The following is a 576,716-nucleotide window of genomic DNA, read 5'->3' as shown; positions in this document are numbered from 1 at the left end:
TTAACAAATTTCTGGTTGCTAATGTGGAACCCGGCAAACATTTGACAATATATTTTTGCCGTGTTTTAACTGTTGTGGATGTGAAGCAAATTTTTTCCAACGCGTGACTATCTTTTCCTATAAACGATAATCTATTGCTGTGGCTTTTTTTTGCTGCTTGCCCATGACCAAATATATCCTGTTTAGACTCACTGTCATCAAGTTGCAGTACTACATGATCCAATTCATCTTCCTCAGATAAATCTGGATCGGAATGATCGTCGTACACATATTCTTGACTCTCCCAGTCGCTAATAATTTCTTCTAACATTAGTTGCAGGCGTTCCTTCTCTTTTTCGTAAGACCCCATTGCTAAAACACCATCATGTTACATTTCTATTCTACATTTACAGAATAGAAATACGAAGAACTTACCTTATAATTAAGAAATAGAACAAATAAAAAATAAACGTGATTAGTCGCGCCGGTCTCACACACCTCAGAAAGAAATAATTCTGGACAATTACTACTTGCACCACTATGAACTGTAGTGCTGATCCAGCGCAACATATTGATAAGATACATAGAGCGGCAGGTGTTTTCATCCTTGATTCTGACAATAGTGCTAAAAAAGGTGGATGATCGGTGTCACAGACCGTGTGCGACTACTGGAAGGTTAAGTAATACTATGTGAAAATGATATGGAGGTTAGCCGTAAATTTCTTCTAAGATAAGCGTGAGAAAACCATAGAGGGTTGTTTATGAATTCCTTTAACATAGGCGAGAGAAAAATTGATGATGGATCAGGTAATCCTGGGAAAAAGCCTGGAATGTGACTTATCAATGCTGTTAAAAAAAAGGGATGCGCTCGGGGGTGAATAGGACGTGTGTATCGGGGTGCATTCTGGACTTGGTTCATGAAAAGTAAAGAAGTGCCTCAAAACTAGTATTGTTTCATTTTTCTCATAACCACACCTAAATCTTACATAACATACATAAGTTATGTTGAGTGTAGGTTTATTTTTCGGTAATTTTTAAAATTGAAACTAACGGTTCGATAACGAGATTTTAATGAGAAAAAAACACAAAGCATTTGGTCGCAAAGAATACCGAATCAGTTCTGACCCTTTTGGAGAGCCGATTCGTTAACGGGAAAAATAATATAAAGCATACAATCGATACGCCGAATATCTTATTCAGCATCTAGCAAGATGTGAACGTTGGCATAACACATATATGTTGCTAAAAACGATAATAATGAACACAGTAATAATTATTTTATTGACAACGGCATTACTATTACAAAAAGATTGATCCCGTTTTTATTGTGCTTATTCGGATGATTGCTGGAGCCGGACTGGCTTGTGATGCCCTATTGCTTAATAATCATCTCACCGAAAAATAATCAAACAACAATCGCTTTAGATATGCCGAAATAAATAACCGAACTGGGTTGTTTTAACACAGTAATCAAAAACTTATTTTAAGTATAATAACCTTAAATCTAATTTTCAACATTAGAGTTGTTTTATTCAACAATATATGTATACTACATAGTTCATTAAAATTAAACATACAATATTTGGTATAAATAGTTATTAAAAAAAATCAAATATTTTTTAATTTTACAGTGAAACATGATTCGTTGAAGAACATTTCTACATTGGCAAAGCTATTAAGAATATGTTGCGGAGCATTACGTTTTTGTAAGAAATTGCGAATGGTGCAAATGTTTTTTTCTAAATTCATAATTGGTGATTCTGGTAGATTAGTACTATTTATATCTTGATTTTCAATACTGCCAGGATCACCTTCATAATCACTGTTATCGTTATTGTCTAGATCTTGCACTATACTAATAATTTCTTCGTCTGTTAAGAGCTCCCTACAAATTACGTGATCATCAATACGTATGAAGTCTTCATAGTTATTGTCCAACGTTGGATCAGTTGAATGAGATAGTACTTCAACCCTGTCGTCGTCAAGGTTATTATTCCTATCTGTGATTCTTCTTAACCAATCCCTTAATGGAAGTTCGTCGTCCGAACCGAAATCTTCTTAGTGGTTTTTAGAAAACACAGTATGACGAAAACAGTTCTGTATTTTTTGTTGGGACACATTTTGCCATGACGTATGAATAAAGTTCGCCGTAACCAAAAGATTTACACGAAAGTTTTGATTGCCAATATCCATGTGCGAAACCATTTTTCCAAGAAGAATGCGTCGGTAGTTTCTTTTCAGACTATTAATTATTCCTTGATTTAATGGCTGCAGCCTTAAACTAATATTAGGTGGCATGAATACTAGTTTGATGAAATTCAAATTCTTCATGTCATTATGTGATGGACAGTTGTCTACCAATAAAATAATTTTCCGTTTTTGCCTTCTTAGTTGGACATCCCATTCTTGCAGTTCAAAATAAAAAATCTCAGAAGTCATCCAAGCTCTTGCATTTGATGTATACTTGACAGGAATTTTTTTATTCCGGAAGCAGCGTAGACTTCGAGATTTACCGATAATTATTAGATTTCTTTTCTCTGTGCCCGTAAAATTTGCTGCTACCAGAATAGTGATTCTCTTTTTGGATAATTTTCCGCCCGTACATTTTTCTCCTTTAAATCGCAATATTCGATTTGGAGTCAATTTATAGAACAGATCTGTTTCGTCAGCGTCAGCGTCAGCGAAAATATTACTGTTTTTATAATTTTCTCTGATTTGTGGCCATTTTTTTTGCAACCAATTATCCACTACATCTATGTCTATTTCACCCACAATTTTTCCACTTGCCATTCCGTGACGTTTTTTGAACCATTCAATCCAACTGTAACTGCAATGGAATTCTCTGCTTTTCATCAAATTTTTCGCTTCATTAGCCTTAGTTTAAAGTAAATCACCTATTATTGTGACGTTTCTTACCCTTGCTTGAGAAAACCATTTAAACAATCCTCTGTCCAGTTGATCACGATTTAACTTCTGAAGTCTTTTGGCTGCCGAATTGGACCGCTCGTAGCTTTCCACTATCTTGTTTCTGTTCTTTCAAATCGTACACACAGTTGATTTAAGCAAATTTGTTTCTCTGCAGACTTCGCGTTGTTCCTTTCCATTTTGCAACTGCTGAATTATATCGTACTTTGTTTTTAACGTAAAATACTTTCGCTTTTGTTTCACCGTTTTAGCACTTTTACTAGCCATATTTTATTTTTCATTTTAAAAAATGTATAACTTTTTAAAAACAGTTTTATTTAGTTAAGTACAAAAAATATATAAAGCAAAGTAACCCAATGAAAAGAATTGCAACAACGGCTTTCTAAGGATCGTTCTCCTGTTTGTATTGAATTATTACGGTCTCAGCAGATTTATAGCGGCACTGCATTTTAGTATCAGATAACTCATGGAACGGTTTATTACCAACCCGTTTGCATCTAAGAATATGCAATTTTTCCTACTACTCTTAAAACATTTGTTTAACAATAAAATTCGACAAAGTGAGCACCGGCTCGCAACAAAGGGAAGACCGATTCACAAGTACAAAACCCAGTATCAATTTGCTAGTGTCGGAAAAATGATCAAAAAATTTCAGTATTTTTATGAGTTGGTATTCTTATTTATGTTGAGTGTCGGTAAATGTCTTAAAGATATTGATTTTTTGTACGTATTTATACTTTTTATCCTTGCCGACGACTGTACGTTATAAGCGATAAGTTTACGCTTTTATTATGCAAAAATTGGTTTATTATAAGAAGAAGTTTATAATATGCGAAAAAAAATACGTTGACTTTTTAGAAGTTATTTCTTGCCATCTATGGTAGTTTGCACTAAATGAAAGTTCATTATAAACGGGTTCGCTATAAGTGGACATTACCGTATTATGATTTTTTTAAATTAATTTTTCTTATGATGTTTTTTGTTATATTTCTATGAATTCTTTCGTTCTCACTCCTCAGAAATAAGCATTGTAACTTTGCGTTATATTTTTCACAAGTCTGTTAGATTATATCGATTATATGCGATCAAATAAATGTAGTGTATGTTTAAGGGAGCTCTGAAGTAATCAAAATTACGTACCTTAGCAACAGTAAACACAATTAAAAAATATGTTGCAGGATTTTACTGAAACGCAAAATTAAATTCATTAATGTCAAAACTACGTTTCGATAAATAACCATAAACACAATACAAATTAATTGTCTGAAAACAATTCAGACTTTTTGAGAAATCCTAATTTCAGCAAAAAAGTAGGCCTGAAGGCCAATTATAAACCGGAGCGACCATCCCGAAATGGTTTACAACCTGGAATTCTTGAGAGGTATTTTATCTCTATTGTTGGCTGGAATTGGACTCTAGTTTAAGACTTATCTGATGTTTGCAAGATATTGGAATTCGGATAGCAAAATGAAAAGCCGACAAAGGTCAGTTTCCAGATTGTGTGGATATAATAGACTCATTAGACGCACTTTATGACATCTACAAGGCGGCAAGGAAGAGATTGGATTAACCGTCATTTGATGTATTGTCCTTTCATCCTCCTTTATCGGTTGAAACAGTGTAATGGAACTTACGAAACAAAACTCGGGAACACTTAGGCAGATTTTTATTCCACTCGTTATGACACACACAACCCTTAATCGTTTACAAAACAAGATCTTGGGATTAAACTGACATTTCAATAGAGAGAGCCAAGAGTTAATGAGGGAAGTGACAAAATTACGGGAGCGTCGAGTTATATTATTAGGTCGTGTAGTATGAAATGAGTAGAATTGAATTGAAACTTTAGTCATTTTTTTTTTCATATGAAATGTTTTTATTGTCAATCGAAATATGCACCACCATTATCAATACACTTCTGCCATTTAACGAGAAGTTCATTGATTCCCCTGCTGTAAAAGCCTGCAGGCCGGGAGTCGATAAACTCTTGGAAGGCAGCTTTGACAGCCTCGTCGGAGTTGAATGTTTTCCCTACCAAGAAGTTATCGAAATTTTGAAAGAAGTGGTAATCAGTGGGTGCTAAGTCGGGTGAATACGGTGGATGACGAAGAGTTTCCAATTCCAACTCCTGTAGCTTGGCCAAGATGACTTGTGCGGTGTGTGGCCGAGCGTTGTCGTGCAACAATAGCCGTGCGCTTCGATTGACTAATCTTGGCTGCTTAACCGTCAGTTGCCTCATCATTTCGGTCAGTTGTCGGCAGTAGACATCAGCCGTAATCGATTCACCAGGTTTCATGAAGCTGTGATGGATGACACCTGCGTTGGACCACCAAACGGACACCATAAGCTTCTTTTGATGAAGATTTTTTTTCGCACAATGTTTTGGTGGTTCATCTTGATCCAACCACTGCGATGAACGTCTGGTATTGTCATATAGGATCCATTTCTCATCACAAGTAACAATCCGATTGAAAAATGGATCGTTATTATACCGGCACAACAAAGAAACACAAGCTTCGAGACGTCGTTCTTTCTGTATGTCGCTCAACTCATGCGGTACCCACTTGTCCAGCTTTTTCACCACATGTCCACCAATTTCAGCCAAATGAGTCAATATTGTTTTTTTGGTTACACTGAATATTAACGATAATTCGCTTGCACTTTGACGTGGATTCGCTTCCACCACGGCTTTCAGATAATCGTTATCCACTTGAGTTTCAGGTCGTCCACGTGGTTCATTTGTTCAGGTTAGTTCAGGTCAAAATTGCCAGAACGAAATTTCATGAACCAACGAGATACTGTTTGCTGTGAAGTGACTTCAGTACCAAACACATCATTAATATTGCGAGCCGTCTGAGCTGTTGTGGTTCCACGGTGGAACCCATATTTCATTAACACACGAATTTCACTATTTTGCATGGCTGCACAAAAATTTTTATAAAAATAAAAGTTTTCAATAATTTTTAACACTTTAAACTCTGATCGAAAGAGGAAGAATGTGCCTTTTCCACATAAAAAAGTCAAGTCCAAATATAGATTTAGAGTGAAGTTATTCGCAGTTGAATGTGGCATTTCGAGAATCTACTCATTTCATACTACACGACCTAATACTATTGACAACGTGGCGTTAAAATAAATCAATTTACGTGGTTCAAACAGAGGTACGACTGGAGAAATTAACTAGTTTCGACTTCTTTAATGTGCATAAATCGAGCATAAACCAAAGTAAATAAGTCGTATCAATCTCATACAACCAACGATCATTTAAGGTACCAAATGGGAACCGGGATTGTGAGGTTATGCAAATTCAAAAAGGAAAAATCGTGATAAAAAGGAACTGACTCACCGGGATTGTTTCTTGCTTTTCTTGGGATCCACCGTTCTACTCCTTATTCCGCTTTCGATGTCCTATGTTTCACAGGTTCTGATCCAGTCCCGTGATATCCGGTTCGAAGTGACCAAAAATGTTTCTTCCGTGATTCGTGGTACCAAGAATTAGGCCACGTCTAATCAAGAAGTACGAATAGGCAATACTCTTTCCTTTACTTTCTCCCCCGAGCAAGGACTCCCATAGGTATCACCACTATCACCGTTTCTGTACAACATATACTGCCATGACATAAATAACCACAACTTAGAAGATAAAAACCATTTTTACAAAACAACCTACGTACTGCAATACGCAGACAACACGGCTCTTATCGTACACTACAAAATCACCGAGAAGGTGGTAGATAAACTTCAGTCATTAACGGACAGCACAATGACTTGGTTCTACAGATGGAGATTAACATCTAACGCCTCCAAAAATCAACTTTTACTACTAAACCATCAGATTAAAGAAAACTCCCCAACAATAATAGCAGATAGTCACCAAACTGTACCAAAACACGACATAAAATACCTGAGGATAATAATAAACAACAAATGTGAATTTGTTCTTGATTATTTGAAATTCACCAAACACGCACAAAAGACAAGAATAGAAATTATTAAAACGATTAAACACTTTAGAGCACTAACATATAAGAACAAGGGAATTAATATCAAAACGGCCACCAAAATCTACAACTCCATCTGCACACTGCTACTGGACTACGGACATATGTTAAAAGCAAATACGACTGACAAAACAAGAAAACACATACAAACTACAGAACAGATTGCACTAAAAAGCGAAGGGACTTAAGTGTCATCTATTTTAATGAAATTTTACAGGAAAATAGTTTAGACCTATCTAGGAATAGTGATGTATATTTTACGTGCCATTTTTAATGTTTAAGTGGTGAAAACTACCTCCAAGGTTTCGCTAATTTTTAATTTTTTGGTGATAACTTTTGACTTAGATGAGTTAGAACAATTAAAAAAAAGCGAAATTTTCCTTTTTTAATTCGCAACCGACCTGTCAAAGTTCGGAAAAATATTACTTTTAGGTTTTTTTTTGAAAATTTCAATTTTTTTTGGCCTAATTGATATACGCATCCAGCTGTTTCGTTCAATTTTTTTCCATTTTATAGAGAAAACTTTTCTCAATAAAATGATACAAAGTAGAACTCGATACCGTGTTTCTAACAAAAGTTACAATTGTTTATATAAAAATATGCACCCCATGTTCGACCGCTTATAACGTCAGAACTGAAGGTGGCAGAAGAAAATCTCTCATCATAAAAAAGGCTTTATTTAATGAGTATTAAAGAATGATACCATAAAAAATATATTTTCAATTGAAAATTAGATTAACATTCTTTCTGTATTTAGTATATGTCGGGGTAACATTAGGAACGTTTTCCATGTTTAACGTTATAATATTTTAGAAAATAAAAGTAGAAAGGCAAACTAACGAATTCACTACTACTCGACCGCCCTTCTGCCCTTCTATCTCTTAACTGCCTGTTCCTTTCTTCTTCTTAACTTTCCCCGATCGGGTGGTCCTTCAGACCCAAAGGGAGTACCTGCTAGTCCCTGTTTCGCGTGGACAAATCCCACATGTGGGCACTTAATTATGTCGGTAGTAGTGACCTCGTTTGACAATGCTTTATCTTCAAGATGGCTTTGTCAGTCTGCCCCTCATCTATTATCGGTTCTAATGGTACAATTCTAACTTAAGGACTAATAAATCTCCGACACGGCCTTCCTGACATTTCACTCGTCCTCGGGTGATTCTAAAAATTCGAATAACGAAAAATCAGTTTAATTCGAATGATGATTTTTTTTTTTTTTTTTGTCAGACAAACCCCTTTCCAAAACACACCCCTTTTTTTTTCTCTTTTTTTTTTTTTTTTTTTTTTTTACATTAACATAAAAGAGAGAGCAGATCCTTTGGTAATGTCCACTTGACTACTCATTCTGACACATAACTCCTTCACATTGCCTTCTACACACTACGCCGTAAACAACACTCAATTGTTGTTACTTGCAGCTATAGTTAGACATATGTAAGTTCACTTTAGTGTCTTCCAACCACAACGTCTCTTGCAACGTTTTATTCGCTAACGTCTCTTTCAACGTTTTACTCATTAACGTCTCTTTCAACGTTTTACTCACTAACGTCTCTTTCAACGTTTTCGAGGTCCATATGAACATTACTTTCAGGCATCCTTCTCAAACTTTCATGTGCGTATTTGTATGTTCGATTATTATTTAGCGACTTCAAAATATACCGATCGCCCTCCAATACTTCAACTATAAGGAAGGGTCCTTTGAATTTTGGATCGAGTTTTGTCTGATGTCTTTCCTCGTTCTTGAGTAACACGTAATCCCCAACCTTGTACTTAATTACTTTAGCCCTTGTTCGGTCAAATCTTAACTTATCATAATCGGCCACTTCCTGCATAGCTCCTATTGCCCTATTCCTAAGTTCCTCAATGTTACAAGTTAAATTATCGTTGTCTACACTATCTACTACTAACCCCAACGGTCGAGCAACCCTTCCAACTAATAATTCTAAGGGAGTAGCCTTTACAGAACGATTGACCGTGCAATTCAAAGCCAACTGGATATCCTTCAGTGCATCTTGCCAAGATCTATCACTAGTTTCAACAGCTGTCATCATATTTTTAAGCGTACTCATAACCCTTTCCACTTGTCCATTAGCCCTACTAGTACCAGTTGCTATCAAATGTAATTTTATATTTTGTAGAGAACAAAATTCACGAAACTCCTTGCTCGCAAAACACCTTCCTTGGTCAGCAATTATTCGCGCAGGTACACCAAACAAAGAAATAGCGAATTTTATGGCTTTGATAGAATTGCTAGAATCAATATTTAGGGTGTGATACAAAAGGGTGTATTTGGTAAAAGCATCTACTAAAACTATCACATATTCTTTCAAATCACTCTTCCCGCTTAATTTTCCCGTTATATCTACGTGAATAGTATGCCAGGGAATTGCTACCTTTGGGATAGGGTGAAGTTCTGACTGAATTTTACCTGAACTTGACTTTGACAATTTACACGTGACACAGTTATCGACGAATTTACGAACATACTTCGCCATATGTTCAAACCAGTAATGTTCATAGATTTTGTCTAAAGTTTTGTCCCAACCCAAATGCATAATTGATTCGTGTACCTGGTTAATTACAGACCATCTAAAAGCGCGAGGAACAATAAGCAGACACTTAGTCCTTCCGTTTCGTTGAATTTTCCTATGTAATATTCCAGCCCTCACCTCATATGTTTTCGCAACATTTTCAGGTAATTCATTATTTTGAATCTTAGCCACCAACGAGACTAGTTCTTCATCTTTGCGCTGTTCCGCTAACAACCAATTACTTGAGATTTCGGCAAGGTTTATCCGTTTTTCTACTACTCTACTATAAGATCTCTCCGGGTGGTTCTGACTTATCGGAATTTGGTTTCGCGAAAAGAAATCGGCATGAGCCATTCGTTTTCCCTCCCTATATTCAATATCAAAATCATAGGCTTGCAAAAATGCCCACCACCTATGTACTCTAGGTGTTAAATCAAGCTTATTTCGCGAAGATTTTAGTGAGTTACAATCAGTAAATACTGTAAATCTTCGACCTTGCAAATAATGCCTGAAGTATTTAATAGCATTCACCACAGCTAGAGTCTCCAATTCATAGGAATGGTATTTGGATTCCGTGGCTGAGGTTCTTTTACTAAAATACTCTACAACTCGCGGTAAACTATCTACTCTTTGTATAAGTATTGCTCCATAACCCTCTGCACTAGCATCCGTATACAATTCAATAGGAAATTGTGGATCAAATATCATCAAAACGGGCTCATTAGTCAATAATGAAATCACTTGTTTGCGAACAGACTCGTGTTCAGGCTTCCACTGAAAGACCTTTTTACACGAAGTCATCGGATAAAGAGATTTCATTATATGTGAGAATCTAGGAATAAATTTTCTAAAATATGAAGATAATCCGATGAATTGTCTTAACTGGGTAACGGTTTGTGGAGGTGGTAAGGAGATTAATGCTTCAATTTTTCTCGCATTTGGTCGGACTTCGCCGTTGCTGACTTCATAACCAAGATATTGGACGGTACTTTTGAGGAAGGAACATTTCTTTATATTGAAAGAAAACCCGGCTTTTGTGAATCGTTCTAATACCGTTTTCATTCGCTCAATTGATTCATTCACAGTCGTTCCTAAAATCATGATATCATCCATGTACACTACGACGTATGAATATGCGAGCTCTCCCAAGGCGTTTATCACTGCTCGTTGAAAAACAGCCGGTGCATTTTTTAAGCCAAAAGGCATAGCTAACCACTCATACTGGCCCTCTGGAGTGACAAAAGCTGTTCGCTCAATTGAATCTTCATGCACAGGAATTTGATGAAATCCACTTGCCATGTCCAGACATGTAAAGTATTTTGAACCAGATAACCTAGCGATTTGATCAGAAATAAGCGGCAAGGGGAATTTATCAGAAACCGTATTTGCATTTAATTCGCGATAATCTACACATAAACGATGTGAGCCATCTTTCTTTTTGACGAGCAACATTGGACTTGAGAATGGGGAACAGCTAGACCGAATCACACCTGCACCTAACAGTTCCTTAATTTTATCCCTAACCATTTGTTTCTCATCTGGACTAAGGCGATACGCCCTTCTTTGAACCGTTTTGTTCTCATCAATAAGCCGAATTTTCAACTCACCAGTCGAAACTCGCGTACGTGGAATTTGCCTAATAAAATAATCAGAAAATTCAGATAATACGCTCGTTAAAAGAGATCTTTCTTCGCCAACCACATCGGTTTCTATCATGTTCAAATCGAATTTGTCATCATTTTCTTCCGCTCTACATGCATTAACAGTTAAAGATTTAAAAATATCGACTTTATCTTTTGTTATATTAACGTTAAAACCTTGGCTAAGAATTTCACGACCAATCATTATATTGTAGTTTAAATAAGCGTCTGGTATTACATAGAACAAAATCTCAATTAAGGTTCCGTTTATAGTAACTTCGGATAGGATTTGAATGGTACTAAACACAGTAGCATTACCTATGCCTTTCAATGTTACTATTTTCTCGAATCTTTTACCAGCGAATTTACCAGCTACTTTTTCTACAATCAATGAACAATCTGCCCCAGAATCAAAATAGAAATGGTACTTCTCACCCGAATGAGTCAAAATTCCAGTTGGTCCGGAGACATGGCAAATATTGATCCGCTTCACATTGGCCTCCTTCTTTCCAGAAGACGTTGATGCAGTCACTTCACGGTTAGCACATCTCGTTGAAATGTGTCCAACCTCGCCACATTTGAAGCAGGTTACTGAATCTTTATGTCTGAAGTCTGTCGATGTTCGCGTAGCTGAGCCACTCCTTTCTTGTCTTTTAAAACGACAATCGGCAATTTTATGGCCAAGTTTTCCACAGCGATGGCACTTGACGTTCCATAATCTTGCTTTTTTTGAATTCAATTCTGCCGTAAGTTCTGGTATCTTCCTCTTTCCATACGAAAAGGCTTTCAATTCTTGTTGCAACTGCGTTCTTGTCGTAATTTTTGTGGTAAATAACGTACGTTGCAATCGACCATCGAACTTTGCAATATGAGCCAAAACTGTGGCTATTGCAATTTCTTCGGCCTTCATGGATTTCCATTTAGCCATTAGCGAATTCATCAAACGTGTACCGTATATCGATAAACATTCTCCTTCTTTCGGTTTACTGTTCAGGATAGCCGTTAACGTTGTAGCCGGTGTTTCAACGCCTTCAAAACGTTCGATGAATAGGTCCTTGAATTGTGACCAAGTGATACCCGAAAAACATATTTCAGGGAGCCATTGCGACGCACTTCCTTCCAAGGCCTTACTAAGTGCGATAATTAGTTCGCTTCCTTCCAATGGATTTTCTCCCATACACATATCCGCTGCTGCACACCAGGATAATGGTTCGGCTTCAGATTTTTCCGGGTTAAACTTGGGTAGAGCCACATTCATATTTTTCGCGGGTTGCGCGGCTTTCATCGCGTTAATTAACTGCAACGTATTTTCTCTTTGTATGTCCAATAAGCTACGCCACTGTTCTTGTGAAATCACTAATTGCGCATCCGATCCCACTTCTGATGTCGGGGTAACATTAGGAACGTTTTCCATGTTTAACGTTATAATATTTTAGAAAATAAAAGTAGAAAGGCAAACTAACGAATTCACTACTACTCGACCGCCCTTCTGCCCTTCTATCTCTTAACTGCCTGTTCCTTTCTTCTTCTTAACTTTCCCCGATCGGGTGGTCCTTCAGACCCAAAGGGAGTACCTGCTAGTCCCTGTTTCGCGTGGACAAATCCCACATGTGGGCACTTAATTATGTCGGTAGTAGTGACCTCGTTTGACAATGCTTTATCTTCAAGATGGCTTTGTCAGTCTGCCCCTCATCTATTATCGGTTCTAATGGTACAATTCTAACTTAAGGACTAATAAATCTCCGACATATATAAGTATTATGCGTTATGTATCGGCATAGGGCATTTTTCCATATATGAATAATATACAGGTAAGAGAATATTTCATTGGTATCTATGGATTATATGTTTTACAGTAAAGATATTCATCGAAAAAATGTTTAAAACATACATTTTTCTTACACCAAGAACATCTGAATACTGCAACTTGGTCACATAAATTATAAAAATAAATAAAATTTATGTTTTAAACATTTTTTTGACCTTTGTAAGACTTATCAAATTGAGTTGTCTTTTACGATCCCTTACAATCTTAATTCAAACACTCCTGTTAAACCGGGGGGGGGACTATATTCCGTCTGACCCTCAAAGAAAGTCTTGTATCATTTAAAGAAAAGCATCAATCAAAAACTGTTCACGAATTAGTGGAATTTGGACTTCTTAATTACAACAATAGTATACATTCTCCTCATGAGTATTTTTCAAATTCTCAAATTCTCAAAGAAGATCTCAACTATCAATTAAATTTCAAACGAAATTTACATCAGTTACAAACAGATTATATATATTAATTAGCACAAACCTTTCAAGAATTAAGTGACACGATAAGTTTCAAATTAAATGCAAACAAAGCAAATATCTTAACGAAGTTAAACAAGAATCGTGAAAACGACTCTGAGATACCAGAAGGTACTAAATCATTCTTAACGACACCTAAAAGGTTATCGAAAAAATTAGCACCTAAATATAGATCAATCACATTTCTAAATCAAAGGTATCCTAAAGATATTAAAAGACGATTATAATTTCAGGAAAGAAACGATGATCATATTAACACTCCTCCCACTAATCGTCAACACTCAGTATGAAATTGAGAAAATTTCTAACCTTCTACTACCAATCTACGAAGGAACGAATTATGTTATAACCAATTATCATTATATTTATCATAATATAAATCTAACCAATATACGAAACTGTTTAACGATGACTGAAAACATTCTTCTAAAAACCAATGAAACATTAGAAAAGTCAGAAATGCCCTTATATCAACTATTAATTACAAGAACAGACAGTTTAATAAATCAAGTTGATACTGTTAAATCCTTCGTTAAGCAATATATGACTTCATAGAAAAAGTCAAAAGAAGTGTAACTAATTTCGTAGGAAAAATCCACAAATATCTTTATGATATCTTAGACGCATATGACGGAGAATGATATGATAATTACATTAAAATCCTCCAGGAAACTACGCGATTATACACAGTGTTTAAATTTTAAAACTTTGGATTGCTTATAAGTCTGAAGATTGAATATTTTTTAAACATTCAAAAACCGTTTCGGCAGAATAGAGAGGGAACCAACTGAACAGGGATGGCAAGTTTCTACGTACAGTAGTGGCAGAAAGTAGATCAACTTTTTTATATTACACATAATTATTTTATTTAATAACAAAATACTGTCATACTGGAAAAATAACAATGTTGAAACCTAAGTATTATAAAACTACCACAAACTTAACTTAATATTCTTTGTTTATATTTTTTATGTGCAATAATTAATTTAAGGCTGGAAAAAAGTAAAGTAACTTTTCAAGAATTAAAATTTCTACACTAGTATTATAAAAACCGAGTACAATTAAGAATTTTAATATTTCGAAAAATATCCATTATTTTTAATCAATTCCTGACAACGGCGTGGGATAGATTGCAGTAATTTGGAAATTGTTACTGGATCTACGTTATTCCAAGCTTCGTTCAATGCATTAAACAATTCTTCTTTATTTTTGCAAGTTTTATCCCTTATTTTCCTATCCAAAATTTCCCACAGATTCTCGATAGGATTTAGATCTGGCGATTGACTTGGCCAGTTCATTAGATTAATATTTTCCCGTCTAAACCAAGCCTTTACATATTTGGAACTATACTTCGGATCGTTATCCTGCTGGAAAATGTGTCTAAGGGGCATTTTTTCGTCTGCATATGGAACCATTTCATTTTCTATAATATTTATATACATAAACCTATCCATAATCCCATCAATTTTATGAAACGGTCCCATCCCGAAGCCCGAAAAACAGCCCCACACCATAACTGACCCACTACAAATGTATTTGGAATTTAACCTTTGGTTTGCAGGACGTCGAACATACGCTATTCCATCACTTTGAAACATATTAAACTTCAATTCGTCGCTGAATATTACTCTTTTCCAGTCATTCATTGTCCAGTCTAAATATGCTCGAGCCAATTGAAGACGGGATCGTCTATTTTTTGTAGACAATAAAGGCTCCTTAGCTGGCCGCCTTGCAAACAATTTGACGTCGCATAATCTACTTCTTATCGTTCTTGAAGATACCTGAACACCCAATTCATTGTATAGAGGCTGCTTTATTTTACTTGAACCCAGAAATGGCTCATTTTAAGATTAAATTATTTTAAAATTTGTTTATCTTTATATTTATGGGTTTTTCTCGGCCTTCCTGATTTTTTTTAGATAAACATCACCAAATTTTATATAACGTGAAACGATTCGAGATATTATGGATTCGTTCAAATTAAAACCTTTTTGCAATATTGATTCGTTTTTCACCACTTTTGTAAAAATCTATAATTTTCATTTTTAAATCAACTGATAAAGACCGTCCTCGAAACATTGTACACTTAGCTTTGCTTTCAATGAACCTGAAAACTAGCTAAAACTAAACTGATATTATTGGAATTTTCAATCGTAAGTAAAATGTTGCTCTATATTTTTCCAGGTAAAAAAATTATTATCAATATAAAAATAAACAAAACCATTCATGTGGTCAATTTTCGCCTACGTGACTGAAAGTATTGTGGCTAAATATAATATTACTGTTATTCCTTTATTTAATATTAAGACGTTTTATTTTTTTAAAGTTGCTCTACATTCTGCCACTACTGTATATCCCTAAGAGGAATAGCTACTACAACTCTAGAATTTTAAATTGCAACCCATCATGTGATATCTCATTTTAAATGTCTTTGTAAACTGTGTATAAAAACAATTTTTCAAAACTTACAGCATTTTTAATACAGAAATATCATGATAAAATATTCACAAAAACTGTTTATAATGTTCATCATTTTTTTCTAAACAAAAAAATATACGGCACTCAACTTCTTTTCTCTCTTTATTAAATGTTTCAGAAGTAATAGATTGGCATACTTCAGTAATTCGATGCTGTTAATCTTGCAAATTAGCTGGCTTAGTTTTGTAAACGACTGATTTAATGTAGCTCCATAAAAAAATCGAAGGATGTTAAATCGAGTGATCGCAGTGGCCACTCAATTGTTCCCCTGCGACCAATCCATCTTCCTTGATAATTGGTCTTGTTTGTAGAGCGTAATGCGGTGGTGCACCATCCAGTTGAAGATGTAAAAGATTTTCATTTAATTGTAAGTCGTTACAGTTTCGATTTTCCAAGGCATGAACAATTTAAGACTTGATTGTGCTTTCAAGCAAATCGATAAAAATATCAGCAATCAAGTTTTCATTATAAAACAAAGGATCAACAGTTTCATTCTCGAGAATATCCTCCCAAACATGAACTTTTTGAGGATATTAAGAATGATCCTCTTGTACAACACGTAGAGTTTCATTATCCCAATTTCGTTTAGTAATATTTCCGTTTAAATAAAATGTGCATTTGTCAATCGACCAAATGTTTCTTAGGATGTTAGGATATCTCTGAATTTTCTCAATCATTTCTTCACAAAACTAAATTCATCTATCGGTATCATTATCACTCAGTTCTTAAAGAATATGCATTTTGTAAGGAAAAAATTTGTTTGATTTTAAAATTTTCGGAACCGATTCATGAGAAACTCCCGTTAGTTCCAAAACATTATGAAGCGACGACGTTGGACACATTGTGACTTGACCCAAAATTTCAAGTTGAACCGCTTCATTAAAAATTCCGTGTTATTTTGCCTTATTATTTTGTACTGATCCAGGGGCTTCAAATTTCTGCACAAGAAGTTGCACGTAAACTTCGCTGACATTTTTACCTAGGTACTCTGCATTAAACACAGTAGCTCCCGTAAGGCACAATAGTTTTCGCTGGCGAAAGATAAATTATTTCAACTCGTTCAGCAATTATGTACACCATTTTTACAAATTGTTTTCAACCCAATACTTGTATTAGAATACTATCAATATCAATATCCAAACTAGCAATAAACAAATGAAGTTGTATTAAAAACATTCCTTAACCATAAAAAATAAGAGGAAAAACAAAAAACTTGTTTTGATAAAACATTTTGAATAATTTTGTAAATTTGATATTTTTGTATACTTCTCAAAAATTGGGAATTTTTTTTGAAACTAGTTTTTTATATGCACTTTACAAATACCTTTATAATGAGGTATCACATGATAGGTGTTGCAATTTAAAATTTTAGAGTTGGGGCTACCCTCTTAAGGGTACACATAAAAATTTGTAACCAATATTGAACTGGTTCTCCTTCCATTCTTCCGAAACGGTGTTTGAAATTGGCATATTGTATCTATAATACAAACAATTATTAAAAAATTGACTAAAGACATTGATTCTCAGCTCATCGATATCAAAATAAATCAACAGAAGTTTGAACTTCGCATAAATGACCTTACACAAAGGACGCAAGCTACGTCGACTACACTTTATCCAACTTTACTATTTGATAACTTAGAAAATATAATAATATTCACATAATTGAGGAAATTCGTACGAATGTACAAAATGTAACAAATTTCGTAGAAATTAAAATACTACACCACAGTATTCTTAAGTTCGAAGATTTGTAAACAATAATTTATAATTTAAACCCGAAACTCGAATTAAGTTTGATAACATAATTGCATATTACGAGACAGCCCACGCAGACGTGGCAATTAAAAATGACTTAGTCATCTTTCATACATGTAACAATTCCCTTTATTAAAATATACCTTATACATTGTATAAAATACAGTGAGGACAAAAAGTCCGGAACAATTTGATATAAAATTCATTGGTTTATTTTCGGAAAAAACGCTGAGACCCGTCGATTTTTATTTTTGACTGCGATTTTTCTGACGGTAAATTCCTGTATACAGGGTAACCAAAAACCAAGTTACGACAACAAACTTCATTTTTTCAAATGGAAACATTTATTTTATATTTCATTTTTAGATTCTACTTCAGATTCTAAGCAAGTTTCATGTAACATTTCCTATACCCAAACCCAATAGTTATCAAGAAATTTACAATTGAATATTATAAAACGCACTTACAAAATAAATGCATGTAATTGTAAGTCAAGTTGCCTTAGCTTGGTTATCATGGAGGTTACCTTGGTAACTTACTCAATAAACCTTTTTATGTTGTCAAGTATTTTTATTGTAACATTTTTGCTCTTATTTTTTCGTCTCTTTTGTTAATCGTCATATTATTTAAAATTAAGTGTAGAAATTTAATAAGTAGAAGTTATTTTGAGTTGTGTTTTTAAAATGAAACTCACTGAGGCAAAGATGATAGAAATTCTTATTATAAGAGGATATGACGATAGGGCAAGGACTCAAGAAGAAATGTGTCACTTATTCAACGAAAAATATCCTAATCGCCAGCCAATTTCATATTCAACAGTAACTAAAATTGAGCACAAGTTTCTTCGGCTCGGTCACGTTAGAGATGCTCTAAGAAGCGATCGGCCAACGATTACTGATGAAAAAAAGTTGAACGTGAGTGTTCAAGAAAATCCCCATGTTAATTCTAAAATAATAGCTTCAAGTCTGGATATTGCGAAGGAAACAGTTTTAAATGTAGTGCATCAGAATAAGTACCATCCTTGTTCGGGTTAGGGGGTTCGTTCCTCGATTGGCGCGAGTACCACCCTCGTGAATATTTTACAGGATCTCGTGACTCGCGGACAATGAACTCGGGAGTACTTTACAATTCATTTATTGCACTATTGAACAATACACGAAGTAATGCACTTAACTAACTTAATAATTCACGCCCGGAGTGGATATTACAAGTCGGAAAGGGGTGCGCGAGGTAGCTGAGGATCTCACAGTCTCTTGGTCGTGATGTTGTTGCACTGAGAGGTGATAGATGAGAGAGAGATTTCTACAATTTTTGGGTCTTAAATAATAGAGCTAAGGGCCGGTACCCATAGACGTACCCCTAACTTAGAAGCAATTGTCGGCTTCCCGGCTAGTCATCGTGTTAACGCGCAACGTCCAGATGAATAGCCGACTGGGCCTTCGTTGGCCAGGCCGGCGGAGCGGCATTTAAATTGGACGGACAGTATGGCTCCGACAAAGAACATTGCTAGGAATCCTAATCATAAAACACCACCATCTGGGGATGATGGGTGCTAACGCTGAGAATTCCTTGAATGCACGTGACTATTACTAAACTAACTTACAGAAAAAAAACCTAGTAGGATTCGGGAACTAAAACGAAATTACAAATACAGGGGCGTAGCATCGGGTATCTTAATTAAGGAAATAGTCCGATGTAACTAGTTACAGTCTTAACATATTCCCCCCCTTGAAAGGCTATGCTCTGACTTTCAATAAACGCGGACACTTCACTTAATCCTGCAGGCGCGGGGGCGTCAGCGAGCCTATTGCACCGGCAGTAAGGACACTCTCGTGACGGCCCTTTTGACACCATTTTTAGTCTTCACAGTCACGACCCGCACAATGTCATCCTTCCCTGGGTGGAGGGCGGCGATTCGTCCTAAGGGCCAGCATTGGGGCGGTACGTGGTCCTCTTTCAATAGTACTAGGGAACCCACATGTGGGTTGGGGCCGCTAGCGCGTTGCCACTTGTTCCTCTGCTGAAGGTGATGAAGATACTCCTTTTGCCAGCGGGACCAAAAATGCTGCTTCATAAGTTGTACGTGCTGATAACGTTTCGTGAAGTTGATCTTATCACTGGTTAGATCACGCTCGGGTATAGCCGTGAGCTCTTGTCCAATCAGGAAGTGAGCCGGTGTGAAAGCATTGAGGTCATTAGGATCGGAGCTCATGGGAGCCAATGGTCTCGAATTCAAGATCGCCTCGATTTGCGTGGTAAGAGTATAGAACTCTTCATAATGAAGGTGGGTACCGTTTAAAACACGCTTTAAATGGTGCTTACATGACTTCACGGCTGCCTCATGAAGTCCGCCCCAATGAGGGGACCTGGCCGGCATGAATTGCCATCGTATATTTGAATGTAACGTGTAGGCCTTGAATTGACTGGAATTCATCAGGGTTTGTATCGAAATGAGCTCATTGTTACAGCCCACGAAGTTCGTAGCATTATCACTATAGATGTTCGAACAGAGACCGCGTCTTGAAACAAACCTCTTCAACATGCTTAAAAAACCGTCACTAGTTAAGTCCGTGACGACCTCGATATGGACTGCCTTGGTCGCGAGGCAAACAAAGATAGAAATATACCCCTTTATTAGTTTTCTGGACCGAGTTTTACCGTCCTTTAATTCGAAGGGTCCCGCGTAATCAACAGCCACGGATAAAAATGGACGCGACGGGGTGACACGGGATTTGGGTAGCTCGCCCATCTTCGGGCTAATCGCGGCATTGGGACTAACCCTGAAACACGTCACGCATTTTCCAACGTGTGTCTTTACGATTTGCTTGCCATTAATGGGCCAATATTTCTGCCTCACGTGGGACAACGTACCTTGAATACCAGCGTGGAGCGTACGCTTGTGCTCGCGATCCACGACAAGCCTTGTAAAGGGGTGTTTAGCCGGTAAAACGATCGGATGCTTGCTATCATGCGGGCAGTTCGAATGAGCTAGTCTCCCACCGAGCCTTACGACACCGTCCTGGTCAATAAACGGCGATAAAGAGTTTAATTTGCTCTTCCTTGAAACGTGATTTTTTCGTTTTAGATCTTGAATTTCGGAGGAAAAGGCTTGCGACTGCGCTAATTTTGCCATGAGCAGTTCACCCCGCTGAACCTCGCGAGAGCTTAAGTGACCCGTGTTTCTCTTGTCCTTGGGCAGTTTTAAGTTCTCGATGAATCTCAAGCAATACGCGATCACACGTATTAATTTGTTCAAGCTTGAAAATTTTTCAAATATTTCGTAATTTTGAGCTCGACTGTTCAGGGATAATTTTGACACCCCCCTTGTTTCGGGAATTTTTGCGGTCGCACTCGTGAAATTCGAAATATCTGAATTTTCAGGCCATGTATCGGGGTGGATGAAAAAGTTAGGACCGTGTAGCCACAACTTGGAGTTGGCTAAGGACTTTATACTCGCACCGCGGGATATGATGTCTGCCGGGTTATTTTCCGATTGGATATAATTCCAATCTTCGACGCGCGATAGTAGTTGGATTTCCGCAACCCTATTAGCAATGAACGTTTTCCATGTTTTGGGCTCGTTCGCAATCCAACATAGTACAATCGTGGAGTCCGTCCACAAAACCGTCTTGGTTATATCGAGCTTTAGCGCTTCTAAGGATTTTTTCATCAGTCTTGCCAATAGCAACGCTCCCAGGAGTTCTAACCGCGGTAACGAAAGAGTCTTCAGAGGACTAACTCGAGACTTGGCACACAACAAGTGGCTTTCGATTATGCCATTTGCATCTACCGAGCGTAGGTATATACAGCATCCGTATGCTCTTTCGCTTGCGTCCGAGAATCCGTGGAGTTCTACGATTTTCGGTTCTCGTACGAGAACGTGACGCGGAACATGTATCAAACCTACTTGCGCTATTTCGTCTTTCAATTCTAGCCATTCCGAGTATAGTCTACTGGGAATGCTCTCATCCCAATCAATTTTTAATTGCCAAAGACCTTGAATTATCAGTTTTATTCGTACCGTTAAGAAGCCTAAGATACCCAATGGATCAAAAATCTTTGAGACCATGGAAAGAATGGTGCGTTTCGTGACCTTGCAGTGATCCTGCGAGATATTCTGCGAGTTATATTCAAAGGTGTCGAGACTTGGGACCCACGAAACGCCCAGCGTTTTGACACTTGAGCCATCGGTAATCAAATATTTGTTAGCCTCGTAATTAGTTTGAACGATATCCTCCACCGCCCTGCGATCGTTTGATTGTAGCTTTCTCAATTCGAACCCGTACTCGGACAGAGTTCGCAAGATATTGTCCCTCATGCCCTTGAGAGACTGGAGGTCCGACGCGCCCGTGAGCAAATCATCCACGTAGAAGTCCGAAGCTATCACATCACTCTCAGTAGGCCATTTCTCCGCGATGTTAGATGAAATTTCTAATAGACATCGCGTTGAAAGATACGAAGCCGAGGCTGTACCATATGTCACCGTATTGAGCTGGAAGTGCTTAACTTCTTCGTTCGGGGTGTTTCGCCAAACTATCCGCTGTAGGTTCCTCTCGTCCTTGTTAACCAGGATTTGTCGGTACATTTTGGCTAAGTCACCGATTAACACAAATGTATGTTTTCTGAATCGTAATAATATCGAAAACACATCGTTTTGTATGGTAGGTCCGACCTTCAAAACATCATTTAGTGACAAGTCTTTGGTTGTTTTACACGCGGCGTCGAATACTACTCGTAACTTGGTGGTAGTGCTGTCGGGTTTTTCAACGCAATGATGCGGGATGTAATAAATGGGAGTTTTGGTAGAGGGTAATTCGCGTGGTATCTCCGTCATATGACCGAGATCTTAATATTCGCGCATGAAGGCTCGGTATGCGGCCCCGAGTTCGGCATGTTTCGCCAGCCGCCTCTCAACGGAATACAGCCTGCTGAGCGCTGATTGCTCAGATTCGCCCAATTCCTTGAAGTTGTCCTTTAACGGAAGCTTTACTACGAATCTGCCATCCTTGTCCCGAGTTGTCGTTTGTACAAAATGGCTTTCACATTCCAATTCTTCCCTGGTCATTTTGGCCCGCGGATTCGGGTTGACTTCTTCTACTAACCAGAACCTTTCTAGCTTCTCATTCAAGGAATCTTGAGCGAGAAAGCAGTTCGATAATGTGGCATTTGCCTTGCCTACCTTACCTTGACCACACGGGACTCGACCAGCTACTATCCAGCCAAGCAGGGTTTTTTGCAATGTCGGGAGATTCTTGCCTAATTTTATTTGTCCTATACAGAGGAGGTCAAAGAAGACTTCGCAGCCCAAGAGCATGTCGATTTCGGCGGGAACGTTGAAATTTGGATCCGCCAAGATCAATTCGCGGGGAATATTTAATTTGGATTTATCGAAAGAATTTTGCGGTGAAAATTCCGTGATTGTTGGCAACACGAGAAAATTTAGCCTTGTTTTGAAGGCTGTATTTCTAGAAGCTAACGATATTTCGGCGGTGTGTGAAATTTTCGTTTTTATTTGATTTATTCCTATAACAGGAAGATCAATTTTCGAGAGGTTTAAATTTAGTTTTTTGACCATTGATGAACTGACGAAGTTCGATTGGCTTGCCGAGTCTAATAAAACTCTGCATGGGACTCGGGTTTTGTCTTTACGATAAACGTCCACAATCGCGGTAGATAAAAGGATGAAGCAATTCGTAGGATTTTGACAGGCATTTGTCATTGTCGCGTTTACCGAGGCTTGTTCATTATCATCCCTTGGAGTATTTGAACGATTATTAATCGAAGGAGGACCGCTACCGGTATCGTGACTGGTGTTAGAAGTAGCATTTCGCGAATATTCTTGCGACTTGTGTAACAATGTTGCATGCTTCTGACGGCATATTTTGCAACCCGATGATCTGCATTCAGAAGATTTGTGCCCATATCGCAGGCAATTTGTGCACAACTTCATTTTCCGCACTACTTCGAAGCGATCTGATATCGATAGTGTTTTGAATTTGTCGCAAAAGTATATAAAATGCTCTTCTTTACAGAAAGGACACCTTGCACGATAGGGTTTGTCAGCGGCAACAAAAGATTTTGATTCATTCGATTTTTTCGAGTTTGAACAAACCTTCGTGTCCAATGTCTCCAACATCTGACACCGTCGGATTATAAATTCGTCGAAGTCGTCTATCTTCGGCGAGTTCATATCCTTGCAATAATTTTCCCATTCGCGCCTTGTATTGCTATCTAATTTGGATACCAGTATGTAGATTAAAAGGGTTTTCCACCCACTTACATCTTCACCTAAGGATTCGAGTGCCCGATAATTTTTGGAAAAACTATTCGAAAAATCCCTTAATAGCATGTGCGACTCTTTGGTCAACGTGGGCAACCCCATTATTTCCTTCAAATGCGAGTTCGTGATGATTTTTTTGTTTTCATACCGTTTTTTGAGTAGCTCCCACGCGGTTGCATAATTTGCATCAGTGGGGGCTAGAGAAGCTATTATGCCCTTTGCTTCCCCCTTTAGGGAGGCTGCCAAATAGTAAAAACGTTGCGCATCAGACAATGTGACATTATTATGCACTATCGCGTTAAACATGTCCCGAAACATCTGCCAGTCAGCGTAGTTTCCATTAAATTCCGGCAGGGTTAACGACGGAAGCTTAACTGAGGCATTCGGTAGGGCGCCGACGCTAATTTGACTGGCGCCGCTTTGGGAAACGACGCTTGACGACGCTCCTCCCGCGCTTCGATTTGCCGCGACGGCCGCGAATTGCTGTTGATCACGCATGTGCTTATTTAATATGTCATGCGCCGCGGCCAAGGCCTCATAATACCGGGTTTCAAATATATTGCGTTCCTTTGCAAGCTCATCTTCATCATAATTGTCGGGAAAATCATTAATTAGTAACATCTCATATTCCGCTTGAATCGAATTAAATTTTTCTAGGAATGATTTCGCGTTATCGTATCTTACTTGTAGAACATTAATAGACTTATCTAAATCCGTCTTATTCAGAAAATTTGAGAAACGCGTTAACTCGCCCTTGATTTGAGCCTTGCCATTTTTTAGTCTTTTAAAATCGAGTTCCGCGGTAATCTGTTCATCACCTGAGATTGACATCGTGATAACGTTACGAACCCTTTCTTAGTTTCAACGAGATAACGAGATGTTTGTTTCGATATTTGAGAAATCCAGTCTACAAATGCACTACGTGATTTTTCGTGACTCTTAATCCTTTGCCTACAAAGTTGTAACTTGTAATCGAATTACCGAGAAGTCATGGATAAACGTGCCCAAATGACTGTTGTCTTTCGAGACGATACCGTGGCGATTTATGAACACAGTACCAGATAGGAATTAGGCAAATGATTCGGAGTAAGGGTTATAATTATGGAAAGGACTGACCTTTTGACGTGCGACTCCTTGTTGCTTACGCTGCAGCTTCCTGAATTCCGACGGCTTCCGTGAAGGTGCTGGAAAAATCCGGCTCGAAGGACCATATGTTCGGGTTAGGGGGTTCGTTCCTCGATTGGCGCGAGTACCACCCTCGTGAATATTTTACAGGATCTCGTGACTCGCGGACAATGAACTCGGGAGTACTTTACAATTCATTTATTGCACTATTGAACAATACACGAAGTAATGCACTTAACTAACTTAATAATTCACGCCCGGAGTGGATATTACAAGTCGGAAAGGGGTGCGCGAGGTAGCTGAGGATCTCACAGTCTCTTGGTCGTGATGTTGTTGCACTGAGAGGTGATAGATGAGAGAGAGATTTCTACAATTTTTGGGTCTTAAATAATAGAGCTAAGGGCCGGTACCCATAGACGTACCCCTAACTTAGAAGCAATTGTCGGCTTCCCGGCTAGTCATCGTGTTAACGCGCAACGTCCAGATGAATAGCCGACTGGGCCTTCGTTGGCCAGGCCGGCGGAGCGGCGTTTAAATTGGACGGACAGTATGGCTCCGACAAAGAACATTGCTAGGAATCCTAATCATAAAACACCACCATCTGGGGATGATGGGTGCTAACGCTGAGAATTCCTTGAATGCACGTGACTATTACTAAACTAACTTACAGAAAAAAAACCTAGTAGGATTCGGGAACTAAAACGAAATTACAAATACAGGGGCGTAGCATCGGGTATCTTAATTAAGGAAATAGTCCGATGTAACTAGTTACAGTCTTAACAATCCTTTCAAGACGCAAATTCTTCAGGAACTTCATGAAAATGATTATGAGCGGCGTCTTCAATTTTGTGAATTTTTACAACAAATGTGCCTTAAAGATCCTAATTTTGTTAAAAATATAGTTTTTTCTGACGAATCCACATTTTGCTTGAATGGTGAAGTCAATACGCAAAATTTTCGCTATTGGTCAGATGTAAATCCTAACTGGATGAGAGAAGGGCATACACAGTACAGACAAAAAATAAATGTGTGGTGTGGAATTGTGGGTGATGTTGTTATAGGACCGATCTTTTTTAACGAGAATTTAACTGGTTGAAGATATTTGAAGTTTCTGGAAGATGATCTTGTTTCAACCCTTGCTACACTATTTCCTGAAGAAGAAAATCCAGATTTACCAAACCGTAATATTTGGTTACAACAAGACGGTGCCCCGCCTCATTACTCGGCAGAAGTTCGTGCTTATCTAAATAATACTTTTAAAAACCGATGGATTGGCAGAGGGGGTACCATTGAATGGCCGTCAAGGTCTCCCGATTTAACCCCTCTCGACTTTTTTCTGTGGGGTTACCTGAAAAGTAAGGTTTTCCAAACTAAACCAATTGACATGGAAGACCTAAAGCATCGAATTACCCAAGGAATACGGTCAATCACTTTAGAAATAGTTTGAAATGTGCAAAAAGAATTTATCCATCGTTTAGGTTACTGCCAACTAACTAATGGAACACATTTCCAACATTTAATAAAGTGATAAAACATTAATTGTTATTTAATTTATAATTTCAAACTTTAACTCTCGAAAAATAAAAAGAAGTTTAGTTTAGGTATAGGATATTGTACGACTAGATGAATTTATTTTGTAAGTGCGTTTTATGACATTCAATTGTAAATTTCTCGATAACTATTGGGTTTGGGTATAGGAAATGCTACATGAAACTTGCTTAGAATCTGAAGTAGAATTTAAAAATGAAATATAAAATAAATGTTTCCATTTGAAAAAATGAAGTTTGTTGTCGTAACTTGGTTTTTGGTTACCCTGTATACAGGAATTTACCGTCAGAAAAATCGCAGCCAAAAATAAAAATCGACCGGTCTCAGTGTTTTTTCCGAAAATAAATCAATGAATTTTAAATCAAATTGTTTCAGACTTTTTGTCCTCACTGTATATTCTATTCCCGTAAGCAAACAAATAATAGCTCTAACTATAATTCCTTTTTATTAAATTCCTCGAATAACTCCTTTAATCTAAAAAAAAAAAATTGTCTGAAGGTTGAAAAATTTTTCCTATGCCAAGAAAACTCATTGAGTCTAAAAGAACCTTATATAATACAAACCATTAATCTCACCAATTATTATCCTATCTATCTATCCTACCTACGACACCCATAAAATTAAATGGATATTCAATAACCCAATTAGATTACAAATCTATTATCATAATTCCAACTCCAAAGCAAAACATTCATTTCCAATGTCCAGGTTGGTTAAGTCAATTAAGACAATAAGTCGCCCATTAATAACTTTACCGTCAATACCTACAACGACGATAAACGACAAAATCTATAAATCGCAAAAGCCCAATACAATTAATTTACGATTTAAATTACCAACAATTAATATTGATAAAAATACGTGCATAAGAAATTAAACCTTAAAGATTAAAAGAACTGAATCTGGTCAACATCCAAGAAAATTCAAAAGACGCAAGAAAATTATTAATACATCCCTTAAAGGGGATTCGATGTTGCAAGCACAAGAATATCAATAATCCTTATAATAATCATTATATTAAGAAACCATTTTAGGGACCCTAAATTATTATTATTATTATTATTATAACAAATCTAAGAAAAATATAAAAGTAAGTATACAATTAAAACCCCTCAAAAATAACGCTTTATTTTCTCAGACTTAAGGAGAGAGAAGTTATACATATAGCTACTTCCCAGAAATTCGTGTTATTTTCTAAGACTCATATTAGATGTGCCTCAATACTAGCTCAACAGATAAATTTATTATACACGGATGTAACAACTTCAAGTCTATGTATGGGGATCTCGGAAACAGTAAGAGATACAAAGTCGGTTAAATGGATGCAAAGTTGTGTATTTTGACGCTCAACAATACTTAATTTGTGAATTTAAAAAATCTGAATACTTTCGAAAATATTTGATGAAAATCAAAAATTTGAATTTTCATTTTTCTCAAAAAGCTCTAAAACCATTATTCGGAAAAAGCTAATAATGAAACATTATTTGAGCACTTTTTGTCTGGCTTTCCGCTGGTGCTATCGATATTTTAGTCGACGATTGGTTTTTGAAATATTATGAACCACTTTGAATTTTCTTATGAGCACCATCTAGGATTTTTACAAAATTTGAATATACAACAAATTTCCTTTGCAGTGATGTATTATGTTCTAGTATTTTAGTGGATTTTATATGAATAAAAGTTTTAAACAATCCATCTAAGGAGCCTTGAATTCCATTGTCATATCAAGTCAATAAACGTCAGAACACGTTTTGTAAATTTATATATTACTCAATCCACTAATTTTATTAAATATTTTAAATTTAATGAGATAAATATTCAAAAAGGTGTCCATTTATCTCAAAGCACTTATAAAAATATGGTTGTCTTCTCTCGGAATACTGTTGAAGATATATTATGCATGAAGCATATTTCGTTGACAAAAATGAAATATTCTAATTAAATCAGCATTTTCTTTATTTGAAAACTTCATTGTTTAATAAAATTAGTGGACTAAGTAATAAATAAATTAACAAAATACAATCTGATGTTTGTTGACTTAACATAGTAAAGCAAATCAAGGCTTCTTAAATGAAAAAGGTTTTTTACTTTTATTCATTTGAAATCCACTAAAATACTTGAACATAATACATCATTGGAAAGAAAATTTCATGTAGATTTCAATTCTGTAAAAATCCAAGATGGCGCCTATAAGAAAATCTAAAATAGTTTATGATACTTTAAAAACTAATCGTCGCGTAAAAATATCGATTACACCAGCAGAAAACCAGACACAAAATACCCAAATAATATTTTATTACCAGTTTTCTCTAATTAATGGTTTTCGAAATTAAAAAAAAAAAACGAAAATTCAAATTTTTAGTTTTCAGAGGATATTTCCGAATTTATTTGGATTTTTTTTAATTCGCAGATAGATTATTGTTGAGTGCCAAAATACGCAACTTTGGCTCCATTTAACCGACTTTGCATCTCTTATCGTTGTCGAAATCCCCATATATGTATAGACTGAAATTTGTTACACCCTGTATAAAGTGAATATCAAATACGTAGTTAGTAAATAAGCTGCTTCGCTGTAATTACATCAGATTAATTTAATAAAGTTTTTTAAAAAGAAAAATTGCATTAATAAAAAAAATTTTAGATATCGAAATGAAATAAATACGAGGCGATATTGCTAATTCTCAAAAGATGTTTTTTTTATTTTCCGGGGAAATGATTGTATTTGCGACCCCTGTTGAAAGGAACATTTTTGTTCCAAATAATGTTCTTAATCATTGATTAAATTTATGAAAGTTATTTCCCTAACACCCTATGAGCATTATGGCAGATTTGTTAAAGAGCGATTGTTCCTTTTGACATTTCATCGAGTATCTGCCTCGAATTACTGAAAGTCCTAAATCCAAGGGATAGATTTAGGATCTTTAAGGGTTATGAAATATCTGAGCATATACGTATGTATGTCTGTACGGGGATTCTCTGGTTTTGCACAATGTCATCGAACTTTGAGACAACCTACCCAATGTAATCTACAAAGAAAGTAGCAGGGTTGTTTGTTCTTTTCAAAGGGAGTGTGTAAATTTAGTTTCTTGGATATGATCAATAAAAACTGTTTAAAAATATTTATGTTTATTAGAGTATAAATTATATGTATATAGAATTCAAATATACAGGGTTATTCACACTATACGGCGCGGAATATTGTGGCTAAAATACGAGGCTTTCAAAAAGTTTTACTTTTGGTCTATATGAGGATCTATTATGGTTACTTTTTAAAATTATTTTCATATTATACAGGCTGTTCCAAAAGCCCTAAAAGTATCAAAGTTGTTTTTTTTTTAATGGAACCCTCTGTATATTGTTGCATTTTTGGATTCTCCGATCAAAATAAGTGTCTGTTTTAATAAGGTTTACTATACCTAAAACTTAAGGTTTTTTAAATAATTTGAATTTTATCAAAATTTGACCTAATTTTCATGTTTTAAACACTTAAGAAGTATTTAAGTTATGCAAGTGTAATTTACAGTGTAGTGTAACAATAGATCATATTTTATATCCCAATCATGATAAACTTGCCATTTTATACAGGATGTACAAAAATTAAAACTAATCAAATAAGAACTTTAAGTGACTATAACTTGATTAATTTAAATACAAAGCTATATTTTTAAACTTACCAGGATATGTAATTTTTAATTACCTATTGAATGGTATTAGGGTGTTCATAACTAAGTCTTCGCGTTTTTACAGAATACGCTAAATAATTGTTCTTTGCTCCATTTGGTGTTATTTAGTTCAAAATGTCAGATAATTTATTTAATCTGTCAGTTTAGTCTACGTAGTTTGTTTTTCGTTTTTGCTAGAATGGTATTATTTTTCGTAATTTTGGACGCTTAGATCGTTGAATTAAAATAGATTTGAAATATTGTTGTCGTGTTACATAGTTAAAATGAAGATTTATCCAAAAGAAGAGCGTATTGACATGATTTTTATTCTTGGAGAATGTCATAAGAATTGTTTATTGGCTTCTCGAGTTTATGCTCAAAGGTTTCCCGAAAGAAAACATCCTACGCCAGCCATTTTTGAAAGATTATTGCACCAGTTTCAAGAGACAGGAAATGTCAATTACAAGAAACCCATTACAAGGAAGTCTGTTACTGAAGATGACGAAAATGTTTATATGGTAATTGGTTCAGTTATCGAAAATCCCAATATTAGTCAAAATTTGATATCCGAAGTTATGAACATTAGTCAAGTAAGTGTTTCAAGAATTCTTAAAAAACATAGTTAAAAAAAATAGATAAAGTGGCAGAAAATGAAAACTTTTTCGATGAAGTTCTATATAGTGATGAATGTACTTTCCATAACAATGGTCTTGTAAATAGACACAACTTTCATTACTATTCTGATTCGAATTCTTATGAATACAGAGTCATGAGAAATCAGAATAGATGGTCCGTTAATGTGTGGGGTGGAATACTGGGCCCATATTTAATTGGACCGTATTTTTTTGAAGGACCTTTAAATGGTGTGATGTTTCTAAATTTCCTTTTACACCAATTTCCAGTATTATTAGAAAAAGTCCCTTTAACTATTAGAACCACCATGTGGCTTCAATTGGATGGAGCTCCGCCTCATTATCATTGCGAGGTTCGGCAATTTTTAAATGTCAACTTTAAAACAAGGTGGATTGGAAGAAATGGATTTCAAAATTGGCCCCCCAGATCCCCGGACTTAACTCCACTAGATTTCTTTTTGTGGGGATACATAAAAGGAATTGTCTACAATACGCCTCTGACAACTTCACAGGATATGAAAACACGTATAAGAGACGTGTTTGAAACTGTTACTCCGCAAATGCTTTCCAAAGTTAGTAGTGGTTTTAAAAAAAGAATTTGTAAGTGCCTAGAAATGGACGGTACACATTTCGAACATCTATTATAAATATTTTTTTTCTGTTTTATGTTATAGTTGATATGTGATTTAGAACTTTGAACTAAATAACACAAATGGCGCAAAGAACAATTATTTAGGGTACTCTGTAAAAACGCGAAGACTTAGCTACGAACACCCTAATACCATTCGATAGGTAATTAAAAATTATATATCCTGGTAAGTTAAAAAATATAGGGTTGTATTTAAATTAATAAAGTTATAGCCGCTTAAAGTTCTTATTTGATTAGTTTTAATTTTTGCACATTCTGTATAAAATTACAATTTTATCATGATTGGGATATAAAATATGATCTATTGTTACACTACACTGTAAATTACACTTGCATAACTTAAATACTTCTTAAGTGTTTGAAACATGAAAATTAGGTCAAATTTTGATAAAATTCAAATTATTTAAAAAACCTTAAGTTTTAGGTATAGTAAACCTTATTAAAACAGACACTTATTTTGATCGGAGAATCCAAAAATGCAATAATATACAGAGGGTTCCATTAAAGAAAACACAACTTTGATACTTTTAAGGCTTTTGGGACACCCTGTATAATATGAAAATAATTTTAAAAAGTAGCCATAATAGATCTCCATATAGTCCAAAAGTGAAACCTTTTGAAAGCCTCGTATTTTAGCCACAATATTACGCGCCGTATAGCGTGAATAACCCTGTATATCGATACATTTTGTCCTTGCACAAGTTACTAAAAATAATTATTATTGCAATAATTATCTCATTTATACTTCTTTACCTCGATCAGCAAACGCTATACATGTATACGTATAACAAAGTAAGCTGCACAAGACCTAACACGAACTACTAATGCCTATACACAAAATCTTCGATTTGATATCCTTCAGATGTAAAACATTCAAGACCTATGATTTCGATTAAAAAATCTACTGTTTTGGTTTCGAAGCCTGCTCTCGTACTGATTTCATGGATGCCCCCCATCGTGGTTAACTGAATGGTGGCTCACGATCCTCTGAGATAACTCAATCGCTTCACTAGGATAACTTTAACTTAACAGATGTGAAGGTGGCGATCTATCTCGTTTCTATGACTCCATTTTGAAGGAAAAGACCGTTTTAGTGAAATCTTGATGAAAAAAAAATTTTTACGGTCTTTCGACGTTAACCAATTAGCTGATAAAAGTATCTGTGAGCATATTGTACATAACATATTCATGGCAAATTTGACTGACTGATTTTATCACTGTGAACTGTACTTGATGTCCCGGTTTTGCTCACTGAACTAAAAAAATGAAACCTAGATAACGTGATTGAAAAATGCGTGAATTGAGGAATAAAGAAATTGTGGCATACAGAAAAAAATAAATTTGTTATGCAATAGGAACTTCTAAATTTGGTATCCAGGTACGACAAAGATGAAGAAAATCAAACAAAAATGAGATTGGATTAGTAGTTGTGAGGAAAAAGAAAGTTTTGCTCTGATAAGAATATCAGAATATTATATGAAGTCTTGACTAAGAGCAACCTGCTGGTCATTGCTTATTTATCATTATACGGGAAGTTCGTCATATAGACACTTCAGGATAGTTCAAGTTAGTTGTTATATATGCATGTTATAGATACCGTTCAGAAAATTAAAGTTTATCAGGTCAGAAATACGTTTCCATAAGAATATAATAGTGCGAAGCTATTAAGACCAATAACTTTATTGTTAGGAAGGTAAGATTATAAGTTTATGATTTCCTTAAATCTAGGGAAAAGTTACACAATCTGGAAACACTGCACTGGGGGGTTGTTTCAAAACATAATTGTTTAATAAATAAATAAATATCTAATAAGGTCGAAATTTGTCTTCAAGGTGCTGGTGTTAGTTATACTGTTTTTACAGAGCGAACTGTCTTGTGAGAACTCCTACCAGCTGCACGATGCATTGTCGATTCCTACTTATGACGTTCACTATATCTAATTTACCTTTGTTCTTTCCCATATCCATGTATTCATCGCGTGGGAGACGTAGGTACTTTTTGCTAACCCTCTAACATTCATTAGGCCTGTTGAAGTATGATGCTTCTCCAACTCATCGGCCCCTTTGTTTTCTTCGACGCCCCTCTAACCCGAGACCCAACCTAGGGTAAATCTCTTTGTATCTATCAATTTTTGAAGAGCACTTTTCATTTCTGAATGAGTTTTGAATTAATCTTGATTTTGCACACGACAGCTCATAGAGACACTTAGCTGTCGGATTGAATATCCATTCCTTGTTTCTGAAGTTTAATCGTAAATTCCTCCCTCTTTGAAATATTCACTCGAAACGACTGTTTCACTCTTGACGAGTTATTCGGGCTCTCTCCCTTCTCTTCCTCCTTCTCCTCTTCTTCCTCTCCCTTTTCCTCCTCCTCCAACAGTATCATCCGAATGTCTCGTCGAATGCCCCCGTCAATTCTAGAGAATGACCGGTTTCCCCTAGTGTTTGGTTCCCGAGAAATTACGCCTCAGTCTTCCTACTGGAAAACAGCCTCCTTCTTGATTCAGATTAAAAGTTCCGGCAATCGCTTCAAAGCGTTGAGTGCCGCTCTCGACGTGGTTCTAAGTACACCAGTGTAAATTTGGCTGACCCCTCTCTGTACTCTCGCCAATTGCAACGCATAGCAGGTCTTACCCATTGCTAACCATTAAAACATGAATCTGTAGATCATCAGACTGACTATCGCAGTGAAAACCCATTATAGGACTTGAGGTTTCAGACCTCATCTCTTTATTACATGTTTTTCCACATGGCGTTTCCAGGCTAGTTTGGGTTATTGAAATACAAATTGATTGTTCATAATTAAAAACACTTAAAATAAAGCTATCTTCAAAATTGATGGATTTGATAGACTTGATAGACTTCTTATGAAAAAACAGACATTAATTTAATGAAAATCTAACTGCAGGCTAGTGTTAGTGATAGTAGATGAGCAGCATCAACTGTTTTGTATCATCCTGAAATTCTAGTAAATTTCATTTAATCTATGAGGTTTAGAATTTAAAATAACAATGTCATCCAGAATAGCGCATCCTCTTAAAGATAAGAGAATGATAATGGAAGATGGTTTTAGCAGACAATTGTTATTCGTTATAGGAAAAACCTAGATCGATGTAGTAGGACCAAAGAAATTTTAAAAGAAATCAAAAGTGTTAGTTTTTTAATATGTTCAATCGTAAATTTCTCGAGACTTGTTGCGTTTAGGTATAGGATATGGTACATGAAACACACAAGAATTTTGCGTAAAATTCAAAAATGAAATAAAAAATAGATGTTTCCATTAAAAAAACAAAGTTGGTGGTCGTACCTGATTTTTGGACTACCCCGTATACATTAATTTACCATCAAAAAAACCTCAGGGAAAAATAAAAATCGACGTGTCCGAGGATTTTGGCCGCATATGTTCGGCATCTTAGTTACATGGATTGGACATTCCATCCAAAACTTCCACACTGTATAAGATCGTAGAGCTCTATTATTGATTAGAGATATTTTTATGGCAATTTCTCTACGAACTCCCGAGATATCAGAGTTTAAAATTTGAAAATTGACAAAAAAAACTGCAATAAAATAAATTTTTATTTAACAAATACATGATTTAGTTCAACCTCGTTATTTTTTAATGTAGAACTCCTGCGAAAGATATTTCCGTCAATATCAAAGTTGAACTCAGAACTTGTTGAGAATTTTAAACAGAATCAATAGATTAATTGTTGCGGGCGCATTCATTGGAAATATCATAACTTCGTGTCATAAAGTTGTTCTGAAATATTTAGTATACTGAAATCCCCATCGTACAATAATTTTAAGTTAGGTACGATAACTTTTGCATTTAACATTTTGCTGATAAAATCAATATAGTATATGATGAGATAAGAATAGGACGAAATGAAATAATTATATTATTGAGAAGGTTCGCGTTTATTAAAATATCTGTAGATTAAACTAAAATAGCAAAATATGTTTAAAATATAAAACAACAAACAAATAGCCATACAAAACCATAAATTATATTGAACTTGGGAGCATATTGGCGCCGAAACTAAAAATTTTAGATTGTCGATCTAAAACTTGTTTTGATTCACTTACTTCGTGCCAGTTGTATAATAGAACGGCTTCGGCTATTGAAAGCTTCGTATCTTGCAACAGCTTAATGCATTTTCTTATCGTAGCCACTGCCATAAAATTGAAAAAAATATAAACAATGTTAAATTATTCAATAGATGCAACAAATAAGTATGTGCTATTGTAGCTTAAAAGGGAAGTTAAAGCAGTCTCAAGACCAAGAATTTGACCAACATCCAGGTTCAATATAATATATAAATTATTTCACTTAAACTAAACGATTTGACATGCATTTCCGGTATAACCGGAAGTGGTATTTTCATGAAAATATTTTTAATCAATATATCACCTCCATTTTAGTATCATACCCAAATTTCAACTATTTCTTTATCACAGTTTTCAAGATACAGGTAGAGGCCCATATTCTTGGGACACCCTGTATAGACAATAAATTAGCTGATAATTGCCTCGTAGTCGTACCACTCTTATATATGGTATTTCAGATTCGACCCTCATCATTAGGATCTCGGAAAGTAGAGTAGATACGAAGAAATTTAAATGGGGGTAAAATAACGTAAATTAGGGCTTCACCAAAAGATTTTTTCAAAACTTGAATTTTCCTAGTACTTCCAAAGATATAAAAAAAAAACTAAAAATTGAAGATTTCGTTTTTTTGACGTTATTTGACAAGGAAGTCCAAAACCACAAGCACATTTTGATTGCCACTTTTTCTTAGCTACATGATGACGTTTTCAGATTTGCCATTCGACGTTTCGCCTTTCCTTTACCATCATCAACTTTATTTTGTTTATGGGCTCCATATTGAATTTTTCGACAAAAAAATAGTGCGTTTCATTGTAACTTCATTGATATACAACTCCCTATAATTTGATATTTTGGATCAACTTGGATATCACGGAAACCACTTAGAACGTTACTTTTTTTCCGTAATCTACTCGCTTAGTAGTTCACCAATATGTTTTTTTTTGGTGGGGAAATGCTTTGTTCAAAAGTTTGCTTTTCCACATTTATTTCAATACTTGACTCTTTTACGGGACCGTGCAGCGAACAGGGGTGCTGGGTGGGATAAATAAAAATAAATTGAGGTAAGTTTAGGTAAGTTGTAGTATTGTTGGTGCCTTGAATTAGGTAATTAGTTAATTTTAATCGTAAACTAGCCGTAGTTAGTCCCTTAAGCTACGCCAATGTATATCAGTATTTGTTGGGGAGATTTTATGTGGAGAGAGTGGCGACGACACCCAAAAAGCCATACCGAAGGTTGTTTTATGTTTGGGAACTACGCTACTTGTGAATAGACGCAGTCTAAATTGAACTAATGCTGAGATCCGCAATTTAGCGTGTCTCCAATGCCCCAATAAAAGGGACCGATATAGGTATGTGCCCGACGGTTGGGTTTATGATGGTAGGCGCCCTTATGGCACAGAAAGTCCGACCTATATAGGACCGATATAGGTAAACGATTTTATTTGGAAATTTAAAGTTGGAATCATGGAATATAAATGGTTTGATATATAAAATATGTTGCCTAAAACCCGTGAAGAAGGCTATCAACTAGCTTTACGATAAGGACTTCTTCCGAAGCCGCCATTTTGCAGAAGCAAAATAAAAGGTCATTCCGAACCAGTTACGCGTTTTTCGCATTATTTTGACTCTGACACTAATTTGGGTCGATATCGATGTCCAAAACGGAATAAATGTCGACCTGACATGTTCGTCTCCAGTGGCACATGGTTTGAAAATTCTCGGCTTTCAATTCAAAGTGAATTCATGTGAGTATTAATTAATAAATATATATACTGCGTGACAAAGAAAGGTAAACACCCATTAAAGATAATTTTATTTTGATAATTTTTTTTGTACGTGTTCAGTACCACACACTTATTCAATGATTACATTTTCAGCAAGATCAGAGGGAGAACTTAATTTTTTTTTTCAATAGTGTGTTGAGCATCCACGGTTCCTTATACACTCATTGATACGCCTGGGCTCGGATCTAATAAGATTGTCAATGTCTTCTTGAGGTATCTCATTCCAGGCAATCTGAACTTCATGAGTAAGGACTGCTAAAGTCTGTGGAGGGTGCTATAAATTCAACAGTCTGCGGCCAATCATGTCCCAGACATGTTCAATAGGAGACAGATCCGGCGATCGAGGTGGTCAGGGTAAACGGTTGATTTGATGTTGATCCATGAACGTTATTGTTTGCCTAGCAACATGAGGTCTAGCATTGTCTTGCTGGAAAATAGCGTTCGGGATAGTTCGAAAATATGGAATCACATATGGCTCCAACACTTTTTGGATATAGCGTTGAGCAGTCATGTTGCCTCTAATGAAAACTAGGGGTGACCTGCTACCATATGCGATAGCACCCCATACCATAACGCCTACAGTACGGTGGACATGACGCTCTCTGTCAAATTGTGGATCTCGCCTTTCACCCCGTCGCCTTCTCACCCTTGCCCGACCGTCGTTCATCCCCAGACAGAAGCGGGATTCATCACTAAAGATCACCTGAGTCCATTCTTGGTCCCACTGAATCCTCTCTCTACACCATTGTAAGCGGTTAGATCGATATTCGCGAGTAAGAGGCAGCACCCAATGCGGACGATAGGACAAAAGGCCAAAACTTCGTATTCGGCGAAATACTGTACGCATACCAACCCTATTCCCATGTTTTTCAAACCACTGATTTGCAATAGCTCGACTGCTGCTAAATCGGTCTCTAAGAGCCAAAAGTCGCAATCGACGATCTTCGCGCTCTGTGGTTCCTCTAAGTCGCCCAGTGCCTCTGGCTCTGTGCCCACGGCCTTCCTGAGTCCACGATTGGTAACACCGCACTATGGTTCCTAAGGATCTGTTAGTTCTTCTAGACACTTCTCTGACCGACAGACCTGCTTCGCGCAACCCAACAATCCGCCCCCTCTCAAAGTCACTAAGCTAACGGATCTGTTCAATTCTACGCACTCTAGGCATAATGAGTAAAAATTATGACCGATTGCAACACACTTCACAAAAGTTGCGATGTAAATGTGAACAAAAATGTTTAAACAAAATTTTATTTTTTTAAGGAACGACCCATGGAAACTAAAAAAAAATTAACAGATAAACTTGAAATTTTGATCATTTCTTTTTTTTTAAGATAGGTCAACATGCAAAAAATTATCAAAATAAAATGGTTTTTAATGGGTGTTTACCTTTCTTTGTCACGTAGTATATTTAAATTTAAAAAAATATTACCTTACTTGACCTTGATACCATCGAATGATTTTCTTTTATACGCATTACATGACAAAACTTGTCAAACGAGATCGGCGCATGCAAATTTGCAATGAAAATGAGTTTCACAAATGAAAAAAAAAACGAGATATGTTAAGCCTTTATTACAAATTTGATAGGAACAGTACGAAAACAGCTCAAATGTATTTTGAGATATATCCGGAAATACAACAGTCACAGAACTTTATTTAAAACTTTGGATGAACGTTTATTATTATATTCAAATTATTATTAAATATTAAAATAAATACTCAAATTGGCGATCTTCCTGATGGACACATAAATGAGCACGTCGATTTAAATTTGCGACAGCCCGAATATCTCTTATTCTCATTGATCTGAATTTTGTAATGATATTTTCTCTAAGCTTTTTTATTGTGTTATACTCTCGTTTTCCATATAGTTTATTTTTCAAAGTATACCACAAAAAAGTATCCAAACTGTAAGGTCGGGGGACCTTGCCGGCCATCTTACCGGCCCCGAGTTTTCTATTCATCTATGTGGAAATCTCTAACTTAAATAGTCTGACTTAAATCTGACTTAAATAGTTACAAACGGCTCTAGTACTATGTGTAGGGGTCCCTTCATGCTGAAATCAGTATTTATTACAATATAATTGTCAAGGGACAACGTATCGATATATTCTTCAAATTGGGTTATCAAGTGAAGATATGTTTCATCGTTTAAAGTCCCTTTAAAAAAATAAGGTCTGAGTATTTGATCGTTACAAATTCCAGCCCATACATTTAAACGAAAGCGAACATGTGGCCTAACTTCCCGAAAATGTCTAGGGTTATTTTCACTCCAAATATGTTCATTATTTCTATCGAACATATCACAATTTGAAAAAGTACTTTCGTCAGTCTAAATAATGGTTTTTATAAAAGCTGAAGAATCACCCCTATTTGAGAGCCAATTGAAAACTCCATTCTTTTCTGAGGATCATCTGGATGTAATTTATGGGAAATGTGTATTTTATAACATTTTAAATCATCTCCTTTAAATACCCTCCAGACTAATATGTTACACATCCATATCTTATGAAATTTGATAAGCTGATAGTGAAGGTTTCGCACTTATCTAAAAAAAGCAAGAAATTTTTTAATATGAAATTTGGTTTTACCTCTGCCATTAAGTTATTTCTAGTATCTTCTTTCATTCTGCTTCCATACTTCATCCTAGATTTTTGAAAAACACCAAACTCAGGTAAATGTTCATATCACATTTTAAATAAAGTTCTATGCGGCTGTTGCCTTTCCAGATATAACTTAAAATACATTTAAGGTATTTTTGTACTGTTCCAATCAAATTTGTAATAAAGCCTTAACATATCTCGTTTTTTTGCAAGTGTGAAACTCATTTTCATTGGAAATCTGTGCGCGCCGATCTCGTTTGATAAGTTCTGTCATGTAATGCGTATAAAAGAAAATCATTCGATGGAGTCAAGATTAACTAAGGTAATATTGGTTTTTATTTAAATATTTGGACATTTAAAATAGCAAATTATAGAAAATTGTATATCAATGAAATTAGAATAAAACGCACTATTTTTCTATCGAAAAATACAATATGGCGCCTATAAAAGAATAAAGTTGATGGTGGTAGATGAAAGACGAAACGCCGGATGGCAAATCTGAAAATGTCATTGTATAGCTGACAAAACATGGCAATGAATGTGGTTTGTGGCTTTGGAGTTCCTTGTCAAATAACGTCAATAATAAATGAGAAGGAAATCTTAAATTTTTAGTTTTTGTCGGATATCTTCGAAAGTACTCGGAAAATTCAAATTTTGAAAATACTATTTGGTCAAGCCCTAAATTACGCAATTTTGCTCCCATTTAAACTTCTTCGTATCTGCTCTACTTTCCGAGATCCTAATGATGAGGGTCGAATTTGAAATACCCTGTATGTGTTAGCCCTCAAACTTAGTACTTAAGAACTTCGCAATACTTGTAAACCCTTTCTTTGCAAAATTGTCACGTTGACGTGTATTTCGTTAACCGAATTTCTCATTTTTGTAAATCCGATTGAGGTGGATTATTTAACAGAAACCTTACGAAGAAATAAATTACTTCGTAAGGTGTTCCTGAGTTCGCTGTTCCAAGATCCACAGTAGTAGAAACATCCACATTTGGCACGATAAAAATTCTCACGCTGTGGTCTCTACAAGACACCAGCAACAAGTTTTGATAAATGAGTGAGCTGGCATTAATGAAGAAAATTTAGTAGTTCACTTGCTGTCCGATCGTTTGAACGCGCACATTTATCTCTATTTTCTGTTAAATGTTTTGCCTCAATTGGTAGAAAATGTTTTATACAGTTTGTAACATTTAACCTAGAATATCGAAACATCTCGAATACCAGACATCCTATAAAGAAATGTTTAGTATCAACCTTTAATCACACTAAGGGGAAATGTATTGGTGCTAAAGTTGATTCGCCTTCACCCCCCGTGTGAGTGATATAGGGGCTAACTTTTTAATTTCAAATCGCATCTTCCATTTTTTTACAGATTCGAAAATATGACTAAAAGTAAAAAAAAATATTCCAAACATTTTTTCGATTTATGCTAGAAAACGCTGTAATTAACTAACTTCAATTCATATCTTAAATGGCAACCTCCACTTAAAAAAAAATTATGAGACAAAAAAATTCTATAGTAATAAAATGTGATAAATAAACAGTGACATAAACAAATAAAACATCTACTGTTAAACATTCCGTTGTTAATAATTTTTCATGATGGAGTATTTGACCATAGAAGAAAAAGTCGAAATGGTTTTGGTGTATAGAGAAACTGAGAAGCATTTAGATAATGCTGCCAATATGTACGCTCAGCGCTTTCCTGAAAGACCAGGATCCCGGACTTCTTTCTATCGTGTGATTAAAAAATTTCTTAAAGAAGGGACTATAAATTTAGGAGAAAAGAATTCGCCCAGTTATTGTGTGTGGAGAAAAAAATCAAATTGCAGTCCTAAGTGCTGTGGCGTATCCCCAAGTAAGTACAAAAGAAATATTAGGATTATCAGGAATTTCTCTTATGACTACGTGGAGAGTGCTGAGGGTGCACAAGTTTCATGTTTTTCATATCTCTACAACAAGAGCTCCATGAAGAAGATTTTCAAAATTGTTTAGACTTTTGTGAGTAGGCATCTGGACAGATAGAACGAAATCCCAATATTTTCCGTTGCATATTATTCTTTGATGAGTCATCGTTTACAAATCATGATACAGTTAATAGGTATAACATGCATTACTAGTGTTAAAAATGTCCGCATTGGCTTCGACAAGTTGAGCACCAGCGTCGTTGGACTGTCAACGTATGGTATGGAATCATTGGCACTAAACTTATCTGTCCCCACATAATTTAAGGCAATTTGAATGTTGAAATGTACCGGTACATTTTGGAAAAGGAGTTATCCATATTACTCAAAGGCTTAAACTTAGAAGCTCGTCAGAACATATGATTTCAACATGACGGTTGTCCGACTCACTATTCTGCGATGGCACGGGAAGTTCTTAATCGTAACTTTAACGATTGATGAACCGACAGATCTGGTCCGGTGAATTGGCCTGCTAGATCTCTAGATCTTACTTCACCAGATTTCTTTTTGTGGGAATATCACAAAAATCAAGTTTATAAAAAAATACCAGCGAACTTGAGTTTATGATTATGTGAATTATAAACAGTTGTACCAATATTTTAGAAGAAACAATTCGTAAATGTGAAGAGTCCTTTAAAACATAAATAAATAAATGCGTTGAAGCTCGGGGGCACCATTTTGAACATTTGGTTTAAATAAAAACCATACGATATTTCACGATTTCATTAATTCCAAAGCAAATATCATCAAACTTTTGGTAAATTATAAGTGAAGAAAAAATTTTATTTCGTTAATTACAGTGTTTTTAGCACGAATTGAAAAAAATATTTCTAACAATTTTTTCTTATTTTTAGCCGCATGATCCTAATCTATAAAAAAATGGAGGTTGCCATTTAAAATTTAAAAGTTAACCCCCATCCCGCCTACACGGAGAGTGGAAGGGAATCAACTTTAGCACCAATACATTTCTCTGTCAGAATAATTAAAATTTGATACTAAATATTTATAGGATGCCTAGTATTCAAGATATTTCGATATTTCGGGTTAAATGTTACACCCTAAAGACTAAAAAAAAAATTCAGACAACCGAACAGACAGCACTTAGGACAATAACTAGAATAAGACATCCCCAGAACCCCCACATAACCCGTCAAACGAACTGCTCTACCGACGCTGCAACATGACAAGGATTGGAGAAAGACATGAAAACATAACAAAAAAATTCAAAGACAAACAAACAAACTGGAACATACTAAAAAGTCTTTGTTTAACAAGACAAAATAGACAGTCACGATATAAAACCCCCACCAAGACGCTACTTGAGTACTACAAGGACCTCTGACACCCCTTCCCCAATAAATGCTATTGTATTATACTGTATATATTATCATAATATACTCTGTGTCAACATGGAAAATAATGGAAACATGTAACAGGCAGAAAGGCCGAAAAGGCCGATAGCCTATTTCCCAGGAAATAAAATTATTTATTATTATTATTATATGTTACACCCTGTATATTAAAATTAACATGTGATTTCAACATGATGGGGCACCTTATTTTGGATTAAACGTGCGCCAGTTGTAGCCAGTAGTGCGGTCAACTAACCTGGGTCAGCGATTTCCCCATCAATGGATTGGAAAAGGAGATCCTTTAGCCTGGCCCGCGCTTTCCCTTGATCTCAACCCCCTGAATTTTTTCCTTTAGAGTTATCTAAAATCTCTGGTCTACAAAACTCCTATTCGTAATAAGGAAGATCTCTTAGCAAGAATAATGGCTAATTGCACACATCTAGAAGTCATTCCCGAAATATTCCACAGGGGCCGCGAGTTAATGAACCGACGGTTCAATCTTTGTATTGAAGCAAATGGTGAACATTTTGAATATTTATTGTAAGTCATGGTTTATTTATCAATAAAAAAAGTTCACAACAAAGTGATTATAATGACCAAAATTATATTTTTTTCTTCTGCCCAAAACGGTTCATTTGCAAGCATATGTGTATTAAGGAAAAAAGTTTGTATTGATATCTCCCACCACCCCTTAAAGTTTATCGCTGTATTTTTGAGGCACCCTGTATTAGATGATTTCTGTAGCTCATCGACAAAGTGAGGCAAATGAAAAGTAAGGTAATTTTAAGAAAAAAATTTCAAATAGATATGTCCGATTTCAATTATTTAAGAATTTAGAGGACTTCAAAGTTTTCTGCATATTACCTATTTATTTCTAAAAATTACAAAAAACGAGACAGTTAAAAGTAAAAATATCATAGCAGTTGCTCAAAATGTCCTTCTGTAAGAATATATGCTTCACAACGACGAAGTAATGCATTTTTCACCCGAATCAACATATCTGGACGATTTCTTATACCAGCAGCAGCTATCTGTATTCTATCTAACAACTGTTCTCTTGTGTTAATTGTCTCTTGATACATAATTTCTTTCATATGACTCCATAAATATAAATCCAAAGAATTTAAGTTGGGGGATCGCGATGACCATAATACTAGACCGCAATAAATCATTATTAAAATTTTTAGTAATAAGTAGGTAATATGTAAGAAACTTTGGATTCTACTAAATCCTTAAATAATTGAAATTGGACATATGTTTATATGAAATTTAAAAAAAAAAAGATCGTACCTTTTATCCGCTTCATTTTGTCGGTGAGCTAAAAAATCATTTTGTATAGTCAAACGGGTAGCATTCATGATTAACAATTGTTTATTATAATGATAAGCTTGAACTTATAGAGATAAACAGTGTGAGTTTTTTTTGCTACTTAGCAAGTACAGAAATGTCAGAATCTAGAGCAGATATGAAAAAGTTTAAATGATGAAGAATAATAACAATTGTAGTTAACCTCGGAAAAAACTTACATTACCTAGTTTACATCTCTATTCTTTGTAATGTATAAGCATTTACTTATTTATTTCATTATTGTTAATCTCGAATGTAATATTTCACCGCATGACCCAAATTCAATGTATACATAGTCCGACTTATTATAAATATTTCGAAAGTTGAATTTGAAAACTCAATACGACATAATGGAACTAACACTTTGCTAATGTCATTTTACAATTACCAAAATTACCACCAACTTTTGTTTTTCAAATGGTAATTTTAAATTTATAATGGCAATCTGTTCTAAATAATTATTTCTGTTAAGACTGTAGTTAGTCATATTGGACTATTTCCTCAATTAAGATACCCAATGCTACGCCCATGTATTTGTAATTTTGTTTTAGTTCCCGAATATTACTAGGTCCTTTTTTATAAGTTATTTTAGTGATAGTCACGTGCATTCAAGGAATTCTCAGCGTTAGCATCCATCATCCCCAGATGATCGTTGCTTTATGATTGGGATTTCCAGCAATGCTCTTTGTCGGAGCTATAATGTCGGTCCAATTTAAGTGCCGCTCCGCCGGCCTGGCCAACGAAGGTCCAATCGGCTATTCATCTGGACGTTGCGCGTTAACACGATGAGTAGCCGGGAAGCCGACAATTGCTCCCTAAGTTAGGGGTACGCCTATAAGTACCGGCCCTTAGCTCTACTATTTAAGACCTAAAAATATAAAATTCTCTCTCATCTCATCTATCATCTCTCAGTGCAACAACATCACGACCAAGACACTGTGAGATCCTCAGCTACCTTGCGCGTCCTCTCCCGACTTATAACAACCACTCCGGGCGTGAATTATTAAATTAGTTAAGTGCGTTACTTTCGTGTATTGTTCAATAGTACAATAAATAAATTGTAAAATACTCCCGAGTTCATTGTGCGCGAGTCACGAAATCCTGTAAAATATTCACGAGGGTGGTACTCGCGCCAATTGAGGAACGAACCCCCTAACCCCAACAATTTCAACAAACCATTACACTTACCCTTTTTGTTAATCAATTACTCAGAAATCCAATATTTTATGGTGTTTAAACTTTTTGACAGTCCCCAGTATAAGAATCACCATTCGAATAGTTGACCACGGCATCAAATATTTCAAACATTAACTCAATTTGGAGCAGCCTAATTAGGCAGGATCAAATAAAAAAAGTCAATATTTATTGAAACTACATGAGTTTATTTAAGTTCTGCAACTGTAGACTTTTATCCTCTTGCAATGGCCGAGTATCATGTCAGGTTTCAATAGAAGTTAGATTACATCTTTTGCTGATACAATACAATATTTTTGCCTTTTCCCGGTTATTCCCATCAGTTTTCCTTTTCAAAAATATGAATTGTTATATGTAAAAATAAGACGCGAATTAAAGTTTAATAAAAGGGACATTAAGCCATAAGAATAACCTGAACTAACCGCAGAATGTCAATATTGTGGACCACATGGATGTAGGAGAGTCAGTATCCAACTTTTTCTTCGCATGTGCAAACGTTACATTTGTGATAACCACACCAACTTTTTTCTTTTCTTATTCTACACCACTGAAAAAATTCGATGTGTTGGTTATGATACCTATCCCTGTCTTTTTCCGACAACAAATTTTCATTTTCAACAAATACTTCTTTTGATATATCTGCCCATCTTTTCCTACTATTGTTCCTGACGATATGACGCTATTAGTGAAAGTGTTTTTTATTATTATATCAATAAAAACTTTTTAATATATCTAAAACTTTGTGTGCATTCCACAATCCATGTCATATTATTATTTTTTTGTTTTTGACGTTTTTTTTTAATTTTTAACAAACACACCTACTGTCCTAGCAACTACCTATATGTGGGTTCGTTCGTCATGTTCGCACTCTTGTTCTTTCATCACCCATTCCTAAGCAAATAAGTAAAATTCCTCGTAAAATCACTATTTTAGACGAACATTTGTTTTCCTTTCCTGTCTGAAATACAGTGCTAAAAAAGTGTTTTTTTAATAGTTTTTTCCCAATGAGTCTGTTTCAAAATTATGCACATATTTTTATAAAAATTAAGGAGCGTAAAATAGGAATAGGGGCACATCTCCTAAGGCAAAAACAATGTTTTTAATTTCACCAGTGGCGTCCCCATTGATATGCTTCTGAACATTTTAAACAGAAAATATGATACGGCACTGTTTTTTAAACAAAAATGATTTTCTGAATGCTCCATATTTATATGAAGAAAAGTGTCCTGAATATTTGTCACAACATTAACCGCCTTCATGAAGAAATATTTGAAGAAAACATTATTTTCTAACTAATATTAAAACTACAAGACTAAATTAGGTACATTATGTTGCTTATAAAAGAATAATTAAATAAACTGTTGAAAATGTTGTCCATCTGCAAGATTTTATGCCTCGACCCTTGTTCGCATATTATCCCGCTCTCTTTGAAAAATCTTTAGTGTATTTTTTTATTATGTTAAAACGAATAAATTTGATTTGTCAATTACAGACTGTTACGTTTTATTTTTTTCCATGAAAATGATTAATATTATGAAAAATATTCAAAAGACCTTTTTTTCACAGAACCATGGAACATTTAGAAAATTATTTTTAAAAAGCAGTGGCGTATTAAATTTTTGGTCTAAAATGTTCAGGGTCACATCAATGGGGGCGCCACTGGTGAAATAAAAAAAATCTTTTCCTCTTAAAAGATATGTGTTTACACGTATTTTATGCCCTTCAATTTTCATTAAAATATTTAATGCTAGAACGGACTTATTAGGAAAAAATAAAAAGAAACAACATTTTTTTTATTAACCTATATTTCAGACGGGAAGCGAAAACGTATCCGTGTTCATATGAACTTTCGTTCTTAGAATCATCCACAAATTCCTTCCCTAAATTTTTGACATACTAATGTAAAACATTCTGTAACCAACGAGGTGTTATAAGTTTGTTATTTATACCAGATACTTAGCTAGGTAATTGTACGAGTATATAAATAAGTAAAGTATGAATTATTGAAAATACATGAATGATTATTAAAATATCAATAAGAAATTACAATTATATTCCATTGATTCCTGCTGTGTATTTTAAGCTATGGGTATATTTTCACGAGAAAAATCTTTAAAAGACATCTCACCTGGTGTTCTGTCGGCCGAATAGGTTGGAATTCGTTGAATTGCTTATCACCCACTAAAACCCTCGGGATTTCTATGATCCTATCCTGTTTCGTTTTAAAACTACCCCTGTGGGATATATCATCAGAATCGAGAGATGTCTATAATTTGTCCTGCTAGATGTTACATTCTTGTATCCGACTGGTGTCCCTTTATTTCAATCTTATTTTTTTTACCTACATTATACATAGATACCTGCTTGGTGGAGAATTTTTTATTCCATTCTTGCTTTTTTAGTACCGCTCCTTTGTAGAAATCAATTATTCATCTTGTAAAGTGCGTTCAGTCCTTTCTTTTTCTTTTGCTATTGCAGAAACGGTGTCACTGTAGCGGTCCCACTTTATATTGCTTTCCAGCATACCGTTGATCAGGGATTCTGAAGTTAAGATTTCTGAACACACGATGAACTCTTCCTTTTGTTCTTGGAAAATTGGACACTGGAATATGACATGTTCCGCGAGTCGGTAACTCCACAGTCCCTGCGATCCTGCCTGTTTTTCCTTAGCGGTATGTGAAGTGTCTAAAAGTTCCATGACCGTTTAATGCCCGTGTTATCAAGTAACTTAGGTGCTTGTGTAGGAATGAAGTCCAGAGTTCCAAGTCAGGGATTAATCGCTTAGTTTAATGCCCCTTGTCCTCCAGATTCGTCCAATGTTCTAGCCATTTTCGAATGGTCGTTTTACTTTCTTCTCTCCTGATTTGATCCGTTATCCGCAGAAGTCGACTTAATTTACTCGTTTCCACAATGAATAAGTCAGAAAAGGGAGTGTTTGGCACTACTTACATTGCCCCGAGTGATATTGTGTGGTACGCACATATTTCTTTTATCCAGGGCTTTTCTTTGCGTTCTTGCCATCGTCTGGGCGTATTTCTTTATTTTCGGCATCCATCCCGATATTGTACCAAACTTTGGAAATTTTAATAAAACCTTAACATATTCTAATAAAATATCACTTTTTAAAAAGGTGTGTAAAAGAAACTGTACAATAAAATCTGGCTTTTGTCAAATTAAATAAAATTAACAAACATGCCTTTGTAGCTAGAAGAGAATTACATAACGATTTTTATCATAAAATTGAAAACAAAAATTGTGTCCGAACGATATCATACTATTAGTGAAAATGCAGTCAATAAAATCTTTCAAATATATCTAAAACTTTACATTGAGGTAAGGGTAATTGAATTAAGTAATTAAAAAAAGTAATTTAATTAAAATAGTTAATAAAGAAAGTAATTTAGTTAAAATAGTTAATAAAGAAAGTAATTTAATTAAGTTTTATTTTGATAATCCTACTATAAAATATGTAAAAAGTCATAATAGTTAGATGTATTTGGAAATGCCATAGGTTGAGATAGGACTTGGGTTGCAGACGATTAGGCTTGAGAAATATTTAACCACTCCAAATTGGGGAGAATTGAGTTGTTGCTTGAATTATATTGAAAATATTTTGAATTTGTTGAAACTTGAAAATCATTTATATTTGGTATTGGTCTGTAAAGTATTTCACCGATAGTTTGTAGAATGTTCCATTTAAACACATATTTTTGGATGCTTGCCATTCGACATAAATCGGGCAGAGGATTTTTTAAACCTGGCAAGACATTATCTTCATTGCTTTTTATAAGTAAAAGAATTAACGACATATTTCTCCAAGAGATCTATTTCTCTGCGCTCTCTGTAAACTTTATTGCAAGATAATGGTATTTCTGCAGGATCAAATAAAGATTCATTTGTGGCGGATTGTTCAGTAATATACTCATTTTCATGATTTTTGTCCTGTGCTTCGGATTTAGAAAGCTTTGTTTCGTCAACTGCTTCATCTATCACACAACATGGTTCTTCTTATTTGTTCCTAAGAGATGGAATCGTTTTAGTGAATAATCAAGTAAAAGGAAGGAAAAGGAAATAAGGAAAGCCAAATGATCCGCTAAGTAATATTTTTTCTTTACCAGTTCTGATAATCCACTTGGTGGTTTTTGCCTTAAATATAGTGTATCATCATGTTGAAATGTTCAGTTCAAAACAGCGAATAAAGCGCATTTCTATTCCACAAATGTATGACGTAGCACTATTAATGCCGCAAATGACGGTTGGTCCAAACATAATTATTGCTTTGGTTAGTATTTTTTCTTTTTATGGCTCTGAGATAAAAAGAAGTCAAGTGTGTGTAAAATACATAGCGTTAGTCTATCGTCTGTCGAGTTTTGTGCCGGTTGTTAATAGGAAGAGTAAAGTTTGATTAAATACTCCTACAATCTTATTTTACTATCACACCACTGGACGGTCGGTCTATTCAAGGATTTTCAACACATCTGACCTAAAATTTTTCCATTTATCCTTACAAGCAGTCTCTGATAATACAAATTTGTTTTAGATATTTAGTAACTGGAATGAGTTTCGAGCAATTATTTTTCCAATTTATGAGAGGAGACCCCACAATTGAACAAATAGTTGAAGAGGTTTACGACAGCATTTGGCTCAGCTTACAAATAGAATATACATACACACATATGCCTGTGAGCTTTCATAAAGAAAGCCATATGGGGTTACTTATCAACTTATTTAATGTAAATGCAAAAAACATGTTGTCCCATAATATTGTAACTTATCCTTGGACATGTGCGGAATGTCACAGGCACCTACTGGTGCCCCATTGTAAATTAGAAATGGACTAAACTTGTACTAGTCAAAATAGATCATTCGTGGTAAAGATAAAGGTCTGTTTATCATCTCGCCTAAAAACATATGGAGGTGCGAATAAGATGATTAAAGGATGTAAGCGTGGGAAGAATGTGGAAGGTATGGTGACAGGCTTTTTGGAAGAAAAGCAGATGCACCCGGGGTGACCCTCACGCATCAAAAAGGGATTCATTCGATTCCCGATTCTAGAGAAATAAAGAAGTACCACCTAAACTTGTGTTTTTGTTTCTCTACGAGTTTGGAAGATCTGACATGCCTATTCCAAATGAATTGCAATGATGTGTGAATGAATTGAAAAAGTTCTATGCTTTGGAATTTACCCCATTGTATTGGGAACATTGACGGGAAACAAATTAGAATGATTTGCCTAGCCAAAACTGGATTTGCTTTTTACAATTTTAAAGTTAGTTTTCAGTGTAATTATGGGCTTTAGCAGATGCAGACAGTAACTTGATAGCGATTAATATTAGCGACTACGAAGGAAACGGTGATGGGGCAGTATTTATAATTTCAAATATTGGACGAAACTTAACCTGGCGTTGGAACGGTGAGGCATGACATACCTCAGTAAATTTATATTACAGTTTTCTAGGGAATTTGCAATATTACTACATTCAGAGCTCGTGTACCTTTAAATTAAGACCAGTAAATGTCTCTCCTAGAGAGGTCGTCCAATAGGCTGTTTGTTGTTTTTCATCCCTCATTTAAAGTGTTGTGGGGTAGGGTATACCCCAGTGTAATAACTTGTTAGTACTTTATTTGTAGTGTGTCAATAAATAATTTTTGGAAATTCTGTTCTAAAATAGGAGTGTAATGATTCAACAACTTGAATAAGATAAGAATGTGTAATTTGATGTTTAAAAGGAATATTTAATTGTTTTAGTTTTAAACATATAATTTATTTTTTGTAGAATGACTTGCAAGGCGAAACAAAGAAATTTGGCAAAAATTTTGGAAGAGTTTGACGATAATTCTAATGAAGAACCATTAGCATCCAGCTCAGAAGATGATTGGTCAGGTACTTATAGTGTCTCTAGAAATAGTAGGAGATGACCTCTTACACTAATTTATTCACTTCTAAATATAGCCGGTATATGATAAATACCTTGATTATATACAGCGTTGTCCACTAAGCGCGCGTCGGACGATTATGGACTTATTTATAGTTTTTTTCGAAAATTCTTTTCAGTTACATGTACGTTACGTACGCCTTATAAGGCACATTTTAAAAATATTTTCATGTATACAGAGTTTGTCAAAAAAAAATAATACAATAAAAAATGTTGTTTTTTTAAATAGAACACCCTAATTATTATTGAATTTTTTGGATTCTGTGATCAATTTTAATACAAGTTTATTAACACGTTGACATTCTTAGAATGAATAGTTTTCAAAATATGTGCAATTGAATGTTGAAAATGGCAGTTACAGATGTTTGCAGAATTACAAATTGTTAACAAACAGAAAGGTATTTGGGAACTCTTTTTTGTCACAATACGATAGAAGGTCCCTATTTTAGTATGGTATTAAGCTTTCCTTAACACTTTCTACAGGGTGCCCACAAAAATAAAGCCAACTTGAACATCAAAAAAAGATCAAAACTTAAAAATTTCAAATGGAACTCTACTATTATTTTGATGTATGATGAAACTACAACGAAAAAGAACCCATGTTCACATTTAATTACCTATATTAAAGTGGCATAGTTTTTGTATAATTTTGTTTTACAAGTTTATGCATGGGCGGTACATTCCTAATTCTAATTTATAATGTGAATATGATGTACGTATGGAAACAGACAATAGAGATAGTAATATGTTTTTTTTTTGGTATTAAGAGAGTAGCTGAATTATAAGTTTCTCTTATTCTTTGCTGCATGTTTGGTACTGTATATTTGTCTGATTCCATAGTTACGTCCATCATATTCACATTATAAATTAGAATTAGGAGTATACCGCCCATGCATAAACTTGTAAAACAAAATTATACAAAAACTATGCCACTTTAATATAGGTAATTAAATGTGAACATGAGTTCTTTTTCGTTGTAGTTTCATAATACATCAAAATAATAGTAGAGTTCCATTTGAAATTTTTAAGTTTTGATCATTTTTTGATGTTCAAGTTGGCTTTATTTTTGTGGACACCCTGTAGAAAGTATTAAGCAAAGCTTGATACCATACTAAAATACGGATCTTCTATTGTATTGTGACAAAAAAGAGTTCTCAAATATCGTTCCGTTTGTTAACAATTTGCAATTTTGCAAACATCTGTAACTGCCACTTTCAAAATTCAATTGCACATATCTTGAAAACTATTCATTCTAAGAATGTCAACATTTTAATAAACTTGTATTAAAATTGAATGCAGAAGCCAAAAAATTCAATAATAATTTGGGTGTTCTATTAAAAAAAACATTTTTTGTTGTATTTTTTTTACCAACTCTGTATACATGAAAATATTTTTAAAATGTACCTTATAAGGTCGTACATGTAACTGTGAAAAGAATTTTCGAAATAAACTATAAATAAGACCGTAATCATCCGACGCGCGCTTAGTGGACAATCCTGTATAAAGCTAATAATCAACATTCAAAAGTTGTTTGTAGAAAGTTTTTGAAAGAATTAGGCATTTCGTTATTGGAAGATTACATGATAGGAAGAAAAGAAAATCCACATCTGAGGCGCGAACTTCCTATAAAAATATCTGAGATTGCAGGAACATCTAGTTAAAGCTTACATGCACATGGTGAACCAGGTTTAAAAAGACAAAAACTATCGCAAAGATGTTATTTGTAGCCAAGAAAGCAAGATCGGAAGTCATTTTACGTGTGTAATTCATGTAATCTTTATATATGCATGGACCATTGCACTCACATTTGTGACAATTGTTCTGCTTTGGATAGTCCATGGAATGAACTTGTTTTTAAAAGCAAAACTTTTTATATTATTTTAACATGTTTCTATTTATGAAAAATCATTTTAGTTTTATAAAAGCACCCAATATAATATGGAATTGATTTTAAAAATGTATCTGCATTAGTAAATGTCAATATTAGGTATTTAAGAAAATATGAAATTATTTGATGTTATAATTTAATTTGTAAAGGTTTTTATTTTTGCTTATATGGTTTATGTATGTATAAATTAAATAAATACTCAAAATCTAAATTTTTTTGTTTTGTAGCATTTCTACGTTTATTTGATTTTGAGGTACATCATATCCTACTGTACCGTTAATGTTTTTTATTCTTACTGTATCAACGTCGGGTTAAAAGCAGGTTCACTTAAAATTTCAGCATCACATCCTTTGCCTAAGAATCAGATTAACCGGCCTTTCCTTGCTATTTTGTCGGAGATACCACTTTTCCTCTCTCAAAAAATTTATTAAAGCCCTATCCGTTAAGGAATTTAACCAATCCAAAAAGAAGCTTTAACTATAGATTGTCACGAGCTCGTCCAAGTGTTGAATGCTCGATTGGTATGATGGTATCGAAATTTAAAATAAATACTAGAAAAGCCTATGTTGTGCTCACCCGATAAAGTTGATAAAATTGTAAAGGCAATTTCTGTATTATATAATTTTGTAAGAAAAATGAATGGACAAATATGGGAACCAAAATTTGAGACAGACCGTTTATTATTACATAATAATAATAATAACTCAAAAAAAATATTACAAAGTTTTCTCCCTGAAAGTCAGCAAAACACAAATGAAACTATAGCATTACTAGATAGATTACTTATGTTTGTATGTAAATCTGCCCAATGCGGCGTTACCTTAGCAATTTCAATTTTATGTTTAATGAGATATGTTAGATTTAATTGAAACATTGTTTTTCCCGTATGTTTTACAAACGAGATAATATTAATAGTTCAATTCATTCACAATGTTGGTTAACACTATTTATGAATTATTACTTATTATAACAGCGGATCTAAAATACGATAGATTCCAATCACTATAATGTAATGTACTTATACCATTAGTGAGTGTAAAATAAGGTGTTGTAAGTGACCGATCGCGATGTGTACCGTTCGAATGTTCGTGGAGAAGAGAGCGACTTGTCTCATTTTTTCAACCCCGTCGAGAGATCGGAAGGGAGGTTTATTGGACTTGACATTGGAAATTTTGTTTGTAAATCAAAGAAAGTGGACCTCTCGTAATTAGACGCACATCTGTCCTCATTTCACTTTTCCAACAATCGCGTAAATAGGACAACAATCGGTGCCTTAAAAAACTATATGACGGCACGAAGTCGGACGTGATATTCGTGGTCTTGAACATCTTACGATATCGTGAGAATATCAATCCCTACTAATAAACTTTGCCGAAAAAAAAGATCACTGGATTGTATATAATTTGAAAGCATGTAACAAACACACATATGTGAGAATACCCGAAAAAAAGTCAACCGAGTCTCTTTATAATACACTGCTCAAAACAATTAGGGGATATTGCAAAATAAAGCTTTAAAAAAATTTTTTGTCACGGGAAATACTCCAAAACAAGTTTTTATTTGCATGTTAAGTTTTCTTCAGCATAGTAAAAGTGTTTTATACTGTACAGGCTTATTTTGACCGATTAAGACAATATTTAATAAAAATGTGTAGTACAGTTGTACATTAAAAGGTCATGGTTTATGAAGGTAAATAAAAATTTTGTATTTATTAATTTGATAAAAAAACTAAATTTCAGTAATGAGTATGATCTCTTCTTGCTACTAAGAAAGCATGGCATCCTGATGGCTTAATCAAGTTATTGAAGATTGTGGAATTTCATTCCATTCTTCAATTAGGGCATTTCGAAGATCTGGAATGGTTCGAGGTGGCAAATTTCTGCTGGCAATACGTCATCCCAAAGTATCCCAAGCATGTTCAATTGGATTTCCATCCGGAGAATTGGCAAGCCATACCATTCTCTCTATACTAATTTCTTCCAACCAGTTGTTCACGATGTTAGCATGATGTGGACGAGCATTATCGTCCATAAAAATAAACTGATTGCCTATTGCTGCAGCATAAGGCATTACAATAGGTTGTAGAATTTCATAAAGATACCTATGGGCATTTAAAGGACCATTGTGGATGAAATACAGATCTGTATGTCCACCAAGACTAATTCCTGCCTATACCATTACGCCGCCGCCTTCAAAAGTAGATCTTTCTCTTACAAAATGGGGATTGTTTCGTGTTTCGCGTTCACGCCAAATCAGCACACGTCGATTATCAGGTTCCAGAGTGAATCTAGACTCATCGCTGAACAGTACCCGGCTCCAGTCATTATGGCTCCAATTTCTGTGAAGCTCGGCCCATTCTTTTCTTGCTCGTTTGTGTTGCATCGTTAATGGAATACAAACCATAGGCTTTCGGGCATAAAGTCCGATATTATGCAGCCTATTCCTGATGGTTTGAGTGGACACAAGCCTTTCAGTGGCATTAGCAAACTCACTCCTTAGAAGTGTTGCATTGAGATTTCGATGTCGCCGAGTCAGCAGATGGAGAAAACGGTCTTCCCTTTGTGTTGTGAAAGATGGTCGACCTTGTCCAGATCTTCTTCTCACATTTCCTGTTTCCCGAAATCGATTCCACAGCCGCGAAATCACACTTTAACTCGCATTAAACAATTCGGCAACATGTACTTGAGTTCGCCCTGCCTCAAGTTGCCCTATTGCTCTCCATCCTCACTTTCGGTTAAATCGTGTTGTACGTTCATTTTACGAATAAATAAAAATGAAAGACTTAAACAACTTATTCGTAAATGCAAAACTGAACTAAATCGTAAGCGGTATAAAAATGCGCTTTTATACCATTATTGAAAAACCAAGTCAAAACCTGCAAAAACGACAAAAATTTCGCGAATGCATTATTTTTGTGTTGAACCCTGTTGTACTTTTATTACAATAAGAAACTGGGCGAAAAAAAATTGAATAAATAATTTTTTTTCATAAATAACCTAATATCCCCTAATTGTTTTGAGTAGTGAATTTGTACAAATTTAACATCAAACGACGGACTATCTTCCATCTTTCATGCATTTATTAATTGCAACGGTTGCAGACAAACGTCATTTTCAATTTCAACCACTTCAATTTTGAACAAACAGCGTCGTATAATATTTATTGGAAACAAGTTTTGTCCTGTCTGCGGTGTGTCTGCTTGGTGTACGAATCATTATAAAAATCTATGTATTGTAAACAAAGCTACGTGTTTGCGACATGTTGACAGGACGTTGGAAACAAATACCATAGTTCTTATCTTAGTTGATGAGAGAATGAAGGGTTGAAAGTGAGGTAGAGAGCGGTAATGGGCACCGGTACGTCACCTTCCGAATCTCGAAAGAGGGGGACGTACAAGGGGCCAGTGATAGAGTGATAAAGGGTGGATAGTGACTGCCAGGGGATGAACAAGTTAGGCCGATACGTGGAAGTGAGAGAGAGCATGGAGGTGGCTGATAATCCAGAGCATATAGTGAAGGATATCAGCGATGCCTGCAATGCGTGTCTTCGCAAAAAGAAAGGTAGAGCGGGTGATGAGAAAAAGGCTGTGTATTGGTATAATGATGAGATAGCTGAGAGGAGAAGAGAATATGTGAGAGCCAGAAGAAGGGTGACGAAGGTGAACGGAGATAGAGAGATGGATGAAAGAAGAAGAGAGGCAGAGGACGCATATAAAGATGAACGAAAGATTCTTAAAGTGTCCATTCGGAACGCTAAGAGGGAGTCGTGGAAGGGGCTGTGTGCCGATCTGGAGACGGATGTCTGGGGTCTCGGTTTCAAAATTGTGGCTGGGAAGCTTGGTTGTCTCAAGACGAGCTACCTGCTGGAAGCAGAAATGCTTCGGTGCATGGACGAGCTCTTTCTAAAGAAGGAGGTAGTCAGATGGGCTTCAAGAGAACCGAGGGCTGAACACGTGCCTCGGGTCTCAACGAAGGAGATTCAGCAGATGGTCGGGAGCCTTAAGAGCCGCAAAGCTCCAGAGCTGGACGGGACACCGAACGAGGCCTTGAAGCTATATCTTGGGGCAGTGCTCCAGGGTATGGCCGACTACGTTAATCGTATCTTGACCGCGGGTATGTTCTTCAAGGTCTGGAAAAAACCCGATTAGTCCTGGTGGAGAAATCAAAGCGGGATCAGGGTGCGAAGCCCACGTACCGTCCCGTTTGTCTGATCAACGGACTCGGAAAGGTGGCCGAGAAGGTGATCAAGGCTAGATTTCTGGAAGAGGAAAAAGTGAACGGCATAATAGATGAAAAGCAGTTTGGGTTCATGAAGGGCAGAAGCACCATGGACGCCATGCTGGCCATCATGCGGATGGTGGAGAGGATTAGGAGGACAAGTTACACGCACGCGGACTTCTGCGTTATGATAACAATTGACGTTAAGAACACGTTCAACTTGGCGCCATAGGACCTCATATTACAAGTGTTAAGGAGGTCCCCCGTGAGCAGGTACCTAACTGACGTCATGCAGTCGTATCTGCAAGATGGGCTATTAGTGTTTCCTAACGGGGAGGTCTGCAAGCTGCCGTGTGACGTTCCTCAGGGGTCTGCTTTGGGTTCCATCTTGTGGAACCTGTTCTACGACGAGCTGTTTACGGCGGGATATCCGAAGGGTGTCATCCTGGTGGTGTACGCGGATGACGTTGCGCTGATGGTTACTGGACACGGCGTGTTTGGTAAATACTTGCAGCGGATAGACGTAGAGCGCAGTGACCACTGCTGGTTCTGCGGAAGAGAAGCACAGAGCATGTCAGACTCCCCGGAGCACACACTTTGGGAGTGTCCAGAGTAGGAGGACGATCGTGTGGAGACCAAGAGGAGCGGACTCAACTTGGACTGAAACATAATCGGACGTGAATTAATAGAGAACGAGGTGAAGGGGCTGGCATTCGAGAGAATGGTTGGGCAAACTATGTGGGTTAAACGTGAAAAAGAGAACGAAAAGAAAAAGAATGTAGCAGATAACCTCGGAGTCGTCTAGCCCGCGAGAGATGGGAATCAAAAGCCCCGAAGGCATGCTGAAAGGTGATTCCAGGGCAGAAAAGGGGAGATGGTTTTAGCGGGTAGGTGAGTGCACTGATTGCAGTCAAATCCGACACTACTCAGCTGTTACCATCGGGCCAACAAAGATCCCCAGCCGGGAGTTTTTGGAAAATTTCCACTTTCTCGCAAAAAAGAAAAAAGTTCTTAACTTAGTTGCTATTATCATAATAGGATACACGGTATAGTTATTCAACAGTTAGGGAATGTTTTTTATTCGATAACTTAAAAAAATGATTGTTTAACCTACAGATATCACTAGAGCACCAAAATAACGTAAACAAATTCAAATAGTACCGTCGAAAAAACAAAACAACATAAAAAATAGGCGTTTTTAAACTCTTATGTTTAAAAAATGCAATTATTAGACAAATATTAACAGGTAATAGACGAATTAATTACAGTTATTAGACTTCTAGTTCCTCAATTTTTATTCATCCGAATCTTCTTGATGTATCTCATCACTTTCTTCACGTGCTTCCTTGTAGCAAAAATGTAGTTTTGATACTACTGTAGATGTAAAATAGTGTTTATATCTTTTAAATGAAATCACAAGTCATGAAAAGGATTATAAATGTGCGTTTATTAATACAAAGTGAATGAAGCGGAAGATAAAGTAACTTATGAATTTGTGAGTGCGAAAGTGACTCCTGAGTTGTCCACGATTAACCGAACCCAGAAGAAAAGAGAGGTTGTATATGCCCTGCAAATCCTTAAATACTAAAACCTATGATGATAAACCATGGGCATACTTTGACTAGGGTGCCATCTACACTACTCACCACATTAACCCGTGGCGTCTTAGCTGGGAATTGGAACTGTAACTGCTGAAGAAGTCTATTACAGACAGTTCCAATGCCGACAAGGCATAATGTGGGAAATTCCCTTGCTCCAACTAATGCCTACCAGAGTCCTACCTAAGAGGTATATCAATCTTAAAGATAATACCTATTATCTAACATCAAACTTAAAAGTAACACCTATGTACAAAAATACACCAACAATCAACTGTAATCCTACACAAATGACACAAATAACCATCTTCATCATCTGAAATATGCTCTCTATGTGGTACAGGAACACATTAAGGATGAAAACTCCTCTGACAAGTATTGCAAATCAACCGTTCCTTTTTATTAACTTCGAGCATTTACTACATTTTACTACATTTCTAACTGATTTGTAATTTAGTTTTCTTCATTAATTATTCTTGTTTTTTCCCTTCACTATTTATTTGGTGTTCTAAAGCATGTTTCGATTTTAACATCCACTGAAACTGTTATGATGTCAAGGCATAAGATGTTCTCTCAGTTTGTAGTTTATTTTTTCCTTTCAGAGAATTTGGCCACATTAGAAAAAGGAAAAGAGTTACATGCGTTTTCGATACTTCCTCTATGGAACGTCTGATTTTATAGGGGTTACCTAGTAGAGACAAGTGCAGAAGTAGAGGCAGAAAATTGTGATTCTTCAATTGATGACTGAGTAGATGAAATTGAAATTGGAGTTGTTTCATTTCGTTCGATATTATACCCTTCTTTTATAGTTGCGTCATTGGTAATTATATTCAGTTCAACACTCGTATTTATTATTTGTACGTTCTCAAGATATTCGAAAAAATATCGAAATTACTGAGTAATACTTTTTGGAAATATTTCGAAATTGAGTATAATTTGTTAAAATTTCTGTCCTCGATTTCTTAAATATTAATTTCAATTTTCGCAATAAGATCTGGACCTACGATTGTAACAAATTCATTGTAACTTAAAATTATGTCGTTTTGTTTATTCTCTTAGCTCTGTTTATTTGCATTTTGTTTTGTAGATCCAAGACACTTAGTGTAGTCGACTGCGTCTGGGTTAAAGGGGCATAATCCACATAGTCGGATCTGTTTCGGAGTGTATCGGATTTAATGCTCTCAACAGCTTTTGCCAATGTAGATGCAATATTAACCTTATTTATTAATTCCCTTTATTTTTCTGAATAGAATTTTTGCAGTTTTCGACCATGTGACTTTCAACGGACGAAAAGCTGCGACGTCAGCGGATTGCAAAATCCTAGTTAAATTTGAATATAATGCTATTTATAAGCACAATTTGCACTTGACTGCATATAACACTTAAATCGTAAAGTATATGAGACTTACACCCATTAACAAAGAGAATCATGGGAAACATCGCCTTGTTCTTTATTAAGTATGGATGAAAAATGTTTGCTATATACACATAAAATACCCCAACGGCCATCCATCCGTTATCGCTCCTTGCAACACCCCATTCCAGCGGAACGGTACGAGCAATTTTCTCCGGACACAATCATTGGGGGACAAGTTTTCCATCAGCGGAAAAAAAACATTATATTAATATTTTCTTTTGAAGAACCTTTCTTGATGTTGTAAACATTTTTTATTTTCTTTCCGGCCAATACACGACCTGTGAATGAATATATTTAAAATCTCATTTCATCCCTGTTATAAACCCAGGAAGTGTCCTTAAGTACATCAGTCAAGTTTTGCTCTTCGAAATATTATTTAATTTCGGCGAACCACTTTCTTATATCCGATTCGATTACACAGAAGCTACCCGGTAAAACTATCTCGCTCTTCCTAGCAAAGATTTGAGGATTTCCTCGAAGAAACGCTTTCATCTATTCTATACCGAAGCGATTATCTTTGAAAGAATTTGATGTGGGATTTACTTCTAAAAATTTATAAACACTTGAGATAATATCTTTCATTTTCCTCGGAAATCCTCTTTTTCCCAATTCCGAAATCCATAAAATTAAACAGTATTCTTCTTCATTAATTAAAATAGATGAAGGCCTACAGCTACTCTTATGATGCGAATTTTTGAGTTTAAAATCAATCATGGATTTTGGAAACTTATATTTTGTATAGTTGTATATTGGCTCTAATGGTTGTGTCTTTTTTTTGCGGCTCTTCTAGTGCCTTCTCAAGTTGAACAAAATTATATTTAGCACGCTTCAGCATTTCTAATGATTTACTTATCTCAAGTAAATACCTGTTCAACTCGGTGTCCAATAACCTTCTAAAAATTATGAAGCCCAAAATCAGTAATTGTACAAAATGTCCAATAACTGAAAGTTGTACTTGTTGTACAGGGTGTCCCATTTTCGTTGTAATCGTGGGATATCTCGGTTATTAGCAAAAATAGAGAGATGCGGTTTTCGCGAACCTTTGTCACTTTTTAGTGAAACTAATGATGACGGAACTAATGATAACAGAATTGATCCAGCTATCTTAGTTTTTGCACTACAAGGCGTTTTTGAAAATATTGAATTTTAGGACCTCCCCTATAGTTTGAATATGTGTTAAGTTATTGAAAATGTATAAACGGTGTCGGATAGAGATTTTTACGAAAAATCCAGTGGCATACTCAGATTTTATTTATAATTCTTAGTTTTCGAGATATGGACCAAACTTATGTTTTTTTAATGGGACACCCTGTATATTTTTACCTATTTTGATTCCCCTAATTTTCCCCATTCCAAAGATACTAAACTCGATATGGTTATTTCAAATAATAATGTCAATAATTGACATTTTCTGAAAGAGGATAGTTTCTAGAGGCGGCCATATACAGGGTGGTCACTTTTACGACGCATTCTATGGGGATTTTCGAAACGGTTAAAGATACAAGGTTGGTTAAATGGAGAAAAAGTTTCGTATTTTTATGCTCTGCAAAAAGCTGAAAGCAAAATTGAAATATCTTATGTAATTACTAAGATATCAAAGAAATACCAAAAAAGTCGATTTTCTTTTTTTGTCTATAACTTATTTATTTTTCATACAATCATTTTGAAACTTGGGTGTTCTATATTTTCCGTCAGTGTCTTCAATATGGAAAGGTCAAAAATATCCTAGGTCTACTAGTTTACGTGAAAATAATACTAACTTTCGATTTTCTTATGGACGCCATATTGGATTTTCGCATTTTTGAAAAACACGAAAAATTTCCGTTTCGGCGAGGTGCAACACAAGGGTCTTCTGAACTATTTTACAATAAAAATTAAAATATTTAAATATTAAATGAAAAAATTAAGTAGCACTGAATTTGTCAAGGTCATAATTGGTTACCAAGTTACTGACTGTCTTTGACACATAAGTCAAGTAGCCAATATTATTGGTTGCTATGTCAACATAATTTTATTTAAAAAGAAATTTAGTAAAAAAGTGAGTTTTGTTCTTCTGTGAATTAAGTAAATTTTAATTTTTATCAAAATGGGATAATATTTCTCCAAAGATGAGAAAATAGACATGTATAATGTGTACATAAGACATTCAAAAAACGCTTATCTTATCTTAGAAACCCAATTACAAATTTCTTTCGGACCATTGACCCAGTTGTTATCAGAAGAGCTACTTCAAATATGTAGTATGAGCGAACGACATTATGTATTACTCATAGTGGCGGTCATTTTGAACATTTTATATAATTTTCTCTCCTCGTATTAATTTCTTTGTTAATTAATGTTAGTTAATGTTAAAGTTTGTGTTATTGATTTTCGAAAATACATTTGATAATTTTTTTTATTACTTATTTAAAAGTTGTATTATTGGCTACTTGACTTATGTGTCAAAGACAGTCAGTAACTTGGTAACCAATTATGACCTTGACAAATTCAGTGCTACTTGATTTTTTCATTAAATATTTAAATATTTTAATTTTTATTGTAAAATAGTTCAGAAGACCCTTGTGTTGCACCTCGCCGAAACGGAAATCTTTCGTGTTTTTCAAAAATGCGAAAATCCAATATGGCGTCCATAAGAAAATCGAAAGTTAGTATTATTTTCACGTAAACTAGTAGGCCTAGGATATTTTTGACCTTTCCATATTGAAGACACTGACGGAAAATATAGAACACCCAAGTTTCAAAATGATTGTATGAAAAATAAATAAGTTATAGACAAAAAAAGAAAATCGACTTTTTTGGTATTTCTTTGATATCTTAGTAATTACATAAGATATTTCAATTTTGCTTTCAGCTTTTTGCAGAGCATAAAAATACGAAACATTTTCTCTATTTAACCAACCTTGTATCTTTAACCGTTTCGAAAATCCCCATAGAATGCGTCGTAAAAGTGACCACCCTGTATAAAACAAAATAATTAGTGACAATTATAATTGCCATTAATTATATTAATAGTTAATATCTAATTAACAATATGAATTATAAAAGGGCTCAACGTATAATTTTATTTTTGGAACATGAATATATGACTAACGAAAACAAATTTACCACTTTTTTTAACTACATAATAATGTAAATTAAAGCAAATGTTCAAACTGATTTCCGTTCACGTCTAAGCATTTTTGACATTGTTTGGATATTCTGTTTAAGGCGTTTAAAACTATTACCGGGTGTCTTTCTAGATATTGGAAAGCTTCTTCTGTAGCAATGCGTAAACTAATCATATTTTGGTGTTGTCTTCGATAAATCCTGTTTTTTAAATATCCCCATAAAAAGAAATCTAAGACTGAAAGATCAGGTCCTCCTTTGACTTCCATGTTAAAATCACCGTTTTTAAATTTGTGAAACCAGTCGTGACAACTTTTCTCACTTAAAGCAGCCTCACCATATGCTTCTACAAGCAATCGATGTGCCTCAGCTGTAGATTTCTTCAAATTACAGAAGTAAATTAAAAGTTCCCGCAAATTACGCTTATTCAGCGCAAAACTTTACATTATTGAACGAAATAAATTATGTAATGCTGATGAGAAGTCAATAATACACTCACTTTCACATGAAATGCACCACCCAGTAATAATAATAATTAAGTCTTGTAATTTTGGCAAAATAATGCTTCATATTAGAGTATCAAATGATCAGACTTTCAGTAAAAAAGAAAGAATGCTGGTGGTTTTTTTGTCATCGACCTATTAGATTTTTTATTCAATTGTAAATAAATATAATAATATTTACATCAAAATATCAGTTTATTTTGTTGTTGAACTGTGAACAATACATCTCAAAATGCTCCCAGTGAGACAGCGTCGAAATTTTTCACACGTTTCGGATTTTGATAGAGGGCGAATTATCGGCATGAAGGAGGGTGGACTTTCTTTTCGTGAGATTGCCCGAAAAATGAATCGGAACCACACCACGATTGCGAGAATATGGTCTTCGTGGTCTGAAGAAAGGGTTCAGCGACATCGTCCAGCTGGACGTCCTCCCCGTAGCAGCAACGCACGTGAAGATCGACTTCTTAGACGGATGGCCATTGGTGATCGATTTCAAACAACAATGTCTGTTGCAGTAGATTGGATGGGAGCTCTAAATCGTCGGGTGTCGATAGCAACAGTTTACAGAAGAATTTAGTCTTTTGGCCTGCATTCATACCGCTCAAATCTACGACTGCCACTAACCGCCCAACACCAAGCTTCCAGATTGGCCTGGTGTCAAGAACGAATTGATTGGAATCATGAGTGGAACTATATCGTCTTCAGTGACGAGTCGCGATTTTGTTTATGGATCAATGATGGTCGTAGAAGAGCCAGACGATACCGAGGTGAAAGAAGAAATTTGCAATTTTCTGGAAGGCGCCACACAGCTTTAACACCTGGTATTATGGTCTGGGGTGCGATATGTGTTGGCCGAAGATTTTCTCTTGTGTTCGTTCCAGGCACCCTAAACGCACGTCGCTACATTGACAATGTTCTGAGGTCAGTATTAGTACCTTTCATGCAAACTTTACCAAATGGCATTTTCCAACAGAATAATGCAAGACCACATAGTGTGAACATTACTCGACGATACCTGGAAGAAGCACAATTGGAAATACTGCTTTGGCCTGCACGGTCACCGGACCTATCGCCCATCGAACATCTTTGGGATATGATGAGTCGCCGTCTTCGAAATTTACCAAGGCCTCCAAACAATGTGGATGACCTACGACATCATCTTGAGGTAGCATGGAATGAAATACCCCAGGAAGATATTGATCATTTGTTGCAAAGCATACCGCGAACAGTACGTGCTTGCATTGCCGTACGAAGCGATGTCACTCAGTATTAATTTTTTCATTATCAAATGTTGTATCTTTTAACTGAAAGTCTGATCATTTGATACTCTATTATGAAGCATTATTTTGCCAAAATTACAAGACTTAATTATTATTATTACTGGGCGATGCATTTCATGTGAAAGTGAGTGTATTCCCCCCATAAGGTTATGTTGTTACTACATGATCAAATTTGCGATAGTACGTTTTACATCTGACAATTTCAAGATAATCTTCTGATGAGGCCTTGTCTTGTCAAACGGCGGAAACTTATTGTACCTCTTATATTAAAATTATTAAATATATAATAAGTATTAAAAATTATTTATTAAAAAATATAAATTGACAAATATGATCACCTATCCCAAGGATCTTTTAAGAATAGAAGTTTTGACTCTAGTGTGTCTCAATTTTTATTAACGCATTCCACTACCCTGGCGCATTAAAATGTACTGATTATTAATCGCCGTCATTAACACACAAATGTGTCAAATAACTCTAGAAGAGTTGCTAGACAAACAACTTAATACTAGCACCAGTCAATAACTAAATCTCTGTGTGCAGGCTGTTAAGAGCGCCTTAAATGAATTATTTTTTAATCCTCTACCAGTTTATTCCTTAGAATATATTTTACCTACGATACAATAACCGTTACCGAGATTTCGATAGTTTTTCCATGATACGTATTTATTAGTTCAGATTAGTTCAATAGTGGTAACAGAAATGGTTTCAATTATTTCTCCTTTGTCTTTTATTTGATTGCTTTTATATTGTGATTAAAATTAGCGAAAGTATCAAGTTTGATTAGTTCTTGTCGTGATTCATATGCGAGTAAGAATGTCCTAATATTTAATAGCAAATCAAAACTTTCACCCTACTAACGATGTGTAATCTTATCTCATAGATACACACACATTTTATACGAGTATGAATGTGTGTAACTTACTCATTGTCAAATCTGAATCGGTTAAAATTAAGTTATTTGAAGCATGAGCATCTTCTATTCGGGAACAGGGGGTAATGCGATAAAACCCACATACGTCAATCTATTATGCAGAAAGGGAACAGTACTAAAAATATGACCCTATTAAGAGAATCCCCCAATGTAGAAAAATGAAGAAACTCGACTGTCTCATGTACATATTTATAAAAACTTTTAGTCAGGGGAAAAATTTAACTCAGTGCCGGAATTTAACATGCCCTAAAATATACAGATTGTGGCGACGATTAGTGGCTATATCTATACTGGGTTATTCACCCAACCCGTTCATTAGAAGTTTACTAGGATCTAAAAGTGATACGAATTTGAAAATTTGGAGTTAAAATAAGTTCGACATATGCTATTTTTTAAAAAATATTTTCAACTGGCTGTCACTTCTGATTTAACCGGAAATAGCTGTAACTTGCTTATTTCAAGTGGAACCCCCAGTATATTATTTTATTTTTAGATTCTACATAATATTTTAGAAACATTTTCTGTATAATGTTCTATACTTAGTTCTTACCGTTTTTGAAATATTTGACCTTGAATTAAAAACATGCCTCTGTAATGACCAATTTTAAAATGGCATATCTCTGTAGTTATTAAAGACATAATATCCATATTTTGCAGAATGTCAATACATAGTCTTAGGTCCACTCTTTCATTATTTATATGGCTTAATATTATACAGGGTGTCCAAAATTCAGCTCCTGACATTTACATTTTTGAAGTTGCAAAAGTCGGTTTTTTTAAATGGGACACCCTATAACTTTAAGCAGTATCAAGTAGAAAATGTAATTCTCTATGGAACTGTATTAGGGTTACCTATTTATTATATATATACAGGGTGTTTTTTTTTGGTGTGCCTACCATTACTATCTCCGAAACGGTGAGAGTTACAGCTTCGATTAAATTAGACTAAATTGGCTCCTTATGGAGCTGATTAAGGAAACCGCTGCAACGTTGCCACATTTTCAGTAGTTTCCTAGATATTTGAAAAAGTATGAAAGTGGTCCAAAACTTCGATCCCTCGTATTTCGTATACTATTTGTGACAGAAAAAAAGTTTGAATTGCAAAGTTTCACAACTTTTTACTCTCTACAAAACGACATATAGAACGTCATTATACAACTTTTAGTAACTAAGTAATCGGTATCAACTTCATTATTTTAAATACGGACCTGGAATTTTTATTTCATATTTCGAAAGCGCTTTTTATTCCTGACAGACCCATGTATAATATGTTTACACTTATCACCGTTTCAGCCCGCATAAATCATCATCAGACTATTTTTTATTTATCTTTTTAAACTACACTACATACTCTTTCTTATTAACCTATAATTATCCTAAATGTTCAAAGTGTCTCCCATTCGCACTTAGACATAACCGTATATTATTTATTAGTTTTTTCTAGATGCTTCTAAGTGTTCTGGGTGTAATGCTTTGAAACGCAAAGATAATTTTACTTTTTAAGTCGACAATATTTTCTGATGGGGTTCTATAAACTTTGTCTTTAATTATTCTCCAAATAGAAAAATCCATTGGAGTCATCTCGGGAGAACGAAGTGGCCATAATATTGGGCCGTTACTTCCTATTCAGCGATTAGGTTTAAATAAATCTAAAAATAACTTTATTTGACAAATAAATGTCAAACTTGTTAGAAAATCGTTTCCATAGTGACCTAATACGTAGTGTAATTTAAAAAGGTAAATAAAAAATAGCCTGATGATGAATTATGCGGGCTGAAACGGTGATAAATGTAAACATATTATACGTGGGTCTGTCAGGAATAAAAAGCGCTTTCGAAATATGAAATAAAAATTCCAGGTCCGTATTTAAAATAATGAAGTTGATACCGATTACTTAGTTACTAAAAGTTGTACAATGACATTCGATATGTCGTTTTGTAGAGAGTAAAAAGTTGTGAAACTTTGTAATTTAAACTTCTTTTCTGTCACAAATAGTATACGAAATACGAGGGATTGAAGTTTTGGACCATTTTCATACTTTTTCAAATATCTAGGAAACTACTGAAAATGTGGCAACCTTGCAGCGGTTTCCTTAATCAGCTCCATAAGGAGCCAATTTAGTCTAATTTAATCGAAGCTGTAACTCTCACCGTTTCGGAGATAGCAATGATAGGCACACCAAAAAAAAACACCCTGTATATATATATATAATTACCTATTCGAAACCATTTTCGAAATAATTTAGTTTATGTGAAACTATTAGGTGTACAACTTTGCTTCCGCCGTTTTTTTTCCGAATTTCGCGATTTTATTGTAAAAAACTAATTATACCTTTAGGATCCAAAGTATTGTCCATCGCTGGCCACTACTTTCTCCCATCTTTCGGGCAGCATACGAATCCCGTGTTGAAAAAATTGGACATCTTTTGAAGCGATCCACGATTCTATCCAATTTCTTACTTCTTCATAAGACCGGAAGTGTTGGTCAGCTAGCCCATGTGCCATGGATCGAAACAAGTGATAATCAGAAGGAGCTAGGTCAGGAGAATATGGCGGGTGGGGTAGGACTTCCCATTTCAATGTTTCCAAGTATTTCTTGACCACTTGCGCAACATGGGGTCGAGCATTATCGTGCTGCAAAATCACTTTATCATGTCTCTCGTTGTATTGCAGCCGTTTCTTTTTCAATGCTCGGCTCAAACGCATTAATTGGGTTCGATAAAGAGCACCTGTGATTGTTTCAGTTGGTTGTAACAGCTCATAATATATTACGCCGAGTTGATCCCACCAAATACAGAGCATGATTTTGGAACCATGAATAGACGGTTTGGTCGTCGACGTGGAAGCATGGCCGGGATATCCCCAAGTCTTTTTGCGTTTGGGATTATCGTAATGAACCCATTTCTCGTCCCCAGTCACAATACGATGCAGAAATCCCTTCCGTCTTTGCCTTGCAAGCAACTGTTCACAAGCGAACAGACGCCTGTCAATATCTCTTGGTTTCAACTCGTACGGCACCCAATATCCTTGCTTCTGAATCATTCCCATGTCTTTGAGGCGTTTTGAGATTGTTTGTTGAGTCACTCCCAATGATTGTGCCAATTCTTGTTGACTTTGACACGAGTCTTCGTCAAGTAATGCTTCCAAGTTCGCATCTTGGAAAACCTTCTTTCTTCCACCGCTATGTTGGTCTTCGACGTGAAAATCACCGTTCTTGAAGCGCTGAAACCACTCACGACATGTCCTTTCACTAATAGTGGCTTCCCCATAAGTATCTGAGAGCATTCGATGAGCCTCAGCAGCAGATTTCTTCATATTGAAGCAGAAAAGTAAAACCTCCCGCAAATGACGAGAATTTGGCTCGTACACTGACATTTTCAATTGCGAATAACTTTATGATGAAGACACAAATAGACTAATATTTTTATGAGGTTATGTTAACAGGTGCCCAAGGCTCCTGCATGCCCACATGGGGTTATTTATTTCGATCATTACTTACCGCTACATACATCTATTCAAAAACGGCGGAAGCAAAGTTGTACACCTAATAGTAGTACATATTCATTCTGGTAAATTTTTATTCTTCGCGTAGTTGGCCATGGAAAAGAAATAATGACAGTTATTGTACGTTTTTGTTTTTCGGTGGCTGTTAGTAGCAAAATTAAAGTGAAACTTTCAATCAAAATTGAGAATATCAGCGTTTGTGTATTCTTCCATCAAAAACGGTAAGAACTAAGTATAGAACATTATACAGAAAATGTTCCCAAAATATTATGTAGAATCAAAAAATAAAATAATATACTAGGGGTTCCATTTGAAATAAGCAAGTTACAGCTATTTCCGGTTAAACCGGAAGTGACAGCAAGTTGAAAATATATTTAAAAAATAGTATATGTCAGACTTATCTTAACTCCAAATTTTCAAATTCGTATCACTTTTAGATCCTAGTAAACTTCTAATGAACGGGTTGGGTGAATAACCCAGTATAGATATAGCCACTAATCGTCGCCCCAATCTGTATATTTTAGGGCATGTTAAATTCCGGCACTGAGTTAAATTTTGCCCCTGACTAAAAGTTTCTCCATTCCAACTCCAAATTTTCATATTCGTATCAGTTTTAGATCCTAGTAAACTTCTAATGAACGGGTTGGGTGAATAACCCTGTATATAATGTGACGTTTAATATTCATGAACGCGCATCCACGTCGCGCATCCGGTACGATCGCTCTAAAGAAATTCCTGTACCTCTCGATTATTGTGGGCAGGACAATCATCCTGTTGGAACCAGACGTTTTCTAATCGAATCTCTGAGGTATTAGTAATTTTAGTTGGGAAATTAGTATTTTTGTTTATTTTCGATATAAAAATAAACAATGTTGTCTACACGCAAATTTTTAATAGCGCAACTCATAATTTATTGCATTATTTGGCGAGCAATAACACACCTTCAAAATTTTTGAGTTTACTAAATTCAATTCCCGTCGCCGCTGCACCACAGATCGTACCAGATGCGCAACGTGGATGCGCGTTCATAGACATTAAACGTCACAATATATATGTATAGATATAGACACTAATCGTCGCCGCAATCTGTATACACCCTGTATGTGCGTCTGATAAACATAAATACTTATTCCTCATTTGGTGGACTTTTTGGAATTGTATGTTATAAAGCTATCTTTGCCCATAAATTTGACAACAGATTCATAAATTGATATTTCTCTATCCGGTCTAAAATGTTCTTAAAATTTACCATCAATGTAATCGAGAAAAGTGCTCACTTTTTGGATTCTTGTCGTTATATTTGGATTTCTGGAAACATTTTTATTCAAAGGTAACATCCAAAATATTTGAAGAAGTCTTTTTTTTCGAAATATATTTCCAAAAAATGGTATGTTTCCAGCAGGTTCCTTAGTCCAATAACATTTCATATTGGGAACTGGTACAGTACCCGTGTTAAGGATTACGCCAAAAAAAACTGTTAATTCTTCTTTTGCCACATCAGCCCAATTGTTCCATGTTGATCGATTAGATAAGTTCTGCTGTTCTATTTTATTTTTAGCATATTTATTTATTTCTAATACAATTTTTTCAAACAGTGTATCTCTGAAAAAGACTGAAAAAGAAGATAGGTTCCGTGCAATGAACAGGTACATTAGGTCCAATAATTTTAGATCCCATCAAAAAATTATTTTTAGATTGCGTCTGATCTTTGTGCGTAAGGTCTCTCCAGGTAGTAAATTAACTTATACTACTGTTCTCATTTTCGTCATTTTCTTCTACTTCACTGTCGCTGGATATTACTATTTGCCTCACTCGTCGCTGACTTGAATGGAACTATATCACTATCAGAATCGGTACCAACGTTATCACTTTCTATATTGGAGTCAGTATTCAAAGAGTTAAAAAACTCTTCATCGCCATTTTTAGTGTTACGATACACTTCTTGCGGTAATTTTCTTTTTGCCATTTTAGATTATTATTTTTAAAATATCTAAAAAAGTGAGAATGACGAATTACAGTCATTATAGTTCTTTTTATCTTCGAAGGTTGTAAATTTTTTTACGCTCAAAAAGTGTCTGACTCGCTACGATGTTTTACATGGCGAGAAAGAGGTGATAGCATTTGTTTAAATTGAGATTTTTTTAAATTTCCAATTGATAGTAGTAGTGTATTGGTTCGTAAATAGGTTTTTTAGACATTTAGGTTCATTCAGAGAAAGTATAAATTGATACATGGATGAATACAATGTAAGATTAGTATGGTTTTTTGGTGTGGTGGCTGAGAGTAGACATACGATCGCAAAGGGTTAAGTTACGCCCCGTATCTGTAGAATTACAACACCTAACCATTGTTGTTACTGGTCTTATTTGTTAACTAAGTGACGTAATAAAACTGCTTTTATTATGTAGCTAGTTGCGAAATTAAAATAATTTAGTCACCACTTTTGATGAGGAAAAGCGTCACTTTATTAGTGAGAAATAGAAAAATATATTTTAAAGCATTCAAGCAAATTGGAAAAGAGATTTTGAATCAGCCATATTATTCACATTCCCAACGAATATTAGACTTATAACAGTTTTTCATTTAGGAACATATAGATACATATTTCACATGTATATCTGCATTTAACGCTTCTTTTTACAATATCATGTAGTATATAAAAAAGACGCGGTTATTTCATTTATTGTCAAACCCGAATTAGCCAACTGCTACATAGAGGTCGACGCCTCAGTGACGCCGACAACGAAATGTCTACAATACCGGTGTCATCCGAGGATTCGTAAGCTCGTATCATCGGGGATTCTTAATTTCTGGATTTTTCTTTAAATATTTGAAAATTTGTCGGCTTTATATGTTTTATATCAGATTCTAATGCTCCTAATTTTAACATTTCTGCAAAGATTCACATAATACATGAAAAATCCTTTCAAGCTGGTTTTTGCAGAAGAGCGTCTCGATCATTTTGATATTAGAAAGCGTGAGAGGATGACTAATATGTATGAGCTAATGGTTATTTAACGAATAGATATATTAATACGGTCGACTAATAATTTATCAAACTAGAATTATTAATCACTCTATAATATTCTTGTAGTTACAATACTGTTGTGTCCATTGCATTGCGGAAAACTACAAAATACAATATTTCAACTTTAAATTTGAGTCCCTGTTCTTACTTTAAGTAGATTTCAATTCAGTTCTATATTGAAAAATTTAACTCTTCATAAGTGACAGATAACGATCACATGTAACCACCAGATATGTTATAATTGGTTAGGTCCGAGCAGTCATAGTCGCTATCAACCGCATCAAACCAATCACATAACGCACTCAAAATCATGCATTCATGAAAAATTATGTATTAACGAGAGGCCAATAATGAATGATTTTATTTACAATATAATTGAAGGAACTTGTCAATACTCAGTAGATAGAAAGGCATATTATTTGTCGAGCATATTTGTTTTCAACATTCAATAACTTTCCATTTTGATTTTTTTTTAAATCCGAATAATTTCGAAGGCTCCAGAATAACCTGAAAACTAATAAAAAAATATCAATTATAATTCAAAATTTACTATTTACTATTTACTGAATTCTTAACTTTTAATTCCTGTTACTGGCTACGTCATTTTATTTTTACACAGAACAATCATAAGAGCGTGTGTTCCGAAAGATGCTAGAAAATCTTAACTGCAAAATTGGTTTTAGATGTAATTTTTCTGTTTATTCTGGAACATCATTTTATCAAATTCTTACTTCAGAAATTAAACAAAACAGTAATTAATTCTTGATATTTTTTTACCTTCAAATCAAAATCTCTGGTTAACGTAACAACCCATAATTATAAAATTATTCTCATTGTGAGGACTTCCCACCCTAAATAAAAACGTTTATAAATTTCCAACGGTGCATAACACAGGCCCTTTTTTATTTTTTATACCATTTTAAAAACATTTCATTTTAAGGTTATGTCTGTAACCATAATTTCTACAGAATGGTTCAATTCCCATGCTTCTACTATTATATCTCCTAAATCAATAGAGTTTAATGAGAGAAAAGTTTCTAAAAATAGCACTAATTAAAATTCGAAATTAATGTTGTCAAATCTTATTTGGTTTACGAAATATAAAGTATGAAGAAAACTAGCAATTAAACAAACAAAAAAATAAAATTTGACAACCTCCTTTTCGAATCTTAGTTTACTATAAATATGTATAATTTAGCAATGTTTTTCTGATTTAAACGATTTAACTCTAAAGATTTAGTTGATAGCAATAGGGAACTATGGCAAATGGACCACCCTGTAAGTGGGTATACAGTACTGTTTCGGGCCAATCGAACACGAGAAAAACCAGTCGAATTGACTGACGCCAAATTTCTTCCCACTATAATGCACCGAGCCCAATGGAGCCGGTTTTTTACTTCGAGCTATCGAAGATAGAGAAACGGTAAGGTATTTTTCTCTGAATAGAAACGAAAAATTTATTTTAAAAATGCCGACTACTTATAGTGTTACCGAAAAAGTCCAAATCATTAAATGGTATTACCAAGGTCAGACTTGTCGCCAAATTAGGCAATCTTTTTCGGAAATGTTTCGAGAAGAAAATAGACCAATTCCCTCGTTGTCGACATTACATTTAATTGTTCATAATTTTGAGACATTGAGATGTGTTTCACCGAGCGCACATCAGAGCCCTGTTGAACTCGATGAAGACGTCGAGTTCACATAAATCCAGATCTTTGCTATGGCGAATGAAGATCCCACTCTCTGCAGCGAAGGCATTGCCGATGAAGTTGAGACCAGTGGTTTGTATGTCAGGAAAGCGTTAAAAAAGTGGTTATTGATCCTACAAACTTCAAAAATCTCACGAGGTTCCCGCAGATCACTTGCGCAGAATGGAATTTTGCGAAATAGTAATGGAACGTTCGAATCGTGATGACAATTTTCTCAGGAACATTGTCTTCACGAATGAATCGACCTTTCCATTATTAAATAGACCTAATTCTGCTCGTGTGCGATATTGATCTCGGGAGAACCTGCACAAGTCTTTTGATGTTCGCACACAGTATTTTCAAAAATTGACCGTCTTGGGAGGCATATTGGGTGAGAATATGATCGGTCCATTTTTCATTGATGGAATTTTGACTGGCGCGAAATGCTTGGACCTGCTTCAACAACAAATAGTGCCCGAAATTCAAAGAATCGCTGGGAATCGATTCTGTGAGACCTGGTTCCAACAAGATGGATGCCCTGCTCATAATAGTCGTTTGGTCAAGGAATTTTTGTCTCAGACGTTTCCCCAACGACTTATTACAGGGCAAAAGGGGACTATTTTGTGGCCAGCCAGATCTCCAGATCTTTCTCCAAACGATTTTTTTCTATGGGGGCACGTAAAATCAAGCATTTATGGCTTTGATAGGGTTAATAATTTGGATGAACTTCTAGGAAAAATTAAAAACTCATTCCAAAATATCAGCTGTAACATACTACGAAATGTTAGAAGGTCATTTCATGACCGGTTGGGTTATTGCCTAGCTCAGAAAGATGGGACTTTCGAACAACTAATTTAATTTTTTCAATTAATTGTCTTAACATTTTTATCATTTGGAATTCGTTTTTATTTTATTATTTTTAAATAGAATGAATTTTTAATTAGGCCAGAGAAAATCCTTTTGTTTCCAAGAAAGAATGAAAGATGTAATTCCAAGTTCATTTTAAGGATTGGTGTATTTTATTAGAAGAGCAGCCGCCGCCGTCTACACTCCACACGTATCAATATCGTACTGATTTATTTACGGTACTAACTGGGCACTTGTCCTTGTGCGAGTGTGAGGGGGGAACAGATATGGACATGATTTGGGTAGTAGTCAATTCGACTGGTTTTTCTCGTGTTCGATTGGCCCAGAACAGTACTGTATAATTTCAGGCCTCGAGATCTAAGGCACTCGAATTCCTGAACACAGTCGTGGAACGCCTAAACGTCCAGATTACGACTGGAGAGTTTTCGCATGACCATTGATTATTATTTATATGTAATAGTTTTGAAACACCCTGTACAATAAGTTATTTTACTTATATGGCTACAATCTATTTTATGTTTTTCTCGCCTTATTAAAATTACATAGGGAGGTATAAGGTATGTTGTCGATGCTTAGAGTAAAGTCAACTTCTGCTGATCTTCGTGTTCATTTATTATCCTTTGATAATACATCTATTAGCACTATTACAATTGAGTGACATCAAATACATTTATTTTTTATTTGAAAATTCATGTAAGTAACGTATTTATCATGTATTAGAGGTGATCTGTCCTGTCTCAACATACATATACCAACCCCTACTGCCTTATCAATTATGTCATAATGAGCATCACGTATGAATATGTACCCTTAAGTATCTAAAAATGAGTGAGTTCCACGGGGATCGTAGTTACATCAATGAGATCAGTAGATGCAAACTTACAGAGATAAAGGACTGTATCGACATCACACCAAATGGACCAATCGTGAAGACAAGAGGTCTCTGAACTCTCGTGATAAACATCAAAATCATGAATTTGATTTTAGGAGTCTCGTCTGGCCAATTACTTTCCCAGATTGAATGGGTCAATTTCTGACTCTAAAAGCGAATAAGAGCGGAAGCTTTTATGAATTCCTGATAACAGGTACTTACCAGAATCAAAAGTTCATCGGCATGGTAATGATACAAACAAAGCCTTAGCAGCATGCTTATCGAAAACATAGTTATAAATGCGATTAACAGTAATGTGATTTCGTTCTAATTAAAAGATAAATTTAAAGAATATTTCGACTAGAAGAAGAGTTACCAACCCCTGAGACTTGCGTTAAGACTGTGGCAATTTGAATTGAGCTCTGAATAAAATCCAACACCATAGGATAGCCCAAGTTCTTATTGTAGATTTTAACATATCTGAATATGTCGAAATCACCTGAAAGTGGGTTATAGCACGTGTTTGTGACTCACTGAATAATATTCTCGTGTCTGACAATGAGGTGTTTAAAAAATAAAAAAACACCCGCTTCCTCGTCCTCAATGGCATTCAAAGTTTGATATTTCCGTTTCAAATCCTGAAAATTCCTGAGCAAATGGTCTAGCTTTTTTAGCTGCCTGGAAGGATAGAGAATTAAACTGATCACGAGGCTATCGATGACAACTAGAGAATTAGCCACCACTATAGCGTCTATAAACTGAACAATATACGCCGTCTAAAACTGATAATATTTTATTTGTCCATAGGGCATGTAACTCAATAGACCTTATAGTGCTCTTGTACATTAAAAGGAAACAAAGAGGATAAAGGCAATTCTCTTACAATCTTGGCCACATTGCCATATGTTTCTTCAACGGGTCCAACCATAATAGGTTTTGTGAAGAATGACACATTCACGATCATTACAAAGTAAATGTAGATCTTACATTTCCAATTGGCGTTTTCAATGTTCTCTCCATCGAGTTTTTGAATCTTGAATTTTGGAATATTATATGATGAAAACTAAACCATTGCTAACTCTACCAATTTATCATCAATACGGTCTCCCTTCATTTCATCCTCAATAATTGTCTTTATCATTTTCTTGAAGCTGGGCCTTATTCGTATTATCAATCGCCTACAGAAAGTAACGGTGTGTAACAAGGTAACACATAGATTCGAAGACATCAGATCTTTTTTAATGGGATTTTCGTTCAGGATCGAGTATAATTCTATGTATGCCGTGACTATGAATAGGGCCCAAAAAACAAGTATTATGTTGGAATATACGTCATAAGCGCTTTGCATCTTCTTGTTTTCTGGAAACATGAACTCCGACGGCAAAATCCCAAACATAAAGCACCCTTTTACGGCTATTCTCAAGTTTTCACATTTGGGGTATATCTAGAAAAAGTTTTTAGGATAAGGAACTAATATCCAAAGAGATGTTTTATAATTAACGGAATTTTGAAGGTTGACTTACGATCATGTTTTTCGGTAGCTGTAGCTCTAGCTATCACTCGACAGATGCAAATATATAGCTGCCAGCAAAGTGCGGCACTGAGGTAAGTTAACTGCGGCGCAAATTATAAAGGTTATATAATATTGTATTGTATACAGCGTGTCCATTATTCGCGTTTTAAAGGAATTCAGTGTTAGTTTTAAAGGCTCGGAATGGTAGGTAAGACAAATTCAAATGTCAGATATTTTTTGGAAACGGCTTCTTTTATATTAATAGAATTTAAGGATCGGTTGCAACAATCTCTACCATATGCCACGTGGTAATTACATAATAAAGGCACATGAAGCAATGGCGTTTTTTTTAATTAAAAATAAAACATCATAGCTGTCCACGAAATTTCCAGCATAAATATTTAATTATTGATGAAAACCGATTTAATATAAATTTAGGTACTAATGTACGCTGATGGAATCTGATAGGAATGTTGGCCAATGCTGCAATGAAACGACAATTTCATTTGCAACAAAAACCAAAACTTTCCCCAGCAATTTGTGCATTTTACCTTTACTTCAACTTATGCACTTGCACAATGTGGGTTTCTTCCCGGAGAAAAGACCCTCGCTCAAAGGGCGTCTCCAACTGGCGCTTACATACGAGACTGTACATGAAGTAATTGAAAAGTTATGACATAAAATCAAACAAAGACTACATAATAACCCACAAAAAACTATTCCGGAATTAAAATCGAAAATCACCTAAATATGGGAAAATTTTGCTCCGAACTTATAACACGAACTAGTCAGATTAATACCTGCCAAAATTCAAGCTGTTTTTAAAGCCAAAGGAGACGTGACTCCTTATTAATCTATTTTTTAAAATAATTTCGAATATTTTGTTGTCAACTTTTTTCCACAATTCTTTATTATTTTGTTATTGTTGTTGTAGTATTTCTTTGAATTTAATTAAAATTTATCAGGTTATAGACGATATAACAGTGGCTACTTCTCTGGTAGTCATCGATATTCTCGTGATCAGTTTAATTCTCTATCCTTCCCGGCAGCTAAAAAAGCTAGACCATTTGTTCAGGAATTTTCAGGATTTGAAACGGAAATATCAAACTTTGAATGCCATTGAGGACGAGGAAGCGGGTGCTTTTTTATTTTTTAAACACCTCATTGTCAAACACGAGAATATTATTCAGTGAGTCACAAACACGTGCTATAACCCACTTTCAGGTGATTTCCACATTTTCAGATATGTTAACATCTACAATAAGAACTTGGGTTATCCTATGGTGTTGGATTTTATTCAGAGCTCAATTCAAATTGCCACAATCTTAACGCAAGTCTCAGGGGTTGGTAACTTTTCTTCTAGTGGAAATATTCTTTAAATTTATCGTTTAATTAGAACGAAATCACATTACTGTTAATCGCATTTATAACTATGTTTTCGATAAGCATGCTGCTAAGGCTTTGTTTGTATCATTACCATGCCGATGAACTTTTGATTCTGGTAAGTACCTGTTATCAGGAATTCATAAAAGCTTCCGCTCTTATTCACTTTTAGAGTCAGAAATTGACCCATTCAATCTGGGAAAGTAATTGGCCAGACGAGACTCCTAAAATCAAATTCATGATTTTGATGTTTATCACGAGAGTTCAGAGACCTCTTGTCTTCACGATTGGTCCATTTGGTGTGATGTCGATACAGTCCTTTATCTCTGTAAGTTTGCGTCTACTGATCTCATTGATGTAACTACGATCCCCGTGGAACTCACTCATTTTTAGATACTTAAGGGTACATATTCATACGTGATGCTCATTATGACATAATTGATAAGGCAGTAGGGGTTGGTATATGTATGTTGAGACAGGACAGATCACCTCTAATACATGATAAATACGTTACTTACATGAATTTTCAAATAAAAAATAAATGTATTTGATGTCACTCAATTGTAATAGTGCTAATAGATGTATTATCAAAGGATAATAAATGAACACGAAGATCAGCAGAAGTTGACTTTACTCTAAGCATCGACAACATACCTTATACCTCCCTATGTAATTTTAATAAGGCGAGAAAAACATAAAATAGATTGTAGCCATATAAGTAAAATAACTTATTGTACAGGGTGTTTCAAAACTATTACATATAAATAATAATCAATGGTCATGCGAAAACTCTCCAGTCGTAATCTGGACGTTTAGGCGTTCCACGACTGTGTTCAGGAATTCGAGTGCCTTAGATCTCGAGGCCTGAAATTATACAGTACTGTTCTGGGCCAATCGAACACGAGAAAAACCAGTCGAATTGACTACTACCCAAATCATGTCCATATCTGTTCCCCCCTCACACTCGCACAAGGACAAGTGCCCAGTTAGTACCGTAAATAAATCAGTACGATATTGATACGTGTGGAGTGTAGACGGCGGCGGCTGCTCTTCTAATAAAATACACCAATCCTTAAAATGAACTTGGAATTACATCTTTCATTCTTTCTTGGAAACAAAAGGATTTTCTCTGGCCTAATTAAAAATTCATTCTATTTAAAAATAATAAAATAAAAACGAATTCCAAATGATAAAAATGTTAAGACAATTAATTGAAAAAATTAAATTAGTTGTTCGAAAGTCCCATCTTTCTGAGCTAGGCAATAACCCAACCGGTCATGAAATGACCTTCTAACATTTCGTAGTATGTTACAGCTGATATTTTGGAATGAGTTTTTAATTTTTCCTCGAAGTTCATCCAAATTATTAACCTTATCAAAGCCATAAATGCTTGATTTTACGTGCCCCCATAGAAAAAAATCGTTTGGAGAAAGATCTGGAGATCTGGCTGGCCACAAAATAGTCCCCTTTTGCCCTGTAATAAGTCGTTGGGGAAACGTCTGAGACAAAAATTCCTTGACCAAACGACTATTATGAGCAGAGCATCCATCTTGTTGGAACCAGGTCTCACAGAATCGATTCCCAGCGATTCTTTGAATTTCGGGCACTATTTGTTGTTGAAGCAGGTCCAAGCATTTCGCGCCAGTCAAAATTCCATCAATGAAAAATGGACCGATCATATTCTCACCCAATATGCCTCCCCAGACGTTCAATTTTTGAGAATACTGAGTGCGAACATCAAAAGACTTGTGCAGGTTCTCCCGAGATCAATATCGCACACGAGCAGAATTAGGTCTATTTAATAATGGAAAGGTCGATTCATTCGTGAAGACAATGTTCCTGAGAAAATTGTCATCACGATTCGAACGTTCCATTACTATTTCGCAAAATTCCATTCTGCGAAAGTGATCTGCGGGAACCTCGTGAGATTTTTGAAGTTTGTAGGATCAATAACCACTTTTTTAACGCTTTCCTGACATACAAACCACTGGTCTCAACTTCATCGGCAATGCCTTCGCTGCAGAGTGGGATCTTCATTCGCCATAGCAAAGATCTGGATTTATGTGAACTCGACGTCTTCATCGAGTTCAACAGGGCTCTGATGTGCGCTCGGTGAAACACATCTCAATGTCTCAAAATTATGAACAATTAAATGTAATGTCGACAACGAGGGAATTGGTCTATTTTCTTCCCGAAACATTTCCGAAAAAGATTGTCTAATTTGGCGACAAGTCTGACCTTGGTAATACCATTTAATGATTTGGACTTTTTCGGTAACACTATAAGTAGTCGGCATTTTTAAAATAAATTTTTCGTTTCTATTCAGAGAAAAATACCTTACCGTTTCTCTATCTTCGATAGCTCGAAGTAAAAAACCGGCTCCATTGGGCTCGGTGCATTATAGTGGGAAGAAATTTGGCGTCAGTCAATTCGACTGGTTTTTCTCGTGTTCGATTGGCCCGAAACAGTACTGTATACCTACAAAACTGATTTTTTTGTTGCCTTGTAAGTTAGAACAACATCCATGTCCCAGATTTTATGATTAGAACTTTAGGGATCATTAGACAAGATTATTTTAAAACAGATTGCTTTTATACTACTTCTTTTGGTTTTTGGACTATAGGGTGATAATGTTTAAAAAAGAATTTCAAATTTTTTAAATTCCAATCGATCAAAAGTCTCAAATTAATTTTCCATCATACCTGTTATTTGTATGATGTCAGTGATTGATGTTCACAGTCCAAATGCAACCAGCTCAAGGGCGATAAATCACAAAAATTAAATTTATATGGCGAGACGGTGACAAGTACATCACAGATAGAATGAAAAATATAAATGATGCCTAAAACAGCTGACTATCGACGCACAACTAGGGCTCTAAGCAGCAAAACTGCGCATGCGTTTGATCTGATTAATTGACATCAGCAAATGAGCCAATGTTGAATTATGAATTCCATGTTCGATTTAAAAACTTTTCATCTCTTGCAGTGTTTCGGAACCTATTTACAATTTCCAGTTATTATCCGCAAATTGAAATGGCGACGCGTCATGCACATGTACACATAATATTTTAGATTTTAAAATGCACGAACTTATACCGTTTTCGGTCTGCTGCATTTATTTATATTACATTGTATTTTATTTAAAAACAAAAACATTTATGAGGTGCAATCTTCAAAGGGCTCTAGCTCTTTTAGAACTCATTTCTGGATTCAATCTCAAACTCATAAGTTTTTTTTTTTGGCTTAAGGAATCGGCTATACATTATTTCCGGACACTCCGTACACTGTAAAGATTGAAATTGAATATAGTTCCAAACTAAGCAGTTGAATTAAAGAATTAAGTAAAAAACGAGATTTGGTTTCAAACGTATGTCAGTGTTAATATATGGAATAAATAAATGGACAAAAAAAACTTGTGCATAACTACGTTTGCTTTTATCAGATGGAAAAAAATGTTTGAAAAAAGTATTTTTTTATCCGGTATAGATGTTTTTATGGTTATTTAAAAAAAAATTGCTTTAGTAAAAGAATTTTAGAAATGTTTTTATTTATTTACGGCAGTAGAAAAAATATTGGTCCTAACTCATGCGGAAAGGGTCTTTCCGTACTTGTATAGGAAATTTCTATTCGTCCGCCATTCCTATGTTGTATATGCCGCATAAGTTTCATTATCGCATGTGATCGGTCTCTTTAAATCTCACCCGTAGTGTATGAAAGCGACTAATGACAGACCGCATTTTTATCAACAATTTTATTAGTGATAAAAAGGTCAATAAAAATAACATTTTAAATACTAAGTTATTTTGTAAAACCTATTTAGGTAACTTCATCATTGTGGCCTTTTATATTATATGACGTACAATTAAAACTGAGACTTTTTAAAAATTAATCACTGTTTCGGGTTTTCGGAAAAAATGCGATCTTGTTGCATCTTTACAAACTTGAAAATTTTGGAACTATCCTGCCATTTCAGCCTCCTCATTTTTTTTAACTCGTATTAGCGCATTTTCAAGACTTAATAGCCAAAATTACGAAGTTATGCAGGAACTTCATTTTGATAATGATTCAAAATGTAAATAACAAATCAACATTCAATAAGGCGTGTAACAGTAATTATAGATTTATAATAGTACATTTTATATAGGGTGTAAAAAATTATATAAATGTGGAAAGCTAACTACATATGTAAACAAAAAAAAACCTTTATTTTTCTGTCTGTATTTTAGTGGTCACCTTCGGATCATGGTAATTTGAACCAACCATAAACCTCATTTGTCGTTAAAAAGGTTGATTTTTCCCCGTTTTACAATGATCAATACATTCATATTTTAGTTTTTATGGCTACTTAAAATATAGGTGAAATTTTATTTTTTTGGTGCATATTTACAAAACTCGTACAGATTCTTGCAATACGAAATACCTATATTCCATAATAAGAATGTTAAACGGCCATTATGTGCTTTACATTTACATTATTACATTCCATAAGCGCGGAGTAGCTTAAATTCCTAATTTCATAGTTTTAAGAATAGTCAATTTGAAAAAAGGTTGTTTAGATTTTTTAAAAATTCAAATTGTTATTTTAGTTGCGCTTTTATTATTTAGTTTTAGTTTTTTTATGAATCTACTTATATGTATAATGGATTAAGGGATTACTAGTTCGCAGATATCCATAAAGATATGATAACCTATCATATTTTTTAAGGTTTCAATTTTTTAATATAAAATTTGAATTGCAAAAAGATATAGGTACAAAACGATTAAGATAGGTGTAGGAAATGTTATACCTAATTTATTAAAATCGTCTGAAAAACGACTGGGGTGTTTACAATTAAAGAACAAAAGGGCGATGTAGTACTTTATTTATAAATCAACCTGTATAACAGAGTTTTTCAAGAAAAGAATGTCCCTATTAAAGTTTTTTCTAAGCTTAAGCGAAAAGTCATACATAAGAGTATGACCTTTCCGCTGAGACACCCTGTATATCTTTTCATATTTTAAATCACATTCTCTCAATTTAAAAAATATATATACAGACAATTTACGTCTAAAAATATTTTAAAAAGTAATAAATAGTATCAAGTAGTTCTAAACACTACATATTTCTATATTTAGATACATATAGGATCATGTATGACATCCCAGCAAAAACTAGACACCCCGAATAACTTGTTTATTATACATTTTATGAAAATTAGGTAAGATACGTTGATTATAATTTTAAAGTGGACTCATTTTAACATACATGATGGCTGTCCACTTTCATCCCTACCTCCTGCAGAGCCCTCCAAAAACTTAAATGGAAAGTAGGGCCAAGTGATACATTATTTAAGAGTATTCAATAGCCTAAATAACTATGATCATAATTTTTGATTTTGATGACTGTCTATCAAAGCAGCCTTCTTTATTATTTAGAATACTAGTAAGTGAACGATAAAAAACGAACTTATTTGTTGTGAGATTGTGTTGATAAGAAGTTAAAAGTGTATTAGTATTTTTTTGTCATTAAATACTTTTAACATTTTATTTTCATTAGTTCCAATTTTATTCAAGCCGAATTTCATACGTAAAGTAATTTTTCAAAATAGTGTTTTTGCTTTAAGAAGGATTTGAAATTTGAGCAGTTCAAATTTACCAAAACAACGATAGTTCAACAAGATCTGTAGCGCGAATATTTAATGCAAGATACCCAGAAAGAAAAGCAATGAAAAATCAATATATTTTACAGCTAATGAAAAAATTTATGGAAACTGAATCTGTGGATAATAAACAATCTAAGCGTCAAAGACCAGGAACGATGTGATGGAAGTGGCGGTGTTTGGGCAATTATTAAAGAATAATACTCCGTCAGTAAGAAAGGTATTAAAAAAACATTGGAATATCAAGAACTAGGGTCCATTGTATTATAAGAAATCATAAATGTCTATAAACGCTATAAAATCTAATTAGTTCAGAAATTAAACAATCTTGACTTTAATCGACGTCTTCAATTATGTGAAAAATTCAGTAAATAGATGTTAAATAAATTTATCTTATTTTACAATACATGTTTTTCCGATGAATGTACATTTTTCTTCAATGGACAACTCAAGAGGAACAACTGCAGACATTGAAGCGGTAACAATCCACATTTGGTAAGAGAAGTACAGTCTAAGAATTTAGTCAAAAGAAATGCTTGGGCTGGAATCCTAGACAATCGCATTGTTGGACAGTTTTTTATTAATCAAACTTTAAATGGAACAGGTTACTTACAACTTTTACAAGAAACCATTTATCCCGCTATAACTGAAATGCTTCAGGGAGATCAAAATATTCTGAAAAGTGAATTAGTATTTCAGAAAAATGGAGCACCGCCTCATTTTCATGTAGAAGTTCGTAACTTTGTAAATACTACTTTTTCCAATCGCTAGATTGACAGAAGAGGTTCTATTGAATGGCCGTTAAGGCCTCTTAACCTCCCATTGCATTTTCTCCATGAGGGCATTTGAAATCTTATAGGACCAAACCTGAATCTAGCGAAATTTTACGTCAAAAAATTGTGTTAGAATGTCTAGTTCTTAACCCCCATATGTTTTCAAATGTTAGGGAAGAATTTTAAAATAGACTGTATTATGGTCAAGAAGTTAAAGGGGGTCATTTTGAACAATACATAAAATAAAATAAATGTTGTACTCTAATTTCACCTTCTAGTACACACTTTAAATCTTAAAAAAGACTGCTTTGGCAGATAGAGCCATGAAAATCAAAAACTATAATCATCGTTATTTAGGCTATTGAATACCCTTTTAAACAATGTATCATTTGGCCCTACTTCCCACTTAAGTTTTTTAAGGGGGTGAGTCTGCAAGGAGGAAAGATGAAAGGGAGTAGCTATCATGTACATTAAAATGAATCCCCCTTGAAACTATAATCAACGAGTCCTATCGAACTTCCAGAAATTGCATAATAAACAAATTGTTCAGGGTGTCAAGTTTTAACTGCGACATCTTGTATATGATATTTCACCTCGAACATGATTCACTTTTATCAAATCGAGGTCTAAAGTACAATGTTTCGTATGTCATAAAATGTAAATTTTATACGAAAGAAAATAAACTTAGTTGAATGAAGTAGAAAAATACGTTGAAAACTTTATTATCTATTGGAAAAATAAATTGCAATAATCATTAGCTTTAACACATGTAAATAGGTTTTAATGGTAGGTGCGAACAGGTTGACGTTGTTTTACTATAGAGTACCGGGTTAGGCGTTTAGAATTGGCAGGGTTATATTAATCATCTTTTAAAATGTAAAGCAATTTTTTTCTTGATTTATTATAATTGCTAACAGATCTCGATAGGCATACGAAACTAAAAAATAGTAAAATTTAATTTTCGAAAAATTTGTGAATTAGGAGCTATCGTACTTTACTCTTTACTTAAAATCATCCGGTATTTATTTAAAATTTTCATACGAACGCATATCTTGAAAATGATATATCCAGTGCAAAATCTAGGATCCAACAGATGTCTTACATAGAACTAGTATATGAGAGAGTATATGATATATAGTATAAGACAGTATATGAGTATATATATATAGAACTAGTATATGAGAAGTATATGAGAAAAATGCTACAGTTGTTCTATTTAAGGAAAAATTATTTTATGTAGTCGCCCTTTTTTGGCACAGTCCTTATATTATAATACTTACTACTTTTAAAATGTCGACATTTTTGCTAGCTTGAAAAGTTTTCTTCCAAAAGTTGATTTTTGTATTATATTAAAATGGATCTCTTAAGACTCGTTGTTAATGAGTGTTAAATGGATATTCTGTAAGAATAAAATTATCTGACTTCTTTCTCACTTAATTGACATTGTGAATTTAGTGGTTAATGATATTCCAACTTGAGATCGCAAAAACTCGCACGATATGTTAATGACAAATGTTTCAAAAATTTCTATCTTGTTAGTTTTATACGACAACGTAAAAGCTAAACCGTTTTAAACAAATATGTTGATCTATTTCAAAGAAGAAATCGCAAACATGATGGATTTATACATTTTGACATAGCGATATAGAGTCTTATTAAGAGATGTTATTAAAAAAATTACATATCTATTGAAGGCAAGATAAGCTGTTTCCATCCAAAAATATTCTCTACACGGTATCCACCATAAGAACTTACCACCCTTATAACATCTTTATTTATTGATGGATTTTAATAATGTTTTTTTAGTTGAAAGGTTTTCAAAATGCGCAAAAAGAATCGAGGTATTTGCGTTCTTCGGTTTTAAGCTTCGCCAACTATATTCAATTCTCAAATTTTCTTCTTCAAACTCTCAAACAATTATATTAGGGATTTTAAAAAAATAATGACGTATTCTTTTTTAGGATCGCCTAAAACTTATCTGTGCCGTATTTCACTGTTCTAGAAATATAGGGTGTGCAAAAAATATTTTACAGTTTTATCATTTTTTTACAACAACGTGGCAAATTAATGTGAATAAATGTATATGAATTTTATACGAATATTGAATACTTAACAAAAAATATTCTCTTTAACCTAAATATTGTCCATTTCAATTAATCCACCAAATTCACTAATACACTTTTCAATCCGTTGATGATTATTATGAATTACTTTTGTTAACTGCTGCTAAGTTATACTTTGACATGCTTCTCTAATGCAATTGCAAAGCTCTTATGGGGTTCGAGATTTTGTGCCATACACTTTACTTTTAATTGTTCCCTAAAGGAAAAAGTCTATAGGCGTAATGCCTGGGTATCGGTCAAAATATTAAAGGACTATATCCAACGATTGGGAAAATTGTCATTCAACCAATTCCTCATGACGGCTACATTATGAATAGATGCTCCATCAAGTTGTAAGTGTAAATTGTGACGATACTTAAGAGCAAGCTCATCAATTGCGATTGTAAATTCATTTCGTAAAAATGTAAAAAACCGATCCGCTTTTAAATTTAAAAAATACGGTCCTATAACTTTTGTATTTATAATGCCACAAAAGACATTTACTTTTGAGGAGTATTGTTTTTTAGTTTGTATTACGCAGTGAGGATTACCTTCGCTCCACACTCTACTATTTTGCGACGATACAGTAGCATTTGTCGTAAAGGTAGCTTCATCGGTATATAATGTTTTTTAAAAAAATCGAGATTCTCCTGGCACATGCCTTGTAACTATAAACAGAATTCCATTGGTGAATCTTGATTTCCATCTTCAAGTATGTGCAGAATTATTGGTTTAAAGGATTTCTTGTTACTTTTTCTTAAACTTTTTCAAATATAACTTTTTGAAATATTTAAATTCCTACTAACATCTATGAGACTTTAATATGGATTATCATTGAAATATCGAATAATCACTTCCTTTGTTTAATTGATCCTATTTCTATTTTAATTTGGAAGTCTCTCAACTTTTCCATATTAGTTAAAATATCTGTTAATAATGGCAACTGATATATGATTTATATTACGTCCTGTATGACGTTGACTATTGATTCGTCGCTTCACGAAAACTACGCGTTCCATCAGTTTTAGACGATCCTAAAAAAGAATCCGTCATTTTTTTTTCTAAAAAAATTCCCAATACCATTTTTTAAAATTTAGACCGTACAATTGAATTTAGTTGGCGAAGCTTACAACCGAAGAACGCAAGTAACTCCATTCTGAACGTGCATTTTAAAGACCTTTCGACCAAAAAAAAAAATTAAAAGCCGTTAATAAATAAACATTTTACAAGGGTGGTAAGTCCTTATGGCGTACACTCTGTATATCTAGTGATGTAAAGATGCCGGAACAATATTTTTTGGAATCTTGTACAGAAAGTTCCCAAAAAATTTCTTGGAAAATGTATGAAATAATGGAAATTGATTAATAGTTTAAGTCAGTAAACTTTTTTAATTACTTTCCTTCCCCAAAATATCAAAAATAAATGATAAATCTGGCATTTGACACGTTTAAATATGTACAGGGTAGCACATTTAACTGGAACAAATTACATATCTCGTTTCACATTGGTTTTCTAAAGAAATAAGAAAATACGGATCTCATTTTTTAGGTTTAACACTTTCTTATGGCATCGAATTGAATTTTACACCTTATTTAAAGGTAGAAACAACACTAACTTTTTTCCAATCATAAAAAGATGTACTGTGATAGCTCATTAGAAAAGACATGAAAAAAGGAATTAAATCACACTAATGAAATTAATTCTTTTACTATAAAAATAGTTGAAAATGTTGACCATTTCTTTCCTGACATAGCCCTATAAAATAAAATTCATTTTTACATTACGTAGTATTTCTGGGGTTATTTTTTGGATTTCGTGAATTAGTCTTTATTTCAGTTCCGATAAATTTTCAGGATTTGTCAAGTAAAGTTTGATTTTCAGATGACTCCAAAGGAAATGATCCAGAAGATTAAGATCTAGCGATTTTGGCGGCCATTTAATTGTACCCTTTTTTCCTATCCAACGTTTTGGAATTATTTCATCCAGATATTATCGAACATTATGGGCATAATGAGATGGAGCACCGCCCTGCTGAAATCATATTCGATCATCATGAAGGTCTGCTTCTACATGATGAGGCAATGAAGCAGCCAACGCTGGAATAAGATCTTGATATAAGAAATCCAGATATGTAATTTTTAAGAGTTTTCAAGAAATATTGACCCAATGACATGGTCACCAATTATTCCTGCCCAAACATTAAGTTTTTGCTGTCGCTGAATGTGAGTTTCGCGTAACCAATGAGGATTTTCTGTGGACCCAAATCGGCAATTCTGCTTATTTACTTCATCATTTAATGCGAAAGTACTCATCTGAAAAAAAAATCCCAGGTTAAATCTATTGAAAGCTGGTCATGTGCATCCATCATAATTTCACAAAACTGAAAACGACAATCCGGATCGTCTTCCATTAACTCTTGGATCATTAGTATTTTGTATTGGTGCATTTGACATGATTTCATTGACCTCCGTGCAGACGTAGGCCTGATGTTGTTTTCTCTTGTAAGTGGCCGAACTGAAGTGAGGATTTTTTTGGAGAGTAAGTAAAACTTTTAATTATTTGCCTTCATCCATTACTTTACGTTGTCTTTGTCTTGGTACCTCTCTCAAATGACGCAATTTAGAATAACATTTTTCGATTTTGCTTATGGTGTCTTGCTAAATTGGTGGTAAATCAGAGTGTGTTTCTTGAAAGAAAGGTACAACTTTTGCTTGACTACGCGAGCTATCGACTCACTCTATTATCTTTAAAATTTAAATTTAGAGTGATTCAACTAAATAACCTATAGAAGGTTAGTTACAATTTCGGTCAAATTTAAAGTGAACTGACCATTGGAATGCACAAGCAGATAAGTAAAACAGCTTTATCAATAAAATATTTTTTTGTTACTATTTTGATAGAGTTCCTGTGTAAACACAAAACTAAATAATAGTAACAACTATTGTTAATATCTCCAAAATCGAGAAATATGAAAATTATGATTTTTTCAAAAATGTAAATAAAATTGTCAAAAGTAGATTTAATTCCTATTTTATACCCTTTCTAAAGAGCTATCACAATATACATATATCCTTACATTTGAAAAAAAAGTTAGGGGTAGTTTCTACCCTTAAATAGAGTGAGAAATTCAATTCGATGTCTCAAGAAAGTATCAAACCTAAAAATTGGGACCCGTATTTTTTTGTTTTTTTAGAAAACCAATGCGAAACGCCATATCGAATTTATTCCAGTTAAATGTGCCACTCTGCATATGCATTTCCTACGCTCAACTGACTCCGAACTTTGAAAAACTGACAAATATGTCAGTCAAACAACAACAAAACTACGTAAATAACAAGTTCAACTGGAGTAATGGAAAAATTTTCCGGAAAATTGCCAAAAGTGTAAATGTTTCAGTTTGAAAAATTTTCACCATTATATCTCTATCTACATCAAATATTGCTTTCACGAATAATAGCAACTGTCTACAGTGTTTACCTGAAGAAAAGTGTAGTTTTTTGAAGTATTTAGTAATAAGAGCAAGTCCGCATTACTTTGAAAAGCAATAAAATGTTTTTCCTAATTGCGCAGAGTGCTATGTTTATTTTATTGAAGTTGAAGTTGAAGTTAAAAACTTTAAAAAAATACTGCATGAGTATGAACAGTCGTTTTTCGTAATATCTTATTAAAAGCTCCGCATTTCGCAAATGGGAATAATATCCTACCTTGAGTCTAGCGATAAAATTAATGAGCCACCACTTCTCCCCTATTACTGTAACATAAAATAGACTTTATCCGGTCTTTATCGTACTTCTACCCCAATAAATATCATATCGCTGCCCTAATTTTACTTTGTCGTATAGTACAGCAATATATTACACTGCGTGACATAGAAAAGAGAACACCCCGTAAAAATGATTTGATTTAAATAATTTTTGGTATGCATGTTGTTTACGCCAAAACAAATACTTCATTAAAAAGTTGAACAAATTTAATTGTTAAAAACTAAAAAAAATTTAATAATTTGTCGGTCCTCCGCGGTGTCTTATACATTCCTGTACACGTCTAGGCATGGATCTAATGAGGTGATTGATGTCCTCTTGGGAGATCTCATTCCAGGCTAACTGGACAGCATGACACAGCATCGCTAGGGTTTGCGGGGGATGGGGTAAATTATGCAACCTTCTACCTATAATATCCCATACATGTTCGATCGGTGAGAGGTCTGGAGATCGAGGTGGCCAAGGTAGCAAATTGACTGCATTTTGTTGGAAGAAGTCCATAGTCACTCTAGCCACATGTGGTCGTGCATTGTCTTGTTGGAAAACTGGATCAACAAGAGTTTCCAGATAAGGCACAAGATGAGGTTCCAGGACTTCTTGGATGTATCGCTGGGCTGTCATACTGCCTCTGACGAAAACTAAAGGTGACCTGCTACCATATGCAATGACACCCCAAACCATTACCCCAACAGTCTGATGGACATGCCTCTGTATTGCAAACTGAGGATCCCATCTTTCACCCCGTCTCCTTCGTATTCTTGCCCGACCATCATGCATACCGAAACAGAATCTGGATTCGTCACTAAACACGATATTATCCCATTCCAGAGTCCAATGTATCCGTTCTTGGCACCACTGTAGTCGATTTTGACGATGATTTAAGGTGAGGGGTAACACGAGATAGGGACGGTAGGAAATCAATCCAAAACTTCTTATGCGGCGATAAATGGTTCGTATCCCAATGGGCCTTCCATACTCAGCGAACCACTGATCCGCCATCGTCCTCGACGAGACGAACCTATCTCTTAGGGCCATAATTCGGAGTCGGCGATCTTGGCGTTCTGTAGTTCTTCGAGGTCGTCCAGTACCTGTTCTTCTGCCTGTTTGCCCTTCTTCGAACCATCCCTGACAGCATCTCACTATAGTGTTTACACTACGGTTCAATCTAGTGGCGATTTCCCTAAATGACAGACCAGCCTCTCGTAGACCCACTATTCGACCCCTCTCAAACTCGCTCAATTGATGAAAATTTCGCTCTATTTTGGTTCTAGGCATATCTCTACGCAGTTTCTAAGCACACTACACTCCAATAAATGTTATTTTCCAGTTGTATTGTTGATATTTTATTGCAATTTTTATATTTAAAAAAAACCTAAAATTCCGAATAACTCGTAAATACGTAGATAAATATGAGTGAAATTTTGATCGTTTCTGCTATACATATAAACAAACATGCATACCAAAAATTATTTAAATTAAACCATTTTTACGGGGTGTTCTCTTTTCTATGTCACGCAGTATATTTCGTTCAGAAAAATAATGAATATAGATTTTGGTGAGTGATCGATTCTTGAATAAAAGGTACGAGGATAGTCCCAAAAGTACCCGACCTAACATTTAAAGAAAAAAAAATTGAAAAATATTACATTATTTCTCAAAATTTTGACCTTTGAAATTAATGCATTTTTCTCAGCTTCTACACCCTGTTTATAGTGAGAAGCTTCAAATATTTCAAAATAAACATCAATCTCGAATTCCACCTCTTCATTATTGGCAAATTTCTTTCCAGCGAGACATTTTTTCAAATTTGGAGCTAAAAATAAACTGAGGGGGCTCAATCTGAGGAAGCTCAATAAAAATAAAGTGATCGAGGAAAAGTTTGAAACCAAGTTGATTGATTTTGACCATCACGATGGCAGAAATGTGGATTGGTTCGTTATCTTGATGAAACAAGACTTTCCTTTTTGCCAAATCCGGTCGTTTTTTCCTAATTTCTTCGTTTAAATGTTGCAATAAATTTGTATAAATATCCTCCGTTTATTGTTTTTCCTTTAGGGAATTAGTCAATAAAAGTTATTCCACGAACATCCCAAAAAAACTGTCACCATCGTTTTTCCTGCAGGTGGAACGGTTTTCTCCTTTTTTGGAGCCGGATTCTCCCCTTTGAGGTTGTTGTTTTAACTGCTTTTTCATCTCAGGTGTGAAATGATGGACCCATGTTTTATCCATGGTTATAAATTGACACAAAACCTCGGATTTATTGCTGAGGAATTTTGCCAAACACTCCCTTTTTTTTTCATTTGTTAGTAATTGTGGCACCTATTTTGCGCACAGCTTTTTCATATACAACAATTCGGTCTGAATGCAAAGTATAGTACTTTTTGAAATACCTATAACTTTTGCTAATTCGTGCAATTTTAGTCGACGGTGTTCCAGTACAGTTTTGTACGTTTTCACCATAATTTCTGAAGTGGTTACCTCATTGGGTCGACCACTGCGGAGCTCGCCTTAGTAACTCGTACGAGCTCGTTTAAACTCTGCCACCCAATATTTTACAGTTGCTAATGACGGATCAGATTCCCCCAAAGTAGAATCTAATTCCACTTTCATGTTAATTGGACTAAAATCTTTCAAATGAAAATATTGAGTCTCATATCGATGATAAATTTTTTTCATGTTCACAAAAAACACAAATCAACGTAGCGCCCTCTAACTTTAGACATAAGCTTTTTAAGCTTAGGTCTTTGTAATATAGTACTGTTCTAAATTATACCCCCCCCCCCCCTCTGTTAACTTTTTAATGATTTTTTTCAAAATTCCAAAAGAGGTCTTAGATAAGACCAAAAGAACTATCTTTTGACAATGTTTTTACATAAAAATTATTTGCCGTATCGCCACTAGGCCAAAAGTACCATTTTTTTTTAATGGGTCAAGTGACACCTCATTCGGAAGGTGTTTTAAAACTATGTACAAAAATTAAGTTTTTTTTAATTTGCCGATTAGTTTTTTAGAAACAAAAATTATTTCTCAAAAATAAAATTTGTCATCAGGTTCGGTACTTTTGGGACTATCCTCGCACATTAATTTTCAGACTTAAATGATCGTGACTTCTTTTCCTTAAAAGTTGTTCTAGTTCTTCGTTCATTCAAAACTGGATACTGGTAGGCATATACAGGGTGTCCAAGATAAGGAGGGCCACTGTGGGGATCTTCGAAACGGTAAGAGATACGGATTTGGTTAAATGGGAGAAAAGTTGCGTAATATAAGGGCCTAAAAAAATGACGTTTAGAAATCGCCGAAATATTTTTTAGTTTTTGAGATATTTGGGAAAAATTGGATTTTTCGATTTTACATATTATTTTTTTCTGGCGGTAATATTAAACTTAAACCAAAACTGATGGCATTTCTCTGCAGCAACTTTTAATGCGCTTTAACGTGGCATTGTCAGTTTTTTCATCCAACATTTTGTCCTTGCGGAACCATCATCAACTTCATTTTTTTAAATGCGGTCCGAATGTTCTGATATCAGATTCTAAAAGCCCTTTTTATTCTGAATTCAACGATGTGTGACACTTTGTTGTTTAATTGCGTTTTAGTCTTTTTTTTGGCTCTAAACAAAAAAAAAATTATTGCGCATGTGTACATAGTTTTTTAATTTTTAAAAATAAATAATAATCTGATGGCTGAATTAATGCACTAATTTAATAGAATTAACAAAGTACAAATAAAATGTTATTAAAAGACAACCTAAAAATTAAAAAAACGACAACAAAGGAATACAAACAAAACAACTACCTTTAAAGCATATATTTTAAAAGATTTTTCATTACTTTCCAAGCACAAATAGCACCTTGGAACTGTCAATTCTAACACCCTAATCAACGTTTGTGGAGTAATACTGGAAAATGCTTCCAGAACTAACTCCTTCAATTCCTGTTCTGTAGCAAAATTTTGCTAATAAACATAATTCTTAACAAACGCCCATACGAAAAATCAAGCAGAGTTAGATGAGGTAAAGGTGCTGGCCAGGCTGTTTTCGAATGTCTGGTAATCACCTTCTCTAGAAATCTCATTGAAAGATATTCAATGATTATTAATAAAGATTATCATTAAATACCTAAATGACATATACTGTTAATTGATATAGCTAATTATTTATTTTTAAAAATTAAAAAACTATGTACAGGTGCGCAATCATTTTTTTTTGTTTAGGGTCGAAAAAAAAAGACTAAAACGCAATTAAACTGCAAAGTGTTACATAGTTGAATTTAGAATAAAAAGGGCTTTCAAAATCTGACCGTATCTAAAAAAAAGAAGTTGATGATGGTTCCGCAATGACGAAACGTCGGATTAAAAAACTGATAATGCTACATTAAAGGGCATTAAAAGTTTCTGTAGCGAAGTGCCATCAGTTTTGATCTAGGTTTAATATTACCGCCAGAAAAAAATAATATGCAAAATCGAAAAATCCAATTTTTCCCAAATATCTCAAAAACAAAAAAATATTTCGGGGATTTCTAAACGTCATTTTTTTAAGCCCTTGATTACGCAACTTTTCTCCCATTTAACTAAATCTGTATCTCTTACCGTTTCGAAGATCCCCATAGTGGCCGTCCTTATCTTTGGCACCCTGTATATAGGTTTATTATGTATACAGAGTGTTCCTTTATATAGTGCTAATATTTTAGGGCGTGATTGCTCAAATTCTTTTATGGAAAAAAATTCGTGTGAACATATCTCCGAAACTGCTCAAATGTTTACCTACAGAATGTTGAATATATTTTAATCGTTATTTTTTAACTCTTCAAAAATACTATGTGTTAATTTTAATGTCGATATGCTTTAATAGGAAATAAAAAAGCATATTTTAATTAGAAAAAATGATTCTATCGCTCCACCAGTGGCATTCCTATATATTTGCCCCTATAATATTATTTACAAAAAAGTGGTACATCACTGACACATTTTTATGAGAATGTTTTTCTGTTTGGCCTGGTCTAGATTAAAACTATTTAATTAAAATTGTTGTGTGTGTCACTATTGGCTAATAATTTTTGAACACGTTAGATCTGATTGTCCTGAAATAAGTTACGTCGACGTAAAAATGATTTTCAATTCAATATTTGCTGATAAAGTAAATTAATAAGCAATGCGAGTGTTTTGAAAGATTGTGCAATCTATTTACACCATAATAGATATTTATCCTATATCAGTCAGCCTTTACTTACATATAGGGTGTTTCTGAATAGATGGTAAAAATTTTAGTAGGTCAATCCTGGGCCAAATTTAAGACGAAAAGTTCATATTAAGATATGTCCAAAAATGCTTCATCTACAGGGTATTAAAAAACACTTTTTTTTCTTTTTTTTTTAATTATTTGTTTATTTTTTATCAAAACTTGGTAAAATTTATACATATCATACGCTAAGTGTTTTTTACAAACGGAAATTTTCGGACTTTGATCTCATATACGGGGTGATACGGATTGATAGGTCTTGGGCTTTATTTATCACGTATTGTTTTCTGTTAATATTTTGATTCTTTTAGACAAATTTCTGATATCCGCATTAAGTTTTCGCACTTTTCAGGCTAATGCAAAATTTCCCTTCAATCGATGGTTTAGGTAATATTCGCGATAATAAGCAACTGCTTCTTGCAAATGCAATTATTAACATCAATGTTAATCACCCAAGCTTAAACGAGAGCTTAACTTTATTTAATATGATAGTGTTTTAATTTTATAGCAGCTGCTGAAAATGACCCCCATCTAATAGTGTAAAAAAAAATGTGATAAATGAGAGCTCAAGACCCATCAATCTGCATCACGTATATGAAACCAAAATCCGAAAACTTCCGTTTGTAGGAAACACTCGGTATATGATATGTACATATTTTCAGCAAGTTTCAATAAAAAATCAACAAGTAATTTAAAAAAAACTAAAAATAAAAGTATTTTTAACACCCTGTCGATGGAAGACGAAACATTTTTGGACATGTCTATATGAACTTTTCGTCTTTAATTTGACTCAGGATTCACCCATTAAAATTTTTACGATCTATTCAGAAAAACTCAGTATAAATTTAGTTACCTAAATCGAATGTTCATACTTCGATCTCAGTTATCGAAATTTGAACTATTTAACACCAATAATACAACATAAGCCATTGTTCTTTCCTAATACAATTTGAACATCTGAAAACGTGCAGAAATTGTAAAGTAAAACCTGTTTAAAAATATGAAATTATAACATACTGTAATGAGTGAAGAAAGTATTTAAATAAATAACAAAGAACTAATTTTTAGAGATAATAACATGAAAATTACCTTAAGGAATGTTTGAAAGCTGCATGTTACCAATTGATGTCTTCTTTCTCCATAATATTCCGCTCAACATGTTAGTTAAATCGTATGCTACGTCGTCGGACGTCATCGACTCGTTCTCCTACCATTTCCTACCACAAAGCCATAAGCGAAGGCAAAGAAGGAAAACCTTTTGAATCTTTCGTTTAAACAGTTATACGCATAGGCGGTAGCGACATATTCTCACAGTGTGTCTAATAAATCTACCTACCTCATCAAAGTTTCGTAAAGTTTTAAGTGATATTTATTGTTTTATATAGATATTTATTTTTTGTCACAGCCAAAAGAACTTCATTCAGGTAAGTCATCAAGCCGTGGGACAGCGATACCATTATACGAACACTTGTACCAAATTGCACCTAATGACGTCAGAGAATTATTTATAAGTAGCTTCAACTGGCGAAAAATATGTAGGTAATATCAAATATTACGTAATTTAATCAATACGAACCTGCTTAATTGTACATTTGTTCGATTACATTTTTGGTGTTCCATTTGGGGACATTTGTGTACATATGTGATATGATTACTCGTATGCTTTAGATTGAGGGAATATAATATTTGTCCATGCTTTTAGTGCATACGTCATTGGAACGTAAAAAATTTTCAAAAAATATTGCAAAATTCATATCCTAGCAGTTAAAATACAGGGTTAGTTAATGTACTAATATGGAATATTTTTCGTAAATGATTAAATCTAGAAGTAATCGCCGAAACCAGTATTAAATTTTTTCTTGCACTGCTTATACGAGTGATATACGTATGATATATGTATGTAGGTCTTAAGCAATAATATACTTCATTATATCAAATCAATACCCTATAATAATTATATTGTTACATTATCTATTGGATTCATGTAGGATGTAGCGTCTCCCACGAATATTTAGATCGTTCCGTATATGTTGACCCATGACCTACCGGGCGGGCTTATTTGAAAAAATATTAAAAAGTCGAAAAGTTACAAAATATTTGTATTTTTAACTAAATTGTTCTAAGAAAATGCCAAGTTGAAGAAAAGGTTGTCTAAATTATAATATTTTTGTACAAGTGATTTTTTTAATAGAACATCCTGTATCTTAACATTGAATATTTGGAAATAACACATTCTTCTTATTTCATACACATACATATACTATATACTTTTGTACATTTATGATGAGCGGTTTAGACGTTACGTAGATTTAAGTTACAAAATTTGTATTTAACGGTTGATTGCAGGTACATAAAGGTTCATATTATATTTATACTTATATTTACTTAAGATCAGAAAAATAAGCTCTTTTCTGATATCTCATAATAATATACATATGTATGTATACAGGGTATTTAGATGGTAAATAGATGGTAAAAATTTTAATGGGTGAATCCTGAGCCTTTAAGATGAAAAGTTCATATAACGACATGTCCAAAAATGTTTCGTCTTCGATCGACAGGGTGTTAAAAATACTTTTATTTTTAGTTTTTTTTAAATTACTTGTTGATTTTTTATTGAAACTTGCTGAAAATATGTACATATCATATACCGAGTGTTTCCTACAAACGGAAGTTTTCGGATTTTGGTTTCATATACGTGATGCAGATTGATGGGTCTTGAGCTCTCATTTATCACATTTTTTTTTACACTATTAGATGGGGGTCATTTTCAGCAGCTGCTATAAAATTAAAACACTATCATATTAAATAAAGTTAAGCTCTCGTTTAAGCTTGGCTGATTAACATTGATGTTAATAATTGCTTCTGCAGGAAGCAGTTACTTATTATCGCAAATATTCCCTAAACCATCGATTTAAGCAAAATTTTGCAAGGGACTAAAAAGCGAGAAAAGTCAATGCGGATTTCAGAAATTTGTCTAAAAGTCTAATATTAACAGAAAAAAATATGATAAATGAGAGCTCTAGATCCATCAATCTGCATAACTTCGTGTATGAAACCAAAGTCTGAATTTCCATTTGTAGGAAACACTCGGCGTATGATATGTATAAATTTTCAGAAAATTTCGATAAATAATAAACAAGTAATTAAAAAAAGTGTTTTTAACACCGTCTAGATAAAAGATAAGCCATTTTTGGACATGTCTTTATATGAATTTTTAGCCTTAAAGGCTCACGATTCACCCATTACATTTTTACCACCTATTCAAAAACATTTTGCATAGGGCGTTGTATTTAAAAAATGTGACTTGTACAAATATTTTTAAATTTTAATAACTTTTCCTTTAATTTCATATCATAAATATATATAAGAACAAATCTTCTGAATATACAGCTTCTTGATACCTTTTTTAATAAGCCTGGTAATGTTTGGGTTATTTATGTACAGTAAATAAATATGTAATAATACACAGGATACTCTATTTAAAATAAGCAGGTTGATATCCACTTCCCATATAAGCAAAAGCGTTGCCATATTGAACGTGTTTTTGAATTTTTCCTAATTATTGTTTTTCCTTAACAAATTGATGCATTTTTTGAAAGGAAAAAAGAAAATGCACAGCATATCCAATTTTTGCAGCCCAGGTGAAGTTTATTGCATTTTAAAATAAGTTATTAAAATTTTGAATTTTAACTTAATTGATTTAGTTAAAGGAAGTTAGGATTTTCAAAATTTAAGGGGCGAAAACAGTAATTTGGACTTCAGAAATTGTACATATTTACGCCTAATTTCCATTACCCGTTTCAATGGAAATGAGACCAATCTAATATACTTATTTCATATTTTACACCTTGCATATGTTTCTCATTTTCGGATTCGTCGTCAAATTGTAAATTGATTCATTACTTCATGGGTTGCTCGATGTATTGTTAAACAATATTAAAATTAAGTTTACTTCTGGTGAAACCAACAGGAGATATGTACAATTTGAGGGTACCACATTGTCACTACTTTTTTACTATTTTCATCCTAAATGTTTCTAAATTATAACTATTTTAATTCTAAAGTAATCGCTTGATTAATAATTTTTGTAACACCCGGTATAAAAGCTTAAACAATGCATTCTAAAAATCTCGCAATCTTGTTCTATTCTAATTTCATGCTATTGAGAATGGTTTCTTGTGTTGACTTTTACCAGACACAATGAACGTGCTCAGCTTGGCAATACTCTTCGCTTCACTTGTGGGTGTAGTTTGGGGTATAAAAGACATGATGCGGAAAAGCATCGTCTACGACAAGAACACGCCAGACGTCTTCTACTGCCCAATTCACAAACCTACAGGCATGGATAAGTTAATTGTAAAGTAAGTACTTAGAACAAAATTTAATTAAATGCAAAAGTAGATAAGTGGATTCAATACTGTTTACCAATTTGAAGGGCCAAACCATTAGAAAAACTGTGCGAGTTTGAAGGAGAACCAATTCCTGAAGACTACAAGAGTGACTGTTACCAAGACGTTGATGAGAGTAGCTACGCTTGCAAAGAAAAATATAGAATAATGGTAAGAGTTTAAACTAACCATCCTTTGAAGCCAGTAACCTAAAATATTAGAGCCGATTTTGGCTGACGACTAGTAAGCGTCTGGTTCCTTAAATTGGCGTTTTTTTCCTCGTTTCATTCATGGGGTTAAATAATTATAAAAAATAACAATTTGGGTTGCCAAACGCATACCACTCTAAAGCGGAAACCGTCTTAGGATTCTTGTTGATACAGGGTGTCCTAATCTAAATGGTCTGTACAAAACCATACCCAGCAAAATCACTCGAGCATTCGGCTCCCTGATATTTTTCAGCTTAGGTTTTTCCATCACCAACAACGCACACCCGCTAGGGTTAATGACGTAGCATGGAAAATAACGTAGGAGCTTTTTTTCCAATTTGACCCAAGCAATATAACCTTAAATTTGAGTCACATAAATAGGGAACACGTTATAGAAATAAGCGATGATGTATCTCTTTAAACGATTTCTTTAAATGACTCAAACTTTTTTTTAAATTCAACTTTGCCGCAAATTCGAAATCTCGCTTTGAAATTACAACGTGAACATTAGAGATGCTGCTACCATTGGGCATAAAAACTGGAATATGGCTAAAAATTTTTAGACCAGGTGTTATTCTACCATCACGAATTCCTCACGTGGAATACGATAATTTAACCGTTTTGATAGTTTTTAAAAACATTTTTTTTCCTTTTGAAATGATAATTTTTTAACTAAATTTAAAATTTGGAATTTTGAAGGGTGGTAAATCAAATTCCTTTTATATTTTTGATCGTCGGGGCAATTCGAGTCTCTTTAAATAATTTTTTTATGAACTTGCATAAAATTTACTACCGATACTGATGAAATTTATACTTTGCGATATGTTTTATGCGAGGTATATCTTGGACAAAATAAAGTAATATATTTTGTAGGAATTCCCACGGGCTTTCCTTTTTGAGATATATGAAGTTTTTTACAGACCATTATTTAAGGACATCAGGTATAAGCAGCTCATCTCAAAATTCCATTTTAAACTATTGCTGAAGTCCCAATTCAAAAAACATCCTACACCGTGTTGATGGATATCCATCATGCCAAAATTCTTATACTTATACCTACCTACTCGTACACTTATACCTTAGAGATTGTACAGGGTATTTCATTAACAAGGTTCACCTATGAGGGCAGATGTTTGGCACAAAAATTTTGTTAAGGTATGTGACCAAGGAAAACCCTTAATAAATATTTTGTTAATTCGGGTGCGAGAAAGTGCTCTTTTCTGCACGCTATTTAAGCTAAGTTTTAAATATATTCTAATTTATTCTTTCTTAAATGTAAAGCATAAATTGAAAAAAACATATATGAAACTCATTAGAAATTACCGTTTTGTGTAAATCTTATCATATTGCGGGACCTCGCTTCGTGCACCCCGCAAAATCCTATTCATAACATAAAAATATGCATATCCAAACTATTTACATAAATTGCTATTAAAATGCTTTTCTAGGTCTTAATCTTTAACAAGATTCCTGTATCAAAATCCTGCCATTTATAATTTCTGAGATATAACCGATCACCTCTGTTGACGGAACACCCTGAACATTTCTATACAGGGTGTTTCAGTTTGTATATCCGCCCTTATAGAAGGTAATAGAAAAAGGTAAAAGGAGACGATTTACTTATTTAAAAATAGCATCTGTAACAAGAAATATATAGTGTACTAAAGTAACAGAGGTTTTTTTTGCAGCTCTTCCAACTTTTGAGATATTTAGTTTAAATTTTTGATGTATATTTCACATAGAAGCCCACATTAACTGGCCCCTAAAGCCAATTAGAAAATCTTAAGGATGATATTTTTTGAGGGGTCGGACGCTTTTTTACTGCTCTAAATCTAATTGTGATACGCTCATATTCACGAATCAACATTTAAAATTTATAGAAACTTTTTGGTCTTTTTCATTTTTTCATATCTGTCAGCAATATTGCAGTAATTTACAGAAGTATAAAGACAAATGCCTTATTTTTATCATATATTTCTCGAGTAGGAGTTAAAAAATTTATAGAACCCTACTACTTTCTTTCTAATTAACATCTGTAACTCCGCCCCTGGTGACACGAAAAACTTAATCATTTAATACAATTCAAAATTCTAAATGTTTTTATAATTCATATACAAAAAAGAAAAGTCATAGCAAAAATGGGACGATTTTTTCGACAGGTTTGCAAAATAAAAAAGTTCCTAATTTGAACAGAGAATTTTAGTTAAAATTTTTTTAGTCAAAGCTTTCAGTTTTAGTTAAAATTATTGGATATCAATGATATACCATAAAAAAGCTTATGGTAGTGAAAAATGTCTGTATATTTTCGAATTAGTTTTAGGGGTCAGTTCGTGAAGATTCTTATGAGAAATGTGCATTCAAAATTTGAATTATTTAAAATAGGATGAAGAAACAATTTAAAAACAATCCGGGAAGTATCTCAAAAAATTGAAAGAGCTGCAAAGAAAAAGCAATAAAAAAACTGAAACTTTATGTTTGTTAATATACGTTTTTTAAATAACATTTATGTATATATTCGTCTTATTTTACAATTTCCTACCACCTTTTAAAAGGACACAAATTACTAAAACATAAATTAGAATTCGATACATTAGCATTGCTACCTCAGCAACCATATGAAAGAGAATGTTATTCAACATGCTAAAACAAACATTTAAAAAATGAGAAACTTCCAGAAATAACCGGAACTGAACCGAAAAATTTAATTTTTGTTTATATTTTTTACAGCTTTGTTACCCATTATTGTCAATAACCATTAGGGAGTATTTTGTTAGGACATTTTTATCTCTCCTGAAGAATGTGTGAGATATTATGTCATGTTTTAAATTGATATCAACTTGTTGTTTGCCACATTTTTTTCCAAGGCTCCAGGACCTCAACTGAAATATCTAGGATCAATGTAGGATCACTTCATTAAACCGAAAATCAATACATAAAAAATTTTGAATTTTTCTGAAAATTTCCAAAGAAAATGAGGTATTTACTTTTTCCCCGTTATTAGACCGATATTTTGAAAACAGGTGAAGTAATTGCCTTAAAAAATAATTCAAATGAATCGTCTTGATTCGCTCTATGACCCTACATAAACAAATTTGGAAATCAATTTTGATTTATGAGATAGGGGATTAGATTTATACGTTTTGTAGATCTTGATAATGTTATAAAACGGAGATAATATATTAATCTTGGATACCTGAACCGAGATTCTGGAGTTTTGGAAAAAGCAAAATCTTCATTTTATAGCACCTCGAAAATCGAAAAAGTAGATACAGATGTGAGCTCATTTATCAAAAACAAAAAAAATGCAATCGTTTTTAGAGCAATTTCTTTACGTGTTCCCAACATATCGGCGTTTAAAGATTGAAAACGGAAAAAAGTAAGTATTTCTAATGAAATATTCAGATAATTTCGATATGCGGATTTTTCAGTTTAATGGAGTGAACGAGAACTAAAAGACAGAGCAACCAGTTCAGGACAGGCTGATAGGACTCATTGAGGCAATTAATCTGATCTGTTATTTAGTTATAAAGCTGTAAAAAATGGAAACAAAATATGGTGGTTTCAGTTTTTTCAGATATTTCTGGAAGTAATCGGATTTTTTTAAATTTCTTTTCAAACAGATTATTAATAATCAAAATACCTACCTCTGCTTCAATGTAACTAATTTTCTATCTCATATAATTATATAATGGGATAGCAAAGCTGACTATTGCATCGAATTTCTAATACCATGTACAAATAATTTGCATTTCCTTATAATCAACCCGAATTTTTTTTTTGTTAATTTTTTTTACAGAAGCGTCTTAAACGGGGCTCAGAGGACGACTAATCGCTCAGCTATCCAAAACTAATCTGATAATTTTAACAATGCCGAGATTCTAATTTGCGACACGATATTTATTGCTTCTTAACTGCTATTAATAGTATTATGCTTCTAGTAGACTATTAATAAGGCTATTAATAGGGATATTAATAGGATACTAGAAGTAGTAGTAGATGTAACTACCTATTTACTAATGTGTAACATTATTAATTACATTAACGTTAGATTTGTATTTATATACAATTAAATATGGATACACACAACAATGCACATAATATAAACACATGGAAAAAAGATGTTAAGTAGGTGTGGGCACATACAGAATGACCCATTTTAATAGAACCAGTTAAATACAAGGTGATTCTTAATCTATATGTATAAATTTTGGAAATTATAGCTAAGGAGAAATAATGATTAATAGTGACAACAACATGTAATAAAACATTTTTAGTTTCGGATACCGATTTATTTCAAATAAAAATAAAAGAACCTGAATTTCATAAAATTGAAAATGCTTTTAATTTATTATAGTAACTGTTCAGATTCACCTGATAAACTTTTTGTGCCTCAACTCAACTGTGTATTGAAAATCATGGAAATAACTTCGAACAATTAGTACTATAAATTAAATCCATATTCAATTTTATGAAATTCAAGTTCTTTTATTTTTATTTGAAATAAATCTGAAACTAAACATATTCTCCTACATTTTTTTCATTAGTAATCACTATTTGTTATTAGCTATAATTTCCCAAGTTTAAAAATTACCCTATATATCGTAAATTATAGCAAAAACAAAATCATATCTTTATAAAAGATATTTAATTGTTAAAGGGAAAACCACCGGGCGAATGACAACTTAATACTTATTTAACGCACAGGTGTATTAATGGCGACGATTAACAATAAAGATGTTTTAACATAAAACTAACAACTGTTGATTGAATCATTAATTACATTCTGAGAGATTGTAATACATAAATAAATTGTTTATTGAAAAGCATGTCATAGTAAATTTTAAGAAAATTATGAAGTAGATTTTTTTTCTGCACACATTTCACAAAATATGCGTAAAGTTATACAAAAGGCCGAAGACCATTTGTTGAATCTTTAAAGTAGCTATCATCAGTTGGATGAAAATCCATCCGATTGTGTATCATTTAATATTCATTCGAAGACGTAAGCTTCGTCCCGAACCGAACCATCACATCACAAATCAAGAAATTTGCACGTAAACAAAATAAAAGAAATAAAACCATTGCATACATGGTTGTAGGTAATAGGAAATTACACATTCAGTTGGAAAGTGTTTCTTCTGTCGAGAACGAAAGATAGTATACTCGAATATGATATTAACATAATTCCCTCATTCTTCCCCCATTTAACCGATTTGGTAACTTATATTTTCCGTGATACCAACGTATGTCAGCCAAATGTTGGACGCACTGTATACTAGTGCAGCGATTTGTGAATAGCAAATATTTCGAACGCTAATACAAGTATAAATCTTTTCCTATTCATACCTATTTTAATTCATTTTTATTCATAACTAAATATGAAATCAGATTCTGTAATAACAATAACATTTTCGGTTTTCCCCTTATCAGTTCACAATTTATGTAAAAAACATTTTCTTGTAATTGCTATGATTTGCGAGATATTTAACTGGTTCTTTTAAAATGTACTAAATACAGGGCGGTCCTCTTTTTTGTAGCAGAATCTTTATTATGTATTCTACATCGAGGATAGTGACTTTCCATATAAATGATATTCCAAAAAGGCTGCGTTCCCGATATACCGAATGTTAAACTTTTTAATTTTTTCAATATTTTATATTAACGTCCTTTCAAATTTTAACATATTAATTTTAATTTTTGTACCCACAATATAATTTTTGAAAATCTACACGTTGATCGATCCTCTTCCTGTGATCAGGGCCCTTTTGATCAACTTTAAATTACTTTTTTTGTTTAGAAACTTTATCTTCACTTGCTTTTTCTTCATATCTGGCACTTTTATTGAATTCTTTGTATAACTATGGTGCATAATTGTTTTTGCAATCGTAAAAAAAGCACTTATCATACTCGTATTACCAACACATTGTCTTACCCTTACGAAATGTGCTTCTTTCGGCACTGTTTGCATAATATATTATTTTGCACTTTAAACTGAAAACCTAAATAAAACAAACTAAAATTCGAACCAAATTTGACTTTAAACCGTACATACAACGAATCTCAATCTCATTAATAATTGAACAACAGTGCTAAATATAACATAATGGAAGTGATAAAAGAGTTTCTAAAATAAAAAAGATTGGAGGGATAAAATGGCACTAGATCGCCGAAAGACAATTTGCAACAGTTTATAGACTGTAATCGTGTAAAATGTAAAAAGTAATGTGTGTACAAAATTTCAACTTAATACTTGAAAAAGTAAAAAAGCTATGAAGTAAAGCATTTAAAAAATTTTAAATGGACAAACATCCAGTATATGGAAAGCGAAGCGTTTTTAGAATATAGTTTATATATATGACAAATAACTGTTACTTTTTGATGTGATTAAAATTTTGCCACAAAAAAGTTAATCACTCTGTAGACGTAGAATATGGGAGGCGTTATAAAGATATATCACTGTTACATAAGTCAAAAATCCCATATTGTGAATGTACACTACACCAAAATTTACAAACCACCAAAATTGCGCTCAACAGCAAAGAAACTTTTTCCACTACCCAGAGACTCGATTTTAATATTTTTTGTTCTTGTTTAAAGCTAGAACCGGGAAAAAAGAAATATTTAAAATTTGTTTTTGTCGATATACAAAATCTTTGCATAGAAAGCATTTTCGTACTTCATTTTTGTCTTGCTCTGCAGCAGATTGCACGTGCGCCAATAAATGCCCATTTAAATCAGAATATAGACTCATCTTTTCTGAGTATTTATTTTTTTCTATTAATCTTTTTAAATGACCTATTAAATTAAATGCTGAATTTAAATTTAAACCCTGTCGGTTCGCACGACAAAGGTGGTATCCTAACGTGTTACAGAACGTTTGGTGTTCTGCAATTATGGCCATGGAAAATAAAAATGTTAAATGGGCTCTTCACTGTTACTATCATTGTGAGCGTGAGCACCATCAGTCGTACTTTTATTAAATTTTATGATGAAATTCTCATTTAAATAGACAACTATCGGCGCCTCTGCAATAGGCTGCTACAAAGCGAGTCAAAAATGAAGTATCAAACTAGGTTTTATACAAACACACTGTACATCCATAAAACTGCTTTTGATACATTTTTACATCTTAGAATCATTGCTAAAGAAACGAGTTCCAATTGAAAAAAAAAGATAAAAAAGAGCTGACTTTGAAGTTGAGCGAAACTTTTGTGGTGAGTTAATTTTGATCTGACGTGTATTATGGACTGGATCAAAATTCAATCTTAAAGATCTTTCGCTTTATAAATAATAAAATATGTACATAAATGAAATATGTATAAAGAGGGTCATGGCACTCGTACCGTCATAGTTCACGAGGCTTAGGGCATTTTTCAAATGTTTAAAACTTGAATTATCCAGCTTTGAATCATTAATTCATACTTATAATTGTAATTTTTGTTCATAATAACAAATGCAAACAACTCATATTCATGATTAAGGATTAGCGATGTAAAGTTGAATTATCCCGGCCTAAATTAGCAATTTATTCTCACCCATTGAACTATAATAAATATTTTCTTTCACTACTAGTTTTAAAGACACAATTATTGAGTACGTTACATTACTGTAAAGTGCGTTTTCTCATCGTTTTTCTAAAATAGTTTAATAAATAGTTAATAAAAGTAGTCATCATCTCCTTTGTTATTTTATTCATAGTTGCCATGGAAATTAATCTAAAATGAGACATTTAGCTAAATTTATTGTAATTTTATTAAATCTAGTTCACTCTAGTAGTGGGAAGAGTTTTATAAGTACATATACATCGCAGTTGTAAAATGCTTATGACCTTCACGTCTTAGATTAATTACTTCAATTTGACATTTGAGTTATAATGACATCTGTCACAACTTTGACGTGCAATATAAAAGGTGACCGTTAAACAAAACTCAAGTGTGCATTGAAATATTCGAGGCATATCTAAGATTAATTCATATATTATTCAGATGTTTGATGGAAAACATCATTTGTTTAATCAATTCCCTACTGTACGGTTCACCACCTCTTGCATGATCTTATTTAATGATCACTCGTTACTATTATTCAATTTTGATATATTAAAAGCCAATCGTGCAACACGTAGCAGCGCTCTAAATAACGTTTTGTTAACTAGTGACAAAAAAATAATTCATTCACTAACACACCTGGCGGTATACAGTAAAGCGCACTGCATTTTTCAGAATCAAACGTCATAGAAATTAAATTTCTATTTTTTTATCTCGATATGTTCAAAATTGAATGGAATTTTGTATAAAAAATGACCTAAATACTTTTATTCAACGATGGTAACATTTGCATGCATATGCAACAACGATATATTACTTATAAATACTTGGTATGTATTTTTTAATTGCAATTTGGTGTCTAGGCACACGAATTACTGCATAGTAGCTGAATACAAAATAAAAATAATATATTTTTCCACGTCCTACGACTACGAAAATAAACATAACAAACGGAGAAAAAATGAATGCTAACACACACTCACACGTGGATTCGGTATTTCTAACACACTAATATTATGTTAGATAAAACGAGCAACAAATGCATAATGAACGCAATGCAATGGACTTCTTTCGTTAAAAGAATTATTTATAATAATACACTGTTTTATTAATCAATTAGGCAACCCACGCAGTAACTTAGCTATATCCTACGTATCCTCAAAATAGCAAAAAAAATCTGCATTGATGAAATTGAAGTAGTATGGGATTCCCGTTGTAATGGCCCGGGTTCAAGTTTAGGTTGGATAAACTTTTTTACTTTAATTTTCTTTAATTAATGATTCATGGTCATGGAAAAAATACTTTACATAACTCATATGAAGGTTTCGTAATATACGTGGAACGTAACTGCCACCCTCGCCTGCGGCTGGTGCGCAATATTTCACACTCAGTCCGTTAATTACACTTCAGTACGTTAAGACTTACATTGCTTGTTATGTAAATAACTATTGCCTGGATATTACCACGAATTTGGAGCAATTGGGATAATATGCTTCTATGTTGGTTGTGTTATGGGTTTTGGGTTTTAGGGGTAGCTATACCTTAAAGGTATTGTACATTGTATATCATAAAAATTTCATAGCAAACAACTCTTATTTGTCTATTTATTTCTGTAAAGTAGTGTAGGTACTCCTCTATACTCCTAGTTTCTTTTCTGGTTTATTAATAAGCATTCTTAATAATGTAGTTTACGTCTTCAGTTATTAAGCACAGATAATCATATAAATATCTACTGGCAAATTATCAGATAGTTATATACAGATAGTGTAAACTATCACATCACACTCGCCTTCTGCAGGTAAGCAGGCATTATTCCATTTGATATTTTAACCATTTGCTATTCTAGTACTTATAAAAAATGCAAATATTGCAAATATAATTTAAATACAGGGTGTTTCAAAATTGCACGGCACTATTTGGGCTATGTATTCTCTAATATAAAATAAAGAAAAACGTCCATATAGGTATGTGTCCGATTTTGATCGGTAGCGGAGTTACAGGGTGTTAAAGTTAAGAAAAATTTGGGTTTTTATTTTATTGTCCTTCATCTACTGCAGATAAAGCTTTAAAATTTTATATGAGTATTATGTAATAGGTGCTGTTTAATACAAAAGTAGATTGCCTCTAACTACTATACAGGGTAATGTATTTTCTGAGGTCTTGGTACATAAAATCCTTTAAAAAAATTTGCTCGTGCGTTACTGGTTTATGTTAATATTTATCTTAAGATTTTCAATCCATTAGCTAAATTTTCTTTCTTAATTTTTGGTCGAAATCCGTTTAGTTTCTTCATAAATTAATTCATTTATAAATTCAATCAAATCTACAAATCCCACGATGTTTCAGAATTACATGACACTATTTGAGGTATTTATTTTTTAGTACAAAATAAAGAAATTTCATAAAAACATAAGCAGTAAATCAATTCATTATCGAGATTCTGAGGCATAAAGATATTTATTAAAGAATACAATATTTAGAGAAACTGGTCAAAGTGGCCTCCGTTTTTTCGAATGCAGCAGGCAGCACGACAAATCCATAATCCTTTGGCACTTCGTATAGCGTCAGGGTGACGCTTGATAGTTGGTGCGGCTGCCACAATCCGATTTCTTAGCTCTTCTTGTGTTCTAACAGGCTAAGAATAAACAATAAACTTCATCCAGCTCCACACAAAATAATCCAAAGGCGTTAAGTCGGAAGATCGTGCTGGCCATTTAACTGGTTCTTTTCGAACAACCCATTGGTTACCATATATTGTTGTTAAATAATCAGTGACAATATAAGAATAGTGAGCTAGAGTGAAACCATATCTTTCGCCTATTAACAATGGAAATGTCTTCTAGAAACTCATAGAGATTATTTTGTAAAAAATTCAAGTAAGATATCCCTGAGACTCTAAATGGTAAAAAGAAAGGGTCGATGAGATTTTTGCCAAAAAGGTCACACCAGACGTTTAATGAAAAGGTGTGTTGGTAATGTGTGGAAATAATTGTATGAGGGTTTTCATCGTGCCCAGTATGGGTGTTTCGAAAATTAGTAATCCCATTTCTTGTAAAGCAAGATTTATTAGTAAGGAGCAGGTGATTCAGGAAATTGGGGTCTCGTGTGTATTGTCGAATTAACTATCAAGAAAAGTATCTGCGTTTATTATAATCTGTTGGTAATAAATCTTACAAAGTGGTAACATGGAATGGATGTAATTGTTGTTTGTGCAACGTTCACCATGCGCTGGAAGAGGAAATATCAAAAGTAAGTGACAATTTTCTGGTGCTTGTAGTAGGAGATAAGTGAACCGCATTAAGTATTTCTTATTCAACGTTAACAGTTCTTAGAAATCTTTATTGACCGGCGTTTACTCGTTGAGGCTTTAACGTGCCAGTTTTCCTAAGGCGTCTTTCAATACCTTCAAATGTTTTGTGATTTGGTATTCTTCGGTTGGGAAATTTTTCACGGTATCTTCGAACAGCAGCAGCACTATTTTTATGTACCTCACTATAAATTAGAATCATATCTGTTTGTTCAGCAAAAGTTAACACATTTTTGTTACCTCCGCTCATAATAATCAAAAACTGAACTAATTCTACAGTATTTGTTTACAGGAAAAACTGTTGAAAGATGAGAAATTTACACAAACAGCATTTTGAAAATTGACAGAGTTTGACATAGTTGATAAATAAGCCATATGCAATTGTTACGGACTTCTAACATTTCCAACGTCTCCACGGCTACTTGATCTTTCATGTTAGACATTGCTGTATTCTTTAATAATTATCTTTATGCCCCACTATCTCGATAATGAATTGATTTACTGTTTATGCTTTTATGAACTTTCTTCTTTATTTTGTACTAGAGAATACATACCTCAAATAGTGTCGTGCAATTCTGAAACATCGTGGGATTTGTAGATTTAATTGAATTTATAAATTAATGAATTTATGAAAAAACTAAACGGAATTCGACCAAAAGTCAAAAGAGAAAATTTAAGTAATAGATTGAAGATCTTAAGAAAAATATTAACATACATCAGTGGCGTGTGAGCAAATTTTTCTAAAGGATTTTATGTACTAAGACCTCAGAAAATACACTCCTGTGTATAATAGTTAGAAGCAATCTACTCTCGTACTAAGCAGCACCTATTACCTAATACGCATATAAAATTTGAAAGCTCTACCTGAAATTGATTAAGCACAATAAAATAAAAACCCAATTTTTTCTTAACTTTTAATACCCTGCAACTCCGCTACCGGTCAAAATCGGACACATACTTATATGTACTTTTTTCTTTATTTTATTTATACTAGAGAATACATAGCTCAAATAATGTCGTGCAATTCTGAAACACCCTGTATTCTTTATTATTCAAAAAATACCAAATATCTATTTACCCACAATTTACACAATTTAGCAGAGTGCCAAGAAAGAAACTCCTTCAATGATTAGGATGTATATATTATCCTTATGAGAATTTCATTTATCATCTAAAAAGTGGATATTTTATTATTACGTAACATTTGTAATCACACTGACAAAAATTTTATTGTGATAAAAAAAATGTCACTATCCACGTAAAATTTCGGTATGTAAATTTTAACATGTTAAAATGTCAATATGTATGGACCAAAAACTATTAAAAAAACTGTCACAAATACGTAGCATTTGGTTCATGAAATTCTCCTCAGAATACAACTCGTGCATCAAAAATTAGCGATAAATTTTAACACAAGTATTCATGCAATTTGGAATAACATTTGCACAATCTACTAAAATGTATCAATAATTTTGAATGCATTTGCTCCATGATTTTTGTTTGAATAAATATAGCACTTATATACCGGGCATCCATAAAATTGTTTAATAGAATACATATTATTTGAAAACAGCAAAAACATATCGAAATTTAAGGTCGCGCACATACTGGATGTTTCAGTTGTACTCTACTTCCTTTTAGGAGACGGTAGAAAATCGCAAAGTAAGACGTACAAGTTTTTCCTCTGCAGTCCTCCTAATTTTTGAGAGATTTAGTTCAACTACGGGGTGATATTTTTGAGGGGTAAGGACTACTTTTATCACCCTACACTTTTTTGTAATACGCCATTGACACTGACTCGCCCCAACTAGCCAAAATTTTCAATTCGCCGTTTAATTTAAAAACTTTTGTAGCTCTTGCATTTTTTCGTATCTCTCAAGTATTTTCTAGAAATTTACAAAAGTATCCGGAGAAACGCCTTATTTTCTAACAAAAAGCATCTGTAACTCTGGCCCTGGTAGCATGAAAAAATTAATAATTTATTTAATTCATTATTATTAATTCATTAAATACATTATTAATTTTATTAAAATTAATAATTTATTGAAAAATTAATATATTATAATAAAAATATTTTGTGCCAATCAAGCTCCCAACCAAAATTCCAATGCTTTTGGAATTCCTTGTAATTTTATTTTCCCGAATACTTAGTTTCGAATTATGGAAAAAAATGGGGTCGTTCGTTTTCGGTTACGTTTGCAAATTTCTGAAAAATGGGTAACAAAGAGGGAAAAATGCAAGAGGGGGAAAACTTTCTAAATTAAACTAGAAATTTAAAATTTTGGTTAATGAGTGTCAGTGCCAGTACAGTAAGAAAGTCTGAAACGGTGAAAGGAAGCCTGTCTTCTGAACAAATATCGCCCTGAAGATAACTTTGTGGGTCAATTAAAGCGAAGAAAAACCGAAAAAAAATCTTAAACTCCAACTCTGTAACAGACTTGTTGATATGGGAATAAGGATATAGTAATAATCATTATCTTGATGCAAGTTTTATGTTGGGTTTACTGAAAACAGCTTAACTTCCGTTTCTCTATTGGCAAAAGTCCATTTAATGTCAGCGGATTCCTATTTTTCTCCCTTTTAAAAGATATGTCTTGTGGGGAGATTAGCTGAATATGCCCGTCGTGATAGTTTAATAAATATAGTTTTATTTTGTGGTTCTTCATGCAATGGGATTGGTGCTGAGATACGTCGTTACAATTGAGACTTGCTTCAGAGATATCGATATCTTGTATTTCATCCGTTACCTAAATTTCAGAGATTTTAATATCTCATTAATATTCCCGATTTCATTTTGGTGAAACAAACTGATTTTTAAAAAGCGTTTTTAAAAAATATTGCCAATTAGTGAATTGCTTTGAAGCCTCGCCGTTTCTTTGTACGATATTTTGGCAATTTTGTTTAGAAATGAACCTCATTATTCTCTATCTCCATTTTTGATGAATGAAAAAAGATATTTATGTTTATTACTTTTTAAATAATTAGTAGAGAAAAATATTATGGCATTGAAAAAGTAATTACAGAAAAATTAATTAATGACTAGCAATAAATTATTAGCTGAAGTAAAAAGTTCTGAGCGTTTTTCGCTTTATTTTGACGATGAAAATTAACATAGAATTATCCGATTCAGATCAAATATGCGTCGTTTTGTTCAATAACTTTTGTCCATTTTGAAGGCAATTTCATAATTCCGCGATTGAAAGTTCTAGTCCCTATTGGTAAAAAACTTGACCAGCTCATTTTCACAAGCCTCTCTTGAGGTTAGTTTTTTACCATCAAGAAAATTTTGCAAATACTTAAAAAGGTGATAATCGCTTGATGCCAGGTCTGGACCATACGGCGGATGCGATAGAACTTCCTATCCAAGCTCTCGGAGGTTCTGACGCGTCGTTAAAGATCTGCGCGGTCTGGAATTGTCTTGACAGAACACAACACCCTTCCTATTGCCCAATTTTGGTCGCTTATGGTCGATCGATTGTTTTATGTATCTTGCTATCGATAATCGAATGCTTTCCAGATACGGCCTTGGTATTCTGATTATACCGTAAAAATAAAATTACGTTGGGAAATACTCTAATAGAGTGGCTGAACGGAAAAGGAAGCAGGATTGTCTTATAAGACAAAAAGGACTCAGAATGGTCCAAATATGACGGTTGTCTTTCCATTTTGATTGAATTCATTGCAGTCATTGCAACTATTTTTGTTATGTGCACAAGTTCATATAGTAATTAGTTGGAATGTACCCAACTTTTTTTATGTTACTTAGATTGTTTACTTTGTATCGTTTAGTTTTTCCGTGGGATTTGCTCTCAGGGTGTATCAGTAGTCTAACACTGGTCTGCAGATGAACTTGTATATTTTTATTGCAATTTTTGTCCTGATCCCTTTATCTTTACACGTGAACGATCGAAAATGTTTTTGTTCGTTTTATAATTTCCATTCTCATATTTCGAAAGTATTTAATAAATTTCAGTTTTTTGACGATTTTTACTTTTATGTATTTTACTTGGTTGTTTAGTTTAGTCGTGTGACCCTCTGCTATTAATGTTGAAGATCCTGCTTTAATTTGATGATTTAAGAGCAGTATTTGGTTTTGATGGCATTTAGTGTTAGTCTCCATATTTAGAACCATATCACTGTCTGTGTCATCCATTAGTGTCTCAAGTTCTTCTACCCCTTTCTCAGTCGTTCTATCATGTACAATAAACGCAGAATCGTCAACGTATTGCAACATATACCTTGTGACTCTAAATTCGTATCCACCCCACCTCTATGCCCTGTTAACTTTTTAACAAAATTCATTTTTTTTTTAATTCTTAGGCAGCGTTACATAGAATAAAAAAACTATCTTATGACGTTTGTTTATTTTTCTAAATCTAAATATTACTTATACTAGTGGCTAAAAGTAAATTGACAACCCTATACATAAAGAATTTTTCTATCTCAGAAATTTAATAACCGTACCTGGCCAACAAATATATTATTAGTGTATATATTTAAATATGACCATTATTGATCTAGAGTGGATGATTATATCATTAAAAGAAAAAGAATATGGCGACTTTTATTACTTTATTCTCTTAGTTAGTAAATTTTGAAAAGTGTATTTGTCAATTTACTTTTGGTCACCAATGTACGTCAGCGGTAGCGCAAAATGGCTGATTTTTTTAAATTGAAACATGGGTCAAGTGACACGTCAAATTAAAGGTATTTCAATACTACATTTAATGGTGTAATGCAATTTAAAATCGACCGATTCGTTTTTGAGAAAAAAAGCTATAAAAATAAAGAAATAAATGTCGAAAAATGCAATACAAATCAGTCGTAGGTTATTTTTATAAAATGTCAGGAATTATGTAGCTATCTGTATCGTCATGAAGCCATCTGCGTTATCCTGTGGACATCTGCATTTAACCCCATCTTATCCCATTGTATTGTCCTATGCAAAGTCGCCTGGTGCGATGGACAAATGGAGTTCATTAAGACTACAAGATAAAACCGCCCTGACCCAGTGAAACAACATCATTCTTCCTCATAATTTTCTGTGACGAGTTGCAAGTCTGATCACTATAAGTTAGTTCTTTAGTGCAATAAAAACGTCAATTCACAGAAGTTTGCAGATCTATTAACCCACAAACCTTCGTTAATATAAGGTAGGAATATGTTGACAAGTTACATGTTTGCCCATTTCGAGTATTTAATTTAATTAATGCCTTATCAACAAACAAGTTTTTTATTGTTTATGTACTATGAAACTAAATATGTATTACATTTTTTACATTTATTTTTTCTATTTATAACTCTTTTTCTCAAAACTAATCGATCGATTTTAAATCGCGTTACACTATTAAATGTAGTTTTGAAATACCTTATATCGCTTGACCCATGTTTCAATTTAAGAAAATAAGCGATTTTGTCCTATTGGCGAAGTAAGCAACAATTAGAAAAATAAATAATCATCAAAAGATTTTTTGTCCTATTTAATACTGCTTTTGAATTTTTTATAAAGTTAACAGTGGGGGGACAATTTAAAGCCATACAGTATGCTGTTTTGTGTCCTTTAAGCCATGGTTGCATTTATCATGACAGTATACATTATAAATGATGGCTGAAAGCGGCCATCCCTGAGGGAGCCCTTGTTCAGAACAAAAGAGAAATGAAAGTGTCATCAATTCGTTCTTCTAGTTGTTTGTTTTGCAATTTAATATGAATTGAATATGTTTTTTAATATAAAGTAGGTATTTTGACGTTTGAAATTTGTGTAATTTTTAAAGTAGACCACTGCGCCAAACGCGGTCAAATGCCTTAGTAAAGTCCATAACTTCACTTGCTATTCTTCTACCGTTTGGATATCTTGTTTCCATATTATTTGTCAAAAGAAAGAATGGGTTACTACTCTAGTTTTCAGCTTAAATCCAAACTGCTATATAAGTATTATATTTTCTAATCAATTACCGTAGTCTGTTTTATATCATGGCCTCAAACACTTTACTAAATACCGAGAGTAATGTAATAGATATTAAGTTATTATATTAGGCTAAATAATACCAAATATTGCCATATAGACTTATCTAGTGATTTTATTGCTTGAACTACCGCTGTCTTGTTTAAATCCCTATAATGGCATAATCTACATTTTTAGTCTCACAAAGATTGTCTTTCCACAGTTACGGTTATTAATTTTTCGCCATTGCTCACTAAATTTCTACCAAGAAACAAAGTGTATTGAAATACACTTTCCAGACGGCAAAATAGATAAATAAATGCATGAATTCTGATTAAAATCTAAGGAAAAATAAAATATTTTGGTTTCCTCATGAATGTCGGTTTCACTCGTGCAATTCTGTATTGATTCGTATGAAAGCAATATAATCGCACAATAGACACAGTAATACCTATAATGGTAGCGTCACAAGAGTTTGTGAAATTTCTTTTAACCATTTTCTTATGTGAATTTCCATTCAAATTAACTTTATACTTAAACCGTCTTAGACACCTCAAAACAGAATGTTCGTAGTCCTGGAACTGTAACGTCCATAACCTTAATGAAGACTCTTTATCGGCTAGATTTTCAGACTATTTTACATCAGAGCCATTTTCTCAAGATGGAGTTTGTGAGCCTTCCACTACCATTTCTTCCTTTGCCTCAAAAGGTGTCACACACCAGCGACAATGAAGTAAAGATAGTACCACTTAGCTTGTATCGGAGAAAAATCATGTCAATTATTTTGTGACCAAATGCAAAAATTTATAGTCACACGTTGCGAGAAATGTATCAGTATAAACAGCGATTACGTTACAAGATAAATATCAATAAAAACAGCCGAGCTCCGTAATATTGCATAAATCACAACATTTTGTAGCTAGCCGTGGAAAACAAACAAAAATCCGGTTTCTGATTGGCTAAAAATCTGTATCCTGAATCTAAATAGACAAGGTCGAATATATTAAAAATAGGACCTCCAGTTAAACCGGAAATGGTGCATAATTGATTTTATATTGGAATTGAACTTGTTATACAGCTATACCTCATCAAAATTCTAAAATTTAACCTTTTGCTGTTTTCAATTAACGCTCTTTTAAAACATTTCATAAACATCCGGTATGTGTTATGCGTTCTAGCGGTGCCTGACACAGTTCTCGCGAAACGATGATGAGTATAGTGATTTTTATTGGTTCCATGTTCACATGATTGACCAATGAATTGTGATTTTCAGAGATGTTTTAGAGTCGGTTGTTCCATATAATCCTTGATACAAAACTGCACCAAAGATTCTTTATATAAAAATAATAACATAGAACCTAATTTATGGAGTCTTAAAAATGTATAATAATCGAAAGTGAGGGCGTATGCGTATCAGATGGGCAAAGATTTTACTTTATAGCTCCTCATAGCTTGAAATTTTTCATATACACCGCCCTTTAGAAGTGCATATGCATCACGCTTTCCCATTTGAATTTCCAAAAACGATAGCAGAAATGGGAAGGATTCGAGAGACAAATAAGTCTCTAAATCGAACATGGAATTCATATTCCGGGATATTATAAATGGCTAGCAGAGTAGATACTGCAAAAAAGTCCAGGGCAGTAAAAGCGACCTGATTCTAAGAAAAATACCACCCTATACATTATATCGATGCTTAGAAAAATCTGGCTATGTGGGTTCTAAAGAGTCATGTATATGAAAAATTTCAAGTTAATATCGCACAAACTAAGTGAGCTGTGAACTTATATCTTAAAAAATGTTAAACAATCGCTCTGTATCTCAGTTACTTTTAACTTTTCCAAGTAAATGTCTAAGTAGGTAAATTAGGCTACATGTTATTATTTTTTACATAATGAAACTATAGTGTAGTTGTGGGGGTACCTTCAATTATGGAACACCCCATGGAATATTTAATTTAAAATTTATTTATATTATTGTTGAAGTAAATATATAAATAACGCAAAAAAATAATGTGCACTCCGTCAGAAATGTATTGTTCTATCTAATGATGGGATATCTATAATAACACAGAGGTACCAGAGCTACCTATGTTAATATTTCTTTGAGTATTATTTGACAAACGTTATTTTCTGGTCTTATGTATTGTAGATGAGACTGAATCCACCCGGTACGGACGAGCCCGTTAAAGAAGAGACGGTAATGAAACAGATGAAGAGACTGGCACGATTCATTGATGTCGACAGACAGTATTACGAAATGAAGCTTGAAAAGAAAGCTTCTAAACCAAAACGACGTCAAAGCAACAGACTCGCTCAATCACATTTCTAGACATCAAACCGTAATCTATTCACGAAGCTACAATTTGTAACCGTTCGTACTTGTGCATCTACCACTTATTAATTCAAAAAGTTATTACTTGCTAATCAATAACCACTGAAAAATGTAGCTGCTGGAAAACTATATGTTATTATGTTTCTGTTATAATTACACATAGAGTTGGACATATCAGCTAAGTCCTTTGCCTTGAAAACGGTTTGCTGCATCTAAATGACATTTTAGTCGTAAATAATGAATACAATCATGCAAAGTGTCGTGAGGATGAACATAAATGTAAAAACAAATTTGTGGCAAGCATGTTGGTAAAAGAATCAAGCGCTCGAATGGATATGGAAAGGATATGTTGCATAAAACATGTGTTTCTATTTATGAACTTCATATCGTGTGCGAACAAAGTGGGTACACACACAACATGCTGTGTATGTGTGAAGATGTGTCTACGCTCAGTATGTGTAGTCTAGAAAGAAAAGAGAAAAAAAAACGTCCAAATTACCCTCAGATTTTCCATGGATACCTGCCTTGATCAATCCAACATTCAATATCCTTTTTCCATTTCCATTCAAATGCTTGATTCTCTTAGCAGTCACGAACTTTGTCCTTGAGCTAAATATAATACAATAGTAGAGCTTTACATAGACTATATTTTAAAATTAGTGGATTTATGTAGGGCGTCTCACAAAAAATATTATATTTTTAAATTGTATGTGAAATTCTGTTAATTTGTGCTTTCTCTTAAATTAACGCTAAATTAATATTGTTGACATAAATAAATAAATATAATTGTAATAAAGCCGACTATTACTACATAAAAAATATATTATTACTAGACTTTCCCACTTAGGAGAAGAGCCAGGAACTGCATCAATCGATTATAAAAAACCTGGAAATAGAAAAAAATCTGAAAGTTTGTTACGATATGAATAGGGGTAATATGAATAAAATATTTCCAAACCCGTGGTACTTCCGGTTATACCGGGGGTAGATATTCATTTGTAGTGTTGTTGGATCCATTTTCACTTTCTATGAATATTTATGGAACTTTTTACGGATAACGTCAATCCTTAGCAATAGATCGTAACAGAATCGCTGATTCTGTTATGAAGTAACAGAATCGCTATGTGTAAAGAAACACAAGCAGGAACAAAAATGTTAATAAAACACACAACCACAAAAGTAAACTTTATGTAAAATATTTAGTATTGATAAGGCCTGTGACCAACTTAAGCGTATTACATTGTTAAGATTATACCCAGTGACACAAATCAAATGTAGATGGTCCGATCTTAGTTACTGTTACAGAAAGAACTTTGAAATTTGCAACATCACTATAATGTAACAAAACTAAGATTCTCCTAATGTCAAATGTCAAATGTCATATTAAAATTCGATGCAATTGGCACCAACTTTGCTTTTCAAATTAAAGGGTACATTTTTTAATTAGAAATCAAAATCTGTTGGAAAATAACTTTTCAACAGCTTACCACAGTTGCTCGTTTGATAAGTCAACTGCCTATAATTCCAGGTTCTATGATAATTAAACATTTTGTTCGCCCCCGATATACGAATCAAAATTCGAAAAATTCATTATAATTCCTTCGGACGGTCAGAAATTGAGCTAATTTCGGCCCTGTAAAAATTCAAAGTTATTTATTTTGTTACCTCGTTAAGAATTCTTGATGTACGGAGATAGAGGAAAATAACTCTGGATATTATACATATTCCCTACAAATTTAGTAAAGATCAGAGGGAAAATGAGTCAATTATGACCCTGTTAAAGGTCAAATTTAATTATTTTGCTGACCCGATGAAAATCCTTGCTGAGCGATATGGATAATGATAGCTCTGACTATCCTCCATGTTATATATAAATTTCACAAAGATCGTGAAATCGTATGAATTTACCCGTTTATTTTTCTTTAATTATATACCATTTTTCATATTTGGTGAACTTTTCATGCTTTTTCAAACGTTATTTATAGATTTTTTATACTTATAACTCTACACTTTAGTAATAAACGACATTAAAGTGTTGAGTAGTAAAATAATGATTTATTAGTGGGCTAGTAGTTGACAAAAATTATAGATGTGTTTACGTTGAAGGCGAGTGTACTGAAATATTTCAAACCCCGAAATCGCAGAGATATGTATACTTTGCTGTAGCTGTCTTTGAGTATATAATTTAAATTGAAAACTTGGGAAAACTGTTTTAACTAAGTTTGGGACGCTCAAACTTTACTTTGCATATAGAACACTCACTGTATTATGCAATTTTTGAAAACTGTTTACTTAGTAAAATTAATTTATCCACATAAAATCCGTATGTCCACCTCTCCTAATTTTCGAATTACATATTACCGAAGATTAATAAAAGTACATTTTTAATGCTTTTTAAAGGGAGTTTTTGACATGACTTAAATCTCGGAAACCCAATTTTTCTCCATACATCACCCTGTATGACACTGAATATAATGAACCTACCAACCACAAGGAACAATTTATACTTTTTTTACATACAGGGTGTCAATTCGAAAATTTCCCACTTCTACTATCTTAAAACGGGATAGATTTTTAAAAAATCGCCGGAACACGTCGATTTTGTTATCCAGAGGAAAGCATTTTTATATACAATTCACTTCGCCTCTTTCAACCCTCTACCCTCCAGATCCACCCTCTAAATATCTTAAATAATAAAAGGGGTTAAGTGATATATCATTTTAAAGGACTTTTCATTCTCTACATTTTGGTAACTCATTTGTTACATTTCACTGTTGTGTTATCAAGTTAAACGCCTTTGATCATTTGAAATTCATTTTTCTTATTAATATTTGGATAGTGAGTAATAAGACTTTTTTATTCAAACACGTCTTACATTAGGAGATGGTTATAATAAATCTATTTACTAACCTATAGACTTATTGTTTGTCGAGACGACCATCAAAAGAAAGGATGCATTAATCACTGAAGCAAATATTTATCAATCTAATAAATTTCCTCGGTCCTCGAAAAGAAACAGCTATGTAAAATATGAATTTTTAATGGTTTATTTTTATTTACAATGGAATGCTGTTTCGATAAATTTTTATATTGTCTTGCATGGAAAATATTATTTACTTACTTGTGGTACTAATCAATGTTACTAAGTATTCAAATCGGTAAAAATTTATTTCGATAATTCTCGTGTTATTGTGAGCAATTTTAAAAATAGTTTACACAATTCAGCAAAGAACAAAAATGATTTTTATTTATGGGAAGCAAGAAAGATGCGCAAGAAGAACAGCGGAATTTTTTAATGAGTGAGTCATAGATACGTGTTAGACTTAATAAAGAAATTTACTGAAAGGGGTCCATAGTAAACAAGAAAAGGGCTGTTCAGTGTGTTTTAAATGAAGTTGCTCAAATAAAGATTCCGGAAACCTTTGTTGCAGAATCCAGCCATTCACTGCGTATGGTCGCAAGTCAAAGTGAAATATCACATGAAACTATACGAAAAGTATTGAAATTAAATAAATTTCATCCCTACAAAATGCAAATTCTATAGGTACTTTATGACGACGATTTTAATAGAAGAATCGAGTTTTGTGAAACCATAACTAACTTAATAATAACCAATTTTTTTAACGAACATATGCTTCGTTGATGAATATACCTTTTTTCTTAATGGTCGGGTCAATAAACAGAACTGCCGGTATTGGAGTGACGAATATTCCCACATTTTTAGAATGGGTGCTACACTGTGGCCAGAAAAAACTTATGTTTATGCTGGCGTGCTCGGAGAGGCCGTTACAGAAATTTTGTTTATTGAAGAAAATTTAACTGGAGAATTGTACTCAAAATTACTTAAAAAAGTAATTGATCTTTTAATAATAACTCATTTGGAAGATCAAGTTGGTGGAAACATCTTGCAAAAAGACCACATATATTTTCAGCAAGGTGGAGCTCCACTGCATTATTTTCGCCTAGTACGAGAATGGTCGGAACATTGATTTCCCGACAAGTAGATTGTTAAGAGGGGACCGATTGAATGGCCTTCAAGATCACCAAACTTAACGCCGTTAGATTATTTTTTATAGGGGCACATAAAATCGGTTGTTTACAAAACCCAGCCTGATAATATTAACAATTTGAAAAGAAGAATCACAGAGACAAGCAGGGTTATTCCAGAAGCGGTATTTGAAAATGTCAGGGAAGAGTTTCAAAATAGGCTTTATTATTGTTTGGAAAATAATGGAGAACATTTCGAATATCTAATAAACTAAAAGTATTGCAAATAGGAATTCCAATTTTGAATGTGTTTTTTTTTTTTAAGAACAGTAATAAGAAAATTTATTTATTTTATAATTTAAAACAACTATGCAGCAGTTTATTGCAACAATTTCGTAGTTTTAAGACATGTTTGAATAAAAAAAGTCTTAGTTGCAACGCTATCAAAACACTAATAGGAATAATGAATTTAGAATGATCAAAGACACCTAACTTCATAACGTAACAGTCAAATGTAACAAATGAGACACCAAAATGAAGAGAATGAAAGGCCCCTGAATGATGTATCACTGAACTCCATTTACCATTTAAGATATTTGAGAGACTGGCTTTAGGGTGTAGAGGGTTGAAAAAGGCGTAGTAAATTCTACATAAAAATTGTTCTCCCTCGGTAACAAAATCGACGTGTTTCAAGGATATTTTAAAAATCCAGTTTCGAGTTAATAAGGGTGGGAAGTTTTCAATTTGACACCCACTATAACATTCACTGATGTTTCACCTATGTACATCACCGTTTTTTGGTGACGTACATAAGCAATGATATATACCCCGTGGTTAGATTTTAGTATTCATTATCTTCAAGTAAGGGTTGCCCTGTATATTGAAATTTTCACTCCCTTTCTTTGTAAGAACTAGAATATAACTAATATAATAATAACACCGTTTCGCTAAATCGGTATAATCGCAATATACCAATAGAAAATCTTTCTTGCTATTTCACTAAATATCACGTTCTAAAAAGATAGATAATAAATTAGCCGATAATTGCCTCCTAGTCGTAGTACGCCTATGTGTTTTAGCCCTCAGTTTTAGTACTTAGAACTTCGCAATATTTGTAAACTCTTTCTTGGACGAATTGTCCCGTTGACCTGTACTTCGTTTACCCAGTTCTTTATTTTTGTAAACCCGATTGAAGTTCATTATTTAACAGTGAAATAAATTACAGTAAACTTGTAATAATGTGAACTATACGTAACAGAAAATCCGCGTAACGTGAACAACGCAAAAATTTGTACAGACCGCTATATAATATAAACAACTGCCCTTACCTTAAAAAATCAATATTTTGCCGTTGAGTATATCCCCAACGCAATGTCGGGGAAATACCCGACCGAGAAATATGAATTTTCAGCAAAAAAAAACGTTTTGCCTTTCGTGCATTGAGTCTCTGAGGGCGATTCGTTATTAGTGAAAGTTATTTGCTATTTGTACGTAAAAATGTCGTCTAAAAACTGAAGTATCTTACTCCTCATGAGACATTCCTTATGATTCAAGAATTAAATTACGAGGGCATGGTTAAATATTTGACAAAAAAATATGGTGTTGCTAAATATATAGCTTCTAAAATTAAATAGAAAAAAGAGATGAAGTGAGAAACACCTATTTCGGACCTGGTAAAAGGAGAACATTAAAAAGTTCTGATTTTTTAATAATGAAAAAAAATTACATATGTAAATGGTTTCTTGGACAACGAAAGAAAAATTTTATTATGAGTGGTGAAATGATTAATCAAAAAACAAAACGAATTAATTCCTAAATTAGGGAAAATATTAAACTATTTACAGCCAGTGATAGATGGTTCCACGGCTTTAAAAAGCGTTTTGGAATTCGTTTTTTTTTTTAATTTCAGAGAAAAATTGCCTTCTCAACTAGAACTTGAACATCCATTTTAAAGTCAAATAAAGAACAAAATAGAAAAGTTTGACATGACATTAGAGCAGTTTTACAATATTGATGAAACAGGGCTCTATTGGAAATTAATATATGGAATCTATAGGAAATAATCTATGGAAAACCAAACAGAACATTTGTCTCGAGGACAAAAAAAGTTGCTGCTGGAAAAAAAACGAAAAACAGAGAATAATATTTTTAGCATACACCAATGCTACTGAGACTCATAAACTAAAACCATTGGTTAGTAGTAAAACTGCCAAGTCTAGATCATTTAAAAATTTCAATTGTCCTTCTGACTATGGACACTCAAAATCAACTTGGATGACTACTACCATTTTCAAATATTAATTTCACTATTCGTTTGTATCTTAGGTATAGCTAATTTTTTCCATTTTAAATACCATTTCGTTTTCATCTTAAATTATATAAAATTATTCACATATGTACATAATACATAATCTCGAAAAAATTATTTCATTTGGTTGGCGCCTTTCTGGATATTTAATTTTAGACAATGAAAAAGATATAAATGGCAGTTAACAAATAAGTTAATAGTATTTAACTGTTAAAATAAAATTTAAATGCTCCATTGGAATTCTCTTGACAAATTGCAAAAACTAAGAGCACATCACAATATTCATAGTTTTAAAATTGTTGATTATCATTCATATTTACTCCCATAATAGAAATACAAATGCAACTTTGACACAACTGCAATATTAAATTGTCATAGCCGCAAATGTCAATAGATAGGTTAAGTATTCTATTGTTTTAAATATGGTTGACTTTTGATAATCGCACACTATATTAATGCCCACTTTCAGAAAATGTCAATTTGTAACATTATTATTTGAAATAACCATATTGAGTTTTGTATTTTTGGAATGGGGAAAATTAGGGGAGTCAGAATAGGTAAAAATATACAGGATGTTCTGTTTAAAAAAACATAAGTTTAGTCTATATCTCAAAAACTATAAATAAAATCTGAGTACGCCACTGAATTCTACGTAAAAATTTCTATTTGACGCCGTTTTTACATTTTCAATAACTTGGCGCATATTCAAACTGTAGAGGGGGTCTCAAAATACAAATATTTTCAAAAATTCCCTGTAGTGCAAAAACTAAGATAGCTGGATCAATTCTGTCAACATCACCATTAGTTTCACTAAAAAGTGACCAAAGTTCGCGAAAACCACATCTCTCTATCTTTGCTAATAACCGAGACATTCCACGATTACCACAAAATTGGGACACCCTGTACTTGTAGGTTAAATTGTTTCTAAAGAAAAATGGTCTCCCTATAGAAGCTCTCCTTTTACTGGATAACGCGCCATCTCATCCACTCGAAGATGAATTAAAAAGCGACGATAGGTTCATTCAAGCAAGCATTGTATCTTCTCCTTAATATTACATCTCTCATACAACCAATGGACCAAAACGTTATTGGATTAACGAAATTATATTACAGGAACAGTCTTCTATCTACTGTAACACATGAATGTTTCCGATACCTTAATAAAATTGATTATAAAAGTCGCAGTTCTCAACTTAATGGCAGCTTGGATCACGTTAATCCAGAAACTAACTTAAAAAGCGTTGGAAGATTTTTTAAATGAAGTTCTTTCAAACTTATCTGATGATGAAGACGCAAAGTACCACTCGCAATTTTGAAACGCCAGTGGGATAACGAGAACTCAGTATCCAATTCGCCTGAACTTTTACAGACCAAACGGAGTGGCACCACAGATAGCTCCTTCTGGTTCTAAAATTGATCTTAATTTATATGTTTTATTTTATGAATCTGATATATTGGAGTGAAATGAATGTGATAATGAATTTGGAGATGACGGTATTGAAAAATGTTCAATTAATGAAGAAGCAGTACAAAATCCTGCACTCTGCAATAAAATTTCATTGGATAGTGTTATAAACGCTTTAAATCTAGTCGCTCAACGGGCAGAAGAGAGTGATATTGACTACATCGATCTACTTGTTAAAAAAAAATGAGGCATTACGCCATCATCAAACAAATAAGAAATCCTCATAAACGAACAAAAATTTCGGATTTTTTTTTCACAAAAAGTAACTTTTTTTGTGTTAATGTTTTGTTTCTTACTGTTGTTTAGTTTAATAAGTTCTTTATGTTTATGTTGATATTTATAAATGATTATTACCTTTCACATACTTTCACATTCTATAACTTGCATAAATCGTTAACGTTAACAATTTCGGTTTTTTTCGGTTCACACTATCGCGAATCTAATGTATTTCCTAAGTTGTTCTTAAGGTTGTTGGTTCAAGATTCATTGCATATGAATATTAATTTTTTTATGGCATTGTTTTTTTCCGTGAGAAATAAAAATCTCTCCATTGCGAATCATTTGATGGAAGTCTATCCTAAAAATCCACAATCAAACACAAGATTATTAGAGAAACATGTAATGAATCTAAAAAATTAGAAAGCTTTGAAGAATCGTGACCCAAGTATTACTTACATATTTGATAAATATATTAAATCGAGAAAGTTGCAGTACTAGAAAATGCTACTTAGAAAATGTATTCGACTTTCTGAAAACAACTCAAAAACAAAAAAATTTGAAAGAATTTTGAAAACGGCATTGAACTGGTTTTTAATTCATTTTAACTTTACCTATCTATTCACATTTCTAGCTCTTATTGTTTCCAAGATATTCATACTGGTAGGTCCAATCCGAGTTACACTGTGTAGTATGTAATTTCTCAAACTTAATTTACCAAAATTTTCGAAAAAATTTTAGAGAAATTTTTTTTTTGTAAATTCCCAATAAATCAGTTTCCTAAGTGCGCTGATTCGCTGAAACGTTTTTAAATCGTTTATAATAAGTAATTAGAAAATGTCACTGTTCAAAGTGCGCTGTAATCAGAAGCGACATGTAAATTTTCCGTTATTTTATAGTGAAAAGGGTAATTTAGAGGATGTTCATTTCTAGAGCTCTAGGGATCTTGATAACTATAAAATTGGGTCGAAGTTGCACAATTTGAAGTTCAAAAACATGCCATTTCAAAGGTTTAAAAATGTCAATGACTTTCGGAGGTATTCGACAAAAACTAAACTAAAGAAGAAATAAAAACTTATTTACAAAATTTAAATTTTTTTACAATATTTCCGAAAGTAATCAGAACTTTTCAAGTTGCAAAACGGCATATTTTTAATCTCCAAGTCGCGTAATTTTGATGCAATTTAACTGACCTCGTATCATTCTGATTACCGAAATCCCCATGGTCCTGATGTAGAAACGGCCACCCTGTATATATACTATATATATCTATGATTTACAGATATTTTATGAAAAATTCGTGAATCTCCGTTCAAACTTGATGTTAATTTTTAACGGCTGCATCCCTCACCTATGCCACCGCTGACGTCAGGGCGTCGCGTGCTAAATGGCCACCACTTTGAGCGGAGGGACGCCGTGCGTCGCGACGGCGGCAGTAGCGCACCAGACGCCACTTCTCACGCCTCGTCGAATATCTCTTACTCTTCGTAGACGACGATTTTCCCGGATTTTTTCGTGGGGGTCCCATCATGGCCCAGTATGCGAAACGCGTGTGCGGCGATTACTTCAGGTCCCAATGAAAAAGTCCTGTCACGCGTCCACGATTCACTTTCTTTGACTTAATCATCGCGTTATACAATAATTAAATTAAACAATCGTGCTTGATGTGTGTATTATTATGACATAACAAAACGGAAGTTTTATTGGTCAAGAGGATGACGAAGAGGCATAAGGAGTTGCAGTTAGTTAAAGTCTATTATTGAGTGATGTTTTCCGGCAATTTGACAATGAATGAGTCGACGTTGTTGGGCCGTCTGGGTCTGGACGCACTTTCCGTGCAGGAGCTGGAAAGAAACATAAGATCGGTGGCCACCAGTGAGTAAGAGCGGGACACCCACTTTTCGAATTTGTTTTTAGGTCGTTTATTTTTGTGTGGTGATGGATGGGTTCGGGTTGGCGATGATAACAATGAGGTTTTTTTGAGTGTGGCAGCCAACTTAACACAATGTTTCAAGAAATACCTTTTTAGCTCCATCAGAACATTTTTCTAATGAGAAATCCACACAAAACTATTTTTCTCGTAGTGACAAGTTTACGGCTTACTTGAGCAAATTGACCGCAGAATAAGACTGAAAGTCGTTAAAACATTTTCGCAAAGTTTAAAACTCTAAAATTAAATTTTTTCATACATTATTAAGGTTAATTTATCTCTGGAAATCTTTGCGTACCCATTTTTCTTCGTTTTCACGTATTTTTTTTATTCACGTTTAAATATTAAGAATAAGAGCACGTCTTTTAACAGGGTCCTCTTTATGCTCTGGAAACTCAATTTTTTTTCATAGAATACTCTGTATATTATTAAAAATTACGAAGGTACCGATCACAAGACACCATTCTGTAATAGACTTTTCTATAGCTATAACAGTTTTCTAATAATAAGAGTGATCGTGAGCCACAATCGCAAAATTTATCCAAAAGAACTTGTATCTCTAAACTTTTTCCAACTATTTTCAATTAAATTTTCCTATGTACTGCCAGTGATTTATAAATACTATCAATTTATTAAAAACTATACTAACAAACTAGATGAGAGTTAATTTCGTTCAAAACCGAATAATGATAAACTAAAAATTCTGATTATGGATCAAGAAGAAGAACTCTCGTCCAAATACTAGAGGATCCAGGGACTAGTACCAGACGTATCTCTAAAGCGACGGAGGTCAACAAATCATCAATTTCTACGGAAAGAGAACGAGTTTCCATATAATTTTTTACGCTTGTTCAAAATTTGTTGCTAAAGGATTTTCAATTCAGAATTGATTTCTACAATTTGTTACCCTAAAAGCAACATCATGACCCTTTGTTTTTTAATTAAATATTATTAACCGACGAGGTAACATTAGAAAGGCAAGGTATACGTATGTCATTTAAGAAACAACCACAGGACAGAAAATCCTTATTTAATGAGAAAATCTCAGTTTCTACATAAATTTTCAATTAAATTGTGGTGCGAGATTTTGAGAAATTTGATTTTGAAACCAATTAAATTTCCTATAAAACTGAATGGGAAATGACATTTTGGAGGATGTTCCTCCAGCCTTAAGACAATGTTTTTGACATTGGCTGCTCAGTACCCTATACATGTAAGAGAGCAGAAGGGAAGGGAGGGTACAAAACTACATACCTAACAGCAAAAAGGAGTTATAAGATAACATCCAACAAAGTGTATTACAACCAGCAACAAAAGCAACTTTTGTATAGGACAAATTTAGCTGAATAGTTCTATTTTCTAATTAGCTAGCACGCTTATTTATTTAAAACAATATTTCTGGGACACTCGGTATGTTATGCAATGTCCCAAACTCCCTACCAGCAGCGGATCTATGGATAGTCTTCGGTGTAAAGCAAATTTGTTCATGTGGAATGTGAGTTTCGACCTACTTACTTATAGTACTCAATTAGTGGTGTTTCACAACAATATTTTAAGACACGGCAATTTTCCAAGATTATTTCTCTAATTCATTTTTCTTTTAATCCTGGCTATTTTCTCAAAATTTCAAAAATTTTGAACATTTGTTTGTTGAACCTACTTTTTACTTGTAAATTGTATGCTGCACGGCCCTATTTTTAATGAACTGAAATATATGTTTTTTAAATTACAGAAAATTCTTGCAAGGCTTACTGTACAAAAATCATCGACGTGTCATAGTGTTTTTAAACCAATTTTTTTTATTATTTCATAAAGTTCTATTTTGTTAGACATATTTCTTAATTAAAAATTGCGTTCAGTCCAGTACGCCTCTGAATTATATTATACCAATAGGAATTTTTTGCCAATTATAGATAACTTTTACAACACTCAGTAGGAGCTAAGCCATTGGTGTATATTATTACAGCATTTTAAAATCCAGGAATTTTCCATGCGTATACAGTGTAGCAATTTCAAAACTTTGGATTGCCTATAACTCTGAACATTGAATTTTTTTTATATTCATGAACTAATTCAACAAACAATGGATGTGACAATAATAAAATGAAAACTAGTATAATAGTGGTTGCAAGTTTCTACGTGTACCCATAAGGGGGGTAGTTACTCTAACTCTACAAGTTTAATTTGCAATACCTATCATTTGATTTTTTTAAAGGTCTTTATAAACTGCGTATAAAAAAAGTTTCAATTAAAAAATCCAATTTTTAAACAGTTACAGTATTTTTAAAAGAGAAATATCATATTTAAAAAATATTTACAAAAACTGTTCGAAATATTCACCGTTTTTTTCTAAACAAAAAAATAATCAGAACTCGACTTCTTTTCCCGCGTTTTCAAATGTTTTAGGGGTAATGCATTGACATACTTCGGTTATTCGATGCTGTAAATATTGCAAATTGGTTGGTTTGATTTTGCAAACGAATGATATGACCTGGTTCCAAAAAAAATCATGTGGTGTTATATCCGGTGATCGCGGTGGTCACTTTATTGCTCCCCTGTGACCAATCCATCTTTCAATATTGATCTAGCCACTGTCTTGTTTGTAGGGCGTAATATGATGGAGCACCATATAGTAGAAGATGTAGAAGATTGTTATCTATTTTGCAGGTCTTTATGGATTTGATTTTCCAAGGCTTGAACAATTTGAGGTTCAATTGTGTTTTCAAACAAGTCAAAACAAATATTATAAAGTTTTCGTTACAAAACAAGACTAACAATTTTATTCCCTAGAATACCAGCCCAAACATTAATTTTTTAAGGATATTGAGAATGATTATCTCGTACAAGAGGATTTTCATTATCACAATAACGACAATTTTCTTTATTAACATTTCTGTTTAAATAACATTTACATTTATCAGTGAAACAAATGTTTTTTAGAATGTCAGGATATCCCTGAATGTTCTCAATTATTTCTTCACAAAACTGAATTCGTCTATCGATATTATTATCACCTAGTTCTTGAAGAATACATGTTTTGTAAGGAAAAAAATTGTTTGGTTTTAAAACTTTCCGAGCCTATTCATGAGGGACCCCTGTTAGTTCCGAAACCTTATGAAGCGACGTTGTTGGATACATGGTGGCTTGGCTTAAAATTTCAAGTTGAGATGCTTCATTCAAAATTCTGAGCTGCTCTGTCTTAGTATTTTGTATCGATCCAGTGGCTTTAAATTTCTGCACAAGAAATCGTACGTAAACATCGCTAACATTTTTACCTCAGTTTTCCTAATACCTGTTCATAAAGAATTGAACGAGTTGAAATAATAAATTATTTCAACTCGTTCAATAATTGTGTACACCATTTTTAGAATTTTTTTTCGACGCAACACCAGTATTAGAACAGTATTCGTCAATAGCAATATTCAAACTAGCAGTAAATTAATTAAGTTGTATTTAAAAAATGGGTAACCATAATAGATAAGAGAAAAAGCACAAAAAACTTGTTTTGATAAAACATTTTTAACAGTTTTTGTGAATACATATTTTTTACGTATGATATTTCTGTCTTAAAAGTGCTGTAATTTCTCAAAAATTGATTTTTTTAAATTGAAACTAGTTTTTTATATGCAGTTTACGAAGACCTTTAAAATAAGATATTACATGATAATTGCAATTTCAGGTTTTAGAATTGGGGTGGTTACCCCCTTAGGGATACACTTAGAAACCTACAACCACTATTAAACTTGTCTCCTCTCTATTCTACCGAAACGGTTTTTGAATTTTTTTTTCAGTCTTTAGAGTTATCGGCAACCCAAAGTTTTGAAATTGACACACTGTATATCTTCCAAATAAGTTCTTTCTTGTTGCCAATTGCTTGCGTGAAGGATGTGCTTTGTACTCCCCTATTTTCACTGATTTTAAATACATACTTATCAAAATACATAGAACAGTGCTCAATACTCAATATAGAGTCTAGCAGGATTCTCTTTAAGTCCTGGAAATTGGATTTTTTTTCTACAGATTACCCAGTATGGTATTAAATATTATGATGCCAATCACAAGGAACATTTACTTAATCCCCTTTCTTACAGCTGCCTTTTTTTTTATCGGTTTTTGCACTAATTGACTCCTCATTAGCTAATTAATACTTCACAATTTTTTCAAAACCATTTCCCTAACGTTTAGGACGCTAAAACTCTACTTTTCCATATAGTCAGTTATTGATTCTTTATAACTATAACATCAATATTTTCGATGGCATGTTTATTAGATTCGCTTTTATATGCACTATTATTACAACAGATGTATTTGTATTCCTAGCACGCATCGCTGTTATCTACTCGTATAATCCACACCAATGTGTTCGCCTTATTGGCTCATCGTATCATTATTGTGATATAAAAATAAAGAAATAATAGCCCATTAAAGCCAGTTATAGCTGTACTAATTTAGCAAAACATATTAGAACTAAGGTCAATACACGGAACTCACTTGTCCCCTTTTTAATAGTGGTTGTTATCGAAATCAATCAACAACATAGACATCTATTTCATTTGAAAAAAAACAATTTTTCAACAAACTTACATGAAAAAAATCATTTGTTTAAAAATCTATATTCATTGAAGCGGCATAATACGACGCAAAAATTAACAAAACAAATTAATACATGGTATATTAAAATTATCTGATTTTTAATAGAGGACATGTGGTAAATTAAATTCTCATAGATAATAACAGAATGGAAGCTATTATACAGGGTGACGCATCTAAAACAAAACAGAGGCATTTTCAGGTATTAGAAAATTTATTTTCGAAAGATGCTCAGACACGGAAACTTTATATTCCAGGGGAGCACATTATGAACGTATAATTGCTTCTTTCACATCAACTTCTTATCCGGGTTGAGTAAAACTCCTAAAATCTTAAATGGAAAGTAGGGTCAAGTAATATCTTATTTGAAAAGTCTTTCAATTTCCGTTATAATGATCGTCAATTTGACTAACTTTGATTCAGCAATTTTCGAGAAATTTGATCAAAAGATGTATTATCTGATATGAATTAATAATGTGAAATTGGTAGCAACTGAGGTAAAAATATAATAACATAAAGCAGGTACTTTTTACTTTAAAAAATTTTGATAATTTCAACTACTTGAGAGAGTTAAACTCATTCCCAAAAGAAATTAATTTGAAGTACTGAATTATTTAACGAGTGATAGATTATTCATTTATTAATGCAAGACAATTTAAAAAAAAAACACACATCCAATATTTATTTACGAATTAATTAGTTAGTTAAATGTTCGAAGTGGCGAACACTAGTTTCTAAACAGTAATACAAGTTTTAGTCAAATCGCTGTCGCACATTTTGGAGCATTTGAGGATTTATTTGACGGTATTAATTCATTAATCTTTGGTGAAGGTCTTCTAAAGAGTTCGGTTGAGTTACATAGCTTTTGCTTTTTAAGTGACCCCTCAGAGAAAAATCCAAAGATGATAAATCTGGCGATCACAGGGGCCACTCAGTAGCGTCTCTCCTACCAATCCAACGATCTGGAAACCGTTCATTTAAATAATCTCGGATACATAATGCGTAATGGGGAGGGGCACCATCCTGCTGAAATATCAACTAATCCTCAATGTAATTTTCATTATTTTCATATAATTCTATTAATGACGGATCAATTGCATATTGTAATAATTATAAATACAGTGAGATTTCCGAGTAAGAAAAAAGGACCAACAAGATGATCGCCAGAGATGCTAACCCAAACATTTAATTTTTGTGGATACTGGATATGTACTTCATGAAAAATTCTGGGATTTTCGTCAGGCAAATATTAACGGTTATGCCGATTGACCGCACGGTTTAGAAAAAAACGAACATTTATCAGAACAGCAAATATTAAATAGATCATTATTATTTCCAATTGCTCATTCACTTATAAGTTCGTAAAATTACAAACGGCGGTCACAATCATCTTCGTTCAATTCTTGTAATAAGTGGATCTTACACGGATGAAAATGATGGGCATTTAATATTCTCAATAAAAATAATAGCGCGTCGACTGACTTCAGTTACAGTAACCAATTGACGAATACTTAATGTACCTTAATGTACCTTAATGTACCAGATGAACCTGTCCTAAAACCGTGACATTGATTTCTTCATTTCTGGGAGGGTTTCCATCATTCCTTTTTTTATTAGCCACAGAGCTGATCTGACGAAATTTGTGAACTAATTCTAAAACGTACTTGCGTTGCACTTGATTATCTTTATGATTCTAGTTGAACAGTTGGGCTGTCCGGTTATTACACTGATGATTTTTAAAAAACAATTGTATGATTTCTACTCTCTCTGCAATTGAATTAATCATTTTTGATTTGCAAAATATAAACAGAATTATGCATGTAGTCTAAGACGCATTTATTTTGTGAGTGTGTGCCAAAAAAGTTTTTTTTTCTTCTTATTTTGTAAAAATATTCAAAATATAAAAACGATGCATTATCTCTATTGTGTATCTTTACAGAATTTTTTTTATCAGAATAAAAAAGGAGTCAAAAGTACCGGTTTTATGTTATTTTCATTTCAGTTGTTGCCAATTTCACATTATTAATTTATATCAGACGATACATCTTTTGATCAAATTTCTCGAAAACTGCTGAATCAAAATTAGTCAAATTGGGGATCATTATAACGAGAATCGAAAGACCTTTCAAATAAAGTACTACTTGACCCCAGTTTCCATTTAAGATTTTAGGGGTTTAACTAACCCCGACTAGGGGGTTGATATGAAAGAAGCGAGTATACGTTCCTAATGTGTTCTCCTGGAATATAAAGTTTACGCGTCTGAGAATTTTTCGAAAATAAATTTTCAAATATCTGAAAATGTCTATTTTGTTTTCGATGCGCCACCCTGTATATTTGTCCCTCAATATAGGCAACCCAACATTATAAACCCTGGCCAATTTTATCGTAATAAAATTTCTGTAAATAACTACGAGTAAAAAATTCTATAAATGTCTCACAAATACATACTTTTTGATTCATGAAAATCTCCTCCGAATATAACTCGTGCATCGAAAATTATGGATAAATTTTAGAACATGCATTCCTGCAATCTGGATCAGAGAAAAGCCATCGCGCACTACGCGAACTCGTGCTTTCTCCACCCTAAATTGCATTCATACATATTGCCTTCAAATCTTATATTGTGTGTATAATACACACAGTGTGACCCAGTTAAAATGGAAATACCCTTGTAACTTTTATATTTATTACTAGATTTCAAAGAACCAAGGGTCAAAAATAGAGAATAAAAAGTTCTATTTATACTGTAAAAATTGTTTTCTAATTCACTCCACTAAGATCTACTTATTTTCTATGTAAAAAATCGAAAAAAAGAATTGGAGTGTTTTTTAGAAAAAATAAGCACGCCACTGAATTCAGGTTTCTTTAAATACCAAATTTCATGAAAAAATAACAATTATTAACCATTTCAGGGAAGTTTATTTTCAGTTACAAACAATACTATTTTATCAAGATAGCTATAAAAACAAATTCATACGAATTAAATTGAATGATAAATGTAAAATTAATTCAATCTGTTTGTCAGAATTAATGTAATTGGTGTTTTTTTTGTGTATTTTATACAAATCTGTGTTGCATGTAAAAGTCTCACATAAAATAGTTATGGAACATTAATTAAATTTAGAGCATAAAGTTGAAATTGCCCGTCTAGTAGGAGATAATGTTCGTTCAACGAGAGAAGCAACAAGAGAATTTAACAGTAGACACCCAGAAAGACAGACTATAAGTAGTAGTAATGTTTTTAAAATCAATAAGCTGTTTAATCAGACTGGTATAGTTTTAAGGTATTTAAGAAGAAATAATCCACGTAAACGAAAAATACGAAAAGAAGAAATAATTCTGAATTATTTTCATAATAATCCTCGAAATAATTGAACATAACAAAGGAATTCGTGAGAAGATGTTTGAAAATTATTAAGAAGAAACCTTACAAGCCAAAATTTTTACATACTTAACAACCAGGGAATAGTGAAAAAAGACTAGTTTTGTTTATGGACACAGGGCAAATAATTTCATAATGTCAATTTTTTAAAACAGATAATGTTTACTAATGAAGCAACCTTTACAACTAATGGAGTAGTTTCATCACAAAACCTTCGACATTAGCCTGAAAATAATCCAGAACGGATTACTAACTGTAAAAGCCAATATCCACGAAAAGTAAACGTGAGGTGCAGTATTCAAAACGATATTTTCATAGGATCTTCCTTTTTGGATAAAAATTTAAAAGGGTCCAAATATCGCAATTTTTTCAGTAAAAAGTGATGAATGCTTTGGACAGTTTACCACTTGCTATTTTAAAAAACCTTTATTTTCAATTAGATTGCAGTCGTGCTCATAATTCCACTTTTGAGAGGCAATATTTAAATTTGCATTTCGAAAATAAATGGATAGACCGCAATAGTTCATTAATCGAATGACCTCTTAGATCTCCCGATTTTACGTCCTTCGACTTTTTTCAGTGAAGCACGATAAAAAATAAAGTACATAAATCGCATCCTCACGAAGTTGAAGATCTTTGAACCCGCATACGCCAAGTTTGTAAGGAAGTAATTGCACAGTAATTGAAAAATCTTCAAAAGAACATTTTAATAAAATACAGTAAATGTATTGAATTAAAGAGTGGACTAGTGAAAGTTTCCAAGATTTAGTTCATTAGTTTAATTATTTTATTTTTTATTTTTTTTATGACTATCTTGATAAAATAATATTATTTGCAACTATAAAATGAACTTCTCTGAAATGGTTAACAATTGTTGTTTTTTCATGAAATTTGGAAAATACCCATTTTAAAGAAAACTTAAAAAAGAAAGAAAAGAAAAGAAAAAAGAAATTGTTTTCTAACTCACTCGACCAAGGCCTACTATTACTTGTTTTCTATGTCAAAAATCGAATGAATCGGAAATAAGCTGGTTGCGATGATAATACTAAAAAACTATCACGTTGTTAAGATAAATTAAAAAAACTGTTTTTTTAATGGATCATTCTGCCTATTTATAAACAAAATCAAAATTAGCTTAATTTTCTACAAAAAACTTTAGTATTTTTTTAAATAAAATTAATATGTTTTAACATATAAAACTATTTTTATTTCTAATGGTACATGTGACAAATCAATCAAATTAATTACAAAAAAAAGATAAAGATATTTAAATAAGGTATTCAAAAATGCCCTCTTATTGTTGTATGCATTTTTAAGCACTTCTTTTTACGGTATTCCAAACTTTTAAAATGTGTCGACCATCTAAACTGCGGAGTACTTGACGTATTTTCTGTTTAAGTTTTTCCACGTTTTGATAATTTTCCCGATACATAACTTTGATAATACTCAAAACTATTTTTACACTATTATAATACAAAAAAAATCTGAAGAATTAATATCAGGGAATCATGCAGGAAAACGTATAGAACCGTGGGTAGCTATAATTCTATCACCAAAATAATGATGTATTAATGGATAAATTTCTTTCATACTATGATCTGGAGTGCCGTTTTGTTGAAAGAATAGTGTGCTTTAGATTTGACAGTTTATCAAACTAATGCATTATATTTGACATTTTCGACTTTTAGTCACTCAGCGCTTGCTAGATAAAATTAATTTGATTGATTGTCGCTTGTACAATTAGAAATAAAAATAGCTCAATATCTTAAAAAATATTCATTTTAGAAAAAAAAGCTACTGAAGCTTTTTGCATAAAATTGAAGTAGTTTTAATTTCGTTTATAAATGTACATAATGTTTCGTTTTAAAAAAATGTTTTTTTAGAATTATCTTGACAACGCTATTCTCAACTGTTTTTCTAGTAACACTGTCTCAACCAGCCCAAGAGAACACAACTCTAGGGTTCTATTTCTACTAATAACAAAGTTAACAATGGTGCGCACTTATTTTGATACACCCTGTCTATAGTATATTATATATATATGTAAGAAAAAATATTCCTTTCTTCGGAAAATAAAAAAAACACAAATTTACGCAAGACTTCTTTATTCGACCAAGATTGGGAATAGAATGCTCTCCCCCCCCCCATACAAGGTGTCGGAGTCATCCCTGCTCATCTGTTTATCTTCAAAAAAATAATCGCTAAACCTTCCACATTCTTCCCACGCTTACATCCCTTAGTCATTCTCTTCACACCCCCATATGATAAACAGACCCTCTTTATCTTTTAAGGCAACGATCTACTTTAACTAGTACAAGTTTAGTCAATCTCCAGTGGGATACTCATAGGTGTCTGTGACATACCACATATGCCTAAGGATAAGACATAGCATCCTTGTAAGATAACATGTTTATTGCTTTTGCATTAAATGAATTAATAACCAACCCCATATCACTTTCTTTATGAAAGCTCACATATACATATAAGTTTATAATAACCTCATAAAGATATTCCAGTTCATTTGAAGACAAAAATACTGTTCTGCAACGCGCCAAACATTACCATATATAGAGACCCGGCACGCGAGCTTTTTTCCCATTTCCTCATCATTAACATGGATGGAGAATAATACCGGAGGCCTGGTCAAGTCCTTGGAATTCCGGTCAAGGAGACAGACGTGACCTAATTCCTCGCTTTGCAGCTATTTAGGGCCTAATCACATCCAAAAATAGCTGCTTTGGCTGATATTTTCCGATGGCTATTGATGCAAATTTTCAATTTCTAATACGATATCATACTGTGAGAAAAAAGCATTTGGAAACTCGCTCGACGGTGAATTTAGATACAAAAGTCCTCATACGTCACGGTTTCATAGCAGTCCATTACATAGAAAAGCAGGAAATTTGTCTTGCCAATGACGCTATTGGTTTATGTGTTAAATCCCCCGTACATAATCAATGTAATCGATGTATTGGACGGCATTCAACGTAAATAATCGTTCAATCAGGGAGGTGAAACCGAGCCAAAACCGTTTTTTGTTTGTTTTTTTCTGACTCTCACTTTCTCTCTCTTTCTCTTTCTTTTTCTGTGTTTATGTGTATATAATGTTTTTACAAAATTGTATTTTTTTTTTTTAATTTCTAAATCAATATTGACAAAACTCCCAAGGTTGAATGGCGTCACATATATCGTGTCTTTCGAAGGTAAGGCTATGATAAAAGTCTGGGCAGAGTAATCGCACCATCTTTAAGCTGTTAGTAAACTACACTTTAAGCAGCAATTAGCAAGGGATGGATGCACAGCTCCGGCTTTACTCAAGACTTTTCTCCACGTCCATTACGGCGCTATCGCTAATTGATTTTTTCGCACAAAATAGGAAATTTTCGAATAATTAATCCTCAAAGTTGAAAATATATTTTATCGTTATAAAACCATTTTAACGCCAATTTAACACATTTTAAATACATTATTGTGGTTATATCGAATCTTTTGATGCTTGGAACCATGCCGGAAAGTTATAGTTTTTTTGATGTCGTGGATGTTTTGCTACCAATGATCAATGGACACAGGCTGTTTGGATAATAAATGTCCGAATAGTGGCTCAATTAACGGGAAGCTGTCTTATTTCTGTAAATGTTTATAGGATTTAGAAAGGCTTTTGTTCATTCGTTGGCTGCTATAGATCAGAACAAAGGTGCGGTTGATGTAACTCTGCAGATTTGTCACTCTGACAAAAATTTTGTCTGGCACCAAAGTGGCATTCCAATCGTGCTTGATTTTATGGCAATTAAAACGTACATTATGTATCGTTTCTCGCTAGGAAGTTGTGCCTTGAATTGTGGAATGGTGACAATAATAGAATAATGTAAACCGGCGAAATTGTATATTTTGTTCCAGGAATAACAGCAAAAAACTATTTATAAGCTGAGTGGGACTTCCAAGATATTCCTGATGACTGCAATTACTGGCCTTTTTTGACCAGTATTAATAGTTAAGCCAGTTAAAAACCAGCAAATTTTACACAGAGCGTTTTCAACGAGATAAATGAGCAGCGCAAGCCAAAAACGAAAACAATAAGATAAATATTTCAATTCAGGCATGTTGGCATCATTTGGAGAGACGCCCAAATCATTAATTTACTTTTACTTTCGGTGAAGTTAAGTGAAAAAAATTTAATTTCACTCTAGTCTGATTCTATTTATTTTCAACCAAAACTATCTATATATATCTACACAATCTCGCCATCATAATTTTAATATCGCTTTTGTTTGTTTTCCTTGGAGGCTCCAGCATGGATGTTATTGGAACAATAAGATGTCGACAGTAAAATTTTTATACTATATTGAGATTTGCAGGCGGAGGCTCTAAAACCATTATGGACGACAGTAAAACACGTTCCTGTTTTCATTTTCAATAATGCGGCTGTAAAAACCATATTTTCTTTCATAGAAGCAAAAACAAACATCATGAAACTGCCAGGGCGTTAAAAGTCTGTTAATTTCTTTATATCTTCATTAAATTATGGAATTATTGCACACATGTAACTCGGTTGGGAGAACGTATGCTATAGCGAATTGACATTTCAAGTGCCTGCGCTCTAAACAAAAATGACGTATGATTGAGGTGTGGCTTCTTAATTGTCGCGCTATAATTGGTTTGACGGACATTTGTCGTATGCTATTGGTCACCGATCACGTGTCTTTATTTATATTGTGAGCACCTTAAATTTGGATATACAAGATGATTGAAAATTGAGTGCAAATATTTTAAGAGAGTATTTTTGAGGTCAAAATAAAACTGTTTTTTCCTATAAATTCCCGTGTCCTAAAATGCATCCCTTCGGAGCTCGAGTCATGGAAAGTTTAGCGAAAAAAATTGATTATGTCAAATTGTGATCACAGTTGATGATCAAATTTCATGAAAATTTGCAAGTCCTTGTTTTTAGGTGCTCTGTTCATTTTTTATTTCAAAAAACATGTAAACCTAATTTCAAAAAGATTGGAAGGAGATCTACAATTTGCATAGTTCACATTTTATATTCCCACCGAGAAAATATAAATTTAATTATCAACATCTAGTAGCCCATGAAAAAATCTAAAATTTTTATGTCTAACGTTGTTTGATACAACTAACCGTTTGCAAGAAACTCGTTGAAAAAAGAGTAGTGTTATTAAAATGACAAACCAAAAAATTTGGTAAGCTGTGACCGCTGCGACTTCTTTCTATTTATTCTATTTTTTTACGTTTCTTCTTTTATTTTTTAGTGTTTGTAATTACTATTGACACTTTGATTTAGTTGAAACTGTTTTCCCCATTTTTCGTTCTTCAAAGGCGTTAACTCGCTAGCGTAGTTTGTTTTTTTCTGTTTTTAAACATTAAAATGGAAAATGAGCCATATTCATTTAAACATCTCGCTGATATACATTGAGTTTATGGTCTGGCTGACGGTAGCGCATTTGAAGTTCGAAGATTATATGCATTGAGATTTCCTAACCGCCTCTTTCCCAACTGTCAAACTTTCACAAATTCTCGTCAGCACCTGAAGGAATATGGCAGATTTCAAACTCCAAGGAATAGTGCTGGCAGACCTCGAGAAACTCGCAACTTAATAACAGAGGAACAGATTTTCAACATTATCGACGAGAATCCTAGTTTAAACACTAGGTAAATAGCACGAAGTTTGAATGTTTCTCAATCAACTGTCTGGCGTGTTTTGCGGGAACACCGTTTATATCCGTATCATATCCAACGTGTTCAAAGTTTGCTTCCTCAAGATTTTCCGCAATGCTTGCAGTTCGTGAGGTGAATATGTCGGAAGTACGAGGGATACTAATTTTTTCTCTCGGATTCTTTTCACCTGATGAAGCTCACTTTACGCGTGACGGAGTGGTAATTTATCACAATCTACATGTTTGGACACTGAAAAATCCGCATGAAACAAGACAATCCCGCTATCAAGAACAATTCAGCCTAAACATATGGGCAGGAATTGTTGGAGATGAACTAATAGGCCCTTTTTTGCACAAGCTTTAAATGGTAACATGTTATTAGATTTTTTACAAAAAAATTTACTTTGTTTATTAGACAATGCGCTTTTAAACATTCATCAACAAATGTAGTTTATGCACAATAGTGCCCCTCTCATATTCGAATAACAGTGCGCCATCATTTAAATTTATTATTTCCAAATCGGTGGATTGGTAGAGCAGGTCCAATAGCTTGACCCCCGCATTTTCCAGATTGCACCCTACTGGACTCAGTTTACGATGCAGGGCCAGTGGTTTCGTTCCAACTTCTCTGTCAACGCCTCATTGATACCTTACAATCTGTAAGGAACATTTCTGGAATTTTAAAATGTGTATGACAATCTATGCGGAGAAGAATAGAGAGTTGTATCGCAGCAGGGGGACGACACTTTCAACACTTGCTATAAACAATTAAAGTAATTTATTAAAAAAAAGTGAAAAACAAATCCAAAAAGGATAATTAGCAAAAACATTAGAAGTCACAGTAGTCACAGCCTACCAAATTTATTAGTTTCTCATTTTAATAACACTACCCTTTTGTTCAACAACAATTTTCTCGCAAACGGTTAGTTGTATCAAAAAAACAAAAGATATCAAAATTTTAATTTTTTTCATGGCCTACTAGATGATGGTAGTTAAATTTAGAGTTTGCTGGAGGAAACATAAATTGAAGAATATGCAAAGTATAGACCCCCCTCCAGCCCTTCTGAAATTAGGTTTACATAATCCTTGAACCAAAAAATGAAGAGGGCACCTAAAAATACAATGGCTTGCAAATTTTCATGAAGTTTGATCGGTAACTGTGTTCACAATTTGACATAATCGATTTTTTTTGCACAACTTTCAATGAGTCCAGCTCCGAAGGTGTGCATTTTAAAACACAGGTTTATATGAAGAAACAGTCTTATTTTGACCTCAAAAATACTCTCTTAAAATGTTTACGTTCAATTTTGAATCATCCTATATTATCTGCATATGCCGCACATATCGCCTCTAATTTAATTACTAAACTCACGAGCGTGAGATTGAGCAGCGTCTCCAAGGGCCTGATTCTTGATCTTGGCAAGTAGAACGTTGACGACGAATGATGTGAAAATGACGTGTATTTGTTAACTTTGAATAATTGACATCTGTAGTGATAGACCATTTTGATAACATGCCCTAAGGAACATTCTACTTCCAAATTACAGAATTGAGTTCCAGGGTTCTGGGAGGAGTCGTTCATAAGGCCTTAGTTATTTCAAAACACAAGAAGATCTTGTTCAACAACACGAATGGGTTGCCTCTTTTGACACTAGATCACCACATTGAGGCATCGAATGTCCAAATGGGTATCACAACTGAACAGTAAACCATGTACAGCGACTTACGGATACAATAAAGTTAACACACATGTGATCATACGAAAAATAATATATGTGAGACTTACTTAACTTACCTTACCTTACTTTACTATCTTTCGGACAACTACAATCAGTGTTTGGTAAAATGTCGCTTTCCGCGCTTGTTAGATAAACAACTGTTAGGAACATAAATTTTGACAACACAAACAATAAAAATTTTGAACATTCTTTTTCACCAATTGGGCTTTTATTTTGATCAGAACAGTTTACAAAAATTTTTCGATATCAGGATAGGAAAAGGCCACTACCGTCATCAATCCGACAACATCATGGATATCTATCTTTCTCAGTCTCTTCGCTGCAATAATGTTCAAAAGTGAGAAAAAAGATCTATAGAAGCGTATAGCGGAAAACACAGTGAACTGTTCTTTCTTAATTTCAACAATCATTAGTATAGCTATACCGAGTGTTCCAAAATCGGTAAAAATCAAATTACTAATCAAATAAAATAATATAGTATGTTAAATCTCGACTATCCCACTGTAAAGGCAGAAGAATAGTTGGACAGTTCGGTAATATGCCGCTAAATCCGCCATTTATTTTTAAGATGAAGTCCTATATAATTTGAAAAAATTGTATTTTTCAAGTGTTAATTGAAAGAAATTGATATTTGTAATTCTATAGAAAACACGTTTCAGCCTCCGGTATGTGTCAACGTTAGAGTAATCGATTAGTCTTGGAGTTTGAACTTCTTGAACTTGAAGAAGACAGAAAAAATTAATATTTTTAAGTACGAGAAAATTGAAATAAATCGTTTTTAGAAAACCTATTGATACGTTATTGGATTGAATTGAAAAAAACTGAAAATTTTTGCTTTCATGTTATAGTTACATATGTGTATATGAGTGCTATAATAAATAATGTTGTGATACTTTCTTGAATCTTAAAAAATGTAGTGAATTTTTTTATATTATCAAATTAACTAAAAACTCCTCCTACACTACGTCACTGATTCAAATGGAATGATGCTGAATTTTTCGAGTTATATAAATCAAGTTTAAGTAAATGTAGAAACATCAATTTATTACATTTTTGCATTTGCGACATTTACGTTGTAATGTAACAAATGTAAAATTTATTAATATACTTTGTGTCGCAAATGCTACGGTTCGAAAATGTGGTAATCTAAGTTAGGCTGGGTACTTACGTTTTCCTATTTTCCTCTGCATTTTTACCATACTAGAATTTAAAAATTGATTAAATGGTAGGGATAAATTCAAATTGACTTTTCGGAAATATTTCACCACACAAAATATACTTAAAAAATGTAGTTAAAAAGATGAGTTGGAAATTACATTTGCGACGACAGTAAATTGTATTACAAACGAAAAATGTTCGACGACTCGAATCTTGGACTATGAGGGATGACCCTCAAGCTTCAAGTAGGTGTCAAAGTTACTGATGCAGACACGTTTTGAAATTTAAAACAAAATTAAAGTTTTTCGTTTCAGATAATGGGAAGAAAACAGATTCGGAAAAAGACGAAAATTTTATTTATTTTATTTTATATAAATCAGAGATGTAACCATTTTTTTAGTCATCAAGTTTGTGTGGAAGCAACTACGATTACTACAATTACATACTACGATTGTTATTCCCGTATGGTTGTAAACGAGATGATATTAATTGTTCAATTAATTCACAATGTTTGTTAACACTATTTATTAATTAATAACAATAAATCTAAAATACGATATGTTCGAATAACTATAATGTAATATATCTAGAGCATTAGTGAGTGTAATTTAAGGTGTTGTGAGTGACCGATCGCGATGTGTACCGTCCGAATGTTCGTGGAGAAGAGGCCGAGACTTGTCTCATCTTTTTTAACCCCGTCGATGAGAAGTTCGGAAGGGAGGTTTATTGGACTCGACATTGGAAATTTCGGTTGTAAATCAAATAAGGCGAACATCTTGTAATTAGACGCACATCTGGCCTCAGTCCATCTTCGCAACAATCGCGTGAATAAGACAACAATAGGTGCCTTCAAAAACTGTATGACGGCATGAAACTGGACGTGCTATTCATGGTCTTGAACATTCTACGATATCGTGGGAATCTCAATCGCTATCAATAAAACCTTGCCGAAACAGAGCTCACTGGATCGTAAACTAATTTAAAGCATATAACAACGATTTTTTAAGCGAAAATGGTATAGTGAAACTTTTTAAATTGAAACAGTTATTGAAAACGGTCTCAGAAATTCCTGTAATATGTCATTGATTTCAAATATAAAATGACTGAAATTTTTTATTTTTATAGATGTAATTTTTAGTTTCAAACAAATATTAAATACAGGGAGGTAACTAATTAATAAAATCGATTTATTTTCTGAGAAACCAATTATGCCACTTGTTTTCAGAAATATTGAAAGCTGTTAATCTAGATTTTTGTAAATAGATTGAAAAAAATTGGGGACATACCACTGAACCATTGGGATTCTTAAACAATAACAATGAAAGTTACACAAAATACAATTTTCTAAGAACTAGCAACAAGAAAAAATGAAATAGCAGATAACAATGGTAAAGCAGGATCTTAATAGCTTATAATACCCCAATTATTTAATGTACTTATTAAGTGTTATAAAGGTTTTCTATAACGTGAAAAACGTAGGCGTACGGGACTCAATTCTGAACTGAGAAATAGACCGAACAAAACAGAAATCGATGACAATTTCTAAAAACTGCTGGATCTATAAACACTGTGATATATAATACATCAATAATATACTACATATCAAGCACTTTAGCACAATTTTCAAGTAGAAACCAGCATCAACAATAAAATAGAAACATTTTACATTTATTTGCAGTAAAAGTAATACCAGACGTACTTTTGAGGTCATAATCAAGATTAAAAGGATTATGTCCGGGCTCCGGACAGCCCGGACATAAATTTCTTTACACTAAAGTTGGGCAAAACTGGAAATTATCGTCTTAAGGAAAATTTCTGGGAATATTCCTGAAAAGAGTCCCTAAAATTTTTGCCCGTTAAATTTGTAATGTCATGTTAAAGGAAAGGTGTCATTCGACTTGACTATTTTTTTTCTTTTACTTATATCTTCAATGGTTGTATTTCAAAGAAAATACAAACATAAATTTGAAAACTTTAAATGTGTTTTGACAATTTTAACGTTTCTTTAAAGACTTTCTTAATGATGTCTCGCTCTTTCCCAGAAAGTTTCCAATTTTGTCCCTTTCCGACCCGAAAAGTTAACATAGAGCGAAAAGATCCGCTGACTATAAAATAGCAGCAGCCCGTATTAACTGCCGTTTACTTATAATATGGTCGACAACGTAATCATGTCTGCTAAACAAGCCTTTTCCTTTTTTGGTAAATTTAATAAAAACTTTTACTCTTACCGTTTGATGTTCATTTGCTTTGGAAAAAATTCGCATTTATTATTATATTAATAAAATGGCAACACTGGACGCCATTTTCTCGAAAACAGTAAGATGTAGATATGTATAGATTTTATTACATGTTGTTTTTTTCACCACTGAATGTTTTTAATTACCGTTGAATTTGACATACAGAACAGAAAATGTGCAAATACACAGTGCTGACTACTTAAAATAAGCCTTAAAATTAAAAAAATTATTTTCCTTCCGGTGAAACCGAAATGGGAATTAGGCTTCCATATGTACAATTTGTGAACACGAAATTACAGTTACCACCACTTATGTATCAAAATCCAAACATTTTTATGCCGGAGTAACTGTCTGACTGGTAATTCCGGCGTCACTTATTAAGTTACTTTAATTTAGCAGTTACTTTTTCTAAAAATATAGAGAGAATAAAAACAAAATAAAAATAAAATAAGAAATAGAGAGAAAAGCATAATATTGAACAAATTCTGGCATTTTTCTCTATTATCCAAAAACCTTGTTTAGCTTAAAAATAAAATAATCTTGATCGAATACTGAATTAAATTGCAGTATTTTCGTTTGTTGGATAATGCTTTCTTTCATAAGACAAAATTTATAAAAGTATCACTTCCATCAGACACATAAATTATTTTTCGATAGATATGTTTGGTCTAGTCCCTCCAGGATCATATATATAAACACACAGGTTCAATGTATGTGTGTGGAGCGATGCTTGATAAATTCATTCTTTTTCTACGTCTTGATATAATAAGACACTCTTTTAAAATCTATCGGACCGCGCATATCAGAAAATAGAAAATCATTAGTAATTAGTGTGTTTTCTTTTATCCTCATAACCCAATATCGTTACACAATAAAACTGATTATTGATAAAATCAAATAATGTCCACAATTGCATGGAATTCATGGCACATATCCACTAATTACTTTTCACATCCAAACCATAATATACTTATTGCTGCACTCAAAACTCTCCTGATTGTTTTGGAATACGCTAATCAAGATTAAAATTTCGTTATGACACCGAGGAGTTTTTGCCACCTATCATGTAAAAAGCATTCAGGTTCTTTCCTTGAAGTAAATAAATTCAGCATTAACTATTAATGGACATTAACTGAAGTGCAGTGTGTTTTTTAAACATATGGAAGATTAATTGACTGCAAAGGAAAAAACAATGTAAAGTCAAGTTTAAGTGAAGAAATCCTGGTGGTTATGCGAGAACTGAACAGTGGCAAAGACCCGCAAAAATCTGGATCAGTGCCAGGGCACAAATTTGGCTGCCGGGATCGATTTAACAGCGGGTATAAGGCCGTATTAGTTTGATTAATGAGTGAAGTTATGGTATAACGAGATGGTAAATAGTAAATAATAAGACAGTGATGATTTGTCAGTGTCGAGGCTTACATTCATAAATTTCCAGGTGTGGAATCGGTAACCAGTTCTAGATACGTTACTTAAAAGTTACCACTGCATGTGTTCTCAGCTATCACATTAGAAGGAAAGAAAAATTGCTTGAACACTTCGTTGCCGCAACTTTCTATGTATATGCATATATAAATTATCAAATGTCATGCGTAAGTTGTTAGTAATAAGAAAATATTTAGAAATAATTTGCCAGAGTTTTAACAAACTTTTTAAGAATAACTTAGAATATACAGGATGTCTCTAAAAGGTCTTTACAACGCTCTACCATAGATAGCTGAGATCAAAATAAAACGATTTAACCACACTTGCCTTAGTCCAAAAGTTGATAATAACCAAGCTACAGGGAGGCACACAGCAACACAGCAACAGAGCAACAGGGGTTAATTTTATTCGTCGCATTAATTTTTGGGTGAGTGTAAATGGTGGACACTTTGAACAGTTACTTAAGTAATTTTTAATGTTATTTTTAATATTACAAAATAAAAATTTAGAAAATTACATTCCTTTCCATTTACTTTACAAGCGTTTCTCTCGAAAATGATTGCAGTTAGCGACTTGATTAAGGTATACCTTTTTTAAGCAAAAATACCGCGCAAATACGTTTTTTCACCAAAACTGGTTTACCGTTAAAAACAAAAAAGTTTGAAGAACCTAAACAAGTACCTAATACGTATACATGGGGCCCTCTGCAATTTACCGAAATTTTGTTTGTAGATATGAATTCCTCATTCCGAAAAACCCCCTTGTAGAAAATTTCATGAGTTTTCCTCTTGCCATTTAATAATTATGGCCAAAAATTGAATTTTACATTTCAAATTTGCCACCCTGTAGCTCGGTTATTATCAACTTTTGGACTAAGGCAAATAAGGTTAAATCGTTTTATTTTGATCTCAGCTACCGATGGTAGAGCGTTGTAAAGACCTTTTAGAGACATCCTGTATATTAAATTATTTAAAATAGGTATTGAGAATAAATTAGAATAGAAGAATTTTCACGCGTTTCTTCTTGATTTCTTTTTGCTTTTCCTCCTCTCGGTACGACCTTTTTTTAGTTCAAATTAAGCTCCAATTTTCAGTATTTACTGAACATCTCTTGGAGGTATATAAAGTTATCTGAAATTTTTTAAGAGTAACGTCATGTGAACTTGAACTCCTGATACGACCTTATTTTAGGTCAAATTGAATTTCAATTTCTATTTGTTTAAAATATCTTGGACTTTCAAAATATGTACATATTGAAAGCTGTAGTGGTATGCATCGTTCATCAGGTTTTTACTATTTTGTAATTTCTACGTCTATACTAATCAGTGGCGTTCACGCTTCATCTCAATTGCCCTTTGTTTAATTGTAAGAGGAGAATTTCATAATTCTCCTTTATTTTAATTTTTCGTTTTTTTCATTTTCCTTTCAGTACCACACTGGTTTAATTCAAATTAACTGCAAGTCCTAGTATTTGCCTAAAATTTCTTGGACTTTCAAGGTTTATCGATGCAGGTAGCGTGCATCGTTCATCAAAGTTTTCACGAGTATTTTAAGAGTAATGTATGAATTTGTCCTTGATTTTTTTGCCTTTTTATTTCCCCTTTGTTACCATCCGTCTTATTTCGAATTGAGTTTCTCAATAGTTGTTACAAATTTCTTGCATTTGTAGGTAGAAAACAGTAGTGAGCATTGGTCATCAACTTTCGCGAATTTTCGAAGATCAACGAAGTGAAATTCTCCACTAAAACCACGGCGTATTCTCTGCTTCTTTGCAGAGTTTTGTTTTGTGTAAATAATTCGGCGTGATAAAAAGGAGGACAGTTTTGTTTAATAAAGATAAAGATTGAGATGAACTAAACGAAATGAAAAGTGTTTTCTTCTCTCAAAATAACCAACATTTCCCTATCCAGCGTTACTATAAATCTAAGAGTCATAGATTACGAGTGAATACATGTGGTGTACATTAGCTTTGGAAGTTGGGTATTGGAACCCGAATAGCCATTTTGTCGGTCGTAAAACGAATCATAAAGTAATTTCACAAGCTTGTGATTCACGACGAGGTGTAATAAAAGCGTACACATCTTTAACGGTGGCCAAAATAAATAAGACAGAGACATTGTTGATGATCACGCACTGGCTAATTTTAGTCCAATACGTATTGAAAATCAGTGTTTTATTATTATTTGTTTTATTATGGAGATTTAATTGATGGCGACCTTTCCACTTTTGCAGATAGCAGTTAAAGCAAACAAAACTATTATTAGAACAAGCTATGATTAGACGCATTTTTTACACCTCTTGTAAACACCCGGATGCATCTGCATTCTGTACTTCGCGGTTAATATTATGAAAAATATAATAAATCCCCAAACCCAACAAATACCGGGGATAAATCATATAATTATAGCGAACTAATGAGCTGCGATTTTCAAAAAACGGTAAATAGCTATTGCTATCCTGAAAGCACCCAAACACCTATAAGACCTCTCGTACATAGATCAACAGCTTCGGGAGCAGATAAATCACTCAACGCCCGCAATAATTATTCCTCATCTGCCAAAAATAATTCCTATATAAACTAGTTACCCCAGAAAAAATCTATTTCTGCTAATTCAAACGAGGAGCGCATCAGGTCGAAAACCAAAATATTTATATGTTTTTATGGTGGCTATTTTCAGTCCTCTCGCATTGTTCCAGAAGTTCATTCGAGCGGATCTGGAGGCAAAAGCACCCCTGACCAGAACCCCAACCAGGGCATCGCCACCCTTCTGGTAATGATTGCCGTGTTGACCATCATTGTGTTGTTTTGCTGCTTCTCGGCTCCTGGAATAAGAGGCCTATGCAAAAGGTACATCTTTCGATCCTGCCAGTACGACGATCCCAGTGTAGACAATGGTGAGTTTAGAATCTCTACTACAAATCACCAACTTAAACACATAGCGGAGAAATTTTCCTTTGGCTGAAATCAAAGCAACATGCAAATTCAGCAAAATTGAAAAAAAATTGTAAGGAATCCGTTAAAAAATATACGAAAGCTATACACGTTTTTACCGGAAGCAATGTAACTTATAGAAGAAGTATAATAGAAGCACTAAATAGAAAAAATCACAGAATGAACTAGAAATGTTTGAGTGAAAATTAATTATTTACCTAATAAGTGCGGTAAAGACACTTTACAATGTTTTTTCTACGAGTGCGTGTGAGTTAACTTTATTGTCTTTTGTAGGTACAGTTAAACATTAGCGTGCGATATTGTCTTTACATGCACACGTGCAGTAAAAGATTTTATCACATGCATGTTAATGTCAAATACCCACGAAGTTTTAACATTAATACATGCCACTTTGATTTGCATGTAGTGAAACTTTTTGCAATACAAATGGTTGCAATTAAACCACTTTACCGCACAGTCTTAGGAAAATTACGTAAATCATAATTACAATTTCAAAGAAAAATTTACCCGTGACGCCTAAACGTATCCGCCATTCATGGGAGTATTGTTGAGAGTCCGAGTATCATCGTAAATGACAGATATTTTTCACGTGCAAGTATACTGCGAGCAAGCGCACTTTGATTGGTTGGACATAAAAACAGAAAACACGGCCTACTTATCAAATTTATAAAATTTATGTTGCAAAATCACTCATACTACCTATAAATGGAGGTCATTAATGAGTGATTTTGTTTGTGTGATGTATGTTAATGAGTGATTCAAGAAACTGAGTCCAAGGAAAACTATAACTATTTATTTTATCAGAGCGTTAAATACGCCTACCTCTTCAGCAATATACGGATAATGTCAATTCCTTACAAAAGGTTAACAGTTAAGCATCTCAATTACCTATAAGAATCTCGCAAAACGTCGGAACAACATTGCAGCACATTTCTACTGTGCACCATGTGCTATTTAAAAAATGGCTGATTTGCTGACGTCGATTAATCAAATTAAAGCATTTATGGACGTTGATCGTCATTGTGTTTCAATTTTACCAACTACATAATTTGTATATTAGACCCATTTATCTGATTACTTCTGCCCAGTTAAGCTTTGCAATTTGCAAACAAAACAATAAAAGTTCGGTCGATGGTATAATAGCAGCGCCCTTAAGTGAAATATTAAATTTCAAGAGAGATTTTGGAAATATTTTGAAAAAATTTGTACGAAATTAAAGGTTAACATCATAGAAATATAATGAGTATCCGTTAAAACTGTGCCGAGCTGAAAACAGCTAAAATCGCGTTGTTTTGACAATTTGGTTTGACGTTAGCATGACTAAATGCACAAAAACTGACACTTAATGGGGTTTTTTAAACAACAGACTTTGAGTTTAAAAGTCTCAATACTCAATTATCTTCTACAAATAATAACTGATGAAGTAAAGCAGGTCTCGAGCTGGGTTAAAACCCTAATATCATTGTGATAGCTTTGACACTAAACTACAGCTTCATGACTTCATTAAAATGACAATCAACGGTATAACCGCTGTCACCAAAACTTTTCAGTCTAAAGTGCTAAAAACTATTTCACATCGATCATTCGATTAAAATCGGCTATACAGCTTAAATAATTAGATGTAGTTAAAATTTTTATTATAAAACGTACGATGCGAGGAAACATCAACCGGCCAGTGCAGTACTATATCAATGACTATCAACAGCAATCTTTAAATACAAGGTGTCCCAGAAAAGACGTCATCAAAAAGATACCACAAATTCCTCAGGTGAAAATAGGCCGAATTAACTCACTTTTTTTCATACACCCTCTTTTTGTATGTGTTTTAATGGAACACCTTAGGGTGGGGCACCAAAAGCGCCTCGGGGCATTACGTCCTTATTAATAATTTGATCGAAAATTGTTTTTAGAGGTGTATGTAGGACCTTATAATGTACATTTTAAAAATATTTTCATTTATACAGGGTATATAAAAAAGATACATCTCAAACATATGTTTTTTTAATGGAACACCCTATATTTTATTACATATTTGGAATTATAAGAAGAAAATAGTGCAAGTTTGTATAACACACATTGGGTCTGTTTGGTCCAAATTTGGCGCGTGTACGTGGTTGGTTCGATTCACCCCTTTCGATACGATAACCGTGAACTACGTAGATCGTGGACTGGATTGATTGATTATGAAGGACCACCCTGAGTTCGCAGTCTCAGAGACACTGTTTTCACGTATAAAAGAAACTAAACCTTCTTAACTTAACAAAGGTTTATTGGTGACATTAACAACCATACAATATCGAGAAATACGTTATTTAAAGAATGTTGACGAGAAGAATCTAGCGCGTACGATCCCGTGATGAATTAGCGAGAAAAGAGAGCTTCTTCAGTTTCGCATCCTCCTTAAGTACTGATACGAAGGTGTAACACCCATAGACGTACCCCCGATAAGGCCCCATTAGCGGCTTCTAGGCTACCTTGTTACGTTAAAGCGTAGCACTTAGAGGCACGATCGCTGGGCTTTTATTGGAGCCCAGCCATTGTATTCGTTTGGCGGTACCTTTAATTTAGATTCGCAATTTTAGTCCGACAAAGAATAGTGCTGGAAATCCCAATCATAAAATAACTTCCCTCAGCCGAAGATGGGTGTTAAGCGCTGGGAATTCCAACAGTATTACCCAATGGCTGGGGTTGTCCATGGGCGTAACATCAGTTTCCTAAACTCACTTTGAACATTTAAACTAATAAATAACATAATTATAATCCATGATATAACAATACGTCGCAAGTCCTAACAGGGTCTAAAACAATTGTTTCTCGAGAAATTTTAGAAAATATAAAAATGCAAGAGTTAAGAAAAATTTTTTTTCTAGTTGAAATGAGTTACTTGGCTATTATTTTTTTACTATTACTTCTTAAGTATAAACTAATCTTCAAACTAGAATGAATTATTTACTAAACTGACATACAGGGTAAGCAAAAAGTGTGGTCAAATTTTACTCCCTTATAATTTAGCATAACTTTCTTATTTCAAATGGAATATATACATTTTTATGTATTAATTAGAATCACTAATTAATTCTCTTTCAATTGATACTATAGTGTTCTATACCTATCTTTTACCGTTTTCCCATAATATGAAATTTTATTTAATTTTCAATAATAACATCAAAGAATACAAATTATTGTCAGGTTATGCCTTGGATTGGTTACTATGATTATTAAAGAAAGCTAATTATAAAGGACGAATTTTAAAAGTATTTATTACAGTTTAACAGATTCCCAAAAAAATGTTAAATTTACAGTAAATGTTCGAAATGATGGCTATCATTTTCAATACATAATTGAATACGTTTTTGAAAAGAAAATTTCACTTTTGATAACATGTCTGGTGTTATTTCTTAGAATGCATTTTGAATTCTAATTTTCATGTCCTCTTTTGTTGTTGGTGGTAATTTGTACACTACATCTTTAATGTAGCCTCACATAAAAAAATCCATACTGGTAAGATCGGGCGATCTTGCGGGCCACAACTGAGGACCACTTCGCCCAATCCATCTTCGGGGAAACATAGTGTTGAGAACTTCTCTCATGTCTCTATGAAAATGTGCGGGTGCTCCATCTAACTGAAACCACATTTTTCTTTTAACTGTTAATGGTATTTCTTCCAATAATTCTACAAGTCTATTTTCAATAAAGTCTTTGAACACTTGTCCAGTTAAATTTCCTTCAAAAAAGTAAGGTCCTATAACGGAAGTATTTAAAATTCCACCCCACACATTAAGGGACCATCTATGCTGTTGATCGACTGTGCGGAAAACTAATGGCTTTTCATCAGCATAATAATGGAAATTATGCCTATTTACAAAGTCATTGTTATGAAAAGTCGACTCATCCGAAAATAAAAGGCAATCCAAAAAACTGTCATTTTGTGCATACTTTTCCAAAACGAAATGACAAAAGTCAATTCGTGCTTGATAATCAGTTTCATATAATTCTTGATGTAACTGTATATGATAAGGATGAAATTTGAAACTTTTTGCAATCCTTCCGACTGTCCTTCTACTTATACCCAGCTGTTTTTCAAGGGTACGCTGACTTATGCAAGGGTCGTCGATCATAGATCCTATCACATCGAATTCATTTTCCACGGAACGAACATGTTTGACTTTTGCAACTTTTGGTTTTTTCACGCTACCCGTCTCTCTAAAAGTTTGCAGCAACCTTTCACATGTCCTTTTATTTGGATGCCTTTGTTCTGGATACTTTTGCGCATAAACAGTTTTCTTGACACCAATTATAAATAATAAATTGATTTTCTCTTTTAAAGTGTAGTCTGTTATTTTTAACTATAAACTTAAGAAATTTGATCAAAAAGAGATAATTGTGTAAAATAAGCTAACTGTTATTATTATATGACGTTCAGATCTTCCTGTAACCATAGCAACCAATCCAAGGCATAACCTGACAATAATTTGTATTCTTTAACGTTATTATTGAAAATTAAATAAAATTTAATATTATGGGAAAACGGTAAAAGATAGGTCTAGAACACTATAGTATCAATTGAAAGGGCATTAATTAGTGATTCTAATTAGTACATAAAAATGTATATATTCCATTTGAAATAAGAAAGTTATGCTAAATTATAAGGGAGTAAAATTTGACCACTCTTTTTGCTTACCCTGTATATCAGTTTAGTAAATAATTCATTCTAGTTTGAAGTTTAGTTTGTACTTAAGAAGTAATAGTAAAAAAATAATAGCCAAGTAACTCATTTCACCTAAAAAAAATTTTTTTCTTAACTCTTGCATTTTTATATTTTCTAAAATTTCTCGAGAAGCGATTGTTTTAGACCCAATGTGTGTTATACAAACTTGTACTATTTTCTTCTTATAATTCCAAGTATGTAATAAAATATAGGATGTTCCATTTAAAAAAAACATATGTTTGAGATGTATCTTTTTTTATACACCCCGTATAAATGAAAATATTTTTAAAATGTGCCTTGTAAGGTCCTACATACAGTACCGAGCAAAAGTAAAGCAACTTTTGTTATCTTCGTTCAATTCAACCAAGATATAAGATATGGGACAATTCAGTGCAGGTAATATCTACTTGGTAAAGGTAAAGTAATAACATATAAAATTTAGTTTCCTAACGATTCATATTTTTTGTAAAAAAGAAACAAAAAGTTTTATAGCGAGCAAAAATAAAGCAACTTTCAAATTTACACATAATAATTAAGCACAATATTAATATTTTGTCGGACCTCCACCATTTCTGATGACCTCCAGACATCTCTTTCTCATAGACGAAATTAAGTTTTCAATATACTCTTTTGAGATCGAGTTCCAGGCCTTTTGGATGGCGTCAAATAATTCATCTGATTTGCGAAATTTTTCAGTTCTATTAAGGCGAATTTTCCTTTCTACCAATTCCCATAAATTCTCAATAGGATTGAGGTCTGGACTTTGAGCGGGCCATTTGAGCACATTCACTTTCTGATCCATTAAAAATTTTTTAACGATTTTAGCGGTGTGCTTTGGATCGTTGTCGTGTTGAAATTTCCAGAGAAGGGGCATATTAGCTTCAGCATAAGGTAGTAAATGGTCCCTTAGAATATTTAAATATTGATATCGATCCATAATGCCGTTTATTCTCACAATAGGGCCCACACCTGCTTTGGAAAAGCATCCCCATATCATGACATTTCCACCGCCATGTTTGATCGTGCTCAAAGTGTATTTGGGCTGATATCTTTGGCCATGCAGACGTCTCACCCGTTGAATACCATCAGATGAATGCAAATTAAACTTACTTTCGTCTGAGAAAAGCACTGTATTCCATTTCATGTCGTTCCACAAAAAGTGTTCATTTGCGAAATCCATTCGGGCACGTCTGTTTTTCTTAGATATGAATGGTTTTTTGGAAGGCTTTCGTACTTGAAGTCCAAAATCTTTCAAACGACGTCGGATGGTATGCACAGATATATCTTGTTGCGTTTTTAATTCGCGTTTTATATCGACGGCTGTTTTAAACGGTTGATCTTCAGATATTTGTCTGATGCGACGATCTTCACGAACAGTGGTTTTCTTCGGTCTTCCTGTTTTAATTGGGTTGTCCAATGTTCCTCTTAATTGAAATCTCTTTATAGTTCTTGAAACAACACTTTTAGTTAAGTTTAGTTGTTTTGCGATGGTCACTTGTTTAATTCCATTTTGATATTTTGTTATTATTAATTGCTTTATATCTAGAGAAAGTTTTTTTCCTTTTGGCATATTTTTCACTAAAAGGCACTTCAACGACAGAGGCAGAATTAGAATGAAAAATAAATAGGCTGATTTTACATTGAAATGCTAAAATTTGCTATATTTTTGCTCGCATTAAAAACAAATTTTTTTAACAATAATAAAAAACGAGTTGGTAAAAAACTGAATATTAGTTGTTTGTAGTCTACTCTTAGCTAGTAGAAATTATCTGCATTAGGTTGTTCTATACCGTATGTCCTGGATGGATTTAAAGCAAATAACAAAAGTTGCTTTACTTTTCTCGGTACTGTACACCTCTAAAAACAATTTTCGATCAAATTATTAATAAGGACGTAATACCCCGAGGCGCTCTTGGTGTCCCACCCGTATATTTAATTGTTTTTAAAAATTTGGCGTCGGACACAGTTTATTGAAAAAATTTATCATGTAATCACAATAAACCGATATTGGAGGTAAACTCGTGCCACATATCATCGATGCTACTCCTCGATAACTCCTCCATCTCGATTTTAATTTGATATCAATTCCCCCATTTATATTTTTGCGGTAAGCTGCACAATGTGGTTTTAACAAGTCATCTCGACCATTTATTCATGGTCGATTTTAACCAAGTTCTGGCCAAAACTACAATTAGTTCTAGAATTGTGGATTTTTCAAAAACATAACAAATTCATTGGTCAATATTTTCCATACAAAAAAATCCATATTAGTTTTTTTTCACGGATCGAAAGACCATTCCTCAGTGGTATACTGGGAAAGCCACTAAATATGGAGTCATGTCGAAACTTCTTCTATTTTAAAAAATACGTAGCAAAGCAGGGGAGTTGAAAACTGGACTATTACAATAAAAGCTCTCATTACGGACAGTTTTATCAAGCGGACATCTCCCGTAACCGGACATTTATTATGGTACCAAAGTTTTGTGCATATTTTCTTACGTAAAAGTTTCTCCAACAAGCGGACGCTCTATCGGACGGACACGGACAGTATCATTTTCCTTAAATGTTCGAAAAACTTCGATGAGCGGACACGACATTTGCAAAACAGGACAAAAATATCGTCGAAACTCGCAACGACATATGTGATATTTCCCCGTGTGCACTAAGTACTTTTACGCCACATTATGAGATTCCCCTTTTATTATTTTCAGTGCGTTGTCTTTGTGTACTGACTGATGTGTTGGGCTTCAGCACAGTTGAACCAAGTATTTTTTATGATTTTTTGTATGCCATATTGTAGTGAACTGAATTTTTAATAAGTAGTACGTTCGTATAACATAATGGCACACCGAAAAAGTTTTTAACAGTGAGGCAAAAAATGGAACTCATCAATGCTGCAGACCAAGAAAATTTGAGTGTTCGAAAACTTGCTGAAAGGTACAAAGGTTTTATAATTTCACATGTAGGGAATAAAAAATATGTTTTATACATAATTTTAGATTCAAAATAGGCAAAACGCAAGCTGCACAGATTCGCAGACAAAAGGAGAGCATTCATGGACGGTGGCAAAAATAATAGGGAATTATACTGAAGTTATACAAGTTGTAGAAAGCTTAAAGAAATTTTCTAAAGAGGATTTCATTGCTTTCGAATATTTAAAAAATCTTGAAACGCATTATGAAAAATGTTATCTAGAAGCTAAACGCAAAAAAACTAAGCAGCTAAAAATTTCAGATTTTTTAAAATAGGTTTATAAAATATATTAATAATAATAATATTTATTTTGAAATTACCAGATTTAATCTTATACATATTACAAGTTTTTAATATAAGTTTCGTTTATTTTTGTATTTATCCAATTTCTTTTGTCAACTTTCCCATAAAGGGACAGCTCCCATACACGGACAAAAATATTGTAACTGTCGGTGTCCGCTTGTGAAAGCTTTCATTGTATATTAATTTTAGATAGTACATACTCTCAACGTTTCAAACTGTTTTCCAACATTCCAATGTTTCTTACTAACATTTTGAATTTATATTGGGAACTGTTACTTTCTGCAAGCCACCTTATAAACTACAAGTTTTATGAAGCTTGTCTAGAAATACAACGGTTTCATTAATGATGGGTGATCATTTAAAAAAACCTTACAGTAGTGAACTATAAACATGGGAAGATAATTCAGCTATTTTTTATCTACAATTAAAATAAAAAATCATTAGTTATATAAAAATTATATAAAAATTTTCTCGTTTCAAAATTCATCATTGTTTTTTGTCACTTGTAAATAACAACAAGAAAAATTATGACCTCAAAGCAAGTTGATTCTGTTGAAACACTGAACTACCTAAAATAAATTAATGTTTTATAAAGCCTTTCGTTGAGAATTTGAGTTCCATTAGTTTTTTTAAGACATCTGTAAAATCATTACAGAATTACTGGTTTGTAAGTGAAATTAAAGAAACCTCTATAAAATTTTCTTATAAAGCTTTTCAACCCAGCGTCAAAAGTTTTGGAAATGCTGTATCGTAAACACTTATGTTACTTTATTTCAAAACCTATAGCCTCTAAATATTTTTTATCATCTTCTATAAAACAAACCGCTAAAAGTGTATTGTAAAACGGACAGGGCGACTTTTAAAACATAAAGAAGTGTTCCAAAATTTTTTTTGTGCTCTACAAAGTTACAGATTTTTATTTTTACAAATCATTTTTAAAAAATTTTACAAATTTTCGTACACTTCTGTCTAAAATATAATTTTTACTCAATAACTCAACAATACTTTTATGACGTTTATTTTAAAAAATGACCTTGGTATTGAACAACAAAAATTAGTGTATATACAGTGTGCCCAGGTTAAGGATTTACCATTCTTGTAAAATCTTTATTTCTTGACAGATTTTGACTTTTTTTTTGTTAATTATACATTAAAAATGCACAGTAGTTATAATGATTTTTCACCCACAATCACAGCTAACTGCGTACATTTTTATGGGATCAAATTTTAAAAAGTAATATACTATTAAGACTTTTTTTAGTATAAATGTGAAGACAGATTCTCAATTAGAATAACCGAAAATCCACCTAAGTATACCGATTTAAATTTTTTGGCTATACATGCTATTCGAGAAAATCAATAAAACATGTTTTTTATATAAACAAGTTTTAAAATTAGCAAAACATTTATTTTAACAATAAGCCTGATTAACGGTTGTTCAAGAAAAAATGTATTATTAACATTAAAAAACTTTGAACTATTTAAATACTAAAAACTAATATTTTTATGATAAATTCATGTTAATTTCAATTTAACGTAGAATAATAAATTACACTGGTTTACACAATATCTGGTGCCTGAAATGTTTGAACTGTTGCCGGTTATTAATGATATGTTCAATTTAAAAATGCAAGTAGAATTTTTTTATCAGATCTTGTTTTCGATTTAAAGATAATTAAAGTTAAGGAAATAAATAACAAGTTTTTAGTAAAAAGAATATTTTATTAAAATAATATTAATTGTTAGCTTTTAAAAAGCTGCATTTTAAAAGTTTATCATTTTTATCCAGCGTCAAGCCAAAATATAGCAAATAGGCATTTTTAACGTATTCGGTGATAGTTTTTATAGAATTTTTAAACACATATTCACCACATATGTAACAAAAATGGTTTTTATTATTTAAACAACACCTTTTCGAGCTACTCATAATGCCCATACTTTGCTTATGGTTGCAATACAGTGATTGCGCTTAAAACCTATATAAAAACCTATATATTAAACCTAAAATAAAAATAAGCAAAAAACAAATATTAAAGAAACTGGATGTGTACAAAAAGGTTCACAAATTTAAAAACAGCATGTTATAAATAAGCCTTATCAGCTATAAAATTACCCGGCAACAGAGAAAAATTAAATTTTGTAAACCAATGTTATGAAGAACAAAACAGTTTTTTTGGGTTAAATATTAGTATTTTCAATTAACCCTCCAAATTCTCTTATACATTTTTCAATTCATCGACGATTATTTCTTAATACGTCATTTAATTGATGTCGAGTTATGTTCCGACAAGCTTCTTTAATGCGTGCACAAAACTCTTCGCGCAGGGTCTTGTGGCATACACTTTATATTTTATTGTTTCCCCAAAGAAAAAAGTCTATGAGCGTAATATCCGGAGATCCCGGCGGCCAATGAATAAGAGGACTATTTCGTCCGATCCAGCGTTTGGAAAAATTATTATTTAACTAATTTCTCACATTAACCGCATAATGAATGGACGCCCCATCAAGCTGGAAACGTAAACTATAACGATGATCAATCAAGAAGAAGCTCATAAAGTGCGTCACTATACTAATTTTATAGAAATCTCAGAAAACAAGCAGCATTCAAACTTTAGTTGAAAAGTATGGCCCAATAATCTTTTGATTTATACCACAGAAAATGTTTACTCTTGGGGAGTATTGTCGTTTACATTCGATTATCCAAATCGAGTTATGATCACTCCACATTCTATTATTTTGTACCGACACCACACCGTTTGTCATAAACATAGCTTCATTATAGTGTTGGGAAAATACCCAACATCTTCACCTAATAATAAATTTCTTTCTTTGCCAACGTAAACCCTTCTTAATCACCCTTAAGGGCAGTGTTTACATTATCGAAATGCATACACATTCCACACTCTTCCCACGCTCATAACTCTTCTCACCCATCATTTTTCTCACACCTTCATGGCACCGTATTGATAAGCAATCCTTTCCCCTGCACTAATAATTCACACTAATTGGTATGACTATGAGGTGGTAAAAATATATATGGATAAGATAAGGTTCATATTCGATGGGAAAATTAAGTTTTTGAGTTAGTCTAAAACAGTCTCATATAGTCTTTCTCACAACACGCAGCGCCTCTTCAACACCTCTCCAACTTTCTTTTTATACTCCTACAGCCTCAGTAGGACCTCAATACGGCTCTCAATTAAAACATAACATTTGTCCTGTCCCAAAAAACTCCCGATCGTCAAAGGTTCTTGATAATCGGTGGTCGCTTGGGGTTTTCTAGTTTACCCTAATTTTACACTTCGTTATGACTTTTGTCACCTGCGCAATAGTGTTGGACAGTTAGTAAAATAAAAAATAAGTGTTTTGTTATCAAGTGTGTTTTGTTCTGCATCGGTTCAGCGCCAAATAAGCTGTGGTCCTTCGAATAACAATAAGATCGAAACGAAAGAGATACAGTTCACCTCGGCACTGCCAATCAACTGTGCCCCCCTTGTGTTTGAGGTGAGACAGCAAGCAAAACGCAAACTTTCCCCGATCATATAGTATAAGATGTTTTTTGAAAAGTCAGGATTTTCTTGGCACATTCCCTACAGTCATAAACAGAACTCCTAATTCTTAGATTTTAATTTCCAGCTTCAAGTGTATTAACAAATTTTGGTTTAAAAAGTTTCTTGCCACTTTTTTTAAACATTCCCAGATATGGGTTTTAAAAATGTTTAAATTCTTGCTAACATCCCTCAAACTTAAATGTGGATTAGCATTAAAGTAATCTAAAATTACTTGGTTTACTCAAGATTCACTAATACGTTGCTAGCTCGGTAGTTTTACAATGGTCCCATAATGATCAAAATATGTGTTAATACTTGCAATCGTTACATGGCTAATATAGCGCTCTAGGTATCGTCCATTGAATTCTTTTGCTGCTTCATGAAAAGTACGCGTTCTATCGCCAACTAATCTTATTATTTCAATTTTTTCTTGTGAATATGACATTTTTTTCAACTTTTTACTTCTGTTAAATTAATGATATTACGAGCTCCAAATCAACAATTAATACCTGACAACTGACAGCTGTAGCAAAATATTTTTTATTTTCACAGTACACTTACTTTGTGGATACGGCATTATTACATATTGCAGATTGAAAGGAAAAGAGAAGTATAATAATACATTCAAATTATCTGTTTAATATTTAAAACGCCTCATACATACTGCAATACTCAGACGACACTGCACTCATGCTACATGAGAAAACTACAGCTAAATCCATTGAGAAACTGCAGATACTAACAAAGAATAAAATGGCTTGGTTTTACAAATGGATACTAACACCGAACGCCATGAAAAACCAACTATTACTAACACACTACCAAATTAAAGAAAACTCCCCTACAATTATAACAGACGGTCACATAACGGTACCAAAACAAGACGTAAAATACTTAGGAATAATACTAGATCAAAAACTAAAATTTACAAAACACATACAAAACGTAAGAACGGGAATCATTAAAAGGACAAAACACTTCAAAGCACTCACCTACCAAGACAATGGAATCAGCACCAAAACCGCCACTAACATATACAAATCGATCTGCAGACCATTACTAGACTACGGACACATGCTGAGGGTAAATGCCTCGGTCAAGACAAAAAAACAGATACAAATAACAGAAGAAATTGCACTAAGACTAATAACAAAGATCAGACACCCTCAAAACCCCCTACACAACCCATCCAACGAACTGCTGTACGTACGAACACAAATGACTAAAATTATGGAAATACTACTACAATTACAAAGTAATTGGAAAAACAACCCCAACCAAATCAACTGGACCATACTTAACCCCCTTTGCCTAAAAAGACAGACGAAACAATCCCGATATCTCTCTTCCACGACCCTGTTGGAGCATTATTCAAACTGAAAAATGTTCACTTTTCTTCTATCACGTTTAATATCTATTTTTTGAGTTAAGCAGATTCAAGAACAACATTGTAAAATACAACTTATTGTAACATAGGCAGAAAGACCAATTGGTCAATAACCTATTTCTGATGAAATAAAGATTGTATATATACATATATACATATATGTTGGATGACTCGAAGGCGAATTGCTTCCAGAAGCCATGACTGGTAAATCAAATACAAGAAAAAGTCACTTAATACCACTAACTTATTACTAAGAACGAATGTCACTAAGGTTACACTAATTTACATTTACACGAATCTTCACTAACTACCGTATAGGGTGACAAATGTCTTGTGCCATTGATCTCTTTCACGAAAGGTAGACCGTATGTTAATCAATGGATGAGAGACGTGACAATCCGGGGCCAGACCTCTCAATCTCAACTCTCGATAATTACTGTCCTCTCTTCCTGAACTTTCATTTTTCTTTTCGTCCGCTGGCCCCGTTTTGCCCCCCCTTGCATGTTAAACACAAGTGTGTCCCTTATTCCCGGGGTTCCTGGAAGTCATACCATACAGAATGATAATGAATGTTTTTGGTCGACAGAATAGCGAGAAAACCAGAACCCCGATCGATTACGTAGGGTCCTACCAATACAAAGAGTTTGTCTGCCTGTCTACTTAGGGGTATTCGCTAAATTTATGATGGCGCCGACATATATATGGCAAATTTTTTGTCAATTTTAAAATTTGCTTACATAAAAAATATGTTTTATTGGTTTCGCGAACACACTATATGGCAGAAAACTAAACATTGATACGGGTAGGTTTTAGGTCATTCTAATTGAGAATCTGCTTTCATCTTTATCCTAAAAATAGCCCTAATAATATTTTTTGAAATTTGATCCCATAAAAATGCACACAGTTGGTGACTATGGGTGACACGAGTATGGGTGAAGAGTCATCAAACCCACTAAACAAATGCGCATTTTGAATATCTAATTAACAAAAAAAAACATCAAATTCGACCGAAAAATAAAGATTTTAAAGGGTGGTAAATCCTTAATTCGGACACTTTGTACATACAAGGTGGAATGAAAATCGCTTAGTTAATTTAAAAAATGTATCAACATGTAAAGGATCAAAATGAACAATTTTCAACAACGATAACAAAAGAACACTTGTTTCCACCTCTAGTATTTATATACAGTATCGGGCAAAATTAGAGCAACTTTTAAAATTTCGCTCTAAAATTAAAATTGTTTCATAAAAAATGAAATCTTTCATCATAAATATTAAGCTTAAGGTAGTTCATAATAAATACATTGACTATAAATGTTTAAAATTATTATTAAGAAAAAAAATTAAAAATTGTTTGCATTAAAATTCTTTGCGACAAAATAAGAGCAACCTGTTTTTAAATGTTCTGCACTTTTCACTTTAGTCCTTTAACGAAATATCATTTACAATTATGCCTCGTGATGTTCACTATTCAACTGATCTTAAACAACAAATTATTAATGCCTATATACAGGGTGAGTTTTTTAAATGTGTCACGTAAATATATCTGAAGTTATGAGTTTTAGAAAAAAAAGTTTCAAATAAAAAAGAGATTATATGAAAGCGGAAAACTTTTGGCATCATCACTGTTTCGATTCAAGGTCATCTTCAGGCTCTAATCAAGGTCAATCTTGTTTTTTCAAATGGAAACCCCACATTTTTTTGACAGATTCTGATTTGTTGTTCAAAACAAACATGTTTTTACTTGAAACATTTTTTTATTCATTTGATAGTTTTGGCACAAATTGACATTTTTAAAGAATTTTGTTCTAACGAAAATGCTTGTATCAATACATTCAAGAGAAAAAAATTTAAAAAAACATAATTTTTAAACAATTCAATCAAATAAGTGTTTAAAATGATGTCCTTCTACTTTAATGCATTTAGCGATCCTCATGTTGAATGAATGTTGGATATTCCAATATGTTTATGGTCGAATAAAGAAATAATAAAATAACGTAATAAATAGATGTTTTATCAATTTGTAAACAAGTAGAACCCACAGTCCTACTCGTTTACAGTTTTAATTCAGTTTTAGAATAATAAATATTGTAAAATGGCAGTGCGATTTTCAAAAGACGAAAAAATTGAAATTATTTTTGCTTATGGCGAATCAGGTAGAAATTCTACTGCAACGGTGCAGCGTCATGCCGAGCGTTTCCCACAAAACGTACTTCCGTCACGGACTTTTGTCAATAAAATTGTTAGTTTATTTCGAGCAACAAGAAGTGTCGAAACACAAAAAAGAGCATGCTCAAAGACTGTCGTTGAAAATGAAGACAATCAAATTGATATTTTAGCTGCTATTGCACTTGATCCTCATGTAAGTACTCGCCAGCTGGCTGAAGAGTCTAGTATTTCACAAAGTAGTGTTTGTAAAATTTTAAAAAATCATAAGTTTCATCCTTACCACTTCTCTCTTCATCAAGAACTACATGGTGACGATTTTCAAAACCAAGTTACCTTTTGTACTTGGGCTCAAAGGAAAATCAGACAAAATGATGATTTTTTCTCGAATGTGTTGTTTTCGAACGAGTCTGGATTCACAAACCATGGGCAAGTTAACAGACACAACATGCATTATTGGGCTATTGAAAATCCCTATTGGTTGGGAGAGGTGGAAAACCAGCGTCCATGGACTGTAAATGTTTGGTGTGGCATTGTAGGAGAACATTTAATTGGCCCTTTTTTTATCGATGGAAATCTTAATGCTACAAAGTATCTCGATTTTTTAGCACATGACTTGCCAATACTTCTGGAAGAAGTAAATCTAAATCGACGAATGACCATGTGGTATCAACATGATGGGTGCCCAGCTCATTATGCAACAGTTGTTCGGGAAAAATTGGATGAAATGTTTCCTCAAAAGTGGATTGGTCGTGGTGGTTATGTTAACTGGCCAGCACGTTCACCAGACTGAACATCTCCAGATTTCTTTCTTTGGAGGTACTTAAAAGAAATTGTCTACGCTGAAGTGCCAACAACTGCTGAAAACATGAAAGAAAGAATATGAGTAGCTTGCCGTAACGTTCCACCAGAAACATCCATTGGAATATCCAACAGTCGTTCAAAATGAGAATCGCTAAATGTATTGAAGTAGAAGGACATCATTTTGAACACTTATTTTGATTGAATTGTTTAAAAATTATGTTTTTTTTAAATTTTTTCTCTTGAATGTATTGATACAAGCATTTTCGTTAGAACAAAATTCTTTAAAAATGTCAATTTGTGCCAAAACTATCAAATGAATAAAAAAATGTTTCAAGTAAAAACATGTTTGTTTTGAACAATAAATCAGAATCTGTCAAAAAAATGTTGGGTTTCCATTTGAAAAAACAAAGTTGACCTTGATTAGAGCCTGAAGATGACCTTGAATCGAAATAGTGATGATGCCAAAAGTTTTCCCCTTTCATATAATCCCTTTTTTATTTGAAACTTTTTTTTCTAACACTCATAACTTTAGAGATATTTACGTGACACACTTAAAAAAACTCACCCTGTATATAAGCATATATACAAATCTATATTTCGCAAAAAACAGGCTATCGACCAATTGGTCTTTCTGCCTATGTTACAATATCAATAATGTGCAACAATAAAAAAAAAAGAAAAGTGAACACATTTTCAATTGGAATAATGTTCCAACAGGGTCTTGGGAGGGGAGAGGTATCGGGATTGTTTCGTTTGTCTTATTAGGCAAAGGGGATTACGTATAGTCCAGTTATGAGGGTTGTCTTTCCATTTTGTCTGCAGTTGTAGTAGTCTTTTTGTTATTCTAATCATTTATGTCTGTTCGTATAAGATTTCATTGGATGGGTTGTGAAGAGGATTTCCGGGATGTCTTATCTTTGTAATTAGTCTTAGTGCAATCTGTTCTATCATTTGTATGTGTTTATTTTGTCAGTAGTATTTGCTCTAAGTATATGTCCATAGTCCAATAATTGCAGATGGAGTTGAAGATTTTAATGGCCGTTTTTGTATTAATACCCCTGTCTTTGTATGTCAGTGCTCTAAAGTCCTCTAGTTGTCCTTTTAATGATTTCTGTTCTTGTTTTTTGTACGTGTTTGGCGAATTTCAACTTGTTGTCTATTGTTATCCCTAAGTATTTTACGTCCTGTTTTGCTTGCGTTTGGTAACCATCTGCTATTATTGTTGGAGAGTTTTCCTTAATTTGATGGTTTGGTAGTAAAAGTTGATTTTTGTTAGCGTTAGGTGTTAATCTCCATCTGTAGAACCAAGTCGTTGTGCCGTCCGTTAATGAGTGAAGTTTATCTACCGTTTTTTCGGTGATTTTGTAGTGTATGTGAGCTTTCATAAAGAAAGTGATACGGGGTTGATTATTGGTTCATTTAGGGCAAGAGCAATAAACCTGTTTTCTTACAAGGATGGAGCTGCGTCTTATCTTTGGGCATATGTGGTATGTCACAGACACCTATGAGTGCCCATTGGAGATTGACTAAGCTTGTACTAGTTAAAGTAGATCGTTGCCTTAAAAGATAAAGAGGGTCTGTTTATCATATGGGGGTGTGAAGAGAATGACTAAAGGATGTAAGCGTGGGAAGAATGTGGAAGGTTTAGCGATTATTTTTTTGAAGATAAACAGATGCGCAGGGATGACTCCGACACCTTGTATGGGGGAGGGCATTCTATTCCCAATCTTTGCCGAATAAAGAAGTCTTGCTTAAATTTGTGTTTTTTTAAATTTTTTTTCCTAAGAAGGAAATATTTTTCTTACATGTACGATAAGAGCAGTGTCGTCTGCATACTACAGTATGTAGACTGTTTTGTCAAAATTGTTTTTGTCTTGCAGGCTGTGGTTATATATGTCATGGCAGTATATGTTGTAAAGAAATGGTGATAGTGGCGATCCTTGTGGGAGCCCTTGTTCGGGGGGAAAGGTAAAGGAAAGGGTGCCGTCTATGCGTACTTCTAGTTTTCTGTTTTCGATTTAATTTTTTATTGTGTGTATTAAGTATTTAGGTATGTTAAGCTTGTGTAATTTGTATAGTAGTCCTTTGTGCTAAACGCTGTCGAAAGCGTTATTGATGTTCATGAAGAGACACGCTATTTGATTGTTATCGAGATGTGTAGTTTGTGTTGTTAATCAGCACAAAAAGTGGATGCATAGTCGGGTGCTTAGGTCGAAATCCGAATTGGTACGGTGGTATGTGTTCTCCGATTAGTTATTGAAGTCTAGTTTTTATGATGTTTTCAAATATTTTGTTCAACACTGGAAGTAATGTAATAGGTCTGTAGTTTTGTGTTTGTCTCTTGTCCAGACCAGTTTTGGGGATGGGTATTATTATTCCCAATTTCCAAGTCTCTGGTATCGAGTTATTCCTAATACAATTGTTGAGTAAATTAAGTATGAGTCTGTGCGTGTATTTAGTTAGGTTTCTCAGTACTTTGCTTTTGATGTTGTCTTTTCCCGGGACTGTATTTTTGACGCGTGCAAGTGCTTCGTCGTATTCTACGTCTGTAATTAATTAATATGGGTGGTTCGTTTCGTTTGTAAAATAATTATCATACCATTTATTTATTAAAATCCAGTTTTGATCTTCAAAATTAGGGTTAATGAACGTGGTAAACGCTTTTTGAAAATGATTAATGCCTATAAAACTAGTAAATCGCAAAAGTTGATTTCCGAAATGTTTGGCATAAAAAAATACGTTGTATCAAAAACTATTAAGAGATTCGATAACCGGGGTGTTGTAACTATTTTAAAACGAGATGGTTGAAAAAAAAACAACAAAAAAGTTAGGAAAACGTCTAATAAGGTTAATTTGAAAAATCTTTCAATTACCTTTCCAAATGTACATTTTTTTATTGAGAGATGTTTGAAAAATCATGTCTAAACCGTAAACAAGCTTTGGTATCAATTGTATCACAGAAAAATTGTTTATTAATATTTTAAGCATTCAAAATGCTGTACATTATTTTCTAAACAGTAATAAAGTCTGTTTTCAAACTGCACTTTAACATTTACAAAAACTTCTGCTTGAATTTCCGTACATGCCGCAATAATTCTTCTTTTAATTCCTCCAAATCTTATGACTGGGTTTTATAAACAAAAGATTATTATTTTGGTATCTATTTGTTTATTTGTGTTTGTAAATGCATTTATTGATATATTCTATTTGTAGAAAAAACAGTAGTAATAAGACTTTTCGATTAAAAAATGACGATGGAATTCTTAACTTTTTTTGTTAAATTACTATTTATTATAGTAAATTTTATTTCGCAGATTAAAAGTTATGTGCTTATAAGATTATTAACAAAAATGATATACCCACTTCAACAAAGAACCGAAATTATTTTCATTTATAAAAAATGTGGAAGGTACACAAGAAAAACAGCAAAAATGTTTAATGAGAAGAATCCTAATACTGATTTTAAACATAAATGCGGGTTGAAATTAGTTGCTAAGCATACTGAAACTGGTTCCTTTGTCAATAAAAAAAGTTCATATGCGTGCTTCGAATGAAGCAGTTCAAATTGAAGTTTTAGGCTTTCATTATCAAACCGGCCATCTACGTTCACATAGAGGCACATAAAATAGGAATGTCTCACAAAACAGTAAGAAAAGCGCTAAAGTTAAATAAATTTTACCCATATAAAACACAAATTCTTCAAAAACTTTTTGACGACAATTTTGATAGAAATATTAAATTTTGTGAAACAATGACAAATTTTATAAATAACAACCAAAATACTTTACAAAATATTTGCTTTAGTGATCAGTGTACGTTTTTCCTTAATCGACATGGTAACAAACAAAACTGTCAATACTAGACTGATGAAAATTCCCGACTATTTAAACAAGGTAATACGCAGTATTCACAAAAAGTAAATATTTGGGCTGGTATTTTTGAGAATGCAATTACTGGTCGTTTATTCGTAAAAGAAAATCTAATTGGTGAACTTTGCTTAAATCTGCTAGAAGAGATAATAGATCAATTAATGACAACGAATTTTGAAGATCAAGTTGACACGGCGGGTAATAGTGTTTTATAAGAACATCTTCGTCACTTTCAACAAGATGAAACTCCACCACATTATTTTCTTCTTATCAGGCAGTAGTTAAATGATAGGTTTCCTGGAAAATTGATTGGTCAAAGAGGCCCAATTGAGTGGCCGCCGCGATCGCCCGATTTAACACCTCTGGATTTTTTTTCACTAAGAGCATCTTAAATCTGTTACTTATAAAACCCAGCTCAAGGTTTGGAAGAATTAAAGAGAAGATTTACAGCTGCGTGTGTTAAATGTTAAAGTGGAGTTTGAAAACAGACTTTATTACCGTTTAGAAAATAATGGACAGCATTTTGAACGCTTAAAATATTAATAAACAATTTTACTGAAATATTATAAAATTGATATCAAAGCTTGTTTGTGGTTTAGACATGATTTTTTGAAAACCTCTCAATGAAAAAAAAGGTACATTTGGGAAGGTAATTGCAAGACCTTTCAAATGAGATATAATTCAACCTCCCTTCTTATTTAAGATTTTAATAGTCGTTTTCACCCCCGCTAGAAGGTGCATATAATTTAATAGAAAACCGACTTAAAAAATATCCCCCTTGAAAATAAAATCGATGTATTTTTACAAATTTTCTATATTCATTGAAATATCGAGGGTGGTCTGTATTCAAATTGACACACTGTATATAACTGATTGGCATCGGCGCACCGATTTGATCATATACCTCAATCTAGTCAGACCAAAGCAACGCCGATAGGACTCGCAACAACCAAGTATTATTCATTTATTCTAGCTCACTCTTATTGCCCCATAGGACGCTAATATACATAACTAAAATTGCTGCTTTGGTTGCTACCAGCGGGTGCGGGAGGTAAGAGGTAGGCGCAGTCTAATTATCAAAAACATGTTTGGGCGCTTAACCAGAGTTTTAGCGAAATTACTTTTCTATTATAAATATATATTATGTGGTTTAACATTTTCAATATCTGGTGTCGGATAATATCCTGGTCTATTTTTAACATCGGCAGCGAGATTCTTATTTCGATCAGGATTTACGAAAGTCTGTTTAAATCCCTCACTTTTCTATCTAGTTGATCCCAGTAATGTTCAAGGAGGTTAAGATTTGGGCTTCGAAGTGGTCAAACAATCACTGAAACCTCCATCTTGGATCAATACCCTCGTACAATTTTTATTGCATTTGACTTTATATCATTATCCATGAATAAATAAATCAGTACCTGCGAATGGAACAAATGGTACAACATAGAGTCGACGGATTTCATTGTTGTATCGGTTAGCTATCAATCACTCTATAAAGACGAATTCTGTTATTGCCTCCAAATTAATTTCATGCTACAACATGATCCAACTATCTCTATAAGTAACAGATGTCTTAAAATTATATTAAACGTATTACTGCGGAAAAGAACGTACCGATTCTTTTTCACTCCAGGGGAACTAATGCTATCTAGCAAGGTGAAGTTGGAGACCGCCTGCCGGTTCGTACGGTCTCATCTGGTGTTCTCAATAATCTATTTTAGAAAAATTAATAATTTGACAACATTAATGCTAAGCAATTAATTTCAGAGGAAATTTCACACAAAAGTTGAATTTTTGCCGAATAATTTTTAATTTGATGTTAAGAAATATGGCAATCCTGCCCGAAATATTTTCTTTCTAACTAACTAGTTGGAAAAAACTAAAAAATTTTATGGTTAACTAACCATCAATTTTATAGGTTTGGGCTGTCATCCAAAGTAAATCAATTTAATGTTTTTGAGGTTGGCGCTCGTAGCAAAACTATAGCGCGGCATTGTTGTATTGGCATTGGTATAAAAATTAAAAGTCGTTGACTTTTGATTTTTGATCTTATAATAATAACTTCTCGTTTATGCAATGAAAAACTTTTTAAAAGGACAGATGTTCGGTAAATCACAACTTCCCAACTTCACAACACAAAGTAAAAAATTTAATTAAGGCACAACGCCAAATCCAACTTCAAGAATATACGTTGAGCTGTCAAGTTATGTTACTGCGCCGATTTTCAAAGCCGGCATCAGAGCCAAATCCTAAGTCGAGTGCACAAATCCGGCTTAAAGCCAGCAGTAAGAGGCCTCACGTGCATTGCATCAAGTTCCGCCGAAGTTCAACGCTAGAAGTGAAGTTATTCCTCACACCTTGAAGTTTTAAAATTTCCTCTCATTGTCCCTCTTTACTTTTCTTCGTTCCTGATTCCCTGCATCTGGCCAAAATTTTCGATATAGCACTTTGGGTTTTCTCTAGGCCCAACACATTAGGGTCCATTCTTCCTGATGTAAGCCTCTAACGAAACCATACACCTCAGCAATTACAAATCTATTAATTTTAGTTTAATACAGTAGCTTTGTCTATGAAATCAATAAGATACGATTGGCACAGTCACAAATTTACCTGTAGCAGCTCTTCTTTCTGTTGTGATCGTAAACAAAAATCTTAATTTTCCCATATTCTCCATAAGTCCACAAGCTGGCTTAACTCTAAAGCGACGCTTAAATTGATTATTTTGCAGATGGGAGGTCAAAATAAATAACATTTAAACTTGCAGTATAGAAGCCACATTTAAACTTTTCATTTGAGTGACAAACTTTTTTTTAAAAATAATTCAACATGACCCCAAATTTATTGGCTTCCCAGGTAAACTATTGGCGAATGGTCTTTCGATTCGTGAAAAAGTTGTAATATAGACTTATATTTCAGGAAAATATTGGTCATCGAATTTAATATACACAGATACGTTTTTGAATATTCCCTAATTTTGGAACGGAATGTACACTGTGTAATTACTGTTAATATGAATGATTACATTATTCGACTAGACCGAAAATTCCACCTAAAAAAATTTCAGTACTGCGTACGGGGGCCCACTTACCCCTAGATCCGCCACTGACTGAAATAGAGTTCAGTGTAAGTACGAAAATATGCACTTGAAAAAAGAACAAACGGGGAATGCATATCAAAATTTTCTACAGGTAAAAACACACCATATGAAAGAACAAATTTGGAAAATTGCCGAAACTTGATAAACCGTGATATGTCTACATACGTTAATGGTTTTTATTGTATGTCTGTTGTGTGCTATAGAAGTTCTCTGGAATATCTACATAAATGTTCCATTTAAATGTCTACAGTAAAGTCAAGGACACGTTAATCGCACTTTAAAATCAAGGACCAAAAGAAGAATAAACGGGCGAAATAGTTTTGTAAGATTACTTAAAACATGGTGGTGCGCCAATGACGAACTTACTGCATATTGGACACTCTAAGCAGGTCCAGGTCTATGACCTGTCCTATTTTGGCGACTTCGGACGCTGACATTTAGGGGAGTAGAGGAGAAAATACCTCAGCTTGTTCAAAATGAGCTGTATTATCTCGTTTAGTTTCTAAGATATGACGTCACATAAATTCTTATTTTTCGCAATTTTTAAAATTCCTCAAAATGAAAATTCTTCTAATTACACTTTCCAGGTTACGAGACCTCCATTATTGCTAGGTCATCAAAGTTTAATCTAGAACTCATATCGGTACTGTCATTAGACCCAAAAATAACACCTAAAAAATTTGAAAAATTTTCTGAAATTTGTTTTGACTACATTTAAACTTGAAACGCTGCCACTACCTCGTAAATCCGTGGAAGAATTAGCTTAGGAAAAACAAATTAGTGACAGGTCAGTTTTAGCTGAAGGAAAATTACACCCCACACACCTTCAAGAAGAGTTTAGCTGCATTAAGAGCATTCAAGCGTTTTGGCAGCCCCATTTGTCAACTATTCGGTTAATAGTGCGCCAGCAATTAGTTGCGATGACACTAGAAATAAAACGGTCGTCTTTGGACTCTTTACAGCTGTTTTGACAGAGTGGCGATTTGGGACCGATTTATTTCTCGGCATTCATTGTTATTAAAGTGCACCAAAACTGACGCACATAAGGAATCTATATTTATCTGCTATCCAATAGACAGTTAGTTTGGGTCAGAAAAATAGCTTAAAACTCAGTTATATGACCAGGTGGATCTGTAAAACGGCGATTTACTGCGAACTTTACGACCGTGAATTACGTTTTGTATGATTTAGTTGAAAATTAATAGCCCGTTAAAACTCCTTTTTTATACAATATAATACGGTTTATCCTGTCTAAGCTGAGAGCGCGTTACTATTAACAAGTTTACCTATTTAACCCTAACAGAGGCTAGAAGACGATATTTTATTTTGCAGTATATACTAGAGGCTACTATTCTCAGACAGACCTGACCGGGGTCATAACAACCCCCCCGAAAACTCAAGAGGTAAAAAGGTAAACTCGATGTCGTGCCCTCGGTGTGCATCTAACATCCCTGTAAAGCTGTGTGCGCTTTAATAACCCCTCACTCACAAAGTCCTAAAACCATACTATAAAGACGTGTTTTCATTGCAGCTAGCACTCCAGCCCCAGACAGCGTCGCCACCCCAACAGTAATCCTCCTCCCCTATGGAAGAATGTTGGTGGTGGATCGATCAGTGTTCAGCCAACTCCAAACAGACCAATCAGGCATTGATCTACTGGAATTGAGCGCAAACTTGATGCGCAACCCTCTTCGGATGGCTGGGAGCACCCCCAGCATCCTAGACAGCGACACTACATCCAAAGGAATCTCTCCCACATCTCTGGGCTACGGCCCTCCAGCTTATGAAGAGATTTTCGGATTGAAAGACTTTGATTTGCCCCCTTCATATAGTGAAGTGAGCCTAATGTTGAAAGAGCAACGAGGAGAGTGTTTCGAGTTAAAGGCTGTACATGTTGAGCAAGATGAGAATGAAGAAGCAAATGAAGAAAGTAGTGCGTAAGATTTTAGGGTAGAGTAGTGCAGCATGGACCAATTAGTTCTTCAAGGATTTAATAGACTTTAAAAGCGGATTGAGAGCATCTTGGGGTAGTCCCCATTAATCGGATACTTTAGCATATCATATAAAACATTTTAGAGTATTAAAGCAATAAGAGTGGCAGAACCTGGACTTGAATAGTAGAAATTGTAGACGCAATATATTGAATTTAAAACGTTACCCAGGGGCTGAATCATAATTTGGACTTGAACACTATAGCATAAATAAATTCAAATTTGACTAGCTGGATTTCTGAAAAAATTAGAAAGATAAAAGATATTCGTTTGCAGTTAAATCGTGGAAAACTTACGCTACTTGTAAGGAATATAAATGCATGATGTCGAAACACGGCTAAATTCCGAGACACCATCGGTGAGTCTTGAAATTAGTCTACCCCGTATAACAACGTGATCTCAGTAACAGTAAAAGATATATCACACAAATTAATAATTATAAAATTATGCAACAATAATTTAACCAACTTTTCATAGCTTCCGAGATCACCAGAACCTCAAATTTATACTACTCAGCATATAGTATGTTGTTGTATACAGACTGTTTGGTTCACCGATACATGTCGGAAAGAGGGTGGTAGGTAAAATGAATTTGAACATAGTTACCTATATATTATACAAAATGTAATGCATTTCAAGATATCGTCATTTTTCCGATTTTCACCAAATTCGCTGCTTACTTCTAATATATAAGGTACAATAAATATTTAGTAAAATATTTGATCTAACTCAATCTTTTTCGTATAAATTTAGATATGTATTTTATCAAAATCAAACATGTAATGGGATCTCCATTAAAAAAAAATTATGGCCGTTTAAAATTCCAAAAATGAATTTCTTGAATATCAAACCTCGACGTTATAAGCAAATAAAAAGAAAGATTCAAACGTAAGAGTAATTCAAATATCTTTAAAAACTTCTTTGATCATTGCTCTTTCCAATGATGTATTTAAAGACGCAGACTTCATGTTGCATAAGAAAAAAGAAAAAAAGTTGCAGAAAAATTCATACGGCGATTTAACAATTGAATAAAAAATTAGCAAGTAATTATTATTTATGCATTAATTATACTATTTACTTATGATTAATTACCATACTTGAAATGAAAATCTCCGTTTTTGGCACAACGTCGACATCTACGTTGCATCTGTGTGATGATTATTCCTGGCCTCATTTCAGCCTTAATTACTTCTGCTGCACCATTAATTTTTTGGATGAGATGGTCTCAATCATGAATTTCCTCATTATATATCGGTTCCTTCATTGGTCCCCAGATATGATAGTCGACTGGCGTCAGATCCGGAAATCTGGCAGGCCATAATATCGGTTCATTTTGCCCTATCCATCTTTCAGGAAATTGATTATTTAAAAACTCCCTTGTTGTTCTCCGATAGCGGGCGGGACATCCATCATTTTGAAATATGATTTCCGCTCTTACATCTAAAGGCACTTCGTACAAAATATCTGGTAATTTTTTTTTTATTCTAAATAATTTTCGTCATTTAAATTATCTGGCAAAAAATATTATACAAGTTCATACATTCACACTACGTTCTTTTTACATATGCGAATTTTCTTCAACTCAATAATGTAGATTATGAAAATTGGTAATCCCTTCACGGGAAAATTTGAAGTCGTCCGTCTATGAAACCCTGCGAAAAAATCTTCTATCTTCAATATCGACATATAAGATTAATCGACAAAAATTCGTTCTTCGGATTGGATCTCCTTCCTCAAATGCTCGCACGGGGAGTGTAGTAGAAAGGGTGCATTTTTTCAGAGTGTAGAACTGATTACACCTTTCAAGTTGATACGTTAAGTAGTTCAGCTGCTTTTCTAACGCTTTTAGTGAGTTTTGCTTCAAACGTATTTAATATTTGTATATCTACTTTGGCGCGATGTTGTTTGTTGTTCGTTCTAGGATCTTAATGATGTAAATTACCAGTTTCGCTCATTTTATGGTATGTATTAGTGAATGCTTTCACGTTATGTATTTTTCTTTGAGTAAATTTTTCATGATATAATCGCTGCGTTACCGTCAGCTCTGCCATATATAAAAAATATATCAGTATATTATCATTTGAATATGCAGCCATTAATCTAAATCGTTGAAAAAGAAAAATCACTAAATATACCAAATAAAATACATCGATTGACAACTAACGAAATTTTGAATAATACAATGTCTGCAATATCATGTTGCTAGGCAACAAAGTATTTAAACTTTTTAAGAAATAATTTAGCAGACATTTTGGACGAAGTGTCTTTATATGTAAAAGCGGAAATCATATTTCAAAATGATGGATGTCCCGCCTATTATCGGAGAATAACAAGGAAGTTTTTAAACAATCACTTTCCTGAACGATGGATAGGGCGAAATGAACCGATATTATGGTCTGCCAGATCTCCGGATCTGACGCCAGTCAACTATCATATCCGGGGACGAATGAAGGAATCGGTGTACAATGAGGAAATTCATGATCGAAATCGTCTCATCCAAAGAATTATTGAGGCAGCAGAAGTAATGAAGGCTAGAATGAAGCTAGAAGTAATCACTACCGAAATGCGACGAAGATGTCGACATTGTACAATATTAGAAACGGTGCTTCTCATTTCGAGCTTGGTTATTAATCATAATTAAATAATATAATTAAAGCATAAATAATAATTAGTTATTTATTTTTCTATTTAATTTGTTAAATGGCCGTATGAATTTTTTTCTGCAATTTTTTTTCTTTTTTGATTAAATATTGTATGTAATATTAAGTTTACGTCTTTCAATACATCATTGAAAAGAACAATAGTCAAAGAATTTTTTAAAAACATTTGAACGACTCTTTCATTTGCAATTTTTTTTTAATTCGTTTACAAAGTCGAAATTTGATATTCAAGAAATTCATTTTTGAAATTTTAAAGAGCCATTTTTTTTTTCATATGTAGATTCCATTACATGTTTGATTTTGATAAAATACATATCTAAATTTATGCGAAAAAGATTGAGTTAGATCAAATGTTCCACTTTTATTATATCTTATATGCAAGTAAGCAGCCAATTTGGTAAAAATAGAAAAAATTACGATATCTCAAAATGCGTGACACTTTGTATAATAGTATACCATGCGGCTCAAAATTCGTATCCTCCCGCTATTTCCTATTAATTTTTTAACAAAATATTATTTTTTGGAATTTCAATAGCAGCATTAAATAGAACAAAAAATACTATCTTTTGACGTTTGATTATTTTGTTAAATGTTGCTTACGTTACAGGTAACGCAAAATGGTCGATTTTTTAAGTTGAAAAATTTTGCGTTAGCGGTGACATAAGCAACATAAAAAAAATAAATAAATGTCAAAAGATAGTATTTTTTGTCCTATTTAATGCTGCTTTTGAATTTTCAAAAAATAACAATTTGTTAAAAAATGAACAGAGGGGGATTTAGAGCCGCACGGTATTTAGTCAAATAAGTTAAAAATCATCTTACCTGCCACCCTCTTTCGGATGTATATCAGTGAACCAAACACCCTGATATGTATATTAGAAACCTAATAAATATTAAAGTTTAGTCAGCAGATGCTGAATTTTTGTATCAATATTTGACACAGTGTTACTATTTGTTAGATTTCGAGCCACATATATGTATATGTTAAATTCGGCTACTGTCACTGTCTGTTATTTCTACAAAGGCAAAGCAATTGATTTTCATAGCACCGCTCGATTTTTAATAAGTTAAAAATAGCATATATGTAAATACCATGTTATAAAGGATGATCTTGAAAAAAGACCTCAAAAAGGCGTTAAAATATCAGAGGGGTATATCTTGGATAAATTGACCATATATTAGTTTGTCAGGGAAATGAGATGTTTGATAGTAAATAATAAATGGTTTAATCAACGCCCTATGTTTGCGGTTTACGGCCTACTCTGAGGGTTTTTTCTTTTAATGATCACCCTAATGTTGTTATATGTATAACTTAATTAAAAATGTTTTTGTATGTTATACTGTAGATATGTCAATTCTATTTAATAAATGTTCTATGCCAAACACACTTACTATTCTGTGTCAAAGGTGAAACTAGATACTACAGCCACGTTACCTTAGTCCTCTTTAAAGAACCCAATCACTACCAAACACGTTGAGCAAAATATACTATTGCTCAATAAATTGTTAATGTATGGCAGAGTTGCATGCGTTACAACTTCGCAAGTGAAAACTTTTGGGCAATGAAAGTCAACTTGGCATACAACACACAACTTTCACGTTGCACAAAATATTTTAAACAATTTTGAAACTAGTCTCACAATAGCGCAACGCATCAAACGCTGCCATACATTGACAAATTATTGCGTAACAGCATTTGTTGCGCATTTTATTTGATTATACAGGGTTCGCCATTACTTCAGCCTCGATTCCTGGTGTCTTTGTATAAATATCAATATAAAATGTTTAGTACAGTACTCATTTATATTGGAAAGCTGCACGATTTAATAACGTTTTTATCTATACTGGGTGTTCCGTTTTCGCTGGGCAGCATAAAGTTATACTTTTTTAAATAGCAACCCATAATTTTTTTTACGTCATTTGATGAAGCCTCAATTTAGAAGAAAAATACATTAAACATTCTTTAAATTGGTTGTGGCATTGCCATATTAGAGCAATTTCTTTTAAAATATAGCATTGGAAAAAAATTATCACAAAATTGGTATTTTTTGAAAAATTTAAAATTTATTTTTGTAAATTAGTAAATGAAAGTCAGAGGTATTTAAAAATCTTAAAACATTTTTTTAATGTACCATACTTTTTTTGTATGAGAGCGCTAATTTTCAAATTTTACAAATTGCTGAGACTCATTTTTTTTAAAATGGTACCCACGATTTTTTCAAGTATTTCTAATGTAGTTTTTAATTTTCTATTGATTTGATTGAAATTTTGTAAATATCTCCATAACTGTAAATATTAGATGAAAAGATACTGTAAATCAATAGAGAATTAAAAACTACATTAGAAACACTTGAAAAAATCATAGGTACCATTTAAATAAAATGAGTCTCAGCAATTTAGAAAATTTGAAAATTAACGCTTTCGTACAAAAAAAGTATGCTGTATTAAAAAAATGTTTTAAAGTTTTTAAGTACCTCTGACTTTCATTTACTAATTTACAAAAATAAATTTTAAATTTTTCAAAAAACACCAATTTTGTGATAATTTTTTTCCAATGCTATATTTTAAAAGAAATTGCTCTAATATGGCAACGCTGCGATCAATTTAAAGAATGTTTAATGTATTTTTCTTCTAAATTGAGGCTTCATCAAACGGCGTAAAAAAATTGTGGATTGCTATTTAAAAAATTATAACTTTATGCTGCCCAGCGAAAACGGAACACCCTGTATAAACAAAAATATTATTAAATCATATAACTTTCCAATATAAATGAGTACCGTACTATACATTTTATATTGATATTTATACAAAGACACCAGGAATCGAGGCCGGAGTAATGGCGAACCCTGTATATGGAGTATTTTAAAATCAAGACGATAATTCCAATTACTCAAAATTTTTATAATTTAGCCAGATTTTTTTGAAGAAACGCTGTAAATTTGAAATAAGCTCTGTTCAAATTTTTAGAGGAATACTACAACTTAAATTAAACAGCAGGTAACAATAAAGGAATACCACTTATGTATAACGAGACAACCTACAGTTGCAGTTACCTATATGGATTAATGATTATGATAGGCAATAACAGGAAAACAATATAAATAACACTTATCTATGTAACAAATAATACAAAGATATCATTTAAATTTGATATCGAATCAGTTGTGAAGTTTATTGAAGAAAAGAACGCATGTCGATAAAAGTAAATAAACCAACCAACATAACCTCACTCGGTTTCTTTATCAAAAATTAATTTTGACGTCATTTTGCGGCATATGATCAAGCTACGACTTACTTTCTATCTTCTATTTCTCTTGTTAAAATTCCACAGCTGGCAAAATGTGAAATTTAAATGATCTCTCTGTATATTATATTACCTGCAGTCAGTCACAAGAGTACTCGTATTTAATTAATTGTTTACTTTAAAGGCAGATATTCGTTTATTAATTATTAATAGGAATGTGTAATAGAATTACAACCCTTTAAAATCATTTAAAGTTTATTATGAATAAATATGCTAGTACTTAAAAAATATGTATACCAGGTGGGCCACGAGGAACGCCTCGGAATTTCATGACTAAACCAAGAGATTTTTTAACTATTTCTTTTTTAGAGTGTATATAAACGAATTAAAGCTATATTTTAAAATTATTTTTAAAGTATGCAGAGCGTCCCAAACACATGTAATTAATCAAAGCTGCATTTTTTTAATGGGACATCCTGTATATTATAATATATCATTTTTTAATTCAACCATTAAAATAAAGTTGAGTTTAATTAAGGTTTTTGAAATAATTCAGTTTTTGCCAAAATGCAAGAAAATTTTCAACATACAATCACTCATCTTATATTTAAGTTTTTAAAATGAAATTTAAATATGAAGCCTATAATAGCCCAAATTTTGTACCGAAATTTTCAAAAAGTCACCAAATTTTACAGAGTGTTCTAAAAGTAGCACCAAATTCGTACAACTTTTAACTGTTAAGAACTCCTTTAATTTAAATGGGGCACATGGTATATTGTGTTATTGTTAGATGCCAAATCTAATTGTTTACCTATTATCATTAGGGTTCTCTATACCTAGCTCTACTCATTTTCGCAAAAAACATAAATTTTTAGAAAAATGTCAAAATACTCTGCTTCAACATTATGCCATATGAATTTGTCAAGATAGCCATGGAATTTTGACATTAATTCACATCGCCATCTTGTTTAAGTCTTTCATATTTAGTTAATGCAATTTGTAAAAAGAAAAAAAATCGTTTATGCGAAGTGTTTAAAGGCATTAACTGCAAAGGTTTTTTCATATTCATTACCAAAACGAGCCAGTTACTAGTAGAACACTTTGACAATAAAATAGAAAATTAACATAAAAACAATGTAGTACATATAAATAAAATACGTCACAAAAAAGTCAAGCCTTGATGACACAGAATTCGTACTCGCAGAGGTGCTCTCAAAAATACATCAGTTAGATTGTACGTTCCTACGGGTGTTCTATACGGAACGTACTAAAAGTAGCGGAGGTTAGCACGATTCTCGCACATGTGCAAATTGTTCACCGCAATGCCAATACCCAAATTAAAATGTACAACTCGGCGCAGTATCGTGTCATAAACGAGATGACACGATGAGATCATGAAGCCGAGGCGTACATGCTATTTCTGCATGATTCATAAGTCGAAGGGGGAATTTACTTCAGTAGTACAATTTACTCGTAGCACTTTGTTATGCACAGGCAAGATCATACAACATATTAATTACACCTTGATAATCAACAGAGAGGTCAGGCATGTTGATATTATTACAAACCTTATTATGGATGATTATAGTGATAGGACAATGTCAACAAAATTGCCTTTTGGCATCAAGAATTTATGAACAAAAATATCCGGATTGAAATCCAAATTCATTTCATAGTTTGTTAGGGAATTTTCATGCTTCGGGTAGTGTTAATTATTTAAAACAAAACAAAAAAAGACTTGTGACCGACAGTAAAGCAAAATAATTTTTGGTATTAGAATCGATTGAAGAGGATCCTAATACAAATGCTAGAAAAATTGACAATAAAATGTCGTACGAATGTAAGACGAATCTTAAATAATTTCAATTTCCGTCCGTTTTTATATCCAACTTCGTCAACATTTATATGGGGCGGATTTTGAACGTAGACTTGATTTTTGCCATTGGGTCCTTGAACGATTCGAAGAGGACATTCATTGTTTCGATTTTGTTTTACTCATAAATGAAGCAACTTTTCATAATAACGGTTTGATAAATCGTCATAATTCTCATTATTGTGACACAGAAAACACGCATTCAGAACAGTTGATCGTCAGAATAGGTAGAATTTGAATGTCTTCGGAGGAATTCTTAACAATCATGTAATTGGTTCATATTTTTTTAATGGACATTTGAATAGTAGGAAATTTCTAGCATTTCTGAAAAAGGATTTCTGGTCTCTTCTTGAGAATATTCCATTAAATATAAGGGCCCGAATATACTTTCAATTCGATGGTGCCCCAGCTCATTTTCAGCGCTTGGTCAGAAAATATCTGTATAGAAAATTTCCGAGCAAATGGATAGACAGGAATGGCCCATGCAACTGGCCAACTAGATCACCTGACCTTATCCGCATAGATTATTTCTTATGGGGGCATGTAAAAAATGAAGTTTATAACATTTCTCCTTCCACTGCTGATGACGCGAAAATAAGAATTAGAAATGCTTTTAGTTCTATTATGCCGTAGATGCTACAAAATGTCAGAAGATCTTTTGAAGAGAGAATCGAATTATGCATAGAAGAAAATGGTCACCATGAGAATACATGCTATAAAATTTTCATTTTCATTTGTTTTCTAGTTTTTGTTAATTTTGATAAAATTTTAATATGCAATTTACTCAAGTAAATAATTAAATTCCATAACTATCTTAACAATTTCATATGGCATAATATTGAAGCAGAGTATTTCAACATTTTTCTAAAAATTTATGTTTTTTGCGAAAATGAATAGAGCTTGGTATAGAGAACCCTAATGATAATAGGTAAACAATTAGATTTAGTATCTAACAGTAACACAATATACCAGATTCCCCTTTTAAATTAAAGGAGTTCTAAATAATTAAGAGTTGTATGAATTTGGTGCTACTTTTAGAACACTCTGCAAAATTTGATGACTTTTTGAAAATTGCGATACAAAATTTGGACTATTATTGGCTTCATATTGAGATTTCATTTTAAAAATTTAAATATAGGATGAGAGATCGGATGTTGAAAATTTTCTTGCATTTTGGCAAAAACTGAATTATTTCAAAAACTGCTAGAGCTAGATACAATAAACCTTAATTAAACTCAACTTTATTTTAATGGTTGAATTAAAAAATGATATAATATACAGGGGGTCCCATTTAAAAAATGCAGCTTTGATCAATTACACGTGTTTGGGACACTGCATACTTTGAAAATAATTTTAAAATGCAGCTTTAATTCGTCTGTATACACTCTAAAAAAAACAGTTAAAAAATCTCTTGACTTAATCATGAAATTTCGAGACGTTACTTGTGGCCCTTCCTGTATAATTTTATGATGAGAAGTAACAGAATCAGACTCATAAGAGCGTATGTAGGCAAATTACAGTTATTTTTCAAATCAGAGTAACCAACAATTGACCCTATGTGAATTTATTGGATGTACTCATAGTACCATACATAACATAAGTAGGCATATCGCATTACAGTTATTTATCAATTGCTAATAGAAATGGGCCGAAAGAGTAGTGAAGTTCTCTGAGTGATAGAAAATTAATTTTCAAGTGGCATCAGGAGGGTGAAAGTTATTTAGAAATTACGAAATTAGTGAGAAGCGCTAAATCGACGGTGCAATATGTAATAAAGAACATTAAAACTTGAAATTTAATCAATAAACAACGCAGATGGAATCCTAAAAAACTTACTTCACACGAGAAAAAATTAGGTTTTAAAGAAATAAAGAAGGATATACATATAATTGGTCCAAAGTTGGCAGTATTCGTATTAACCCATATATGCCTAAGGCTTTCGTAGAAATATTTTTTTGTAAACTACGTTAAATGGTATTAGATATTGGACAAGAAAGAAATGTATAACCTTTATTTGACAAATATAATATAAATTTCCTATAAATGAAGGGGTCCTACATATAGGACACTAGGCACATCACAAACCATTATTTAAAGAGTATGATAGGCAACAAAACATCTAACATGAATACCAACATCACATTTTGAACACCTTGTCGTACATTTCGTGTGACACTGGGCACATCTAGTCTGTCTATCTTGAGGTGGTACCAAATGATCCAATCGATCATACCTCAACTCCGTGTTTTGAATCGACTTCCGCCCTTTTTGGTATGTAGCAGTTTTCTTGTTTTGTTCTAAAATCGTGGTGACGACACTTCTTCTGAAGGCCAGTTGATCTAATGAATTTCCCATTTTTTTATGGATATGCCACGCATTTGTTAACGCTATATCTACACAATGGGAAAATAATGAAAAGTACCATTTTTTGCCTTGTATTTGTATTCGGTATTGGGCAATATTTTGATCGGATCGATCAACACCTCCCATATTTTTATTGTAAAACTTGACGACTTGAGGCTGATTTAATGTAAACATTTTTTTTTTCCTTTTGAGAATACCTTTTTACTAAGGTTACAGGCTCAATTCCACCCAGGGTTGATGCAAACGTTACTATATTGTTATCATTCCATTTTACAAGTATCAAATTTTCATTATGAACTTTGGCATAGTCATAAAATCTTCGTTTCTACTTTTTTATCATTTGTTTTTCTGTCAGTGTGGAATTTGGAATTCGATTTTCCCGTATAGTACCTGTACTCGCAATACCTTTTGCAGCTAAACTTTCCAGTAAAGGAATGGAGGTAAGAAAATCATCAAAAAAGAAATGGAATCGAGTTTCTGGTCACTTCTTTCTTATTTGGTCAACATAACTTAGCACCACTGCAGCACCAACACCAAGAGATTTATATGTTTCATCCACATATGTTGATACTCCCTGATAGGGTTCAAACTAATTTATGTACCCAAGGTGAGTAGTTCCTACCCAAAGTTTAAATCCATACTGTATTGGTTTACCATGGATATACTGTTTACAACCGTGTCGTCCGTTTAGGGAACCATAGCCTCATCAATACTATGCTGTTCATCGGTAATGGCAAATTCCAAAAACGTTTTATTCATATGTTGAAACAATGGCCTAAGTTTGGCAAATTTATCATTTTGACCAATCTTTTGATTATCATTAACATGGATATGCGTCATAATATATTCAAATGTATCTTGCGAAATTGTATTGGCGACAAGCGAGTTTCTGGTGTCTCTTGAATTTCTCCAATACAACCTTCTTTGTGAGACGTTGGCATAACCACTCAACATTAGGACACCAAGAAAACATTTCATTTGTGATACATCTACTACAACAGTTTTATTATTTTGCTGTGAGTATTGTTCGGACTTCTTGCATGTTGTAAATCATTGCCCATCTCCCGTTGTAAATCATGGTCAAGGGAAAGAATACCCTTTGTTGGAAAGGAGACACATGGGTCCACTTGTACCGTTTACAAGTGGACAACGGCTAGGAAACATGTGTGCTGCACATGGAGTGCAGATGACCAAGGATCAGGGAGACAGGCAATGGTGATATACAACAAGAGAGCAGAACACCCTTGGCAAGTGATCGAAACGGGCGCACTTGGTATCCTTCGGGAATTTTTGTTGTCACTGTCTTATTGTTATCTTCGTTACGTGTTAAAATAAATACGTTAAAAATCCATCACGACTGAGCAATTAATTCCTCACGGCGGGCGTCCTTCACGAACCCCTATTTACCACTGAGCGTTACGAGATGATATGAGGATAGTCATCTAAATCCTACAAGTATCTATTAGTTTCCTCGACGATTTTTTCAAGAAGTTCATTGTCGAAAAACTTGAAAAATAATTCCGTTGGTGAAAGATTTTTGTCGAAATTGTGATAATTTTTCTCTGAAAAAACATAATTATCTTGGAACAAATCAGCCTTTAGATATTTATATGATCTTTTTTTCCGACTACGCTGTCTAAGTTCACTAAGGGTTGACTCATCATCACTGCTCCATTCCATAATCTCTAACTCTGGTAGTTACTTCTACCGCAGATTGCATCATGCTGCCTGGTAGATTGTTGATGTCGACCTGGTCTTCATCTCCAGAATCTTCATCAGTAATGTTACCACATGCATTAAGAAGAGGTAGCAAAGTAACTGATTCCGCTTCAATGTCATCATCCTCCAACATTGTCAATGCCTCGTATAAGGAAAACCCTCTAGAGTTAGCAAAAAAAATCATCATTGCCGGTTATTATAAAAATATTTGTAAAAAATATATGGAGAAAAACCTTGATATTTTCATTTTGTGAATAATATCTATAGCATGGTGTATTCCTATTGTCTTAAATATAGGACACCTAAGTTTATTATCCCATATATTAAACAGAAAAAACAAAATATTTGAACAAACCCGATAATCGAAAAGATACAAGTTCTAAAATGATATTTTCATTAACACCTCAACATAACTAGCTTTAGTGTTTGAATAATTAACACTTACTTTGTAAAACGCACACCATGTTTGACCATTATGAAAATTGCATAAATAAAATATCAAAAATCTTAACAAATTCTAAAGAAACTTTTTCAAACCACCTTGCACAGATGCAGACTGATCTAAACTAACATATAGCGTTGCACAATTACCCCTAAACAAAAGCATAAATACAGGTTTCAACAAGATTTGACCGTTCTACATGTAGATCATTAGGCATATTCATATATGGATTAGCAAACTTCAATAAACAAATATTGTCACGCATAAAAAAATTTTAAGAAATAACGGTTACTAGGAGAAAACCATTTACTAGTAAGAAAAATGGAATAAAGCAGTTAGAATTCACACAAAAATATGTTGACATGGATGTTAACTTTTGGAAACGAGTAATATTTTCAGAGAAAGAACAAATTTAATTTAATTAATTCACATAGCCGCAAAGTGATGTGGAGGAAATCAAATACACAGTACAATCTAATAAATTTTAAACAAAATTAAAAGGAACAATTAAGCACGATGGCGATTCGGTCATGATATGAAGCTGTATGTCAGTAAGCGGTGTAGGCAATTTAGCATTCATAGACGGAATTATGAACAAAACTAATTACTTGAATATATTTACAGGACAATTTGTCACCAAGTGCAATAAAACTGGGATTGGAAAATAATTTCTAATTGCAACCTTATAACGACCCGAAACATAATCTACAGGGTGATTCACGTAACTGTTTCATTAGAAACTTTTGTATTTGTAACTAATCTAAATTTTTCATATTTGGGGGTTAAACTGATATAGATACACTCTACTTTTTAAAAATATTTTGAAGGTCATATCAATTCCGGTTATACCGGAAGTCGAGGTCAAATTCCTTATTTCAAATGGAATACCCAGTATATTTTTGCATTTTTGGAATCTAGTGATTAAGCTAATTAAATTCTTATTAGGCACTCCTATACCTAAACCTAACCGTTTAAAAGATATTTTGGTTTAAAAGAAAAATCTTTCTAAAACACCATTTCTATAAAATTTAAAATTCTCAGCTATTATTGAAGCTGGCTTTACGAAAATTTGCTGACATGTTAACTAGATATGGCAGATTAGGTTAATGTGAAAAGTTTTCATAAATATCATACAGGGTGTCCAAAAACACGTAATATTTAAAGAACTTTGATAGCAAAAAAGTCGCTTATTTCAAATGAAACACCCCCTATATTTTGATATGTCTAGAATCTAAATTTAATTCTTAATCGATTATTACTAAGCATCCTTATACCTAAAATTAACGATTTTGCTCTAATTTGCGATGTTTTAATATTGTACAATAATAATTCTAAGTATCTTAGTTGGCTTTGAAAAGAACATGGCTGCTTCCTGTAAAATGCGGTCATATAATTATTAATTTAATAAGTTCGCTCAGCAGTTTAGAATCATGAACTTTAATAATACTTATTCCAATAGTGATATTTTAAATTTATTCTTTATTCATGGAGAATGTAACAAAGTTTTGGAGAGAACTTGTCGTATATTCAACGAAAGATATCCGCATCTTCCGAAAATCACAAAGAACAAATTTAAGATATTGGAATCAAATTTTTTAAGACATGGAAAAGTCGAAACTAAAAAGTCTTATTTTAGTCCCATCATAAATAAAAACAAATAAAATTAAATTAAAATAAATGTTCAATATGACCCCTATTAACTTCTAAACATTTCAAAATTTTTTTTTAATCTTCATGTGTCACTTTATTAATTGTAATGGGGTGAAGATCTTCAAAAGCTTCTCGAATTCTATCACAAAGATTTTGTTTACTTTCTATGGAAACTTCATAAACCCGAGATTTTATATGACTCCATAAAAAGAAATCTAGGGATGTCAAGTCGAGTGATCTTGGCGGCCATTTCCATGGTCCATTACATCCGATCCACCGGTCTTCAAATGTCCGATTCACCTTTTCATAAACTTCATGAGAAGAGTGAGCCGGTGCATCGTCCATTTACGGTACCAAACAGTCTGTAGCATATTAGGAGGTAAAGTGTCTAAAAAATCGGAGACAATATCTCTTAATATATCTAAATATTTAAATGTAAATTAATTTATAATTAAATTAAATTATTTAAATTTTCATTGTATGTAATATTTCATTGTAAATAAAATATCTTGCTTCATTACTCATAATCAAGGCAAACACGTTAACACTAAAATTATCTTGATGACGAGCATCTTTGAATATTCGAGGATTTTTTTCTGCCCAATAATGAAGATTTCTTCTGTTTATAAACCCCCCTTTTGTGAATTCTTGCTTGCTTCATCTGTCTATATAACATTTGACAAAAATGATGGATCTTCCTAAATATGAACAAGCATAATTCACAAAATTTACTTCTTCTAACTTCGTCTCCCGGTTTAAATGACTGTACAATTTTATAAGAATAAGGATGCATTCTATATTTCTTTAGAATCCTCTGAATTGATAAATATGATAAATCTTTAAAAATCATTAATGGAAGATAAACAATTGCTATCATTATTAACAATAAAAGTACAAACCTAAATCATTAGAAGCAGTTCAAATAGAAAAATTCGAATTTACATTAAAATATCCTAAAACGGTGATTTCATTGTCTTCGTTATTTATTATGGGTCTAGAATAGGACTTTTTAGTTTCGACTTTTTCATGTCTTAAAAAATTTGATTCCAATATTCTAAATTTGTTCTTTGTGATTTTCGGAAGATGTGAATATCTTTCGTTGAATATACGGCAAGTTCTCTTCAAAACTTTTTTACATTCTCCATGAATAAAGAATAAATTTAAAATATCACTATTTGAATAAGTATTATTAAAGTTCATGATTCTAAACTGCTGAGCGAACTTATTAAATTTTACAGGAAGCAGCCATATTCTTTTCAAAGCCAACTAAAGATACTTAGAATTATTATTGTACAATATTAAAAAATCGTAAATTAGAGCAAAATCGTTAATTTTAGGTATAGGGATGCTTAATAGTAATTGATTCAGAATTAAATTTAGATGTTTAGATGATTTAGTGTTCCATTTGAAATAAGCGACTTTTTTGCTATCAAAGTTCTTTAAATATGACGTGATTTTTTAGACACCCTGTATGATATTTCTAAAAACTTTTCATATTAACCTAATCTACCATATCTAGTTAACATGTCAGCAAAGTTTCGTAAAATCAGCTTCAATAATAGCTGAGAATTTGAAATTTTATAGAAATGGTGTTTTAGAAATATTTTTCTTTTAAACCAAAATATCTTTTAAACGGTTAGGTTTAGGTATAAGAGTACCTAATAAGAATTTAATCAGCTTAATTCCTAGATTCCAAAAATGCAAAAACATACTGGGTGTTCTATTTGAAATAAGGAAATTTACCTCGACTTCCGGTATAACCGGAAGTGATATGACCTTCAAAATATTTTTAAAAAGTGGAGTGTATCTATATTAGATTAACCCTCAAATATCAAAAACTTAGATTAGTTACAAACATAAAATTTTTTAATGAAACAGTTACGTGAATCACCCTGTATATTATAAAGCAATAAGTTTTATACAGATACGATACAGTACACAGACCTTATACAAGTACGAAGCTGTAACAGGTATTTATGAACGGATTTTAACGAACTAAAAATTAAATAAAATTATATTTTTCAGATTATTAAATAACGTCAAAGTTGATTTTTTTTTACTCAACTTCTGCCTCAGGCGTCAATTTAAGAATTTCAAATAGAACTTCGTTTTTTTAACATTTTTTAATAGAATATTTTTCCTGAATTTAATGATGTATGACAAGTTAATGTTAAAACAATTTTCAACCGAAAAAAAATTAAAATTTTGAACAATATGAGATAGGTAGCCATCTATATCAACATGGGGCAATCTGCGGTATCCTATGGTGATCGGCATTCCATCCTATTTTACCCTGTTGTATTAATCTGTACAAAGACTTGCACCATGGACAAGTGACGCCCATATGACACCTAGCGAGAAGGGACAAGATAAAACCGCTTCAATGCCTTAGCAATTTCTCTTAGTGATGTTTTTGGGTTTTCTTAAACACTAAGCAATACGTTGAGTTGTACATTTTCATCGAAATCTTGCAATTATTTTTCCGACTTTTTAAATGTTCCATAATGTCGTAAGTTGTCTTCTAAAAGTTTAAATTAATTACAATTGGGTAGTTCTCTATTAGGAAAGCGGGTAGAATAAAAACGTCCTGCTTGATCGGAATTCCTATTGCTTTCGAAATATGCTTCAAGCATATCTATAAATTCACTATTTTTAAACATATAATTTCAACTGAAATTGACACTTGATAATTGTCGCCAATAACAACACTAACAACTATTTTTTGCATTAAAGAACTAATTTACAATAATCACACTGACGGCATAATTGTTCACAGAAAATAATGAAGAAAAATGACATAGTTTCAATAGTTAAGGGCGATTTTGTCGCTTCCCGCTGAGTATCATATGGGCGCCATTTACTCATGACGCCAGGGATTTTTATACAAGATAATACAATAGAATGAAATGCAGATGGTTCCGTAATGATACAGATGGTTACATAATTGATAATGTCCAAATTTAGAATACAGATGGCTACATAACTCATATTATTCAAATTTTTAATTTTTTTTCAATTAAAAAATGTTATAACATTAACTTGTCATACATCATTAATTTCAAAAAAATATTTTTTATCAAAAAATATTTGAAAAACGGGTTTCTATTTGAAATTGTTGACACCTGAAGCAGAAGTCGAGTTTAAAAAAATCAATATTGATGGTGTTTAGTAGTCTGAAATATATCATTTTATTTGGTTTTTAGTTAATAAAATTCGTTCATAAATAACTAAGTTATAGCTTCGTCCATTTTTTTAGACGTCCTTTAAAATACACCATATACTTTAGCTACTCCTTCCCCATAGACCCGATATAAATCCTATTGAACATCTTTGACCAGATATGAAAAAAAAACTAAAAAAATATGAGATTCAAAACAAAGACACTATAAAACAAAAACTCCTTGATATTTGAAGCAATAATAAACCAAAATATACAAAAAAAAAATAGTTGATAGTATCCCAGATCGTTTTAAAAATATTATAAAATCCAAAGGAGATTCAACCAAATATTAATTATCACTAAATTAAATATTCTTTTACTTGCTATCATAAAATTCTGTATATAGGGTGTATCAAAATTGCTCAGCCAACTGTTTACTGTAGGTTCCTTTGACCGAAGTAAGAAATAAAATTTATATAAACAAATGTCTACTTGCCCTTTAGTTTCAAGATACAAGGTATTAAAATTTAAGAAAAAAAAACCTCCACCATTACCTGATTTAGAAAGATTAGGAGTTTTTGTTTTTTTATACTCGCCGATATACTGAACTTGTCCCAAATTTTGTTTCAAATATCTCAAGAGCTTATTAAAAGAAAAAATTAAAAACGTCTTTTTTTACTTAAGTTGTAAAAATACACTTAATCAAAAAAATATTTTTTATGACTAAACAATTTGAAATACAACAAACTACGAAGAGGCAAAAATTTGCTGAACACTTGGCTCATATGATAGACTACTTTAAACAAAATACTATACTGAGTGTTACAATTTTTTATAACTAAAAAGGACACATGACACCCATATCTCCACCACTGATGAATGGTTAAAGCTAATATTTTTTTGAATTATTTCTACCAATATGATAAACTCGTGTATGAAAATTAGTTTTAAAAAGATAAGCCGTTTGGAAGTTAAAAAATAAAGACTTTTTTTTTCTTAAACTTTAACACCTTGTATCTCGAAATTAAAAGATAATTAGACATTTATTTATATAAACTTTATTTCTTATTTCGGTCATAGGAATATACAGTAAACAGTTGGCAGAAGAATTCTCATACACCTTATATCTGTGACTTGGTACAAGAAGTAGATATGTCAATTTTTCGACATTTGAGATAACTATTATTTTCAACAAAATAAAATGCATGCTTTTTATGCTCAAAGTGTCTAAGCTGTAATGAAGCTCCAAAACAATTTTCAAAATATAATAAATATATATGTCGATCATTTGAAACATAAATATTCGAGCAAAAAGTCTCCAAGTACACTGAATAACATAGTAGACATATCCACTTCTTGCACGAATTATGAGAATCCCTATATGTATATTTTGATGTTTCGCATTTAAATTTTTAGCGCAAATATTGTTTATTTACATTATAATGATTATACAATAAGCACTACTTACGTGAATTAAAGATAATTCTCGTCATAAATTTTAAATGACTTATGAAACAAGTAAAAATTCTCGCAATCTGTAACAAAGGAGATCAAAAAGGCCTGGGAAAACAACTGTTGCACTTGATGACATTTCAAAGTGTCAGACATCAAAATAAAAACAAAAGTATTAGTTGTCTGTTATTTAATATTTATAGTTATAGATTTATCGTATTAGGGTGCAAAGACAAGTCTTAAAAGTGATGCATTCAGCTGTTTAATGAAAATATAAGAAAGGAACATTTTATTTATAAGTACCTATTTATAAATTTCTTTGTAAATTGAGGATCTCATATTTTTTATTGATAAACTTTCAGAAATTGTTTCAATGGCATCAGAAGAAACTTTAAAAGCCAATCTTTTCAACGATAAGTATTTATTTGACAGTTCAGAAGAGTTTTATTTTGCTTCTCAGTCTGAGTCATGTTCTTTTGGAGATGAACATGAAAATTTAATTGAAAATAAAGGAATGGATGAAATTGGTAATAAGAAAAAACGTAAAGGAAGAAACAAAATGAAAGAACAAGTTAAAACGAGGAAAACGAAAAGAAACCCTAGTAGCTGGAATAGAAATATGCGGTATGAAGCAAGAATTAAAGGAAATCCTTATTTTCCAACATCAAAAATGTTTGTTCCTGGAAAAAGTTTAAAACCAAGTTGCTCCTACAAAAGAAGGTGTGGAGAAAAATTTTCAGAAAATATTTCAAAATTTTTATAAATTAGATTAAAATTCTCAAAATCAATTTATTGCTCAGAATTTTGATGAGATTAATAAGAAAATTGAACGACATCGGCAATAAAAGAAGCCAAATAAGCGACAATTTACTATACTTTATTTTTTGAATAATGAAGAATGCAAAATTCTAATCTGCCGTAACAAATTTTTAAATACGTTAGATCTCAGACATGGAAAAATTCAAGTATTGGCTAAAAAGAAAAGAGAATCTAATAGTGGCAGTGTTTATCCAAATGATTATAGAGGAAAACATGGACATCAACCAAAAGTTGATGGTAATGCAATTGCTATTATAGAAGAGCACATCAAAAGTTTCCGGTCTTATATCAGTCACTAGGTCACTTTAAGTCTCACACGAACAAGAAATATTTGTGGCAAGATTTGAATATTTCCAAAATGTACCGGTTATACAAAGATTATTGTAGTTCAAACAATATAAAATTACAAAGAAAATCATTTTACAGAAAAATATTCATAGAACACTGTAATTTATCATTTCATCGACCTTTTAATAATACCTATGCCAAATATGATAAATGTAAAATGAAAATTGATAACACTGTTGATTTTCAAGAGAAAGCAGTATGCGAGAAAAACTACAATCATCACTTAACAATGGCCGAACAAGCATACAAGAAAAAGAATAAAAATAAGACTGGAAGTTGTAACAACAAAACTAAAACATTTCTATTATTTGATTTAGAAAAGTGCTTGCCTGCACCGTTACTGTGAAACAATTTTTAATTTTATTAAAAAATCACTATGGACATATAATTTGACTATCTACAGTTATGTACATAAACAGGAACGTGCTGTTTGTTATATTTGGAATGAATCGTTGGGTGGTAGAGGAGGACAAGAAATTTCATCTTGTATACACCACTATATCCTTTCGTCGTCAAATAACATTACTGAAATTAATATGTTTAGCGATTGTTGTATAGGACAAATCAGAAACATATATTTTGCTGTAATACTGTCACTTTTAATAGTAGATTTTAAGAAAGTTCAAAGAAAAATTACTATAAATCATAAATATCTTGAGCCAGGTCACACGCACTTAGAAACTGATACAATACATTCTGTTATTGAAAAAGTGAAAAGCAAAACTACAACTAAAATTGAACTCAAAAAGATTGGGCAAATTTAATCAGAATGGTCCCAAGAACTCCACCAGTTGAAGTTATAGAACTAGATCAACGAGGCTTGATAAATTTTGAGAACATTTTAAAAGGGAGATATGTCATCGAAAAACTACCAATAAGGAACCTGTGAACTGGTTGCAAATAAAATGAATGCAGTATACAATTGATTACCCAATAAAAGTTTTATATAAAAATTCGTTTGATTCTACTGTTGATTTCAAAATATTAGATTTGTCTAGAAAAAGAAGGAATTATGTTATATATTTCACACGTTCTACCACATCATCCAGGTCAGATAATATGCTAGAAGCGGTTATATTAAAACAATTACATAAGATACAAATACAACTCCCTGAGAAAAAAGTAAATGTTCTTAGAGACCTAACGCTCTATGTATCTGAAACGAACAAATACTTTTATGAAAACCTAACTGGCGATCCTGAATTTTCTGCTGAACCCGAATATTTGCCAGATGAGCACATACAGGGTGTCCCAAAAGTAATGGGACAAAGAGAAACGGCAGATTTCTAACATCAAAATATTAAGATCCAGCGTAATTGTTGTATTCCGAAAGTTCATATTAACTGAGATACAGGGTGTTAAAGTTTAAAGTTTATTTTTGATTTTTTTCATATCTTTAACATCTTTTGACTTATGATACTAAATTTTGGTATACGGGGGTTTTTGGACTTGGGAAACTGGTTAGGACTGTCGGTTTCATTGTCGCTAATAGGGGGCGCCACTTTAAAACGTCTTGGTTAGTTAAAACGGCTCTAATTTTTTTCTACGTAGCTCCAGTAGCCCCATTAATTAAAATTATTATTCTGTTTAATATTCTAAACAAAAAAGATATACTTATTAGAAATCTTAAAATTTGACCATTTTCAAAATATTTGGCACTTTAATAACGTTCATAATGTAATAATGGTATGTCGCTACGACTTAATTAATACCCAGATAATTTAAAGACTAATAATTTTTCGTCCATTGAAGTTTGTTTGAGCGTAACAACACACCATATCTCGCATCTCTGCAGTTGAAAATAGATTATGTCTCGGCATAATGTGCAATACGTTACAACTAACAGAAAAACTTCAATTTCAGTAAATTTTGAAGAAAAAATTAATAGCGATTTTGACAACCTACTACTTTGTCACTGACAAACAGGTATTCAGTTTAAAAATGGCGCCCATGTAAATTTACTTCGTTTGACTTCACCAGTTTTCGGCTCTATCCAAGAATACATACAAGAATACGAACATTTATGAGGTATTAATCTAGGGAATATCTCGAAAACGGTCAAATTTTCAGATTTCTAATAAGTATACCTTTTTTGTTTAGAATTTTAAACAGAATAATAATTTTAATTAATGGGGCTACTGGAGCTACGTAGAAAAAAATTAGAGCCGTTTTAACTAACCAAGACGTTTTAAAGTGGCGCCCCCTATTAGCGACAATAAAACCGACAGTTCTAACCAGTTTCCCAAGTCCAAAAACCCCCGCATACCAAATTTCAGTACCATAAATCAAAAAATGTTGAAGATACGAAAAAAAATCAAAAATAAAATTTAAATTTTAACACCCTGTATCTCTGTTAATATTAACTTTCGGAATAAAACAATTGCGCTGGATCTTAATATTTTGATGTCAGGAATCTGCCGTTCCTCTTTGTCCTATTTCTTATGGGACACCCTGTATATGAAAATATTTAATAATATTTTGTAATTAATAACATTTGCAATAAATATTCACAATATGATTTCTTAGATGTCAATTATCGCTTTAAAAAAGTTATTTCAAGAAGTACCTATGGTACTTAAATTAATAAAATTATAATGCCATTAGCAATCTTTACTATGAAAAGTATACATATAAAGGAGTTAAATTACAAAAATGTAATATATTGAAATCAGTTATGCAAAATGATGTTTCAATAGATAGTTTAGGATTTACAATTTGATACATCAGCTGGCGTTTAAAATTGCTAGTTTATGACTTAACCACTTCTTGTACCAAGCCACAAATATATCTAATATACCGTGCAACTCTAAATTGACCCCCCTCACCCCTCTGTTACTGTACTGTTTAACATTTTTTTAAATTCAAAAGCAGCATTAAATAGAACAAAAAATACTATCTTTTGACGTTTGGTTATTTTTTTAATGTTGCTTATATCACCGATAGCGCAAAATGACCTATTTTTTAAAACTGAAACATAGGTCAAGTGGCACCTGAAATTAAAAGTCTTTCCAAACTATTAGGTGTACAACTTTGCTTCCGCCGTTTTTGAATAGATGTATGTAGCGGTAAGTAATGATCGAAATAAATAACCCCATGTGGGCATGCAGGAGCCTTGGGCACCTGTTAACATAACCTCATAAAAATATTAGTCTATTTGTGTCTTCATCATAAAGTTATTCGCAATTGAAAATGTCAGTGTACGAGCCAAATTCTCGTCATTTGCGGGAGGTTTTACTTTTCTGCTTCAATATGAAGAAATCTGCTGCTGAGGCTCATCGAATGCTCTCAGATACTTATGGGGAAGCCACTATTAGTGAAAGGACATGTCGTGAGTGGTTTCAGCGCTTCAAGAACGGTGATTTTCACGTCGAAGACCAACATAGCGGTGGAAGAAAGAAGGTTTTCCAAGATGCGAACTTGGAAGCATTACTTGACGAAGACTCGTGTCAAAGTCAACAAGAATTGGCACAATCATTGGGAGTGACTCAACAAACAATCTCAAAACGCCTCAAAGACATGGGAATGATTCAGAAGCAAGGATATTGGGTGCCGTACGAGTTGAAACCAAGAGATATTGACAGGCGTCTGTTCGCTTGTGAACAGTTGCTTGCAAGGCAAAGACGGAAGGGATTTCTGCATCGTATTGTGACTGGGGACGAGAAATGGGTTCATTACGATAATCCCAAACGCAAAAAGACTTGGGGATATCCCGGCCATGCTTCCACGTCGACGGCCAAACCGTCTATTCATGGTTCCAAAATCATGCTCTGTATTTGGTGGGATCAACTCGGCGTAATATATTATGAGCTGTTACAACCAACTGAAACAATCACAGGTGCTCTTTATCGAACCCAATTAATGCGTTTGAGCCGAGCATTGAAAAAGAAACGGCTGCAATACAACGAGAGACATGATAAAGTGATTTTGCAGCACGATAATGCTCGACCCCATGTTGCGCAAGTGGTCAAGAAATACTTGGAAACATTGAAATGGGAAGTCCTACCCCACCCGCCATATTCTCCTGACCTAGCTCCTTCTGATTATCACTTGTTTCGATCCATGGCACATGGGCTAGCTGACCAACACTTCCGGTCTTATGAAGAAGTAAGAAATTGGATAGAATCGTGGATCGCTTCAAAAGATGTCCAATTTTTTCAACACGGGATTCGTATGCTGCCCGAAAGATGGGAGAAAGTAGTGGCCAGCGATGGACAATACTTTGGATCCTAAAGGTATAATTAGTTTTTTACAATAAAATCGCGAAATTCGGAAAAAAAACGGCGGAAGCAAAGTTGTACACCTAATACATTCAATGATGTATTGTGATTCCAAATCTATAGATTAGTTTTGAAAAAAAAACAGGTATAAATTTGGGAAAAATTACTATACAAACTCAGTTAAATCGTTCATAAACAACTTTAAAAAAAAAACATGTTTATTGATAGGAAATTGGTTTGTTTTCCATTTTGTGCTCATAACGAGCATTTTTAGTTATTAAAAACATTTTAATAACTAAAAATAATGAAAGACTCTTTGTGAACACATAACAAAACCAATTTCCTATCAACAAACATTGTTGTTGTTTTTTCATTGTTTACGTGCTATTAACTGAATTTGTATTACATTTTTTACCAAATTCATAACTGTTTTTCTCAAAAATTAATTGATAGATTTTGAATCGCAATACACCATTGAAAGTAGTTTTGAAATACCTTTAATTTGAGGTGTCACTAGACCCATGTTTCAATCTAAAAAAATCGGCCATTTTGTGCTACCGGTGACATAAGCAATATTAAAAAATAATTATAAACAAATGTCAAAAGTTACAATAAGGTACACATTTTCATTACTTAATCTCGAAACGTTACGAAAATGTTAATAAAAAACCATCATTAGAAATCAACCTTTCACATCCTGTATATCGAAAACGAAGCGCTTTTCGATATGTATTTATATGAAGTTTTCATCATATTCTGGGATCTAGAATACGTGGTTGAAATTATAGCACTATGTACAGAAACACCCTGTATATCGAAAGATGGTAGTATTTGGTCAAAAGCTTTTTATAATTTACGAATCAAACAACCAAAACATAAAATTCAAAAGGCAGAGCCAACGACATATAGTTCTACTTTTTCTAATAAAAAAGAAGCATTTAATTTATATTTCAACGAGCAAATATTAGATATAATTATTATGGAGACAAACCAAAAAAGCATAGGCTTTTTATGCAGCTAAAAATTCACAATTTTTGACTATAACGAGAGAAGAACTCGAGGCCTTTATTGGTCTGTTTGTTTTTGGAGCTCTACACAATTTAAAAGAGTCCCTAACAATGCTCTGGAGCCAAGAGCACGCTTTTTGTCGGCCAATTGTTTCCTCAATTATGTCTAGAACTAGATTCAAGAGAACAATGTCTTCTACGTTTCGACAACTACGGCACCCGAAAGAAAAAAAGAGAAATTGACAAGTTAGCCCCAATTAAAGATGTTTTTGATATTTTACTAACTAAAAAAGTATATAGGACGTTTCTGAATAGATGGTAAAAATTTTAATGGGTTAATCCTGAGCCAAATTTAAAAATAAAAGTTCATATAAAGACATGTTCAAAAATACTTTGTCTTCAATCTACAGTAGGCAATCTTAAAAAAAAATCTTAGTAGGCAACTAACAGCCAATAGTTATCAAACCTAACAGCAAACAAATGTAGCAAAAAATCATGGCCAACTTCACTAACTATAATATAACTTTATTATTTTAATTGATTGATGTGAACACCCTCGGCTATTATCGCGAATATTACCTAAATCGTCGATTGAAGCGATATTTTGCAAGAGACTGAAAAGTGAGAAAACTCAATGCGGATTTAATAAATTTGTCTAAAAAAATGTGATAAATGAGTGCTCAAGACCCATCAATCCGCATCACCCTGTATATGAAATCAAAGTCCGAAAATTTCCGTTTGTAGAAAATACTCGACGTATGATATGTACATATTTTCAACAAGTTTCGATAAAAAATAAACAAGTAATTAAAAAAAAAAGGAAAAAAGTGTTTTTAACACCCTGTAGGTCGAAGACGAAGCATTTTTGAACATGTCTTAATATGAACTTTTTGTCTTTAATTTGGCTCAGGATTCACCTATTAAAATTTTTATCGCCTATTCAGAAATACCTTGTATAATATAATTCTTATGTTTAGATGGATTAGATGAGACAAGAAGATAAGATAAGGTAATGGATTAATGCAGAAACGGAAGACGAAAATGGGGAGGAATCTGACAATCCCATTTCAGAAGTTGAGGATAATTTAGAGGATGAAATACATTGACACACTAACAGTGAATCCGATTTTCTGAGTATCTCCTTGGAGTTTGACGAAAATTGCATACGATTTAGTAAGACGCAAAGAACTCAAATAATAATCTCAGAAAACTCTCGAGGTGAGGACATCAGCGTAAATAATTTTCAAAGCCAAAATACTCGTAATAGCAATCCACATGTTCTCCATCCAACTGTCCTATTTCTCTATGGAAAAAATAAATATAAGTAGTTGTCTACACCTAGATCAGCTTCCACTCATAACTTGAGACGGAATATAGTATACTTTATACCAGGTCCAAATGGAGAGGCTAGACATTTACATGAACCCATAGATTTATTTTTTCTATTTTTAACTGATGATATGTTACATCAAGTTGTGACATTTGTGAACGTTGAGATAATTATTCGAAAAAATAACTATAAACACGATTCGCATACAGTGTCATTGACTACTTTATTAGAGGTAAAAGCCTTGCTCGGCTTATTATACGCTGTGTACGAAAAGTCCGGCAACCCTAAAATATCTCGAAAAATATACAATTTATTAAAAAAACACCTTATGTAAAAATTGAAGAAGTTTAAAATTTCTACCATACTACGGTATTCAGGAATATACAAGATGCATCACAAAGTAGCAGTGAATTGACATTGTTTTTTCTTATAGAGTGGCAAAATTTGTATGACATTTTCTGATTCGTTCTCGCATTCTGAACACATTTTATGTAATATATCATATGACCAACTCTAGTGATTCAGTAGCAATTGCAGGTATGAAGAAATCCAAACGAACTTATTTTTATTGCATTAAGTGCTCAAAATGTGTAGATGTGACAAATCTGATGATCTAGCAGGCCAGTCTAAACGTCATTAATGAGAACGATAATGGCTTATCTTTTTCTGTCTAATCTATCTAGTAATCAGTTTGCTGTAATTAATGCTCAAAATGAGTCTTTCAGAAAGGAAGCGTATAACTTTGCTTCCAATAAGAGGTTTTAATGATAAACAGAAATCGTTTATTGAAACAACAGAGCTCTTCAATGCTTCTTTTCCTAATAGAGAACCACTAGCGAAATCTACGGTTTTAAGAACCATTCGTAGATTCGAAGAAACGAAAAGTTGTATGTGATGATGATGAATGATGAAGTTCGTTCTGGCAGATCAAAAGCGACAACCAGTAATGAAAGTACCTTAAATACACGTATATTGCTGCAGTTTGTTGAAGTTTCACAATTATTATTAAGAAAAATTGCTGCACAAAATTATATTTCGTTTAACATCATCAAAGCTATGTTAAAGACATTTTCACCCTTATAATGTCCCTTTAATCGAAGAACTGTCAATTAAAAATTTTGATCGCAGAATGGAATTTTGTGATGCGATGATGCATAAATGGGAGAAAAATAACGATTACTTCAGCCGCATTATCTTTTCTAATGAAGCAACTGTTATGCTAAATGTAGTTATTAATTAACATAACTGTCGTTACTGAGCAGCAGAAAATCCCCATTGGATACCAGAAACGCACACACAACATCCTCAGAAAATCAATGTGTGGGCTGGAATTGTAGGAAGAACATTAGTAGGACCTTTCTTTATTAAAGGGAACTTGACATTAGAAATGTACCTCCAATTTTTACAAAATCCAATTGTATCAGCAATTGTCAACATAGTGAAGCCACATTTCCAGCATACGTGGTTCCAACAGGATGGTACACCTCTTGATTTTGGACGACAGGTACGAGCCTACTAGAGTAGTCTAAATGCCTTTTTATTACTGCTGAAATGCTGGAATATGTTATTAAGGAATTCTATTACTATGTAGCTCATTGTCAAGCAATTCAGGGGGCACATTTTGAGCATTTGCCTCAATAAAAATAAATTCATTTACATAAAAACAACTTCTTTTTTTTTCTTTTTTCTTTAATTCTATAATAGCTGCTAAGCCTCTAGGGTTAGCCATAGGATATGTTACATGAAATGTGTTCAGAATGCGAGGATTAATAAAAAAATATAAAAAATTTGCCATTCCATAAGAAAAAACAACTTCATTTCACTGCTACTTTATGATGCACCTTGTATATTTCTGAATACCACAGAATGGTAAAATTTTTTAAATTCTTCAATTTTTATATAAGGTGTTTTTTTAATAAATTGTATATTTTTCGAGGTATTTCAGGGTTGCCAGGCTTTACAGTGTATAATTCAGCAGCTATGAAAAGTAATTACTTGCCAACTGGTCTGCTTTTTAATACCCAACGATCGGATATAATATTCAAAGCTTGTATAAACGCGGTAGGATTCAATTTTTCCATAAAATGTCTTTGATTTGATGATAAGCAAACAAGAGACGTAAGAAAATTTGTTGATAAGTTTACGCCTATACGTGAATTGTGGCAAAAAATGATAGAACATTTTCAAAAATGGTATATGCCAGGATCGGATATTACAATAGATGAACAGCTGGTTGGATTTCGTAGTAGATGTCCTTTCAGAATATACATCTCAAATAAACCAAACAAATACGAAATAAATCTTGTGGCTGCAGATGTAAACAGTAAGTACGTGATAAATGCTATTCTGTATTTGGGAAAAGGTACTGATCCTCAAAGACAACCATTGGCTACGTTTTTCATAAAAGAAATAACATCTGGCTTACATGGAACCATCAGTAACATTATTATAAATCACTGGTTCATATCTGCATCTTTAACTGATGAGCAATTGAAGTCACCTTATAATTTCACCTTAGTTTACATTCTTAGGAGTGACAAAAGAGAAATTCCTGAAAAATTTTTAAAATTTAAATCACGCGCTGTTCGTACTTCAATATTTTGTTACGACGGTGATAAGATAGTGGTTTCGCACAAAACCAAGTCAAATAAAGTTGACTATCCATAATCACCCTAACATCGATGGAAATACAGGAAAACTAGAAATAATACACTTTTATAATAGTACAAAAGGTGCGGTCAACATAATAAATCAAATATGAATATTAACAGAAAAACCAAAAGATGGCCTCTATACGTGTTTTACAACATGCTAAACCTTTTGGCAATCAACGATTATGTTATCTACATCTTTAATAACGTTAGAAACCAACAAAAAAAAGATGTCTCGGCTAGATTTTTTTATGAAGATGGGAGACCAACTCATGGAGCCTTGGCTACGACGGCGGTTACAGACGGTGAATTTGAGGCATCACATTAGAGCCATGATTCAGGATATTCTAGGTGATGTGCTCAGTGTAGAAGCTCCTACTCCCTCTGCGTCGAATTCGCATAAAATATGCTATTTATGTCCATTGAATGCTCCACGAATTATAAAACACCGTTGCATGAAATGAAAGTATGCATGTTGCAGCCCCCATAATGTGGACATACAGATGCGAGCAATGAAATACACTTGCACGTTTGGCATTTAACGCCCTATATTATCTAAATTTATAGAGGATATAACACTTCTATGTTGAAAATTTGTCTTACGCAGTATTTAGGAAGAAACTACAGTAATTTATTAGTGTATGTGCGAAATTTTAGAAATTACAACAAAAACTGAAAAGTGGCATTTTCGTTAAATAGTCAAAAACTTATTAAACATTGAAAAAACAAATTATTTACACGTTAGTATAAAATTTCATAATTAGTACTTAATTATGTGTATAGCCTATAAATCCTTTAGAAGTTGGGTTTCGAAATTTTATCTGATTTTTCAAGTACTGCCAAAGGTTCTCTATAAGATTCAAGTCTTTATAATTGTCAGGACCAACTCATAATATTAATAGAATTCGTGGTGAACCAATTCTGCATAAGTTTTACAGTACGCTTCGGGCTCATTATTTTACTGAAAAACTAACTTAAAGGGATGTCTTCCTTAGCATATGGCAACATGTGGTTTATTAAGATATCCAAATACGATTCTTTAATTAGAATTCCATCAATTTTTACGAGAAGACTCACACCGGTCTAAGAAACACATTCCCAGATTTTTATGTTACCGCCTTCATGCTTCACGGTCTTCCCGTGTATCTAAGGTCAAACACTAATCTAGAAGGCCTTGGCACCAATCCTAAACGGTTTGAACTAAACAACATAATCTTGGATTCATCACTCCATAGAATGTTTCGCCATTTTTTTCTGATTTTTCTCTCCCGACTATTGTAAGTGCTCTCACGCGAAAGTTTCGCGGGTTACCCATCGAATTTTTTTTCTAAAAGGAGCAGCTGTTGGGGACTTCTCGTTTAAAAATTTTGTTCTAGGAGTCTTCTGCGAATTGTCCAAACATTGACATTGGCATTTGACTCAATCAGTATTCCTTGGTCTCTCTTGAAAGGTTTTGCCATTTGCTTTCTTTGCCATTCACACAATTTTTCAATCCATACTTGGCATAGTCTGCCAAGCTTTACCTCTGTTTTTTTGATTCGGACGATTTTTAAAAGCATTCTAGACCATTCTGATAGATCATCCAACAATTTTTGTAATGAACTGGAGGGATAGCCCTTCATTTTTTTGGTTCCTTTGCCTTTCCTTAGGAGAACAATTCTTGTTGCAACCCATTTTCCTTAAATTTTTTGATAGTAAACAACAACAGGATATTCAAAGCAAATAAAGTTTCAAAAACTGACATCTTAATTACCAAAAATTGTTATCACAAAAATCAATAAATTTACCTCAATAATGTTACAAGAGATTTTTAGTATTATTTGTTAAAAAGCACTTAGAAACAATTGAATTTTTGACAATTTTTATTTCTTATAAGGATGCACTATTCTTTTGCCATTAGGGAAAATATGCATTGCACCTACCTGGCTGACTTAATTCCTGAAAAATTTCATAGTTTTAGTAGTTACAAGATTCATAATGAGTTCATGGGTGTATTTATTTCATTGCTTGCATCTGTATGTGGCAACTATGTGTAATCATATTTCCTAAATATTTTGATCTCATTTATATTCTACTTACCCATACCATTGTGCCATGTATCAAATTCGTATTTTTATTAAACTATTTTGTTAATATTACCGTTTTTTAATGCATAATCTACTTGACGAATGTGTAGTTATAATATAACTGAGAATTAAGTTTAGTTAACTAGAGTTAAAGTAAACAATTAAGGATGTATGAATACTCCTGTGACTGAATATATGTTAAAACTACTAACTAACATTATCTGATTGACTTTCTTCTATGTTTTGACAAGTCTCTTCTTTGGCTAATTTCTGTCGATTTCTCCATGCTTGCATAAAGCTTGAAGGATGCACTGGATAAAACCCTGAGAGACCTAACAACTGTTTCACCGACTGCGATATGTCAGCCCCGTTTCCTATCCAGTATTGTATTCGTTCAAAATTCAATGCTACTAATTGCTCATTGTACTGATTAGGTATTGGGTCATAAGAGCCTAGTTGCTCTATTACTGGCCTGCTCTGATGGGCTCTATTCTACATAAAAATGTGGAATATAAGAATAAGTAAATGAGGCTATTATGGTCTTACTTACAATTGCAAGTACTATATGGTAAAAGGGTCTGTTTGTGCAGCCCTGTAGAAGCAGCCGGATTACTTTCGGGGAGGTTTTACTGTAGATTCCTAAGCCGCTGGCAGGAGGAAACATTTTAAACAATTGCGTTAGTTTATGATGTTAGTAGTTTTAATTTAAAAAAAACCTAAGAAATCAAAAAATAATAAATATAAAATTTTTTTAGATTTGAGGTTAGACTTTAGTTAATTTTTGACATATTTAATTTAATTATTTTATTAAAACTGAAATATGCGTTTGATATATATTTATCCTTGTTTGTTGTTATTCATTCAAGAGAGTAAAAACGAATTCGGTCGCAGTTTCTAAATAGTACAATCTGTTGATTAGTTTCTAAAATAAGTTGTTGTCTCGGTCGACATAATCGGCACCTGTCAAAGAAAAAATAAATTTTAATTTGCTTTAACTGCTTCAACCAAATTGTATTATATATAATTTAAAATATTTAAATAAATTACATAAAATAAATTTACGTTATTGTTGACTGCCTAATGTTTAATGTCAGTATTTCTTTACAAAATTTAAATGTGCCGCCCTGTCACCACTGTCTAACTTTACCGCCATCTTTATTGGGTCACGTGACCCCACAAAAGTGCGTTGCGGGGAAAGTAATATTCAGGTATGGTCATTCGGAGGGCATTTATTTACGAGAAAGACCGTGTTTTAGGTGTGTTGTAGAAGGTAAAACTGATTTAGACCCTAGGTGAGGTGGCTCCAAAGTGACCCCACTCAAATTCCGTGATCCACGGTCCCGTATTTCCCGAGATTCAATTGATTTGTCATCCAGTTCACACAAGGCCGTAACAAGCCTTGAAATGGCGTCCGCGGTCGTCCCACATGGTGAAACGGGATTATTCCCACGGTGAAATTCGATTCTTTTTATAATTTCCCCTCGGTTAATGTGAAAATGCTCCGGAACAAAGGTTTTTTTCCTTATCAGAGGAGATGACTAACGTTCCACGTGGAAAATACAGTTATTATCTTTGTTATTGTCCACAAACGTTTCGGGAAATCGGGGCCAAAGCCTTGTAATTAATCACCCTTCTCGTTCGTTTTCAGGCCTACCAAGGCTTAGACCTTTTGATCACACATCAGTCAGTTTTCCCAGTTTATTAATACCTCATTTTTCCTGTTGCTTTGAATTTAATTGCCTCCAGCTAGATAACCAGAGACTAAACAATTCCCTTTAATTACAGATAGTTGTAAATAGAATCACTGTACATACTGTACAAAAAAAGATGAGTTCGGCTGGTCGAACCACTTCCAAGGGTGGTAAGGGGGTGAAAGCTGATAAATCTCACAAAACAGATGGAGGTAAGACCATCTCAACTTTTAGATGTTAGCCTTTAGAAATATTTTTTCTGGATATTCCTCTTAATCATTACCACTCAATAGTTATTCTGTATTAATCAGTAGTAGATTATAATAGTGCCTTTGCAAGATTAGATAATTATTTCTGTTTTCATATGTTAGGTAAAGGTGGTGGAGAAAAGATACACAACAAAGAGAACACCATGAAAACGGAAGAACTGGGTATTAAAGACAAAGTGAAACAACTTATGGATTTGACATGTCGCTCTGAAGATGAAGTGTGTCTGGCCCTTCATGAGAGTAACAATGACATGAATATGGCTATAAATTTGCTTTATGAGGAAATGCAAACTGTAAGTTATTTTTTTGTGCCATTTTGTTATTTTGGACATTTCCAAATATTTTTTAAAATTAATTAAATATCAATCTGGGAAATAGGAGAAATGATACTCCTTAAACTGTTCTAGTATGAGTAGAAGTTACATAGTTAAAACTCCACATTTTCTGCAAAAATTGTGTGGTCCTAATTGGTGATGCATATATTGAAATCTTGAAAATTGTAAGAGGTACAGATAGTTTTAGAAAATTTTATAGGGAACACATTTTATTTAAAAAAACTTATCATTTTTCTGAAAAATGGTAAGTTATTTTTTTGTTTGTTTTTCTTTTTTCCTTTATCTGAAACATTGGAACTCTAAAGTTTGAACTTTGCTCAATAGTCTTTCTCAGCCACATTGAAAGGGAGTTTGAAAATTAAACATTGTTAAGGGACTCTTTTGTGGAGAATATGAAATCATATCAAGAAATAATTTATTGTTTCTGGTTTATACATGATAAATTTGCAAATTCAAATGGAGGCAATATTGTTTTTTTGTCTTGTAGCAAGCTGTCATAAATTTGGCACTAAATGATGATTTTTTTTTTTTTGTAAAGTCAAAATTGATAATATGTATATGTTGATAGTAACCAGTGTCTTAAAACTCTGAAATAGAAGAATTAAATTATAGAAACTTATCCAATTTTTTAGTTTTTGGAATAGTTGTATGTCCTTTCAACCTCACTTAGCATTGTGTTTAACTATTAAAATGAGTGTTAGTTCTGAGCACATTTGTTTCGGATCTCTATTTAATTTCAATTTATATTAAACCCCTATCATAATATTCTGAATGATGAACTGATGACGAGACTGAGAGGCAGCTTATAATGTCGCGCCTCAGTTTACCGCAAGTTTTTTGCAGTTTACCTACGGACGCGCCTTCAATAAGCCTGTTTCACAGATGTCTTTTGGCAATCTGACTTTATTATATGTTCCACTATCATTTGAGTAGGTAGGAATGTTCTCTTAGGTTGGTTTTCTGTTCAGGGCGAGTGGGAAACGAAAGATAAAAAGAAAAAGAAACGCCAGGCTTCTGCGGGCAAAGATAAAAAGCCAGAAGAGGGCACAGGAGGCTCTAGTGACTGGGATGACAGTGTGCCGCCACCTCCTCCAGGGAACAACAATGGTAGTGGAGATGTTAAGGATTGGAAGGTATGTACAGAGGGTCCTGAGGACAGAAATATCAAGTATGTAAAATGGTAATCAAGAAAGACCACTCATCCTTTGTAAAAAAAAAATCCCAATAATTATCATATTGAGTAACAGGTATCATCCATCACAAAAAGATTATAAAGTAACACAAAGTATGTTTTTTCTTTATTTTTCCACTTTGTGTTATTATGAACTGACCTTGATAGTTATTGGAATTTGTTAATGTTTATAACTCAATTCAAGAAGTGCAGTGCTTCAGGGTGAATTCTTGAAATCCCTGTTCCTCTGGTAGAAACTGTTTTATTAATTGTAGTAATATCATCTTAATAGTGTAAGAAGGGATATATGTTTACATCATAAAGTATCTATTTAACTGTATGGGAAAATGGTAGTGGCCTTTTTATTAACGAAATTTTGCAAGTCATAAGCTCACCCAGTCCATAAAATAATTTTCAACTTAGTATTTATATTTTCAAAATATGGGCTATAGTTATTATTTTTTACAAGATTCATGCAAACATACATAATGGAAAAATGAATTTGAGTATGTAACTTTTCAATATTATTAACGCTATTGTACGCCATTATTAAATTGAGTTTACCATAATTTTTTATCTAATATAGGGTGCTCAAGATAAGGATGCACTGAGGAATATTACAAATTATACCATAACAATTTCAAATTCCAATTACATCTTGTAGAAAAAAGTGACCATTTAAGCTTGACATTTTCTTTGGAAATATAAGAACAGGATTTTTCTTTTACTCCAAAGAGTGAACTGTAACTTTGGATACACTATACAGGGTGTTTCATAAATATATATCGACAAACTTCCAGGGGTTGTAGAGCTCAAAAACAAATATTTAGAACAAGTAAAGTTAGATCCGAAATCGCTTTATTTCCAAGATACAGGGTGTTCCTTTTTTTTTAATATTTTAAAAACGGTTTGAGATGCGGACATGCTATGGCGGGATAAATGTACATGTTCTGGAGTATGCAGATCATTTCGACCTACACCAGTGGCGTCCGTGCGGCCATTCAATGGGATGTTTCTAATTTAAAAAATGGCACGCCACTAACTTTTTTAAATATGAATATTTTTTTCTTAATCTTCCATCAATTCTTAACAAGAAAGGTCTCTTAGTATTTTGTTGCCCAAGTGGCCGTTTTCGAGAAAAAAATAAATTAGGTAGTAGACATGAAAACAAACATTTGTGAATCATGTCTTCCGGTGTACTACCTCTATTAAAAGAAAATTACATTAATTTCTTCTTAAAAAAAATCACACTTGGAAACCTACACCGGTTTTTTGCTAGGCACATGAATGAGAATTTTAATTAAAAACATCCCATTGAATGACCGCACGGACGCCACTGGTGTAGGTGGAAATGGTCTGCATACTCCAGAACATGCATATTTATCCTGCTATAGCATGTCCCGAATTTCATGTCCGCATATCAAACCGTTTTTGAAATATGAAAAAAATATTTTTAAAAAAGGAATTAAACACTCTGTATCTTGGAAACGAAGCGATTTCGGATTTAACTTTATTTGTATTTATGAGCTCTACAACCCCTGAAAGTTTGTCGGTATATTTATGAAACACCCTATATATCATAAAAGGGGTATAAAGTTGTAAACTGTCTTTTCTTAAATTTGAGCACTTTACCCACATTTTTACATCATTCTTACTTCAAATAATTCACAATAATTGAAAGATCAATAATTGTATCAATTTTTCACTTGGTGCGTGTCCAAGATTCCAATTACTGAATAACACTATGTTAGCTGATAGAACATTCTTAGATTCAATTTCTAACAAGAAATTTCTGGCTTTGTTGTTTTATTGCCAACTTGATGTAAAGTTGTTTTTAAGTGTAACACTATAATATTATTATTATAAATTGGGTCTTTAATACTTTTTTAAAAAGGGGAACATTTTTATTTTTTAATTTATCATTATTAATGTTCAGATAATCTATTTAATTCTAAGTCGCAAAATCTTCTACATAACATTATTACTTTACTGAAAAGGGGATTAAGTTCCAAAAAATGTTAAATTGCAAAATAGCCCCAGAGTGGATGTCTTATTTGCTTGCTATTACTATCTCTGAAATTGTAAGTATTACAAAAATAGTTAAATGAAAAAAAAGTTGCTGTTTTTGGGGACTTTTAATATACCCAAAGGGAGTTACCAAATTGTTTTTCATTTTAGAGATTTTCTGAAAAATGTAGAATTGGTTGAAACTTTCAATTGAAAATAATTCAGAAATGATTGCTTCACGTAAGTTGCTAGTTGGTTCCTCTCGACAACATAGACTCATTATTATCTGAAGGTAACATTTCGCATTTAAAATATTAATGTCAATTTTTTTGAGTACAATTCCCCAAATAAAAAAATGTATTGGAGTCATATTGGGAGGAAAAGCATTCACAAATAATACATTAATCTTTCAGTGATAAAAAACGCTTTCAAAATATAAAGTGAAAAACTATATGTCCATATTTCAAATACTGAATTGGTATCAATATCTTAAACGCCACATGGCCACTTGGAATGAAAATACGCCGATGTTGTAGAGAGAAAACTAACAACAAAATTTATTAAAAAGTTTTATCATACTTGTTGACACAAGTTAGCTGTGAAATAATGCCATAAAATTTCACTTGAAAATCGGACCCGTGAGTGATTCATCTATCTATTACCATTTTGACAATCCCCAAATAAATCCATTGAAAACATGTGAATTAAAACTACTATACCTAAACTTAAACTTGTACCACACGTTTATGAAGTACTCAGTATATTTCAAGAATTTCAGAAGAGAGAAACAACCTATAACATTTGTGATTGTATAAGCAAATTAATTTTTCAGTGCCCCAGTTTTATAGGAACATGTGGGAGTGAAAATAAAATTTTTGTCAAGGTGGATTGGTCAAGAATTTTAATACACCTATTTCATTTAGATAAAATTTTCATTCTCACTCTCACGTGTTCTTATACAGGGTCAGCCTCTCAAAACTGTCAAACTAAATATTATTTGACCACATTCAGCAGAAATTCCCATTATGGAACTGTTTAAAATTCTCAACAAAAATGACCTCAGTTCACATTTAAATGATATATTGTAAGGGAACTTATCATTTTCATGTTTTATATATGAAATACAAAATTTCCACCTGTGGAACTGCAGCATTGTTAAAGTTGCCTTACTTACTAATTAATAATACATTCGGGGCTGCTAGGTCGATGTACTTGCACCTGTAGCTAGAGGATAATTTCCGCGGTAACCAGGGAATTAAGCGGTGCTATGTCTTGTCAATTTTTTCATAAATATTAATCTGTGGTAAAATTGTTAGAACATGCATATGTTAACTCTAAATAAGATTATGAAGCATACAATATACAGGTGAAGACATGCATTATTAATGAGACACTTAATCACCAAAATGTAAACATGCAAAAGCGACATATTCCGGCTTTAAATTTCACATCATAAAATGGTTGTGATTTGTTGCTAATTATCTTATTAATCTATCAGGAACGTGGTGGCGGACGCCGTAACAATAGATCGAGTGGGCCAGGAGGTCCACCGCGACGCTGGCGTGAAGATGGTGCCGGTCGAGGAGGTGACCGAAGGGGCAACGGCCGCGGTACCACCAGAGGTGGTGGCCGAGGCCGTGGAGGGGGCAGAATCGGAGGACGGTAAGAAATATTTTGGAGGGGTTGTAGAACATTTAGTATTGTCCATTTGATAAATAAGTACTACTAACAAGATTAACAGGGCTGGATAAGTGTATTATATTTTTTCTCTGGATATTTTTCCAGCCTACTTCAGTAATGACAGATTGAGCAACAGATGTGGCGTAAATGATAGTGATAATTGACACTTTTGATATATAACCAATCAGTCCAATCAACTATTTTTTTTTGCGGCTAGGCGTTTTCCAGCCCTATATTTGTTTTTTGTAACTATAGTATGTGCTATTAAATTATCTTTGTGTTTAGGTATCCGCCCAGAGGTTCTCGTGGTGGCGCGGGTCGAGACTACAATAAACAACCTATTGATACCTGGGACAATTCCAACTCGAACACATGGGACAACAACACGGCAACCACAACGGTCACTAACCACACTCCGGCTGGAGACGACTGGGACGACTTCCACACGGATGAGTGGTCGACCGAGGAGTATACTGGGAGCCTCGTGGAGACCAAAGTGTTCACTCCCAGTGTCCAGCCGTTGCCGGAAAATGCGTTGAATTCTAGCGGTCAAGGACTGGACCAGAGTCTCAGCGGCTCGTCGCAGCACCAAGACAACTCTTATGGGTAAGTTTTAGCTCCCTGGGATGTTTTTTAGAGTTAATGTGTTAATTTGTTTTCATAGCCAATCGCTGAACCAGAGCTACAATCAAACGGTGCCACAGCAGCAGAGCCCGGTTCCTCCGATGGTCGGGACATTAACGGCAGCGCAGACTCAGTACTTTTCACAACTGTCGCAACAGAACAGTGACGCCCTCGGCAAACAGTACGGCAACACTGCTTATCAGACGCAACCAAATACCTATGATACCAAAACTAATGTGCAACAGGTACTTTACCTTTCAAATTACATTTTTTTTAGAGCGATTTTAAGAATTAAGCAATTTTCTGAAACTTCAAGGCTTCAAGGTAATTTTGTATATATTAGGTGAAGTAAAAAGTTCTAAGCGTTCTCGCTAGATGTTTTTAGTAAGCCATATCTCACGTATACATTACATCGGGTTATACTATACGGCGGTTTTAAGGTGAAATTACGCTTCAAAAAAAGTTCTTTGTCAGTTTTGTATTTGGTGAATCTAGTTGTGTGTTATAGCGTTACAAAATGGAGGTAAAAAAAAGAGAAAATTCGATACATTCTACCACTTCAACCGATGTGAACAGACGTAATAGGCGACCAAAAAAATTTGTACTGTTTGTGGACCTAACACAGTATCAAATGTAACAGCAAAGTAGTAATTCCAACGATTTCGTTCTGATAACATGTATATCGAAGATGAGGCACGTTCTGGTAGGCCAATCGTCGAAAATGTCGATAACATTATGGAGATTGTCAAGTCAGACTGGCATGTGAGCACTTATTCGATTGCCCAGGAACTGAAGATTAATCAGAAAATCGTTTGGAACCATTTGCATAAGGCAGGCCTCAAGAAGAAGCTCGATGTATGGGTGCCACACGAATTAACGCAAAAAAACCTTCTGGGCCGAATTAATGCCGAAGTGGTATGTGTTTGGTGGGATTGGAAAGAAATCGTCCACTATGAGCTGCTTCCATCGGGCCAAACACTCAATTCGGACCTCTACTGTCAACAACTGATCAGAATGAAGCAGGCGATCGACCAGAAGCGGCCAGAATTGGGCGATAGAAAAGGTGTTGTGTTCCATCAAGACAACACTAGACCGCACACATCTTCAACGACGCGTTAGCAGCTCCGAGAGCTTGGATGAGAGGTTCTATCGCACCCGCCCTATGGTTCAGACGTGGTATCAAGCATTTATCACCTTTTCAAGCATTTACAAAAAAATTTTGATGGTAAAAAACTGGCCTCAAGAGAGGCTTGTATAAATGAGCTGGTCAAGTTTTTAACCAATAGGGACTAGAACTTTCAACCACAAAATTATGAAATTACCTTTAAAATGAACAAAAGTTATCGAACGAAACGGCGCATTTTGATCTAAATCGGATAATTCTAACTATGTTAATTTTCATTGTCAAAATAAAGCGAAAAACGCTCAGAATTTCTTACTTCACCTAATATTTAAATTTCATAAAAACTTTCTGAAGATTCAAAATTTTTGTGAAATTCTCTGTTTGTTAATTTCCGAGTTTCTATAAAAATTATGTTCTAAATAAATTTGTCAGTATTTTTATATATTGACCTTTTATGTTTAGGTATGAACTGTGTTTATGTGGGAATTTTTAAGTGTTAAATTTCTCTTCTTTAAAGAATGTTGCAAGTAATTTTCAATTTTTGATTTTGCTGCCTAACTTTAAAATTTAAGATTTACAACTACGCCATCTGTTAACTATTCCCTAAAAATTATTTTTTACATAGTATACGTATATTTAAGCAGGTCTACAATAGTTCGTCTCAAGCCTACCCCGCCTCCTCTCAGGGCTATAGCAACGCCTCTCAGCAGTCATACAGTAATGCAGCGCAGCCCTATAATTCATCCACGGCACAGCAGGGCACTTATGGCAATGCAGCAACGCAGGGCGCGTATGGCAATCAGTCGGCGCAATCGTACAACAACGCAGTTTCGCAGAGCTACGGAAGTGCGCAGCAGAATTACGGAAACGCCGCCGCAGCGAACAACTACGGTGGGAGTTTCCAGAGCGGGACGACGGCTTACGCATCGGGACAAGAAGTGCAACAGCAGCCGCAGAGGACGAAGACGCAACGGGCTCGGGTGCCGCCACCGTCGAAGGTAAAGTAGACGTGCAAATTGTAAATGGAAAAGATTTTGAGGAAAAATAGATTGAAACAGAATTTTTCAAATATACAAAATGTTTACAACAGTTGTGTTTTTTATACATTTATGTCTTATTTAAGATTCAATATTGTACAGTACCCTGAAAATTTCCTAAAAACTCATCATAATAAGTTTAATATTATATTGAAACTACACAAGTTTGTAGTAAAAAGACATTCAAATTTAATCAATCCAAATACATGAAACAATTTATTTGCAGATTCCTGCCAGCGCGGTTGAAATGCCGGGTGATCTAAACAGCAGTATTACCTATTTGGACGTACAGTTTGGAGCGATGGATCTCATTGACGGTTCCTTTGATTCGAATTCCGGCAACGACGCCAAGTACGGAACTGAGAACAACAGGAGGTACTTGTTTGGAGCATTTCTCGCTTATATTTAGCAACGTTTTTACACATACAACTGTGGTTGGAATAGGATTGGTATCAGTTTAGATATATTATAAGAGAAATTAGCTGTTTATTTTCAATATGTGTATTCCAACTACAGATTTTTATTCTATTCTATGAAATTTTTGTGGAACGCTAATCCTACAACTTTCAGTACAACGGGTTTGGACAATTCGCGATCAACCCCGACCAGCGGAATTGAGCTAGATTCCTCAGGACAGCGTTCTGGGACGGATTATAGTGCTTCTGTCCCAGCGAGCAAAAACGGGGCGCAAAGCAGTATTAGCTCTGCCTTGACACAGGGCGTAAGTGCGTCTTTTTCATAATCTTTTCGTAAAACGTAAATGGATGTCTATGCAGCTAACAAACTCAGACAGCATTCCACAAGCCTCCTCGGAGCATTTGAACTACAGCAACACGAGCTCTGGTAGGAATACGTCTCAGCAGAGCACTGGTGCGAACGCGACTGTGCCGCAAGTGACTACCGCCTCTGGCGTCGATTTGAGCAAACAGTCGACGGAGAGCCACTCGTACAACTCACAGACGGCTGCTTACAACTCGTACCAGCCAAAGGGGAACAGTTATAGCTCATCCGCTTATGGGTCCACACCGACCACCGCCAGTTCCTACGTCAATCCTTCGGCGGCCAGTTACGTCAATAATCAGGTGAGTAACTAAAAATAACAGAATTGATCCGGAGAAATGGCCAAAAATCCCGCATGTTTTATGGACTATACATATACGTACAGTCATGTGAATTCAAATAACAGTGCTTTGAATTCACAAATTCAACTTATTATTCTTTGTCAGCATTAAAATAAACTTACATTTTGTTTTGACAGAAAGGAATACTGATAAGACTAGCATAAGTTCAATTTTATGCGTCTCATTTAATATCTTGGCTATTTATAAACCTGACCATATTTAAGCTATAACTAAAAATAACAATGCCGTTTGATTTAAAAATTTTGAACAAAAAACCGTCAATTATTTTGTGAAATCTCTGAATTGTAAAATTTTTTAAATTATTTTTCAGCTATACATTACTATTTTTATTGGTTTAGAAAATTAAAATGGATTGAAATAAACGTTGTATTCCGGAGAAATAAAAAATACTTTTGAAAATGTTATAAGAAGGAAGTACATACAAATTCATACAAAATACTCTGCAGTGTTCAGCAAAAATGATAGCCAGTGCTAAAAAAATTGCAAAAGGCATTGAAAATAGAGGAGGTAAATTTAAAATGACGACCCCTGCACAAAATAGACAACTACTGAGGCCGGTCACACGAAAACCTTTTTTAATATTTATCGAAATAAAAAAGGACTTAATCTTCCAGTTTGTACATTGTGTAGGAGAATAAAGTTAATAACTGCCAACTTAAAATCAAAAAGACCTAGAAATGTTCCTCTACTGAATAAAACACAGGTTTTTAAAAGATTAGCGTTTGCAAAAGACCTTGTACACTGACCCACAGCAAAATGGCATATGTATATTGTAAACAGATGAATCCAAAGTTATGCTATTCAATCCGACAATACTCTAAAGCGATGTAAAACGTCCTCCGCTACAATCCTTCAATTTAAAGTACATCACGAAAACCATAAAACACGACAAAAATAGGGTAATGATTTGGGGATGCTTTTCCTATTACGGGCCGGATCCAATTTTTTAGTTAAAGGAAACCATGATTGTGAACATTTATTTAAATATCCTCAAGAGTGTGATTTAACCTTCTGTTAAGTGGGATATGCAGTTAAAATGAATTTTACAGCACGGTAACGATTCTAAATACGTGGCGTGTATTGTAAAGTCCTGGTTCGTAGAAGAGAAATTCAATGTTTTGGTGTGGCATCATAGTCGCTAGACCTTAATCCTATTGAAAACTTATGGATGGTGGTGAAAAAAGCAGTTGCCAAGAAAAACCATAGCAACAAAGTAGAATTATAGTAAGATATAAAACTGGCGTGGAAGGCCATTCAACTATCAATATTGAGTTATGTTAGAAACTTGTTGATTCTATGCCCAATCAATGTCGTCAAATTTTATAGTAAAAGTGTTACTCAAAACCTTATTAGTGTTAAAAAAAAACTGTAAATACCATAGTTTAGTTTTCTTTTTTGATAATATCATATATTACTGTTATTTCAATTCACATTCTAAAAATATTTATTTTTTTCTGTTCTATTTTAAACTAATTACTCTATATGTTTAAATGTAAGCTATTTTATAAGGTGCAAAATAAATTTCCGTCGTTTGACAAAACATGGTCCCCGCCAGAAGATTATCTTGAAATTTTCAAATGTAAAACGTACTATCGCAAATTTGGCCATCTAGTAACAACTTAACGGGGGGGTATTAGTGACTCCTTATCAGCCTCACATAATTTGTTTCGTTCAATAATGTCAAGTTTTGCGCCAAATAAGCGTCATTTGCGGGAACTTTTAATTTACTTCTTTAATTTGAAGAAATCTGCAGCTGAGGCGCATCGATTGCTTGTAGAAGCATATGAGGCTGCTTTAAGTGAGAGAAGTTGTCACGAATAGTTTCACAAATTTAAAAATTGTGAATTTAATATGGAAGACAAAGAACGCAGTGGAAGACCTAAAGTGTAGGAAAATACGGAATTGGAAGTATTATTAGAGGAAGATTCATCCCAAACGCAAAAAGAACTTGCACTTACATTAGAAGGGACTCAATAAACAATTTCGCATCGTTTAAAAGCGTTGGGAATTGGATTCCTTATGAGTTGAAGCTGAGAGGCGTTGATCGCCGATTTTGCATGAGTGAAATGCTGTTTGCCAGGCATAAAAAAAGGTTTTTTTGCATCGAGCAGTCATTGGCAATGAAAAATGAATCTATTATGATAACTCAAAGAAGAGAAAATCATGGGCACCACCTGACCATGTTTCAACATCGACAGTCAAACCAAATATTAATGGAAAAAAACTCGTGTATTTGGTGGGATCAGTTTGGTGTCATATGAGTTGCTCAAACCGAACATAACCGTAACTGGAACTCTCTACCGAACACAATTAATGAGATTAAGCCGAGCACTGAGGAGAAACGCGCCCATTACTACTCTAGACACGACAAAATTATTCTCCTACATGATAATGCTCATCCGCATGTTGCAGTGCCGGTCAAAACCTATTTGGAACACTTAATTAGGAAGTCCTACCTCACCCGTCATATTCATCAGACCTTGCCCCATCCAACTATCACTTATTCCAGTCGATGGCATACACTCTGTCTGAATAGCACATCACATGAAGATATCAAAGATTGGGTCGATTCATGAATAGTAGCCTTAAAAGATGAAGAGTTCTTCCGACGTGATATTCGAATGTTGCCAGAAAGGTGAGAAAAAGTAATGGCTAGCGATGGACAATACTTTGAATAAAACATAATACACCGTTCTTTCACAATAAATTCCTAATTTTTTATTTCAAACGGCAGAAACTTATTTGTATCCCTTATAGTTAAGTAAATGCATAATTATAACAGCAAATTTGTTTGATAAAACAGTTTTTTTGTATTTAATTCCAAAAAAATGTATGTCCTGCTATTTCAATTCACACGACTGTACATTAAATTAGTTTTTACATTAATCGTACAAATATAGAAGATTAAACATGTAAATATTGAAGATGATATGTCAAAATATGTCGATTTTGCCATCCCTTGTTATGTTAAGCGATCATCCTATATGATGACTCAGTTAGGACCCGTTGCGTTGTCCCAAAAAGACCGAAGAAGATAGATATTCCTTTGCCAATTTACATTTTTTGAAACTTAAGAATAACTTAAGAATTGAGTCCGACCGGTCAATCTTAGCATTTGTCTATGACGTTATTGTAGTGTTGTTATTAGATACGGTATTTATTTTATATTTTTTTAAGACAAATTCCTATGCTTCGGGAGTCCAAAACCCGTCTACGGTTGCCAACTCCTACGGCAATTCCTACTCGTCGACAGGGATCGCAGCTCAAGCCTACCAAAGTGCCACTTCCTACCCTACAGGCGCGCAGCAGAGTTACGCGGCCTCCGCTCAAAACGCGTCTGCATACGGCGCCACTAGTGGACTAAGCAACAATCCCAATTACACCTCAACAAGCAATCAATACAACAGCTACAACTCGACGACAGGCGGCGCAGGGCATAAATTAGGCAAGGAAAACTCCTATGAAAGCACTACAGGGGTTGCGGCTACTAGTACGGCGAACAGTGGCGTTCCAGCATCCAGTGGTGCCACGCTGTCATTGAGTCAGCCGACAATCAGCAGTAGTAAAACCACGACTGCGTTGGGTAAGTTGACAAGTACTGAAAAAGCAGAAAATTTGTGCTTAAGAGTTATTTGTTAACTGATCCGAAAGCTTCAAACTTTAATGATTGATATGTCATTTACCAAATTCCACATGATGATACGATGACGAGACTGAGCAGCTAATGCTAAGAATTTTGTTCCGATTTACCACGAGTCTTTCGAAGTTTATCACGAACCGCTTTCACTGCATTAGTCGTTTAGATGATCTTGGCAATCTGATTGCTTTTAGTACTTTTAACTTTCATATAAAAAAATTAGTAAAATACTGACCATTATGAAACATTTTAGCTAAGAACTCAACCGGCGTGATGTCCAACATCCCCCCAGGAGTGCCTCCAGTGATGAGCACACCCTACATCATGGGCCAAGTGCCCTATTTTCAGCAGCCCGTTTACTCATATGAGGAAATGCAGCTATTACAGCAAAGATTGCCACACATGGTGAGTCCTGATTTTTAATGTAAATATTCCTGGGGCCGGTTTTCATGTCTCTGTCAATGTTATGTTCTTGGAAAGTACTACTTTTGTCAATCAAAATACAGTTGACAAAAACTTTATTGGATGAGTATACTTTTGGTATCTAAATTTAATATAAAGTGAGCTAACCGTTTTGCCAACACTGTTAATATCCTGAGTACATCAGGAAAAAATCGAAATTGTTATGATTAGGGCCTAATTGTCAATAGTCAACTTGAACATCAAACTAATTCTATGGAAATTAGCGTAAAATCAAAGTTAAGAACACATTAATAATTTGGTTTTTAATAAAAATTTAGATAGAAAATTGTCCTCACATTAAGTGTTTGATCGACTGAAGCACCCCAAAGACCACTTTTGAGTCTCTTCTGTCAACATTAAAGAATGTGAAGATAATTTGTTTCAAATTGCCTTTAATTATTATGATTTTATATTTTTATGGCCTTTTCACAAGATAAATTTGTATCAAACTTTCCTGTAATGTCGCCTGGGTAAATCTGTAATATTGACAGTGGCTCATGTGGGAATTTATGTCTATACTTTTTAAGGGATCGTTAGCTGTTTCGTTTCACAATAAAATACCATATATACTTCAGTGTCTTTAAAGTTGCACAAAGAAACAACCAACGTTTCTCTTGCCTTCTCGGTTGTTTTTAAAGAATCCTTGAGTTATAAAAGTCAGCAACCGAAAAGGAGCCTTTGTAGCGATGCATATAACCCCTCTTCACTCGCTTAGCATCAGTAACTAACCTGACCCGACAGTCCTTCTGTGAATCCTCGTTTAGTGCACAATGTAATATAGCGTCTTTCATGTTCATTCCTGGGTACTATCACCGACATTCGCTGGAATCGATAGAAACTGTTGAGTCTTTTAAAGAGGAGTGAATTGGTTGTCTGAAATCATCACATATAGAGGTTTTTGTGTCTTAAATATATCATAAAATTTCTACAATCAAGTGATTGCTTGGTTTTAAATTAATAATTTTTTTAATTAAAGGTTAAATTATTAAAGTCCCTGTTTTATTAATGTTACTAAAGTTTAGCTGGAGTAGTTCTTATTGAGTTGAAAATGGTGGTTCCATGTCATTGCTTTGTTGCTTTAACTATAATCTCAATAATTCTACCAGAACTTCAGTAATTGGGTCTGTACTTTTTTTGGGATAAACTAGGAAGTAATTTGAAAAATCATTTGAAAGTTTATGTTAGTCTCTATTAAAGTAATCAACAACATGACTCAATTTAATGGCCAATATATTGATGTCTTGATGTTAACTTTTTGAAAAAGATTATTTCCATGGAGATGGAAATTAAATAGTGGTTTGCAATCATATTGTTTCTATTGAAGTTTTGTTGACCAAGTTATTATGAGTTTCGTATGTTAGCAGTAAGTGTGATGAGGGCAAAATTTTTAATGTGTTGTCTACTTTGACTGCAGGCGAATTTTGATAGAAATATAGAAGTAAAGCCTAAAAGTATTGATCAGATTCTTGATAACAATATTTGCACATATATGGTCAGAATAGCAAACTCCGATTAGGTTAGATCAGATTTTAGTTGTAGTTTCACTTTTCTTGAATAGGGAACCAGTTATACACCAAAGAAATTTATTTTAAGTTTCACTGTAAACAATTCTTCTGTCATAATACCTCCACTTTGAAGATTCAGCAAATCCAGATTCGAGTGACGGGTGAGAACTAACCTACACGCATGTCGCCTTTAAATTTGTTCGGTGCGCAGGAGCGCTTTTATGTCTAATAGCTTGAAATACTAACGGACAACGTCACCTGTGTCGTTGTTATTACATAACCACCCTTTAAGCAAGCAAAAGTTATCGAGTGAAAACGCGGTCATGTGTATTCCTATATGCCCTGCCTAGACCACACCTTACTACGACATGGGTTACCAGACGCCGACGACGGTGCGGGACCCTACGGCAGCCGCGTTGGGCGGCTACGGGGCGGCCACGGCCGACGCCCGCTTTCAGGCAGCGGCAGGACGGGCGGGCGACGGTACTACGTCGCCGGTGCCCGCCGCCTCCCAGCAACAGCAACAACAACAAGGGCCCATTTTGGCGGCAGCGGCGGGCACGCCGCAGCCCTACTTTTTCACCGCTTTCAACACGATACCGGCGCCACCTCCGAACTACGCTCAGTTCGGGACAATGTACACGGTAAGTTTTAACTAAGATTGGTTTTGCCAAAAGGAAAATTAATTATGGTTTAATGAAAAATATGCATTCGCAAATATTTTTAAATTAATCAAAAAAATCGGTCGCAGAAATATTCGGAATAAAGTCTATGTAAAATATCATATCAGATGATTGAAATGAAACTCGGTATCACAAAAATTTTAATTTTGTGGTATCTATAAGCCAAAATTTAACTTCTCAAAAAATAAAAACAAAGCAGATACATATTCTTAATTGTACACAATAAATATCTAGTCAACTTAGGTAGTGTCAGAAATTTGAACAAAAGTCAAGTTTATGTTCTTTATTTGATCTGAAAAGTATGAATTTAACTTACACAAAAACACAGGGGCGAAACAGGTGCATTTTTCTATGGGTGCCAAATTTGAAATAAACTTGTTAAAGAAATTACACGAGGTGGCTAAACCATTGTTCCACCATCATCAGCTGTTACTTCGGAGCTTGAAATATAGCTGTTTTACATCCATAAAAGAACGCAATTACATAGAACAACACCTACATTATTAATTTATAGTATGTAATTAGATGTTCTAGTATATACCAAATTATGAATTTGAGTTTAACGTTTTCTGATATATATATTTTTTAATTTGTTTAAATTCTTAGTAAAAAATATACCAACTTTCGTATTCTCTCTTTATTTTGTAATTGTTTTAGTTATTAGTTTCTTGGTTAATTTATAGCAATTGCCTGCGGTGACGAATGCGCACGGCTCTAGTGCTAGCAGCCAGTACGGTCCAAAGCCGGCAACTTATGGCTCGGCCGGATACGGGGCATACGAGGCATTGGGACAGTCGGCGGCCGCGGCGCAAGACTACGCCAAGAGTGGCTATGCAGTGGGTACGGCAGCGGCGGTGGCGCACCAGGCCGGCCAAAAGGGGCAAAATTCGACAGGAGGAGCGTCGGCAGCAAATGACATCAGCGCCATGTACGGCAAGTCGCATGCGGCCCTCGGCAAAGTTAACGTAAGTCTTGATTGTACTACACTTTGAATTGTTTCTCTCAAAATGTTAACGTTTGAAGTGAAAATTTTCACATTTTCAAGCACATTAAAATCTAACTTTTGTATCATTTAACTGACTTACTAATTCTAACGGTTTAGGAGATAGCTATAGTGAACCATGGCAATTAGACCACCCTATAAAACACGTACTAATATGCTTATAATAAAGTATAGTTAGAATCTCTAATAGAACTTCTAAAAGCAATATCTTTTTTAAATAATTTTTTTTTTGTGTAAAAGACAGTTTTCCAGTTCAATTTATTAAAAAATTTATCACAATTCCGTTACCCGCGTATGGCATCTAAAACTGTTTATCCTATTTCAGATCCTTCGCGTAGGTACCAACTAAACTTTTTGCCTGCTTCCTGATGTGCATATATTTTTTTCGAATAATCAATAAATGCGTACAGCTAAGTAGGAGGAGCACTGGTTATTGGGGTGTTACGTTATTTAATATTAAAATAATCTAAATTTTTATTTATCTACAGAAAAAGTTATATTAAGTGTTCAAAATGTCTTCCATTATTATCAGAGCATAATTGTATACAGTGTTGAAAATTTTCTCCCATCCTCAGTAACGTTCCCTATCATTTCGAATCATTCTAGCGACATTTACAACGCGTCCTCATAGTCCCTCAGCTGTCTTAACTGGAACGGAATACACTCTCTGTTTCATACGGCCCCATAAATAATTATTGCAAGGATTTAGATCTAAGAAAATAACTCATATTGTTCAAATTTTTCAATTTTTTCCAGTTAAAAATTGTTTTAGTATTAATTTGTTATACATGATCAAATTCAAAAAAATATTTTTTATCAAAAAAATGAAATTCTATTTGAAACCCTAAAGTTGACATTTGAAGCAGAAGTTAAGTTTAAAAAAATCAACTTTGACGTTATTTAGTCGTATATTAGTCTAAAAAATATCATTTTATTAAGTTTTTAATTCATCAAAATTCGTTCATAAATAACTGAGTTACAGCTTCCCCCCGTTTTTTTAAGACATCGTGTATTTATTGAAAATCTTTCTTGAAAATTCCCTTATCTTTCCTGAAAATAGCCTTATACCATGAGGAATTTTCATCTTCCTAAATGTGATTATTGTGCATATTAAATGTTCTTTCCCTGGGAATCCCATTTCATCGGTGACTAACACATAGCTAAGAAAGTTTAGAACCCGTCTTAGTTTTCTTAAAACCCAGTTGTAGAAACGATGTCGATGATAATCCTACCGTTATAAACACTAAACTTTTTGTACATGATATAACTTTTGTTTTAAAATCTTCCAAAGTGAACTCTTTGATACATTGTGTTCTGTTGCTAATCTATAAGTGCTAGTCCCAGGATTATTCACATTCTCCAAAATTGCTTTTTCAACATTTGGAAAGCGATTCAACTGTTGTCTGCCGCGACCTTAATATGCACCTGCAAAAATTCCTCGACTTCGAAATACTTGAATAACATGAGCAAACAAGCGCCTATTGGGGCGTAGGATGATTCGGGAAAAGATGTGTATAAATCTTACGAGACCGATTAAAGTTTCTACGGGCTTTCCCATAAGCTAGCACCATATCAGTGTACTCATTATTTGTAAAACGCGGCATGTTTACATTAAAATGTCTCAATAGTTTCAAACGCTATACAATAACAGAAATGAGACGTGTCAATCGCAAACAATACAAACCTCGTTGTGCATCTAGCTTGAATCACGGTTAGTAAAAAAATACGATAATTAAACATTCACAAAATAGTGTATACTTCGATTTTTTTAAATCCATAGACGGTTCCATAGAGTGATTTTGAGAATTAAAAATATCGGAAGAAAATGTGAGTTAATAAAAAATTATTTGACAAAAGTGTTTGCTTTTGATGAGTTCTATTACTTGTTCAAATTGTGACACTTATTTCTAAGACCCCCTGTATATAATATGGCTTATAAAATGTGTCATTAAAAAAAATCCTGTTTTGGAACACCCAATATAAGTCTCACTAATTTTAAAATGTGATCTATATGACGCTTCATACACAGCCAAAATTTGATAAAGCTATTTTCTATTCAGCAAAACGATCTCCAGTACCTTAGGTGGACCATTATTTCATAGAACAGTCCGCATTTTGGTATTCTTCTACTGGATAATCCTATTATTTTTCGTACTTTATGTACAGAACTTTTTCTGTGAACGCACTTCTAAAGCTAACAAAAAAATGTAGACAAAGTCATGTCCGATTGTCTCATCTGCGATGTTGCCGTATTTTCAATTTAATAGGTCATTAAATGGAGAAGGTCCACCATAGCAAATATAATAGCCATCTATATTTAATAACACGCTACGAAAGTAGAGTTGACAACGATGTCTTGGTAACAATGGGGCGACATGTTTATTATTATTGTTTTAGTTTACATTTTTAACATACCGTTAATAAATTACAATTACATTAAATTTCTTAATTTCTTTCGTATGATAGTTCTATTGAATTTCCTTGATAATTGGATTAAACCTTGTAGAAGAAAATTATCTACTTTCACGATTATTTTATCACTATTATGCCAAAGATTTTAAAAAATCTTTCACTAACTAGTCGTACGAGAAACAAGGCTTTCACTCGGGCACGCCACCCCCCTTCACAGGAACCCTTAGCCAGAGTGGGGGACTGCCTCCTAGCGGCGCCGGCTACCCCTCACAAGTGTATATTCCCACGATGGCCATGCATCAGCATCAGCCTATGCACCAGGTGAGACTCTTCCACTTTTTAATTTTTAAAATGTCTTCCCAAGCATGTTTAAATCAGCGCGGTACATGTAGGATTTATTCCGCTTTGATTATGGGTGTGTCTGGATGCCTTTGCATGATAAATACTTTAAATTTTCAGGAATAAGTTCTAATATTGGTAATTGAGGTAAAACATGATTTTAATTCGAAATTGTCTCCTAACGGAGTAAAAGAAAGGATACATATAATAAAATGATTTCAACACGTAGGTCACGTTTTTTTGCTTCAATTATTGGTTCTACTATAGTTTCGTTGCTCCTTACGCTGTCGAATTGAGATTCAACTTTTCTTGGTAAAGGTTGCAATTAAACTGAAATACGTAATTTAGCATAGAAAATACATTGCATGTGGGTTACTGTGTATGTGTCACATTGTCGGCTGAAAAAGTTTTAATGAGGACTTGGCTGATGGTGTGATGCGTGGCACATTACCATCTTGGTTACTTAGATTTTTGTTTTGCTTGTAGATGGATGTGCGGCACCAAAGCAGACGCGCGGTAAGTCACATCACGACGCACCGCATCCGCTTTTGTACATTTCATTTTGCATGTTTCATTATCTCGTAGCATTTGCATTTGAAAGAAAATATCTGTATCAGCGTGAAACGTTACTAAATGTCATCACAAAAACAGTGAAAAAAGTCCTTTAGGACTATTAAAAATATTCCACATTTTGATAGGGCGCTGTTAACAATTGTATTACACAAGCAAATGATATTGTTACCTTTATTTCACACCGCCCTAGTACGGCTGGTAAAAAGTAATACAGTATTAATAAGCAAACTTTAAAACATCAAGTTAAAAAAAAAAAACAGGAAACTTAGCCGCGGGATTAAAAACTTTTAGTTCTAGATATACATATCAGAAATTGATTTTTTAAACAAATAAAAAAATTAATACTGGTTAGTTCGGATTCGTTTCAATTCAGCAATTCCAGCAAAAATCTTGACACCATTGATATAAAAGAACAGGTTGTAGAATAATTTTTACAATTTTGATATTTTACAAAAATGATAGGAAGTGACAACACTATAGTTTCTTACGTCTCATATACGTCTTGACCATGATACATCTCGACGACAAAATGACGTCATTCCAGCACTAATACGTAACTGCCTTCGGGCCAGAAAACAAAAAAAAAGGTATTAATTTTAGTAGCCTTCAATGGGGTCTTCGAACTTTTATTTTTCTTATACCAATCAATACTACTTCCAAAAATTAGTATTTTACACTTAATTTTTCTTGTTGTATGCTGCTTCATCTTTATCGATTTATTCATAATTCATCTAACTAAAGAAATAACACCAATACCCTCTCCTCAATCGCCAAAAACAGGGCAACTGCCTTTCACAGGTTGTCATTACGTAACAATAACCTGTTAAGATTATGTTGTCCTGTTAAAGGGAACCTGCAATATCCGATCTAATTTGAAAGGGAATGTAAAAGCGGTGAGTTTTTCTTTTGCAGGATTCGGGTAATTCGAGCGGTCAGCGTGCGCAGGGATCAAACCAGGCCAAGGGCGGCTCAAAACAGGGAGGTTATGGCGCCTCCTATTGGAATCAGAACTAAACGTGGCTTACAAGGAAATGCAAACTGCTCACCCTTCGTTCTTCCCGCAGCCACACTCCGAGTCCCCCGCACGTACTTGAAGAATTCTGTTATAGATAGTGATAATTATTATTTAGTTTCGCGGAAGAAATAATAGTTCCGGATTGTGCAAATCTTAGAGGTGCACCTCTAAAGCAGTGCGGCCTTCGAGGACTTTTCATTACGCCACCCGATATATTATTAATCGTTTTATTATTATTGTATTGATTTTTTTATAATGGTAATTACGTATAAGTTGTTGTTTTAGTGAGCCGCCCAGAATGTTTTTTCAGTTCATGTTGTTGAGAACTACTAGAGTACGTTTTTTTTTTATTCAAAAGGGGCAACGAATGTTCTTTAACCGAGGTACAAGACTTTGCGGTACTGTTCTGATTTGTTTGGTTAAGTGAATTTTTTTAGTTTACCGCGCGGAGTGGTGCGGCAGTTTCGCCTGCGACAAATAGTAAAAGTCAATTTACGAGAATCACACACACATTTCTTTTATACGGAGGCACTTTTTTCTGTCTCTCCACAAACGTGTACATATAGAACAAATATAAAATGCTTTAGGTCCGATTTCGCTCTGTAACTAGAAAGCGCCTGTTAATAAAAATTAGTCTCTAGCGAACCCCTTTGTCTCTGCCAGATATTAGGTAAATTGACTTGCCTATATTAACGCGGTCTCGTACGACTGACTTCTGAGGGGTCCTGGAGCGGTGCCACCGCACTTACACTGAAAATAAGGAAGCCGTCAGTCGAAACGTTAAGGAGCGCAGGTTTTCCGGTGATAGGGCAGCGGCACTGCCCTTGGTCCCATCGGACTATTTTTTATTTTATTATGATAATATTTTAGATAGAGTTTAAATGATAATAATAAAACTAAATTATCCTGTGTACCTACCGCTAATTTGTATAAAATACCCCCTCCCCACAATTATTGTAGACACTGTATATGTGTAGTTTTGTTTTGTATTTGCTAACTTATGAGACATTTGAGAGAATACACATGAGTAAATCTTGAAGATATGCGTTTTATTTGTGGTTGTAATTTGTTAAACACGATAAATACTACGCGTCTTCTACTAAAAATCTTAACCAAATGATCTACAAATTTTAAATTGCAAAAACCACACCGCCAGCAACCTTTGCTATCAACTTCTATGTTTTTATTACAATCATATCTAAAGAAAGAACCAAATAATTCCATAACAGAAAATTAATTAAACCTTATTCAATTAAGATAAATAATTTATAATGATTATTACAAGTTAATCAGAAAAATATAAAGAACAATAATAAATAAGTAATTCGGTATTTTATAATTAATTGTAGTAAATGATACGTTTTATTCACTAAAAAAGCATAGAGTAAGTACATTATTTCTAAATATGTAATTACAGAAAGTGGGATATTTGAGATGGCATAGACGTACATAGAAATAAAATACCTCAAATTCCACCGGTCTCGCCAGACTTTAGCATGACACCCTATTGCCGATTTAACGTTATAGCACGATAATATCAAAATAATAAACTGTTGCACTAGATATATGGCAGCGTTTACGCAGGCTACCGCAATTCACTATTTTCTAATGATTTTTAATTAATTTACTCAACATAGTATTAAGGATTGCTGCATTTAAAATTTACGTTAAAATTGAGTTCGCTATTTCTCTAATTTAAATTGACCATTTTATTTTTTTATCAAGGAAATATTTCTTAAGCGTGGCTACCACATCATCGACAAAATGCTACATTGTTCGTTATAAATATGGAATATTTCATCAGTTATTGATACCTCTTTTTTAAGTCAAAGGACCTTTTGAGGATCATTTTAAAAATTAATTTAGTTAAAATCAGTATTGTTTTATTTCTACGACATACAGTCATACTTTTTGCAACCAATGTTAACGATTTTTCTTCCAGATATTGAAGGAAATTTATATAAGTTGACAGAGAGCGCCAATCATTTTTGGAAACATTGTATTTGATATTTAAAAAATTTCAGTTACCTACTCCGATTTTGAGCTTCGCAAAACAAATAGTGTAAGTATTCCTTATTTATGTTAAGATCTTTAATTAATGTTTCTGAAAATGATAAAGGATTTAGATGTAAATTTCTTCTAACATAAGCGTTTATGAATTCCTTTAACATAGACAAGAAAAAAATTGTTATGTGTTAGGTAACCATAGGAAAAAGGCTGGAATATCACTTATCAATTCTCTCAAAAAAAGCTCGGGGGTGCCTATGACGAGTTGTATCGTGATTCATTCTGAGCTTGATTCTTGAAAGTGAAAGAATACTTCAGAAACTTGTATTGTTTTATTTTTATGAACAAATTAAATCTTACATGTATGTACTATCGGCCACAAAAGTGGTCGACCAGTTTCAAATCAAAATCGCTTGCGGTACTGTGGGTCGGATACCTTTTTTTTGTCACACTTGACCTACATTACTTTTTGTTGGATCCTCCTTTTTGTGTATATACATCAATATTTTGCACAAAAACATGTATTGCTGGCCCAATTCATTGAGACAATTTTATTTTTTGGTATTTTCTCAGTTTATCATTAAGGCGCAATGGCTCCGAATCTGAGCAAAGACATTAAAAGTAATATAGTACTTCTGTAGTATAAGTAATTCTGCTTTTTTCTCTCAATAAGCTAGGCCGGTCTTGGAGTGCCAAGCAAAAAATGCAATTATTATGCCTCAAAAATTTATAATCGTATAGCTTGATTGATAATTAATTTGCCTGCATAACATTTTTGAGTCCCGGTGAACTGGCAATTTTTCAAACAAGGGCGAATTCTATTGAGTACGTTCGGATGCTCGACGAAGTTATGCTTTCTTCTGTTCGTACTTTGTATCCTGTGGCAGAAATGCCTGTCATCAATTATGTTGATGACAACTCTAGGATACATCGCGCAAACATCGTGAAGGACTGGTATCACGAGCATCCAGACATAAATAATCTTCCCTGGCCTGCATATTCACCAGACCTAAACCCCATAGAAAATTTATGGGGCCTAATGGTTCAAAGGTGGCACAATAACAATGAACGTACTACCGAAGATTTGGTGGCACATTGCAACCAAATCTGGAATGCGGTTAGAGATTCACCCTTGTGTCAAAACCTTGTGGGTTTAATGGGCCGGAGGCTACAAGATGTCATCGACGCCAATGGGGGAGTAATCCGCTATTAGAATTGTTTATTTTTTATTTTGTCATTTATTTATATAAATTTTAAGTTTATTTCTCTGGATCGTAGTGTATTTCCGAAAAAAATGTGTCTTGAAATTTTTCCTTTTAACGTACGCATTACAAAAAACGCCGTTTATGTCATCTTTTGTCTAAAGAACTTTTGCGACATAAAAATCACTTGATTGTTAAGTGAGAGGTAGGAAACAGTCGGACTAGTTAATTTCTAATTCCCAGCAAAATATTATTGTTAATAAAAGTCTTGAAGTTTAGTAAGTTGTTCTACAATGTTTTATAAATTGTTGGTCTTGTTTATAATTGAATTTAACATGTATTTTTTTAGTTTTTATCTTAAACAATTATATAGCCATATCAACTTTTGCAATTTACAAAATTCAATGTTAATATAGTGATGTTTTCATACAATTACTAACCGAATTGATTTATTTGAAATTAGCAGCCTTAAACTATCCTTGCAAACTTGATATTAGATATTAAATTCTAAATTTATTCGCTCGACACAACGTTTTTATTGTGGATCATTTTTTGTGAACTGATAAGGCGCCTTCGCTCGGAATACGCATCAAGCGATTTTGAACCTTAGCATGGTCGACCACTTTTGTGGCCGATAGTACATATGAATTTTAACCATTAAAATTCAGTGGAAATTTAATTCCTCCGATTTCAAAGATATTTAGCTCCGCAGTACACATACATTAAAGTGAAAATTCGAATTTTAGAACTTTTTTTAGCTCAAAAAATATCTTGAATTATTCAATATGAAAATTTTTAAACCAAAAATTCGTTATCCAATTCGGGTTTTGTCTTTAGCACATCAACACTGTATCATACGTACTATCTGTGAAGCTAAATATCATTGAATTTGGATTAACTCAATTTTTACTTAATTTTTTTGGTCAAGATTCGTACGTGCGCTACTGGTTGTTGGAAGAACAGTTAAAGCTGAAACTTTAGTAAAATTTTAACTTTTCGTAACAATAATGCAAATATGTGAAAATGAACTGATTGACTGATTATGGAATGATTATAAAAAAAACCTAAAATCATATTAATTAAAAAAATCATATCTGGCACCATATTAAGTCGCTGAGGGAACACGCCTTAACTATTTTGAAAATGACAGCACTTCCGGACATGCTGGAGTACTACCAATTGGATTATTTTGAATAAAACAACCTATTCATTATCAAAATTTTGATAAAATATCAACTTTTACATTGCGGCCAATTTATTTTCCTAATTACAGTTTTTTCAAAATCGCTCCGTGCATTCTTGAAAAACAGCACTATACATTATTAAAGAGTAACGGTTTATGTATATTCATCATATTGCCGTTTAAGCTACTTTTTTTGCAAATTTTCGCTGTTGACGCAGTTTTCTTCGATTGAACTGTGGATTAATTACCTTAATACAAAAGTAAAGTCCAACAACATTTTCGGGAAACATTTATTTCAATTTGTGCGTGCCTAAGCAGATTTATAAAATATTATGACAATAAGTATATAAACTTTTTGAATCTATAAACAAACATTTACAATCATATTAATCAGAAAATGGCTATTATTATGTTACTCGTATATCGCAGGAGTAAAAGTAGTACCTATACAAGATTATATCAAATTTCCATGTTAAAATCGATGACAGTTACGTAATTCCAAACTTTAAAATCTCAAAATTACAACCTAAGCTGCTTCGCAGTCACGTGCAAGAATCAGTCCCGGAAAGCCCTTAATAAATATGTAAATAAGCACACTATAAGCTAAAACAAAACAACAAAAACTCACACTAGAGTTTAATAATAAAAGTAAATCTAATGTTATATTTAAGACAGTTAAAAAAATGCTCGATAGCCACGTAATACTATAATAATAAATTGCATTTCTTGATTGCATTACTCGGTAAAAGACTAATAATATCTCCTCCATGTTTTATTTCTCTTTTCCTTGTAAACATACATGCACTACCAGAATATAAGAAGTACAAAAATAGTGGATCGCTATAAGGCTAAACGCGACGAGATATAATCAGCCATGACTTTTTGAAATTGAAAGACGAAATTAACACTCCTTGGTAACACACACAAGCTACGAAATACGGTGGCATTCTCGGGCGACCTCTTAGTCGGATTTCTCTGTCACTTTATTCACTGAAAATTACATAATTAAGAAGATTCAAAAAGAAGAAATTTGCACTAAGACCTACCTTGTTCTTTAACCTTATTCAAGGTCTCATCAATAGTATTGTGATGCTTCAGGAAGTACGGTCTCACAATCTTGTTATAGATCGCCAGAGATCCGTTAAAATCAGAGGGGATCATTAACCACACCATGAAAACGCACTAGAAAAAGTAAAAAAATATTTTATCACTCTTTAAAATAAATTATTTTATAGTTAATTGTGACAAAATTTAAGAAATTTCAGGAAGATTTTCACCTTGGTGAGCCAATAGAGTGGAAACCAGCCCACAATGAGGTCAGCAAAATACTCAACGACCGAGAATAAGGCGAACACCACCCAGTAAGTGAGCCATTTGGTATCATCATCCTTCTTGTGACTCTCGATGGCGTGTACGGACATGTACGCGGGATAGAGGAAACCCACAGAGTTGCACACTAATTGGCAGGCAAAGCCGAATACCAGCCAGAGGCCCATCAACACTATACCAGCTGAAGATTGAAAGTTCAACTATTAGGTTCATAGTCTTTTGGGTTGCTTGCTACACATTTTAAAGTAATTCATAACGCTTTTTTTTAATAGTTTTGATTTAACTTTAAATACTTTGGGTTCCCTTTTTTGATAATGAAAATTGCAATTTAAAAAATTCTCATATGATTGTTGTAGTCTATGCAATTTTTTTTTCATATGTTTTGAAAATAACAAAAATCATCAAGTACTTAAACCTTTTTTCATGAGAAAACTAAATTTTGGTTTTATAGGCTCCAACCTGGATGTAGTATTTAATAAAAGATTAATATTTAAGCTATAAACTTAGACACATATCCATTAAAATAAATTTAACAATAATTTTCAAATAACTTAAGAATATCAATATTTCTATTAAAAATATGTAAAATGTGTCCCAAATTTGATGGTTTTTCACAGAATCTTGGAGACATAAAGTTTTTGTAATTCCGTCTAGAGTATCCCATGAAAAAAATCACAATTATAATTAATATATTAATATTATTATAATTATATTATAGTTCTCTAACCAAAACTCTCAATTGTTAATTTCTCGTAATTCTTTTGAATAAATAAAATACAGATGCAATCTCAAAATATAGTTTATTTATAACACCCTGTATTTATGAAACCAAGATTTTGAACTTTTCCTTCGCTGTCAGCTTATATTTCATAAAAATTGAGCACAGAATTGAAAAATTTCTATGCCTAATTCCAATAATAATCCAAAAACTCAGTAAAACCATCAAATTTGAGCCAGGGGAGGTGCCCATTTTTGAGACTTACATAATTGATAAACTCTCATGTGGCCCAGTCCCTCATATTTATATTTTATATTCCATAACAACATTGGGACAATTATAATTTGTTAACTTAATTTTAATGACTCATTGAAACCCAAGACTGAATTATTAATGAGCATCATCACTTAATATTTATGACCCCTGAATGACTTATATATTTTTAATAAAAAATGATCAAATTCCATTTAGGTAAACTTTAAATGCATTCTCAGCATTGATTAGCGATTAAAGTCATGAGTTCAAAAATGGCTTAATCTTTATTAAGTTGGCTTTAGCTCTTTGGTCCCTTGACCTGAGTTGTTGTGGTTAACATATGTTAGATCATGTGCTAATCCTGTAGTTCAGAAAACATCACCTTTTAAGTAACTTCTCGTTTCAATCTTGTCAAGAAAGAAATTCATGGTCTGTCTCACAATCTCATTGATATCCATGACTTGCACTCACTTGATTCAACAATTTAAACCTTCTACAACCTATCTCTCCTCAGTAAAAAGTTTCAAACTTAAACAATGATATTTAAAGTTGATAAGGCTCAACCTCATAATCCTTTGTCTAATAACCAATTTGCAACCTAATGATAATTACAGGGACCTTTGAAATTAAATATGGGAACCAAAACTACATCGGTTTTATCAGGTAACCAGTCTTATAAAACCTGTTCTGGGTAGCATGTAATTGGAGCGCGGAGGACTCACCTAAAAAGATGTAGAGTCTGTCGATACCGGAGCGCTCGGCCTTATCCAACAGAGAGGTCCAGGGTTTGCTGTGGTCCCGTAGGACCTTGTCCAGCTTATTTTTAATTTCTTGCAGTTTTTGGGCCATCGTTATCGAAGAGTTTCGTACGGTAATTTCGAAGTATTTGAAATGGAATGACAGAAGCAGATGTCGATTTTTGAGAATGAAAAAATAAAATGCTTAAAAAAGTGGTCAAGGTTAATGTTGAAGTTATTTTTGACAGATTACAACTGATTGAAGTGGGAGAAAATCGAAGCACTTAAAAGGTACGAACACCGGATGATGTTATTAATGTAGAATATGAAAAGAGTTAAGTATAATTTTAATTTGGGGCATATTTTATGAAATTCATTCTTTTCTTAGATTATATGATACAGATTACCCTAGGTTAACGTTGAATTTAACTTTCATCTACAGGCACTCACTTCTCAAAGTATACATATTATACAAATTCATGAAGTTTAGCACTAAGGGGACACTTACATTTATACTTGAGTTGAACTTTTTGAATTAATGACATTGTTTACCATTACTCCGAGATCTGAGAAATACATTAATTTGAGTAGCAAGAAAAAACGCCTTATTGATACACATAGTAAACATCAATTTTGATGTAATATCTATCTTTCGTTTTGACTGATTTTTGACGCACATTTAAACTTTCATATTTAACGGTCACTTCATTTTTTACTCTCTACGGAGCATTAATAAAAATAATTTTGAATAAAAATAACGTCAGTTTTAAATGAAAAACATCTCTCCCTAGTAGAGTGAAGCGGCAAGATATTTGCAAATTTGTGTAACATTTTATTTCACTGGTTCTAATGTGTTGAATGATACGAATTAATCACAAAACAAGGGTAGAAAGTAGTCCTAGTTCGGTCTTTTAAGCGACAGGTAAGAGCTACCTGCATGATTACATGAGTAAAAACTTGCCAAGTAAAGGTAAATTCTCATTTTACATAAACGAATAAATTATATAAGTTGAAAAAGATAATGTCACAAGTTCTAAATTGAAAAGTAAGTGGCTAAAATAAATTTCCAAAAATGGATATTGTGGTCGAGGTCGATGGTGATAAAAGTTTTTGTGAATATTCCCCAAAAAAGCGATAAGAATAGAAATTTAAGACCAAAACTTTGTGTAGCCTATATATTTCTTATGTATCTGTTTTGGTTTAGAAAGCTCTCTAACACTAAACAAATACACAGCTAAATAGTATCTTAGAAAGCATATTAAGTATTTCTGATGATATGGGGATAAGCAAAATGATAGTAGCTAGATGAAATATAATAGCACACTCAAGTCCAATTTCCAAGTGACATATTATGGGATTGTTGTTTCATAGATAATTTTATTCATTTTCAGTATACAGGGAGATTTTGAAATTTCATATTTATTAAAACTCTGTTAGCGTTTCTGTTTTCAGAATAGTCATAATGCTATCCATAAGATTTAGTGACATAGAGTTCAATGTCACTCATTTTCTTCTAAATCCTATTGCTTAACTATAATAGTTAAAATAATTAATGCAAAATGTATTAATAAATGTAAGCTATAGACAAGATAATACAGAAATATATAGGGTGTAAATGAAATAGGACATATTTTAAGGAGTGATTTTATATTTGAAAATATGAAGAAAAATTGGTATAAACATGGGTTTGCAATAGCTTCTTAAGGAAGCTACGGCTCTTTAAAGGTGGCCCTCCAGAAAGGCAGAATGGCATGCAGAACCAGGAGGTAAGCTACACTTATTTAACATATTTCTATATCCTATAACTTTTATAACAATTTGACATTGAAATAAGGTTTCTCGTCTAATTTAGTGTTAATTAATTTAATTTTGCAATTTTGTTTTTTAATTAATTTTGAAGTGATTTTTGAAGCTTTGTTATCATTTTGTACTTCTATAAAAAAAATTGTTACGCAATTTCACTACCCAATTTCAACCTCTCACGTTGTTATGTTTCTTTTAAAGCAGCACATCTTTTAACCAGTTTGTCCTAAGACAATTTATCAAGAGTACCTTTACTATGTAATTTTGGACAAAAAACCATATTCCAATATAAAATGGTCATAAAAGTTAAAGAACACAGAAATATGTTAAGTAAATGTGGCTTCTCCCCTGATTCCATATGCCATTCCACATTTATTCCATGCCACTTTTGAAGGGTTGTAACTTCCTTAGAAGGCTTTTGTGGATTCATGTTTATACCAACTTTAAACCAACTGTAAAATCAGTCCTTAAAGTGTGTCCCTTTATTTCCTTTACACTCTATATGAAGTGTTTCATGTAAAAAACATCAACTTTAGGTCAGAACTTAAAGTCTCTATTGACACAAAAATTTCAAAGATGTTACTGAAATTTAACTCAAACTCTCTTTAAAAAAATCTGTTTGATTTTTTGCCTTCTATAATAACTGAGATATGGTGCTATTTGCAAACAGAAGATTTTTCAAAAATACCTTACACATATATGAAAAAGAAATCAAGTAAGCCATGAAACAATTAAGTCATCAACATTTAATTTTAATTTACCACAACTGACTATGCAGGGTTGTTCAAGTCATACTACACGGAATATTGCCGTTAAAGTGTTTAAAGTTTTGAATTTTTTTTGCGTTGTATAGAACTCAAATAGAAGTACATTCTAAAATTATTTTCCTTTTATACTAAGGGTTGTAAATAAGTGAAAAATATCAAAGTTATGTTTTTTTTTTAATGGAACACTCATTGTATTAGTACCATTTTAGATTCCTTGAGAAAAATAAATGTAAGTTTAAGGTTAATTACTCTCAACATTAAAAATTTGAAAATAATTGAAATTTTGTAAAAATGTAGTGTAAATTTAAAAACTCTGTTTTAAAGAAAGTTTAAACTGGAGTAAGCCAAAATTCACATCAAACCTCCGGCGTGAGGCATATTTCATATTATAGTCATGAAAATTTAGAGATTTCATACAGTGTATCCAAAAAATAAGTTGACAAATTTAATTACTTTGAAGAGTATTAACTTGCTTAATTTAAATGGAACACCCTATATTTAATTACTTGGAGTAACACAGAGATATTACCTATCGAAAACTATTACTTTTTGTATCAGTTCCTATGATTACATCTAAAATATTAATATAAAAACTCACGTTTATGAGTTCTTATACGGATAATTTTTTATTTACGATATTTTCAATATTATTTGCGTAACTTGTAACACAAAGGATGTAACTCTGGCAACTGATTGAAAAAGTTATTGGATTTTCTTTTTTTTTTTATTTTAATTTTTGAATAAAATTTGCATGTTTAGTTATAGGAAAATATAGTAGATTTCGATAGGTAATATCTCTATCTGTTACTCCAACTAATCAAATATAGGGTGTTCCATTTAAATTACGCAAGTTAATACTCTTCGAAGTAAATAAATTTTTCAACTTATTTTTTGGATATACTATATAAGATATAAGATATAATTTTTATGATTATAGCCATTCATGAAATATGCCTCATGCCTGAGGTTTGGTGTAAATTTTGGCTTATTCCTCTTTAAAGCAGAGTCTTTGAATTTGCATCACATTTTTACAAAATCTCAATTATTTCATAATCATTAAGGTTTAAGGTAGGTGAATCTTAAGGTTTACCTACCTTAATTAATTAATTAAACTTACATTTATTATTCTCAAAGAATCTAAAACGGTACTAATACATTGTGTGTTCCATTAAAAAAACATAATTTTGATATTTTTTACTTTTTACAACTCCCTATATAAAAAGAAAATAAGTTTAGAATATATTTGTATTTAAGTTCTATACAACGCAAAAAAAAATTCAAAACACTAAATACTTTAGCCGCAATATTCCGTGTAGCATGACGTAAATAATCCCGTATATTATCATTCAAAGTAACAATTAATTCCTTAATAAGCAAACCTTATGTAATTTAGAAAACTAAGGTGTTATTGTCAATATTTTGTTTCATAAAAATCAATACTAAAAATTAAACAAATTTATTAAAAAGAATATTTATTTCTGCTAGTCTGTATCCTCCTTACCTAAGTTTCCGGAAAGCAGTCAGAGATGACAGAACCATCATCAGTTAAAGTTGCTGTGCGTGTCCGTCCTTTGGTGCCGCACGAAATTGATAGGGGCTTCAAAGATATCATCGACACCATCCCCCAAAATGAGCAAGTCGTAATAAGAAGCATTGAAAAAGCCTTTACCTTTAATTATGTTTTTGGTGCTGATAGCCCCCAAGAGGAGCTTTACGACAGGTGCGTGGCTCCTCTACTCAAAAACTTGTTCCAAGGTTAGTTTGACACTTTCAAAACTTACCAGATGTTAAATATTATTTGTTTTAAGGTTTCAATGTGACCATCTTTGCCTATGGTCAGACAGGCTCTGGAAAAACTCATTCAATGGGAACTGCCTTTAACGAAGCTGACGCCACTAATATGGGAGTAATTCCTCGTGCAGTCCATGAAATCTTTAACTACATAAAGGACCAATTTTCTGTTGATTTTACAATGTCTGTGTCATTTACCGAGCTGTATCGAGAAGTATTGTATGATTTGTTGGCAGAAAGACCTCGAGATCAATGTGTTCTTGAGATCCGAGAGGACAACTCTAAAGGCGTGTATATACCAAATGTCACAGAGAAACCCGTGGAGACAGCTAATGACGTATTGAAAATTTTGCTCCAGGGTTCTCTAGGAAGATCAACAGCCGCAACAAATATGAATTTACATAGTTCTAGAAGTCACTCAATATTTGCCATTAACATGGCTATGCAACACAAATCAGATAAAACACAGAACAAGACAGCAAAACTCTGTTTAGTTGATTTAGCAGGATCAGAGAGGCCCAAGAAAACGGGGGCGCAGGGTACCACCTTCAAAGAAGGGGTGGACATTAATAAAGGCCTCTTTGTGTTAGGAAACGTCATCAGTGCCCTAGGAGATGAGAAAAATCAGAACTTGTTTATACCTTATAGAGATAGCAACCTTACCAGGTTGTTAAAAGGTAAGGGTGAACCAAATCTAAATGTTAAAAAACGTTATTTCAAAAATAACTAGACTTAAAACGAAGGAATCATTAATTTTTAAAAAATTGGTGCCAGTATCTACATTGTTATATGTTTTTAAATATTAATGAATTAATACTAAGTTTTTTCTTTTTGTGTTCATTGTTTTTTTTTGTTTACAACTAAACTTTTTCTTTTTTTTTAAATCAACATCCCGGTTTTTAATTATACTTTGGCGCTTTTTTACTCCCATCATTACACCTCTGAATTTTGTGTTTTTCACATATTTTTAAAATCAGTATTTTTTTAAATTTTGATTTGAAAAGGCCAGATTTTAGGGCAAATTTATTGCTGTTTGAGACAGATTATTTATTTTTTCTTTCACTATGTTTCTGAATACCGCCTCACGTTTTTTGTGTTTCGTGCATCATCAGGACGAAGTTTTTTAAATTTTTTAACTAAAAAATCTGTTTTAAATATTAGCTTGTACGCTTCTGAACTTAGTGTTTCAGCAAATTTTTCCATGATTTTTTCGGTTGAAATAATTTTAAACGTTTAGAATTAAGACTAGTTGTTTTAAAAAAATGTCAAAGCGGTCACATCATTTTTGAAGTTACCCTGTTGCTACGGAACTGAATTTTAATGTCTTAAATTGAAAAACTCAGGTTAATTTCAGTTATTTTTAAAATAATATCTTGAAATTGCGAAATAATACAGGGAAAACCTAAAATTTGGATACATTCAGGCTATTCTAAAGACGAGTATAAGTGGTAGTTACTTTGCCTTTTAGATTCGTTAGGTGGCAATAGCATGACACTAATGATCGCGTGCATCAGTCCGGCGGACTCGAATTTGGAGGAGACGTTGTCTACATTGCGTTATGCAGATAGAGCGAGGAGAATAAAAAATAAACCAATAGTCAATCAAGATCCAAAAACTGCCGAGATCAACCAGCTAAAGAAGCAGATTCAGTTGTTGAAATTGGAGATTGTTGGACAAGGTAAATTTAGTAACAAATCACCATTATCCCTATGATTATATGTATATGTATTATATAGTATTTATTCTGTTTCACATTTAATTCCCTACAGGAGGCTCCATGCTATCTACATCCGAATTCAACAAGTTAAAGGTGCAACTGTCTAATGCTCTCCTGGATAAGACTGATCTGCAGGAGAAGCTCATTATTCTTCAAAACGTCAATAAAATGTTCAATCAGAAACTGCGGGAGCTAAAATTGGAGTGCAACGACATCGCAGGTCGCATTAGCGCCGGTGTTGCAAACAACGACTTGGCGTGCATTAAGGAAGGCCTAGAGAAATTGCACCAGATACAAAGCCAGTTGGAATTTTTACGGGAGGAACAGACGAAAGCTGAGAATGAAATCAAAGCGCACGAAGAGACATTCAGCACGTTGCTCAACGTCTCAAGAGGATTCAACACCTCCAAGGATTTAGAAGAGGCAACATCGCACACGGATAGACAGATGGTCTTAACCACTGAATTCCAGGAACTTTCTAAGCAATTAGCCGTCAAGGAACGACTGGTCGCGCAGCTGGCTTTCAACACTCAGCACATGTTGGACCATCACGTCGTCGTTGAAACCGAAAAAAAGATCGAGGCCTTGGTAAAAGAAAAAGAAGAACTTTCACGGCAGCTACGGACTATCAAATCCCAGGAGAATACGGGCAAACTTGCGGAGCAGAGACGTAAACGCGTGCTGGAGCTGGAGGATCAACTCAGAGACCTCAAGAAGAAAGTACTGGACCATGCCAAGCTATTAAAGCTGCGGGAGCGGGACGAGCTGAAGATGAAGCAGCTGAATCAGGAGATCGTCGGCATGAAATCGACGAAAGTGATGTTGTTGAAGCAAATGCGTGAGGAGAATGAGCGATTTAAAGCATTCAAGCAGCTGCACCAAAGGGAACTGGCCAAGGCCAAGCAGCAGGACCGGAAAAAGGAGTCCGAAATGGTGAAAATGAAGGTAAAATCAGCACTATTAACACTGAATTCTATTCATAAATGTGTATTATGTTGTTCACAAATTTCGTCCTTAAATAGCATTCTTTTCCCCATTCAGCTGGCCTACGAAAAGCAGAAAAACGTCCTTAGACGGAAATTCGAAGAGGCGGCCGCGTTGAATAAACGTCTTCAGAACACTATCATGAAGCGGAAAAATGCGCAGCAAATACGCTTCACCGGCAAAATGGAAAAGGTCGGCTCGTGGCTCAAAGAAGAACTGGAAATGTATGTGAATATGGCGGAGGTGGACGCCACTCTGTCCGGTTTGATAGAGGACCGGGCCACTTTGCAACGACAGTTGGACGATTTGAAGAGCAATCCGGAGACTGCTGAAAGCGCAGAGGCCAAAAACATCGAAGAGGATATTGTGTTGCGGTCGGTGCAGATACAGGACTTGCAGCAAAAGATTTTAGATACGGGGGAAGGTGAGATTTACTTATGTTTAAGTGGGATTGTTGTAATTTGGAGATTAGCCATTTTACTTAATGGTTTGGTACCTTGCGGTGGCTGTATTTTATCTTTTAAGATTTATGAATGTTGGGCAACCGGGTATCAAATGTTTCTTACTGCTTTCATCAGACGTGTATGTACAAGGTGGGACAAAGCAATTTGCTTATTTAGAAATTCAATTAAAAAAGAGTAATGCAGATATATATTTAATTCCTTGAACAGCTTCAAGTATGACGTTTAAATTTTATGTTTACACGGTTTTAAAGATAATATCAGGCAGTCGGCATCCATTATGCTCAATAAATTGCGTTAATCGATCTCTAAAATTTCGTTCAACTCTTTCCAGCACATTGACAGGTATATTAGCAACAACTTGACAAACGTTGTTCTTCAAGTGAGCCAAGGTCCTAGGACGATCATTGTAAACAAGCGATTTTAGATAGTCCCATAAAAAATAATTGCTATATACAGGGTGTCCTGAAAATCAATGTCAAAAATGGTATCACGAGATTATTTGGGTCAAAACATTAAGATTTAGGTCAAAAGTTATTTGAAGAAAGTTTCTCGTTTAGATGCTATTGGCGGTCAAAGTTCTTGAAAAAAAAACATACTTTTTGATATATCTCGAGAATGCTTCAATGGATTCTAATGAATCCCATTGTGCATTTATTCATTAGTACAGGGATTATTTTCATGTAACATTCATGTCTTCGCAATGTGAAAGTGGTAAATTCTTAGCCATCTTTGTACAAAAATTATCAGAACTTTTCATTGGGTAGCTGCATCGTGTCGCTTTTTTTTTGATGATACATTAGCCCTTTCTCCAACTTTTCAATATGTTGGAAATTTCTTGAAAGGTTAACATTTCACGTCGAAAAAAATTATTTTCTTTTCTCATGCAGAACACCAACTTGCCATTCCTTCGATAATTATCGACACTTGTCGATGTGAACGTTGACGTCACTTATGGAAAATGTCATAAAAATTAATCAAAAGACTGAATTGATAAAAAAAAAATTTAAATAAAACAATTTAAATGAACTGTAATAAACGGTAAATATGAAAAATTTAATGATTAAAAAAATCATAGCAGATGTTCAAAGTGACCCAAAAGAAACGTCAAAAAATTTGGATTAATTTTTATGACATTTTCCATAAGTGACGGCAGCGTTCACATCGACAAGTGTCGATAATTATCGAAGGAATGGCAAGTTGGTGTTCTGCATGAGAAAAAAAAATTTTTTTGACGTAAAATGTTAACCGTACAAGAAATTTCCAAGATATAGAAAAGTTGAAAAAAGGGCTAATGAATCATCAGAAAAAAAACGACACAATGCAGCTACCCAATGAAAAGTTCTGATAATTTTTGTACGAAGATGGCTAAGAATTTACCACTTTCACATTGCAAAAAGACATGAATGTTACATGAAAATAATCCCTGTACTAATGAATAAATGCACAATGGGATTCATTAAAATCCATTGAAGCATTCTCGAGATATATCAAAAAGTATGTTTTTTTTTCAAGAACTTTGACCGCCAATAGCATCTAAACGAGAAACTTTCTTCAAATAACTTTTGACCTAAATCTTAATGTTTTGACCCAAATAATCTCGTGATACCATTTTTGACATTGATTTTCAGGACACCCTGTATGCCATGTATATGTATATGTACATACACCATGTATATGTATGTATGTATGTACCTCCATGCAAATACTGAAATATGTCAATAACTGGCAACAAGTGTTGCCACAAAACAGTTATTGACATCATTAATCAATGACCGATGAGGAAATAATCCAAATCTAGCTGCATGTTTGCAGACAGAGCGCTGAGGAGACCGCAAAACAGAAAGCCTTACCGTGTCAACGTTTTGGAGTGATCTTACTGTTTGTGAAAGCCCAGGTTTTTTTCTTTACATCACCAGTTTCCCTGAAGTTATTTACTGATAAAACCACCGAGTGCCGGCTAGGAACACGTCCACGAAGTGCAATATTGAAATAAGTACGGAATTTACGTTGCGTGTTGATGATTGAGCGACTGTTAGAAAAGTACGCCTCGATAGCGAACGTGTGCTCTATCTTCGTCCACTCCATGATGCTAACTAAACCAAGCGAAGTTAAAACTGTACGCCCTGCCGTCTCAAATGTGCCTACCCTCACCCTGTTCGAAACAACCATCGCTTTAGGACGCTAAATTAAAATCATCAAGTTGCTCTGCTCCTATACATTATAGTATATGTACGAAGTATTTAACATCATTTTCTCTAAATTGCATTCCGTTCACACAAATTCGTTTTTGTGGAACAAATAGTTTTTGCATTCCACCACCTTTCCCCAAAAAAATACACCGTACCTATTTTTGAAATAATTTAATTTTTTTATTGATTGTTACTCTCAAGTATTTTACGTTATTTTTGGTTTAATTGTATGACTATTTGCTATTAATATTGAGGAACTGGTTATTCTGTGTTAGTTTCCATTTATAGAACCCCGTCATTGTGTTTTTAGTGCCTGAATTCTTTCTACCAATTTTTAAAGTTATTTTATCATGTACAGTAAGTGCAGTATCCTCGATCTTTTACTTTCGATGAATTTCCATATGAATTTGCGTAAGGTATGTTGGTACAAGGCGATATTAGTTCGAGAGAAAAATTTTTCTATTGTCGATAACAATTGCTGTTGTATGTTTTTTATGGAGATAAGCTGGATATATTCATGCAGGTGTCTTCTGATCATGTCCGAGTTGATTTTGTTTATGTTTTTTTTTTCACATTATGTTTTACTGGAAATATAATTTATGATTGTAGGAGGTCAATGTCAAAGCTCACGGCCATATGATCTGATTTAAATTCATTGGTCAAGCTTAAATTAGTTATATTATTTTTAAGATTCCTCCTATGAAATAAGATGACCGGTGTTGCATCTGGATTCTCGGACATGAACTATCGGATATAGGTGTAATGTTTCTTATTTCTAAAGATGCGTCTAATGAGCGTACTTTTAAATCAACATACTGTCATTCAAATGTTATCCCATAAAAAAGGTTTCAGTAATTTAGGTATTAACTAATGTTCCATTTTAGAAAATAGAACGAAGTCGAGGTTCGATGTTTTGCAGACGATGGTGGAAGCCAAGTTTGCTCTCAGTAACCTATTTGAGCAAGCCGCCGAATATCAGAAGAGTCAGGTCTATGTAAAAAGAGAGATGGCAGAGTATCAGGAGAGAGAAAAAGAAGTAAATATATATTTTCTTTTTGTTTAATTTACTTTATCCCTCGAAAAAGACACCGATTTGACGCTGCAAAGTTGCTAAATCCTTATAATTCAACTGAAACCATTTTGTATTCCATAACGTCTAAAATTACGAGAAATTATCATGGTTGCCTAGCCACATAGTCAACTTTTTTGACTGTTCTTGTATTAATTATAATGTTTAATAACATTTTAGACAAACGCAAATAGCTTACATTGGCCATATTGCAATTATGCACTGATGTGGTTCATCAAAAGAATTCTTCGAAATACGTCATTTTTGCATGATTTAAAAACAGATTTTTTAATTTAAAATTTTTAATTACAAACGAAATTACTCGAATAGTATTTCGAAAATAGACTTGGAAAAGCACTGTTTGGTTATTAAATTTTGTTATGTAATTACGGAAATTGTATTCATGAGTCACATTATTTCTTTTTCCTTGTGAATTCCAGTGTTGCGTTAATATATACTTTCTATTTTCGTTTAGCAAAATCATATGTAATTAAATTGATATTTTCTATCTTCTTTTCATAAAGAGAGTCCCATTTGTGCTCTACTTATTATTAATAAAATTCATTGGTTGTACGCTGGTTATTTTGACAAATTTTAAGCACTTTAAAAAACACAAAAAATGTTGAGAAAATAATGGAAAATATATTCAATCGCAAAATTCCATGATGTATATTAAGAGAACAACAAAAATAGGTATAATATTATATCTTAATAAATTGTGGCTACATTTCTGTACAGTTGCAAGGAAAACTAGCGCGATTGGCTGAAGAAAACAAAGCTCTACAGGACCGTTTTCTCCAGCAGATAGCCCAGGAACAGCAAATCCATCAAAACAAAATGGGATTGCTATTGACTCAAATGAGACCCGACGGAAATCGTACTGGTGAGTTGATTTGCTTAAAAAGACACTTAACATACACATGAATGGTTTTAAATCCCTTAAGAAGATCAATAATTTATTTAATTTATTTGGAATTGGCAGATGTCGATTCACAGAACGAATTGTCGTGTTTGCAATTCGAGCAAATCAAACATCAGAAGAACGTAATAGAAGAACAAGCCCAGAAAATCGGGGCGTTAGAACAACGCCTCAAAGAAATTGAGGTAAGAAAAAGATTGGTTTTGAGGGTTAGGTTGTCAGCTATTTTTAAATCCAAGTAATAATGAACATTTTGGAAAATTTACGTTTAACAACAAGAATTACATCACAATAACATTTCAAATGCATCTGGCACTGAAATGCTACCATCAAAATTAATATAATCTTGACTTGTACCGTTGTTGTAACTGTTAAGAAAATTACTAATTAAGATGTGCGCTTTAAAAACGTCACGCTTTATTTCGTTTACTTTTTTCCCGCAAGATAAGTGGGGGCGTTGTGCAGTAGTGAAAACTATGATATGTGATTTGTACATTTAGGAAAAGGCTTTAAGCGCAAAGACACCCCCACGCCACAATTTCCAAAAACCGGTGCAATACTTAAGCGTCCCCTTCCTTGATGCAACACAGACGCTTGAAGAGGTAAGAAAAGGGTACTTGATTCAATGATTTGTGTGATCGACTGATTCAATTTAAGTCGAGAATTTTGTTGGCAAGTCATTTGGTTGATTACAGATTGATTCCGACGATGTTGACAAGGATCCGGATTGGCGAAAAACTCCTTTAGCGAAGCGTTTGAAGGTTCTTAAGATTGAGTCAAAGGTGGGGATGCGTGGTAAGTCATACGAAATCATATTTTTAATTTGACTAATTTGTGGGTTGTTTTCGCAATTGAAAAGTTGACATGAAAAACGACTTTTATCTATTTTAAGATTTAAAACGGCATTAGCCTAACACTAATGTCTCGAACATATTGACACTACACAAGCAATGTTTTACTGTGTAATTACGTTTCAAAAAATTTAAGCAATAGGTATTAAAATAAAATTTTTATTTTTTTTGAATGGAACCACTGCATCGCTCGATAAAAATCTATTGGACAAAATCAACGAGGGCTAAGGTAATGCAAGACGTTGCGAATACGTCTCACGCATAGTGTCCCAGACAACCAAAATACACAAAATTTATCTCACCATTTAAACATGGTTCAGTTTATATCTTTAAATAGTTATACCATTTTTAACTAGCTTTTAAATAACCGTTTATCAATCGTTTCAATACGAAAACAATTTTTGTTGTAATTATTAGATTCAGGTTAGTAAGGGTTTTTTTATGTCACGAATTCTAATAAGTTTATTTAAGTAAAAACTTGACCAAGTTAGTTGAAGTAATTCAGATTAATAAGAAGGACGCCAAGACTAAATCACAAGATCAATGTGTAACAGATCAGTGAGCATACTCAACTTTGCAAAACTAATCCAGGCTAGGTGCTGATTCAGGTAAATAAGGCCTTCATATTCTCGTTACTTAATTCACAAATTCTTTAAAGTTTAGTAGATTCGTTTCGTAAACGATCGTGTTGGGAAAGCTCTAATTATTCACCAAGCCAAATTCGAAATTACGTATTTCACTTTTTGGCTTTAAAATTAATCACTCTGCATATGTTTAAAAAGATGCCTTAGCGAAAAAGTTTATATAAAGCGTCTCCCTCGAAAACTGAATGAAGAATACGAAATTTAATTTTTTGGCCATTGTGGATCAACTTGTATTTTGAATGGGTTTAGACTTGCAACTAGGGATCCTGCTAGCCACGAGTAAACTAATAAATAATATACTAATTAGAAGAGTACATAATTAGTTGAAATGTATCTTCTAATTTTCCATATGGAAGTTTCACCGTTGAATCGTGTTTTCCTTGAGTTTCACCGTTGAGTCGCGTTTTCCTTGGAGCCGTTTTTGCCGAGTAGCAATTTTTTTAAATATGAAAATATAGAAACCCACATTACTTTTTGCCCCACTTGAAATAAATTAACCTGCTCGTTTCATTACCGCTTACATTTTGATCTACACAACTAAGTTTTGTGATAATGACCTGCTTCGTTTTCCCGTTAAGTTTTCTATTGTTTCATCAAACTTCGTGCTCATTGTAAGAAGTGTACGAGTCTTGAATCTTTCTCTTACATTGTGTGATTTCAAATTTGAAGCCTTTAACTATTTGAAGACCTCGTTACATAGGTTGAAGGAAATTTATATCCTTATGTAAATTTTTATTTTCTTAGCAATATCATTTGTTATAATACATAAGATTCAAGATTTAAATCAGGTATATATATTGAATACAAAAAAAAACTAGATACTTAAACGAATATTTTCCTAGAATCTTCGATGCCCCAGGGATCGAAAAGATCTTCAGACGGGGGCTGCAGTTGCAAGAAATGCAGCACTTTAAGGTGCAAATGCCGTAAGCTGGGCAGATCCTGCACGGAATTATGCAAATGTGTTACGACAGACTGCGAAAACAAAAGCGAACCAGCTGATAACTGTGGCATTGATACCGTAAGTTTGAGTTTAAAGCTCGAGTTATACTTTGAATAACGTAAAGTTAATATAATATAAAAAATTGTACGTTGAGTAACTTTTTTAGAATTTGCTTGTGTTATTTACGACTTCTAAACCTGGATTCAGGGGTCAGTTGACTATATGTAGAGTGTTAATAATTATCATGTGCATATGGAAGAGGGTAATTCTTTAGCCTATTTCATGACTAAAAGTTTATATAAACAAAAGTCGCAAACGCTCCGTTAACTATTTACCGGGTGTTAAAATTTCAGAAAATTTGGAATATAGTTTACACTGTAGGACTTACATCATTAGGCATGTCAAATGGTTTTGATAATCTACGGGATGATATTTTTTCAAGTGTCATGCCCCCTTTTCTCCCCTTGAAACTTTTCGCGATGTGCCGCTAATAGATTCTAAAATACAAAATGACTTTTTTTGTTTAGAAACTTTTTGATCCCTTGTAAATTTTTCGTATTTCGCATTTATAAATTAAAGGTTTAAGTTTTAAACTGTAAGTATTTTAAATTCTCCTTATAATCTCATAATGTTAAATTTTACAGGACTGGTTTATTTGAATGTATTGTGTATGAGAACTAGCGGATAGGACGGGGTGGATTTGAGTCACGGCCCTCTAGTTCTTCTGACTTAAATAGCCTAGATTTTTTCTTAAGGGGGCATCTAAAATCTTTAGTGTATGTACACGCCAGTGAATATCTTTGATGAGTTACGAAATTGAATATTAGATGCATTTGAAACTGTAAGAAATACTCCGGAGGTATTCGAAGGAGTACAGGCATCAATGAAAAGAAGGGCGGGCGCATGTGTAAGGGTTGAAGGTCACTTTCAATAGTTGCTCTAACCTAGTTTCCTTATTAAGGTTATTATTATTATTTAAGGTTATCCAGGTTTTAATTTTCAACAAGTAGTTCCAAATAAACTTTCAAAATGTTTAAAAATAGATGATTATCTATGATAAATAATGGCTTTCCCATAATAAATTTTAATTTCATCCAGCGAATTACAGATTTTTTTTCTCAATAACCCACGTAACTACGAAAAAACTACAATAGATCAAAAGTTTCTACATAAATTAAAAATGTCATTTTATATTTTAGAATCTACCAGCAGCGTATCACGAAAACATTAAAGGGGAGAAAAGGGGACATAACCCCTGAAAAAATATCACCTACCCAAACCATTTGACATGCTCAATGATGTGTATAAATCATAGAGTGTAAACTATATTTTTAATTCTAACTAAATATCTCAAAAATTGCAGGAGCTATGAAGAAAAAATTGAAAAATTTCTGAAATTTAAACACGCTGTAGATATATAACGAAGCGTTTGCGGACCTTATGTTTGTTTGAACTTTTAGTCATGAAATAAGCTAAAGAATTACCCTCTTACGTATGTATGTGTATGTTATTTGAAATTATGAAATATCTTGGGTCGCTAGTCGCCAAGAATACAAATGTTTTTCTCCCGTATAATGAACAACATTAGTACCCAAATTTTAAACATTTTCGAAGCTAGAAACAATTGAAATATATAGTAGTATATTTCCACGAATAGAATTCCCGAAAGGAAATACTCCCTTATTTGTAGGTTTAGAAGAAAAATTCATTGTCAATAAAAAAAAATGCTTGTCTTGAAACTGCAAGTTGTAATTGGACAGGGAATATAAAAAATTACTTTAAAAAAATACTTATAAATAAACAGAATGTAATTTTTTGTTTTCTATATAGTAATCAAATCTATGGTATCTCCAATTGTAGGTTCAAAACAAGAAGTCGTTTTTATAAAAAGTAATTTTCTTGTACATCTACAAGTATCAAAGTTTTCCCTCCTGTGTATTCAATCCAAAGACACATTGTATTACATGATACTTAATGATTATTTGGTATTTGCAGAAAACATCTAATAACGATGAATTAGAATTGGACACGAAATGTTTGGCAAAAAAACCAAGGTGAGTTCGAATCGTTTTAAGATTTTGATGAACTATATTTAAATATGTACAGAATTGTAGTTTATGTTATAATCTTCAGAACAATGCAATTTTAATAAAATTGTATCGTTGCATCGATCGTCGCTTTAGTTTTTGTACGTTCGCTCGACACATTTTAAAAGTATTCCTAATTATACAGAATGAGTCAAATAAATTATACTTAAAATGTTAAATTATAACTGTAAAATTTGATTTTTGAAATGAAATCAACCCATTTTAATGTTGTATGGATTTTTAGACACATTTTATGTAACATCACTTGCATCTCAACTTAATAGTTTTGAAATATTTAATAACAACGTGATTTATTTTGTTCATATCACTTTAACATCTATATGCAAATTAGAGATGTTTTTTTTGTGTTGTAAGATATTTAATTACACCTAGTTTGCATTACGAAAGACATGTGGTAGCTAGCAAGAACACCAGATTTGAAACTCTTACATTTTCTCTCTCTTAGATTGTAGTATGAACAAACTGTCATAAATAAATCGGTTTCTGTCGAAGCTCAGTTTAATAATTATTTCAAATGATCTTCATTTACAATTCTGTATCTTCCTAGGCGATTAAAAAACTCGTGTTGGGTAGAAAGCTCTATTTCAGATTGAATGCTTCGTATGGTACGTTCAACTGAAACAGATTATAACTAACCTGCTTATTTTTATTATCTTTTATTATTTTCCAACTCTCTCTGATAAACTTTTTTCCACCACAAGTCACAACTGTGTATGTAAGGTGATAAAATTTTAATCTGTGTTTTGTTAGAGAATAGTAGAAAATTACACTATAATGCGACTTTGTAAGGAAGTATTAGATTTTAAAAATTTACCATTAGGTTCCGTTATAGTTGATAATTCTAGTCGTTTATCTACATATTTTACAAAATATAGAATATGTTCTAATATGGATTTGTATGCAATTTGTGAAAGTTATTTTTTTTTACTCTCCAGAACTTTTAATAGGACACTTACGTAAATCGCCTTGTATATGAATGATTTTTGTTGAACCAGTTTTTCCCCAATTCCAAACAAGCCCGATCAGATCAATCTTGGTATTTCGGCGATTGAGCTCTGTATCCACTCCCACGTAATTTTACCCCGTTTTCTAGTCAAGAGAGATTTATTTATCAGTGTTTTATTTTGTTTTAGATTCGATGATATTTCTGTTCAAGGCCAGAAGACGTTGCTCCCCAGAAATCGCCTAGACTTTTTGCATTGATCTATATGAAGAAGGAGAAAAAGCTGCTTTTCATTAATTAACTATTCAACTTTTTGGACGGATTTATATTAGACAACCAATCTAGCCAATCAAAAAAAATAAATACCTATCGATTGAAGCAATAAGTATTTATTTTGTGGCTAAATATGGTTTCTTGAATATCAAGGTTTTAAGTGAGAGAAAGGTATCTGTGATATTAACTGAGCGGTATTTATTTATCAATTTCATTGCGGTCAAAATGTCAACGTTTAATTGATTGGACGAAATTTTTTTCACAATATTTATTTGTTTACGTATTATACGTTTTTCATCAATTTTATATTAGAAAACTGTCAGGTATTTCTTAATCAATGTGACAAGTCATGCTGAATTTTATTGTTGTTTTTACTGTTTCGAATGTCAAAAATCAACAATCTATGTTAGAGATTAAAGCAGATTAAGAATTTTAAATTTCAAAACTATTCAATATACCTTTAATTATGTGTGAAATATGCTGCCGACTCCCCAGTTCCTCCCAACGATACCAACAACTGTCTTTGTTTTGGTTTCTAAATGTACTGAAGGTTACACGGCCATCCTGCGAAAAAGCGTCGTCATGCCATCTTCATTTGTTTCGTCCTTAAAGACATTTTAAGCATATTTATATTTAGGCCAGCTTCCTATTGAAATATTTGCACAGACATTAAATAAATATCTGTTAAGAATTAATTACATCCATGGACAAAATTTTCGAATATTTAAAAATGATTATAATTTATTCCTGAAAAAATAAATTCTGATGAATTAAGTCATTTACACACTTAGTACAAATAGTTTATTTTACAAATTTTATGTGAACACTATTAAGTTGTGAGGAGAAAATCGTCAAAAACGAATATTGTTAATTGTTATGAAAATGAAGAATATTCGCTGAACTTAAATGCTACTTAAATGACTAAATCTTAATGTTTTGATTAAAATAAAAGTATAGTAACTGGTATTCCCTCCTCGAGCTGTAATTACTGTATGTATCCTTCCAGGTACACTACTAATTAGAGTTTTAACATCCTCTTGAGGAATCACTTTCCATTCATATTGTGCTGCAAACCTAAGTTCCTTTGTTGTACTTGGAACGGGATTTCTTGTTCTTACTCGGTATTTTATTATAGCTCATCCCACATGAGCTCTATCGGGTTTAAGTCTGGAATATATGGTGATCAATCTAATCTGTGAATCTAGACTGCATCTAGATAATTAGACACAACACCAGCAGCATGTGGTCGAGCGTTATCGTGCGTTAATACGAATTTTTCATATCCAATATGGCCAATATATGGTACAACATGATCTTGAAGGATTTTTTCGATATACATCTCAGCAGTCAATCGTCCAATCACTTCCACGAGGTCGGTGCGTCCCTCCCAACTAATACCTCCCCAAAGCATTATGTCGTCACCTCCAAAACTAACGCTATGTGTGAAACTGCAAATGACGTATCGCTCTCCAACTCTTCTGTAGACGTAGTTTCGTCCATTTGGCTTCCATAGTTGAATTCTAGTCTCATCTGTAAACATAATTTTTTCCACTGCTCGATATTCCACTGAACGTGTGTTCTGGCAAATTATAATCGACGCCTTTTGTAATTTTGGAGAAGCTGAGGAACTATAGCAGGACGTCTTAGCTTTAAACCTGTCTGTTTTAAACTTCTCCTGATCATTTTCGAACAAACATTAATTCCTCTTACATTAATAACTCATTTCTAAGATGGGTGAATGTCCATGTGCGATTTCGTGTAGAATTAAGTATTAAAAATCCATTGCTGTGGTACATTTTTTTCGTCCCTACCCGGGTTTTCGTACAAAATTTCCAGTCTTTTGATACTTTTTTAAAATATTCGATACTATAGATTGACTCCTAAGATATGCAATATCTTTTTGGGTATATCCTTTGTTATGTAGAGTTACAATTTGCACCGCTTCAACTTCATTGCAGCGTCTAACCGGTGACATATTGTTGTTTTAAATGGAAGCAATGAAAATACGAATCACTATAAATTTCTGAATTTCACTACAAATAATTTATATCACTATATTTTTAATAAGATATTTAAAGATGTTTGCCATAAACTACGAGAGATGATCTATTACTAAGATAAATCAAACGTCAATTTTTTTTTAAAGCGGTCATATCCGCCTAATAAATGAATCATTTTAACACATATGCAAATTTACTGCGACAATTTAAAAATATTTTCTAGTAATAGAGATAACAAAAAATATTCGATAATTTTGCCCATGAGTGTATAAGAAATGTCAGCGTAGATAATCTCTCTGACAGTACTCAAGACGGCTATTAAGTGGTGGCACTTCTACTGTGTTTCTTCTACACCCCTGGCACCTCGGTGAAATTTGGAAACTATGTATCAAAATTCTCAGTATTAAACATTCTTAATAAAGCACCTAAAGGAGCGATTCCTTGCATTAAAGTGATTCGAAAATAAATTACAGAACTATAACAACGGTTAGAAGCCCCAGAAAAACCGTCTAATTCGCACATTTCTTTCTTGTGCAGGTCGTAAAGTTCTTACCCGGTCTTTTGCCTATACTTGACCACAAAAAACTTCTCGCCGGTATTGCGAACAACCGCAATACACTGGCACCACCACAAATGGTTCCAGTGCCGAATCTACGCTCTGAAACGTTCACTAGCAAACCAAATTTCCTTGCCAAACTTAACAATATCTTTATCTTCGTCAGATTTCAACTGCCTTTTTTCACTGGAAATTTGTATCATCAATGTAGGTGGGCCTCAAATATCGGAATTTTAGCGTGTAATAGAATAAGCAATATCGAAAAGGTTCTGTATAATTAATCTTTTCAAGTGACAAATTATTAAAATTTTTTTACCTTGTTCCGCAAATATATAACATATTATAGTTGATTTTATCAATGTTGCTGCATTACGCAGTTTTTCGTTCACCATGGCAATTAAAAACAATTCATGCATAAGAACGAAAGGTTCGTTGTTAAGGATTAAATCGGTTTCTTCGAGTACACTGGCTTGATTTTTGATATAATCACATCACTAGACATCATCACTATATTCTTTTACTTAGTCAATTCGTAAAATTCGGCAATGGTGTGGTGAAGATGACAAAAGGTTTTGCCAAATAACTGCAGTTTTTATGACATTATTCCTGTAAGGACCAAAGAGCTATGAAACGTATTTAAGTCGAAATCACGTTCATTTTGGAACTCTGTTTATAATTCCCACTTGCATATTAATTCTAAGCCGATTCTATCTCCTTGGACTTGGCCAGGGACACTTATTTTATCTAAGTTAGCCAACATGATTTAATTAGGCCTGCAATTTCAGTTATTGGAATAGACGTTTTATCAGGATGGCAGGCAGTCTAATTTTCTCTTTTGAACGCATAAATTGGACGTCCTAATTGTCTTATATGCTTTTCTTGATAAATAGGTTTTTATAGCTGTTAATAACATGACATTCAGAACCACATAATGTTTATACTTGAAAACATGTATAACAAAACATAATATATAAAATGAACTAGTAGTTTGCTGAACATGGGTGCCCTATCAGGATACGAACCATTTACCTCCAAATAAGGAGTTTCAGCTTGACTTCTTACCTACAAAATCGATTGCAGTGGTGTACAGAACGGGCGCAAAATAATGTGAACTGAGATAGTGTAGTCTTAAATGACGAATTCAGATTTTGTTTGTGTAAGCATGATAGTCCAGCAAGAGTGAAACAGCGACGAAGTCAAAGACGGGATATTCTAGCTCATAGTAGCAGGTCTTTTTTGGCTTTTCTCAGTGGCAATATGATCGTTCAATGACACATCCAAGAAGTCTTGGAGCAGCATCTTTTACCTTATCACAGAACACTTTGCAATCCAATTGTTCAACAAGATAATATATGACCACATGCGACTCGGGTTACTAGGGATTTCTTTCAACAAAATGAGATCAATTTATTACCTTGGCCACCCCGGTCTTCAGACCTATCACCAATCGAACATGTCTGAAATATTGTAGGTAGAAAGTTACACAACCCTCCACAAACCCCAAATGTGCTTTGTAATGCCATACAAATAGCCTGGAATGAGATTCCTCAAGAAGACACGATCATTTTATCGAATCGATGCCTTGATAGATCCAAGAGTGTATAAGACAACACGGAATGCTGAGTTATTGATATTTTTCGAGTTTTAAACGTGGAATTTGTTTATTTTTTAATGATGTACGTACTTATGTTAGTATAAGAAACATATATACCAAAAATTATTTAAATCAAACCATTTTTATGGGGTGTTCCTTTTTCTATGCCGAGCAGTATATTAACTAACGAGGTTTTCCTGGCAGGACTGGCAGGAATTACACTCTGTAATTTCTCCCAACAAGACCAAGGGACTGTTTTCATTTTGGTTTCTAAATCTACTGATGGTAACATTTACAATACCAGTTAGATTATATTTTTTTATTCATGACAATAAATTATGGAATTCGTCATGTTTCAATCTATTTATTTATACTGCATGTACAGATCTAGGTATTGATAGTTATTAGGAACGCAATGAATCTTCCCTTCAAGTCATTTTCTGAGCACCGAAAAACTGAAATGAAATAAAACATAGTTTTTGAAATCAAAAGCTTCATTCTAATAGGGTAGAAAACCAATTCCAGAGAAAGGCGTCTTGACCTGTATACTGTGCATTTTTCTGACGATTCTCTCTGTTGTATCAACCAGTTAATGTTATAAGAATTGGGTCTCAAAATACGTAAAAGGGAGGTTTCACTACATTCCCCATTGTATCTGGATACTTATATTAATGTATGAACTTATTTAGAATGATTAAACGTATGACTAGTTTTTTTATATTTCTGTGCATATTACGATTAAAATTTAGAGAAAAATATACACGTTTCAATACTTTACTTCTTTATATTTGTTTCCTTAAAAACATTGGATTCTATGAAGCCTTTTGGAAGATTATTTTTCGGTACATTTAAGAGATTGTTAAGGGGGGCGTTTTACTCTAAGTTTAAGGCAAACTTTAATTTTGGTTTCAAGTTTAATTTATTATTTTTATTATCCGTAGAAGCATATTTCATATAGCATATATAAAAAGTTTTGAAACGGGTTCGGTTCACAAATAGCAATGTACATACAGTATCGGACAAAATTAGAGAGACTCACTAAAAATTGGTTTTATTTTTTTTATGTTGATGCCATGACACAAATGAAATAGGAACTTTATAAACCCCATCTGGTACACTCACCCACAAAAGTCATGGTACAGCACATCATTTCGTCAAAAAGTGTAAATATTTTCTCCGTACAAAATAAAAACTCCATTTTGTCTAAGTACATGTATTATTTAATATATGTCTTTACTAGTACCAGTTACAAAATGAAACAAAAGCTCAAGCTTATTCAAATAAAAATTAAATTTCCTATCCTAGTCATAAATTGATTCCACAAAAGTCTTGGTACAGCAACAAAATTCCTATCATTCATGATTATAAAAAATACAAAAACATTTATTTTCCTGTTTTGTTATTCTTTGTTAAGTTTATATGCATAAATACGAAGAAATTTAGTAAGTAGACTTCATTTCATAGTTGCAATAATTTGAAAACATGGGTAGAACAGAGTTGAATATAAGTGAACGAAAGATAATTATTAATTTAAATATAGAAGGAAAGTCTTACACAGAAATTTCAAAAATTGTAAAACGGAGTCGTTCTACTATTCAAAAAGTTGTCAATCGCTTCAAAAACCAAGAGAGAATAAAAAATAAACCACGAACTGGACGCCCGAAAAAGTTGACGGATCCTGAAACAAGGTACATCGTTAATGAAATCAAAAAAGATCCGAAAAAAAGTGCTTCAAAGTTGGCTACAGAAGTAACAGAACTCTTTGGAACTACTGTGCACGAGGAAACAATTCGGAGATCTCTTCATAAAGCAGGATATAAAGGCTGTATTGCAAGAAAGAAACCCTTTATAAGTGACAATAATAGAAGAAAGCGGCTTGAATTTGCTGAAAAATACAGGAAGGTTCACCTAGAATTTTGGGAAAAAGTAATTTGGTCGGATGAGAGTAAATTCAACATTTTTGGACCAGATGGACGTAGAAAAGTGTGGAGAAAACCAAGAGAAGCGCTCAATCCAAAATATACAATTCCTACTGTCAAGCATGGTGGAGGTAGATTAATGGTCTGAGGTTGCATGTCGGTTTCTGGGGTAGGCAATTTAGTTATCATTGATGAAATCATGAACCAACATATATATCTGAACATCCTGAAGGACAATTTAAAACAAAGCGCATAAAAATTGGGGCTATTAGAAAATTTCTACTTCCAGCAAGATAACGACCCCAAACATAAGGCCTATTCCGTACGTCAGTGGCTCATCTACAATTGCCCCCATCTGCTAGAAACACCTCCCTAAAGCCCCGACCTTAACCCCATCGAACATCTGTGGGATCATTTGGAGAAACAAATACGAAAACACGTAATCCAAAACAAATACGATTTAAAAAGAGTTATATTAGATGAATGGTCACAAATCTCAAATGAAATCACAAGGAAGTTAGTGCGATCAATGCCAAATCGTCTATTAGAAGTCATTAAACAAAAAGGGCACGCCACACGATATTAATTTTTTTTTCAAATAATGCTACCTGTACCAAGACTTTTGTGGAATCAATTTATGACTAGGATAGGAAATTTAATTTTTATTTGAATAAGCTTGAGCTTTTGTTTCATTTTGTAACTGGTACTAGTAAAGACATATATTAAATAATACATGTACTTAGAGAAAATGGAGTTTTTATTTTATACGGAAAAAATATTTACACTTTTTGACGAAATGATGTGCTGTACCATGACTTTTGTGGGTGAGTGTATATGCGTTTGTATATTTATTTTGCGTTTATCTAGGAATGCCGTCCCTTACCCGCATTTTTTACATACCAATGAATATATTTTGCGACAAAAATAGAGCGACCCTGTAATTTTCTGTTTGCCTGTTGTGGATAGTGATTCGCATATACCGTTGTTTAATACATCCGAATAGTGCAAGATGCCTCGAGGAAAACATTACTCCATTGATCTTAAAGAAAAAATTATTGAGGCCTATAAAGCTGGGATACCACAAAAAACAATAAAAGACCAATTTAGGGTAACAAAACAGGTTGTTTCAAGAACTATCAAAAATTTCCAGCTTCGTGGTAGGGTTATAAATATAAAACGAAGAGGAAGAAAACGAAAAACAAGCAAACAAGATAGGAGAATAAAAAGAATTAGTCAGAGATGTCCAAAGCTGTCTGCAAATCAAATTTTAGCAGAGCTAGGTGCCCCCAGTGTTTCTTCAAGAACCATCCAGCGTCGTCTGGTAGAAGTGGGACTTCCTGGAAGAAGACCAGCTAAGAAACCACTGCTAACAAAAAAAAATCGTGATAGTCGCATGTTGTCTGCAACTCATCATTTACACTGGACTACCCAGGATTGAAGCAAAGTGCTATTTAGCGACGAATCCAAATTTAATATATTCGGCAGTGACGGTGCACAGTTCATTCATCGCCCTGCTATGCAAAGGCTGGATCCCAAGTACGTATCGGGCACTGTGAAGCACGGCGGTGGCAACATCATGGTTTGGGGTTGCTTTTCGGCTCATGGTATGGGCCCTATTCATAAAATTGACCATAAAATGGATAGGTTTTTATATCAAGCCATATTAGAGGATGTTATGCTTCCATATGCCGAATGGGAAATGCCTTTAATATTTGTGTTTCAACATGACAATGACCCGAAGCACACGGCTAAAATTGTGAAACAGTGGTTTGTTGAAAAAAATATTCGACTTTTGCAATGGCCACCTCAGTCACCGTATTTAAATCCGATAGAGAATCTCTGGGAGATAGTTAATAGAACAATTAGGACCAAAAAGATCACAAATAAGGATCAGCTGTGGCAAGAAGTCCAAAATGCTTGGAATTCTATTGACGATGACACAATATCTAGGCTAATTGCATCAATGCCAAGCAGATGTCAGCAAGTCATTGCCAATAAAGGATACTGGACAAAATACTAAATTTTTAATATTAATTTACCTAAAATCACAGCGGTCGCTCTAATTATGTCGCGTCGGATACGCAATATTTTCTTGTATATTTTTTTCCTTAGAACATATGTACATATTTTTTTGAACTTTAATTTTCATAAACGTTATTTTTTCGAAGTTACTGTTTAATGTAGTGTAGGCATTTATATTACACATATTTCATGAGTAGTTTAAACAAATAAAAAGTCTCTCTAATTTTGTCCGATACTGTATGTGGTAAATGCATGCAATTTGCGCAACTAGTGACTCTTCACTGGCACGAGCAAAGCAAATTAATATTGTTAGTGGTTCTGTTTATTAACTGAGTTACACACTTGCCTTTATTTCATAACTAATTACGAAACGAAAGATTTCGGTTTTGATCTGTCACTTATTTGCATAAATTAAAATAATTATTTTTTCTATTCCATGAAAGAAAGCACTTTCCATAACAAAGTTACTTTCCTGTACTCATTTCCTGAGTCCTGAGTTTCTAGACTGTGACATCTGTTTAACAAACTGAGTATCTGAGATCACAATAAGCTCGTAAAAAATGTTCTTCCTAACTTTTGCAGGAAGTGACTTTCCACACTGCTTACAAAAATAATTATTTCGCACCTACATCTTTGTACCAATCAGACACTTGTATTTAAAAGTAACAGGTGTGTAGCTAATCAGTTTGGTGTTGCGCGCAGGGGTCACTTACCCCAAGATCCGCTACAGATTTTAACATTTCTATAATTTACAAACATGCACTTGAGGCAAGTAAATACAGGAACGTGCAGATTATAATTTTTCTATATAAAAATCAGACAAAAAATTGATGAATCTAAAAACGCTGTGATGCGCCAATATTTTTATTGTATGCCTGCTGAGTTATAGGAACTTTATAACATGAAAAGTGTCTATTTAAGCACAGCAAATTAAACGGCCTGTTACGTATATTAAATGTTAAACAATAAATAATAACATGTATTTCAAGTCAATAAAGACAGGAGATTTAAACAAAATTTTTAATTAAAAAGCAGCAAAAAGATTAAAAAATCAGAGTCGTACCAAAACAAATTAAAAGTTAAAAGAAAATCATTTCGCAAATTAATTTTGATGTAAAAACCATGATAAAAATAAGAATAAATATGAGAAATAATTTTGAAAAAATGCTAGGTCTTAAAATATCGTGATATCCCCATCATGGACTGCATATGTCTAGATTCACCACTGTGGGAAAAAATTGATTAACCAAAGAATATGTGTTATTGTGCCTCAGATTGACAAATCCAGTTGCCAACTAATTAGTCTCGAAACCTCTTGTATTGTGAAACGCCCTCCAAGTTATAAAGCGGTAATAAGGAACGCTAGCTACTGGCAATATTATTCGAGACATTAATATTCATATATACCACTCTAATAAACAAAGAGACGAAAGTAATATCGATTCTAAAAGAATTGCAGGATTGTCTGTTAAACCATGCGTCAAAAACTCTCAATTCTTCTGTTGGTTAAGCAAAGCCATATGGACCTTTTGCAACCAAAAAAGAATTGCTTAGTGATGGTGTCAACGCTGTCACACGTGAATAAACCTGTCAACTCGAACATCACCAAAGGGAAATTCTTAAATCAAATGTAGAAACGTTTACACACAACAGCGAACATTCAACTTGCTTAAAGTGAAACTCTACCCTACATCAAAATGGCCCCAAAGAGTTGAAATTATATTGTACAAAACGCCCGACGAGCATCTCATTCAAATTAAATGCATCGACCACGCAATAGGACCGTTGTTCCTTGGTTACAGTCAACAAAATAGATCTTAAAGATTAAAAAATTACTGAAAACACATACCTACTTATCATCATCACTTACAGTTCACACAAATTAATCACAGCAATAAAACAGAAAACTTAGGTGTGCAGATCCTTGACGGCAGTCTCCACTCTCTTCAACGTGGCCTTATTAAAACCCGTGATAGCCCCCAACAGGGCTGATCTGTCTTTGGTCGGTGCTGGGGTCGAATTGGTACCATTGGATATCGCGGGTGGTGGCGGAGGAGGTGGGGGCGGCGACGGCACTAAAACACACATCAGGGGTAATTTAAATTTTTTATGAAAGATAAAGGTTTAAGCTCACCCGCAGCTAAAGGGGGAGTGGCAGTGCCCACAGATGTGGCAGCACTGCTGCTAACGCTGTCGCATCTCTCCAAATGATTGCCGTTCTTCTTGCTCTCGTTTTTAGTCGATCCCTCTTTACTCTTCTGCTCTCTTAGCTGCCTCTAAACTCAAACAACGTTAAGAACGTTAAGCATAGAATACTGGCACATCTTGGATTTGTAGGTACAGGATGTTTGAAAAATTGCATTTTGGAACCCCTTTTGTGTTTCATTCATCCAACAAATTATTGAGAAAGTGAAAACGGATTCTAATAGTTTTTTTTTGTAAAATATAGGGGCGCAGTCCTTTTCTTCCTGCTCTTTAAAATCTCCAACGGTTGCAACGAGCATAAAATTCCTTATTCAAAACTATCAAAAGTTTGATAATAGTTTATGCGTTCACAAATTATAGCAAAGAATGTGTCCAATTAACTTAGTAAAAGAAAGAATTATCTCATCAATGTTCAAATTAGTTCAGGCATTAAACACATATTCAAACTGTTCACTAGATCAAAAGATATTTAGAATGGTTCATTTTGAAATTAAAGCCCTGTATACCTGAAACTTACCATTCGATTTCTATGCTTCTTGCGCTCCTCCTCGCTGCTCATCATCTCCTGCACTTTAGTGAGCCTCTTCTGACTCCTAACTACCTTCTGCTCCCCTTTCAGCCTCTCCTCGATCTTGAGTACCACGGATTTCAAATGCTCTTTGGCGGCACTGGGAAGCTTAAAGTGTGCTTTATCACTATCACTTAAAGTCAGTTGTACTTGGGAGAAGAACTGGTCAATTAAGAGGGCTTCGATGGTGGGCAGGCCGTTCTTACATGCCTCGTGTGATAAAATGGATTCAATGATCTTCCCTAAGTACCCAATGATATCAAACAATAAAAAAAGAAGAGTTTTGCTTACTAATTTGTGGTGAGGGACAGTCAAAATTATCATCTGCAATGTAGCTTTCATGCAAGGGAGAGCCTACTGCCATTTCATAGAGCACATGCCCAAAGCAGTAAACATCGATGGCTTCCAGAGTGCTAATTTTTTTGTGCTGCATGAAGTAGGGACGATAGTAGGAAGGTACTCCCAACACCCCATTCTCTATATCAATCAATTTAACCCTGTCATTTTCAATTAAAATATTGCCACTGTGCAAGTGCCCTGAAAGATTTAATTTTAAAATCAACTCCAAAATCATTTATTCAAATAAAGCAGTACCGTAAGGGAATCCTTTTTCATGTAAAAATTTCAAGGCCTCTAAAATTTGCCTCCCGTGCATGGCAATCTCCTCTACAGTCAACTGTTTGTGCCCCTGTGGGTTACCATACTTCTTTAGAAATGACAACTTAGGCTTGGCTCCGCATAAATAGTCCCTTAAAGACCCGTCTTTGCTCATCTCCCGAACCACTAGGCCCCCTACTTCAGTGCACAGGCACAGGTCTATGTGGCCAATGTAGGGATGCTATATATGAAAAACGTAATTTATTTATAAATTTGGTACACCTAAACCCAGTATTTGTAAATTTTGAAGTTAATAAGAACCACACAAATATTACAGACAAATTCCCTATGTATTTTGAGAATGCAACTAGGTCTTATAGTTTATATTATGCTACAACACCAAAAATTCCCAGGGGGCATAAGAAATAATTATTGTAAAGATATGAATCGCGAACATTACCATTTAAATATTGTGTATATTATATATATAGATATATACACAGATCATCAGTTCAACAGGAAACATAGGAATGCTACAAAAGGGAGAAGGACCGCAGAAAGTTTGACATACCTCCGGCAAAGATCATTGAAGTGGGTCGCGAGACTAATGATTGAAGTGGACGGAGTTAGTTCAGTGTCTAGATCTGTCACCGTTTCAGAATTTTTACTGATATAAGTTTTAGTGATGGATTAATCTTTTTTTTTTTTCATTTATTTACATTGCTGAGTTTTGCTCTGATATTTTTTTAAAAATCCATCATTATGAAGGCAAAGAAATGAATACTAATCCAGACATCAAAATGAGACACTGGCCAGACTGACTCCACCCAGTTTAACTGCTAACCTTGCAACCCACTCCATTGGTGTTGGCCAGAGGCATATTAAACCTTATGCAGTCCTCCCACTTGCACAATCCCTATATTTCCACTTGAACTGGTGATACCTCTGTATATATAAAAATAGAGGTGAATATTTCAAAAATGCTAAATTTTTCAAAGAACTGTTGTGTGAAAATTTACAGTTATACAGTGAGTATTTTATTTTTTATTTCTACAGATGAATGTTAGAATATTAGACTTGACTGTGATTTGACTAATAATATGAACTGTTCTATACACTACAAAAAAATGTTTACATTCTCTACCAGAAGAGTTAAGAGACTTACTTTAATTTGATGTAAACTCTTAAAAACAGAGTGCATGTCTTTGTCATCTAAATATTTGTCAGGCCCATAGTCAGTCCAGCTTCCTATAAGTTCATCCTTGGACCGAGACTTGCTTTTGATTGTATAGAAGTGTTTACGGAGCCTCCAGCCAATATCTGCCAAGGGCCCTGCCACTTCCCAGCCAAATTCACCTCTTAGTGCAAGAGATACATGTTGCAAAGCAATTTCTTTAATTAACCAAAACTTACTGTTAGCATACACAACTACAATAGACATCATAATAAGATTACCTCCAAAAGGCTGACAGTAGTTGGCTGGATCTACAAAAGATCTAGCCGGAAGCGAGGACACTAGAATAGGATTCATCAGAATGCTGTCTAAATATTTCTGCAAAGCTTGTTGCCGCTCGCTGATAAACTTGGGGTCCAAGTTGCCAATGAGCTTTTTAGGTGGCAATTCAAGAGGGATCTTAGAGATCTGAAGGGTTTGGTGGAGTTTAAGGAAGTCATTGTAACGTTTGTGGACTTTCCACGTCTGATCTGAGAAGGGCCCTCTGTGGACTCGGATTACAAACTCCTAAAGAGAAGGAATAAGTTCAAAAATGGTCGCTAAAACTCATTGGGTGCATTCCAGAGATACGCCCCTTCATTAGGAGCAAAATTATTACCAAATAATCAGTACTCACTGTATGCCCATTTACGTTCTGCCAGTTCTCAATGTGACAAGTAATTGGCTCGGTATCGTCTAATAACACTTTATTACTGATATCTCTTTCGAAAATAGCCATTTGATTCCCACCATCCGCCGAAAATTTCCTTGAAAATCCATTAGAATGACCTTTTATTGATAAACTTTCTTGTTTACAATTGCAACAAATCCGACATTTTTATTTGATTCCCATTTTTTTGACGTTTTCTACCTTTAATTGACTTTTACCATCAGGTGCTTGAACCAAGACCTACGTAACATTTATTTCTGCATGTGTAAGACAAAGGAAGTCGATTACCAAGATAGAGGATTATTTGTTTAGGGCAGAACTTTGAAAAATAATGCCAATGACATTTTGAAAGTGTAGTTAGAACATATTCAGAGCAGCATAGAGTTACTCGCATTTTTAAATTTTATTCTACTTACATTTTTTCATTTTTCCTTTTAATTTTGGGGATTTTTTCATACTTCAATATGGATTGTCGGAGCTGTGAAATTGCGCACTATTAAAACTAACTGGGAATAATATTAGTGGGTTATAAGTCAGAATGGGGTGCAATTCTACCACTCCAACAACCCCCACTAGTGTGTGAGGTGTTATTGCGAAGAAATAAAAGAAAGTACTTCTTCAAATTGTTAGAAAGAATAGACAAATATATTCTCTAGTCGTTTACTTGTTTTAGCTTTTCTATTCATTCTGCATCAGTCGTGTTTGTAGATGGGTTGTGTTTTGTCTTTTCGAGGTTAAGAAGCAAGAAAGTACAGAATTTGCATTTAAGTTATTTTATTTAAATAATTTCACTGAAAACGTAATAATTTTCAAATTAAATCACGATTATAATGGCCGATGATAGCTGGGATGCTCCTTGGGATAGTGGACCAACTCAATTCACTGCGCCTCAACTGCCAACGAATGTAGATAGTAAGTATATGTATAGCAAAGATTTCTTTTCTGGTGTTTTTTTATTTATATTCTACTCATAAAAACACCTACCGTTGCGAGATTTGCTGTTTTCTTTATTATTATTGCCAATAAATGTCCAAAACTCAGTTCTTACTAAAATCTAAAAGCTTGTAAAACTGTGTTGTACGTTCGTACTATGCAGAAGTATTTCTATGGCGCCTCAAAATGTTGTTATATAAAAGGAAAGAATTTTTCCAACTTAAGACATAGTTTTCTCCCAAACACATGCTCCACGTGATCTTTACATCCCATTCACTGCAGTTGACCAAATGACATGAAGCAAAATTCGATCAGCAATGAAATGCGGAGAAATACTTTCGCACGTGGTAGATATATTTCCTATGAGTACTTGTGTGTTAACTTTATTGTGCTCCATAAGTACAATTAGTTAGTGTACAATAAGATATTTACCCGTACACGTACGGTGAGGTCTTTACACGCATACGTGCGGTGAAAATTTTACCCACACGCGTGCAATAAGATATTTACATGCACACGTACGGTGGAATCTTCACATTCACACATGCGGGAAGACCTTTACTTATTTATGTACGATAAGATATTTACACGTACACGTGCAGTGAGGAATTTATATGCACACGTGCGATGAGATATTTACACCCATACATGCGGTAATCAGTATTAGTACACAGATGTCACACACCTACAAGAAATTTGGACGTTTGCCATTTGTACCTCAAGCTTGCAGGAACATATAGAAATATAATAAATTGCTAATGAAATATCTTATATATTTTTTGGCATTTTTTCCTATTCTAATGGTTATTTATGTAATAAGTATCTCATGTAAAGTTTTGTGATACGAATCAGTTTGTGAGCGAGTTTGCAAGCGAATCTATAAATGGATGAGTTGACTAAAACCTCGTTGTGTACGCATTACATACAATGTGTTAGCCCTATTCCTTGTCAATTTACTAAGAACTTAACTTTGACTTGAAAATTGATTATTACTATAGGTAAAGTAAGAAATTAAGTATAAATAGTTAAAAAATAAAGCAGATAATTGAATAAACTAAGAAACTAATGAGATTGGGTTTCGAAATGTGAGTTGAAATCAGCATATGGGGTCAAAAAACTTATGCAGAATTATTGGACAGAGTGACTGTAAAATCACTTTCTAGAGGTACAAAGGGAGCGCCCTATCACACGTTAGGCTTAAATATCTGAGAAACGACTAGAGATGAATATTTAGATTTTTTCATCATTTCGTGAGGTAAGTCTTCACTCGAAGTTCATAACGTGATATTATATACACTTATGGACAAAAGTTTGGAAATCCCAGTAAAGGTGTTAGTAAATGGTAATTATTCATTTAATAACTCGAGAATATTACCAATAAACATTTTTCATTTTGTATGTATGTATGTATATTTCATTGTGTATTGCTTACTTACAAATACGAAAATATACGAGCAACAAGTTTGTTTATTGCTAAAAAATAATAAACATTTCAAAAAACTGCATTTTTATCGCAGCACAAAAGTTTGGAAACCCCACACAAAATTAACTAAAGTATGTATTTCTTTTAAATTTCATTTGTTGCTATTCTATATATAATATATTTTGATATATGGTCCCAACATTTTTGACAGTAATTTATATAGCCAACTTATGTCAAAAAAATGAATACGTTGTATTTCCGCCATTTTAGAAAATAAATATTAAAATTATATATATCGTTGAAAAGGAGTTAAAATTGTCTATTTTGTTAAGCCATGACCACGTATGATTTATATTTAAAAAAATGAAGTAATAATTTACAGGAAAACGGTGAACAACAAAAAAATTGAACACTCCATTAGATTCTTCTCAAAAAAGTGCTATAATAATGTTTTTACGCAATTCCAGTATTTTAATAAATAAAAAAGTTATTGACGATTTTCAAAATTGCCAAAAATTGAAAAACCTTCTATATCTTAGTGGGCTGTGACGATATCGAGAAACGGTTTTTGACATAAACATTTTTCAAAAATCGAGCCCGTGATACCTAAATCAGTTTTCTTCTATCTAGTCAAAAAATAGATTTTGCTCGTCAAAATACCCTAAATTGAAACACCCTGTACATACATATATAAGGTGATTTTTTAGCTTAATGATAAATTGAGGTAGATGGGAGGTAAGGTCATTTTAGGAAAAAAACTTCATATAGACATACTATCTCTAATTTCAATTATTTAAAGATTTAGAGGATTTCGAAGCTTTTAGCATATTACCTATTTATTACTAAAAATTACACAAATTATTTAGTTAAAAGTAAAAGTATTATAGCAGTTGCTCAAAATGTGCTCCTTCTGTAAGAATATATGCTTCATAACGATGAAGTAATATATTTTTCATGCGAATCAACTTATCTGGACAATTTCTAACACAAAATGTAATAAATGCAAATAAACATATCAATTAGCTGTCAGGTTTATTCACTACTAAAATATACGCTTATAGTAGTGAAGAATATGTTTTTATAATTTTCGTATATGGTTACTGGAATACTAATAGTCGTCAATCGGCATGAGAATATCAAGACAGATATCCACATATGTATCAACCCCGTCATACAGTTTTTGCCGAATCCTTCAGAACATTGCGAGAAACAGGTGATCCTGCTCCAGTGAAAGCTATTCGACCGCATGATGTTAATGTAGAGAACAAAAAAGCTGTAATTAATTCTGTTATTAACAATCCTGGATTTATCACTCGAAGAGTACCATACAATCTACATTTAATTTCTACATTTTCTTTTGTATGGACTGTATTGACCCGTGAAGTCCTTTATCCCTATTATCTACAGCTGATTTAGGCTCTACATCCAGGAGATACACAGAAGCAATTAGTATTTTGTCATTGGTTTTTGCCCAAAAAATGATTTTATTTCGCATATTATCTGGTCTGTTGAATCGTGTTATACAAAATGGAATAATTCCATAACAAACATATCTGGTTATTACAAAATCCGCATGCGATTAAGCAAAAGAGATTTCAGCAACGTTTCAGCATCAACGTTTGGAGCAGAAGTTTTAACAATAATATACTAGACTTACATATACTTAATGAATGCTTAAATGCAGGTTCCTACAGAATTTTTTTGGACAATACACTCTTTGATTTACTTGATTAGAATATGTCAATTAATGTAATTCAAAATATATGGTATCAGCATGATGGTGCACCACCTCATCGGGGAGTGGTAGTTGTCAGGTGGTTAAACGAATATTTTGGAAATAATTGGATTGGTAAGGCCGGTCCAGTTTCATATCCACCGCGACTCCCAATTTAAATTTTTTGGATTTCCATTTATAAAATTATACGAAAGAAATTGTGTACCAAGAGACAATTAACACAAGAGAGCAGCTGTTAGATAGAACACAGATGGCTGCTGCTGATATAAGAAATCATCCAGATATGTTGATTCAGATGAAAAATGCATTACTTCGTCGTTGTAAAGCATGTATTCTTACAAAAGGAAGACATTTTGAGTAACTAACATGATGTTTTTAATTTTAACTATCTCATTTGTGTAATTTTTAGTAACAACTAGGTAATATGCAGAAAACTTTGAAGTCCTCTAAATTCTTAAATAATTGAAATCGGACATATATCTATATGAAGTTTTTTTTCTTAAAATTACCTTCCCTTTCCTCCTTCCCAAAATACCTCACTTTGTCGGTGAGCAAAAAACTCACCTTGTACTTAAATAATTTTCCAATTTTACATTTTGGAAATTAGGGAAAAAATATCATTTAATTTCTGTAAAAAAGTAACAGGCTGATGGATTAAGAAAACAGTGTTATTACTTTGATAGATTTGTAATACTTATCCATTCAATTTGACAGCAGATTTTGATGTTTTGAAGAAAAATATAAAACTTTGCTAGTTTAAGGTTTTCCTAGGACTGATAATAAAGGAAATATCCTTTGGATCAACTATGTATAGTGAATAACTTTGTAAAAATTGAATAGACGTATTCTTAAGTTCATTTTAACACCGCTTTAAGGTTCACCCGCATAATGCCTAATTCGCCATGATTACCGAGTTCAAGTTCGAATTTAAAAATTATGATCGAGCCTTTGATATTTACCAACAGTATTTTATAATATTGAGGGTAATTAATTTATTGTAACTTTGTTTATGATTTGGTAGTCTTGGGTTTGGAAATTGACACTGAATTTCATTGCAAAATCCATAAATGTATACAATATCGGCAAATTGTTTATTGAAAAATTGCACAGGTATTTTGCAAATAAAGAAAGATTCATATGTAGGGTGGTCCGAAATATTGAGAACAAATCACAATTTGTGAAAATGGTTGTTTTCTCGATTTTTTCAAAATAAATCCAAAACACGCGATTCCAAAAAAAAATTCATTTCAGTTACTTGCTTAAGACATTTGGTATTACCCTTACAATTTAAAATTATGCCGAACGGTAACTGACATTGGTAATAATTTATTGAAATATACACAAAAATTGAAAATCATACCTGTTACTTTAAAAAAACTTGTAATGTTTGAAGGCTTACCTGTGACATTTGTAACTCAGTGATTCTAGTTCGAATAATTCTAGTATACTCGCTTTTGTAGTATATTGTTTCACTAACAAACATTTTAATGTCGCTTATTACAGTCCCTTTATTTTTATAGGTATACTAGTTTTAGACTAACTCAGTCTTAACAACTTTTTCTATAGCTAAATATGCTTCGACTAGAAGATACCAAAATTTTCTTTCAAGCATATAAACCTAGACAAAAAAAACATACCAGGATTTTCCACATACATAAAAAAAGCAACACATCACTTTAAGCGCGTCAGGGTAAACGCTATTTTCCTGTCTTTTTTCTGGCATTTTTTTACTTAAAACGGCTTTAACACAAGGTGTTGTATAGAACTCCGAAGCTTTCACATGAGCTGACAACTTTATAATAGGGTGTTATGTTGTCAACACTCTGGGAAATAGTTGTGATGTGATTTCCTCGATGACCCATGTGAAACCCTTGATGAAACCTTCTTCCTCTTCACAGCCAAAATCATTTATTGATAGGCACTTATGGACGGTTAAGTGAAGATTGTTGGTTTATTGCCTAAAACCTTATCCCAATCCAATGCAATATAGAGGGGTCAGATCTGGGAGAGCCAAGCCATGAACTCAGTCTAAGAGTGAGTTAGAAAATATTATAAACTTGAGGTAACTCTTTTAATTCGTCTACATAGAAATCCTTACTATGTATATAACATGTGCCCTTGGGTCGCACTTGCATGGTATTTTGTGATGGATTGAAAATGGATGTTGATTGGTTTTCTATCATCCTCTTATTTTAACTCTTTCTGGTAAATCCTTTGTTTTTCCCACCCAATTTGCTTAACATATTTTAATATGTTGCACAAAACAAATCGCTTTTTTATTTTATTTCATTTCAATCCAGATAATAAACATATATTTAACATGTTCTCTAATTTTCCCAGATTGGCGCGAAAACAAAACTCAAAGATTTACCAACTCCACGAGGCGAGGAAGTGGAGGTCGCAGAGGGGATGATTGGAACGAGGGACGTCGTGGCAGGCGCAACAATGACCATGGTTGGAAGAATAAAGACACTAATGAGGGATGGGGCAACATCCCACATGACATCAGTGATAACTGGGGCAATACAGGTCACACTAACAAGGATTCGAATGACAGTTGGAACAATGATCGGTGGGACAACCGGGGTCAGAATAGCAGAGACAATCGACGAGGCGCCAAGGACAAATGTGAGATTATAAAAATTCCTACAAAAATGGTGGGAAGAGTTATTGGTAGAGGGGGCTTGCAAATAGAAGAATTACAAATACGCTCATCTGCAAGGATTCAAGTGACTAAGGAGACTGATGGTTCAGAGACTGTTGTTAAAATTTTCGGAAATGACTCTACTATTGCAAAGGCCAAAGAATTAATAGATGGGATTACTGAAGAAAAACCTAAACCTGCTCCAGAGGAACGTGAGATCCCCATAGTTCCTCCTCAAACTTCATCAAATGAAGCTTTTGAGCAAGCCAAATTGCAGCCAGGCTACAATTGGTTTAAGTTCCTGAAGGAGTGTGACGCGCGGGTTGAAGAAGAGTGGAATAAACTTCCACCAATAATCAAGAATTTTTATCAGGAGCACCCAGAAGTCAGTACAATGAGCAATCAAGAAATGGAGGCCTTTAGGTTGGAAAATAATAACATCGTAGTGAATAGGACGTTTGAAAATGAGGATAGCAAGCCTGTACCCAAGCCTGTCTACACTTTTGCACAGGCTTTTCACAATTATCCAGAGATTTTAGATGAAATTAAGAAAGCAGGTTTTGAGAAACCCTCACCTATTCAATGTCAGGCATGGCCAGTGCTACTCAGTGGTGAAGATCTCATAGGAATAGCTCAAACTGGCACTGGCAAAACATTGGCCTTTCTCTTGCCTGCTTTGATACATATTGATGGACAGACGGTTCCTAGAGAAGAACGAGGAGGGCCGGCAGTATTAATAATGGCGCCCACTAGGGAGCTGGCGTTGCAAATTGACAAAGAAGTAAAGAAGTACTATTACAGAGGCATCACTTCGGTCTGCGTGTACGGAGGTGGAGATCGCAAGGCTCAGGTAGATGTGGTCAGCCATGGAGTGGACATAGTCATAGCTACTCCTGGAAGAATGAACGATCTTAATGAAGCTGGACATTTGAACGTGCGCTCGGTCACTTATGTGGTGCTGGACGAAGCCGATCGCATGTTGGACATGGGTTTCGAGCCTCAGATACGCAAAGTCATGTACTCGTTGAGGCCTACAAGGCAGAGTATTATGACTAGTGCCACATGGCCCCCGGGAGTACGTCGTTTAGCCCAGTCTTATATGAAAGACCCCGTGCAGGTTTATGTGGGCTCTCTGGATTTGGCGGCTACGCACAGCGTTACTCAAATCATTCAGTTGATAGACGAACGAGAGAAAGAAGAAACATTTTTGAATTTCGCCCGGAATTTGGGTCCGGACGAAAAGATGATAGTGTTCTGCGGTACTAAGGCAAAGGCTGATCATCTTTCGGTCGAATGTGCTCTTCAAAACATCTCGAGCACTGCATTGCATGGTAACAGAGATCAAGCGGACAGGGAACAAGCGGTAGCGGACATTACGAGTGGCGTCGTCAAGATCTTGATCGCCACCGATGTGGCGTCCAGAGGACTAGACATTGATGACATCACGTAGGTGTACCTTTTTTATTGCAAAAATCTCAATATCAATTTCTTGTATGAAGTAACCAGGGTTTAAATGATGAATATTTTGTTTTTGCAGACATGTGCTGAATTATGACTTTCCGAAGAATATTGAGGAATACGTGCACCGGGTGGGCAGAACCGGACGGGCTGGCAAAACCGGAGAGAGCATCAGTTATTTTACGAGGAACGACTGGGGTCAAGCGGCAGAGCTGATCAAGATTCTCGAAGAAGCAGATCAGGCAAGTTACGTTGGCTCTTTTTGAATAAATTTATAAATATTGATTTTATAGTTCATACCCGAAGAGATCTACGATATGGCCAAGCGATATGAGGCCATGAAGGAAAGGAGAGAGAAAGCGGGAGAGCCTTTAGGGGGAAGAAGGGGCGGTAGCCGATTTGGAATTGGAGGAGGCAGGCGCTATTAACAATTTTTAACATTTCCTATTTTTAATGGTACTATAATTCCATGAATTTTTTTAGTGTTAAACTTTTCTATAATTCCCTTAGAAATCGAATATTATTTATATTATTTTATTTCAAGCATTATTATATTTATATTACAAAGCCTTTAATTTTTGTCCACTTGTGATCTGATCGATCTCCGATACAGGAATATTAATTTGAAGAAGGGAATGCGACATTGAGTTGATTTAGACTGAACTGTACTGATATTATAGTTAGAATATGATTTATTTTTATATCGTAAATTAAATTTATTTAAATAGAGGCCCATTTGCATAAATTTGTTTTATTGGTTGCCATTAAGCAGAGAATAATTAGTATTTGTTTCTAATGTCGTTTACAGGCAAGTAACATAACTTAGCATCGCAATAACTATGGAAGGTAGTGCGTAGCATCGAAGTGTCCTATCGATTATCGGTATTTTGTCGTTTTATCAAAAAACGATACGTGATAGTGTTGGATCGCTTTTTTGCATATTTACTTGCATAACGCAGTCGAGATGTATTTTTCGCATTTATGTTAATTTTATTCTTTTAATTTTGATGGCACGCTAGTTATGTTCTGCTTCAGTGTGCCGAAGTTCTGTTACGCATAGTCTTGATACACTGCAACATTGATGCGTAAAAAGAAAATGATGCAACGTACGGGACTATGGCGGGAAGAAATGAGTCGAAATGAAAATAGGCGAAGAAATATTTAGGTATTTAATAACGAGGATAAGTTAATTGAATATTTATTTGCCTTTACCTTATTCTTCAATGTATAGGAGATTAATGTGTCGATTATCAATCAAATCAGAATGAATATGAAATAATATTGGCTATTGGTATTGTCTAAGATGTATGTTAATGTGCAAAACATATAGTCTACATATTGTACATTTACTGTTCTCAGTAGATTTTGAAAAACCATGTGTCGATATCAATGTCAACAATACCATCAACGTCAAAATTCCCGCCATTTACAAGTTGTTTACATGTTTTCTGCTTGACTTATTCTTTTTCCAATTTTTCAGACAAATTTAACCGTTTTATTTATTGAAATCGCTATTTATTTATTCATTACATCCCTTTGATTGTGCCAATGGCCTCGTTAAGAGACGACATCATAGGCCAATTTGAACTTTTCAATATTAAACCCTCGGAAGCAGAAATTTCCAAATGTAAGTTCACACAACCTCATTATTTTCATTATATTGCTTTTCTTTAACAATTTTAAAAAGGTTTACAAATTTGTACAAGATACAATGTCAGTGGCGAAGATATGGTTGACCAGTGGTTTGCCTATTCATCCTCAGAACTGGGGGGCACTGCACCAACAGTGGCCCATTTGGAAAGTTTAGAAAGAAAGAAATTTGTGAAAAAAACTGGTGACGATCAAAGGAGGGCGTTAGGAGCAGAAGAACATCTACTAAAGGAACTGGAACAGTATCCTTTTTTCATTACAATATAAATAATACAAGTATTAAAATTAACGCAGTTAAAATAAAATGCGCTTTCCTTAGCTAAACGTAAATCAGATCTGAAAACGTTGCCCTCGGATCCCCCGACCGATTTACCGGTATATGCCCGCCAGATCTTTCCGCTACTCCGAAGGTAAGAAGAGCTCTTTCCTACAAACATAAATCATAAGATCAACGTATAATCTCAGCCTCCAGTGCGTGCAAACTTTGCCAGCCACCATTTTTTCTTGACTTAGCTCCGCTTGATTGACCTCCGCGAGTTCCCACGTACGTCCCCGACTTTTGCCCATGCGTGCAACGAAGACAACTAATCGACAGTGCTTCGTAGCTCGACATTTGCGTAAATGACTTTGAAGTTTTCCTAGAACTTTCAAGGCTACTCGATCCTTCGGAGCGGCCATTGTTGTGTCCGTAAAGACGCTTGGCTTTTGTTTGTGCAGGGTCGTCCGACAATTTCGGCGATTTCTTCGCGTTTTCCGCGGAAAATCTGTACCGGCGATTTTCCCACCTGTTGCGTTTCTATTGACGGCGCGTTTTTGTTTTGTTGTTTGTCGATTTTTGGTTAGTTTTACAGTGGTACAGAGAGTTTAGTAGCATTTCTCTGGTTCATCTGCATTATTGCTTGATAAGTCGAATAATTCTCAATAGAAGCTGCTTTGTTCAAGCCAGCGTTGAAACTTTTATTTTAGTTGTAATTGGGTTTTTTACATCAAAGTAAATTAGAGAAAAAAAAAGACAATTGCCGCCTTTGTTTTCAGTTCCAGTGGCGTAGCAGTGAACTAAGTTTAGGACCAATTTATTAATGTGCTGTTAATATTATCATCAAGTTAGTTCTATAGAACCTAAGAATGTGACCAATGCCAACTTAATGAAGAAATTCCAAGCGACATTTCTGAGTGAGTTTGGGTCCAGCCTTCACGTAGTTTTGAAATTGTGACTAGATCCACACTCATTAAGAACTGTTGTAACCCCTTTGAGATGGCCAAAGAAGTTAATCCATACCCTGTTTAAATTAATTTGCAACATAACTTCGCTACTGCTATGTTAATATTCTTCTATCCCTGTGTCGGCGATTTTGGGTTTGGTCCACGTCTACTTCAATCGTGACTAGATCCATACTCGTCTATAGGGGTGTCTGCCTCATCAAAAAGTACCAAGATTGAAAATATCCACCCAATACATGTAATAGTTATGTTTTTCTGCAAAGGTTCGCAACATTGACAAACTCTCGAAGACTGTTGCTGTTCACATTTGAGATTTGGAGAGTGAATATCCAAAAAAAACTCTGACTGATTTTGAGTATTTTGTGTGCTCTTTGTGCAAATGATTTGTTGAATTGCTAATAGTTTATCGACTATTAGAGGTCTTCAGTTGCTTCCAAATTGAGTGATGTAGTCATACACTTCGAATATTTTTAGAATGACTGATATCTGGGCTTCTTTACTTGATTTCCTGTCCAATTTTATGTTCACCAATTTAAAAGTTTAGAAATTACTCCTATTCTAAGTTAATGTAGGCTATAACAGATCACATAATGCACAGCAAGTTGAAAATGTATATAAATTCTATTATACAGTCAACTTTATGTGTTATGCACTGTTCAAACCCAACTTAAGGCAGAACATGATTTAAATTGCTCATAATAATTTTCACTAATCTAGAATATTTTAAAAATTCCATAAGAAATCATTTTTAAAATGCTTTTTACAATTTTATACAGTTACTTAATTACAAATCTTCTGCTATGACATCTGCTAAATTGTGAATAAGTTGCACATTTTTATGCCCAACTAAACTTTGTTTTAAAGTTAAGAAACGTTCAACTGATCTTAGAAATATTTTTAAAAATTCAATATTTACTAAAAAAATTTGTATTTTTTGCTGAGCTTATTTGAATATGTTTCTTAAAATAAATTTCATGTTTTCATAGGCATTTCTTCTTATCTAGAGGATTTTGCCATAAGATTTTCCTAACCATCAGCTTTAATTTTTTTTCATTTGGACTTGTTATTTTCATTACATTTTGTAAAAACACTTAATCTTCTGAATAAAACAATTAACCTGATCTAATCTAATTTTTAAAAATTAATTAAATATTCAAAAAGTTGTGAAAATCGTCAAAAGTTATTACATTTTATTAAGCACATGCTTTTGTACATGCATCTTTTCTAAAAAAAAATTCGTTATTGAAATACTTAACAAACAGGAAAAATGTTGAATACTGGTTACCATATAACTTTGAATAAATTTTTTAATATAACTTTTTATAAAATAAGGTAAAATAGTTAATCAAAAATTCAATATTGGGAAGGCGATGTATATTTTCGATCGAAGGTGAAAGGAGGGCTTTTTACCCGTCTTGTAAATCTACTTATTCTTAACAATGCTTCAATTATGCTCAGACATATAGACTAATTCCCAAGAGTTCTTTCAGATAATTTATTTCTCATTTCATTGCTTCTTCTCACGTTAGTTTTTCACCACTGAATAGTGCATCATCCACAATTATTGGCTCTTTAATGCGTGCAGCTATGTGGGAAGGCACAAAATGAGAAAACTGTATTTTTACACTTTGTCTTTGTGGTTATGCAAAAGAATTCAGCACAGAGTGTTCAGTTACCATATTAGATTAATCAAATTCCGAAATTTTATCAGAAGATATGTTACTACAAGGACATCATTCAGGTGAGTGTTAATCGTCCTGAAGTTCTTCCTGTAGTCCAATTGCTTCTTCTTTCAGATCAACCTGAGCACTTCAAAATTCATCAGGTAAAGTTTGTATAAAGTCTTATTTGTTATAAATAGAAAATGCATCACCAGAAAACTTGATTGGAATTAGTGAATATTTCCTCGGTGATAGTATTATGTTCAAAAACACTACATCTAACAATTCATTTGGCATCAAAATCGAGTATTCTAGAACCCTTGCTGTTCTCTGCATAACCAATAAAAATTATAAGCTTATTCTTACTTTGAAAGTTAACTCTTCTATTTTGAAGTATGTACTTACCTGTTAGATTTTGCTCTTTCCATTCAATACTTTCTGTGGAGTTTGCAGGTAACTTCGTCGAAGAACGATTGACTAAGTATACTGCCGTGTTAGCTGTTTCAGTCCAGATTGAATAATCATAGGTAATGTTTTTCAACATGGACCTGGTTATCTTCACTATGCTTCAATTTATCTATTTAGATAGGCTATTTCTGTTGAGGCGAATATGTTGTGGTCTCTTGGTGTTTGATCCCTTTCATTCCATAGAATCCAGTCAATTGTAATAGTCAGTATCATTGTCTCTCCTCACAATCTTGAATTTTCTGGTACTTCCCAGCTTGACAATACTCACTAAATCGATTATTTCCCTTGCCACTTCTCTCTTTGAGCTTAAAGAATAAGTAAACATTCTTGTGTGGTTATCTATATCAACTTTTGTTCCTCAGTAGAAATATGGAAATTGGTTTGCACACATATGAATGTTTCAAATCCAATTTGTAGCTTCATAAAATTTTATATTTATTATTAATAAAAGATTTACAAACTTGAATGCTTTCAATACATACAAAACATTGATTTCAGAGCATCAGTGACATTTCCCCCAAAATGTATACTGGTTAGAAAACTATTTTTAAGTAAACGTAGGCTTGCCTGTTTTTTCGCAACATTTACCATCTGACTGATTGCTTTTTTCTGTTCAACCCTAACTTGCTTTTTATCTGGATGGCAAAGATCAGACATCTGGGAGCCCGTGGCTGCCAAATTACCTTGGCAATGAACTTCTATAGTCATACACGTTGTACTTTTTATACCCAAATACAACTGTGTAGTGCTTTTTAGTCACAGCCCCACAGACAGTAAATTTGTAAATAAGTCACGAACACAATTAACGTCTATCATAGTTATTTTTCCAATCTCTACAGGGTGTAACAAATTGAGTTTATGTATGGAGATCTCGGAAACGGTAAGACAAAGTCGGTTAAAGGGAGGCAAAGTTGCGTATTTTAACGCTCAATAATAATTCATTTGCGAATTTTAAAAAATTCAAATACTTTTGAAAATATTCGATAAAAACTAAAAATTTGGATTTTCGTTTGTCTGGCTTTCTATTGGTGTGATCGGTATTTTTTACTCGGCGATTGGTTTTTGAGATATCAGAGACTATTTTGGATTTTCTTATAGACGCCATCTTGAATTTCTGCAAAATTGGAAATTACATGAAATTTCCTTTACAGTCATGTGTTATGTTCCAGTATTTTAGTGAATTTTATATGAATAAAAGTAAAAAAAACCTTTGTTGTCTTGACATGGCAACGCAACTCAAGGCTCCTTAAACGGAAATGGTTTTTTTAAAACTTTTATTCATATAAAATCCACTAAAGTACTGGAATATAATACATAGCTGTAAAGGAACTTTCATGTAGATTCTAATTTTGTAAAAATTCAAGATGGCCATAAGAAAAACCAAAATAGTTCATAATATCTCAAAAACCAATCGTCGAGTAAAAATACCAATCAGACCAGTAGAAAGTCAGTCAAAAAGTGCTCTAATAATGGTTTTCGAGTTTTTTGACAAAAATGAAAATCCAAATTTTCGGTTTATATCGGATATTTCCGAAAAGATTCGGATTTGAAAAAAATCTCAAATGAATTATTGTTGAGCGTCAAAATGCGCAACTTTGCCTCCACTCAATCGACTTAGTATCTCTTACCGTTTCCGAGAACTCCATACATAGACTCGAATTTGTTACACCCGGTATATCTATATTTACATCTTTAATGTCAGCACTAGTCACCACTATCCTGTTTACAACAGTTCTTTCAAGTTCCCGTTCTTGATTGTCGTTAACCATAACGTCTTAACTTCTTTTTCGAGACATTTAATTCGATACGATTTTTCGTTAAGTGGTCCTCATTTTTACATTTCGAACATATACATTTATGCTACTTGCCTTTATTCTGGATTGCAAAAAGCTTGTTCGTGGTTTCCATTGTTTCCATTATACTTTCTGTCTTGTAGAAGCTTCGTCTTCTTATATTTGAAGATTGACAAATAATAATTACTTAGTAACTGAGACGTTAATGATAAAAAATAGAAACTTTGTAGGAAAATGAAATGTGGGAAAAGGAGCTTTAAAACATTTTTGTAAAATAAAAAAAAATTTATAGAAAATCTTCAAATTCGGAAATAATCACTAAAAGAATTTATCCCGAGTTCTGACCAGCTTGAATAGTTTAAAATAAATATTTCAGAGAAGTCGGAGAATACTTAAGTGGTTTATTTATTAGTAAAAATAGAAACATTATATCGGGCCCACAGTATATAACGGACACTTTTAGTTTTAGAGATTTTTAAAAAATTCAAAAACAGGGTTCTTTCGTACTAAATTTAGAAACTGCCTAGATAAGGAAAAATTGAATTTTCTCGAAAAATTTTCCACGAACTAAAGTGTCTTACGGGACCGTGTAGTGAAAAGGGGTGCTGGGTGGGGTAAGGTAAGGTAGGTAGGGTAACCAAAACGTAGTTTTGGAAAATTGGATCGATACAGAGAAGATTAGCATGACCCCTGCGTAATTTTACCACAGACAGTATTATCACCTAACCTAACCTTCCCGATTTTGCTTGTCATCCTTGCGCAGTGGCTACGCTAATCTCTGTATCGATCCAATTTTCCAAAACCATGTTTTGGTTACCCTATCTACCTTATCTTACCCCACCCAGTACCCCTTTTCACTCCACGGGCCCGTAAGACACTTTAGTTCGTGGAAAATTTTTTGAGAAAATTCAATTTTTCCTCATCTAGACAGTTTCTAAATTTAATAAGAAAGAGCCCTGTTTTTGAATTTTTCAAAAATCTCTAAAACTAAAAGTGCCCGTTATGTACTATGGACCCATTATACCTATTTGTAGAAAAATTTATCCGAACTCAGATTATAGGAAAACAAAAAATTGCAAAAATAAAGATAATTTTAAGATAATTAGGTAGGTATACATAATGGATGATCATTAAAAAAACTCGTAGTAGGAAGAGAACCGTAAACTGTAAATTAAGAAATTATTTTTCCCATCAATCAACTAAGTAACAGATGAATTAATCCCAGACATGCTTTCGATATTTCAACGCCTACTTGCAGGTTTTTAACGGTCACCCTTTATTAGTGCTGTAGGTAAGTCCTCTTAGTTTTGCTGTTTTGCAACTTCGCCTCTATTTTGAACGATCCTCTATCGGTTATAGTTACTGAGATCTTCATGTTCGTAGGCAAATTTGAAACACCCCGTATGGACATACAGGGTGGTTCATAAAAATGAGCAGAAATTTAGGTAATCTTCTTGGTCGATAATATGCAATAGTTGTGTCATAATCCATTTGTCACTTTTACGACATCAATCATTTGTCAGTTTTACAGGATGAATTTTATAGTGTTTTCTATTGACATATTTAGTGCTGAATTAGTGATATATACTATGGTATTGATATTTAAGTAAATAATACAAATAAGAATATTTCATGTGTTTTTACAAGAAGACGACCGCATCTAATCTTTACTAGTTTTCTCAAGAGAAAACGCTATAAGTTTTAAATCTGCAGATTTATGGATGGATATTCCTCTGTTACAGGGCAAACATGTACCAACCACTCAATCAAATACTACTTTACGAAGTAAAGTCTTGGATGAACCCATGGACGTTACCATTAATACCTGGACACCCTGGTAAGATTGGTTATTAGTCAAGTTTCTCAAACTAAGAACAAATTTGGTCATAGAAAAATTCGAACAAATGGGCCGACAAATATTATGTGCAATCCTAGCCCTGCATGAGTCTCGCACATTATAAATATCTTAACCCGGACCGCACACTAGAGATACATGAAACATAAAGTATGCAATGTGAGATTTGTACTACTTGGTGTTCCTTGATATGCTGTTTAGAGATATATGGTGCAAATCAATTAAATTTAAATGGATGTTGCATGAAGGATCACCCACCAGAGCATTATATGTAAATGTTGTTCTGGAAAATTTCTCCAAGTAGTATTACTGCATATCTTTGATGCGTTTCTGCTGTGCGACTGGGCTAGTGATAAGAAATAAGTAGTGGAGAAATCAATAGTTTTACCGATTCACAATATACAGGGTGCAACAAATTCTAGTCTGTGTATGGGGATCTCGGAAACGGTAAGAGATACAAAGTCGGTTAAATAGAGGTAAAGTTGTGTATTTTGACACTCAACAATAACCCATTTGCTAATTTTTAAAAACCTGAATATTATCGGAAATATCCGATAAAAACAAAAAATTTGGATTTTCGTTTTTGCCAAAAATTTCGAATTCCATTATTCGGAGAAAACTGGTAATGAAACATTATTAGAGCACTTTTTCTCTGGTTTTCTACTGGTGTAATCGGTATTTTTTACTCGACGGTTTTTGAGATATTATGGACTATTTTGGATTTTCTTATGGACGCCATCTTGGATTTTTATAAAATGGAATCTACATGAAATTTCTTTTACAGTCATGTATTATGTTCCAGTATTTTAGTGGGTTTTATATGAATAAAAGTAAAAAAAAACCTTTGTTGACTTGACATGGCAACGCAACTCAAGATTCCTTAGACGGAAATGTTTTTTTTTTTTACTTTTATTCATATAAAATCTACTAAAATGCTGGAACAATACATCACTGTAAAGGAAATTTCATGTAAATTCCAATTTCGTAAAAATCCAAGTTAAAGCCCATAAACAAATCCAAAGTAGTCCATGATATCTCAAAAACCAATCGTCGAGTAAAAATACCAATCAGACCAGTAGAAAGTCAGACAAAAAGTGCTCTAATAATGGTTTTCGAGTTTTTTGACAAACGCGAAAATTTAAATTTTCGGTTTTTATCGGATATTTCCGAAAATATTCGGATTTAAAAAATTCTCAAATAAATCATTGTTGAGCATCAAAGTACGCAAGTTTACCTCCATTTAACCTTTAACTTAGTATCTTTTACCGTTTCCGATTACCGTCCATGCACAGACTTGAATTTGTTACACCCTGTATATGAGTTTTTTTATTAGGAGTACTAGTAGTGGGAAAATAAGTAATGTAGTTTTATTCCTTTCTTTCATAGCCAGTTCGATCACGCAAAAGTTTACAGAAATTGCTCAAAATGGCTGCGAAAACTTATCTGCATCAAGCTGAAACCGGTTTCATACTAATGCACAGAAACGGTCAGTTTTTCGTTGTTCTACACGGACATTGGCTATTGATTATTGTGTTTTTTTTTAAATTACTGAATAATCACATAGAACGGCGAAAAACTCACGTAGCCGCGTTTTAGATATCCAACATTTTTTTGGTGATTTATACTCTCCGCAAATTAAAAACACTCAGAACCATTCAATAATATGAAAAGAACGCTACGTAGTTGCCCCAGCAAATTTAAACATAATTTCCTAAGTAACAGTTGACAGGTGGTGAATTCAGGCCTCATACAGTACAACAATATAGCCGGTAAAAGCTATTTGCGTCTGTTGAACATGTTATTAAACATCATAATAAAATAAGGACGGTCTTCAATAAAAAGTCGGTCATATTGCCGCACTGAGTGGACACTGGCGTGCATGCCTGAAGTTACCACCTGTCAATCGTAACCAGAACTATATGTGAAAGGAAAACATCATTGACATGTTATAAAATAGTATAATTATACTAATAAATGTTGACAATTTGCCGTATTTTTTTAATACACCAACGATCTAGAAGAAATAGATGTAAGATTGATTTTTGCAGTTTTCACCGCCCTTTTCACTAAATTAGACACTAATCCATGGCGAGGAAATCAGAAGAAGTGATTTCAGCATGACAACTACCTCTAGTGTCAAAATTACATCATAATAATTCTAATACATGGCACCTTCTGACAAAAAGTTGGACCAATTTTAATGGAATGCCAATTCTTCCCTACATTCAGTACTTCTAGATCGTTGAAATACACTAATTTGTCATTATTGAATAAATAATTTCGCAGCCTTGCCTCACAATCTCAGACCTACTCGAACCGCACCGACGCTCTTTCAGTATGTTGTTCCTACGGTACATCAAAAACAAACTTCCAGTCTTCAAAGTTAGATCTCACAGTTAAACCTCTATACGAAGACATTTTGAATGCTTCTCAGCCAATTATGTTTGAAATTCTGCAGAATAGAGCTGCGTCGGTTAACTCTTTGGTCGAGGATTTGTTTGTTGCTATACGCTACAAGTACAATTTAAATGCGCCAGGTGAAGTCTACAAGGACGACATTTTCGGAGTATGTTTCCTCTTAGAGTGAAAACTATGGCTAAGAGCATTTTCGTTACATTAAAGAATAACGTCATTCTGTACGGTCGCATCCTATCAGAGGCGGGAGGAAGGCCGACTCCTGATACCGTGCGTCTAGAACAAACTCAGGCATTCAAGGGACAAGTGGTGGCTTTGAACTTGACAAAGATGACCAAGTACTCCATATATCCCGGGCAAGTGGTTGCCGTTAAGGGGGCTTATGTGAAGGGCGGTCCTAGCGGCGATAAATTGGTGGCAGAGGAGATTTTTGCTGACACGGATTTCAAATTCGCGCCGGAGCCTCCTTTAACTGAAGGTAACTGAAAGAATGTTGTGTATTTCAATATATTCACTATTGCGCAGTGAGTGCAACAATATGGCTGCCATATTGTAAACAATATCGCCGTCATATTGTAAACAATATCGACTATATTGTTTCTGACGCAAGTGAAATCTAACAAATAATCATAAATAATAATTTATTTTCGGAACTAACCTGGAAACCTTTACTCACGTCATAGTTTTGCATTGGTAATAAACTTTTTCTACGACTGCCTGGAAATACACTAAACACGCCAATAACGTACATTTTTACACATATAATACTGTCTCTATCCTTTTCCAGATTAAATTGTCCTATGAAGAAGTTTACAATGGCCTTGCAGTCTTTGCTTAGATGTTTAGGTATCTTTTCAGCATATACATATTTAAATATTCCAACAATATTGAATATTACTTCTATCACATTTTGACACGAATTGGAATAAATTTAAATAGAATCAAGAAGAAATATTTCATAGTTTGCACAGCTGTATAAAAACTGTAATGTATAACACGTGCTAAAATTACTTGTCTCACTCGTAAAACATCCGACTCGCTTTCAGCTAGTGTTTTCAGCATTATAAAAATAATATACTCAAGCAAACTAAAGCATTTAAACATTTGTGGGAAAAAAGAGTACTTTGAGTTCAAAGAAAAACAGTACTATGATTTGTTTTGCGGTAAAGAGTACTGCGTCTCTTTTTAATAGTAAGATATTTATTTCTTAAATTAATATATAAATGAGAATCAGTTTATCCTTCGGGCAACCCGATTAATCTTAATACAAAAATACTATTTTCTATTTACGAAAACTATACTAAATCACTGTGAAAACACCAAATTATTTGGAGAGCAACGTCATTATTTCAATCATATACAAATTCCTTTGGTTCTCCGGCTTCTTGCTCAACAAACTGGCCACCAAATTGCCGAACAACTGCTCCGGGGTCTTCTCGCTGCTCGTTTCTGTTCTCGCTTTGGAGCTCTCGCCCTCTTCGAACCGGCCCTGTTTCTCCGAGCTTTGTTCTCCTCCGTAACTGCTCACCGAGGTTTGCCTCGGTCTCTTACATCCAAAGGAACTGTCCGCCACTTGCTGCACCGCACTCTCCTCTTTGACGATGCTCAGAAAGTCGTTTGAGGAGTCAGTGTAGCTATAATCCTCCCCGTCGGTACTGCATTTGATGTACGAGCTGTCCTGGTAGCTTCCTCTTGTTGGCCTGCTACTGTTACAATGGCCCGGGAGATCGTTTTGTTTTTTTCGATACTGTATGACCTTATCTAGGAACTCCATATCGTCTAAAAGTTCCCACTTAGCATCTCCTTCCATGAATTTCGCCTTCTGTCTGATGTATTTCTCCCGTAAAGCCTTCCACCTTAATTGACAGGAATTTATGTCGCGATTTAGTGCGCTTCCTATCTGATCCCAGAGCTGGAACTTGGAAGTTCGGTTGGGATAGGTGTTGGAATTTCGGTCCCAAATGGGAGTCGCCTTTCTGACCATATCGATCAATAGTCTGTCGAAGTCGGTGGGATCTGAATCGGAACTTAGCGACATGTCGTCATCGTAGGGGCAATTGCTCGACCTGGCGGAACGAGGCACGATGTGGGGTTCGAGGAATTTGAGGTCATCGAGTAGGTCCCAGTGCTGGTACGGGTCTGGGTGATGGCTTTTAGCACGTTCTCTCAGGTACTTTTCGCGTAGAGATTTGAAGGTCTCTTTGCAGGTGTAAGCTGAAATAGAGGGTGGTTATAATTGGAATCTCCAAGCAAGGAGTAGGAAGGAGTTGTGACGAGTGCTGTACCAAACAGGCAAAGCCATGGAATCATTGAATTTCACCCGCGCATGCAAAATCTCGCTCAAACTCTGTTACGCGTTATTGAGCATCACCTGGTAGTTTGCAGGAAAATATTCTAAATAAAATATTACAATCGGTTAACGAGGTTCTTAGGGAAGAACCGTATTACAAAAAAAATAGCATCATCTTCGTAAATCTTTAGCTATTTTTCTTGGGATTTCTGAAGGTTTTCTAAAATCATGCTGAAAAGCTTACACCCTGTAGTAACTGTGTGCCGATGCTTAATTAAAATTAAACATCCGACAACACCGCCCTGTAACCCTTCTAATTATTGACACACTAGTTCATATTAATTAAAACTCATTTAATTCAAATCAATTATCTTCCATTGTTTCAACATTCCAATTGAACAATCTGAGTTAATTGCGCCTTCGTGCAACTTAAATCAAGGATTTCTTGGAAGAATATACACTGCGTGACATAGAAAAGAGAACACCCCGTAAAAATGATTTGATTTAAATAATTTTTGGTATGCATGTTGTTTACGCCAAAACAAATACTTCATTAAAAAGTTGAACAAATTTAATTGTTAAAAACTAAAAAAAATTTAATAATTTGTCGGTCCTCCGCGGTGTCTTTTACATTCTTGTACACGTCTAGGCATGGATCTAATGAGGTGATTGATGTCCTCTTGGGGGATCTCATTCCAGGCTAACTGGACAGCATAACACAGCATCGCTAGGGTTTGCGGGGGATGGGGTAAATTATGCAACCTTCTACCTATAATATCCCATACATGTTCGATCGGTGAGAGGTCTGGAGATCGAGGTGGCCAAGGTAGCAAATTGACTGCATTTTGTTGGAAGAAGTCCATAGTCACTCTAGCCACATGTGGTCGTGCATTGTCTTGTTGGAAAACTGGATCAACAAGAGTTTCCAGATAAGGCACAAGATGAGGTTCCAGGACTTCTTGGATGTATCGCTGGGCTGTCATACTGCCTCTGACGAAAACTAAAGGTGACCTGCTACCATATGCAATGGCACCCCAAACCATTACCCCAACAGTCTGATGGACATGCCTCTGTATTGCAAACTGAGGATCCCATCTTTCACCCCGTCTCCTTCGTATTCTTGCCCGACCATCATGCATACCGAAACAGAATCTGGATTCGTCACTAAACACGATGTTATCCCATTCCAGAGTCCCATGTATCCGTTCTTGGCACCACTGTAGTCGATTTTGACGATGATTTAAGGTGAGGGGTAACACGAGATAGGGACGGTAGGAAATCAATCCAAAATTTCTTATGCGGCGATAAATGGTTCGTATCCCAATGGGCCTTCCATACTCAGCGAACCACTGATCCGCCAGCGTCCTCGACGAGACGAACCTATCTCTTAGGGCCATAATTCGGAGTCGGCGATCTTGGCGTTCTGTAGTTCTTCGAGGTCGTCCAGTACCTGTTCTTCTGCCTGTTTGCCCTTCTTCGAACCATCCCTGACAGCATCTCACTATAGTGTTTACACTACGGTTCAATCTAGTGGCGATTTCCCTAAATGACAGACCAGCCTCTCGTAGACCCACTATTCGACCCCTATCAAACTCGCTCAATTGATGAAAATTTCGCTCTATTCTGGTTCTAGGCATATCTCTACGCAGTTTCTAAGCACACTACACTCCAATAAATGTTATTTTCCAGTTGTATTGTTGATATTTTATTGCAATTTTTATATTTAAAAAAAACCTAAAATTCCGAATAACTCGTAAATACGTAGATAAATATGAGTGAAATTTTGATCGTTTCTGCTATACATATAAACAAACATGCATACCAAAAATTATTTAAATTAAACCATTTTTACGGGGTGTTCTCTTTTCTATGTCACGCAGTATAATTTATCTTACCTGGCCGGTCGATTCTCCGTCCTACTTCCTCCCAGGCTCGATCCTTGGCTTCCTTGTCCCTGAACGTCGAACAATTGCGATCCCACAAATGCGGCATTTGTTTTACCACCTCCACCAACTTTTTGTGATCCATCACTGTTTAATAAATAAAGTGAGCTTGGTCCAAATCTTCACGCATTCACAAGACAAACCACGGCAAAATAACAAAAGCAAATTCCCGCTTCGAAACTGCCTCGTACCGGGATATTATATCGTATTGATTCGTGTCTGCTGCTTGCCCCGGTCGAACTGAAAACTAATTAAAGTTAATTGAATTTCGTTCCTCCATGGGCGTGCGCTTATCAGTCGTCTCTCTCGTGCGCATTCTATCGAGCGTTTCGTCCTTGTTTGCTCGTTTTACTTGGTTAATTAACTTGAAGTATGGCCGAATTAGTCGCATAATTATGACGAAAAGCTTTCTGTTTCTAATTAGCCCGAGTATTTTTAGCAAAAATATTCAATGTTGATTAGATTATTGCCGAGGTTTAGAGAGGCGAGGCAGGATGAGAATATGTATGTGAATGCGCTTGTGTTGGAGGATCAGAGCACAGAAAATGTCGGTTAAAAAGTTATTTAATTAGTTTGCAAGTGGCCATAGAAGGTTAATGGCTTGTTTAAAAGCGGAGTGTAAAGCTAAGTGGAGTCTCAGAAGTTTTCAATTTGTTCATAGTTTTAATCTACTCGATGATGTCAGCTTAAATGTTCTTTCATTTTATAGCCTTCGTCAACTGGAAATGCTGCAATACCGACATAAATCTAAGGGACGTAATTTTCCAGAAGTCCGCAAATCGAGCTTATATATGTATGTAAAATTGGCAATTCTAAATGCTAAATTGTCCACTCAAGCCATGTTTTAGAGTTGAAATCGTATTGTCGCATATGGTGGTCAATGCAATTTCTGCAAGGGCGGGCTGGATTCGATACCTTTTATGAGCGAACAGAAAAGTGTATGCAAAAATTTCTAGAGAATGCCGCGTTATTACTTGCGTATAGACGCTTAGCCGTTGCCGAACCATGTTACAATAATATAAATTTTATATTAAAATTCATCAAAGACTTACCTTTTATAATGTGTCATACTTAATTAACACCCTGTATGTGTATAAGTGCCTAACATTAAACAGTAAATTACAATTTCTAATTAATAACCTACGGATATTTATGCCTAAAACCTAAGAAATTTAGAACTATGGACTTAAGCGATTTATGACTATAGCGACAACACTATTTCGCGCGCTTACGTTGCTGGAATTTGAGACTTTAACGGGGCGCAATTCCTAAATCGACATATTTCTTATATTTCATCGGAGGTAAATTAAGTTTTGTAACTCTACCCAAGTTTTTCATTAAATATTTAATTAAGAATTACTGAATTAAAAATTAAAGTCAGATTTATGTAAAGTATTGTGAAAAATTCCATTTTCCATGAGAGGTCAGTCTCTCATTTCTAGCAAAAACGAAAGACGTTTTATCTTTAGCCTCAAGTTCTCAGGTATTTCATTGTGTTGTAGAATTTTCAGTAAATAGTGAGTATACGGAGTTTTCTAGTGAGCTTTAAATGCTGTGAAAATCTGTTTTCTCGATTTTCATTGACTATACATAAGTTTAAATTCTTAAGCGCTCAGCGCTGAGGGATCTAAGAGGTGATTAATAAATATTTCTCAAACGATTTTTTTTCACTAGTGGATTTAAGTAGATTATGTAAAATTATAATAAATTATTCTAAATTAAGCATAAATTAAATCCAAAGCACAAGAAGACAACGCGTCTTGAATTCTAACATCAACGGTCACGTTTCATTTGATATTCATTCTCATGACAAACCATAACTTAAATAACAAACGGATGATTATTATAAGTTTATTGTGTAAGTGTATAGGACTCAATGAACGACAATTCTCTTATATTTTATCGGAATTAAAAGTACTGGTTTAAGAATCAAAGTTAGTTTTATAGATTTATGTAACACATCGTTATAGGTTCAATTTTTCATGAAAGTTCAGTCTCTCATTGCTGGAAAAAAAAAGAAATGACGTCTTGCCTTTATCCTCAAGTTCTCAGTTATTTCATTGCGGTGTGGAGTTTTCAGTGAGTCGTGGTGAGTATATCGAGTTTTATTGTGGGCTTTGAATGCTGTGAGAAGCTGCTTTCTGAATTTTCATTGGTTGTACTTAAGAAACTTACATGTGCTTAAGTGTAAAAGTTAATCATTATGGAACTTTCTTAACGATACGTTACGTGAAGCTATAAGCCAGACTTAATACTGAGTTTGCGCAAAATAATGGTACATTATACACTAAGGTTGTATAGTGCATCAACAAAAACGTCAAGTTTTGGCGCACATATGACTTTTTCCACTACTAAATTTTATAAAATCACATGAAACTTACCTAAATTACTCACAAATTAAATCATACATACAAAAGGACAACGTTTCTGTAATCATAACATCAAAAGTGAAGTTTTTTTTTCGACATTCATTTCCATTGGAACCACCAGTAAAACAACAATGAGGATGATAATGACGTTGTGACCAATTAGTTTGCTAGGTACATAATGAGTTATGTACATCTCATTATTAACTTATTATTGTTTTGCTTCAATAACAAAGCGAGAAAACGTATACTTCATATCGTTGAGTACACCCCAATACTAGTATCTTTTAAAGCTAGTAGTGGAAAAACAATTTAAATTGGCTTCGTTATGATCGTAATCTAGAATTTCTAATATAACATAAGCTAGTGATGGTAACTTTTACGAATTTTTGGAAATATTTTGAAGCTTTAATAAAAATGAGTAAAATCTGTAAATAAGAGAAACAAACTATAATGTCTTAAATAACTCTGTCAAAATGTCTTAAAGCCAGTTCATCAATGTCCTGCTAAATTTAGAGGCTGCATGTGCAGTAATTTACTGTCAAGGGTAACCACTAGTCAAACTGTCCTTTCATCACCTGTTTGTGAAGCTTTAACATGTTAACCGCCACGAAGCCCAAACCATGGGTTTCACTTTTTCTGTCAAATCGGCTCCGAATCCCAAACGTTGGGTTTCATTTTCAAAGTGTGTTTTTACTGATTTTTGGCATTTTTATAATAAAAGTCAAATACAGGGTTGCTCATTAGTGCGTCAAAGTGCGATATCGCAGTAAATATAAGTTTTGGAAGGAAATGTATCTTAGTAAAGTTTTTGGGGAATAAAAGGTACGTATTTTTAAATTATTTTCAAATGTACAGGGTCTGTCATAAAAGTGTGGTAGTACCAAATTATGTTTTTTTAAATGGAACCCCCCAATTTTTTTGCCATTTTCGGATTTATCGTCAAATTTTAAAGCCAGTTTATGAAATAGGTCTTATATAAAAAATTTACCATTTTCGAGTTATTTGTGAAAATTCGAAAATTTTGATGGCTGCAAGGTCTCACGGAAATCAATGCTGTTTCCTAACCGTTGCGAATTTTGGAATCGATCTTATGAGGCTCCAAGGCGACATAATAAGCTACGTTTTGACATGTTTTAGTTTAAAAAAAGTTTTCCATAACCCTCGAAATAGGCCTCCGAAGTTGCATGACTTCAATCCTCAATAACTTGCTTATTTCAAATGGAATGCCCTACTTTTCTCGACGGCATCGTGTTCAGAATCCAAAAACCTACAACTTTTGTTAACATCACCCTATCCCTAAACCCAACCGTTTCTGAGCTGCCGAAAATTGCCCCTTTTTTACATCTAAATTTGTATTTGAAGTCGCATCGGTTTTTTTTTTGTCAGTCGGGGTTAGAAATGGTAAGAACAACACCTAACTTTTTCCTAAAAGTATTATTCTCCGACGAATCAACATTCACTCAGAATGGTAGTCCAAACCGTCATAATCTCCATTATTATTCAATGGAAAATCCAAGAATAGTAAATCAGTGAATACGCAGCGGCAGTGGACTGTAAATGTTTGGGGTGGTATTATAGGCGATTTTATAATTGGGCCACATTTTTTTAACGGACATTTAAACGGTGTTAAATATTTGCGTTTTTTGCAAAATGATTTGCCCCAACTTTTCCAAAAAATTCCTCTAGTTTTGAGGGAAAATATGTGGCTATAACATGACGGTGCTCCAGCGCACTTTGCGGCAGATGTCAGAGAGTACGTAAATCAAGAATTTGAAGGTAGATGGATAGGCCGCGGCGGACCCGTTTTTTGGCCACCAAGATCGCCAGACTTAACAAAAATCAATTTTTTTCTATGGGGACACATAAAAAACGTTGTGTACCAAATTGCTCCGACGACTGCAGAAGATATGAAACAACGCATAATTCATGCGCTTAGAAATACCGTATCCATTGAGATGTTACGAGAAGTAAATAGGTCTTTTCTGGCAAGACTTCAACTGGTTTCTGATCGAAATGGAGGACAATTTGACAATTTATTGTAGATATAAATAATGTTGTGAAAATAAATAATAATAATTAGTTGTAAATAATATAAAAATAATAATACAGTCATCGAAACTCATGGAAAACGTCAAAATGACACTGGACGTCACCGGACATCGCGTAAAATTTGCGTATGGTGACGTAACCGATGCGACTTCAAATACAAATTTAGATGTAAAAAAGGGGCAATTTTCGGCAGCTCAGAAACGGTTGGGTTTAGGGATAGGGTGATGTTAACAAAAGTTGTAGGTTTTTGGATTCTGAACACGATGCCGTCGAGAAAAGTAGGGCATTCCATTTGAAATAAGCAAGTTATTGAGGATTGAAGTCATGCAACTTCGGAGGCCTATTTCGAGGGTTATGGAAAACTTTTTTTAAACTAAAACATGTCAAAACGTAGCTTATTATGTCGCCTTGGAGCCTCATAAGATCGATTCCAAAATTCGCAACGGTTAGGAAACAGCATTGATTTCCGTGAGACCTTGCAGCCATCAAAATTTTCGAATTTTCACAAATAACTCGAAAATGGTAAATTTTTTATATAAGACCTATTTCATAAACTGGCTTTAAAATTTGACGATAAATCCGAAAATGGCAAAAAAATTGGGGGGTTCCATTTAAAAAAACATAATTTGGTACTACCACACTTTTATGACAGACCCTGTACATTTGAAAATAATTTAAAAATACGTACCTTTTATTCCCCAAAAACTTTACTAAGATACATTTCCTTCCAAAACTTATATTTACTGCGATATCGCACTTTGACGCACTAATGAGCAACCCTGTATACACGTTGTTTCCTAAACATGCGGCAAAAATTCAAGGGGTGGTTCCTCAGGTGTTTTTATGAAGAAAAGTTCATATAAACATTTAGGGAAAAATGCTCCCTGAGGGAGCTAGACCCTTTCAAATGGGGCATCCGGAAGACAGTTTTTCGTCAATATTTTCGAAACCATTCACACTGAAATTATGAAATTTGGTATAATGCACAAACTTTTGACGCTGAATCAGAATCTGAGTCCAAAATTGTAAAATTTTAATCAGAAGTATACCATATTGGGGGGGGGTTAAGGGTAATAATTACCCCATTTTTGCTAATAGTAATTTTTTTGTCATTTTCATTTTACAATATGATGTCTGAAGCATGTTTATGTAAAAAAGATACTCTTGGTCGATATCGATAGGACTAATCGTTTTCGAGAAAATTGCAAATTTTACTGTTTTACGTTATTTGTTATGCATGTTCTTCATCATTAATATAGCAGAGATAAAAATATGGCATACCGCACTTCAGCGTCAAAAGTTTATGCAATATACCAAATTTCATAATTTCAGTGTGAACGGTTTGGAAAATGTTGACGAACGTTTTCCGGGTGCCCCATTTGAAAGGGCTTAGCTCCCTTAGGAAGCATTTTTCCCCAAATGTTTATATGAACTTTACTTCATAAAAACACCTGAGAAACCACCCCTTAAATTTTTGCCGCATGTTTAGGAAACACTATATATGACAGTAATGTAGTCAAAAAATCATTTTAAAACAAAGTTTCGTTTTGGGCTCCATCGACTAAAAATTCAAATGTACGGTGGGCGGTTAACGTGTTAACTTCAATTGGAAAAATTGTTAACTGACAACTATTGCTTGCTAACTGGGCATTGAAGAACCAGTTCTTAAAGTCTGTAACTTAACGTAGAGTAATTCCACACAGAATTCCTGTTTTTCAGCATTTTAATGTGTTTTTCCTGACATGTTTGAATCTTAGGAATTCTTCCCAAGTACTTTGGTAATTAATCTATCAGTAAGTAACAGAAGTTATTGAATCTTGGGTTCTCTAGTTTCTCCAACTATCTTGCTATTTAGTCTATCAGTCTATAGGCGTTCTCTTAAAAATTGCTATTTTTTGAATCCAAAAATAAGAATCACTCCATGGTTCTTAGCACGTGTGGTCGAAATTTGTTAACAATTTCTAGTGAAATAGTTTAATTTTGGCCGCACTTCATTTTTGCTATCAATATCATTCAGTCCATAAGCACAGAAGTGGTTCTCTCAAGAATTGTTACCTTTTAAATCCAAAACAGCGAATCATTACATAATTCAACAAAAAAAATTAAAAATGAAATTAAATAATACAAACCCACTAGCATTAGCATTTATGAAAATCGACACTCTAATACAGGATTTGGAATAGTCTTAAAGATAAACTTTTTTCTGAAAAATACCAATTCTTACCGTATACTATACGGCCTCACGCATTAGAATTCATGTAAAGATAATGAAATAATTGCAAATTTTCTCATTTCGTCAAAAAATTCAGCGTTTTTTAAAATAGTTTCCTCTAACACTAGTGAATACTTTGGAAATATTCACGAATTCACGGTTCATATTTTTAATCGAAACCAAACCTATGAATATTTAATCAGCATGAAACGGCGATAAGATAATATGTATTACTTGCCGAAAAATGCTACCATAACTTCCTTCATCTGCTACTTTTTCTTCCTGTTCAGCAAGTGACTTATTTTTTAATTTTTTTTCTCTTAAAGGTACTCTCCAGATGGTCATCGCCTGCGGTCCCTTCACCGGTCAAGACAATCTTGCTTTCGATCCCCTCACAGACCTCCTCCAGTACGTCTCCAAGTGCAAACCCAACGTCCTTCTGCTGGTGGGACCCTTCTACGAGATTACTCACCCTGGAATCTGCAACAATGAGCTGCTACAGACTTTCAATGACCTCTTCGTGGATATCATCAACTCCATAATGAAAGAAGTCCCCGCTGAAACCCAAGTAGTCATCGTGTCATCCTCGCGGGAACCCCATCATTTTCCTGTCTATCCTACACTTCCTTACGAAGTTGTTACACAGTACGATAATTTGACTTTTATGCCGGATCCATGTTTGGTGAAGGTTAATGGAGTAGTGATTGGGGCTACCAGTGCTGACGTGCTCTTCGATCTAGGGAGAGTTGAGCTTCATGTGTAAGTGTTAACACGTGTCGCTCAAAATTGCTCGTTTTATATATTATAAATTCAGTTACTGTACAAGTCAAAAAAATGAATTCAATGTTTAATGTGAACACGTTAGAAATGAATTGCCTTTTGAGTAACTTATTGGAAATTTCGCAAAATAGTTTGGCACAAAGAACATATAAATAGACATATCCACGGTCATACATGCCTTCATGTTTACCTGAACTTAAGGACATCTCTCCAGTCAGTAGCAACATGTGTATGAAAATTGATGGCGTATTTAATTCAGACTTAAAGGCTGTTTGCGAAAATTTTAGCAAAGTCACGTTTCACACCAGTCTAAACGTGGCTTAAATTCATAATTGTACATGTAAAAGTATCAATTTAAGTCAAATTTATATTTAAGTTTAGTTTATGAACTTTCCTCCGTATTCTTAGAAGCAACATAAGTCGTAGTTTGAGTCTAAACGTGGTTTAATGTGATACGTTTAGATGCAAAACTGTCAATTAAAGCCGTGCTTTTAGAGTTAAACAAGTTTGGGAATTTAAGGAGAATATGGAGGCTAGTCGTTGGAACTTTTTTGTTTTTATGCATATTAAATGTAGTATTTTTCATCCCATGGCAGAGATAAGGTAGGTGCGAGTCGTCCAGATAGAATGGGCCGCCTCATTTCCCATCTCCTCAAACAGCAAAGTTTCTACCCGTTGGACCTTCTCGGAGAAGACTTTGTCGTAGATTATAGCCTGATGGAAGAGCACGGAGTTATGACCGTTAAACCTCACGTTATGATTTTGCCATCCAACTTGAAGCATCTTATAAAAGTAAGTGTTGATAGTTTTCCAACAAGGTAATAGCTATATTCAGGCGATCAAAAACATTTATTATTTGAGAACGAAGATTTAACAGAAAAATTTTCCCAGGAAATCGACGGTTGTTTAGTGATAAACCCAGAGAGACTAACTAAAGGCTTCGGAGGTGGCTGCTTCGCCCTCTTAGAAATATCAGCTGGGACCACTGAGACAATTTGCGGACGCAGCGCCTGCCAGGTGTTAAAGATATAGCTAATATTATTTATCTGTTGTTAACCACTATAATCGTTAATATTACACATTTCCAATAATTCACATACTATTTCTGGAGCGCTGCAGCTGCATCAAGGACATTTGACTTTGCCGCATACAATTGATGACATAATTAGTGTCTTTGGCCTCTTGCAAGTCGTTTTCCTTGTACACGTCTATTCGGGGTCCTTTGTCCGATTCCTTTAAATCAATCAGTTAAACCCAGAATCCCTGTATGATACCATATACCTTTCTGTTGAGTTTCCCGTATTTGATAACGTTGACCTCCCGGAAGTGAGCGTCTTCCTCTCCTTTGTAATTACCGATGCAACAGCAAATGGCGCACAATTTTACCATAATAGCCAACGGGTAGGCCAGGAAAAAAATTAAATTCAGGCAGAATTCAGTTTTGCTAAAAAACAGATGTTTAATTGCCAAAAAATAAAGTTTTTTGGCAAATCTACATGGGAAGTATCTGCACAGTGCGTTCTCCAGTATCTGGATGCACAGGCCAGCCCACGACGTCGTAGCATACAGTACGATCTGCCAATTCCGGTTCTTGGTACTTATCCAGAGGTTTTGGAAGGTCAATTAACATCGGCATGCCGTATTTGCCCACTTTTTTCGAGACAAACACTCCGAGCAATCCTTTTATACATCCTAAAAGGTGCAGGAATAGTTTTGTAAGTTGATTTCATTTCAGTGTAGCTACTTGCCCAAGAGCATGAGACCGAAAAGGATTCCAAAAAGTATGATAAACACTAAATACACAGTGTTTTCCAATATACTTTTGCGGTAAAAAGGTTTGAACGCCGAGTTGGGGTGGTGTTTGCATGTGTGGTTGTTTAGGTACTGATTTTTGAATATGCGTTCGCGGTACTTAATTTCATGGCACACACTCAAATGGACGAATAATAAGCAGGAAATGAGCAGTTTTACGTAGAGACTATACATGATAGATGCGAAAAGACAAGATACTTTGTGGCAAAAGTAATGATGAATTTTTCTTTGGCATTTTGTTGAAATTCCTGTCATATAAGCAACGATAAAAGCAATAAAATTGCTTGAGGTAAACTGCACGGAAATACAAAGCTCAAAATCAAACAAGAGCTCAGAAATCTAATACGTATGAAAATAACAGTAAGTAAATTTTCCGCGAATTTACCTCCAAACTTGAGTTAATGTCAAAAATTGCACGTAAAATTTTATTAATAAACCTAGTTTAGAGGTATATACTAAGTTCGTTGGTGCAAGTACTTATAAATTTAACGCGATATCCCATTCGTGTTTTTTAATTATACATTGTTGCCAATATTAATTTCGTAGCTTGACAAATACACATGCTATGTATTTATACTGTCACTGCTATCAGTAGTGTCGCTGAGTGTGAGGTTAGGTAAATAAAAACACATTTAACTTAGGTTTTTTATTTTCTGTTTTCTACGGTGACTTAAAAAATTGCATTTTAAACGGTTATAATGGATGAAGATGGAATCCATCGTCTTGAAGGCACCTCGACCAATGAGAAAGGGGGCCTTATAGTGAAAAAGAAAAAAGAGCCAACGTTCAAAGTTCCCAAACCCTCCCTGCTAGGTCTTGATCGTTTGGCGGCTCAAAAACGCAGAGAAAAGGAAGATGCTGCCCGTAAAATGTCTTTCTCGATGGAGGAGGAGGGCTCCATTGAGCCTGCTTCAGAGCGTTCACACTTGCAATTTGAGAAAACTAAAGATGAACGTAAGTTTCGCTCATCCACAGAGGAAACCCCCACATACACTGGAGGTGTCACTCGAGAAGCCCGGGAACGGTTGCTAGAACGAGAGAAGGATAGATATAAGGAAAAAGGGGTTTATGCTACCACTAAAGATAGACATAGACATGACCATCATAAGGGAGAGTCTCGACACAGACGTGACCGTGACAGGCACCACAGTGAAAGACACAACTCTCATAGACGTGAAACTCCAAGACTCAGAGATGAACCTAGAACTCCAGATTTTAGAGTCAAAGATGCTGTGTCCAAAACTTCATGGGATGAAGATGATGATCATCCTCCTTTGAAAAAGTCAATGTGGGACTACCCCACACCAAATGTGTACAAAAAGGATGATGGCAGCTGGTCAGAGAGAAGCTCAAAAGCCAGAAGTGAAGGTGAATCATCTCAAAGAAGTCACAGACTAAAAGTTTTTGATGAGAGTGAGAGAGCCACACCTGCCCATAAATACAATGTTTGGATGAAAGATCGGAAGAAAACTGGTGCTACACCTGCATTAGACAAAGAGATAAAGTGGGATGGAACTGTAGAAAGGGAGCATTGGGAAGAAGAACAGAAGAGACTGGACAGGGAGTGGTACAATATGGATGAGGGATATGATGACGAAAATAACCCATTTTCCAGTGTCAGTGATGAGTATACTAAAAAAAAGGAGGAACAATTAGAACAAAGAAAAAAGAAACGCCTGAGTGCTCAACAGCGTCAAATCAACAAGGACAATGAGCTGTGGGAACGCAATAGAATGCTCACTTCAGGCGTAGTTCACTCTATAGACTATAATGAAGATTTTGATGAAGAGTCAATAGACCGTGTTCACCTATTAGTGCATAACATTGTGCCTCCCTTTTTGGATGGAAGAATTGTGTTCACTAAACAACCAGAGCCAGTAATTCCAGTCAGAGATCCCACATCTGACATGGCCCTGGTGGCCCGGAAAGGTTCACATTTGGTGCGCGTTTATCGTGAACAAAAGGAGCGTCGAAAGGCACAGAAAAAACACTGGGAATTGGGTGGCACAAAGATTGGGAACATAATGAGAATTAAGAAAAAAGAGGATGAAGAGGATAAAAAGTACAATAAGGAGGATGACAGCACTGACTATAAGGCCGATCACAAGTTTGCTGAGCATATGAAGGGTGAGTGTATTAATTTCTTGTTTATGAGTGCATGATGTGATCATGTTATTTGTTATGACTGGTAGTTGTTAGTTTAACTGTTAGATATGAGCTCTAACTCATTTGCACATACATGGTCATGGCCTGACAGCTGTCATTTGTGTTTTTTAAGGTTCTAGTGAAGCTTCAAGTGAGTTTGCAAAACGGAAATCAATTTCTGAGCAAAGGAGGTATTTGCCAGTTTTTGCTGTCAGGCAGGAGCTGCTGAATGTAATCAGAGAGAATAATATAGTGATTATTGTGGGTAAGTTTATTTGCTTTTTAAGGTATATTATTAAGGTATGACATATTTTAAGTATATGCTTTTTAAAATTTATTAAGAATGAGTAATGGCTAGAAATTTAATTATTTGGTCCCTGTATAAATAACAGACACTGACAGAAGTTGAATTTGATATGTGAATCAATTTAGATAACTAACAATTTTCAAATTTTACTAGGAATGTGGTGAATTTTATACTTTATTGTATCAAAAATTGACAAAAAATTCAGTACATATCAACTAAAATTCAACATTTCTTAAAATTTTAATATCATTAACATATCAAATTCGGCTGTTGTTACTATCCATGATTTAAGTATACAGCGACAAAATAATTGATGTCCATGGCAACAGTCCATTGTTGTTACCATGGTAATTTTTAATGATATTGTCAATCAGTTAAATCTTAATAAAATATAATAATATTACTTGAATTCAAGGTTTATTTTAATAATCTTTCCCATCTACCAAGGCGAAACTGGAAGTGGCAAGACAACTCAACTTACTCAATACCTACACGAGGACGGCTACAGCAAATACGGCATGATCGGTTGCACTCAACCTCGTAGAGTGGCCGCTATGTCAGTAGCTAAAAGAGTGAGCGATGAAATGGGCACTGCTCTGGGCGATGAAGTGGGTTATGCAATTAGATTCGAAGATTGCACCTCTGAAAACACTGTCATAAAGTACATGACCGATGGTATTCTGCTGAGAGAGAGTCTGCGAGAGCCAGACCTGGACCATTATAGTGCCGTCATCATGGATGAGGCGCACGAGCGGTCTCTTAGCACAGATGTTCTCTTCGGTTTACTGAGAGAAATCGTGGCCAGGAGGCACGATTTGAAGTTGATCGTTACATCTGCGACAATGGACAGCAGCAAATTTGCTATGTTTTTCGGAAATGTGCCCACTTTTACCATTCCGGGGCGAACATTTCCGGTGGAGGTATTATTCAGCAAGAATCCGGTAGAGGATTACGTGGACGCGGCAGTTAAGCAGGCCCTGCAGATCCATCTACAACCACCTTCTGGAGATATTCTCATTTTTATGCCGGGACAGGAAGATATTGAGGTATCATGTGAGGTAAGTGGAAATGGTAAAATTGCAACATTGTGGGTTAGTGTAACCAACGAAAAATAAATGAGGAAATCAAAAAGAGTTCTTCGCCTCATACTCATTATTCACCTCTCAAACAGCGCTGCCGTTATCGCAGTTAGCCCACGATTCTTTCTTTCATTAATATGGTGAAGAGTCCAAGTAATTGTGCCATTTTGGTTACCTCGGTTAAAAAAATAATTTGTGGCACTTACTTTGTTCTTTCACTCATCTTTTCATTCACATAATATGACCGAAAATGTTCATTGTCTAATTTCCACGGCATGATGCTTTAGAATAAATGTAATATGAATAAAACTAGGAAAATTCGCACATACTGTACACTAGTGCAGGTATCTGAATACTGTATAAAAGACACCCTATAATTTTGTTATTAAACGGCGAAGATTTGAATGAAATCGCTCTAATAATTTTTTAGAAAATAATAAAAAAACGGATTTTTTTTTTGAATTTGAACAACCTGTATCTTGGAAATGACACAATTTCAGATGTATTTTTACCTTAACTTTTTTTCTTATTTTGATCTAAGGAATGTTCCCTTAAATTTCTGCTGTATCTTTAAAAAAAAAATTGTAGGAACGCAGCAACGAGCAATGCCTTCTAAACAGAGGCATTTTGAAGTTCTAACATCTTACGGATCGTCATCATCTTGCGCGTTTACATACAAATAGATTTTCACATTCACTCAGCTCTACTTCCTTTTGTGCTCAGATGAATACGCACCTTTACTTATCTGGGTGATTAAACCAGTTATGCAACGAAATTCCTTATTTTTATAAGGTAGAGAAAGTATAGTCGATATAGGAATAGTTTTCTCGCACTAGTAAAATCATAGAACTCATCTTAACTTTTCGCTCTTGCATGATACTTCTATTCTTGTAAAATACATTGCACTGCACTTATTAGTGAAATAAGTACATATTATACTTTAATTCAACAGGTGTTAGCCGAACGCCTGACAGAAATCGAAAACGCTCCTGAATTATCCATCCTACCGATATACTCGCAGCTACCGTCCGATCTTCAAGCGAAAATATTCCAGCGCTCGCCCGAGGGCATCAGGAAATGCGTGGTTGCAACTAATATCGCCGAAACCTCCCTAACAGTAGACGGCATCATCTTCGTCATAGACAGTGGTTATTGCAAACTCAAAGTGTATAATCCGCGCATCGGTATGGATGCCCTGCAGGTAACTGTTTTTTTTTGGGATCATCTTAGGGCCGCTTAATTGAGAGATAGATTTATCCTATTTCTCAAGCCAACGCCAATCAGCGATCGGGACGTGCGGGACGTACGGGTCCGGGGCAAGCCTTCCGGCTGTACACGGAACGCCAGTATAAGGACGAATTGTTGGTCACTACTGTTCCTGAAATTCAACGAACCAATCTGGCCAATACGGTACTGCTTTTAAAGTCGCTGGGAGTTCAGGATCTTTTGCAGTTCCATTTCATGGACCCACCACCGCAAGACAATATTTTGAATTCGCTGTATCAGTTGTGGATTTTAGGGGCATTGGATCATACAGGTAGATTAAAGGTATCATTTTTAGCTGGACATCAGACTTAACTTGATGTTTCTTCAGGCGTTTTAACCAAGCTTGGTCGGCAGATGGCCGAATTCCCATTGGACCCACCGCAGTGCCAAATGCTCATAGTGTCTACCCAAATGGGTTGTACCGCGGAAATTTTGATCATTGTATCTATGTTGTCGGTCCCATCAATTTTCTACAGACCGAAGGGACGGGAAGAAGAGGCGGACGGCGTGCGCGAAAAATTCCAAGTACCCGAAAGCGATCATTTAACTCTGTTGAATGTCTACAATCAGTGGAAACAGAATAGTTACTCGGCTCATTGGTGCAATGAGCACTTTATCCACATCAAGGCCATGCGCAAGGTGCGAGAGGTGCGTCAACAGTTGAAGGACATTGTGGTCCAACAGAAGCTGGAGATAAAATCATGCGGCACCGATTGGGACATCGTCAGAAAGTGCATCTGTTCGGCGTACTTTCACCAGGCGGCCCGACTTAAGGGTATTGGGGAATATGTGAACTGTCGTACTGGAATGCCCTGCCATTTACACCCCACTTCAGCACTGTTCGGATTAGGCAGTACTCCGGATTACGTGGTTTACCACGAGTTGGTAATGACTGCTCGTGAGTATATGCAATGCGTCACTGCGGTGGACGGTCATTGGTTGGCCGAATTGGGACCAATGTTCTTCTCTTTAAAAGGTATAGAATCACTCGGGAACGTTTGAGCATTGCTAATGGGTTTGTTTAATTGCAGAAACTGGAAAGTCCGGCAGGGCGAAAAAGAAACTGACTGCAGAACATTTGCTCGAAATGGAAAGTCAGATGCAGCTAGCCCAGGAAGAAATGAAAGCACGGAAAGAGGCGGCGGATAAGAAGGAGGCGGCATTGAATAAGGGGCAGGAAATTATTTCGGCCGGGGCTACCCCTAGACGCACTCCTGCCAGATTTGGGTTCTGAACATGTAAAAACTATGTAAATCACTAGTAATATATTACGATATTTCTATATAAAAAAAATTATTCTAATTGAGAAAAGTCCCTAAATCTCCATGAAGCTGCCTAAATAAAAAATAGCGAAATATACTCCGCTGGACATCCTAGTGGCTGTCATGGTTCCTTAGTGTGTATGTTGTAATAAAATTATTAATTATACATATTTTCATTGTGTTTTAGTAAAAACTGAGTGTAAGTCGCTTTGTGTTTATGGAATATAGAATTTATTAAGTAATTTTATTTAACTTTTTATGCTCTATTTTGTACACACATCTAAACTGGCGGCCATATTGCTTGTTTCATTAACTTGGCTTTGTGAGTTCGCTTTGAATTTTTCAGGACAGGACGTCTGACATTCATGTCATGTTAACATTGACCTCTATTTATTTACTTATTATTTTTTCGAAACTAAATAAATTTTGCAAAGAATTCATTATTAAAAGTAAAATAAAAGACAAATGTAAGACTTCGTGCTATTTTTACTTGTTACTCTACTGCCACTACCACAAATTATTTCTACTATTAGCAGCATTTTACTAGTTGTCACACATCATGGCCGAATTCCTTGGAGAAGATTCACCTCCGCGTTCACTCCACAGCCTCGAAATGTGCTATGTCCGTTTTTTCAACAATACCAAACGTCGTATTGAACTTCGGTGGGTCACTTATTCTGGCGAGAACACAAAATACAGTGACATGATGCCTGGCCAGTACATCGATATAAACACATATAAAACACATCCCTTTATTGCCAAAGACAGTAACACCAAGGATATGATGCATGTTGGGGGCAATTACTTTTACTATCCAAGGACATCTAAGGAGGTACTTAGTGAAAGGTTTCCAAATGTGCCAGTGCCAAAGTACCATGAGGTGCGTGTCAAGGTTTTTATAACACTGCCTTTGTACAGCTTATATTATGGTTGCTTATTATCTTTGAGGAACTGTTTAGATTGTGTGCAGGATGTGGATAAATTGGAGTTGCCCAAAAACTTGATAGAGGATGTAAAAAAAGTTATCATACAAAAAAATAATCGTCATAGCTTGATTTTTTAAATGTCTTTCATGTACATCTTTTTTAAGATTTTTGTATTTATTAAGTTATTAGGCAGAAGGCATGTATATCGCTTTGAATTATTAAAAATCTCTATTCTCTAATTATTAGAGATTATATTATTTAAGGCCAAATTGTTAATGAGCTGTTAACTTTGATTGTTTGTTAATTTTCATAGTTTTGAAAGTGAGCCTTAGTGTTGATGTTAAAATTAATAGCACATTAGTAATTTAGCCTTTAGTGTTTAATAGAAAGTTAAAAAAATTAATATAAAAATGTGTAAGGTAATTATCTGAATGATTATAGTGGCTACAGTGGAGGGAAAAGTAATTTATTATAATGAACCCAATTTAATTCAATTTCAAATATTACAGTGAACAAATTACAAAATTAAAATAATAGTGGAGCTGGCAGTTTACGAATCTGTGGAGTAGGATATTCTCAGATAATGACAACTAAACTTCTAGAATTTTGTTCATAGTGAATTCTGTGTAAAAGTTCCAAATTCAAACTTTGAAAAGGTCCAGATAAACTGTAAATTTCCATTTTATTAATAGGTTTATTATCAATGTAGTTCAATAAAGTCACAAATCCAAAGATATTGAAATCGTAATATGATTTCCTGACACTATTTATTGCATATAATTATTTTCATAACTTCTAATAAAAGCAAACTGCAACTTTTTGAATCTTTTATTATTACATTGTTGACAGTTTATAGGTACAATAATTATCAGACAATTTGCGAATCTCTCAATTAATTAAGAGTCTTGCAGGCAGATATCTAACATCTTAACAAATAATATGTAATACTTTGTCTAATTAAAATAAATCTTAAACCTAACATTTACCTAAAAAATAATAATAAGATTCGTTTATTTGCTGTTTCAGGACCCTAAGAAGGGTTCCTTTTTACACAGTGTAGGAAACATAAAGAGCAATAAAAAATATTTAATAAGTCAATTGCACATTAATTTTAAGTGGAGTTTAAGTTGAGCCACCCTGTATTTCGATACATTAACACACTTGTAGTTTTTGTGGTATATTACAATAATTTTAGTAATATCATTTTCATATATAAATCTCTAAAGGATATTGAGAAAGCAAAGGCGAATTTACACTCTGTTCCTTATACAATAATAATTTCATAAATTCTTTTATTTCCTTTACTTAACATATTTGTATAGATAAGTATCTACAGTTTATTAAAAGGTCACCACATCAAGATTTAAACATGTGCCAGGCGTATGTTGTACTTGGACAAAAATTTTTCTGCGGGCATCATAAAAAGTTCATAATTTCATGTTTGGCAAGATTCGTTATTTTTTGTTATTAGAAACTAATTAATCATTTAAACCATTTTGAGACAAAACAATATTTACTTCAAGTCATCTGACCATTCTTTAGGTTTGAAATAAAATAGTTCCAGTGAAGTCGTGTATCATTGCAATCAACACTAAAAATGCCATATAACGTTTAAGTACGTAATTAAAAATATCTTTTAGGTCGATGACAGATTCAGTCGCTTTTAAACTAACAAAAACCGAAGCTAGAAAATTTAGTGCCGCGACGCATAAAAACACTAAGAAATTCATTTTAAATTTTAAGAAGGGAGGCGCTACTGCCATAAATTGGGCGTGGTCGCAGGGGTGCTATTTAGTGCCAAATTGCCAAACTGCTGCGCTAGCGCTTGGTTGGGCGGAACATAATTAGAATTGGCTGCATTGTTAAACTGCGTGTTAATTTGAGGCGTGGCCGAAAATGGAGCCGCATTGAACTGGTTGGGTAAGAATTGGGACTGCTGACCAACTTGCGATTGAGGAAATTGCGCCGATGCCGGCGTTTTTGTTAGGGCTGAATACAGACCATTGGGTGTCTGCATGAACTGACTGGAGGCGCCGTTTTGGGCTGGAAAGCTGGGTACCTGCGACTTGGTCATTTTACTTAACTTTAAAACATAAAAAAAAGTTCTTACATGCACAGTCTGTGGAAATCCACCAAAATTTCCAAATCCGCCCTGAGACTGCCCTATTGTCGATTGGAACCCCCCTCGAAAAGGCTGAAACTGAGGAATTGTGGGCCCACTCCCATACAGAGCCAAAATGCTGTCTTTGTCCAATTTAACTTTTTCCTTTTCCACTGGCAAAGTCTGATTGAAAAAGCTCTCTTCTTCACTTTTTGTTGAATCTACCATAATCTCCTTTTTGGCTGAATCTTTAATTGTTGCAGCTGGATTTTGAGCAGGAACGGCTGAGATGAAACTACTAAAACAGTCTTCACCATTGGTACTCAATAAGTCTTTGCTATTGCCATTATTATGCTTCTGCTTCTCTTTAGTTTCAGGAGTGTTTGTGACAGGACGAGATGGCTTGGGACTGGGATTTGCAGGTTTTGGCAGTTGGGGAACTTCCACATTAGTCAGGACCTTCTTTTCGAGAATAGTCTTCTTTTTGCGCTTTTGTTTCTCTATTTCCTCATCAATTTCCTTCTGCCAGTTTACTTTAGGTAGAGGTGGTGGCACCCATTCTCTAGCTATGTACTTTTTATGTTCATATTTAGCTCTTATAAAAGATTCCAAATTTGAATCATTTTGCGGTCTTGGGGGCACAGAAAGGAGCCTCATTAAGGGATATTTTAATTATCAAATTTAGCAAACCTACCGTCTAAAGTTGTCAGGTAGATTGGCCTCATACACTGCCCTTGCACGAGAATTGCCCATGTTTTGCAAGGAGACTACCTGTTCTGGTGTCCAGGAGTCTAAATTTACAGATTTCACTTTGGAAATGTGAACTCCAAGGTTTCTGTGAATTCCCGCACATCGTATGCAGAGGAAAACCCCTATGTTCCATGACGCCCATCTAGGTCCTAAGAAAGGGTTTAAATTACCAACACTACTAGAAACAAATTGACCTTCGCATCAATTTGCTACAAATAAAAAAATTCATTAATACAATTAGTTACTCTTAACACTTCTAATAAACCTTGACATATTTTAAGTCATCTATGAAAGTGACCTAAATATGCTATGTTATAGCTTCTTATCAATGGAGTTCAGCATTACATCTATCTACATTTCGTTTTAATATGAGCAAGCAATGTTATGTTTATCTTCTACTTGGTAGTTAATGGGTAGTAATAAAAGTAATTAAAATTATTTTAACAAAATATGAGGATGAGTACAAGTGTTTGAAAAGAGGACAAGTTGATACTTGCAAGGGCTTAATAAACATTACACAATTATTACTTATGCAAATTTTTTTGTTGTCAGGCAAGTCAAGTGTGAGGGTTTCAGATAAGGAATAACAGAAAATGTGGAAAATTATTTTTTTAATAGCATTGTAAGGTTACATCTATATTGAAAAATCATTTAGGTGACGTGAATGAGAAAAGTAACTACATAAAATCATCGATTTTGTTGAACCTACCTTTGGAGTCGCAATCAACGCAATATTTATTGTCGTCGTCGCGCAACAGGGTGTTAAGGACCGACTGGCACTTGTCCTGTAGCTGCTTTGATTTGTCCTTTTCAGTTTTCAAACTCATTTCTGGACGAATTTATTCACAAAATTTACTAAAATTACAACTTTTTAAAGGATAATAATGGGGTGGTTGCCATTTGTAACATAACAATAAACGTCATAGTCATAAAGTCAAACAATTGGAAGCTCATTTGTCAAAAGTGAGACGTGTCAGAAATTAAATGTAATTCTATCGTAGGTACATAATAAGCTGCTAGAATGAAAATGTGGCAATGTGGCGAATGGACCAAAGTGCATTTGGTGGCTATTTCCTCAGTTGTCCTTATACTTATAGACGTTTCACTGTTACGAAGATCAGAATTTAAATTTACATTTCTCGCAGTTATGTTATTATTATTAATATTGTTATTATATTTGTTATATTATTATATTGCTAATATTATTATTATATTTAGCAGAAGATATTATTTCTTTGAAATCAAAGACCATTTACTACAATGTAGTTAATTTAAATGTTTGATTTTATATTAACATTAACACCTAACAGTGAAATAGATAGTGAGTACTAATAAAATATCACTCAAAATCTATAGTGTTGAACCAAAACTAAGCATAAAATAGAAGTTAAAGACAATAGATCTATATAGGTAATTGCAATTCAATGAATAACCATACAATCTAAAACATTATAATGGTAAACCAATAAATAAACTAAAATAATCACACTACACTAATATCTACAACCGTCCACCATTATTAATAATAGCACACTCCTCTTCACTCAATGGAGCTCGTCTCCAGCGGGCAGGAATTTGAAAGTCCCATATCACTTCTTGATTTGCTTGTGATGTGGATCTTGAAGGGGTCTGGGGGTATCCTGAAGCCTGTCAAAAGATAATTATATAATAATGGACAATTGAATTTCTAACAATAATCTTACCTGAACCCCTGGGGAGGATTGCTGATTTCTCTGAGGGCCGTAGCGAAATTTAATCAGTCTGTGCCCCAATTTGGAAGTGAGAGATATGTTCCTAGTGCAAATGGTTTGAGACATTGTAAGCGTTAGGTTTTGGGAACTCTATAAAAAAAGAGCAAACTATTTGTTTTTAGTTGCAAAGTTATATCACCACGGGCCGGAGAAAGTTTGTTTAGTTCTTTTGTAAAAACCTTGAACTGAAACGTCAAAGACAGCTGATCGATTGATAGGGAATTTCAAATAGGTCAGTATTTGGTGTAATTACATACACTTTATACACTGGATGTACAGTGATTCGGCGTTCATAAGAACTTAGTTAGTTACCATACATAACTCGGGATTGGATAGCAGAGCGAATTAAGAACCGGGAGCCGAAAGTGCTATAAGTACATAAACCTTTTTGCCTCTAAATTGGAACTCAAAAATTGGGGTAAAAAATGGCTGTATGTGCTGCAATAGTAGGAAAAAATGTGAGTAAAATATTCATTTTATTTCAAAAAATTTAATTGCAATTCGCCACTCAAAATCACAACACTCTTTGTTGTTAGTTTCACTTTCCATAACAAAGATTTATTCTTTTTAAAGACCATTGTAACGTTTCCAAATTTCTATTTTAAACTTAAATAAAATCCAAATCTTCATCAAATTTTTGGTTTTACTAATTATTGAATTTTTATTAGAACTCCCCAAAATTCTTCTGTTGCATTAATCCAGATGAAGAATTGAATTTCCAGTACAAAGTTCTCTCGTCCTTGGACATAATTGATGAGAAACTCAACCCCAGTAACAAGTCAGCTAGTGAAAATCGAGAGCTCTATTTGGGACAACTTTATGCCTTAGAAACATGCAAAATGTACCTTTTTCAAAGCCTTTTAGTTCATAAACTGAGTTAATTTTATTTTAGATATGGCTATGTAACTAACACAAAAGTTAAGTTAATTATTGTGGTTGACTCTAGTAATATGATTTTAAGGGACAATGAAATACGATCGGTAAGTTGTACAATTATTTATTAATTGAAAAACACTACTTTACTTTCTTCCCTTCTGGTTGCCACTGTTGCTTAGACTTATTCTCAAGTTCCAAATCTTCATTCAATTTTTTGGCCAAAAAATACAGCTCTGCTATTGCAACTATTAGGCCACAGGCAATGCCAAGCATTAGCCGAAATCCAAAGTCCAATTGACCACTTAATAACTCAATGCCTATAAAGCCAAAGGCAAACCCTGCTATTACAGAGGCTATAAACTGGAACACTGCTATGAGGTGTGAGTTCATCATTTTAAGCTGATAACCAATGGTGTCTTCTGGTAGTCTTTTTCGAAAACCATCCACATTTTTAGTCATGTTCTGGTACTCACGGTTTTGTTGCTCAGCTTTCAGCTTCTGACATCGTTTTTCTAATTCAGGATTACGAGGAATCTCTTCATTTTTAGGCAAAACTACTTTTGAACCTTCCAAAAGCTCATGTAGATATATTCTGTTTACATTGTTCTGGTTTTCAGCTTTAATGTATGTATACAGCCAATGAAGGTCTGCCAAAGATAGCAAAGGATTATCTGCCTTACTACTTTTAGGTTCCTCAGTGGAGTTCTTCAGTTCTGTCTGTATATTTTTCAAGTTTAGGGAAGCAATAAAAGCCTTGTCTTCCTTGGTTACCAAATAGTTGATTTTTGGTAATCTCTTTGATTCAATGTTATCCTTGGGTTTATTTTTAAGAATTAAATTCTTTATTCCACAAGGGGCTTCTTCAATGGTCCTAATTTCTTTAACATATTGCAGGATCTTTTGGGAGGGTTTGACAAATATTTGAGTATGTTTTATCTGGCCTTTGGAAGTCATGGTTTTATTTATGAAGTTAACTTATATTGCATACATTCTTATACTACAAAATGTGAAGATTAATACGCTTAAGTATTCTAGATTTGGGAAATGCAAAACATATTTTAACACTCAATACTAAGGAATTTTACAACGAAAGTTTATTCCTGAGCTTGAACCAAAACAGTTTTAAATCACATGATTCTACTCAATGTCAGCTTTTTAGGCATTGACAGATGACGAATTAAAGAAACAACGTGATGTTTTTCCCAAGTAGCCAACCTAAATATGTGGCAACATTGCGAGTGGGGTTATCAGCAGCTTTTTAGATTAATTTTAAAGAAATTATAAAATGATTACGTTAGATCCATACCAAAACTAAGATATCTTTCACACTATATATTTGCCAATTATTAATTTCAACCAAAAGTAAAGTTCTATAAAAAAAAATTGTCTACAATTCCACGAGTTTTATTTTACAGATGTTTCGGAAAATTCATTCGGAATATGTTGACATGGTTAGTAATCCTTTCTACATTCCTGGAGAGCCCATTACTTCAAAGTAAGTTTTAAATTATTTGTAAATTGAAGCGATATTATTTTTGTTTCTTGGTTAATTTTAGGTCCTTTGATACAAGTATTAAAAGTATTATTACCGGAACTGTTTAATAAGTTAATTTTGATTATATGTCACTTATTTTCACTAGAAAGAACACTCAGAAAATTGTTCTTTATTCAATCTATCCCAGTGTTCCAGGATGTAATAAAACCCTTCCAACACCCACAGTTGTCGCAGTTATTTTTTAAAAGTAACTCAATTACAATTACTAATTATTTAGAGCAAAATAAGTTATTTAAGTATTGAGAGCTGAAAGAAAGTTACCAACGCAGCCGAAGTTTGCTTATTCACGCGTAATCTTTTCTTTTTAAATCTAATACATGAAAATAGAATAATATAGTTAGTGGTGATTCAAGTCATAGGCAATTACAGTAATTCAATTCAACTTAAATCAATTATATTCTTGTAAAAGTAATGTGATGATTAAATTTTTAATTTAATTAGGGCAAAATTGTTAATGTGTTGTTAACTTTAATATCAACCTATTTTGTAAAGAAACTAAGTCTGACCAACAACTAGGCACTATTTCAACCTTTCTATGACAACTAGCTTGCGGGTTAAAGTTGATTATAACTCCTACTAGAAGCTTTATACGATTGGTTACTGAATACTTTTAAGTGGTGTAAAAACTAATTTCAATTATTTGTCTAGCGTTTATACGTCCCATACGATCGTATACACATTCATTATATCTCTACAGGGTGATATAATTGCCTTAGTAGTTCACTAATACCATCTCCTAAATCGTTTAAGTTAGAGAGTCGGTTAGATTATATAAAAGTTGTTAAGTTTAATTTGGTTTTGGAAATGTAGGGAAAAATAAAAGCGTCAAAACATTTTTTTTAAATGCCGATTTGATTTTTGTGGTATTTCTCTATTAATAAAATCAAGTTCATCTCCTAAAATAACGTTTTATTTCAACTAACAAATACATTTTATTTATTAAAAACCAAACGTCCGTCAACAAATTGGACGTCATGCTGAATAATTCAGTAAGCTCCGTATATTGGAAAAACTCTATTTTTTTACTTGTTTTAAGCAGGGTATTTTCAGGAAATTGCACTTTGCCTCAACTAGCAAACGGCAAAATTGTGAAGGCTGGTTTAGAAAAATGCCTTCATTTATTGTAATAGATAGTTATTATTCATTTGAAACCTTTTCACTGGCAAAAATATTTACATGATATTTACAATGAGCGCAATACTGATTTATAATTAACAAACCAAATGGAATTAAAACGGGAATTCAAATATGTCCGCGCATATTTCGCCAAACTGACTCTCCTTGTACTAATTAAACTATGTGTTACGACGTAATTGGAACCTATTAAACGTTCAGAAAAATATCATCAAGTTATAACTTGTTTTGGACCTACACAATTAATACAGCAAATAATAAATCGTCGTCTTATGGTGCACTTGATACATTAAGGAGCATTATAGCTGTTTGGTTTCAATCATATCCACGTTAAGCTTGTAGTAGACGTACGGGTAGTACTCGGACTGGCCGAAACCCAATCCAGGAATGTCAACGTTCTAAAAATGGAAAAAAATGAAACAAATTCTTACAATAATCGCTGTTATATTCTGGGATATTTTGTGTACTGAACTTACCTCAACATGAGAGCCTTGATGACCCACGCTGCCGTCTAAATGACCATACAGCTGGTTTAATACGTCTCGCAGACGTTTCATGGTCTTCTTGTGCGGATGGATCAAAATAGCTTGGAAATTCACCGGTAGACCGTATCTATAGAAATATGGTTAAAAAACAACACGATTTTCATAAACTAATTACCTCAAGACTGATTCGACGAATACTCTAAGTGCTTTCACGTGGATCCAGGCACAGAAGCATTCGCTGAAGTTAACTTTCAACCATCTAACCAACGGACCCTAAAACAAATCAAATACTGTACTCTAACGATATTTTTTTGCAGTATTAGAGGTACTCACAAACTGCTTTTTCTTATCAGTGGCCAGTTTTGTAATCTCATTTTTGCCGGCTGCCAGCTGTTCCTCGTCGTAAGTGAAATCTCTTACGATGAACTTCTTTTCTCTGGCGTGGTGCTTAAACTCATCAATGACTTTCTTGAACAATGTTACAGTGAACAATCCATATTCGTTATCTTGCGTGACCATCTGCGAAGACCGAGGTACGATCATATCGGTGATCTTCTCGTAAGTGGCGTTCCACTCATTGAATTGGGCTCTAAAACACCGAACAACAATCGTAAAAATATCTTCGTAGCATTCTGAAGTGTACTCACTTCGGCACAATCACTAGCAGGGTCTGCAAGTACTCCGAGTCCAAAATGAAGTGCTCCTTTTTTACCAAGTCAGCTAGATTTCTCGTCAGCAGACTTCCGGTTTGCTTCTTTTCCAAGCTTTGCAGGCTGCCCTTCAAGTTGTTGTACGAGGTCGACTTCGTTTTCAAGTCGGCGTCAATCTGGCCGACCTGCTTGCTAATTATATCGGCAATGTTACGCAATGACTGCTTGATCGGGTACTTGGCAATATCCCACTGGAACCTCATCAAGTAGCTGGGAAGATCGGCTATAAGGGAAAGAGTGAGAGACTTCAAGCGTTGGAAGGTTGGATGTAGGTACGTACATGATGCCTCCAATTTGACTCTGAACGTGGAGGTCTTCAAAAACTGTTAGAGATACCAGGTCTGATAATGGAAACAAAATACATATTTTTGTTTAACTAACCTAGTATCTTTAATAGTTTTTGAAATTTCCATGATGAGATTCGAATCAGGGACACCCTGTGTATATGGTCAGTAAGTGTTGGTGGATTACTGCAAGAGTTCATGCGCTTTTGTCAAATATGTGTTAAAAATATTAGTAGCCACATGAACTGCTGTATTGTAATATCATATGGATAAACCATGTTGAACAAGCACTAGACGACAGTTCTCTAGGGTATTGCTTCTCAGGAAACTAGAGCTTTTTGAAAACTCACTCATACCTTTGGTGGCAGATGACTAGTAGGTAGAATCAGAAGGGAGGCATTCATCACTTCAAAAGGCAACGTGCGTCCAATTAACCACTACTTCTACAATTAGGTTTGGAAATGGAACTGCATATTGGGATTAATTCAGGTTGTATGAATGAGAAACATCGAAATTTGAAATTATTTCAGTATCGGATGTTAACTTTAATTAAGGATAACTTTTTATTGAACACTTGTTATAAAGGGTGATCATATTAAAAAATCTCTAGTAGTAGCCACCATCAAGAGTAATTATAAAAAAAAACTCACTACCAGAGGCACATATGTCTTGAATAAATTCATCTTACTTATTCTGCAGTTATTTATTGTTAATGCCAAACATTTGATGGTAATAACAAATAGCTTAATCAACGTCTTACGTTGACGGTTTACAGAGGTTTCTTTAATGATCACCCATTTCTCACGTGTAAGATCATCCTTCTTAACCTCAACGATATAATAGACTTGTTTGTTAAATAACTATTAATGTATATAAAAGCTTTCGTTATGGCATTAAGTCCAAAGCTTCTTACATTCCAAACTATGAAGTAGCATGTAAAATAGAATGGTATGGCCTATTTAGCAATATTAGGGGGAAAGGACCGGATCGAGCGAAAGTTAAGGCAGAACTTATTTAACTTCCTCTCAATACAATCCACCTCCGCTGTGGCCAAATAATTTCAACTTGAACGTGTCGTTAATCGTCATCAATACTATTGTTCGATAAGTAATAGTTGGACCACTAACAAAATGTTATTAAAAATATTAACAACTTAAGCAAAACCCATCGAGAACTATTTATATTATCAGGACTTCATATAATATTTTGTCATGCAGCGTTCATTTAGAAATATTGAACATTACGTGAGTGAGGCCATCAGAAAATCCTCTACAATCGCCAATTTTCCTGCAATGACCACCAACAAGTATTAGACCTAAATATGGGTTTCAACTGTACAGAGAATTTGTCTCCTCCATACAGCTAAGTAAACGCTATGAACACAAAAACTTAGGACATCGCCATCATACTGCAAAAAATCAATAATCGCATAGTGCGCTCAACAGTAACAGACTGGGGGAAAACTTTGCATTACACTGGAAGTCAATAGAATCACCCAAACGGCAAGTATAAGTTCCTGCCAGATGTACCCTTATCATGCACACTAAATATTATGCCTGATACTACTCAGTAAAGCTACACTCTTTTGCCTCCTCCTCGTTTACAGTCAGAGTTATGCCACACAATTGGCGATCCACTGGCAAACGAGGCAAAGCACTTTAGACAAAATAATAGAAGCAAATAATAATACATACATAATTGAATCGGAAATGGACTCTGCATAACATACTCACCTGAAACTGTCCGAAGATCGTCCGCTTATGACCTAAACGAAAAACGCTAAAAACTCATGACAGAACATTCGACGGACCAATGAAAATGCTAGCTAGACAGAGATGGACCTTCGGTCTGACCAAAGGGACAACACGTTCTGGTTGAACCAGGCGAGTGTGATGACTGTGTCATGGACCCAAAACTCATCTTTTTTAATGTGCACTGGGGTTTGGGTGTACGTTTGAACACAAAACGATAAAAAAACAACGGAGTTTAAAGTGGATTCTGAGTTGTAATTTGGATGAATTCGAGAGCCACTTGCCTTAAGATTGTGCTTCAGGCAACCGCCTCTTCTCTACATTCTACGAAATATAAGTAAGTAGCATGGGTAAACAGCCTCCTAAGGATTTTGGACCGTTACTGTAGGAAATTAATCGACTAGCAAATAAGAGTCTAGGAAATAATCATACAGATTTTTCGCCTCTCTTCTTAAGGAGAGTCGATACGTAGGTACACTTTTACCACATGCCAGCGGTCAATCATTAGGAGAACGCTTACATCAAACTAAAGGAACAAAAAATAGTGCTTGATAACGCCTACTACAAGTAAAATAAGCCTCTATAAACAGCCTCTGCGTCACCTAACAGGAACTCTTTGATTGGAGCCGCCCTAGACGGCAAAGATGGACGCGTTGTCCGAATTATCATTGAGTACAACCTGACCGAAGAGCGGGGTTAGCCAAGTTTTTACCACCAGACCATTATTTTTGGCAAGAATAGGCAACAAGCTGACAAGACCTCTCGAACTAAAAATCAGCCTTTAGGGCGCACTGCCAGACAGATGTTGATTAAAATAAACCACTTAAAAGGCTGATTTCGCTCAATTAACGGAAAAATAATAAAAGTCGCATTCAAAGGACCAAACTAAAAAAAAAGGGAAACATGGTAGAAGCTAATACATTAAAGGTGTGGTATGTGTAGGTGTGGATATGTCGGTAAAAAAGTTCTCGCGAATTAAATTATTATACTGTCCGAAAACACTGTCTGGATCGTTGTGAACAATAAGTGAACATCGCCACAGCCTTCAGTCAGTCAGGACAAAACAAAAGGCCATAGATAAGAAACTAATAAATAGGACTTTTTCGGATGGACAACGCAAACACCCTTCCAGCTCACGCACAGTGACGTCTCTACTAATATTTGACTTACACTCAAGACTCGAGAGCATTTGCTTCAAAACAAATAATTAAGAGAGAACTTGTGCTTGTGATTTCAAATCAATATTCCCGTACGTGGAAAGGGTGCCCGGTTCCTCCTCGCACAATAGCGTGAAAAAATAACAAGCCCTACAGGGTGCGCTCAACGCTGAGTAGTCGGTCCTCGACACGGCCACCGACTGACCTGGCCCAACCAGCGGGTGGTTGCGGATTGTTCTGGTGTCCAGATCCTCTTCTACCTCCTCCTCTTCTCCTACATCCTCCTCATCCTTCTCCACCTGGTTGTCATCGTCCTCATCTCCAGAGCTACTGCTGGTCTTTTTATTATCATTGGATGAACAGCGGGAGTTTTTCGGGTCGGGGGGTCGACCTCCGCTGCTCAACAGCCCCAGGCAGCCGTCGCAGGCACCGCCACACCCAAGAACACGCATATGCCGCCGGGTGGCACTGTGCTGCCGCCGTTTCAACGAGAAACGTTTGCGGGGGTGTTGTTTCGGTCGCCGTTGACCGTCTGAGACGATCGAATTAAGTGCATTGTTCTAATGTATTCAAAAATGCGCGCTTTGGCGATATATTTGCTGGTCAGATAATGTTTAATGAATGCGTCGGATTTAGATCCAAATATTGGATTACACTTTCTTTCTTTATCTGTATTTTGCAAAAAAATAAGACTTGGTATATTGCACTAATTTAGACTTAATAGTGAAACACCAGTACTTATTATTTTTTTTTTCTCTAGGACTGACTGGTATAAGTATTAATTACTTAAATTAATATCAGGGGTTGTTGAAAATTGCTTTGTCTCCAAATGTTGGAAACTTTATAAAACGGGGATTTTATCATTTTATGATGTAATGAATATCACAATACTGCATAATGCCTGGTTTTACCGCAAGTGACATTACCTCCACTATTTTAAATAGAAGGTTTCACATATTTGTATATAACATAAATTGTATATTACAAAAGTGTATCACAAAAATTAATGTTAGCATGTCATGACACAACTGAATAGTTCTTCCTTATATGTTCTTTTTAATGAAATATTCAAATATGGACTTAATATCAAACTGATCACATGTAGGGTAGTGGCACCAGTTATGACCATCACTCCACTTGTGGCCATTACATTATTATTCTTACACAGATTTTGTTGTATTATCCTCTCAATTCAAGAGTTATTACTGTTACAGGATCCTGCATATTCTGCCCCTTTCGCATTTAATTATCAGAGGATGCCTTAGGGACATGAAAAAGTTAAAACTGCCATTTTGGAATTTAACTTATTTTGAATTCTCCATCACTGTTCAAAGTGTTGTCAAGAAACAGTGAAAATAAAATCATTTGTTGTTTAAGGTTGTCAGATATCATTTACTTTTAAAAGTAAATATATTAGAATTTTTTGGTCACTAATTTTTTATCGATAAGAGAACAAACCAGTATCTTGACCGTCAGGCATATAAATGACCTCAGAAAATATACTTTAACGATTTTAAGCAAATATTTTTAGCGGCATAGTTCTAGCCAAAAATCCCTTTAAATAAATGGAAAAAAACATTAACACTGAGTGTTGTGAGATCTGACCTATGAATATAGTATTATGATCTCACTGAAAAAGAACAACTGGAGAAAAAACGAAAGATAAAAGCATCGACGAAGTCAGGACAAAACAAGAAGGGCCATTAAGAAAAGAAGCAAAAAACAAACAGACCTAAGAAAGTCAGGGAAGATACCTAAACAGATTTTCATTGCGTCAAGTTCTGAAAAAAGAGAATCAAGGAAAAGAGGAAGTAGCGCTGAAGTTATTGACGATTTTCTTTATGAATGTGAAGAAATACAATTCTGATTCATAAATCAGTTGAAGATAGGAGACATGATTGATTGATATTTTTATTCAACAACTTTTACATTAAATACTTTTTTTTGGGCGGAAGAAATATCCCTTTAATTTTTCCATCATGATTTGGAGACATCTTATACAGAAAAGACTTTTCAATTTTGAATAAATCCGATGTTCTTGGTAAATTGCCAGAACCTCAAAAAGTTCAAGATGGACAAATCCAAAAACGGTTTTTTTCCGCATTTATTAATGCTAATGAAAAATGGTTAGTATGCAGTAATCTAAGTAGTATCTAATTCTAGAAACAGAAATTTGTGAATCTATTCTGCATTAAAAAATTCATTAAAGTTTTTTACATTTTATTTTTTTGTCTTTCATGTTTTTTTAATCAAGTAGTTATACACATAACTACTACTAGAGAAATGTTACAGCCACAAGTCAAAAATATATACTTTTTTCAGCAACATTTTTTTAAAATTTCTGTAATATAGAAAACTTAAAATTTTGTCCAAATACCAGCTAGCAATCTAAAATCTTTCTTAATGTGGCCAAACTATAATAGTACCTCTACCTTATTTGTGGCCGTTTTGATAATTTGATATTTCAAAAAGTGTATTATACTGTCATTTTCCAAACAACAATTTGAGATCATTGCAAAGAAAACTTTCGGATCATTCTTAACAAGAAAAAATAATAAAGTTAATGTAATTTCTGGTTAAATAACAAGTAATAAAAATCATTGAAAATAAAAGATGTCTGATTTCATTAGGCAAATTCAATATCTGAGTGTATCATGAAATAAATGAGGTAAGGAATTTACATGCCTAAAAAAATTAGACATTAGTTAAAATTCTAATATCATTTTTTTTATTAAATAAGTACTTATTCAAAGCACAAACTTAATAAAACTTTTGATAATTTTTAAAAAATGCCTTGAGAAGTCTTTTTTGATTTTCAAAGTTACTAAAGCACTTTACAAAGTACTTCATTTTGTGTTGAAAGGTGTGCATGTCTCATAAGTCAATTATTATTACAAAAAAACCATTCCCATAACATTATTACTCAGTAAAACTGTCTAAAATCCACTTTTGGACATTCTCTAAAAAAACCTAGGACACTTGCCTTTTAAAGTTTTCGTTTTCCCCCAAATTGAAACAAAAAGAAACTAATAAGTTATTGAAAATACATCCTCCAAATTAGTCCATATCAAGCCACCTATCAAATCCTACACTAACTCTCACACACATACTGCTACAAGTCCAGTAGACATGCCTCACTGGGCATAGTTCAAGAACCATTATTCCTGGGCAATTAATAAAAGTAAAAACTTACTGTTGTTTGCCGTCAAGTTTTCCTGCAACTTGTCCCGCTGGTCTTCCAATACTTCACCCAAGTATGAGGCCACTTTACGAGTCACCTGTTCAACAAAAGCATCCAACTTGCCCAAATCATCAGACAGCCCCACCAGCTGATCTAAGGTACCCACCTAAAGTTAGCCACTTGACAAACCTTCAAAATAAAAAACTTTCAATTTAGTACCTTAAGGTCTGGGATTTGGAATTTGTAATTTGTGCACAAGCCATTCTGCTTTGCAGTTACATTATTCATGGTTTCCCATGTCTGCTGGCAAGTTTTGTCACCAGGGGCCGATATCAGCCAATATTCCGTCATGCTGAAGTTGCCTTCAGATCCTGACACTAAGCTGATAGTGTCTCTCCTAAAGAAATATTTATTATATGGGAGCAAAAACAAAGGATACGTACTAAATGAGGCTTACGTTAGGCCTTCAATCACTCCCATATTAATAAAATTAGTCTAAAATGAATGTAAAACATGAACTCATGTAGTCACACTTTTCAGTCACATGACTGCAGAATTTTAAGTTGTTTGGCTAGTTAATTGTAAGGTGTGAAGCAGTTTGCTGAAAGGAAGTTGAAATAATATATTTAAGGCTCTTTAGGCTTTTGGTTTTATATGTGCCAAGGGACTAATACCAACCACCCTACAAAAAAACAAGCACTTAAACATTACACTAATGTTAGAGGCAAATACAAACATATCGAGCTAAAATAAACTGAAATCGTTAATGCAATAGGGTTTTTATTTAACTGTTCCCAATCCCCCAATAATTTAAAGACATATTTAGGTCAAAACGGGGGGTGAAAAGGCCCTTGACGCATCAAAATCGATAAACTCATTAATATGCAAATCTGTACGGTGAATGATTTACACAACATACCATTTTATATTCGGAACGGTTAGAGATCTAGAGGGTTAATTACTTACCTTTTTAGGGGGCGATATTACGAGAAAAACCCCAAATATTCACCACCAAAACCACTCCCGCGGAGACAGCTGATCGTTATTTTCACGTGACTGTCATAATTGACATACAATTATAATCGGTTTCTCGACGATTAATCTCCAGAAGATGGCGCTACACAGTCTTCAACAGTCGCCGCTTTTATCGATACAGATCAAGGCAATTTAATTGAATAAGCCGTAACATTTGAATTGACAACATTGTTGTGATGTTATGTGATCAAATATAAAGTTGCAAATCTAATCATAGGTTAAAAGGTGTTCGATTTGCTAACTACAGCGTTATAAAAGGATTAGGTGCAAACCGAAACGCGAGCGATTTCAAGTCGATGAATGACCTCAAATAGTCCATTTTTGGGTAATTTCAGAGCAATAAGTCGAAAACCCTGAATGACCAAAAATTTGTTCTCCCATTGACAAAAAAAGTGACCCTTTAATTACATAAACTGTGAAATATTAATAGTCTGTAATTGTCCAGGCAATAAAGTAGCACTTTTATTGCCTTGGCTATAAAAGTAACACTTTACCCCCTGATGTTTTGTGTCTTTTTCATTTTTTTACACAATTGTTTGGTCAATTGTAGAACAATTCAATCAGAGAAAAAATTTAATGTTTTACTCGGCAAAAACCTAAATTGACTATGAATTCTTGCTTTACAGTCTTATCATCGACTCGGCTATAAATATCGCTGCGCCAGTAAATTTGCTACTTTTTTACCTTGTAAAACAAATAACTATTTTTAATGCTAAAACCGCAGGTAATTTCAATTAAGCAATTTTTATACCGTTGAGAAAGCTTTGGTTAGATGTTGGTATGATAAGGGAGAAAGATGTTAGTTGTGCACCAAAAGAACTACTGGAGTAGTAAAACTCGTAATAAGAATCTAGATTGAAATAGCTTTAAAAATAATAAAGTACCACCAAATCTCCCATTCCATTAAAATTTTTGCGAATAATAATTATATCACGCTTACCAGGGAGTTCGTAGTTAACATTTAAGAAGGCGAATGTGTAAAAAGATCGTTTCCTCTTCAAATCAAGAATCGTGATGTTCTTCGTACGTTTGCCTTCAGCTACAATTGCAAGTCCAACACAGGGCGCGTTTCTTCCTCAAACTATATATAGAGTGACCAGCAGAAACTACGCAACATATGGGATTTTTAAAATTTAAATTTATCAGAAAATTTTATTCTTGGTAAAAGGTTGTGCAAAAGTTCCTTGTTGGGCTTATTTTTTAATTTTAAACAACTTTTCATAATACATCTTTTCTCTAAAATTATAAAGGTACTTTACTTACGGGCCATTTTCATAATTTTCTAATCTCCCCTATATGAAATGAGATATACAAATATTATAAACTGCGTTTTGAGTTTGCAGGAATGCACAAACTTTTATCTAAAATAAAATTTTCTGATAAATTCAAACAAAGAAAAATCCCATGTGGTGCGTATTTTTTGCCGGTCACTGTATACAGGGTTATTCACGTTAAGTTACACGGAATATTGCGGCCAAAGTATATAATACGTTGAATGTTTTCTCTTTGCATTATGTAGAACTCAAACAGAGGTACATTCTAAAATTATTTTCTTTTTATAAAAGAAGACGTAAATAAGTAAAAAATATTAAAGTTATGTTTTTTTTAAGGGAACGCTTAATATATTAGTACCTTTTTAGATTCCTTGAGAAAAATAAATATAAGTTTGATTAAGGTTTACCTACCTTAAACCTTAAAGATTTTGAAAAAATTTAGTGCAAATTTAAAAATTCTGCTTTAAAGAAAGTTTAAACTGGAAATAACCGAAATTCACACCAGACTTTAGGCACGAGGCATATTACATGCTATAATCATGAAAATTTAGATATCTTATACAGTGCGTCCCAGAAATAAGAAAAATGTATTTACTTTGAAGAGTTTTAACTTGTTTATTTAAATGGAGCATTCTATATTTGGTTATTTGAAGTAACAGATAGAGATATTACCTATTGAAGACTATTACTTTCCTATACCTAAATATGCGAGTTTTTTTCGAAAATTATGATTTAAAAAAAAGTAGAAAATCCTATTATTTTTTGTATCAATTGCCATGATTGGTATTCTAATATTCTTGATATACTCGACTGACTTATGTTGATATTTTGAGAAATCTGGGTTTGGCTATCATAAGGATTAAAAAAATGAATTTGATGTATTTGGTGCTGTCATTAGCTATCTATTACTTCAAATAATTAAATATAGGGTGTTTCATTTAAATTAAGCAAGTTAATACTCGCCAAAGTAAATATATTTTTCAACTTATTTCTTGGACACATTGTATAAGATATCTAAATTTTTACGATTATAACATGTAATATGCCTCGTGTCTGAGGTCTGGTGTGAATTTCGGCTAACTTCAGTTTAAACTTTCTTTAAAGCAGAATTTTTAAATTTGCACTAAATTTTTTCAAAATCCTTAAGGTTTAAGATAGGTAAACCTTAATCAAACTTACATTAATTTTTCTCAAGGAATCTAAAACGGTACTAATATATTGGGTGTTCCATTTAAAAAAACATAACTTTGAGATTTTTTACTTATTTACATCCCCCCGTATAAAAGGAAAATAATTTTAGAACGTATCTCTATCTGAGTTCTATACAGCGCAAAGGGAAACATTCAAAATATTAAATACTTTGGCCGCAATATTCCGTGTAGTATGACGTGAATAACCCTGTACAGGGTGGTCCAAATTCGAGGCGTATCATTGGGATCTCAGAAACTATAAGAGATACGACGTCGCTTAAATTAGGGCAAAGTTGCGCAATTTAGTGCCTAACAAAATGCTACTTCGTATGTGGAAAAATTCCGAATACTTTCGGAGATATCCAGAAAAAATCGAAATTTTGCTATATCAATTTTATTTTTTCCTGACTTTATTTGAAAAAATATTCCAAAACAGATGTTACTTCATTATTGCTACTTTTTCTTCCCTACAAGATGGTGTTGTGAAATTTGAAATCCGACATTTCATCTTTAAGCAACCATCATCAACTTAATTTTTTTAAATACGGACCTGGATTTTTTTATCTTGTCTTTTATTACCTTTTGCCCTTCTTAGAACAATGACATATAACAATCACCAAGAAAATTAGTAGATATGATAAAAATACCCTCTTAAAAGGTGCATATATCTAGCACTCTCCCACATCTTTTTTAACATAGGTTTGTCTTCCTTATGTTCATTGTTTTATTGAGAAATTATATACAATGAAAAATAAAAAATACAAAATAAAACAACATAAGGAAGACAAACCTATGTTAAAAAAGATGTGGGAGAGTGCTAGATATATGCACCTTTTAAGAGGGTATTTTTATCATATCTACTAATTTTCTTGGTGATTGTTATATGTCATTGTTCTAAGAAGGGCAAAAGGTAATAAAAGACAAGATAAAAAAATCCAGGTCCGTATTTAAAAAAATTAAGTTGATGATGGTTGCTTAAAGATGAAATGTCGGATTTCAAATTTCACAACACCATCTTGTAGGGAAGAAAAAGTAGCAATAATGAAGTAACATCTGTTTTGGAATATTTTTTCAAATAAAGTCAGGAAAAAATAAAATTGATATAGCAAAATTTCGATTTTTTCTGGATATCTCCGAAAGTATTCGGAATTTTTCCACATACGAAGTAGCATTTTGTTAGGCACTAAATTGCGCAACTTTGCCCTAATTTAAGCGACGTCGTATCTCTTATAGTTTCTGAAATCCCAGTGATACGCCTCGAATTTGGACTACCTTGTATATGTAATATGTAAAAACAACAAATTTTGCACTAAAACCCGGCAATGTTTTATATTTAGTATTTTCTCGAAACTTCCAAAAGGATGGGGCATCTTACCTCACACGCCCGGTGCAATACTATTTAGATGAGAAAATTTCAGTTTGTACTTACTCATGACTTTTAGTTTTCTTTTTCTGTTCAGATTTTAATCTTAGGGGTTCTGAGGTGGATTGCGTCGTGAGTGATGCATACTCCTGGTTAAAGTCCCTCTCCGAACAACTCATGCCGTATTATTGCCTTTTTAGAGCCGTTAAAATATTTTAAAATTTTTAACATGAATTTTGAATTTGACAATGTTTAACTGAAGTTTCTCCATGTTACACCCATCATTTATGACGCTGTTCGAATATAAGATAATTATTAGGGTCGTGTTTCGGAATTCCTGCTAATTCGGCATCCGAAAATTTTTAAAAATTGCCCGTCGGAGATTTTATTAGTTTATAAATTTTGATATTAGAATTAGCAATTAAAAAAAAATATATATATACAGTATGTCCACAGATAGAGGGCCCAAGAGGACAAATGGACACAAAATGTCGTTTTTCGACAAAAACTCATTCTTGATAAAAATCTATGCTTTTTGAAAAAATGTGATTTATGAAAATAGCTTTGAACTTTTTTATACAGGGTGCCCAAAAACTACGAATACATGAAATACTATAGAGAGAAAACTACCGTTATTTCTCATTTTGAAGCAAAATGGTAAATAAAAAACAGATTTCAAATTCTACCCAAAGTTTACATAAAAAATTTTAACTGAGTATTCCAAGTTTTAGTTTTCTTTTAAAATTCAAGCAATTTCTAATTTTATCTTTATCACCTCATTTCACGTATTCACAACAAGCACAACAACAAATGTCACAATATTAAATTTGAGAAATGCGTCGAATACGTGGGAGGTGTGTTTGAATAAGTAATATCTACTAACTTTTATTTTGAATTATTTGTAAACTATTTTGGAACAGCGGAATTTTGTACGTAAACTTTGGATAAGATTTGAAATCTGTTTTTTATTTACAATTTTGTTCCAAAATGAGAAATAAAGCTAGTTTATTCTTGATAGCATTTCATGTTTTCGTAGTTTTTGGGCACCCTGTCTAAAAAAGTTCAAAATTATCTTCGTAAATCGTATTTTTTCGAGAAGCAGAGATTTTTATCAAGAATGACTTTTTGTCGAAAGACGACATTTTTTGTCCATTTGTCCTCTTGGGCCCTCTATCTGTGGACATACTGTATATACAGGGTGTTAGGAAAGTAACTTTGGTAAATTTAACCAGTGGTTAAGAACATTAATTTAAACAAAAAAGTTCCTTGCAAAAGGGGTCGTAAATACAACATTTCCCCGAAAAATCAAAACATGTTGTAAGAATTGGCAACATCGTGTCGTAGTTATTTCATTTTCATAACTATAGTAAACACCAAACAAAAAGTCTCGCATGTCATATATAACGAAATAACATGGCCACATTATGTTTATCTCGGAAACAATACGCAACATGTGTATCAAACTTATTTAATTATAATTATCATACGAAGGTAAAACGTATTAATTATTAAATAATTATTAAAAATACAATGAATTTGGCCATATAGGTACATAAGATAATAAAATATAAACATAATTATAATAAAATATGGTCAGGAATTTTGGTGTGACGTCATTCGGTAAAAATTCGATAATTCTAATGAGGTAAACATAACCACTGGAAAAATTTTAAACCGACAGGGTTGCCGCTAATCGCAAACCCATGTTTGTTTGTTCTGATTATTTGTGAGGTTATCTTATAATACCGGCGATTTTATCGATTTTTGCTTTTAAATGTTCCTTTCTTTAGAAGCTTTCGTGTTGTAAATTGTATTTAAAAATTGTTTTTTTCAAAACAAATACGTCATACAGCTTTTAAGTAGGGGTATTTCAATTATTCTGAAAATGCTAAAGCAACTGAACACGCAAAGAAATGGTGCTTTCTTTAATCCACTATTCGGAACAGGAACGAGATAATAACGGACCTCTGCTAACGTTAAATGCTGTGCGAGAGGTAATTATAGATAGAATTTAACAATTGTAACATAATTAATGCAGGAGTACTGAAGCAAATTATATCGCTTCAAAGATTTGTTCTGAAGTCTGGCAACAGCGTAGGGTAGTGCAACATAAAACTTTGATGACGTGGAGACTTTTTGTTTGGCGTTTACTATACTTAAGTAACCGCATGAAGTGGGTTGTTTTGGGGTGCTTTTTTACGCGGTTCTTTTGGGTCTGGTAGGTTTTACAGTACATAATTAACAAAATGCACTAAAATTCAGGAAATTTAAAAATTGTGTGATTTTTATTTTATTATTTTGAAAAGCCATTTACCTTTAAACTATTGTTATTATCTTCAATCAGCATAACATAAGTTATGTAGCCCACAATGCCCTATCTAATAACCTTGAAAACATAGACCATTGGACTCTCTGTTGGATCCCATTAAGGACCAGAGATAACCAAAGGAATAAAAACTGTCCTTAGCCTAATTTAAATTATCATTCTTCTCCATAATATTCTGCTAAGCAGTTATCTGTCTGATCCTTTTATTATATGTATTATTTCTGCAAAACAATAAAGTGGATATTTTAAAAACTCTAGTTTTAAGAGAAGTAACATAATTCATGCTACGTTACACATTTACACCACTCACATCACACTCAAAAACACATTAGTGTTTTTGCTACATTAAATGTTCGAAATGTTCACCATTTAAGCCCACATATGCTACTCCGGGTACTCCTTGTTGAACTCTCTTGAACAAAGTTTAAAATTTGTTTTTTGGCTTCACAACCAAATTCTCGTTCTCGACCTCGTCCTTGATATATAAGAATAGCGCTATCTGTATACAGAAGTCTTTGGGAAACTTCTTTCTGGATAACGATTACCGCAAATGCGCCTAACTTCTTCAGAATGTTGTGATGTCTCTCCATGATACTCGCATAAAGAGCACATTGTCGCGTACAGTAGTGGAAAAAAGTATGAAATATTTGGACAAATTTTAATAATTTTTTTTAAGCCCTATATTTTAACAGAATAATATAAATTTTGTTTGTATCTAATGTATTGAAAATATTGATAAGCACATTTAATCCTTTATGGATATAAACAATTTTTTTTAACAAATCTTTATGTTGGCTTGGAAAAAAATACAGAATATTCTATTTTTAATAATTTAATAAGCCAAAAAAGGATTTATTTTGCATGTATAGTTTAATTGATTTGTACAGTTCGACAAATCAACATACTTAGATCAAAATATTTTTTGTCAGACTTGAGAAAAAACATTGTTGAGATAGTGGAAAGTGGCAAAACACGAAGTTTAAGTATCTCCCAAATGGGAATATCCAAAATTATACAAAAATTTAGAACATCTGGAGGTATAGATACCCGCAGGAAAACAGGATGTCTTTCAAAAATAACATCCCGAATTGATAAAACTATGAAAAGGATATCTTTGCGAGATTCCCGTAAAATATCTCGCCAAATAATAGAAGAAATTATGGAGCAATTTGACATTCAAATTACCAGTAGAACTGTTAGAAATAGGCTTATTAATGAAGGATTAATGGAACGTATTGCGTTAAAAAAACCTTTACTCCCCAAAAAAAAACAGGATGTATCGACTAGAATTTGCTAGAAAATACCTATCATGGAATATTGAAAAATGGAATACTGTCCTCTGGAGTGATGAAAGTAAATTTATGCTGTTTGGATCGGATGGTAGATAATATGTATGTAGTCCAGTAGGGAAAAGGTACTGTCTTAAATATCAAATTCCTACTGTAAAACATGGAGGTGGCAATATAATGATTTGGGGATGTTTTTCTCGCTCTGCTGTTGGACTCATCTACCGAATAGAAGGAAAAATTAACCGTTTCCTGTATTTGGACATTTTGAAAAATCAGATGCTACCATTCGATGAAGAATCAATGCCACTAATTTGGAAATTCCAACAGGACAACGATCCAAAACATACCTCGAAGTTAGTTACTGAGTAGTTTGCAACAAACAACATCAGTATAATCCAGTGGCCTGCACAATTTCCGGATCTCAATTCTATAGAGCATCTGTGGGAGATATTATAGATCGCCGGATTAGGCAACGCAGGATTGGAAACAAAGACGAATTACGGCAAATCATCTTGGATGAATGGATTTCTGAATTCGAAGATTTATTAATGGGGGTTCTTCCCAAAATCCTGGGGGAACCTAGCCAGAACCTTGAAATATGAGGGGCCAAAATTTTCTAGCGGCATCAAGATTATATCTGAAAGATGGGGCAAACTGGAAAAACAACTGTGAGGGTTAAAGCAGCATCGAGTCAAGTGAGATGTAAAGATTACACGAGGGATGTGTAGTAACTCAATAGGCGAGAGAAAAAAAATTTGGCTCTGATGGACGGAAGAACTTGCACAAAATAAACAGGGGAAAGTAAAATGAAATCGCTTTTTTTGTTTTTCTGTCCGTCGCACGAAAATCAGTTTTTACAAGCTACCGTGTCGGGAAAAAAACCGTAAAACACCGAAACCTCCGCCATCATCGATGTTTTATCCCTCGGGAAAGTTCCGGGTAGGCGTAGGATACGTGGAATTTCGAGGTTTTTTAGTGGGTAGGCGCAGTAGGCGAATCTCACACTATTCAGCCACCGGAACAACAGGCTAGATGTTTTTTGAAGATTTTTCCTCGATAAAAAAAAAAAAAAGGATGAATAGATTCAAATACCCCGGGAGACATTGGAAACATTAGTCGACTCTATGCCTAAAAGATGTCAAGCAGTAATAGATGCAAATGGTTATGCAATAAAATATTAAGTTATTAATTTGTATTAAAATAACAAATAAAAATATTTCATAGTTTTTTCCAACCACTTATTTGCATTTTGAAATTAATAATTAAATATCTCAGATTTTGACTTACTATGCGCTAGTACAATTAGGTAACAAGTATTGCAAAATAAATTTTACAATTTTAACAACTTTCAATAAAATACAAAGAAAAAATAATATACAGTATGTCCACAGATAGAGGGCCCAAGAGGACAAATGGACAAAAAATGTCGTTTTTCGACAAAAAATCATTCTTGATAAAAGTCTATACTTCCTGAAAAAATGTAATTTATGAAGATAACTTTCAACTTTTTTATACAGGGTGCCCAAAAACTACAAATATTAGGTCGTGTAGTATGAAATGAGTAGATTCTCGAAATGCCACATTCAACTGCGAATAACTTCACTCTAAATCTATATTTGAACTTGACTTTTTTATGTGGAAAAGGCACATTCTTCCTCTTTCGATCAGAGTTTAAAGTGTTAAAAATTATTGAAAACTTTTATTTTTATAAAAATTTTTGTGCAGCCATGCAAAATAGTGAAATTCGTGTGTTAATGAAATATGGGTTCCACCGTGGAACTACAACAGCTCAGACGGCTCGCAATATTAATGATGTGTTTGGTACTGAAGTCACTTCACAGCAAACAGTATCTCGTTGGTTCATGAAATTTCGTTCTGGCAATTTTGACCTGAACTAACCTGAACAAATGAACCACGTGGACGACCTGAAACTCAAGTGGATAACGATTATCTGAAAGCCGTGGTGGAAGCGAATCCACGTCAAAGTGCAAGCGAATTATCGTTAATATTCAGTGTAACCAAAAAAACAATATTGACTCATTTGGCTGAAATTGGTGGACATGTGGTGAAAAAGCTGGACAAGTGGGTACCGCATGAGTTGAGCGACATACAGAAAGAACGACGTCTCGAAGCTTGTGTTTCTTTGTTGTGCCGGTATAATAACGATCCATTTTTCAATCGGATTGTTACTTGTGATGAGAAATGGATCCTATATGACAATACCAGACGTTCATCGCAGTGGTTGGATCAAGATGAACCACCAAAACATTGTGCGAAAAAAAATCTTCATCAAAAGAAGCTTATGGTGTCCGTTTGGTGGTTCAACGCAGGTGTCATCCATCACAGCTTCATGAAACCTGGTGAATCGATTACGGCTGATGTCTACTGCCGACAACTGACCGAAATGATGAGGCAACTGACGGTTAAGCAGCCAAGATTAGTCAATCGAAGCGCACCGCTATTGTTGCACGACAACGCTCGGCCACATACCGCACAAGTCACCTTGGCCAAGCTACAGGAGTTGGAATTGGAAACTCTTCGTCATCCACCGTATTCACCCGACTTAGCACCCACTGATTACCACTTCTTTCAAAATTTGGATAACTTCTTGGTAGGGAAAACATTCAACTTCGACGAGGCTGTCAAAGCTGCCTTCCAAGAGTTTATCGACTTCCGGCCTGCAGGCTTTTACAGCAGGGGAATCAATGAACTTCCCGTTAAATGGCAGAAGTGTATTGATAATGGTGGTGCATATTTCGATTGACAATAAAAACATTTCATATGAAAAAAAAATGACTAAAGTTTCAATTCAATTCTACTCATTTCATACTACACGACCTAATACATGAAATACTATCGAAAGTAAACTACCGTTATTTCTCATTTTGAAGCAAAATGGTAAATAAAAAACAGATTTCAAATTCTACCCAAAGTTTACATAAAAAATTTTAACTGAGTATTCCAAGTTTTAGTTTTCTTTTAAAATTCAAACAATTTCTAATTTTACCTTTTTCACCTCATTTCACGTATTCACAACAAGCACAACAACAAATGTCACAATATTAAATTTGAGAAATGCGTCGAATACGTGGGAGGTGTGTTTGAATAAGTAATATCTACTAACTTTTATTTTGAATTATTTGTAAACTATTTTGGAATAGCGGAATTTTGTACGTGTAAAGCACCCCGGCTTACGCATACGTATTATTATATCATATATGTATTAACCTCTTACATTATTTCTTGTACTATTTTCTCATGGAAACCTAAGGACAATATTAGAACTTAATTAGAATGTATGTCTACGTAGAAACACAATTCCTTTGTCTGATATAAGCAACCCACCAAATTGTAATTAGCTGAGACTCAAAGTCTCAGTACTGTTTAAGGTTCAAACTACCCTTATTAATGTACTTTAGCAAAGTCCATGTAGATATCATGTATATAAATAGGGCAGTCAAGCAGTTAAGAGATAGTCCAGCAGAAACCTTCAGACTCTTCTTCACAAAACACTTACATAAAAAGGGTCTTTACGCCTCGCTCCCGCTCTTGTATTATCGAGAAGTTAATAAAGTGTTATATTTTTGACTCGCGTATAGTTATTCCAACCCGGCACATTACATACGTAAACTTTGGATAAGATTTGAAATCTGTTTTTTATTTACCATTTTGCTCCAAAATGAGAAATAAAGCTAGTTTACTCTTGATAGCATTTCATGTGTTCGTAGTTTTTGGGCACCCTGTCTAAAAAAGTTCAAAATTATCTTCGTAAATCGTATTTTTCGAGAAGCAGAGATTTTTATCAAGAATGACTTTTTGTCGAAAGACGACATTGTTTGTCCATTTGTCCTCTTGGGCCCTCTATCTGTGGACATACTGTATACATATAATAATGTAATATATTTCCATAGCCAACTATGAATTTTTGAAAATAAATAAGTACCTGGTGTGCATTTTTAATTATTCTACAAAATCGTTATTACCTAAAATTTTTCGATGAAATTTTGTACAGGCCCGTTTTGAAGGGTGCTCAATCCAGTGGCGTGCACAGATTTTTTCTAAAAAAATCGCTAATATGATTTATTAAAATTTTGCTTGTAGTAGCTTGCCATAGTAGGCCTTGGATTTTATATCAACCAAGCCAATTTTGCTGAAAATGTGTAGTTCTTCAAGCTCTATAATTAAAAAAAAATCCGGGCTAAATCGCACAATTAATAAACTTTTTACAGACTGACCCCAAAACAAATGGGTCACACTGTATATGGGGTGTCCCATAATTAGGTGCCAACACTGAAACAGCGCAACCTACGTGCAAAAATAATATCAAATTGGTAAATAAACATATGTCCTGGAGCGCCCCCTAACGGAAATACGGCCTCTTGAAGAGGGCCCCAATGAGAGAGTTTTTGCTAAATAACTCCTAAACTACCCAGTATAAATGTATGAAATTTTGGTATTCTCACAATTTTGTCATGCTTAATCCAAATATTTTTTCGAAGTGTATCAATCTGAATCATAGACCTGTCATTAGGAGGATCTGGATTACAAAAGCAATGATATTTTTTTAGTGGATGCAAATATTTCATTTCTTTGCTAAAAATATGTAAACCTAGAGTTTTTTACTCAAAAAAGATACTCTTGAATAATGTCTTTAACTATCACCGTTTTTGAGAAAAATGCAATTTGTTGTGTAATGTTCTTCATACATTTCATATTTTTTTCAGTAAAACACTGAAGTAGGCTTTGACACAAAAGCTAGTTGCTTAATATACTAATCGGTTATTTTTATCAAGTATTTTTATTAAACTGTAGTTATGGAATATAAAATAAAGGTAAACAGAATACTAAGTAAACCACTTATTTAAGTAAATGTTCAAATAAATTCCCATTTTCTTGAATGCAGAATCTGGCTCTTTTTTTTAATGTTTAAAGTCGCACGAAGAATTTCAAACTAAGTACCCTTAGTACTATTAGCAGCATCATTTATTTGCCTTAGAAGTTCTTCTTCGGTGTCTATTTCGGTGGCATAAATAATACTTGGCATTTTACTCCATAGGTAATAATCTAGGGGATTTAAATCAGGTGACCGAGCTGGCCAGTTTATTGGTCCACCTCTTCCTATCTACTTAATCTTATAATTTTGATTTAACCACTCTCGAACGAGTAAACTAAAATAAGCTGGTGCCCCGTCATGCTGAAAGTACATGTTCAATCGCGTTCCAATAGCTACCTCTTCTAACAAATTTGTCAAATCATTCTGAAGAAAATCGATATAATTTTGCGCGTTCAATCTATTTGGGAAAACTATAGGTCCTATTAATGAATCGCCTTAAAATGCCTGTCCATACATTAATAGAACATTTATTTTGAAAGTTGGTCCTTCTAACAACTCTTGGATTTTATATATACAAATCTTTATTTCGCAAGAAACAGGCTATCGACCAATTGGTCTTTCTGCCGAAAAAATAATATTTATTGAAGTATTCCATACTTTTTTCCACTACTGTAGGTACTGTTAATAAGTCGGAATAAAATTATTTAAAGCTCGCTCAAATCAACTTTGCTGATGATCGGTTGCGTGTATCGACAGAAGATGAATTTAGCGAGAAGAAAATCACACTAAAACATAAAAAGCATGAAAGGACATGCAGTCCATGACCAAACTGAAAAATAAGGGTGGTTTTATTTTAGCCCTTCTCGATGATCCCTAATGGACTCCATGGCGCCAGGCGCCTTTGCAGAGGATCATATATCAGATAAGATGGGACGAAATACAGATAACCACAGCATAACACAGATGGCTACATAACTCATACTATTTAGGTACTAGGCCTACCTGTTTACTGCGCATTCCTTCGCCCGCAAGTGCCTTATCGCTTCACCCACAAAGTGAGCGAGCGACCCTCATAAGGGCCATAAAAAACAATCATGACAAAAATAAACTCCTCCTCCTCGGTCACGTTCCGTGCGGCGTTGCCGCTTGCGTTTATTTTCACCGTTTAAGTTATTAATTAAATTTTCAATTGTTTTTAGCAATGTTATTGTTGAATAATTTTTAAGTTTTTTTCTTATACATCAAACAATCAACATCTGTCAAGGACGTTTTTCCACATTTCATTCAAATTTTAAAGCTTATCATAGCTTTTCGTTACTAACTTTGATACATATTTTTTTAAAACTACTAGATTGTCGACCCTTGTTATAAGAAACTTTTTTGTTCGAAATGACGTTCTTAATCATTGGTTAAATCTACGAAAATTATTTCCCTAACACCCTGTATACAGGCTGCCTCGGATAAGAATGAACTTTACAGGTAAACTATAAGAAATAGGGAGATGGTTAAATTAGCGAAAAGTGTTTGTGTTCTGCAAAATCATGTTTTCAAATTTGAAAAATTCCGAATGGATCCGAAGTTATTTAAGAAAAACCGAATGTTTGTGATTCCTTTCTTACCATTTTCTAATTTTGTTTTAAAAGATATTTTAAAATAAATTCAACATTTTCATTGCCACTTTTTCTCTTCAACAAAATGGTATTCTTAGATTTTCGATCCGACGTTTCGTGTCTTAGAAATCATCATCAACTTAGTTTTTTTAAATAGTCAACAAATTTTATTTTATGCTTAGTACATTCTATTTTTTTTCTTAATCTTTGATTTGTATTGTATGTTCGTGCAGTAAAATTTGATGAAATGAAACATTATTCCAACGAAGAGAAATTTGATATACTTTGCTGTTATATTGAAAATCATAAAAATTGTGCTTAAGCCGAAATGCAATTTTTTCAAAGATATCCAGAACGACGTCAACTCAATCAGTCGATTTTTAAGCAATTAGTTACAAATTTAAAAGAATATGGTTTGTTTAATAAGCCAGTGTTGCATCGCCACAAAAAAATTAAACCTGAACAGGAAATTGCTGTTTTGCTTACGGTAGAAGAACATAATAACGTAAGTCTTTGAAGTATTGAAAATTACCATGCTGTTCCTAAAATAATAACACAAAGAATTTTTCGTAAGTAAAGATAAAAGATTCCAACAAGATGGGACTCCTTATAATTGTAGTCATAATATTGAATATTTAAGAGGCCGTTTTCAAAATAATTTAATTTCTACCAAGGGTCCAATAAACTGGCCACCGCGATCTTCCGATATTACACCATTGGACTTTTTTTCTGGTTATTCCTTAAACATAAAATTTACTAAAAAATTTTTCAAAATGATGAATTGAAGGTTACAGTTCGACTTGCAATAAGAAGGATAACTCTAGAGATTTTAAATAGTGTTATGGAGGAAATTGTTAACCGATGTTATTTATGTTTGGAAAATGAGAGTGGAACATTTGAACATAAAAAATAATTTTTAACTATTTTTTTGTGTTTATTTCTTTGTTTACTAAGTGACAGACCTAAACAAATAATTTTCAAAGCCACTAATGATATCTGTCTTGGGGGAATTTTTGTCACTCCCCTGGACAATGTTGTAATTAGTGGGTTCTGCTTCCGCGGCTGGTTCTAAACTTTTCGTTACGGAAGGACCACTCTCGTTTTTGTCAGACCGGGAGAAACTGGATTGAACTAGATGCTTGTTTGATTCTTTGTGAATGTATATTAACAAACTCTTAGCTTAAATTGTGTTTACAAGCGATTGGTGTTTGATGATTTCAAAGGTAACCTTAGAATTTTTTCGAACTTCTGATCTCTGATGAGGTCAAGAGTGAACTCTCTTGAGAAGTGGGGGGAAGACTCCACAGTGAGTTCCCACTACCCTTCTCATGTCGCATCGTAACGGCTCTTTTTAAATTACTGAAATTGGACGTCCTCCGCGGTACCAGGGATTGGTCCTTTGTCTGCCTCTAGTCAGGGTTTTTTTTCCTTCTTTGAAATCACCAGGGTTTATAACTTTCTCTATAACTATGGCCAATTGCAGCCAATATCACAGATGAATTGCAGTGGGATTCTTGGGAAATTTTGGCAGTATATTTTTTATCTATCGGCAATAAACTGCTTCAGGGAACATCATTATGGGAAGGTTCCCAGGTTTATGCTACCCTTTCGCCATAGTTTATTGCCGACATTTGGCATTCCCGAAGAAGTCTGATTGTTTTCAGACAATATCGAAAAAAAGTTATGTTATGTTGGAAAAAGGAGAATGAGATTTTTGGACTAAACCATTTAATAAATCATAAGTGTGATATATCGTTGAATTCAGAAAAAAAAATAGAATTTACTAAGCGTAAAATAAAATTTGTTCACTATTAAAAAAAAATTGATGATGGTTTCCTAGAAACGAAACGTCGGATCAAAAATCTAAGAATATTATCTGATAGAATGGCAAAGAAAATGTTAAATTTATTTTCAAATATCTTTTGAAACAAAGTCAGAAAACAATAAAAAAGGAGTCACGAAAGATCAATTTTTCTCAAATAACTTCGGATCTATTTGGAATTTTGCAAATTTGAAGATATGATTTTACAGAACACAGAAAAGCGCAACTTTTCGCTAATTTAACCACCTCTCTATTTCTTACGGTTAACAAGATCCTTGTAGAGTGTATTCTTTTCCGGGACAGCCTGTATAGCGCAAGAAAACGTATCTTTTTTTAACTTTTGCAAAAATACCGCCATTTTGTTAATTTACGGTGAAATTTGAATATTTTGATACAGACGATAGCAACGGCGATACGGATTAAGAATATCTTTCATCAATAAAAAAAAAATTCTATTGTCCTAAATCATGCCTTACTAGGGAAAAAAGTTTGCTTAATTATATGTAATACTTTTTGAAAAAAAAAAAATTGAAAATGTTCTAATTTTTAGGCGTTCATACTTAATCTACAAAATTGAATTATAATTATTTCTTATTGGAGTTTCTATGTATTTTCTAGACTTTTCAAGTGTTTTTGATTCCATAATATTCAATACCATAAAACGAAAAATCTGATTTTCTGCTGTCATTTGTTTTCTAAAAATACAGGAGTTGTAATACACGAAAAAAAGAACTTCCTTTTCCCTTAAACTAAAATCGCTTAAGAAGGTGGGTTTCTGTCTGGAAAGGCACAAGTCTTGGGTTTGTCAGGTATTTTATGAAGAAAATTAGGAAGTTCAAAGTTGAAATTTCTCTGTATTTTTTGCATTACTCCAGAACTTATCTCTGTAAAGTAATTTTCTTACTGGTCCCTCTTGGTTCAAAAATGAAAATTAAAAAAATACCGGATTCAAGTTCCATGAATGCATGTTGCAAACACAGTAAGTTTCTGATGATTGACGAATAATTTATCCAAATGAATAACTTATTTAGAACCCCTTGACGCAAATTGTTGCTTATTTTTCCCTGAGTGCTAAGTAGAACTTTTCCACATGTGCTTTCATAGGAAATCGCAATTTAATGTGGAGAAGTGCGATAGGATGCAAGAGCTAAGGTCTTCCAGGGTTGGAACTACTCTGAATGAAGAGAGATACCATTGGATGGTTCCACGTGCAGGCTGGAGAAATGGGAGTAGAAGATCTAGGTAAGTTTTTCACAAAATTATTAATCTAACATTGAAAATGGGCAGTGAACAACAATTAAAACCGTCTAATTTATTGGAAAACTATTTTATTATTTACAATATACAAAATTTAAAACTGGAAAACAATAAGTATATTATTTAGTTGCATAATAAATAAATACATAATTTCATCATTATATTGGTTATATTAAGTTAACACCCCCTTAGCAGCAAAACTACAAGCCACATACAATGCCATCGTTTCAGAACTTCCCACTTTCAATATATTTTGCAGCAAAGGAAATTAGTTTTAACCAAAAAATACGTCAACTTAGATATCGAAGGGAACGTTTAAAACCAATGTGCGTTGTATATTAGGCTTCGCCCCCTTGCTCCCAGCTACCCCCACTTGAAATTTTTAAATGGCACCCCCAGTTTGTAGCATATTATTTTAAACGTCTTGAAAACCCCGATTTATTATCGTTTAGATAACTAAAATTGGTTTGTCCATTCTCCTAAAGGGTCAAAAATAGATTTTTAAACATTCTTGTATGTTTCAATGTTTCTTTTCATTTGTTTACTTTACAGATTTTTTTTTTGTCGATAAGAGACATAATAGAATATTGTATCTTAGTTTTTATCAATTTTTGTATTTTAGCGCAAAATGTTTTCCTATTTAGGTAAAATTAAGTTTAATTTGGTAACTACCTATTTACCTGTGAGTTGCAGTGAAAGCGATAGATTTATATATGATATAGATTCATAATGATGTATACTTTAGAAGAAAGGACCGAAATTACTTTTGTGTGTGGTGCTTAAAATAGGAAAGCTCATAGGACAGTCCGGGTTTTTAATGAAAGGCATCCTGAGAAAAATGTAAGCCACCGATGTGTGCTGGACTTTGTTAAGAAATTTCAAGCAATAAATAAGCAACCCAGAAGTCATAATGAAACTGCACAGGTTGAGATTTTTGGCCATTTCGGTATCAGTTCTACCACTTCAATTTCAAAAGTGGTTCAGTTGACAAATATTTCATATATGTAGTTCCATTCATAAAGTTCTAAAACTAAACAAGCCAAATTTTACATTTTACAAAATGAGTATTCTTCAAGAACTGTGAGAAGACAATTCTGATCAAAGAAGTCAATTTTGCGAAAGAGTGATTGCGAGAATTGAAATCGACCCACTCATTACACAGTCCTTAGAAAACTAAATCGATAAAGCGAGAAACTCCTTTTTGGATGAACACCATTTACACTTTCAACATGATGGTGCACCATCACACGACGCATGACGTGTTCGACAATAGTTGAATGAAAGGTTTCCTGGCAAATGGATTGGCAGAAAAGGCGTTGTGAAATGGCCGGTGAGATCGCCAGATTTAGTGCCTCTACATTTCTTCCTCTGGGGTTATTTAAAGACAATTGTATACAAAACTATCCTATGGGATATTCAGAATCTACGAAATAGGATTACCGGCGCATGCAGGTTAATTAATAGAGCCACATTTGAAAATGTCTGACAAGAATTTGAGAACAAGTTGTATTTTTGTTTAGTCAACAATGGTGAGCATTTTGAACACCTAATGAAGTAAAGTTTTGGGGAATAAATTTACTACGTTAGTTGGATTTTGTTTCAATTAATGTCATTTTGACTCTTTAGAAGAACGAATTAACTAATTTTAGTTTTCTAAACGGTTATGAATCGAGGTTTTTAAGGCTTTGAAAATGATGTGTTACAAGCTGAGGGTGCTACTTAAAAATTTTAAGTATTAGTACCTGGGGGCAAAAAAGCGGAACCTAAAATACAACGCACTGATTTTAAACGTTCCCCTCGATATCTAAGTTGATGTGTTTTCTGTTAAACTAATTTCCTTTGTTGCAAAAAAATATTGGGGGTGGGAAGTTTTGAAATGATGGCAGCGTATGTATATACTGTTCTAATATATAAAAAATTTAGTGGTACAATGGAAATGGTTTCGCTTCTATAAATAACGGACAAAGACAAGACTTTATGTCTATGAACATTAGAAAATGAAAAGTTTTTAAATTTTTTTATTATAGGTATTTGAGTTTTCATCACAAAGAATTTGAGCTACACTGCTTTGATGGTTTCGTGTTGGCAAAAACTATCGATATAAATTCCTAAACTTTTTAATGCAAATGTGAATAATGTTCTAATTTCTCCAAAAATCTCAAAACCGAAGAAATTTTCTTGACAAATTTTTGTTTAAGTGTTTTTTCAAATTCTCTGCCATTCAGCAAGTATGTATGTTTGTACTTTCGCTCTGATTTCCATATACTTTAGTGCAATCAGGACCATACAAGAATGATTCTCGCCTATTTCAGGAAATCCGTAATACGTCGATCTCCTGGAAAGCTTACTTGTAATTATAGACAAAGATTACAAGTTAAACAAATGTCAAATTTTAATAGAGATATGCTGAATTTTTGTATTAATATTTGACATAGTGATGTTAGAAATTCAGCACAACTCTACTAAAATTTGACATTTCATAGATGTCAAACCTGATGTATATGTGAAATTCTGCTACTGTCGCTATCTCTTACTAATACAGGGGCAAACAATTGATTTTCATGGCAACGTCTGATTTGTAATACGTTGCAATAACATATATAGAGTGTGTCCGAGAATAATGTGCATTGTAAAAAGATTTCTTAGGTCAATAAAAAAAATCAACTGCGTAATCGCGTTGGTCTATCGGTTTTCGTCAGATCACTGAAGTCAAGCGACGTCGGGCGTGGTTAGTACCTGGACAGGTGATCACCTGGGAACCAGCGTGCAGTTGTGTTATCCCCCCACTGAAGTAATGCCGATAGGCGGTTCCAGTGGGGATCTAGGGTGAAGAGAGGAAAAGGGTTTTAGTGGGTAGTCGGCAATTGCCTGAAACACTGGAGTTCCACGCTACCAGACCGATCGACAACATAACAGCAACGGTCTGGTGTGCGTAAATGTATTTCCCCAACCTCTATAAAAATTTTTTTTTTAATTTCTATATAAACTTGTTCTTATTTGAAATTGTAAATTAGTCGTCAATGGCAAATAATCAAAGGACTTACCTAAAAATTCGCAGTTGTCTTTTGTATGGGAAGTAACGTATATTTTGATACAAAAAAAACAATTGTATGAAAATTTTTACGCAAAAAAAGATAATTTTGCTGATAATAAACAGAATTTTGTATGTTAAAGCACTCTCTATTTTGAATACTGTGCCTGTCACAAATTTTCTAGCACCGATAATGGACTTAAATCGTCTTCTAGTGAAAAATTTGTTCTACGCAGTATTAATTATAATCAGAAATAATCACATGCAACGTAATATGTATATTTAAAATTATCAAAAAATTTTAGGGCAATGAAGTTGGGATGAAAAAAGCATGACTGCACGTAATGCACAAGTGCTTTTTTTGTGATCCAGATTTTATAAATGCATGTTGCTCTAGAATATATGCGCGTGAAATTTTATCACGAAAAATATGATTAATATTGTATAAGAAAAAGTAAGTTCCGTTTTCTAATAGTAGGCCGAACGCATACTGTATATATTATGTGTGAACCGGCTTAATATGTATTTGAAAGATCTTAATGTTAATGTTAAATTGCACTATCTGTCACGCAATGAAAGTATTAAAACATTTAGTATTTCTTCGATTGAAAATGGATCGTTTTGTACCTAGTAAGCGTCATTTGCGGGAAGTTTTATTATATTTTTATAATTTAAAGAAATCTGCTGTTGAAAGTCATCGTCTACTTGTAGAAGCTTACGGTGAACATGCTCTATCTGATAGTATGTGTAGAAGATGGTTCAGATAATTTACAGAAGGTATTTTTGATGTTGAAGACACAGAACGTGAAGGTAGACCAAAAAAGTTTGAAAATGGACAGTTGGAAACATTACTTAATAATGATCCCTGTCAAACTCAAGCAGAATTAAATGTTGAACGATCAACTGTTGAAAAACGTTTACAAGCAACGGGACTTGTTCAAAACACGAAGATTGGGTCCCACAGGAATTAACCGAAAGGCAACAGGAAAATCAGAAAACCATTTGTGAACTGCTGCTTCACAAACAACAAAGGAAGAGTTTGTTACATAGACTAATTACAGGAGATAAAAAATGAATTAATTATGAGAATCCTAAAGGTAAAAGAGTTTGGATAAAGCCTGGTGTGATTGGTTCATCGCAGCCAAAGCGAGATATTCATTGTGATAAGGTTATGCTCTGTATCTGATGGGATATGAAAAGCGCTGTATAACATGAGTTGACGAAGCCTTCCGAAACCATTACTGGTGATGTCTACCGACGACAACTAATTCGTTTAAAGCGAGCTATTGAAGAAAAATGACCTGAATGGGAGAATAGGCACACTAACGTCATTTTTCAACAGGACAACGCTAGACTACACATTGTTCGACCGTTCAAAAACTACTTAGAAGGGCAGAAGTGGGAAATGTTATAGCACCCGCCATATTCATCCGACATTACTCCTTCGGATTACTATTTGTTTCGATCGATACAGCCCTTAGTGGAGAACGATTCCGTTCTTATGAAGGCATCAGAAATTGGCTTATTAATTGAATCGTCTTCAAAGACAAGCACTTCTTCAGAAATAGAATCTGCAAATTGCCTGAAAGATGGGCAAAGCTTGTAGCTTCAGATGGAGCATACTTTGAATAATGTACTATCGGCCACAAAAGTGGTCGACCAGTTTCAAATCAAAATCGCTTGCGGTACTGTGGGTCGGATACCTTTTTTTGTCACACTTGACCTAGATTACTTTTTGTTGGGCTCTCCTTTTTGTGCATATACATCAATATTTTGCACACAAACATGTATTGCTGGCCCAATTTCTGATTGGGCCATTGAGACAATTTTATTTTTTGGTATTTTCTCAGTTCATCGTTCAGCTGCAATGCCACCAAATCTGAGCGATAATATTAAAAATAATATAGTACTTTTGTATGAACAAGGGCGTAATGTTTCCCAAATTAGTCGTGAGTTGAATATTATGGTACGTAATCACATTGTCTTTTTTCAATTAAGGTAACTTTATCACTGGCTTAAATTTGGGGACGTTTTTTTGTTTATATTGTTACTTCTGGCAAGAATTTCATCTCGAGTTGAGCGAAAAGTTTGTGAGACATCGGCTGTGTTATACAGGGCGTTCCAAATTCGATGTGCTATTATTGCTCTCTTAAACGGGAAGAGTTACAGGGTCGGTTAAATTGGAAGATATGTGCCAAATTTAATACTCTTTTAAGAACCGAAAACAATGTTATCGAATGATTTTTAGTTTCTGAGTTACTGTGAAAAAACTAAAATTAGGTCGAATTTAATTTTCTAAATAAATCGATAACTAAAAGTTTTTCATCAAAAGGTTTGATATAAGAACTTCGTAGTTTTCTTATGTCTACAATCCAGTAAATTTCAAAATTTTAAATGTTCCTTAGCTTTTGAGATAATGAGACAACAACTTGAGTTTTTCAAATACGGACCTGTGCATGTTTCGGCGATTTTTAAAAGTTCTTAATAACCCCTTTACAACGATGTATCACAAGATAGAATTTTTTGTCTTAGTGTAAAAGAAGTAATTCTACATTTATCTCTCAATAAGCTAGGCCGGTCTTGGAGTGCCAAGCAAAAAATGTAATTATTATGCCTCAAAAATGTTATGCAGGCAAATTAATTATCAATCAAGCTGTACGATTATAAATTTTTCAACGATAACAAAAATAATAATCCAACTCTTAATTTAAAATAAAACTAAACATCCTTTAATGAACAAATGGAGAACTGAATAACTCTAATACAATCAACAGTCATTGTCAATATTATTTTTTACTGATTATAAGTATTCAAAATGACCTCCGTTATTAAGAACACAGTGTCGAGCATTTTTTATAACTTTTTTTGGATATTTTCTAACATACGAGGAGTTAATTTTTGACAAGCAGTTTGAATTTTTGTATAAGTTCCTCCACATTCTGTGGTGTTGTTTGATAGACCCTATCTTTGATATAACACCATATGGAGAGATCCATAGGGGTTATATCCGGGGACCGTGCTGACCAGTTAATGTTATTATAATACTAATTTATTATTAATTTTCTGGCTTGATTGATAATTAATTTGCCTGCATAACATTTTTGAGGCATAATAATTACATTTTTTGCTTGGCACTCCAAGACCGGCCTAGCTTATTGAGAGATAAATGCAGAATTACTTCTTTTACACTAAGACAAAAAATTCTATCTTGTGATACATCGTTGTAAAGGGGTTATTAAGAACTTTAAAAAATCGCCGAAACATGCACAGGTCCGTATTTGAAAAACTCAAGTTGTTGTCTCATTATCTCAAAAGCTAAGGAACATTTAAAATTTTGAAATTTACTGGATTGTAGACATAAGAAAACTACGAAGTTCTTGTATCAAGCGTTTTGATGAAAAACCTTTAGTTATCGATTCAATTAGAAAATTAAATTCGACCTAATTTTAGTTTTTTTCACAGTAACTCAGGAACTAAAAATCATTCGACAACATTGTTTTCGGTTTTTAGAAGAGTATTAAATTTGGCACATTTCTTTCAATTTAATCGACCCTGTAACTCTTCCCGTTTAAGAGATAGCAATAATAGCACATCGAATTTGGAACACCCTGTATAAGAAGAATTGCTGTTCAGAAACCCAAATTTGAGAGGTTTTTAAAATTGCCCGTGTAGTTTTGATCTCGTTTCAGAGGGAGACCGTCCGTCGCTGGATTACCCGTCATGGGGTCGAGGGTCACGTAGACGAGCGACCCAGACCTGGTAGACCCCCCAAGTTGTCGGACGACCAGCGGCAGGAACTGGTCGCTGATTTTCGGGAGTGTGGTTTCCGACGAACATCCCAGTACACTGTACGTTGAGATGTAAGTATGGAGACCATCCGAAGGACTCTTCATAAAGAGGGTCTTCATAATCGGCGACCAGCAACGAAACTGGCTCTGACAGAGCAACATAAACAGGCCCGCTTAGCATTTGCCCAAGAGTATTTAAATTTCGATTGGGCAAATGCTATTTTTGCTGACGAAAAACCTTTTTTGTCAAGCGAAAACGGCAGGCTACATTTATGGCGACCTCATAATACTCGGTACGATGAATGCTATATTATATCGAACAGAAGGTCCGGCCGAATACGGGTTAACTTCTATGGGTGGATGTCTGGTGATGGTCCCGGCGAACTGGCAAGTTTTGAAACAAGGGAGAATTCTATTTAATACGTTCGGATGCTCGACGAAGTTATGCTTCCTTCTGTTCGTACTTTGTATCCTGTGGCAGAAATGCCCGTCATCAATTATGTTGATGACAACTGTAGGATACATCGCGCAAACATCGTAAAGGATTGGTATCACGAGCATCCAGACATAAATAATCTTCCCTGGCCTGCATATTCACCAGACCTAAATCCCAAAAAAAATGTATGGGGCTTAATGGTTCAAAGGTGGCACAATAACAATGAACGTACTACCGAAGATTTGGTGGCACATTGCAACCAAATCTGGAATACGGTTAGAGGTTCGCCCTTGTGTCAAAACTTTGTGGGTTCAATGGGCCGGAGGCTACAAGACGTCATCGACGCCAATGGGGGAGTAACCCGCTATTAGAATTGTTTATTTTTTAATTTTGTCATTTATTTATATAAGTTTTAAATTTATTTTCTTTTGATCGTACTGTATTTCCGAAAAAAATGTGTCTTGAAATTTTCCCTTTTAACGTATGCATTACGAAAAACGCCGCTTATGTCATCTTTTGTCTAAAGAACTTTTGCGACATAGAAATCACTTGATAGTTAAGTGAGAGGTAGGAAATTACTAGCCGAATTGATTTATTTGAAATTATCAACCTGAAAATATTCCGGCAAACTTGGTATTCGATGTAAAATTCTAAATTTATTCGCTCAACACAACGTGTCTGTTGGACCTGTGGGTCATTTTTTGTGAACAGATAAGGCGCCTTCGTTCGGAATACACGTCAAGCGATTTTGAACCTTAGCGTGGTCGACCACTTTTGTGGCCGATAGTACATATATGATATAAGTGCTAAACACACGTTTGTTTTTACCAAAAAAACAGAACTTACTTTCTCTCATACCCGTAATTTTCAATGCAAGTTATATGCGGAGAAACATTTAATGAACCAAATGCTACGTATTTGTAAAATGTTTGACTCGTAGGCGTTCAGAAAAATTTTGTAGCGATAAAATTTCTACGAGTGTTGATTACTGTAGTTACAGTGGATATTGAATAATGAAACAATTGAAATTTATAGCAGAATAGATGACGAATGAAATTCTCAGAAGAGAAATCGTGGAAAAAACACTTTGAGCGCCATGTCCAAATAGCTTGTTCGGGATACAGTAGTGGAAGAAGAACGAGAAAGAGGAGAGGATACCTGAATGCCAAAGCCCTAGTCATAGGGTCGAACTGTGTGAATGAGAGAGAGAAAGACTCTTAGAGGAATGGATGGCTGGAAATGGGATAGTGGTGATGAATGAGGTGAATATACCTCCCTTCTGTACGTGCAGGAGATCGTCGGTGATTGACTTCGCGTTGGCGATGGAAGACCTGGCCGAAATAGTAAGGGATTGGAGGGTCGACGTCGAGGGGGAGAACAACCTCAGTGACCACATACATATCTATTAGATTTAGCGTGGAGCGTGAAGGAACCCCATCGACAGTTCAGGGGCTGGCAGAAGGACGGAGAGTGAATGAAACGTCGCTGAAGAGAATTAGGAGGGAAGCGAGAGAAATGTTTGGCGAAGTGGGGAGAGAGGGCGAGGCGCCGGAAGTTTTCACGCGAAAGATGCAGTGGATCTGTGACATAACCTATAAGAGAAAAAAGCAGGAGGGAAGTCGCAGACTGATATGGTCCGGTGAAAGCGGAATAGCCGAGTTCAGGAATGCATGTAAAAGGGCTAGGAACGCTCTTACGAGGTTGGAGATGAAGAAAAACTACGAGAATAAGAAGGAGAAGTATGCGAGAAGGTATAAGGAAGCGAAAAACGACCTAAGGAGAATTATTAAGATAATCAAGACGAAGTGTTGGCATGAACTATACGAGGAACTTAATGAGAATCCCTGAGAGACAGTGTATCAAATAGCCGAGAAAAAGCTGAGATCGCAACCCCGTAGGGATCTCTCAGAAGAGGAGACGAGAATGCAGGTGGAGAGGTTGTTTTTGCGGAAAGAGAGAACTAGATGCAAGAAGGTGAAAGTACAGGACCAAGAGTGAGTCAAAGGAGTGCTGGTATTGTAGGGAGAGAGACCCAGTGGAGCACACTTTATTTGACTTCAAGGAGTTTGCAGGTGTGAAGGACGATTTTTTGAAGGGATCATCAGGAGCGTTTGAGAGTGAAAGTGTTGGTAGATTGTTGTTGGAGAGTGAAGAGGAATAGAAGATAGTTTTGAGTGATAATGGGTAGGAAGGTTGCGGAGGAAAATAGGAAGGTGAAAGTTAGAAATGAATGAGGGAGACATGATATTTATAAAACCTTTCTACCGAAATAATGCCTAGCGGCAGTTCCGGGAAGGAAGCATGGCGAAAAGAGGTGGTTTTTAGTGGGTAGGTGCCCCCATCAGGAGTGAATCCCACATAACGACGACGTAAGGTTGACAGACCACAAAGTCGTAATGCCTATGAAGGTTTTCCCCCTCTATAAAAAAAGTTTGTTCAAGAGGTATTGTCGGATCTATGTTGATCGGGACTATTTTTCTTTTTTTGACCTTAGAATCCCTCCCAAAATATTATTCTCGAATACTCTGTATATGTTGCCAAATCTGAGCTTATTAAGAATATACATATTTAATTATGTTACTATGTGAGATAAATGGATGGCTTAGTTTATTGTTAAGAGGGTGGTGACAATGAATTATTCTTATAAACTAGCTTCTAGGTACGTATTTTTGATAGGAAGGGCGCAAATGTTAGAAAAGTAAAAAACAGGCCTTTTTTGCTTTTTTACGTTGAGGCACTTCACCCTTAACAGTATAAAGTCACACATGTGTTTGAAATCGGTCACGTTTACAGGATTAATGTAGGTAGATTACCTTTTGTTGACATTAGCTTTGTATTGTACCTACTATAAGGTGTCCCAACTAACCCTTTAGTGGCGGTAGCACTTTTTGTTTTATAATTTTATCTGTTAATTTTGGTAAATTTGGTACAAATCCATGGGGATAAAATTGAAAAAAATTATGTCTCCATGGCATCTTATAAACATGTACATACACAGGGTGTTTCCTAAACGTACGACACAGATTTAACATATGGCGCAATATTCTAAGTCAAAATAAGAAAAAGCTCCTACAATATCGCTTTATTTCTGAAATATAGGATGTAAAAAAAAACCTTGGTGTTTCTGAAAGAGTTCAGCAGTCACTTAGAAGAAGCATGGATTGATGTATCTTTGGTGGTAGTAGTTATTTTACATCATTTTTGTAGATTTTACTTCGTTAAATCTATTTTTGTCCTGTTTGATAGAACAAATAAACTTTTAATGACACAAAACAGGTGGCACTTTTAATGCTTAATCTGTAACGTAACCCCCTATCACCTAGTTGTTAAACGGTTGTTCAATAACTACAAATTTAATAGATAAACAGCAGTAAAAGTTTTAGTTTTTTACTGCCTAGGCATTAAAAGTAAAAAAATCGAAACATCAGATTTTTTTAAACTTAAATACCTTCTATTTCGAGAATTAAGCGGTTTCAAATATGTTTTTAAGTTTTTTTTTAAATTATTTTAACCCAGGGAATGTTTCCTTAAATTTGCGCCGTATGGTTAGGGAATACCTTGTATATGGGCTGATTGCGTCAGTGTATGAAGCATTTCTGGTGACAAAAAGCGATCATAAGGGTTCTAATACAGGGAGAGTTTCCGTTTAAAAAAATATAAAACTAATTTTAATGGAATGCCGGGACTTGTTTGCTACATTCAGCTCTGCTAAATCGCTAATCTCAACAATGAGTAATCAATTGCTATTACCTTTTAGCATTAGGGTCCCCGCAGACTTTTTTGGCCGACAGTTTAGTCAGTTGCTTTGTTGAAAATTCGCATAAAAACATATGTGAGAGTGCACAGACACATTCACAGATTTTAAAATAGCCGATAAACATGCATATCATTATTCGTTCCGATTCGGCTTAAACTATCAGCTAAGTTACTAGTCCGGAACCCTTCAGATTAGAGCAACGGGACCTATAGAAAAAAATGTTACCTATATTTTAAAATTATATGCAAATATGTATGGGATGTCTCAAAAAATTTTACGTTCGTATTTTTTTTTTTTTTAAGTTAAAATGGCGAATCTGGATAGTGCAACCTGTGCACATTTAGTGTAGTGTTATAGCCGACTTTTTCGACTGGCCTTGTTTCGTTATAACGTTTGTTAACATATTAAAAAGAAGCAGGTATCTTTTACCTGCCATATTACTGCACTTATTTGGCGTTGCGTCAGGTTTCCCAATTCGCTGTAAGACAAGAAAGTGCGAATTGTTATTCTTTACCTCAAATAATTTGCAAATTGTAACTCCCTATACTATAAAAAATGGTAAAATTTTGTAGAGTATAACGAACTTGAGTCTATGTATGGGGATCTCAGAAACGGTAAGAGATATTAAGTCAGTTAAATGGAGGCAAAGTTGCTTATTTGACGCTCAACAATAATTCATTTGCTAATCTTAAAAAATCCGAATACTTTCGAAAATATCCGATAAAAACCGAAAATTTTGATTTCCGTTTTTGCCAAAAAACTCGAAAACCATTATTCAGAGAAAGCTGATAATGAAACATTATTAGAGTACTTTTTGTCTGGCTGTCTACTGGTGTGGTCGGTATTTTTTATTTGACGATTGGTTTTTGAGATATCATGGACTACTTTGGATTTTCTTATGGGTGGCAACTTGGATTTTTACAAATTTGGAATTTACATGAAATTTCTTTTGCAGTGATGTATTATGTTCCAGTATTTTAGTTGATTTTATATGAATGAAAGTTAAAAAAAACGTTTGTTGACTTGACATGACAACACAGTTCAAGGCTCCTTAAATGGAAATGATTTTTTTACTTTTATTCATATAAAATCCACTAAAATACTGGAACATAATACATCACTGGAAAGAAAATTTCACGTAGATTCCAATTTTGTAAAAATCCAAGATAGCACCCATAATAAAATAAAAAGTAGTTTATGATATCCTAAAAACCAATCATCAAGTAAAAATATCGATTATACCAATAGAAAACCAGATAAAAAGTATTCTAATAATGTTTCATTATCAGTTTTCTCTGAATAATGGTTTTCGAGTTTTTTGGCAAATACGAAAAGCAAAATTTTCGGCTTTTATTAGATATTTTCGAAAGTATTCGTATTTTTAAAAATTCACAAATGAATTATTGGTGAGCGTCAAAATACGCAACTTTGCCTCTATTTAACCGACTTAGTATCTCTTATTGTTTCCGAGATCTCCATACATAGACTCGAATTTGCTACACCCTGTATATTCCATCAAGCACATATTTCAAAAACTGTTAAATATAGGTAGATGATCTGATTCATAAGTCGTGCAGAATCACCCATAGAATATAAGGAGATAATAGTATTGAAAGTAATCCTATTTAATATAATAAAACAGAATTTGGCAACGCTAGAGTTTTTGAGACTCCCTGTATATGTCCCTCCAATTATTTAACTTTTTCCTTTACCTTTGATGCTAATAAGATATCGACCGATTGCACACTGTTTCAAGACTGTACATTATAGTCCATTTATGTTTTATTTGCCCTTAAAATTTTATGGCCTACCGCTTTGCAAATAATAACAAAATGAGTTATACATACCATATAAGAAGGTATACGTAACAGTTAGAAGAAACCCAGATTCAACGAAGTCATGTGGCTTTATTGTTAGGGAGGGTGATGGTCAATGGAAGAACTTAGACACTCACAGTTAAAGTGTTACCATTTTGAGGCCGAAACTCGCGCCATATTTACGATCAATTTCACAGCGGATAATCATTTATGCACCCGTTGTCACTTCTTGACTTTTCACACCATTTCTTGATTGACGTTGAATCTATTTGCCTGATTATTGCACTTGAGACGGAGTATTTAAATGTTTAGCGATACAATATTCTTTACCAAAGCTTCCTCTCTTCTTCATCCCATTTCCTTAATAACAATCTAACTCTACGCAGAATTCGATATCAAGAAATGATGCAATTTTTGTCTTTTTCGTCCAGCTGCTGAGATTTGGTAGTCCGATTGGGACTCTTCGGGTTGCCCTGCTGCCTTCGTCGGGCTATAGCAAGGGCGTCGTTTGGCACGTAAGAAATCCGTACTCCGCCATAAGCTCTCCTTGGCGGCAATTGGTAGTCCAAGTCGTCTGAAGAGGAGCTAGAAGAACAGGTTGAACAATGGCTGTCCGAGTCGTCGTCATGATTTAAGCGGCGATGCGAACTTTGGCGGGACCTGAAAACTTGGCTATTTCACTGAGTTTGGTCGTTTCTAATGATTGTCTCACCTAGAAGCTGTCACATGGACGTCAGATGTAGTCTTTTTGGCCATTCGGTTTTTCCTCTGCAGCGTGTCCACGTGCCTCTTCTCTCTCCCACTGCCACTATAACTACGGCTTCTCGGAAATCGCTTTGAGGCCGCTTCCATGCTGGCGTTATCTGCCTCATCGGCTTCAAATGCTTCGTTGTCGCCTTGAAAACGAACGCTGAGCAAACCACGTGACTTTTTGGTGGGCGAATCCGGCGTGCTTCCACTCGCTAGGCTCGATTGGGGTAGCTGCAAGGTATCCATTAAATGCTGACAAAATATCTTTGGGAGTAACTTACCGGCAGTTCCGGCATGCTGTTAGCGTGTAACGTTTCCTGATCTTCCTCTTTAGACAAAACCTCTCCACGTAACTTGTCGGTCCAATCATCCAGACTTAAATCTGCCAGATGCAAAGGCTCCCTACTTCTATCCTTAGCACACAGCAGTTTTTCAAAGTCTGCAGATTGCTGGGGCGAGCTACCTCTCTCGGCCAGGAGCCGGTCCAAGTTTCGTTCTAATAAAACCCGATCCAGTCCTTTCTCCTGTCCACCTATCCTTTCTTCCAATTCCCCGCATTCAGAGGGTGTGGGAGTGCTAGCTAGAGATCCAGCGTCAGGTTTGGGACTGCGTTGCAACGCTCTTCTGCCCATTTTTGGCGATCTAATAGGCGACGGAGTGTGGCTCAGACTATGTAACGATGCCGCTACGTGTCCTGACCCTATGCCATTGGATGTGTTGTACTGGATCGGAGGAGAGGACATTGACCCTATAGGGCTGGAAGGTGTGCTGGTAACGGGAGATCTCTGAGGATGTGTCATGAACGTCGAAGGTGATGCTGGAGGGGTGAGGCTTTCGCTCGGTGAGGCGGCATGGTCTGATCGTTGCCTGATGCTAGTGGTTTGTCGTGGAATTCTGTGTAATAGCAACTCATTAGATAATCAACTTAAAATTTCTCGTCTACGTACCTAGTCCCAGGGCCGCTACTGTCAGATGGTGTGGGTGGTTCTCCCTTGCTGCAGGCAATGGAGCAGTAGATAGCTCCTCTGCGGGGCAAAAATGGCCGGCCCAAAAGAGAGGTGCGGCAAGTATGGCAACAGAAGCACGTCTCAGTGGCGTGCCAGTGCTGACCCTCATGGCTCATCTGACCCTGATCTACACCAATTGGCTCTCCGCAACTGTCACAGTACTCAGCAAACATGGCATCGAAGCAATGCAGACAATAGGGTCGTCCATCGCGCATTATGTATCTCTGACCGCCCAGCTGCCGCTCGCATTCTGAACATGCAAAGTGTTTCATATGCCATGCCCGGCCCTCGGCTTCCGTGCATTCGTCGGCAAGAATAATCTAAGAAGAGCAAATGATGATTATTACCGCAAAAATACGAATTAACTTGATCTAACCTCATCACAGGCACTGCATCTGGGTTTAACCGTTTCGGCGTGATGCCTGCCACAATAAAGCCGCCCCTCCTTGTAGAAATAAATAAGATCGACTAAGAGTTCTCTACACACGCAGCAAGTGAAGCAGGCTGCATGCCACACGATATTTGGGCCAGCTCTAGAGGCGAACACACCAATATCCCCAGAGGACAAGGACTCGGAACACTAAAAAAAATCGACGTTAAGCAAAAACATACACTCGACGTCTTTTTTTATTAAATGTAACAAATCTGAGGATCATATCTCTCGCCCTTTAGGGCACAAGATCTACGGCGCTAATAAATCTGTCTGCACCAAATGGCGAGGAAGGGATGATTTCGTCTAGTCCGGGATTTTATCGGGGTCCCTGTGGGTAACTTTAATGAAATATTACTGCCTCCGATCCTATTGGATGTTCGAAATTTCAAGCTATAGTTTCGGGGTCGCATATAGACAATATTAAATTAAGCAAAATGAGATGTCTAATGAAATAGTTAATTTGTTTTTAAGTAGGTACATACATATGATTGGAATCGTCTAAACCGTTGAATTTGACGCCCCTCGCCGGCGAATTGCGAGAAGTGCGTTACTTGAATTTATAGGATGAGTATTTTTTCATGCACAGTGACGGGATTTTGGAAACTAAAAGAGATAGAGTCGGTTAAATGGGGAAAGGTTTGCAATTTTGTGAGCTGAGTTTAAAGCCACATTTGAAGCTTCAAAAAAGTCGTGGTTTACTAGTTATTAACAAAAAATCAAAATAGGTCAAAAAACTAAAACGTCTGTAGTACCTTTATTATGGATGATATCAAAAGTGTGTAGATGCAAAAGTTTTAGATAATGGTTCTACAAACGTGATAAAATACATATTTTTTTAGAAGATGGTCATTTTCGAGACATAACACAAATTAAAATATTTTTCCTCTTTTTAATGATGTAAGACTTGATATATTTATTTTCAGAAATGCCAAAATTATAGCACTTTTAACTGTTTTATTTAAAATATAATAAATGCATACTTTATCTTAGTTATCAGTAATAAACAACTGAAAACATCTTAAACGCCTGCATGTTATTTGATATTCAAGTTAAAAATATTAACTCGATTACAAAACTAAAAACAATGAAAAATTAGATACCATTAAAACTTCTACATTTACATAATATGTTAAATCAAAGTATCTAAATAAATAGTTAATGATCATCATAAATAATGTTCAAAAAGTCCGCATTGTTTTAACACACATTTGACACTTTTTTAAAATACAATTTGTGGCTTTCCTGATAGAACATCTATTAATATTACGAAATGCCTCATTCACAGTTATGTTCAAGTCACCCATAGTTTTATAGCTTCTTTTGTACACATTATTTTTAACGGTTTTCCATAAATAAAAGTCCAAAACTGATAAGTCAGGTGAATGCACGGGCCACGCGATTGACCCATGTTTCCCAATCCAAGAATTACGAAAAATTTTATCCAAAAGTTTTTATTACCATTAAAAGATTGTGAGGAGGTGCCCCATCATCGTGATACCTATTTAGCATTCTAAATACGTTTAAATTGAACTCTTCTAACATAATATTTAAATCATTTTGTAAAAAATTCAAATTCTTATATCTGTTAAATTATTATTAAAGATATGGGGACCAACTACTGTCGAGCCAGTAACACCGCACCAAACATTAAAGCCAAATTTAATTTATAGTTTCCTTGATTCAACAATGTTAGGCTTCTCTTTTGCCATACATGTTCATTATGTCGATTGAACAAACCAGCTTTTGTAAATTTTTTTCATCTGTCCAACGAATTTTAAATGGAAATTGTGGATCATCCTGACACTTGGTTCTAATGCTTAAAACCACGAGCAAAACTCCGTTCGCTTCATTTCATCATCAGGATGAAGTGTTTGGGAAACAGCTAATCTATAAGGGTGAAATTTATGTTTCTTCAGCACGTTAATAACAGTTCTTTGTGATGTGTTTGCAAGTTTGGCAATCTCTCTTGTCGAAGTAGATTGGTTTTGGTTTACGCAGGCCAAAACTTTTATTTAGGAAACTTCATTAATTTTATTACGATTTTGTATTTTAGGTTTCATAAAGGAACCATACTCTCCTAAGTTATAATAAAACCTTTTAAATGTAGACAAATTGGACTACAGACGATGAAAATATCTCTGAAAATACTGTTCTACAGCCCTAACTGCATTTTTATGACATTGAATTTAACACTACAATATCGCGTTTTTCTAAATTAGAAAAATTCATTTTGAATTAAAGAAGCACATAAATTAGGCACAATAAATTAGATAAAACTGCAAGATGTTAAAATGCTTGGTTAATTGTTAAATTATCACGACACTTAATTGTCAATTTTATTGTTTCCAAAGTCAACTGGAAAAAAAATTAAATAAAACAGGTAAAAATGCTATAACTTTGACACGTTTGAAAATAAGTATATCAAGTCTTATATCTTTAAAAAGGGGAAAAAATATGCTATTTTATAGGTCCACTTTTTAAATGGTTTCTATTTAAAAAAATGTAAGTTTGTGTTATATCTCGAAAACGATCACTTCTTCAAAAAAGTTATGCATTTTATCGCATTTGCCGATCAATTATCTACAACTTTTATATTTACACATTTTTTGATACCATCGACAATAAAAGAACTACAAACGCTTTTGTTTTTTTGACCTATTTTGGTTTTTTGTAAGCAACTAGTAAGACATGACTATTTTTGAAACTTCAAATAGGGCTTTAAACTTAGCTCATAAAACTGCAAACCTCTCTCCATTTAACCGACTATCTTTTTTAGTTTCGAAGATCCCTTCGTTGTGCACGAAAAAATACTCATTCTGTATAGATTTATTAGTTCTCAAAGTAATCCGTATTATTTTCTCTCACTTTGGCTTCCATAGTGGATATAAAGAAAAGTGGTAGAATAATACAGATGATATTTCCCTAGAGAAACAAATAAAAGATGCCTCTCGCAGTTTTCAGAAAATAAACAGCCGTTTAATGCTTTATGTCTCCCCCGGGTGTGCTACAAGAGTTAATTAGAAAAATGTAAATTAGATCGTTTTGACGGTTTTAATTGCTCATACCCAAGATTATTTATTTCTCCGGCAAGACTGATTAAGATTCAAAACTAATTGGAAAATGTCACAACCATCCAGGAACAACAACGGACCTTCGGTTTTTATTCACTTAGCCGAATATATGGTGCTTCATCTTAGTTAGACAGACCATATATCTTGCAAAATCGCACTTAAAAAAGGGCTGCAAGTTGACTTTTTAATATAAGTTACACGTACTCGAGGGTTTGCGCCCTTTATATGGGGAGACATGACTTTCAAACGTGACTTGGAAACTTCTTCGATAACTTTCGAAGGCAAAATGGGGAGCGAAAACGTTATTTTGACGCTTCAGGATGATATATTTATCAATTAGAGAGGTTCTGGAATTGAACTGTAATGTGACCAAAACTATTGAGTTTTTTTTGCAAGTCTGTGTATCATGCGGTTGGAATTGGTCTGTTCTAACAGAGAAAACCTATTTATCGATTAGATAGAGCAAAATTCACTTAGGTATCATGCGTTCGATTTCTGAAAAATGTTTAGTGGTAAAAACTGCCTGACGATATTTTCACTGCTAATCGAAATATAGGGTGTTTCCTAATTTTCTACCATTTTGAAAATTGTCCATAACTTTTTTACTTCAAAGAATATTTCTTTTATTTAATCACGTTCTTAGGACACTTTTTTAAGTGCAATTCAGTGGCTTACCCATTTTATCAGAAATGCATTTTTTTAAATGCAGTTTGCAGTAATTAGACCAGCTGAATTAATAAATAGGTGTAACTCTGTGCGTAAAAGATGTTTACTATGTATTCACCAGGGAGGTGTTCAGTTTGAACACCTTCGTTGGTTATGTCTTTAATTAGATTTTTAATTTGTTAAATGCGTATTTTTAATTGTTGTTTTTCATTCATTTTATTTAATTATAATTCATTTTTGTTAATTGTAGTTCTAAATAATAGTTTAGATAGTTACTTACTTTGTTGGAATAAATATATAACACTAAATTATATTAATAAGTGATTGAGTAAAAAAATTAATACAAATCGAAGGCCCGCTTCGATTAAAGCAGAAACATCTAATATTTCCGCCATTTTTGGAAATAGATACCCACAATTTTGTATTATTGGAAAGAGCTAAACGTGGGCACTTTTTTAAGTTCATAGCTAGCTATGATTTTCATTAAAAATATATATGTATTTCTGATAAAATGGGCAACTATGGAAAAAATCTGAGTAAGCCACTGGATTGATCTTAAAAAAGTGCCTTAAAATGTGTTTACCGAATTGAAATATCCTTTGAAATAAAAAAGTTATGGACAATTTTCAAAATGGCCGGAAATTGAAAAACACTCTTTATTTTGATTGGCAGTGAAAATATCGTCAGGCGATTTTTACCATTAAACATTTCTCAGAAATCGAACCCATGATATCTAAGTGGATTTTGCTCTATATAATCGACAAATAGGTTTTCTCTGTTAGAACAGATCAATTCCGACTACAAACAAAATTATTGAAGTTTAAAATATGCCAGTTTTTATGCAGTGGTGTATGTTTTATATCTTTAGGTGTTGGAATTTTGGGGTCTTGTCATGGTCATGCCAGAGCAAAGTTTTTCGACCGGCTTGTTATGGAATACACCGCTTTTTGAATGGACACCGCATGGTACGTTATGTTTCTAATGTGACAGCTGAAGAATATTGCTAATTTTCTATCCCTCATTTAACACCCACCTGTTATGGATGGTTAATATAGGTGGTCGTGGCAGAAACTTTACGGTAAAGCGCTACTTTCACAAATGCATGCGGTAAAGTGCTACTTTCAGTTTGCAAATGTGTGCAGTAAAGCCGCTTTACCGCATGTGCAGGAACAATAAAATGCAGCATGTTATCCAGATAAGAGGGCGGGGCATTTTATGTTGGAGAGCCTTTACTGCACAGAATCAAAAGGGGGAACCTGAATTTGCCTAAGTAATAGACGGTTTGCAAAATTGTCCTCCAACCAAACTTTAAATTCTCCGTTCGGTCGCTAAATTAAAAACTCCATCCTTAAATTGGATTTAAGCAACGGCTTTCCAAGCCTTATGTTCTTTTACATTAAATAAACTGCCGATTAAATTATCAGAACGCATAAAGGCGGCTTTTCGGTGGCACCGAAGGAAATCTAATTAAAATTTTTCATTAATGAAATTCAGTGATTGCTCCCGCGCGTTTCCCATTAAAAGCTCCGGCATAATTAGAAAACGCAATTGTTCATCAGGCAGGAGAGCGACAGCCGGCTTTTATCGTCGATTCTTCGCGAATTCCTCCCTCGCTGGTTTATGAGGTTTACCCTTTCGCAGAGGTGTTTTGTCTATTCGACCATCAAATCCTAATTAAGCTCAACGACGCTAGTCTTAAATCAAAGTCGGACGTCGAGGCCGAGGCCTTTAATTATCAATAAAAGTACTTTAATAACCGGCACGGCCTTAAAGATCGCAAATATGACGTGTAATGGCCGCGTTTACGACGCATTAATTCTCGGATCATGTTGCTCGGGTCTCCGGAATTAAAAATGTTCAGCTTAGAGTACGAGTACGTTTCGCATAAATACTTTGAACTTGTGCCTACCAGATCGCACCGCATAACTCCGGGAATCTGCCTAACGGCTCCTCGGCCCAGAGCTTCCCTCTTTCTCTGAGCGCTAAAGAGGCGCAATTCCTTTCTCTCTTCATCGCTGAGAGCGTGACAATAGCGAACTTCATTGTCATGCGGAGGAAGCTGCTGCAATAGCTGCCGCACCCTGTATCTCTCTCCTACGCTATTTACATATGGTACTTTGTCTTCTGCGAGGGAGCTAAAGTAGAGGTGAACCTTAAAGTTAGAAAAAACCACTTGTTAAAAAATATCCATTAAACGAAAATACTTTGAGGTCGAGCCACTTTCTGTTTACTTTTTACGTTATAAATTCCTACCTGATCTGGTCTTAAACCCGGAGGTACCCAGGTGTACTCCTCCAACGCACACCCGCTGTCGTCATCGCTTTGTGAGTGACGCTGATGATCGACGCCGCCTGGCAGCCCGAACGGCGAGGCCTTGCCTAGAAATCGGTCTGCATTGGGGTGTTCAGGGGCGATTTTACTGCCCAATGGGGAGGGCAGTGGGGGCAGTCCTTGAGCGGGTGTAGACATCTGGATGTGGTCCGAGTTTTGGAATAACGTCCTGCAAGAAAGAGACCATTCAAAATAAACCACATCCACGCCTGATACGCATTGTGGCGTTGCGGGCAACATCATATATAGTGCAATTTATAAATAAATGGCTTAATCAAAAAGTATTTAATAATGCAACAAGCAATTACCGCTCTCGACTACTGGGCGTCCATATATTTCTGTCAATGTAAATGCAACTTGTCTAGTTTTTTGCGGTCTCGATGAGGAACTGTCGAGTTACGTAACGTTGTTTGCCCGTAGATTTGATTTATATCTGGATTTAATTGAAGCATGTGGAAATCGTTAGCCCAATCTTAATGTATATTTTATTATTCTTTAGAATTCTAGATAGGCGAAGAAAGAATCATCGGTTGGGGAAAAAATACGAGAGAAGCATAAAAATAAAAGCAAAATGCTAGAGATCTTTTTATGATTTTGAAGATTTTCATGATCTTTGTAAGAAAAGTGACACCTAAGATACATTAACACAGGTTTAACAAACTTCCAATATCCCACATTAATAAATTAACATATCTATGCACTAGCCCACAATTTTAACAAGTTAATCAACCATATGTTACTTCACAACAGTAATCTCAAGCCAATAGGTTTTCTATTTTAAAATTCTAATATCTGCCAATAAATTCTTGATTTCGGACAACTTTAATCAGCTTACATAAATATTTTCATGTTAATATCATTATTATTATTACTGTTAGGTATTAAATTGTGCCTCATTTTCGAATATTGAACGATTGCTCTATCGATTCAGCAAGATCGATAATGTCTTAAACTCGAATGAAAAAAAAAACTCCCACTGAAACAGTAACGTCTGTAATAATAATACGAGGGTCATTCGATAAATAACGAGACAAATTGTGGAGCAACTTATCAAAACGCATTTTCCGCTACCCGAGGCGACATTGAGTTTGATGCGGATTTTATATCTTTATAAGTATACTGATGTACTCAGCATTCTGTGCCGTACCGAAGCTCATTATAACCCACTTAAATTATGTGGAAAAGATTTTCCTCCGTATCAAACCGAATTATGTGTCTCGACATGCCCATCTCAAAAAGCATTATTTTGCAATTTTTGGTATAGATGTCGCAGTATAATGAACGTTGTCATAGAAATTCTCCGATAATTAATAGGGGATTCCCACATTTCGATCTAACTTAAAATAAAGAGTGAACAGTTAATTCAATTGTATGAGTTTATATGTGATGAAAACAAAAAGTAATTTTAAGTAATTAATTCACTTCTTAATAAAATGTGTGTTATGTATAACTTTTTTTAATTTTACGACTCTTCAAAGTGCATTATCTACAGTGACATTCAAATGAAAATGCATATTATGCTTTTTCCGCATCAAAACGCATTTTGTTCTTAAAATTTTGTAAAATATTTTTGAATCTTTCATTTCTTTATTTTTATTGAACAACATGACATTAATGTAGACTCAGAAAATTATCGATCTTTAAAATTTCACATTCAAAGAATAAAATGATAACAAGTTATAATTTTTTGCGATTTCCCAAAATTTGCATTTCTGGCTATTTTAATGCGTTTTGATATGTTGCTCCTCAATTGATATAGCTCCAAAACGATTTATCCAATCAATACAAAACTTTAGCTGCTTTTCAACATAATCCCCTCCAACACTAACGCACTTGTCCCATCGTTCCTGACTTTCTAATGTTCCAGGCATAATTTTGTTTATTGCAGTTAGAGCCACATTTACATCTGAATCTTGACTTTTTCGTTGGAGTCGTATTTTTTCCCACGTAAAAATTTCTTAAGGGGACCAAATATATGGAAGTCTATGGGGGCAAGATTTGGGTGGTAAGGAGGGCGCGGAAGAATCTCCCCGCTCAGTTTTTGAATGCATTCTTGAGTTACCTGTGCTGTATACGGCCTTGCATTATTATGAAGTAAAATCGCATCTTTTGTCAAAAGTCCACGACATTTAGTGCGAATGGCAGGCTTTAATTTGTTTTTCAACATATCAGTGTATTATTGGCTGTTGATTGTTCGTTAGTCTTCGAGAAAATCGCATAAAATAGGGCCTTGTGAGTTCCAGAAAAGTGTAAGTATTATTTTAGCCGCTAGTTGCATCTTGAATTTTTTCCGCGTTGAAGAACTTGTGTGCTTCCACTCAACGCTTTGTTTCTTTGACTTCGGTACATAGCGGTGTATCCACGTCTCATCACAGGTTACAATTCTTTCAAAAAAAGCTTCTTCCTCGGTCAAACATCGGGCTTTCAACTGTACACTGATTTGAAGTCTCGTTTCTTTGTGGGTATCCGTAAGTTGTCTTGGCACTCATCTCGCACAGGTTTTCTTGTGTTGCAGTTTATTCTGAATGATGTTATGACAGTTCCAACACTAGCTGACCTTTTTTCAGCAATCATTTCAACAGTGATTTGCCTGTTACTACGTATGATTATGTCAATGCAAAATTCAAGAGAGGCAGTTACAACTTTGACCAGTCATCTACTTCGCTACTCATCAACGACATTTTCGCGGGCATTTCTAAACTGTTCAATCGACTTGTAAATGTCCGAACGGTTTAAACAATTGTTCCTATATACTTTTAACATTCTTACAGGAATTTCACTACCTTTAACACCTTCTGCGGCTAAAAATCTAACAACAGCACGTTGTTCTTCCGCGGTGCAATTCTCAATCGCACTTGGCATCTTGAACTGACTGATTTGTAGATTATGTGTACAAAATCTTATTAATCAGCTAATCAGAAGTAATCACAAGGATGCCCACTTGAAGTCCTAAAACTTTCGTCTTGATTCATGAAACCGTTTTTTAGCTATGTATATCGATTTGTCTCGATACTTAATGAATGGCCCTCGTAACTAAGATAAATATTGCTAGATATTATAGTAAAACTAATACTATATTTTCTATATTGTCGTTTTCGCATGTTTACAAAGCCGCAACTTTATTGATGTTGTTTGTGTTTTGAACATCTGACCGTAATACAGGTTCTAACAAGGTGAAAGCGAAAAAATCGTAGTAATGGCTATGTGGACTGGTTCTGACGCTTTGACTAATGAGCGATCGTGTTTGGTGCAATATTGCCTTTTTCGTTTTACTTTTTTGCTCTATACGCTTTTTCTCAAGCTTGTATCAGGCAACAGATTATTGTCGATTGCTCAAAGACAAATGTATTGCCTCAACAGGTAATGACGAATTGTTGTGTGATTTACTATCAAATTGCAGAAATGTTAAACGGTTTAAATATCGTTTTATTTATTAGATTTTCCACTACTAGCTCTAAAAGACATCACTATTGGGTGTGTTGAATGATTGTGAAGCACGTTTTCCTCGGCTTTTCTTCTAAAATAATTCAATAACACACGAATAATGACAATTATATACTATGGTCCGTTATTTACCTAGCGAAGTCCAACATCTCCCACAATGTCGTCATAACTCCATTGCTGCTATATTTATGGTTGCCATGGAAATAAATGTCAAATGAAACGTCACTATTGATGTTATCATTCAAGATGAGTTGTCATTTTGTGTTTATTGAATTTTTATAAATTCTAGTATACAGAGTGTTCCGTGAAAAATGTGCCAAAAAGGAATCTTGTAATCTAGACATTAAAATAAGATTTAACCCAACTTGCCTTATAAAAATGTTATTCGTTTAGGATATACAGGGAGTTAGAGTTAATTTTTATATTTGAAGTTGTTTAAATAAATCGAGTAGTTTTGAAGATATCTTGTCCAAACGTTGTATCTATGTTTCTTTTTGAGACCGGTGAAAGGAATGCTTCATGACATTTGAATTTAAAAAAAAAGGGCGCTAGTTGCAGCCTATAGGGTGCACATTTATGCCCCCATTCCATGTAATAATTGTGATTTTAAATAGTACTATTGATAGATCTATCATTTCTAAAGATAAAAGGTATAACTCATGTATTTCGTTAATTTAAGCTATTTTCGAAATATGGCGAATTTACATGTCCATAATGTGTCCAAGTAAGCGCATGGCATTTTATTAATACACTCGTAAATAAGCTTTGCAGAATTGTTAACAACAATTGAAAAGATGTCATGTTGTCAATCAACTTAAAATCAACTGCAAGTAGTAAGTAGTATATTTTGATAAGCGGCATACTTTGGCCAGCTTGTAGCCCCGATCTCAACCCAATAGATTTCTCGTTATGGGGATACATGAAGTCCTTAGTTTATGACACAGAGATAAATACTCGTGACCAATTATTTCAACGCATTCAGGATGCAGCCATAGTAATTAAAAATAGTGACGGGTATTTATTTAGAATAAAAGGAGTATGCATTGAAATAAATAGTGGACATTTTGCACACCTGCTAAAATAATAAATACTGTTTCAATAAATTAATAACTGTTATCCTCAAATTGTTTTTATTTAATATAGTGCACTTAGACACGTTATGGACATTTAAATTTGCCATATTTCAAAAATGGCTTGGATTAGCAAAATAAATGAGGTATACCTTTATAATTAGAAATGATAGATCTATTAATAATACTGTTTAAAATCACAATTATTACATGGGATGAGGGCATAAATGTGCATCCTATAGGCTGCAACTAGCACCCACTTTTTCAAAACTCAAATTTTATGGAGTATTCTTTTTACCGATCTTTAAGGAATTTAAATATAAAAATTAACTTTAACCCCCTGTATATCCTAAACGAATAATATTTTTATAAAGCAAGTTGGGTTAAATCTTATTATTTTAATGTCTAGATTATAAGATTCATTTTTGGCACTGTGTAGTTTTCGAAGCGTCATCGTACGTGAGAACTCAAAACTGCTGATAACTCAACTTTGTGCGCGGCGTTTTTAACCAGGAGAGCGACAGACTGTTCCCTTGGTACCACTTTATATACTTATCGTCTTTGTTAAACACATCTTTACCTTTCACAGCGACAACACAGTCGTTTGAATTTATTCATCAATACATATTTCTTTTTGTTTCCCACCAAGTTATTTTAATTACCCAGTACGATCATCCCAAAAAAAAGTTTAACGCGACCAATAGGTCCTACATATTCCAACAGGCACATTTTCCACGGAATACCTTGTATGCATCGCGGTTGTGAAACATACATTTGTGGCCCTTCTTCTTAGAACTTTCAGTGCTGTGGTGCGTTTTGGAATTTAAATTTGACGTTCGGGTTATAAGAATGTACTTCTTAACCTTGGTGTATAATATGTTATTATTCAATTATTTGTGGCACTCAATATTTTAAAGCACGTTAGAAAAAATAGCTACATAAAACTTCTTGTTAAACTTGATTAACTTTTTTTTAGATAAAATTTTACGTCAGATTTCCAAATTAACTGAATTAATCCAAAACCATGAGAAGGTATTTACATAAGTACCTCCTACTAATATGGACAATAATGTATTTTTTGCGAAAATGTTTTTACGGTAATTTCAATGCAACTTCCATCCCAAATTATTTAAGGAACAACTAAATATAGGGTGTTTGTGAATTATAGTGCTAAAATTAAATGAGCCCAAAAATAAGTTCAATCAGTAAACTAACGTCCACAAATCTGCCATTTTTGAGATATGGGACGTTAATGCTTTAGCAGTTTATAATTAAGCTGATAAGGATGTTTGTTTAAGAAATTTTAACCGTTTGTGCCTCTAATTATAATTGTGAGTTGTCTGTCCATGAAGTTATATACGAACATCAATGCAAGCATACTTGGTGTCCTATTGGTATAAGAGGGTTGACAAAAACCAGCGACAAGTTGGTATGCGATTTCGTCTTTTGTTGATCCAATTCTCCAATTATACCAAGCAAACATTTAAACCATTTTAAGGAATCGTTAAGCAGAAAATTGTCACACTTCCAGTTATTTATAAAATGGTTTTATGTATTTTTTCTCAATCAAGCTTAACTTAATTTTCGGCGATCATCAGGCGTTTCACTTTGACACCACAGTTCACGAACACCTTGTATATTCTAATCAATAAATCAATTTAGCGGCTAACAAAATGCAATTCATTTAAGCTAGACACTCAGTCAATAAATGTGTTTTATGTTATGAGTGATTACTATTGATCATTGATTCATGGTTAATAAAATTAGGTCTAAAGTTTTTCTTGTGTCACATACTTCTATTATTATGACTCACACAATGCAATAGTGAGGACTGGACAATCGTAAATTTTGCAGCATGTATACAAGATCATAAATCACAATTTTGCATTATGAAATAATTGTTTTGTAGTTTAACCCAATGACGTAAAAGAAGTAAACGTAGCAAGCAATTGTTGATATACCGGTGAAACTGGTACCATTTTTTGGATGACAGTCAATGTATTAGCGCTCTAGTGACGTCATTTTGTTGTAAGAAGTATGTCATGCGCCGGGGTAATAGGCGCGTAAAACATAAGAGGTCAAACAATGCTACATCCAGCAATTTTAAATCACTGAGTTTAATGGTTTTTCCAATTTTGAAAAATTATGGTTGACTACTTAACCGCATTGTTAGCAGTTTAACTACGAGCTACGTTGCCGTTTTACTAGAGTTACATTTTGTCTGTTGCGTTTGCGACAACTGGTGTATACCATATTCAATATGAGCACTAGGGATATAATTTTTTTCACTCAATGCAAAGAGCGCAATATCTGTTTCGGAATAATAATTTGAGTAATAATGGCCAATCGATCAGACAAATATACAGGGTGACATTTTAAAAACTTACAATGGTCACATTTCAGGAATCAAAAATATTTTAAAAATTCCTCGAAGCCGTTTCTATAATTAGAAGGGGGAACCAAAATTATGTACTTACTAACCCACCTATGTCTACCCTTTAACCTCCAGCCACCCCAAATTTGTAATTTTAATTGGCAACCCCCTATTTGTAATGGCTCATTTTAAAGCTCTTTAAAAATGCTTAACGATCGTATTAATTAACATCACATTTGTTCAACCAGTTATCGAATTATTAAATTAAAAAGGAATATAATGTTTGTATTTACCTTTTATGTAACTAAGTGTTCAAAATGGTTTCCGTTATTTTCTAGGCAATAATAGGTTTCAAATTTTTGACCAATGTTAGCCAAAGTTTACCTTGATATAGTCCGGCATACTTGAATAATTCTTTCTTGTAGTTCCTTATTTGGGTCAGGCTAAGTTTTAAAGACGACAGATTTTAAGTGTGCCCCATAAAAAAATCAAGTGGCGTTAAGTCTGGAGACCTTGGTGGTTACTGTATTACGCCTCGTCTGGCAATCATTTTATTTTAATAATTGTCATCTAACAATTGCTTAACTGGAAACATATAGTAAGGAGGTGCTCCATGGCGTTGAAAATATAGCAAATCCTCGTTTAAAAACATATTTCCTTGTATGTCAGTCCGATTTTCTAATTCGCGAGTAATCAAAAGTTCAATGGCATTTTCAAGCATATTGGCATAAACCGCACCATTTAAGTTTCCCTCTATAAACAACGGACCAAGAATGCATCCCCAATATGCCAGCCCAAACATTAAGCTTTTCAGGTTACTGCGTATAACCTTCTCTAAATATGTGTGGGTTTTGCCCACTCTAATAATGATAGATTTTGCTTATTAACATGCTCGTTTAGTTAAAAAAAACATTCATGACTAAAATAAATGTTTTTCATAAGTCGAGGTTCGGCAACATTTCTCAGAGTTATTAAGTCATAAAATTCAGTTCTCCTGTCCAGATTATCGTCACAAAGTTCTTGAACGATTTGCATTTTGTAAAGATAAAACTTACTCAATTTTAATGTCCTCCTAATTGTTTCCTGTGAAATTCCCGTTGCTGTAGCTGCCTGACGTATCGCTAAAATAGGGTTCATCCCAAACTGACCAAGAACTTCCATTTGAGTTGCTTCATTAAGGATTTTTGGCTCATTTTGTTTTCTTATTAACAACAGAATCTGTTTTTTGAAACTTAATGACTAGCTGTCGAATGTATTCACGTTCCTGCCCTCATATCTGTTATTAAATACAGCAGCTGCTCTGAGGAAATAACGATTCTTCGAATCATAAATGAGTATCATTTCTACACGTTCAGCAATACTGGATACGATTGTGGAAAAAATAAAATGAACACTTTAATCACACTGATGGTTAAAGTTTCAAAGCTTGTTAAATAATATTAGTTAAAACCTTCTTCACTGATCTCAGTACTAAAACGAAGTGAAATAAATCAAGGTCTAAAAGTTGACCTTCGGATAAAAAAAGTGTACTAAGTTTGTTGGACACAATGGCTATAATATAAAAAAAGTAAACAGTTCTAAATTCTTTAAAACCTGCAAATAAGCGATAAAAGTATCATTTGAAATATTAGTTGGCGCTTCGATACGATTCTGAAAATGTATATTCTATTCCTTTTTTATTTAATAATTCGATAATTGCTTGCAACAAATGTTATGTTCGTTAATACGATCGTAAAGTATTTTTAAAGAGCTTTAAAATGAGCCATTACAAATGGGGGGTTACCATTTAAAATTACAAAGTTTGAATGGCTGGGGGTTAAAGGGTAGACGGAAGTAGGTTAGTAAGTACACAATTTTGGTTCCTCCTATATTAATACAAATATAATTATACAGAAATGGTTTCGAAGAATTTTTCAAATCTGTTTTTATTTCTGAGATATAGCCATTGCAAGTTTTTAAAATGTCACCATGTATAGTCTTTTGTATATCTTATGTATAGTAAAATAAAGGAAATTTAAAAAGAATTAGTGAAGATTACACTATTTTTCAAATAAAGGAAAAATGAAAGTTGCTTTCTACTTTTACCGATAATAATAATTTTAGTCAAATTTACGTACTCGTACCACCGAACATATGTATATTTATTATAGAAAAGTCAGTTGGATAAACGCCCAAATGTCCCCTTGAAAACTTAAGCGCATCCACCTCTTGCCCCGCATATCCATTGGAAGTAGTGGAAACAATAATTTTATTTGCTTACACAGGGTATCCCAATTGTGTAGCCAATTATATCACAGATTTTTTATGTAAAAATAATAAGAAATTACCAAATTTGCCTGCTTCGAAAAGTTGGGAATAACCAAGATATAGGATATCAAAGTTCATTATCACTTTTCGAGCTTTTCAGAACTAAAAAATAGGTATATAATTTTGCATAAAATTGTTAAGGAGATTTAGATAATTACTAAATCACGACTTTGACAAAGATGAAAAGTATAAGGTGAATATCATCAACATTTTAATTAAAACGTATGTTTCAAATCATAAATTCAAGAGTGCACCGAATAATTAAAATGTAAATATCTCGAAAACGAATGGTCGGAGCGACATTTATGACATAGTCCTTTTCTACGTAGGAAGAGTGGTAAAATCGATTTTGTTACTCAAAATATCTATACAAACGTAAAGAAATTTTGAGCTTTTAAATCCAAAAAAAGTTCCAGTGACAGCGTTCTCTTTAACCTACATCAAAATTTCAAAAATAGTCGAAATATCCATCCGAAAAAACCTCAGAGACTAAATTATGTGTAATAAATCGGTGTTTTCTAAAAATTATATTAAAAAAGATGAAAAATTATTTTTTAATTCATCACCCTGTATTTCGGTGAATTCCCACAATTGAATATAGATAATTTATAATAGATAATTTTTACATTAGAAATCTGTGGTTCAGCTATGTACCATTAATTATAACATACTGTGCTAGCGAAAGAATTGTCAGTACAGGTTTTTGCGGGGTTACTCGCATTGGGCTTTGACCTGAGACCGACTGAAGACGGGATAAATGATACCATACGATTTTCTGGAGTATTGATGTTTGATCCTTTGATAATCGATATTTTGTACCTAATATATAGGGTGTCCCTGAAATAATTGTACAAAGCTTGACCAAAAATTCCTTAACCAAAAATAAAACGTTTTAGCAAACTTACTTATATCCAATATTGCTTCGTTTTGCTGCTACAGGGCACCAAAATTCTCAAATTAATATCGTCTTTTTGAAATAATTGTTAAACGCTTTTATCGATTTTCACTAGTTTTGGAACTAAGAGTTATTATATAAATTAACGTGTTTTGACGTAAGCAGGATCTTTTTTAATGCGCGGAAACAGTAAAAACGGCGCATAGTTCGTAAATAAAAGTTTATGTTTGTGATACCCCCTGTGTGAATTACTTTAAAATATTAAAAAAAGCCCGACACGATGCCCAAAGTACAAATACATTTTTTTAAAGGAGTTTATTTATGTATTTAGGAAAACGGGCAATATGTTGAACATTTGTTATAAGAATTAAACACGTTGGTAGTTATTTAAAATTATTTTTTTCCTGTTTTCGCGACGACTAAATAACAATGATGAAATGCAATGTATTGCAAATATTTTCTTTGTAGCGAAATTTTATTATATACCTGGTGAAAATCTGACAAAAGACAAAAAAGTTTCAAAATAAAGTCAGCTAGTGACATAGAAAAAATTAAAGTCACTTGTACAGGGGGTCACAAAAATATATAGTTTAATTTGCGAACCATGCGCCATTTTAAATATTTAAATTTATTTAGTAACTCTTAGTTACAACATCAATGAAAATCGATAAAAACTTTAAGCAATTATTTCGAAAAAACGATATTAATTTGAGAACTTGTCGACAAAATTAAGTAAAATTGGATATAAGTAAGTTTGCCAAAAATGCCTTATTTTTGGTTAAGGAATTTTTAGTCAAGCGTACAGTCATTTTAGGGACACCCTGTACATGTATGTATAAGAAGAAGAGAAGAAGCGCAGATTTGTTTGCGCTTCGCAATATAAGTATGCCATTTTGTAGTTGTGCATTATGTCTCTGGACTCACAGAATAAGATGTTGAATCTAAAGGGCATCGATCTGCCGACGACCAATTTTTCACTGAAACGATTGTGAACATATTGATCCGGATCGATGCGAAATATCGATACTATTCTATGGATTGTATGTGTTTAGGATGCATTTTTTACGATAAATATGAAGTTTCAATGATGAATATGATTGAATATGAAATATATGATGAACATGAAATATGAAATGATCATGTGAAATATGATTTTCTATGATAAAAAATGTGTTTCGTGCTCGCACCTAGAGCCTGAATGCAAAGCCAGCAAGGGAGTCAACATTGTTGTTAGCTTTTAATAAGACGACTCACGCCACATCTGTTCAACGTTTATATGTACCGCATTTGCATATGAGAAAAAGAATTTAACTGAAGTGTAAAATCAATATTTGTGTGAACGTGTATCGTGAATAGTGTCTACAAGAGGCTTTTGTTGAAACATTCAGTTACTACATAAACGTGTGTTTCCCGTGGACAAATATAACCATTTTGTTGCATTAGATAGCTGCCAAGACTAATATAAAAAAAATCTAATGAACACGTTCTACATAAATACATCTTATTGCTAATTCAAGATTTATTGTAGCTTGTTCCTCCTCGGCTTACACTTTAAATGCGTTTTAATTTGCCTGAGTAACAAGTGCTGTAGCCATAAAAATGTAAATTAGGTTCGAACGAACATTTTCCGATTGGAATTTAACATCTCTTCTCCTTCCCATAGAAGAGACAGAAGACTTACTCAATCAACATCGCGTGTTGAAATAAGAAATATGAAAAATGGCTGTGCATACGTGGGGACATAACTCGGAGGTATCACACTGCGATTGGTTAAATAACATGTCCTACCGCAGATCGCTGGAGAATATTAATTGTTATTGCCTGAACTTATGACGGAGATCGTTAATTGTTAGCATTATTGTGTTAGCGGAATGTCTAGACGATTATTTTCAATCTTGAGCTGAGATTGGTAAAGAAACGTCAAAAATGTGGAGAAGATTAATTGAAAGGGACGTTCAGGACTACGAGTACATTTTCACAGAAAATTAAAAAGTAGTTAGCTTTAAGGACTGAATGAAGAAGCATCCGGCGACAAAAACCATCAGTAAATATACCGTACTAATTAGCAACAAGATTTGCGCCAATTCCCGCGTGTTTCACGCCCATTAAGGCGGGCACACGTTATGACACCGGCACATTGCGCCGTATTAGCGTGAAAGTAACGGCAATGAACATTCCTTGCGACAATCTTAAAAGAATTTCTTATCGCCAATATTATGATTACCATCAGTTATTGTCGTCGACAATGTAGACTCCAATAATAAACGAGCGTACCTCGTAGTATACCGGCTGTCCCGGATAATGATGAACGGCATGGCGACCTCGGAGACGCTAATAGACACAAAATCGCTTAAATTAGAAAAAAAGTTACGCAATTTAAAGCAAATTAATAATTTCTTTTTATGCCGGCTAAGTTCCGAATGGTTGCGAAAATATTCGAAAAAAAAAAACGATTTTGGTTGTTTTCGTTTTTTTGCAAATAACTCGGTTACAGTTAGAGGATTGAAAGTTTCACATTATTAACACTTTTTCAGAATTTTGTAGCAATGTTGCCAGTTTTCCCGTATAATCCTTACTTTCGGAGATAAATTGTTAAACTTTTGATTTTCATATGGGCGCAATAGCGAATAGTTACATTTTTAAAAAGGTTATAAAATTCCCTATTTAGCCGTGTATTGCATTTGGTATTTTTCTCAGAAATTTTATGAGTTATAGCCACTAAAACTTTTTTGGTAAGTCAGCTATGATTTTAACTTATGGCAATAGTATACAATAAATACATACATAAATGCTATGGAAACGGTGAAAAGGACATATTTATGTTTGGACAAAACTGATGGTTTATTTGAACATTTGTTATAATTTGAAACTTCTATTCGATCCAAATTTAACCATATTGTTGCTAATAAGAACATAATTTAATTTAAATTTTTTTTTCTTATTTTATGCTGATTTTAGAACTACGCATAAGTACGAAGATAGTCCCAGAAGTACCCAACCTAACACTTAGAGAAAAAAAAGAAAATATTACAGTATTTCTCAACATAGTCTCCTTTGAGATTGATACACGTTTCCCAGCAATGTTCTGTGGCTTCCATGCCCTGTTTATAATAACAAGTATCCAATAGTTTAAAACAGGCTTCAACCTCAGACTTCACCTCTACATTATTAGTAAATCTATTTCCACCAAGCCGTTTTTTCAAGTTTGGAAATAATAAAAAAATCTGAAGGTGCTAAATTTGGCAAATAGGGCTGGTGAGAAAAAAATTCGAAACCAATTTGATTGATTTTGGCCATCGCGATGACGGAAGTGTGGACTGGTGTGTTGTCTTGATGAAACAAGACTTTCTTTTTCACTAAATGCGGTCGCTTTTTCTTAATTTCTTCGCTCAAAGATGGCAATAAATTTATATAATATTCTCCGTTTATTGCTTTTTCTTTAGGGAGATACTCAATAAAAATTATCCCACGTGCATCCCAGAAAATTGATGTCAACGCCTCTCCAGCAGATGGAACGGTTTTCGCCTTCTTTGGAGCCAATTCTTCCCTTTGAGTCCATTTTTTGACTGCTTCTTCGTCTCAAGTGTGAAATAATGGACCTATGTTTCAGCCATGGTTATAAATCGACGCAAAAACTTGGCTTTATTGCTGTGAAATTTTGCCAAAACTCCCCTTTTTATTCAATTGTGAGTAATCGCGACACCCATTTTGCACGCAGCTTTCTCATATACAATTATTCGGTCAGAATGTACTCTACAGTACTTTTTGAAATACCTGCCATATCTGCTAACTGGCACAATTTTAGATGACGGTCTTCTAGTACAGTTTTGTGGATTTTCAACACAATTTTTGGAGTGGCCACCTCAAACCAGATTCCCCCAGGGTACAATATAACTCCGCTTTGATGTTAGATGGACTACAACCTTTTAAATGAAAGTATTGAATTACATATTGATAACCAATTTTTTCCATGTTCTCAAAATCTCCAAAAGCGTTTACTTAAAACGGTTCCCACATAAACACAAATCAACGTAGCACCCTCAAATTTTAGACACAAACTTTTTAAGCTTAGGTCCTTGTAATAAAGGAAAATTATAAAAAATCACCATATACATGTATATGTATATGTTAGGTCGGGTACTTTTGGGACTATCCTCGTAAATATAATTGTGTACACGTCAAATAAATTAGGCTTTACAACTTTAAAATATTTTTTACACTTCCACGGCATTATATTATACAAAGTATTTCAAATTCGACCCTCACCATTGGGATCTCGGAAACTAGAAGAGATACGAAGAAGGTTAAATGGGGGCAAAGTTGCGTGATCTAGCGCTTGATCGAATACCATTTTCAAAATTTTAATTTTCCGAGTACTTCCGAAGATATCCGAGAAAAACTAAAAATTGGAGAATCCATTTTTTATTTTTTTAGCGTTATTTAACAAAGAAGGTTAAATCCATAAACACATTTTCATTGCCACTTTTTCTCAGCTACACGATGACATATTCAGATTTGCCATCCGACGTTTCGTCTTTCGGCTACCATTATCAACTTAATTTTTTCTTATGGGCGCCATATTGAATTTTTCGACAGAAAAATAGTGCGTTTCATTCTGATTTCATTGATATAAAACTTCTTATAATTAATTTTTTTAAAAGCCGAAATATTTAAATAAAAAGAAATATTACATAGTTGGCCTTGACTCCATCGAAAGACTTTCTTTTGTTCGCGATATATGACAGAACTCCTCCAACGAGATAAGAACGTGTGCAGATTTCTAATGAAAATGAGCTTCAGAAATGAAGAGAAACGAGATATGTTAAGACTTCATTACAAATTTGACAGGAACAGTACGAAAACAGCTCAAATGTATTTTGAGTTATATCCGGGAAGACAACAGCCGCATAGAACATTATTTAAAATTTTGGATGAACATTTCAAAAGCACCAAACTCACCAAACTGACCAAAAACCTAAAATGAAGTATGGAAGCAGAATAGAAGAAGATTTTCAAAGGTACCAAACTCAGCTAAATGTTGATCCAAAGTTTTAAATGTTTTATGCGGCTGTTGTCTTCCCGGATGTAACTCAAAATACATTTGAGCTGTTTTCGTATTGTTCCTGTCAAATTTGTAATAAAGTCTTAACATTTCTCGTTTCTCTTCATTTCTGAAGCTCATTTTCATTAGAAATCTGCACACGTTCTTATCTCGTTGGAGGAGTTCTGTCATATATCGCGAACAAAAGAAAGTCTTTCGATGGAGTCAAGGCCAACTATGTAATATTTCTTTTTATTTAAATATTTCGACTTTTCGGTTTCGGATTCGGTTTCGAATGCATCTCACATTCGATTTCGTAAATGATCAACAGTATTTACTTTTTTTTTTTTAAGTTGAACACCCTGTAGATAGGTAACGAGGCGTTTGCGTACCTATGTTCGAATGAACTTTTAGTCATGAAATTAGCCAAAGAATTACCTCCTTCACTATGTAAATGATATTTAAAAACACCCTGTATACAGCGTGATTTATTAACAATGGGACAACTGAAAACTGAAGATGTTACACGTCAAATGGTGCCGATTGGGAAAAATATGCTTCATCCGAAAACTGATAGTTTCGACTATATGCAGGGCGTTGAAAGTTAAAATTTTAATTCATTTTTTTGCTATTGTTCTGCAAATATTTGGGTTGGATAATTCATTTAAATCATTATTACGTATATCAGCTGTTTAATTTTTATGTGTTCTAGAAAACGAAAGCGTACTTGGTTTGTTTCGATTTTAATTTCTCGTATAGTGTTCGTTAAATAGATTTTTTTCGAACACGGAACGAGATATCGCAATGACCCAAGAATACATCATTAATGGAAAAATGATTGCTCTTTCAGATTTTGGCTCAAATTTCATGTCAGACATACAGAGTAAAAAGTTATTACCCGTAAATTAGGTAAAATTGGCTGTAAGTGGTGCTGTCTATTAACAATGCGGAAATTGCAACACGTATTTTATTCGTTACCTAAAAAAACATGACTTTACAAATTTTCAAGCATTTAACCTATATAATTTTTAATAATAACAAAAAATTAATGAAAATTTTAACTTTCAATACTCTGTGTACCCAAAACTATCAACTTTCGGATAAGGCATATTTTCTCTAATCGTCACCATTTGACGTATAGTATCTCTAGTTTTTGGTTGACCCATTGTTAATGAATCACCCTGTATATATCATTTATAAATTTTGCCAACTCACAACTAGTTTAATGAAGAAAATATGCAAACAACTGTTGACGTGATTAAAACACAAAGTTAAAGGAAAACAAAGTCTTTCAACTGCATGGAAGTAGAGTGAGAAAAAAGAAAAGAAAGAGAGAAGAAGGAAAGAGTATTCGAAGATTATAAATATTTCGTGCAGTGCAAATACTGAATGCAATAATAAAAAAAAAGCAATCTAATGAATAAATTGATGAGGCGCGTACGCAAATCATCGTGTTTAATCATACAAAAACCAATTTACTGAAATGTCGCTCACAAACATGTGATAATTAATTAGTGTCACAAAGCTAATGGACGATATTATTAGATGAGAGCGTTTATCATTCGTCTAATAGCCTTTACGCTCTAATCCTCGAACTGGTAAATGGTCGTCTAATTATGCGTGGATAGGAATCAGAAATTCCTAAACGACTTTGTACATTTGGACTAGCTAGGTGTTTAGATAAGACTAGAAACGAATGGAGAGATGTGACCGTGAACTTGATGGAAAATGAGCTATTTGTGTAACTAATTAGGAAATTCATAGTTTTATGTTTGGGGTGTTTTACCCAACGAGTGGAGCGAGGTCACGCAATATGATACGAAGGATTTACTCTCATTTTAATGAGCGGTTTCCTTTCATTAAATATCTAAATCAACCAGAATCGAAACAAAAGCAACAGGTTCCCATTGAAAACGATAACTTGATTTTAATTTTTCAAGACTAGTTCAAGAAGTTGGTTCCAATTTCCGATTCTATTTTTCAGTGTGAAGACATGCTATGTTAACGCGTTCATTTCGACTTATTCTGGATTCGTTTCACAAAACCGTTGTGCACTTGACCCAAAAACGGTTGAAGAAAATTACCCAAATAAAAATAACCCACCGAAAGAAAACAGTAGAACCAGAACCAGTGGAATTCCCTTCGAATTTATTATGTCGTCACCGACACTTCGAAACCAATTTAGACCGCAGTCAAGATTCTTGTAACATTTTTGTCAACTGTAACCAGAACCACATGCCAAAGAAAAATGCTCGCACGTGAACGTGGAAGTCGGTTCAGCTGAATCAACACTGATACTTGAACTTTTCTATAAGAATAGCGCTTTCCTGTCACATTAATTTCATTTGTGACCTTTGGTGACACTTATTATGGGATGGTTGAATTACCAGTTATGGTTTAGCCGAACCGATTTTCTTACAAGTTAACTAAGTTAGTTAACTTGTTAGCTAAGTTACTTTTTTTACTCGTTTTTACTATGATTTTTTTTTAAATGGGAAGATAAATAAACTGCGTTACATAAGTTAAGGACATTGAGAAAAGTTAGTGAAAAATTAATGTTTTTCAAAATAAAAATAATTATTATAGTATTCAGTCCATTGTGAAAGGGTTTCATAAGCAAATCAGACACATTTCTAATATTTAACTTATGAAAAATGAAGAAACGTAGTTCTGGTCGAAATCGCACAAATGTTTTATTAAAAAGTTGCATAATTTATTGTAAATTTTCTTTCCTAATAGAAAGTAGGACCTCCATGGTTATCAACGACTGCTTGGCACCTTCTACCGATGCTGTTTACTAAATTATCAAATTGTTCTTGAGGTATTTGTCGCCATAGCTGTGGTAGAAGTTGTCGTAATTGTTCCAAGTTTTCTGGTTGAGGATGATGGTTGTCAAGTGTCCTTTGTAGCATGTGCCATGCATGCTCGATACAATTTAAGTCAGGGGACATCAGCGGTAACCATAACTGTTCAATATTCCTATTTTCTATACCAGTTTGCAGCGATGTGGTCGCGCATTATCGTCCATAAAAATTAAATTTCTTCCAATTTCTTCAAAAAAATTTAGCGATACGTTGTTAATTATGTGTCCTTCATATTGGCGACCATTCATGTTTCCTTCACAAACTTACAAATTTGTACGTCCTCCATAACATATTCCTCCCTAGACCATTATTGAGCCATCACCAATGCATGCATTGGTTGGCAATATCGGCGATTTCTCGGTACTTGTGGCATTGTCCAAACACGTATCCATCGACTATCTGAAAATCGTTTGTATCTGGACTCATCAGTGAAGAGAACATTGAGTCATTCGAGGTTCCAGTTTTGGTGTTCTCTTGCTCAGTGCAAACGGTTACGTTTGTGAACCTGAGTAAGTGGTACCCTTCGCAGTGACCTTCTGCTGACAATCGCCTCATTACTGAGGATTGGGTAATATTGATTGCAGAGGCAGCAAACAGCCATGAAGACATTTGACAAAGTGGTATCGAAGTGGTTCTTTGAGCAGTAATGATCAAATAACGATCTTGTTGTAGGGTTGTTCTGCGACTCCTGCCTCTTCTATGCCTTTCGGCAACAGACCCTGTTTCTCTATATCTTTTCACCAGCCGACTAATTACACTTTGTGAAACTTGAAACGATACAGCAATTTCGATTTGTGTTCTTCCAGCTTGAATCATTCCGATAGCTCTATTAGCTTCGTTGGAGTTTAGTTTTCTTCCAGCCATGACACCAAACATTTTTAAGGTAAAACGTTTTAAATTTAAAATTAAATTTTCTTTTCGTTGTCGACTAAATTGTTTTTAACAATAGCGCTATCAAAGAAGGTTCTGGCCATACAAAAAATGTTATCATTTTGTAAACAACCCATACCTAAATTTTGTTTTCGTTTTTTTCAAACTATAATGTATATAAGGTGACGAAGTACAAATATCCTTAACTTATGAAACGCAGTTTATTCTGTAACATTTTATCTCGATAAAATGATTCTAAACATTATGCAAAAAGGAGTTTATACATAAAAAAAAACGTAATTATATAAAAAAAATAAGACAATTTTTACGCAGGGGGTTAAACGAAGGATTTTGTAATATTTATGGTACTGAAAAAAAATGTCGTAGAAAGCTCACCGGAACGTAATAAGATAATATTAGGTTTTTCCATTTAAGCATAGTCCATATAAGAAAGTCTGAGGAAAATTTTGAAAATTTATTGGTAGAAATGAGGGAGAAAAATCCAGAAAAGTTTTTTAACTATTTAAGAATTATATTAGAATGGAAAGAGGCCTGACCATCAAAAGAGCACCACTCTGTACATTTTTACCACAACTCATTCAGTAGTAATATGTGCACGAAATTTTAACGTAATTTGACAAAAATTCAAAGAACTGTGAAGTCAAATCTTGAAAAAATGTGAAAAATTAACCCTCTGTACGTTGATAGCGAAGCGTTTTTGGAATAAAAGTTTTTATTACAAACTACAGAGAGGTCAAACCAAAACGGACGGATTTTAAAATCCTGTTAAAATTTTAATTTTGATCGTACCGGGTTAAACATAAACTTAATGTATAGAGAAACTCAGGAAATTTTATTGCCAAAAGGACAAAATCGAAAACGCATTACGGTTTAAAAATAATCTCATTTAAGAGGCGATCCTCGGTTGCTATGCATTCTTACAGCCGATCGTTGAAATTTCTCATTACTCTTTGCACTATATCATCTGGAATCGCCGTGATTTTATTTTTGATGGCTTCTTTTAATTCTTAGATGGTTCTTGGTTTGTTGACATACACTCTAGACTTCAAGTAGCCCCAAAGAAAGAAATCACAGGGGGTTAAGTCGGAGGAACGCGGAGGCTAAGGAACATGTTAGTTTTAAAGGATGAAGATGCGGTGGTGATATTGCTAGATGAGGCTCACACGGCAAGGATTTCTATGGATTTCCTAAGAGTAGCTTTCCATCGACGCGTGAATTCCCGAAATAGTGATGTAGTATACGTGGAATGTGAATTAAACTGTTCTAACGAAATATTTCCTAAAAAAATGATGAAGCTTTAGAACAAAATTTCGCTGAAAAATGGCAATTCGCAAGTTGTAGTGGCGCTTTGTATTGAAACCATGCTATTATTCAAGTTAATACCTATTCAAGTAATTCCTCATGTATTTACATTTTTATAGCCTTCCTTATGCCGGGTCTGCATATTTTATGCATAATCCTACTCAGTTGTATTGATAAGCTCCTTGTGATGTTAGTTATGATATAACGGTCGACATAGGATCCAAAGGGCTAACAGTGAGAAAGGAATTTTTCAACATTCAAATATGGAAAACTTATTTTAGAATAATGCATTATGTTGTTGTTCCACTTCCATCAGTTATTTCAAATGAGATACCATCATTGCCATATGTTGTCGTGGATACTGCTTTCAGTATGTCATCTTTTTTGTTAAAACCATATTCAGGTAAACGGGAAGTGATCAATGAACGAAAAGTGTTTGCTAATTCCGAGCACATAGATGCATTTAAAAATGCGTTCCGCATTTTATCAACGTGTCGGCGAATTTATCAAAGAATAATCAATTTTTCACTGACCACTATTGGCAGTAACAAGAAAGAACTATTTATCGGTTTAACCTAGAAATCAATTTTTGTTTATTTTTGTAAAAACGCATTTTTAAGAAACGAAAATGTTTGAATTTCGCACAACGCTGCTTCAGCTTCCCTTACCGGATTGACATCAGAGGAAGTGCGATGAAAAATCCAAACCTTCCCCTTTAAACGACCTTCAGTCCCAACGGGTTTATGGACAATCCCGCGTGCTTATGATCCCCAAAGTCCAAAATTCTACACGAAAACTAAGCTGTGCACCTCAAAAAGGACATAATCTTTCCGCGTGATCGTTGTCGGTTAACAACAGAGTTAAACGTCATTTTCGACTTTGCAAAGATGTTGAAAAATTTTAATTTCTTCTGTACATCTTTCTTTCAAGTTGTCAGTTTCATCGCTTTCTGATTTGTTCATGAACTTCTTTAGGTTTTCAAAGAATATATTGTCTCCATTGCTAGCTTAACTGTTTTTCCACTTTTTAAAGACGTTGAAGTTTTACTGTTATTGGTTAGTGGTCGTCTACACAACTCCATTATTAGAAATTCAAAAAGTTTTAATGCTTCCATATTTTGTTTATTTATTCCACTTTTTTATACTAGATGAGTCACTGGGCTTTAATGTAATACAATTATCTCTTAAAATTTTTCATTTTTTACTCAATTTAAATATTATTGTAGTGGTTTTCGTTGTTATTTCTTTCCACACCTGTTCCCTTATGCTTTTGCTACATTCTGAAAAAGATAATTTCAAATTGCAGAGTGGCTCATGTTTAACGGAAAGAAAGATCACCAGCTCTTTATTAATTTTATTAGAATTCCGAGATTCTGCTTATGAACCCTTGTTCTTTTGGGTTCGCTACAAACAGCATCTTAATATTCATTAAATTTCAAGGTAGAATTAGGTAAAATCAGCAAAAAATATTTTTCTTCTGAATAAACCAGAAACTATTTTTTGATTACAACAATTTACTATTTTTTAAGTGGTTGGACAATGGTTGTTCTATCTATAGCTCCAAATATTTTTCGTTAACTAACAACTTGAATAACTTTCACCAAATGCAATGATAATACTGTTGCAATTTCTGAGTTTGAATGATTCCCAGTATATTCGCTTACAGTGTAAATACCATCTATTAATCTGCAAATAAACGTAACTACAATCCGCCAACTAATAGTTCACTAATGAATCTCTCTTCATAATCACAAAACACTTTATATTACTAATTACAATTACTTCGTTTTTGTAGCTATAGTGGTTTTATACTCCCTCACTCTTAACAACGATTTCCTTATATAGTTAAAGATTCTATGACTGGATGATTCTCCAATTTTACAAACATATCAAATACATTATAAACAAACATAACAGAATATTCGACATCTATAAGAAGCAATAAATCACTTCTAAGCGCTCACTATGAACTCTGTTTTTACCTGCAACAGGTGCCCGCCAGCTGTAACAATACTATAAGTAGGCCCAACAAGTCGAATAATAGGTAAGAAATCTTAAAAAACAATAAAATTGCAAGGAATTGCTCATTTTTAACGGATTGAAAAGAAGAAAAAAAGATATGTCGCCTGTCATTAATGTCATGAACGTTACGTGATGACGTTCCAAAAACAACTGAAAATCTTGATAACCTGCTGCATAGAAGCTGGATGTAATAATTAACTCATAATATGTAAGTATTTGGCTCAATATAGTATATGTTGAAGAAGATATGGCTCTTTTGTCAGGAAACGCGCACTTTCGTCTGAGGCACTATTATAGCAATCTGGCTAGTGACAAGCCATGCATATACAGAGTGATTTAAAACTCAAGGCGAAAAATTAAGGAACGTATTCAATTTAGTATTCTGGTTAAAAAATGTAAAATAAAATTTTTGCTGACAGGTCTTTGTTTCCGAGTTATTACACTTTAAAGTTTCTGTATCTCATCATTTTTTATTATTACTAATTAAACAATAAAAATAATAAAATAATTATAACAAGGGTTCAAAAATACTACTATTGGAGCGGATACAAGCTTGGTTGCACGAAATAAGCGAATCGTATGCTGATTGTATATGAGTATTTTGTTTATTTTGTATGTATTTGATGGCATTCATTATTGTATACATTAATTGGTCATGGCCATCAATTTGTACTGCATAAACCAATTCTTTTAAATGTCCCCATAGAAAATAATCCAAAGGATTCAAATCAGGTAATCTTGCAAGCCGTAGCACTTGATCACGCCGATCATCCATCTCCCATTAAGTTTCTTTTAGCCAAATGACAACATTATGTCCAACATGCGGTGGTGCCCCGTCATGCTGATACTACATACGATTATAAACTAGGTCAAGAGGAAAATCTTCGGGCAATTCTGTGAGATTGTTTTCTAAAAAATGTAGATTCGTTTCAGCATCCAAACGATTAGGAAGGACTTGAATTGGAAATAGTTGTCCGTTAAAGGCTCTTCCCCAGACATTAATAGAGAATTTTTTATAAAAATTTCTCTTCTTAATAGCATGTGAATTTTGTATAGATATTGTATAACATTAGGATTGTTATTTATGCCATCCCGAATAAAAGTAGCTTCGTCTGACCAAAGCGTCTTTCTAATGAAATTTTTATTTTGATCATGCTGTTGAAGAAGCGACTGATAAAACGCGAGCTGTTGTGCGTTATCTCCCGGTTACAAATTAAGTACTTTTTTGTTTATCAAATGGATGTAAAACCTCTCGGTTTAAAATTCTCCAAACAAAACTCTGTGCACACAATCTATCACTTCTTCTATTTCGGCATGATTCCGGATAGAATCACTAATAACCAATACGAAAATTATCAATCCCAAATTCTTGCAGTCTTTGAAAGAGCATCTGAAAATATCTGATGAAATGGTTGTAGCCTATTGAGTAATTTTCTCCTGTATTATCTATAGGGTGATTCATTGGGAAGGACATGACGAAACCCAAGATAGAGGACACCAAAATGTGACGATTGGACGCAACATGCCTTATATCAATGTTGCACGTTTCAGAGTTACAGGGTGTTAAAAGTTAAAATTTTATTTTAAAATTCCTTAATAACTTTTTGTGTTTTCATAGCATCAACACCAAAATCAGTGCACTTAGGTTTTGTAAGATGCAAAAATAAGGATTTTGATCTAATTTTTAAGAAATTTCTAGAGGGCGCTAGTTACAACCCACCGCTTCGGTATATTTGGTCATATTTTTTTATGAGTGCAACTAAAGTCAAATTTTATTCAATATATTGAAAGAGCGTCTATTTTTACGTAAAAAAGGTATTCTTGTTCATTCCCAATATCTCTCTTCGTTTACGAGATTTTTACCTATAAGCTAATTCGTGTCGTGCCATTTCAATTCCTCAAAAACGGAGGTGGCTGTGATTCACTTGCATAGCAACGCATTACTTAGCCATTGTTACTTTAGCTTGTCAAAGTAATTAGACTCTTTTCTTGTCATTTGCCCTTTTTAAGTAAAAAATAGTAATTTAAAAGTAAAAATGCCAAGGCATAATGACTTTTCCTTTAGTGAGATGCGCGATGTGATTTGTGTTTTTGCTCAAATACATTTTAACGGTCGTGCTGCAGCGCGTAGTTATTTTGAATTATATCCCAACCGACAACAACCCAATCACAAATTATTCAGAAACCTGTACAATCATTTGGGAGAAACAGGCTCTTTTCGCCCTCAAAGCCAAAACAATGATGCTCGAAGGACTATCCCGGTTGAACAGGAAGAGGAAATTTTAGTACGAATTGCTGAAAATAAAACATTAAGTACACGTCGGTTAAGTGCAACGATGGGAATGAGTCAATCGTCTGTCTGGAGAATTTTACATAAAGAAAAATTCCATCCATATCATTTAACACCTGTTCAAAATTTGCTCGCTGAAGACCGTTCTGCTCGCTTAAGATTTTCTCGATTTTTTCAAGAGAAACAAAACGAAGATCCAAATTTTTTAAACAAAATTTTATTTACTGACGAGGCAACTTTCACACGCCGTGGAATTTTCAACTGGAAAAATAGCCATTTATGGGATTCTGAGAATCCAAATGCTGTACGAGAAACACATTTCCAACACGAATTTAAGATAAACATTTGGTGTGGTGTGATAGGTGACTTTTTTATTGGTCCTTTCGAACTTCCAGCCAATTTAAATGGCCTTCTGTATTTACATTTTTTGCAAGGACAACTTAACGAACTTCTCGAAGATGTTCCATTATATTTACGTCAAAATATGTGGTTCATGCAAGACGGAACGACTCCACATTTTTCTCTCCAAGTGCGCCAACATTTGAACAATGTTTTTCCACATCGATAGATCGGTCGTGGAAGTGAATTTCCGTGGCCTGCGAGAAGTCCAGACCTCAACCCATTGGACTTCTCAATATGGTCAAGTATGAAAGCAATAGTATACAAAGGGACAATTAATACTCGCGAAGAATTATGCCAAAAAATTCCACAAGCAGCTGATGAAATCAAGAATAACGTCGATATGCAATTTAGAATAAAAAGATCTTTGAGAAAAAGGTTAGTAAAGTGCATTGAGGTGGAAGGTGGTCATTTTGAACAGCTGCTTAAATAAAACTTATTTTTCATTTGTTAATGGCTTTTCATTTGTTTAATGCGGCAAAATATTTATTTGAAAATAAAATAAAACCGAGTTGAAATGGAACGACACGAATTAGCTTATAGGTAAAAATCTCGTAAACGAAGAGAGATATCGGGATTGAACTAGAATACCTTTTTTGCGTAAAAATAGACGCTTTTTCAATATATTGAATAAAATTTGACCTTAGTTGCACTCATAAAAAAATACGACCAAATATATCGAAGCGGTGGGTTGTAACTAGCGCCCTCTAGAAATTTCGTAAAAATTAGATCAAAATCCTTATTTGGCATCTTACAAAACCTAAGTGCACCGATTTTGGTGTTGATGCTATGAAAACACAAAAAGTTATTAAGGAATTTTAAAATAAAATTTTAACTTTTAACACCCTGTAACTCTGAAACGTGCAACATTGATATAAGGCTTGTTGCGTCCAATCGTCATATTTTGGTGTCCCCTATCTCGGGTTTCGCCATGTCCCATTCCCAATGAATCACCCTGTATAAGTTTCTAATGCGTTACAGTTAGAAAAGCCTTATATAAAAATAATATCTGCGAATTCCTCTTAAGGAAACTGCATATTTAACAAAATAAACAACAAAGAAACTTTGAAAAGCTCAGAAATAATTTTTATCAGCAAGCAAGAAAACATTCTTATCGTTTGTTTCATGGCTTGCTATTATTTATTAAAATAATAAAAATGATAACATGGAGAAACTTTGAAGTGTAATAACTCGGAAACAAATGCCTGCTAACAAAAATTGTATTTTACATTTTTTAACCAAAATATGAAACTGTACAGGGTGACACAACTTGGAGTCACTCAAACTGGGCCTAATATGATCAAACGGAAGCCAGAATTAAAAATCGAAATAAGACTTCTTAAATGAAGTCCCTTAAGATTTATTTTTAGTTGAAAACTAGAATTTTCCAAATGTGGGAAAATGACGTCCGTGACATAATGAATAGTTTTTTCTCAGAAACATATATGTATGTATGTTTTCTATACCAAGAAACTTTATATTATTCTAAATAATTTTTGTAGGAACAATTTTTTTGTATCACTTTCTGTTTCAAATTTAAAATGTACCATTTTATAAAGTTAATTTGTGAGTAAATACAACTTATAATATTTTGTTTAATTTAAAAAATGACCTTTTAATCAAAGTAGGTAAATATTAAATTTATCATTTAATTCCATTTTAAGTTAAATATAAAGAAATACATAGTTAGTAAAATTTTCATTTTAACTGTTAGTTAAAAAAAAATTATTTTAAGAACCAACAATAAACAAAACTAATATTAAATAACATATAACACACACTTTCTTATTAAAAGTTCTCTATATGCCCTCCTCCAAGTTCTAAGCATTTGACTAAATTTTTCCTGATGTTCCCAGTGGTTTCTCTCAACATTTCTCTGGATATCTACCCACATGCCAGTATAATTTTCTCTTTTAAAAAATTCAATTACTAGAGGAAGTTTTATAGATTTCATTTTTTAGTGTTCCCCAAAGAAAAAATTTAAGTGTGTTAGGTCTGGAGATTTAAGAGGCCATTGTATTTGCCCATTAATTCCTATCTACTTTTTTCCAAACATATTATTTAAATATTCTCGAACAAGTTTTTTTCTTGTGCGGAGGAGCCCCGTCGTGGTGAAACCAAATATTTTCACGAAATTTTAGCTAAATATTTTCGAGAATAAGAGGCAATTCTTCTAGAAATTGCAAATAGGTTTCAGCATTAAGGACTCCTTCGTAAAAGTAGGAATCGACTAAGTGTCTAAAAACAATTCCGCACCATACATTTATTTCAAAGTGTCTTTGATTTCTAATTGAATTAGCATAATGCGGGTTTTCTGTAGACCTGTTAATTTCTACGATTTGATTTGTCATTGCCAATAAAACGGCTTTCGTCTGTCCAAAGAATATGTTGGAAAAGTTGGCGATCATTAATTTCTATATTTATCATTATTTGGCTTATAAAATTAATTCTTTTTTCCATTTGTAATTGATCCACAAATTCTAAATTGTGAAACTTATTATCATGGTATTAATTTATTTTAGAATTCGTTGCACAGATGTATACTTAAAATTTAGTTGGTGAGCTGCTTGTCTTATTGAATTTTTAGGATTTCCTCAAAATATTGCAACACTTGTGCAATCGTGTTATTATGACAAACAGTTTTGGTGAGGTTTTGGTGAGAATGAGGTTTACCTTTTCTGGTAGAAAACGCATGTTGGTTTTGCCCAAAATAGCGTTCTAATATGTATATTATTTGAAACTTCTAAACATAACTACTAACTTTTTAAAATAAACAATTTTTTTTAATAAAAAATGATTTTTTTGCTAAAAATGCAAAATAAGCAAATTTACAAATATATAATAGTTAGGTTCATCGTGAACATACTGTAGATTTGAAACAGAGTGTAATACAAAAAAATTGTTCCTACAAAAATTGTCTAGAATAATATAAATTTTCTTGATTTAGAAAAAAAATATGTTTCTGAGCAAAAAAAACATGGAGATGTCACGGACGCCATTTTCTCATATTTGGAAAAATCAAGTTTTCAACTAAAAATACACCTTAGGGGAACTCATTTAAAAACCTTTATTTTGACTTTTGATTCCGGTTTCCGTTTGTCTATAATAGACCCAGGGCGCCAAATTTGGATCACCCCGTACAGACTCTTTAATTTTTCGCCTCGAGCTTCGATTCACCCTGTATAGTAGACGGTTTCTGCAAATCAAGACAAAGAAGCAGACTGTAGACTAACACAACAGGCATAAAGCCATATTAGCCAAGTCCACGTCCAATTTACGTCATGAAAATTATACAGTCAAGGCAAAAAACGGCAACTATCAACTGGTCATTTGCGTGGAACGAGCCCTGAATTAGCATATGTCCCGCAGCTAAATGGAGGGCGATCCTTAGAGGTTTTTTAACAACTGACCGTGCCAACAAAGGTCTTAAACAACTTTTTAACGTGTCAAACCTGTCACTTCTTCAGTTTGTCAACGTGTGGATGCAGATCATCACAAGTAGCAGTAAATTCCATGCATTTTAATGGGTTATTAGTGCCATTTCAATAAAATCTTGCATCGGATTATCGGTGGAGACAAGAAGTGAGCAAAAACCTCGTAAAGTTATAATGTCTGCTCCATTTGATGCTAGACGCGGAGCGGGTCGACTTCTTTACGGGTATTTTTCTTTAATTAAAATCATAAAACGAGCTTCTTTCTGTCTCTTGCTCCGTCCACATTTATTGAATTAACGAAATGGTCCACAAATTTCCCCTTTTGTTCGGGACGCGAGGAGGACGGAAAAGCGATAGAGTGATGGCGTGCACAAAAGTAAATGTATCAATGAATGCAAATTGAGTTAAAGCGAACAATTGTTAAGATGCGATGCAGAATCCATATTAATTGGATTTCCCCGAGAGTGCTTAAGAAACAAGAACTATCCAGTTGAGGAATTACCTGCAACTACTGTGGACTCTGAGATTAGTTTACGATCTAAGTAGGTACGTACCTACTCATTACATTTCTTGCGTGGTGCCGATCATCGATTGAATTCCGGCTCTTTCAAACGCACTTCGAAACTTAATGAACGAGAGTCCGCTGATTATTTCGACGTTTTCCTTGGACTCGGACCAACTGAAAGTTATCTTGCAAGGATGATATAAGAAAACCTAAATAATTATTCCGACATGACCCGAGAAACGGCAAAATGAGGCAAAACCCATCTTTTGATGTTCCTTTTTATGCCGCTCCCAATTACCGACGTTGCGTGTTCGTATTATTAGACACGAGAGGTTTTTCTGTGGAAAAAATCCGAAAGAAAAAGCGGGAAACTTCCGCGGATTCGCTCAGACAGGTACAGTGGAGATTAGGATTTAACTCAATTTTAAAGACAATTAAATAAGTCGTGCACCGAAAACGTGTTTGAAATTACACGACGGCAATAAAGCGAGAGCGCCAAGTCGCGCAAAGTGAAAGTTGAAAAACTATGCGGTGTTTTGAACTCGATCCGCCCATTCTATTTAAATACCTTGTCTATTTAGTAATTTATATCGGACGAGAATCGACACAAGAGCGCATATGGGCGGCGATTTTTCAATAGCTTAAACCGGGAACTGCGGCCCATGAATTCGATTCTTACAATATCAATAGTCAGGCAGATTATTTCGATACAATTAAACTCAATTTTACTACAGTACCGCTGTAATTAACATTCTTAAATGAACGGGCCTATTATATCAATTTTTCAAATGCGCTCCGCGAAAACGCAATAAATCTACTCCAATCCCGGTAACGATGTTGGTTAATGATTTCTACTTTTCTAATGGCGGGTTATTATTTATCTCCGGTTTATCTTAGTTTGAGAAATGATACTGGTCTGAAGCCACTTATTCACGTTTGACGAGAGTCGAGTAATTTGACTGCCATGATGACTCGAAAACGGTAAACAGTTTCAGTTGGAAGCATGTCTGTCTTTGCAGGTTTCGATGCTTGTAATACTTAAGTTACGTTTCGATGAGGGTACAGCACTAGCGAAGGTTGTGTGGCTATTTTCGAGTTCCATGGACTCGGTGCCCCTCCTATAGCATGTGACAAATATCCTGGTGCGTGAGTATTTCAGCAAGCAAGCGCTTTTTTAGCAGAGTTTTTGTTCTGGTTTTGTTCGGTTTCCTACGAACTTCTTTGGCAAAAAATAAATTTTTCTATAACTCTCCAAGTTTTACGTCGGAACATGCATAGAACGAATTTTAGTTAAAAATACTATTGCGTCCTCAATGTAAAGACTATAGTATGTGCTTAAATTGTGCCAGGGAGGCTAAGCCCCTCCATACATTCGTTTGTTCAATGTACTCACCAACGGCATACTAAAATGTACTTCCTGATAAACTTCCTGTGTAAAGCTCGAGATTCAATTTTCATTAGCATTATCCTCAGTGTCTCTAAAAAAACTGAGCATACTGAATGCTGAGAATCGTTTCATATTATTAGACACATATACATATACAACTATTAGGTATTACACGGAACTGCGTGTGTAATCTACTAGTGGCAGTGCTTGCTAGATCTTCCCACACCGATAAGCACGAGGTATATTAACATCAAGACAAATCTGAAGTTTTAAAAAATTAAAAGCCCGTAGCCTAATAAAGATTTTTATCGAACGAACTGAGCATAACAATTTCGCGTTTCTTGTGGTTCTTTGTTAGAAACTTGAAAAGGAGAGACTTTGTTACTGTACTAATCTCGAATTCAATAATGAGAATACAAAAGAAGGAATTCGAGCACTTGCATTGTCACTGAAATTACCTGAATTTTTTATTTTATTTTATTTAACTTAACATTTTATTTTTTTAACTTGACAAAATTATTATTTTATTATTATTATCATTTTATAATTATTTTATTGTTATTATTATTATTATTTTATAATTCTTTTATTATTATATGTATATGTTATATTAATTTTTAGCAAAAGACGGCACTAAAATATTTGCTCCAAATACACTTCTTAGCATCTCTTCAAGGGCCTTTTTTACCACGCTAGTTGCCATCGACCCTACGAATCTGACCAATATTAAGGATTTTCTATAACATTTGTATGGAAATTAGCTTGCAGTTATAGTTAACAGCACATTAATGGCCCTAAACCGACTAAATCACCCCTGGGGTTCGGCTGTCAGCGCCGACAGCTTTATTGCATTACTGTAAATATACTTATTCAGAACAACCAATTCGTGCATGACAAATATGGCCGTATTCAGAAATTACGCAAATGTAGGTATAGTTTTTTTATAATCCAGAATTGAAACTCCAAATTTCAATAAAAACAAAAAATAATTAATAAACGAAATCCAACGCTTAAAACATTGAAAACCAAATAACAATCAAAGTCTGAATAGATCTTTTCGCCAACGTTATTTAAGCTCGAATTCTTGGTTGTTCCCGGGTTCCGTCTCGCGCTACATTTTTTGGTGGTTCTTCAAGAACCATGATCTTGGAGCTGTAGCATCACGGAAACTTCCTTTCGATAACATTCGGCGATTCCGCGACAATTCGGACATGTTAATGCTTCCTAATGTTCTTACGTTTTAAATGTTTGCTTACCGAACATTTTATGTTTTTCAGATTTGGAACATTTTTATACTGAACTTTTTACATAATCAAAAAATTCATTCTGATGTAGCAATTTCATTATATCTCTATTTGTTAATAACATTTGTATCACTTTTCATGTTGGTCGATATTACCTAGAATTCGAATTATGTATTTTGTCCGTGTACTTCGTACACACTCAATAACGGTTTATTTTCTATTGAAATAAATTTTGTATTCCTTCTAATTTTGTAGATCTATCAACTGTTATCAGGAGTTGAATGTTCAGTTTGTTAGTTTTAACGAAATGGCCCAAATGGTCCAAATGAATTCTATGAAATAGTATTATCACCTTTTTAATAGGGTGTAGAAGGCTTTTTACAATGTAAAAAATTCAAATAAGCCTCAACAAATTTTTTATAAAAATCAAGAATAACAGAACACAAACTATAAAAAACGACAACTTCTACTGTGGTAAATACCTAATAGTAGCACAATCCGGTTTTCAAATGGACGAAGTCCCAAACGATTTACCATACATATCGACAATCTCACATTAAACTCATTACTATCAAGCAGATCAACCACTCCCCCTGAAATTTCTGATGGACACATGCTGCTACCCACAGGATCACAGGTTTTGCCTCTTCATTGCAGAAAAGCAGTTATCTAGAATATGTTCTCCTTTAAACTACATCCATCATTTCTTTGCAATAGCAAGAGCCAAGATCAATAAAAAAATATTAATTTTCAAGGAATTTGAACCACTTTCAGGATATTTGGAATTTGTACTTTTTAACATCCACGATTATTTTGACGGAATAACTAATATTCGAGACTTAAATAACCTCAAGTTAAATATCGACTTTCGTAATACATACAGCCTTGGCCAAAAGTATTTCAACACTGCTACCATTATAAATAAGATTTTAGACATGCAACAGGAGTGTAGATAAATAATGATATACGAAGTAATGAGGATTTTCCACACTCAATTACATTTTAATTTAAAAATCCAAAACATTTTATCCGTAAAACGAAGTGTTTAAAGATTTAATTAAAAAACAAGTAAAAATGATAAAATTTCGGATTTCGATTAGAATTTCCGTTGCTGTGTTTCGTTTAGCATTTTTTGTTATTGTATTTTCAAAATTTGAGTGAGTTAAGAATTTGATTGACTTATGACTAAAACCGCACAGCTCAGCTTTAAGGAACGAGTTGAAATCTCATGTTTACGTGAATAAGGAAAATCTTACCGCGATATTGCGAAGAAGTTGAAATGTTCAATTGGCACTATTTATTATACCCTAAAACGTCTTCAAAAATGTGGTATGCACAAGATCAAATCGAAATCAGGTCGTGGTAGACTTCCTGCTGTTCGGGATAATCGCAATTTGGTTTGGATGTCTTTGAGAAATCGTCAAAAAAATATCTTCAGAGTTAGCGTTCGAAATTTCAGAGCAAGTTGAACGTAGCATATCGGTTCGGACGATAAGAAGAAGGTTAAACCAAGCAGACCTGCGAAGTTGTAAAGCCAGGAAACATCCCTGGCTTTCTGAAAAAATCGGAAAGCAAAGTTGAAAAGGGCTCAAGCACATAAAAATTGGACGGTTGCAGATAGAAAAAATATCCTTTGGTCTAATGAATCAAATTTTGAGACAAATTAAAGAGTTGTTGCATTGTATATTTTGAATCTATCTGAAGTCTTTATGTGCTTGATAAAAAAAGTCACAAGGCATTTTTCTGTAAGGGTGGTTTTCTTATTTTTGAAAATTTTTCTAATTCCGGGTGCTGCGTTTGTCCGTCGACGAGTTCATGAAGAATTCAACCCCAAATGCGTGGTTGGAATTGTTAAACCTTAGGAAGAATTAGAGAGAAATATTATGATTTGGAGATGCATGGCTGCTAGTGACGTCGGCGAAATGAATCTTTCTAAAGGGCATATGAATAGTGCGTCATACGTAAAAACTTTTGAAGCGACTCTTTTACCATTATTCGCAGAAATGTTTGATGGCCTTAACGTGGAAGGTGTCCAATTTCAACAAGATAATGCACCTTGCCATGAATCGAAAGTCACTATGAGGTGCTTAGAAGAAAACAACATCCCATGTTTTCCATGACCCGCTCAGTCGCCTGATCTCAACCATATCGAGTATTTGTGGTCACATTTGAAGAAACAAATACAAACACACAAAACAGTTTTCAAACAAACTCTTTTCGAAGCTATGGAAGTGGAGTGGAAGAAAGTTTCTCTAAAAACATGGCGAAACTTGTGGTGTCAATGCCTCGGGGGGTGTTTGCGGTAATTACTTCTAATGGGAGAGGTAACGAAATATTGATTTTTGTTAATAAAAATGGTCATTCTTTCTCCCTTTTCTTTGGTTTTATTTTAAATTGACAGTTTCTAGTATTTTTAGCATTTCTTGAGGTGTTCAAATACTTTTGGCCAAAGCTGTAGATTATTCTTTAACGATCACATTAGTGTTCCATTTTAATATAGACAAGATTTTCACTTTCAAAAAGATGCCAATAAAAACAGCTGTCTTAAAGAGAATTCAAATTTGTCAGAGAGTGAATTTCTAATGCCTGACCTTACTAATTGAAAAATTTAAATTCTTAAAACCGTACTGAAAGTAGAAGACTTAATGACCACTATTGCAAATAAAAACACTTCACAAAATATGGAACTGCTTCACATACATATAACGACTTTTTATCTCTGCATCTTGAAACCTTCTATCATAATAAATATGAATGTTTTCACATGAAACAATTTCTTAACATAACACTTCAACTTCAACTTCTCACTAATACGAACATATCATTTAAATCTATAATATATCCCCGGATGGGGTTGCTAAGATTTTGTGAACATAGAAATAATTGGTCATCGATACGTGATTCAATAATTTTATTTAAAAGATTTTAGTCCATCTAATACCAAAACAAAGTTAAATTCTACTCCAGAGGAATATAGTCCTTCGTTAACAACCACAAAATATTGGTGGCAGAGTTTAAACGCAATTGTACAAGCTGCCAAGACAAACTCCGCAGTGGTCGACCCAATGAAGGAATTACTCTAGAAGTTGAGGTCAAAATCTACAAAACTGTACTGGAAAACCATCAGTTAAAATTGCGCGAGTTAGCAGACATGATACGCATTTCAAAACTGTAGTACTGTATAAAAGTACTGTACATCGCATTTTGACCCAATAATTGGATATGAGAAAGCTGTGCGTAAGATGGGAGTTGCGTTTACTAAGAATTGGACAAAAGGGGAGGTTTTGGCAAAGTTTCACAGCAATAAAGCCAAGTTTTTGCGTCAATTTATAGCCATAGATGAAACAAGTCCATTATTTCACACCTGAGAAGACAGAGCAGTTAAAACAATGAACTCAAAAGGGAGAATCGGCTCCAAAGAAAGTGAAAACCGTTCCATCTGTAAGAAAGGTGATGGTGTCAGTTTTTATGATCCATGTGGGATAATTTTTATCGACTATCTCCCTAAAGAGAAAGCAATAAACGGAGAATATTATACAAATTTATTGCAGCGTTTGAGCGAAGAAATTAGGAAAAAGCGACCACATCTGGCGGAAAAGAAAGTCTTATTTCATCAAGACAACGCACCAGTCTACACTTCTGTCATCGCGATGGCCAAAATTAATCAACTTAGTTTTAAATTTTTTTCTCGTCCACCCTATTCGCCAGATTTAGTCCCCTCAGATTATTTTCTATTTTCAAACATGAAAAAATAGCTTGATGAAAAGAGATTTGCCAATAATGAAAAGGTGAAGTCCGAGGTTGATGCTTATTTGAAATCATTCGAAGCTTGTTATTATACATAGGGTGTACGAATACAAGCCATAGAACATCCCTGGAAAATGTGCGTTAATCTCAAAGGTGACTATGTTGAGAAATAACGTAATATTTTCCAATTTTTTTTCTTTATGTGTTAGATTAGATACTTCTGGGATATCTAACTTTTCACATATGATTAAATTCTGAAAAATATGTTCTATCAAAAAATTTTAAAAAAATACGGAGTTTTATTTGAAATTCTGAAATTGACACCTGAAGCAGAAGTTAAGTTAAAAAAATCAACTTTGACGTTGTTTAGTAATCTGAAGAATATAATTTTATTTGGTTTTTAGTTAATCAAAATTCGTTTATAAATAACTGAGTTATAGCTTCGCCTGTTTTTTTCTTGAGACAGCCTACATTACTATATGCAAGGACGCCTGGCGCCATGGGCAAGTGGAACCCATTAGGACCCAGGGAGAAAGGACCACATAAAACTGCCCCTAACCATTAAAACTATTATGCTTCCTCATAATTTTCTCTAAGCAATTATGTTGCAAGCCTCATCATTGTAAAGTAGTTTTTTAGTGCAATAAAAATAGCTCATCGAGAAGTCCTGATTTGGTCATGGCAGATGTTTTATTTTTGGGGCCGTTTAAAACAAATAGTTTGTGCGAATGATCTTTCTCCGAATGCAGAACATTCAAACTTATGTTATACTTATGAAAATGAGAATTAATTTTTGAAGAGTTGGAAAAATTTTCAACTAAATGGGCCCATTTTTCAATTTTTTTCTCAATCGAAAAGAAAAATTGAAACGGTGGGAACTGATTTAATCGTTTTGGAATAAGCAAAAACTGCTATAAAGAATATGTTTTTCGCGAAAGTGAAAAATAAGAAACTTTCTCCTCTTGGTAACCCCATTCAGGGACATATTGTAGAAGGATAGGAAGCTATCAAATCACTTAGTAAAATTCAACGAAATTATCCACCTGCCTTGAAAAAATTCACTTTCACAAGTCACATAATAATAAAATATCATGTTAAAATCACGAACGAAATTCCTATGTACACAACATCATATAAAGGACATACATAAACAAAGAAGAGGTGAAGAAGCAGATGACGAAACTGCTCGAAGACCGTATTATCCGATCATCCGGATCATTGACTGGGTGGTCAAATACTTCAGGCCCTATCTTTTCAGTAACAAATTCAGATTAATCAGCGATTACAAGCCGTTCCAACGGTCATTTTTATTAAAACACCGTAACTCTTACTGACCTACCATAACTACCATAATTTAAATTGAGACCGATTATGAGATACTGCACAAGAAAGGAAAAATTTGCATTAACCTGGACGCACTTTCAAGAGTTGAGATAAACCTGTTGCAGACAGACGACACGGACTGTTTGTTAATCACTGCAAATCTCGAAAACTGAAATTCCAAATTTGGACAATAAAGAAACTAGACGTGCTTAATGGAGAGAAGACCCGTACTAAAAAAATAATCATACACATAATGGACAAAGTGAACGTAGCTAACAAACCACCCTCGTGAAGCAGAAGCCCGCAGAAAACTAATGAATCAAAATCAAATTCCAGATAAAGAGAATTCCAATAATGTAACTGTATATACAAGTCATGTAAAACTAATCATAGGGGCACTATACACTGACCAGTGCACCAACTCTTATGAAAATCAGATAATGATCTCAAGCTTCAAGAAACAATCGGGAACGAAAGCTATAAGAACAAAGATGTTGGATAAGAACTGATTGCACCTGATAGGCCTGATAAAGAATACATAATACCCAAAAGCACCTATGGCACCTACATTTCAAAACTAAAGCATTGTAAATTCCATTAACAAGAGTTGTCTAGCAATATTCGGTGAACAAGGCCCTGAACTTATATATACAGGGAGATTCACAACTTATCTATAAAATTTTAGGGGTAGGTATGTCATCAAAAACTAAGTCGATTTTGTAAGAAATTTTTTTGGAAAATCCTTAAAAATTTTTCGGAAAAAATTGTTAAAGTTTAACCATTGTATAACTGGACGACTGTAGTGTTCTGCGACGCGTTTTTCTGCAGAATCCCTTTTAGGTTCATCAACCTTACGTATAATTTATAGTTGGGACTGCCACATGTCAATAGTTGGGAGCTGAAGACATGGGTGATCCAACTTAAGGGTATTTTTGTTTCACCCGGAATAAAAAAAGCGAGCTTACATGTGTAAGCAATTTTGCCATCATAAATTGTATACCTATGTATTTCATAAAATGAAATCTAAACCTCAAAGCACTCAAAACCACACATAATCAAAGGCTTAATAGGAGATCTTCTCGCTAAAGCTGTTCAACCTCGAATCCTCGCGTGCTTCCGTCTCCTGTCTTGTGCTCCTCTTGCACCACAGTTCCCCGAGGACTGCGCTCCTGACATTGCAGCACCAGGGGAATTTTCCGCCGACAAGATTTGTCTGTTTTCATTATTATTACTCACGCACAAAGTGGCATTATGTTCAAGGCCACTCGTTATGGGATTTGAAGGTAGATAGTCTAATCTATAGAGTGTAGAACGACGTAGGCTGATCTATTCTCAAATTCCATTGAAAAATCTTAGGTGGATAGATTGAAGTATTACCAAGCAAGAAATTGCAAGAAAAAACACTTATGAGGTTGTATAATAAGCAATTTATTATTAACGAGCATGAAAAGCAGGAGTTTTATTAACGTTGCGAAAACGGAGGATTTCTACAGAGCGCTCGGCGGGTTCGAGACTCGATACGATGGATAAGATTTCAATTTGCACTTCCATTAAGCAGTGAGCGTGAGAGGTTATCAAGTAACACCATCGTTCTGCGATTGTTTTCTTGCCGATGAAAAATTGTCTCAGTAAAACTGTTTAGTTTTCATTTCCGCAAATTATTAGCTCAATTTTGCAAAACACTCAATTTCAGAATCCAAATGGGTTATTATGGATTTTAATAACTCCAGAAAAGAACTTTTAAAAAAGCGACCTATAGTATTGGCCAAAATACTTGAAACTTAGGATATTGCGCTTTTAACTAGATGGCTCTTTTCTGGTACAAATAAACTTATTAAAGTCAAAAAGTTGTATTATCGTTCGAATATGGTATTAACATTTAGTTGTTTGTATTTTTTATTAAAAAAAAATTCTTTCGTATTGGACAAAATGCTTTTTTCCATTTCGAATTTGTTTTTGTTATAATTAAAACACAGTTTTTTACTTTCATTTATTATTTTCTTGCCATTTCGTTTTAACTTCTTGATACGTACGCTACTACCTATTTTTCAACAATGGCCAGAGGAAATCGCATTCACTCGATTTGAGATGCAGAATTATTCATTTTTACAAGGGAATATTGCAAAAAGATATTTCTATCAGACTAAATATTCCAAAAAAAATACTGTATCGCGTATTATTGAACAGTTTAGAGCGTACGGTCATGTTATCCTGGGAAAAGGTTCAGGCGGGCTTAAAAATTCTACCAGACGAATGGATAAAAAACGATCAGCACTGCCAATAGTGATCCATTTCTGGTACCATCAAAGATCTTGCAGGAAATGCAGAGAGATATTTATTGAGAAATATCATCAAGAGGTACTAGAAGAAGGCTGTTAGAAGGTGGTCTAAAAGTCTACCGTTCAGCAAAAAAAAAACACTGATATAAAAGAAAAACATCAAAACGCGGTTACAATTTGTACTCTATTATATTCACAGGACAGTCCAAGATTGAGCAAAAGTTTTTTTTAGTGATGAATTCAAACACAACTTTAATTCCAGTGATGGTATAATCCACGTAAGACGTTCAAAGGACCAAAGACTGTGTAATTAAAAAATATATAAAAACCTGCCGTTAAGTATGGTGGAGGAAATGTGTTATTATGGGCATGCTTTTCTTAATATGGCATGGACCTCACTTATTGTATTGTTAAAAAAATAGATAGATACATGTATAGGGATATATTAAGAAATATGATGGAACCCTATTTATTCGAAACATTGCCAGTCAACTTGATTTTCTAATACGGTAATGATATCAAAAATTCTGCCCAACTAGTGAAAGTGTTTAGAACAAGAACCAGTGTGTAGCATGAAGTAGCCTGACCAAAGTCGGGATTTAAATCCAATCGAGAATTTATGGGACTTTGTAGATTGTGTGATTCGAACAGGGAACTCCATTAGAAGTAGAAATGAACTGTTTGGAGGGTTCACACAAGTCTAGCCATCAACTTAATTGGCGATTAATTGAAGAATTAATAAAATCAATGCCGGAGAGAATAGCAGAAGTGATTAAGGAACGTCACACCAAATACTAAAGCTTTTTTAGTTCCTATTTTTAACAATGAGATTTTTTATTAAATTAATTAGGTTACAAAAATTTTGTTCAGTTATTATTTAATTTTTTGTCATGAACATAGAGCTTTGTAAGAAACATTTTTTATTTTGTTACAGTTAAAGTGTATCTTTATTAAGAGTAAAGCTACGATAAAAAAACTTGACGATATCGTTCAAATTTTTAATTTATGCGAACTTTGAAAAAGTCTCAAGTATTTTGGCCAATACTGTACGTACCGAAGACCGTTTAATTAGGGACTTTTTAAGAGGATTATAATGAAGAAGTTGCCAGTAACTACGATATAAATTAAGCTGATGTAGCGAATTTGCGTTTTCGTCGAGTAAAACACAATTTTTTTCCGACTGGTACCGATTTAAAATTCTTTTTAATTTGATTTGTGTATATTTCGTATACGTATTTCGGATATTTTCCTTTTATTGCCGCTGATCTATTAAATTTGTAGCGATTACAAAGTTTTAAATGGTTAGACAGCCAAAGGGTTACGTTATAGACTAGGCATTAAAAGTGACACTTTACAGCTTGTTCTGTGTCATTAAAAGTTCACTTTTTCTATCAATCGCAAACAAATCATATCAGTTTTGCGTATTATTTTAAATAACATTTCGGAAAGCTCCAGCACGATTCACATCGCCATTAAATGGCTTCGGCTGAATTCCGCCGATTTCATTTTCAATGATTTTTATATAATCGTCAAACGTATAGTTTTATCACGAGTAACATTTGACATTGTGCCGCTTCGAAAAATGCTCTATATTGCGATTCAGTCACGCAGATCGGCACCCACAACAAATGTTCCGCATGCCCATTTCAATTTGTTTTTATGGGATCGACATGCCATCATATGTTAAATAAACGTCAGTTAACAATCGGGATGGGTGAAAGCATTATGCAGTCGCGATTTGCGAATATTGAATCGGCATTTTCATCAATTTCGTGCCATTCATACACTCGCGAAATTCCCAAAACAATAACGGTAAATTAAAATGATAACATAATAATTTATCGTCGCCATTTTCTACCATTATTTTTGAAGCATTTTAGTGATATCTCTTTTTTCTATTTCCACGAGTAAAAAATTAATTAATTAAAATTTTTTTATAGTAATGCGCACACGAAACAGAAATTCGCAAAAAAGCGTAAAATATTAAACTGACTGATTTCAATTTGTTTTTTATCCCCAAAATCTTTAACCTGACAATTTTGATATTGCGAATTTCACAGCAGTCAAATTAACTTAAAACTGAGTAACAAATAGGGGCAGGACTCGCAATTCGCGAGTAGATGGACCTGGCTGTACATGGTCCGAGATGTTGCGATTTTCTTATGGCGACAGTCGACAGTGTTGTAGTCGCATTCCTGTAGTACTTTATGTCAGCTTAAATGTCAAAGCTTTTTCATCGAGAAGACAATAGATTTGGTCTTTATCGCTGAAATTTTTGCACTATATTGCACTTGCTGCACTGAAGTGGAAGTTATTGCAAAATCGACAGAACTAAATGTGTTTTCTATTGTAGTGAGTTCAAATTTAGTGTAATAGCGCGTGAACTGTTTGGCCTAGTCTTTGGGAGCCAGTTAAGAACATGTTAACATTGTCAAGAATGTACACAAAGGTCGCTTTAATATTTGTTTTGACCGATCAGCTTTTAGTTTTATCTAAATTTGAACTGGTAAAATTCTCATGGAATTAAAAAGTAATGCCTGACACTGTAAGGCAAAGTAAAAACCGGAATTCATAAATCAGATAAGAACAGTGCACTAGTGCACAGCTCAAAAACTCTACGTTTTTGTTGACGTTATTTACATTGTATACCATGTGCAATGGGTGTATGTCAGAACAATGTGGAGCTGTTATCTGTTTCTCCTATGGGAATTATTAGGATTATAATCAGTAATATATTTGAAATTTGTGCCGAAGCCGACCGATAAGGTTCCACCCGTAATCTGATTTTCTTTATGAACTGCAAGTTTGGCGGCAGCCTTATATGATTGCTGGGACAGCATTATGATAATTGATACTCTGCCTATATTTCTTTTAACCCAACACCTTTTTTGTTTTTAATCAGTCGTAATAAAGCTTTGATCCCATAAACTTGGTTTTTGTTAAAACACTTACAACGAAATCGCACGAAGAATTTTGATTTAACAGGAATAAACAAAAATGAGAAAATATGGAGACGAAATGTACCGTAAAATTAATCTGCACTGCTAAATGCCTTTCGTTAAGTATTCTGTTTATTAAATAATAAAACAAACTCGAGAGTTTATTTATTACAATTAAGAAAGTAATCGTCACTTTATAAATCCAGGCCACATTAGAGCTGTGGCCTGAAATGTAAATGGTGAAGGAAACAAGACTTCAGGAATCCTGCGAGGTACAGTAAGACTGTTAAAGACATACGGCGAAGTTTTCCGCAATTGAGTTCGACCAATTTCAATAATTTGAAATTCAGCATTCGAGCTTTGCTCAATTAAAAAACAGATACATGATGGTTTACGGACAGAATTCAGTAGCTTAGCCAGCACTAAAAATCGAAAGGATTTCAAAAGTAGGGATGCAAAAGCCTAATGTGTTATTGTCCAGCATATGAATGAAAGTGTTTTTTTACGAAAATAACACCGAAAAAAAGACTGCTAACTTTGAAATATGGGGACATCAATAAATTGGAGGACCACTTCCTACAATTTGATAGCTTAATGAGAGATTGAGAGAGAACATTGGGGCAAAGGTCGAAGAGCCAGACCCAGAAGTTTTTCCTCTTCTTTTGTCTCTTAATGATAGTTATAGTCTAGTAATTATAGCAATCGAGACTTTAGAAAAGGATATTACTATGGACTTTGTTAAGTCGGGGCTCCTTGATGAAGATTAAATTAAATATTAAGTAGGATGGTTTTACTAAAGGAAACGATTTCACTTTTGCACCAAACCAGTTGCGATGCTACAGATGTGGCAAAGCAGGGCACAAAAAGAAATAAATTGGAAAAGAGGGCTAAACCAGTTATTATGGTTGGTTACTATAGTAGTGGTTATAAGTTGTGGGATTCAAAGTTTAATGAAGTTATATTATCGAGAGATGTTATTTTTAATGAAACCCAAAAAAACTATTAAAAAAATAATGAAAGAAATAAACCATACTGAGATTGAAAATATGTTAGTGAAAGAAAGAGAGAAACAGAAATAGAGGATAATTTAATATATTGCGACATCTCAGGAATAACAAAGGAATAGGAGAAACAAATAAGGAACAATCACATGGGAGAAGCAAGTACGAAGAGTAATAAGAAAGCCAAAATATAAAACTGTATATGAAACATTCAATGTATATTGTTTCATTATGTCACAAGAACTGGAAAGTTACAGAGAGGCTATAAAAAATATCTCATGGTAAAACGTCATATAAAAATAATTAAAATTTTATGAAGAATTGAAAATGTGGACAGAGACAGATTTAGTGGAAGACAAACTTTCAATAGAGCAAAAATGAATATTTAAATAAAAAGAACAAGAAGCAAAAAAACTAGGTTAGTGGCTAAGCTTTTTCACATTCAAAAGGAGAATTATATAAAGCCTGTATACTGTGTGTCAATTTCAAAATTTTGGATTACTTATAATTCCGAAGATTGAAATTTTTTTAGAACGTCGAAAAACCATTTCCCCAGAATAGAGTGGGAACCAGTTTAATAGGGATTAGAAGTTTCTAAGTGTATCCATAAGAGGGGTAGGTACTCCAACTCTATCGATAACGATCTGCAATTAGATGAAAATCTTTTACATCTTCGATTGGATGGTGGTCTACCGCATTTTACTCTACAAACAAAAACAATTATCCAAGAAGATGGATTGATCGCAGGGGAGAAATAGACTGGCCACCGCAATCACCGGATTTAACACCCCTCGATTTTTTTTTAAGGCCACATCAAATAAGTCGTTCACAAAACTAAGCCAGCCGATTTGCAAGATTTACAGCTTCAAATTACCAAAGTCATCCATGTCAATCCATCACCCACGAAAACATTTGAAAAAATGTGAAAAGTTGAGTTTTGACTATTTTTTGTTTAGAAAAAAACAGTGAATATTTTGAGTTGATTTTGTGGATATTTTTTAAATATGATATACATATATGTATTAAAAATACTGTAACTTCTCAAAAGTTAATTTTTTTTAATTGAAATTAATTTTTTATGCGCAATTTATAAAGACCTTTAAAATGGGATATCACATAATAGGTGTTGGAATTTAATATTTGAGAGTTGTGGTAGGTATCCCTCTTAGTGGTACACGTAGAAACGTGCAACCGCTATTAAACTGATTCCCCCTCCATTCTGTCGAAACAGTTTTTTAATGTTCTAACAAAACTTTCAATCTTCAGAGTTATAAGCTGTCCAAAGTTTTGAAATTGACACATTTTATATATGCTCGTGTTGCTGAAGTTTCAACGATGAGACTTTTGTATTATGTTATATTTTAAGGAAACTGTAGTTTGAAATCGCTGGATATTGCAACTACCCTTTCCAATGGAAGATTGCACACTGAAGTATAATATCATATACAGTGGGTGGAAGGTTGACTGGGTAAAATTCGAGAAAAGGACACACAGAAAGATTCCTCTCTCTTGTCATATAATGCGAAATGCGGAGGGGACGATTTAATCAGTAAGATCAGTCCTACTTAGTACTTAGATATCAATTTATAGGGCAGACTGTGCAGATTCACTATATAGTTTGCATCGAAACTCATAAAATTAATAGAAATTGTATTTTTTTCGTCTAACAAATTAGACTGGACCTTGCCGATTAAACCGTCCCTTCTGCATTTCGCATCATATAATGAGAGAAAGAGAGAGAAGTCTGTCTGTGCGTCTTTTTCTCGAAAGTGGCCCAGTCAGCTTACGCATACTGTATATACACATACAGGGTGTACTAAATTAAATGCGTACCATTGTTAACTTTGTTATTAGTAGAGATAGAACCTTAGTTTAAATCGCAAAGAATTGTATTTTCTTGGGCTCGTTTGCGACGGTAATACTAAAAAAACAATTGAACATCGTATTGTCAAGATAATTCTAAAAAAAATATTTTTTTAAATCAAACATTGTCTATATTTATAAACGAAATTAAAACTAGTTTAATTTTATACAAAAAATTTCAGTAACTTTTTTCTAAAATGAATATTTTTTAAGATATTGAGCTATTTTTATTTCTAATTGTACAAGCGGCAATCAATCAAATTAATTTTATCTAGCAAGTGAAGCTGAGTGGCTAAAAGTCAAAAATATCAAATATAATGCATTACTTTGATAAAATGTCAAGTCTAAAATGCACTATTCTTTCAACAAGACGGCGCTTCAGCTTATAGTATGAGAGAAATTTATCCATTAATAAATGAATAATTTGGTGATAGAATTATAGCTACCTACAGTCTTATACGTTTTCCTGCACGATCCCCTGATATTAATCCTTTAGTTTTCTTTTTTGTGGAATACTGTGAAAGATGCGGTGCATTGGGAAAAGTATCAAAACGTTGAAGAACTTACACAGAAAATACATCAAGTCATCCGCAATTTAGATGCTCGACACATTTTTTAAGCTTCTAATATTATAAAAAGACGTGCTTTAAAATGCATACAACAAGAAGGGGGCATTTTGAATATCTGCCTTAAATATTTTGATTTTTTTTTTTGTAATTAATTTGATTGATTGCAGCTTTTATAATTAGAAGTAAAAACAGCTCAATGTCTTAAAAAATATTCATTTTAGAAAAAAGTTACTGAAGTTTTTTTATACAAATTTAAAATAGTTTTAATTTTGTTTATAAATATACACAATATATAAATATAAAGTATATAAAAAATTATTAGCTAATTTTAAAATAGTAAACTACAATCCCAAACCAACACCGATTGAAAGGAGTTTTCAGCTTCAAGAAGATAGGGAAATAATTGACATAACATTTCGACAACTCATAGGAGGACTGTTTTACTTAACTACTGTTATACCTACTACTTAAGTACATGTACGAAACCAGACATCAACTATGCTGTTTCATATTTGAGTAAATTTTTACATAAGTCTATAGCAGAAATTTAGAATGGATGCCATTGTATTCTTCGTTATTTTCAAAAAACTAAAGCCAAAGGTATTATTTTTAAAAACAGCAACTTCTTGAGCATTTCTTTGAGAGTCAGATTCACATTCGGCACCAGATAGACTGGACAGAAAGTGTGTAGCCTCTTTAATTTTAAATCACAACAATCCGATTGTTTGGTTTTCTCAAAAGCAGAGGTGTTGAAGCATTATCGGTAGCTGACATGGGACATGTCGCTGCCGCTACATCTGGGCGAAATCTAATGGACATATAGGGACTGTTGGATGACTTTAGTTTCGACACAAAGTCAGTTTTATGGAAGACTGATGAGGATTTAAAGGGAATGAAACAAATTGACATTAAGAGTCATTTTATTAAAGACTTAATGGCGTTAGAAATAATATTTGTAGCTATTTACCAGTCGAAGAGGATCTGTCTGATATTCTGACAAAGCCATTATGTAACTAATTGTTTGTTAATCTTAGGACAAGGTTGTTTCATAAACTCGACTTGAATTATGACTGTTGATATGATGGTCAATTAATTTTTTTCTCGTTTGATGATGTATTTATTTTGTCATCCCAAATTCCTAATTTCATATTTCATTTTATTTAAATTGTATACTACATGCAGTGAGTGTATGATAAACCAATGTGGAACTGTAGACCTGCGACTACAAAACATAAAAGACAAATCTTATAGCAACCAAAACAAAACTCTACCGGAGTGCGCTCCGAGTTATGATTCTAAGACACAGGTCAAGGATGTGTTCCAATTTGAGTTCCTCCATGCACCTGCTGTTTCAGCAGCCGTAGGCCCTAGTGAAGCGCTGTTTATAAAAGTGATTTAATTTAATTGCGGCCATTTTCCGATAATTTTCACCTGCGCTATAAGCGATAGAGAAACGTGACTTGAGAGCTGTTATTTGGTCGAGTTTATCTTTTCTTTAGGAAAAATGACGCTCTGGTATGTGCTGCCCCAGTGCTTCCTGTGTGTTTAGCTTTGGCCACTAAATTCCTTAACCGGCCTTAATCAACATGCATTTTACTTTATTGTCGTCGACGGAAATCGATCAAACGGAACCACCGTTGTAGAGGAATCGATGGGAACTCAGCGTACGAACCACGCATGGGGGCGCGGAATGTGGTTCTCTCAGTGGATATCTACCCGTCAATTTCACAGCTTAACTAGCGCTTTCCTTGTTTATACTTGGGAAAAGTGGTCATACATTAATTGATCGATCATTAGTACCTCAGTTATTTCCGCAAAGGCCTCGTTGGAGGCTCCTCTGGTGGAAACGAACAGTTATTTGATTTAGGTACCTATTAATTCGATGATCCGTATCGAATTGATTAATCAAAAAATTAACAATATCGCTATTGTGTATCGTTAATCCAATCCAATCTAGATAGCCGCAACCGATAAAACAATGGAGCGTAATTGACTTTTTTTTTGTGCCAGGCCAATTTGATATTACTGGCCTTTACCGATAAGATTATTTTAACAGGAGCGTAAATTAGGTAATTTTTTTGCAGTGATCATAATAGATAATGAGTCTTCAGAGATTATGTCTTGAGCTTTCCCTAGTGCGGGACTCCGCAACAACATACCTGAGACGATTTACATGGCAGTTCAAGCATTTACGGAATGTCGGCTGAGCTTTAAGTAATATTTCATGTAAGTATCCGAAGAATGAGCTAAAATTTAAATGCTTTCAATGTTGAATGGACCGTTAATATTGCGATTAGATCAGCAGCTCGAAGCTGTATAGGTTACAAATATCAGTATGCGCCCTTAATAATTGTTTCTATAGCGTGGTCTAACGGGATACCTGATTGGTTCTTCGCATTCAACATTTTTGCCAAATCGATGATATTGGCGGAAAATTGCCAGTTTGCACACTGTTATTTCTGTATACATGCAGCTTATTGCCTCTATAATATGTATCGTAAAACGCCAAGGAGCGACGATAAAATATCGAGTTAATGGATTTCGATTCGATGTCAGACCCTCCTCAAAAGCAGCTTAAACCAGTGACTGCCTCCCAACAAAATTAATTAAAGAACTTAGGAAAACCTTGATTATTGTTGACTGGGTGCCTATCTCTAAATTACTTAACAAATAGAATTTGATTTTTTTTATCATTACTAACTGACATTTTTTTGTGTGAATCTATATACAGAGTATTCCTTAATGTCATGCTAATGTTTCAGGGTGTGATTCCTCAGGTCATTTTATGAAGAAAAGTTCTTTCGCGCATATGTCTGCTACGGCCCAAATTTTCAGCTACAGGGTGTTGAAATTTTTCTTTTCAAATCGTTATTTTTAATTTCTCAGAAAGTACTTTAGACATCACTTTCAATTTTGACGCGTATTAAAAGGACATAAAACCTCAGGTTTCAATAAGAAAAGTAATTCTATTGCTCAACCACTGGCATCCATGCACACACAGGGCGTTTCATATATATACCGACAAACTTTCATGGGATGTGGAGCTCATAGAAATAAATATTTAGAACAAATAAAGTTAGGTCCGAAATCTCTTCATTTCCAACATACAGAGTGTTTAATTTCTTTTTTTTTTTAATATTTCAAAAACGGTTTAGGATACGGACATGAAACTAGAAACAAACTATGGCGGGATAAATGTGCGTGTTCTGGAGCAGGCAGACCATTTCCACCTACACCAGTGGAATCCGTACGGCCACTTAATGGAATGTTTTTAATGAAAAAAATAGTGCGCCATTAACTTTTTTAATACGAATATTTTTTTAAATATTTGATCAAATCCTAATAAAAAGGCTTTTTAGTGTTTTGTTGCTCAAGTAGCCGTTTTCGAGAAAAAAATAGTTTCTCATTCATATGCCTACCAGAAAATCGATATAGGTTTCCAAGCGCGATTTTTGTTTAATTTGCGGATATATTTTATTAGACAATAAACGTTTGTCTTCATGTTCTCTACCTCTATTAACACAAAAATTCAATTGATTTCTCCTAAAGAATTTTAAAAAAATCGCACTTGGAAATCTATATCGGTTTTTTGGTAGGCACATGAATCAGATTTTTTTTAATCTTGAAAATGGCTACTTATGCAACAAAACACTAAAAAGCCTTTTTTACTAGGAACTGATGGAATATTAATAAAAAAATATTGGTATTAAAGTCGGTGGCATACCATTTTTTTCATTAAAAACATTCCATTGAATAGCCGCACTGACGCCACTGGGGTAGGTGGAAATATTCTACCTTCTCCAGAACATGCACATTTATCTCGCCATAGCGTGTCTCTAGTTTCATGTTCGTATCCCAAACCGTTTTTAAAATATTTTAAAAAATAAGAAATTAAATACCCTATATCTTGGAAACGAAGCGATTTCAGGCTTAACTTCATTCGTTCTAAATATTTGTTTTTATGAGCTCCACACTCCCTAAAAGTTTGTCGGTATGTTTATGAAACACCCTGTATATGCGTTCCCATGTTTTTATGAAAAATGTGGTGCACCACTGACATTTTTTCGTGAGAAAATTTTTTCTGATTAGGCAGGTCAATTCTACTTCTATGAAAGAGGTCTCTTCCGTTTTTCTCGTCAGACGAACTGTTCTTGATTAAAATAATAAAATTGAAATTCCTTTATTTAGCAATATTGACGAATAGTTATTTTTGAACATATAAATCTAATTATCCTGGGGAAAATTCTTGTTGACGTAATGTTATTGTTCGTATTATTTCTTCGATTTACAATATTTTATTGAGTTTTATTATTAATTCGTTACATCGATACGAATGAATCAGTAAGGATGGTGAAATATATGAATGTGGAAATGGCGACAATGCTTTACTTGTATGGTTCTGCAGATGGTACTGCAACAAAGGGCAGACGCATTTATCAGGAGTGATATCCTAACTATGCTTTGCCAGATAGTCGAATCTTTTCTTTACATCGCTGTCTTAGTGTCAGTGGCAGGTTTTATAAAAGTCATTCGGGAGTAGATCTCAATCTATCAGAGCATACCAAATTAAAGAAGTTGTGCTGCAAGAAATAGACCAATATCATGAGACCAGGAAAATCGCTAGAATTCTAAATATTTGTCATCAAATTATTTAGCGAATTTTGGTCGATTTTTTAAAAATTATTTTTATCATATTTTAAGACTACAAGCATTATTTTCTAGGGATCTTCCTGAGCATGTGCTCTTCTGTCCATGGTACGTTCAGAATTTTATGCGAAACCCGCGCTTTGAGCTACAGATTATGTTCAGAGATTTTTCAAGAAAGCAAATTTTTCAAGAAATGCTATTCGAAACTTTCATAATAATCATGTGTGGGCGGACCAAAACCCCTATCCCATAGCTGAAAGCCATTTCGAAGAGCAATTTTCGATTAATATGTGAGCAGGTGTTATTGATAATCATCTTATAGGCCCATATTTCCTGTCAGAACGCCTTGATTGACAGTCTTACTTGAATTTACTTCAAGATGAACTACCTTTGGTGCTTGAAGGTGCAAATCAAATGTGATACATGAACAATGGAGCATCTGCTCATTCCAGTCCCCCTCTTCGCGAATATTTACATGCAGTTTATTCCAAACGTTGGATAAGTCGCTTTGGATCGCAGCAATGACCAGTAAGATCTCCTGATCTCAATAGCCTGGATTTTTTGTGGAATCATCTGAAATCTCTAGTGTATGTAACTCCCCCGTTAATACCCTACAAGATTTAAGAGAGCAAATAGTTACTTCATGCCAAACAATTCGGAATACCTTGGGAATATTTGAACGAGTGCGCAACTCCATGCGCAGACGGGCTGAAGCATACCTACTAAGCGGAGATGGTCATTTCCAACAATATTTATAAAATATGAATTTATCGAAGAAAGAAATTTAAATTAATTTTGAACATAAATAAAATAATTAAGACGATTTTTATTGTTTTAATTAAGAACGGCTTCTGTGTCGAGAAAAGCGTAAGAAACCTTTTTCATGTAGAATTGACCAGCCTAATCAGAAAAAACATTCCTGCGAAAAAATATCAGTAGCATACTACTTTTTTCGTAAATAATATCGGAAGACATGTATGCAGGGATGCCACTGACTGAACAATAGAATTACTTTTTTAATAAAATACTGAATTTTATGTCCTATTAACACACATCATAATTGAAAGTAATATCTAAAGAACTTTCCGAGAAAGTTAAAAACAACAATTTGAAAAGAAAAATTTTAACACCCTGTAACTAAAAATTTGGGTTGTTGTTGTATGTTCATGTTCTGTTTCATCATGTTCATGTTCATGTTCAATGTATGTTCATATGACCTTTTCTTTATAAAAGAACCTGAGGATTCACATCCTGAAATGTTAGTACGACCTTAAGAAACATCTTGTGTAATAACTGCGAACCTCACATCAACTAAATCATCGGTTCTCAAACTTATCATGTATGTAAAGGCGCTCCCTTGGACATGCACCCAGTAAGTAATTAGGGAGACACTACAGATTGAAAAAAAATCTTTATTGAAATTTTACTTAACAGACAAAAAAAGAAACCTACTCTGAACTTCTAAAGACTAATGGTTAACATGCGCTTGTTTTAAGGTACACAATCTTTCTAAATTTGGTTCTATATTAGAGATGGTCTCTCTAGGTTCATTTTCTATTTGAAGTTTATTTCGATGTTTAGATTTAAAAGCAGCAAGTGCAAAAAATTCAGTTTCACAAAGATAAGACGTTAAAAAAGGCAACAGAATCCTAAGCACTTTGGCTTTTATAAAGGAATAGTCACACGGAAGTTCAGTACAGAAATGTATATTAACAAAATTTATTTTTTGTAAGGTGCTTGTTGAAACATCTATCAGTTCTTCATCTTCTTGTAATGATAACCCGACAAGTGTATTGTCAAACGGATTTAAAGCCCAACTTCAGTTGGATAATTTGACATCATGTTTTGTAAAGAAGTATCGTCTGAAATTCGCACTCATATTTGTTTAAATGACCTCTCACGGTTTTTAATAGCATCAAAGCTTTATGATTCTTTTCTAGTGGGAAATCCTGTATAAATTCACACTACAAGAGAAACAGTTCAAAACAGTTTTTTTTTTAATTTGTTATTCCATAACTGCATTTTCTTACAAAAAGAGTCAATCTTTTGGCTCAAATCAATATATTTACATCTTTTCCCTGGAGTTGAAGATTAAGTTTGCAAAAATATCTACTAAATAAAAAAGCTTTAACAAAAATAATCTGTCATAGAACTCTGCTGAATGCTTGTAACCCTCCTCACAACAATATTGTGTTTCCCTTCTTTCCCTTCCACTCTACCACAACCATCTGGACGAAGAATAAAATAATAAAGATTTATGCTCACCTCCCATATTATCACATAGAACAGAGAACATCCTTGATTTCTGGTTTTTATAACGTTAACTACTTCAATAACTATTATCAAAATCATATACAGTGTGTCGGTTTCAAAACTTTGGATTGCTTATAATTCCGAAGATTAAAATTTTTTTAGAACGTTGAAAAACAGTTTCGGCAGAATGGAGGGGAAACCAGTTTAATAGAGGTGGCAAGTTTCTATGTGTAACTGTAAGAGTGGTAGGTACTCCAACTCTATTGATAATGATCTGCAATTAAATGAAACGCTTTTACATCTTTGATTGGATGGTACTCTACCGCATTTTACTCTACAAACAAAACCAACTATCCAGGAAGGAGGATTGATCGCAGGGGAGAAATAGAGTGGCCACCGCGATCACCGGATTTAACACTCCTTGATTTTTTTTTGAGGCCACATCAAATAAGTCCTTCACAAAACCAAACCAACCAATTTGTAAGATTTACAGCTTTGAATTGCCGAAGTCATCCATGTCCATTGATCACCTACGAAAACATTTGAAAAAGTGTGAGAAGTTGAGTTTTGACTATTTTTTTGTAAAAAAAAGACAGTGAACATTTTGAATTCTTTTTGTGGATATTTTTTAAATATGATATATCTGTATTTAAAATACTGTAACTTCTCAAAAGTGAATTTTTTTTTATCGAAACTAGTTTTTTTTGCAGTTTACAAAGACCTTTAAAATGGAATATTTACATGATAGGTGTTGGAATTTAAAATTTGAGAGCTGTGGTAGGTATCCCCTTTAGCGGTACACGTACAAACTACACATACAAATTTGCAAACACTATTAAACTAGTTCCCCCTTCATTCTGCTGGAATAGTTTTTGAACGTCCAAAAAAAATTTCAATCTTCAGAGTTATAGACGGCAATCCAAAGTTTTGAAATTTCCACACCGTATATATTTTAAGATTTAAAAATTTAGACGCTAATGCTTCTCGATGAAGCATGCAGTGCGTCCAGATCATTTCTAAAGATTCTTCTTTTACTCGATTTTGTAAACTATTGTATCTACTGAAAATGGCTTGAGCTCCATCGGTCCAAATCACCATACAATTTTTCTAATGCAAATTCGCCTTAGTATAAGCATCATTTGTAATCTCGAACAATTCAGTGGTTATAGTTCTTCGTTCTATTACTTTACAAAGCAAGAAATCTTCACATATTTTAGAACTTTGACAGAATCTGATATATCAAATTACATGAAAATCATTACTGGAGTCAGTTGCTTCGTCAAATTGTATAGTAAATAATTTTCCAGTAAGCTCAGAATCAAGTCGTTGCTGAATATCAACTTATATGTGTATCGTGAATTCGTCGGCAGGTTGTATCATTTGACAGAGAAATATTGTCAAGTTGTTTAAAAAAGTTTTCACTAAACGTTGTTTCTAGAATGTCCTCGCAATCGGATAAAATAAGTTGCTCTGCAATAGTGGGAGGTTTTTTACATCCAGCTACTTTCTAAGCCACTATATACGATGCTAAGATAACCTTCTCATTTACTGCCAGAACTTTACGAATATTTGGTTTCTTTTTTTTTGAACAATATTAGTTTTCTCTTAAAAAAATCACGCGGTTTATTGATATTCTTTATGCAACGCTTCTAGATGCCTCTTCAATTTATCAGGGTTTATGCTATCTGCAGCCAATATTTTTAAACAAATAACGCATTAAGGTTTTTCTTCGCCAGTTATTTCAAGGCTAATAAAGCCTAAATTTAGGTGCGCTTGGTCATAGTTTTTTGTGCCTGGGACGATATCTACTGGGATTTGTCAATGTACGAGCCTTTTCATCGTCAAGTTTTCGTTTAAAAAAATTATTCATACATACCACTTACTTATAATCCACAATAATTTTTAGCGTTGGAACGTCGAACTTTAAAATTTCTTGTATAACAGAATTACGCATATTGAAATAACTAATAACAACCACAACTGCAATTCTTTATTTATAATCGCGTCGCTTTAATCTAGAAATTTCAGGAGGCTTTAATACCTGACGCGAACTTTTCAGCAGCATCCCCAGTGCCCTAAACTAAAGAGTGTTGCCTAGTTTAGTTTGAATTCCTACGGATTGGGCGGCGCAAAAGTGCTTGAGTTAAAACAGGGGGTGCTAAGAACAAAAGTTTGAGAACCGCTGGATTAAATATAGGCTGTTAAAAAAAAAACGGGCGAAACTCTAACTCAATTAATTTATGAACGGATTTTGATGAACTAAAAATGAAATAAAATGATGTTTTTCAGACTACTAAGTACCGTCAATGTTGATTTTTTTCAACTCAACTTCTGCTTCAGGTACCAACTTCAAAATTTCAGATAGAACTCCGTTTTTTTATAACACTTTTTAATAGAAAATATTTTCCTGAATTTGATGACGTATGACAAGTTAACCTTAAAACAATTTTTAACTGAAAAAAAATTGAAAATTTTGAATAAAAACTCATGGTGCCATAGACAAATGGAGCCCATATGATACCTAGTGAGAAAGTACAAAATAAAACGGCCCTTAACTATTGGAACCACATCCTTCTTCCTCATAATTTTCTGTGTTGAAAAGTAGATCAGCTTTTAGATGATTAAAGAAATGATTGCGGAATTGCATTCGTACATTAGGATCATTGGCTTACAAATGTACTTTTTAGAAATGTAAGGATGGTATTTGTATTTCTTCAAAATTTTTTTAACTTCATCTTTGGACGAGTCGAATGCCTTAGCAATTTCTCTTAGTGATGTTTTTGGATTCTCTTCAACACTAAGCAGCACGTTGAGTTCTACATTTTCATCGACGTCTTTCAGTGATTTTTTCGGCTTTTTGAAGATGCATAGCGCCGTAAATTAGCTTCGAATGTTTAAATTTATTACGATTAGGTACTTCTCTATTAGAAAAACTGGTAGGATAAAGACGTATCGTTTCACCGGAGTTCTTATTGTTTTAGAAATATGTTTCAAGCATATTTGTAATTTTTAAATAATTTCAACTGAAACTGACACTTGCTAATTGTCGCCAATAACAACATTAACAACTATTTTTATTGCACTAAAGAACTAATCTACAGTAATCATACTTGCACAATAACTGCTCACAGAAAATCATAACGAAGGATTATCCGATTCCAATGGTTAAGGGCGGTTTTATGTTATCCCTTCTTGCTGGGTATCATATGGGCTCTACTTGCCCACGGCGTCAGGTGTCGTTGTAAAGGATAATACAATAAGATAAGATGGGATAAAATGCAGATCACTACAGGATAACACAGATTGCCCCAAGACCATACAGATAGCTACCTAACTCATTTATTGTTCAAATTTTTCAATTTTTTTCAATTAAAAAATGTTTTAACATTAACTTGTCATGCATCATTAAAGTCAGAAAATATTTTCTATCAAAAGTGTTAAAAAAAATACGGAGTTCTATTTGAAATTCTTGAGTTGACATCTGAAGCAGAAGAAGTTGAGTTGAAAAAAAATCAACATTGGCGGTGCTTAGTAGGCTGAAAAATATCATTTTATTTGATTTTTAGTTTATTAAAATCCGTTTATAAATAACTGAATTATAGCTTCGCCGGTTATTTTTTTTTTAGACAGCCTGTATATGACATTATTACTGATAGCTGGGAATCAGTTTTCTGCGGAGAATAATCTCGAATATTAATAAATGGTGAAACTTCGGGTCATAATCTACATTGTCTATATTTCGCTATACGAGACGAGACCAAGCCCATTAAAAGCGTGAGATCAGCACAAAATAAACAATACTCAGATGTTCGACGGGCCGAAACAATAAGTGACCTCATGACCTCACTAGGCTCTATCCAACAGAAACTGTCCTCGGGGAGCTAAGAGAAAGTTCAAGTGTATTTGTCAGTTGTATCGGTCGGATTCTGATTGGTTTTTAATGCACTTTTGTGTATTCTCTGCGAGGCTAAGTCAGTTCTATATGAATTGTAGGTACACACTTAACCGTGTCAGGCATTAAGAACCTATATATTTACAGAGCTGCGCTTTAAATATTTATAACTAATAGACATGCACACGTTAATGACACAGTGTAAAGTCTTGTAGCAATCAATCTACAGTTGGGACGTAGTTTTAGCTAATTATTGTGGATCAATCAGAGAAACGTTACCTGTTTTCTCGCGTTGAGTATCGGTATCATCTTGATGGGCGCATGCGAGCATTAAGATTTTTTAAGAGGTAAGTTGGATAACGACGGCTTGGTTGATTTGTGTGGCACATTATGTATTACCCACTTAGATACTTTTGCGACCGCTGACCATTTAGTCGTTGTCATTCAATACGGCGCTGCTTAGCAACCTTGTCCTACCTGGTATATTGCCTACGGCTTTTTAATAATTTATAAGGGGAATTTAGAATTATTTCAAATTCCAGTCGCAATCTTGCGGATGCTCCAAGCAATGTAATTTGTTTGGGCTTTTTTTTTAATGATAAACTGCGCACCTCCACCTTGACCTCTTGGGGCGGATTCGATACGATCGGGTGTCGGAGATTTAGGGCCTCATCAGTCAGAATAGAATTTGTCATCTGGCAGGCTACTATAGGTTTGTCACAATAGACAGGAAAACCGATTCCTGACCACTAAAAACGGTCAGGCCCCAGATGCTTGAGTAGCGATTCGGGCGATTCCGCATCCAAAATATGTAAAAATTTACTTTATTATATTTTATTAAAGGCTCCACCTCAAAATATGTTATTTTGAGATCATTCAACTACGGAATCGCTCAAATCAAATTTCAAGAATAGGCCGCCAGACTCGTATTCAGTGTACACACTCTTTACTCCTAAATCTGGCTGTTTCTGACGATCCGAAATTAGTTTCCTTCATTGAGGAATTTTAAGTTATTTTTTTGAGATAATTTTGAGAATTTTGAATTATTGAGCAAGGCGGTGGTCATTTTAAAAAAAAATTGTAAATAACATTAATTTATTATTAACAATACGTTTTTTTAAGGTTCAGTGGTTCGATAGTTGTCATTTTCATTGTAAAAGTTCAAAATTCAAACTTTCCAGTGCGCAAAATTTGTTAGAATGCTGCGTTATTGTCCAAAAATACAATCATAAAAAGAAAGTTTTATTTTAATTTGTACGCCCTATATCTTTAGAACTTAGTCATTAAGGGTTCGTACTAATATGACTTTTCCACCTTAACATTCTTTACGGACTCTCTCCTTAAAGTTTGTCTACATACTTAATTAACACCCTGTATACCTTTACCAAGTAAAAAAAATCATAACATCCTTTTCCCAATGGAAATGCTATAAGATTATTTAATTTAGTAAAACCAAAGAATAAAAACAAACTAGAAACTTACTCATCAAGCATCCGCTTATTCAAATCCAATCCGTTCGAGGTACTAGACCAGTGGCGCTCCTCTCCAGGAGAGCAAATCCGTAATTCCTCAAAACTGAGACTCCGATTCAATGCACTATCTTTATTAACACTAACGTACTGCACTCCTAAATTGTTACTTGGAACACTAGGAATAGTGTTCGGCAGGGGGGGGGTGTCGTCCAAGAGCCTAGTCGCTTGGTAGTACGATATGGCCCAGTCGCGAGGAGTATTATATTTGGGAGCAGGCTTCGGAGGTATCGGAGGCTTTGGTGAAGTTTTACTAGAGTAACTTGACGTTGGTGGAGTGTGTGAAGTGGGAAAATTGCTACGCGACTTCCCGTATAGTTGTCTGTAGTACTTTTCCTGGTCGCCGTACATCCAACAGACCTTCCACCATTGTTTGCACATGAGCACGTTGGCCGTGGATGGGTTCTCCCTCTTCAGGGGTCGATTGCTGAGAGTTGTGGGAGGCATTGTGCGCCTGTTAAGTGAAAACGTTAAAGAAGCCGCTAGTTTCGATTTCGAAACGGGAACGTAGCAGGTACTCTGTCGGCAGTAGCTATAGCTAATGGAAAACGAATTTAAATGTTGCTGGCCTTAGGCGGGCCTTGCGTTGATGTAGGCCGAAACGAGCCTACGCTGTTGTTGAGGTTCTTTTGTTTTATTTGGAAAGCCAGAGGCGTCCGTAATTAGCGTTAGAGAACTGACCGTTACGGCTTGAGCAAAGGATGGAGGAAGAAGCTGGGTGTCCCTTTGGGTTATTTATAGTTTCAAAATTGATCGTAGTGGGAATTCTGCTTTGTTTCTCATCTATTTTATAATGTGGGATTTATGATGACTGACTTCCATCAATTTTTTTAATTCACCTTTTCAACAAATGCGTATTATGTCGCCTGTTACGCGTTTGCTGGATTGAGGTACATCCTCAGCTTATTATATGCGATTCTTTTCGGTGGTCTGCATTTCAACAGAAGTGGCTACGAGACGTACCTACTTATATATATGTTACCAATACTGTAGAAACAATATGATCATCCACTGAGTTGCATGAGAATAAAATTCGTTTACAAGTCATTCTAGAAGGTTTAATATGCATTTTTTGTTGAAGCTCTAACGGCTCATCTACAATGATACGCGCGCCGCCCGATAAGGTGGGCATTTCGCACTTTTTCCGTTTCTGAGATGCTGCCGATCATTTATTTCCCGGTTTTAATGAGCCCGACATCTTGTTTACGAGGATTCCTTTTGCTTCGTCTGACTGCCAGGAATTTAACAACTATTTCGATATTACGTCCGCTTGCTTCGTCGCAACTAAGAATGTCGACATTTCCAGATACTGTGAAGTTACAACTGGTAAAGTTACGTACTAATCAACAGCATGGGTTGAATTTCAGCGGTTTAAACCCACAGGTACCTCCCGACACCGTTTAAAATTCCTATGGCCGCTTTTTTGCGCGCACCTGTCGCTTCCACGAAATTTACGAGAGAAAACACGAGGTACTCGGCTTGTACCCCGCATCGGGAACCACGCCGCATGGACAAGGCCCGAAGAATGTTTATCGAGTCCGATGCTTATATTTTGTCACCGGATTGTTTTTTCTTGCAAGAAGTGTACCTCTTTCAAGCATCCACGAGACATGCCAATAGACATTGTTTTGATTTTTTACGTTGCTCGTAAATGATGACTTTAAATGGCGATTTTCTAGGGTCCGGCAAAGTGCTTTACCGCACATGCTTGCGAGCAGAAAACTTTACTGCACATTATCGGCACTTTAGCATTTTACCTCACGTATGTGATAAACCGTCTTACCGCACGCAAATCAAAGTGATCCGTGTCAGTGTCAAAACTTCACGGATAGTTGACATTGACGTGTGCTGATAAACTTTTTACTGGTATGAAGAGTCTACCGCACGCTGGTATTTAAGTGAACGTTCAGAAACTATTAAAGTTAACACACATACGCTCGTAAGAAAGATATTATACCAAATACATGCGAAACTATCTTTACCTCATGCGAGTACTAACCGAACGCTGCTTTGCGTTATTTATTCAACGGCAGTCGGCGTGTCGTAAAGTATTACTTTGTACACTTGTTGGGTAAATAACTATTATTGATGATAACTGGGAGCTGCGCTAGTAGTGCTTCAAAGCTATACGTCAGGGAGAGATCTAAGATGTCACAGGGCGGGTCTATATATCTCAAGATGAGTTAGATGGTTTTTTTCTGACTAACGGGCAACATTGTATAGCACACATGATTGACATTTTTTTCTTCCCAGCAAACATTACTTTTACAAACAAAAAAAAACACAAAAAAGAGCACTTAAATCTTAAATTCATCGAGAAACGATCTTATCGATTGCTGGCCAGCTTTTGCATGGAGAGTTCAATTATTATTTGACCGGGTAGGCGGGAACCTTTTAACTTTTTGTTCTTTTGGTGAGCGATCAATGCGTCACTGTTTCACTGATTTCGCAAGGTGAAATGAATCGATCGTTCGAATCATTATTCATAGCCTCCACGGATTCAGTTTTACTTTTATTTATAAGAAGTCCTGCTCGAGCTGTATATAAGTGATTTCTCGTTCGTTCGTTTTCGGCAAACCCTCGTTGTGTATTAAGTCAAACACGCGGTTTTATGGTTTCCATATGGTACCATCGCGGTGTAAAGATTTTTAATTGGAATGCTACGTGATCGCACCGTGCCACTGCAGAATCCCGACTATTTTCATTGCGAATCGCGAGCAACATCGCATGAAATTTACTTTCAATGTCGCGGCTACGATTGCGAAGAAAAAATCGGTAAATCTGTAAACGAGGCGAAGAATACCATAATAATAAATCGTCGACCCGGGGTTCCATAACAATCGATAAACAACTCGTACCTATTTACAAAGCTATTTCCTGATTTAAAATCAAATTGGCTGCTTCATATAACCGCCGGCCGGCCGGTTCGTGGACGTGGGCTATTCCTTCTTGATGAAAGCGTTTAAGCGAAAATAACTATTCTTATAGAAGTTTAAGTAGGAAATTGAGGTTTCAATACTTAAAGTTAGAGTCAGTGACTATTTCCTACGACCATCTTCGAAAATATTCCTAACACGTATTGAGCGAGGGTTACAAAATTGGCAAATCCTTAAGCTGTGCGTTAGAACCAGTGTGCTAGGCGTTGACCAATTTTTGCACGGATTTTGAACTTGCCAAGTTACACATGTAATGTTTATGAAAATTCTCTCCGATATTTAGATTCCAACCTGCATTGCGTGTCTTGAAGCACTTACATTTCCAGAGTGTTTTTTTAGGGCGCGCCGGGTGATACTAAATCAATTAGATTTTGATTTACGATCATTCAGCCATAAGGAACTAATCACCTTCTCGTAAATTAACTTCGTTTATTCTTCAAGAACTACGCTCAAGTCCATTCATTTATCAACTTCAAAATTGATCTTTTTAAAGGGAATTTGTCTGTCAAGCCGCTAATAATTAACAGTATATGTATATATTTTATAGAAAAATTAAAGGTATTAACAAATTAATCTTTTTCACAGCTTCACCTCTTGTGTAAATTTTGCTTTTTTTACTCGATGCAATCGCCTATAATGAAAAATCTACATATTGGTGACATTTCTCCATAAATCTGGTAAATTGCGCTTTTAGCTAGACGTGTGTGGTTGATCAGTTTTCTCAAATGAATGGCCAATTATACGTGGAAATATTGTGCTGTTGCTACAGTTGCTACGAATGGACAGTCCGTTAATTTAAACTTACGCAGATCCATTCGTTTGTTTCAGCCTGATGTTATTTACGCTCGCTGGGCAGGCGGGTAAGTAAACAATATGTTGATGTGTTAAGAGAATATGCCGCTATCAAGATGGTTTTGATCATTAATCAAGAAATCCCTGAATTGAAGTAAAAAGTGTAAGCCATCAGTTCCATGAATATAATGTGCTACTTTGCAGTTGAAGTTAAAAGGGACGCTTCTTTCGGTTTGGTACAGTATTTCGACCAAGTGTCCCGCGGATTAGGTATGGGTTTTAGGAATGATGACAAGTAGTTGTTTGTATCAATGTGGTTAGTTCATGTTTAACACAAATTAAGCACGAATGTTCATCAGTTTAGTGATTCAGCATTTATACTTAAGTGTGGTTGTCAATGGTGACATTGTATTTTGTAAGTGTTGGTTTTCCTGAGATTATTGTTCCAATCTGGAATTAATATTTTTGACTGTGTGTCGCTACCTCGCAATTTGTATTGTTCTATGTGTTTCATTTGCAATTGGCATACCTCAAAAAAAGATTTTTCATTTGTCTTTTTCAAAACTATTCATGTGATGTATCCCCATAGCAAACATAGAGGTACCATGGTTAAGGGGTAGCATACACTCTTCATCGCTTACTTTTAGGGATATGAAATTAGTCTGACTAAAATTATAGATGACCATTACTAGAGGAGTACTACTAATCGATTCAGTGATGACTAGTCAAACAGATTCGTTGACAGGCTGCAGTAACGAGTTTTTCCAGCCTTTGCACCGATTTAAAAACGGCAGGCAGAGCATTAGCTCCAAATAGACTCATTAGAGAAAGGAACTTAATTCCCATCCGATTCTAATTCGACTGCCGAGCCGAAGAAACCGGAGTCGGAAATTTCAATTTCAAATCGATAAATCTGGTTTTTATTGGCTGAAAGATTGGCTTCCTTAGAGAGGCAGAGCAAAAACGGCTGGATTCCCTTCCGTTTGCTCGAACTACGACGTTTATGGGGATTTTTATGAAGGTACGCAGTGTAAACATTTAGTGCGTTGAACTGTTGTTTAGATTTTTCAGAGGGACTTGATTAATGATTGGTATCTTGTCAAAAAAAAAACTCTTCAATACTGCGATTCGTTTCAGGGTAATGGAGAAGGTCGAGTTTCAAGAAACGCGATAACATCTAGGAAGTGCCGCATGCAGTAGCTGTGGTTTCACACAATATTATGTGGTACAAGTTGGAGAATATGTTATGACGGCGAAATTGATATCGACCACGCGTAAAGGCATTTGAATGAATTGTGGTGGCATTTGTAATCAGAGATGTAAGCTGATGCGTGTGCTTTCTATCAGTAAAGATGTGGATTTTTGTGGGACTTTTCTTCACTAGATTAGATTCTAATGAGGGGAGAGGGGGAGATCTTAATCAACATTGGCAAGAATTCTGCCAAGTTGCCTGTAGCTAATGCTCAATGATCTACCAGAAGATATACATCGATCAAAAGTGAAACTTAGTAGATGACATGTTATATAAGGTAATTCAGGTTTTAATCGGAAAAATGTAAAAGACGATAGCTTCGAAAAATAAAGAAGGGAAAAGTTCTCATGAATGTGTAGATAACCAATGTTTTGTTGTGTAAAAAATAGAAGCAGGTGTTATTTGCCTAACCAGTAACGTCAAAGACCAGCGGGGGTAAAGGTGGCACTTTCATTCTTTAGTGTACACGCAATTATTTAGTATTTAGAGTATGTAGGGAGGAAAGTTCTATTATCCATTAAGTTTTTATAGAAAAAAAATTGCATTACTTGTTGTTTCGTGAAATAGTTTGAAAAAGAAATATAATTTGAAATTGAACAAAAATTTGAAGCTGGCTAAAGTCTGTGACCAGTGTTGTACCACAAGAAAAACTGGGGGGGGGGGGTTTAATAGAAAGCCGGACCCCAGAATAACCACACCGGATTTTCGGCAAAATTTGCAAAGCCTAATTAAGTACGTAATAAAGCTACCTAGACGCTCAAAATTTGACTTAAATATCTTCAAAATTATAGAAGCTATAAGTAAAACAACAGAAAAAATATTGAAACTTTTACTTCTTGTATTTGGATAACTTTTTTAAACATTTTTTTGAATTTTATAAGTTATTAAATTTTCACATATCACAGATCTAATCGTTTCAGTTGTGAATTGTGGCGTTAATTTAAGTTTAGTTTGATTCGTAGTGACAGTTCGATCAATAAAAATGCCCCCATTACCCACCTGTCTTCTTTACCAAAATGAACGCCAGTCTATATATTAACCATTTTTAGAAACCAAAAAAAAAAAAAAAAGTTAATTCGTGTACGCGCTGTCTAATAGTACCCTCAGTGCATCTGCTACGTTTCCACCAATGTCAACATTAAGCCCACCTGTTATATCAGTTAGCGCCACCTTTTAAATCCAATTTTTCAGTACATTTTGAAAGTCCGCACTTTATAAAAACGCACCCTTATCACGTAAATATGAACCCGAACGCAAAACAATCGCCCGTCGCGAGGCAATACCATAGGAGCGGTTGGTGGTACCGAATCGACTGACAAGCGAGAGCCATGGCACGCCACGATGGCGATAGCCACCTAAGAGACGCCTCCTTTGACTTTGCCTGCCGATGCCGCGATACGAGTAAATATGTAGTACCAGTACCTTTACGCCAAACAAACAAAAGACTATCCGCATGCATTGTTGCTGGGTTTGGGGCGAAATTGCAGGGTGTCACGAAAATCTGCTCCCGGAAAATTGCCGACCATTGGGTGATCGACGAAGGTTTAACAAGTCAGTCACGATTCCTTGGAGCCTTTATGCGGTAACCCAGAAAAGCAAATGCGATATTGGAGTTACGTCAAGTCGTAGGTATCCTAAACTTTTGTAGGGCTGAAGTGGTACCAGCCAAGAGTGTAAAATTTAGAGACAATCCTGCGAGACTTTTAAGGGTATGGAACACCTCCTAGGTATTGTTTCAGTGAATCGCTGGCTATTGGAATTTTGTGGAACCATGAATCCGATAACCTCCAGATATCAATGAACAACTAGGAACTATCTCCGCTCAATTTTACATTTAAACAGTATTTTAGGATGGAAAGGATGGGAAGGGCAGGACAGGAAGTGTTTAATAATATACTCAAACCCTTGCGTGCCCTCTGCCCCAGTAGAGATGATCGTTACGTAACGATCAGAATTCTTATGAACTAAGAATTCTACGTATTTAACTTAGGACTTTTGTCACGCAATCGTTATCTCTCATGAGTCAAATATTATGTATAATCACTAAATCGAAACATTAAATTTTAACTTAAAAGTTATATCGTCATTAGGGGCTGAGTCAAGCCCACGAGATACAATTCGGTAAAATGAACTGCTCAGGTCGGGTCCCACGACTGGGATTAATCGGCTGCTCTTTTAAAAATCGTCTGTGTTCCTGAGGTACCTCAAGTTCAGAGGCGTGCCAAGCACCGATCATACCTTGGTGTTTTAGTTTCTTCTTTCGTTTGACAAAACTCTAGTTTATGGCTAGAGCTGCTGATAACGCTTAACGACAACAACAAAAATTAAAGCTGTTAATGCACTTTTGACCGCCGCCGCTGCCTTTTATAGCTTGTTAATTTGCCTGTTTACCTGCTTCCAAGTTTGTATAAAAGAAAAGAAAGAACTAATTCGGCTCGAAAATCGCTGTAAAACAATCTGGACGTTTTTTCAAGGTTGCCACATTTAATGACGTTCATTTAGGCGTAATGGAGGTAGAATTCGTCCCCTCTGGCCAGTTCGTTGGTCGCCCGGATTTGAGCCTCGCGATTTTCTCTATATTCACGTAAATCTTAGGTGATCCAGGTGGCACATTACGTTTACGACCAGTAAATGCCAATAAGGGATTGCCCAGATATAGTTGAAAATGATAATAATAATACCGTAAAATAATTATACTGGAATGATGGGGTGATCATACGATCCATAAAGCGAGTTTATAGATGTTGCTGCCTTCATAGACGGTTGTAGAAGGATAAGGCTAGATCTTTAGCAAAATACGAATTAGAGGACATAATACATATAAAAACATCATGTTTCATATTCGCATAAGCAGGACATTAGACTTCGCTTTTTTTAATTGCATTTTGTTCGTATTTCCCATATGGGGCTGCTGTGGGCGTGGCTTGAAAAGTAATCTGGTTTGATAAAACAAAGCCCATAAATAGCAGCAATGAGTACAAATAAAATTGGCAGTGAATTTTTAAAGGTAATCCTCCGGACAACTGGAAATTCTGCCAAAAATACCAGTAATTGTCATCAAATGGAATGTAGTAATGCATGAAAGTTACTCCACAAGCAATTTTCTCAAATTGCATCTCAATTCTATGGATTTAAAACAGTTTCGTAAATTCCCTTTGTCACACCCATGAAAAGTATAAGGATAAGTGCTTAATTGACAATGACGAGCAACTACAAGTGCTTTCAGTGCTGCTTATAATTATCTACCGGCTGCCAATTAACACTGTAATCAAAGCAAAAACTTAAGATCCAATTTACACGTAAATCGATCTGAAATCCTGATAGCAAATCTTTCAATTATCCGTTATCTGGAGACGTCCTAGATGTATTATGTTATTTCATGCTATTTAATTTTTAACTCTTGACCTAATTCTAATTAGCATTGGAGAATTCCATCTCAGTCATCTCCACTACACTAGCTAAACACACATAAAAACTCAATTATGATTTTTTTATCAATTTAATCAGAGTTAATAAGTATTATACCCTTTCAAGGTCTGATGTTGGCAGAATTTAAGCTGTCTATCTAGACTTACGACTTAAGATACATAAAGTGCAAAATCGCGTACTGAGTTAATACCATCCATAAATTCATCTTGGTTGGATATTTTTTCAGTCAGCGTAATTGAGATTTCTCCAATTTATAACAAATTTTGCGCACACATTTTAATATTTCTTAATGCAGGAGCACCAATTTACACGCCTGTTTGCCACGTCCAGCAACTTTTTTGCACGATTTTCGATTAATATTGTCGAGACGATAATTTGCTTTTAAAGCCGGCCATTTTGAATGATTTATCGATGTTTAATTGTTTCAAGATTATACTTCAGGTGCATGGCAGCGTCAAAAAATGACATAGGCAACACTGCGTACAGTAATACAAATTACTGCGGATTTCACTCTAGAATAATAATAATATGTGAAAGCAATTTAATGAAAACTAAGTATACATATATAGACAAATGGAAGATGCAAAATTACTGCATGAACGACAACAGGAAAGAGAAAAAACTACGGGGACTGAATCTACTGCACATAATTCTAATTAAACGTGCAAGAAGCGATCACTGGTTCGTGACAACAGAAATGAAGATATCGATCTTCTCTTCTCAACATTAGAAAAATTTCCTTCGTATTGACCAATATAAGCAATACTTTCAGCCATATTCATCAATTCTTCGTCCATCGTCGTTTATGTACACACTGTAGTTTATTGGCTAACGCTTCGATAAACCTGATCCTTAATCGTCTATTTACGAGGTATTTAAAAAAAATCTATAATTTAGCTGAACTGCCTTCGGAATGTGTGTAACACTAATTTATCTGCTTTTAACCGCAGCATCTCAGAATGAGATGTTAATGCTTAGATTTAACATTTTTACGAGGCGTCGTGATACTAACGGTACGTTAGAAGCGAAACCTTGTAGCAATTGTTTCACGGCCCCCTGCGACCTGCCAATAGTTATTTTCATTTATTTTTTTCTGTCGTTGCCGAAACAATTATTAATCGTACAATATAAACAAAACGCTATCTGCGGACTTGAAACAAACGAGTAGCATCGAGCGGCGCCACTGGACCGTAAAATCAATTCTTTGTCAATAGCACGATGATGGAGAAAAATACTGTTTGGTCATATGAGTTTAAAATTAAGAAATGCTTGTTTTCGGTCCGTCGAACACGGCTTGCATGTCAGTCAGAAAGTGGACTGTTTTTTCTTAATGCAGTTGAGAAGACTTTCCTGTATTTCCAGGGCCCTAAGTTTAAATTGAATTATTCGTGGTCAACATCGGACGCCGTAAATGTAATGTACAGTATTGGCCAAAATATTTGGAACTCAGAATATTGCGCCTGTATCTAAATAGTCCTGTTCTAATATAAACAAACACATTAAAGCCAAAAAGCCCTATTATTGTTCGACAAAAGTATAGTATTAACATTTAGTTGTTTACATTTTTTTATTCAAAAATATATATAATTTTCCTTTCGTGTTGGACCAAATGCTTTTTTCCATTTCGAATTTGTTTTTGTTATAATTTAAAAACAGCTTTTTACTTTAATTTATTATTTTCTTGCCATTTCGTTTTAACTTCTTGATACGTACTCTACTACCTATTTTTCAACAATGACCAGAGGAAATCGCATTCACTCGATTTGAGATGCAGAATTATTCATTTTTACAAGGGAATATTGCAAAAAGATATTTCTATCAGACTAAATATTCCAAAAAAAATACTGTATCGCGTATTATTGAACAGTTTAGAGCGTACGGTCATGTTATCCTGGGAAAAGGTTCAGGCGGGCTTAAAAATTCTACCAGACGAATGGATAAAAAACGATCAGCACTGCCAATAGTGATCCATTTCTGGTACCATCAAAGATCTTGCAGGAAATGCAGAGAGATGGATATTAAGAAATATCATCGTGAGCTATTAGAAAAAGGCTGTTAGAAGGTGGTCTAAGATCATTCAGCAAAAAAAAACACTGTTACGGAAGAACATCAAAGAACGGTTACAATTTGCATTCGATCATAGACGCTGGACAGTGGAAAATTTTTAAAAAGTTCTTTTTAGTAATTATTCCACATACAACCTTATTTTCAGTGACGATATAGTCCACATAAAGCGTACAAAAAGCTAAAAATTAAATAAAAAATATATTAAATCTACCGTTAAGTATGGAGGAGGAAACGTGTTGGTATGGGCATTCTTTTCTTGGTATGGCATGGGTCTCACTCATTGTATTGTTGAAAAAACGGATAGATCCATGTATAGGGATATATTGAGAACTATAATGGAACCCTATTTATTCGAAACATTGCCAGTCAACTTGATTTTCTAATACGGTAATGATATCAAGAATTCTGCCAAACTAATGAAAGTGTTTAGAACAAGAACCAGTGTGTAGCATGAAGTAGCCTGACCAAAGTCCGGATTTAAATCCAATTGAGAATTTATGGGACTTTGTAGATTGTGTGACTCGAACAGGGAACTCCATTAGAAGTAGAAATGAACTGTTTGGAGGGTTGACACAAGTCTAGCCATCAACTTAATTGGCGATTAATTGAAGAATTAATAAAATCAATGCCGGGGAGAATAGCAGATGTGATCAAAGTAAAGGGACATCACACCAAATACTAAAGCATTTTTAGTTCCTATTTTTAACAATGAGATTTTCTATTAAATTGATTAGGTTATAACAATTTTTTACAGTTATTATTGAATTTTTTGCCACAAACATAAAGTTTTGTAGGAAGTATTATTTTATTTAGTTATGGTTAATGTGTATCTTTATTAAGAGTAAAACTACAATAAAAAAACTTTATGATATTTATCAAATTTTCAATTTGTGCAAACTTTGAAAAAGTTCCAAGTATTTTGGCCAATACTCTATGTAAGAATTGACCGAAGTTTACATTCCCTTTTCCCTGAACCACTTGCAGTAGAACCCCATATAAGACCATCGATAACCCTAATGGATTCCTCCAAGAGCATAATTTAAGAGGACTAATATGAGATTTATGGGTCTCAGTGTGAAAGTGAGTTAATAACGAATCTGGAAATAGAGAAAGATAAACTAACAAGGGGTAGATTCATTTATGTTAGGTACCAAGAGTAGGAGATTTTATCGGTCCTAACTCAAATTGACCTAAACTAAGATAATAGTGAAAATACTACTAGATAAATAAAAGGCTGTTTAATAGATTTACTAATTAATGTTTAAATTAATATGTTAATTAGAGTTTACTTGTAAACGTAAACATAGATTTTTTGAATAATAATGAATTTGTGCAGGCAAAGCTCGTACGAGTAGCAACTAGATGACCCACAATATATTATAAAATAATAAATAAAATTAATATTCGGAATAACAACATTAATTAAGATTACTCATCGGGGCTCCCTCCTGCTTTTTGCCACATTTTCGAATCGCCCGTGGCATGTTGGTTAATTATTAATTAATTAACGTAACCAGTACCTATTTCTCTGTCCATGTATGATAAGGATTAAATATACATAAAATGATTAGTGTGCACCGAAGACAAGGACCTCACGGAGTCAGGACCACTCAGGACAAGAACCTTTAAAGTCCAAGTAACGTCACGTCAGCAATCCACTAAGGTAAATAACATATATGACCGCAAAGGTCCAATTGATACAGGTAATATACAGGGTGTACCATTAAAAACTTTGCACCCGACTTATTTTGAACTATGGTAAAAATATTAGAATTTGTTGTCGAAGGGAAAACATTCTAGCGTTAAATGCAAATTCACTAAAACAACCCCCTTCTTTGGGGTGTATTCAACTTAAAATCTCAAACGGCACTATATGTCGAGTGACACCTCATTTGAAAGGGTTTTTAATTCTGATTGTCAGCCTATTATTTTTGGTCTATTTTAGGTCACCTATTAAATAATAAACTAACGTAAACCACAAATTTTAAATTAGGTACAGGCAAATTACAATGCGTTTTGAGGTGTCTATGTATAAAACTTTCTCAACTTTAATTTATCAAATTTGCATCCACAGTCACCTATTTTTTCAAATTTATTTAGCAGGAATTTTATTTGAATGAAAAATTTTAAAAATTTAAATTATTTTTAATGTAAAAATTGCTTGCAAATATTTTGTAAAAAGCTATTTTAAATTTTTAAAAAATCGTACAGCTCGATCAAATTAACTTTGCAGGTGATGTATTGGGCGTAATGACAATGCAAGTATTCGACGAAAACGAGATGATACAAAAATATTAAAAATATGGATTGATATACAGGTCATTACAAAAGTGAAAAGTAATTATTTTATTTTTTTATCTTGTCTCTTCTCGCAATGCCCTAAAAGGTTCTACTTGTCCATAACGCCAGGAATCTTTACACAGAATAATACATTCATTGACAAAGTTATCGAAAATTTGTTATTATCATTATTATTTGAAAACAAATTGAAATTGTCTTAGTAAACTGATATTTTGACAATAGTATTCATCTAGTAGGCGAACAAACCCAATTGTTTTAAAATACTTTGACAATTAAATTATGTTACTACAAGTTTTGACATGCATGTTATGTTAGAAATCTTAAAGATAATTTAAGAATAAACACTGAATTAAGTTATTCGTTGGGAATTTAAGCAATTGATAGTGTATAGCATTAACTACTTAGTGATTTAGAACAAGAGTGTGCCACCAAAGAATCATTGCAGTGACGTTGAAGCTATATAAATTGTAAATCTACATCATGAAGGATACCTATAAGTAAAAAGAAATTGCACGTCTTAGGAAAGGTCAATCTACAATATCGAATATTTTAAAAAGGAGATCAAGAAACTGGAAAATTTGTAAGAAGACCCGGTCAAGGGTGCAAAAGGTGTACAACAGCAATTGATGATTGTTTTTTGAAACTTTAGTTCTTCTCGAAATCACAAATTGACCCCCACGACCGTCAAAAAGGAGCTGTTGAATGTGAGATAAATTAATGTTGGTTCAACAACAGTTAGAAGAAGATTAAAGGAAGCAGGATTAAAAGCAAGATGTTCAGCTAAAGTTTATTGTTTTCTCCAACCACGCTACATGTTGCTGTCATAGTTGCTATCTACCTGGATGCAGTTATAATTTCGTATTGGATTAGCCGTCTTATAGCCCGGATTTAAGTCCGATCGAATAGGTCTGAAAATATGTGTGATGAGCTAAAAAGACGTATAAAGAAAAGGAATCCCATTCCAACTACAACAGAAGAGCTTCGGTTTACAGCCCGTTATAAATGGAACGCTATTCCTCAACAATACATTCAAACCTTACCTAATTGCGTGCCGAGAAGAGTGAATACTGTAATTAGAGCTCGAGGAAGAAATGCTCGATACTAACTAAGCTGTTTTTTAAATCAGAACCCTTACGATTTTGCCACATTGTAATAGTTAAGGGTAATATAAATATTCTCAATTAATGTTAATAAGTAGATTTTTTCCCACATTATTTTTCCTATAAAATTTTAATTAAAATTTGTGAAATGAGCTGATCTTACTACTATAAAGTGTTACATTATCTGATTTCATCGTTTCAATAATAAATTATAAAAATATTCGATAATTTTGTCCATGAGTATATGTGAGACAAGATGGCCACAGGATAACGCAGACAGCTACACAAATCAGACATTATTAAGGTATCTATTTAGATTTTTTTTACTTATAAAATTCTTGAATTTATTTTATTAAAATTAATTAACACACAACAATTTGTATGTTTACAAAGCGATATTCACACACACACGATCACACAGCGATTATTAGCTGTAAAGTTTCAAAAGATGAAATTGTTTCAAATTGAAATTAACATTTCTTTCACTAACATATTGTTTCATTGCTGCCCACACTAGTTCTGTCGGATTAAGATCTGGATGGTATGGGGGTAACCTTAATACTTCATGTCCTTTTGCCGTTAAAAGTCTATTAATTTTATATGTTTTGTAACAAGGTTTATGAAATTTAATCACATTATACAGTTCAATTTTCGTCGTTTTGTCATTACATTTTTTTTCTCTTGCAACCATTTCAACAACTTTCCTCGCACTCATAGTTGGTACTTTATTAGATTGAACATTATGATATGGAGCATTATCCATGATACGAACGCTCTTTGGAAGCAGATTAGGGATAGGCTTTTTTCTAGCTATTTTGTGTAATTATTGTAGTTCATGTCGTCATGATAATCTCCTGATTTCTGATTTAAAATTTTAAATACGCATTTGGCACACAACCATTTTTACCTCCTGTGTTAACAAGAATTAATCGTTCCCCTTTAGAAATTAGTTTATGTAGAGCCCCTCATTAGAATTATCGATCCAAGCTTTACTGGATGGAAAGATGTGCATAAGTTTTTTCCATATAAATAATATGGCAGTTCTCACTACGATACTAAGTTATACTTAACAAATAATAAAATCTCATTGTTTAAACGTCTGGTTTTTCCATTAATATCTTTCTGTTATTTCTCGTCTTTCACAATCTAAATCTCATAGACCGTATAATGTTTCTTAAACTTTCACAACATCCTGAATAATTATAATCTTTTTTAAACTTTTTATGGCTACGGCTCTTTCTTTTCTTGTAATTAGAAATTTATAATGAATCTTCTTAGCACACTGGTATCATAATCGTCTAGAGTCGAATTAGATTTCTTTCGTTCTCGAATGGTTTGAAAACTTACACCAGTAACCATTGCAACTCGTTCTTGAACCTTATCAAATACTTTCAGTGGTTTATTCTGCTCTGCTTCGCGTCTCATAAAATACAACACATTTGGAACAACTTTGCGGGCTTGCCCATGCAATACTTTATGTTGAAGTTTAGATTTATAAATCTCTACATTACCCATTTTTCCGCAAGTTAAGAGCTCTGTAAATCGTCACACGCGCGCACTAAATGAAGTAAAATCGCGTTCAATTTTTTGCTAAGTGTACCGCACCCTTCGAGCCGTCTACCTGTTTACTGCGCATCTAATGCTTTGTCGCTTCACAAGTAAAGTTAACGTAGGCGAGATCTACTGATAATAAATTTGCAAATCAATAACCTTCACTTGCTATTCAATTCTTAAAGAGCAAACGTATTTAGTAATTATTAATTTCAAAAATGGTTTATTCGAGACGCGAGAAGGTTGAAATAAATAAATAATATTTCATTAGGTATAATAAGAGAATAAATTTTAAAAAATAATGATAGTGCACGAATGACGGCAAGAATTTTTAATCTACGCCTACCAAATAAACACACCTCCGATGTTTACGTTACCAATTTGGTTAAAAAGTTTTATGAAACGGAATCAGTGGAACATAAAAAACGTCAACCTCTAAACCCTGTTGAAAGTGAAGCTAACAAAATTGCCGTTCTTATGGCTGGAAGCAGATCATAATTCGACTAATTGTAAGTTTTCTGAAATTTCGGGAGTTTTTAGCACAAAAAAGCCTTCAAATACCATTCGTATAAACTTCAGTTGGTTCAAGAGCTGGATGAAGTCGATCTTGGCCGAGTTTACAATTTGCAAAAGAGATGACTAATCGACAGACAAATGTTCAAAATTTCTTATGTACGATATATTTTTCCGATAAATGCACTTTTTATCTCAATGGATTCGTTAATCGTCAACTACCGTAACTATCGTTGTGACGATACTACCCGAGTGACAGCACTCCAACATTATCTATTATTTAGAGAAGAACACAATCAAAATCCTCAAAAATTGGCAAGAATTCTCGGAAATAAGATTATTGGACCATATTTTCTGCTAGCAAATCTTAATAAGGAAATATAACTTACGCTTCTGAAAAACTATATTTATCTAATTATTGTTGAAACTATAGAAAATACTAACAATATCTTAGAGGATAATGAATGGTTTTAACAAGATGGGATATCTCCACATTTTACAGTGTCAGTTTGTCAATTTTTTAACAAAAATTTTCCAAATTATTGCCGCGGATTTATTGAATCGCCACACAGATCATCTCATATGACACCCCTCGATTTTTTTTTTGTGAGGACATTTAAAGTCGAAAATTTATACCTCTCAGTCGCACTTTTAATTATGAATTTTACGAAAAAAAGTTATTCTTCATAAAAAGTTCTGCACGGTCTTAAACCTAAAATAAAAAAAGTAAACGTAACTTTTTTGAAGTTGTATACAATTTTTCTTAAAAATATAAATTTTGCTCAAGAAAATTTTATTATTATTATTGTCAATAATGCACATTTATGTCTTGTTTATTGAAAACATCACAACTTTTCGTCTCTTAATATATTTTCATAACAATTTCACGATTTAAATATGTAATCAATGCATAACAATAATTTATTTTGCAAATTGGTAAACACGAAAAGTTAATAATTTGTATAACTATGTAGGATGATTTTAGTTTTCAGTCATTCCACTAGTGCTTTAACATAGCCACCTTCTTTTTCAAAACATTTAATCGTTCTTTTGCCAAACTCCTTTAATATATTCATTATCATATTTGGAAGGAAATATGATTCCGAAATTATCCTTTTCAAATGAATAATATTTAGAAATGGCCTATGCTGGTAGATTTTCTGTTTTAAGTAACTCCAAAAGAAATAATCCATAGGGGTTAAGTCAGGAGACCTAACAGGCCAAAAAATATTTGAATGTTTGTGAATTACTTTTTCATTGAAAATATTTTGAAGCAACATATTTTCTAACAGTTAACACACTGTGGCAAGAGGCACCGTCTTATTGGAACCAAATTTGCTGAGGTTCTTGCAAGGGGATATTCCAACACATATCAAACTTCACTGTCAAAAAACGATTATATATTTGTGTTGAAAAAACAAGAGATAAATGTGCTTTGTTGAAACTAACAATAATAAAATTTTCTTGAGCGAAATTCATATTTTTAAGAAAGCTGGTATACGAGTCCAAAAATTTGATATCTGATTATTTCATTTTAAGTTTAAAACTATGGAGAACTTTTGATGAATAAGAACTTTTTTTTTAAGTTGTAAAGTTAATAATAAAAAAGTTTCCCATATAATTTCAACTTAAGTAAACACACTATATACCACAAAACTCTATTCCAATCTCTAAGTAAATGCTGCTTATTCAACGTTCCTCTATCGACCCTCTGTTTTCTTTTATCCCCTTTCTCATTTTTGTCCCCACATAGGCCATGTGTTTCTTATTTCTGTGAAAAATGGGCAGTAGCATTTATTTTATTTTAATTTTGTTTTTAAAATTCATGACGGCATTCTAAATACATTTTACATAATTCTCATTTATTTTTATTACAATCATTTGGGAAAATGGAGGTTTTATGTTAAAATAATTGTCATCTTTATGTCTTATATTTGAAGTGGAATACTACTCGTGATTTTAACTACAAACCGAGCATATCACCAAAAATAGGTTAACAGTCTATAGTTTTTACAAGTTTTACAACTTTTGTGTAAACTTTTTGAACTTGTCATTAGTCTCATAATTATCTATAATAGTTAGGGAAAATTGGGACCAAGTTATTGATAGAAATGAACTAAGAAAAAAGATAGAAAATTATTGAGCATACTTCCAGAAATATATTGTAACTTTAGTTAACATTTGCACATGCGCCGAAGCCAATGAATATGGTAAGGCAAATAGTAGCGTTTTCCGCTATCTAAAGGTGCTACGATGATATAGACAAATTCCTGCGTATACATGTTCTATGTCTTACGATGATATAAGTAGAGCTTTACGCTGAAATATGTAGTGTTCTTCGGTGGGTGTCAAAGGGCGTTCATAAGAGATCTGAGAAACGGGAACTTACGGGGCTTTACCAGCCCTGACATTATATTAGTTTTCGTTCATATTTATTATAATTTTGAGGGTTTAGTATAATTTAAGTGTGATTTGAATATACATAGGCATATAGGCTGCGTCTTAGATCAGTATAGTGCTGCAGCATCCACTGTTGTTTCTAGTCCCATTTGTTAACTAAGCTTTGAAATACTTCCATTTCATTACAGACATTTATTTTAATTTCGAAAACTACCATTTTATTCGTCAAAATTAAAAAATAGTTATTTATGGAACCAGCAAAAAAAGACGAGCCAAGCGAATTCCCGCAATATAACACGAGTTACGTAAAATAGTATTTCCTAATAAGTTTCATAAATGATTTTTTCTAACTTTGCTGTATGGTGAAGAAATCATAAGAAAATGGCAAATACTTCAACATATACAAGTTGCGCCCTGTATTTGTAGAACGGTAGTCATTATTGTTGTTACTGTACCCTTTTGTTCACTGAGTTATGGAATGAAGTGACATGCTTTCATTGTTTAACTAGTTGCGAAATGCAACCCGTTTAGTCACCGGTTTTGATCAAGAAAACTGTCATTTTATTTCTCAAAATTAAAAAAAGATTATTTTGACGTACCTACGTTTATGAGTATCGTTAGGTCTGAGCCATTGTTTGTGCTTACCTGTAAAAAAAGAGAGATAAATATTAACAATGCATTTAAGATATAGTATACCACAAAATAGTATTTTGATAGGCAATGTGTCATGCAAGAATAAAAGTTAAAATAATTTCAGTCATGTGGAAATGCATGCAAATGGAAAATAAGGACAACCTAATTTTAAGGGTTATGCTCTTGTAATATTTTAATAATAATCGAGGTAATGACTTATTTATACTTTTTTATTGAGATTTCTAGAGTATACATAAGTCAAGTTTAAAAACCTTCCTCCGGTATATTCAGGGTTTGTAGCTTACAGCTGGTCGTGTCCCCACATTTCAAAAATCAACCACCCACCGACTTCATCGGTTGCACCTTGTCCGTAAATTTTGGCTCACTGGTATAAATTTGATTACGTTCTTCTTCAAACTTGATGAATCTTTCAACATGTCTTTTGTCGATGAAAAGTATTGAGAAATGTGATAAGTTTTTAACTTTGTCCCATAGATTCAATGGTTGCCTTATCTGAATCCAAGCATGGTCAGTGCATGCAACCGTGGCATGGCGGAAGTGACCTCTTTGCCGCTTCAGATGCACCTTGCGCCTGCTGTTCATTTGTTTTAGCTAAATCCAATAGGAGTTATAACGTTCAGATAAACCGTTTTCGCCCCGGCTAATGGGAAATAATAATTATCGATTCACGCCGTTCCATAATGGTGATCACGTTTCGCAGTCGGTAAGGTATCTATAAGGAGTCTCTTAAGAGTTAAAGATAAGGAGAATATCTTTTGTTGTTGCTACTGGTTTTGTAATAGAATTTATCAAAAGGACTCGAATTATACCCCGCGTCTTATGCATAGTATGAACACAGTGAGGTTTCAAGAAGTCATAAAATAGGCTTTGACGCTATAGGGAAAAGGAGGCCCCCAGGGTCGACTCTGCCTTATAAAATCTATTTTACGGTCGCTCGTACAAGACTATTTTATGAGTAGTTTTGATGAATGAAGGAATATTTTACCTTGCACTCTAGGTTGCTTTCACGTTACAATGTAGCAACAGAATCATAATAATATCTTATACACCGAGGATCTGAAGTTCGCTATTACGATCCGAACCTCAAATTTAAACTCAGAACCGTCCCGCGCTGAGCGATCTCAGGCGTGAAGGTCATTAGTATTTCACAACTGCGATGTACTTTCCCACTACTAGACTTCACTTGATTGAGTAAAATTACGATAAACTTGCCTAAATTAGGCATAAATCAAATTTGGAACACAAACAGATACCGCGTCTTGAATCATAACATCAACGGTGACGTTTCATTTGACCTTCATTTCCATGGCAACCATAAATAAAACAGCAAGGGATGGTAACGACATTGTGGCCAATTAGCTTCCTAGGTAAATAATGAGCCATATGCGTGTCATGATTAACCTGTTACTAAATTGTTTGTACAAAAAATGCGAGAAAACGTACTTTATAGTCTTTCAACACACCCAATAACGATGTCTTTTAGCGATAGTAGCAGAAGAGCAATATTATAAATAAATTTGGGTAATAACGTACATTACGTTTAGGTGAAGTAGCAGAAATCTAAACACAATAAAACTAATGATAGGGCTTCTACTTCGGTGGTCTTTTGAAGAAACCGTGGGAATCGACCCTAATTATTAAGAATCTCCTCGTTAGATTGTCGACTATACACCTTGACTTGCGAGAAGGAAGTTGAATTATTTTGGCATTCGTATAGTAATACGCTTGTTAAATTAAAGTGAGACTGGTGCTTACAGATGATGGGTATCGCTAAAAACCTCCACAAGAACATTGTTTTTCAATTTCTTTTTTCCCGGTATTTCCGCGTTGAATAAAATATGTTTTCCTTTCTCTGACAGATTTTTTCATTCAACCAAATGATGATTTAATAAGTCTCCAAAAAACGACTTAAAATGAAAATCGATCTACGTCCTACTTTACAAAATTACGACATAGCATTCCATTCGGCATAGCATGCAAAGGTAGCTGTGAATGGCACCTTGTTGCAGCGTTGGAACGTGTATCATTAGGCGAACATTGGCAAAAACAACCAATTTCGTTATGTAGGACACTATCGCTTGTTAAGACCATTTTTGCTTCGATTTGTTTATGTATAATTTGCTCAGGATATCTAGGGAAAGATAGTGCAATAAAAATCAAATATTAGTAGTAAACTTAATGCACAGTACTATAGAAACAATAATTATTGATAGTAAAGACGTGATCTATTTTTTGCGGCATTGCTAACATTTACGTAAAGTAACTCTAAAACAACGAAATAATTATAATCTCACTTTTAATACACATGTGTCGTACGATTTACATATCGTTTTTTGCATTTCTATTTTTATTGTGAGGCATGAGGCGGAAACGTTTTATTTGATTTCAAAGCTTTTTACTGATTTTTTGTTAATGCTACTACATTTAAAATAGACCGTTATTGGATATGGTGAATGATTGTATTTTTATTTGTCCAACAAATAACATTGACATTGACATGACATTGACAATGACATTTTATCCCTTGCTGATTGGAAAATACCGCGAAATGGAGTTTGGTGATCAATTGAATGTGATAAAGCCACTTAACCGTTCGCTCGTAGGAAATCGTCATTTATCGAAGAAATCCAGAAAGTGAAACGTTACCGCACGCTATTTCAGTTAACCAAACAATGCGAAGCGCAGTTTGGTCAGTGTGGTGAATTGAGTATAGTAAACACACTTTCACACGAAAAAACATGGAGGGCGTTAAGGACGTTTTCGCACTTATTAGACACAATATTTTTCCTTCGAGCTTATACGTGTTAATTTTGTATTACAACCAATCGACCATTTGCCCTCCACCCACAACGCTGCGACGACCATCTTGTTACACAGAAGGATGTTGCTCTAACCATTAGGTTTTCGAGATTATATTAATATATTACGTTCGTTATCACACATTATATTCAATTGCACTATTTTGATTTGCCCTAATATACAGGGTATTTCAAATTCGACCCTCACCATTGGGATCTCGGAAACTAGAGGAGATACGAAAAAGTTTAAATGGGGGCAAAGTTGCGCAATCTAGTGCTTGATCGAATACCGTTTTCAAAATTTTAATTTTCCGAGTACTTCCGAAGATATCCGAGAAAAACTAAAAATTGGAGAATCCATTTTTATTTTTTTTTAGCGTTATTTGACAAGAAAGATTAAATTCGTAAGCACATTTTCATTGTCACTTTTTCTCAGCTACACAATGACATATTCAAATTTGCGATCCGACGTTTCGTCTTTCGGCTACCATCATCAACTTTATTTTTTCTTATGGGCCCCATATTGGATTTTTCGACAAAAAAATAGTGCGTTTCATTCTAAATTCATTGATATAGAACTTCTTATAATTTACTTTTTTAAAAGCCGAAATATTTAAATAAAAAGAAATATTACATAGTTGGCCTTGACTCCATCGAAAGACTTTCTTTTGTTCGCGTTATATGACAGAACTTCTCAAACGAATTTAGAGCGTGTGCAGATTTCCAATGAAAATGAGTTTCCGAAGTGAAGAAAAACGAGATATGTTAAGACTTTATTACAAATTTGATAGGAACAGTACGAAAACAGCTTAAATGTATTTTGAGTTATATCCGGAAAGACAACAGCCGCATAGAACATTATTTAAAACTTTGGACGAACATTTAGCTGAGTTTGGTGCTTTTGAAAAATCTAGGATGAAGTATGGAAGCAGAATGAAAGAAGATACTAGAAATAACCTACTGGCAGAGACAAAACTAAATTATTATTAAATGATACAACAAGTGTTCAGATTGACGACCTTCCTCCTGCATACATAAACGAACACGTCTATTTAAATTAGTGACAGCTCTAATAATATTTCTCCTTCTAATTACTCTACATTGTGTAATGATGTTTTCTCTAAGTTCTTCTATTGTGTTATAATCTCGATTCTCATATATTCTATTTTTCAAAGTGCCCCACAAAAAAGTCGTCAATTTGAGCACTTGTTGTAACATTTAATAATAATTTAGTTTTGTCTCTGCCAGTAGGTTATTTCTAGTATCTTCTTTCATTCTGCTTCCATACTTCATCTTAGGTTTTTCAAAAGCACCAAACTCAGCTAAATGTTCGTTCAAAGTTTTAAATAATGTTCTATGCGGCTGTTATCTTTCCGGATATAATTCAAAATACATTTGAGCTGTTTTCGTACTGTTCCTATCAAATTTGTAATAAAGTCTTAACATATCTCGTTTTTCTTCACTTCGGAAACTCATTTTCATTGGAAATTTGCACACGCTCTAATTTCGTTTGAGAAGTTCTGTCATATAACGCGAACAAAAGAAAGTCTTTCGATGGAGTCAAAGCCAACTATGTAATATTTCTTTTTATTTAAATATTTCGGCTTTTAAAAAAGTAAATTATAAGAAGTTCTATATCAATGAATTCAGAATGAAACGCACTATTTTTTTGTCGAAAAATCCAATATGGGGCCCATAAGAAAAAATAAAGTTGATGATGGTAGCCGAAAGACGAAACGTCGGATCGCAAATTTGAATATGTCATTGTGTAGCTGAGAAAAAGTGACAATGAAAATGTGCTTACGAATTTAATCTTTCTTGTCAAATAACGCTAAAAAAAAATAAAAATGGATTCTCCAATTTTTAGTTTTTCTCGGATATCTTCGGAAGTACTCGGAAAATTAAAATTTTGAAAACGGTATTCGATCAAGCACTAGATTGCGCAACTTTGCCCCCATTTAAACTTTTTCGTATCTCCTCTAGTTTCCGAGATCCCAATGGTGAGGGTCGAATTTGAAATACCCTGTATACATGTATGTATGTGTATAAAGTGGTCCACCTAAGATGGTCCACCACCTCTCAAAACCGTCTCAAAAACCATAAGCTTTAGAGAAAAAAATGTATTTAAAAGTTTTTCAGTTTTTTATGAATTTTTATTTTTAATGTTTTAGAAGTTACAGAGTGATCCAGAAAACTGTAGCATGACAAAAATATGTTTATTTAATAGAATACTCTATATGTTTCTATAGATGCTAGTTCTTTTTGTAACTATAAGTATTTATTTTTATTACAAAATATGAAACATTTTTAGCAGTTTTTGAGTTAATTCAATTTAAAGTAAAAATCAAAGGAAAAATAAGCTTATTAAAATTCTAAATAAATTCACATAGTATTAATTGAATCGTTTGAAAACTTGTTCAGTTAAAAAAAGGGCTATTCTATTATAGGATATTTTTCATTTTCGAAAAGCTTTATACAAGTTGTGAACAAAAATATTCAAACTTTTCGCATTTTAAGTGCATCAAACTCGATTTTTTTACATGAGACACTTTGTATTTTTTAAAAACCGAATTCTTCTTTTAATTCACTTTCAAATGTGATTATATTATATAAGATATACCCTGTATATCTAAACGGAAGAGATCTCACATATTTAGCTGATTAAGCGGTACTATGGTCGACAAGGAAACTAGAGAAAATATGTATATTACTACATGCATAGCAAATAGAGGTAGCCATGTGGAAAATTTGTTATAATAAGCTTTAATTTTAGTTTAGAATAATTTCTATACGTTAAAATGCTGTAATTATAAGTTAATTTAATAATAAATACGTAATTAGTAATTTAAATAGACAAAATGGTGATTAATATTATTAATCTTCTAAACCTTACGGTTTTTGAAATACCACTCTGTACACATCTATAATTAAAATATGGTCCCGTGGTAGTTAGCCAAATTTTTAGATTTTCGTTGTTATATTATCATCATTGCTTATTAATTATCAATTGAATGGAAGTTTATGATTCTTGTAAAATAGTTATCATATGGACAGCATTTATTACAAGACTGGTTCAGTTAATCTCACCACTCCATAAGGCTGTCTGTGTTTATTTCCAGATTACGGTTCTATTCATTTACATATGTATTAAACAGGAGCAAATGAATTTCTAAGCTTTAAGTGTTACCCATAGTAGGTTGCTTTATAATAAGTGTAATTTCAGTTTGACTAAGGCATCTCGGAAAGCTTCAACACAAATATCATAAAGATAAGATTTTCTTGAAAATTCTGGGGTTTATTAAAATAGATGTAGTTTGCAGTCATTTTTCTCAACAGTATAAGTCAATTGCGTGAGCTCCATCAATACTATGCTAAAGGATTATAATTGCATTAAGTATTTTTAATTTTTTTACTGATATATAATATTAATTTTTAGAAAAAAACTCGTCAAGTTAGGATCCGCGCGGTACCATGGTTTTTTCTCTGTATTTTATGCTAAGGATGAACTGTTACTAATATTATGTTCTTCTATTCTTCATCAACTGGTTCAAAGTCGTTCCATATATCTTCGACTACATTTTTCACTTAAAAAATTAAATCCCTACATATAACTAAACATTATAACTAAAGCCTTAAAACAAAGATTATTTCTAAAGAGATTGAGCAGAGATTAGATTATTAAAGTATTATGCTAATTCATGTTTTCAGGTTGACCATCATATGGTACAGTTTCAACAGCGTTATTCATTAATAATTGCCGTCTGTGTTTCTTGTCACCTGTTCCAGTTGGTACTTGCTGTTTTAAAAGACGTCACATTTTCATTAAATATTGTCATAACTCGTAGCAAACAATAATTTAAATATTCATATTTTGACTACGGAACCTCCACATACTTTATGGTCAGATTATGGCCTATTTATACCACTACGGTCCATGATATAATAATTTCAGTCCGACGGACACTTTTATTCTTCGTGACTAGTTTTGAATACATATTGTGTTAATTAGTACATATACTTATTTCAAGGAATGAATCTTTGACTGATTTTGTCACAAAAAATTTCTATGAATGTAGGTTCGGAACGTTTTTGTTTAAGAACTAAAGGATATTGAAGTTTCATTTTTAATTTGTTTTTTTTTTTAAATAATATTATTATTAAAAATTAATTAATTAATTGATTAATATTTTCGGACAGAGATGTAATAATCGGACGAAATTTGGTATATGGGGTTTTTTTATGATGCAAAATCCAAACATTGTCTTAATTTTTTTATTACTGATAGAGGACGCTACATACAGGGTTCCATCGCATTTTAATTGGCCCTAACTTTTTGCGCTACACTGTATGCCACTTTTGTATTAATTGACTTATTATACATTTACTTGTATTAAAAAAAGGTTCTCTTGAAAAATGTCTGTAGAAGTAACCGATTTCAAGATAAACAGGTTTGCAATTAACATGACGGGTAAAATTGATTTAATAACAATTATTGAAATTATGAAAATGTATTTAATATTTAATAGTTGTTGAAAACGGTCACCTCTGATTTCTACGCATGCATAAAAATGAAGTTCAATGTAAGAAAAGAAAAGTTAGGACCAATTAAAGTGTGATGGAACCCTGTATGTGACGTTTTCTATCAATAATCAAAAAATTAAGACAATATTTGGATTTTGTGTCGTAAGAAAAACCCGTATACCAAATTCTATCCGATTATTACACTTTTGTCTAAAAATTCTAAAAAAAAAACAAATAAAAAATGAAATTTCAACATTCTCAATGAAGACATTGCGAACCTACATTCATAGAAACTTTTGTGATAAAATCGGTCAAAGATTCATTCTTTAAAATAAGTACATGTACTTAATTAATATCCTGTACATGTAATTATTTCTGCTGATATTAGCTTCCTTTATATAAAATTAGAAATTTAGTTAAATTCTCAATATATAGTACTAACATGCATATTAAAAGAGTAATTGGTAGTTTGACCTTTAAAACAAAAATTAACAACAGTATTAGAAGAATGGGATCTTCCAATTGTATTTAACTATGAAAAGAACAAAGATTTTTCCCCATTCTGTTTCATCAAGCACGCATACTTTCACGTTACAATGCATACTAATCAATTATTTTATATTTCTCTAATTTTTGATTGTATAACCTTTTCTAGATATCTCTATTCGATTGATTTGTTGACATTTTTAATATTGTATTTTCTGTCTCATTAGAGTATAAAAGTCGCCTGGAAATAGCACACTAGATTTTCTTCATATTACATTAAAATACATAACATAAGTATCAAAATTATAAATAGGTAGCAAAAATTATTTCAACAAATTTTTTAGCCCAAAGTAAATACTAAAATTCCATTTAGATACTTATATTATAGTGTCCCAGGGGCAATGTATCATACCTCTTAGGAACAGCATAACGTTTGCCGTCGTATGCACTAAATGCAAATTTTTCTTGAGTTGTAGAATAAACAGAAGGTTTATTAGGAAATATTAAATTTTCTGCAGGTAATCGTTTTTTTGGTATCAGTTTTGAGGATACTCAACATAATCATTCAGTATGATGTTACCCTTTACAACATATTTCATTACGCCGTTTGCCGTTTATGTAGTACCATAATTTAATATGACCTTAGCAATCTTAACTGCATCATATCCGCTGTTTTTCGTTATGGCATCAGTTTTAACCACTCCGCGTATTGTACAGTTTTGATCTAGAACCAATAAAGCATGGCATAAGTGCATCACTACTCTGATTCTTTATCATTCCAATTTTTTTTAAATTTAGTGTTATAGATATTTATCTTTAGAATGTAATGTAGACATTAATTTACTTGTCCGATATACAAGTTAAAAAAATCCACCTCTACATTACCCAAGTTTAGGTTTAGGCAGTTCAGGTAGTGGGTAGGCTAACTTACGGTATGATAGAAACTAGGACATGCTGCGCTTTGTTACTTACGTCAAAATACATAAGATAGAATGTAGGTTTACTTGGGTCGTGGGCAGACAAATATTTACTTGCTTTTTCCAATACATGTCACCTCTATCAGGTAACCATAAATGAATCGAAATCAGCTTATTTAGTATCTCAGTAGGTACAAAAGTAATATTTAATCATAAAACAAACATGGAAGTTAATACAGACACACGCTAAATATCGAATCCAGACATCACCTGATGAAAAATAAAACGTTTCGTAACTAATTAGTTTGACATCCATTCTTTCTAAAAAATATTTCAACATATACTACATATGTATATAGGTTGTCTCAGAAAAGAATGTACTCTACAGGGATCTTGTAAACAAAAAAAAAAATAGGGAGATGGTTAAATTGACGAAAAGTTGCGTCTTTTTGTGTTCTGCAAAATCATGTCTTCAAATTTGAAAAATTACAAGTAGATCCGAAATTATCTGAGAAAAATCGATTTTTCGTAATTCTTTTTTTACCGTTTTCTGATTTTGTTTAAGATATTTTCAAATAAATTTAACATTTTCATTGTCACTTTTTCTCCCCTACAAGATGGTATTCGGAGATTTTCGATCCGACGTTTCATTTCTTCGAAACCATCATCAACTTTGTTTGTTTAAATAGTCAGCAAATGTTATTTTACGCTCAGTAAATTCTACTTTTTTTCTAAATCCAACAATATATCATACTTATGATTTATTAAATGGTTTGATCCAAAAATCTCATTCTCCTTTTTCCAACATAACATAACTTTTTTTCGACATCATTAGTGGCTTTGAAAATGATTTGTTTAGGTCTGTCACTTAGTAAACAAAGAAATAAACACAAAAAAATAATTTTAAATTATTTTTTATGTTCAAATGTTCCACCCTCATTTTCCAAACGTAAGTAACAGCGGTTAACAATTTTTTCCACAACAGTATTTAAAATCTCTAGAGTTATCCTTCTTATTGCAAGTCGAACTGCAATCTTCAATTGATCATTTTGAAAAATTTTTGAGTAAATTTCACATTTAAGGAATACCTAGAAAAATGTCCCATGGTGTAATATCGGGAGTTCGTGGTAGCCAGTTTATGGGACCCTTGGTAGAAATGAAATTATTTTGAAAATGGCCTCTTAAATATTTAATATTATGTCTAGAATTATGAGGAGGAGTTCATCTTGTTGGAATCACATATTACCAATTAATTAAAGTGAGATTTTTGGACTAAACCACTTAATAAATCATCAGTGTGATATATCGTTGGATTAAGAAAAAAAGTAGAATTTACTAAGCGTAAAATAACATTTGCTGATTATTTAAACAAACAAAGTTGATGATGGTTTCGAAGAAATGAAACGTCGGATCGAAAATCTCCGAACACCATCTTGTAGAGCAGAAAAAGTGGCAATGAAAATGGCATATTTATTTTAAAATATCTTTAGAAACAAAATCAGAAAACGGTAAAAAAGGAATAGCGAAAAATCAAAATTGGTTTTTCTCAAATAACTTCGGATCCATTTGGAATTTTTCAAATTTGAAGACGTGATTTTGCAGAACACAGAAAGGCACAACTTTGCGCCAGTTTAACCGTCTCTCTATTTCTTATGGTTTACAAGATCCCTGTAGAGTGCATTCTTATCCGGGACAACCTGTATACTTACTTTTATTGGCAATAATATTAACATTGTTCTTCAAATTTTGTCCATACAGTCAAGTGTTATTCAATTGACAAAACCCCATATTGGTCATTTCCTACTTTAAATATGCTTTAAAGATAAATCCTCTTACTCCAAAATACCTCCTGATCCAAAATCAGCCTGTCTAAAGGGTTATGAAACAATTATTATTATTAATGTTAATATTATTGTTATTATCATTATTATTATGATTAGTATTATCACTATTACTATTATAATTTATTATTATTATTAAATTGAGGTAGAATAGATATTTCACAGCTTGACGTTGGCCATGATGATTGTAATGCTAATGGACGGGCCAAAGTTCAAGTCCAATAGTAGGTCAAATTGCCCACAGCATGTCAATGTCAAATATTCACAAAAAGTTTTGACACTGACTTATGCCAATTAGATTCACCTACGGTAAAATACTCCGTTCAGCTCGCAAATGCTTATGATAAAGCCACTGTATCGCAGGCTTGTAAAGTACTTTTGTTCGATTTTTCCTAACAGTTGAATGACAAGTTAAAAATGATACGTATATGGCTCGTTATTTACCTAGCGAGCTAATCGGAGATAATATCGTCATCATCCCCATTGTTGTTTTACTTGTGGTTGCCATAGGGATGAATGTTAAGTGAAACGTCATCGTTAATGTTGTGATTCAACGCACGTTGGCTTTTTGTGTTTTCGATTTAATTTATTCCTAACAGAGATTAGTTTATTGTAATTTTGTAAACTCTAGTTAAATTTAAAGGTGCAAAAAGTCGTATATGCCCCGTGGTTGTGAAATACTCACGATCGTTACCTTTTATACGCCTGAGCGCGGCGCGCTTAGGAATTTAAACTTTTTTATATTTTTTTAAACCTTGTATGCCTTTATCAACATATTGATTTATACATTAAGTTGAATTTTTAACTTTTGCGTCTGCTCATTGATACCTCCATGATTACTGTATTTGCGTTTGCTTGATATTTTTAGACAGCGAAGCGAAATTCTCAGCCATACGGTCAATGCATTAGTCTCATTAAAACGAATGAAACGATATTTATATATTTACCGAGCAATTTACCTCTATCATCTGTAAACTCTATGTTCTACATTTCTATATACATACAGAGTGTTCCTTAACGTCGCGCTAATATTTCAGGGCGATTGCTCAGGTCACGTTACGCAGAAAAATTCACGCGAACATATGGCCGCAACGGATTAATTTTTATGATTGTGTATCATATCTAAATCGATTTGTGTTGGAATAAGATCCGTCCTTTGGAATTTCAATTAATACCTGTAAGACAACGAGGCGCCACACCGCGCGAATTAATAATACTAATCGTTTAGGAATGAGGCTCCTTTCGTCACAGTTCATAGCCAGACGGAAAAATGCAACTCGATTTGAAATTCGATTAGTTCGTAATTTACTTTTCGAATGATATCGCGGCGGGGCTCTGTAATTTCGACGTGCCATCATTTCTCGGTTGCCTGCGGTTTCTTCGTCCGATATCTATTTTAAATTTTAGTTTAATAAAAGGCCGCGGCAGTGCCCTGTCGGCTGAATCGTATAATACAATGTAAACTGGAGGCCAATAAAATAAAATTAAAATTCGAAGCAAAAGGCCTGAGTGTTAAATCGTTCGCCGTAGTCGTAGAGGAAGACCCCAGGTAGCGACATCTGCAGTTGACAAATGTTTTTCATTAAATCACGCCGCTCGGTGCTTTATCAGCCAATGAATCAAAAACTTTACGGCTAATTAAAATGCGGACCGAGCAACGCATATTCTACATAAATTAAACACCACTTGTGTACAAACTGCGTCAAATAAAACGAGTTGGACATTGGCGTTTAAAAGACCTTAACTTTAAATAACAGTCAAAGTAGACGGCCCTTCTAATGAAGGTTCCAATAGTCTAACCCCTTGCCACAAATCTCAATCTTAAGGGCTCAATAATCCTCCAGACCCAGATTCCTCAACCCGCCGCTACTACATTTTAATCACACTTGGGGTCCTATTAATTGCTAATAACTCGAAGGGTTTCCTGAAGGTTGCGCGGCACAACTATTCCCGGATTATACGTAATAGTTTTGGTCCAGGAAAATTAATTTTCTTTTACGATGTCGGCTCAAGTCAAGTTTGCCTATAAAAATTAGGAACTTTGCAGGCTCGAGCTGGTAATCCTCGTAAAATTTTCAATTACTTAGGGGGCGCTTTATATGCGAAAGGGCTGTTATTTTTCGCCGAGGTACGAAGTTTTCACGTTTTTCGCTTGTTTTGTGTTAAATGCAAATTGTCGGCCGAAAAAGCTTGTTTACGAGGGACTAAATTATTTTGCTGTTGTTCTCAGCAGGAATTTGGCCCTTTGAATGCGGAATATCGAAGTGGAGTAGTGCCCGGAGGCATCTCTCCAATGAATTTAAATATGTACTCTAAATTTTATAATAAATACTTGTCTAAGTATAATATTAGAACACATAAGATTTGGTGTTCTTTGCGTAAATTGAATTGAAGTGAATCGAATACAGGGTTAGCCGCGCATGTTCATTGGAAAATTTTTGACTTTCCACTATCGTAACCCAAACGAAATTTAGTTTCAGACTAGAATCGACCATTTTGAAGCCAAATAAAATATTTTCAAAATAGCGACACTTCCGGTTATACCGGAAGTAGCTACCAACTTCGTTATTTTAAATGGAACTCGCTAACTTTTTTGTCATTTTTGGATTTATCGTTAAATTTTAAGGTCAGTTTATATAAAGTGTCTTATGTCTAAAATTTACTGTTTATGAGTTATATTGGAAAATATTAAAATTTTAGCAGCTATGTTTCAACGCATTACAGTTTGACAAAAAGTTTTCCACAACCCCCGAAACGTGCCTCAGAAGTTTGATGACTTCAAATTTCAATAACTTGCTTATTTCAAATGGAACACCCTGTCCAACATCACTCTAGGGAACCTTAACAATATTTGATTCAGAATTGAATTCTAGACTCGAAAATGCTCTAAGGTACAGCGTGTCCTATTTGAAATAAGCAAGACATTGAGATTTGAATTCATGCAACTTCGGAGGCATGTTTTAGGGGTTGTGGAAGACTTTTTGTCAAATTGAAATACATCAAAATGTAACTGTTAAAATGTTTATATTTTCCGGTATAACTCGGAAACGATAAATTTTAAACATAAGACACTTTACATAAACTGGCCTTAAAATTTAACGAGAAATCCGAAAATGACAAAAAAATTACAGGTTTCCATTAAAAAAAAAAACGAAGTTGGTAGCTTCTTCCGGTATAAAAGGAAGTGACACTATTTTGAAAATATTTTACTTGAATTCAAAATAGTAAATTCCAGTCTGTAACCAAATTTCACTAGGTTACGACAGTGGGAAGCCAAAAATTCTCTAATGCACAAGTTCTGTAACTCACTCTGTATAAGGTGTTTTTAAAGTCGTGTTAAAAGAGATTTATTGGAACATTTAAAAATAAAGAGTAATTATCCTTATACCTAATCACGTTAATAATTACGGATAGAAAATAGGGTTTTGAAGGTTCGGATCCTTTGGTTCATCAAATTTGGCATTTTTCAGCTTTGACATTTCTTTCGTTTCCATTCTCAATACTTTATATGATTTTTTTTCTTAGCAAACTAGTTATTTAATTTCTAACGGGTCAATTTATATGGGAAGTAAAGGATATAATCACTTAATTACGACAGTGGAAATAAGTACAACGATAATACGTTTGCGTCAAGTAACCACAACGATAACGAAGTTCTCATCTATCCATCCGCAAATCACGGATTCCGTTATCCTTAATAACCAGAAGCGCTCCCAGGGGAAGAACTACGCATGAGCAGAATAGCGATAATCACGACTGAGTGTCATTTTTGAGGATCCCAAACGGCTCTGTCTATTTTTTAAAAATCGTGGAATTTTTGAAAATAGAATATTTCACAAAAAATAGCTAATTACTCATTTATTTACTTAAATGTACATATGCAGTTTTTTTTTCATTTCAAAAGAAAACCAAAGTAAAATTTCTATTTTTAATAAAATATAACAACGAATTACCACCTCCTTAATAAAATTGTAACAGTCATGTTTAATAAATAATATTGCACATGATGCGCATAATTTTTTTGCGTATCTCTGAGTTTTAGAACGCGATTCAAGGAATACATTTTAAAATCTTCAGTTTATACTCGAGGGGCTAGGAAAAAACGGCTTTTATTGCCTTAGCGGCTTTAACACTTCTAAAAGTGTTCAAAGTTTATAGCAAAACCGATATATTCTTTGGGTATTGCTAACTAAATTGACCTGAAGTAATTACAGCATACGGAAAAAACGAAATCATATATAATTAAGATTGAAGAAATTCTCAGGTTTTTTAGAAAAGAAATGTAGCGTTCCGAGTGAAGGAGATTGAATGGATAATAATGCATATCTCAAATGATTACTATAAATTTCTTGAAACATTGTGACAGATTACATTGTAAAGTGCCGTTTTCTTTATCGAACATGAGAGTGCGAAAATGATTTTTTTCACTGCTACTTTTAAAAGACACCATTATTACGTGTGCTAAATGGTGATTAACAGGTTAATAATGACAGGCATATGGCTCAGCATTTTCCTAAGGAGCTAATCGGCCACAATGTTCTTGTCATCCCTTGTTGTTTTATTTATTCTTGCTATGGAAATGAAGGTCAAATGAAACGTTACCGTTGACGTTATAATTCAACGAATCTTTTCGTGTTTCAAATTTAAATTATGCCTAATTTAAGTAAGTTCCTGGTATTTTTTTTTAATCACTTTAAATCTAGTAATGGAAGAAGTTGTATATACAGGGTGTAACATATCTCGAATACTAGACATGCTATAAAGAAACATTTAATATAAAATTTTAATCACTGTGAGGGGGAAATGTGTTAGTGTTAAAGTTTATTCCCTTCCACCCCTAGTGTGAGCGGGGTGAGGGTTAACTTTCTAACTTCAAATGGCAACCCTCATTTCTTTTCCAGATTTGCATAATACGGCTAAAAATTTCAAAAATATGTCCGAAACACTTTTTTCGATTCATACTAGAAAACAACGTAATTGATGAAATTCAATGTCTCTTTCATTTATGATTTATCGAAACGTTTAATGATATTTGTATTAGTATTAATGAAAGCGTGAATTTTTATGTAGCTTTTATTTAAAGTAAATTTAAAGTTCAAAATGGTATCCCCGAATTTCAACGCGCTTATTTATCTGCGTTTTAAAAGACTCTTCACATCTACAAAGTGTCTTCTAAAATACTGGCAGAAGCATTTATAATTTGAAGAATTATATCCTCACACATTCTTTATAAGGCATTTCTTTATAAGCCTGACCTTTGAGATATCCCCACAAAAAAAAATCCGGTGAAGTAAGATCTGGAGGTTTAGGAGGCCAATTCACCGAACCAAATCTGCCGATTCATCGACCGTTAAAATTATGATTAAGAACTTCCCGTGCCATCACAGAATAGTGAGCCGGACAACCATCATGTTGAAATCAGATGTTTCGACGCATTGTTAAGTTTAAGACTTGGAGTAATATGAGCAGTGCATTTTCCAAAATATTCTGGTACATTTCACTATTCAAGTTGCCTTTAATTATGTGGAGATCGATAAGTTTACTGCCAGTGATTCACACCATACGTTGCCAGTCCAACGACGCTGGTGCGCAAATTATTAATGCCAATACGGGTTTTCAATAATCTAGTAGTGCATGTTATGCCTATTAACTATACCATGATTTGTAAACGATGACTCGTTAGAGAATAATAAACAGCGGAAAAAATTGGGATTTCCTTCTATCTGTTCAAATGCCCACTCACAAAAATCTAAACGATTTTAAAAATCTCCTTCAAGGAACTCTTGATGTAAAGAGATATGATAAGGATGGAACTTGTGCATCCTCAGCATTCTCTACACGCTCATATGAGAAATTCCTGATAGTCCTGATATTTCTCTTGTGTTCACTTGGGGATTAAAAAGCCACAGCACCTAGGAATGCAATTTGATTGTCTTCTCCACACACACACACTAGTTGGGCGACTTTTTTTCTTCCGATTTACAGTTCCTTCATTAATAAAACTTTTAATCACACGATAGAAAGAACTCCGAAATCGTGGGCTTTAACGAAAATACCTATAGACAGCATTATCTAAATGCCTCCCAGTTTCTCCATACACCAAAACCATTTCGATTTTCTCTTCTACGGTTATATACTTCATCGTAAAGCATTATTTACAACAGAATGTTTAAAAGTAGATGTTTAATTTGTTTACGTTATTGTTTATTTATCACATTTTATTACCATAGAATTTTTTTTAAACGGAGGTTACGATTTCAAATATTAATTGATTTTCGTTAATTACAGTGTTTTCTAGCATGAATCGAAAAAAATGTTTCGGACAAATATGTTTTTATTTTTAGCCGTATTATCTAAATCTGTAAAAAAATGGGGGTTGCTATTTGGTATTAAAAAGTTAACCCACATGGAGGTGGAGGAGAATCAACTTTAGCACCAATACATTCCCCCCTCAGAGTGACTAAAGTTAGATACTAAACATTTGTTTAAAAGGTATCTAGTATTCAAGATATTTCAATATTCCAGGTTAAATATTACACACTGTATGTATATCGTGGATGTAAAATATTAATGGTCCTCACATCTAAAATCGCTCAATCCGGTGAAGTTCTGGATTTAAACTTCACATCCAGGTTATAAGAATGTACTTCACAACAAGTTTGCTGTATAATGCCATTTTGTACTCCTGTGCCAATAGATTGCATATACTGTCAGAGAGACTTACCTATTGCAGAAAATCAACAACTACAGCAAATGCTACGTCATAAACCTTGATAGAGTTATGTAATATCGTTAAGCACAACTAGCAGCCGATTGGGGATGATGTCTAAGTATTTCCATGACACTCGCGCATATTATTTCATTATTTTGCTATTAAAAAAAATAATTTCCGGCGAAAGGCATAATTAAATTTTCAACAAGTTCATGATGAGACAGCAGTAGGTTTCAGACAACCATTCCATACAACTCGAAGTAATGCATATTAACTCGTTCCTAACTTTGGACTTGCGTTGTGACTTGCTTCTTACTATTCTAGTAATGTAATGTACTGTGTAAGAAACTAATTTACTGGAAAAAAATTTAAATTGTAAATTTTTGTTGCAAGACCCTTCCTGAATTCGAAACATTCAATATACAAAAATAAAAATTAATACATTCCCCAAACCAAAATACTAATATCTTAAAATACTGTGATCCCGATAATACCTAGAATTAAGTTAAGTTAGTTCAAATGTCATGTACGCATGTTTTTCTTTCGAGCAGTGATGACAGAAACCTGAACTCTTCAGGTGGAACCTACTTTTAACACGCAATCTCATGCGGGACTCTACTTTCTTTAAAAACAGGGGACAGTAACTCCATTCATATACATACTTGCGCGTAAATCGCATCGGGACGTTCATATAATTAATATAATTGCTTACATATCCGCTTTGATTGTACTTTGAATGAACACATTATGTCCATGAGAAGAAAAGACAAAGGAATTGAATGTTGCGGTTTCCAGCTTTATTTTCCTATAATAATTCTCTGACCGTCTTGCTAAATTACAGGGATGCATAACTCTTAGAGGATTATTGTTTTATTGAGGATTGTTACTTACCGAGAACCAACTAAACTCAATTGAATCGAATTAAGGCTAGCGAGTGCCCTGTTAAAAACTACGTTCATATAATAGCGAAAGCAAATCGAATATATCGATTAATCGTTAGCTCAGCTAAAAACCAGAAGTAAATTAAATTATTTAAATAAACCGTTTTCGAGATGAATACTCACGTGCATATGCATGTATCGATATCGAACTTTCGTTAACTGTATTTTCTCGGTTTTTAAATTCGTGTTTAAATTCACCGACCGCAACTTATCATTACGCCCTGTGTGCTTGCATATGAAAACCACACAACTTCATTTAATCCATAATAAGCAATTTTGATGTCGAAAACCTGGACGAGCAAATTTTAATGACGGGAGCTGCTGACTACCTATGATCTGTCCATCGATGTGATCTGTCGATAACAGGTTATAGACATAAGTGCAAACTTCATCTCCGGAGCATCGTTTACCTCGATATTATGGTACACTATTATGATTAATTTATTTATCACAAGTTAAAACATCCACACATGTTTTCGATAACTTGCAGCGATCCATTGAGATAGAATAAAAACGGACTACACGAAAAACCCATATGCTCCTATGCATAGTAAACAGCCGAATCGTTTTAAATTATGTTAATGGTAAACAATGGAATTTTTATTAGTGGTGGTATTCTGTGTTCCATGCTATATGTTGCTGATCATCGCACCAAGTACCGCACCGGTTTGTCAAAGAATGGTGTAATCTCGGTCCGTTAATGCGTTTGTATTAGAGGAATGAGCCTCTATTTGATGGAATGTTACATCGGAGAAAGTATACTGGGTGTTTCTGGAAAGTCGTCAAAAAACGTCAACAAATATCAACTTCTAGTACATGCTTGTCAAAGAAATATTACACTCTTTCCGAATATCGTCTATATAGAATTATACTGTCGTATGTACATTTAACCTGTATCAGAAACAATGAGGTCCAAATATTTAACTGTACTATTAGGATTATTATTATTATTTAACGACTACGTAATTCCAAATTTTTTACATTAACAAAGAAAAAACTTATTACATACGATATTTTTTATGAAGCTTTAGTGTTAAACTCTTCAAGAAAAAAAGAAATATCAGTTTTCAAAATTTTGACACTTACGACAGTATAATTCTATATAGACGATATGTAAAAATATCTGGAACCTAACCTTAAAAATTGTAAAATTTACGTCATTTCCGGTTAAATCGGAAATCATCATCATCGGTAAATAACCGTCACCATATGTCAAAGAAAGACAAATTAAATTTGCAATATTAAATTATGAAAAAAATTGATATTACAAATATTTATTAAATTTTTATTTAAAAAATTAAACAAAAATTTGGGGGCCAGGCTGCCACTTTACAGAAACGCCCGGAATAGGAGACTTGAGTATAAGTTATATAGCAGAATATTCTGTAGCAAACAAGATATTTGTAGCTTTTTTGCTGATATTTGTCTGGGATTTTGACATTTTTTTATTACGACAGTACTTGAACCTGTTGTACCGGATTACTGCTGAATGAGAAGCCTATTTACTTTCAAACAAGTATGATTTGATTTAACTTAACGTTATTCGCCTTATTCCACAACAGTTGAGTTTATTTACTAGTATGTTAATATCCATTGCATTATAAACCTTGTTCAAATCTAGAAAAAGCCTTACGGGCATACTGCTTTTCTTCGTTGTTTCCAAGATATTTGTAGAGAATTTAAAGATTGCCGTATTTGTAGACCTACCCAGGGTATGCCCGTATTGATTTTAATTTAGCACAAAGCAAGGACAAGCTTTTACACAACTTTATTAATATTCAAATATTTTGAAAAATGTAGTTAGCAGACTTGAGAATTGATAGTTCCTTTCATAAAATCTCGGAAACTTAATTCCTTTGTTAGTTATATTTTTCATAAAAGAGTCTGATAATTTCTTTTTTCCAAATAAATCGTTAAAATATACAATCGTATGATAAATCATTAGATTGGGGATAAAAGGTACTTCTAAAATACGATAAAAGAAATCACATCCATATAAAAAAAATTAAGTTAGGACCAATATCTCAGAAACTAAACCACAAAACGAATAAATAATGTAAAATTGTTTTCATTTTGTCATTCCAAGTACACACCGAAGTTTTTCCCAATTATCTTCGATAATAATCCGATTTTCTTTAATTTGAAAATATAATGTACTACAGATTATTATTACCTTTTTTCTAATTTAATCATTTTTCTATTTCCTAAGGTTTCTGAGATTCCTACGGAATGCATTCTTATTCAGTGCATTCTGTATAGTTTTAAGATTTTTTTTAAAATAAAATTTTTGCATGTGAGAGGAAATTAAAATAACTTACTTCGGTATAGTTTTAGTGTTCCAAGATTTTTAAACAACTCTAGAATTCTTTGGATGGCATTCCGGATTTGGATTTCAGATGGAAAAATCAATGAACATTTAAAAATATTGCCAAACGAATTTAGTTTAAAGGCTAATAATTAAAGATGCCTCTGGAAGGACAAGAAAATATTGCAGTAATGATTTTTAGCGTATATCTTCAGAATTGGAAGGTTTCAGAAAAATTTGGCTTTTTCTTTTGGTACGTCTCTGGACAAAATCCGATTTCAAACTAAAATCTTCATAAACAATCCCGGAAATATGGGAAATTGAATTTCGTTTCAATATCACGAGCCAGTGTGTACCAAAAAAATGGCCAAAAAGAGAAAACTGAAATAGCTCATTTCAGTCTAATTTCAAAATTTAATTTTAACATCTCTCTAAAATAGTGAAACATGTGTTTCGCTTTAATATCACAAGTCAGGAGCGTCTAAAAGGGGGGATAAAGAAAGTTTTTTAGTCTGCTTTTAGTGAAGTAAAATAAGGAAAAATTAATTTAAAGATTTTGATTTTATATTGAAAATATTGAAAAATGTATTTGATCCTCCTTTCCGAAACAGTTTTATAGACCGATGTGGAAGCTGTTTTATTATGGTCGAGATTTGGTAATTTGCCGAGACGTGCATATAATATACAGGTTTAGCCAAAATTATTGCAACTTTTTAAAAATTGATAACAAATGTTAATGAACTAAATAATTAGATACCCTGTATAGTTATTCTATTCATACCGACTGTAAAATATTTACAAACAAAAAATTGTTAAAGAATTGTTTAACACTAATAAAAAAACAATGTTTTTGTGTTAAACATAAAAATAAATATTTAAGTTGTTTCAATATTTAAGTTTAGCTTTTCTTTAAATGTTTTACTGGAGAGTAGTGATTTTGTGGATTAACATGCATTTTCAATAAATGTTTAATAATGGCAAAGGATAAAACATATTCTGCTCGTATTAGAGATTGTATAATTGAAGCATATCGAAAGGGTACCAAAAAGCTATAATTTCGAAAGATTTACAAGTTTCAAAATCTACAATATCAAAGATTCTAAAAAGATTCGTTCTTACTGGGATTAAGGTACCAATAAAAAATTCTGAAAGGTACAGATAATCATCTACAAGAATAGACAGATATATTTTGGATATTTTAAAAAAGAATCCTTTTCTCTCATGTATAAAAATTCTCGGTGAAATCAACAAATCTTAGAATTCTGGTCTTTCTAGTAGGACTATTAGAAGGCGACTTGTTGAAGGAGGACTTAGAAGTTACCGACCAGCTAAGAAATCTTTACTTAGGAAGAAGAATGTTGAGGTAAAATTACAGTTTGCACAACACCATATTAACTGAATACCGGAACAGTGGAAAAGAGTGGTATTTAGCGACGAATCTAAACTTAACTTAGTCAGAAGCGATGGAATGATGCATGTACGACGACCTCCTAACAAAAGAATGGATCCAAAATTTATTTTCCCTACCGTGAAACATGGCGGTGTATCGATCATGGTATGGGACTGTTTTTCATCATGTGATATGGGACTCTTACATAAAGTAAATAGCAAAATTGCCCGATTCATGTACAGAGATATTCTAGAGAGTGTGTTGGAACTATATACAGAAGAAATTGTGCCACTTCGATATGTACTTCAGCACGATAATGATCCCAAACACAATTCAAAATTGGTAAAAAAAATGGCTGAAAGCAAATAAAATTAACATTATGAAGTGGCCACCGCAAAGTCCTGATCTTAACCCAATAAAGAACCTTTGAGAAATCCTGGATAGTAAAATTACCGACAGAAACTTGAAAAACAATGATGAACTTTTTGAAAAGTTGGCGACTGCGTGGAGGGCTATTGATACAGACATCATTACTCGCTTAATAAATTCAATACCAAAAAGAATGGAATATGTTATAAAAGCACGAGGATGTTATACGAAATATTAGTTAATTAATTCAAATATATTAAAGCATATTCTACTCGTATATTCCACAAAAATACTTTGTTGCAATATTTATGTCCAACACAAAACATAGCTCTTTTTATTAGTGTAAAACATTCGTTTAACAATTTTTTGTTTGTAAATACTTTATAGTCGTATGAATAGAATAACTAACAGGATGTCTATTTATTTGGTCCATTAACATTTGTTATTTATCAATTTTTAAAATGTTGCAATAATTTTGGCCAATACTGTAAGTATATATATAATTAGACGAGTTCCATAATAATGGACTAAAACTTAAAAATCGATTTTAGATTTTCGGCTTTACTGTCTTTAATTTTGAATGCGGATCGTAAACTATTTTGAATATGACGTTTGACGATAGGAAGGGTTGTGTGCAGAATCGTAAAATACGAACACCGACACAAAGGGCGTAAATTAGTTGAGTAAATGTTTGCGCTGATAATTTATCCCAATTTAAACGGGCGACGTGTTGAATTTGTCGGAATGTGCCTCTCATCCGTTCACGTCCTGGATATTTGTTTTAACGACATTCCCCACTTTGCCCTACCATTATACCTATATTTATCGAGTACTGTATAATAATTGTTATTGTAAAGTTGTTACAGTTTGCACAAATAGACAATAATTTGTTTTGTTTGCTACAGGTCACGGACAGCTGGGTTTTAGTTGGTAGGCAAAAATACGATGGCTGAAAGTGAAAATGATACACCTCATAAGTTGATAGATTTTTATTCATCAATTTGCATCTGCAACTTAACGAATAATTATTAATGTTTCTATAATATGCTTTGACATCTACTTATACTAAATAATGTGTTAAATGGATAATTAAACGGCTTTTAATAAATAAATAACCACATGAATAAATTGACCGCGCAAATGAACATTAAAGGTTAAATGAGACATACAGATTTGAAAAGTTTATTCCACTGCAGAAAGTACGAAATGTATAAACAGCAATTTTGATATATATCATAGCATTTTTTATTGAAATTTAAACATTTAGTTGATTTAGCAATTATTAAGAATTAATTATTAACACAAAGTAATTATTGTTCTTCACATTTTTTAAATAAGTAAGACTTGTAATAATTATTATAAATTATTTATGTTAAATAAATAAGGTTTAATTAATATTTTGTTACAGAATTATTCGATTCAGTGTGAATGATTCATACGTCAGCAATGATTGTAATAGAAACGGTGAAGCCGGTAACAAAGATTGCTGAAGGTACGACTTCGAAGAATTGAGAAATAGACTGTTAGATTGTTGGGTGAGTAAGTACATAGTATTCTTGATCGTGTATAATACAGTTATTCGTGATACAATTTTAAAGGAACGCGAGTTAATCATTTCCCATCATAAGAAACGAAAATCTATTAGGGCTATCGCCGAAATAATTGAAAAAACTGCAGCGACAGTTCAACACATTATAGAGAAATACAAGAAGGATTGCAGAATCGCAAGCAAGAAAAAAGAAGCCCAACAAAGATATTATTTGATGCTGACGAAGGATGAATTGTAAGGCAAGCAAAAAATACCAGATTAAGCGCCTCTAAACTTGCTTTTGAGTTAAGAAAGATTTAGATACGAAAGTTAACCCGGAAACAACAAGAATAGTTTTGCGAAAGCACAATCTTCATGGTCGAATTGCCAGGAGAAAAACATTTATTAGTGGGAAGAATCAAGAAATTAGAGTAGAGTTTGCAAAGGAACGGTTGAATAAAAATTTGGAATTTTAGAATGCAGTTCTTCTAATATTTACTGATGAAAGCAAATTTAATTTCTTTGGGTTGGATGGGCGTGGATATGTTTGGAGAAAGTTGGGTAAAGAGCTTACAGGACAAAATCTAAAGGCTACTGTGGATACGGCAGAGGGAGCTTAATGGTATGGGGGTGTGTGTCCAGTGCTGGCACAGGAAGCTTCACTTTATTGACGGAATAATGGACAAACACAAGTATATTAACATATTATAACAAAATTTAAAACCTAGCGTGGAAAAAATTAAATATTATAAATACTTTTGTGTTTTATCAAGACAATGATCCGAAACACACAGCCCATGTAGTCAAAGAATGTTTCTTATATAACTGTCCTCTTGTACTGGAGACTCTGCCCCAATCACCAGACGTTAATGTAACAGAAAATCTTTGAGCCAAATTAGAAATAGAAATTAGAACACGTAAGGTTTCAAAGGAAAGGGAAGGAAAACACAAGATTTTGAAGGAAGAACTAAAGGAGCGCTAATGGAAAAGTGGAAAAAAATACTGTACACTCGAAAATTAATGGAATCAGTTCCAAATTGTCTACGGGAAGTAATGTTAAACAAAGGTTTACCGACGAAGCATTAAATTGTATATATACTAAGGAATCATGTGCTCACTTACTGCATGTATCATTTAAACTTTGAAGTTCGTTTGCGCAGTTAATTTGTTCGTGCGGTTAATTATTTATTAAAAGCTGTTTAATTGTTGATTTAACACATTATTTACAACAAGTAGACGTCAGAGCATATTATAGAAATATTTATAATTCTTTGTCAAGTTGAAGGTGCAAATTCATGAGTAAAAATTTATCAAATTATGACGTGTATAATTTCTACTTTGAGCCACTGTATAACGATACTTTCGACTGAAATCATCGGAAACAAATTATGAAATGAAAATTAGATGGTCCCTTGGCAAGATTCTTAAAAATGAGCTCGAGAGACATTAAATTTGTTAAGCCATAATACCCGATAATAACTACTTGACAAAAGTCTAATTAGACTCTCTTAATTGGTCGAAATTAGTGAAGATTGCACTTTGGTACATTATCGGAGTTTTTGCATCACTGGACCTACATATCTTGGCGGCTATTAAATAGCGGAGCTATGTTTAATACCGGGTCTTCACGATTACATTCTAGTACACACACTAATGACAACAAATGGCCGGTAAGCAGAACAGCGATTGTTAACTGTCAAATAAAAAACCAAGGATCGTTCTTAATGACTCTGCCCTAACAAACTTAATTTCCCTTGCAATCAGGCAATTAGCCGTAGATAGCGCAATTAAAGTAAAAAGTAACTTGGCATAACATCCAACGGTCATGATGGGTGCTGGGCTCTGCAAGCCGATTTGATTTAGAAACAATAGACTTGGAAATGTATTGTTACAGATGTTTCACGGAGGTGTGGAACATTGTTAAAATATAGTGTGTTAACATTATTATTGTTGTTAAAGAAACTGACCTCGAAATTTGATATTCTTATTGCTTTGTATGGAAACTGGTTTGATCGGTGTACAGTGTGAATCGTGTCTAGGTGAATAGGATAGCGAAGGTGTCGATTATATGTTTTCTATTAGGCTAGTTCGAACAGTAGTGAGATCAAGAAAACGAGGTCACTTTAGGAATGTTCACGAATTCTTAAGTCTCGAATTTTACTTAGATTTCATTAAAAAATGCCTCCGAAGCAGGACCCCACACGAATCTCCATTTCTATGCTAAAACTGAGTAAGAACTAACATTTTCAGCAATCACAGGTCCGTATAATCCATTTTAACTAATGTTAATGAGTCGACGAACATATTTTATCATTACTTTTATAACATGATAGATGTGAATAATATATCGATGTTTTCGATAGATCGGGTGCATGCCTACCGTCCATAAATTACATGCAGCGGTGCTTATGTACATACGAATGATTTTGAAATGTCTATAGAACAGATAAACTAATTTCGAGTTGTAAATTTAAGACCAATTTTACTCGTTAAGCTTAAACTCCAATTTGAGACTTACGATTCCAATTATCGAAAAAATGCCTCTTAAAACAAATTCCAAAATGAGGTTTAACCGATACTGGGACTTCGAGTACAGTTCAAATTTTAATCCAAAGTTGATAACAAAAAAAAAGAGGTTGTTTTGTGACTGTTTTGAAAATCGAGTTGAAACGCATAGAAACGATTGCAGATTTTTGAGTTGATTTTAATTATCTTTTTCAATAACAGTTCAAATGACAGTTAGTACATGACACAAAACAGTTAACTAATAGTTATATAACGAACAAGTCTATTAATGATGGCGACTAAAAGGTTTACGACATAATAGGTTGAAAAAACTCTATAAGCGGTTTTAAAATAGAAATTCATTTATTTAATTGGTTATTAAACGTTTCCCTGCTGTTCTCCAGATAAACTTTGTTGAAACATCAAAGGTAACCTAAAATAAATGTTTTTATTCCGTTTTGATATATTATACAGGATGTAACATATCATTATGCAGATATTTCAGGAAGCAATAGTACTCTGCAAAATAATAAACAAACGCTAATAGACATGGTTAAAAACGCATCATTTTCGATGTAGTAGATGGCACAGTTTCACATTTTTCTCTTCGTTTTTATAATGTTATTTCCGTTTAGATTTATTTTTATTTTTAGAAATTTGATTAAATTTTACGAATTGCCTCAGATAATTAGTAACTGAGCCACATGATTATTTTTTCTCGTTACTCCCTTTACATTGTCAATTTGCCTCGATAGATATTTTTGCAGATTCGACGAAAGCGGTGAAAGATACGAAAATACCGCAAGAGACCAAAAAGCTAAACTAATGAAGAATAAATTTTAATTTGGCATCAGAATTCATACAGAGTGTTCTACAAAAAAGATACCAAACATGAAATAGTACATGTTCCAAAAAAATATAACACCCTGTATATGGTTACCGACGATTTTGACATTTTGTCATATAGGGCCTTATAGAAAATAGGTATACGAAATTTCAAAAATTTAACTCAAGGTATACATGACGAAAACACCAAATATAAGAGAAAATGGAAAACTATGTTTACCTGTATATCGAAAATGGTTGCGTTTTGAACTATAAGTCTATTAGGATTTTTTTATTATTTTACAAAGGACTGTTACTTCCTGGAATATCTTCCGGTATATTATGAGTAAATTATTCAACGTGTAGTAACGCTCTAAATAACGTTTTATTCACTAGTCATTAAAAAAAATTATTACTTACACATGTGACAGTATATACTGACAGTTAATTATCGACGAACTCTATTAATGAAGGCGATTAATAATGCGCGAAAATCCAAATAGTACAGCATTTTTACTTTAAACGTAAAAGTCACTTTACTTTCTCCGCCTATATGTATAAAATTACACTTTAGTCCGAAATTGAAAACCCCTATGTCAAAAATTGAATCCTTGGTAAGTGACACATTCCTATCACATGTTAAGTACAGGTGTTGTGATTGGTCATATGAAATGTATTAATAAAAAATCATATATTAATAGGGGTTATTAATGAATTATTTTGAAAAAGGAATGTTATTAATAAAAGGAACATTAAAAGGAATTGTTATAGGTATACGTACTCATATATAAACTCAGTCAACAGAAAAACATGTAAAACAAGTATTTTTTCCAATATCTTCAGTTTAAGTTCAATATTTTATCTAAAGTTTTACTGATAATTATAAAAGTGTCTCTTAAAACCACAAACGGATGTAACTATAGCATTTTCTGGTGCAGAATCTTTAGTTTTTACCTATCTTAATACCAATCAATTTGATAAGAAATTTATATGTATAACATTGTGTATGCCGGGTATTAGATTAAATTTGCACTGGATAACAAGGAAATGAAATCAATTACATATTGGCATAGTAAATGTAATAAAATGATGTGTGACGATAAAATGACGTTAATAATACAAGGGGAGAGAGGAAATCTAACGGCGATCGGATCAAGCGTATAGGTGCTAGTACAGTTAAAAATCGTAAAGTACAGGGCCGTAACTAGGTAATATGTAGTAAAATTAAACATTGCCAAGCCACTTGAACCTCAAGAATTGAAAGGTCTGATATCAGATATTGCCGAACTAAACCGATGTTATAATTTTAGATGAATCAAAATGGGTGGTGGAATGAAGAACAACGTCACAAACCTTTAAAGGAATGGAACTAACATTATGAAGGGGGACGCCTCTGCGTGCGCGTTTCGAAACGCACTTAAACGTGTCGGCTCGTTCTCTTTCAATCGACAGGGGTGTTAATTAAGGGCTGATTTTATTGTTGAATTAAATTTTGTTTACGCGTTTACACATCCGTGGACTGCAGGGGATCCGGTTCAGGGCTAGCTTTAACTAGAATAATCATTAACGTAAGGGCCACAGTCGAGTGTGAATTTGTAAAAAATAGTGTTCAATGTTCGACTGATCCTGCAAACTGGACGCGAAGTAATAGATTGACGCACGTTCCCTTTTAAAAACATCGGATGCGCTAATATTCCTACAGTAAAGACGATAAAATTCCGTAAAATATAAAGCGTCAATGGACAGGATAGTTGACATTACGTGGTTATATTATGTTGCATAAGTATTCTTAATACGGCCCTAGTTTTGAACCTCCTTAAGTCGACTCGGGCAGCTCAATGGCCGACGAAAATGAAAGTATTTGCAAAAATACGAACCAGACCAAACAGGACAGTTGGTTGTCACGGGTAGGCAACCATCGTTGCACATTGCTGCTCTGTACACTGTTGCCAAACTTTTCTGATTAAATTCTCTAGAAAACGGCTACTTCAAGTTACTGAGAAACCCTAAAACAAACGCTGCTCAATGTCTGTCTTACTCCGTCATCGTGGTACGCTACTTTTACGAGTTTATAATCAATTAGGTATAAGAATTATTAGTTGCATCAAATTAAATATCTTGGTGATGAACCAAACGCACTCGATGTAGAACAGGTTTATCAGAAACTTGAGCAAGGTCAGTCACTCGGCTTTAGGCCGTTTTGTGTTATGACGAGTTAACAGGAAATTCCACGCAGCGGCGTCGGCGATTTTCAAGAGTTTTCTAAAGTAATTTTCGATTCTTTACCTGAGTAAAGTCAATTTGCATTTGAAATGCCTGCGCTATGAGCAAAAATGAGCCATAGCTGAGGTGTGGCTTTCTAATTTTCGCCCTGTCATTGTTCTTGCGGGTCGCTAATTGCTATTGGTCACCGGTAACGTGCCTTTGTTTACATCTTGGGCACCTCGCGTCTGAATGCACATAGGCGAACATGTCATAAAAATATTATTACAATAGAGTTACTATTCGATGGAATCGCAAAGCTGAAAGTTGTGTTAATATTTAATAATCATCGAAAACCCAAATCCAAGAAATGTCCTACATATTTCGAATTTTGCAATGGCGTCCATACGCTAATTTTCTGATTTTTATATGAACATAGACAACAGTGTTCGTGTCTAAATAAATTTACGACATCAAAGTGACATGTCGAATTGTTCCGCCTATGCCCATTTTCACAAACCACTCAACCTGTTCCTCGCGCCCTCTGACAGCGACACCAGATCTCGCGGTATCACCGGTGCCACCGCGGTCGATACACCTTATTGAAGAATGCGGGTACTGCCGCGTGTTTCCGAGAGAGATGGCGTTACGTAGCACGATGTACCGGGCCATATTGAATTGTAACATGCGTGCTTCCATTTCTAAACCTCAACGGTGGCAAGTGTCGCTTAGCCTTATAAAAATTCTGTTAGGACACGAACTTATCTTCAACATTCAAATTTAACGGAAACTCTTTTGAAAGCGCCAAAAATAGGTAATATATCAAAATGAAACTAAACGATCCTCCCCGGTAGGCAAAGCAGGCGAGCGTATTACTGGTTGTCTATCACTACAGCATGCAGCTTAAATTAAACCGCTGTTGCCATTATGTGTTTTTCATCCGTATTCACAAGTTTTCAGGGACTGAAATTGTCGAAGGAGCGTAAGACAACCCTTTAGACCTGAACAAATGGTAATATGTAAATTTGTGGGCATTTTCATGAGTTGAAGGGTCTCTTTAAGCAGTTATTGGCATGCAGAAGGGTTCTGCGAACGTGGGATGTAACTAAATAATGCTTCGCCAAGCTTTAGGGTGTCGTATGCTAATTAAAATTTGGCGAAAGTTTGACTTTGGATACTTAAAGTTCGGGGTAGGTGGTCCATTAGACAAAGAGTCGTAGGGTTCCAATATATCTAATGGAATACGACATGTCCATATGCATCTACTACATAATTATTTCTACGAGTCTGAAGTTAGATGGCGCTGGTGGTTTTTTTAAGTAGGCTCCTTAAGGCGTTTGTTTCGATGAACCAGCATCATAGTTTTTTACCATGATATTCAAGTCCATATTAAGGACATATTTCGAAAGCTACATTAGCGCGATTTTGATTAAATCATCGACTATCTCTGAAGAAATGATGGAATTTTTCATAACGGTACAGATGCCAAACTAAAATGATAATATGATATATATAAGATGTTATCGATACATGAATTTAATGAGATAATTTCGTGAATTAACTGCTTATTAAATATTAAGATGCTTCGTGAAATGCTTAAGTATTACACAGTTCCTCCGACTTTTCGAATGTGGCCTGGAAATTTGATAGGAACATATACTTAAATGGTATAGTTTCTCTGAAAACAGTATGAAATGTATCTATTAAGTTAACGATCTGCAAAAATTCTAAAGGGGTAACACGTGGTAGGTCGCGCAAATTTAGTGAGCAAATTATAATTGGTCTTTGGGTGTTATCAAAATGAAGGGTCGTAAATTCCCGGCACAGACTCTGTAACTTGATGATGATAATACAGAAGACCATAAAAGGTTTATGACATTGCAGGTTGAAAAAGCTTTAAAAAGCGGTTTTAAAATATAAATTCATTTATGTAATTGGTCATTAAACGTTTCCTAGCCATTCCTCAGACAAACTTCGCTGCATCTAAAAGATATAAGTTTTTTCTTTCGTTTTTATTTAGTCAGAAACTGGAAACTCCCATGACAAAAATGGAAATCTTCATATAAGTGACAGATACCAATCATGTGTCTGGCGTAGGTGTTGTGATCGGTCAGGTGCCAGCAGTCATCGCTGCAGTCGGCCGCATCAAACCAACCACAACGTGCTCAAGAATCATTCATTAATGAAAAATCATACATTAATAGGGATAAATAATAAATGATTTTGTATATATTGGAAGACTTTCTTAATAGTCAGTCGCCGGAAATAGTTATTTAACGAATTAGTGTACTAATTAATGAGGTTAACAATCCAAACGGCTTTTATTATATAATAGAGTTAAGATTATTAATTGCTCATTACTCCAACATGAGTTAGCTACAATATTCTAAAGATAAAAGGAAATAAAGTAATTCATAATTCCAACTTGAAAGAAAAGTTTGACAGTGACGAGGATATTCATGGGAGTATTGTTGGAAGTATGCGAGTTGCCTATTTAAAAAATTTAAATCCGTTGTAACTGACAGCACCATGATATGAAGCGGAAAGGCAAATAACAAAACATAATTTAAAACTTATCCTTGTCTGTTGAGTAAGTGTCAAGTTGGACGAAAATACCCTTTGTTGACAATATATGTATATACTTGGCTGCCTATAATAAAATCGAGCAGTAAAGCCTATAATACAAAAATTGAGCGTTGAAATAGATCATTAGTGAATTTTAAACATATTGTGATTAAAAAATGGATATTAAGTTTTTATGATGTTTAATTCTGGAAACTGTAATGAATTAAATAAAAACTCTACTACATATTGTCACTTTAATCGGCGGAATTTTTTATTTTGACACATTAGACGTCAATTTTTCAACGTGTCGTAATGCTCTTAATAACATTTTATTCACTAGCGATTTAAAAATGTTTTTAGTTTATTGACACACCTGACAACTGACACAACTGACAGTATGTACTAAACCTCATTACGTTTTCCAAAATGTCATAGATACTTAATATCTGTTTTTAATTACAATATATTGAAAATTGAATATAATTTTATATGAAACTTCTGGCTTAAACCCATTTATTCAGCCGGCGAATAAAGAACGGTGCGGTAAGTAGAGTGCACTGCCATACGCCGATTTATTTTTGAAATTCATGTGGTGAGTGCATCAATTTCAGTGGTTCAGTGATTCAGTTATTTCATAAAATTGAATTGATTGTAGGTAAAGTAATGGACATAATACTTGTTATTACCGCCCACGAGTGATTGAAAACCTTACCTGATCGGCTCGGTTCAAATTTCACTCATTTGTGGTACTATTCTATTTACCTTGCTTATTATACATTGTATACTCAGAAATATTTAAATATATGCAAATAACAATAGCGCTGACGTGAATAATAGACTTACATCTTCATCTATTTTTATTATACCGTTATAAATGAGTTCGTTTTTCCCTTTTCCACATAAATTGTAATTTATGCAAGCGCAGATGCTTCACCATTCCAATAAATAAACGTACCCCTTGACTGATTCGATTATTATCTGCCCCGTAGGGTCGCGTTGAATTGTTTGGGGGTGTTGCTGGACCTATTTTTTCTATTACTCACCCCCAAGCTAATTCCAGCGTATATAAACATGGGTGGTATTTACGAGGAAATACACTGGGAAAAACGGCCCCACTCTAAGTCTTAGATAAATTGATTTAACCAGATGTTTAGGGAGAGTTTTAAAAACCGCACTTGCGTGAACATAGAGTACCTGCTACATGTTAAAAATTCAGCCTCCTCTTTTACACCCCTTTCTATGGGTATCTCCAGCACATAGGAGGGTTTTTAAGGAACTGTTAAATATTTTTCATGGCTACTTTTCAACTAAACATAACATATAAACCGTAAAACCTTAAACGTTGCCCTAGCTAACCTTCATCGCCACTGTTATGTTGGAGCATGTCTTAAATCAGTTTAAATAGATACGTGTTTATTGCCAAAAATAATTAATTTTTTGGTTTAATTATAAAAAACTTATTAGTTTTAATTTTTCAATGTCACATTTTTTTTAACGAAAAATCAAATAAAAATTACGCGTCAAATAAAATCAAATTTTTAATTTATCACATTCTCAACATTTATAAAGACTGGCCTACATGAATGTTTTGTCATCAGTCTTGCATGATTTGAGAAAACTACTAAGACTGACACAAATGGTTTGGTTGCACTATTGAAATTTCCGCTTAATTTTTACTGCGTCAACATGTCTGCCGTCTTGATTGTATAAGGTCCAGGACTTTTGCAAGTTCGTTAAACTAAATTTAGTGCATGCAAAACAACAGATTTGGTCATACATTTTGTGTAAGATCAAAACTTTGTTGCTCATTACTAGTCGCCACATGGGAAAAATTATATTATTTCGGTTTCGGCGCTTTGTTTATACGGTATTCCAACGTATTAAAAATCAGACGTTGCTATAAGAATCACTTGTTGTGCCCTTGTCGGACATTAATTATGTAAATAATGGACAAATGTCCAATCTTAGCAAGTATGTTCTAAATTTTTAACCTCACTATGTGAAACATTGATTCAAAAATTTAACGCATGCCTGATACAAATCAAGCATGCGCCTGGCAAGTTAAACATCCTCATTCATTTATCAAATCCGGCTACTGTCATTCTGTTATTTATAAGGGAAAAACAATTGATTTCTAAGCCATTATCTAATTATTAATAACTTGAAATAACATACATACTATATACATATATACAAACATGACACAATCGTAGTGAAATTTGGTCAACCAGTACAGGAAAACTGCTCTAAATTTCTGAAATTTTTGAGAAATGTTGCATTGCCGCTTTTATAGTAAACTAATGCCAACGTTAAATTTTTAAATAGGGCACCCCATATATAATTCTTTTTTTTTTAAATTTTCTTTTTGAAATCTCTCTCACCCTTTGAACTTTCGAGAGTCGTAACAGCAAAATGAATTAAGTTAGAATGAAACAATTTCGATATCCCCAACTTACGTTCAAAATGTATTTAAATATCTTAATTTGGCTCATGTCAAAAATGTCCAAAATTTTGACATATGTCAATCCACAAAAAATATGCCATCAGCCAGATTGTGAAAAGTTAAATTAGAAATATGAAAACCCTTTTTCTCTCACTTAATGCGTTTTAAAGTTACGACTTTGAAAAGTGCAAACATTTCAAACATCAATATTTAGAAAATAGGTTGAAAATCATGGTTGTGTATATGCTACATGAAATATTCCGAGAATTTTGAATAAATTCCGAAAATTCAAAAATATGTCGGGTAATCTATTTAAAAGATTAAACCAGTTGCTACTCCACCCTAGAACTGATAACTCTGCATCTTTCCTGATATTTTAGAAATGTTGAGCAAGTTGGGGGTATTATTAAACACAAAGTAGACTATAAAACAACAAAACACTATAGAACACTTTAATTTACTAGGAAAAACTCAGCTTTTTACAACGAATTTCAAGACACGTGTTTCTTTCAAAATGTAGAATTGGATTACTTAAAACACATATTTTTAAAATAAACTTTTTGATCAGGTGGATTTCTCACTGACATACCTATCTTTGTTTTAAATCTGAAGATTGGTGTACTCTATCTCTTCTGTTTGTAACGAAACGTTATTAACCACACCATTTAAAAATAGGCGTAATTCGGATCTGATAAAAGTACACTTGATGTTATATCACAGCTTCTTAAATGCAACTTAAATAGAGCACTTTTACTTTTCCATACTAACAAATTTTCATAGTGCTTCCCTGAATGATTTTCGAAAAACATCTAATTTCCTTCTTGTTTACGACACCCTGTAGATGTACGTTTAAACGGATTGAACATACTTGATTCGTAATAAACAAGGACAAGCTGATAAAAGGCAAATAAAAATTGCATATCTAAATAGCTTACGAAGGAAGTCTCCACAAAACTAATTTATCATTCAGTTAATAGTATTATGTGGTCAAGATTTTTATTGTGAAATCAGAAAAATAGGGAGAGGCCATGAACCGAAGAGGAAATGCATTGCAAAAGCTTGAAATGGTCGTTCATCAGTCGTAAATGCACTTTAACAACCACGCAAGAAACGAGTGCAGTAATAATTATCGCTGGTGTAGACATGACCTAAAAGCCCGTAAGACACCGTTCGTTAAAATACCGTGTGATATAAGAAAGGCATCTTGGGCCGTTAAATTCGATGACCATTTAGACATTTTTGACTTTCACAAAAGCGTACACATGAAAGGACTCTTTCTGGCAGTCGGATCAAAAAAGTCCTAATGTAATTTTCACTCCCTTCCGGACACAAACTCTATTTTGTGCCTCGAGCTTGTACGTGTCTATTTCAGCATGCCTGGACTTGAAAACTATCATCTTAGCCTCTTTGAGGTGCCGAGTACTCTAATAAAGGCTGGTCCAAGTAAATTATTTCTACTCAAGTCTACAATATCGCAATTCAACTACCTTTCATTGGATAGATGTGTATGACATATTTGAGGAGATTCGACGAAGGAAGAGATGCGTAATAATATACGTAGATCTTTAATTTAGGAAAGCTCTAGATAATTTTAAACCAACAGGAGATCATACAATCTGGATCGGAAGAATTTTTGATTTAAAAGTGCCGAGTTAATTAATTATTTTCAAAGCACTTCTATGAATACTTTTGTGGATTAGAGGCACCTGATCATCGTTAGGATTAATAGGAGAGCAACATAATTTAACTGGTCGAAAATCCGGACTATTCTGCACGGTTGGTGGAAACTGCGACCGGCAAGAGAAAGGAAAATCCGAACTAATAACCTCAGTCTTGCAATTTACATAATAAAACTCTTATACACAAATACTCGTATAAGTAGGTATAGTCGCAAAAATGTCAGTACATAAATTAATTAATCATATAACGTATGTATGTCTGAGCAAAGTAATAACATTATGAGGTCGTATATTTTCCTTTGGATCTCCGCCCTTATCATGCTGCGTACTAAATTCCCCCAGTGATTTAATTCGACTTTCACGCCCTTATCTTGTTTTTGGACTAATAAAGGGCCGTATTGGAACTGCGAACGGTGATCGAACTGTTCGAAGCCACGTGCTCGTTTAAAATAATCCGCAAACCAGCAAAATCACTTTAGCCATTCTTCGAGTAAAAATAACCCGAATATTGTACTTTGCGAGGAAACCACTTTAGCAGCGGCACGACGAACGAACATAACATTTTGCTTTTGGATTCAAGTTCAAGACGAGAACACTTTTGTGTGAAACAATAATGCGATTGCCGTTGTTACGTAATTACACACACATAAATAGATAGTAGGTAGGTCTTTACATTTTATACCCCCAATTCTATCTTGCTAGCGGACAAAAAAGCCAAGAATAAGAGGCGAGTTACCGGTAGAAAATGCGAGTACGACATTGTGTGCAATTACTAAGAGCCGGCAAAAAAAAACGATGTTTTATCTGCCTATATCGGTTCTAATTGGTACTAAGAGGAAATCGCCGTACATAATGGGTCGCATGAGGAAAAAACTTGTAGCTAGGCTTGTTGTGTGTACGAGATCACGTGTAGACAAAAGAATTTGCACTACGTCGAGGTGTTGCTAAGGTTTTCTGGATTTCATATGCGGTATTAACACCCATATTCAAGGTATCTTTCAATGATCTGTACAAAACTACCATAGATTTATGTGGTTAAGAATTGACGATTTAATCCTAGTTATGTTAGTCACAGTTTCATGACAACTTTTGTAACGGTCGACCTAAACGATGGGTTCGGCATTTCGTGATATTTTGTTGATTATTATTATCAAAATTAACATCTTTTAACCATTTTAGATTTTGTACATCTACATCGAGCGAGAATAGTTTATTGTCCTGTGTCCATTATCCGTTTGCTTCTCTTGACGCAAGCGTATGTTAGTATTTATTTTCCCGACCACTATATTTCCATGGGTTAGATTTTCCTCTCCTTTTTTATTTTTTTTCTTTTGTTTTTACTGGATAAGGAGTGGTGAGGATTAGTTATTTACATAACAAGCGAATAAAGTAAATTTTAACGCACGAATGTGGAATGTTACGCACGAATCGTAGGTGAGAGCAGCAATCATGAGAATGTGTTAAGAAGCTTTTTGGAGAATTATGTATCTTATTTCCTCATAACCATGGACCATGCACAAAAAAATAATAGAAACATTTTACCCGCCTGGGAGTGGAATCCAGATCGTCGCAGCGGAAATCCGACGCTGATTCACCGTTATATAGATAGGCGCATGGTCACTTTCATAATGGCCTACTAGGCGATGCTTTTGACATGTAGTGACATTTTGTTGAATATTATTATCGATATTAGATCTCTATATTGTCTTGGAGACACGAAGGATTCTATTGACTAATACTATAGCATATCACTACTTAATCATTCTTTTAGCCAGAATCGTTAATTGGGCTGTATCCATCATTCATTTGTTTTTCCTAACACACGCGTATACCAACATTTGTTCTCAGGACTATTATCTCCATTTGTGATGTTTACTTTCGTCGTATAAAATTATTTTCATTCAAATACTTTGCTCAGTTATTATAAAAGAAAAAATTTTAACTTTGAAGCTCTGTGTTTCGAAAACTGTCAAGTTTTAGACTAACACAAGGTGGTTAAATCGTCGTACTTTGTCTTCTGGTACCTGAGGTGGAGCCTCCTACAGACTATTTAGAGACACCCAGCATACTGCCTAACGTTAGTGTTAATATCTAGACGATCTGTGACTGACAGAAAAATATTGCTGTGCTTGGCACGTGACAGTGAATAATAGCTGAAGCAACTCGAAGGTAAATTGAAAAAACCCGTTGACAGTTATGTTTAAACATCCAGAAATGAAAAACGCCGTCGAGTGGAAAAATTAATGGTTTGGAAATTGAAAAATTTGTAAACACTAAAGACGGTTTCTTTGAAAGGTAAATTTCGTTATGTTAATGTTTACCAAGAGCAAGAAAAACTTACTCCTGGAATATTAAATTATTTAACTAAAATGAAATTAACGCCATCATTTTTTATTGATCAGAAGTTTTCCTGAAGGAAATTCTCCTGAGAGGACCTTGTTCTCGACCTTTCAAGGTTTTTCTTGTTTTTTCAAGCTTCTCTTTTATTCGAGTGCTGTTGCTAGGGCCTCACTACCTGGCGTAATATTTGATTTAAAAAAAATCTGAACGATTACGCATTAAACTACTAAAATAATTAACAAAAGTGACGTATGATGTGCCTAACGAGGTTGTCGGCATTGATGTGAATCTCTCTTTGTTTAATACTTTGTAATTATTTTTCTGTTTTACTTGAAGTAATTATAGCAATTTTTTATATTCACATGACAAGATGATTTTGACGCAATCCTTTGTCTACATAATTTGTAACACGTAAGGTACGCTAAACGAAATCTTCTAAATCCAGAATTTAGATTACCGTCATTACGAGCCGAATTGAAGCTTCCTAAATCCGGATAATCTGAGCGTCAGCAATAATGGGAGTGATAACGCACTTAGAGGAAGGAGAGGCGCGCACATTGCCCTCCCTTGCCGGCTAGTAAGCTCATGGACGAAATATTTATTCATTAACTTGAATGATATTTCTATATGTGTACAAGCAAGTAAGTTGATTTAATAGAAAGCTTAATCAAACGTCTTTTTAAGGAGTAATGCCTTGAACCCGGATTTGTTAACATGGTAGAATGGGCCCGAATCATTAAAGAAATCTAAAAAACATCTCGGCATTGTCAAATTAAGTATTTCGGTACGTACAAATGGGATAATTTTGGATCGTAAGTACTCAATGTTTTTTCCTCACAAAGGAATTGCGTAACGATTGGTCAATGCGGATTTATCTACGGGCTTAAAAACGACCGAAATTAAGGTAATTTCCGACCAAATTGTTTGGATACGTGTCCAATGCGTTAGTTCCGCGGTCCACCGTAGCAGGTAACAACAGTGTAAAATATTTTCAAAATTAGGGGAGATATGCTGTGGTGTAAGGTGTGTGGTCCGTTTTTTAAAGTGTTTCCTATTTCGTAACTCAACATTGATTGATATAAAGTGGTCATTAAATTTTGGTTATGCTATATAATATCCAATAATAACGACAACTTGAAAGGGGATTAGTTTCTACGCCGGGAGGATTCTTGCTTTCAACTTCTCTCTGCGCAGTAATCTCAGAAAATGTTGACTATTTTGTATTCATTCATTACGTCGGATTTAGACTAGCATAGTCTCTTTGCCGCAAAGTTTCCGAAAAGTGACTGGCAGCTTTTTTTGTTGGATATCAGGTGCACGTAAATTTATATAACGTGCTCGGGTTTATTTAACTTTCAAAATCATGTGGAAAAACACTATTTTCCAACCATCGGAGCACGTAATTGCGTAAAAATGGTTTGTAGTGAAAAAACCTACATCACTTAACCGCAAACCTTTTCCTAATAGTGGCTTTTAATTCGAAGTACAAAATCAGGTAGCATTAAGTTAGATGGCCACAAAAATTAATTTTACAATTCAGTGAAGCTCAATGGATCTTCTTCTGTCGGTCCCAATCACGATCGCATAAGGAAGAATGGAAATTTTGTCAGCAGAAATTCTTCGAGTCATCTACGGACAAAAGAATTATTGTAGTGCTTTGTGGGGAATTAATTAGGCGACGTTGCCGCATTTTTGTGCTTAACCATAATACGAAATAAAGGAACTGCAGACAATGTGAAAAAATCGGGAAATGAATGAGAAACGGCTCGGATGATTTAAAAAAATAGGTAACATTTAAATCATTAAATAGAAAACTTAAAATGAAATATTATGCAAAGAAAAAAATTGTGCGATTCTCCTAACCTGGCCCACTGTGGCAACAATGTGCGAGCATTTGTTTGAACATTTCAAGCCGCCGCGCCGATTGTGTAAATATTCTGACAGCCCTTTTCAATCTGTCTTTAACATCTCGGCAGATATAATAATGAAAGACGACTGTTTAATGTACCAAAATGCCTCCAACCGTTGCTGATGAGAGGGAACTGGTCTAGGCTCAAAACTCTCGAGATGCGATTTGAGTGATTCCACATTCCGATGATGCAAAGTGACATGATCTTCATGTTCGCTATTAGGATAGATCTGCCAGACCTCCTGTCCTCCAATTTAGTCGAAAGCCCACCCATTTTTAACATGAAACTCCTACCGCCTGCGGATACCTTATAACCTCCTGTTTTTGATGTTTTCTTTTAGAACGAGGGTAATTTGATGCGCCGGCCAAGATAGATGAGAAATACAACGATGAGCATGTGTTGCTGGTAAAACATCAATTTTGAAAATCGACTTTTGGGGATGGGGAATGGCAGATTGAGGTACCTGTTCTAAACTTAAAGACATAAATTAACCCGAACTACTCCCCCTTTCAATCAAAATCAAACATGTAGCAGCCCTGAATTAGGTATTATCCAACGCTGAATAATTTGGTAATAGTAATGAAATCTTAAAGTGTCAAAATAAGTTTTCTTAAACCAAATTCTTCTAGTTCTGGAACACAATTTTAGACACTTAATTAGTATTTCCGGAACTGTTTATAATAATTAAAAAAAAAACATTATTAACGCGTAATTGGAAAATACCATTATTATTGACTTCTTCAAAATACAAATGGCGGAATCACTTGAATCGCATTTCAACGGACTGGACTGCGTGTATTTGCATTTGAAGTGCACATTTGCCCTTTTGTTATCATTATTCTATTATAGCCCCTCGACGAAATCAAAGCAAGAGGGAATAGAAAAAAGAACCCAATCCTCGATGGTCAACTTGCTTTTTTCCCCAGGGACCCAATATTCCTTTAAAAGATGACAGATAAAATGGAAATAAAACCGAAATCGGAAAAGTATAAATGACGTCGTTATGGAAACGACGTCGATTTTGCACTTTCTGTAGTCCCGACACGTACGAACAGGCGAAGTGGCATAGAAACGGGGGAGAGAAGGAGAAAATAAGAAAAGAAAGTTGTTAAATTGGAAATGCATTGAAATTGAAAGGGATGATTGAGGAGTTGGGAAAAGGGGACATAGGGTGGTCTTCTGTTTTCTAAGTATTTTTCATTCTTTCTTGCACTACAGGAGTTCAAACATCATAAGTAACAGACATTAGATTGCTGTATCTTACATATATATTATTTTAACGTATTAAAAATCTTTTTCCCCCATACAGACTAAGTTTTTTTCGATGATTAGTGATGGAAAATGGAGGATGGAGGCAGTTAAGTGAGAAAAGAATTGTAGTTTTGGGAAACCAATTTAAAAATACTTTTGTTCTTTTGTATAAGTTCATAATTTAAATAGGTAGTTAATAAAAACCAAATTTTGTCCGTTGCTTTAAATTTATCTAGCCGAATTATTATACGGTGCTAAAGAAATATACATATACTATAAATACAATTGTTTTAGAGAACTTTGCCGTCAACATGACATACTAGTCAGATTTGGCCTGATAATTGTCATTTTGTAGAATTGACATAAATTTACTTTTTCTGTTTGTGGCTAAATTTTTTCGTACTTTGCTTTTAAATTTTGCTGAATTACTTTTTAATGAGCAATACAAATTTATTAAAAAAATATATTTTGTTACGAAAGTTTAAAATGTTTAACTCACATAAAGCATTTCAAGGAACAATAAAGTAAACGTTTTTCAATAATACATTAAAAATTCTTATAAGTCGGCCATTTTAGAAAATAGCTATGTGGTAATAGGCATCATTTTAAAACTTGAAAAAAGATCTTTCGAAATAGGGTATGACCTATGCATGCCATTAAAAAAGTTAAATTTATGTCATATCTCAAAAATAATAATTATCTTAACAAATCTGATTAGCGGGTCTTTTTTTCAAGGTAAATTTTTCTACAACTTTTGTATTTAAAATGTTTCTGTAGAGCCAATAAGAACTTAGATGAATCACTTTAAATATATTAAAAATCTTTGATTTTTGTAAAATATGTAGTAGGCCATGAATTTTTTCAAAAAAATAAAAGTAATTTTATATTGGTCTTTGCAAACTACAATTCTTTTTTCAATTTTAACCCGCTCCGCAATTCTGCTAATTTTCGACATCGTGTCAGAAAATAGCTAAATTTGATAAATGATTGTGGTTAGAATTTGAGTAAATTATTTTTAATTATTAAAATTATTTTTATTATTAAGAATGTACCAAGATTTTAACCTCACTCATTTGTCAAACACTCAGAATCTTAGTAACATTTGACATTTGCCAAATTTCACCACTGTCACTTTTCGTTATTTATAAAGAAAAAAACCTTTGCATTCGAATAATATCTGGAAACACCAGTAACTTGGAAATCATGATGCATTGAATATGATTTTTTTATAAATAAGATTGTACGGGAAATACTATAATACTTCGTACTAAATACCCTGATATATAGCATTCTACAATAGATGGCCTGATAAAGGCCAAGTGACTTGAACTGAAGAAATAGATTAACCACTACTAAGCAGCGTTTAAATTGCGAACATACATAATGGACGTTAAAAGTCTTTGCTTCATTATATTTGTAGCGTGTTTTCGAAATATTCACGATCCCCTTTACGCCAACTTTACGAGATACGTCCATTTTATTACATTGCGGTAAAAGTCAACCGGGTTCATATGTGGTTCGCTTTTAATAACCTTTATGGCTTCTTAATGCCCTCTAAGATTTCGCCATTAAGGCCTTATGGCGACGCAGGTCAAATTTACATACCACCAGTTTCGCTTTTAATGGCCACTATGAAGCGTAACACTATAGTTCGATTTGCTATCCTACGTAAGTACGTTTAGATCTTGAACAGTATGGAAATATTAATGTTGATCAGCGGTGCTCATCTGACGTCATCCTGCATCTTTATTAATTAATTATTCGAATAGGAGTTACAATTCACAAAAATTCATTCGAGTTCGAACCAACTCCCAGTTGAATTTGGAGGATTGGGCCTCTGGCCTTTTTTACATAGTTTCTTGTTCTGTATGATAATTTAGATGGATGGCTATTGATTTTTGAACTTTCATCTGTTTGAAGTTGATATGATATTCAGCGTTATTTTACATACACACTAAAATGTACAGGGTAAATATCCAGCAAACCAAACTCAATTATTTATCCGCAAATTTGCCTCTCCTTAAATCACCGATTAATTGATTTATAAAGCCGCGTATTTCAGTACCTACTTCATTAGTAACCTCCATAAATCCAAAGTCATTAACCAGTAATACATATTCATAGTCGCAACCAATACAGTGGAAGATCAATGCATCTCTTTAATTAACCGGTAGTACCCAAACGTCTTTGTTCGATGATGCATTGGTTGTTTTACGGTTTCTGGTTTGTCGATAGATAAATATTAAATGCATACTTGGCAATAATCCTGTAACAGCTGAAGTTATACTTTATCGCTATATAACATCAGATATCTTGAAAATTTACGAAAAGTATAGAACTAAAAAATATAATTCTCACCTTGTGCCTTTAAACAAGCTAAAATGGTCATTCACTATTCCTGTCAAGTTTTTATGCACCACATTTGAAATTTAAAAAATTATGTAGTGAAAATAGAGTGAAAAATATTGAGCCTCTTACTTTGTTGAGTCAGGATTTACTTTACGCCACGAAAAAAATAAATACAAGCTGTTAACCAAGTTAAAATTTTAAAAGTTATCGGTAGGTACTCTAATAAAATACCTAAGTATAAGAGTCCCAAGCCAGATTAGTATTTCACTTAATTTTTACATGTTTCTCTTAATAGCCCGCTACACCATGTTCCAACGGTTATACTATTTCGTGCACCTTCTACAAAATATTGCATGCATTTGTAGTCCTTTTCAAATATTCACGTCAGAAGCACCAACCTTAAACAATAAAAGTACAACCAACCCTAACCAGAATAAGAAGCAAATCACCTAACTAATATTAAAATCCTCGGGTGTTTTGAGCTTAGGTAATAAGTAGGACCATTTTGAAAATGCCCGAGTAAAGAAGGAAGTAACCAGATAGCGGTAAAGCCATCACTTTCATCTAAAAAGTCGCGAAAAGTTTTTCCCTTTTAATTTCACAGCCGAGAAGTCGCACGTATTTCATGCCAAAGTAAATGGCAACGTATAATCCTATCCTGAATGAATGTGTCCATGGAGCCGGAAAAATGAAAGATGGCGGCTTATTTGCTATGGAAAACTCAGGGGAGTCATATTCCTCAACCTAAGTTTCTATTCGACTTTTTTAATTTAGTATTTATTTTCATTTTTTTAAACATATTAAAGGCGCCTGGCTTTAATAACCTATATAAACAACTATCATATTCCTATTATAATGCTAAAAGCTTACAAACTCTGCGTCTGCTTTATATCTGATCATATGCTCTAAATTTAGCCTCTCATAGCTAAATATGGCGTATGTACCTATTAACTTCGTGTTAAACCAATATTGTAAGTGAACATTTGAGGAGTAAATGGTGCGAAGTCTGAGATTTAACTGCTTCCTCTTGTTCGAGAAATTTATCGAGTTGAGAAAAATAAATTCAAATATGGACAAGAATGGTAGATAGAGAGAATAACGTCATCTATAGTACAACAAATCGAATCGATGCCAAGTGTTTGTAAACAAAGTCCCTAACGACAATAAGACGTAAGGCGCTATTACTCAAGCGATTATCTCATGGACGCGTCCTCATCGAGTCATCAAGTACTTGATCGTACTTTTGCTGAATCATATTGCAAACTTGATAAAGGGCGGGGTTCCAATTTTGAATAATCCCAGCTAAATTTAACCTGAAATATTTGGGTCTACATCTCGATAAAATAACCCATTCTAAATGTGCAATCTCATTGGCACGCTTTTTAAAAACGGGATCTGACATATGGAGATAAATCACATAGGAAGAGGCGCTAAAGAGACGAGGATTTCATCTTTGTATTCTTTGGATTAGGGCGAATGGTAATACCTGTGTTGGGCCATCGTTGAATGGTCGAATAAATAATTTAGTTGTAATTCAAAATGCGAACTATAAGTGAACCATTTAAAAATATGCGTGTTTTCGTTTGGCAAATTCGAGAAAAATATAATGAGAAATGACTGACTGAAGCAATTAGCAAATTCCTCTGCCCAGACGCCTGCTGGCAAAATCGGGTTGGTGCTTTAAAATCGCCCATGGTCATGATACTTAACTTACATAATTAACCATTACTGACTTATAATGCTTTAACAAACAAATTATTTACATAATTGTGAAATAGGAGATTTTTTTAAATCATGCGTAAGTATCAATCAAGCTTAAGTATTTTTCCCAAAAATATGATATTCTTGATAATATCTAGAGATATTTGCAACGTACAGGGTGGCCACCGAGAGGTGACCTTGTACCTTATCTCAAAAACTGTAAGAGTTACAAAAAAACTTTAAATATAAAAGTTTCATAGTTTTGTTAATAGTTTTTAAGTATTTTATGTTTATGTATACAGCATGTCTCATTTTCGCGGAATGGAAACCAACTTTCTTATTTTGAATTAGACAGTATACGTTTTATTTTTTTATTTGATTCTACGTAAAAATCAAAGCCTTTTTTGTATTTAGTCATATATACCTATCTCTCATAGTTTTTGAAATAATGAAGTTTTCATTTTTTTTTCAAAAAATCAACTAGCAAAGAAATAGTAATATTTACTTCAATATCTTGTGTTTCAACAAGATAACCCCTTTATCATACGACGAGTCAAGTAATACGTTTTTTGCAAATCAATTTTGAAAAATGGATAGGGAGACATGGTTTTCTTGACTGGTTCGCCAGAAGTCCCAACTTTACCCCTTTAGATTTTTTTTTGTTGGGGACATCTAAAAGGTGTAGTTTATAAATAATAAAATAAGTGATATCGAAATTCTAAAGCAGAGAATTAGCGTTGAAATAATTCGTTTAAATCAAACAGATTTTATCCGCAATTCTATTAATAGATTAGAATTAGTATACACTACTTGTATAGCCAACCGTGAGGGATATATTGAAAATATAATTTAGTTATAATATCATGTCTTTTATGTTTTACTGGTTAGTGTTCTGCTCTTTCTAACGTAAGATAGAAGTAATGAAATATTCACTACTACAAATAATTACCTATAACTCAAAAACCGTTAACTTTTTGTATTGGACATATATATGAAAAAATATAGAGAAAATACAAGTTATTTAAAATATAAGTTAATATATAGGGTGTCCCATTTAAAATATTTGACTTTTTGTGCGTCAAAAATTCAATTTTTTGTTCCAAATTTTTCGGTACTCTGTATATTAATAATGCAAAGTGACCAAATATCAAGTGTTAGTAGACCATCATTCACTTGCTATTTAAAAATTATCGTTTTGATTTGTATATTGAAGTAAATATTATTATTTCTTTGCTAGTTGATTTTTTGAAAAAAAAATGAAAGCTTCATTATTTCAAAAACTATGAGAGATAGGTATATAGGACTAAATCCAAAAAAGGCTTTGATTTTTATGTAGAATCAAATAAACAAATAAAATGTATACTGTCTAATTCAAAATAAGAAAGTTGGTTTCCATTCCGCGAAAATGAGACATGCTGTATATATAAACATAAAGTACTTAAAAACTATTAACAAAACTATGAAACTTTTATATTTAAAGTTTTTTTGTAACTCTTACAGTTTTTGAGATAAGGTACAGGGTCACCTCTCGGTGGCCACCCTGTACACTACATTGGAGTACATTGCGACCGAACAAGTGTTGAAACCACCATGCCAAATATGGTTCATGCAGAATTCGTAAATCCTCGATACATATATTAGGAGCCTGTTTATCATATATATGGCTGACTGATTACTCTTTCAAATCATTGGCAAACATATATACATACATACATACATATATATACAAGGTGACCCATAAAGTCCGCATCATATGGGAAATTTTTTTACTTATGTTTTTATATAAATTTTGACATTGTCTTCAAGTTATGTTTCAGAAATGATGAGAAATGACATACAAAGCGAAAAACAAATGATTATTTATAACTGTTACATTGCAATTTTTTTCAAAACTATGAAAAATCACAAAGGAAGAAAGTTTCTCCGTTTTTTATTTTCTACCCATGTGCCAATATTCAACTTTCTCGAGCGATTTTCATTTTTTTGTATTTCTGCATTTCGGAAGTATTCAAATCGATCAGCTAATTCTGTGTGAATAAACTTTATAAAAATACCGGAATAATGTGACCTGAACATTTTCTTTATAAACTAGAACAACTTTACACCAAAGCATACGTAGGGTCTTTAATAAATTTTACATTTTCTTTAAACAGATGAATTTATTACAACTTTAACTAATGAATACTCATTCAGATAATTACTTTGATATACTGTAATTATTCTTACAAGGTTGTTGACCGATTTGAATACTTTGGAAATGCAAGAATACAAAAAAAAAATGTTTAAATGAAAGTCATTTAAGAAAGTTAAAAATTGGCATATAGTAGATATAAAATAAGAAACTGAGAAACTTTTTCCGCTGTGATTTTTTAAAATTTTGAGAAATAGTGGCTGATTTTGCATATTAAAAAAAAAAATTGCAATGTAACAGTTATAAACAGTCATTTGTTTTTCGATTTGTATGTCATTTCTCATCATTTCTGAAGCACACCCCGAAGGCAAAGACAAAATTTACCCAAATCCATAAATAAAACATATGTATATAGTCGAACATAATAGACACATTAAGTTGCCCAGCAAACTTAAATGTAGTAGTATATTATATAACAAGATTGTAAAGTACATCATGATGATCCGAACGTCAAATTTAAATAATGAAACGCAGTGCTGAGGCATTTAAAACGTGAGAGTCAGAAGTGTTTAAGAATCACGATGTAAATATTATTTTTCTCATTACCTACTAAATTTTATAAAACTACAATAAACTAATCTAATTTAAATATACGTTAAATCCGAAACACAAAAAAAAAACAACGTGCTTAGAGTGATAATATCAACGAGGGAGTTTTATCATTCGTTTCCATGACAACCATAAGTAAAAAAATAATGGAGATTATAACGACATTATGGCCGAGTGCTTCATTAGCTCATTAGGTAAATAGTAAATTATGCAAGGTTAGCTATACAACCCGTTCATTAGAATATTTTTAACTTCCCACTTATCGTAGCCTAATGAAAATTGGTTTAGGCTAGAATTAACCATTTTGAATTCAAGTAAAATATTTTCAAAATGGCAGCATTTCCGGTTATACCGGAAGTATCTACCAATTTCGTTATTTTAAAGGGACCCCCTAATTTTATTTGTAATTTTCGGATTTCTTTTTAAAGTGTCTTGTCTAAAATTTACCGTTTCAGTGTTATACCGGAAAATTTGAAAATTTTGACGGCTGCAATATCCCATGGAAATCGGTATTGTGCGCGAACCGCTGCAAATTTTGCAAGAAAAAATTTTTCACAACTATCGAAACATGCGTCCGAAGTAGCATGACTTCAAATCACAATAACTTGCTTAGTTGAATTGAGATACTCCCTTCCAGAATCGATCCAGGGAATTTTAATAATATTTGACACAGAATTCAATTCTGGGTTCGTAGCTTTTTAACATAGTTATGTACCTAGATCCTCTCTAATTCCCAGAACACTTATTTTGAAAATTAACAGAGGTTAGCGCTGACTTCCATGAAATTTTGCAGCTGTCAAAATTTTCAAATTTTTCAATAGAACTCGGAAACGGTAAATTTTAGAGTTAAGACAGTTTATATAAACTGGCCTTAAAGTTTAACGAGGAAGCCAAAAAATGGCAAAAAAGTTAGGGAGTTCCATTTAAAATAATGAAGTTGGTAGCTACTTCCGGTTATACCGGAAGTACCTTCATTTTGAAGATGTTTTATTTGGATTCAAAATGGTCCATTCTACCCTGAAAGCAAATTTTATCGAGCCACGGAAATCAAAGTTTTTCTAATGAACGGGTTGCATGGCTAATCCTATGTAGGTGTTAACATTAACCAGTTCTTCAACTGTTTTTGAAAAACAACTAAAAACATATTTCACAGCAATTAACCACACCCAATAATGATGTATTTTAAAGCTAGTTGTGTAAAAACCCTATCTCGTATGCTGAGTCCGTGCATTAAGATTACGTTTAACTCTCTACGCAGGAAACGTATGTTGTCTATGCGTATAGGTAAGGGCAAACGTACTCTCTATATTTCTTCAATCTGTGCCGATAAGCTACGAAGAGAAGGGGGGAAAACTTGAGAATAGCTGAGGTCTACCATTTTACCATTTTGCAGTTTGTAATTTACAAATCATTAACTTTGCTTTAAAATATCTAATTTCTTAATTATACAATAATATGAGTCAAATGTGAATTTGAATGAATGTGGAAATATTATGTTTAAATCAAGATTTAGATTTGCCGAGAAGATGGATCTTCATTTAACCTGAGAGGTTGACATTACTGATGTTGATATATAAACAGTTCACGGGTACGCTTCCGCACAGTTTTTATGGTTCACTTCTGGAACTAAAAAGTATATTATTATATTGTGCAAATTTTGGAAGAAACAGTCCATATAACTAAGATGCCGAACATATGCGGCCAAAATACTCGGACACATCGATTTTTATTTTTTCTTGCGGTTTTTTGATGGTAAATTCATGTATACAGGGTAGTCCAAAAGTCAGATACGACCACCAACGTTGTTTTTTTCAAATGAAAACACCAATTTTTTATTTCATTTTTGATTTTCTGCGTAAAATTCTAAGTGTGTTTCATGTACCATGTCTTATCTCTAAACGCAACAGGTCTCGAGAAATTTACGATTGAACAATTATACACATCAAGAAGTACATGTTTTATTTAACAATAAATATCCAAATGATGGTGCTTTAGTGCACTCCACAGTTTCTAAAATTTTAAATGACTTTTCTGAACTGGGACATGTTAGAAACAATTTACAGCATCGGTCTGAAGAACCCGAAGAAGTGCAATTAAACCTTTTATTGCAGCTACAAGAAACTCCGCATAATACCTCGTGAGCAGTGATTGTTAATAATGACATCAGCCACACTTGTGTTCTGAAATATTTGAAAACTTATAAATGGCATTCATACAAATTACCACGAGATGGTTGGTCCGCGAGTTAAATGCAGATGATCCTAATCGTAGAGTTGAATTATGTGCTAACATGATGGAGAGATGCAATACTGATGTTACGATTATATTTTTGTCAACCGTATTATCAGTTCTGATGATATTGGGCGTCTCAGAATCCTCATTGGATAATGAAGGCCGACATTTAATTTCCAAAAAAGGTAAATATTTGGGCAACAGAATTTTAGGACCCTATTTCACTGACAGAACATTAACAGGTGAAAAGTATTTAGAATTGCTCATAGATCTTGTTGCTGCTCTTCTTAAGCTATATCCAAATGAGAATCATCGTGAGGTTCCCAGTGATATTTTATGGTTTCAACATGATGGAGCACTCCCTCATTGCCACGTTGATGTTAGGGCTTATTTAAATGACATTTTTCCTGAACGCTAGATTGGTAGACGAGGAGTGATTGAATGGCCGGCACGATCACCTGACCTCACGCCTTTAGATTACTTTCTATGGGATTATCTTAAGAGTAAGGTATACTTTAACCAACCAGAAACTATCGAAGCCTTAAAAGAAAGAATCCGTAATGAAGTAATAACAATTACTCTAGCAATACTTCAAAATGTCAAACAGGAATTCATTCATCATCTTGCTTATTGTCAAGAAGTAGGTGGAATCCAATTCGAACATTTAATTTAATTGTTGCTTGTTATTTTATTTTGTATTAAATCGGTCCCTTTCAGGACCAAAGAAATTTTAAAAGAAATAAAAAGTTTTAGTTTTTGATATGTTCAATCGTAAATTTCTCGAGACCTGTTGTGTTTAGATATAAGACATGGTACATGAAACACACTTAGAATTTTGCGTAGAATTCACAAATGAAATAAAAAATTGGTGTTTCCATTTGAAAAAACAAAGTTGGTGATTGTACCTAATTTTTGGCCTACCCTGTATACATTAATTTATCATTAAAAAAAAAAAAACAAGAAAAAATAAAAATCTCCATGTCCGAGGATTTTAGTCGCATATGTTCGGCATCTTAGTTATATGGACTGTTCCATCCAAAACTTCCACATTTCATATGCACTAACGTTAAATTGATGGGGGTTTCTCTATTTTATCTCTATGTATATTGGAATACGCCTATAGAATTTCTTTATGGCATTCATTTGTAGTACGATGCGTAATATTTAACCTGGAATATCCATATATCTCGAATACTAGATATCCTTAGAAGAAATGTTTAGTATCAAACTTTAATAACTCTGTGGGGTAAATGTATTGGTGCTAAAGTTGATTCTCCTTCAACCCCGTATGGGTTAACTTTTTAATGTCAAATAGCAACCCCCATTTTTTTACAAATTCGGATAATACGGCTAAAAATAACAAAAATTTGTAAGAAGTAATTTTTTCGATTCATGCTAGAAAAGATTGTAATTAACGAAATTCAATTTATATCTTAAATAGCAACCTCCACTTTTAAAAAATTTCTATGATAATAAAAGGTGATATATAAACAATAATGTAAACAAAACATATACTTTTAAACATTCCGTTGTTAATACTGCTTCACGATGGTTTATTTAACCGTAGAAGAGAAAATCGAAATGATTTTGGTGTATAAAGCTGATAGGCATTTAGATAATGCTGTCTACACTCAGCGTCCTGAAAGATCACGATCCCGAACTTCTTTCTATCATGTGATTAAAAAATTTATTAATGAAGGAACTATAAATCAGAAGAAAAGAAGTCGCCCAACTACTGTGTGTGGAGAAGACAATCAAATTGCAGCTTTAGGAGCTGTAGTTTTTTTTATCCCGAAGTGAGCACAAAAGAAATATCAAGATTATCAGGAATTTCTCATATGGTTGTGCTGAGAATATTGAGGATGCACAAGTTTCATCCTTATCATATTTCTTTACACCAAGAGTTCCATGAAGGGGATTTTTAAAATCGTTTAGATTTTTGTGAGTGAGCATCTGAACAGATAGAATGAAATTCCAATTTTTTCCGCTGCATATTATTCTCTGACGAGTCATCGTATACAAATCATGGTACAGTTAATGGGTGTAACATGCATTACTGGAGTGTTGAAAATCCGCATTGGCTTCAACAAGTTGAGCACCAACGTCCTTGGACTGTCAACGTATAGTGTGGAATCATTGGCAATGAATTCTTATCGGTTCCCACATAATTGAAGGCGACTTGAATGGTGAAATATACCGAAAATATTTTGGAAAATGCACTGCCCATATTACTTCAAATCTTAAACTTAACAATGCGTCAAAACATGTGGTTTCAACATGATAGTTGTCCGGCTCACTATTCTGCGATGGTACGAGAAGTTCTTGATCGTAATTTTAACGTTCAATGGATCGGCAGATCTGGTCTGGTGAATTGGCCTGTTAGATCTCCAGATCTTATTTCACTGGATTTCTTTTTATGGAGATGTCTCAAAGATCAGGTTTATCGAGAAATACCAACGATACCTGATGGTATGATTCTGCGAATTATAAATGCTTCTGCCAGTACTTCAGAAGATACTTTGTAGATGTGAAGAGTGTAGTCTTTTAAAACACAGATAAGTAAGTGCGTTGAAGTTCGGGGATACTATTTTGAACTTTAAATTTACTTTAAATAAAAGCTATACAAAAGTTCACGTTTTTATTAATTCTAAAGCAGATATCATCAAATTTTTCGGTTAGTCATAAGTGAAAAAGAAATTGAATTACGTTAATAACAATATTTTCTAGCATGAATCGAAAGAAATATTTCGAATCTGTAAAAAATATTCCAAATAATTAAAATCTGTAAAAAAGGGGGGTTATCTTTTGAAATTAAAAAGTTAACCCCCACCCCACCTACACGGGGGCTGGATGGAGGGGAATCAACTTTAGCACCAATACATCCCTCTCAGAGTGATTAAAGTTTGGTGCTATGCATTTTTTTATATGATGCCTGGTATTCGAGATATTTTGATATTCCAGATTAAATGTTGCACCCTATATACTACTACACATCCCAATCAAATATTTATTTTTGATTTCACTTACTGTCAAATACCCCTCTTGGCAGCAAGAGGCTACAATGCGAAAATGCACCGCATCTATTTAAGAAATTTCAAATAAAATTCGCTATCGATTCACCGATGTAACTTTTTATCAAATTATACCAACGAGATTCCTTTCGGCTGCTTCTCGGAATCACTCGGGAACACAGCTGAATTGTGAAAACGGTAGACTTGGTTGGTAAAATGGCTAACTGACTATGGTGAACGATTTGTTTTGTTCACTTTCAAAATGTACTTTAAAATGTGCCTAATTAGAGATTACATCCAAGAACATTTTAGATTTCATTACCATATCTTGAAAAGTAATATTTAATACTTAAAAACAACTTTGTGAATCCATTAAGGCGCATTTTCACGAGGCAACCTTAAGTTGACAGTATGCGTAAAAGGCTCATGTGGAAAAATAGGTTCCAACTCTCATTAATGCCTCTAGAGATGATATATGAGAACACATGATTATATATTTTTGTGGCCGCACCTGAGCTCATGCGAGATTGGAATTCTAGACTCAATATCTTGGCAGTAATTTTGGGGCGCCGCGTAGCCCTCAAGGGAACATCAATCATAACACTTTATACAAGATCTGTCAAACTTTTTTTAGCGGACGACAATTTTGGTCTTTCGATTAATGAATATTTTACCTATAAATCATTAATCTTAAGTTCTGAACGTAACGTAATCAGAAATATTTAATTTAATTCGAACAAGTATATTAGTGAACGAATCGAGGAACGAATATTATGTTTAATTAACAATTCACTAGCGACATCAGACTAATTTGCGACTTCTGCAAGTGAAGAGCAATTTCAGGTGCGGAGTCACGTCTCATCGACGCTCCTGTCACGTCCTGCCAAATTAAATTTTGCGGCCTGTCTGCAACTCCTGAAACTTCTAAAGGGTCGCTCCACCCCTGTCGAGACTCATTACGTTCAAGACCTTGCTGGAACTTCGGGAGGATTAATTACGGCTTTACACTGCTAACTTTTCTCAATAAAAACAATTCTGCCTCGTTAATATCGAAACGAACGGCTCTAAAGCCTTAGTGAACTTTATATCGAGTGGAAGTCATAAACTATGCAAATCTACAGCTGCGACATGCAAACGTATGTAACAGTGTCAATTGCAATACATGTATATATATATATATATATATATATATGCATAATAATTACATACTATTAATAATACGTTGCCACACCTTTAAATATTACGATAGCGATGCAAAAAAGTAAATCACGTGCATGATCTTGCGAGAAGCGTTCAGGAATTATCAATAAAATTCAGATCATACACAATTGGCACTATAATTACATGGAAATTAACTTAGGGCCAATTCAGGCAGTAATCGTACAGTGTTTAAGTTAAGTGGATAATAGCATTATACAGCTGTGTAATTAAATCGACAATTTAATATTTTTGTGCCTGAGCAAAATTCTGATGCCCATCGACACTTATGCGAATATGTGCTACCGCTATCAATATTCCGACCACATCTCGAATCTTTAAGCCGCGGATCTTCCTGATCTTTGGAATCTGAATCTATAAATATCAGAGGAGTTATTATACAGCTTGTTCGATATACTTTAATTAGTTTTATGCTGAAAAAAATATATTTAGAGCATGTAGACTGGTTTAGTTCGTGTTAAGCCAAGTTTATACATATGTATATAAGTGACAGCTATTGAATTCGAAATAATCAGGCTTGTGAATTTGTGAATTCACAAGCAAATTGAAATCATTTCAGTGCTTTCCAATTTTTCTTGTGAATTTCAGTTGTATCGGCAATATCCAGAATTTTACATTAATTTCTCTTTTTTTACTTATGGGCATATGAAAGACAGGTGCCGGCCATATACAGGGTGAAGCAAAAGTAAACCGCGATACGTTAATAATGAATTCTACGTTGAAAAAGAACCTTAATTTATTATACAGACTATGGTCCAAAGATGTTTCGTTACAAAAATACAGGGTGTTGAAATAAAATTTTTTAAAAAGCCTGTATCAAAAGTAACGGAGACGATTTTGAGTAATTTTTGTATACCTGTCAGTGTTATTAATTATTTAAAAATAAATGTTTATTTTAAAATTAATTTTAAGTTTTCTAGCCCGTAAAATAATTCTTTATAAGAACACTTTCTTGACAATGTAACGCGGTGCATAACAACAATATTAATTTTTTTTCTCAAAAACGGTGAGCCGTATGATAGAATGTCAAGGAGGCTATTTCCAACGGAATGGAATAAAGAATTAAACGAAGTAATTTATTTATGGAAAAATCAGTGGCGTTGCCCTACGCGCGCCACTAATAGTACTGAAAAATTATTTTGCATTGCAAACTATTCGGCTTACGCTTCCATCGATATCACCCAAAGTTTATTACAATATCTAAAACGGTTTAGAAGATAATTGAGTTTTGGGGCTTTTTTAATTTTATTTAAACACCCTGTATTTCTGTAATGAAACATCTTTGGGCCATACTCTATATAGCAAAGGAGGGTTATTTTTCGACGTAGAATGCATAGTTAACATATAGAAGGCACTTTTAGGACACCCTGTATTGCAATACTGCTATTGTATGAACAGGGAGGAAATTGACAAAAAATGCGAATTCAGTATGAACCCGGCTTTATATTTGTAAGCATCTTGATAGTAGAATTAATGTTGTTTTTTTGTACACACTCAGAATCAGACACTTATCAGGCGCATAAAAATATTATACCATAGGTTTCCATTATGAAACCTCTGAGAAAAAGACTGGCGGGTAAATTCTCCTAGGGAGCTGCAAAGACAAAAATACTAATAGTTTTTCTACCTGCTACGTATGTAGATGAACTCTTGGCGTTAAGTTTGTTATGATTTCTCAGACGGTTTGTATACATACAGGGTGGTTCTATTTTAATCTGCATCTTTTAGGAGGTGGAAGAAAATCGCAAAGTAAAACGACTTTGTAAGCAAACATGATTTGGAAAACGTATATTGGCAAATATAGAGGGAGTTGAATTTTCATATCTTTTTTCGTTTTTGCTTTAGTTTTTACAATTTTTTAGATTTTTGATTCAGATTTGTGACCCATGTTTTTCATAAAACTCCACAGTAACTGATCCTTAAAGCCAATTCGAAAATCTACAGTGTAATATTTTTTTATGTAATTGGTTTGAAGCGGTAAATGGAAATTGGTGTAAAAGCGAGTCATACCTTATTTTAACGCTTCAATCTTTTTTGGGGTACGCCACTAATAATTACTAATCAAAAATTAAAATTCCTTGTTCAATTTAGAAGTATTTTTGGCTTTAAAATTTTTTCATGCGCTACTTGTGTTCCAGCAATTTGCAAGAGTATCTGAAGAAATGCGTCTTTTTAGCTAATTCTCAAGTAAATATTACCAAATATAGAAGACGCTACTAGTTTTTCCTACTACTGTCTTTGAAGGTGTGAAAGAGTTAATAATTAATATTTAGTGACTACCTAGCGAGGGATTCAGTTTCAATGTTTTTGGAGTTACAGGTACCTGTGTGTTCTGAATATTTACTAGAGCTTTTTCTAGTACTTTTGCAAATTGCTGGAAAGTAGGTAATGGATGTGAAAAAATTCAAAAAATTTCTACCTTGAAGGTGCAATTGAAAACTTTAGTTAGCGAATGTCAGTGGCGTACAATACAAACATTTGAAGAGATAAAAGGGGACGTTAAAAATTACCATCCTGTGGATTTTCAAATTGGCTTTAGGGGCCAGTCGAAATAGACTCTTATTATGAAAGATATGCATGTCAAATTGAAGTGAAAAATTGAACCATTTTAACGCTCTTTATGTTTGTTAACACGCGTCACTCAAATAATGTTAATTTACAATATCGTCTTATTTTGCGATTTCCTATCACCACCTGCAAAGGATGCAAGTTGTAACTAATATACACCGTATTACATACGTGGATACCTATTACAGTACTTTTATTTGCGTATTAACTGATTGGACAGCATTGTTATAAGAACTATTAGTTAAAGTGCATTGTTTTCGCGGCACCGCAATCTAAATTTGCCGCTAGACCAAAGCTCGCTGGTAACTGCAACTAAAAAATTAACGATTGAACAATGGCTGCTTCGCCTATATTTGTACATAGAACACAGAGCGTTTTCTCTTCTCTCTTTCTCGAGGTTGGTGCCAAAGTACCGTTAAAGTGCGTTTTGGCGATGCCGTACTTTAAGTTATTAATTCGTTTTCATCTTAAACTATAATAATAATTACGAGTTGACGATGTTTGGCTGGTTAATGTAAAAATATTTTGGTTTAATCGGTTAATTGGTTAACGCAAAAATTGGAACATTTTAGTGCTCATTTACGTTTGTATACAAACGTTATTCACTTTGAAATTTCAAATTTAGTGATTTTATAAAAGATAAATAATAGGAAACTTTAAAATAAAGTTAATGCTTACAAAGCAGTTTTAAGTGTAAAATATAATAAATTGTGTGTATTGGTAAATTGATAAAATTATATTTGCTCAACTTATCTTTTGTGAGTATAAACCAAGGTGTCAATGATTTGGAAATGTTTTACACTGCTAATATTAATTTACCAACTTTCAAATTGTAACGATAATGTGAAAAAGAATTAAAATTCCTCATTTCAATCGCTGAGGAATAAAAACTATCATTCCTCAACGATTGAGACGAGGAAAATGTTCAAAGTGTTTCACATATTTTACATATTCACATCTATACACTTTAGTTCTGTTATTTCCTCGTTTTTTATAATAACTTTTTCCTGAACGTTAATAAAGAGTGAATATTATTCTCAATTAACTTTAACTGAGAACAGTGAGCAATTCCACTGGTCCAACAACCTCTACTTGTGTGTGACGACATTCCTACACTCTGAATATTATTTAAATGTAAAATATGGTTTGAATCTTTTAAGACTAATAATATATGGCGAACCGTAAATTGGAGAAATACCATATCGATACATCATGTAATTATATTATCCCTGAAGTGACCAAAAATTGCTACACTTATAATGTTTGCTCAAGAGAAATTGTTAAAGCTCTAATAAGAAAGTTAAAATACTTCCCGTTCGTCGACCATTTAAATAGCAATGCATATGGAAAGTAAGAATTCACAATTCCGGCAAAACTAAATGCGAATTTTGATGCACGTCATGATCTTCTGTGACATCGGGGGCGGGCGGTGCCTGTTGCCAACTAAAGCTGAAAATTTTATATTTGGGGATAAGGACAACGATAAAATACTTAGATAATACTTTGTTCACGCACACGGCCGTAAATTACCTCACGAATATCACTCGTGCTTTAAGAGGTAAGATTGGTAACCTTTCTTTGTACATGCGCTTTTTTTTAAACGATTTTAGAATATGAATACCTTTTTAACTTTGCAAAACGGCACTAACAGCTCATAGACTGAAATTCGGTACTAAGCTACATGTGAAAAATAGAAGGAATATAGTCGATAACATCTGAATGCTGAAAAAAAAACTGGTAATACTAAATAACTACTTGTTTTTTATTGATTTGTTAACCTGAATTATATTGTATTCAATGTTAACATCATCCACCTAATGAAAATATATTTTATTTACTATAACGGAACAGCGGCAACGCCTTAGGTCTCAATAAATAAATACTTTATTTAAACTTGTTTCCGCTACGAAAACAAATTTATTAACAATTAATTCTTTCTTTTTGTTATACGAGGTTTTAATAAAAATAAATTCCTCAGTGAAATTTCTTTTTTTCTGACAATGCGCGTTAAGGAATCAAAAGATGAGGCGCAGGAAGCTGTCGCTATTCCATTTGTATCGGTTCAGTACGCCTTTCTTGAGCGGATTTTGCTTGTTCAGTAGCATAAAAAAGGCAGAAAAGTTTTTAACATCATTTGTAATATTTCGTATTTGAGTGATGGTGAATGTGATTTTGGAGCCTCAGGAGTCCGATTCTATCCGAACATGTGAGAGTGAGAATAAAAATGTTTATCCAATGAAATTTGAAATTAGCGAAAGATACTTTTTGACAGTTCAACATTGACAAAACTTCAACTCTTACATGTTCTTATAAAATCAAGGCCCTGAAAGATTAGTTAGTTCAAGTCACTACGCAAACTACTGCTGTATTATAAAGATGACAAATATCTATTATCATTTCCTATTTATCTCTGGGCTCAAACATTGCCGAACAAATTGGGCATCTAATCGTTGCTCCATGTCGTGTTGCACAATTGCATTATCCATAAAGGGCCGATACATTATCAAATAAATTGCGCAACACATGCTGTTGCCCAATAACCTGCCAATGTAACAAATTTTGCAATTGCAAATGCAATATGTGCATACACCACACAACGCGGTGTGCAGCTTCCTAGGTGCACAAGATATTTCCAACCTTTTTGAAACCAGTCAAATAATTGCGCAACCCATCAAACACTGCCATACATTGGCAAATTACTGAGCAACAGCATGGATTGCACAATTTGTTTGATAATGTACGGCCCTTTTGAAGTATAACTTCTAATAATAATTTTCTATAATAATGATTTATGTAATAATTTTAAAATTACGTGGCGTCTGCAAATTATGATGGGCTAATTATTAACTAATAACATATTTTAGTCCACATAAATTTGTATTTTTTTATTTATTTAGGTTCCGTAATTATGCAAAGTTTAAAATAAGCCTTTAATCAAAGCTATTTTATATAAGTATTAGTCTTGATAGGAAGAACCTCAAAGAGGTGACATTAGTTTGAACGACTTTTTTCCTTAATTAATATTTCAAAAATGCTGTTGGTCTGTGTGATACTCACGTACCTATCTAATAATTATTTTAATATATTACATTAAGTGTTTATTTTGTGCGCTTTAACTTTTAATGATAGTAAATAGGCGCATTGAACTATTTATTATTAAGGCTCTGTTTGTATAATCGTGGTTTAAAGTAATTTTTTTGTAAAATAAATGGAAACCTAATACACAAGGTGTTTCAGAATAAGTCTGCCAACAGCTAGGTTACTGTAGGTTCCTGTACCCGAAATAAGAATTAAAGTTCACTTGAACAAGGGTCTATTTTCGTTTCCTGTCTGAAATACAGCGGAATAAAAAAATATTATTTAAAAATTTTCCTAATAAGTTCGTTCTTGCATTAAATATTTTAAAAAAAAATTGGACAGCGTAAAATAAGTATAGACACAACATTTTAGAAAAAAGTCTTTAATTTCGCCAATTAATTTCCCCATTGATGTGACCTTGAACATTTTGAACGAAAAATATGATACGCCACTGGTATTTAAAAAAATAATTTTCTGAATGCTTTTTTCTGAATATTTCTGTGAAAAAAAGGTCTCTAATATTTTTCATAATGTTAATCGTTTTCATGGAAAAAATAAAACGTAGCAATCTGTAACTGAGACATCGCATAATTCATTCGTTAATAACGTCGCACAATAAAAAATACACCAGGAATTTTTCAAATAGCACGCGATAACATGTGAAAAAAGGCCGAAGCATGCATTCTTGCAGGTGGAGGGTAGTTTCAATACCTTTGTTAATTGTTCTTTTATAAGTTACGTAATGTACCTAATTTAGTCTTGTGGTTTTAATATTAGTTAGTAAATAATGTTTTTTTCCATGAAAACGGTTAACGTTATGAAAAATATTCAATTCATCAAAATTATCATCATTTTTTTACAGGAATGAAAGAAAACATGTTTTTACTAGTAACGTATTACGTTTTTCGTTGTAAACGTTCATAGTCACATTAATGTAGACGCTACTGGTAAATTTGAAACATTGTTATGCCCTTAAAAGGTATGTGTCTACACATATTTTACGCACCCTAATTTTCATACAAATATTTAAATGCCGAAACGAATTCATTAGGAAAAAATCAGAAAAATAATCATTATTTTATCACCCTATCTTTCAGACAATGTGTTGTGAAATATTTCTTTTCAAGTTAAAAAATGTTTGGGTTAATAAACTAAATTTCAATAACGGAGTGAGTGAAAATAACTGAATAGAATTAAATGTAACTAAATTGTTCTCTCAGTACAAGATGTAAATAAGGAACATTTAAGTACGATTCATATTATCGATCAGATCACGATCCGATCACAGTTCGATTAAATATTGTTACGTTCATTTTGAATTGTTTATCCACATTAGCACTCACAGTTCAGTAACAGTCAAACGATACAAAATGAATGTTACAATATTTGACTAGACCGTGACCAGATCTTGATCGGTTCATGCCCTAATCGTGAAGATGAATCATCATTCGTTCTGTATTGTGAAAAGATGATTCATATTATCGGTCAAGTTACGGTCAAGTCAAATATTGTTAGGCTTATGTTGTATGGTCTATTCATATTAGCATGCACGGTCAAGAAATGAAAATTAATATTACAATATTTGACCTGTCTGTGACCTGACCGATAATATGAATAATCCTTTTACTTCTCTCGCAGCAATAAGTGGCAATACGGTCTCCATTGTTTTCTCGATCTTCTTCAAAGGAGTAGGTCCAATATGCAATTAACTTTTTACAGCGACTGTTTCCTTGACTCTGCATTTTGTATAAATAATGATGATTTATACGCACCCAATAAGGTTGCTCTCAAAAGGACAGTTTTTTAATCAGGAATTAATAACAGCACATATTAATAACAGCCGACAAAGACAAGAAAATATCGAAAATTCCTCTACAAATAGCAAAACGTAGGATAACTTAACGGTCGAAATGTAAACAAGAACGACGGTGCATGAATGCAATATGATGTTCAGTGATTCTAACATAGAGCCGAGGCATCATTGGCAATCTACTTTTTGACCGACGGCTACCTAAATCGAAGTAGACTCACATTATTATATCGACACAGGGGCAATTAGCATCAAATGAAACACCAACATTCCTGCACAAAAAAATAAGAAAAAAGTTTTCTTGCAGATTCGTTCCAGTTGGCACCACCAGTGACGACGCATTATGACCACGAATCGATGGGGTCAATCGAATTTTGTTTTGTCCGAAGTATAGATCGACATGACCTAATCTTTGACTTGGCCTTTAATAACTCAGAGGAAAACTCTCATAGATAGAAATTAGATTTTGTGACAAATTACATAAAAGCTTCCAATGCAAATTATTAATTCAGCTGTTGGGTATGTGCATTTATTACATATTACATACATACTCGACAGTTTCTTACACAGGCCATATTTTTACATCCAACATCAGGTCGGCAATCGGTTGACGACAAACGACAATCGACAGAAGCCGGGGACAAAGCGAAAATTGAGAAGAACGACAGTTATCGGAATATGGAACGAGTCGGATTTCAGGTTTTACGCGAGCTTTTATGGACCGGTTTTGAGACACAATTGGAAATAGGTTAAAAGCCAACCGAGTACTTTACCGAAACTTATTCAATAACAGGAACGCTCATCGTTTACCCAAAACCTTATTTAACGTCAAAAGCATGAGGTTTAAATCTGAAAGAATCGTTAGTTCATGACAGGATTTAAGATTTCGTAGGTATTTTGGTGGGTATTTCACAATCGAGGTGTCAAAACTATCCAAGCAATGCATGAAGCAAATCAAAATGGCGTATAAATACAAATTTATATTTTGTAATTTGCGGGTACATTTTATTGAACAAAAAATGTTTGTCTTCGTTTCCTCTATCTCTACTAAGAGAAAATTAAATGAATTTTTCCTAAAGAATGAAAAAAATCGTACAGGAAAACCTATACCGGTTTTTTGTAGGCACATGCATGAGAAACTATTTTTTATCTCGAAAACGGCTACTTGAGCAACAAAACACTAAGAGACCTTTTTTTATTAAGAATTGATGGAGTGTTAAGAAAAAGATATTCGTTAGTGGCGTATCATTTTTTTCTGTAAAAACATCCAATTTAATGACCGCGCAGACGCCACTAGTGTAGGTGGAAATACTTTGCCTACTCCAGAACATGTACATTATAACGCGTCCTGAATTTCATGTTCGTATCCGAAACCAGTTTTTAAATATTTAAAAAATACCCCTTAAAAATCAGAAATTAAACACCCTGTATCTTGGAAACGAAGCGATTTCGGATCTAACTTTATTCGTTCTACATATTTGTTTTTATGAACTCCACATCCCCTGAAAGTTTATTGGTATGTTTATGAAACACCCTGTATAATAAAAGGTGATCATTGAAAAAAATCTTAAGGAGGCTAAAATATCAGAGGCATGTTTTGGATAAATTAATCTATTAATCTGTTGTTAGTCAGATGTTTGATAGTAAATAGGAAATGGCTCAATCAGGACTTTACGTTTACGGTTCACCGCCTACTGTGAGGTTTCTTTTAATGATCACTAGTTATTTCCAAGATATTAACTGTATGGCCATATAAATTTCATTTAGGAGGCATAATATTTTTTGTGCAACATTCCATATGTTTAAATTTTTGAAATATTGATGACTTTTGAGACATTGAGAAAAAACCTAAACTGCAAACGTAGGACGTTGATTGAGCCATTTACTATTTGTCACCAAGCATCCGATGTTAACAATAGCTAAAACATGAACCTAACCAAAACATGCCTGCGGTAGATATTTCAACGCCTAGCTGAGATTTTTTTAATGATCACCCTTTGCATATGTGAGCTTTCATAAAGAAAATGATAGAAGGTTTGTTAATTAATTCGTTTTAAGGTGCGTGTGGAAAAATATAATGGAAGGTTGTAAGTATGGGAAAAATGATGGAATGTTGTCTATTAATTCTTTTTAATGTAAACATATGCGCTTAGGTGTGTCTACCACGCATTGTGTTGAGGGAACATTCCATTCCCGATTCCTGAAAGTAAAACAGTATTCCAGACACTTACATTTGTTTCATTAAAAAAACCTATTTCACATATATATGTTTGTATAAAAATCTGTCTGTTTGAATGTATCACGTTGTATCAACCAAACAGTTACAGGTCTTACAAAACTGAATACATACTACTTATTTTGATTTGTTTACGGTAGATCGGGCACGGGTACCGCTAGTCGTGGTGAAAGGTACCTGTCATCTGTCAACCTGTCTCCCAATGGGATGGAATGTATCAAATACGTTAATCCCCATCGACCCGGTTGTTCAGAATGAAAAACAAGTCCAATTATTTAAGCTACACTGCAGTTGTCATCCTTTTGTCGTGGCTCATTTACACTAAACAAAGTTTTAATTTAAACTCGCACCTGACACCATTAAAGTTGCGAATGGGTGTGGCGCCCTCTGTCGCCGAAATGAATCACCTCGATTAGTCATTCTGTTAACATGTCAACCCTGCGGCATTAAGTTGTTGGATGGGGAAATGTAACTCCTTTTAGCTATGATGGCCCCCTTGATTGCCATACTTTAGCCAAGGGGGTTTGTTGTGAATGTGCATATACTTTCGTTTTGTTCTTTGTTCTTCCATATGATTTCCCAAACTGTTTCTGAATAGGCTTAATTTTAATGTAGTTATTTCGTTTTTCTGTTAATTATTGCTTTATACCTGGAATTTTCTTTATAATTTAGGCAATTTATCCTTAGAACAAAGTTAGACATATTTCTGTTCAACCTTTTGAATTTCGATGAATGTGGTTGTGGAAATGTAGCAATGTGCAACTTTAAGTATTACTAAAACTAAACCGACTTGAATTTTAAATATCATTTTTATCACACACATAACGCACTGGAGATGATATCAAAAGTATATAAATATTTACCGGCAGCACCGCGAGAATCCGCATCTATAAAAACGCATCTACGAAATGAACTTCCTATGGTGAATTTTTAAAAGCACTCCCCCGAGAACCACATCTGAAATCTTGTCGCATTCAAATATAGAAGTCTGAAAAAAATAACCGCCAAGGTGTTTTGCATAACCGATATACGTTTTGATACGTGCACCGTGATATTACTCATAAATTCTCGTCGATCTTCGCGGTATGGAAATTTTTATGATTTACGTGTTTCGAGACAAAGATATTTTCAGGCATCGAAATAAATATTAAATAGTAAAACACAACGAAAATATTTCAAAGACAAAACTAGACCGGGAACAAAGTTGACTAAAACTTCACAAAAAGAAAGTACAACTCTCAATTCTATATAACCGTTAAAAATACTAATCTGACATACGTCAGAAAAATGCGAGCATATTCTCCACACTCACCTGACTTTAGCTAATTTGACCACTGTCCTGTGTGGACTCTTAATAATCTTCCCAGTCGAATCTCCACTGAATCCCACTTTTTTCCCGATTGACGTAGGTGGCACTAACGAACAATAATCACCTCCGCTAACAGTACTATATGGATTACCCGGAAGTGAAGAGAAATCACTAACTGTCTTTAATAACGATTTCTTGAAAGCCACTTTCTTCGAGCATTTTTTTTTATGATTTGCTGGTAAAGTCATTGTCTGTTCAAAATTGTCATAAAATCCTGATAGATTCTTGTCCGACAAGTTCTTTTGGAGTTCGCGTTCTGATTGGTCGGAGTACCTGGGGTTGAAGAAGAGTTACATAACAACATGTTAAGCAGAAATGGCGCAAGAAAAGTTACCGTCTTTGCGGAGCTTTGTACCCACAGACGAACTCCTTGATCTCCTCATTTTCATCAATATCACTAATATAGTGCTCATTAAAAAACACGCTGTAGTACTCTGGGCTAGTGCTCCCTTCATTTTCCAAAATCCTACTGATATTCTTTTCTGCATCCGCCCCTACGTACTTCTTTTGCAATTCCATGTTCAGTTCCCTAACCTCTTCCAGTTCGTCCAAAACTGAAGAGTTTCTGGACAAATATTTGCTCTTTTGTTCTCTCACTTCTTTAGAACATTCCGTAGGGACCAGATGTGGGTAAGAAGAATAATTGCTTAATTCATGCAGTCTGCCGGATAATTTTTCACAATTTTTGTGGCGAGGAAGAGGGGACAGACCCAGTTGATCAGTCAACAACGCTGCAACTACTAGTTAAGAAAATCACTCAAAACCCATATAGATTGCTACCTTGGTGTAACGAGTTATTTGGTACAAGGCCTTCTCTATGGTACAAGTACGCCCTGGTTAAAATGGGGGACATAAACTCCCTCTCTCTCCTGTCAGTAAAGTCCAGGCTACAACTTCTGCCACTCAAAATGGACGGTCTGGACTCGCCCGTATTCCTATTAGCCAAAATTCTACGGTATCCGATCCGGGAAGTTGTTAATATATTAGCCATGGGTGGAGGTGTCGGTAAAGGCAAGTCAGGCATTCGTAAAGGGGAAATTGATGATGGATCGTGCAGGGTTTTGAATGGGGAATCTACCAAAGATGAGCTAAAAATAAGTTTAGGAAGTTACTGTAAAATGACTACTAGGATCTCGGAAACGGGTATGATTGATTAAAAAATAGGTGTGGGGACATAAATATTTGATTATTACACTCACTTTCACATGAAATGCACCACCCAGTAATAATAATAATTAAGTCTTGTAATTTTGGCAAAATAATGCTTCATAATAGAGTATCAAATGATCAGACTTTCAGTTAAAAGATACAACATTTGATAATGAAAAAATTAATAATAAGTGACATCGCCTCGTACGGCAATGCAAGCACGTACTCTTCGGGGTATGCTTTGCAACAAATGATCAATATCTTCCTGGGGTATTTCATTCCATGCTACCTCAAGATGATGTCGTAGGTCATCCACATTGTTTGGAGGCCTCGGTAAATTTCGAAAACAGCGACTCATCATGTCCCAAAGATGTTCGATGGGCGATAGGTCCGGTGACCGTGCAGGCCAAGGCAGTATTTCCAATTGTGCTTCTTCCAGGTATCTTCGAGTAATGTTCGCACTATGTGGTCTTGCATTATCCTGTTGGAAAATGCCATTTGGTAAAGTTTGCATGAAGGGTACTAATACTGGCCTGAGAACATTGTTAATGTAGTGACGTGCGTTTAAAGTGCCTGGAATGAACACAAGAGAAGATTTTCGACCAACACATATCGCACCCCAGACCATAATATCAGGTGTTAAAACTGTGTGGCGCCTTTCAGAAAATTGCAAATTTCTTCTTTCACCTCGGTATCGTCTGACTCTTCTACGACCATCACTAATCCATAAACAAAATCGCGACTCGTCACTGAAGACGATATTGTTCCACTCATGATTCTAATCAATTCGTTCTTGACACCAGGCCAATCTGGAAGCTTGATGTTGGGCGGTTAGTGGCAGTCGTAGATTTGGGCGGTATGAATGCAGGCCAAAAGACGAAATTCTTCTGTAAACTGTTGCCATCGACACCCGACGATTTAGAGCTCCCATTCAATCTACTGCAACAGATATTGTTGTTTGAAATCGATCACCAATGGCCATCCGTCTAAGAAGTCGATCTTCACGTGCGTTGCTGCTACGGGGAAGACGTCCAGCTGGACGATGTCGCTGAACCCTTTCTTCAGACCACAAAGACCATATTCTCGCAATCGTGGTGTGGTTCCGATTCATTCTTCGGGCAATTTCACGAAAAGAAGTCCACCCTCCTTCATGCCGATAATTCGCCCTCTATCAAAATCCGAAACGTGTGAAAAATTTCGACGCTGTCTCACTGGGGGCATTTTGAGATGTCTTGTTTACAGTTCAACAACAAAATAAACTGATATTTCCATGTAAATATTATTTTATTTATTTACAATTGAATAAAAAATCTACTAAGTCGATGACAAAAAAGCCACTAGCATTCTTTCTTTTTTACTGAAAGTCTGATCATTTGATACTCTAATATGAAGCATTATTTTGCCAAAATTACAAGACTTAATTATTATTATTACTGGGTGGTGCATTTCATGTGAAAGTGAGTGAATTTAAAATTTTAATTTATAAGACTTTAAGGGAAAGGGTGAATGGCAGATCGTAATACCGGAAAAGAAATTACAAGGAAGAAGAATTTTAGAAGAGATTGCATAATTCGGTCATGTTTTCTTTGCGTTGTAAAATGTGGAAAGTTTATTCTTGCATACCATGTTACAATTAGGAATTTCGGAATTTTTAAGACATTTTCGGAGTCACTCGAAACTCGCTATAGGTTTGTTATTTGGAAGCAACATCTTGTTGAGGAAGACTACTTGAATAACATGCTGGCAAATTTTTCAATAAAGATTTAATTAAGCTGTGCCATTTACTTAGGTAATCCCCAGTACAATTTGCCCTTTTTATGTCCGCTTTATCCCCCTGTCACCCACCCCCGCAATGCTTAATCAACCACATCCATCTTTCAAATCGGGATCACGTCGCCCTCTCCTACCTTTTGTGGGACGTCCCACCCTTAACTCTCAGATCCACTCGATCACATAACGATGCGTCATTTTCTTCCATCACGAATATGTTGCATTGTTCCGTAAAAATGATATGCTCTTTGTTTTATAGCAATTTTGATCCATGCTAAAAATTATTGATAGAGAAAGGTGCAGTAATGATGAGTGAAGATACTGTACATTGTGAAAAACAAATAATCATGTCTCCACATTACACCTATAATCATAGCTTTAACGATGCAAAAGTCATTGCGCTTTTGTAGTTCTTGGTCTAATTACAATATTGTAGAAATTTCTTAAACTATCATACATACATATTTCGTTGGACACTTTAGAGGTAGTTTAAATTATCAATGCACATCACACAGGTCAACAAAGAAATCTTTATTTTTGTGTTTGTACTTTAATAGTAACATTTTGATTTTGTATGCTCAAAAACAATCATAAACCCCTTTGTAATTAAATAAGTTTGCTTTTGTTTCTTTTAGAATGACGAACACACAACAATTTCAGTTATTTCAGTTTTTATGGCTATTTAAAATCAAAAGTTTGTTATTTTTTTAAGTATTGGAATTAAGGAGGAAAACACAAGGAAAATTTCGCTTTTTGGTACATAATTACTGAACTTTTGTAGGTTCTTGCCAAAGGACATAGCTATATTACGTACTAAGAATTTTAATTGGCCATTACGCGCTTATGGATTGATTTCCATAAGGGCGGGAAAACCTTAAAACCTCAATTCAATAGTTTTCAAAATACACATTTCAAATTTACCTTTTCGTTCCATTAAACTTTTTAATATTTTGTTTCTTTGAAAATACAAATTTATTACGTACATTTAATAAATTGATTCCATTTTTGCATACAATAATGGCGAGAAACAAGGAACATCTTTATAAAATCAGTATTTCATTTGGTTCTAGCTGCCACAAAAGCGAACTTTTTCAATTTGGACAATTTTTTTCTATAATCAGTTAGGTGAGAAAAGTGAGGATCTAATTAGGAAAACCCCGATACAAAATGTGTGTTGATCCGTGTCATTTATCCAGTGTAAATACAGAATTATTAATTATAATTTTAATAGGAAACTTGTCTGATATTAAAGTCACTCTATAAATCGAGTGTATGCCTTAGACTAATGGCAACACTAAAAAACAGTCGATTAGAAATAGAGAATTATTATAAAAAGGTAGTCGTAAAATTTATGGCGGTCTTTTATTGCTCCACGGAATTACGGGGAAATAATGAGAACCGTCTTTGACTTTATTAATAATAAAAGAGGAGGAATTTATTGTTTTTTTATTTAGGTTCTAAAATGTTTTAGTATGGGTGCTAATTTGCTGTCCAAAAACTGATGGTAAGGAATATCGGTTGGATGTGCTAAAACACATTGATAATAACAACAGCATTGATAAATTAAACCAGTTTCTACGATTTTTATGTCAACGACTTTACTGTTAGCTCATAGGCCTATGCATATATATATGTATATATACAGTGGTGGCCATAAGTATGGAATATTTTTTGAAACTTTATTTAGCTAAAGGGCCTTTACTTTTTTTCTTCAATTCTGGTATATTTAAATTGGGATAGGTCAATTCTACATTTTAAACCATACAGTATTTATAGAATGTTGCTATCAAAAATTCCACCGATAAACAAATTTTTTTAGATGGACAAAAGTATGGAATATCATAGATTTAAATTTATTTTGCATTTAGTATTCAGTATTGAGTGTTACAGTTCGATAAAATTTGAAGCCGAAATGGTTAAAAAAAAATATCTTTCGGAAGATCTTCGATCACGAATAGTGGAGATGTCAAATAACGGAGCCAATCAGAAGGACATCGCAAAGACATTTAATGTGAGCCAGGGGTGTGTATCGAAAATTTTGAGGAAGTTTAGGGTATTCAACGCCGTAAAAAACCATCTGAAAACAGGACGTCCCAGAAAAACAACAGTCCATACAGACCAACCTATTAAAATTATATCCTCCAAAGATCCCGAAAAATCATCGCGCTTAATAAAGGAAGAAATTACAAATAATAGTGGTATTTAAATTAGTGATCGTACTGTGAGGCGTCGTCTATGTGATACTGGATTGTTTGGACGATTGGCAGTGAAGAAACCATTAATTTCCAAAAAAAACCGGAAGGCCAGAATTAAGTTTGCACGCTCACATCTGTTTTGGACACCCGAAAAATGGAATACCGTCCTTTTCAGTGACGAAACCAAAATCAAACTGTTTGATTCGGATGGAAAAACTTATGTTCGGCGACCGATAGAGAAGAGATTTGATCCCAAGTACCAAAAGCCCACTGTTAAACATGGCGGTCAGAGTTTAATGGTGTAGGGATCTTTTTCGAGATCTGGAGTTGGCCTGTTAGTCAAAATTGATGGAATAATGGATCGGTTTTTATACAAAAATATCCTAGAGCAGCATATGCTTCCATTTGCCGAGGAAGAAATGCCACTGGTATGGCGGTTCCAACAGGATAATGATCCTAAACATTCTTCACGGTTGATTAAAAATTAGTTTATTGAAAAGCAGATAGATGTTATAGAATGGCCTTCACAATCTCCTGATTTAAATCCCATCGAACATCTGTGGGACCATTTGAAACGAAAAATTAGACAAAGACACGTGTCAAATACTGAAGAATTGTGGAGGATCATACAAGAAGAATGGAAAAACATTTCTTCCTCAACGTGCCAGAATCTAATTGATTCAATGCAGCGTCGATGTCAGGTTGTCCTAGATGCTAAGGGGTATGCCACAAAATATTGAGTTTACTTAAGATGGCAGACTCCATACCATGATATAAAAATATTCCATATTTTTGTTCAAGTGTAATTTTTCATTTTCATTTTTCTAAAAACTTTTTCAATTAGAAATCTTAATTTTATGTTATAATTATAGGAAATTAAATAAAGTCCTTCAAGCATTTGTGTAATTTTTGTTTAATACTTTTTAATAAATATTTTATCAAATTAAAATAATATTCCATACTTATGGCCACCACTGTATATATATGTATATATGTTATGCATTAATTTTGTATAGGTATATTAGTGAGTTTCAAATTTGTTTTAGTTTTACATCTGTGGGATTTTTTAAGAGAAACTCATATTTTATTCCTTCATAGAAAATGCAAGGAATGCGAAACCATGCATTTTAGATTTTACTCTTCGTCAAAGCTTAAATATCCCTAAATAAATAGCTTAAAGGACTCGTCTCTCTTACAGTTTCCCCTAACCAAAATCCGCATCATACTATGTAACATTAAAAATTTGAAGCACACTAAACCTACGTAGATCTATTCAGCAATGCACTAATGTCCCAAATCATTGTAAGAGGACACGACCTAACCTTTCAGTTCCTGACGTCATTTACATCCATTCACGACCTTGCCCACGTCATTCTGACCTTGCTTGTGCGTGCGCAAATTCACTTTCCACCACATAATCAACATTTCACTTGAGAATTTTCACTAAAACTATCTAAAAACACTGAGAAAAACTGAACGTTAACTTAATGTAACGATTGTGTCCGAGTTGTGATTATACTTTGCCAGTGATGAGGGAGGGATAAACAACCCTCCGTCTGCGACCCCCCGGTCCGACGTCGGCGGGGTAGGAGGAGTGGGAAGTAAAGGGTGACTCACGTTCGGTGGGCAAGCGTGCCCGCATATCGATATATCGCTTGTTCGAATTTCAGTTCGATATCGGCGGGTTACAGGATTAAATTAATGTTATGCTACGCTTGAAAACAATTCACAACTTTGCTTTAAAATTAGATGCGTGAACTGAATGAAAGGATTCCACATATGATTCTAATAATGAAAATAGCACGGAGTTTCGCGCAAAATCGTTCATTTATAAAATCATTTTTCTCTCTAGAGGATTGAACGATATCGACTACCGATACATCATTAATTTGGTATAGTGTTTCTTGATTTAATAGTCATCCAAGTTATAGCTCTAAACATATAAAAAAATATTCATTATTTCTTTTGTTTTCTTTATAACATTAAACATTTAATGATTTTTTACTTTTGTACGTGTTATTATTTCTATGTAATTGGGTCATGACATACTCGGCTTGGTCGCTTTCGCTATTGTATGTCTAAAATAAACAAAAATTTACTTTTTCTCTTCTCATCCTGGAAAACGTTTGGGTAAAAGATTTAATTTTTAATCTCACTAACTCTTCAAATCTTATTGTATATATACATATATAGATATAGATATAGATACATACATATGTACATTAAAAAAGAGGTAAAGCCCACTAAAGCATTTAGAATATTTAACCTGTGATTTGTACATCAATGAATGTAATTGTTAATTATTCCTTCCGTTGCTTATCGAATGTGACATCACAACAAAAATAAATTTCTGGTAAAAAACTCGAAATACATCGCCTAGAATCATTATCATGTAGTCCATTTCTTATCCATAAGCAAGTCAAGGTCATCTCACATAACCATCTCGTACCGAAAAAATGTGCGTCATTATCATTATGCGAATTTGCTCGTTTCAATAATGTAATGAATAAAGCATCTAAAGTTCGCTGTACCAGAGTTCCATTGCATCACATACGAAATCCATAATAAAATATCGCGCCAAAGCATCAATATGTATTATGGAGAAGTAGCAGGCACCCAGGGAACTAAGTACGTTGAGTACCGACCGAGTGCGGGTCGAAGAACCTGTCGGCCGGTACCACAACCAGCGGTGACCTTGAGCAGTCGGACGTGATAGGACGATCGCGTTTAATCGCCATCACTATTAAATTCCCAACTATCGAGTAAAAAGGCTGCCCGTCGGTTAATATCGAAACTTTTTTTGGCATCATACGGACTCGTAAATTAAATTAATAATATAGTCGCGGGCATTCGTCATTTTTAGTTTGATGGTGCATCTACAAAAACGGAAAAATTTGAAACGGACATGCAGTTGTTCTAGAGTGAAGGTTCTATACATATTTGTCGAAATGCGGAATGAAAATGGATGTTACTTTTCCTAACCTATTCATTTTTCAATACTATGCATTAAAATTATTTTTATTTTTTCGCTAGTGAAGGATGTTTTGTAGGAAAGAGTGGAGAGCACTTTTTTCTTTATAATTGAATAGGTAAATGAAAACCAATTTTTATTTTTAGAAAACCTACCTTTTTATGTTTCTTAAGATTAATATACAAAAAATGTTCAATTTTATATAAACTAAACACATTCAGATTATTGATAAAGTATGACTTTCACAAAAATTAAAAATATAAGATAGGGTAGAGCGGGAACTGAGGATTGCACCGAATAATGAAAATATAAATATCTCGAAAACAAGTAATCAATACTTTTTTTACGTGGAAAAATTGGCAGAGACAATTCTGTTATTCAAAAAGTCTATTCAATATGGCACAAAAAATGATTAGCTTTTAAATCTAGGAAAGTTGCCGCCCACGGCATCATCTTTAATCTAAATTAAAATTTCGAAATCTGAATTTCTCACAAATCGAAAGAAAGCGGCTTGTTCGCTCTTCAAAACCAAAGATTCATAAATTAACCAAGCTATGAAGCAGAACAGCAACAACGCCTATCCTTTTAAACCGCCCTACTTGTTTTACCATTGTACTTATAATGGATAAACATCGACTATAATTATTTAGATTTGTAATAATGGAACTCTAAGCATTATCTACAGTAATATTATAGGCATAAACGAAAACAACACCTTAATAAATGTAAGATATCAATTTTAATCGACTTAAAGAACAAATATCACCGCTTCAAACTAGTGCTGTCATACTGTTATTTATAGTGATATACAGCACTTTTAAATCATGTAACGTCTTTAAAATCACTTGCAGGGAGGCGTCGCTTATTTTTTGATCTTCTACTTTTCAAACAGTTTGTCTCAAATACTAGTTTCATAAGTTCTGCTTTAACCTCAATATGGCCAAATTGCCCTTCCGTTTAGCATATTACTTCACACCATTAAATATAGGAAAGGACGCCTCGCCAAAATTTAATTTATTTGAGTTTTCGGTTATCAAGGCAATAATGGATAGTACGGCGCTCCCATTCTTTAGCTATCTTATAATCACTATCCAAATCGGAAAAAGAGTCCATTAAGGCGACGTAAATATCGTGAAAAGGCTCTACAAATGTCCAATTTTTCAACTAACTGTAGGCATTTTTATAATGTTATTGGCCGCAATCACGCTATAATATCAATCCAAGGTTCAGTGGTTCAGTTTCTGCTGTTCACCTCTGCTTAATTTATTTCTGAGTTTTGTTTTGAATGAGCTAGATTTTGAAGACTAAAGTTTGATATCTAATTTATTGATCAAAAGCCATAACATTTATTGTTAAATTTCTATACTGGCTATTATTCAGGGTGGTCCTCTACGAACTACATTGATCGATTATGGAAAAATTATAAATTAGAAAAATCTGAAAATCCGGTACCATATAAAAGTTGATAAGGGCATCCCGCCTAAAATATCAAGCACTTTCAATTATACAGGAATAGTTATCAAGTTGCTTATTATATATATGGATTATACAGTGTGGAAGTTTTGGATGGAACAGTCCATATAACTAAGATGCCGAACATATGCGGCCAAAATCCTCGGATATGGAGATTTTTATTTTTTCTTGTTTTTTTTTTAATGATAAATTAATGTATACAGGGTAGGCCAAAAATTAGGTACAATCATCAACTTTGTTTTTTCAAATGGAAACACCAATTTTTTATTTCATTTTTGAATTCTACGCAAAATTCTAAGTGTGTTTCATGTACCATGTCTTATATATATCTAAACACAACAGGTCTCGAGAAATTTACAATTGAACATATCAAAAACTAAAACTTTTTATTTCTTTTAAAATTTCTTTGGTCCTGAAAGGGACCGATTTAATACAAAATAAAATAACAAGCAACAATTAAATTAAATGTTCGAATTGGATTCCACCTACTTCTTGACAATAAGCAAGATGATGAATGAATTCCTGTTTGACATTTTGAAGTATTGCTAGAGTAATTGTTATTACTTCATTACGGATTCTTTCTTTTAAGGCTTCGATAGTTTCTGGTTGGTTAAAGTATACCTTACTCTTAAGATAACCCCATAGAAAGTAATCTAAAGGCGTGAGGTCAGGTGATCGTGCCGGCCATTCAATCACTCCTCGTCTACCAATCTAGCGTTCAGGAAAAATGTCATTTAAATAAGCCCTAACATCAACGTGACAATTAGGGAGTGCTCCATCATGTTGAAACCATAAAGTATCACTGGAAACCTCACGATGATTCTCATTTGGATATAGCTCAACAAGAGCAGCAACAAGATCTATGAGCAATTCTAAATTCTTTTCACCTGTTAATGTTCCGTCAATAAAATGGGGTCCTAAAATTCTGTTGCCAACTATTCCGGCCCAAACATTTACCTTTTTTGAAAATTAAATGTGGGCCTTCATTATCCAATGAGGATTCTGAGACGCCCAATATCATCAGAACTGATAATACGGTTGACAAAAATATAATCGTAACATCAGTATTGCATCTCTCCATCATGTTAGCACATAATTCAACTCTACGATCAAGATCATTTGCTTTTAACTAGTGGACCTACCAACTCGTGATAATTTCTATGGATGTCATTTATAAGTTTTCAAATATTTCAGAACAGAAGTGTGGGTGATGTCATTATTAACACTCACTGCTCGCAAGGTATTATGCGGATTTTCTTGTAGCTGTAATAAAAGGTTTAATTGCACTTCTTCGGGTACTTCAGACCGGTGTTGTAAATTGTCTCTAACATATCGTAGTTCAAAAAACTTATTTAAAATTTTAGAGACGGTGAAGTGTACTAAAGGACAATCATCTGGATATTTATTGTTAAATAAAACACATACTTCTGGATGTGTACGTTGTCTATTTCCACATCTTTTCATAATCAGAATTTCGATTCTCTTTTTTTCTGTCAAATGCAATAGTCAAAATGCTGCAAATTTTGCAATAAATCAAAAGCAATGAAGAGCACAACTTGGCATAAACAGAAACTGAACAAAATAACCAATATAAAAGATATGCGGGTTCGTACTCAATTAATTCCATGGCCTAATTAATCTGAAATTTTTAGGACACGCGGTAAATAAACAACGTCAACAATGTTCAATCGTACATTTCTCGAGACCTCTTGCGTTTAGGTATAAAACATGGTACATGAAACACACTTAGAACTTTGCGTAGAACTCAAAAATGAAATAAAAAATTGGTGTTTCCATTTGAAAAAAACAACGTTGATGGTCGTACCTGATTTTTGGACTACCCTGTATACATGAATTTATCATCAAAAAACCGCAAGAAAAAATAAAAATCGACGTATCCGAGGATTTTGGCCGCATATGTTCGGCATCTTAGTTATATGGACTGTTCCATCCAAAACTTCCACACTGTATGTATGGAATGTCCTACATATCACTGAATTTTTATTCGTCGACAATTTTCCTACAGTTATAAGAAAAATTTAATAACTAATTGCTTATTCTATTTAAAATAAGAAAGTTTTCATATTGACCTAAATTTTTAGATTTTTGCTATTTATAGTTTTTATAATCGATCGTTGCGGGTCGGGAAACCATCTGATTTTCATGAGGAATTTACAGTATCATGAACTTAAGCCGCCAGATGTAACGTGAAGACGTAAGATAAATAGAAATATGTATATGTAGGTTTCCCAGCTCAGTTCAGGTTAGGCATTGGATCGAGGGATAAGACCCACAAGATGGTTTCTTACCCTTCAATCATACTTTTCGGGAACGAATTTTAATTCATCATTAATAATATTCTTTATAATTTTTACTAATGTTCATTATTACATGATTAATATCCTTTATTAATAAATGCATTGTCGTTTGTAAGCAGGTAATCGGCGTGTTCGTGCTGTTGAACTCATACTTGCCCAAATTTCTATGTAGTATAGTAGATACTGGTTCCCGATAGAACAAGTGCTGAGACTGTCTTTATATGTAATACCATAGATTTGCTTTTGTAAATCTGTTGTAAAGTTAAGTTCTGACTAGACTTCGGAAGCATTGATGTGTAGTATTTCCTTGAACCTGATGGTCGAAACGAGTGACTCGCTAGCCTATTCTGATACAGTATAATACAATCGTATGTTATACCATTTGCGTTAGGATTTTCATGGTTTTTATTGAATTGACTGGAGAACTAAATAAACCTGCTACCTACGTAACTATACTCAAGAGGACTCAAGCACATTTCAACAAAGACGATTGATCAGGCCGTGATAGGTCCTTGACGATGCCAGACACTCGTGTTGGCGAAACGTTAGGAATTATTTGCATTCAATGTCCATGTCAAGGACCAACATTCCTCCTGTGAAGTTCAATTTATATAATAAACGAGAAAAATGCTTTTGAGGTACACATTAACTACATTTTCAAGCATTTTCAGAGGTTGACTCGCTGGATCATGTTTGAAGCATTGAAGTGTTGCAGTGTTCTGGTGGTCACTGATAGCATTTCCGGTAAAGGTGACAAGATAAAAACTTATATAATGTTTTCTGGGCAATTATCAAAGTTTACCAATTTTATTACAGAATTCTAAATCGTTGCTTTAGATTTTACACGTCACAATTACATCAAGATTTCTTTAATTTCTATAGGCATTTTTTTCTCTTGATTTTATACATAATTTAACGACAGTTATTAAAAAACAATTAACGACAAAATCTGTATCAAAGTCTAAAATCGAAAATTCAAGCGGTACTAAAACTTGAAATTTAAGGCCTTTTAAATACCCAAAACCCTTATGCATGTCGGAAATGTATTAGATCTTTTCTTGGGGGAGACATATTTGCAGGAATTTGAGGTATTTTGTGTTAGTCTTAATAGTATTTGTTACACAGTAGATATTAATAGGGCTTATCGTATGTTTACAAACTGCAAAAATTACTATAATAAAACTACATCAATTACTATAATTTTATAGATCCGCAAACGAATTTAGTTAAAAAACATTACAAAGTCGCGTTTCCTCAACTTTCCAACTTTTTTACTAAACGAAACTTTTTTAGAAAATGTCTAAAACTGTCAATACTCGGTAGTGAACTTTTTTAAATATCTGTACCACAGGGGCTAAGTTCAGTAAAGTCAACAGTTATACAACTGTTAAATGACGTCAGCTTCGATTTAAATGTATTTGAAAAATATCTGATCAACTAGGCCAGTGGAAAGAACAATCTTGGCGTTGGAAAATAGAATATAAACAGAATATGAAATAGAAATTTAGCGTAGTTGGAGTTAATAAGGTTACCAAAATGCTTCAGTTTGATTTTATATGTGTTTGATAGATTCTAATTCGAAAAATGTCAATCGCTCGAAATTGTCAATTCAATGTTACTAATTGTTCTTTTTACTATGCACGTAACCTGTAATACCAGCAGGCGACTGTTGCATACATTCCTACACTTTTTAAGAAACTTATAATTTATAAAAGCTTTTAGCCAGTCACGTCGTTGATTTATTGCCAAAATGGCGACCGATAAATCCACACATATGACAAATGGCGCAAACTCTCGATTACTCAAGGCGAACAAAATCATTGGCTAATAAATTACGAGTATTGACTTCTGTGTGGTTCTGCCTATCAGTTTCAGTTTTTCAGGGATATGCCTCTGAATTTTTTATAACTATAAATTGCCTACCCTATAAAATCCCTGAATATCGTTATTTTGAATTAAATTTTTTTCTTTACTCACAACAATCTCTATCTGGCCCTTGTCAACCGTCCAAGTACTTATTTAAATTACTTTATTCAGAGATTCTTATTTTCTTGGCCAACAACAATTTAATATTCAAATGTGTAGTGAGTGTATAAAAATTCCGTCACACGAACACAGAACATTTATGAATAATTTTACATGAAGGCAGCTTTTGGATTAGGGGCACCGATTTCGTGAGCTGATAAAAGGTCAAATGAATGCTTATATTTTATTGAAAACTTTTTTCTCTTACTAACCTAGATTTAATGATCATTACAAAGGGTTCTCAATAGGTAGCTTCAAAAAAAATTAAAATATAGACATTTATTGTGTATCACACGAATGTTTGGAATGATGAAAAGCGGTATAGTTACGCCATAAAAAGCATCATCGTGTAGATTTTAACAACGATTTTAAAAACCTGATTATGTAGTTTCTAAAGACTAGTGTATAAAATTTCAATTTAATATTTAAAGACCTAAAGAAAAATCTTTAAAAAACTGGAATTTTAACACTCTGTATCTCATTAACGAGGGGCTTACGACTATTAACCCAAGGAACGCCTTCCTGCAAAATGTATGCAGATTATTTCTGGGCCGCAAGTACATTCGTGATTCGTGATCGAATGTACATGATCCGATCTCAATTATTATTACAGATAGAACTTTTAGATTTAGAACATCAATATTATGCTATAAAACTAAAATTTTGCTAATGTCAAGTGTTACGTGTCATTTTGCGCTTGCTCAGTAATCACAGCAATTTTAATTTTTTTTTATCGGAATGTATATATTTTAGATCAAAATTGAAATCTACTTAAAATTACCTTTTTAACAACCTATTACAATTGCATGTTTAATAAATCAATTATCTCTTAATCTACATTTTATTTGGATTATCCTCGACAAAATAACGTTGAGCACCTGATAGATGCAGGGATGTCTTGACAGATCTGTCAAAAACAGATCTGTCAGAATGGGAAAAAAACACTATTTTGTTAATGAATGCGCACGGTTTCTTTGATAAAGACAGTCCCAATAAAGCAACATTAATATTTTGTTAAAAGACTTAAATTTTCATTTTTGGTATGTCAAATACCATTAACCAAAGAAGTTTATTGCGGGTTTTGAAAACTCTCTGATAATTGTTAATTAAAAAAAAAAAAAATGTTCGTGCCGGTAGAACGTTAACAGAGTTATATGGAACGAAAAAAGATAAACTAATGTCACGTATAAAGCAATAAAACAGATTTTTATAGACACGACAAGCAAAGGGTAACGCAAAGCAGTGTCGTCCGCACCACAAAATGGAGACCTAAATTAAAAGAAATGAAACATTTTAATTCTTGCAACGTTTATGATATCTAATCGTACATCTCAAACACATGGTTTTTGGTCGTATCTAGAAAACCCTTATCGTTAACGGTAAAGCTGAAGAATATTGATGCAAGCGTACCATCATTATTGTGTCTATCGGGATTGAGATCAGGATGTTGTTTTTGTTAGTTCAACATTGGAGACAGTGAGTTAGTTGTATGTACATATTTTGAATACACGATCTACAGTAAAATCTTGAGTAAAATGTTAAAGAACTGTTGTTTATTTACCTGTCTACAAGATATGTCAAAATGTTGAATTGCGTTTAGTATTATTCGCATAACTATTGGACCTTGTAAAGTCCTTTTAGCAATAATATGTACATCGGATTAAAAAATGCAGACATTAACAAATTATTAAGTAATAACACTAGATGAGAAGAAGTTAAAATTTTTAACTAATAGTAATGATCGACAAATTGGATTGTTGACACCCAACAACCAATTTACAAGTATAAGAGAACAACGTAACGGACGTTAATTACCACCTTTCTCCTAATGTAATTAACGAACTAGTAATTTTCACGAAATAATAGTAATTTATTATGTAGTTGCTCATATAAATCGCATGATATGATTTATTCCCCAGGTTTGGTAGTTTTTAGTTTAAGACAACCCACGTTGCTGAATTCTCGAGTGATATTTCCTGATGGCCAATACTTACTATTCCTCTACAATATGGCATTACCAGTAAGCTTAGACATAGGCTTCTTCATAATCTGTGCTTCTGCCTCGGCTTCTACAATTATCTACGTGGATTAATGTTCAAGCAAAAAAGTTTGATGGTGGTAAATTCTCTTATTTTCATCATTTCTAGCCTCTACACCACGTTGGAAATGAATTTGCCTCGGGCGGTATCCGATCAAAATGGAAGTGTGGACTAAGGGCAAGAGATAACGGGAATAACAGGACGTATCGCCCCATGGCGTGGTAAATCGCAAGATAATGGCCCTAATATCCGCGGCTGCCGTAGTCATGCCTAACCCGCGTAATTCTGGGACAGTGTGGTAGATTTAATAATTACAAAATAAGTACAATGAGTATAGGTATAATGAGCATGTAGGGTGTTCCAACAGCCTGTCAAGGGTTAGTGTTAAGAATTAAGTCAAAAAGTTAAATATAAGATTTGCAGATTGAATTGCTGCGTATATTTTGAAATTATAGAAAAATGTACAGAGTGTCAAAAAAGTGTGGAATTTCTAAGTTTTTTTTTTTTAATGGTATACTAAATATTTTCATCTACATATTTATGTTTTATGGGTGATTCTGCGTAATTCATATCATCTTTGTTCTAAACCTACATATCATCAAAATATTGCAAAATTATGTAGTGTCAATTTCTTTGGAAAATTGGGAACTATTCGAGATAGAGAATAATGATTTACACTTTCACGTGTCAGTTTTTGAACTGTCACGACGTGAAATAAAATCTTCAAAATTTCAAAAATTTTTCAGTTGTCTTTTTTTCTGAAAATTTCAAAAATTTTGCTTGTGAATAGATCTTGTAAAATCAAGACAGTAAAGTGCAGATCGGTATTCTCTATTGACATTGGGCACATAGTTAGGACACCCTGTATATTTTTCACTTTTTTATTATTTTGTAAAGCTGGTAGGCCATGAATATTGGTCTTGTCTATTTCCACCAAAATATAAGCATTTAACGTACATTTTAAAAATTAGGTATCACTCAATCTCTTTGCTTTTTAACAGTTTACAACGCGATGATACATAGAATCACATCGTGTGAACAGTAAACAAATAATAATATAAATTTTGAACAATTTGAGAATTACTCTTTTCGTTAGAGTGATTTACAGTTTAAGACGGCTAAGGTATTAGCAGTCTTCGCAATATTAATGACAAAATAATATTAAAGTAAGATTTTTGCAATGCAACCTGAACACCCTGAATCCCCGCAATATTTGTATTTTTTATTGATTTAATTTTAGAGCTGAAAATAAAGGTAAATAGGCTGTATTAATTACATCAAATACTTATAAAAGGAACGTGTGAATAAATTTGTTTCATACAGGAATGTTAATGGATTTAACATAAAATAATAAAAAAACAATAAAACATCTTTAAAAGCATATTTTCAAATTCGGCGAATACTTCCAACTTTTCGAGATAATATTTTGATGATACTGCAGTGGTTAAAAATAAAGATCTGAAGAATGTCTTAAAATTTCAAATTGAATTTTGGACTTAAAAAGTGAAAGCTGAACAGTGAAATATTCGAAAGAAGTAATGCATTATAATTAAGTCTTCACATTCTGACATACTTCTATAATTTGATTATAGTATTTTGATCTATATTATGTTGCCGCGCCACTGGCAAAATAATATAGATAATTCGCGGTCAGGAAATGTATTGACCATCCGCATCGGCTAACACCGATAACAACTTACCGCTCAGGCCGGACCGCAAAAATAATTAATTCTGAGGGTTATCGGTTTCAGTTAACGCACCAATGGTCATATCCAATTTGTTACAGTGATCCTTAATAACTTAAAGGATCGGGAATATAGTCTAGGAAATAAGATTGACCGTGACGTCACAGGTTTCCTCTCTGTTAACCTATTATTCAATTAAATGGACGTCAAGTCCAATTGATGCAATGTGTCACATGATAGACCATAAGAGAAACAAGGATAAGATGGGCAAAGACGACCAAAAAATGTACAAATGAAAGTGACAGGATTATATCAGATTATATGTCTGTCGCAGACGCACATCGTTGGAATTTTTCATAGTGGCAAAAGTGGCGCTCGCTCCGTTATACTTGGTTATGTCGTTATTTTAATTTTTAATTGTGTGTACTAAAAGTGCATATAAGTATATTTAAGAAGTTATTCGTGTAATTTAAGCAAATAAATTAAGATGTCGATGAATAGATCTTTCATATACTTATACTGAACTTCAACGGCATATTATGAAAAGAACAGAGGAAACTCTAGCCATTTATAACTAATGCAAATATAATTTATGTACGCATATAAGTTTTCACTTAAGTAAGTTTCATTGTGCAGTGATAAAAATGTTTTTTACCTTATATGTAATCTTTAAAACAATACCCGAATAATACATATCAACAACACACAACACAGCATTTTTTCAAAAGTGTATGCCGTGATCAGGATTGCCAACTCCGTGACAGTGGTGCTTTTTTATTGACGCACTGATGACAGCTACCAGCTTAATGGAGGCAAGATAGAAGATACGATTTCCAGTAAGACAGAAATTACTATCTGTTACGCATCTCTCCTTGTTTCTGGCCATAGCTCAAACATAACTATAAACTACAGGCAAAGCACAAGAACTACTAAATCTTCCAATACATTTATTTTGATGAATGTATAAATAGAGCGCAGTGTCTTCATCAACATCCCATACCTATTAAGCATGATGCACTTTAATTGGTGAGAAATTCGTTAAAATGAATTCAAGTTCTCACGCCCCGACAACAATGCGCGTCACGGTTCGCAATTATGGCCGGGAACCCGGACCACTGAAGAAGTGAAGTCCTCAACTCGATATGTTTGGATGACTGCGGGTTGCGGGTATTTGCAATGCGGCTTCGTTTTACTTCATATTGGAAGCTTTCGAATGTTTAATGGAAGGCAAATATTAAGACTAAATCGGGGCCTAAAGGTATCCTTTTTATATCTCCACAAAAGGGCACTTTCGGAAAATGTTGTATTAAAAGCTCACTTCATAATAATCTAACCTGTTCCATATGCACCCAAAAGGACATATTTTTTCCTGTAGCACCTTGTATAGAAATACTCAGGAAATACAGACATATCTGAATTAATCTAACTTTAAACTGAGGTTACAGTAGAGCGAGAACGAAACAACTAAAAGGAATTTTTACTCTTATTTCCTACCGTTTAGGTAGATTTGTTTGCCATGTGCTCTACAGTATGTGACTGATTAACGGCCGGTAAAGCATACAGAATCTGATACAGTAATATTCTTGCTAAGGAACCTTACCGGTCTCTCATTTATTAGGTATCTATAATTTGAAAAATTGTAATAATTGCCATAACTAGGTACATTCTTGCTTAATTTTTTTCTTTTATTAGACTTTTACTAAACTATAGCAGCCATTAATTTAAAATATTTAATATTTTACGTGTAATTAATGTTTATAAAAGAAATGAATAAAAATGTATTTGACAGTGACAGCTTTATACATATAAATTTGCTTTTCACTTTTCACGAACGTAAAAAAAAGAATGAAAATGAACTGCTTTTTGTAGACATCTAGGATCCATGAATGTTCGTGTCAAACTATTATTAGTTTGTAAATTGGGCGACAGTATGAAATACTACTTACTTACATAATAGGTTCGAAATGTAAAATACTACGAGAAGAGTCAATTTAAGACCAAGCGAGCTTGCACGCGAGTCAGTATAAGTCAATGAGTCGGATAAAATCCTATTACTTACTCATCTATCACATATAATGTTTTATTCTGATTTCATGTTAATTTATTAATAATTTAAATTAAAATTATAGTACCTACGAAATGCCTTAATCACCTGTTAAAAAAGAAATTTGTGTCCGAAAGTCGACACTCAAAAGTTAATATTCAGTCATTCTCAGTTTCCCATTAAACACATATGTTATCTGCTTTATTCTATTAGAATTATAAATTCATCTGCTTTATCGCACTAGTATCATAATCAATCACCTTATGGCTGCAAAGCCGTTTCATAAAGAGCCTTTCGTAAATCAAATATAATAGTATATTATACACTAAGGTTGTGAAGTACATTATTGTGACCCGAACCCTAAGTTCAAATACCGACGTGTGTAGCCCTGAGGGATTTAAGAGTTAGGGTTATAAGTATTTTACAGCCCCGCAAACATCCACTTTTACTCCTAGTAACGTAATCTACTATCTCAGTTATTCAACGCACTCAATTATGGTGTTTTTTGATGTTGACAGAGGAAAAATTAATTTTTTGTACACGTCTATTAAGTATTATTAGACTACTTATTGACACTTTATAGACTCAGCTTCTAACGTCGCGCTATCTATAAAGAAGTTGTATTATAATATTATAAGTTACCAATTAGACTTGTAGTGTGTGACGTAAATACCTATAATAAAACTCGAGTTCTTTTAATGAAACTATAACACATTTTAGTACACTTTCAAGTATCAATCGAGAGTAGAAGTAATGAAAACGCGGTCTTAGATGATAATCTACAAAAGTTAAATTTCGAATTCAGTTGGCATATTTTGGTCCCTCTTAGCCTAGACCTAAAAAGATGTGATTGTGCTGAGGTTCAGATAAAAAAAGAAATAAAAACGATATACGATACGTAGGTACACCTAGGCAGGTATGTCGCTTCCTGCCCACTACAGAGGAATTTAAAACCGTTTATACTACTTTACTGGTTGCTTGAAAAATACGCATAAAAGCCTCTTTTATCGTTTCGAGAACGGGAGCCGTTCGTTATTCTTATCTTTACGAGCTTGCCGGACAGAAAATGGCATTACTTTATTGTCCCGGTTTTCCTTACTAAAAAACGTCATATGTAATCGGATAATTGAAAGTTCCTGTTCATTGTTAAATAGTGTTAGACCTAAATATTCTCGTAACATTATTTCAATTTATACCTATTCAAGATATGAATGTACATATCTATATTGCTCTAAAACAATTTTTTTGTCTTATTCGGTCAAGAGAGAAATATTTAGCACATACATGGAGACAGATATGTTACACCAACCGTTGGATATTATAGGAAGATACAAGTATCATATGATCCACATTGGCATACGGCCCGAATCCGAGTATGTAAAACAAAGAGTAAACCCAGGAATTAGCCATGGATTGATGAATGCACTAATGGTCTAATGGAATGTGTATCTTATTTTCTACTAAAGTGGAACAATTATAACACAAATTCAAAAGTAATTATAAATTTTAAGCATTTGGTAATTTTAAGATTGCTGTAAGATAAGTTGATAGTACTACACAAAAATAGTTGACGTTTCTGGATGCCATATTCTTAAGTTTACAATTTAAATTGTCTCTATCAACCCTTTGCCAACACAACAGAGAAAATATAACCTTAGCAGTACGGTAATGCAGCTCATAATCAGATAGTTAGCGACGCGCTTAAGTAGCCACAACTCTTATAAATTAAAAAAATATATTTCTCTAATTATGTATTTAGTACATTGTGTGTAAGATTACAATTACTTTAGTGTACGTTAGGAGTTTCATGTTGATTTAAACTATAGCTATTTTTCTCTGTTGTGGTTGGCTGTTCTTACATCCGATGAAGATAACTTGTATCGATGTACATATGTATGTACACTCGCTTTCACATGAACTGCACCCAGCAATAATAATAATTAAGTCTTGTAATTTTGGCAAAATAATGCTTCATATTAGAGTATCAAATGATCAGACTTTCAGTAAAAAAGAAAGAATGCTAGTGGCTTTTTTGTCATCGACTTAGTAGATTTTTTATTCAATTGTAAATAAATAAAATAATATTTACATGGAAATATCAGTTTATTTTGTTGTTGAACTGTAAACAAGACATCTCAAAATGCCCCCAGTGAGACAGCGTCGAAATTTTTCACACGTTTCGGATTTTGATAGAGGGCGAATTATCGGCATGAAGGAGGGTGGACTTCTTTTCGTGAAATTGCCCGAAGAATGAATCGGAACCACACCACGATTGCGAGAATATGGTCTTTGTGGTCTGAAGAAAGGGTTCAGCGACATCGTCCAGCTGGACGTCCTCCCCGTAGCAGCAACGCACGTGAAGATCGACTTCTTAGACGGATGGCCATTGGTGATCGATTTCAAACAACAATGTCTGTTGCAGTAGATTGAATGGGAGCTCTAAATCGTCGAGTGTCGATGGCAACAGTTTACAGAAGAATTTCGTCCTTTGGCCTGCATTCATACCGCCCAAATCTACGACTGCCACTAACCGCCTAACACCAAACTTCTAGATTAGCCTGGTGTCAAGAACGAGTTGATTGGAATCATGAGTGGAAAAATATTGTCTTTAGTGACGAGTCGCGATTTTGTTTATGGATCAATGATAGTCGTAGAAGAGTTAGACGATACCGAGGTGAAAGAAGAAATTTGCAATTTTGTGAAAGGCGCCACACAGCTTTAACACCTGGTATTATGGTCTGGGGTGCGATATGTGTTGGTCGAAAATCTTCTCTTGTGTTCATTCCAGGCACTTTAAACGCACGTCACTACATTAACAATGTTCTCAGGCCAGTATTAGTACCCTTCATGTAAACTTTACCAAATGGCATTTTCCAACAGGATAATGCAAGACCACATAGTGCGAACATTACTCGACAATACCTGGAAGAAACACAATTGGAAATACTGCCTTGGCCTGCACGGTCACCGGACCTATCGCCCATCGAACATCTTTGGGACATGATGAGTCGCTGTTTTCGAAATTTACCGAGGCCTCCAAACAATGTGGATGACCTACGACATCATCTTGAGGTAGCATGGAATGAAATACCCCAGGAAGATATTGATCATTTGTTGCAAAGCATACCGCGAAGAGTACGTGCTTGCATTGCCGTACGAGGCGATGTCACTCATTATTAATTTTTTAATTAATAAATATTGTATCTTTCTACTGAAAGTCTGATCATTTGATACTCTATTATGAAGCATTATTTTGCCAAAATTACAAGACTTAATTATTATTATTATTGGGTGGTGCGTTTCATGTGAAAGTGTGTGTATAAGGGCAATTTTCATCATTACTGTTAAATATCACTGGTTAGATTTTTTACAGTGGCTTACCCTGCAGTTAATCCATTAATCTTCAACTGGGAAATTGAATATTACGGTACCTATCTGATACTACAATGTTGCGGTAACGTTGCTAACTAACTAAACCCGAACTTGCCGTCGCGTTGACAACTACCCTTTTAGTTAAATTACATTTTATTTTTACTGTAATCATAGTAAGCACTAATTTTAACCTAAATATAATTTGTAACATTGCAATATGTACTTTTTTCGTAAGTAGTTAATATTAATAATTATGATTATATTATGCAGAAACAAGTTTTAAAATTGATGTGTTTAATTAAAGCGGTTGCGGACGTCTTCAAATAATGTTCAAATATACAAACGTGTCTTGCGGTACGACACCTACACAATCGTCAACGTAAAGGGACAACAATATCAAGACGTAAAGCGTGGTGCATGTGCTTCGAAATCAAGTCCGGGCATATGTAAACGCGGCTGTAAATCCGTGTTAAGCCGCATGTTGTCGCCATCGTTAATAGAGAAGAGAAAAAAGCATCCAGAAACAAAAATAGATTGTACTGTATGCAATGCACTCGTTTAGTCTTTGTCGATTGGGAGTAGAAAATAAATATTTAGGGAATCGAGTTACACTATGGATTATTTTTGTCCAGATAATGGTCCTGATTTGAGACTTCACGTTTAAATGAAGAATCCATCTTATAATTACCCACAGGAATTGCCTTTTAAAATATATAATAAGCCCCAAATTTCATGTTCCATGTAGTACATACATATACAGTATTGGGCTATCGCAAACTACAGTATGTATGTACGTACATATGTAATATAAGTCATAAAGTAGTAATTAAATGGAAAAAGTTCTAAACCATTATACTGTGCGGCTCTAAATTCTATCCCCCCTCCCCCTCCTCCTTTAACTTTCTAACAAATTATTTCTTTTAAAAAATTTAAAAGTAGCATTCACTAGGATAAAAAATACTATCTTTTGTCATTTGTTTATTTATTTAAATGTTCCTTATGTCATAAGTAACACAAAATGATCGACTTTTTAAAATTGAAACACGAATTAAGTCAAATTAAAGGTCTTTCAAAACTACATTTAATGGTTGCAATTTAAAATCTATCAATTGGTTAAAAAAAAAACAGATAAATTTGGTAAAAAATGCATTACAAACTCAGTTAAATAGTACGTAAACGATAAAAAAACTTATTTAGTGATAGGAAAATGGTTTGTTTTCGATTTTGAGCTTTGTTTCGATTTTTATTAATTTATTTATTCTTTTTTTATATTTTTTCCAATAAAATACTGTTTGTGAGCACAAAATTGAAAACCAACCAATTTCCTATCAACAAATAAGTTTTTTCTTTATTTACATACTATTTAACTGAGTTTGTATTACATTTTTTACCAAATTTACACTGTTTTTCTCAAAAACAAATCGATAGGTTTTGAATAGCAATACACAATTGAATGTAGTTTTGAAAAACCTTTAATTTCACGGGTCACTTAACCCAAGTTTCAATTTTTTAAAATCGGCTATTTTGCACTAGCGGTGACGTAAGACATATTAAAAAAAATAAACAAACGTTAAAAGATAATATTATTCGTCCTATTTAATGCTGCTTTTGAATTGTTTAAAAATAATAATTTGTTAAAAAGATAAGGGGTTCGCGAGGGCGGGAAAATTTAGAGCCGCACGACATTGTAACGCAATGATGAAAATGTAGTGGGTCTGATAACAATTTCGGTTTTTGCGAAGTTTTGAAAAATAGAAATTGACGCTTTAAGAAGGAAACCATTATACGTACGTTATTTTATGAACCCAATTTTTCATATTTAAATAAAACATTTTGTATTTTTTTACATTTTTCGATTCAAAAGATCATTTTACCTAAGATAATACCATTTTAGAAATTTTGAAATAAAATTAAGTTTTTTATTTTTTATATCTTAATATATTTTAAAATTTTGTGTAATTTGGAATATGTTGCATTGATTTTTGGATCGATTTTGAAATGTATGTTTTCAACTCGATTTTCAATGAGTCAACGAAATCCTTCCTACTTGTGTTTATAAGTCATTTCCGGTCAAGCCGGAAATAACCTAACATTCAACATAATCAAAAATTACTAAACGTAGAGCGAATGAACATAGATCTAGGAAAAGTTAACATGTCCGCAAAAAATAGAGAGTTCAAAAACAAATCGAAAGACGATGTTGGACAACCCTGCGACCGTGTTTCTACTCATGTATTGGCTTCATCAGGCCTGCATGCGTGTAAAGTAAGTACACATATGTACATTATGCTGTGCATGTCCAAAGACATACATACATATGTATACATATTGTATTATTATCGGTTTTCAAAGCATATTACTTTTTTGAGTGATTAGAAATCCTATAATCCCATGACTCATTGAAAAAAGTCATAATCCGATGATAACTTAACAACAGTAGGTAACAATACTATAAAAATTAACTATCAGTTTAATACGGAGATTTATAGCCAATTAGATGCCGAAATATCTCTCCTGCTCTTTCTAATAATTATATTTAATGACCATTTTACGACTTTTAAATGGTCACATGTGATCTTTCACTATTTGAAATTGAAATTTTGTTTCTTATCACTTTTATGGCCTCTTTTGGTCGTGGCAGGATGGATCTTTTAAGCTTTTTACATTCTCAAATTTATTAATAATTGCTTTTGTAGGCTACTACTTTAATTGTTATTATAACTAAAAGCAAATACATATATGTATATAATAGGTATTATATGTATAAGGTACACATAAAAGCTCACTGTTAAAAAAATCTCAAGTAGGTATTAAAATATCAAAGGCATGTCTTGGACATATAATTCATCTGTTATTTATTATCAATGTTCTTAATTGTTACCCAAAGTTTCATGGTCTCGGCAATTACCCCTTTCTAAGAACGAATATCTTATACTAATTTTCCGTCGAGTGAATATTAATGTTAACGTTCCTATAAGGTGCATGTATGAAATAATGATTAATTAAGGACTCCCATAAATGAATTACTTTTTATAAATACATGATTTTGCAAATTCAATAAGTAGGTCGCGTTTGCTATTTGCTTCCAACTAATCACAGTGCGCTATACAGGGTCCATCTTTGGGAGCTGATACCATTCGTATATGGAAAATTATAAGTTTAATGCATTTTTAAAGTTTGTACTTTTGTTTTATGAAGAAAATCCAACATTTTAAAAATATTTTCAACCTGATACGACTTCCGCTTACACCGGAAACTGACCCTTACTTCATTTTTTTAAATGGAACATGGCAATGTTTGCAATGAAAATGGGTTTGTTATCGAAAATAAATATAAGTTTTGCAATACAACAAAGTACCGATTCGCAACTGTTTTTAATTTATTTTGATTTTTACGAGTTTTTCGACACTTGTAAAGATTCCCTAAAACACAATTACCTACAAAACTATTTGACATAAATTGGTGAAATCAACTTTAATTTGCTGGAAAATTAACACATTTTTATTAACAATTAAAATATTAAGAAAAATACTTCAAAAAGTCTTTGAAAAAGAAATATTGGAATTTAAAATTTCTAAATTCAAAAAAGTTATTTTTTCAAATAGCACCGTATAATTATTTTTGCGCCATTAGAATGATAAAAGAAAACGAACAAATGCAATATACATCATAAGTATCAAAAATTAATACTTTTTGAGTAAATCGAATAAAACTATAAACTACTTTATTCTGCGTAGGTAATAAATACCTCATCGTACCTATACACAAACTTGCTACCTTTGCAATATAATCTTCCTTGGTCGTTAATGATTTAGCATAAACAATATTTTTAATTCGACTCAAAAGAGAAAAATGACAAGAATGCCTGAAAACTAGCATCTATATTCACATTGCTTAAAAAATACGTACTTAGAAAGGGTTAACTGCCATGAAACTTTCGACGCTTTAAATATATGTACCGAATGACCTGTTATTCTATTTTAAAAAATATTTCAAAATGACGTCCAGCCGTTATATTGAAATCCAGAGATTTTACCTACATATGTGTCAAAAAGTAGTATTTTATTTCGAATAATATACACCCAAATTTCATACCGCTATATCAATTCGTTTTGAAGTTAGAAGAGGAAACCAGACTTCAGATTAGCACTGTACACAGAGTACGTTAAAATGGACACCTTTAAAGGAAAATTAAGAATCATTGTTTGAGCGTACCACAAAACAATTTTCGATAGCTAAAGGGGGCTTGACCCTAAAAAACCTTGTAAGTTTTAAAATAATTTCGGCATATTAAAATATGTCGACTGTCATAGATAACAAACAGTAAAAATTTTAATAATTTATTCGAGGAATTATTTCCAAAAATATAGAGTTTTGTGAAAAATGTTAAAAAAAATTTTAAACTAGAGTTCTGTTAGTATAAACTGACTCGTCCTGTCCAGAACATATAGTATGATCAATCTAGTATGGCCAAATCCATCTCTTTTACTAGTTTTTAATAGATAATTAAATATAGCAGAAGAAGTTACCTACGAGAGAAGTAATAAATCAGTTATAGATCTTCTCGTTCCGCCGATTTACCGTCACTAGGAATCCTGTCTACCATAAATTTTACAATTTCCTTATTACAGACGACACAAATTACCCAAAAATTTACATATAAATATTAATTCCCAACTAAGGTTTTCAAAAACAAATTCTGAAATTAGCATAATAGGATAATAAAATTAAATAGGTCTGTTTTTTTGTATCACACAATTGGCCACCAAGCATGAGCTAACAACTGTTAAACTCGGGGAGTTAAGCCTCTTATCATAACGTTTTTCGAGATATAGAAAATAGTACTACGTCTTTAATTTCTTAAACACATTAATAAGAACTATCAATCTAACCATTTAGGAAATGCATAATTTCGAATAATGAGTAGAATTCTGAAGAAAAAGCGGTGCGGGCCACCACAATATGACACGGGCTACATAAAATAGCATTTTTTTATAAGTTTCCCATATGGTTTTTTTACTAATTTTGCTGTGCGATGAAGGAATCTAAAAAATAGCATATGTTTTAACGTAATAAAGCTCCGTAGGTTATAGTATCTCTAAGGCTACACTAACCATTGTTATTTAATTATTAGGTGTCATTATGTAACTAGTAGCGAGATAAAACTCATTATACCGGTTTCCATTACAAAAACTGCCACTTTAATTCTCAAAATGATAAAAGTACATTTAGCTATTAAATAATTGATATTACTTATATGATGTTTCAGAATCGATTCGGACTCCCGAAGAGCAAATCAAAATTGGTTTAATTGATTTTGATTTCTATATTTCAATTTCAGAATTTAAAAGACAAGTAAAATCACGTGATAGAGCAAAGGTGCCACTCCGTTACACAAGGTGGACGAATCAAAAAGAGAGCAAAAGTAATCAAAATTCAACGAAATCTCGTCAGTCGAGTTGGAGTTAGAGCTGGAATAATGGGCGAGTTGGTTTTTGCGGCTTTTCAGTCGGATCGCGAACGAACGAATTGCAGTCCAAAGAAACGTCTTTCGCAAATAGCCCGAGACAGTGATGGATCTTGTCTGAGACGGCTGATGCTTTTAAAGTGGAACGGGACATGCAATACATCGTGACGATAAAAAAAGGAGCATTGTGGAATGTTATCTCCAAGACCATCTATGTTCCAAGAAGAACATATTCACTAAGTATAAAATTTTATAGCTACAATACGTACTGTCAATTCGTCAAAGCGATAACTGCTCTTCAGACGCCGTTAATTCCTATACTAATTTGCTTACCTATTATTTTGGTAACAGTAATTTCATTGCGTGTAACGGTGTGATCTTTAAAAAATCTCAAGTAGGCGTTGAAATATGAGAGATATATCTTGGATAAATTTATTTATATGTTTGATGTTAATGTCAATTTTTTTATGATAAATAATAAATGGCCTAATAAACACCCTAAGTTTAGGGTTAAGGGCATACTGAGATTTTTTCAACTTTCAGGTCAAAGATTGCAAGTGCAATCATTTATTACCACAACTGCTCTGAATAAATCGCCTTTGATTTAACTGGAGACTTATAAAAATATTCTATTCATTAATTTAAAAAAAATTAAACCTTGCATATGTATATGCAATGCCATGCACATGTATAAAAAGCAGTGACACTTCGTCTTACAGGGAAAAATTAAATTTTCTTAAAAAAAAAATACAAGTTCGTAATTTGAAGATTTTTTATATACAATATTATTTTAACTTTAAGGAATAGGTTTTTGGGATTAATTTGCGAATAATTTATTTCTCCTTTACGTGCAATCGCTAATTTACTGAAAACCATATCAAAATTAACGAAACTCAGAATGAAAACCGACCCATGATGAATTCTCACGCCAATATAAAAGTGACCATAAAAATAAAAGTGGCCGATGGACGGCACGAAAGGTAGATAGGAGCTTGCAAAGGTGAAGTCTCGAGTACTTTACTGGTTTTTCAAAATAATTGACCGGTTTTTTTATTATCTCTGGTTCTTGTTTGTCTTCTACGTCTTGCGTAAAGCCAGTGTTACCGTCGTCGTGATTCGGATATAATACAATGTTATTTAAATTTTACAACAGGTCAGGGTGGCAACATTATTGTACTGTAGGTAACTGCGAAAATCCAGACTTGTGAGAAACTATATTTGGTAATACTTTATTTTATACTGTCGGAAAATTGGCACTTTAGCTTATAAAATTGAGTCAAGAAAATGGAACTTATATTTACCAGTGCTCCGTAAATTTTATGTCGGTATATTTTATATGATGACCAACGAAAATGACAAAATATTAAAAATATATATAAACTATGATATGTATCAACAAAATATGAAATAAAATATTTTTCAATACATGGCCGATCTGTCATACTTATTATACAGGGCGTTTTTGAATAGATGGTAAACATTTTAATGGGTGAATTCTGAACAAAATTTAGAAAGTTCATATAAACACATGTCCAAAAATGCTTCATCTTCGATTTACAGGACGTTAAAAAACTTTTTTTTTTCGTTTTTTTTTAATTACTTGTTTATTTTTTTATCGAAACTTGCTGAAAATTTGTACATATCATACGCCGAGTGTTTCCTACAAACGAAAATTTTCAGAATTGATTTCATATACGGGATGATGCGGATTGATTGATGGGTCTTGAATTCTCATTTATCACATATTTTTTTTGTAAATATTTTGATTCTTTTAGGCAAATTTCTAAAATCCACATTGAGTTTTCTCACTTTTCAGTTCCTTGCAAAATTTCGCTTAAATCGATGGTTTAGGTAATATTCGCGATAATAAGCAACTGCTTCCTGCAGACGCAATTATGAACATCAATGTTAATCAACCAAGCTTAAACGAGAGCTTAACTTTATTTAATATTATAATGTTTTAATTTTATAGCAGCTGCTGAAAATGATTCCCACCTACTAATATAACGAAAAAAAAATGTGATAAATGAGAGCTTAAGACCCATCAATCAATTCGCATCACCCCGGATATGAAATCAAAGTCTGAAAATTTCCGTTTGTAGGAAACACTCGGCGTATGATATGTATAAATTTTCAGCAAGTTCAAATAAAAAATAAACAAGTAATTTTAAAAAAAACGAAAAATAAAAGTGTTTTTAACACCCTGTAGATTGAAGACGAAGCATTTTTGGACACGTCTTGATATAAACTTTTCGCTTTAAATTTAGTTCATGGCTCATCTATTAAAATAATTACTATCTATTCAGAAACACCCTGTATTGCAGAATCAGTAATCGGTTTCTGGGTCGATCCGTTATAATGCACTTTCTGAAGACATATGTTAATACAATACATGCACCTCCTCTAATCCACAACTGCCAAATCTCATAATGTCGGGCCACGGAAGTTTGTTAAAAAATAAACATATGCATGAATTCAATTATATATATTATGGCCGAGGCTATGGCACAGTTTTAACAAATGATTGAAGAAATGGCCCTCTCATGATCTTCAATCAACGCATAGCACTAATTATTCTTCCTGGTAGTTCAAGTTAGTTAAGTGTCACTTTATTTGTCAAGATTAGAAAATACCTATTTATATAGCCAATTAGAAGAAACATAGTTCTATGTAACGAGGAGGATTTTGCGGGACGAGAGAAGCGAGTTACTCATGATTTTTTCTAATTTTGCTGTACGATAAAAACAAGTAAAAAAAACTTAACAAATGGTGGAAGACTCGGCCTCTCTCAGAATCTTCAATCAATGCAGGGCACTAATTATTTTCCCAGGTAGTGGTAGTGTCACGCGGGCGGGAAACAAAAAGGTGTCTCGACAGCCGAAATGAATACGTTTTTAATCGGCGGCGTCCTTACGTTATTAAATCAAGTAAATATATCTTCTGTCATTTTTTTTTATCCAACTGTACATGACAACATATAACAACCTGTATATGTCTGCTTATTCTGGTTAATTCAAGATGGCTATCTTTCATATTCCATCTTTGCCTAGCTTACAAAGTCATTAAGGACTATTAAAGTCCATAGAACCGGGAACAAATCAACTAGAAATCGTTTACTGCAAACTTTGGAGTCTTTAGATTTTTGCCTCCCGACTAATTTAGTAAGTGCGAATATACTTGTTTGCGCCTGAATGTGAATGCTAAATAACATGAAAGTTATTGGCTAGTAAAATGACTATGAACTACGGTATGATACGTTACTAGTCTATAACGTTCTATATACAGCGCAACCTTATCTGAATAAAACGTATTCCGGAGATATATTCTTTAATCCTTTTCATCCTTTTTTTAGTTCTTGCATGGAAGAAATGAAATAAACACTCTGAAAACAAGTTCTCCTATCCATACTAATTAAAAATTTGATTCTCGATAAAGCTACGCAATACACGAGTAGATTTTATAGCTTCATCTTTTACACAATAATGCATGTGGGTGTCAGGATAACGGCCGCCGGCTGTATTGTGGAATTTTTTGACACTTGGCATCTGTAGGAATGTGAAGCTCCTTTCGTTCTAATTTAAATTATTTGGAAGCTACCGCAGATCGAAAAAGCGCAAAAAGCGGGGATGGGCAAAATACGATTTTTTTAGATAAAAAAATCACTGATCTAAATAAAAAATAATGTTTTTTCTTTGGTTGTTTGTATAATGTAGCAGTTTTATTTCAAATGTTCCATTTCAAAAAAGGAAATGCCTAATGGACGTTTTTTTTCAACAATTTCTTATCTTCAATAATTACTTGTTCTTTGTTTAGTGGATCTTTGCGCAAGTGCAGACAGATTTAGTAAACGAACTGGGAAATGATAAGACCGGAAAATTCGTTTTTTTCACAAAACATCACAATGAAAATTGTAAAAGTTTAATTTGAAATATCATGAGGGTTTTACGCTTTACAAGTAATTTTATCAGTCACATTAAAAGAGAATTTTTATATTTTCTCTTAGTTTATTGTAGGTTGCTTTTTCTTTTTTTGGTTTGTCAAGAGAGAAAATCCAAGAATTCTCCAATGTAGACCATTATTTAAATTTAAAAAAACTTGATTTAAATCATGATGTAAAATTGTTACATGAATTATAAAACTTAATTTCCATGGTGGTTAACGTTTAACTGTTCTTGTTTTAACTGAATTAACGCGAAAACTCTTTAGTGAGGTACTTCTCAGTATCTACTGCCGCAAAAGGTATAATTTGGCGGATCCCTCGGCTTCGCTATTCACAATTTACATAGCCAATATCGGGATAATTATGGGAACGGTAAGTTTCGTGTTTTCAGCATTATACCTACTTATTTTTAAATTTTTTTTTTCTTGAAAACTTTAATAGGTAACACGTCAAAAAGAGTTTAGAACTGGTACAGAGTACTACATTACTCATTACATCAATACACAGTAAGCCTAAGATAAGGAAGACCAGCATGGGATCTCGCAAATGGTAATAGATGCAGTCCTGGTTTAATAGGAGTTTAAAAAGTTGTGTATTCAAAGAGAGAAGGCTGAATATGCAAACATCTAGAAACCAAATTCTTTTTAGATTTTAAGTTAATTGGAATTTTCGAATTTAATTTTTATTTTTAGTTGGAGTTAAGTATGGTGAAAAGAATACATTCAAAGACTAAAATAATGTTTCTGGTGTACTTTTTCATGCTTCAGCATGACAGTCTCGGTTTCATTCGAGGTTTAATTCTATGACATTTGGTTTGTTAAGAATCATTATCAACATTTTTTATTAAACATGGCCCTGGTAAGTTTTTTGTATATTTGTATCACAAAATTAATTAAGTTTTAAATTTTTCATTACAAATTTATTGAAAACAAAAAAAAACGTACAAAATTCATTATTGAATTTTTTAAATATTACCACCGAATATTTCTCTAAAAACCACAGAAGTAGCTAAAATCTAGGATAGATCATGCAAGTCGTTTTATTTTAAGGTGAATCGTTTCCGTTTTATAGTCTTCTAAAAACTCACAATTTTTAATCGTAAGCTTAGTTCCACTTATTTGAAAATTGATAATTTTAGAAAGAAACTTAATGAGATAAAAATTGTTTGAGTTATATAGCTGTAACCAAAAAACTCTACCTATGCCGCGGATACAGGAATCATTCTTGATTAAAAAAAATTGAAGAATCCTATAATATCACTGGTTTGGAGTAGAATTGGTAACGCTGCAATAACGAAAATATTTATTCCGTCGGGAGACTACTAACATTTTTGTTTAATGCATACAAAATCAATCATTAATGATCCAGTTTAACGCGCAATTTTTCAATTATTTTACTTTAATGCTCAATTTTATTCTGAGCAGCCAAGAATACACGAAATGAACACATATCGTATTGTCGTCTTATTTGACGCTTACTCAACAGACAGAGATAGGCTGTAAAATATTCAGTGTTTGTTATCTAACTTCCTGATTTATGTCACGGTTCTGTCACTGTCATTGCGTTTGAATATTTAAAATAAGCAATTCGTATACGTCCAACAATTCTCCCATAAATATTGGGGTACAATCAGGATTCACTGTCAAACTTTTGCTTCAAATTAGAATTAGGAATTATTTTATTTATGTTATAACCAAAGTTAGATTGTCTTTAAGAACCATGATCAGCACCTGCAGAAAAAATAATGGGCGATCAGTAATCTCAACGGCGATCTCAACTCTATTATCGCGCTAGCTTCGCTCACGTGTTATAATGTTTTGATTATTAATCTCCTCTATTAATACACCTATGATTAAACAACTATTAACATGTTTTTCTTGATAATATTCTTTAATAATAATACTTTTGTTCTAATTTGTAATTGTAAATTTTGAATTAAATCAGAATAACAGGGTAAAAAGCTCAAAGAAAATATAGCATAAAGTCAACGTGTAATATGAAAATCCCCATACTGCATTTTCCTGGGATAGTGCTACCCAAGGTTCTACCAGGTAGGTATAGATAGGTATAGATACCAAAAAATGTTTTCCCCAATATCGTCTCTACAAATATTCCCAAGGGTTCAGGAGGCTCATTTTGTGAAACAAGCTATCCCAATAAGAATAGCTTACTCAATTACCATGGCCTCGCTGAAAAATAGCATGACAAAATCCCTTTAAAAACATTTCAATTTCATTTAAAGAAATGCACCGTAGTTTTAGAAATAATACGTTGAATTCACATCCATGATATCGTTAGAAAAGCTTTCAGCTGGTTTCAGCTTCACAAAAGTGCATCCCCCCCCCCCTCAAATATTTCTGCACAAAAAAATGTGCATGATGGTCACAGTACTATACACGCTGAATTCACCGTCGTATTGTTTCTCCATAGATTTCATGTAAACGAAAGTTGATCAGAGGGCCCTTTTAAATCGATTTGATTCAGTACAAGCAATAGTTGAATATTTTGAAAGTCGTACAATCTACTGTAAATCTATGCTTAATAATGTTAAGCTTCATTTAAATCCTACAACCTTTGAAGTTATCCGGTTTTCGTAATGACAATTGTTGATATGGGGGCAGGCCGGGACAAAAGATATCTTGCCGAACGCACATCTCGGACATTCTGTCCTATGTAAGCGAATTTCACTCTTAGATATTCATGACACTTCTTGAGAAACATTCTACATTAGTCTAGCAAGCAAATTACCATAAAATAAGCTCGGAAATATGCATTGACCATCACGTGACACATTACGTCTCACTTATCCGCCTATTTGATTGAGCACTTGAACAGGGATTAAAACCTGTGACGTCATGATCTATACTTATTTCGCAGACTTTAACAGTTGATCTTACCTTTAATTTATATCCGACCATATAAGCAAGTTATTTGGAACCATTTTCGTTAAGGCTTCATCCAATTTTTATCCAAAATTGCATTAACTAGCACTGCATGCACTATCACATCGAACAAGTAAATTCAAAATGGAATCACTGTATGTACATACACCTGTCACCTGTTCCACTTCTTTTTAATCAGCACTGAAAGTTCTGTAATTGAGACAAAATATTGGCCCACCAAGTGTAACGCTTTAGTTTCCGGAAGGGACGCTTTTTTTACATTGTTTACTTATTTTTTTTTACTTAAAAGATATCTGAATTTTTTCCGACACTGCAACGTTTTTAAATTCCGGCGCGAAATCAGGTCGGACGATATTGAAACTCCAAACGCAATGACACCTTCCACTTTGAAATCGGAACGCGCACTGGAACTGGAACCGGTTGTCCGTTGTTGGCCATAGCAGATTGCCGAAGAAATATCGGTGAGGCTGCGTCTCTCGACGCGCAACACGTGGTATTTTAGAGTCTGAAAATGAAAACTAAAGTTTACTTTCTTATGTTTTGACTCTTACAAATATTTTTCATATTCCTGTACATAATCTTCATTTAAAGACGAAGTCGTCAGTGCTTCGTCATTGAGATGCGGGATGTTCAAATTTCAAGTTGCTTAAAGATTTTACCTCGGAGCCACAAGAGCTTTTGATGAGTGGGGCCAGTGACCATAAAAATGTATATGTGTCGGGAAATTTTGAGATATATGGTGTCAATTTCCGATCTTTTTTTGTTTTCCACATTGCTCCAATGTACATACAGCAGACGCTCGATAACGTAAATATGGGATAACTAAAACTTGCGCTAATGTAAACACATACTTCGTTCTATAGCATCAAACGGAACACGCGATAATGTAAACAATGTATACGTTCGATGACGTAAACAACTGTTTGCGACGGTGAATCCCCGATTTATGTTGGGGATTCACCTTTGCAAGAAAGTACGACAAACCTGGCAAACCAAGCCAGTCGTAGATGGTGTTTAGAACACGTTTATACATACGTTATAACAACCAATACATTGCATGCGTTAATACATTTTTACGATCATGGCATCCATGTCGTATAAAAGAAAATGTTTAAAATTAAGTGAGAAAGTGAAAATTATAGAAGAAGTTTCATTAGGCGCTGGAGTAACACAATTAGCAAAAAAATATGGTGTATCAAAAGCAACAATTTGCAAAATTAAGCGCATGAAAAGACAACTTTTACAAAGAACGTGCAATACATTTGGAGGACCGGGAAATAGAAGAACTTTAAAAAATGCAAAGGCACCCAAAATGGAAAATTCTCTGTATAAGTGGTTTTTACAACAGCGGGAAAATCATGTTCCAATTAGTGGCGAAATACTTAAAGAGAGAGCTAAATTGTTAAATCAAAAACTGAAAGAAACTGAAAATTTCGTTGCTAGTGATGGCTGGCTGCAACGATTCAAAGGAAGATATGGAATTCGACTGTTATCTATATCTGGTGAAAAATTATCAGCACAACCACAATTAGTACAACCATTTAAAGAAAAATTGATAAAAATCATTAAAGAGTTAGATTTAAGAATGGAACAAATTTACAACGCAGATGAAAGTGGTCTTTATTGGAAAATGTTACCAGAGAAAACTTACGCTGCATCATATGAAAAATCTGCTCCGGGTATAAAAACAGAAAAACAACGAATAACGTTTTTGGCCTGTACTAATGCTAATGGTTCACACAAGATAAAACCATTGGTAATAGGAAAAGCACAAAATCCACGATCATTTAAAAATTTTAAAGTTCCTGTTGATTATGACTGTTCAAAAACCGCCTGGATGACTAGCGGTATATTCCTGAAATGGTTTCATAAGCGCTTTGTTCCTCAGGTATAACAATAAACAAACACAAATGATCTGTGCATAATTTAAAGATGTTTTTCAATTTGTAGGTAAAAAATTTCCTAAAAGAACAGAAGCTTCCAATAAAAGCGTTATTACTATTGGATAATGCACCATGTCATCCTCCAGAACAACAACTGAGGAGCAGAGATGGGTCAATTTTTGTTATGTACATGCCTCCTAACGTAACATCAATAATTCAACCAATGGACCAGAATATAATAAGACTAACAAAACTGTACTATCGAAAGTTTTTACTTTCATCTGTTTTGTCAAAGAATCCTCAAAACATATCTGATGCTTTAAAAAAAGTAACATTAAGAGAAGCTGTCACAGATTTACATATGGCCTGGAGTGAACTTAATCAGGAAACTATTGCAAAATGTTGGAATAAGCTGTTTAGTACCAATGATGAAGATAATGAAGAAGAGAATGTTCCCTTAAGTGTAATTAGAGAACGTTTGCTATCCAGCGTTGACTCTATTGTCAATAGTGCATCATTGGATGTTGTTAATTTATTGAAAGTAGTGAATCCTAACACTGTTTGTACCTCAGCTGATATTAATATTTGGAACGAGGACAAACTAACGAATGATGCTACTAAAGATGAGAACAGTGAGAATGATGAAGACGATTCCATTGAAGCAAAAAGTTTGGTGACTGATGCCCAAGCTGTACATATATTTAATGAAGCTTTAGATTGGGCTGAAAGAAAAGAAGTGTCATACGCGGATATTTTAGTTCTTCGTAAATTACGGGCTCAGGCATTGGAAGATAATGCTAATCGCAAATTTACGCAGACTAAAATTGCTGATTATTTTTCTTCTAATTGATAACTACTTATTATTACAATAATAGAATATTTGTTAATTTTTTATAGGTATGTTAGTATTAAACGTTTCTTTCAATAAATCTTTGAATTTTTAAATTACGTTCGCTAATGGAAACATTTCGATAATGTGAACCACACTTGGTTTTAATTAGTTCACATTATCGAACGTCTGCTGTATTTGAGGTAATTTACTAAACTTTTTATTGCAGGTTACTTACTTTCAATGGACTACACGTTTCGCTATGTCAAATGATTTTAGTATATACAGGGTGATATTTTTTCTACTGCCAAGCCCCTTTTTACCGTTTAGAACTTTTTTTGTATTACGCCCCTAACTACTTGTTTTCCAAAAAGCCGGATTCCTTGTTGAGCTTAGAAATTTTTTGTTGCTTCTATTTTTTCGTATATATAACAATTTTTAACGTATTTGGGAAAAAAGATAGGAAACACTCCGTTTTTATCCTAATTTAACAATATGCATTTAGAGACCGACGTGAATACATATTGACATCGAGTGAAATGTACAAAATATTTCGTGCACGGACTATTAAAGATAAAATAATAGAATAAATTAAAGTTCTCTGTTATTATTTAGTAAGTATTCTTATTAAAAACCATATAAAAATAATAACGCAACAAATGATTTTGAAAGTTTCACCAAGATATAATGTGTTAGACAAAAACAGATTTATGTAAGAATTAGTGGGCAAAAGAGATACGACCATGTATTGTTATTTAAATGACATTTTTCATAGATATGTTGATCTCCGCGCCATGCGTGGTAGCACATTGGCTCCATAAGACCCAACAGAGTTCAAACCCCTGACTAGGTCCAATGGTAAAAAATACGCGTTCGTATTAAAAACCCAAGTTGGTGATGGTGGCGTGCAGTCGAAACGTCGGACAAAAATTCTATCAATGCCATTTTGTAAGTTAAGCTAATTGCAGAGTCCTTATTTTAAATATACCTTATTACATAAGGCCGGGACAGAGACCCGACCTTATAACAGAGACTTATAACAGAGAACCTTTTTTGCAAATTTTTTCCCGCAATCACTCGGAATTTTCAATCGCCCAAAAAGGCATTCTGATCTGCGATCGGACAACTTTGCCACAATTTAACTGACCCTATTTCCAAGATCCCGAAAGGCACCCGCGAACTTAGGTACCCAGTGCGTTTTAAAAATAGAAAAAATAATGTGAAACGTTACTAGAGAAACTTTAAATCACCATAAAATCTACGCGGTCGTATCATTCTGGGTAGTTTAATTTCAAACCTTCAAGACCAACCTGAGTTTAAAACTTATTTTAATTTCCTTCTTTCACGGGTTTAGTTGAGATGAACTATTCGACCGGTTTTTAGTATCGGCAGTCCTTACCAATCGACCGACGTCGAGCATAACTTAAAAGTTTGTTAAAACGCTTATATCCGAGCTTAATCGGTCGATTTACATATAAGACCTTTATTGGCTTTTTATTGGCCAATTTCGATGGTGGGAAAGGCTATTAACCATCAACAGTGTGCAAAAGAGTAGGTATCTATTTCATTTATTCGTTTTAAGGTTTCTATGTTGCGTCAAGTTTAGTGTCTATCTAGAACTAGAACAGGCGACGCATTCGAACTCAAACTCGCAATTAGTTTCGCTACTAGTAATTTGAAGCAACAACGTATGGGCTGTTGTTGATTTCCAATACATACCTGGGTATTCAGAACAATTCTAACCCGTCCTTCCCACGGTGGCGGTCCAATCAGATTAATGTAAATACCCACTGTAACGGCCGACGTAGCGGTCCTCCTTTTGTTTTTATGATTCGATGGTTTACTAATCTATGGTTGGCATGCCAACTCAATTAAAACCCATTCTTATCTTAATTGTCCTTCCGAGAGGCAAATCACGTTCGACTCGCTTTTTTGGAATATCGATGTGACCACTTTGGTAAAAGGGTTTTCCAATTTATAGATTTAATTTGTGGTAGGTTGTTCTGCGCAATACTTGATTTATTTCCGTCTCAGTAAGTGATGTACAGGGCGTTTCAATTTGGAGTGTTTTGACAGGAAAAACCTATTTCCTGACTAGGTAGAAGAAAACTGATTTAGGCGTCGCGGGATCGATTTTTGAGAAATGTTTAATGTCAAAAACCGTTTTCCGATATCGTCACAGCCCACTAAGATGTAGAAGATTTTTCGATTTTTCCTCATTTTGAAAATCGCCAATAACTTTTTTATTCATTAAAATATCGAATTTACGAAAAAACAATATTATACTACTTTTTGAGAAAATTCTCGTGCAGTGCTCAAATTTTTTCTGCTGTTCACCGTTTTCCTACAAATTGCTACAACTTCATTTTTTCAAATATAAGGCAAGCGTCAGAATAGCTTAATAAAATAGACAATTTTAAAGCCTTTTCAACGATAAACATACATATGTATATAACTTTAATATTTAGTATCGAAAATGACGGAAATAGAACATATAAAAGTGTTTTAACATAGGTTGGCTATGAAAATTGACAATGAGGCAGCTATTCAGTCTTTGGTTTTACAATGACTACTATTTTACTAAAGTTTATTTTGAATTTTTTCTTGATATATTGATTCTTAGAATTTGGCATTTACTAGTTAGAATGTATGAAAATGTTGAAAAATATGACGTGTTAAAATATTATATATATTATTTTACATATTTATATATTATATATTATTATATACATTTTTATATATGATCTCAACGCCTTTGACAGCAATTTTCATAGACAACTTATGTCAAAAAAATGCATATGTCCTATTTCCGTCATTTTCGATAATAAATATTAAAGTTACACATATTGTTGAAAAGGGTTTAAAATTGTCTATTTTGTTAAGCTATGGCCACGTAAGATTTATATTTGCAAAAATGAAGTTGTAGCAATTTGTAAGAAAACGGTGTACAGCAGAAAAAATTTTGGCACTTCACCAGATTCCTCTCAAAAAAGTGTTATAATAATATTTTTGCACAATTCCAATATTTTAATAAATAAGAAAGTTATTGGCGATTTTCAAAATGGTCAAAAATCAAAAAACCTTCTAAAAAAATCTTAGTGGGCTGTGACAATATCAGGTAACGACATTTGACATTAAACATTTCTTCAAAAATCGAGACCATGACACCTAAATCAGCCTTCTTCTATCTAATCAGGAAATAAGTCTTTCCGATCAAAACACTTCAAATTGAAACACCCTGTACACTGTGGTCCAAACTGGTGATATATAGTATATGCGTCATAGAGATCTCGGAAACTGTAGGAGATAAAGAAGCAGGTAATGATTCAGAGAATTTTATAAGAAGTCCATACCGGGTTTAAAAATTGCTTTAGGTTTTGCCGCTTTCACGAGAAATGGGAAAATGAAAAACACTGTATGTTAACTATTGCTTAATAGTTTGTATACCAAATCGAAAATGACTTTACAATTAAGTCCTTATAAGGACACTTTCTTGACGAATCTATCCTCACTTGTGTCTGAACTATATACAGGGTATTTCAAATTCGACCCTCACCATTGGGATCTCAGAAACTAGAGGAGATACGAAGAAGTTTAAATAGGAGCAAAGTTGCATAATCTAGCGTTTGATCGAATACCATTTTCAAAATTTTAATTTTCCGAGTGCTTCCGAAGATATCCGAGAAAAACTAAAAATTGGAGAATCCATTTTTATTTTTTTTTAGTGTTATTTGACAACGAAGATTAAATCCGTAAGCACATTTTCATTGCCACTTTTTCTCAGCTACACGATGACATATTCAGATTTGCCATCCGACGTTTCGCCTTTCGGCTACCATTATCAACTTAATTTTTTTTTATGGGTGCCATATTGGATTTTTCGACAGAACGATAGTACATTTAATTCTCATTTCATTGATATAAAATTTCTTATAATTTACTTTTTTAAAAGTCGAAATATTTAAATAAAAAGAAATATTACATAGTTGGCCTTGACTCCATCGAAAGACTTTCGTTTGTTCGCGCTATATGACAGAACTCCTCAAACGAGATTAGAGCGTGCGCAGATTTCCAATGAAAATGAGCTTTAGAAATGAAGAGAAACGAGATATGTTAAGATTTTATTACAAATTTGATAGGAACAGTACGAAAACAGCTCAAATGTATTTTGAGTTATATCCGGAAAGACAACGGACGCATAAAACATTATTTAAAACTTTGGATGAACATTTTGAAAGCACCAAACTGAACAAAAACCTAAAATGAAGTATGGAAGCAGAATGGAAGAAGATTTTCAAAGGTACGAAACTCAGCTAAATGTTGATCCAAAGTTTTAAATAATGTTTTATACGGCTATTGTCTTTCCGGATATAACTCAAAATACATTTGAGCTGTTTTCGTACTGTTCCTATCAAATTTTTAGTAAAATCTTAACATATCTCGTTTCTCTTCATTTCTAAAGCTCATTTTCATTGAAAATCTGTGCACGCTCTAATCTCGTTTGAGGAGTTCTGTCCTATAATGCGAACAAAAGAAAGTTTTTCGATGGAGTCAAGGCCAACTATGTAATATTTCTTTTTATTTAAATATTTCGACTTTTAAAAAAGTAAATTATAAGAAGTTTTATATCAATGAAATGAGAATTAAACGTACTATCTTTCTGTCGAAAAATCCAATATGGCGCCCATAAGAAAAAATTAAGTTGATAATGGTAGTCGAAAGACGAAACGTCGGATGGCAAATCTGAATATGTCATCGTGTAGCTGAGAAAAAGTGGCAATGAAAATGTGCTTACGGATTTAATCTTTCTTGTCAAATAACACTAAAAAAAATTAAAATGGATTCACCAATTTTTAGTTTTTCTCGGATATCTTCGGAAGTACTTGGAAAATTAAAATTTTGAAAATGGTATTCGATCAAGCGCTAGATTACGCAACTTTACCCCTATTTAAACTTCTTCGTATCTCCTCTATTTTCTGAGATCCCAATGGTGAGGGTCGAATTTGAAATACCCTGTATACGTGGTAAGTTGTTTTGACATCATGCTGTTTTTTGAATAAAAACGTTATTTTACTTTAATCAACAGCTCCATTTTAGACTTTAACACGACAATGATAATGATATTAACAAGTATGTACAGGATTATTCGTTATAAATCGACCCTCCTTTTAACATTTTTATTACAAAAGTTGTAGACAGAAACGTAAATTTCGTCAAGAGCTTAATAGAAAATACAATTGAGAGCTAATAAGTTTTCCATACCCACTGTATATATGTCTTGATCTTAATTTTTGCTCATGTTTCATAAAATTGGCATATGATTATTGCGTTACTAAGAAAATCTTTTGTCTGGTTGACACAACATTAGAACTTTTCTTTGTCTACAAAGTGATCCATCTCCATCTGAAATATCTGATTCAGATATAACCTGCTCATTTCTGGAAAATACTAGTCATTTGGCCAACCGTAAATTGAAATATACAGGGCTGGATGAAAGTCTGGAATAAAATTAAAATCTTTTCAAAGAGCAACTAAGAAAAAATGCTTAAACACGTGAATTGACTTTGAATTGTACGTATTTTTTAACGATAAAATTAAATACTCTCCTTCAACCCCTTAGCTGTAACCCTATTTAACTTTTTTTAAATGAAAACATACATATGTCGTATGTGGGCTCGTTGAAAAGATCGTGACAAATGGAATCTTACCATACCTTTTTTTTAGTTATATCATTATTAGGAAATAAAAAAACTCTATTAAAAAACAAAAAAAAAACGAATACCTTCTTAATCCTATCTAGAGATTATTTAACGTAGCAGATGCTGAAAATGTCCTCCGCCCTCTACTTGGCATGCTCCCAGGCGATAATAAAATCCGTCGATGGAATTCCGAATGGCCTCAACCGGTATGTTATTTGACTCTACTCTAATTTCGGTTTTTAGATCTTCAATATCAGCCGGCTTTTTTAATAAATCTTATCTTTAGGTATCCTAAAAAAAAGTAATCTAATGGCGTTAAGTCTGGGCATCTAGGTGGCCATTCAATTGTGCCACATCGTCCAATCTAGTGACCCGCAAATATTTTATCAAGATATCTTCTGACATTAACACCAAAATGTGAGGGAGTGTCGTCCTGTTGAAACCAAATTGTTTCAGATATATCTAGATTTACTTCATTGGGAAATATAATAGCTAGCGCAAGCACCAATTCAAAATTTAAAACGTCTAAGTAGCGTTCAGCTATAAGGTTTTCTTCAAAAAAGAATGGCCTTAAAATTCGGTTGTTAATGATACCTGTCCATACATTTACATACAGCTTTGCATACCCATTGTGGACTTTTCTGACTCCAGAAACGATAATTATGCCTATTAATCACTTCATTTAAATAAAAGGTAACTTCATCCGAAAAAAGTATGTTCAGTGGAAGCCCATTGTTTTCGGTACACCGTCTCATTTCCTCACAAAATTGCAACCGCCTGTCACAGTCATCTTCTAAAAGCTCTTGGATAAAATATATCTTATGTGGTTACTATTTTTCTGTTTTCAAAAACCTCCCAGTCGTACGTCTAGATACAGCATGGTTTTGAACTAATAAAATGTTGATACATACGAATCTTCCTGCATGGATAACGCAGTGCTCAATTTTTTTATCGTCATCTAAAATACGTAGCCGACCACTTTTGAACAAGTCCTTTGTTGTATCATATTCCTCAAATGTGTGAAATATCTTACTAACAGTAGCCTGAAAAATTTCTTTTTCCATATATTTTGTATTAAAAAACGCTTCACTTTGACTTTGCATTCTATCCCCTCATCTGAGTGATATTAAGTCTTTGATGCGCTGCCTTTCCGACAATACCACTTTTGTTTAATAAATTCAAAGAGAACACCTTGAGAGTACAAAAATTAATAAACTGGATGTTTCAATTTTACAAAAAAATATTACATTTAAAAAAAATGCATTATTTATCAAGGCAATAAACTTCGCACTAAAAAGGCAGCAATTTTTTCGCCTTTTGAAATACATTTTGATGTGCTGAATACCATTTTGCTTGTTTATTTTATGGATGTAAAATAAAAACTCATATCAATCATATAATCAAAACATATCAATATTAGGTTTTATTGGGTTTTGTCATTGCCTGGGAGCATGCCAACTAGAAGGTTTTTAGCATCTGCCACGTTAAAAATCCTATAGATAAGACTAAGAAGGTATTCGTATTTTTTTTGTGTTTAAAAGGGTTTTTGTTCCTAATACCCGCATATCCAGAAGAAGAAAAGGGTGTAGTAAGATTCCATTTTTCACGAACCTTTCAACGAGTCCACACACGACATACATATATTTCAATGAAAAAAGTGGGATAGGGTTGTAGCCAAGGGGTTGGAGGAGAATATTTCATTTTATTGCCAAAAAATACCAACAATTCAAAATCAATTTACGTGTCTCAGCGTTTTTTTTTAATATTTGTTGAAAAGATATTCATTTTATTCCGGCCTTTCACGCAACACTGTATATAGTCTATGATATCTTTTTAAGCAATATTTGCCAAGATAACACGTTCTTATTATTCCAGCATTGGTACCCCTCTCTAAGAGTTTTGCACCCGTGTTGGCATTGTAGACAGCTGTCACAATATGGTGTTTGACAGTAATCTACTTTGTGTCAGTCATGTACCTTCTGGTTCCACGTCACATTGTAAGTCATACAATTTAACCGAAACAATTTTTCCATCTTGCTAATTCACGAGATGTCTTAATTTCTTCGACTCATTATTTTTCAACAAAACTATATTCTTCGGAATTCGGTTATCCATTATTGTACCAGCCAAGGAAATATCTCTGGAATGTAATTTATCAATTAAAGGAATTGATGCATAAAATTTATCTATGTAAACAGAAATTCCTATCGACAATTATCAGCAACATATAAGTAGGCTTTTAAATCATTCTATCGTTTACATCAATTTTTTTCAGATGTGGGAATAAAGACTGATTTGAGAAATGTTCCTTTTCCTTCAAAGAGGCAAAAATTCAATGAAAAACTCTCTGGACTACTAACCACGAAGCTCTTCAAACCCATTGGGTTAAGTGTTCTCTGAACATATTATCTTATGTGTGCTTTTCAGTGAAACAGAATCATTTACTTATTTATTGAGATTGCTTTGATCCGTTGATTTTTATGGCAAAGATGTTACACCATATTGAGCACGGTTCGAACTTTCAAAAATCAAATTCCTAAATACAAGTTTTGATCATAAATACAGCAAGAAAATATGATTTCCAGAAATATTGTCAAGAATGATTAGTACTTTAATTTCTCGTGCCAAAAGCATCCAGATTCTCGACAATTCGTATATAATACGTTCATTAACATAAAAGCACCAAAAAAATTATTTCGCACAATCTCAACAAAGTCAAAAAATCTCGAAAACTATTAGAGATACATCTAAAACATGCTTAATGTTTTATGTGTAATGTTTAAATGCTTTATCATTAAGGGAAGCATATTGAGTAATAAAATAGGGGGTTCCATTTGAAGTAAGAAAGTTATGAGGGTTTAAAGTCATGCAATTTCAGAGGCATATTTCGAAGGTTGTGGAAGAGTTTTTCTAAAATTAAGATGCGACAAAACGTAGCTTGTTGGGTCCCCTTGAAGCTCCAGAAAATCGATTGTGAAATTCGGAACAGTAAGGGCACAATATCGATTTCCATGGAACTATGCAGCTGTCAAAATTTTTAAACTTTCCGGTATAACTTGAAAGTGGTAAATTTTAGACATAAGAGACCTTACATAAACTGCCCTTAAAATTCAACGAGAAATTCGAACATGGTAAAAAAATTAGGGTGTTCCATTTAAAATAACGAAGTTTCACATAGTAGAAGCTTTATGCTGTACCCTGTATGAACGAAATTTTTAGTTGATAGTATTCGAAAAATAAAGTCAATTTTATCTTTGCACTTTTTTTCTAAGACTTAGTTATTGAGTTATCCTCCGCGAACACCTCAGTGGAACACTGTATATTCTCAAGTAAATATACAGGTTGTCTTAAAAAAATCAGGCAAGCTATAACTGAGTTATTTATAAACAGATTTTGATTCACGAAAAACCAAATAAAATGATATTTTTTAAACTAATGAGTAACGTCAAAATTGATTTTTTTAACTTAACTTCTTTTGCTTCAGGTCTGAACTTTGCAATTTCAAATAGAACTCCGTATTTTTTTAAATTTTTTGATAGAGAATATTTTTCTGAATTTGATGATGTATGACAAATTAATGTCAAATCAATTTTGAGCTGGAAAAAATTGAAAAATTTGAACAATATGAATTATGTATCGTATCGAGTCGAGTCGAGTATCCGTATCATGATGGAGCCATCTGCATTATCCTATAGTAATCTGCATTTCATTCTATCTCATCCTGTTGTATTATCATGTACAAAGATGCCTGGCGCCATGGACAAGTGGAGCCCATATGATACCCAGTGAAAAGGGACAAGATAAAACCGCCCTTAATAATTGGAACCACATTATTCTTGCTCGTAATTTTATATGAGTAGGTATGCTGCAAGTCTGATTGTTATAAATTAGTTCTTTAGTGTAACAAAAATAGCTATGAGTGTTGTTATAAGCGACAATTATCAAGTGTCAATTTCAGTTGAAATTGTATATTTAAAAATGAACTTGGGAATTTACATATATGCTTGAAGCATATTTCCAAAGCAATAAAAATTCCAGTCAAGCAGGACGTCTTTATTCTATCCGTTTTCCTAATAGAGAAGTACCTAATCGTAATAAATTTAAACTTTTAGAAGATAACTTACAACGTTATGGATCTTTTAAAAAGCCGAAAAATTCACTGAAAGACTTCGATGAAAATATAGAACTCAAGTGTTGAAGAGAACATTAACTTCTCATACATCATCAGATTCAGAAAAATACTTTGTACAGAACTGATTTATAATAATCACACTTGCAGCATAACTGCTCACAGAAAATTATGAAGAAAAATGATATGGTTCCAATGGTTTAAGGAAGTTTTATCTTCTCCCTTCTCTCTGGATATCATACGAGCTCCACTTGTCCATGGCGGCAAGCGTATATATTCAAATTTTTCAATTTTTTTTTAGTTAAAAATTGTTTTAACATTAACTTGTCATCATCAAATTTAGAAAAATATTTTCTATAAAAAAAATGTTAAAAAAGAATTCGAGGTTCTATTTGACATTCTGAATTTGACACTTGAGACAGAAAAAGTTGAGTTAAAAAAAAATCAACTTTGGCGTTTCTTGGTAGTCTGAAAAATATCATTTTATTTGATTTTTAGTTCATCAAAATTCGTTCATAAATAACTGACTTATAGTTTCGCCTGTTTTTTTTGAGACACCCTGTACGATAGCCCAAATCCCTGTAAATTTAATTTCCCGGGATAGAAGTTACATTCCATTGGCGTGAACGCACATGACTTGACCAATCATTTTATAGATAATGTGCTTATAGCTCATCCTCTAATGAAGAATCGTTATTCTCATCTTAAGCTTCTCCTTCGTCATGGTGGTTAAAAAAAGATGAACATCTGCATCATTAACCAGAAAGTTGCTCAATATCTGAATTGTCAATATTCGAGATATCACCGATATCATGCAGTTCCTTCTGCATCAAAGATTTTTTTGCCTGAAAACGTTGCAGTTGCCAAGACTTGATGTATCTCCAGCGATGCGTTAATAAATATCCCGTTCCAGACGAAATTTTATTCCTTTCGACAAAACCAGAAGGTACTGTGCGTTGTCCAGTGTTAGGTCAATATTTTTTACGTAAAACAACAATAAAATCCAAATAACGAAAATCTGAAAATAATAAAACCTTGAATTTAATCTCAAAACTCCTTCTCAAAAGAAGGCATCCGTAAAAATTACAACGGTAATTTCTAAGGCATCTTATGCACATCTTTTCTAAGTTATCCCAGTGCGTTAAAATAAATTTTAATCACATGTATCACGCATTATACGTTGGGCCTGAAGATATTAAGACAGGGTAGATATACAGGGTGGGTTTTTTAAACATATAAATGCTAATGTCTTGAAAATTATACCAGCAATGAAGAAATCCAAGAATACGTCTACCAAAATACGATGGGGAAAATGATTGAGAGTATGATTCACTCACCGCTCTCTACCAAATACACCCCAGTCACCCCAAACCATTTTTCTTAGTAATATGGGCATGGTTGCGTCATACTGTCGGAAAGCATTTTCAATAAGCTTTTCAATGGTACCGAAGTTTCAGGAATTTCACTCCCCAAATGTATCCGATAATACCTCAAATGGAAAATTCATGAGTAAGGCACCTAATCGTTGAATTTAATGGTTTTCAATGACTAATAAGTAATAGAAGTGATAATTAATTCAAAGTTTTATTGTAATTAAATCAAAACGTAAGATTTGCTGTTCAATATTAATCATTTTTTATAATAGGTGTTCGAAATGTCTGTTGGCAATATTGACAAATGTTTCCTTAGAAGTTGCACGACAATCCGTGATAATTTGTTCTCTTTACTCTCCAATTGTTTCTGGTTAGATTTTGAACACTGCAAATTTCAAGTGTCACCACAAAAAGAAATCCAACGGCGTGAGATCGGGAGACCTAGGGGGCCATTCTATCGCTATTCTTCTTTCAATTCATCTTGCAGGGTAATTATTGTCCACCCATTACCTGACGGGTAAAACAAAATGTGGCGGTGCCCCATCGTGTTAAAATCTTAATACACTTTCACCCAATTGTAATTCGCTGCTTTCGTCCTGCTGATTCTGTGGATCATAAATTATTAATGGTTTTATAGTATTTTCTAAAAGGTCCCGGGCAGATTTCACCATTCAGATTACCATCAATATACGAAGGTCCTGTGATAGCATCTTCAGGGATCCCAACACAAACATTCAATTTTTATGGATATTGGGTGCTTTGGGCACTTCCTTCTCTCAGAACATGAAGGTTTGAATCCCTTCAGATTCTACAATTTTGCCTATTGAAAGTATTTTTCAAGTGAAATGTGCTCTCATCATTGAAATAAACGTTTAACAGTAGTGAGGGCTGGTTGGTCGTTGAAGCTTGCATCACCTTGCAATATTCAGTTCGTCGGTCTGGATCATCTTCATTTAATTTTTGATGAAGTTGAATTTTGTATGGGTGAAATTTGTGTAATTTTAGAACTTTTCGGTTTGATGCTGTTGATAGTTTAGTTAAAAGTTAAAAGTGGGTGCTTGAAGAATAGGCAATGATGGATTTTGGGAAAATTGCCCGAGAACTTTGATTTGCGCAAGCTAGTCTAATATCCTAGATTGATTGGTTTTTTTTTATTGCCCACAGAACCAGTTTTTTGAATTTTCTGTATTAATTTAATAACGTAGGAAGGATTAATGTTCGTTCCAGGATGTAGCTCGCGAAATATTTTTGTGGTTTGTGAAAGATAACGTTTCTCAGCACTATAAATAAAAACGATTTCAATCCGTTCCGCATTGAATAAACCATGTTTCGATTGAAAAGTTGAGAGAAGAAGCACGAAGTAAAACTCAGATAATAAACAGGATTCAACGATTCACTGGGTAGAAAAACGTTCATAAATACCGATAAAAGGAAAATACCTCATTTTTTGCATTTTACATTATTATTAATTCTTTGATAACCATGTACGTTAAAACTGTGAATATCGTTTGTACGCTTGCACGGAAAATAACGGACAACGTTTCGAATGTCTATTATAAGAAATTGTTTAATTACAATAAAACTTTGCATTAATTATCGCTTCTATTACTTCTTCCTGATTGAAAATCATTTAATTCCACGCCTATGGTGCAAATCATGCAATTTTTAATTCACGTCACAAAATCTAACGATTGAGAGTCGCTTTATGTAAAACGACAACTCATATAAATTTAATATGCTAAAAAAGGATAAAGCTATACTTGAATGTCTAAACATAACCCTATTTTTTACACGGTTGCCGCTTAATTTGTTAACATTTTGGTTTAATTTGGTGTTTTAAACTGTCGTGTTCGTTGTTCGGCAGCTTTGGCGGTAAAAAATTGTTCTTTTGAGAACTAAAACTGTGCTCTTGGTTATTTATTATCGGTGTTATTATTATTATTGTTGGTATAATGCTCAAGTTCTTAAACAGTCGGCGTATCGCCTATTCTAAAAGAGAATTGGAAAATAACGGGCCCTTGTTGCCATTGAATTCAGTTAGAGAGGTAAATTGAATTTAAATTTTTAGGAATTGAGTATTATATAAACTCTTCTTTATTTAGTGTGCTTCGAATGCATTGAACTTGAGTTTGCCTACTGTAAGTAAGGTATCAACGAGTGCAATGAAAGGCAATGTGATGCTACATTCCCCCAAGAATAACCGAAGGAGAAAGAAACCAGTGACTGACATATCATTGCTACATGTTAGTGCTAACCGTAACGAACATTATGATATGTATAAAAATCGTAAGTATTTAATGGGCGCTTGTTTTTATGAATGAGTACAGAAAATACTGATTTTAGAAAATCATGTAAATCTGCAGATGTTAGGAGAAAAGCTAAAAGCAAAGGAAGTATTTTTTATTTTATTATACTGTTAAATACTGCTAAATACTAATGGTGTTGCGCTAATACCTGACAAATTCCTACTACATATTAATTTTGAAAATATGTGACATCACTGCCGACAAAAGCCTGTGACGAGCATAAAGAGTTACATGATTTGAACCATAGGTGTCTCTCTCATAGATTTTGCATTTTAGGCGTTATTGGGCACATTTGGGAGCAGAATTCCAGAAACTTCGGCACCATTGAAAATGATTTCCGACGGTATGGCGCAACCATGCCCATATTGCTAAGAAAAATGGATTGGTGTGACTGGGGTGCATTTGGTAGAGAGCGGTGAGTGAATCATACCCTCAATCATTTTCCCCATCGTATTTTGGTAGACGTGTTCTTAGATTTCTCCATTGCCGGTCTAATTTTCAAGATATTGGCATTTATACTTTTAAAAAACCCACCTTGTATACAGATATTAGCTAAATCAAATTAGCTATCAAGCATTTTAAGATTGAGAAGTTAATTGCGAACTGTGACGGTTATCTTTTATTTTATTTACCTTTTACTCATATTACTTAACAATACTTCAATAGAATTCTCATGCAGATCAAACAGGAATTGCCGTAATTTTGTGATCACTGCGTTAAAAATCGAAAGATCTAATTGAGGAAAGCGAACCCAAACTGAAATATATTCATGAAATTCGCTTAAATTTCCACTTTCGCGTTATGATTGCAATATCCGTTATGAAAAGCGACTTTATGAAAATTGCTTAGAGGGCTTGCTTTTTGTTTGCCAGGACGTCATTTCTCGTGTTATTAAAATATCTCTTACTTTAGAGAGGGAAACAGACAATAGAAAACGACCACCAGTGGTTTCTTCGTATGCTAATTGTGGTGCGTTAATTGACCGTTAGAAGAAAATTCGGTTGGTAACGCAGAAATAACTGATTCCACAGGCAAAAACTTTTTTTTCTATTCTGTATAGTATAATAGCTATTTCCCCAGCAACTGTTTAAAATTCGTTCGGTGATCGCGCCCATAATGAGGTGGGTGTTTTCCTCCCTCGCTTTTCCCGAAAACTTCTTAATCGAACTCGAAATGACGTTCAATCCGGTTACATCGGCATTCCGACAACGGATTCAGGCATAGAACGACATCTGTAATCCACAGCTTCCACGTGATCCACATCATAATAAGCAAATTTATCTTGAAACGTGTGGGATCATTTCATATATATTGTATAATACAGGGTGATTTTTAAGCAGATTTTCTTCCACCAGGAATCAAACACGAAAAAAAGCATTTTTTTCCCTTGACACTTTTCCCAAACATTAAAGCTAATGGAAATACAGAATTGTGGCCCGAAAATGCATCTGTTTAACTTTTGAGGTTTAATTTTGTTTGTAAAAAATGTTTATATTTCAACTTTATTTCCCAGTAAAAGGAAATAATTACATTAAAAAAGTAATATTTCCAATGAGACCTAACTATGGCGGCTGTTTAAAATGGTTAATTTTAATTATTCCGAAAATAATTAGTATATTAATTTAGGTTAATTTAGCGGTGTGCATTAAAATGGTTTTTATTTTTTACTAAAGAACAGCTTGTGGTGCGAAAGAAAGTCGAGAGTGGTTAGCTCGGTTTAATTCATTTTTTTTCTTCAGAATTGATCAGATAATTCAAAATTAATTTTTATACGAGGTGTCCGGAAATAACTTGCCCATATATTTGAAGGCTATTCCTTAGGTTAATGTAACATAATTTCATTATAACATAAAGTCACAAGCGCTTTGTTATTAACATACCAGTGCTGTAGTTTTCAGGACATTAAGTTGAAATTGTGTACACGCGCTACTGTTTAGAATCACATCTAGCGTTTATCATAAACAGAATTACAACACAACTTTTTTTTGTGGTATGTCACCATTGGCGGCTCAGTTTTTTCATGCTACTTTTTTTGTCTTGAATTATTTCCATTTCCTTAACTGTAACTTTTTTCAACCTATTTGTGAAAATAACATATAAAATACACCAATTATACCCTAATTTACAAGCATTCGAAAACTTACGTAGTAAGATCCAAAAGTTTCAGTTTTATCTAGGAAATAACAAAACTTTGTACAGGGCGTACATAAAGTATGGAACAAATTAATTTTCCTGGTCTGGAACTAAAATAATTAAAAAGGCTTGGACACATCGATTTTAGTTTATAATTCCACATATTTTAGTTGGATAATGTTAGCCACAACTTCATTTCTGTTCAATATATGACATTAGTGTTAATTTTTTTTATGGTAGTAGTATTACAATAAGTAGTGCAGCAAATAGGAACAATAAATATTTACTCAATTGAATGTTCAAATTAAAACCCTTCTTGTGCCTAACAGTATTCCAAACGGTGAATAAATTCATGCTGAACCATATTTATTGTTTCTTGACTAATATTAGCGCATTCTTTTTTGATCCTAGTTTTTAAGTCGTCGATTGTTTCAGGTCTAGTTTTTCTACATAACATTTTTCAAATGACCCCACAAAAAATAGTTTATAGGATTAAGATTCGGAGACTTTGGTGGCCATTTAATAAATCAACGTCTTCCAATCTATCTATCGGGAAATGCTACATCATCGAGATATTGCCTAATCTGACCTGCATAATGCCGTGGTGCACCATCTTCCTGGAACCATATATTTTCGTAATGTGTTATTGAGTTATTAGGGCTGAGAAATAAAGTTCTTAAAGTGGGGAATAAATGTAAAAATTTAAGGTATCTGGAACCATTCAAAGTTTCTTCAAGTAAGTAGGGCCCAATAATCTACTTTTTGGCAATCCCTGCCCAAACATTAATTTTTCCAGCATATTAGGTATAGTATTCTGTTATACATCTGGGATTTTCCTTTGTCTAAGAGCGGCAGCTTTGTCTATTAACTTCCCCGGCTAAAGTAAAAGTTTATTCATCTGAAAATATAATATTTTCAACTTGGCGAGAATAATTATGACACATATCCATTAGGGTTTGGCAGAATTGCGTTCGTCAGTCTGGATCGTCGTCATTTAACTCATGTATAAGATATATTTTATAGGAATGTCGCTATTCAGATTTTAAAACTTTATATACAGACGAAGTAGGAAAATTATAATCGCGACTTGTTATAGTGTGTAGTTGCCGATGCTACTATATGGATTTTCTTGTACAGCCGGTAAAACATTAAATTTTTTATCTTCATTAATCGCAGAACATTCAGCCTTCGGCTTATCTTCCACAGAACCAGTATCTCAAAACTTTCTCTCAATTTTGTTAACTACTGATTGGTTTATTGGTCTATCCGGATATTTATTGTTAAATAAAACATACACCTCCTGTTGTGTTTACACTCTATCACCATAGCCAATCATCATAAGAATTTTAATTCTTTGTGTTATGGATAAACGTATTGTAATACAACTTTTATTTGAAATTAAATCTTCACGAAATCAAACTAAAACTAATAAACGTGAAAATGTTATGTATTAAAATGAATAAAAATACCTTTTCTATGGAAATAAATGAACAAACCACCAAATAAATTAACAAAAGACTACTTTGATTCGGTTAGTGGATGTCTATCTTTTATCGTTAGATTCTGTACAAAAAATATGTTTTTGAGAGTTTATCAAAAAATGTGTTATGTAACACAGTAAAAAAGTTTATGTCCTGTATATAAAAAAGTATGCCCTTTCACATAAAATGATCAAAAAGAGGGGTTACTATTAAAAAAAATTACATTGACGTCATATCTGGAAGAATGATAACGTCACCGCTAATATTGTCCAAAGGATATGAAATTGTAAATTAAAGTGGACGTGTCCAAAAATTTTTTATTATTTTAATTCCATACGAAGAAAATAGATTTATTCCATACTTTATATACACCCTGTATATTTTAATCCTTTATCTTCCTAAGGGTAAAAATAAACCAAATCAAGAAGTTTTTATTTAGTTAAAAATTTTTGAAGTCCAAGTGCTGTTTAAATTTTACAAATGTTGAAAATTGAGTATTGTGCGGTGATAAAGTTACGCTGATGTCCTAGAAGGAAAATCGACAAAATAAATAAAGGAACGAATGGACGTTGTATACGGTAATTTGTTTTCATTCTATTCCACCGTGAAAGACTGGGCTGTTAAAGTGTCGACACCGGGAATCAATAATTACTGTAGAAAAGGAAGTAATTTCAGACAAACTTTTGAACGCAAAAGAAATTGCAACAAGATTAGAGCTTTCTGAAATCACAGTTCTCAGAATTCTACATGAACATCTTCATATAAATAAAGTTAATGCAAGATGGGTATTCAAACTTCTTTGGACAATCCAGATCCAGACAACGTGCAGAAAGCTGTAGACAATTTTTAGAACTTTGTAGGGAAAATCCAAACGAGTTTTTAAAGACTATTGTGACAGGGGATAAAACCATCGTTTTTTATTATGAACCTCTCTCTAAAAGAGCATCAATGGAACGGCGACGTCCCAGTGATACACAGCCTAAAGAAGCCAAAGTCTAGCAGTAAACAAAAAATGTGATGACTACGGTTTCTTTTGAGGTCAGTTAATCAAAAGAATTTCCTCGCATTCTTTTGATTAACTTCAAAGAGAAAAATACCACGATAACCGGAATTTATTATACCTTCTTTTCACACAACTTACGAGCGAGATGCAATCAAAGAAAAGCAGCGTGGAAAGCTTAGTCGAAGTATGCGACTATTGCATGACAATGTTCCAGTGTATACGGCTGGGATTGTAAAAGCTGCAGTGTTCGAATGCAGCTTCCAGAAACTGGACCATTCACTCTACAGTGTTGACCTGGCCTCCGATGTTTTTTTCTCAAATTTAAAATCTGACCTACGCGGTAGGAAATTTTTCAATGATGAAGTAGTCAACAGTTTTCGAACATTTTAACACAAAAACTTCTGATTATTTTTTAAAGGCTTATAAATTTTAATTAGTCATTCTGAAAAATGCATTAAGACAAAAAAGGAGATTATATGGAAAAATTTTTAAAAATGTTTTATTCTACCACCGTTAAAAATATATTACGGCGGAAACTTTTGGATCCTACTATGTATGTGAAAACTTATGGACTGGTTTTAAGGAAAACATTAATATGTGCACAACACTTCTATTTACTATTTCAAAGTTGAAACAGTTCTAAAGCAAAATTTTGCAACTTTAATAGCCTCTATATGGATAACGAACTTCATATTTAAGTGAAGAACGATTTTAATTTCACCTAAGTAGTCACTTTCCAAAACATTTGCACGCCATTTTCGAATATCGTGTATACGAGAAAACAGTGGTGTATTTTTTTCTTTAAATATTCAATGATCTGACCTGTACAAGCGTGCACCACTTGTGAAACTGAATATACAGAGTGTTTCATTTGAAGAGACTCGAGCGATTATCTCCGAAACCAGATTTAAATTCAAAAAAAAGTTTTAAATAAATATTGTTTGTTATGAAAGAGAACGTCTATCGCCCATAAGTAAATTTTTACTCAAGATCATTTAAAGGACATTTCAAAACCAACTTTATTTGTTTTAATGGAACACTAATTTTTTTAAAATAAACTTGCAAAGAACTTAAAAAAATTAGTGTTTTCTGCTGGAAAAGTTTTTTCTAAAACTTTTCGTTTTCCAGATATCAACAAAAATTGAAGTGGCATATTTAAAATAACACATGACTTAAATTACGAAAATATTTTCATTAATGGACAATAAAAATTCACAGATTCTAAAAATTAATTCAAAATCATAGTAAAAATTATTTTTAAACATTTATCAATGGAACAATTACTCAAAATGTTGACTTTCCGGATCGAAATATCGAAAAAAAATTTACGGCTACATTCTAGTGAAAACGTGGCTTTTTTATTCACCACAGTAAAACGGCTACTAACAGAAAGTAACGTTAATCGAAAAATCGTTGCCAAAAAACCATTCTTAAGAAAATCAAATAAGCAGAAAAGATTGACGTGGGCAAAGTTGTATAAAGATTAGACTATTGAAGGTTGGAAAAAAGCATTTTGGAGCAAACAAGCTAAATTCAAAGTATTTGCGTCAAAGCGTCGGGTATTTGTTTGCAAAAAACCTGGCGAACTTTTTACTGGACAATGGTTGGTGTCATCAGTGAAACATAGGGAAGGTTCAGTGATAGTCCGAGAGATACTTTAGAAGAGTTTCCGTTAGGTACCTTTACAGGATGGAAGGAATAATAAGGAAAGAACAATATTTAAGTATTTTGTAATAAGAAATGTCACCTGAGAGCGAAATTTTTTATCGAAATTTATTTTCCAACATAACGACCCGAAACATTCCTAAAAAATTTTCCGTGAATATTTGGAGTCACATAAGAAGGAAAATAAGATTGATGTGATGGGCGATTTGATGATCTAGCAACCACAATCGTCTGATCTCAACCCAGTAGCATTACTGTGAGTTGAACTAAATCGGAAGGTTAAAACAATGTGCCCAAAGCAACAAAAATGCTTTGAAACTTGCTGAGAGCAGCGTAGTCTTAAATCACCAGCAATCTGAAATCACCAATACTTTTAAAATTACTAAATAAAGTGACAAGATTGTACGCCGTTGTGATTTAACATAAAGGCCATATCGATGATTCTAAAATTTAACATGAAAATATCTAATTCTCGAGTTTTGTTCTAAAAATATAATTCTTCATGTTTTTAAATCAAAAATTAATATTTCATAGCAATCCTTTAATTTAAACTGAAGTTAAGCATATTTTTGGACGTGGGTAAATATTTATGGATTATAGTGAAAGTCGAATATAACAAGGGGACTAAGTAAAAAGGATCGTCATATCCGATCGTCGTTACATCAATACTTGTTTTTTTTTATAATTAAAGAAACATAAAAAAAACACAACATTAAAAAAATTAAAAACTGTAACATACAAATAATAAAATGTAAATAATTTAATAAAACTTCTAACTTATTTTTACCTATATATGTGGTAAAAACACATTATTACGTACATTGGTAAAATATATATTGAAATATTTTATAATTTTTGTTTGCTTTTTGCAACGTAAGTTAAAATAAATCAATTAATTTTTTTTCTCTATGGAACTAATTTCATTAGGAAGCCTTTTGTTACTGAAATAACTGTATAGAGCAAAACTGTTCAGGTTTTTTTACTGCTTCTTGGGCTTATAGTTTTTACCACCCTCAGAGTATTCATCAGTTTCAACTTGGATTTCTTGAATGGTGAGTACTTCGTTTGCAACTTGTTCGTCAGATAAAGCACCGTTTGTTTCCAAGTGAAGGTCAACATTTACAAAATCAGTCCATAATTCATCTGACGACATAAGGTTTTCTTTTATCACAGCAAGAGGCACACCATCTTCTTTTGTAAAATCATTATTTATCCTTTTTGCCACTTCAGCTAAAGGAAAATCGCCCTCTTCTTCAAAGTCGTCAACTACTGGTGCTAGTTGTAAATCTGCATGTCTAAAACAATTCGTGATAGTTTGGAATGATGCTTTGTTGCATGTTTTAGAAATCATTGATATTGCATCCAACAGATTAATAGCATGCTCTTTGTTTTGCTGATTGTTTTCAATAATATTCATTAACTGGAGGTTTCTAAAATTAACTTTCATTGATCTTATGATACCCTGGTCAACCCGCTGCAGAACTGATGTGGTATTTGATGGGAGATATTGAATAATTAATATTCTCTAAATTTTAAATTTTTGATTGCGCTGAACAATTATTTATCAAAATCAAAATTTGTTCTTTTTTTTTCTTTAATTTGGTGTCCGAGTCTTGCCAAATGTTTAGAAACAGGTCTGACGTTATCCAGTCCTTTTTATTAAACTTGTAGGACACATGTAAGGACTTAATATATTCTTCAAGCAGTGATGGTTTTTTTTATTTTCCAATAACAGTCAACTTACGTTTTTCTGAACCTGTCACATTAGTAGCAACAAAAAGAGGAATTCTTTTCTCGGACATTTTTCCGCCTGTGCACTTCTCTCCTTTCATCATAAATTTCAGTGTTTTGTATAGAGTCATTTTAAAGAAAAGACCTGTTTCATCTGCGTTAAAAATCTCGTCATTCTATTAGTTTTTGCGAATCTCTGGCCACACAGTTGTGAGCCAGTTTTCTGTCACTGCAACTCGTACATTCTCAACTTCACCATTAATTTTTCCATAGAGAATGTTATGTCTTTTCCGAAAGCGTTTAATCCATCTTGCTGAGCATTTCTATTCCCGACCTTTATTTATTGTTTTTGGCAAACTGTTCCGCTTTTGCCTGTAATATTGGGTCACTGATTGCTGATCCTTTACTTCTTTCCTTTTTAAACTACTTAAATAATGCCTGATCAATATCCCCATGATAGATAACTTATATTAAGTTTTTTCTTTGACAACAAATTTTCATTAAACGCATTCTTGATATTTTTTTGATTTTTCCAAATTTTAGAAACAGTCATGTGTGATAAGTGCAACTCATTTACAATAATATTGTTACTTTCGTTTGTTTCAAGTTTAGAAGTTATTATATCTTTCTCCGAAGTGGATAATACTTTTCTTTTTCTTGAGGTTATTTTTTTAAAACACAATAAAATTAAAATAACACAAACAAGCTGAACCATACAACCAACACAGCCCCTAATTTATACAATCCCCGTTCATAATTTAGGAATTTTCCCAATAATTCCTATTCTCTCTATATTCTTCTACAAAAAATTAAATTCTTTGAGCTCCTTACCGACACAAAACATAAATGAAAATATAGACTCAAAAAACTCAAATTCTATGGCTTAAATCGACAAACCCCTTTCTGACAGTTTTAATTGCTCAGTATCGGTAAATTGCTCAAAGAAATTTGTTTTTTGCGTCTTTATATTAATTGCAAAGTAAAGTCGACACTGCCAGCATTCAATTAGAAATTTCCCAAAAAGAGACCGAAATTTATAAAAAAGGCTGTGTTTTAGCAGCTTTATATAGAAATTGCAGAAAAACCACAACCATACATAGGTGTGGCAAATATATATATTAAAAACACATTTTCTGGGATTTGTCTATAAAGCCGCTAAAGATACTACTTTTTAAAAACCGTTGGTCACTCTTCGAATGATTTTCCAAAGAGTGTGGCAGTGTCAACTTTATACTACGATTACTATATTATGTCCCATAGCGTCGTTATACCCGGCTAGCAAACCACCAAAAATGTTTTTCTTGCGGACATTAAAAACAACTTCGTAATTGGCAGACTTTCTTGCAATGGAGTAAATGCAAATCTAACCAAAAGTCTGAATTTCTGTAGCTATGTGTGACTTATCGTTACAATTGACGTCGTTAGACGCGATTTTCACTGTACTATGAAGGGTACAGAATGTTAAACATTTTAAACATAGTTTTATGATATTTAACTATTATAAAAGAGGAACATAGGGCTCGTACTTTAAAATGTTGGTCATCAGACCAGCAGCTGAGGCTAGTTTTTGAATCTGAGGAGTAGAAAATTACTTAGGAATGACATCAAAATGGTTCAATCAATACAGTCCAGCCCTGTGTAATGTCAACAAATACACATTATTTTAAGATCATTTTTAGGAGGGAATTTACTCCCCATATTCAGGAATCTGGCCCCTGATTGTTCTACGACCAACATGGTACTGCCTTATGCTTATTCAAGCTTGGCTTATACATATACACAGTGTTTATGTCTTTTTCAACAAATTCTAAAAATATTCTATACAACGATCAACTCACTTCTAATATACAGGATCCTGCAATAGTGCGTCGGCCTTCAATGACTCGAAATCTATTAGGGTAAGGAATTTCGTTTGAGTATCGCCTATACTGTATTGCAGAAAGACATATTTTAGGAAAATATTTCTAGATATACAGGGTGTTTCTAAAAATGTGGGCAATATTCGGAAAATGAAAAACTCTTGTCAAAAGATGATAATATACTTATACCTACTAATTATTTTTTAAAAACTTATCCTTACGGAAATACAGCTCTTCAAAATTTGATAGCGAAAATTATATTTTCTAAATAACTTTTCTTCCAGTTGATAATATTTAATGAATTTATTTCAAATTAATGAATTCATTTTTAACAATTTTAGTATCCAGGTGATCGAGCAAAAAATACATGCAAAATTCTGTTACTTTTGTAAAATATGTCCTTTGACAAAATGGTGTTTTTCTGGAAAATGATTCGGTTTTACGTACATCTATCAAGAGTATCTTTTTTTTCTTAGGTATAGCGGGAGTCTAATACACTCCCTAACGGTTAAAAAAACCCAAGACCTTAAAAGTTTAGAGATAAAGAAGTTGAGGGTAGCCTCCCCTCCGCCTCCTTGACGATGTAGAAAGAAGTGTTAGATCCGATCTTATTAACTTTGCTGCGATACATGAATGGTGCAAAATTTATTAAATTGTATCAACTGGAAAGAAAGTTATTTAGAAAATACTATTTTTGCTATAAAATTTAAAAAAGCTATATTTCCGTAAGGATTAATTTTTGGAAAATAATTTATAAGCATAAATACAATCTTTTGACAAGAAATTTTTATTTCCGGAATAGTGCTCACATTTTTAAAAACACTGTACAGGGTAGTCCAAAGAAGTGTAGCAACGAGTTGAAGATAAGTATAAAACATGATTTATCGGACTTGTGCAGAATTACTCACAGCAAGCAAGTTGAAATATTGAGGGAATGTCTCTTTAAAATCCGATAGGACTGCAAATTTTCTACTCTTTTGGACGACCCTGTATATGTAAGAATATTTTCTTAAAATATATTATTCTATACAAGTGTACGATACTCAAACGAAATTCCTAACAATAGTAGTTTTCCAAACAAAATGTTTACTTACACGGTAAACAAAAAGCCTAAACAAATAACAGTATACAGAATAAACGAAAGTACTGAACTGCACAATAAATAGTAGATATGTCTAGGGCATTTGAAGGTCAAACCTGCTCGATATGCACTAAAAATACTTAAATTAAAGCAAGCTTTTTACTGCATGTGAAAAAATCGTATCATGTAAGCTAATAATTACCTATCTCATAATTAATAATAATCTATTAAACCTGTTTTTCACCAGAACACAAGAATTTGCCTGTGAAAGAATGTGAACTCTCCTGCCTTAAGACCAACATCGTCTAAACTGGAAAACCTTTTCTAAACTGATAAGATCTTAACGACAAGAATTTCTGTTCCGAAAAATCCGGGAGCGAGTCCCTAAATCCAGGAAAAAGTCGTTAAGTAGGAAAAACAGGGAGAAGTGAACGATATGTCATGCTTATGGAGGATTAGTGGCCTGAAACGGATTTCAGTTTTAAAATATCTCTCCGATAAGTCGTCCAAGTTGAGCGCCGTCCAAGTGTTCGTTAATCTGCTTTGCATAGGGAAACGTCAACAGATTTACAGTTGGATAATGTTACACTTCTTGTAGATTCAATGAAAACTGAGACTTTTCAAACTTCTCAAACTTTGTGTGACCCAACAGACTTTATTTAAATAAAAATACAATGATAAACAGCACCCGAATTACTTAAACAACACATCAAATTATTTATAATAGAACAATAGAACCCTTTTACTTGTTTTAAGTCTATTCACGACAACATTTAATGCTTAGTTACAATTTAGGAGAAATCTGTCAATGTTTGAACATTTTTGTCAAATTTTTAATACGGTGTGACCTTTTTAAAATACTATAACTTTTTTTTATTTTGCTAATTTTTGAAAAATTCTACAAAGGTGTTAGAAGTATGTGCCATTTGGTTGTCATATCCCGAACACTTCAAGTTTCATCAAATAAAATTTGGATGGGTTCGCTTTGAAAACTTTTGCTTGCAAACTAATTGAGACTAAACATCCACTTTTTTGCATACGGTGCACGCATAAAGAATAAAATATTTTTATTAGAAATGGCTTAGAAATAATGACATTATTTTAAAAATTTAAAGGAATATAGAGAACTTAAAAAATATAATTTTTCGACGGAAAAACATGAACTATCTACACCAAAAAATGGTATTTTCTTAAGTAAACGGGGGGGAATAGTGTAGGAAAATGCACTGAGCTCTCTTTCCTAAACGTTTCGGCCCAACCTGGGATTGTTTAGGAAAGTGTTCTTGAGGCTGATGAGAACAGAATATTCGTTTGAAAAGTTGTGGTCCCCTATCAAAACCGAAGAACTCTTAAAGGACAGGAAATTAACTATATTTGTCGCTTAACAAGTTATAAACTTCATAAGGTTAGAAGCAAAAGTTGTACAAAATCTTGACGAAGGTTACAATAGCCTTATGAAGGCTTATAATAGTAATTATGAAACTCGAACCTTCAAAACTAAGTCAGTTTAACTATTTCAACCCTGATGTAATCGAGAAATTAAGAAATTTCCTGATTCTAATAATAACACATCTTACAAAGAAATTTTCCAATAATCTAGTTGGTTTTATCCCTAATATAGTTGCTATACAGGGTGTCCCAACTTTTAGGGGTCAAACTTTAATTGTGATTTCTATACAGAAAAGTAATCGTAGTTTGTTATACAAGTTATATCCTAAAAACGTTTCTTAACACAGATTCAGCGTGTTAAACTTTTCGTAGAAAATTAAAAATTTATTAATTTCTCATAAACCGCTTGATATATTTTATTTCAATTTTGTAGGCGATACTCATATCAAACAATTAATTTTTTGAAGTAAAATATAATGTTTGATTTCAACAGTAGCGTGCGCACGGGCACAACCTTGAATATATACAGGGTATTTCAAATTCGACCCTCACCATTGGGATCTCGGAAACTAGAGGAGATACGAAAAAGTTTAAATGGGGGCAAAGTTGCGCAATCTAGTGCTTGATCGAATACCGTTTTCAAAATTTTAATTTTCCGAGTACTTCCGGAGATATCCGAGAAAAACTAAAAATTGGAGAATCCATTTTTTTTTTTTTTAGCGTTATTTGACAAGAAAGGTTAAATCCGTAAGCACATTTTCATTGTCACTTTTTCTCAGCTACACAATGACATATTCAAATTTGCGATCCGACGTTTCGTCTTTCGGCTACCATCATCAACTTTATTTTTTCTTATGGGCCCCATATTGGATTTTTCGACAAAAAAATAGTGCGTTTCATTCTGAATTCATTGATATAGAACTTCTTATAATTTACTTTTTTAAAAGCCGAAATATTTAAATAAAAAGAAATATTACATAGTTGGCTTTGACTCCATCGAAAGACTTTCTTTTGTTCGCGTTATATGACAGAACTTCTCAAACGAAATTAGAGCGTGTGCAAATTTCCAATGAAAATGAGTTTCCGAAGTGAAGAAAAACGAGATATGTTAAGACTTTATTACAAATTTGATAGGAACAGTACGAAAACAGCTCAAATGTATTTTGAATTATATCCGGAAAGATAACAGCCGCATAGAACATTATTTAAAACTTTGAACGAACATTTAGCTGAGTTTGGTGCTTTTGAAAAACCTAAGATGAAGTATGGAAGCAGAATGAAAGAAGATACTAGAAATAACCTACTGGCAGAGACAAAACTAAATTATTATTAAATGTTACAACAAGTGCTCAAATTGACGACTTTTTTGTGGGGCACTTTGAAAAATAGAATATATGAGAATCGAGATTATAACACAATAGAAGAACTTAGAGAAAACATCATTACACAATGTAGAGTAATTAGAAGGAGAAATATTATTAGAGCTGTCACTAATTTAAATAGACGTGTTCGTTTATGTATGCAGGAGGAAGGTCGTCAATCTGAACACTTGTTGTATCATTTAATAATAATTTAGTTTTGTCTCTGCCAGTAGGTTATTTCTAGTATCTTCTTTCATTCTGCTTCCATACTTCATCCTAGATTTTTCAAAAGCACCAAACTCAGCTAAATGTTCGTCCAAAGTTTTAAATAATGTTCTATGCGGCTGTTGTCTTTCCGGATATAACTCAAAATACATTTAAGCTGTTTTCGTACTGTTCCTATCAAATTTGTAATAAAGTCTTAACATATCTCGTTTTTCTTCACTTCGGAAACTCATTTTCATTGGAAATCTGCACACGCTCTAAATTCGTTTGAGAAGTTCTGTCATATAACGCGAACAAAAGAAAGTCTTTCGATGGAGTCAAGGCCAACTATGTAATATTTCTTTTTATTTAAATATTTCGGCTTTTAAAAAAGTAAATTATAAGAAGTTCTATATCAATGAATTCAGAATGAAACGCACTATTTTTTTGTCGAAAAATCCAATATGGGGCCCATAAGAAAAAATAAAGTTGATGATGGTAGCCGAAAGACGAAACGTCGGATCGCAAATTTGAATATGTCATTGTGTAGCTGAGAAAAAGTGACAATGAAAATGTGCTTACGGATTTAATCTTTCTTGTCAAATAACGCTAAAAAAAAATAAAAATGGATTCTCCAATTTTTAGTTTTTCTCGGATATCTTCGGAAGTACTCGGAAAATTAAAATTTTGAAAACGGTATTCGATCATGCACTAGATTGCGCAACTTTGCCCCCATTTAAACTTTTTCGTATCTCCTCTAGTTTCCGAGATCCCAATGGTGAGGGTCGAATTTGAAATACCCTGTATATCTAAAAAAAAACGTATAGTACTAATTTTTCTTGAAATGAAAATAACATTTGTAGTGTGCATTCATTTTTAAATAAATAAATAAAGTATCTAATCTTTTTTGGGGAAATGCATCGTTTCAGAGTAAAAAATTTAATCCGATTTTTTTAAATTGTTGTCTTAAAAATAATGTTAAGGTAATCTTCATTTTTTAAATTAAATTAAAAAATTCATAATTAAAGAAATGTTAAACATTATTGAATTTTATAGTCACTGCTCGGATTGTAATCCATCGAGTGCAATGCATTTTTGATTTCAACGAAGTGAATAAAAGTTGGCGTTGGAAAAAACTGCAATTATTGTGAGCAGTGACTATAAAATTCAATAATGTTTAACAACTTGTAAATCATTAATTTTTTTATTTAATATATTTAAAACAAAATGAAAATTAATTCAACTTTATTTTTAAGGTAACAATTGAAAAAATTAACTGCTGTTGCATTAAGACGATTTTAATTTTTTTATTCTAAAACGGTGCGTTTCCCAAAAAAGAAGATTAGATATCTTTTTTAACCAAATATTAATGCAGACTGTAAATATGATTTTTATTTCGAGACAAACCAGTACCGTACGTTTTTTATCTTTAAATATATTCAAGGCGTACTGTGTGTACACTACTGTTGAAATTAAATATTATATTTAACTTCAAAAAATTAATTGTTTGATATAAGTAGCGCCGACAAAATTACAATAAAATGCATATATCAAGCGATTTATGAGAAATTAACAAATTATGAATTTTCTACGGAAACGTTATGCGCACTGTATTTGTGTTTGGGATATAACCTATATAACAAATTATGATTATTTTTCTATGTAGAGATCGTGGTTAAAGTTTGATCCCTAAAAGTCTAAACACCATGTAAAATTCATTTACTTTTTTTAATTCTTTGATTTCAACCTGGCAAGGTAGAAGGATGTTATAATCCCAGAATATTTATTGTTTTTAATACTGTATGTACTGGGAAACGATATATATTTTTTTAAATTATAGTAGTGAACAGATTTCATTATAGATACGACAAACTCACTTGACACACTTGATACAATGGCGAACGTAATATTTCGGGTCGCCTATACTATATCCAAATAATAAAGACACTAGTGATCGCGATTTAAATCTTTCATATTAATCTAAAATTTCAATAATATATTTTTCTTATGCAGTGTTTTTATTCAAGTGGTATTTGTAAGTAAGGCAGTTGCTATTATCACCGAACACTTTAAAGTTTGGGATAAAATGGAATTTTAAAATATTTTCGAAGTTGAAAAAACTGTATCTGGCAAAAGTAGCAAGGAAAAGTAGAAAATCGTTCCTGAAAAAAACAGTAAATAGTGTTTTCAGCTTTTAGCTACTTTAAAAGAACTTTTTCACAAACGGAAGCTATCAGCCGCAGCGATCATATGACGGGGATATCATCTTCCTGCATTTATAGCATTGTTTCTGATCGTAGAATAGAAGGCGCGGTTGATTTTCCAAAATAGTTTGCAAGGAAGAAAGCTGATAAAACTTGATGATGATAGCAAAACAGCTTTAAGACGTGCTGTGCATACATTTTATTTTGCCAATGAAATTCCGACTTTGGATAAAATTCAAAGCAAATCTTGAAAAAACAATACCGCAAATTGCAAAAAACTCTATGAAGACAACTACGACTACTTGGTTTTTTCCTTGCTAAATGTAATAGAAAATCAGCATTAATAGAAAAACTAGAAATAGTTATTTGACGTTTACATACTTTCGAAGAATGAGAGAGTTCTGCATTCAAAATAGAAAAATAATACCACTTTGATGAAACATGACTAAATGCAAGCAAAAAGTGTGGCAGGACACAACTGTGACTAGCAACAAATAAACAGCATTGAAAGGATAGTCCACAGGCATAAACTTTCCTTCAAGTAAGAAGATGTGACTTATAATTACCCATATAAGTAGTGATATTGGAATTTTGGTAGATAGATGACTATTTTTTGCCCAAACACAACGGGAAATTACCACTAGGGAATGAATTTTACCCGTTTTGAGCAATAGTTTAATCTTGTGCTTCAACGAGTTGATGCCAATTCGGTTAGTTGTGGATACTATCATAGTTGTCACAGTGAAAGACTCCCCACTATATCGAGCCAGAAATGTGACATGCAATAATGGTTACGAGAAGAAGGAATTCCTTTCCATAGAAATGTAATTAAAGCAGAACTTATGACCGTATTACGACAACATAAACCACATTATACCTACATATATGTATAAGTAAACCACATCATACATATACATTATACAAGTATAAGTTATGTTGTAAATGAATTATGCAGCTCGAAATCGCAGCATTACCGTAATACAACTACTATCTCACCACTGCAAACTAAACCCAATTGAACTAATTTGGGTTCAATTAAAAAGCTAAGGGGCGCGTCATCATATGACTTTCAAACTTGCGGATGTTCAACATTTATTCAACAAAGCTATAAAGGAAGTTACACCTTTGACATGGCAAAATGTAATTAGACATGTGTTGAAAGAAGAAGAATGAATGTAGAGTCTAGATAATTTTATTAACACAGTAACAGATCCCTTAATAAGGCAGCAATAATACCAGCAGCGATACTCTTAATGTTATTTCTGAATCAGATACGGTGGTGATTCTGATCAAGTTTAAATGATTAGATTGACATGGAGTACTTTAGAAACTACAATTTAATTGTCATTTGATAAGTCTACTACTGTTTGTAAAAAAAATGTAAAAAAAATTTCGAAATTTTATTTATTTATTTATTATATTAGGTGTACAACTTTGCTTCCGCCGTTTTTGAATAGATGTATGTAGCGGTAAGTAAT

General features: G+C 33.7%; 22 protein-coding genes and 2 pseudogenes across 28 annotated transcripts; 10 read left to right on the top strand and 14 right to left on the bottom strand.

The window, feature by feature from the left end:
• Nucleotides 1-19,414: 19,414 nt before the first annotated feature.
• Nucleotides 19,415-22,444, bottom strand: LOC136417694 (uncharacterized). Its single transcript, XM_066403514.1, has one exon. The coding sequence runs from the start codon at nucleotides 22,442-22,444 to the stop codon at nucleotides 19,415-19,417; it is 3,030 nt and encodes a 1,009-aa protein (XP_066259611.1).
• Nucleotides 22,445-22,456: 12 nt separating this feature from the next.
• Nucleotides 22,457-24,721, bottom strand: LOC136417693 (uncharacterized). The gene has a single exon (XM_066403513.1). It carries the CDS (start codon nucleotides 24,719-24,721, stop codon nucleotides 22,457-22,459), a length of 2,265 nt encoding a protein of 754 aa, XP_066259610.1.
• A 51,880-nt stretch (nucleotides 24,722-76,601) lies between these two features.
• LOC136417589 (odorant receptor 10-like) lies at nucleotides 76,602-78,228 on the bottom strand. The gene is made up of 8 exons (XM_066403349.1): nucleotides 78,223-78,228; nucleotides 77,784-78,143; nucleotides 77,583-77,732; nucleotides 77,234-77,457; nucleotides 77,080-77,179; nucleotides 76,922-77,026; nucleotides 76,712-76,867; nucleotides 76,602-76,646 (listed from the first exon to the last, which is right to left on the bottom strand). Exons 1-8 carry the CDS (start codon nucleotides 78,226-78,228, stop codon nucleotides 76,602-76,604), a joined length of 1,146 nt encoding a protein of 381 aa, XP_066259446.1.
• A 20,157-nt stretch (nucleotides 78,229-98,385) lies between these two features.
• Nucleotides 98,386-121,545, top strand: LOC136417620 (uncharacterized). The gene is made up of 4 exons (XM_066403393.1): nucleotides 98,386-98,532; nucleotides 101,307-101,472; nucleotides 101,547-101,670; nucleotides 120,655-121,545. Exons 2-4 carry the CDS (start codon nucleotides 101,312-101,314, stop codon nucleotides 120,832-120,834), a joined length of 465 nt encoding a protein of 154 aa, XP_066259490.1. The 5' UTR covers nucleotides 98,386-98,532; nucleotides 101,307-101,311; the 3' UTR covers nucleotides 120,835-121,545.
• Nucleotides 121,546-130,264: 8,719 nt separating this feature from the next.
• Nucleotides 130,265-182,778, top strand: LOC136417673 (uncharacterized). The gene is made up of 3 exons (XM_066403484.1): nucleotides 130,265-130,688; nucleotides 153,640-153,837; nucleotides 178,285-182,778. The coding sequence occupies exons 1-3, from the start codon at nucleotides 130,580-130,582 to the stop codon at nucleotides 178,692-178,694; spliced, it is 717 nt and encodes a 238-aa protein (XP_066259581.1). The 5' UTR covers nucleotides 130,265-130,579; the 3' UTR covers nucleotides 178,695-182,778.
• A 27,085-nt stretch (nucleotides 182,779-209,863) lies between these two features.
• Nucleotides 209,864-210,475, bottom strand: mRpS16 (mitochondrial ribosomal protein S16). The gene is made up of 2 exons (XM_066403404.1): nucleotides 210,297-210,475; nucleotides 209,864-210,238 (listed from the first exon to the last, which is right to left on the bottom strand). The coding sequence occupies exons 1-2, from the start codon at nucleotides 210,408-210,410 to the stop codon at nucleotides 209,954-209,956; spliced, it is 399 nt and encodes a 132-aa protein (XP_066259501.1). The 5' UTR covers nucleotides 210,411-210,475; the 3' UTR covers nucleotides 209,864-209,953.
• Nucleotides 210,476-210,912: 437 nt separating this feature from the next.
• Nucleotides 210,913-233,493, top strand: lig (lingerer). Its single transcript, XM_066403396.1, has 18 exons — nucleotides 210,913-211,016; nucleotides 211,532-211,649; nucleotides 211,809-211,999; nucleotides 213,010-213,174; nucleotides 216,718-216,881; nucleotides 217,185-217,505; nucleotides 217,564-217,768; nucleotides 219,291-219,644; nucleotides 219,910-220,064; nucleotides 220,254-220,404; nucleotides 220,460-220,765; nucleotides 224,003-224,408; nucleotides 224,716-224,867; nucleotides 226,780-227,073; nucleotides 227,796-228,077; nucleotides 230,696-230,848; nucleotides 231,353-231,382; nucleotides 232,352-233,493. Exons 2-18 carry the CDS (start codon nucleotides 211,574-211,576, stop codon nucleotides 232,451-232,453), a joined length of 3,507 nt encoding a protein of 1,168 aa, XP_066259493.1. The 5' UTR covers nucleotides 210,913-211,016; nucleotides 211,532-211,573; the 3' UTR covers nucleotides 232,454-233,493.
• LOC136417622 (trafficking protein particle complex subunit 2-like protein) lies at nucleotides 232,097-318,264 on the top strand. 2 transcript variants are annotated; one of them, XM_066403395.1, is made up of 6 exons: nucleotides 232,097-232,108; nucleotides 315,411-315,450; nucleotides 315,661-315,833; nucleotides 315,885-315,972; nucleotides 317,284-317,363; nucleotides 317,425-318,264. In XM_066403395.1, exons 2-6 carry the CDS (start codon nucleotides 315,418-315,420, stop codon nucleotides 317,468-317,470), a joined length of 420 nt encoding a protein of 139 aa, XP_066259492.1. In that variant the 5' UTR covers nucleotides 232,097-232,108; nucleotides 315,411-315,417; the 3' UTR covers nucleotides 317,471-318,264. The 2 variants fall into 2 exon arrangements, with proteins under 2 accessions (XP_066259492.1, XP_066259491.1); XM_066403394.1 differs by lacking the exon at nucleotides 232,097-232,108 and having other exon boundaries at nucleotides 315,307-315,450; nucleotides 317,425-318,263.
• Nucleotides 237,121-240,108, bottom strand: ReepB (Receptor expression enhancing protein B). Of its 2 annotated transcripts, none has more exons than XM_066403405.1 (4): nucleotides 239,871-240,108; nucleotides 238,124-238,356; nucleotides 237,893-238,028; nucleotides 237,121-237,836 (listed from the first exon to the last, which is right to left on the bottom strand). In XM_066403405.1, exons 1-4 carry the CDS (start codon nucleotides 239,995-239,997, stop codon nucleotides 237,808-237,810), a joined length of 525 nt encoding a protein of 174 aa, XP_066259502.1. In that variant the 5' UTR covers nucleotides 239,998-240,108; the 3' UTR covers nucleotides 237,121-237,807. The 2 variants fall into 2 exon arrangements, with proteins under 2 accessions (XP_066259502.1, XP_066259504.1); XM_066403407.1 differs by lacking the exon at nucleotides 239,871-240,108 and adding an exon at nucleotides 239,531-239,673.
• Klp3A (kinesin-like protein 3A) lies at nucleotides 240,788-437,126 on the top strand. Its single transcript, XM_066403383.1, has 15 exons — nucleotides 240,788-240,807; nucleotides 243,941-244,210; nucleotides 244,264-244,923; nucleotides 245,715-245,924; nucleotides 246,016-246,908; nucleotides 247,005-247,371; nucleotides 250,485-250,636; nucleotides 251,408-251,552; nucleotides 251,652-251,773; nucleotides 252,089-252,190; nucleotides 252,284-252,383; nucleotides 253,926-254,104; nucleotides 256,022-256,080; nucleotides 257,268-257,668; nucleotides 437,117-437,126. The coding sequence occupies exons 2-14, from the start codon at nucleotides 243,982-243,984 to the stop codon at nucleotides 257,335-257,337; spliced, it is 3,288 nt and encodes a 1,095-aa protein (XP_066259480.1). The 5' UTR covers nucleotides 240,788-240,807; nucleotides 243,941-243,981; the 3' UTR covers nucleotides 257,338-257,668; nucleotides 437,117-437,126.
• LOC136417692 (uncharacterized) lies at nucleotides 258,487-259,325 on the bottom strand. Its single transcript, XM_066403511.1, has 3 exons — nucleotides 259,176-259,325; nucleotides 258,577-259,025; nucleotides 258,487-258,517 (listed from the first exon to the last, which is right to left on the bottom strand). The coding sequence occupies exons 1-3, from the start codon at nucleotides 259,323-259,325 to the stop codon at nucleotides 258,487-258,489; spliced, it is 630 nt and encodes a 209-aa protein (XP_066259608.1).
• On the bottom strand, nucleotides 261,805-270,926 carry LOC136417608 (PX domain-containing protein kinase-like protein). 3 transcript variants are annotated; one of them, XM_066403376.1, is made up of 9 exons: nucleotides 270,895-270,926; nucleotides 270,662-270,841; nucleotides 270,267-270,552; nucleotides 269,977-270,203; nucleotides 268,809-269,052; nucleotides 268,506-268,751; nucleotides 268,164-268,456; nucleotides 267,576-267,717; nucleotides 261,805-267,516 (listed from the first exon to the last, which is right to left on the bottom strand). In XM_066403376.1, the coding sequence occupies exons 2-9, from the start codon at nucleotides 270,761-270,763 to the stop codon at nucleotides 267,350-267,352; spliced, it is 1,707 nt and encodes a 568-aa protein (XP_066259473.1). In that variant the 5' UTR covers nucleotides 270,764-270,841; nucleotides 270,895-270,926; the 3' UTR covers nucleotides 261,805-267,349. The 3 variants fall into 3 exon arrangements, with proteins under 3 accessions (XP_066259473.1, XP_066259474.1, XP_066259472.1); XM_066403377.1 differs by lacking the exon at nucleotides 270,895-270,926 and having other exon boundaries at nucleotides 261,805-267,257; nucleotides 267,312-267,516; nucleotides 270,662-270,876; XM_066403375.1 differs by lacking the exon at nucleotides 270,895-270,926 and having other exon boundaries at nucleotides 270,662-270,876.
• On the top strand, nucleotides 271,409-279,535 carry LOC136417615 (probable ATP-dependent RNA helicase DDX43). Its single transcript, XM_066403388.1, has 4 exons — nucleotides 271,409-271,606; nucleotides 277,126-278,875; nucleotides 278,967-279,129; nucleotides 279,181-279,535. The coding sequence occupies exons 1-4, from the start codon at nucleotides 271,525-271,527 to the stop codon at nucleotides 279,313-279,315; spliced, it is 2,130 nt and encodes a 709-aa protein (XP_066259485.1). The 5' UTR covers nucleotides 271,409-271,524; the 3' UTR covers nucleotides 279,316-279,535.
• Nucleotides 280,388-302,686, top strand: DNApol-alpha73 (DNA polymerase alpha subunit B). Its single transcript, XM_066403335.1, has 9 exons — nucleotides 280,388-280,514; nucleotides 280,575-280,779; nucleotides 280,872-280,947; nucleotides 287,423-287,517; nucleotides 289,822-290,101; nucleotides 290,158-290,428; nucleotides 301,140-301,572; nucleotides 302,190-302,385; nucleotides 302,485-302,686. The coding sequence occupies exons 1-9, from the start codon at nucleotides 280,436-280,438 to the stop codon at nucleotides 302,623-302,625; spliced, it is 1,776 nt and encodes a 591-aa protein (XP_066259432.1). The 5' UTR covers nucleotides 280,388-280,435; the 3' UTR covers nucleotides 302,626-302,686.
• LOC136417732 (U6 spliceosomal RNA) lies at nucleotides 286,316-286,415 on the top strand (annotated as a pseudogene).
• Nucleotides 286,399-286,495, bottom strand: LOC136417731 (U6 spliceosomal RNA; annotated as a pseudogene).
• Nucleotides 291,171-294,438, bottom strand: LOC136417577 (uncharacterized). Its single transcript, XM_066403336.1, has 2 exons — nucleotides 294,136-294,438; nucleotides 291,171-292,164 (listed from the first exon to the last, which is right to left on the bottom strand). The coding sequence occupies exons 1-2, from the start codon at nucleotides 294,266-294,268 to the stop codon at nucleotides 291,275-291,277; spliced, it is 1,023 nt and encodes a 340-aa protein (XP_066259433.1). The 5' UTR covers nucleotides 294,269-294,438; the 3' UTR covers nucleotides 291,171-291,274.
• Nucleotides 302,424-303,637, bottom strand: LOC136417578 (uncharacterized). Its single transcript, XM_066403337.1, has 4 exons — nucleotides 303,342-303,637; nucleotides 303,090-303,285; nucleotides 302,875-303,037; nucleotides 302,424-302,826 (listed from the first exon to the last, which is right to left on the bottom strand). The coding sequence occupies exons 1-4, from the start codon at nucleotides 303,577-303,579 to the stop codon at nucleotides 302,686-302,688; spliced, it is 738 nt and encodes a 245-aa protein (XP_066259434.1). The 5' UTR covers nucleotides 303,580-303,637; the 3' UTR covers nucleotides 302,424-302,685.
• Nucleotides 304,067-309,489, top strand: l(1)G0007 (ATP-dependent RNA helicase l(1)G0007). The gene is made up of 7 exons (XM_066403342.1): nucleotides 304,067-305,532; nucleotides 305,684-305,815; nucleotides 306,305-306,915; nucleotides 307,889-308,137; nucleotides 308,188-308,473; nucleotides 308,531-309,178; nucleotides 309,234-309,489. Exons 1-7 carry the CDS (start codon nucleotides 304,104-304,106, stop codon nucleotides 309,434-309,436), a joined length of 3,558 nt encoding a protein of 1,185 aa, XP_066259439.1. The 5' UTR covers nucleotides 304,067-304,103; the 3' UTR covers nucleotides 309,437-309,489.
• LOC136417617 (stromal membrane-associated protein 1) lies at nucleotides 311,203-314,305 on the bottom strand. Its single transcript, XM_066403390.1, has 4 exons — nucleotides 313,951-314,305; nucleotides 313,186-313,390; nucleotides 312,501-313,122; nucleotides 311,203-312,449 (listed from the first exon to the last, which is right to left on the bottom strand). Exons 1-4 carry the CDS (start codon nucleotides 314,066-314,068, stop codon nucleotides 312,144-312,146), a joined length of 1,251 nt encoding a protein of 416 aa, XP_066259487.1. The 5' UTR covers nucleotides 314,069-314,305; the 3' UTR covers nucleotides 311,203-312,143.
• Nucleotides 315,974-316,978, bottom strand: LOC136417619 (transmembrane protein 199). Its single transcript, XM_066403392.1, has one exon. It carries the CDS (start codon nucleotides 316,820-316,822, stop codon nucleotides 316,007-316,009), a length of 816 nt encoding a protein of 271 aa, XP_066259489.1. The 5' UTR covers nucleotides 316,823-316,978; the 3' UTR covers nucleotides 315,974-316,006.
• On the bottom strand, nucleotides 318,316-327,214 carry Vha44 (V-type proton ATPase subunit Vha44). The gene is made up of 8 exons (XM_066403391.1): nucleotides 327,092-327,214; nucleotides 326,345-326,522; nucleotides 326,138-326,291; nucleotides 319,690-319,975; nucleotides 319,376-319,631; nucleotides 319,218-319,315; nucleotides 319,034-319,169; nucleotides 318,316-318,955 (listed from the first exon to the last, which is right to left on the bottom strand). Exons 2-8 carry the CDS (start codon nucleotides 326,474-326,476, stop codon nucleotides 318,857-318,859), a joined length of 1,161 nt encoding a protein of 386 aa, XP_066259488.1. The 5' UTR covers nucleotides 326,477-326,522; nucleotides 327,092-327,214; the 3' UTR covers nucleotides 318,316-318,856.
• Nucleotides 356,813-543,193, bottom strand: LOC136417614 (protein prickle-like). Of its 3 annotated transcripts, none has more exons than XM_066403384.1 (9): nucleotides 507,892-508,193; nucleotides 507,501-507,830; nucleotides 365,135-365,381; nucleotides 364,791-365,033; nucleotides 359,088-359,291; nucleotides 358,652-359,031; nucleotides 357,986-358,598; nucleotides 357,667-357,935; nucleotides 356,813-357,614 (listed from the first exon to the last, which is right to left on the bottom strand). In XM_066403384.1, the coding sequence occupies exons 1-9, from the start codon at nucleotides 508,074-508,076 to the stop codon at nucleotides 357,350-357,352; spliced, it is 2,736 nt and encodes a 911-aa protein (XP_066259481.1). In that variant the 5' UTR covers nucleotides 508,077-508,193; the 3' UTR covers nucleotides 356,813-357,349. The 3 variants fall into 3 exon arrangements, with proteins under 3 accessions (XP_066259481.1, XP_066259482.1, XP_066259484.1); XM_066403385.1 differs by lacking the exons at nucleotides 507,501-507,830; nucleotides 507,892-508,193 and adding exons at nucleotides 422,676-423,176; nucleotides 428,851-429,077; XM_066403387.1 differs by lacking the exons at nucleotides 507,501-507,830; nucleotides 507,892-508,193 and adding an exon at nucleotides 542,903-543,193.
• Nucleotides 543,194-543,714: 521 nt separating this feature from the next.
• Nucleotides 543,715-545,685, top strand: LOC136417706 (jerky protein homolog-like). Its single transcript, XM_066403525.1, has 2 exons — nucleotides 543,715-544,796; nucleotides 544,859-545,685. Exons 1-2 carry the CDS (start codon nucleotides 543,990-543,992, stop codon nucleotides 545,639-545,641), a joined length of 1,590 nt encoding a protein of 529 aa, XP_066259622.1. The 5' UTR covers nucleotides 543,715-543,989; the 3' UTR covers nucleotides 545,642-545,685.
• The last annotated feature ends 31,031 nt before the right edge of the window (nucleotides 545,686-576,716 follow it).

Source organism: Euwallacea similis, chromosome 29 (genome assembly GCF_039881205.1).
Source record: "Euwallacea similis isolate ESF13 chromosome 29, ESF131.1, whole genome shotgun sequence".
NCBI lineage: Eukaryota > Metazoa > Arthropoda > Insecta > Coleoptera > Curculionidae > Euwallacea > Euwallacea similis.
This window is presented reverse-complemented; position numbering and strand designations above follow the sequence as displayed.

Bases quoted from the DNA above. Each gene is read 5' to 3' on its own strand.
- LOC136417694 (XM_066403514.1), bottom strand. From the start codon at position 22,444: ATGACGGAGATACCACGCGAATTACCCTCTACCAAAACTCCCATTTAT.
- LOC136417693 (XM_066403513.1), bottom strand. From the start codon at position 24,721: ATGTCAATCTCAGGTGATGAACAGATTACCGCGGAACTCGATTTTAAA.
- LOC136417589 (XM_066403349.1), bottom strand. The intron at 77,458-77,582 runs GTAAGAGAATTG...TATATTGTTCAG, and splicing joins ATGGCAATGTGGCCAAGATT to TTTATAGACGCTATAGTGGT. The intron at 77,180-77,233 runs GTGAGTCACAAA...CGACATATTCAG, and splicing joins AGACACGAGAATATTATTCA to ATATGTTAAAATCTACAATA.
- LOC136417620 (XM_066403393.1), top strand. From the start codon at position 101,312: ATGAACGTGCTCAGCTTGGCAATACTCTTCGCTTCACTTGTGGGTGTA. The intron at 101,473-101,546 runs GTAAGTACTTAG...ACCAATTTGAAG, and splicing joins ATGGATAAGTTAATTGTAAA to GGCCAAACCATTAGAAAAAC. The intron at 101,671-120,654 runs GTAAGAGTTTAA...TATGTATTGTAG, and splicing joins AAGAAAAATATAGAATAATG to ATGAGACTGAATCCACCCGG.
- LOC136417673 (XM_066403484.1), top strand. From the start codon at position 130,580: ATGTTTTCCGGCAATTTGACAATGAATGAGTCGACGTTGTTGGGCCGT. The intron at 130,689-153,639 runs GTGAGTAAGAGC...GCATTGTTCCAG, and splicing joins CATAAGATCGGTGGCCACCA to AAGTTCATTCGAGCGGATCT. The intron at 153,838-178,284 runs GTGAGTTTAGAA...TTTTCATTGCAG, and splicing joins CGATCCCAGTGTAGACAATG to CTAGCACTCCAGCCCCAGAC.
- mRpS16 (XM_066403404.1), bottom strand. From the start codon at position 210,410: ATGTTTCCTCCTGCCAGCGGCTTAGGAATCTACAGTAAAACCTCCCCG. The intron at 210,239-210,296 runs GTAAGTAAGACC...ATTTTTATGTAG, and splicing joins ACCATATAGTACTTGCAATT to AATAGAGCCCATCAGAGCAG.
- lig (XM_066403396.1), top strand. From the start codon at position 211,574: ATGAGTTCGGCTGGTCGAACCACTTCCAAGGGTGGTAAGGGGGTGAAA. The intron at 213,175-216,717 runs GTATGTACAGAG...TTAATCTATCAG, and splicing joins GAGATGTTAAGGATTGGAAG to GAACGTGGTGGCGGACGCCG. The intron at 220,766-224,002 runs GTGAGTAACTAA...TATTTTTTTAAG, and splicing joins CCAGTTACGTCAATAATCAG to ACAAATTCCTATGCTTCGGG.
- ReepB (XM_066403405.1), bottom strand. From the start codon at position 239,997: ATGGCCCAAAAACTGCAAGAAATTAAAAATAAGCTGGACAAGGTCCTA. The intron at 238,357-239,870 runs GTGAGTCCTCCG...TTCAATCTTCAG, and splicing joins CAGACTCTACATCTTTTTAG to CTGGTATAGTGTTGATGGGC. The intron at 238,029-238,123 runs GTGAAAATCTTC...TACTTTTTCTAG, and splicing joins CACTCTATTGGCTCACCAAG to TGCGTTTTCATGGTGTGGTT.
- Klp3A (XM_066403383.1), top strand. From the start codon at position 243,982: ATGACAGAACCATCATCAGTTAAAGTTGCTGTGCGTGTCCGTCCTTTG. The intron at 244,924-245,714 runs GTAAGGGTGAAC...TTTGCCTTTTAG, and splicing joins CCTTACCAGGTTGTTAAAAG to ATTCGTTAGGTGGCAATAGC. The intron at 251,774-252,088 runs GTAAGAAAAAGA...TTGTACATTTAG, and splicing joins AACGCCTCAAAGAAATTGAG to GAAAAGGCTTTAAGCGCAAA.
- LOC136417692 (XM_066403511.1), bottom strand. From the start codon at position 259,325: ATGTCACCGGTTAGACGCTGCAATGAAGTTGAAGCGGTGCAAATTGTA. The intron at 259,026-259,175 runs GTACGAAAACCC...GAAAATGATCAG, and splicing joins ATCAAAAGACTGGAAATTTT to GAGAAGTTTAAAACAGACAG. The intron at 258,518-258,576 runs GTCTAATTATCT...CATATATTCCAG, and splicing joins CCACATGCTGCTGGTGTTGT to ACTTAAACCCGATAGAGCTC.
- LOC136417608 (XM_066403376.1), bottom strand. From the start codon at position 270,763: ATGGCTATTTTCGAAAGAGATATCAGTAATAAAGTGTTATTAGACGAT. The intron at 267,718-268,163 runs GTAAGTTTCAGG...GTTTGAGTTTAG, and splicing joins AGAAGCATAGAAATCGAATG to AGGCAGCTAAGAGAGCAGAA. The intron at 267,517-267,575 runs GTGAGCTTAAAC...TGTGTGTTTTAG, and splicing joins CACTCCCCCTTTAGCTGCGG to TGCCGTCGCCGCCCCCACCT.
- LOC136417615 (XM_066403388.1), top strand. From the start codon at position 271,525: ATGGCCGATGATAGCTGGGATGCTCCTTGGGATAGTGGACCAACTCAA. The intron at 271,607-277,125 runs GTAAGTATATGT...TAATTTTCCCAG, and splicing joins ACTGCCAACGAATGTAGATA to ATTGGCGCGAAAACAAAACT. The intron at 279,130-279,180 runs GCAAGTTACGTT...TTGATTTTATAG, and splicing joins TTCTCGAAGAAGCAGATCAG to TTCATACCCGAAGAGATCTA.
- DNApol-alpha73 (XM_066403335.1), top strand. From the start codon at position 280,436: ATGGCCTCGTTAAGAGACGACATCATAGGCCAATTTGAACTTTTCAAT. The intron at 280,515-280,574 runs GTAAGTTCACAC...AATTTTAAAAAG, and splicing joins GGAAGCAGAAATTTCCAAAT to GTTTACAAATTTGTACAAGA. The intron at 301,573-302,189 runs GTAAGTGTTAAC...ATCCCATGGCAG, and splicing joins GGGAGAGTTGAGCTTCATGT to AGATAAGGTAGGTGCGAGTC.
- LOC136417577 (XM_066403336.1), bottom strand. From the start codon at position 294,268: ATGGATCACAAAAAGTTGGTGGAGGTGGTAAAACAAATGCCGCATTTG. The intron at 292,165-294,135 runs GTAAGATAAATT...CCTCTATTTCAG, and splicing joins ACGGAGAATCGACCGGCCAG to CTTACACCTGCAAAGAGACC.
- LOC136417578 (XM_066403337.1), bottom strand. From the start codon at position 303,579: ATGTATAGTCTCTACGTAAAACTGCTCATTTCCTGCTTATTATTCGTC. The intron at 303,286-303,341 runs GCAAGTAGCTAC...TGCACCTTTTAG, and splicing joins TTTCGGTCTCATGCTCTTGG to GATGTATAAAAGGATTGCTC. The intron at 302,827-302,874 runs GTATATGGTATC...ATTGATTTAAAG, and splicing joins ACGGGAAACTCAACAGAAAG to GAATCGGACAAAGGACCCCG.
- LOC136417617 (XM_066403390.1), bottom strand. From the start codon at position 314,068: ATGAGTTTGAAAACTGAAAAGGACAAATCAAAGCAGCTACAGGACAAG. The intron at 313,391-313,950 runs GTAGGTTCAACA...ACCCTTTCTTAG, and splicing joins CGTTGATTGCGACTCCAAAG to GACCTAGATGGGCGTCATGG. The intron at 313,123-313,185 runs GTAGGTTTGCTA...TGTGCCCCCAAG, and splicing joins CTACCTGACAACTTTAGACG to ACCGCAAAATGATTCAAATT.
- LOC136417622 (XM_066403395.1), top strand. From the start codon at position 315,418: ATGGCTGTATGTGCTGCAATAGTAGGAAAAAAT. The intron at 315,451-315,660 runs GTGAGTAAAATA...AATTTTTATTAG, and splicing joins CTGCAATAGTAGGAAAAAAT to AACTCCCCAAAATTCTTCTG. The intron at 315,973-317,283 runs GTAAGTTGTACA...TTTATTTTACAG, and splicing joins GGGACAATGAAATACGATCG to ATGTTTCGGAAAATTCATTC.
- LOC136417619 (XM_066403392.1), bottom strand. From the start codon at position 316,822: ATGACTTCCAAAGGCCAGATAAAACATACTCAAATATTTGTCAAACCC.
- Vha44 (XM_066403391.1), bottom strand. From the start codon at position 326,476: ATGACGGAATATTGGCTGATATCGGCCCCTGGTGACAAAACTTGCCAG. The intron at 319,632-319,689 runs GTGAGTACACTT...TCGGTGTTTTAG, and splicing joins CTGCTAGTGATTGTGCCGAA to AGCCCAATTCAATGAGTGGA. The intron at 318,956-319,033 runs GTAAGTTCAGTA...TTCCATTTTTAG, and splicing joins ATCAAGGCTCTCATGTTGAG to AACGTTGACATTCCTGGATT.
- LOC136417614 (XM_066403384.1), bottom strand. From the start codon at position 508,076: ATGGAATTGCAAAAGAAGTACGTAGGGGCGGATGCAGAAAAGAATATC. The intron at 507,831-507,891 runs GTAACTTTTCTT...CTTCAACCCCAG, and splicing joins TACAAAGCTCCGCAAAGACG to GTACTCCGACCAATCAGAAC. The intron at 358,599-358,651 runs GTACGTAGACGA...GCTATTACACAG, and splicing joins AGTAGCGGCCCTGGGACTAG to AATTCCACGACAAACCACTA.
- LOC136417706 (XM_066403525.1), top strand. From the start codon at position 543,990: ATGGCATCCATGTCGTATAAAAGAAAATGTTTAAAATTAAGTGAGAAA. The intron at 544,797-544,858 runs GTATAACAATAA...TTCAATTTGTAG, and splicing joins ATAAGCGCTTTGTTCCTCAG to GTAAAAAATTTCCTAAAAGA.